The following is a 535,128-nucleotide window of genomic DNA, read 5'->3' as shown; positions in this document are numbered from 1 at the left end:
CCCAATCATTTTTAGCCCCGTTTTCAGCAGAGGCTTCCTGAGCAGCTAATAAAACAGCTAATAAAGCAGTCATAAAACAGTTCCCCCCTGTCCGCAGGTATAGAATCTAAATGACACAGCACAAAAGGAAAAAGGGACGGGGAGAGAGAGGAGGAGGAGGAGGGGAAAGCAAACTTGTTTCTTAATTATAGAGTTTTCGCAACGACCAGCTTTTTAGAGGGAAACAACCAAGGGGATTAGAAAGGGCAGGGATTACAATGCATTGTGTTCGTGTTTGAAATGTTTCTGAGGTTTATTTAATAGAAAACAAACCTATTCCCCCGTTTCTTCTGTTGCTTGCCCTGGTTCCTTCCCATCGCCTTAATCTCCTCTTACATCAAAGGACGTGCGCACTAAATCAAGAAAGCGCCAGATGAACGAGGCTGTCCATTTTAATAATAATAAATAATATTTTTTATACTCCGCCCATCTGGCTGGGTTTCCCCAGCCGCTCTGGGCGGCTTCAGACAAGGGCCACCAAGCCTTGCTACTCCCCACTGAGTCATCCTTTAGGATTTGAACTTTTCTGCCTTCCTCGATTTGGCAAGCCGGGGTCTGAAAAATGTGCAAGGCTTTGTTTCTCCCCATTGCAACTCACTCAAAGGAAGCCGGCAGAAACGAGTCCCTGAAGATCTGCCAACGTTTAAGACCTTTGAAGCCTGCGATCCCGCTGCGCACCTGGGGGGCAGCCCCACGGAAGCACGTGCGGCTTTACTTCCGAGTAAGCGTACTTGGAGTGGCGAGCTTAATATTTCCAGCGCCTGGCCAGCATAGCACATTGGACTCGTTGAAATCAACGAGGCGTCGGAATGCCCTTTTGCACTTTACAGGCCGATTAAACCAAATAGCTTAATCCTCATCCTCCTAGTCGCCGGTGCAGCCTCAGCAGAAAAATCTGCGTCCCAATCTCAGACTGACACACCACCAGCAGCAGCGCTTTAGAAGCGCCTCCAGGGGACTGGGGGACTTTTCCCACTAGAAAGTTGTTGGTTCGAGCCCCCTCTGGGATGACTGCGGGCAGGATTCCTGCATCGCACGGGGCTGGACTAGATGACCCTCGTGGTCCCTTCCCACTCTACAATCCTATGATTCTGATTTCTGGAAAACGCTTCCTGCCCCCTGTTTTTCATGGCAGGGCCTTGCAAGTAAGCGAGTTTAAGGACGGAGCCGGATTTTAATTTCCAATTTGAGGGCTCCGTGATAATTTGCAAGCCAAAATGCCCCCCGGCACTCAACCACACCGCCTCTGTAGCTCGACAAGACAAGACGCTCCCCGCAGCCACACCATCACCCCATGGCACCTATGCTCAGAATTATTATTATTATTATTATTATTATTATTATTATTATTATTAATTTATACGCCGCCCATCTGGCTGGGCTTCCCCAGCCACTCTGGGCGGCTTCCAAAAAAAAATAAAATACAGTAATGCATCAAACATTAAAAGCTTCCCTAAACAGGGCTGCCTTCAGATGTCTTCTAAAAGTCTGGTAGTTGTTGTTCTCTTTGACATCTGGTGGGAGGGCGTTCCACAGGGCGGGCGCCACTACCGAGAAGGCTGTAAAACAGTAAAATAAAATAAAGCAGCAGAACCCCCCCCCCACACACACACACCGTCCTCCTATTTCCACACACCTCATAGAATTCATATCAAGACCCGTGCGTGCCCTTTAGTTTGCAAATCAATCTGAGAATTTAGGCAGGGCTGGGGGAGCCTTTGCATTTGGAAACCTTTCTTGCTTCCTCTCGCATTGCTGGGCACGATCCAGCAAAGGCACGCGCCGTCGATTTCACTGGGAGGTACCCTTATCCCTTGTACTGTACTCAGACTCCGAATCAACTTGGTGGAATTTTGAAAGTGCTTCACGCCGGATCAGTCGCGCCTGGCGTGTGCCTCCTTCGTTCAGCCCAAGCGGCGTTCCTTGGCTAATATCAGCAAACGACCGATTAAATATCAGGAAAAGACCGAATAATTTGCGACTGATGAAGCTGGAACCGCCGGAAGGCTGATTTGTTGGGCATCGAGACGCTTCTGCTATCCTTTCTTAAAGAAGCAGCGACCAAACAGGAAAGTTAAACTGTTCTGGAAAGCAGCCCTCTGGCACCTTAATTCTGGGGGCAACTGTGTTCCCTGGTGCTATGCTAGGGTACTACCCATCTCAACTCTCCTACGCAGGACAGCTGCCCTCCTGCCCCCCTCCAGATGAAGTAAATCAATAAAAATACTTAACTGAGGTCCTGTCCCCCCCACAACATAAATCCTGCCTATGCCCAAGCACCAACACCTGGATAAATTAGCAAGAACCAATAAATGCAAGTATTAAATGAATATAATTTGTTTTATTTACGCAGTAAGAAAAATGACATTTTTGGTTGCATTGGCAGCAGAGAAATAAAACGGGAAGGTTGTTAGCTGTTTCAAGGTTATACAAACTCACACAAGCTTCTCAAACTGTACCTATTAAAAAGATGGAGCAAGGAGGAGGGGGAAGTTTGCCTTATAAGGAGCATAGGTGGGTGCAACCAAACAGTGGTCGAAATTTGCCAGGCCACTTGCAACCAGGTGAAGATGCCCAGGTGCCAGGATAGCAGCTGACATCTCCACCCACCTGGACGTGCATGCCTGGGGATCCTCGGATCTGGACTGTTTTCACACAGTTAGCAACACATCCTGTAGAATTCTGTCTGTCATATTTTATCTGCACCATCAGACGGAATTTCAGGAACCAAAAAGCCCTATTGAAAAAATACGACTTTCAAGCTGGCTGGCCCCAAAGTGGCAACAAATCATTCCATTTTGGCAACCCTAAACCTGCTCTAAGGAAAATGTGGGTCAACTTGTCTGAAATGGGCACTGCGACTTAGTTGTCCCCAGGGCTGGCCCAAGACTTGTTGGCACCTGAAGCAAACCACAAAATGGTGCCCCCCTTCTCACCAGGGAAGAAGGGGTGCATGAAGAGCTACATCGGGAGAAAGGAGGGATAAATATCTACATCGGAATTTGCTGCCTCTGTGGTACTGCCGTCCAAGGCGGTCGCCTCACTTTGCCTCATGGTTGAGCCGGCACTGATAGCCCCTCTCTGAAACTCTATCCCTGTTGAAGACAGCTTCCCAAAGGGAGAAAGGAGAAAATGCTCCTCCTGCGATGGAAGATCATTTGTTGAGTGGTGATCTTCAGTGAGAAGAACAAGATTAGTAGTAGTGGTACAGAAATAAAACCAATTTAAGCTTTAGAGGTGTGAATGCTATCAAGGGAGCTGGGAACAGTCCTTCATTTCTAGAAAGAGAGATATTGGGACTTGGGCCTAGGCAGAAACCTTGCTGTTTATAGAGAGGGACCATTGTGTCTGTGGCTGAGCATCTCTTTTTCAAACAGAAAGTTTCGGGTTCAATCCTCTCCAGTTAAAAGGATAAAGTCGTAGGTGATGCCAAGGATCTTTGCTGGAGTGCATGGGTCAAAGTAGATGGTCAAAGTAGACTGTGGTTGCTCAAACTGCAGCCCCCAGCCTCATTAAAAAAGTCCTCTGCAGACAAGTAATTTAGAGCTCTGGCAAGAGGATCTGCCCCGCTACTGGCATCCAGCTGGACAAGGAAGATGGAGAGAGGTACTGTAACTTCATGAGGGGCTGATTACAGTGCCCAGAATTCTTTGGGTGAAAGTCTGTGTATCTGTTGGTTATCCAGAAAGAGCAGTCCAACATTTCCTGTTTGCTAGAATGGCCACTTAGGAAAATGTGACTCCAACAGGGAGGACTTCCTGTCAAACCTGTGGGAGCCACTTCCTCCTGGGTGTGGCCAGGTAGATGGGCATGACTCAGAGAAAAGGCTGGTCACGTAGCCATGTCCCTTCCCTTGCTCCTGCCTCTGCGTCTTGCTGTCCTACTCTCCTTCATGTACTGCATCTCTACAGAGATGTAGGCCCATGTTCTAAGACTTAGCTCAGACTTCACTTTAATCTACACCTACCTGCATAACTGCAACCTAAGCCTGCCTTCAGATTGCTACTGAACATGAACTGTGAGTTAACTCTATACAGTGGTACCTCGGGTTACAGACGCTTCAGGTTGCAGACTCCGCTAACCCAGAAATAGTACCTCGGGTTAAGAACTTTGCTTCAGGATGAGAACAGAAATTGTGCGACGGCAGCACAGCAGCAGCGGGAGGCCCCATTAGCTAAAGTGGTGCTTCAGGTTAAGAACAGTTTCAGGTTAAGAACGGACCTCCGGAACGAATTAAGTTCTTAACCTGAGGTACCACTGTATTTTTATTCTAAGAAGACTGTTTTTGTGTGGTTATTGTTCTAAGGGAGGATAAAAGGAGAAAATACCAGGAAGAATCCAAGCTGCACCAAGGCTTCCTGGATTGTTTCATCAAAAAGCTGAAACCAGCTAATGAACAGTTTCCTATTTTGCTGCAAAAGGGTGTGCTCTGCTCTATTCACAAACGTGAGTAAGGAAGGATAATATCTAACTAATATATCCTTTACTACCTTCCATTCACATTCCTACAGTATCCAATGCGGCTTTAATTGCGTGTAAACATCCTTGGGAATAAGGCAGGTTCCTCTCTGCGGGAGGAAGAAACCCTGTTCTCTTTTATGCTGTGTCAGATAGACTGCAGTTTCTCCGCAGGAAGAGAAAGCCACTTGGGCACCTGCTCAGAGGTTTGTTGCATAATACTGCTCCCACTCCATTTTTAGAAAAAGGCATGGCCAGAGGGGTGGAACACTTATAATCACCATCTACAACTCCTCGAAAGATTCCATCAATGGTGTCTCCAAAATTTTTTCCACATCACTTGGGAAGACAGGCAAACTAATACCAGTGTACTGGAAGAAGCAAAGATCAACAGTGTCAAAGCAATGATTCTTCAACATCAACTTTGTTGGACTGGTCATGTTGTGCGGATGCCTGATGATCGTCTTTCAAAGCAACTACTCTATTCCGAACTTAAAAATGGAAAGAGGTTTAAAGACTGTCTCAAGGCAAATTTTTAATAATGTAGTATAAACACAGTTGGGAAACACTTGCCTGCAAGCGCTCCAATTGGAGAACAGCCTTTGCCAAAGGTGTCATGGGCTTTGAAGACGCTCAAACTCAGGACGCAAGGGAGAAACGTGCTAAGAGGAAGGCACACTTGGCAAATCCACACTGTGATCAACTCCCACCCGGAAACCAATGTCCCCACTGCGGAAGGATGTGTGGATCCAGAATTGGCCTCCGCAGTCACATACGGAGTCATTGTTAAAACAGTGTTTATGGAAGACAATCTTACTCAGCTACGAGTGATCACCAAAGAAGAATAAGTAAATGGCTGTGACTAGAAGAGGTGGCGAGGCTCCAAGAAGAAAGCACATGCAAGAGGTGTACCCTACCTCAATTACATCAGAGGGTAGAGCGGGGAGTTTGCTAGCTCACACCTAGCCAGGCCACGGCTGTGTTTTCTGGGGATTATTCCAGTGATCAACCAGATACTGATGGATTGCCTCTCTCTTTCTGGCTGATGTGCCAGCAGCCTCTGTGTCTATCTGCGTGTATCTGTCTTGAGTGTAATGGTGGCAGATCAAAGGATCGCCCCGTGTCCCTGCAGAGCCAGAGAACAATCCCGCCGCTTTTGTGTGCTGTTGCTAGGAGCCCGGAAAACTAAAGGAAAGTGTGGGGAGCATGTTAATCAGACTCGTTACAGTACAACAATAATGTCTCTCTCCAGCGACAAGTCTCCTAGAGTGGAGCGCTGGGCGCTTGGGCAGGTTAGTAGATAGACAGTCTCCAGCCCATCAGCACCAGGAGCTAAGCAAACACACACACACACACACACACACACACACACACATGGTGTGTGCAACTAGGTAAGATATATATACTCACTCATCAGATTACCAAACAACAACAAAAAAGATGCACTGTATGCTGTATCGACCACCCACTGCGCCGTAACACAAACATGGTAATTTATTTCTGGAACTGGCATCTAGTGGGAAGAGAAGTAAATGAGCTAAATCCTCCATACAACCATTTCTATTTCTATCTTTATTGGGATATGTCAGTGCCTGCTATCCACCTATCTGCTGGTTGGCATCTGCTAGAATCTAAATTATGTAAAGGCTTTCTTCATTTCCTTGTGCAATTCCTCTCGATTGAAAACAAACCACAACCCCGGGCAAATGTGAAATTGCGACACCCAGAAGGGCACCTGTTGATGATCTTAATACTCATATGTTCTAAACTCCCCCCCCCCCATCTCTAAATTGAGATTTCCTTCATGTTCCATTTGTCAGGCTTGGTCTCTTTTGACTTAATATGATGAACAACCAAGTTGTAATTTTCCTTACTTAAGTTTAGGCAAAAATGCTTGTAGCACATGACAAAGCAAAGATAAATCAACCAAGTTAAGGTTATTTACAGGACAGGCCCTGCCCTAATCTAATCATCTGGAAATCCTCAGTGCAAAATATGAGCCAGTATGGTATGGTTGATTGTGTGGGATGTTTGATGCAGTCAAACCAACAATTCATGTTTTGCCAGATGGGCGCATGAAGGGGCTGGGGCTCACAGAGCTTTCCTGTAATCCTACTAGAGAGAACTCTGTGAGATCACTTCCCTTTTTGCCCTGAAAGGAAGAGAGTACAGTGGCACCTCGAGTTACATACGCTTCAGGTTACATACGCTTCAGGTTACAGACTCCGCTAACCCAGAAATAGTACCTCGGGTTAAGAACTTTGCTTCAGGATGAGAACAGAAATCGTGCTCCGGCGGTGCAGCAGCAGCAGGAGGCCCCATTAGCTAAAGTGGTGCTTCAGGTTAAGAATAGTTTCAGGTTAAGAACGGACCTCCAGAATGAATTAAGTACTTAACCCGAGGCACCACTGTACTGTGTAAGTGTTATTTTTACCTTTTATAAGACTGTAAAGAGCTCCCAGCAGAGTATTAAAATCACAGAATTATTCAGCACAGTGAAGCATGAGGAATATAGCTTTCTAGACTCTTTAAATATCTCGTTTAATCTGCTTACAGTGCTTCCCCTCTCTACCCCTCTCACGATGAACAGACCACACTGTTAGTATGTTTAAATGCTATACTTACAAACTCTGAAGGTAAGATTCGTGTGTTATTCCACGCAGCAGCAAGAAGAACACAGGTAGAAAATCATTGGATTATAAAATACAGTGGTACCTCTAGTTGTGGACACGATCTGTTCCGGGGTGCCGTTTGCACCCTGAAAAGTCCACAACTAGAGCGGTGCTTCTGCGCAAGCGTGGAGTGCGCTAGAGCGCTTCTGCGCATGTGCAAAGTGTGCAGAACGCTTCTGCGCATGTGCATGCACGAAGCACGCAGAACACTTCTGCACGTGCAGCAAAACCCAGAAGTATAAACTTCCAGGTTTGCCGTGTTCGCAAGCTGAAAAGACGCAACATGAACCTAACGTAACATGAGGTGTGACTGTACAGAAAAACATTTCTGAGCACGCAGTTTGGGCTTGAATCAGCCAAGCCCAGATTTGTTGTCTGGTTAGCTTCACATGGTGGAAGAGAATGAACAAAAGGAGGTGAGGAGGCATGACCAAACTGAGTCTATGGTCTTAACCCCTTCATGCATTAACTAGCCCTAAGATTGCTAGTTATATTTGATTGCAATTTCTCACAGTTAATTCCATGGTATCTATAGCTTTATCAACTGGTCACTTTAAAATATTGACAGTCAGGCACCAGTAAAAATATCAGAATATGCTTTTAGCTGCAAATGAAGAGAGGAAAAGGTTAGGGTAGCTGTTTGTATACAAATGCATTTGTTCCAGACCTGTTTTTATAAGAAGAAAAATGTTGTTTAGGGATGAGACCACAGATTACACTTCCTCATAAGATTACACTTCCAATCCTTTCTGCTGGTTTTGGACAAAGTATACACATTTGTAAAGGAAGCTGCAGAAACTTATTGCAACCTTGTCATTTTCCGATTCATCATCTGGGAATTTGTACAGTACAAGACTGTGGACTAGTGGGGATTGACCTTAATTCGTTCTGGAGGTCCGTTCTTAACCCAAAACTGTTCTTAACCAGAGGTACCACTTTAGCTAATGGGGCCTCCTGCTGCCGTCGCGCTGCCGAAGCACAATTTCTGTTCTCATCCTGAAGCAAAGTTCTTAACCCGAGGTACTATTTCTGGGTTAGAGGAGTCTGTAACCTGAAGCGTCTGTAACCTGGAGAGTCTGTAACCCAAGGTACCACTGAACTGTAATGTTCCAATTGACAAGGCAATACCTCTGATATTACCAAAGAAATCACCCTAGTATGGAATCAGAGTCCTTCTTTTGGTCTGCCTGGATATGAATGACTCAACCTACCAATCATCCTACCAACATCAGCTGCAGTGGCATGAATTTTTAAAGCCTCTCTCAAATTCAGCAATTATGTTCACCTAATGGTTTAGATTGCCGTTATTTTCTGTCTACTTCCACTTTGCCAAGCTAGAAAAACTTGATTATCTTGGACATATTCAAGTGTTAATGTTCAGCCAGTTTCAGTCTAAACTTAATCATGCGATAAAATCATCAACATATTTATTTATCTTGGTGAAATTGTAATTCTGAGTTTTTATTTTCTATATATATCTGTCAGGCTTTTATTTTGACCACAGCAAAACTGTGCTGAGTGCTTCTGTAGTAGGTTGGCTTGAGCTGAAAAGTGCATGTCAAGTTCATTTTCTTCAGAGCAGAGGCCAGTAGCGAGTGGCACTTTTCACCCCGGACAAACTGTGAATTGTATTTGGAATTGTATTTGTGATCAAAATCTGCATTGCCGAGGTTCCTGCTGGCGGCTACCATTTTTTGCTGAAAACTGATATTTCTAGCACCGCTCTCAGGAACAGGGGAGGTTTGTGGTGGAGGCTCTCAATCAAATTTGCCCCATCCTGCTCTTTAGAAATCAGAACCTTGCTGCAAAACAATCAGGAGTCGGTTCCTGCATTCTTTCAAAACCAGCTGGTGCTAGTAATGCTTTAAATACACACAGAGACACGCGAAACTACAAGAATGTATATCTTTTGAAAAGGATATCTGGGACCAAGGCTGCGGAGACCAAAAGTGGGTATCCAACTAAACAGCGCTGCTAGTGAAAACGCTTTTGACTGTACAGTGGAATATCCCATCCCTCTCCTCTCCCTATGTGCCACCCCCACCCTTCAATCTGCTCCAGGGGTTTTGGGGAGAACCCAGAACATATTTAAGGGGCACGCGGGGGAGAGTTGTTAGCATAGGATCCAACTCCTAGGGGCTGGGATCCCTTTGGAGCCCCCAATAAAACATTTAAGGGGGCCACACACACACCCAAATAGTTGATGGGCATTGCCATTCAAGGGATGCGGGTGGCACTGTGGGTTAAACCACAGAGCCTAGGACTTGCCGATCAGAAGGTTGGCGCTTCGAATCCCTGTGACGGGGTGAGCTCCCGTTGCTCGGTCCCTGCTTCTGCCAACCTAGTAGTTCGAAAGCACGTCAAAGTGCAAGTAGATAAATAGGTACCTCTTCGGTGGGAAGGTAAACGGCGTTTCCGTGCACTGCTCTGGTTCGCCAGAAGCGGCTTAGTCATGCTGGCCACATGACCTGGAAGCTGTACGCCGGCTCCCTCGGCCAATAAAGCGAGATGAGCGCCGCAACCTCAGAGTCGGTCACGACTGGACCTAATGGTCAGGGGTCCCTTTACCTTTACCTTTATTGCCATTCAAATGGTGTGTGTGCACTGCATATTGTGATCATTTATAAGGGACAGGGCTTACCTGCCCACACCCCAATATTTTATTCAAGTTGGCACCCCTGGTTAATAGAAAGGAAGTTCCATTGTCGAGACAAAAGTGCTTGCACTAGCAGAACTGTTGGCTTTTCTCAAACTTGTGTCCCCAGATGTTGCTGGACTACAACTCCCATCATCCCTGACCACTGGTCCTGGTAGCTATGGATGATGGAAGCTGTAGTCCAACAGCACCTGGAGACCCAAGTTTGAGAAAAGCTCATTTTGGTGCATAATAGAAATGTAGATAATGATAATAGACAGGTGAGGATGTGACTGTATGTACATTATATACAGTGGTACCTTGGGTTACAGACGCTTCAGGTCACAGACTCAGCTATCCCAGAAATAGTACCTTGGGTTAAGAACTTCACTTCAGGATGAGAACAGAAATCACGTGGCGGCAGCGGGAGGCCGCATTAGCTAAAGTGGTGCCCCAGGTTAAGAACAGTTTCAGGTTAAGAACGGACCTCCAGAATGAATTAAGTTCTTAACCTGAGGTACCACGGTATATGGCAGGGAGAGTGTTGTGTGTCAAGTGTCTGTGACAATGAAAGGAGATAGAGGTACATGCATTTTTCTTCTTCTTGGGTGGGGATGGGGGTAGTTTGCCCCATCCACTTTGGCCCTGCTTACCATTCATACGTGGCCCCTGGAAGATTAGGCAAGTTCCACTCTGGCCCTCTGCCTGAAATAGGTTTCTCACCGTTGTTATATATGCGGAAAACCTCATTTTAATCTTCTTTTCTGCTGATAATCTGTTGGGTTTTCTTGGATTCAATATTTTAGTATTTTAATATTGCATTTTATGGTTTTGTGCTTGTGATCCACCCCGGGAACAATGTTACTCAGTGGCCATACAAAGGCCACAAACAAATCCGTGAACCTTTCTGCCACATGGAACCCGGTGTTACCATTTCTGACAGGAGAAAGAAGTAATCTGTATTGGGGCAGCTCCCGGTTGTTTAAGGGTTTAGAAATTCACAACCAATTTAAAAAGGATGCTCTGCTTATATGGTGCTTGTGAGGATCCAGACTGAAGCTCGGGTGACCTTAAAACGCTGATCACTGTGTTATATGCGAGCAGGAGAGAAGTGGTAACCCTGCCAAAATCCTAGAGTTCCTGGTGTTTACAGACTCCTGTCACCCCAAGCAAAAACCACAAGCTCATAAAGAAACCTTTTCAGCAGAACCTTTTGCAATTAACTCGCAGCCAACACATTAACGTTCCTTTTCTTTTGAGGAATTCGTTTTGAGTTTAAAGATGCCTTTCCCCCCTCATAATCCAGGTGCGCTCTATAAAATGCTGACTCCTGCACTATTTCCTCAGATATATTCCAACTGAGATCTAACATAGTAATGATTAATTATGAACCCTGGTTGTTGTGTGGCTCCTATTTGCGGTTTCAGGGAGGCTTTAAGCAGTTGGCATCATCTGATGGGCGGTTTGGAGCCTGCCTTGCTCCAGCAAGGGAACAATTGGGAAGCCATTTTAAGCGCCCAATTGTTCCTCTGGGGCCCTGCCTTAAGTTGTTCAATAGTTTCTTTAAAAGTAAAGGTTCATCATTGTTCCACCCGATGTGTATGTCTTTAAGGGGCCAGAGCAAGGGCCAGAGCAAGATAAGGAGACCCAGCTTTACAGCTGTGAAACATAGCAGCACCTAGCTCTCCCATTACCCTGGGGGATGTGTTGGTGGTTGGGTCTGGTTTGGTTGTTAATGTATTTAGTGTAAAAGGAGTTTTTGTTTTTCTTATTAAAACCTTGTTTTGAAAGGGTTAATCTCAATACTATCTGCACCTAAGCTAACTTCTGCAGTTGTGGTTAAGCAGCTAACAAAACCGCAATTGCTTTAGCTTTGCAAGCTGGGAGCTACTTCCTCTCTGCAATTACTTGAGCTCTGCAAACCAGGAACTACTCTCTGCACATGCTCTTTGCTGCAGTAACGCAAGAGAGGAACACACAAACAAGGGAAGGAGGGGGGCTTAGCTAGCCAGATAGCTATATGCCATATAAGGAAATAAGCTTAACCTTGCTAGCTGATTGGAGAATTTGAAGAGGTGGGAAGAGATGGGCAGACTCTCAGGTATAAAGATGCTTGTTTATTTGTATCTATGGGCCAGTCTTTTGGGAACGATCCCACTGGCCACCTCTGTGCACAGATTTCAATAAAACTTTTTTTCTCCAAAGAAGAATCTTTCCTGGTGCTTTTTGCTCTCTCTTCGGCCCTGGGGACGCAGGCAAACGATTCCCTGGCAAGGATAAGGCTTCAGCCTTCATTTTGGTGCGTTGGCCGGGAATTGCCCCACCCCAGGGGGCCGGGGAGGGCCAGGCCCGACCTAGGTGAACAGCCCCGGACCGGCGTTCGCGGCTCCAAGTGCGCACCCCTGCCTGTTCGTGGGGGGAGCCGGCCACACCGCTCCGGAGTGAGACACCTGGTCGAGGGAGAAAAGAGGACGGCCGAAGGAGGGGTCCGCAGCGGAACAGGTAACCCTAAGGGAAAGGGCGTGGTAGGAAGCCTGGACAGCTTCACCTGGCTGTGAGCAGTAGAGTGCCGCCAGAAAAGGAACAAGGGAACTGGCCGTGGCAATAAGGTGCCGCCCCGCCAGACAGGGACGGGAAAAGGGAAAAGGGGAAACAGAGGTGGCAGTAGAGTGCCGCCAGTAAGGTTGGGGAAAGGGGAAACAGAGGGAAAATTATTTTGGTGTGTTTTGTGTGTTGCATGTTGGAATTATATTGGGGTGTGTTTTGTATGTTGCATGTCAGATACTCCAGTGGTTGAATTGTCAAGTGTGGGCCGGGGCTTAGCGTCCCCTTGGCCGAGCGATTGCAGGGCTGTGCATTTCTTGGCAACGAGAGTTCGCCAAGTCACAGTCTGTAGTGGTTGGTGTGTGAAAGGATCTTAAGCCCGGTTAGGAGCGGAGTATCTGAAAAAAATGGGGTCTGGGGCAAGCTAACGTAGTCCTCTGAAATGCTTTTTAACCAACTGGAAAGCAGCTACGAAGCATGATGATTGGGTTCAAATTGAGAAGAGAGAGGATGAGGACATTATGTGAGGTTGATTGGCCCACCCAAGGAACTAATTAGCCCTCGGAGGGCAGATTTAATTTGCAACTAATCAACCCACTATATCAAAATATCTTGAACGTCCACCCAGACCAGATCCCTTATATTTCTACCTGGAAAACCAATGTAGAAAAGAATCCACCGTGGCTGAAAGCCTGCCGAGGCGACGCCCCACAAAATACAATTTGTGCAGTCCAACCGGCAGGGAAGTCAGAAAAAACCCCGGTGATATCAGAGCCGGAAGGAGAGGAAGGAGAAGAGGGGGAAGTCATTAAACCGCCGCCACCCTATGCTCCACCAGCTGCCCCTCTAGCGAATCCCCGAGGCCCAGGGCCCCAGGACCAGGGAGGAGCCGGCCCTCAGCCTGAACCCTCCAAGGTTGATGAATTAGAGAGCAAAGAGGAAGAGGATGATGAGGAGTTTATGAAGGGACTAATTGAGTTAGCAAAGAAAGGAAAAATGTGGACACAGTATCAGACAATTGAGATTGCAACAGTATGTACAACCCTATGTGAAAGAAGTGGATGTTAGTTCCCATTTGTTAGCAGCAACCAGGGTGTCCCTCCATAAGTCCCATAAGGCACAGAAAAAGGGTGGGACTGCAATGATGCCTCTACGCAGAGTGTATGACCCACCAGCCCCCCAGGACAGGGTGGGGAAGCACCACCATGCACTTATACAGTCCAACATGTGCCTTTTTCAAGTGCTGATGTGTGCAATTGGAGAAATTAGAACCCTACCTTTGAGGAGAACCCAGATGATATTGCCAACGCCCCATTATAAAGGCTGCCTTTGTAGCTCAGGCAGCGTCCGATATTCGCCAAAAGAAAAAATCCAGAAGCCTGAGGGGTTCATCGGCCATGGGCTGGAATAGATGTTGGAAATAGCTCAAACCACTTACAATCAGAGAGATGAGGAGGCCCAGAGAAAAAAGGAGAAGTATCAAACAAGGAAGTTGATGGCATTACAGGCTACCACACCCACCCCTCAGGAAAGAGGAAGTGCCCGGGGAGGAGGGCGAAGCCGTCTGGGGAGGAATCAGTGCGCCATCTGCCGACAGGAAGGGCACTGGAAGAGAGAATGCCCTATTCTATTATTAGGAAGAGATTTGTTGGTAAAGTTGCAAGCCCAAATTACTTTTAAGCCATCGGGAGAAGCCACATTGTCCACTATGTCACTTGGGGAACTGGTTGTGGAGGCACCCCTGAGGGAGCACTGGCGCCTCATGATGGTAAAAGAAGAGGAGGGACCCATCCCCACCAGTATTCTGGAACAAGTGAACCCCGCAGTATGGGCTGAAGGCAACCCCCTAGGAATGGCAAAGGATGTCCCACCAATAATCGTGAAGCCCAAGCCATTTGTCAATCCTGTTGCAGTAAATAAGTATCCCATCCCACGAACGGCGACTGAAGGAGTGTAGGTGCATCTAGAGCGACTGCTCCAACATAGGATTTTGAGGCAATGCCAATCATAGTGGAACACCCCTTTGTTACCAGTGAAGAAAGGAAGCAGGCTATTATCCTGATACCAGAACCAAAGAACCATAGGGAACTCTGTGGCTTTCTGGGGTCTGCAGGATTTTGTAGGATATGGATATTTAATTACAGCATCATTGCCAAGCCTCTACATGAGTCAACCAGAGGAACTGAGAGAGACCCCTTTGTTTGAGGCACAGAACAACAGCAAGCCTTCGTGAATTTGAAGAAGGCACTACAGCAAGCCCCAGCGCTTGGCATCCCAAACCCTGAGAAACCCTTTACTCTATTCGTGGATGAGGACCAAGGGACGGCGAAAGGCGTTTTGTGCCAAAAAAATTGGGAAGCTGGCAACAGCCAGTGGCATACCTATCTGAGCGCCTGATGCCTACAGAACAAGGCTTACCGCCGTGCATGAGAGCAGTTGTGGCAGTAGCCACCCTACTGAACAAAGCAGACAAATTTACTTTTGGCCAAGACACTGTTTGTGTGACCCCGCATGCAGTCCCAGCTCTGCTTGACATGAAGGGTACCTATTTCCTCTCCCAAGCAAAGATGATGAAGAATATTTTAGCAGGCCTGACCTCAAAGATGAAGCAAACCCCCACTGGCCTTCATGGTTTGTGGATGGAAGCAGCTTTGTTAAGGCTGGACAGCGGAAGGCAGGCTATGCAGTGGTAGCCTTGGAAGACCAAGTGATTGAAGTGCAGCCACTCCCGCCTGGAACGTCGGCCCGGCTGGCATAAATAACAGCGCTCACCAGAGCCCTGACCCTAGCAAAGGGACAGAAGATAAACATTTATACTCTAAGTATGCCTTTCTGACTTTACATGCCCATGGAGCCTTATGGAAGGAAAGAGGTTTGCTTACCTCCAGAGGAAACCAGGTGGCCCACCCACAAGCCTTATTGAACCTTCTGGATGCTGTATGGGAGCCCAAGGCAGTGGCAGTTATCCATTGTTATGGACACAAAACTGGACTAGGAGAAGTGGCCAGAGGAAACCGACTAGCAGACAGGGTGGCCAAGGAAGCAGCCCGGGAACCAGCTCCCGCTTCAGTTATTGGAGCACTGGTCCCTGGAAGGATCTTGAACACCGCTGATAAGCCAATATACACCAAAAGGAGAGGGACACTGCAGATGCCCAGGGGCTGACCATGTCCAAAGAAGGATGGTACCTTACTCATGATGACAGAATATGGATTCCAGAGTCCCTTTCTCGGCAGATTACTCAGAGATACCATGAGTCCACCCACATGGGACCAGATGCCACAACCAGACAGCTGAAGCAGTGCTTCTACATAGCCCACCTTTATCAACTGGCAGCCCAGATTTCCAGGAAGTGCCCGCTATGTCAAAAGAATAATCCCAGAACCGGACCCTTAGCTCCCCCGGGGATTCAGCATAGTGGAACTGCACCCATGGAAGACCTTGTTGTGGATTTCACTGAATTGCCCCGCTGTGGACTATACCGCTACCTGCTTGTGGTGGTCTGCACGTATACAGGATGGGTTGAAGCTTGGCCTACCAGAACTGAGGGGGCGTCCGAGGTAACCAGGTGCCTGTTATAGAAGATCATTCCCCGCTATGGACTACCTAGGTCAATAGGATCTGACAATGGACCAGCTTTTGTCCACTCAGTTTTGCAATAACCCCCCATGCTAGTCAAAATGTGCAGTTTAATAATTATGTGCAGTAATTCTCCCGAGATTTTGTCTCTTTCTTAACAGGTGGACCCAGGCCCACTGCTGTTAAAAGTTGCTGACCTCACCCCTTGGGTCCACCACACTTAAGTGAAGAAGGCTATTTTAGATTGGACAGTTACACCAAATCCTGATGATCCTCTGAAGCTAACCATCTCCAGAAGAGCGCCAGACGACTGGACAAGTGGATGGGAGGGACGCCCGCGGGCAGCGTCCCCAACGTAGAGACTTTTTTTTTTCCCCAGCAAATTTTAAGGCACCGCCAGGACTTTTGATATTGGGGCCAGAACTCTTTGATATAGTCACTCTGTGTGTCAGGCCTCTGCAAGGGTGGATATATATATTCCTGTGGGTATATGTTAATATATGTAGAGGGAGAAGCCCCTTTCGGATACAGTGTGTTGGGAAGAAATCATGAGAGTATTAAGCATCCACAAGGACAGGTGGGAAAATTGGTTAAGATAATAGGCTCCTCCTCAGAGAGGTGGGACACAACCTCCCAAGAAGCAAGGCAGCTGATAGAGCACGAGTATCAGTGGGCCCTTCAGCAATAAAATAGATATGTCCCAGATAATAATGTCAGCATTTCAGCCACCATTGATCACATGGAAACAATGATAGCCAGGAACCCGCTGAAAACTACAGGAGGTGATCTATGGGGTTGGTTATATTTTTGGCTGCCTCATGGCAGTTGGCTCAGGCATATTGTGGTATTATTAGCAGGGCCGCTGTTAATCCTTCTGCTTCTTTGCCTCTGTATACCCTGCTTCGTGCAATGCTTACAAGGTGTGATGCAAAAAGAATCATGGCCCTTATTGTTCTCCCCCAGGATTATAAACCCAAGAGACCAGGACGAACCTAGGAGATAGGTTGTCCAAAAGAAGAGGAGGGAATTGAAAGGGTTAATCTCAATACTATCTGCACCTAAGCTAACTTCTGCAGTTGTGGTTAAGCAGCTAACAAAACCGCAATTGCTTTAGCTTTGCAAGCTGGGAGCTACTTCCTCTCTGCAATTACTTGAGCTCTGCAAACCAGGAACTACTCTCTGCACATGCTCTTTGCTGCAGTAACGCAAGAGAGGAACACACAAACAAGGGAAGGAGGGGGGCTTAGCTAGCCAGATAGCTATATGCCATATAAGGAAATAAGCTTAACCTTGCTAGCTGATTGGAGAATTTGAAGAGGTGGGAAGAGATGGGCAGACTCTCAGGTATAAAGATGCTTGTTTATTTGTATCTATGGGCCAGTCTTTTGGGAACGATCCCACTGGCCACCTCTGTGCACAGATTTCAATAAAACTTTTTTTCTCCAAAGAAGAATCTTTCCTGGTGCTTTTTGCTCTCTCTTCGGCCCTGGGGACGCAGGCAAACGATTCCCTGGCAAGGATAAGGCTTCAGCCTTCAGTTTAAGTTATTTTTGAGTCCTTTTTTTTTTTAATGCATGGTCTCCCCAGCAAGCTCTCTGCAGCGCTACCATACTGCAAACAGCCAACAGCCCCATGCCTGGTAATCAGGTGTAGGATGGGTGGTCATAGCATCTCCATAAATGGCCTGGTGTGCCAAGCGTGGTCTGCAGGTCACAGGATCCCACCTGTGCTTTAACTAGATATATATTTTGAATGGGAAAAGTGCAGTCATTCAGTCCTCCTTTGATGGACTCCAGAACAGGGGCGTCTTGCCCATAGATGCTGGTGGCACGGGGCGCCGGGGCACCAAGTTCTGGAGGGTGCCAGGGAAGAGGCGGAGGCTGGGCGCAGTGCCTCCTGGCATCAGCTCGCTGCCCTCGCCCGCCTTGCTGAAGCAGCGCCGCACCAGGAGCCTCTGCCTCTTCCCTGCTGGAGGAGCTGCCCTCCAGCCGCTGCCCACCTCCTCCAGCCCCAAAAAGCTGCCGTCAGTGCCGTAAAAAGGTCCGCAACTCTGGGAAATGGGGGGGTGGGCACCGGAGGGATCTTTGCACCACGGCGCCAGATATACTTAAGACGGCCCTGCTCCAAAATTAGTGACTTCCTGCACGAAAACATGAACTTTACCACAATCTCTGGCTCCAGTGTCAAATTGCATCTGACATGTGCAAATGGGGAAAGAATTACATTTCTTTGATTTAAAAATAATAAAAAAATAAATAATTGTCCAGTAGCACCTTATAGACCAAATAAGTTTGTTCTGATAAATGTTTTCGTGTGCATGCACACTTCTTCAGATACACTGATGGTTAGCATTGTTGTAGATTTGGGGAGGGAACCCCCCTAAACCCTGGAAATTAATAACTGGTAGGATTTTGATTAATTGGGATATGGATGAAAGTACAAGCTGCAGAGCTGTGCCTGACAAGGAAGCCCTGAGCTGGCTTATTCAAACCAGCCTGGCTGTTCTAGCAAAGAGCAAATCTGTTAACATGGCAAAAGGGGTTGATGGGCCCTCTGAGAGGAATCCTTTGGCCTGGAGAGACAGATGTTGCTGAGGTGATGGGGTGTGAGTTCAAAGTGACAGGCAAAGAGAGTTTTTAGCAAGGTGTACTGGGAAGAAGGGGGGGAGAAAGAAAGACTGGGATCCATCTTGGGCAGGCTGGCTGAAGATTGGCTGGGAGGGACTCCTGCCTTGGACTCCAGGGCTGCAATGTTGTGGGGGACAAAGCCCTCTTGAAATGACCATGTTGTAAGATCTGGACTCCCTCCATGCAGACTGAAGGTGTAAATAGGTGAATAAACAATGTTTCTTAAAGCGACTACAGTCCCCGCCATTTCTCAATTCTCCAAAGGATCACAGACCCTAGGGGAATGCCTGGGACCTCATGGACTCTTTCTGCCACTCAGCAGAGAGAGGAGGAGGCACCCATCTTTTGTAACAATATTTTGAATTGGAAGGGTGCAGTCATTCAGTCCTTCTTTGATGGACTATAGAATTAGTGACTTCCTGCTTGCAGAATATGTACTCTACCACAATCTCTGGCCCCAATGTCAAGTTGCATCTGACATATGAAAATGGGGAAAGAATTGCATTTCTTTGAGTTTTAGTCTATTGTGGTTTGAGTGCTGCAAAAGAAGAAGGAACGCCTTTACAAATTATACTTGTAGTACAACTGCCTTCTCTGTACATCTCAGCTAAGTTGCCTGGAAAGACTCTCAAGGGCATTTTACCTTTCACTTTTAGGTTAGTTAGCCTTATTTTCAATATAATTGCGGATAAAATACATTGCATTTATTGCCTTGTCAGGTGAGAAGATCTTTAAAGAGCCATAGAACGCTTTTATCCGTAGGAATATAGTCTTAATGTTCTGTACCTGGGGCAGTGTATATATATGACATTTTACTATTTGTGCCAATGTCTCTTTTGTACAATTTTGTGTTACCCAGATTGGTACCCAGCACTACTATGAATATAACCGCAGGACCAAAGTGCAAAATAACTTGCTTGTTACCCATTTTTATCTGCCTTTTTAAAAACATGGTTTTTAAAATTTTATTTTAGCAGCCCTTCGGTGAAATTTTAATATGTACTTTGGTTTCCATTTGAGGTATTCATTGATATGTCAATGTACAGGAAATAGATCGGGTGAACATAATGGATGACTGTGCACGCAGCATGTACCCTGATGGGAGTGTTCCAAAGCCTGCATACAGCAAAAGGATCAAGGGTACTCTTAAAAACCTCAGACAACAGGTTGCAACCTCAAGCTCCAATTTATTCAGCAGGAGCAGAACAGGATTTGCCAATTGCTAAGCGCCGATTTTCTCAGTCAAAGGCAGAAATATCTCAGAATTACATTTCTATTTAAACCTCAAGGAAGTTAACATAGCTGAAGAAAATCCCAGTTACTACCTCAATAAGAGCTAATCTCAACAAGAGAAAAGCAGATGAAAAAAGAAAGAAATCAATGAAATACAACACTGTAACATAGAAGTTAAAAGATGTGATAATCGGAGGGACCTTGTTATGTATAGTGTAGAGTGGAGGGGGTGTTAGGGGAGGGGTAGTAAAAGGTAAAGGACCCCTGGATGTTTAAGTCCAGTCAAAGGCAACTATTGGGTTGCCTTCAGGCTGAGGGAGCCAGCATTTGTCCACAGTTTTCGGGATCATGTGTCCAGCATGACTAAACTGCTTCTGGTGCAACGGAATACCATGATGGAAATCAAAGTGCACAGAAACACTGTTTACAGCAGTACCCATTTATCTACTTACATTGGTGTGCTTTCAAATTGCTAGGTTGGCAGAAGCTGGGACAGAGCAACGGGAGCTCACTCCGCCGCACCAATTTGAACCGCCAACCTTCCGATCAGCAAGCCCAAGAGGCTCACTGGCTTAGACCACAGCGCCACCCACTTGTCGTGCTCCTTCTTTGTCCATCTTTGGTCCCCACCCTGCACTCAGCTCTCACCTGTGGCTCCTAGAAGCTGTCAGTATGCAACAGCGGCCACCCGCCAGGAAACAGTTTCGACTAGCCAGCTAAACCAGGTGAGGGTAGCTGATGGATCTTAAACCCTCCATGAGTTAGGGACTTCCCCCTGCATACAAAGACAGGCTCCGGCAGATTGAGCAGATGAGACCCAACGGTCAAGAAGAAGGTTTCTGCACGAGCTGTAGAAGGAAGTGAGGCGCAGATTCGGCTTGTCAACCTGGGAATGTAGCCCATCTAGGAGAAGGAAAACTCTCTGATCCTAAACCTCCGCTGCCTTGCGGGATATATTTGGGAGAAGAAAAGGCTAAGGAGTAAACCCTACACAAATCCAGAGCGGAGTCCCTAAGATGGTTGGATGGCGCCTTGTATGCCTCCTTCCAGCAACTCCTGCAGCCAAACTCGTGCCAAGGGTATTTCTTTTGGACCACACCAGTGAGGCTGAGAGGGAGGTCTTGTTATCTCCATACACACTGCCCAGGTTTGTACCCCGGGAAGGTCACTTTGGTGCATCTAATCCAGTGGTTTGACTTTACCCCCAGAGCAGGGGTCACTTTGGAGCAGAGGCCCCACTCAACAGAGTGATTAGGAGGGTTCTCAAACGTAGCCAGGCTACTTCACTACCTTCTGAAGTAATATACATTCCTTCTAAACAGAAGCATTTTCATGAACCCATTAAGTCCATTGCTCAGGCCCTGTATACCTGAAGGAGTGTCTCCACCCCCATCACTCAACCCGGACACTGAAATCCAGCTCCGAAGGCTTTCTGGTGGTTCCCTCATTGCGAGAAGTGAAATTACAGGGAACCAGGCAGAGGGACTTCTTGGTAGTGGCACCCACCCTGTGGAACACCCTCCTGGCAGATGTCAAAGAGTTAAACAACTATATGACTTTTCGTAGACATCTGAAGGCAGCCCTGTTTTGGGAAGCCTTTGATATTTGATAAGGGTTCCAGCCCCACACATTTTGTTGGAAGCCACCCAGAGCCACGCCAGTTAGATGGGTGGGGTATATGGTATACGGTTAAGAAAGCAATGGTTACGAGTGTTGGACTAGGACCTGGGAAACTCAGCCATGAAGCTTGGGCCAGTCACCATTTCTTAGCCTAACCTACCCCACAGGGTTGTTGTGAGAATGAAATGGGGAGGAGAACCACGTACAGCACCTTGAGATCCTTGGAATATAAAGGTGGTAATAAATGTAAATGTAATGTTGTAAGAAATGTTGTTGTTGCTGTCTAATACAGTGGTACCTCTGGTTACTAACTTCATTCATTCTGGAAGTCCATTCTTAACCTGAGGTACCACTTCAGCTAATGGGGCCTCCCACTGCTGCCGCCGCGCAATTTCTGTTCTCATCCTGAGGTAAAGTTCTTAACCTGAGGTACTACTACTGGGTTAGCAGAGTCTGTAACCCGAAGTGTTTGTAACCTGAGGTGTTTGTGACCCGAGGTACCACTGTATTACGTAACAGCACCACTGTACTTCGCTTTACCTGGAATCCATGCTGAGAGAGCACAATGTTGCTGCATCTAAATCTCACACTCTTCTGTAGTGACTACAGAAACCTCCCCATATCCCCTCGGCAACCCTTCTCCAACTTCATGTTGGTTGTGTTTTTTGCTTGTTTTCTTTTTTTTTTTAGTGGGGAAATTGCTTTCTTCTTTGCTTGCTTTCTCCCCTTAATTTCTTATTTCCTCCATCCAATTTGTTTTCCTTTTCTCTTGACACCATAGCAGACAGATGCATCTTAACAGAGGCCAGCCAATGCATTTGTGGCTACATCACCCAACTGGGTTGCATTTACAATACAAATGATGCTTAAAGCCCATGCTGCACGTTTCCTGTGCTACTGCTCTTGGCACAACATCATTGTGAAGTTGCCTTTCTAACATCTGGTCCAAAAAATAAATAAAAATCGTTACCAGATGCAGAATATGTGGTTTCCCACACATATAGCTCGAGCCACAATTTATTTATGTTTAAAGGTATTTCTTTTGAACAACTGCTAATGCTTCAAGGCTGGTTCACAAGTCAGACTGACAAGTCGGAAACTGCAGGGGATCTAAGATCAGACAAGAGGTGATGGTGCATTTTTCTTAATTATTTCTGAAACTTGGGGAGGTGGGGGCAACAGCAAATGCTAGCCGTTCTCCCCACAGTGCATGGGAAGTGAAAGAGATTAACTAGCAAAACCGGGGTGGGGGGAATGATCCCCAAATGGGCTGCTTTTCTGCTCCTCTCTCATCCCAACTAGGAACACATAGAAGACCCACTGACTAATTTAAGTTTTGAGTGTAGATGTGTGCATGCATGGAGGCATGTGATGTGCAAGGTAAGACGGCCTGACTGCAGAAGCATTGTAAGTGCCCATGTGGCAGCACTTTAAGGGGGGGGGGCAAAGCAAGCAGTGTGCCATCTGGTAGCTGCTCCGCAAAAACCACAGAGGAAGCTGGATACAACTTTCCAACAGGCTTCACACAGCAATGTTGTGACCTGAGACTTCCTTTCCCCCCAATCCCAGTAACATTACAGGAGATCCTATTGGATCATGCGCAGCGGCGTAGCAACCCCCACATCCCCCAGATCAGCTGCCCCACCCACAGAAATACTTAACTAACTGACCAATCACGTCTGTTCTGCATCCCCCCCCCCCCCCCGCAACAATCCTGGCTAGGCTCATGATTGGGGCCCAGGCCTGAGATTCTCCATCCCTGGTGGGAAGAATTGTCCTTTCTCCCATGCACACAAAAGCACGGCTTGGTTTATTTCTTAGCACTATGAATTCCCAGCCTTTCTCCCAGGTATCCTCTGATGTTCCTCTGTGCATGGCCTTCCCTGTAGCCTAGAGCCAAATAGCAGAAATATACTTGGTTGGGGGCATAGTGCATTGGATGCCGCACTCGCAGGTGAAGCACAATTCAATCCTTGCACACTCTTGTATCTCCATAGGAAGCTGTGTGCATCCTGTTGGACACATTCCTTAATAACATCCAGTCCCAATATTGTTATGCCTTGAGTCCTCTCCCAATATCTTTTTTCATTCATTTTATAGCTAAACTGTAAGGAAAGTGACACACCTGAATTCCCCAGTTTTAATCTGTTCTTCATCCAATGCCCATGACAAACACTGTCATAGAATCATAGAATCATAGAGTTGGAAGAGACCACAAGGGCCATCGAGTCCAACCCCCTGCCAAGCAGGAAACACCATCAGAGCACTCCTGACATATGGTTGTCAAGCCTCTGCTTAAAGACCTCCAAAGAAGGAGACTCCACCACACTCCTTGGCAGCAAATTCCACTGTCGAACAGCTCTTACTGTCAGGAAGTTCTTCCTAATGTTTAGGTGGAATCTTCTTTCCTGCAGTTTGGATCCATTGCTCCGTGTCTGCTTCTCTGGAGCAGCAGAAAACAACCTTTCTCCCTCCTCTATGTGACATCCTTTTATATATTTGAACATGGCTATCATATCACCCCTTAACCTCCTCTTCTCCAGGCTAAACATGCCCAGCTCCCTTAGCCGTTCCTCATAAGGCATCATTTCCAGGCCTTTGACCATTTTGGTTGCCCTCCTCTGGACACGTTCCAGTTTGTCAGTGTCCTTCTTGAACTGTGGCGCCCAGAACTGGACACAGTACTCCAGGTGAGGTCTGACCAGAGCAGAATACAGTGGCACTATTACTTCCCTTGATCTAGATGCTATACTCCTATTGATGCAGCCCAGAATTGCATTCTGTATACCTGTATACCTGAAGGAGCGTCTCCACCCCCATCGTTCAGCCCGGACACTGAGATCCAGCGCCGAGGGCCTTCTGGCGGTTCCCTCATTGCGAGAAGTGAGGCTACAGGGAACCAGACAGAGGGCCTTTTCGGTAGTGGCGCCCGCCCTGTGGAACGCCCTCCCATCAGATGTCAAAGAGATAAATAATTACCTGACATTCAGAAGACATCTTAAGGCAGCCTTGTTCAGGGAAGTTTTTAATATGTAACGCTGTACTGTTTTTAACACTGATTGGGAGCCGCCCAGAGTGGCTGGGGAAACTCAGCCAGATGGGCGGGGTATAAATAATAAATTATTATTATTATTATTATTGGCTTTTTTAGCTGCCGCATCACGCTGTTGGCTCATGTCAAGTTTGTGGTCACTGTCTCTGATGCTGCTGAATAAGAACAACAACAACGGCTCACGTTGTATCCACTAGGCTTGATATACTCAGCATGGTTTCGTATAGCTGCCCTCAAAGCCAGGTTTAGATGGGAGGCTGTGAAATGTATGGCTAAAGCAGCCAGGTTGGAAGCTATGGCCCACTTTCCCTTTCGATTCATCTCCCCTCATTATATTTGAACCAAAAGTTTCAGTGCTTTGTTTTAGACGGGAGGAGGAGGGGCTGGGGAGGAATCAAAGGGCCCTTTTCTCTTGTTAGCTGCCTGACATAGTTCTGAAAGGCTCTCTGAGGAAGAGGAAAATGCACTTTCAAGTGCTGTTTAGGGTCTTCTCACCAGTCTCTCTTCTTCATGCACCAGCCCACTGGGTGCTGAGTGAAAGCACCTGAAATAGCTGCTTTGGGGTTTATGTTGACGTTTCTGCATTTTGACACCAGACAGCCTCCTGCCATTAAAAGTCCTTGGGCAGCCCCTGCCAGCCCGACAGATGCTTTATAGCAGAGGTCGCAACAAATGTTCACACGGTTGTTCAAAAATAATTCTACACCATTTATCAAATATGTGAGAAAGAGATAATTACTTACAAAGTGCCATGAAAACTTACAAACTACCTAAAATAAAGTGAACTTTATATCAGATTTATCAGATTTAACTAGGTTCTTACAAATTCTTGACTCAGTTTTTCGTTTTTTCTTGTTTTTTTGAATAAGTTCAAGGAGATTCAAGAAAAGGGTAAGTTCAACGTTGTTCCTAGTAGATGTGAGGTGCTGATGAAGCAGCATATGAAGTAATAAAGAAGCAGGCGTTCTATCCCTGTTTCCATACAGTTGAGAGGCTGCTGTTATAGCAGAGGTCGGCAACCTAAGGCCCATGGGCCGCAAGCAGTCCATGAGGGTCACTTAACTGGCCCATGAGCATAGCTGTCAACCATCCCTTATTTGGCGGGACAGTCCCTTATCCCAGCACCACATCCCGCTGCTGTCCCTTATTGATGATGTCCCTTAAATTTCCTGGGTTTCAAAGGAAGCAGCTCCTCTGCCGGCCAGGAGGAGGGAGGCTCCAACTGTGTTGCTTGGCTGTGTTGCTCACCCAATAAGGAGTTTAAGAACAACTGGGGGGTGGAGCTTGCATGCCTTGTGCCGATCAAATCGGCCGCGTTGCCTGGGGACTCGCCTTTGCTCAGCACTTCCCAGTGGAGAGGTGACGGTGGCTGCATCCCCTTTGCTGGGTTGCTGTGCTGTGGGAACCACCACTTGAGGCTTCGTTTGGCTTCTGGTTGACTAAAATCCCTTATTTTGGCTGCTGATCCCTTCTTTTCGAGGCTGCTGGTCCCTTATTTTCAAATCTTTAAGTTGACAGCTATGCCCATGAGCCAGCCCTGAACTGAGCCATCTGCTCAGCGAGTCCCCACAGTGCGGCGCAGGGACTCTCTTCCACGGCTCCGGAAATCGCTTCTGTGCATGCCCAGACACCAAAAATCGCTTCTGCACAGGCACGATTTCTGGCGCCTTGGCATGCGCAGAAGCGATTTCCGGCATTGCGCTGTGCTGGTCCAGCCCACGGAGGGTCTCCATGGGAGTGATCCAGCCCATGTCCGGTAAGACTTGCCAACCCCTGCTTTATAGTGCAGCATCTTTGTCTGCTCTGGAACGTCCCGGCTGCATTCTCTGCCAGCTGAAATGATACGTAGCGCAGCAGAACCCAAAGCCAGCCAGCCTTCCAGGGAAACAGTAGTGCACTAGTGCAACCTTGGGCAAGGTTGCTAACCAAGAGGTCAGGTGGTCTGAGCCATTTTCCTTTCCAGGATTGCTGTTGTGGTCATCCCCATTGGAAATTATTGCAGAAAACAAAAGATGGATTCCACGTTACTTTTTGGGACCCTCCACTATTGCTCCATCCCCACCCCAAGAATATAATGTTAAAAAGAAAACAAGGGGGGGTGGACCATCTTTGGACAAGAATGTTGACAGTTGGCTGAAAGAGCATCACTGGCAAAAAAAAAATTTCCAAACTTTTTTTATTCAAAATTAAAACAAAACATATTATCCAGAAACATATCATCCTTATTTTTTCCCCATTTTTCCTCCCTCCCCCCACCCTCCCACACAAAACCCACCCGCCCCCAGCCCCAGCTTCCCTCAGTTCCAGTCTTTGATTTCTCTAAGAATGCTGTTTTCTGCATGTTACACAGTTGTATAGATCCTCAAACTATTTAGCTGATTATCATCAATAGAAAAGTTTGTGAATGCTTATTCAAAGTCAGCCAAGGAGTCCAGTTCGCTTTGTTGCATCTTCAAATACTTTGTAAAGGGTTCCCATTCATCTTTAAAGTCACAGTTATCCTTGTCCCGTAGCTTATATGTCAATTTTGCCAGTTCTGCATAGTCCATCAATTTTTCTTGCCATGATTCTTTAGTTGGGGTTTCTTCAGTCTTCCATCCTTGTGCTATTAGAACCCTCGCGGCCGTTGTCGCATACATGAAGATGTTTTTCAGCTTTTTTGGCAGATCTTTCCCTACAATCGCTAACAAACTGGCAAATTGAATGGCACACTATCATCAGTCACTCTTGAGAGACCACTGCAAATATCTGCTAGCCTGCACTCCACATTGGGCAAAAGATTCCTGCACTGTATTAGATGATCCTCAGGATCCCATCCAACTCTACAGTTCTATGATTCTATGAAGGAACTCTGTCAGGAAAATATTAAAAGGGTCGTGTGGATCAAAGTTATGCCTTGATTATTATTTTTTTTACCTCCTCATTTTACACCTTGTGAAAGTTTAGCGCTGACTATTTGGCTCCTGGAATGTTTTGACACAATTCAGTATTAAGATCTAATGGCTCTCGTGCATTTATAGACATCTTGTTTCTATCCCATCCTCTCTCTAAGGGAATTTACAGCATTTGCTAAAAGAATCGTGCGTAGCAACATCTTCTATAAAACTGATAAAACTCAGCCGTAACCACAGTGTATGCGAATTAAATCCCCGATAGCCGCTTGACAAACTGCCACAGTGAGCCTATGCTTGTGCTGCCCTGGTGCAACACTCAGACATTGCAGAGAGAGCTGTGTAGGAAACAACTTCTTGGAGTAACCGGCTTCAGGCTGCGTATTCGAATGCTAACGCATCTCAGTGCGCTTTGGGTAGGTAAGAGGACTAAATCAATGAAAAAGCTAGGCTAAACAATTACACTCAATTTGCTAATTTTGAACCTCAGTGAGATTATTCCCACCCTGTTTTCTGAGGGAACATGAGCTCCTACCATCTGCCTATCTAGCAAAATATGAATTGTTGGTTTGACTGCATTTTAAATATCTCACAGCCTGAACAGCTTCTTCCTCTTGCTTTGGATTGTCCTGCACCCCCACCTCCATATCTGACCTCTCGGACCCTTCTTCTAATAACTCCCAGTGAAGAGAGGGGCCCCACTCATTTGTTATCTGGCCCAAAGCCCTTGTTCTCTTAATGACCCATCTCCCAAGCATTTACCTGGACATAGGAAGCTGGGTCCAGGGATTACAAGTCTGGCATCCAGTTTAACTCCCCAAGCCATGATTAAATTTTAACACCTACTGGATCCAGGAATTTAGGGGAGCCTGACACCCACAAACTCATAACATTATATATACGGTAGTTAATACAGAATCTCTATAATCCATAGAGAGATGTATGTATGTGCAGCCAGAAGGAAGTCAGTGGGTCTTACTCCCAAGTAAGCTTGCATACTACAGGATGGTAGCTTAACAGTATGATCCCATGAAGGTCTACTCAGAACTAAGTCCTATTGAGTTCAATGGGACCTACTCCTGGATAAATGTGTACATAACATACACATTTGGAAGTCAATCACACTGTAATAAAAAGAATTCAGCCATACTAAGAATGATTGTTTTAAGCAGAGGTTGAATGGCCAGCTGTTATGGATGCTTTCGTTGAGATTTCGGCATTGTAGGGGGTTGGACTAGATGGCACTTATGGTCCCTTCCAACTCTACAATGCTATGATTCTACATGAAAAACAAATTCCTTTCCCTCCCCCTCCCCCGGCCCAGTATGAGGTTTACATTAACTGACAAAAATAAAACATTGAACATAGTCAAAATTCAGCATGTTTTGCCAACTTGGAATTTGAGCAAGAATTTCTTCCTTAAATTTGTTTCACTGCTACTTTGAAAACAGAGAACACAGCAGATGTCACTGAAAAAGCATTGGCATCCCTGCCTTCCTGATCAGGAAGAATAATATTTTAGAAGCTTCTGGGGGATAACTGATGTTCAAGAGCAGAGAGATGTTGATGTTTAGAGACTGAAAATTATTTGTTGTTGTTTTTTAATGCTATTCTTGAAATCCCAATCACCAAAATGTGAGCACTGAAAGTACACACTCCGCAAAAGCTGGAATCTACTTATGTTGTTGTTTATTCGTTTAGTCGTGTCCGACTCTTCGTGACCCCATGGACCAGAGCACGCCAGGCACTCCTGCCTTCCACTGCCTCCCGCAGTTTGGTCAGACTCATGTTTGTAGCTTCGAGAACACTGTCCAACCATCTCGTCCTCTGTCGTCCCCTTCTCCTAGTGCCCTCAATCTTTCCCAACATCAGGGTCTTTTCCAGGGAGTCTTCTCATGAGGTGGCCAAAGTATTGGAGTCTCAGCTTCAGGATCTGTCCTTCCAGTGAGCACTCAGGCCTCCTTAAGAATGGATTCTACTTAAAGATTTAATAACTCACTCAGAAGTTAAAACTCATATATAAAAATTCAAAACTGGGCATTGAGGGCTTCAGGTTATTCATTGTTTTTCTACGACCACATGCTGGTCTTCCTGAAAAAAGATTCTCTCCAATTTCTGCAAACCCTTTGCTCCAGGCATGTTTTCACCTCCTTATCCAGCCAGCCTATTCACCTACTGCTAATCATGTTTCTAGCATTTTTTCTATTATAATTGATGGAGTGATTATTAACATTATTTATATATCTTCATAACAACCCTGCGAGGCAGGTTATGCTGAGAGAACACTAATGGACCAATGCTATCCAGTAAGTAAAGGTAAAGGGACCCCTGACCATTAGGTCCAGTCGTGACCGACTCTGGTGTTGCGGTGCTCATCTCGCTTTATTGGCTGAGGGAGCCGGCGTACAGCTTCCAGGTCATGTGGCCAGCAGGACTAAGCCACTTCTGGCGGACCAGAGCAGTGCACAGAAACGCCGTTTACCTTTCCGCTGGTGCGGTACCTATTTATCTACTTGCACTTTGCGGTGCTTTCGAACTGCTAGGTTGGCAGGAGCAGGGACCGAGCAACGGGAGCTCACCCCGTCGTGGGGATTCGAACCGACGACCTTCTGATCGGCAAGTCCTAGGCTCTGTGGTTTAACTCACAGAGACTACAGCTCAATCTAAGTCCAGCATTCAGATGGGCTCCCATCATTCACCTTGCTATGCTAGCTTTTCAAGGGCAGAAAACCTTGAAGTGGTACCATACCAACAAAACTGTAACATATGATTTCTCTAAATGCAAAGATTAACACTCAGGGCAAACAGATCACCTCTCTTCGGCAAGCATCTAAAAGAATACACAGCACCTGTATCATGACTAAACTGAGAAGGCACAAGGTGAAAATCATGAAGGAATATAGAGATAAGCAGAGGAAGTAAACTACATTTCCTTACCTAAATTCAGAAGATGTAACATTTATTCCAGCACTAGATTCTCCATGCTATGGAATCATTTTGCATGATGTAGAAGCTCTAGTAACTCCTTGTAAAACAATTTGATGCATTTGCCTGCCAGGGCACTTCCAGGCTATTGGTATTTTTGGGATAGGATTTTGTCACAAACTGGCAAATTTGGGTTGTGCAGTTAAAGCAGATTTAGAGGTCTTATGTAGCAAACCAGCTTCCCTCAAAGATCAGGCTGTCTGCAGGAAGGAAAGTGATGGGTAAATTCACTTAAAAGTGTGGGACAACTCTTGCTCTGAAGGAACTGCCAAAAACCTCCCCACAAACCAATCAGAGTAGACGCTTATCAAGTAGCTAATGTTGGCTACTCTCCCAGCAAAGGTATTGTGATCATTGATAAACAGGCCATGACATCACATATACACCTTGATCTCTTTCAGAACTTGTAGATTCTCAAGGATGTTCGGTTGACAGTCTGAGAGTCTGGTGGACGCGTGGTGCTAAAGCCCCACAAGACACAATGGAAGGACATGCAGACCTCCCACCTAGATTTCATTCAAAAGTTGTCATTTCAGGTGTCAGAGCCATGATACAAGTCAGGGGAGGCACTCTGTGTGCCCTCACAGCTCTATGAGGCAAGCCCTTGTCACATGACTTTGGTTGCCTCTCCAACAGTTATGTTCAACTGGAATCAAGAAGCGCCAATCAAACCACATTAAGGCCCTAAGGGAGGGCCCTACTTTTTTGGCCACATCCCCTTTGGGGACCATGCTAACCATTGAAATGTGGTTCCTGGAAGACTTGGAATGGGGTGGCCATTAATCACCCCTGCCTTAAGCACAACCAGAATTTGGCAAGAAATAGAATGCACAAATGATGATGAAGATGAAGATGAAGGTGATGATTTATATTCCTTGTTCCTTCCCCCACCCATTCAGCTACTGCCCCACACAACCAGGTGGTTTCCTCAATCCCCCCTTTAACTGTTAGTGGTAATCTGTCAATGGTGCATACAGTAGAATGTTAAGATAATGAGTTATTATTATTAATGAATTATTAGGCCCTTCCCATTCTCCAGCCCCTTTCTCAGCCTCAGGAAATTACTAGAGCTCCATACTAATGAAGTGGGGGCAGGGAGAGAGAGATTTGGCCACAAAGCCATGCCTCCCAGCCAAGCAAGACTTCAAAGCAATGAGGAACAGACCTTGGGCCTCTGGATCGCAAATACTATATTCTTCCCAAAGAGTCTTTGCTAAGAATACCCCAAGGTCTGGAGGCAATAATTTGTCTGTCTGGACATGAGGCTGGAAGCAAGACGCGACTCTCACGTTGCCTTGGTACAACCACATAAGACTTGTCCCGATTACAGACAGCGTTTATTTCGGTAAAACCGTACGTAGCCCGGGAGGGCTAAGCAGTGTGTATGTCTGTATGTGTTGCTAGGAAAAGCCAGCTTCTATTATGCCTTCCCTCACTCCTTTCCCCGTGTTAGTTAGTTAGTTAGTTAGTTAGTTAGTTAGTTAGATAAAAACTCTGCCTTGCCAACCATTTCTTTGCTTTACAACGGTTGTTTGAAGTCTCCTTTATTTTTATTTTTTAAGGGGGAGGAGAAACCTCTCTTTTTGTTTCCCCCTCCCTTTTTCTAGCCAGATCAAAGAAGCTTCCATTGTAAAAACATTTACTTCTCTTGCGGCAATTAAGTCATTGTGTGTGAGGAAGAAGGGGGAGGGGGTGTAGGGGAGAGGTGAAGAGAAGATGCCCTGAACTAGGGATTGACTCACTTTGCTGAACAGCAGAGCAATAAAGCCAACTCTTCAGGCCCAGCCGATTGAGGGACAACAGTTGTGCATCTGCTCTTAAAGCGATGTTTCCCTGCAAGGCTTGCTGGGCCTTTGCTGGACCTTTTCAGTGGCATTCCAGGGAGGAATCATCTCTTGGGCTCAGCCATGGGGATAATATTGATGGATGCTGACAAAATAGCCTCAGTTCATTCTCTTTAATGTATCTTCTTGTTGGAACTGCAGCCAAGGTTCCGCATCTCTAATGAATCTGATCCCGAGGATATTTGGATCACATTTGACCCATCTGGTGTTTGAGATGGGGAATGTTTCACGTAAAAGGTTATGAGGCAAAGCTTAGTGGAATCTTGCAATTGTCTTTGGTTGTTGTTTTTTATCGCAGTGTAAGAAGAACAGAAGAAGGCGGGCTTGTTCGTGCCGCTATTACCACTACGATTGTTATGACTGCAGTGCAACTATTCCTGCAGACTCCTTCTGCCAGGAGGTCCTATGTTAAGAAAATGCAGTGAAGTATTTTGTTTCCCAACGTTGTCAAGTACACCACCAGGAAACCCACTGCAGGGCATGAGTGCTCAACCAGGAATGTCTCACAAGCACATACCCTCCAACATTTCTCCAATGAAACGTCCTATTCAATAATAAGAATAAGAATACCCTGCCCATCTGGCTGGGCTGCCCGAGCCACTCTGGGCAGCTTCCAAAATATATAAAAACATAATAAAACATTACACATTTTAAAAAACTTCACTATACAGGGCTGCCTTCAGATGGCTTGGGGGTTGGATAACTCCATAACCTCCAACATTTCTCCAATGAAAATAGGGACATCTTAAGGAAAAGCAGGACATTCTGGGATCAAAGCAGAAACCAAGACAGCTTCTGTAAATCCTGGAAAATAGTGATACTTGGAGAGTCTGCAAGCAATGCATGCAGTGACAGATTTAGGGTGTTTCAGGTGGTTCTCCTGCACAGGGCGCAGAGCTGAGGGGGCACAAAACAACAACAATGAAACCTATATTTATACAGTCACCCAGAAGAAGAGCCATAAAAAAGCAACAGTACCAAAAGGAACTGGTGTGAAAATAAGAAATATTTAAGGGGGGTACCACATTTTGTCCTTGCTCAGGGCACGATAATACCAAAGTCTGCCCCTGAATAGATGCTGTGCTGAACGCGCCTCTGAGCTTCTCTTTTGCCATTCATGCACAAGTAAGAATGCAGTTAAGGGTAGAGGTAAAGGGACCCCTGACTGTTAAGTCCCGTCCGCAGACAACTTTCCGGATCATGTGGCCAGCATGACTGCTGCTCTGGTGAACCAGAGCAGCACACGGAAACGCCGTTTACCTTCCCACCAGAGTGGTACCTATTTATCTACTTGCACTTTGACGTGCTTTCGAACTGCTAGGTTGGCAGGAGCAGGGACCGAGCAACAGGAGCTCACCCCGTCATGGGGATTTGTACTGCTGACCTTCTGATCAGCAAGCCCTAGGCTCTGTGGTTTAGACCACAGCGCCACATGCGTCCCGTAGTTAAGGGGGGGGGACTTCAAAAGTTAAAGGAGTAAGTTTTAAAATCAAATCTACACTGTAGACAATGCTGGTATTGTGTTTAAATTAGAGACATGGGAAATGCAGAAAGAAAACAAAGGCAGACATGTTGATCCATAAGAAAACTTATAAGGAAAAAAAACTATAACGGGGCAATACTTTTATTAGTCAACCAAAATGACTCTTAATAGTGAGAGAGCTTCTGGGGCCCTCTCAAACTTTAAACAGCATTTATTGCCTGATTTTCTTCCATCGTGGAAGTCAAAGTAGCAGCCAGTGGTCCTCCATCCAGACATTGACCAGATTTAAACCTGCTTAACTTCAGCAAGGTAACAATGCCACGCACCCTCAGACCATGCTCTGAGATTTATGCACTATCGTCACCATGCTTAGCAATGTTCCAGTGCCTTCACAGACACTCTTCCAGAGGCTCTCTCAGAAATAATAAAACATAAGAAGAGTCCTGCTGGCTGAAGGTCCATCTCATACAGCACTCTGTTCTCATGGTGGACAACCAGGAAGCTCAGAAGCAGGTCATGAGGACAACAGCATTCTCACCACCTGCTATTCCCAGATCCTTCAAAACAGCCCTGGAAAGTCAATGAGTCTTTGGGTTAACCCAGAGATGATTCAAAATATTTTGATGCCTGAAAGAAAGAGTCCAGATGGCTCTACCCCACATTCCACTAGCATTCAGGTGAATGCTGGATCAGCTATCGATCTTGCTCTCCCCCTATTACTTAATGTGGACTGTACAATATTGGGAATAAGGTGGGATTAAGGCAATGCTTAGGGACGCAGGTGGCGCTGTGGGTAAAACCACAGAGCCTAGGACTTGCTGATCAGAAGGTCGGCGGTTCGAATCCCCGCGATGGGGTGAGCTCCCGTTGATGGGGTGAGCTCCCGTTGCTCGGTCCCTGCTCCTGCCAACCTAGCAGTTCGAAAGCACGTCAAAGTACAAGTAGATAAATAGGTACTACTCTGGCGGGAAGGTAAATGGTGTTTCCGTGCACTGCTCTGGTTCGCCAGAAGTGGCTTAGTCATGCTGGCCACATGACCCAGAAGCTGTACGCAGGCTCCCTCGGCCAATAAAGCAAGATGAGCACCGCAACCCCAAAGTTGGCCATGACTGGACCTAATGGTCAGGGGTCCCTTTACCTTTAAAGGCAATGCATGCACATTTATGCAATTAAAAATCCATGTGCTGTTATAAAGATAGATGATGATGATAATGATAGGCAGCCAGACAGATAGATCAACCAGCATTTTACAAACTGGGCTGAATTAAAACTGTGGGATAGCTCAGTCGGTAGAGCACAAGACTCATAATCTCAGTGCTGTGGATTTTAGCCCCACATTGGGCAAAAGATTCTTGCATTTAAGGGGGTTGAACTTAGATGACCCTCATGGTCCCTTTCAACTCTACAGTTCTACGAAAGGTGAATTATGGTGTGAAATTTCCAACTAACCAGCGTTATGTTCGCTATACGTATATATTTTGCACAGAGCAGGATCCCAGAGAGAAAATTATTTGCACAGGGAGTGATGGGTGGGCTCTTTGTGAAGGAGCCCCACCATTCAAATAATTTTTTTTAAAATGTCTATAGCCTAAGTGAACTTGTGCCTGATGCAAACTCTGGACTGAGAGCCTCCAGACATGTATTCTTATGCAGCATGCTATGCAATCTATCATGCATGAGAACAGCTTGAGAACGGTGTCTGCATTTGCAAAATGATCCACATGTTCCCATTTTAGAGAGATAGTCTTCCACTATTGTATTGTGTTTACATCACTCAGAAGTGATGCATTTTGGTAAAAATGGCATTTCAAATGTCAGGTTTGTAAAGGTCCTTTCTGCCTTCCATTTTTCAGATAAACCACATCTTTTTTCTGTTTCCTCTAAATACGCCTGTTTCAGAAGGATCATCTCTATAAACCTCTATCAAGGCTTTTTGGCAGGGGTGGGTTTAGGGGGTTGAGGAAAGGAAAGGAGGATGCTTTGGATTTTGGAGGATTCAAAGTGCCAAGTCACCCGATGCCTGGAGTGGCAATTAAGGAAAAGCTGGGATTCACTCTGAAAACGGATCATTTTTTAGATTTCTCCACAGCCTCTGCAGGACATAAGAAATAACAAATGTATCTGACACAATAATGGTGCCTGCCTTGTCCAGAGAGATTTGAGCACTGACCAGAGTAAACAGGAATGAAAGAGGCTCCTTGCTTTGAGAGCAGTGGAACTGCATTTAAAAAAATAGGCCACAGTCTTCAGTGATTGGCTGATGAAAAAGAGAGCAAGAGAAAGGAGCAGGAAGGCAGAGGGCGGCCCAAAGCCAGATATATTGTGCTCCTGGGAAGTCCGAGTACATTCAAAGGAACCCAAGAAGCTGCTTGGATAGCTCAGTTGGTTAATCTGCCTGGATAGCTCAGTTGGTTAAAGCGTGGTGCTGATAATGCCAAGGTTGTAGGTTTGATCCCCATATGGGGCAGCTGCATATTCCTGCATTGCAGGGGATTGATGATCCTCAGGACCCCTTCCAACTCTATGCAATTCCAAGGTCACATTCCTGAGGCTGGGCCATGCGAAGGCCAGCACTCTCGCTGAATGGCCACCCAGCCAGCGCTCCCTCACTCAGCACACTGCACTCCCCAGACAGCGGCAGGAGCAGCCCAGGCTCACAGTGAGCAGGTGCAGATTAAGGGAGGTGGGCAAGGGGCATCCCCAGCACAGCACAGTGCTCCTCTCTGCGGGTGCCAGGGAGATTCACCCATCAAGGGCCGTGTCCGTCAGCCAAGTTAATATTTGCACAGCACAGCCCTGCTTGGCTCTGATGGAGGGGTCGCTCTAGCAGTATTGGCAGCTTGCCCACCCTGGGCACCAGCAACCCACGCTACGCCACTGCTGACTGGCAACACATCTGCAGGATTTCAGGCCAGATTCTCTCCCAGCCATACCTAGAGATGCCAGGGATGGACCTGAAGCATCACACCTGTTCGCTTGCCATGAGCACAACATTTGTGGCTGTGAATAAATGTTGCCCCTACGCTCCTCTTCAATCTCTTTGGATTCAACTAAGTTTTACTCACAGCAGACCCACTGAAGTTAATCAAGCTAATGTAGTCACCAGTGCTTTTAAACTGGCATAGTTGATGTTGCCTCCTCTTTTGAGGCCAAGAAAAATATGACTGCCATCCCTTCAGCCCTGGACAGCATAAACGGTGGCTTATCTGCCACAGAATCCCACTACCCCCACCTTTATGCAATAAAACTACCAAATCAATATCTCACCTAAGTTCTTACCAATTATTGAATTAAGCTTTTCAAATTTACTTGCAAACATTTGAGTTTGGAAGGGCAGAGCAGGCATAATCAATCTCAGTGTATTTTTCCTAATCGCTTCCTCATTGGACACCAGTTTCCAGATGACCTCATCTTTCCTTTTCTTCTCAATATTCCTGATGCAATTTGTTCACTGGGCAGCATCCTGGAAACTAGGAGCAAGGTCTGACTTCTTAAGAGAACAACTGGACCTAGTTCTGCAGCAAGCCTGTTTCTGTTTATTCCTATGTAATCAAAAAGGCCAGAGCCTGGGATGTCGCTTTGGTCCTCTGCCTCTCCCCGACCTGTAACTATGCCCACAAGGGAGATGAGAAGAGGCTTTTTATGGTGGAATGAAGAGAGGGAAACAAAATAAAATGGCCTTTCCCCTCCCACTCTCAAAATTATGCTGGCATTTGCAGTGCAGCAGAAAATACCGTCTGGGTTTCTAGTCTGGCTCAGCCACCCCCCTCCGCAACACACACATTCACAATACTTGCTTTAGGTTCATGCTCCTTAGTCCCATAAAATAAACAGTAGCCCTCCAGGGATGCGAAAGGCTTTCCAAAAAAAGAAAGAAAGAAAGAAATTCTCCTTATGTTTTTGTTTTTAAAGACTAGAGACTTTAAAGACCAGCCCTTTAGGTCTGGCCCTAGCTCGGTTGTTATTGTTTTCGTTCCTGGTTTTTAAAAGGGAACTTTTATTTCACCGTGGAGAGTCTGCAATTTTTCTTTTTTCTTTTGTGGGATTCCAATATTCCTTAATTAGACACTGTCCCTTGGTGGAGAGCAAAAGATGGCTTTTAATTCGTTTTCCTCTGCCATTTCCATGCCTTTCGCATTTAATAACAAGGCAAGGAAATGTTAAGCAGCTGCTGAGATGCAGGTTGGATGCTGAACGTTCAGCCAGGAAACCTCATAGCACAAATTTCTAGGCTTCTGTCTCACCAAACGAAGATTTGAAAAAATGAAAACAAAGGTGGAATGGAACATCTAAAAGGAAATGGGGGTCTCAGCAGCCTATTGGGGAAAAGGAGGAGGACTAGTGCTTTAATTACAATGGGACTAAAAGGGAAACAGCCCCCTAACCTTCTCTGCTAGCTCCCTTAGCTACTGTTTTTGAAAGCTACCAGCAGGGACATAATATGGCTAAAATTGTGGGGAGAGAGGATGGCGCTTGTTGATTTCATTAAGGCCCCTACCTCCCCCCCCCAATTCAAGCACTTAATCGAAACCTTTTCTTAATATGGGTAGCATGAGCTATAAACCATAAGCTTATATAGTACACACTATAAGCTTGGAGAGTCACCACTTCAAATCTGTGCTCAGACTCATTGGGTGGTCTTAGGTATGCCACTGTTAGTTAACCTTCCACCGCCATTCAATAATATGAGGCAAAGAATACTGGCCTACCTTACAGAGCCATTGTTAAAGATTACTAGGAGAAGCTCTCTGAACAAGTTCAATAAATGCTAAGGGTTTATTCAGAGCAAGAGAATGAGAAAGAAACTCTCTTAAATGGTTCTAAAATCCTCTGTCAAACAAGACAAATGCCTTAATAATATATAGTGGTACCTCAGGTTAAGTACTTAATTCGTTCCAGAGGTCCGTTCTTAACCTGAAACTGTTCTTAACCTGAAACACCACTTTAGCTAATGGGCCATCCTGCTGCTGCCACGCTGCCGGAGCACGATTTCTGTTCTCATCCTGAAGCAAAGTTCTTAACCTGAAGCACTATTTCTGGGTTAGCGGAGTCTGTAACCTGAAGCGTATGTAGCCTGAAGCGTATGTAACTCAAGGTACCACTGTATCTTAATTAAACAGCATCTGCTTATATAAGTACAGCTGGCTAGATTATATATTAGAGAACTAGACAGAGAATAGTGAGGGGTGAACAGTGTGTTAAGAACAAGAAAATACATTGGAAATAGAACCAGACTTTATATAGCTGATCTACAATTAACTTCATAGATCTAATTATTTGACTAGTTAAGAAAAGGTTGTATTTAATATACCTAATGCACTGTAGATTTGGGACATGCCAGGATATATTTGGGGGGTGGGGTGGGGTGAAGGTGTCTTTCTGTTTGTTTGTTTTTTCAACGTTAAGCCAAGTCTCTTGATTTGCAATGAGATTGAATCGTTATGCATCCTCTCTCACTATTGAAACCTATTAGTTAAGGACCGAGTGCATATTAAGGTATTTGGAGAGACGTGATGGGGGGGGGAGATAGTTGAAAGCACCGCGAGGGAGGGGCAGGGAAATCCGTGCATTTTACCCCAGTCCCAGTTAAAAACCAATTTGTTAGCAAAGGGTCAATGAGCTGGATCCAGCCCATTAACGCCGCCTTTAGAATTTGAGCCGCAATTTGTTTACACAAGGCACAAAAGCGATATAGAAAGTGGGGGGTCTCGAGTGCCTGCAAGCGCGCGCGTCATGGGCACAGATCCCCGGTCTTTTTGGCAAAAGCCTTGCACCATTAAAAAAAGTAATATTGTCTTGTCAGGTAAACAGTCCCTTTTTAATATGCATTTTAAAAAGAGTAAAAGAAATCTGCTCCAAGTAGCCTTTAAACCAGTTTCGTTCCATTTCAAAGATAAAAACGAGCGGCTTAAATCCAAGATACCGCGTAGAACAGTGTAAAGCTGGGCAAACGTTGAGCTGCTTAAGAATTAATACCGACGAATCTGCTGGATGCAGAAGCCGGAGAATGCCAAATACAGTAGTGAATGCTAGACGCCTAAACGCCGACGAATCTGCGGGATGCATTTCAGCTTCCCACGTTTTACTTCCCTCACCTCTTTAAAGAAGGACCCTGGCCAAGGAAGCCAATTTAAGCGCCATTGAGTCCAGCTAGAGAAGGAACAAGGTGCTTAAATTCTCCCCACGGAAATGAATGGGACTTCTGTGCGTTTAATTTGGACGAGAATGTTCCCCCCTTGTGCGCCGATGGAATTACAAAACAAATGTATTAATAACAACAATAACAAGCCTGATGGCATCAGTCTCAAAGACTGACCCGATTTTTTCATGGTACACTTCTTCAGATGCAAGTCTACGGAAGTGCAGGGCGTAATAAATTTCTTAGGCTTTAAGATGCAACAGGACTGTTGCTTTTGTTGCAGGAGAGTAACACGGGTACCCTTCTGGAAGGTATTTATGCTAATGCTAATACAAATGCTAATAATAACGATGATAATAATAGGAGGAGAAAGAGAAGAAGACGTGTCAAGAAGCCTTTGAAAGCAGGCACTTCGGTCCCACCCACTCCATACGCTGAAAGCGCTCTGACACCACTTTAACCGCCATGGCTTCCCCGCAAAGAATCCTGGGAACTGTAGTTTGCTATGGGAATTGTAGCTCGATGTGGGGATCTCTATAAGAAACCTGATACCCTTAGCGCGGGGTTGGAGCCGATTCGCCACCGTCTTTCGTTTACATTTATTTCGCCCCCTCCTTTCCGCTATCAAAGGGCAGGAACTGGTGGGGGAGGGGGGGCCTAAAAAGAGAAAGTTTGGGGGGCGGGGGAGGCGATGGAAGAGGAAAAAGATTCTTTAGGGACTAAATTACCCAGAGGATAGAATGGCCGGCTTGTAAATCTGTCCCGGGCTCAAGAGTTTGGGAAGATGAAGGAGAGCAACAGGTTATCCCGGGGCACCGTCCCAGTTACTGGGGAGGGGGATGAGAGAAAAGGGAGAGACCCAGAGACCCGCCTCACCAAATTTGCCTCGCGGTTTTGCAGTGGGAAGCTGAAGCAGAATGAGGGGAAGCCCCCCAAAACCACAATCGCATCCCCGCCCTAGTCCATACAGTATGTGGGTCGTTCTGCGCCAGCTCCGCTTTGCGCATCTTTATATTTTTTCAACCACAATTTTGTTCCTCGGGGAGCACTTTTCATAAGGATAGTGGGACCCTCTCGCTCCCTGCCCCCACTTTATTATTTTGTTCCAGGGAGTTTATTTGGGGGGAGGGGGGAGTCGCTTCCTCCTAAAGAGATGGAGACGTAAAATGAAGCGACCTCCCTTGTCTCGTTTATTCTCTTTGCGCCCCCGAGAGCGCACGAGGTTCAGGGACTGGTAGGTAAGCAAAGCGAGGTGCTTAGGATCCTATCCTTTTTTCCATATTTCTTGTATTATTATTTTGAAATATCCGTCTCTTCCTTTTTTTCCCCCCCGTACCGTTTGAATCCTTATCCTTTTTTTTCCCCCGTACCGTTTGAATCCTTACCCTTTGGGGAAGGGCCAGAAATTATTTTTTTAATTATCTCTATTTTTATGTTGCCCCTCACTGGGATCCCTTAAGAGCACCGGGAGAGAAATGGCTACCGAGTAAAGGCGCTTAGGATCGAAGAAGCAGCGTTTCCAGATTCATTTTGGCCTGGCGAGGGGGGAATTTCAGAAGAGGTCGTGTCATTCCCACGAAGTTCCCCATACCGCTTTCGACCTCGCCTCTTCTCTCTCCGGCCCCCAGCTCATTTTAACCGGTTGTTGTTTTGAAAGCGAGTTTAAAAGGAAAAAAGGGGGGGAGGAATGTCGTCTCTCCTCCCTCCTACTTTCCCCAAATTCTTGTTCAGCATGTGCGCGACTTTTGATCTCCCTCTGTTTATTTGGAAGCCCGAGAGACACGTGACTCGGCTTAGGACAGATCCTGCCAAGCTGGTCTCGCTCCGTTTTAATGCATCTCGCGAGTGGAGAGGGGGAAATAAGTGAACGGGGCAAGCTGCAGCAGAAAATGCCACCGATTTTAAGAGTCTAGATTTGCCTCCTCTGAAATATCCCATGTATTACCCATCAAACGGTACAGACTTGTTAACAAGATCCCGCGTTTTCCCATCAAACATTTATGAAAACGGTTTCATAAACTCCGTGCTAATTATCCTGACATCACCTAAATAGATTTCTTTGTTTTCCCTGCGCTCAAAATTCTGGCCTTTTCTTCTTGGGACCGGTAAACGTGAAGAACTCGCTCCAGTTCGAACATAAATATATATAGGAAACGTTCTCTGAAGAGGGAGAGATTTTTTTTTAATTTAAATGCGTGTAATTTTAAACAGGTTATTTTATCCCCGTCCACGATCCACCCACCAAAAAACGTGGCCAATCGCATGAGATGACACTCATATATCCTGGCTTTAACTAGAACAGGTGAATGTCATTTTTACACAAGTAGACCAATGGTTTTGCTCGGTTGCTTTCCCCGCAGCCAGATTCCAGATTCTGTGGTTGTTACCGGTTTACATTATCCTCCTATTAAAACCGATCGGTAGCCAAACGCTCAATGCGCCGCACTTGGACACGGAGCGTCTTGGTTCGCGCCTTTCAACGGAACGTCGGAGCGCAATGAACCCATTAAATGCTACTCCCGGATAACTCGGTTGTGGGAAAAAACACTTTAGATGCCCCGAGCAGGAAACGAACTGGAAAGCACACTATTTCACAGCATTTCTTTAAGGAAAAACCGGGAACTTGGGGGGGGGGGGATTCTTTCCTTCCCACCAGTGTTGCGTTATTAAACAGAATTAGCTCCTAAACGCAGACAACGACGCGTGTCTCAGACTTACACAAGGCCGACCCTAAACGAGACCCCAAGGCAGCCCCAAATTAAAACTTTACACTCCACCCACCTATCCACACACCTTGAGCTGGGTGCGAGAGGGAGCTGAGAAGGGTCTCCGCTTTCACAGGGATATGGGTGGTCAATGAAGGGGCACCGTGTTGCCCCTGGAAGTGAATCTCGTCGGTTTTCAAGGGGGGGCGGTGACTCCCCAAGGTGTTTTGACTGTGCCACCCTAGTCATCAAACAAATCATGATGGTGATGACAGGAAGACTGACTCCTCTACTCCACGAACTAAGGAGGCAAATAAAACCCTGCTCAATAGCCAACTCCTAGGGGCCGAGATCCATTCCAACCCCCCCCCAAATATATTTGAGCCCCCCCCTAAGTTGATGCCTTGCCACTCAGATGCTGCGCGTGCTCAACATCTTGTGATCGATTAGGCGGGGCGGGGCTTACCAATCCACCCTCCCAATTTTTTATTCAAGTCGGCACCCCTGCTGAACCCCATCTGACTTAAGTGGTTGGGAGCAAGTCCCAGTGAAATCAGTAGGATATTTTTATTGAGCAAACATGCGCCCGACCCGGATGATCCATCTTTTTTAGACTTTAAAATGTCACAAGGCACGGAGTCCGAGCCAGTTTGCAACAGAAAGCTGTGTAGAGGATCCTTGCGTTGCGTGTGAAATGGTTCCGAGTTCTGTTGGCGTGCGCGTGCTCGCTCCAGACAGGATGCACGCACCACGCCAGCTACTTCCCTGAATATTTATCCCATAAGCAGATGGCATAAAAGAAGAGTTTGTTTGGGTCGTCTCAAATTTGGAAGGGCGGGACTCTTTCTTTGCGCCTACGCACCTAAACTCTTAATTTCTCCTTCTTAAGCGCCTTCCCTTATGTTTTTCAGGTGTTGCGCAGAAAAAATGTTCCCAGGGATGGGGCCCGATGAGGTCCTAATTGGTGCATCTAAAAATCCGATGGGAATAAGTGAAACTGGAAAGTGAAACACTGCCTGCGCATCGAGTACAACTTTCTCCAGGTATTTTCCCCGCTCTCAATAGCCCCCCACCCGGACATCCAGTTCCGAGTGACCTGTCTGTCTGATCCCAGAGAGAGAAGCGAACTCTCGCCTTCCTCCGCTCAGTGGCACAGCGAAGGGCTTCTTGGGTTTAAACCAGTGACTCTCCCAAGAAGCCAGTGAGGGTTTCTAGAGACAAGTCCCCCCACCCGGGGGCTCCAGGTTCGTCTCCGAGGGCTCCAGTGAAGGGGAAGAGGGACTGGACTGGACTCTAACTTCCAGCTGCGCTCGGCTGGGCTGTTTCGCTACGACCAGCGCGGATCTGGCTGCAAGGAGGCGCTCGCCCTTCCGGATGGGACCCCCTCTTCGAAGGAGGTGCCCCATTATAAACCGCGCCCAGCCTTGGGCTGCTTTCAAATGGAGAAAAGCCAAGCGCAGTCTCAACAATTCCTCTGGAGCAATTTCTGCCCGCTGAAGCCTCTACAAACTGGAAATCCTGATTACACAAAGTCATTGGCAAAAGCCGAACTAATAAAAAGATTACCTCGTAGCCAGGTCTGTTGTACTTTTATTTTTTTTTTAATCAATTTCGTATTAATGGTACCTGAACTTTCTCTCGGTCAAGAACTTTCTCTTGCATGTCCCTTCTCCCCCATCCAGCTGTGTGTGTATGTGTGACACACACACAAAGAGACACAAAGGGTTTAAACTCAAACAATTTTCTGCCCCTTTCCCTCTCCCCCTACGGCTGGCACACGCCCCTCTTTTTAATATCGATCGCTCCAGAGTCACTCCGGTTGCACGCTCGTGCCAGGGGAGCGCTCTCTGAAGGCGTGTCTGTCGGGTCAGATTTTGGAGGAGGACTGAAGAGCAATATAACAAACACCGCGCGCATACACCCGAGTGAGATCGGATTCACGCGAGGCAGCAGATGTGACCCGCAGCCACACCGGGGCGTCAAATCAAGGGCGGGGCTCTGCTCCGGCAGGGTAGCGCGCGCGGAAAGTCCGCAGAAACGCGCGCACCGACAGCTTGACCCAGTTGAAACGAGCTGCCGGATTGGTTCGCGTTCTCGTTCGCTTCCTCAGGGCTTCCGCAGGGCTTCCTCAGTGTCCCCTCCTACCCAAAGCACACACTGGAACCGGGGCGAGAAATCGCCTTGGCGCAACAGTGCTCCTAGCAATCCCCACCCTTTCATCTTGATTTAACAGCTTACAATCTCTTTCCATCTTTGTTAAAAACCTAAACACTTTCCATAACCACCACCATAGTGTATTACAGTAGTAGGAGTAACAGACCTATCATTAGTACTACTAGAAAGCACTTGTAGCACCACTAATTACGTTCCTATTAGTTACCGGAAGTACTACTAGGAGTAGAGTTTTAGGGGCAATTTGTTACTGGCGATCTTTCCTCTCACCCTGAGCACTTTTACTCAGAAAGAAGGTCTAAGGAGACTTACTTAAGAGTAGTACATGTCTTATCCAGTCCACAAACGGGGTGTGTGTGTCTGTCTGTCTTCGCAACAAAAGGGCAGCTGTCTACTTTCTGTCCAGGCGGGGAGACGAGAGGCCTAAAGAGTTGTTCTGTGTTTTTGAGAGCTAATAAGGGGAAGCGAATCGAGGCACGTGCGATTGACTGCCTGGCTCAAGTTCTCCTCTTCCGGTTAAGGGACCGGTTACGGGTTTTCTCTCTCTCTCCTCCTAAGGCGAACGGAAGGTAAGTCTCCGTAGTTTCCATGGAATTTGCCTCCCAGCGAATGTGCGCTCAGGCTGGCTGGCACGCACAGCCCTTGCCCATCCCTGGTGCTGCCACACAAGAAGGCTGGCTCGGTTCCCTGATGGGTTGGCTGTCGATGGCGCTCTTCAAGCACTGCCACACTTTGCGCGCTAGAGGACCACTTAATGCAGACAGCACCACCCCTCCTAGCACCCTGGCTTGGAAAGGAAGGCCAGGGCGTTGGCATCCAAATCTGAACGGATGCCTTGGGGTCTAGGTACTATTTCTTCTCTCTGCGCGCCTTACGTTCGTTCTCGGTTTCGACCCAGCAATTCTCTTTTATTTTTTCCCTGCTCCACCTTTTCCTCTTTGCCTCCTTCTCCTGCCGTCTTCCAAAAACTACACAGGACAGGTGACAGCTGTACCTGGAAGAAAACCTGGCAGATGTAAATGGCTCTTGTTAATCGTGTCCTCTTTTGGAGGAAGGGGTATTTTTATAATTATTATATGTTAAATTTGTATGTCGCTTTATCTTGTCCAAAGCGACTTGCAATCAATTAAAGCTGAGATTACAAAATCCCTATTGCGTTTTATTTATTTCTTTAAAAAATTAACAGTAGTAATGCTCGCCCTCTTTTCCCCTTGAGTCTATCCAATTTATTAGCTTTCAAATAGCGAGGGGGAGGGGGGACGATTTTTAAGACTACTAGTAGTATAGCGCTTTGCATATCCTTAACCGCCTAGGTCAGTAGCTCCTGCTCTTTACGACACCAGTTTGGCTCCCTTTAGAGCAACTGGATGAAGTTAGGCAAAAACATCCAGTCCCTTAGAAGGGGCGTGGCTTGTTTGTCACGAGTTTTCCCTAGCTTATTTCTGCAGAAAGTAGACTGAGGGAATGATACCTGTATATACACGAGATGTTACATACGCGCGTGGGTTGAGGGATACTGGAATTTACAGTGCGGGGAACAAACCAGCCTTGTTTCCTTCTCCCATATTTTTTGGGCCAACTTTCCTCTAAATTCAGCTGGAGGCGGGGAGGAAGGACACGTGTCTGTGCTTGTTCGTGTGAATAGAAAAAACGGCGGGGTCGGTGCAAAACAGCCCCCGGGCCTAGTTTTTCCTTTGTTTCCATTCCTCCCACCCTTCCCCCACAGCTTCAAAGGCTCGATTAAGACGTGAATATTCCCCATTGTCCGTCTCAAGTCAGGGAACGGGCTGCCAGTTCACCGCCTGTCCCGCTGGGTCCCGAGTTCACGCAACACTCTTCCCCACGCCGTCATCCCTCTGGGATAAGTACCTCCAACTCAGCTTTGGATGGACTCCCCAAGCTCCTTTGGGGATTTGCAGAGTGAGAGTCTCAGCAAGAAAGCAGCGCCATAAAACACCGCAAACCTTCCCCCCAACAAGGCCTTGGCTTGAGCTAGATAGAGCTCAGCCCAGGAACCTGTTGCCAATAGCACGAGTCAGCTTGGCAGCCTGTGGAGAAACTAGGCTGGCCTGGGTGCCTCTGATCGTGTGCAAAGCGACTTCCCGTCCCAAACAAGGTCTAGAATTAGAGCTTTCGGGTCAGCTGTTCTAGACCGTACCAGGATTAATCCAAGGCAGACCTTTTCCCAGCCCCAGGAATGGTGTCGGGGGGTGGAGGTGGGGTTGAGGAACTTTGCCCAGCTCCCTCCCATCCCTGTGCCGGCGCAACCCCGCTCACTCACTCCGCATCCCCGCCGCATTCCCACGAGCGCTGCTCCCTTGTCTCCTCGGGAGAACCCTCCTGAAAATTGCTACTAAGGTTTGCAACGCGGCGGCCAGCCCTCCTTCCCTCTCTCCCAACCCACCCACCAAACGCCATCCGATCTGCTCTCCTCACCATCTCCAGAAGGAAGGGTGATGATGGCCTGAGATTTTGGCAGAGTGCCTGGGGAAGGCAGAGAGGGAGGACGCCCTCTTTGCTGGGACAGTCTTCAAAGAGGGAGGAGAGAGGCTCGCAGCGAATCTAGCTTTGCAGCACACAAAAGTTTTGCAGCCGGATAAAGTCACCGAGAGCCAGTTTCTCCTGCAAACTTCCCCGGAGGGCACTGTCTGGAAATTAGCGCACTCTTTCTTTCTTTCTTTCTTTCTTTCTTTCTTTCTTTCTTTCTTTCTTTCTTTCTTTCTTTCTTTCGTGTGTGCGCGCGTGCTTGTGGCCAAAGTTACTTGGGGAACGGAAATCTTCTCCTGTCTACTCCTTAAGCAAATTGGGGGAGCCCTTCCTGAGAGAGAAAACCCGTGCTTTCTCTACACAGCAGCAGCAGCTGCAACAAGCCCAGGCTTTGCCTTCCTGCATCTCCATTCCTACGTCCAGGCACCCTCCTCCTCCTCCTCCTCCTTTCTCTGCCCTGCGAATCCGAGGCCCTGGGAGAGACAGAAAGACCCTGGCGTGCCCTTTCTCTTGACAATCAATATCTCTCTCCTTTGTGGGGGCGAAAAGGAGAGTCAGAGAGGAAGAAAGGAAAGTCCTCGAGATTTACCATCATCTGTTTGTATTTGTTTAGCTCACGGAGAGCGCTGATTGACATGTGCCTTTCATCCTCTAGTACTTACCCCGAGGAGTGATCAAACCCTGCCCTTTGCCCTCTGCTGACCCGCCCCCTCCCTTGCGCTCCTCGGACCCTTTTTTTTTTACATGGGCCACCGGGATCCCGCGCCTTTTTTCTTTCCCCTCTGGACAAAGTCAAGCGGGTTTCTCTTCTCCTCAGCAGCGGCATTGCTTTCAATGGGACAATTGCAGAGCAAGCCTAGGCATGCTTACTTGGAAGTAAGCCCACTGTGTTCACTGGGGGACTAAATCCCTAGTTAAGGGTTCCTTCTCTTCTCTTTCTTCCCCGCCCCCAGATCAGTGATACTTGATAAACTTAAGCTGCTGTCCTAACTGTGGCTACTTAGAAGTAAGTCCCTTGAATTCAGTAGGGCTCACGCATAGGAGCCAAATCATAGGTGCTGAGGGTCTTCAACCCCCCAATAAAATATTTGAGGGGACTCCCCCCCCCCAAGTCGATGGGCATTGCTGTTTAAATGGTGTGTGTGCACCGCATTATGTGATGGATTACGTGGGCGGGACTTACCTGCCTCCCCCCAATATTTTATTCAGCTCACTCGGGTAAATTGACTTAGGATCATAGCTGTCAACTTTTTCCTTTTTTTAAGGGAAATTTCCTAATTCCGAATAGGGTTCCTCGCAACCAAAGGGAAAAGTTGACAGCTATGCTTAGGATCAGAGCCTAAGCCTGATCCAACACCATATTTGCTCAGAGCTAAATCCCAGGGAACCCACTGGCCCTTATTTGCGGTAGTTTATGCATCCATTGAGACATTGTCTCAGGCCCTCTTAAGAGGCAATAAGTGAGTACTTAAGGATCGGTCTGCCTTTCATGAAATACCGTATTTTTCGCTCTATAGCACGCACCCGACCATAACATGTACGTAGTTTTTAGAGGAGGAAAATCTGTAGGCATGCCACCAGTAGGCATTTCCTCCATAACACGCACAGACATTTCCCCTTACTTTCTAGGAGGAAAAAAGTGAGTGTTATGGTGCAAAAAATATGGTACATCCTTTTGAGATTACGCTTAGACATTTGTGTCAATGCCTTGATACCAAACATGGTTGTGAGTTTGGCAAGTTTGACCTGACGCGATCCTAAACTGCAATCCAGAATTCCAACACAAACATACTGGGAAGTAAGTCTCACTGGGTTCAATGAAACTGGCTTGTGTGCTAAGTGCCCATAGTATTTCAGCCTTGGTTTCCTGGCTCTTCTGTGACCTTGCTTCCAAGTAAATCGCTCAGGATAATGGTGTGATAAATATCAGTTTACGCAAAGTAAATTACATTAGATTAAATGCAATTGGCTTTATTTGTTTATTTATTGCATTTTTATCTCGCCATTTTCTCCAAGGCGCTCATGGTGGCATGCAATTCTCCCCCTCCTCATTTAATCCCCACCACAACCCTGTGAGGTAGGTTGGGTTGAGAGGCAGTGACTGGCCCAAGGTCACCCAATGAGCTTCCTGGCTGAGCAGGGATTCAAATCCTGATCTCCCAGCTCATAGCCCAACACACCAACAACTACATTTCACATGGTAACATCATTCATCTAAAAATTGTCTTCCTATACCTGCAGTACTTATGTTTATGAAATAAACAGATTTTTGAAATGGATCTTTTTCAACTTTTCAGTCTTAAATATAAACCAGTCAACTCCCAGACATAAAGAGCGGTTAATAGTTCACCTCCTTTTTAACTGTGCAGTGACTCAAGGAAGCTTCTGTGGGTCTTGAAAGTTTGCTTTACCAGCTCCACCAAGTCTCAAAACTCTTTCGGATCTAAATATGTTTGGAACCCACCCTTATACGCACTGTAATTAAACCTGGAGCAGCTAATTCACCTAGTCATTCCTCCTGCATATTCAGAATCCAACTGCATTGGTGGACACTTACCCCTATGTAATGTGTGCATGTCTCTGACTGAAACATGTCGGTGCACCATTTGCAAGAGGAGGGCAAGAATACTTATACCTTGATATACTATACTTCTCACCATGATTTATTCCTGTCTTAGAGGGGAGGTGGGCAGCTAACCCCCTACCTTATTTTACAAGAGGGGTGTAGGAACAGGATAGTGTCTTGAACCTCCTTGAATGACACCTCATATGTGTTAAGTGTTATTGCTGCTACTGCTGTTATGATTACTGCAGCTGCTGCTGCTACTACAACTAGTACTACCACTCAGGGCCGGATTTAGATTTGATGAGGCCCTAAGCTACTGAAGGTAATGGGGCCCTTTATATGTCCAGCTGTCCTTTGTCAACAACAAATTGTCACTGTTTTTTGTGTTGAATTTACGCTGTACTGTATGTAATTTATGAACCTAATAGGTATCTAAAGCCATTTGCACATAACAAAATATGTATTTTATCAAAGTAACTGTTGAACTGAAATACAATTCAGAAGTATATTAATAGTGAAATAATTATTAAGCTCTAACTTTAATTTTTTTTATTCATAACAAACGTAATAATGCAAACACATTGGCATTTGGCAATAACAAAAGTTCCTTTGAAAACACAATTTACAGTGACTCATAATTTTGGGGGGACCCCCAAGAGAGCGGGGCCCTAAGCTGTAGCTTGTTTAGCTTATATATAAATCCGGCACTGCGACCACTAGATTTACATCTTCATTTTGTTGGACTTTCTTCCTTTTCTGAAACCCCTTACTTCCGGAAAGCGCTCTGAACAGCCATTATGGCGAAAGCTCCATTCATGGGCTTAGCCAGGATTTATGTAAGGGGGGGGTAGACTTTATGTTGTATGGGGAGGCAGAACCTCCATTACTTAAGTACTTTTATTGTCTCTGAGTGGTACCGACCCGTCCTTCAAGCGCCACCACCTCTCCACCCCACTTTCCGAGCTAGCTACTATTCACACTTGAGACACCATTTTTACTACCTTCGCCGCGTTCACACAATAACAAGTTTATGGAGACCACCTGCCTAGCCTACACCTGGGCAGAACTTCTACGTGTGTGTGTGTTTAGCTAGCGCGCGCGCACACACAAACACACAGCACATCTGGGCAGAGAGGCTTCCATCCGAGGCGAGGAAGTGCGCATCCATTGGTGGCTGGCTGCGTAAGGAGTGCGCCTTCTTAATTTCCTGGACTCCAAACGAAGCCCGCGTGCCTGTTGTTTGCACAACACAAGGCTCTCCAGAAAGTGCAAACACTCAGCCATGTGTGTGTGTGTGTATTGGGCTTGTGGCTGCGTCCTTGAGGGCCCCTTCCCACAAACTCCCCCCTTCCTTCCCTCCCACCCGTATCCGTCGCTTAAATGGCGTTTGATCGCTATATTTACTTCGCCTGGAAGGTCCCGCTTGAAGATGCTAAGTGACACTTCTGCTGCGCCCGCTTTCTTTCTCCCCTCGCCTGTCCCCCTTTTACGACTGTGGGGAGAGCGCCTGCTTTGCCGAGAGAACCAGGGAGCGAAGACAAAGGACGGCGAGAGCAGCCTTCATTAAGCGCCTCTTGCAAGAAAGAAAAAAGTTGGAGACACGGAGACGAACTTTCCTGCCGGGTGTCAGTCAGTCTTTATAAGGCTCTGGCGCTGCGCGAAGGCCCAACTGGTGCTCCTTTCTCCGAGAGCCCATTCTTCTTCCACGGTGCCCACGACCAGAGAGAGCGGCCTTTTGAGGCGACGGCAGCCCCCGAGGTGCCTTGTCTGGCGGGGGAGCAGGAGGCAGAGCCTGCTGCGGGGAGAGAGGCTTATAACTCTTGTGGAACAGGGGCGCATGTCAAGACGCGGGCAGCAGGCGCAGCCGGCAAAGCAAACAAGGAAGGCAGCATAGGAGAGGCGGGGTGTTCCTAGGGATTTCTCAAAATGGGTGGTTCATGCGGGAGACCCTGGAGGGTGGGGGGCAAGGGGTGCTTCAGGGCCCCTAAAGTCATTTTGCCCTCCTGCATCTTTCCTTGCCCCCTTCCAGAACCGCCATCTCAAGCCATGGGGGTAGGGGCAGCAGCTGCCCCCTAAATCAAGTAAATCAATAAAAAATTCTTAAGTAAGGGAGGTTCTGCCTCCCCTAGCATAAAGCCTGCCCCCCAAACATAAATCCTGGCTACGCCCATGTCTCTAGCCATTATTTCAATGTCACATAATCTTCACGAATGTAGCCTCTGGCTAGCAAAACCTGACTGACAAGGAGAATATCCTTGATCAACAATCTACAAGGCTGCAATCTTCTTTTGTGACCACGACAAGTGCAGAAGTCAGACGACTCTGCTTGTGTGGCAGGAGATGTTGTTGTTCTTGTTGTTGTTGTTGTGTTTGTACCCTGCCCAACTGACTGGGTTGCCCTAGCCACTCTGAGTGGCTTCCAGCATAAATAAAAACCACAATAAAACATCAAACATTAAAAGTCTTCCCTATATAGGGTTGCCTTCAGATGTCTTCTAAAGGTTATAAAGTTTAGTTACTCAACTCCTGGACATCTGATGGGAGGGTGTTTCACAGGGTGGGCACCACTGCTGAGAAAGCCCTCCACCTGAATCCCTGTAACTTCTTGCAGTGAGAGAACCCACAGAAGGCCCTTGGAGCTGGATTAAGTGTCCAGACTGAAGGATGGGACTGGAGATGCTCCTTCAGGTATACAGGGCCAAGGCCATTTAGGGCTTTAAAGGTCAGAACCAACACTTTGAATTGTGTTTGGAAACATACTGGGAGCCAATGTAGGTCTTTCAGGTCTCACAATCATACTCCTCTCTGGGCTGTTGAGCATCAGAAACTGCCCTGATGTGAACCCGCTGCATTTGTGGGTGGGTATTTTCGGTAGACAAGCAGACATCAAGCTGCAGCCAACAAGGGGTGAACCCTGCACATGAGATCACATGGGCTTGGAGCAAGCGGGTGTTTGTGTGAGAAGGCTCCACGTGTCCTTGTCTGCTGCTTGGTGGCCTACTCTACATCCAGTGGTTGTGAAGATGCACAAATCAGCCTTCACCAATTAGGATCCTCCTCCCAGATGTTTTGGACTGCGGCTCTCATGTGCCATGCTGGCTAAGGCTGATGCAAAATGTCTGGTGAAGGATGGCAGGATCCATCTGGATGGGACTTTGGGGCAGAAGTGCATTCAGCTGAATGAGCAGAAGGACCCCAAAGGCAGCAGCATTGGCTTGTCACAGGTTGAAGACAGTGAAGTAATGCACTGCCCTCCCCCCACAATAAGTCCAGCATCTAAAATCACCTAACTGCTCCAGTGAGAGTATGTGGTAACAGAGAATGAGCTGGATGTGTGATGAGAGAGAATATTAATGTTTCTATATGTGTATAATAGAAGTGACTAGATGCCTGACTATACAAAGAAAGTGAACAGGAATACAGTAGGTGTCTCTGAATAGGTTTGCCTCTAAGGTGACTAATCCACAAGTTATTTACTTCAGAAGTAAATAAGTAAATCAATCAATCTGGTGCCACAAACTCGGTTCACTGTCCCCATTGTTAGCAAATGAATAATATGCCCAGAAGTGTTGATTATGTGTGTGTGCATGCAGATTAGGTTATATATTCTAGAACACTTCTATATTCTATATTCTAGAACACTTTTCAGTACTTTAGTATTTATGGAACAGGTAGGTAAAAGGGTAAAGGTAAAGGACCCATGGACTGGTTAAATCCAGTCAAAGGTAACTATGGGGTGCGGTGCTCATCTTGCTTTTCAGGCCGAAGGAGCCGGCGTTTGTCCATAGACAGCTTTCTGGGTCATGTGGCCAGCTTGACTAAACTGCTTCTGCCACAACGTGACACTGTGATGAGTGCCAGAGTGCACGGAAATGTCCTTTACCTTCCTGCCGCAGTGGTACCTATTTATCTACTTGCACTGCTATGTTTTTAAACTGATAGGTTGGCAATACTAAAAGCTTAGTCTGGCAAAGGTTGCATCTGGATATATATTGAACAGTATAGTGGAAAGACTTGCCAAGGCAGAAGGTGTCGACTTCATCATGGAAGGAAGGAAGGGAGGGAGGGAGGGTTTGGAGGATGTGATCCAAGAGAGTGTGACTGATCTGTGGAATTTAACTGAGGAAATGGAGAGTGTTTCAGCTTGCATGATAAAACATAAGTAAGTGGAAAGTATCAATATGCATAAGAGATGGAGAAGGGTGTACTCAGCTAGTCGGGACTGTAAGTGGAAGAGGGAACAACTTTGCTGGGTTGGACCAAAGGTCCACCTAGACCAGCCTTTTGTTCTCATAATGGTCAACCAAATAAGTATGGGAAGTGCCAAGCCCTGTGGCCCTAAGATAAGGACACAGATGAGCATGACCATTATTAATAGCGATTCCTAATTAGTGACAATATACCTCTGAGGGTCAGATGATGGGGATCAGATGCCGGTGCATTCAGGCCTGGCTGGTGAGCTTTCTGGAAGTGGGAAACACACACATTCAGGGACAGTGCCAACCCTTTGCGCGCAGAACGACCCTCCCTCTCTCATCCAGCAAAGCGACCTTGGTGTTATGAATTTGTGGCCGGGGGTGGGGGGGACTGCCCTGCGATCTTCTGGGTTTCCGTGGCCTGCTCCACCTCAAAAGAGAGAAGCAGCTTGAGGGGAGGGGTGCTCTCCTGCTCTCCTCCTCCGATTCCCTCCCCCCTCCCCGCCTCCCTTTCTGTCCTCTGGAGAGCGGCGCCTGCAAGTCTGAGTTGGAAGTTGGTGCTTTGCGGGCTGCACCTCGGAGGCAGCCCCCGCGCCCGTCATTTCAGCGGGCAACCCAGCTAAGGAGAACAAATCGCGGACAAAGGCGAGCGCTTTCCTTTCAGCCGCGTCGTTAGGGCAACCCCCAAGTATGCCGGCCATAATAAGGCCCACTTCAAAGGCTTTTTCTCCTTGAGCGCTGCGCCCGGCCGCCTCCTCCTCATCCTGCTCCGTGTGTGTGTGTGTTGTGTGTGTTTTATGAAGTCCGGCTTTCCCCCCTTTCTTTCCCCCCTTCCCCTCCTCGCCAAGCGGAATCATCTGTTTGGTTATTTTTCATCATGTTTATTTTGCACCATTCACGCCGCCTTGGCTTTAAATAAACAAAGGACAATCGCTCGCCAATAAAAGTGCCAAGGTTGGTGGAGTGGGGTGGGGGGTGGGAAACGGTGGGGCGGGGGGTGGGCGCGGAGAGAGATCGGGGAAGAGGGGTGTTTTGGAAAGTGGCAGGGAATCCTCTCTTATTTTCGTTATTCTTTTTTATTCGGGGGAGGGTGGTTTAGGGGGTATCCAAAAGGGTAGGAGAAGGCGCACTGGAGATCGACGGGTCCTCTTATTTTTCTTGATGATTACCCCCCCCCGACATATATATCCCAGATATATAAGTTTGGGAAGGAGGCCCCCCCCTTCCCTCTGGGCGCGCCCCCTCGGCGAGCTTGTGACGAAGCGCCAATTGACGTAGCTAACAGGCCATGAAACGCGAGGTCAGCGCAACTGTATCTTAATGGGGTGTCGCGAATCGGCGCTTCGTCGGAGCGCGGCGAGCGCTTTCCACGCCGGACGAGCCTGCCTTTGAACTTCCCCCGGCCGCCAGAGGCTCCGGCACCCGAGGCGGAGGTGGAGGCGACGCGGGCAGAGGAGAAGGAGGAGGGTACTTCGCGCGCGGAAAGGATCGCGGTGCGCACAACCGAGAGTCGCCTGGGGGTCCACAGCGGGGAAGCATCAGCAGGGGAATCGCTGCTCTGGCCGAGGGAGACGCAGAGGCGCCCTATTGCAGGGTGTGTGTGTGTGTGTGTGTGTGTGTGTGTGTAAGTGGGGGAGAAGAATCAGGGCCCCGAGCAGGATGGATGATTAAGTAAGTAAGTAAGTATACCGCCCTATACCCGCAGGTGTCAGGGAGGTTGTTACCACATAAAATCACAATACAGTGGTACGCTTCAGGTTACATACGCTTCAGGTTACAGACTCCTCTAACCCAGAAATAGTGCTTCAGGTTAAGAACTTTGCTTCAGAATGAGAACAGAAATCTTGCTCCGGCAGCGCGGCAGCAGCAGGAGGCCCCATTAGCTAAAGTGGTGCTTCAGGTTAAGAACAGTTTCAGGTTAAGTACGGACCTCCGGAACGAATTAAGTTCTTAACCTGAGGTACCACTGTATAAAAACACAAAATATATAACAAAAATAAAAAATAACAACCCAATAACCTACCCACCCCACTCCCCAACACATTTTTAAAGCGCCTTGGATGTTGCAGAAGGATATACACAGGTTTCCAGAAAGACAGGAGCACTCTGCGCCAGTCTGTGTCACCTCCGTGCGCCTAGAATGGATGGATAGATGGATGGACGACACGCGCAAATGTGCACAGATGCGTCGGTCCAGCAAGCTGGAGATCCGCTGCTCTGTGCTTGCAGCATAGACACACAGAAACGAGAGCAAGCGAGCGCGCAGACACGACGGCAACATTAAAGTGCAGGAGCCATCACGCACACCTCTCATCCCGGGCAACAGGTCTATATTGCCCCATCTCTGAATCCTTTTCCCCATCCAAGTCCCTTAAGTGTGACTGTAATTCTGAACATACCCACTGGCAGATCTGTTTCGAATTGCAGTGGAGTAGATTCAGTGTGGTACCCTCAAGAGCCGGATTTGGGGGCAGATGTTCGGGGCCCCACTCAACAGAATGGATAGGATGGTCCCCCAACGCAACAGTGCTGGCTTACTAAAGTAATAGGCACCGCCATCTCAAGATCCACCACCACCATTAAACCAGTCTACAATGATCTGATTCAGGGTTTCCCAAACTTGGGTCTCCAGCTGTTTTTGGACTACATTTCGCATCTTCCCTAGCTAGCAGGACCGGTGGTCAGGGATGATGGGAGTTGTAGTCCCAAAACAGCCGGAGACCCAAGTTTGGGAAACCCTGATTTAACTGAACCACTGGGTGGAGGTAGGAGCGCAGAGAGAGAAAGTGTTTTCCCTGTCTCCTCTTTAACACACACACACACACACACACACACACACACACACGTTGTTCCTGCTTGTTTGCAATAGCCTTTGCTCCTTGTAAGGTTGTGTGCACGCTGCACATCTTTTATATTTAATGACCAGGACATCGTGGTCAATGCAGGCCAGTGTCTGGCCAGGAGACACCCAGAAGCGCAGAAAAAACTCACCCTATATTCGATCGCTCAAATGCCATGCCTGGGTAGACACGTGTGAACACCGTACACGTGGCAGAGGGACTCCCTGTTATTTCGTGCATGAGCTAGTGCATTGTGCCCGTAAAACTATATAGCTCCTCGTTTGCTCTTAGGGATTCCCTCGCACGTATACCGTTCAAAATATCAACCCTCGTCCTATTTTTCAGCCAAATGTACACCTCTAACTGCCTGTAGACTCCAAGTCTATTGTTCTTCCCTTCTTCTGTAGCATGTGTGTCACCTCTTTTCTTTTGAGTTCATCGCCTGAACAACAGCGAGACACTGTGATGTAAGCCCAGGGATGGGCAGAGTTCAGGTTTGTCAGATCTACTTTGCTCCCCACCCCACCCTTCTTCTAGGAGCCCAAGATCTACCAATGTAGAGTTATAGACTATAAGGAAAGTGAGCATATTCTGAGCCCAGGGATTTGTTTTCGGTCCCAAGATCTCAGCTCACGGTTCTTTCACACAAAAGCCCCCTCCTGGTTCCTTCATTTCCGCAGCCTACTTTCAGGTAGGAAAAGTCGTTTTGTTGTTGCTGTTGTTGAGCAATCGGGAGTTAAAAGCCTTTGCCCAAATACTGCAAACCACCGAGAGATCGACCAGCCGATGCTGGTGTACCTCCTCCTACCGACCCCTGAGGCAGGCATTCAGAGTAAATAATTCTTAAAAGGAAACAAACCCACAGGCAGAGGTTTCATACTACCTACATCACAATTATTTGCCGTGGAGTCCCTTCAGACATTCAGCGGTAAGTCAACAAGTATTGAGAAATAGCGTTGTGAACCTGTCCTCCCTAATACCTAGGTGCGTAAAGTGTCTCTGATGTGGACGTGGAAAAGGTTACCTAAATTCGGTAGGTAGGAAATTCATGCGGTGGCAAAACTGCGACAGAGTGTTCACACGTGCAAAGCTGTCATTGCTGCAGTAAAAATGAACGTGTGAATCTGGGCAGCTAAATGTCAGTCGACTTCACTGAGAAACTCTGCCTTGGAAGTGCTGTAAGACGCGACGGCTCTTTCTGTCACGCTGTATCTTTTCATGGCCCCCTTCACACGTGCAAGTAATCAAGCAAGCAACCAGCTCGTGTCAATAAACCCTTCATCTGAATGGCAGAAGTCTACACGTGTGCATCTTTATTCGCCTGCCTTATAGCCATATTGAGAAATCACAAATCCCATAGAAGTCAATGGGATTCATTTCAAGTAAAAGAGCTTAGCCGAGTTGGGGCGTTACTTGGAAGTAAGCGAGATCAATGGAGCTTAAGTAAATAAACGCGCTCAAGTCAGCGTGGGTGAAATGCAAAACCGCCAATTTACTCCAGCTCCAATAACTTTTTTCCTCCTATGGGCGTGGTTTGTCGGTCGTTGCTACTTTAAAAATAAAATTTGGCAAGAAGATGAAGAATGAGCTGGGGTTAAAAAAAAACACCCCAAAACAAATCAACTCAAAATGAATTCAGACTCCGGAGATCATAACCTTCGAGCGCGATGCTTCCCTCCCTCTTCAACCCCCACCGGTAACTAAGACAAAAGTGGATCACGGCTGATTTAAAGCCTTGTTTGTGTGAGAGCACATTTTCCCCCTGCTTAGAAGAGATGAAGTCTTTGAAGATGGCCAACTTCGTGTCAATAAGTGCCTTTTCTTTGAGCCATATTCAGATGGGAAAAGTCTTGCTTGCCAATTGCCATAGAAATCTTAACGCACCATGAAGATTGCCCAAGCGCCGAGCCTTCCGTTCTGGCGCAAATTACTTTGAAGTGGCGCAAGACGTGCAGTGGTCAATTTCAGCTCTATAGACCGAGGGGAGAGGGAGAGATGGGGCGTTGGAAGGCAGAAAACAAGAAGGGGAAAACTTGTTTTAGGCTCCTCATTGTCAGATATCTTTTATCTCTGATATATTTCCCATGAATGATTCATGCCTTGGAGTAGGGTGCGGGGTGGGCTTTGTGTGCTGCCCTCCTTTTCACCAGAAACTCCGTTAGTCCACCCTTTCCCCAATCCGAAAGGTCCTCATTCTTCATGGAGTCTAAGCAACTCTTTGCAACCGGTTGCACCTTCGCCACCTGAGGCCAAAATCAACCACGTTGGCTGTGGGGAATCGTATTGAGGAACTCAACACGTGAACAGTAATGTGGACATGGTTAAGATACAAACTTAAAGGATAGTTGTATTAAGGTTCAGCAGAACTTCATTCCTGTTCACTCCTTGTCTAGCATTTTGCAGCTCCCACATGCTATCTTGTCCCATCTACACTACTTTGATTTCATCAGCACTATTTCCAATTGGTTTTAATAGCACTTTTGTTGAGAGTGGCACACATTGACGAAATGTCCACAGTGCTTAAGAGACACCTCAGTAATACTAACTTCCCTCTTCTATTGTGTGTCAATATTTAAGACAGAAGCCTGTTCTCCATCCACCCAAACTGTTATGATCCCTATTAAAATCCAAAGCTTTCCCCCCCAATTTCCTGCACCTCTTAGGTGGACGCCATTTTCATTCTAAGAGAACAAGGGTTCATGGCAAGTCCCAGCACCATTTTTTCTAGAACAATAGCACTGTTTAAATCCATATACAAATGTATCAATTCACATGAATGAACTTTGCCACACCCTCATGTATGTGAATCATAGAATCATAGAATCATAGAGTTGGAAGAGACCACAAGGGCCATCGAGTCCAACCCCCTGCCAAGCAGGAAACACCATCAGAGCACTCCTGACATATGGTTGTCAAGCCTCTGCTTAAAGACCTCCAAAGAAGGAGACTCCACCACACTCCTTGGCAGCAAATTCCACTGTCGAACAGCTCTTACTGTCAGGAAGTTCTTCCTAATGTTTAGGTGGAATCTTCTTTCTTGTAGTTTGGATCCATTGCTCCGTGTCCGCTTCTCTGTGGTTTAACCATGTCCTTTAATTTATCAATGAGATTGGCCTTCAGATTCTGGTGGATTTCTTTAGACTGCTTACAAGCAAGACCAACTTCCACTAAACATGATTTGGATGAGCAAAATCATTTGTACCAAATTTCTCATGGCAATGTATAAGCACACCTATAAAAAAAGTGAGGTTGTTGTTTTGTACTTAATGATTTCCGTTACAATTATTTTTCTTTCAAGGACAGGGCAATCACTGAATTCCTAACTGAGTACTCTGTAAGCCATTCTGTTATCATAATTTGTCCCCCAACAATAAAGCACAAGTAAAAAATAAGATTTTTTTTAAATTTTACTTTAACCATTCTTGCTTTCTTATGACCAGGTTTACAGATATGAAGGAGGTATTGCATGTTTTAAAAATATGAGGAAAAGCAGTGGCACAGCAGACAAACAGTATGTTGCTCTTGGTACCCCAAAATGAAAATCCCATTTACATGGAAGTAAGTCTATTGAAACCAAATACTTACTTCCCAGAAAATGCATTTCTGTGAAGGCATTAATTCCACATTAAACAAAATATGAAGGTGTAGTAATGGATAGTGCAATCTATTTGGTAGGAGGGGAACAAAGTGTATAAATTAAACATTTCTTTTAATTCAGGAAGAAATTTTCTAAAAAAGCTCACCAAAACATAAATTATCCTTTAAAAGTCCATGTCTTACTTCATGATAGTTTTTCCTTATTATTCAAATGGGTTTTGAAGGAGAAAAGGAATGCAATTCAAATAAACAATTTTAAGAAGTGGTTTGTATTCAAGTTCTCATTTATATATTTATAGATATAGATACTAAAATGAATGTCCTTTTTCTGTTCATGTAACAATATGATCAGGACATTTAAAGGCTTCCAGATGGACAGCACCATGCACTGTACTAAGAAACAAATATCTCTATAAACTATATTGAATCACCAACACACTGCACAGGAGACATGCAGGAAGGACCTGTTTTCACATTACATTGTTCATTCAAGTAACTTGAAAAATATAAGGACTTTCTCCCGCCCCCCAGAAAAACAACCACAGAATCATAGACAACCTATCACCAAAATTAATAATATTCTTCTTTGGTGTGCTCTGTATTCTTTAAAAAGAAATAAGAAAGAAGTTGATATCTAAAAATAAAAAAATAAATTAATTCCGCTGTACAAAATAGATCACTTCCACATACAAGTTATAACAATGACAAGACTATGTATCACAGCACACAAGACACAAAAAATCCCCACACTTTTCTACAAGCCCTGGTAATGGGTTGGTGACTGGTTACTTATTCAGTGGTCTCAGAGGATAAATTAGTGCTCTTTAGATTATCTGTAGGGTGTTTATGATGAACCAGCATTTTACACGTGAAATATGTCGTACCAACTGCATCAGAAATTGTCAGCATTCCATGACCTCACTCTATAATAGCTTGGCAGCTAGGCCAAAGGTAATCTACTCAGCATCCCCCTCCCTCCATTTTTACATTTATGACAATTTGCTTTCCCCAGTGCACTTTGGTCAATGGCACAACACCGCATAAGAAACAGGATCGCAGATGCTGAAAAAAATATAGAGAGAAGTAATTTATGAAACCTTTTGCGCATGCAAGGGTGTTAAGCTGGATCAGTAAAATATAGTATCTTCCAGAAAGTCATGTGTCACTCTTAGCATCATAACTCTTTCAACAGGGAGACTTTGACATAGTAACAGCTGTGAAGTTCACAGCACTTTTGACCTAACACTATAGGCTGGGCTTCATTCCCAAATATGCTTACTCATAAATCCAATTTACTCTGATTCAATGTGACTGGCTTGCAAGGAAGCGTGTTTAGACTCATGGCCTCTGCTATATCGCATATAAAGATAGATCTCATTTAGCGACACTCCTATGACAAGGAAAAACCATTAAGCAGTCCTGCTAAGACACGTACTAATGAGTAACACTGAAACCAGTGGGACAAATGTCTTTAGAGCACAATTTGTTGAATGTGTTAAACAACAATAATCATAGCAACTGATTTAATTCCCTCCCCTTTCAGGGTTAGAGCTTAGAAAGACATTAAAAAAAAGAAAAGGAAAGGAAAATTAAAATAATTGAGACATTAACAGTGCAATCATGTGGAGGTCTACTCAGAAGTAAGTCCTATTGAATTCAATGGGACTTACAGTCACACCAGTGTGTATAAGGTAGTGCCTAACAGTACTGTTCTTAAGTATTCTTATTGGAAGTAAGCCCCTTCAGTGCAACTTTCTTCCGAGTAAGCATGTTTAGGATAAGATGGCTAAAGAAATAAAACCCAACAAAACCCAACCCCCCTTGCTCAATAGCATTTGTGAAATCCTACACAACTAGGATTGTGACTCCTCTCTCACCCACCCAGCGTATTTACTTGGAAGCGAGTTCCATTTAAAACAATGGACTGATCTTCCATATAAGCAAATTTAGCACTGCTCTATAAAGGTGCCACCTTGAATCTTGTGATGGTGAATTTCAACATTGGTTTTAGTGCGATGCAAACTGCAACCCAAGGTCTACGTTTCAGCATTCCGTTTTGAGATTTTGAGGACTTAAGATTTCAGAGGCAGTGAACTGTACCTATACATTATCGTACACGTACATATACAGTACTTGGATGCAAGAAACCAGTTGGCAGTTTCAGAGGTGATGGCTGTGGGATAGAGGCCTAGATTGAAGAACGTGCCTTTTCAAAAATTGGTGGACAAGCTTAAGGAATCCACTCCTGGCACAGAGAAAGCCCATTAGCTTCCCAGTTACATTCATAAGCCACATTCCTCCTGCTTTTATTTTGGGAAAACTATCACACAGAACTGTCAACCTGGCAGTGCATACACTGAAGATCAAGCAACACAAAGACGAACTCCTCTGACGTCTTCCATAAACATAGGGTAGGGTAGGGATGCACAATGGATTACTGTTACAGTCCGGCTTGGTGGTTTGCTTTTTTAAAAAAGATTATTCTTTTTAATTAAAAAAGAGAGAGACACACAAGTCCAATGTCTTAATTAAATTAGTTACATGTTACAAACACCATAGGGTTTCATAATACTGAATAAATAGCCCAAATTAACCAAGATGGCATGATCGTGCCATCTTCAAAGTTCTGCCTCCCTCCCAGTTCTAATGAATAGTTCTTGTCTCAGAGTTCCTATAAATTTCTTCCTCGTTCTCTTCCTCCTCAGAAGATGTGGCATTACTGGATGGCGTATGGAGGTGGTTTGGGGCCCCAGTGGCCTGGCACACATACCATTCATTGAGATTGGTGACCTGAGGAGAAAGGTTGACAGGGCGGCCCCTGCCAGAGTCCTGGAGAGGGGACAGAGGGGCACCCAGTGGTGTCCCCGTGGGTTGGTAGCCATGAGATCCTGGGGTAGGAGAAGGCGGCGGGGATTTGCAATGGATCTTCATGTGCTTGCGCAAGGAGCTCGGATGTGTGTAAGACTTGTCACAGCCTCTGATTTTGCAGAAATATGGCTTGTCACTGGTGTGGACATGAGAGTGTTTCTTTCTGTCACTGCTATTGGCAAACTTCCTGTCGCAGCCATCAAATTCACATTTAAAAGGCTTCTCTCCTGAAAGAGAAAAACATCCATAATGGACCTCTTTGTGAAAGGAAAGGAAGAAATCCCCAAACTTTGAATTTACATGTCAAACCAAACACAGGAACAGGGGAGACAGGGACTAGAGAGGATTGCAAAACAAAGACTCAGCAGATAAATTTGACTCCAGTCTTTACCATCCCTCCAATAGCTTAACTTTTTAATCATTATTATTATTATTACTACACAGAGAGAGTGAGCAGGTTTACATTTGCTCAAAAATGTAGTCCACAATGTTAAAGAATATTTTCTAAACTGTGATCATGACATTCAGATAAACATATCCAGGACAATGGGAATGTCTCTCCTTATTCCATGCCCATATTTCTCTTGCAAATGAAAAATTTAAATGATGGATTAAAGTAGGGGCTTACACGTCCATACACGGATATGGCTTTATCTCCAGACAAACCCATATTGTCCTAATCCCTTCCCTTGTGGTTTGCAAGAGGAGATTCCCCTTTTTCTAAAATAAAAGTAGCACCTGTTTAAACACATTGCTCTCCCTCTTTTCCTTTTTTTTTAAACCATTGTCAACAGATCAGGCTCTCAAAGAGGGGCACCCTCTCTTCCCCTCCCTTCTCTGACATTCTTAGCTTTTTACAGCTTCCTCATTATTGAGAAAGCTACCCACTCCATGAGCAGTGAGCTGGCCAAGATCTCTTTACCTAGGTCTAGTTTATGCTTCAAAATAAGATGGTGAATCTGTTTAAATAGGTTTAATGTGCACCTTAAGGGTGGTTGCGAAAGCCATCCTCAGGGCCTCTCCTTCTGGCATATCTCACTGGCTCCAAGGTGTAATGCAATTCTAGGTTTACAATTATTTTCCAAGGTTCTGGAAGCAAAAAGGCAGGAATAATTTCTGCTGCCACAAGTGGACATGGGTTTAGCGTTACTTTATTTCAAAAAGGGATTTTTTTAAAAAATTAATCCCATCCATACATGGAGCCAAAAATATGCAAAAATATTAATTTTATTTATAGACTCTCAAATAAGACATCAGGAGTGCACCCCAATATTAATACATGTTTCCTAGTCAACAAGGTAATTCAGTATTTTCATCCAACTAAATCTTGAGCGTGTTTACTCAGAAATACTACACAGTTCCACTTGGCTTCCAGGTAAGCACATGTAGGATTGTGACCTTTGTTGTTTTACTGGTGAAAACAGCATCTATCTTCTCCTTTTTGGGAAAGGCAGAAGGTTTAATTTATGGCATTCCTTTTCCTGTGTAAATACAGGCAGATCCCAACTTACCAATTCAATCACAAATGCATTATTTCAACCAGAAAACGTCTCCTGGTGATATGTGGCAACTGAACAGAAATTATACAGCCTTTCAGAAGTCTCAAAAGCATTTCCAACTAAATGTTGTTGTTATAAAATGGGATAAGGATTCTGTGTACATGAAAAAGGTAAAAGATCCAAACCTCAGTGCCAAGCCTATTCACTCCGCAGCAAGTAAGGCCACTGAGCTCAGTTACTTCCAAGTAACTGTGTTTTGGATCATTCTGGTCAACATAGCCCAGTGTTGTCCTTTCAGCTGAAATATCCTGAGACAGAAGGTTGGTGTTTTGCTATTTATTTAAGGAAAGCATTTTAGGGTTACTATATGTCCTCTTTTTCCAGGACACATTCTCTTTTAAAAAATGATAGTGGTGATAGGTGTCCATAGTTAAAAGTAGAAGCCAGAATATGTGTCTTATTTCTTGCTCTTCAAAATATGGCATAATTGGGTTTGCATGTGCGTTTGTCTGTCTAGAACCTGTTTCAGCAATCGCTAACCAGATTTGTCTGCTTTTAACTTGGGTCGACTCTATTTTTTAATATATATTTAATTAAGGCCAGCAGCACTAGGTTTTGGGAAGAGGACCGATTTTCAAGGGATGCCATGGTTGCTATGCTCATACATCCCGAAGCGAGATGCCCATGCCATCCTGATGTTTATTTTGGTCTTGTCTCTGACGAAAGGTTCACGTCAGAGTTTAACCATTTGCAGATTATCTCGGTTTTAAGCCCAGAGATGCGCAGTCGAAAAGCAACGGTTCTCGCTGAGGAAAAGGTTGCTCGCTCCCTTTCGCGCGCCGAGAAAGGAAACTTCACCGCCTACTAATTCGAAGCGAGGTCGGCGGCCCTTTTCCACAAACCGCGCAAGCGGTTCAGGGCTCATGGAGGCAACAACTTGCGGCATCGATCAAGAGACAAGCCGCCGGCTATCTTTAAAAACAAAACCAACCACACGAAAGCCAAGCACAGGGCGATTCCCCCCCCCCATTGGGAGCTCAACTCGTTCTCAACCAAACAGAACAAAAAAGGGGGGGGGAGAGGAAAACTCATTTGCTTCTTAAACCCAAACATACGATCCTTGATCTTGAAACTCCGGTTCACACTTCAGAATTCCTACGTTAACACGAACCTATTCCGGTCTTAGGGGAGAAGCCTGCAGGAGAGCGAGAAGAAACCAAGAAGGGCGCGAGATTGCAAAATTACGCACAGAAATGCCGAGGTTGCTCCGGAGCGTCTTGTTCGGCTGCGCCAAATGAAGCGGGAGGCGGAACATTGTTCCTCCCGGGCCTGGGAATCAGGGACCCCTCGGTTCGGCAGGAGGAACCTCCTGGAGAGAAGGGGAAAGGGCGCCTGAAGCCGCTCTCCACGGCTTCTGGGGAGTCGTTTTGCCCTCGCCCGCAAGAGGGGAAAATGGGGCTGTTAACGGGCAATGGAGCTGCTTATGCTACAGTCAACTCGAGTTCCCTGGCCAGGGCTTCCGTGCCAGCACGTGGCCGTGGAAAGAGTTCCCCGCCGGGACCGGATCTTGCAAACCGTGCAGAAGCGTTTTGCAACCATGTGCCCCTGCAATACTGCTGCAGAAAAAACACCGAGCAGCTTTCTGCGGCGCTCCTCGGCCCCTCCGGATCTTCAGTCGTGGGTCTTTTGTCTGCAACAGGCGGTGGGGATCGGGCTGGCTTCGGATCCCCATCCAACCCTACCCGACCGACGGGCACCAGTCAGGAGGGCGCGGCGGGGCTCCAGCTATTCCCCCACCTGCAGGAGCCTCGGCCCAAAGGAACCAAATTCGGATCTTCTTCCCAGCGGCAGTAGCAAGGGCACTATGTGGGCAGCCTCAAGCGGGCGAGGCCGAGATGAGCCGAACATCGGAGTTCTTCAGCTGGAAAAGGAGCTGTGTGAATGGAAGGACGAGCTGGAAAGCCCTCGCGAGGCTTTCTTCCTGCCCCTCCTCCCAGAGCACCAGCAGGATTTTCCCCGTGCGGGAGCAGCTGCCCTACGACCACTGCAGGCGAACCAGCCCTTGCAAGTTGCAAGCATCTTTAGGAGAGGCTATAAAATTCCCAGTAAGGCACTTCCACAGCAGACTCGGCCTCCAAGGCCTAAAAGCACCGCACTCCTCTTCGCTTGCAGGACAGGACAGATCCAACCCCAACCCCACACTCCCCGGGGCTGCGTGGGAGGGGGGTGTTCAGGGCTCGCACAGATGGGCTCAACCCTGCGGATTCACCATCTAAAAATCGATAGCTTTTGCCGCCAGGGGCTATTTACATGGGAGTTTGAACAGCGCGTTGCACCTTGTCCGCCTCGCCACCCCCCTTTCCTTTTCCTTTTTTTTTTTTTTTTTTTTGCAACAACACACAATAAATCATGAAAACAATTAGGTGGAGCCCCCTCCGGCCTTTGCCCCCCCTCCCTATAAGCAGCCTCCGGTGGATAATATCTGTCTACACGCAACTATAAATCCCAACCGCCTTTTAAGTGAAGCCAAAAGGCCAGGGGCAAATCAAAACCAAGCTGTAAAAGATACAGCGCCATAAACGGAACTTCATTGAAATGGCTAGTCTGGCGGAGACACGCACAAAGGCACACCCGCGTCGCCTTCCCTTCCCATTTGTTCTCAAAGGCACTATTCCGAATCGTGCTCTAGCAGCGCTCCTTCCATCGAAACACACCTTTAAACCAACAAAAGCTTTTAAAAACCCTTGCCTATCACTTCCCCAAAAACAACTAAGGGAGAAAAACTCCCCCCAGGGAAAGTAAAATATTGGTGGTCTCAACTGAAAAGTACCCCCTCTTGAGAAACAACATGATCAAATCCCCTGACACTCTCTTTCATATATAAAAAAGAAAAAAAGCCCAAACAAATAAAAGCATGGGAGAAACTTTTTGAAAAGTGAATTGACCAGAATAAGGTTTGGGGGTTGCCCTTTCTTTCCACTTCCTAAGAGGAGGAGTACTGGCCACCATAGGTGCCGGCTCCCTGGGCCCCTTGTGCCCGAGCACCCACAAAATTCACCATGAAGGGGCCTGGCCTGGCACCCACAAATTTCGTCGCCAGGACCATGTAGGCTGCCTAGCACCCACAGCCCCGGGCACCCACGGTGCGGGGCCAAAATGGCACTCCTACTGGGCACACCGCAGGCCAACGTGGGACTCCTCCGTTCTTCCCGCTTCCGTGGGAGCTCCTAGCTATCCACAGCGCACTTAGTTTGCCTGCTGAGGAATTCTGTGGCGCCGGGAAGCCTTCCTCGCTCTCACCAAAACCGCAGCGGGCACAACGCAGAAGACCCGCGAGCCATTCCCAACCCACGCATACACAGACAACGCAGACATATCAAGGAAGACCTCTCTCTCCCGCTGCAGCCCCAAAGAGCTGGTGAAATTACTTATTCATGACAAACGTCACACGTCTGAGGGTACGTAGGAGATAGAGGAAGGAGGGAGGAGGGGGTAGAGAAAAGAAGCCAGACTCGCGCGCCGGAGAGACGCGGCCAGAGAAAGGCGCGCGCTCCTGTCGTGCCACCCACCTGTGTGCGTCCTTTTGTGGATCTTGAGGTTCTCGGAGCGCGCGAAGACCTTCCCGCAGCCGGGGAAGGGGCACGGGAAGGGCTTCTCGCCCGTGTGCACGCGGATGTGGTTGATGAGCTTGTACTTGGCCTTGAAGGGCTTCCCTTCGCGGGGACACTCCTCCCAGAAGCACACGTGGCTGCTCTGCTCGGGCCCGCCGACGTGCTCCACCGTGACGTGATTGACCAGCTCGTGCATGGTGCTGTAGGTCTGCGAGCAGGGCGGCGCGGCCGCCTCGGCCTCGATCCACTTGCAGATCAGCTCTTGCTTGATGGGCTGCCGCATGTAGCGCAGGAAGGCTGCGGCGGCAGCGGCGGAGGAGGCGCCCGCAGGGTGGTGATGGTGGGGAGGCGCGTGGTGCGCATGTGCGGGAGGCGCTGGCGCCTGTTGCAGGACCGCCGCCGCCAAGTTGACCGGGTAGCCTTGCGGCGCGGCGCCGTAGGACGCTTCGGAGGCGGCGGCGGCGGCCGCCACGGACGAAGGGCGGAAGGGCTCCACGCGCCCGTAGAACTCGGCAGCCGCCGCGGCAGCCGCAGCCACGGCCAGCCCCAGCCGCATCTGCCCGTTGAGCGGGTGGTGGCCTCCGGACGGGCCCGCCGGGTGGTCGTGCAGCCCCGGGAAGGCGGCGGCGTGAGGCTGCTCGCCGCCGGCGCCGTAGGTGCCCGCCGACGAGATGAACATGGGCGAGCTGGCCGGGTGCTGCTGCAGAGGCCGCTCGGCCCGCCGCGGCGCCGCGTACGAGGGGCTGCCGGCCGCGCCGTTGGCGCCCGCCTGCGACGACGAGGCGAAGGCGGCCTCGGCGCCGGCCGGGCTCAACTTGAGCGCCCCCGACGCCACGTGCTCCGGCCCGAAGGGGGCCGCGGCAGCCGGGTCCGAGGAGCCCAGGTCCCCCGGGTGCAAGGGCTGGAAGCCGCCACCGCTGGTGGCGCTGCTGCCTCCTCCTCCGACGCCGACGCCATGCAATGCGGCCAGGTCGGCCAAGCGCAGGCTGGGGCTCCTCTTGCAACTCAGCGCGGGCTCCATGGCGCCGCAGCCCCGGGGCCCATCCAGGCGCGAGGGGGTCGCCTGGGCCGGCCCCGAGGGGGCGGTGGCCTTCCTCCCCCTGCCTGCCGCCGCCGAGGCTGTTGCTGCCGCCGTGGCCAGCGCCGCCGCCTTGCCAAACATGGAGCGATTAAGCGGCTCTTTAACTTCTTTTGTCTGCTCCGTTTCCCAACTCGGCTGCTGCTGCCATCCTCTCCCCGCTCTGGCCTCCAGCGATTGGCAGAGCGCTCGGCACATTTGAGCGGCGCGGTTGGGAACCAGAGTTTGGAAATGTGCGCGGGTGGGATTGGAGGGAGGCCGGTGATTGGCAGAGGCCAGGCCAGCGCGATTGGCTCCCATTCAGGCCGGGCGCTCAGCGGGGAACCGCCCTCGCGCTCTTGTCTGCTTTCGCGCTCTCGCTCGCTCTCCCCACCCCCCCGACGCCCCTTTTCTCGCTCTCGCGCGCGTTTCTCCCTCCCCCCCCCAAAAAAGTTGCACTTGCTGAAAGGAAGGAAGAAGGGGAAAAAGTTAGCGCCCAGCCGCAGAGGGAGTGCCAAGCGAGCGGCGTGCCAGGGGGAAACACGCGGCGGCACGCTTGCTTGGAAACTGTCAGGGAAGGCAGCCCGGATCTCGCTCGGGCGCGCAGAGGAGAGTTGCTGTTTCCCAGTCACCTGGAATAGAATTGTAGAGTTGGAAGGGACCCCAGGGTCATCTAGTCCAACCCCCCCCCTGAAACGCAGGAATCTTTCGCCCAGCGTGGGACTCGAACTCACGACCCTCAGATTAAGAGTGAGCTGTTCAGTGAGGAGCTGCCGCAACTTTTTGCCCCAGCCTGAAACCGCTTTGCGAAACGAGGCTTCCTTCCACTGCCTACTGCGAGTCGGCATAACTTTGTTCTTGCGGGCACATCAGCTGCAAGTTTTAAAGAGTGTTTGCGCCCGAACTTAAAAACACACCGGGAGGGCATTTGCTCGTGTGAAAAAGGATGCTTGGTACAACAACCCATGATAATTGGTAATGACATACTTTACACCTCGGTGAGAACGACATAAGGCACTTGGGAGGGTTTTAAGCAAAGGTTGGATGGCCGTCTGCCATGTAGAATCGAGTTGACATTTCTGTATAGCCGAGGGTTGGACTAGATGACCCTGGAGTCCCTTCCAACGCTATGATTCTATGTGTCTATGTTTAGGACTTGGAGCCTAGGGCTGCGATGGCACCCACCAGACTGTAAGCTTGTTTGTAACTATTTATAGGTAGACTCAGTATGCAAGGCGAGCGTCCTAAACGCCCTAAAATAAATGTACCCTAAATGAATTGTATGGAAGTAAATCGCACAAATAAATACAAACTCAACAAGTGGAGGGGAAGCTGTGTAATTCATATACAAGCGCATATGAAAGTCCCGTTGCTTTCATTGACTCTTCCTCTCAAGCACATGTGCTTAGGACCGAAGCGTCGATTGGAAGGAGATATTTTGGTGCAGTTACAATTATTACTGGCTTCAGAATAGATGTGAAAATAAGCTGTTTCCTTAAACGCCGAGACACGACTGCGGTAGTCAAGATACGCAAGAAATGCTTCATGAGAGTTTCTTCGCGACTGTGTAGAAAGAACTACAACGATTCATTTCCCTAAGTAATGGAAATAACTGCTCCCATAAGCTGGTGTAAAAAGAATTAGTTTTGAGGGCGGGGGGGGGGTCATTTCAAACGGCTGAGTCTCGCAGGAGACGTCAGATCCGCTTCACCATCTCAATGAAGCCTAAAAATAGATCAGTCAGTTCGTGCTCTTTTTAAAAACGTGGCTGATAGAATGAATCCTCAGGATGCGCCATCCTTACTTTTGTATGATTCTTCTCTCTCCTTCCAACACTCCCGCCTCCACCGTTTTCCTGAACTTTCCGTCTTGTTTACACAGGAAAACCCTAAATCCCGGTGTACGCTCCTGCACGCCAGCGCTCTGGGAGGAAAGCCTGCCTTTGAGCTGCTGGGACTTTTTTGAGGAACAGGTGTACAGTCCTCGGGGGAAATTTCGCGTGGACGTTTCCTGCGAGGATGCTGGTGGGGTCTGTAGGATATTGAGAAATGTACGCTTGCGGATCGAACCGGAGCAGGGGTAAAGGTTGGCGCCCCGATCCGAATCCGTGCGTTTTCCCCACCCCTCCTCATTTGGTACAAGTCCATTAATTTAAATAGATGTGTGGATTCTCTTGAAAACTTGGGAGACCTATTACAAATTAACTGAATTTACGAATGGAGCGGCAAACAGCTGCACATTTCCTTTTTTTAAAAAAAGAATCAAATGCGCCAGAAAAGCGGGGTGTGGGTGGGACTGAGCTTTCAGCTCTGAAAATAAAGGAGGAGGGACGTCGCCTTCCTTCTTTTCGCGACCGGCAAAGCTGAACAAAACTTAGTCGCCGCAGCGGGAGCAAGTCCTGGAACAGAAATAAGCAGTAGTATTTCCATAATGCAAAGTAGCAGCGCCTGAAATAGCACCGAAAAGCTCTTGGGGCGGCGCTAGCACTTGGTTCAACACGCCGCACTGCATGGTAAAGGCTGACTTTTTGGCAACGCATCTTTCCAGTAGTTCTGCGCCTAATTTGAAACAGGCGGAGACGAAGTGAGCCAATTTCAGCCCTCGGAGTACATGCAGTCAGACGCATTCCCCATTTTTAAGTTAAGAGAGAGAGAGATGGAGAATATGAGAGAGAGAGAGAGAAAATCTTTCTGTTAGGGACCACGTGGAAATCGCCAACAGCTCTCCAACTAGCCTTTAGGTCGCCAAGTTAGCGCATCGCGCAGGCGGTCAGGCGTTTGATACATTCCTTTCAGGGGTTTCCATAAAGAGATCTTGCAACCCAACTATTAACATGCGAGCCTCACGTCCTCTTTTCGCCTCGTGCAACCTCGCGCCTGTTTTCTCTGAAGTAAGACCCACTGCCTCCAATGGGTCTTATTCCCTAGTGTGTTCAGGATTGCAGCTTTACAGACACCGTACAAAGTTCAAACACAAACATAAGCATACCGGTGTGATGCAACTCACTATTATTATTATTTTGCCCCCAAAGCCGGCTCCGCAGGGCATCAACGTGCTTCCAAATTCATTTTGAAGCTTGATTGCTCATCAATTTAGATTTTTGGGGGAAGGCTACAGTATGGGGGTCTTTTTTTAAAAAAGGGTCGCCTGATAGATAGTTTTCGAATGAAATGCAGACTTATTTCGAAACAGGATTTTTTTTTTTTAAGTATGAAAAATATATTGAGTTATAACTGAATTTCCGAAATGTAATGATTTAAATGGGGCGCGGGGAGGGGGAGTTCCAAACCTGAATAATAGTTTGGAAGTTATGTCCTGGCCTCCGTGTACAACTCTTGTTAAACGCAGCGTGATATGGATCTGTCATCGATTTAGTGCGTCTTAATTCAAATATATGTCGCTGATCAATTCCCTTTTTTGTGGGGACTATAAACTGCGGAGAGATGGCTGGGTGGACAGACAAACATGGATGGCAGGTAGCGACTAAGGCTTTTTAATCGTGGGTTATATTGTGAAAGTTGTAGTGGTTGCAGTGGACTTGCAGGCAGATTAATTCAAACCTGTGATTTTCCCCAGCTGCTATCAGTGAAAGGGTTATCTTTGCGATAAGGCAACTTCTGAAGAAGCATGCTGTTTCTTGCATGAAATTTGCATACCGTCAGCTGCACTGCGAGGGCACGCACGGGAGAAACCGTGCACGTTACAAACAAGAGGCACGGTCCAGGAAAACTTAAGCAATCTTCCCATTGAAGCCAATGGGGCTTATGAGCAATTCGCGCTGGCTGGGTGGCGCCGCAAATGTTCCATACAGATAGAAAGGGCACTGTGGACCATTCTGGCCTCTGAATAACGGACACGGCCTTATACCGAGCCGGGCCATTGGTCTATCTATCTCATATTGCCTACACTGACTGGCAGGCTCTCCAGGATTTCAGACAGGGGACACTCCTGGCCCTTCCTGGGGATGCGAGAGATTTTAAGATTGCTATAAGTCTCTTCCTGGTCAAAGCAGAGATGTGCACCGTAATTCCGAAATGTATGTTATTCTAAGTAAGCGAACAAACACACTATTTGATTCTAAACCGTCAATCTATTAAATCTGGAATCTCTTCTCCTCACGTTTTTTTTTTTTTTGCTGTCCCCCCTTCCTCCCCCGCTTCCTTACTTCCCCCCTTTTCTTTTCTTTTCTTTTCTTTCTTTATTAATTTCAGTCCACGGCACGTTTAGCAAATCAGCTCTCCAGAGTTCGTGTTTTTGTTTGCTTGCTGCTTACGGCATTTGTTTGACGGCGGCATTATGCAAATATATGCTAATGATCACGAAGCCCATTTGCAAGTAGTTGTCTTTAGTGCACACATGTTATTGATATTTAGCGGGAGGGGGGGACGATATTCCAGAAGAGGGAAAATGCCTTCTGGGGAACAATTAAAACGAGAGAGCAATTAACAGCTCTTCTCAAGAAGATCTTTTTTTAAAAAGAAAAGAAAAGAAAAACAGCCGTGCAGGCAGTAGAGGCACGGGATTCTTCGGGCAGACAAAACAAACACAGACACACACACACACACCCTTGAAAAATCCTGCGCGCACACTTGCACGGGAGTAAGTCCTGTTGTATAGCTTTGGACTTAACTTCCGCGCAAACCTGCTAAGCTGTTCTGGCGAAGGCGCGGATTCTCCTCGGGACGCGCGCCTTGGAGTCCTACCCACGAGGCGACGCAGAGGTCAGCTCTGCGTTGTACTTACTTAGACGTAGCGTTCATGGAAGCCAGCACAGCTTTGTTTAGGAAAGGCAGGTCTCGTCGAGGGTAGCTGGAGGGGAGGGGGGCCACCCATTTTCCTCCCCCGCCAGCACCCTCGGAGTCTGCTGGCTGCGCTTGGATCCTCTATCCTCTTATCCGCCACCCCCGCCCCGTCCTTGATGGCGCTGCGCGTAAAGGAAAAGCTGGACACCCCTCGCCCCAACCAGCTACCCAACATCCCTAAATGAAACCAGTAATACACTCAGGGAGCTGAGTCACGGACTCTTCGTGCCTTGTCTAACCACTCTGGTTGTTCGGTTCTTCTGTTCCCCTGAACGCAGGCTCCATCTCTCTCTCTCTCTCTCTCTCTCTCTCTCTCTCTCTCTCTCTCTCTCTCTCTCCTCTCTCCACCTCTGCCACTTAACATGACCCGACCTGTCAGGTGTGCCTGGTGGCTGCCAAGCTGGCTTTCGGTCACAGGCCCAAGCACTTGCACAAAGCGCTCTGGAGAAGGGCAGCAGGAGGAGGTGGAGGAGAGCGCACCATTGGAGAGGAGGCAGGAACGGGTTAAAAGTGTTCCTTCTTCAGTAGGGCTCTTGCCTCGTCAAGGGACTAGTTCAAGGCTTCCTACAGGGGCTCGGTCCCAGCGCCTGCCAACCTAGCAGTTCGAAAGCACCCTTGGGTGCAAGTAGATAAATAGGGACCGCTTACTGGCGGGAAGGTAAACGGCGTTTCCGTGTGCGGCTCTGGCTCGCCAGAGCAGCGATGTCACGCTGGCCACGTGACCCGGAAGTGTCTCCGGACAGCACTGGCCCCCGGCCTCTTGAGTGAGATGGGCGCACAACCCCAGAGTCTGTCAAGACTGGCCCGTACGGGCAGGGGTACCTTTACCTTTTTACAGGGGCCGCGGGCCCTTCTGCCTTGCTCAGAAGTGGGGTCTCGGGGGCGCAGCCTGAGACGCGAGTGGGTTTTTCTCAGAAGTGATTTCCACGGGAAAGTGGGTGATAAGCAACTTGCCAAGGGAATGCGTTTTTCCATATGAAAATTTACTGGCACACGGAAGCAAAACTGCCCAAATATGTTGTTTAATTCCTAGATCGATTAAACTACCTTGGAAACAAATCATTTTTAAAGGGTGGGGGAGAGTGGTTTCCTTTCAATGAACTCTCTCTCTCTCTCTCTCCCTGTGACATATTAAGGGGTTTGCTTACAACACCCACACACCCCTTCACCCCCTCCACACATACACAATTGCTGTCTGTGCCTCTTACCATTGCATATTTGTGCCTAGCCTGGCAAAACATAGTTGGTTGTTTCAGTGCCAGACAAGTGCTGGTGACTTGTTCTGCCTTTCTAAAGAGAGGCTCCACCGATCCAGTGGCACTCCTTCCTCTCCCAGTGCACAGATCCACACCAAACAAATGACTCTAACTCATGTCTTTTATCGACAATTTTAATGTTCCTTTTTATTTTTTGGAAACCGCTTAGAGGTCCTGTTACAACCAAGCGGCGTGCGAATTTTGTTAAATAAAAACAAAGCAACATTACCAACAAGAGTGTAAGCCTATACATGTCCACAACTCTGCTCAGAAGGACGTGCTACTCCGTTCAATGGGGCTTACTCCCAGGTAAGTGGGTGTAGGATTGCATACTAAAATGACCCATGTATGTTGTGGGGAATGTCCTGCTTTAGTCTGGCGGGCATACGGAGCCAGGTTTCAAGATCAAGGCTGCAATCCTGCATGCACTTACTTAGAAGTAAGCCCCATTTAAACCCGCGAGACTTCCAAGTAAACATGCATAGGCTTGTGATCCTTCCCTACATACCTGGGAAGTGGGATGACATAAAGGAGGGCATATAAGAAGTATTTCTGATGGTTGGTATATGTATATATATAATGTCCTATGACAGATATCAACCATCTGGATGATTTACCCCTGGGGAACGTCATCTCGCTCCTTTCCTTTTGTCCCCCAACATTGCCTCCGAATGCTGACGTGGAACTAGAGATCTGAGGACATTTTATGGAGTATAGAAATGCGAAGGCTTTTTGAGAAATCACAAGCACACCAACTTAAACAGAAGAAGTTGCCTTACACAGGGTCAGATAATCGATTCATGTAACTCGATATTGCCTAAAACACGAACCAGCAGGTGCTCTCCAGGGTTTCAGATAGGGAGTCTTTCGGAGCCCTGCCATGGCGAGATATTGGAAGCTGGACCATGGACTTTTGGCTCTTCATGCAGGTCCCGAGTACTTTAGTGGTTTTCTGTTTCTATGTTATTTGATTAATAACGATTTTTCCTTTGGCTGGGGAAATTACAGCACTGAGACTGCAAACGTTTGTAAACATATCATAGCTTCCACTGAACCCGATGGAATTTAATTCTGTGTAAATGTGCTTGGAAGCTTGCTCGGTTTGGAAACTATTTTAGAAGATCCTTGGGCAGCACAACTCCTATGCACGTTTGCCTGGAAGTAAGTTGCACTGGCATGGTGGACTTACCCAGTTAACAGTCCTACACAGCCATCTACTCACGTCGGGTGGAATGGAGTTCAACCGGGCTTACTCTCAGGTAAAGGGAGATAAAGTGGGAGACTAAAAGCTGGGATTCCTCAAACTGCATCTTCCAAAATTAGCAGCCAAACTGCAGTGCCATCATTCTCAGCTACTGGAAGGAACTGCGCCATATTGATCAGCTTTTAATCACTTTTTTTTTAAAGTGCATTATAAAGCTGATGCGATCATAGAGCAACAACTGCTTGATCTACTACTTCACGTTTACTGAGAAATAATTCCCCCTCTATTCAGTGGGTCTTGCTCATCATCGGCAAGTGTCTAAAGGACTGCAGCCTTAGAGAACCGAAACAAAGCTGTCACGCTCAAGGGGGTACAGGAGGGCCATTGATGAGTTGATAATGCTATTTCTGATAGTCTCGCTATCCCATAGTTCCTCCCTCCCCCCTTTTAAAATAATGCGTAGTGTGCACATCTACTTTTAGGAGGGAAAACGAGGGAGAAATTCAATACGTGTGTGCGGATACACATGTGTATCTATAAGCCTATATAGGCGCATCCTTCCGGTTCCCTCTATTTTTCCCCCCACGGTCAACGATTGGAAGAAGCTGTTCCGATAAATCAAACGGTGACACTTTGACGGCTGGCCTTGTATAAGCAATATGGTTCCCATATGGCCCCGTTATTTATGAATGACAGCAGAAAGTGTATTACATATTCGCTCGAGAGCGGGAAAGGAGAGCGCTTTACTTACGGACAACTTGCCCCGCTTCCCCTAACCCGCAGCGGCAGCCTCCTATTGAAACGGAGAGGAGCCGAAAAAGGATAGGGCAAGGTAAATGGAGCAAAGTCCTCAGTGAAGCGTCCTCTAAAAAATAATAATGAAAATAATAAATCCAAAACTAGCGACCAAAAGACAAGCAAACAAAAACAAGCAAACCAAAAAACCAAAAACCACCTAAGCTCGATTTTGCCAAAATGGAGCATTCATTCCATTCATTCCACATGTCTTCTGTTTCAAAGGCGGAGTTCAGCACTGATTCAACTCTCTCCCATTGAAATGAATGGTTACTTTTGCCGGGATCGTGGCCCGCGGTTAAAACACAGGCACCAGGCAGAGAGGTTTGTCTTGCGGATTATGCGGGTCTTAGCAAAACCAACACAAAGCAGGCCTTATCTTTCTTGAGACTCCTCTCTCCCCAAAACCCACCGCTGCTGCATAACACTGAAACCGCCGGCCAAGGCCGAGAATAATAAATTTTAATAGTGGGAGGGCATTTCGCTGTATTTCTCTGTGGACACCCTAGGAGTTGTAGTGAGCCTAGGTTGTTGTTTTTTTAAAAAAACCAAAACAAAAAAAAACCCAGGCATTTAAAAGTTACAACTTTGGCTGAGACTTTCATTGACTTCCCACTTTGCTTGTATATTTGGCTTCTTGTAGACTAAAACCTGACAAAGCGTTTACAAAAAAGAAAAGAAAAAAGAAAACTTATTCCAACACGTCCTTTACAGAAGGAGGCTCTCTGCCCCCTGCTCTTCCCGCTCCAGCAGCACATGCCGTCTTCGGAGGTCAGAGGTCGAATGGCCTAGAAGTGGCTGAGCGAGGGGATATCAAAGGTGACCTGCAACTTAATATCCTGTTGATGAGCCTGTTGAATTTACGAGTGTCTGTGATACAGAGAGCTTGTCCACCTCCCAGTCTTTTCGGGTGAAGCAGAGGAGGCTGGGCCTGACAGGATTTCTCTGTTAAGATTTGGATTTTACAGGAGAAATCAGACCCCTCTTCTGCACACGTTTCTGTCTTGTACAATTTAACAACAACATCAACAACACCACCAGAAGCCAGCACCATATTTGCTAGGAAACAAATCTAACTGATTTCAGTAAGAAGTAAAGGAAGCATAGAAGCCTAACAACCTTATTGGATCAGATCCAGCCAAAGTTTGATTTCATAGCTTGAAATCAAGGGACGGAACAACCTGACCCTACGCATACTTACTCGGGAGTAAGATGCTAAATCACTTGCATATTAACTCCTAAGTCAGGGTGCATGCAGTTTCAGAACTCATTGCGCTTGGTTGGCTTCTGCCTGTTTGCTTGGGAGTAAATCCCATTGACTTCGCGCGAAAGTATTTTCGACTCAGGCTGAATCAGACGTGCATAATTTTGCCAGTAAATTTGATTGAGCGCAGTGGGACCTCCGAAGTAAACGTGCATAGGATCGGGCTACACGGGGAGGCTGGATTCTAGACGCATTTTGGCTGGGGGAGCTGGGGGAGCTGAAGTCAATGGGATTTGTGTGGAAGCAAGCTTTCCTTTGCAAATATAATTCTTATACAGTCACCTACACAGAGACAGCCCAGTCCTCGGGTCAAAGGAAAGCCAAGCCACAGCTAAATAAGCTCCATCAAGGAGACCCAGCAAAGGCGCAGCCCTAGAGATAAACGGATACCGTGGAGTTCCCCACCCCACCCCACCCCAGATGCCATTTGCAGGGGGACGGTAGCTCAGAAGCGCAGATCATTGCAAAATAACGAAGACAGCGAGCGACACTGAGTGAAGCTGCCTTTCCTTCGTTCTAGGCTTGGAGAAAGCAAAAAGAAAACGGCATAAGCGTGGAAGGAAACTTACAGACCGTGGGGGCCATGTTTCCCCAAGAGCTGGTGGCGATGGTGACAGACCGGTCACGTATCTAGCAGGCTGTAGGCCGGGCCCCCCAAGAAAGCTACTCTGGCTGAGGAGGAATCCGATCCCTTCTCCCCTTCCCTTCGCCCTGCTAACCCACTTCCCGAAGGGATTTTGACTGCTGGCCGCTTTCTTCCCTCGCAAAGAATGAGCTTTAAAGGCTGTACTCCGGCCAATGGCCCATGAAAGGGACGGCAGGTTTCTTTCTTGGCTCCTCTTCTCCCCCCACTCCCTTCCTTTCCTTCTCACCCCCGTGACATTGGTAGGGGGGGGGAGAAAAGGAGGCTTTTTTTTTTTTTGGCTGTTTGGAGAGAAATAAAGCACTTCTGGGGAGGGGGTGGAAGGACGGCGATCTAGCTTTGAACTTGGATCAGCTCCTCTGTTTCCTACCGGGAGGGGAGAAATGGGAAAGTTTGAAAGAAAAGCGGCGTCCAGCCTGCGGGGGACTCCGGCCGGAATTTACGAATTTACCTCCCAAAAGTGTCCTGAACAAGCCGCCGAGGCCGTTAGACAGCGGGGGAGGGATCTGAGAGAAAGGAAAGGCGAGAGAAAGAAACGTGTGGGTGGGTGGATGTGTGAATGAGACTTGAGGCTACATTCAAAAACTGTTTTAGCCATGGATTGTGTGTGTGTGTGTGTGTGTGTGTGTGTGAGAGAGAGAGAGAGAGAGAGAGAGAGAGATTGATTTCCCCCTTCTGTCGAAAAATATTCTAGGAGCCTTGTCACAGTTCCTTGAAAGTGTTCCACTATGAAGCCGATGGGATTTACCTACAGGCGGACGCGCCTTAGACCAGGGCCTAAAGGAACTGTGCGCAAGGCTCCGTGGTGTTTATCTTGCTCCTCCAAGGTCTCTGGATGTCGGAAGGTGCGGGGGACCTTTTTAGCTCCGCTTCTCTTTGCCATCGTTCAAACCCTGGAGAGAAATAGGAAGGTGGGTGGGTGTGTTGGAAAGTCAGGCCGAGAGAAACGCAGGCTGGTTGGGTCAAGAGAAGGGCGGGGGGGGGGGGTAGAGAGAGAAGCGCCTCACCACCTCCATCCTGCAAGCTGGCAAGGGGCACTGAGGGAGCTGGCCGAGGGCTGCGGACAAGGAAGGGATGGAGACAGTTTGCGATTTGGAGGAAGGAAGAGCCACGCAGCGGTGAGGTGTGCAAGGCTCACGCTCGTTCTGAGAACAGCAAAAAACGGCTCTTTCAGCGCCTAGATCCACTCCTAAAGCTATACCAGGAAGCTAGAAAGAACAGAGTCCGTTCATGCAGCATTTTCAATGGACTAAAATGCATCTTCGTGCCAAAATAAAAATGTAATTTAATCAAGGAAGGAAATCATGGGGGATGTACTATTTATATGTGCGCATTATGTATGTGCGTGGTACATCTAAATAGCTCTCTGTTCCTGTATCTCCTTCCTTCCCCTACAAGGACGCAAAATCGGTTTGAAAATGGGCCTGTGCAGGTGCAAAAGAATACAGCAGAAAGCGTAAAAAGGTTTTGTCTTATGCTAATATGGCTTAAGGGGGGGGGGAATAGAACACACCCCCAACCCAGGAGCAACCCCATTTCCTTTTCTAGTTTCCATTCTCATAAGACCACAGAGATCATTTGTATTCCTAAATGGGAAAAAGAAAGGCCACCGTTATTTTTCCTAAAAAGACGGAGAAATATTTCTGGATACTGCCCTTTTTATTTCCTCAGCGAATTTGCTTCGGATTGCAGGTTTGGGTGGTTTTTTATTTTTTTTTAATCTAAACGAGCTCATTCAGGAAACAGATCTGTCCTGGCAGGAGTGTGTAATGTGTATTTTCAGTTAGCAATCTTAGAATCTAGTTTGCAAATTTCCGTTCGTGAGGCTTTGCGATGTGATTTGTTACAAACACACACAAACGCAGCGGCAAAAGGTTGCAATCACGGGTTGTTGCTTTTTTCAACACCCCTTCCCCGCTATGCAGCTCGCTCCCATGCCCCCTCCTGACAACCGCCCACTAACCCGCTCTTTTCTTTTACACTACTCCGAGACATCTCTATTTACACCCGTGTCAGCAGCCTCCCAGCGAAGTCCATATCCTGTTGGAATCGATGGGAGGGAAACTCCCGTCGGTTTTTAGTGGATCTGAATGGCACCTTCGCTCGGAATCTTTCACAAAACGCACACGCAGATATTCTCCATCCCAGATATTCTCATCTGCTGTGGTTTCCCTCTCCTTTGACACCCCCTCGCCCAACCTCTCTCTTAAAAAACAAAACAAAAAAAAACCATGCCTTGCTCTCTCTTTCTCGCTCTCTCGCCACCCCAAAGGGTCCTTTTGGTCCGGTTTCCCCGCGAGAAACGCACCCGAGAGGTAAACTGGATCTCGTTGGGAACCGATCCCGCCCCCCTCCCCACCGCGCCCCCCTCCCCCAAACCACCCTCTGGCTGCCCTATGATCCGAGCGCTGCCCCTCTCTCGCCTCTGCCCGGGGCGGGAGCGGAGGGGAGGGGGAGCGGAGGGGAGGCGGGTCGGACCAGGGGACGCGCGAGTGGCTATTAGCCCGCCTTGGGGGGAAGGCTTGGATTGATGGGGCCGGGCCGACCAATGAGACGGCGCCAGGAGATCGGCCTGGCTGCTGTTAAAGGGGGCGGTGGGAGAGGAGCTGCCAGTCCAGCCTAGGAACTAGCGGGAGAGGCTGGGAGGAGGAGGAGGAGGAAGGGAAGGGGGTGGCGAGGAGGGGGGGATAAAAAGCAGCCACAGCAGCGGCGCCCACCGCAACCAGCAGACGGAGGCGAGAGGCGAGCAGAGGGAGAAGCCGGCCAGCGCCCAGGGAGGAGGACCGACCCGCCCCCCCCCGCCAAAAAAGAGGAGGAGGAGGAGGAGGAGGAGGAAGGACCGCATCTCACGGCTGGAGCATCTCCATGGCGGGCGCTGGCGGCGGTGCCTGAGTGGGACCCGCGCCCGGGCTGAGGGACGGACCTTGGGCGCTCCACTCCCCCCTCCGCCCCTCCGCCTGGGTTATTGTTCTGGGCTGCCTCTCTCTCTCTCTCTCTCTCTTTTCTTTTACAAATCCGCATCTCTCCCCCTCCCCTCCTCTCCCCCCCTCCATCTCGTCCCCTCCTCCTCCTCCTCCTCCTCCTCCTCCCCAACTTAAAGCGAGCGAGGTTGTGGCGAGGGAAGAGGCGCCCGATTCCTCCCTCTCGTGAGGAGAATAGCGGCGGCGGCGGCGGCGGCGGCAACTTTGGAGCCCGTGAGGCGGAACCGAATGGCGGGCAGAGCGGGAGGCGGAGGAGGTGGCGGCAGCGGCAGCGGAGGAGAAGAAGAAGAAGAACGGGAATAATATATCTATATACACACACACATATGTGTTATATATATATATATATATATTAAAAAAAACAGCAACAAGGGGGGGAACCCGAATATTTTAGAGGAGGGGCTGGAGAAGGCGGGGAAGGGGGCACCGGGGCGGGGTAGTAGCGCAGCGGAGAACCGTGTGTTTGTTTTCTGAGCGGAGAGTGTGCGTAGCGCGCGAGCGGAGAGCCGGCCACTCGCGCGCGCCCCGGCGTGTGCGTGAGCGCGCGCGCACGAGGGAGTGTGCCTATATATCTCCTCGCCTGTTTGTGAGAGAGAGAGAGAGAGGCTGTCGGTGTGGCTGTGGCGGTGTGACATCTCTTCGCCAGCGGGCTTGTGTGTGTGGTACTGTTGTTGTTGTTGTTGTTGTGGGTAGCTCTCCCCCCCCCCCATTTCTCTCCCCCCCCTTCTCAGGGAAAGGCGAGTCCCCTCTGCGTCCCTCCCTCCCCCCCCCACCGCCCCTCTCCTCTTCCCTCCCTCCTCGGCTCCCTCTCTCTCTCCCTCCCCTCCGCCCGCTCCCCTTTCTGTGCCTTCTTCCCTCAGAGCTGCCCGCCCGCCCTCGCCTCAGCTGCTTTAATACCCTTCGGCTGGCCGCCTGCGCCTGAACTCTCCTCGTCGGCGCGCGGCTCTTTCTCCCGCTCGCGCAACAGCAGAAGAGGCAGAAGAAGAAGAGGAAGAAGACAGAGAGCCCCTCGCTCGGACCCTCGCCGGGGGCTCCTGGGCGGCATGCTTCTGGATGCGGGGCCGCAGTTCCCGGCGCTGGGCGTGGGCTCCTTCGCCCGGCACCCTCCTCCTCCGTCGGCGGCCGAGATGCAGGAGCGCGAGCTGAGCCTGCAGAACAGCTTCGTGGACTCGGCGGCGGCGGCGGCTGCGGCGCACCTGGGCGCCTTCAAGCTCAACGCGGCTGCGGCTGCGGCGGCGGCGCACGAGCTGTCTCCGGGCCAGGGCTCGGCCTTCAGCTCGCAGGCGCCCGCTTACCCGCACGCGGCGCATGTGGGCTCCTACTCCGCGCCGCCCTTCAACTCCCCCAGGGACTTCTTGTTTCGGAGCCGGGGCTTCGGCGACGCGGCGGCGGCGGCCGGCGGCGGCCAGCACGGGCTCTTCGGGGCTGCTGCTGCGGCGGCGGCGGCCACGGGCAGCCTGCACCACCCGCACGCCGAGGCGCAGAGCCACCTGCTGTTCCCGGGCATCGGCGAGCAGCACGGCGCGCCCGGCTCGCCCAACGTGCTCAACGGGCAGATGCGCCTGGGCTTGCCCGGAGAAGTCTTCGGCCGCTCGGACCAGTACCGCCAGGTGTCCAGCCCGCGCGCGGACCCTTACTCGGCGGCGCAGCTGCACGGCCAGTACGGGCCCATGAACATGAACATGGGCATGAACATGGCGGCGCACCACGCGCACCACCCGCACCATGCCCACCCGCACCATGCCCACCCGCACCACCACCATCACCACCACCACCCGGGGGCCTTCTTCCGCTACATGCGCCAGCAGTGCATCAAGCAGGAGCTCATCTGCAAGTGGATCGACCCCGAGCAGCTGAGCAGCCCCAAGAAGAGCTGCAACAAAACTTTCAGCACCATGCACGAGCTGGTCACTCACGTCTCCGTGGAGCACGTCGGCGGGCCCGAGCAGAGCAATCACATCTGCTTCTGGGAGGAGTGTCCCCGCGAAGGGAAGCCCTTCAAGGCCAAGTACAAGCTGGTCAACCACATCCGCGTGCACACGGGCGAGAAGCCCTTCCCGTGCCCCTTCCCCGGCTGCGGGAAGGTCTTCGCGCGCTCCGAGAACCTCAAGATCCACAAAAGGACGCACACAGGTCAGTCCACGAGGGATTTCGCGCTCTTTGCCGGGTCAGAAAGGGTGGTTGGTGGGTGTGAGATTGTGGGGAAGGGAAGGGGGCATTGCGACACAAATGCAAAGCAGGAGAATCCTTTTCCTATAAACCTCCCCGTGCATGCTCCCGCACACGAATCTGCTTACTTGAAAAGGTGTTTAATTTTGTCCAAACCCTTTAAAGGAAGTGATGCTTTATTTCATCGTAAAAAGTAAACACGTAAAAAGTAAAATAAAATTGCTTCCAAATGTCTGCCTTCTCTTAAGGCTGCCTGAACTGGGCCGGGCTCCTCCGGATACTTAGGGGAGATGCAGTGGGATCAGATACTTAAGGGAAAGTAAGATACACAGGCATCAGTCAGAGTTGCCAAGGGAGTCTCTCCTTCAGAGTGGGACGGCTCCCTTCAAAGAAGCAAAAACCGCCCGAGCAGATAACTGGAAATATACGAAGGGATCTTACAGGTTAATCCTGAAGAGAAGCGAGTGTTGTTCATGTCGGTATGGTCTACTTTTAAGGAAATCTGTAAAGCTGAGCAGCTGACTAGGAAATCTCTTCCTTTGAAATCCACCGGCTTCATTTCCAAATATATTCAGGTCTGAGGTGCTCCTGCAATGAACGCCGCGTTTCCAGAAAATGGGTAAATAAGTGGGTAGTTTAAAAAGGCATAGTTGTGCCGTTTTATAAATGTGATGGTAGGAATCTAAAACAGAGCTGAATTTTACATTTTGTATTTTAGACCTATATTCTAGAAAAACTACCCTTAAGAGGGAGGGGGAGCTCTTTTCCTTTCTCCGCCCCCCTGGTCATTTCACCGCGCTTTTCAGGGACTGCTTTCCATTAAATTGAAATGGAGTGAGGCGGGACCATAAAATTTTCTCATTTGCAAAAGTGTTTTGAAAGTCTGACTTGGGGCGCCGGAAGGCGGTTTTCCACTACTTTATTATTTTTGTTAAAGCAACATGTAATAAACAACAGAGGATTTAAGGTTGATAAACTTCCGGGGGTAGGATTCCCCCCCTTCCTAACGCTGCCACCCCAAAATGAGGACTAATGGGTGAGAAAGGAAGGCCGCGTTTCTGGGTGATAGAAATCGTGTGAGTCCAGGTAGTGGAATCAAACAACTGCGTTTCCCAGGCTCCTAGATAATTCTACTTCAGCCGGCCAGATTTCTACTGGAGCATTTTTATTTTTATTTTTGGGGTCCGAACCCTACCCCGCCCCGGGGAAAAAAAGAAGACCAGCAAATATTTGAGCGATTTCCGGGCATCAGTGTTGACTGAGAGAAAGGAGCAAAACTCTGTGAGCCTTTCTGGTTGTGTTGCTGAAGTGCTAAGAACGGGTTTAGGTGCGAGACGGGCTTTAACAAGGTTTAGCAAATCCGAGACGTTGATTTGCATGGAGATGGCCGCGTTTTGTGGGGGGGGGGCCGGCTCTGAGCGGATGTCTTTAAGGAACAATTTAGGTGCTAATGGAATTTCGCGTTAAATTGCGCGTCTCTCCCACCTCCGATTTCAAGGGCGGGGGAAGAATCCGGCGGTGGCTGTGTTTGAGTTCTCACACCTACAAATTGCTCGGAAATCTGGCGAAGGGGCGAAGAAGCTCTAGGAAAATTCCAAGGGAGAGTTGTGCATGTGTTTTTTGCTTCGGTTTCTCTCGCCCTCTTCGCCCCCCATCATCCCCAGCGGATATTTTGAGAACTGACTTCCAATGTCCTAGCATGAAAGGGGAGAAAAATACTACAGCAGCCCTGCTCAGATCTAGAGTGGTTTGCGGCTTGACGCGGTTTAAACAGGGGGTGGGGGTTTGGTTCTGGTCGGGTGGCTGTTTTTAAATGCACGAACTGGGAAAGGATCTTTGGCCTGGCTTTTAAATGAAACACCAGTGGGAATGAAAACAAAAGAAATACGTATCCCGAAAGAGACACAGAAATCTCTTCATTGGGTTCCTTTTAAAAACAATGGCCACAGACCTGAGGACTTTCTTGAAATCCCTCGTTTTCCTTGTATTAGCTGGGACCCTGGCCCGGTATTTATTTCCGAAGCTGCGTAATCCCCTGCACAACTCACCCAACTCATTTCCCTCACATCCTAAATTCGACTGAGCTCCTGCGGAATTCTCAGACGAACATTTAAAGATCAGATGCCAATGCACATACGAAAAGGAGGTCGCTTTCCTTGAGCTGACCAAAAAAAAAAACCCCGAGGATGTTTAAGTTTCTTCCAAGATCTCACAACCACGCACTGTTTGTTTTATAGTTCTTGGTAAAAGGTCGCTTTTTAGCTGCTAAGTGGATTGGAACAGAAGCCAGCCGGGCGACTCGTTCGCACGCGCTTACGCCGAATTGGCCTTTCCCCCTTCTCCTCCTTTGCAGGCGAGAAGCCGTTCCAGTGCGAATTCGAAGGCTGCGACCGACGCTTCGCTAACAGCAGCGACAGAAAGAAGCACATGCACGTCCACACTTCGGACAAGCCCTATCTCTGCAAGATGTGCGACAAATCCTACACCCACCCCAGCTCCTTGCGGAAACACATGAAGGTAAGCCGGAGAAGCGCGACAGGGCCTGGGAAGGGGGTGCCGAGGACGGGGCCACACACAAGGCGGCGGGGGATGGTTTCACTGCTCCTGTAGCCCCAGGCTGCGGAGTTATTGGGAAGCAAGTCCCGCTCAAACCGGAGTGGTTTCCCAATAAACCTGCTTCAAACCAAATTCCAAAGAAAATGTTGTGTGTAGCCGGAAGAGGGGGACCTTTTGGGCTCCAACCCAGCTTCCTGATCTGCTAGTAACTCAGGGGGATTTATGCAACCTTCTAAATGTAGGGTTTCAGCACTGGGGAAGGGGCGGCGGCGGTGCTGAGCCTATTGAGCTTCTTGAAGGAATCTTAACGGGTGGGAGAGATCTGGGAGCCTTTTCTGTGTCCTTTCAACGCAAGTTGCTTAGTTTGCTTTCTCGCTGTTGGCCTGGCAGGTCCACGAATCCTCCCCGCAAGGCTCCGAGTCGTCGCCCGCGGCCAGCTCCGGCTACGAGTCGTCCACTCCGCCGGGCTTGGTGTCCCCCAGCGCAGAGACCCAAAGCACAGCCGCCAGCAACCTGTCCTCTGCAGCGGCCGCCGCGGCTGCTGCTGCCGCCGCCGCCGCTGCGGCCGCAGTCTCGGCGGTGCACCGGAGCAGCAACGGCGGAGCGGGAGGAGGCGGCGGCGGCGGGGGGAGCTCGGGCGGCGGCGGAGGGGGCAGCGGCGGCGGCGGAGGAGCGGGCAGCGGCGGAGCCAGCGCCAGCCACGGCGGCCTCACGTCCAACTTCAACGAGTGGTACGTCTGAAGAGGCCTCCTGGCCCCGCCGCCGCCGCCGCTCCAGCCAGATGCCTCGAAAATGAAGGAAGGAAGGAAGGAAGCCGCCGTCGAAGTCGCTCTCCGCCTTCCCTCTCTCTCTTTCTCCACCCCGCCGCCCCCTTTTGTTTGAACTGGGACATCTTGAAGCAGCAGAAGGGAGAGAAAGAGAGAGAGAAAATAAAATCTTTTGAAAGAAAGAAAGAAAGAAAAGGAAGGATTAAAAGCAGCCCAAGCGGTTCTACCCGCCACGGGACACCCGCTGCCTCCTGAGCCTTGCGGACATTCAGTTCTGCCGCGAGGGGGGACCCCTGCCGCCCCTCCTGCCTCCAGCGCCTTGGGAACAAAAGATCAGACACAAGGAGGGAGGACCCGTCGGTCCTGGGACCAGCCGGCCCCCAACCACCGCCTCCATCCCCCTCGGACTCTCTGTGTACATAGAGGAGTCTTCGCTCCTTCCGCCAAGGAGGTGGTAATCATAAAGTTTTCTCGGTGTATAGAAATTGGTCCACTTTGTGAACTATGGATTTGGTTCTTCCCTCCCGCCCCGCGCTTTCTCTCTTTCTCTCCCAGAAGTGATGCTCTCTCTCATTCTCTGCCTCCTGTCCTCTCTCTCTTGTTAGCTCCCCCCACCTTCTCTTTCTCTTTCCTTCTCTCTTTTTTAAATTCACCCATTTTTAAAGGGAAAGGGGGGGAAGTAAAGTGGAAGCAAAATGGTTTCTTTTGTAATTGTGGTATTGAATATTGTGTTCCTTTTTTTAAAAAAAGAGGCAACTTTGATTGTAAACTTCATTCAGCTATAGACTGGAAAGATTTTAAAACAAACAAACAAAAAAACACACGTGCCAAAGTCTCCATGCCGTTCTTCGAAACAAACCCAGATTGATTCCTCCTCCTCTTCCAATGCTTGTGAATGTATTTTCTGTTAGCTGGATTTACATGTGATGTTTTAGTGCATTTTGCAAGTTCTATTTGTTAGTTCCTGTTTGGAAGTTTGTGGGGAGGGGGAAATAAACGTAGTGCCGTTAGGGATTTTTTTCCGTAATAACACCCTTCCTTGTGTAAATAGCTGTTGCCATATTTATCCATTTGTAATTAAATTATGGTATTAACTTGCTACAGAGGAAACAGTATTTATAAAGAATGTTTCTTAACTATAAATATGTACAATTGTGAGCATAAACTGTTTCAGAATTTTTTTATTTGAAGGTTCATGTGGTTTCATCATTTCTTGTGATATGTTTTTTTTTTGAGAGTAATGCATACAGAAATATAATAAAATGTGTTGAAACTGCAGTGACTGACATTCCCCTCCCTCTTTCTTTCCTTTCCTTTCTTTCTTGGTATGTCAAAGGTTTTCTTATGTTGATTAGAGTGTGCCTTAAGGAAGGCCAAATTCGCTATACGCTGCAAAATGTTTTAGATATGTGATTAAAATCACATGAGGGCACAACTTATACAAAAACTAAGTTTTATTAGTTTAACTAAGTATTTAAAACAAATCTACATCCTGTCTTATTATACTGGGTTTGCAAATCCAATATCATACCAAGAATGATACTCCTAGGCTGCACTCCTGTGCATTTTTACCTTGGAGTAAATTTAATTGAAGACATTACTGGGTAAATATGTGTGGAATTTAACTACACAGGGCTTTGCAACTCTAGGGCTGGATCTAGTCAAAGATTAGTAGTTTTAAGGGCCATTTCAGTGGAAGAATTAAGCATGTGTTTCACCTTTTCCCCTGTGAAAATCAAAAGTCTTCCAAGTTCTGCCAGTCTCCTATTTTTCAAGTCAATTTTATACCCTTATAGACTGTCAAAACCTTTATTGCTTGTAGTTTGCCCTTATCTCCTTTTTTACTTTTATGAAAGGTCCCATTTTTAATCTGGATTTTTTGGTACTTATGTTAAGTTTATTTTTTAAGCACTGTTCACATGCTTTACAATTTATTTGTTTTTAAATCTAGGAGTAGATCCCAAATCCTTCTCCATAAAATCTGGATTCCTTAAAAGTTGGAAACACTTCTTCCCTTGTTTAGAATAGTTCTTATGCTTTTTATTTTGCACATTTATCTGTACTAATATATATTTTTTCCCCTCCACCAAAGATGAGGAAAAAAGAGATGAATCAGATAGGCTTTAAAAAAGCAGTATCCCCCCCCCTTTTCTTTGTAGTGCTGGGGAACAGTACAACCATGACTTTGGTGTGACACTATGTGTTAAAGATGCAATGGCTAAGAAAACAAAAATTTTAGGGGCTGTGTAATTTGCTGGATATGGCTTTAACAAAATTGTTCTCCCCACCCCAAATTTACCAGTGTGCGTGTGTGTTTGTTTGTGTATGTGTGTATAATTTAAAATAATATTCTACATGAGTAAATAGGTATATAATTAAGAATGATGACCTAAATTAACTTTTGCTTGTCTGCAAGATTGTAGATTCTCCTCTATCCTCTTGACTTCAACCCAGAATCAGTGCTTTGGACATGCTTTGATTTTATGAGCCACTTTCTAGTAACCAGGATGTGGAATTGAACTGTGAAGCCTTCAAAAAAACCTTCGAAAGCCTGGCATTTGCCCAACATCCAGTGCCAGCCACCTGGGCACCCAAAAGAGGCACGCATCCTTCCCCCCTTTTTCCAAGCCCCGTGCAAGTGTGCTCCTGGCACTCCTCTCACAAAACTCCGCAGCGCCAGCCAAAAACCGCTCAAACGATACATTTGCCTCTCCAGCCCAGTCGCTTGTTTTCATTGCATTCCATCCAAACCCCCCACCGTTTGGAATTTATGTTAGCAACACTATCCCTCTTTGGCAGGGAAGAGAAGAGCCTTGGACTGTAGTCCTAGGCCCACCTCCTCGAGAGCAAGTCCCGCTAAACTCAGTAGGACCTATCTCCGAGTAAAATTTTATTTTTGGGGCAAGCTTTTCGCCTGATGTTTGGTGCGGGGGGAACAGGGACGATAGATTCGCGCTTGGGCCTGGAAGAGGATGCCCTTGAGGGAGCAATTTAAAAAAATATATTTTTTTTTTGCTGCGGTCCAAAAAACACAACCTGGCACGCTTCCTTTTTTCCCCAACTTGGAGCGGTCTCTTCCTTCGTAGTCATTCATTCATTCAGTCATTCTCCGCTGCATAATGTAAAAGCCCCGAAGTAATCAAATGGCTGTTAAAATCTCATTTTCCTCCCTTAATAATATTAGGCCAGAGAGAGAGAGAGAAACCCAGCCCAATTTTATTAAAGGAATTAGCATATGGCGCTGATCCCTGGGAGAGAGAGATCTCGCAGGCTGGGAAACTACAGCCGGGCATGGTCGGAAGAATGGCAAGAGAGGCCCCAAAGAGCGTTGGATTGAAATTGGCTGTGTGTGTGTGTGTGTGTGTGTGTGTGTGTGTGTGTGAGAGAGAGAGAGAGAGAGAGAGAGAGAGAGAGAGAGAGAGAGAGAGAGAGAGAGAGAGAGAGAGAGGAATCCGTTGTTCAGCGCCCGCTCCCTCCCGCCATTCAATGGCCTCCACCAGATTAAGTCTGATTTAAAGTTGAACGCAGGGGAAAGACTGGGAACGTCTCTGCTCTCTCCTTTTCTGTTTCTGACCACGGCTTTGTTCCTGGTTTTTTGTGTCTCCCAGAACCTGGAGGAAGGGGGACTCCTGGATCCCCGGCTGAAGGGTCAGCGAGAAAGATCCCTTCGATCCCTCCGGAAGAGGCTCGGGCGAGAGACGGCGGTGCTGCTGGCCTTAGGCTTGTGGGTTCCTCGGCTCTCCTTTCCCCAGAGGAAGCAAGCGCCGTCCGTCCGAGTCGCCCTCCATCACGGCCAGCCCACACCAACAAATGACACGCCGCAGCTTTGTGGTCCTCGCCCGTTCCCCAGCCTCCCCGATGTCCGTCGGGTCCCACCGCGGCACCCACCCACACCTGCAGGCGATGCTGGGTTGAAAAAACAGAGAAGCCTCGGGCGCGCCCGGGCACTGCGCTCTCCACCAAGTGGTCCGGGTCCCTGCCTGACATCAGCAGCCTTTTCTTCCTTTCAGGCCCCTGGGCAGGGCAGGGAGAGGGACTCTTCTCTCCCCACCCCCACCCCTTCCCCTAGGCTAGCCTTGAACTTGAACTTGAGCTGGCCTTGGCTGCCACCATCGCCCTAGTCTTGCCAGCCAGCACCCACAAAGACTCGGCATCTTGGACGGGGAGGGAACCCAGGCAGCTTTAGAAACGGGTGGCGAGGCGAAATAGAGACCTGCCCAGGAGATGGAGGTTTACAGATACAGATACATGGCGAACGCCCGTACGAATCAGACGAAAGTGGGCTCCAATACTCATCTCTCCTGTATAATGCACGAGAGAACATACGTCTAGGATGTATGTAATAGAACGCACTATAAATAATACAAAGCAGCTGCGTAAAAAAGCTGGTGGAGGGAGAGAGGCAGCCCCCACTCCACCGTGTCCGGCTGGAAACCCCGAAAGTTGCTTATCCCTTCAGACTCTCGAAATGGTCTCCTTGGATTCAACGAGACTTACTTTCGAGTATACATCGGTAGAGATCAGGGCTAAATCCTTGCAAAAATTGCAGACCCAGAGTCGTCAAACGGATATGCGTATCCAGAAATGACTAAAAAACTAGAATACGCTATTATTATTATTATTATTATTATTATTATTATTATTATTACTACTACTACTACTACTACTACTACTACATTTTTCCCCTTTCCCTTTCTGTTCCAGCTTTCCCTAATCGCCCAGGTTTGAGTCTATCTTTCAGCTTTGATTCTGCCAAGATTTCCCCCGCCTTTGGTTTCGTTTATGTTTCCTAATTATGATTTGTGATGATTGCAACAACATTTAACTAGACTAGCAGCCGCCGTGTTCTATTACCCAGCAGTGCTACAGCTAGTACGATGTGCTCTTGCGTGCTAGGAGTAAATATGCGGCAGTGTCAATCTATGTAAGTTGTAAGTATGCAATACCAACTTAAGTAATTGAATGGGGACTAGTAGTGGCACTTTGCGCTCTCATCTGTAAAAGGGAACCTGAAGAACCGGCGCGCGCGTAACCGATGCAGTGGCAACCGGTTGCTAAACCACAGCAGCCCCAAAGAACTGTGTGTGGAAAGGCAGCTCGATTAAAAACAGTGAGGGGTGTGTTGTTTGTGTGTGTGAACTTCCCAGGAAGGTACGAAGGATAGAGGACTTTACCCGCCCTGCCAGACCTGAACTGGCGAGCAGGCACAGTGATAAGTTAAACCGATTTGCGGAATCCCAGTTTTAAATGGCCTGATTTGAAACAATCTAGTTTAACATTTTCTCTTCCAGCGCAATCCCGCGTGCGTTTCCTCGGGAGGGAGTGAGGGACCGTTCCCTCACCAGCAAGTGTGTAGAGGGTGGCAGGCTTCGAAAATCTTAAAGACAAACTCGTCGAAGGGCGAAGCCAGCCTCCTTTTCAATAAGGCGGAAGGAGAATTTATCAGTTGCGGGAAATCCATTTCTGCTATTGAGTACACTGACTTGGGAAGGTGGATTTCGGTGGGACCAAGTTCCACCAAAGAAGCACCCTCGACCTCTCTCCTTTCAAGCCAGTCGAAGAAAACCTCCTCTTGCTTTTTGGAGGGGAAATGCTGTTTGGGACTGCTCGCTTGGGCGTTCCTGGGCTGTCCTGCTCAGCTGCGCGGCCGACACAGAAGCTTTCCCTCTGGAAGTTGGGCACGATCCAGTCGAAAATCGGGACACTTTGCAACACGCGCCACACTGTTACCAATGGGACTTGAAAGTGCTTAGCTTTGTATGGACGGGGCCCCGCCGGGGACACCTTACTTAATGGTCGGTTCCCCGCTGATGCTCGGGACGGAGGTTGCCCCCTGCCCAGCCACGGAGAGGCGAAGGATAAATGGAGGTCAAGGTCAGCCAGAGTAGACAGCAACCCTATCCTCAGCACTGAAAGGGGTCGATTCCCAAGTAAGTGGACGTCGGCGAACAGCTTTAACGCAGCTTCTCTCTTAAGGCTTCCTTCGCTCGGTTAAAGACTGCAATCCTCGGCACGCCTACCTGCGAGCAAATCCCACTGATATTAAACACTGAAGGAGATAGGGTGCATAGGATCGGTCTGTTACTCAGTGGTTCTTTGGAGGAAAGTGCTTTCCTTCCTACTACAACGTCAAGGCACGAAAACCCGCTCCAGCCACTTTTCCCAGCGGGACTTGCTTCCGAGCAGACGCGCCTCGAATCGCGCTGCCCAGGCATTGCTCCAGAGAGCGAACCCTCCAGGACGTTCTCCTCCGCAAGCCCCTCTGGAAAGACTCGCAAGGGCTTGCGCACAAGACGTTCGGAGAGGAGGCTGAACTGGAAGATACTTGCCAAGGGATTTCCAAAAACTCCGCTTCATTAAAAGTATACTTCAGCCTGCAACCTGAAACTTAACTGAAAATAAAACTCCCCTGGAAACCAGAGGGGCTTTTTAGCAAGTGGGTTGCAAAGGAACAACCCCCCCCCCAGGTATGGAGGGAGGGAGGGAGCTTAGCTAAGGTGCTACACAAACGGAAGATGCAACATATCTGGTGGGCAGGGGAGAGGGGCGTTTGGCTTTGCAGGGCTGGGCCAGTGGGATATGGAGAGCCAGTGGGATGTGGGAGAGGGAAGACAGTGGAGCAACTTACTCCGTTTCGATTCTAGGGCGGCAGTTCTACCCGCACTTGGGAGTCGGTCTTCTTTAAAATAATAGCATTTGCTTCTCAGTAAATATGCTTTTAACGCTTCATACGCAAGCCGAAGGCTATATCCCAAAAGACAGGGTCGGTTTCCCCCGCCCACAGCAGGAAAGGGCTGGAGAAGGAAGACAGGGGTGTGTGTGTGTGTGTGTGTGTGTGTGAGAGAGAGAGAGAGAGAGAGAGAGAGAGAGAGAGAGAGAGAGAGAGAGAGAGAGAGAGAGAGTCACTTCAAAGGCCTCACAAGTCTAGAGAGGAAAAGCCAAAACAAAACGCCTTGGCCCCGTTTACTTCCTTTGGAGGTGCTCCTGCCTGGGAACCGGGCCGACTCCGATTCTCTCTGCCACCCCTACTCCAAGCAGAAAACCTGTGACTGGCGAGACCTTTCTCCATCACCGAGTGAGTGCATTGGTAGCATTGGTAGCAACGACAATTTATGGCTCTCAGAAGCGACAAGGAATCGGTCTCATGCACACACATGAGCACACAGGAGATAAGTAAATAATAATTTTATAAACTATATAGGGTGATCTGTTCATCCGTCTACAGTGAGATAAGAAATATCTCCCTATAAATATATCAATAAAATATATAGTTTCCTGGGTTGAAGATTAGGGGAGGTGTCTTTCGGTTACCAGGGTGCGGTGGGCATATTTAAAATGTGCAGTGTTTGATCAGGGAGTCGAATTTCAATCCGCCACCCATGGTAAGACACCCGATCCTAAACACGAGACCTCCTAGAAGCCAAGACATTGAGGTTGGCGCTGTCCCCGCTTCGACGACGTCTTGCAAAATGGTCTATAATTATAAACTCCATAATTAAATGGAGCTGGGTGTTCCAAGGCAGCAAAACGCCGATAGATGTGAGGGAACAGGAGTCGAGGCAGCTCAAAGTCGTGTTCAGAGTAAGCTGTTTCGGTACGTATACAAGATCCTACCCTCCCTCCAAGTAAGTCAGGACAGCGTACAGTAGGAGTGCCCCCCCCACAACAACCCTGTGAGGAACGACTGGCTTATGAGGTCATCCCAAGAACAGCCGCCAACTCGGCGAGGATGGCCCCCTGCATTTTTCAGAGCGCTACAACTATAATTCAGCAACATAATTCTCTCTCTCTCCATGGCTCCTCTTCCCACAAGGAATCTCCTCCGCTTTCTCCTGCCGGCTCTTGGGGGAAGGCCGCCTCCCTCCAACCCAGACATCTTGTCCTGGGGTGCAAAACTCCAGGGTCCCCTCCACTTGCCCCGTGGAAAATGAGGGTTTCCAGCAGCACCCAGGGCACCCTGGCAAGAGAAGCAAGGGCCCTGGGGAGGTGGCTTGTCTTGTGGGCCTAGGCGGTTCCCTTTCAGATCCCAAGGGAATTCGCCCCTTCGGAGCGCACGTGCTCGGGATCTGGGCGTGCCAGATGGCTGCTGCGTGCGGGGTGGTTTGTGGGCGCTCTGGCAAGGATGACACCTGCTCAGAGCTGTTCTTCCTCTTGCACCTCCTTCCTCTCTCGAATGTTGCCCATTCCCTTCTCCACCCGAGAAGTCGTGGGGCTGAAGCGGGGTTGTGGCGGTGGTGGGGAGATGAGGACCCCAGAGGGGGTGGCACTGGGGCCAGCTGGGCGACAGGAGGACGAGAGGGAAAGGTCACCCCCAGGCGACACCCCTCCCCATTTATGCTGCGGGGGTATTGATCCGCCCAGAAAGATCAACGTGAAAGCCGGTGTGTCATGCATACTAATGAGAGCCGTTTGCAGAATTTAATTAGCCTTGACTTTCCCCAACTTCGCTCTCCTTCTCCTCCTCTCGGCGATATTTTACGCGCGTCTTGCCCAGGCGAGACTGCCTGCTGGCCGCGTGGCGACGCCTCCTGCCAAAGAGGATCGGCCTGACTTGCTACTACTCCGGGCCAGGAGCGGACGAGCACCCAGGAAACAGGCGTCCTTCCAGGCCCCGCCCTCTTCTGAAAACAAACAAATAGGATCGTGGGTTCGAGTCCCACGTTGGGCAAAAGAGTCAGGAGGTTGGACTAGATGACCCTCGGGATCCCTTCCAACTCTACCGTTCTATGATTATACGAAACAACAAACCTTTCCTTGGGCAATAGATGCCTTCCACGTTTCGACTTTTAGGCCCAAATTGCAGTCAGAGAGGAAAGGAGTACCAATGGGAGGCTTCAGGGCTTACTTCCGTTGTTTACTTCGGAGTAAGCCCGCTTCGGGTTCAGGTACACAAGCCCGCAGTGGTGATACGCAGCTTGCCTGCCCCGATCCAAAGGTTCCTTAAGAAAAGCGACGCCCACTTACTCATAAACTGCACTGCAAGCAATAGGCTTTACTTCTAAGTGTGGACTTCCGCATCTGTTATTTACGGCAGGAGATCTCACTTGCTCAAGGCTGCTTATTCCCCAGATAAAGGAAGCACCGGATCGCAGCTTTCCCTAGAAGTTTGTCTACTTCTGATCTTAAATGGGTCTACTCGAAATTAAGGCCCGTGAACAGAACTTTCTTTCAGGTAAGTGCGACTGGACTCGCAGCCTCTGGAGAACCCGATCCTCCAGACGCGGTATTAAGGCTGTAATCCTGTGCATTGTCCCCTGGGGGAAAAGCCCCATCGACTAGAGTGGCACTTCCTCCTCAGTAAACATGCTCTTGCAAAGCTACCATCTTCAATCCCATTCAACTAATCCAGATTTACGCCTAAATAAACATTTAGTAGACTGCCAGCTTAATTGATTTAGCCGTTACACTCACTTCCATATACACGTGTCTAGGCTCGCTCTGGATCCTCAAAGTATTCACAGAGCCCATCGCAACGACGGAGAAAACCACTTTACTCAAGGGAGAAGCCCCCCACTGGCACGTGATTAACTTCTGGGGTTGCAGCAGCTAAACTGTCCCAAGACACCTTCCTTCCAAGTACGCGTTGCCACTTTCCCAGGCGCCAGCTGTTCCGTTTCCTTGCCTCTGGTCAATGGAGCTCTTTACGCGTTTAGGTTGCAGGGTTGCTCTGTGGAGGGTGGAGAGGAAGGGTGGTATCATGGGGCAGAATTTGATGGACGGATGTTCAGGGGCCCCACTTAGGGCTCCTCGATGCAGCAGGGTGCGCTTACCACGTATTAGACTAAGTGTGGCAATTCACACGGCCATCATTCTAAACGGCGGGGGGTGGATGGGTGGGGAGTAATAAAACCGTTGTCCCGGGTCTAAAATTACCATAGTGCACTACTGGGGGTCGGGGGGTAGAAGAAAACGAAAGTAAGTCCTCGCCTGCCTTTTTTTCCCTCTGCCCATTTCTGCCTGGCGTAGATGGGAGCGAGCGGGGAGGCGAGCCAGGACTTTCCCATTCACCCAGCTGCTCTCGCCTAGCCTCGTGCAACGACGCACCATTCTCGCTCCAAACCCATTTCCAACAACTTCTTTGTTAATCCGGAATCCTCGAGGAAGGCGATGGCTGGGAGAGGGAGGGGGGAGCCGTCTGGGAGTAGAAAACACACACACACACACACACACAGAGAGAGAGAGAGAGAGAGAGAGAGAGAGAGAGAGAGAGAGAGAGAGAGAACTCCACACCCACGTGGTTCTCAGCAGGTCTCCAGCCCCAAGTCTTTGCGCTCGCTCGCCATTTGCGCACTGATTTATGATGGAAGTAATTTAAACGGGGAGAGTTTACGGCTGGAGTTATTAGACGGAACACCTCCGCCTGACACCGCCGCTCTTCTCTCTCTCTCTCTCTCTCTCTCTCTCTCTCTCTCTCTCTCTCTCTCTCTCCCCACCGCGCAACCCGTTTCCCAAGCCTGCAGCTGCGAGGCGCGGCTAGCGCCAAGTTCAGGCCGAGCCGCCGCTGCCGCACATTCCTCCACCGCGCGCGCTTCCTTCTCCTCCGGGATCAAAGGCGCAGCGAGGAAGCGCGACGGATTTGAGAAGGCGGGGACGTGTCCACTCATACTAGACCTTGAAAGGGGTGGGGGTAGTGGGGGGGAGGGAAAGAGGGAGGGAGCACAACACCCCAAACAAACAGGAACCTAACCCAACGAAACTGGCGCTTCGTGCCCCCCTCATCTTCAGCCATTAAACAAAAATTAACCCGGCACTTTTGGGGCGTCTCCAGTAAACAAAATTGAAATAACCAGCTATGATGGAGGCAAAATGACCGACTATGATGGCGGCGGCAAAATCAGAGACTGTTTAGTCTGGCATCTCTTCTCCCAAGCCGACTCCCTGGAAACTGAAGTCAGGCATGGGGGAGGGCGAGGGAGATCTTTTTTTAAAAAAAGGGGGGGGGAGAAAAGAAATGTTCAGGGAAGTGTGTGAGAGAGACAGAGAGGGAAAGAATCCTGTACAATTAAATAGAATACAGCGTGTGAACTGTGAAAGGAGACACACACGCACAGAGAGAGTATATACATTAGGATAGAAAATGCACAAAGTGTTTGATGGAATGAAACAGCTTAGGATATATACCATAAAACAACTGGCACAACAGGTTCGATCCAGGGCAAGTGAAGCACGTTTGTAGAGTTTATGTCCTTGCGATAGAGGGCAACAGGGTTGCTCACTCGCTCAACAGCAGATTTCAGCGGGAAGCTGTGCCCGGGCGGTGCCCAGTGTAATAAAAAAACAGGGAAACTGGGAGGCAGGCCGCAAAAAAATAAAGAAGGATAGGAAGAAAGTATGTTATTTAAGTCGGGCTCATTACAGAAATAAGGAACAAGAATGCATCTCTAGAAGGCCCCTACAGGACTCTTTTCAATAGAGGGGTCTCAGCAGGTGAGATGTTTTGTTCCTTGCTGGTGCCAGAGCCTATTCCATAGGTGAAACCCCTTCAGGTCCTCAGTGGATCAAACCTTTTGGAATATCAAGGGCTGCTGAGGAGTATCCAAGGTGTTGGCCGCACTTTCAGCTCTTAATCCTGCAAAGTTTTGCGGCATCAAAACACCAACACATCACTTTTACCAGGGAGGCAAAGTAACTGTCCCACAATTTCAGGAGAAACCAGGAGTTCTGGTTTCAATAAAAGTATGAATCCACGCGGGTCCCTCCGTCGCAACCCCACCCTGATTTCATATGCCCTGAAGTGCTTCATTCCTCTTTCCACCCATTCTTATTCGATCATAGCTTTATAGAAGCATGATACTTAAGTAATCCGGAACAGAACAGTTCTTTAACTTATTAACCTTTTCTGCCCCTTCAAGTTGAAGAGGAAGGCGAGAACGGGGGGGAGGGGAGGAGGAGATAAATTCCCTTAGAAAGGGGCTTCAAATATTTGAGTTCTGGGGAGCAGAGCAGTCACCGAACTGGGAACTGGAGCGAGCTGAATACAACTTAATTTTAAAACACCATTCCAGGGTTTTTATTTCTCTAGATAAATGCTGGGGAGGGTTTATGGTCTTGTAAACTGGATACCCGGAGTTGCTATAAATGGCTGACTGTAGACTCCTGCGATCCGTATTTGGAAAAATTGAACTAATTTTTTCATTCCAAAGACCAGCTTCTAAAGACTCTTTCCCTGTCTTATTGGTTGTTGAGAATTCTACTATCAAGTGCGTATATTTGGGGGATATGAAGACTCCCAGACCAGTCTGCCTTTTGGAACGGTTTCGAATTCTCCCTAAACCTCCTCCCAAAAAACATAGCGAGGCTTGGATTTCTATTTATGACAGGTGGGTCCGCCTTAAGAATTCGTGGTTATTCTGGCAGGTTTGACGTCCTTAAATACAAACAGTTCGATTTCCAGGCAATCCATTTCCAAGCAACTAAATCTGTTTACCTGCTAGTAAGTCCCTCTTTTTAAAGGGACTGTATCTGAATCAACCAGGGGCCTCGTCTGGCTTCTAGCATTTTGTGTTGCCAAGGAGGCCTGAAGACATGAACCAGAGCGGAGTTGCCAGAACGGAAATACAGGAAGTCGAAGATGCTTACTTAATTGTGCCAAGAATTAACAACACACAGTGAAACTATATAAAATTGCAAACACGTGTCTAGTCCTTATCAGTTACCGTATTCCTTTTCACTCATTGTCTAAAATACCGGAAGGCTAGAAATGTACCTCTGACCAACGAGGTACAATACTGTCTACATACTTCCTTACATCACCGCAAGAAAAAGGGATAGAGAACTAAAAAACCCAAAGAAAAGAGTGGGGAGGAAATCTTAAAGAAAGGAGAAATAAAACACAGCTCTTAACTCAGGGGAGCGGGAGATCGGCCTTGCTGATTCCAGACAACACGTGATTATTCCTGAGAAGCACCTAAGTCTCTCCAGCCAACTAACTGACCTACATATTATTATAAAAACTTGAAATGAATGTTTGCCTTGAAGACACATTTGCTTGATAAAGGATAACAATTTAGCTTGTGTGTTCGTTTTTAAATCCATGATATGGTTACAGTATTATGAGACATAAAAAACGATCACAGCAAAAGACCGAGGAGCTGTTTGCGAGTATCGGAACAATTTAACAGAATCGTACAATTACATGCAAATAGATGCAGTACACGCGTGTTCTCAGTTAGTGCTTATGCCGCTGGTATGTCTATAGCTGTCTGTCCATCTCTCAATTCATTTCACTGACCTTTTCATTTCCTTCATTTTAACTCTGAACTGAAATGAAAAGTTTTGCAGTAAACCTTGCTGGCCGCTGCCCTTTGCCCATTCCCATCTTTGCTGACATCTCAAAGGGTGCTTTCTGGTCATTCCCTCCAAATAATATACAGTTGATATACATTGAAACTCTCTCTCTTTCCTTCCCCGCCCACAAATCATTTCCAAAGTTCTCCATTTTCTACTTGCTAAAGAAGATTTGGAATAGAAAACTGGTGTTTAACCAAAGTGACGCCTCAGATTCCTGGTGAAATGCGCCTAGGCAGTTTTCCTTAGATGTAGAGAAATATTCAGTGTTTCCTTCGCTGAGTGTCACTACACTGAACGTGACCTACGCACCAAGTAAGCTTGCAGTCCTATTCCCACTTATCTGGGAGGACAAGGCCCATTTCATTCAATGGGACTTACTTCTGAGTAGACTGGTATAGGATTGCGCTGTAAGTGTGCTTAGGGCTGCAACCGTAGAGACAAGTCGAGAGATGTCCCTTTCTAGGCAACACAGAATCACCGTTTATTTGACCCGAGCGCCGCTTTCCCACGTTTTAAAAGCAGGTCAGTGCAGGGTTAGGGCTTATTATAGTTCGCCCTGCTGTGTCTCTTTCCTCCCTCCCCGCTTTGACTCAGGATCGAGGCTCTGTGCGGCTGAAATCGACGTTACACTCCACTTGCTCCAGACGCTTATCCTTGGAAGTGGGTAGTCGAATTGACTCAGGATCAAAAAGTGGGCACGTGGTAAAAATTACGACCTCGACGTCTGGCACACGTTAAAGAGGCGTCAAGAAACTTTAGACAAAGTGCATTCATCATACTTCGGGAGGAAAAGCGATACCCTGAACTCAACGCGAAAGTAAATACGCTTCCAAGTCAAGGGAGCTGGTTTACTCACGCCTAAACGCCTCGTTTGGAAGCGATCGTCGCTGAAACCCATAGCGCTGGCTTGCAAGTACATAGATTTCAGACCCCTGTGCAATGTGTTTATTTTCTGCCTATGGTATGGCCCTCCATCCTTCACATGGGAGTATAGATAGACCCCATATTCTAGTGGTTTTTATCTGGAGGTATGTCCCCATTTCTTTCAGTGGCGTTTACTTCCAGGTTAAGCGTGTCACTTCGAAATAGTACGAACGCCGCAGATCGTCGGCTTTTGCCCTGCGAAACATCAACTCCTGCCGATTGTTCTATTTTATTTTTAAGCCCGCCTTCTCAAGGCCAGATAATGCTACCCGGATCATCAACGCGGAGGTGAACTGAAGCTCATCTGAGATCAAGCTGCAAATGATCCCGTTTAGGACTGGAGCGGAGAGGCGAGACTTTAAAGCACGCCTGCTTGGAAGTCGAGACCACTCAAAGTAATGGTGAAACAGACCACTTCCGAGCAAGAAGAAAGATCTTAGACAGAGAGAGACCCACTGCCCTCAGCAGGCCCAACAAGCATTCACAAGAGGACTTGGCATCCGTTTAGCCCACAAGCTGCAATGCTATCCGGGTTGTGTAAAAACCCGGTGATGCACTTCGAAGTAAACATCTAGGGGGTCGCAGTCTCACACCAGCAGAGAACTGCTCACCTGGAGCAGGGCTTGTTTCACTTTTAGGTGAAACAACCCTGTGAAAACTTTCCCACGAGCAAGTCTTCTTGTAGACAGGGGGCCTTGCTTCCCAGTACCTGTAATGGGATCGCGCCAAGACTCTTTTGGTTGAATTCAGGGATCATACGCTGTAAAGTCTAGATCCGGAGCGACGGTGGATAAATTTACTTAAGTAATTTACAGCACCATTCCACACGAAAAGAGCCTTCTTATGGATTATAGAAACGCCTTCCCATCAGAAGGAGATAAGTAACTATACAACCTTTAGAAGACATCTGAAGGCAGAAGTATTTGATGTTTTGTTACGTTTTTATATATGTTGGAAGTGGCTGGGGCAGCCCAGGCAGATGGGCGGCACACTATCATCATCATCATCATCGTAATCATCCACTAAGTTCCACTCAGAGTTGACCCACTGAATTGGGTTTATTAACTGCAATGGGTCTACTCTGAGCAGGACTAGCATTGGCTATGTCTGCTAAGCATACGTCTCGACTCAAAAAATAAAAGGAAGAAAGTCGCTTGGCATCAGTGAGACATCTTGCCATGTGGACTGTGTTGAGGGCAAACGCGAAAAGCCGGGGCTGTTACTAATAATGCTTCGATGAGAGGCAGAAACGGTTTTCACTGGCTGCGGTTTGGACGGCTCAGAGTCTGGTTAAGTTGGCCAGTATCCTTCCATCATTTTTTTTTAATTATTGGCGTAGGTTTCCTGGCAGAAATATTCTTCTAGCGTTCCGCCCCACCTACAGAGAGACGTTTCTTTTCCTTTTAAAATTTTGTGCAACTGACCTGACTCCAGCCAAAAGGGGATGTGGCCACCGGGAGTGAGGCAACGCCGGCAATAAATTAGCCTTCTCTCGGTAGCTCTGAGGTCTCTCCAAGGGTCCCTGCACTGTTGATGTAATTCATTCAAGCGGCGGCCTCTTGGCCGCGCTTTCCATTCCGATCCTAAACCATTGTCATCTTAGTGACTCCAAGGGCGCGGCGGCTTCTAGCTAAACGCGGTTAGGATCGCGTGTTGCTCGGGAGAAAATCCCGTGGAAATCTAGGTATAGTACCCTCCCCGTCAAAAAAACTACCCGGCAGAGACCTTTGTGGCGAGTTCGAATCCATCTGTTAGCATTGGATACCCACGTATGTACGTGTGTGTGTGTGTGTGTGTGTGTGTAGGGGTGGAATGGGTGGAAAAGGCAAAGCGATATTCGAGGCGTGGAATTTGGACATCCTCTTTTCCAAGGGAAAGTACAGAGAACGGAACTCAAGCAAGACCAAACCCGGGAAGATTTAACTGCGTAAAATGAGCGGCGCCTTCAGAAACCGGATTCCAGCGCTGCATCTGAGGCTTTTCGATTTAACTGGGGAAGCAAGCAGCGCACGCAAATATTTGCACTTCTGGTGCCGCACTCCCCGCCCGCTTTCCTCTCCTGCCTTCAATTTCTTTCTAAAACTTATATTCTCCAAAAGTTAAGATTCAGGTTTAAAAACAACAGGAACCACGGTCACCTCCCGCTTTCGTTTGTCCCCATTAACAACATTCACAAGTAATGGCGCGCATCTCATAGTCACTTGTGAAAACCGCCCCTATATTGGTTTATCAAATGAAACCCGCGCCTTGATCCTACATGGCCTGGGTCAGGAAAGGTTACTTTTTCCCAGATCTTGTACGATTTTCTTCTCTAGTTAGAAATAAAGTTTATGATATTGTATGGTGTTTGTCGCGATTAATACTATCAATAACATGAATTATTAGGACGATAGTGCCATTTATGCTTTTTGTACCTCATTTGGGAAACATCCTCCCTGAAATTAAGACCCGGCGTTTAAATTTATTACCTAGGAAGTTACACGGCTTGGAACTTATTTTCAGAGAAGCTGTCCCCCTTTTCACCCCGCAGCCCTATACATTTTTACTAGGACGCAAGTCCTATAGCGTTCAGTAAGGCTTACTCCCAATAACACGCCCCCAGGTTGCACCCAAACAGATCTCTGTGTCTATATGTCTATTCAGAAGTCAGTCCCATTAAGTTGATCGGATCTGTGGAAGTGGAAAGCTTATTTCGTAATAAATGCAACACGCCACGGAGAGCTGGAAAGGCTCATTGAGTTTTGGCACTTTCTGCTTGGGATCGAGGTGCGTCCAAGGCGTGGGGCCAGGATCCAAAGCTTCACGTTACTTGGCAGGGCTTTTTCCAGGGGACTCCTTTGCGGAGGAAGCGCGCTGGAGAGCCGCCGCCTTCCTTGGAAGTCAGTTCCCTCTGGAAAACAAAGAAACTTCCTCCCCAAGTTTCTGGGCTTGGGAGGCTGCGCGCGGGTCGCTCCTTCTCGGAGGATGGCGAAGGACGTCCCCTCTCCCCTCCCAGCCCGCCTCTCCTCTTTCCCCTGCAGCGCCTTTGGCCACGGCTCCCTCGGCCGCCCTGCGCTCGGCTTGTTTCCTTTCCAAGGTGCCTTCATTGTCCCGACAGGTCTATTAAGGCTGCGTGGAGCTATTTCTCGGGCCGCTCTTGAACAGTCCGTTGCTCAAACACAACAGCCAACAAGCGCCAGCTGCCAGGACAACTAAAAAAAAAGAACAAGAAGAAGAGAGAGGGAGAGAGAACCAAACCTATTATGGGGATATTTTCTGAGCAGAAAAGCGGGAGAGCTGTGTTTAATTAAAAACATTCAGGATCCCCCGAAACAATGGAGTCTCAAGTTCAAGTGGTGTCCCGTTGAAGGAAGACTTTGGCGAGGGGAGGGGAAAGAGGCGACTCCATGTAGCCCCCCCAGCCTATCTGGAGGGAGGAGGGGGCTTAATTAGCTAAAGGAAAAGCTGTTTTGATTAGGAAATGCACCCCCTCCCTCTCTCCGTTTTAGCCGCTGGGTTTTTCTTCGCCTGCAGAAGCCTCTTGCGGCAAGTTGCAAAGGGAACTTGCATGGCTGCTTTTTAAAAGGCTTTGTTGCCTTGTCAAGGCAAGTTAGTGGGGGCGCATGCCCGGAATACTAAAGGGCCTTTTCACACGTGACGCCCCGAAGCGTCTCTGACCCACTGTCTCGCGTTCTTTTTTTGTACACGCGTGTGAATCCCGTCCGCGAGGCCGGGGTGGGAGAGAGAAATATTTGAAAATGGAATGCGCATCCGGGACAATGGGCATTTTATTCGCGCCCTCATTAGGACCCCCTGAAGCAAGAAACCGCGTTCAGCTGCACGTGTGAAAGCGCGCCGCTGATTTTCCAAAGAAGGTGACTCCGGAGTCGTTTCCAAGCTGCACGTCGATCTAAAAACCATTTTGTTCGAAAGCATCTTGAACGACGATTGGAATGGGAAGTGGTTACACTTACAAATAAACCCATTCTTCCAGTCCTAGAAGCTAACGGGGAAAAGTAAATGGTGTGTCGTGAGAACGCTCCCGCCACAACTTGAACTGGTTTAATAACTCACTTTGGAGGAATTGTCAGTTTACAACCCGATCCCAAGCACCTTTACGCGGAAGGTTCGCCACATTAATTTAAAAAGAATCTTATTTCGAAGGAATACATGTTAGCTTGCAAAAAATAAATATCATATTAACGGACACGTGGAATTTAAGTTCGCAAGTCTTGTCTCAAGCCTGAACGTGTTTAGGAGACGGGGTGACAGTGGGCTCTAATCTAAAGATTCAGGTTTAACTGGCTTGTGGACCGAGCAGTTGAAAAGGCTTGGGGTAGTTCTGTACTAATACATTTTTAAAGCCCGGCACCCCGATCCTAAGCAGTTTGGGAGCAATCCAGACCCACTTCGGATCAGGAATATTTCCGCCCTTCGAACTTAAAGGCGTCTAAATGCCCCACCCCGCCGTATTTAAAACTGCCCCGCTGAAATTCAAACCTTCTATGGACGCGGGGACGCGAAATAAGCACGTTGCGTCCAGAACACATTTTTTGTTCGTTTATTCTCTTGCAAGCAGCAAATTATTATTATTATTTTTAATCAGCACAACCAGTTTAGAAGCATAGCTGGAGCAGCGCGCGAGTATGCGCGGGCGCGGAGTTAAGGGCAGTTTGCAGAAAGCTCGCTGCCTCCCAGGTTTGGGATTTGCCGTTGGCCTTCTTAGGGGAAAGCGTGTTCTTTGCGCCTTACCTTGGAAAGACGCCAATAAGCCAGGAAAGACTTTATTCACAAGTATAGGAAAGGATATAGAACGAGCAGCCACTCACCCTGTGATCACTTTCTGGGCTCTGGGCTCTACAGGTGCTAGAGTCTTAGGTCCCCCCCCCCCCATGGTCATGGGATGTGGGGTGGCATGGAAGTACAGCCAAAATAATTATTTTTTACCTTGCCCCCACCCTGGTAGTTTGGCACACATAGTGCCCTTTTGTGCCCTTAGGAAAGGATATCCCTAGTTCCTCCCAGGTTGCATCGTTCCTGCCACCAACCAGCATGTATGCACCTTGACTGTGCGAGGCACAGTTCCATTTGTCTTCAGAAATGCACACTCTCATCATGTGCTCCGTTTAAAAAAGCCAATTTCAGATTATATTTTCAAATAATTTGCTCATTTAGTGGAGAGAGACAATTGACTTCACCGACGGAGAAGGTTCAATTAGTGGGACTGGGGATTAAGGGTGCAGGTTTATTTTTCCTAATTATGGGGTGTTATTGTAATAGAGGCACATTTCCACAAAAGCAGTGATTGGCAGCTTTTGTTGAATTACATTGTGAGTTGCCTTACACAACTGTCTCAGAAAGGCATATATGTGTTGAGGTTTTGGTATTGTGCAAATCAGCATTTATGTATTCATGAACCGATAATCTATAACAGGAGCAATTTTATGCGCAAGAAGCAAGCCAGTGTTGTTAAGCTGGTGTAAAGTCACACCAGATCCAAACTCTGTTCAGGAGTGGGGCTTCTGAGCCAGGCTAAACCTGGCAGAGGGAAAACAAGCCACTGAAATAGTGTTTGAGTTACACCATCCTTTTTTGCTGACTTAATTTAAACCAGGTTAGGATCCAGTCTGTCTCCCCTCTCTGTGTTACGAAAAAGGAGCAATGCAGAAGCAAGCACCAGGTGGCTGGAATGGTAAACAGGATATGGATGTTATTGGATTGTCCCGTGGGAAACTGGGACTGTCTGTAAAGTGCTCTGAGAGCCGGATGTTACCTCAGAGCAGCACATGACCCTGTACTGGAAGTACATGGGAGGAGTTTATTCTCTCTCTGCGTTGGGAATCAGAGTGTGCAGACATGTTTCTCTGTACTGGTGAAAGACAGGAATAAAGACATGTAGATATATTTCTGTCTGTCTCATTCCCCCTCCCTGGGGGAGGAGTGGTGGTGTGTTCTTTTCACGTTTGAAAAGGATCGCCGAAGAGACCTCCTTTGATCTTGCCGGCAGACGCTGGCAGGAGGTCTTAAGGATTCAAGCCGGGCACCTGGAGGGTGGCCAAATTCCTCTGGACTAAGAGCAGAGCTGGAGGCTCTGGTTTTGGCTTGGATCCCGACAACTGGTAGCAGACCGATGGATATCTGATCTATGAGAATCTGCATGAGAGGTGAGAGGTCGATGAATCGTTGCCATCCTCTGCACCTAAGGAGATAAAGAAAAGCGTCTGCCTGCAGCCAGAAGCTGAAACAGACAGCAGGACACCGAGAGGAGTGTGTTTCAAGGCAACGGAGAAGGTATGCTGCTTTTTGAGGTAGAGAAAAATGAACGCAGAAAGATTAATTTCTGGTTCACAAGCTGCGTTTGAAAAACAGCTCTGAAAGAGCAAGCTTGCATACCAGGAATTCCTGTGGTTTAGATAAGGAGTTCCGTCCTGAGCAGGTTGCTAGGCAACGTCTGCCAGTTACTGAGTGGCCTAAAAAGAGCCTGGGAAATCGAAAGTGTATCTGCGCAGCTGTGCAAGGGTTTTGAAAAAACAGCCCAAAGGCAAGCCTGCCAGTGAAGCAGTAAACAGAGACTTTTGGAGGTTTACTGGCTTGAAAAGTGAAAGCTGGCTTGAGATTGTGTGCAAAACTGACTCTTGGATTCAGCATGGATGCCAAGAAGGGGGGAGTGCCCCTGAGTGCCGTGGTTCTAGAAGAACACAGCAGGCATGCTGCACTGGAAGTAAAGCACAGGGGGAGGGAAGAACGGAGTTCTAATTCCCCCACCGATGAGGCTGCTGGAAAGGATGCTGTAGCTTTGAATGTTGTCCAGTGTTACAATTGCGGACAGGCTGGGCATCTTCAGCGGAGCTGCAAGAAGCCACGTCAGCCAAAAGGAGCGAAGGGCCGCTCAGCTAAGCCTGAGGCGTCAGGCAAAGGTCATACCAAGCCTATGGTGGAACCTGCAAAGGCTTTGATGGCGAAGGGAACCACGCCAGATGTTGGGAACGCGTTTATTATCGACACCGCAGCGACCGTTCATATGTCCCCACACAGAGGACTCTTTTCAACGTTTAAGAAGCAAAGCTTCACTGTGACACAGGCCAATGGTCAGGAGCTAGAAGCGGCCGGCGTGGGGACTGTCTATCTTAAGAGTCTGGACTTGACAATAAACAATGTTTACTTGGTTCCTGAATTGAAGTTCAATCTGCTGAGTGTTTCGCAGATTGCAAAGAAAGGACTGAAACTGTCCTACGATGCTGAGAGCTGTGAGATCTACAAAGATGGAGAGTTATATCTTTCTGCCAGGGAGAAGGATGGACTTTATTTGTTGACTTTTGACCAAAGTGATTACATGGAATGTAATTCATCTGTGTCTAACCTAGTTTCTCTTGCAGGTGTGAGCAAGAAGGTGACCGGAGTCAACAGAGCATTTCAGCGGGTGTATGCTGATGTGATTGGTCCTCTAGAACCATCTAGAGGCAATGCAAGATATTATCTTGTGTGTGTGGATCATTTCTCTAACTATGTCTGGGTTTATGTGTTGAGAAAGCCACAGGAAGCCTTGGAGAGGTTTCAGGAGTTTTGTGACAAAGTTAAGAGTATGCATGATGCTAACATTGATTGTCTATTCACAGACAAGAAGCAGATTTTTCTTTTACAGGATTTCCAAAGGTTCCTGCAGAAGAAGGGAATAAGACACAAGGTTTCTGTTTCAGCGGAAGCGTGGAACAGGGGTGTCTGTGTACGGGTGAACAGAGAATTGCAAAAGGGGATGGAAGCGCAATTGCTTAGTTCACATCTGCCACATGAGTACTGGGCCGAGTCTCTGATGTCGTACTGTTATACGAAAGTGAGAAAGGTTTCAAAAGAGTTGGGAAGTTCTCCTTTTGAGAAACTGTTCCACAGAAAACCTTCTGTTGCCCATTTCAAGGTTTTTGGGTCTCATGTGAGAACAGAAGCTCCAGGTGGAGTAAAGAATGCCAGAGGCATTTTTGTGGGGTATGAAAAGGGTCTCTACAGAGTAATTTTGTCTGAATCTGGTCAGGTGATTCTCACAAAATTTCTAGAGAGTGCTCCTGAACAGGAGAGAGTGATAGTACACACATTTCCCACTGAGGACGATTCAGATGATGATGATTTCACTGATTTCAGCTGTAATGAAAGTGATGACACTGATAGCTCGGAGAGCTCAGTTGTCACAGTCATTGAGAGGAAGTCTCACACAATAGATAGGCCTTCACAACTGAAGGATGAACCACTGTTTACCATTGGAACTAGTTCTCCAAAGAGTCCTGAGACTGGACCAGTGAGCAGAGAGGATCAGCACCTCATACGTAGGTCTGAGAGAGTTACAAAGGGTCAGCCACCCAAGAGGTACTCAAAAGAGTTTGCTAACTTAGCTGTTGCATGTGTTGCTGTTGTAAACAACCGAGGACAGGTTGGAGCTGTGTCTAAGTCAGAGACAAAGACACAACAGAGAGTTGCTAGCCAAGGTAGTGCAGATGCACTCATTCCTTGGAAACCAGACAACCAGAGAGGTACACTGGGGAAACCAGTGGCGGGGAGTTCCAAGGGTGGAACTGAAACAACAGGGGAGTGTTATGTGTATAACAACTGTTTGTTTTCTTCTCTGGATCATGCTTTGCTTGCTGCATCACGCATTGATTCTTTTGGGGGAGGATGTTACGAAAAAGGAGCAATGCAGAAGCAAGCACCAGGTGGCTGGAATGGTAAACAGGATATGGATGTTATTGGATTGTCCCGTGGGAAACTGGGACTGTCTGTAAAGTGCTCTGAGAGCCGGATGTTACCTCAGAGCAGCACATGACCCTGTACTGGAAGTACATGGGAGGAGTTTATTCTCTCTCTGCGTTGGGAATCAGAGTGTGCAGACATGTTTCTCTGTACTGGTGAAAGACAGGAATAAAGACATGTAGATATATTTCTGTCTGTCTCATTCCCCCTCCCTGGGGGAGGAGTGGTGGTGTGTTCTTTTCACGTTTGAAAAGGATCGCCGAAGAGACCTCCTTTGATCTTGCCGGCAGACGCTGGCAGGAGGTCTTAAGGATTCAAGCCGGGCACCTGGAGGGTGGCCAAATTCCTCTGGACTAAGAGCAGAGCTGGAGGCTCTGGTTTTGGCTTGGATCCCGACAACCTGATCCTGCCCCAACCACAAACAGGAATGTCCCCTTGATCATCCCTTTTTCAGGGTTTACACCATTTTACACCAACTGGGCTTGGTGGAGATATGCTACTGTAGCTCGGGTTGAGCTGAGGAGGAGGAAGTTAACCTACTGGATCAGCTGGAGAGCCACTAGATCCTAACCTACTCATCCCAGCAGATTTTGCTGGAGGGTTGTTCCCTAAGGATGCCATCCTGTATCTACTTTCCTAGGAGTACACAATGTGCACATAATTCTGAGTAGACACTTGCATAAAATTGCAGCACACGAAGGAAACAATAAACAAAACATCCATTGTCAACCCTAGTTATTTTGTTTTCCTGTCCATTTCCTTTTCTTTGGATTATATTGTTTAAGCTGTAGGTAAACATTAATGAATTAACCAATAAATAGCAGGGATATATATCCAACTTCTCATATATTCTTGTAACTTCACATCCATGTTCCTTAAAAACACATTGAACTACTACTACTAACATTAATAGGGCATGTCCGTGAGGAGGAGAGAATTCACTCATGTGACATCCCCTTCAAGAAGTAGAAATCACCTTATGGCTGTGTACACACTATAAATTGGGTTCCCCAAAAGAATCCTGGGAACTGTAGTTTGTTAAGGGTATTGGGGATTGTAGCTCTGTAAGAGTAAACGATAGGGGACACGGGTGGCGCTGTGGGTTAAACCACAGAGCCTAGGGCTTGCCGATCAGAAGGTCGGCGGTTCGAATCCCCACGATGGGGTGAGCTCCCATTGCTCAGTCCCTGCTCCTGCCAACCTAGCAGTTCAAAAGCACGTCAAAGTGCAAGTAGATAAATAGGTACCGCTCCGGCGGGAAGGTAAATGGTGTTTCCGTGCACTGCTCTGGTTTGCCAGAAACGGCTTAGCTCCCTCGGCCAATAAAGCAAGATGAGCGCCACAACCCAAGAGTCGTCCGCAACTGGACCTAATGGTCAGGGGTCCCTTTACCTTTAAGAGTAAACGATAGCTCCCAGGACTCTTGGTGGGTGAATGTGCTTTAAAGGTATGGTGTGTGTGCAGCCTAAGTCAGTCCATAATCATTTGGTGAAAGGTGTGTTATAAATACCATAGAGATAGACAGATGATAGATGATAGATAGATGATAGATAGATAGATAGATAGATAAGAACTTAATAACAGGCTGCTATATCAGACCAAATGTGAGCAGATAATTCTGTTTTCAGAGTAATGCCTGTGGGAAACCCTTAAACAGGGCCACAACCCTCCCTGAGTAAATCTTGCATTTAGTGTTAACTCTCCATTGGTCCCACTGCCTTAAGATCAGAGAAGCCTGAGGAATCAACCCCAGAAAGACGAATGCTATTTAGAAATCATAGTTGATGCAGAACTCAAGCTATGTAATTCAGAATGGGTCCAATTAAGTCACTCACATTGTTTTGGAGTATGCAGCTTTGCAGCTACATTCTGCGCTACCAGACCTAAACCCAATAGCTATGCTCAAGTCCACATGACTAACTGGTCATACCAGCTTTGATGTTCATTGCTGCTAGGACTGACAAGGTTTTTAGAAAAAAAGGGAAATATCACTTGTGAAACCAATGGATCCAAAGTTTAAACTTGGGAGTGCCCAGATGCACCGTGGAGATTCTTAACCTCCAAGAGGGACATGTGAGAAAATATTGCAGCATAGAGTGATTTTGTTCAGAGTTCCAGTCAGCTCTCCCTATTCCAGACAGTTCTACCAATTCCAAGCTACTCAGTTTCATTCCCCTTCCTCAATAGGAACTCATCATTATGCGGCTACACAGCATGCTGAGTCCTCCTCATGGGGGTATTTTGGGTTCCCTTCCCTTTAGGCTTCCCCCCTCCAAATATCTGTTGTACTTCTGCAAACCTTGTCCCCAAGCCTGCTGATGCGTATCTTTTCTGTAGAGTGGCCACATGTCCTGATTTACAGAGGACATTCCTCATTCCTCTATTTGAAGGGCATTTCATGTCTGGTTTATGCATAAAGAGCCACCACCAGAAGCAAGAATGGGGGCCTTGAAGTTGCCCATCTAAACAGTAAGTACCTGGACAGGAGAATAAGCAGGCACACAGATTACTTTGATCTCAAGTCTTCCCCAGTATGGTGTAAAGTACTGTATTTCTAATTAAATTTATACAATAGTCTTAAATTTGCATCATATGTATAAATTACATGCAAATATCACACAAATCTGTGTGTCCCCCTGCTTTTGGATGTGATGCTTCCATTTTGGCTACAGAAGGATCCCCACTCAGAGAATGAGTTCACTAGGAACTGTCACTTGAATTCTTAACATGCTTTTGCTCTTTGAGCATCACAATGATTTCTGTGCTTCCTTTTCAGGAAAGCTGTCTCACTAAACTATGCTGCGGTACTGTAGGAATAAGAAGATTGCCAAATGCTGAGGTGATGGCCAAGCACAGGGGAGGGAGACCACTTTCACACCCTGCTTCTAAGCTGCCAGTGACACCTGGGTGGCTGCTGCTGGATACCAAATGCTGGACCAGATGGGCCTTAAGAGTGATCTAGCAAGGCTGTTCTTGGGTTTGGACCTCCTGGATGCTAAATAATGGGGGAGGGCAGGGAAGAAGTCTTAACACCTCCTGGTGTACTCAAACCAATGCAGAACAATGACTTAATGTCAAGACTGGCTCAAGGTATTTTCCTGTGTGAGTAATGGATAAGTTGGTGGCCTCCACTCCATTACACATAAAGAATCTGATTGGACTGGCATCATCAAGAAGATGGAAATGGCTCATGGAAAGTAGCTGTGGGGAATGGCTGCATCTCCAGCAGCTGCCTCATTCTGCCTAATGGTAGGGCCAGACCTGCTTGATTGGTGGTCAGATAAAAAATAATACAGGGCTTCTGCACCTTGAATAGTTGTGCAGAAAAGGCCATCCAGGCTCTAATATGCATACTTCTTGTTTTGCTTATTCACTTGTTTTTATCCTGTATTTTATTCTGTGAACCGCCCTGAGGTCTTACGATGAAGGGCAGTATAGAAATCTGATAAACAAACAAACAAACAAACAAATAAAATAAAGATTCTTGTATGGCTGTCAGGGACAGGAACAGCCACTGGCTTTTGCTGCATTGTGCCTAAGGCACAACAAAGGAAGCTGCCTTAAACAAGTATTTGTCCATCTAAGGCTGCATACAGACTATATTTTAAAGCACATTCTATGCTCATTTCCATCCTCGGTACTGTAGTTTGCAAAGGGTTGCTGGGAGTGGTAACTTTTAAGAAGCAGGGAAATAATGTATTTCCAATGCACTTTAAAGTATAGTGTGTATGCCAACTAGGCTACTGTTTGCTCTGGCAGAGGATCTCCAGGGCTTCAGACAGAGGTCTATCCCACCACCTAGTCTGGGAGGGGGGAATTCTAACCCTTACCCTTGGTCCTCCAGATGTTGCTGAACTACAGCTCCCAGTATCCCTGGCCACTTGCCTTGCTTGCCGGGGCTGATGGGAATTGTAGTTCAGCAACATCTGGAGGACCAAAGTTTCCCCATGCCTAATTTATGGCTTCAGCTTCCACCCCATATGTCTTATTCTATGCACTACCGGGCCTGCACAGCAGATCCTGGAATCAGATCATTAGTCCCATTGACTTAAGCAATATTATACTGGTTTGTACTCTATTACATAGTATGACTGGTTTGTAGATCAGGCTGGTTGTTAGTTCTCATGGGAACTTCCCATTTTCCACTTGCAAGTTGATTTTGTTTCAATGACTGGGAAAGTTGGCCTTGATTTGACAAAAAACAGAAAAGGGGGGAAAACAAGAAAAGGTAAACAAGCAAATAATAGTAGTATCCTTGTTCCAATGTTTATGTTCAACCTCCAGGGCTTAGTAATATTAAGGAGCCCTCATACTTCAATTTTCTTTAATTTTTGTTTACCCGGATTATGTTTTCTAAGGCACTGAGAAAACTCCCACACAGGAAACAGCCCTTAGAAGAGTAAATATCTCTGCTGAGTGTTCCACAAAGACGCTGTTGTATAGTCTCTCTGCGAAGCCAATGATACTAACAACAGTAATAAAAACATTCTTTTTCAGAGAATTGGCGTCCAGTACACCCAGCTATGCATGTACTAAAATATTGTATTTGAACCAATACCTGTGGAAGGATTAAGCTTGCTGGCTAAATACCTGTGTAGAGTGAAGTATAATATCACCAAAGGGGTAGCTATGTGAGTCTGCTGCTGCAAAAACAACACTTCTTGTGGTGAAGAGACTAACAGACTGATTTATTATAGCAAGAGCATTTGTGCAACTTCATCAGATCCATGAAACATTATTCTCACTTGGTGATGAAGCCTATCACCCCAGGCCAAGTTGTAGATCAGCAACATCTGAGGTGGCAGTTGGGGTGGGGTAGGATATGAAGAATGGTTCTCGACTCTTGATATATATGTATATGTACTTATTCACATAGGCATTTGATTCCCTGACAATAAGAAATATGTGAAGAGGCTGGGAAGAATACATGGGCCAACCCCATTCTCAGCTGCCAATGCATATATCAAGCATGTTCCCCAATCACTGTATGTTCAGTATCAGTTTGTAGAGAGATGCATGCACATGTATAAGCTTTCCTCCATGAGGATGGAAACCCTGATTGACCAGGATTCCCATTCTCACGGAAGAAGCCCTATGCGTGTGAACACATGGCCACCTTTAGACAGACGCTGAACACAGATTTTCATTAACCCCTTCATGTGTTTGGTGCCCACAGATATTGGACACCTGAACAGAGCTACATACACCTGGTACAGAGACAGTTCTACCTGTGGAGCAACTGCTCAATTCTGCTTGGAAAGAATCCAAAACTCTGATTAAATCTGAATTAATCAACCAGGAATGCCAACAGGATTTCCTGGGCCCAGTATACTGATAATGGATTGAGCCCCCCACATAGACCCAACCACAATCTATTGGCAAGATCTAGCTTTACCTCAGGAAAGGCTGAACCTAGGGACCTGGCACAATTTTCATACTTGTTTCTGGTGATTAAATAAAGTTAACCTAGCCTACCTCACAGGGCTGTTGCAAATATAAAAGGGGGAGGGGCATTTAAGATGCACAATTTTGAGCTCCTGAATGGAAAGGCAGGATACAAATCTACTATATCACAAATAATGTGAAGAAAAATAGACATGCACAAAGCCAGAAAAGCAGCTCCACCTTGCTTTTACTGCAATGTTTCATAGTCAAATTTACTACAAAATACCCCCCCAGTCTGTCAACTCTGATGAACAAGCAAACAAGCCAACAAACAAAACTCTAAGTATGTGCACATTTACAACTTTGGCATCAGAAATACCAACGATCAGCCTAGTCTACATCACTGGGCTGTTGTGAAGATAAAAAGCGGGAAGGGGAAGGCAACATACACAGCTTTGAGATTTTGTGGAGCGGGGGCAGCAAAATATAATTATAGAACAACAGGTGATAAATACTCTAAGAGTGTGCAGTTTCACAACCTTTAGCAAAACACAAACGCACAACATTTTGCTCTCTTTGTTGAATAAAAAAGCACCACTGCTTTAAAGTTGGCTTATGGGGCACTTATGGTAACTTGTTGCAGTAGTAAGGTGCTTTTTAATTTTTTTGGCTGTATTTGCTTATTCATTTTGCATTTTATATTTTTGCTTTACTGTATATTAATAAATAACAGCCTGGTGATGACAAGCAAATAAGTAGTGAGGGGGGTGGGACATGGAAAATTGGAGCGGGGCGGCGGCGGCGCGGAACAGGTCATTGAAATGTCACCATTTTTTCTCAGTAGGAAGGAAGCATCATTCATTTCAAGGAAGTTACTTCCAAGTAAAGCATACCAAGCAGCACATTTGGGGAGTGAATGAAATAATGTGGACAAGGTGGGAAGTGCTTAAGCAAACATACCGCAAGGCAGACTCTCCTCCATCCAGCACCATGCTAGCAGCAACAAGATTCTCTGGTTTCTTCCTGCTTCTCTAAGAGGCCTCTCTTCTGAGGGGTGGTCAGCATTCCTTCCTCTGATTGCTTAGCAACACTGATTAAGCATCCTTAGCAACAGCAGCTTCTCCGTATCTGCCATCTTGGAACTGTGCTTCCATGTTTTGTTTTCTAATTTTCTTTAGAAATGCTCCATTTACCTTCATTTTTTTAAAATGAAACCTCAGAGTCTGGGGGCCCTGCTTGCTTGGGGCCTAGTACATGTGTACCCCATTGGAAACTCTGTGAATAATTCAAAAATGAATTCTGCTTCAGCCGTTTCACTCTGGAGCTCCTATCTGAAGCCTTTTTTTTTATTGAAGGACAATGTCTCTGAGATCATCAGCGGAATATCCTGGGAGACTGAAATGTTCTCCCACTGGCTTCTGAATGTGGTCATTATAGTTAGATTTCTGTCCATTTACTGTCTTGCTTGGAGACTGACCGGTTTCTTGCTTGCAGATGGCAGAAGGTCATTACTGGCCCTCAATGGCAAACAGAATATTTCATGATGAGGAAGTTAATGAGTCCCCAATGTTATCAGGCCACAGTCTTTAACCTGGAAATAAGCTCTGTGGAACTCCAAGAGACTACTTTCTGAGCAGACAAGCAGAAGACAGTGCTGCCGAGTCCTGTAACAGTGTTGCCTATGGAGATCTAGGAAAATAATGGTTTCATTTTAGGGCCTAGCCCTTGAGTTCGGCCCTCTCCTAGATAAGCCTTTGTAGCTTTGTGAGAGCCATTTTATAAAAAGAAACTGACTGTGAGGATGGGCCTACTGTCCAAAGTGTTTTCAAAGGCCCTGACTTGCCATTTCTGTCTCTCCTCCTGTTCTCTTTCCTCTTGGTTATTAAAATTTTGTAACAATATCGGGCGGTAGATCAGGAACCTTGGAAAAATCTTCAGTTATTGAAAGCAGACATAAAACAAACATCCAGGCCTCCTCCAAACTCCTGTGAAGAAGGCCCTCTTCCAGACTGACTTCTGGAATGTTCCTAGAGGCACAGGCTACTAAGCATGTGGCATTAGTGAGGAAGAGGGGCTCAGTCAATATGCCCTTTGTTTGTTTTGCAATGTATTCTCCTGCTCCTAATACAGTGGTACCTCGGGTTAAGTACTTAATTCGTTCCAGAGGTCTGTTTTTAACCTGAAACTGTTCTTAACCTGAAGCACCACTTTAGCTAATGGGGCCTCCTGCTGCTGCCGCGCCGCCGGAGCACGATTTCTGTTCTCATCCTGAAGCAAAGTTCTTAACCTGAAGCACTATTTCTGGGTTAGCGGAGTCTGTAACGTGAAGCGTATGTAACCTGAAGTGTATGTAACCCGAGGTACCACTGTAACGCTGACAGCATGGGTTACACATGTGTGCAAGCTTAGAATAAACCCTAGGTCTCGCCCATCCATTTTGTAGTTTAAAGAAACACACTATGGAATTCCTTCAGGTAGCGATCCCTATTCAAGGGAACGGAGCAAATGTATTTGCATTGAAAAGTTTTTGGCTGTAAAATATAGATCTCGGGATGTGTTCTGAGAGGAACCTTGAAGCATGTAGATCAGTGGTTCCCAACTTTTTTTGGCTATGCCCCACCTAAGCATCTCTAAAATAGTGACATATAATTATTATTCAAAAAGTGAACTCCTATTCACATGGAGGAAGCCTAAAAGGCCTTTGACTTGGTCTAAACAAGCTTCCAAATTGCCCCCCTTAAAAATCAAAATGTCTCCTGTGAGGCATGTGCCCCAAGTTGGGAACAATGGGTGTAGATATATGTGACAGTCAGCAGTGCCGAATTCAACCTTGTGGAAGCCCCATGGCAGTTTAAATCTTGGGGAGTGGGGGGAGGCTCGCAAGTTATCTCCTAATAAGTTTTTGTAATTTTCTTTCAAAATCAAATCAATATTATTTTGATCTGTTGTTGTGGGGCCCCTAAAAGGCCCATAGGCCGGACTGATTGATAAATCCAGTTTCTGGAGTGAAGCGGTGTGAAGTCTGTTGCCCAGCTGTGCCACGGAGATGGCGAGTGAATCTGTTTTGGGGACTGGCCTCGCCTCTGATTGATGCTGTTGGTGGGGAAGTTGTTAAAAACGTTTTAATGGGGTTTTCCACAGGCCTCCTTTCCTGTGGGTCCTGATGATGACAGTGCAATCTGTGTCTCTCAGATAAAGGGAGGGGGAAGGCTTTAGAAACCAGAACTGCGGAAGCGTTATCTTATCAGTCATGTTCACTGTGGATTTCCTACACACTGTGAGGCCCTGAAATATATCCCTGGCAAGGCAACTGAGCTGAAGAGTCAATGGGTCTCCAAATCTGCAGTAACTGTGGGTGATAAAGGATCGCCGTCCTGACAAAGAAGCCAAAGTTCGGGGGAAAGCCACAAGACCAGCCACTGCTGAGCCTCTTCGGCTTCTACAGCCCAGCAAACCCCAAAGTTGTTCTGGCAATGGTAAGAGCATCTCAGCCAGAAGCAGCTGGGCAGGGATACAAGGAGGAAAGGCTATGGGGATACTACAGGCCTTGCTGTCTCACGGAAGTTATGAGGTGGGTGAGGCCTTTGCTGTTTCTGTGAAGAGGCAATTAAACACAGAGCAGGGAAAAGGCTATGAGAGTTGCGTGCTACTTTTCTAGTGCCCATAGAGAATGAGAACTAGTGTGGTATTGCAGAGAATTATAGCTAAAGAACCCCCTTTGTCTGAGGTGGAGTGAATACTGGCCAGAGGGGGTGAAGGCCTTGACCTGCTGCCATGTCTATCAGGATGAATTCTTCCTCAGTATCTAGTTAGGTTATTTGGTTTATACTTTACTTTGCCCTGGAAAAGGTGAAGAAGCATCCATTTGATTAGAGTATGGCGACTGTATATTATAATGACTGTCTATCCTGCAGTTATTAAAGTAGTGAATGTATATAGACCAATAAAATTTTATTAAATAATAAGTTAAGACAATTTGGAGTATGCAGGAAAGGACGAAAAGAAATGTACAGAACCGCAGAAAGAGGGGGAAGGGAGTCGAAGTTGAAAATGTTAAAATTATGGTTAAATAATTGTAGATGTAGATAAATGAAATAATAATAATAATGATGATGATGATGATGATGATGATGATGTAGCTGCCCTCTCCAGTGTATAACTATAAAAATATGTAATGGTTTTAACAAAAGCAATGGTCTGATGTGTGGACTGAAAATAATACATAGGAAACTGGTATAGCTTGCAGGCTAAGAGTGTTTTAAGAAGTCCCTGGTTTCTGTACATACTTATTCAGAAGAAGGAAATCCTTGAATTCAGTGGGGCTTTGTCCCATGTGGGTAATTCTGGGATTGCAACCTTTATAGTCAAACCATTGCCTCTTGGATTCTACCTCTACCTATAATATAGCCTATCTTACACGGCATTAGTTTGTTAATGTTTGTGAAGTGGCTGGAACATCTGAAGCGATGCCATCTGCAACGATGCCTTATGAGGAACGGCTAAGGGAGCTGGGCATGTTTAGCCTGGAGAAGAGGAGGTTAAGGGGTGATATGATAGCCATGTTCAAATATATAAAAGGATGTCACATAGAGGAGGGAGAAAGGTTGTTTTCTGCTGCTCCAGAGAAGCGGACACGGAGCAATGGATCCAAACTACAAGAAAGAAGATTCCACCTAAGCATTAGGAAGAACTTCCTGACAGTAAGAGCTGTTCGACAGTGGAATTTGCTGCCAAGGAGTGTGGTGGAGTCTCCTTCTTTGGAGGTCTTTAAGCAGAGGCTTGACAACCATATGTCAGGAGTGCTCTGATGGTGTTTCTTGCTTGGCAGGGGGTTGGACTCGATGGCCCTTGTGGTCTCTTCCAACTCTCTGATTCTATGATTCAAAGCACATTACTGTATCTAAAATCTGGAAATAAATTCAGTCCATTCTGAAACAGCAAAGATGTCACTATTTATTGAATTCTGTATCCTCAGTGCTGTCAGAGAAATGTAATGCTTTCCAGTTGTATCTACAGTAACAATTGAGACAGCAAAAATTCTCATGCTGCTCATATATAATTGAGGGTGCTTGGTGACACATAAAGTTCAATCCTGATGTGACACTCCCAGCCATCCCTAAAAAAATCTGTCTGCTTTGGAGCAGGGCAAACAAAATGGACACCCATAATACAAAATGAACACCCATAATCTAGTTAAGCAACAGCAAAATTCCAATAGCTCTGTTTTTACTTTTAAAATATAATGTAATCATTTATATTAATTTAAGTAACTATGTAAGTATAGTTCTATAGAACGTATGCTCACTTGTGGATCAGTGGTTATGGAAGTGATAGCAGTGATAGCAGTGATCCACTTCACCCTTTCAGTACTCAACCCTTTCGCACAGCTTCACACATTGCATTTGGGTTTCACATAGGCATCTGGTTGGCTACCATGAGAACAGGATGCTGGACTAGATAGGCCAACAGGATCTTCTTACATCCTTATGGAGATGGCCTGCTGTGCTTGCTCATGGCTCAAATCCTTCTTCAGAAAAGAATGGGGGTGCGTAACATCAGTCCCTGTGTGTGGCTGGCAGTATGAAGCCTTTGCATTGGCCAACATACTGAAATCTTTGCCTTCTGTCCAGGGCCAACCCATTACATTTTGCTGCCTGAGACAAAGTACAAGATGGTGTTCTCCCCTCCCACAGCTCTACCAAAGTACAGAAACTGACTGGACTGGCAGTTGAATTTGGTGATGGGATAGTGCCCTGAGAGCAGCAGGCTAGTGTAGGAGGTGCACAACAAGCATTGAAAGTATCTTTATTGCAATGTAGTGGAACAGCCAGGCGCCTATACAGCTGTTGCTGTACAGCAAAGTTAGCCATAGTGGTATCCTCCAGATGTTGCTGGACTCCAACTCCCATCAGTCCCAGCCAGCATGTCCAATGATCATGGATAATGGTTGTAGTCCAGCAAAATATGGAGGGCATCATGTTGGCTTTTCCTGCCCTAGAGCTTCTGCTGTATGTCTAATGGTAAGGCTGCCCCTGCTTTTCTTTTTGCTTTGTTAATGAAATAGTACATCCCTGCTTCAGCCATTTGACTTGGGAGATCCTGTGCTAAAGAACATCCCCTCTGTTAAAGACATATGTTTAATATGCATAAAGTATTATGCATGTATGCATTGAAGTTAAAATGCTATGCAGAGAGGTTTGCGTTAGGCAAGAGAGGTTTGTCTTTAGTAAATGCGGCAATAAAAGGCTTGGTGCTTCTGTTTCAGTCTTTAGGCTAATCAATGATTGCAGGGGAAACCCAAGGGATCTCTCACAGCAGGAAGGTGAAACTTGAGAACTTAGCGTTTTAGTTAGTCCTTACAACCAGCGGCAGTAGAAGCTCAGCTTAGTGATCCTGAGCAAGCAAGATGCTTGGGTAGGATCTCTCTCTCTGAGACCAGAGAGAGGAGAGTTTTTGGACTGTAATAAGGACTAAAATGAAGACTGGGCCACATTGCTAGTTTGTTAAATTGCAATGTATTACTTTGTATTTTTGCAATGCTTTATTTTGTAACTAGCCTAAGACAGTTTTGCAGTAAAACTTTTGAAACTCATTCGTTTCTACTCTGCATAAGGTACAGAGCAGTCATTCCTCTTGCAACAACTTTTAACACCCTTTAAAATAGATTCAGTTATGGTTGCCCTCAATCCCGGCATTACCTGGAGTGCAAGACTGCAGTTTTTATGGAGCAAACGTCACTCCCCCCATTTTCATTATATGGCACAAATATTTAATAAGGTATTTGCTCTGATTAAACTTATACGGCAGAGCACAGCACATTGGTTTCTGATTCCCTTTCCTAATTGTTATTCAAGAGTGTATGGACATATGTCTTGGCTGACCCTTCTTGATTCTGCCTGTAGGCATCCCAGATCGCTGTGTTTCTACATTCTCCAGGGTCATTTCTTTCACTTCTTTGGAACATCATTTCTGGAGCAGATTGGGGAATAGAGATCTATTAAGTTTCTAGCAGTTCTTTCACCTGGTTGGAACAGCCTGCTTGGCTACACACTAAAGGATAAAAAGCCTGATGGCCATAAGGTCAAACTTTCAGAGAGAATAAAGCAGGCTTGTGGTATAAGCTGAATATTAATGTCTAGACTGCTGCCTATATTGCAAGCAGAATGCTACAAATACTTAACTAACAGGGGCTGCTTGAAGTCCCACTGCTGAAATTACCCTTGAAAAACGGCAAGGAATATCACAGAGTAAAGGATTCATTTGCATTCCTTGCCCTACTGTTTTGTTCTTAACTTCATTGCTTTTTTGTTTTATACTTAATATCGAATTATTATTGCTGTTTATTTTTATATCGCCTTTTTGCTCCAGGGAGCCCCAAGTATACCTCCAAACAGGTTTTTAAAAAACCTTGCTGAGAATTTCCCTTCCACAACCATACCATCATCTGAAATGGTAATTCTGAGCACAAGCTCTGTGCAGAAGGACCTCCCTTTTCTCTAATTGTGTGACTTTTAAATGGACCAAAACACAGTTTTCTAGGAAACACCTTTATGCTACAGATAATCACCATAACACAGCATTTTTCAGAGAGGTAGCTGTGTTAATCTGATGCACCAAAAACAAAGAAGAATCTTGTGGTACCAATGTAGACTAACCAATTTTATTACAACATAAGGTTTTGTGGACTAGAGCTCACTTCATTGTATGCCTTTTATTTCAGAACCACCACAGTTCCACAGATGTTGGTGAAAGATGTCATCAATCCCCAGAGCCCTTGTTTTTCTAAAAAAAATGATAATAGTAATCTCTCATCCTCTGTAACACAAGAGGTTTAAGGGAAGTGTGAGGACCATAGCAGGAGGCTGCTGTCTCATATTTCTTACCTGTTGCAATACATTTGTTTTTTTCACCAGATTGTGTACCAGCAGACATGAAAATCGATAAGGCTACCATCTGGTGTGCAACGCAATGTAAAACATGCTTACCTGACGAACTTTGACCACCTGCACCCATTAGAAAATATTTCTATTCATTAGTGTTTAATATTTTTCGGTTCTTCACAAATATAGATCAGTGACACTGATGTTTGCAAATCTACAGCAGTCTTTTTAAAGTTTCAGTTCACTTATAGAGCATTTTGTTCTGGTGCTTGCAGAAGTGGGAAACATATTAATGGGTTGTTGTGTGTGAATGAAGAAAACATGGTACAAAATTGACCTGAAATTCAAGAAAGAGCAAACAGGATATTTTTGGTTTGGTCTTTTTATTTATACACATAGTATAATCTGAGTGAGATTTGAAAACGTGTATGCTAGAGTAAGTATATATTTTTTTCTTTGGCAGATTCATAATGCTGCTTTAGTATCCCGCAGAGGGATTTGACTAGCTTGATTAGTTTTTAATTTTTTAAAGCTGAGTAAGAGATTGGAATACTTCAGAGATGCCATGTGGCTTTTTAAAAATCCTACTAAAATTTGAAATGCATGAACCGAGACATCAGAACATCACACCCTGTTAGTGTAATATTTCTGTTATAAAGAATATAATTTTGATTTAATTGTAACTCGTGGAACTCCTGGAGCATTGTGAAGGGGGCAGGCATTTGGGAGTTGAATTGCAAGTCTGTATTGCAGACAATAGTGCAAACCAACCCCCCCAAAATCAGGTCTAGGAGTATATAGCAGACATTCTCTGTGGTGCTATTAAGAGTATATGTGCAATTAGCAATGCACCTATGAAAAGAGATGCATAGCTAGGGGCTAGGGAGGCCAATCAATGCCAGTTGATTGGTGCCTCACCTGCTCCTCTTTAATGTCACTTTCAAACCTACTCTTCCTTGATAGGGAAGGGGTGGAGGCAGTCCAGTGTATGCCTTAACATCTTTGACTCAGGACAAGTGAACTACATTGGAGGTCTGTTTTCCCCTGTAGTACAATGGAGGTCAGGAAGGAGTCAGGTCATGACCCAGTTTAAAGAGCATCTGTGGCTGAGTGGACAGAGACAAGAGTGCTCCACTGTGAACTTGAGACTGTTTAGACAAGAGTCAGCTATGGTTGGAACAGGAAAGTGAAAGAAGGACGCCTTAGTTCCATCCCTATATTTCAGAGCCGTAACCTTTTGCTAGAGTGCCAGTTCTCTAAAATGGCGAGAATACTAATTTAGACAATGTTATGTACTGAGTTGAATAGGATCCAAACTGCAGCAGTCTGATTGGTCCTAGAACAATAGGATCCAAAAGGCAGCAGTCTGATTGGTCCTAGAACAATAGGATTCAGAATGCAGCAGTCTGATTGGTCCTAGAACAATGCAGCAGTATGATTGGTTGGCAGGAACCACCCAATCATGCTCCAGATAGAAGTGAATCCACAACCTGATTGGCTTACAGTAGTATTCCGGAATTAGCCAATCATGTGCAGCCCATTGTGTAAATAATGTATATAAAGCAGATACTTTGAGGGGACATTCATTCATTCCTCCTCACCACTATGAGCTGAATAAAGAGCATGAAATCACTTTGCGACTCTGAGTATATTTCAGACAAGTAGCTATATATGCCTGTAAGAACAGAAAACTCAAGTGGCACCACAGAGGGAAGCAGGTTTATTTGGTTTGAACTGGAAAATGGCAACATCCTGCTATACAAGATGCTTGGAGTTGACTGTGATTTGAAAGGGTATGTTCCCAGAGGTGCACTAGACAGGGGATAGCACAAGTTCAGATACATTTGCTGGAGCGTTATTATTAACAAGAGCTTATAATTAATTAATTAATATTACACAATTAATGTGATTTTTACTAATTAATCAAACTATAAATTGAGCCTACACAGCTAAGATGAGAGAGATCTAACAATGTAACTGATTAATTATAATTGATTAATCAACTACAGTTGTATCATGGTACCTCGGGTTACAGACACTTCAGGCTGCAGACGCTTCAGGTTACAGACTCTGCTAACCCAGAAATAGTACCTCGGGTTAAGAACTTTGCTTCAGGATGAGAACAGAAATTGCACGGCGGCAGCAGGAGGCCCCATTAGCTAAAGTGGTACCTCAGGTTAAGAACAGTTTCAGGTTAAGAACGGACCTCCAGAACAAATTAAGTTCTTAACCTGAGGTACCACTGTAGTTGATTAATCTGCCAGTCAAAAGCTACTGAAGCACTAGGTAAAATACAAAAAATGGCAAACACTTACAAGCAATGACAGGAAGGGCAGACAGACATCTTTTATGCCAACAGTTGAACGAAGAAGACTCCTTTTGTGCATTGTGATTCTAGGATGGTTTGTGCTTGTAGTTTTTCAGAAGTGGGGAAATGGTTCCTATGGTTATGCAAGTCTTAGGACAATAAGAAGAGCAGTGGCATTTAAGACTCAGAGAAGACAGGGCACTGTAGCTATATGAGGTCAGAAAGTTATACCAAATCAGACCATTGGTTCATCCATCCCAATGCTGTTATCATTAACTGGCAGTGACTGCCCAGGGTTCTGATAGAAGTCTTTCCCAACCCTACTTGGATAAGTTGGGGATTGGTTTGTGGCCCATATAACATTTCCTTAATGCTCCACAAGACAGAATACAGATGGAGCATCTTTGAGGAAACTGCAGACATTAATTGCTATTCATGGGTGTAGTCAGGATTTATTTTAGGGGGGCAAGCTTTATGTTGGGGGGGCAGAACCAATATATCTGTGATACAATTGGTCAGTTAGTTAAGTATTTCTATTTATTTACTTGATTTGGGGGGGGGGCACATGCCCCTCAGCTACGCCCATGTTGCTATTAGCTTAAAAGTCCCATATTATTTAGAGTTGGTAAATGCCAGAAGGAATCATAGGAAAATCTGTTTCATATGGGTTGAAATGAAAGGGACTGGGGAAGAATATGTATGTATAATGTTTTTGTCCTGCCATGTAGTATTGCTATTATTACTTTGTCATTGGGTATTATTGTTGTGCCCAACTTTCAAATTGGATTGAACAGGCTAACCTTTTCAGTTGCTTGTCCCCAGGCAAAACTTTGAGGCCTATGAGATGTGGATGCTCAACAAATAACTTCATTTTGCAGGGCTAGATGTAGCTATCTGCGTGGTAGTTGTTTACATTTAACCGCCAGGAGGAATACGCACAGAGACATGGTTAAGCTTGGCATTATAATAGCGACCATGGTCACTACTAATCAGTAAAACCCTTATAGCCAGAATTTCAAGCCAATGTATGAAGTGCGTATACAAACCCTGGGAAGATTGGAATCCGAATAGTATTAACTATGCTTAGCACCGATGCACTTGTGATGGGGGGGCGGTCTTACAAGATAATTTTAGTTGAGGGAAAGAGGGAAGGGGAGGTAGCGAATGATTCTGAGTTTGACTTGGAACCAGCATTAAAGTCTACACCGGACTAATGTGCCTGCAAATTTGGTGTTAAAAGTATAGTCACCTATGGAGAATTTAGCTTTTATTGGTATGCTTTCATCATCAGGCTTCTTAATATGCCTGCATCATAATTCTGCCACCTATAACAGGTACCTTTCTTTTCATTCATCTCACACAGTGTTTCAGTCTGGTCCCTAAGGTACTGGGTTTGAGACATGTTTTATTAATATTCTAGAGTTGTTCTCTCCTGACTAACCGACCATTAGCTGGCTCACTGATCCTTAACTGCAGATCACTCTCTTATTTAGGCTACATTTCCCTTAGGTTCCAAAATAATTAGTCTCACGGCTATGGATGGGATTTCCTGTCAAGTGATGTGAATATAGATGGAGTACCTCATTCAATGCTGGTAAGCAACTTTATTCATGTTGTATATTCCTTTTATTTTTAGAATTGCAGACTCCCATAATTCCGATTCAACTTTCATACTTAAAAAACACAAAACAAACCAACCCCCAAAGCAGAGAAGTGGGTTTATATTTGCCTCCCAGCACAATTGCTGGTAAAGTAAAGCAATAATTACATATAGCTAAATGCTTTGAGGAATACTTTCAAAATTAACTGGAATTTGTCTATTGAATATTGCAAAGACAGTTTAAGTTGTTAAAATATTAAATGTTTTTTATTGTTTTGAATTTGAAAATGTGTCATTCTATAAGGCTTTATTATGAATACCGGGCTATGAAAATATGTTTTAGAAGCATAAAAACAGTAATAATAATATCAGATGCTATATCACCCATAATTGTTAACATATTTACTCTCTCTCCCTCCTTTGCACACTCTTTTCCCAGCAAGCAAATACAGTGCTGGCCCTTGAATCAGGAATTGGTCAACTTTACATTTCCTTGCTTTTTTTGGTTTTTAGTTCCTAACCTACAGCCCTGATATAGTAGTCATAAGAATCAGTATAATTTATTTGTGGTTTTGATACAATTGGCACATAAGTATACTATAGTTACACTTTGAGGTGTACTCTTCGCACTCTCCAGTACCCCTTTCATAATTCTTATTTCCTTCCTACTTTTTTGTCCTTACCACTTTCATTACTTCTCACTACCAGGAAACCTTCTTTCATGCTGTCCTCTGAATGGTCTGCAAACATCTGCTGATCAGCTATACAATCCCTGTTCACTGCAGAGGATTCTGGGGCAGCTTGGCCTGTTGACCCTAGTTACACCTCTCTGCAGTCTGTTTTCTACTTCATACTTACATGGCAGAAGCAATTGCTGTGGGTCGGTCATTCCTTGATGCATCTTTCCAAGATACAGGTATGTCATCTAAAACACGTCTTCCATAGGAAGTGATGCTGATGTCTATTCGCTGCTTAGAGTGTGGAGCCAACCCTGAGAACGTCTCTGCCTCTATGAAGCACCCAGTGCTTCCCATGAGGGCTCCATTCATTCATTCATTCATTCATTCATTTATCATTACATTTATGTCACCCTTTCCTCCCAGGTGGTGCGCCTTGATCCATAACATCCCTGTGAGGTAGGTTACTGAGAGACAATGACTGGCCCAGGGTCACACTGTGAACTTCATGTCTGAGTGGGGATTTGAACCCTGCTCTTTCAGGCCCTTGTTTGGCACTCTAATGCTGCGCTGGTTCTTATGCTGTAAGAGAAGAGCAAGAATACTTGCTTTATCACAGCTCTTACTTCACTTCTATCTTAATAGTTCCTCCACCTCCATGCAAATCTGTAGGAAGTGGGTTCGTACTAGGTTTCCTTTTACAGATCCCAGCTGGAGCCCCTAATAGTGTATTGGAAGGCAACTCCACCATTTCTTTTAAGGATCTACAGTGGGCCACTTACTAGTTCTTCCTTCTTCCTTTACACATCCCTACTTGGAAAAGCTTTCTCTGCCATTTTTCTCCTTTTTGGTGAGTTTCCACTTGGCTGCATAGAATGTCTGTTTAGCAATTGCAAATGCATTTTTCTGACAAAAAGATCGGTTTCAAATTAACCTTTTCATTATACATGGCAGTTAAGTTCTACTGGCAGTAACACTTTCCACAACATTTCTACTTCTCTGTCGCTCTGATAGTCTAGATCAGGGTTTCCCAAACTTGGCTCTCCATCTGTTTTTGGACTCCACATGCAGCTGCTGGGTGACCTTGAGCTAGTCACACTTCTCTCTGAGCCTCACTCACCTCACAGAGTGTTTGTTGTGGAGGAGGAAGGGAAAGGAGATTGTTAGCCGCTTTGAAACTGTTTAGGGTAGTGATAAAGCGGGATATCAAATCCAAACTCCTCCTCCTTCTCTTCTTCTTCTTCTACAACTCCCATCACCCCTAGCTAGCAGGACCAGTGGTCAGGGGTGATGTGGGGGGGAGTTGTAGTCAAAAAACAGATGGAGACCCAAGTTTGGCAAACCCTGGTCTGGATGCTGCAACTGGCATGGGCAACAGAAGCTTTTGGTACTGACTCTGATTAAGGTGGGACGTGGATGGCCCTGTGGGTTGAACCACAGAGCCTAGGACTTGCCGATCAGAAGGTCGGCGGTTCTAATCCCCACAACAGGGTGAGCTCCCATTGTTTGGTCCCTGCCCCTGCCAACCTAGCAGTTAGAAAGCACGTCAAAGTGCAAGTAGATAACTAGGTACCGCTCTGGCGGGAAGGTAAACGGCGTTTCCGTGTGCTGCTCTTGTTTGCCAGAAGCGGCTTAGTCATGCTGGCCACATGACCCGGAAGCTGTACGCCAGCTCCCTCAGCCAATAAACGTGATGAGCGCCGCAACCCCAGAGTCGGCCACGACTGGACCTCATGGTCAGGGGTCCCTTTACCTTTACATGATTAAGGTGTATAGCCAATAAGCCGGGTCTACACTCTTGCCTGCTTCTCCAGTTCTCAACTTTGGACCACTCTGTTTCAGTTAACTAGACTTCAAACCATTCCCCCAAGGCATGGTTGCCTGCCTATGCATGGCCATGTGCACTGGAGCAAGCAGCTCTTTGCCACTCTTTGAATTTAAATAGTGGCACACTTCCCAAAAAGGTTGGCCACCACTGATCTAAAAAGTGTTCAAACATGGCATTTGCAGGATCCAAAACAAATGCGCCACCTCACTTCTACCACTTAGCAGCATTGTTACTGAACGACACACGCCTTTTCAGCTTCCACCCCTCCCAGATTTTCTTTGTTATGATTGCTTATTTCCTAACATTTGATTTTCACTTCTTCTTTGATATATAGTACTACAGTCTCTTTAGTTCATCCTACTCCATCTTTTTTGAAGGTTTTTGTATACAGACCTGACAGTATCCTATTGATTTCCATTGTTCCAGCAGGTGTCTGATATGTTTATATCTACATTCTCTTTTAATACTAGGCATTCTAATCCACCCTTCTTGGCTCTAGGCTGCTAGCATTTGCATATAAACACTGTATATCCTGTCACCCTTTGAATGTCCTTTTTGTGTGTGTCTTTCATCTGACACTTTAATTGCTTATATTGCTTTTCACTGGTTTTATGTGTATGTTGTCAGATTCTAGCAAATTCTTGTTTTGAGTGCCTGAGATTTAAAAAAAAATGGGATTGAAGCAGCCTAACTATGCTCAGGATTCCAGCCTTTGTGTTTATGTCATCTTCTGTAATGAACGAATCATCCCAAAGTGGAAGCTCCGTTGCACCAATCAACTTTCCCCCAAATATTTGTTTAAAACACATTTTGCAAGCTTTGGAATATGATGCACATGTAGCTGGGAGCAACTCCCATTGAACTCAGTCAGACATGCACAGGATCAACTTGTTAGTGACTCTATGTGGTGAAGTGGTTATATTAGGACTTGTGAGACTAGGGTTTAAATCCCCACTCAGCCACACATTTGGGTCCATATATTTACAGTGGTACCTCTGGTTACGTACTTAATTCATTCCGGAGGTCTGTTCTTAACCTGAAACTGTTCTTAACCTGAAGCACCACTTTAGCTAATGGGGCCTCCCGCTGCTGCCGCACCGCCGGAGCACAATTTCTGTTCTCATCCTGAAGCAAAGTTCTTAACCCGAGGTACTATTTCTGGGTTAGCAGAGTCAGTAACCTGAAGCGTATGTAACCCGAGGTACCACTGTAATTCCCCACATACTATTGACACCTGAAATAAGTTAGAAAAAGAGATCACAGATATAATGCATAGAGTGCAGCTAAGTGAGTTTGAGCCTCATTCAGTTGCAAGCAAACAAGTATAGAATAACCGAGCTAAATACATGCATGTGTGAACTTGCTCTGGGTTAAAAAGAAAAGAAGAGACCCAACACTTGGCTGTTTTTTTCTGTTTGTTTTTTGTGGGACTGGGAATGTTTTCAAGTGCATTTTGATGAAGTTATTGATATTTTTATGTCCATGATTGTTATTTGGTGGGCGTGGTTTGGAGCCTGTTGCAAACGTGTTTCATTAGTGCTTTTGGGTAGTTTTAGGCCGCAATCCAAGGACTTGGCTGGATGTTTAGTGGAGCAGTGGAGCCACACATGTCTAGAAGCATATTAGAGGATGAAAGAAAACTGCTCTCTTGTCTCTGTCTCTTTCTGGGTACATTTGGCCTGCCTAACCACCCTGTTTCTTTTTCTTGGTGTAGAGGGGGAATATGTAGCAAAAGAGTCTTTTCATCTCTCTAGGTGGGTAGGTGAGGGGAAGCCAAAACCATTTTCATATTTACTTTTTATTAAACTGCATCCACCTTGATAATTTGTTATAAATATGCCAGTTTCAAATATGTGCTTTGATCTGGTTCCTTGGCAATTAAATTGCTTTCCTTTTAAATTTCCCTCATTTAAAATAATCCTTATTAAAAACAATTCTGCCCTTAAACTTCAAATATTGATTTAAAAATTATCTAGTGAGAGGAAAATAATTTACAATTCTGAACATATTTGCTTAAATACAGCCTGGTTATTCCAGGAAATTGATTTTCTTGCCTTTCAAATTAACTGACAGTTTAATGCAGCACTTATTTATTTATTTATTTAGTTTAGAATCCAACATGAATAGGTTTAACTTAACATATAGGCTCATTAAATTAATATGGCCAAGCCCAGACATTTCTAATTGTGGGACTTGGCTATACTGGTTCACTTCATCTTATTCTTACAGTTAAGGCAGGCATTCCCAAACTCGGCCCTCCAGCAGTTTTGGGACTACAGTTCCCATCATCCCTGACCATTGGTCCTGTTAGCTAGGGATGATGGGAGTTGTAGTCCCAAAACAGCTGGAGGGCTGAGTTTGGGGATGCCTGAGTTAAGGCATACTTGGCAGTTTAGGCTGTACTGGCCTTTGATGGACCACTAGGATGAGAAGGAATTCTATCATCTATCTATCTCACATTTTAACCCCAAGAAGCTCAGAGAGGAGTAGATGATTCTTCTGTCTATTTTACCCTAACAACTTGTGGAGTTTGGAATTAACATGCAACTTGGAAGTTTAACTGAACACTGAATCACTGTTGGAGGAGCACATTTTGCCCTGCATACAATCACACTGAGACTCTGAGTTTGGAAAATAAGAAAGCTTAGTTTATTAAAGGAAATATATGCTTGATGGGGAAAAAAATCCTAGTTCTATATAAGGGGGAGAGATTAAGAGCCATGCATGGTCTTTGTCTTCAACAGGAGGGGCACAAAAATATGTCTCCTCTCTCCCAAGATACAGATGAAGGAACAAGGTAGGAAAATAAGATCAGGTCCTTCTTATAATAAAAAAAAAGGGGGGGGGGAAGAGTTCAGGAACCCTAAAGAATCAGCCTAACATTGAAAGAAGATCAATAGGACAACACAAGGAGGACAGTCTAGGAAAATTGGAGATTCCTGTCTATCTTTCCTGTACAGTTATGTGAGCCTACAGTGCAAGCTGAGTTGCATCTGAACAACAACCCTGACTCATAGGTTAGGCTGAGAGACTAGCCCAAGGTCACTCACTGAAGAATTTGACCTTGGGTCTCTCTGGTCTTAGTCTACCCTCTAAGCACCTGATCATTATTGACTTTATTCAGCCAAATTGTGGTTTAGTGTGAATGAGCTAGTTTCCAAACAAATATCATGGCTGCAGTGCTCTTCCCACAGTCCTGCTGTGTTACCAAGGGCTAGGTTATGGTTTGGCTTACGATAATGTCTAAACTAAGGTTACCAGACATCCCTGTTTCCTGGGGACAGTCCCCAGATTTACAAATCAGTCCCCTGACAAAACCCATCAATTCCAGCTGAAGTTGAAAAGGGTCCCTGGATTCATTGAAAAAAATCTGGTAACCTTAGTCTAAACCCAGTCTAATGGTTTGTTTTGCTCCAGACAAAGCAAAATCTGTAACCAAGGTTGTTCTTGGTTTACAGCTTGTGGTTTGTTTTTAGTGAGACAAACCATGATTCTGAGATCAGACATTATGCTAAGCCAACCCATAGCTTAGCCCCAGGTAGCAGAGCAGCAGCAGGGCTGGGGAAGGAGCACTGCAGCTGCAATCTTTGCTTCAGGAATCCACATGGTTCCTCATTCATGTCTGAACAGAATCAGTGAGTGCAAGGCATCCTATTGGGTCAAGCACCTGCTCTTTCCCAGGACCCTTCACACTCTTCCAATGTCACATTGCTTTTTTCAGATGGTAGCCCGGGAACCTACAGCCCAGGTATGCTCAGAAGCAAATAAGCTTGCAATTTGTGGCTCAGGAATTTCAAATCCAGATGACCCTACAGTACAAAACTTACTTTCAGAAGAGAGTCCAAGCTCAACATGAATGTTGGCTAGAAGCTGCCGTCATAATTTCAGGGGGCTCTCAGTGCAAAATTGCAATTATAGCAGTTCAGATTCAAACAAAAATAGCTACCACAATGTTATGGAACATGCTGATGTTCCATAGAGGTCTTTGGAACTGTTCCATGAGTGCAGGAGCACTTTCCATGTTATTTGTTTCCAGACAGAAAACATCCAATTTAGGAAGCTGTGGGATTCCTTTGTGTTTGTCACTATGCTTACGCATACAAAGGACATATGAACATGCTGAGAAGGGCCGTAACTGTGTGGTAGAACATCTGCTTTGCATGAAGAAGTTCCCAGATGGACCAGTGGTCTGACTCTGTGCAAGACAGCTTCATATGCCCACTCCTGCACATCAGAGCTGATGCAATGTTGTTGAGACCTGCCTTAGCGCAGCAGCTTATTTCAATGTTCAAATCTCAGCTGAGCCAGAAGCTTTGTGGGTGGCCTCAGTCAAGCCAGTCCCTCTCAGCTCCACCCATTAGGGTAATTCATAACACCAACCACCTTACAGGACTGTTGTAAGAAATAGATGTGTGTAGAATGCATTCTTGCAGGTTAACGTTTTCTACATGGGGATGATTCTAATAGTACATAATTTCTAATGAATTGCGGTAATACACACCATCTATCACAAGAAATGGGGCACTTCAATTTCAGTATGGGTCTCACTGAAGCCCCTGAGTGAGCCCTACTGAAAATGGGTGCCTATTTCTATGGCAGCTTTGCCCAGAGGCTTTTAGGCATAAACTACACTAAGGGAAATAACCGGATGGAGTCTGCAGCTGCAAACCTGAAGGCAAAAGCACGTTGAGTAGTAGTAATTTCCTAGTGCAAAAGCTTTGGCGTGCAGAAAGCCAAGTAATATCTAAATAATATTTTTCTTAAGTAGAAGTCTTTTATTTGCAGCAAAGCGTGCATATAGCTTGTGCATCTGCATGTCCAACTCCAGTAGTGACGCTCTCTCCGCTCCAACCCCTCCCCGGCTGCCCCACGCCTTTGGCTTGCAGCCCTCTAGATTGTGGTCCAAAGCTCTTTGATGTAATGCAATATAAAGAGCTTTCTGCATTTTATTACACATTACACAACTGACACTTTAAAATGTCAATTCCTGCCTATACTCGTGTACACATTTGCATCTGTGTTAATTGTTTAAATGATGAAGGGTCTTTTTAAGGAAGAAAACCCCCTTACTTTACCATACAATTAAAAAACGACAGATTAACAGGCTTTTTGATGAGATGGAAATATGGAAAATACCATGTTGTTTAAGTGGGATTTTATATTCGTCTACTGAAGTGATGAAGGAGCTTTTGTAAAGAAAGCCTTTCATCTTAAACATGCAGTGCTCCATCACAACATAATTACCCTAATTTGTATTCCGCTGTAGAAATAGGATTTTTCTGCTTAAACAAATTAAGTAACGATCACTAAGCCTACATGCCCAGCATTTTTTCCAGGTATACTATTATCTGTCTAGTGACAGTCTACTTATTCTTTAAAAACTTGTTTTCCATATTTTTATCTGGTTAGGCTGACTTTGGGAAACAAGATATGTAAATAGATATAATTTAATTGATTGCTTTGGATTCTTTGCTCTAAATATTTTTGTCCTGTTTGGGTAGCAAGTATGATGTACATTTTGCCTGCTTCCATAAAAGCATTTACATTCTGCCTTCCATTAAAATGAATGCTCAAAGCAACTTCCAATCTAAACAATGTTAAAATTGAGAATAAAATATTTTCTTTTACTTCTAGAGTTAGTTTCATCAATGTTTTGATGGCTCTAATGCGGCAAGAACAGACCACGTAGAACAGGGGTAGCCAACATTGTGTCCTCCAGATGATGAACTACAAGTCCCATCATCCCTATCAGCCATGCTGGGTGGAGCTGATGGGAGCTGGAGCCCAATGACATCTGGAGGGTGCCATGTTGCTAGAACAATGCACATTGATTTTCCATGCTCAAACAACATGGGCTTCCACCAGGTTCAGTAGTTCAGCATAGGCCCTTGCAAAGCAGTGCATGGTAAATTTTGCAACTTTTTTGCTAAGTTATCCCACAGGGAAGATTGCTTATTTACTTGTTCTCTTGGCTCCAGAGTATAAACATTCCTATTAGAGCATGACCTTAGCATTTGTTGAGCAAGCAAATAAATGTTTAGAACGGAGCACATTGACTGGGAAATCAGTGCAACCCATGACCTGTGGCACTGTGAGCTGACGCATGATTTACCATGTTCAGAGACATGGAATGCAATACAACTCTGCTCATAGTTTCTAAAGCCCATAGAAGTCACCTTGTCTTTCCAGGTACACAAGCTTTAGAATATGCAATCTGTTGCTGCAGGTGTTCTCGATGTCTTCTCTCAGAACAATGGTTCTGTTTCAGAATGGCTGCCTTTCCAAAGCAATAAAGCAAAATACTTTGGCCCATGGCTAGAGTTGCATTTCATTCATAAAAACTGTGTGGACAGTGGTTCTTCAAGTGATGCAGAAACCTATTGGATAGTGTCTGTGTCATCACTGATAGCATGTAACAAACTTTCCCCTCACTATGCTACCACCATTTTGTGTTCATTTCAGATTTATTGTATTAACTGACAAATATTTAGAAGCTAGATTATTCAAGTCCTTTAGATGAAAGAAAAAGTAGTTAGAGTAAGCAAATATGTACCTTATGTCTGTAGAAATGTCTCATCATTTCAGGTACAATTTTTCTTTCTTTTTTAAACATTTTAAAGGCTGTGTACTACTTTCCCCCAGTAAAACAGTATACATCTTCCCTAAATGTAAAAGCAAACAAACATGTTAAAATCCTGGTGGATGTTGATGCTTTTCTCCATTATTATACAAACAAAACCCTTGCTGCTTTTGAGATGGCAAATGCTCCCTTGACACTGCCCTAATCATGCCATATAACACAACGTTATTTCCTTTGGCTGCATGCTTCCTTAAATCCTATTGATTTCAATGGCATTTAGGGGCCCGTAATTGGGAACCGGATTGTGCCCTACAAGACTGTACAGTCTATAGTTGTATGGGAAGGCTGGGGCGTAATATCTTTTCCTCCTCGTCCCTCCAGCCTTAATGAACTCCTTCCATTCGTAAAGTGTCTCTGTTCCTTTGCAAGGAAGGAAACATGACTTGGGTCAGGCAGTTTCCGTCTGCATCAAGCTCTTTACTCTCCCATCCAGCTGGTTGCAGACATTCTGCTTGCAGCCTTCTCTCTCTGTCTCTGTAATCCTAGTCAGTTTCCCGTGGCTGCAGTGGGGTGCTTCCTTTGATGTCTCCCTGCAGGTGGTTGCCTATGTATGAAATGGGGCCTGCAAACAGAAACCCTTCTGCGGAGCAAATGAAAACACAGCAATAATGCCATTGTGCCTCTGTGTCTTATATACATGGGAAGGACTGACGTCAACGCCTAAGGATTTTGTTGTGTAATGTAATAACCCTGTACAAAGGGGGCAAAGATGTCTCATTCGGATGCTATTCTTTCTTCTCTGCCAACAGTTAGGCTATATCAATGTTTAGCAGGAAGTGGAAAGGTTGGAGGCAGAATATGTGTGGGATTCTTTATCAGCTGATTGGTTTTGACGTGAATGAATTACAGTACGAGTTGCCTTTGGAGGATAAATATTTCTTTTGGCTTGAGTTACCCTTACAGGCACAGGCTCCTGCAGTTGGGACATTATTGGGTTTTTTATATATATAAAAAATACTCATGAAATTGAGAAAAAACGTAATTTTCAGCCACGTGAAATAAAAATGGACCACAAAAATATCTGTAGCTGGCCCTTGAAATTCAGGGAGCGAATTAGACTTTGAGGTTTTTCAGACCTCGAAGCCATAATGTCAAGCACTCCCATCTGACTGCATTTACCCACAAACCTAGCAAAAATATGCATACACATAGGCAGAGATGAAGGTGCATTGCATGTGTTAGTCAAATTCCTATTACATTTTACCATAATTATAACCTCAGTGTTGAATGTGGATGATCGCCAACCCTTTGAACTCCTTAGTACTTTAAGCTGTCCACTTCACATAAATACCTAGAACGTAGACCATATTGTGGCCTTTGCCCCTCTTAAGATCCATTTTAGACTAACCCTGGAATTTATAGGTATATTGGAGAATAGTAGAGGTAGCTTGTCCCTGGTACACACTAATGGTGACAAAGCTCTAAGCAGGATGTGTTCCACATAGCAGGGGGGAAATGTTCATTTTGCTGCCCAGTCTTCTTCCAGCAAGCCATAACCTGGCCCCTTAAACATTATCTCAGCACATGATAATATTTCCCATTATGCCAAGAGCCCTGTAAACTATTTAACATCCAGGGCTAGCCATATGGCCGTTTTCAAATGCATCTGCTCAAGCCAAGTGGAACTGCAGTTTAGAGAGAGCATTTGTGACTTTGTGGGAAATGATTGCCTACAGTTGAAACTCATTTATAGTAGGGATTTTGGTCTCTCTGTGTGTGAGATAAATCTGTATTTTAAACCAACTATACCAAGGAAAACCATTTGACATTTTCAAATGCCCTAAATTTCCATTTTTATTTATTTTTATTTTAGCAATAGTCGTGCCTCGGATTAACCTCACTGGCCACGATACTGCCACTGCGCAAAGCTTTTTTCTTTCTCTGAATTTCCTTTTTAAGGAATTCCGAGTGTGTCCACAAATTACAAAGAGATCTTAAGGTTGTTGTGGTATGCAGAATGCAAAATTAGGGCAAATTGCATTTTTATATTTTGTTGGAACCCGCCCAGAGTGGCTTGGGAAACCCAGCCATATGGGCGGGGTATAGAATATTATTATTATTATTATTATTATTATTATTATTATATAATACAGTATACTACATTTATATCCCCCCTTTCCTCCATGATAGAACTTAAGGTAGTACATATACATTTCCCAGGCTGTAGCCATACCCTCACTTCATGTGCCTTCAGATCATATCTGGGGACCAAATCATCCCCCACCCCCAGGAAAATGAAGTGAATGGCTAGCAATTGCTTTAAAGGATCACAGGGCAGTTTACAATATAAAAACACAAACATACCATAGTAACAAACTTACCCTCCCACACACTCACAGTTTAATAGGCAATTGTTGTTGTTGTTTAGTCGTGTCCGACTCTTCGTGACCCCATGGACCAGAGCACGCCAGGCACTCCTGTCTTCCACTGCCTCCTGCAGTTTGGTCAGACTCATGTTTGTAGCTTCGAGGACACCGTCCAACCATCTCGTCCTCTGTCGTCCCCTTCTCCTTGTGCCCTCAATCTTTCCCAACATCAGGGTTAGCCAAAGGTGTAGGAGTATTTGTATGGCGCCTAAAGATATGCAACAAAGGCGTTAGATAAGGCTTCTTGGGGAGAGCATTCTACAAGTGGGGAGCCACCACAGAAAAGGCCTGTTATCGTACTGCTGCCCTCTGGACCTTCTGAGCAGAAGGCACGCGAATAAACGCCTCAGATGATGTTCGCAGGGTTCATACAGGAGAGGCCGTCTTTAAGGAGTATAGTATAGAATAGTGTAGAATGCTGCTGCAAGATAGCATTCTTGGAGCACCTGCATGAAGTCATATATAACATATTTTGCAGAAATTGCACTGGCTGCCCATGTGTTACTGGGTCTAGTAGCTAATATGAACTTTTAAAGCTGCCTACAGTCTGGGACCCAGTTCCTTGTCAAAGCACCTTCTTCCACATTAATCACTCTAGACCCTGTGGTCCATAGAGGGGGCCTTCTTTGTCCTCCTACTGGTGGGCTTGGCATAATGTGCAGTGAGGCAACCGAGATAAAAGTTTCCTTTATTGTTGTGCGCCCCTAACTGCCTTCCCATGAAGGTATGGATGGTAGAAACTGATGAGATCAGTTCCACCACCAAGTGAGAACATTTAAAATATTATCTCTGACATTCAGGATAAATGGGTGATTAGTGCTGATTTTTATATTTTCTTGTGCTGCTGTGTTAGATTTTTTTTTAAATGTATATTTCATTTGATTGTAAATTTTGTAATTTATTAGAAAATGCCCTGGAATCACTATATGAAGGGCTGTCTACAACTTAGATAAATAAAATAAAAATACATCAGTGTTTCTCTATTTCAGTCACTCTATCTATTCCCCTCGGTCAGGTTGTATGGTTTCCCCCTACTCCAGTATCTCAATATTCTGTGCCATCAAGCTATTATGAGACTGTTTGGGGGGTTCTTTTCCTAAGTCCCCACCCCCTTTTGTACATGTACATACCTTGGGGTTACCGCAAGTCTGCTGGTTCTTCTGTCTTGTGCATGGGTGGTGTGGTTTGGCTAAGAACAAGCATAGGAAGACACAAATCGGTATTAATATATAATTTCTGTTGGCTGAATGATAGCTCAGAGCGTGCCACTTTGACCCAATTGTCCTCATTAGTCACATCTGAAAGGTGAATGAAATCAAGAACATTCTTCTTTTAGATTCTCCCCCCCTTCAGTCTTTCATCCACCTTCCTATTGGTTTGTCCTTGATTTCCCTGATAGCAGTCGAGCTGGCCTATAGTTACACAGGGACAGTCTGTTTGCCCTTTTAAAAATATTGACACAACATCAGCTCAGGATACCACGTGCTGAGAAAGTGGCTTACCGCTTGAATCCTGTTTGCATGGCAGGCATTAACCTTTAAGGAGTGAGCGAGTCTGAAACCTATTTACTATGGAAAAAGCACTTTGCTTTCACTGTAAATTAAAGATCAGAGCTTGTGCAGACATAAATTATTTTCTTTGTTATTTCTCCTTAGTAGTTGACCCACTGCTTTTCCATTTAGTACACAGATATTCAGATGAAGGCATGACGGTTAAAAAACTAGTCTGGCAGGTGGTGAAATTCCATCAGCAGCAACCATGTGAAATATTCTGAGTTTTTTTTATCCACAAGTTCTCTAATAGAAGATCTAGCTTTTCCTTGTGGTTTATTATTATTATCACCATTGGTTTTTAATAGGGTAGCCACTGAATGCATTGCCAGATAAAGAGGCCAAAAGGTGTGTGAATCACAATCAAATAATTTCATTTTGCATTGCAGGTTTTGTAATTTTAAGGATGCATAAACAGTTTGACATTCTTTTCCACGCAAGTTTTACTTTGAGACTAAAGATGGTTTGGTCTCTTTCCCCCATCCCACCCTACTGAAATGCATGTTGTCCTTTCTTTCCCCCCAAATATTTTTTTCTGGTGCCATCACTGATATAATGGTAGCCAAGAAAGAGGAAGCAAAGCTGGAAAATACAGGAAGAAAATCAAGTATCTGTAAAATAAGGATTGGTGAGGTATCTATCAACAAGTCATGTCACTATTAAATTGGCCAGATATGTTGGTCAGAGTGAACACTCTCCAGTAGAATTTATTTGCAATAATGTCAGAGTTGCAGCTGACCCATAGTCTTGCATGCAAATTTAGTTCTTAGACACCTACTGTGCAGGGTTGCTCTGAGGATGAATGAGATGTGTTGCTAGAAACCTAAATAAATAATATATTGACAGGGTTAGGGTACCCATGGACTGGCTGCCTCTAGGTTATGCAACAGCTGGTTTTACCAACCAGCAACCGATTCAGATAATAATATGCTTCTCTATTTATGGATTGGGGTCACAAATGTCAGAGCCAGAGGGCCATCCTCTGCTGAGCACTTCCATTATACGCATTGGGTGGTGGTCAACTAGGTTTTACTTAGAGTTCACACACTAAAATGAATGAACATGACTAAGGTCCATTAATTTCAATGGATCTGCAATGAATAAAATATAGTTGAATACCATCCATTACCTATATAGGCAAAGAGCCCTGTGAGACCAGCCAGCAGTATTGACAAGGACTAGGTAGTCCAGTATAGATGTTCTGTTGTGTGGTGGAAAAGAAGGGTGGGGAGAGGAACATATAGGCCTTCTCCTTTCTGTCTTCCATGTATGAATGCTGAACACTGTCACTGACTGTATAGCCACTGTTCCAGTGAACTTTTGAAGCAAACAGAAAGCTGGTAAGGAAAACCTACACTGCCACCTTTTAGTATTCTGGCTGAGAACTGCCCTATGACTTTCCCCCTCTGTTCACATTGCAAGTGAGGTGATTGTCCTGCAGGGTTAATCTTTAATTTCTGGGGGATTTCAGAGCAATCTTGGCTGCCAGTGCATGTTGGCTGGGAAGGAAAAACCTTATCTGAACTGGAATCATACCGGACAAGAGGTGTTCTCTTTCATTTTTAGATGTTTGGAGGATGCAGGGAACAACGTCTATGGCTGTAAGCTACCCAAAAGGGCATATTTGTAATGTACTTTTTAATAAGCTTTAGTAGGTCATTTGTGGAAACACTGTGGAGCAGGTGTGAGTAATCTAGACTTCAGTTATTCAACCTAAATGTACAGTGGTACCTCGGGTTACATACGCTTCAGGTTACAGACTCTGCTAACCCAGAAATAGTACCTTGGGTTAAGAAATTTGCTTCAGGATGAGAACAGAAATCATGCTCTGGCGGCGCGGCGGCAGCGGGAGGCCCCATTAGCTAAAGTGCTGCTTCAGGTTAAGAACAGTTTCAGGTTAAGAACAGACCTCTGGAACGAATTAAGTTCATAACCCGAGGTACCACTGTATTGGGCGTAGGGTCATTAGAATCATAAGGTCATCTAGTCCAAACTCCTTCAATGCTTCCTGCTATTTGAACTTCTCTGCATTATAGGAATTATGGGATAGCACTCCTGATGCCATGATACCATAAAAAAAAAAAAGAAGTGAGCTACTCTGGTTGAGAACTGCAGGCAAGTTTCTCTGCAATTGGACGTAAGGCTCTGTGATAGTTGACTATGGCATAGCCAGGATGGCAAATAAGGATTGGAGTCATGGGCATAGCCAGGATTTATGGGGGGGGGGGAGAGGGCAGGCAGGACGGACACCCAACTGTCATCATCCTTTGTCTGGCTCTGCTTAGCTGATTCGGAATGAAATGTGTCAACAACAGCTGCTTTAAATTAACTTTCGTTTGACCCCAGGTGCTCAGAAAAATCTGTCAAAACAATCTCCACTTTTAGTTAAGCATTTTTATTTATTTACTTGATTTAGGGGGAGGCAGCTGCGCCCCCATGGGTGCAGCAAATCAATAAAAACCAATAAAAATACATAGCTAACAGAGGTTCTGCTCCCCCCCCAACAAAAGGCCTGTCCCCTCAACAAAAATCCAGGCTACGCCCATGGCTTGAGGTGGTGGGAGTGCGTTGGCGAAGCGCGAGAAAGCAGATTGCGCGGTGCTGACCACGCTCCCCCGCCCAAGTATACAGGTGCTGCTGCTGCATCCAAACGAGTCCTCCTCTCTTAGCTACTGCGCTTATTCACAAATCGCCCGCGAGCCCCTCCGTCGCGTTCTGTCTGCGGCCCGGGCCCCGCCCACCGCCGCCGCGCACCCCTCCCCTCCCTCTCCGCTGGGAAGCGGTCGCCCCGCCTCATTGGAGGAGAGGCGCGCGAGCCGAGGCAGGACGGGAGGAGGCGTGTGCCTTTTCGCTCGCCGGAGCGGCTCCCGATTGGTCGAGACGCGCCGAGGTGAAAGGGCGGCCCGTAGGCCGCTTGAGGTAGAGCTCCGGAGGCTCAGCCGACGATGATGGCGGCGGCGGCCTCTCTGCGCCGGGTGGGCGCTTGGCAGCAGCGGCAACAACAGCAGCAGCGCGGAGCTCTGGAGCGGCTGTTCGGGGCGCGAGCGGTGAGGCGACCTCAGGCGGGCGGTGGGAGGGACGGGCGAGTCCGCAGCTGCAACCAACCTGAGGGGGCGAGGCGTGCGTCCCCTCGAACCGGCTCCAGCGTCCCTGCCCGAGGAGGGCTCCCCCTGCCCCGGCGTCCCGGCATGCGCTGGCTGAAGCGCCCACGAACTGTGTCGGGGACGTTTGCGCGCACGCGGAGGGTTAAGTGCAACGGCGCAGCTCTCCCTCCGGGTTTGCAAGCGTGTCTCTCTCGTCAGCATGGAGGTTGCGGGCGCCGCGCAAGTGCCCGTGTCACGCCTGCCTTGTCATGTTGCAGCTGTGCACCTATGGGCTTGAAATGCGCGGCGGGGTCTCAGGTGTCTGCGGGTAAAGGGGTTTGCAAGCGAAGGCGCTGGACGTCGTCTCCTCCCCACCTACCCGCGTTGGGGAAGCGCTTTCGCTAACAGCACGGCGAAAGAGGGTCCTTTGTGATGTTTCTGTGTGATGATGCGTGTCAAACGCGGAGACAATCCTGTGCAAGAGGCAGCGCGTGGAGTAGCATAGGCGTCCTTGTGAATGGTGTCACCTTCCTCCGAGAGGATGATTGCCTTACCTTATGGCTTGACTGCATATGTTTAAGAGCATATGAACTAATGCTTAGACTGAAGAATGTTATAATATGGTTCCAAAAGTTATTGTGGGTTCGAATGTTAGGCATCACACCCTTGAAGGCCAAAATACTAATTTCTCTTTTGCTCTGGCTAACTGTGTGTGCAGAGGTAGTGAAGGGCACAGCACATATGGCAGTCAGGTAGGCAGACACTGCAGTTTTTGACCTGGATTTTGAATTTGTCATAATCACTTGCATCTTTGGCTACTCTGAAGTCCATATAATCAACAAAGACCTGTGTTGTATTGAAGCCCTATCCTAAGGAATTTTTGACTAACATAAGTGGAAAGTGATATTGAAATGAACTAAGTACTATATCATCATGCTTGCCCTAAATGACTTTATTTTTTTTGCTCAGAGAAAATTCAAGAGTGAAGGATCCAGAGGCACTTGTTGCACCATCCTACAGAAGGTGGACTTAACAAAAAAAAAGACAGGATATTCATAATTTAGTATCCCTGTAATTGCTTTTTATAGAGAGAACACAAAACCCCATATTGTTCATCCATACACTGAAAGTTTGTTCTGGCTTGGCACTTCTTCAGTTCAGGTGTTACATCATACTTTTGAGTTTTCATGCTTTCTACAAGTGTTTATATGTCCCATTCTAACAGTACTATCCAAATACATTTTAATGAGAATTATAAAGCAGATGCAGGAATAATACTGAGGGCCAATTATTGAAAATTATTCACATCTTTGTACTTGTATGCACAGTATTTCTCTTAACAATAATTTGTCTGTATTCATGTATACTATAATATGTGTGGTGTATATACAGTTTTCAGCTGTTCTTTAAAGAGTAAGAACAACCCTCAATCTTTAATGCAGTGTCTGATCTGGAGGAGGAGAATGAGATGGCCATTACTTCTTTTGCTAGTAAGCTTATGCAGTGATGTGATCATGTCACATGGATATGTGCACAATACTGCAACTAGTTTGCCACCATTGCCATTTCAGTATGGCTGAGATATATATGTTTTTGTTGACTAAGTACTTCATAACTTAGCATGGTAATTAGATTTTTAAAATATCCAAGTTGCTATGGAGAGTTAAAAAACAATGACTATCTGACTGTTCTAATAGAAAGGGCAGTCCTCTTTGTCTCTCTCCTCCAAACACTGGTGTGCCATCCCTTGTAATTGAGTCTGTTAACTTGTTTGCCTTAAATAGTCTCAAGAAGTTCTGCCACAATAACTAACATGCTTATGAAGTGTTTTGGAAGCCTGTCATCTGTTAAAATTAAACCTTAAATTACAGGTTAGGTAGGTAAATGTTTAATTTCGGTTAGAGTTAAAAATTAAAGTTCACAGTGAAGCAGTTGAAAGGGTACATTTATCCCCATAAATCTCAAATTGCCTGCTTTGCATAAATCTGAATTAAACTACCACTGTCACCTAACATAACTAGCTGTAAATGTTTTGTAGTGGAAGTTCAGTTAGAGGCTTATCAGAGGCCAATACAACACTGACTGTACAATATAAAACACAGTGAGCATTAACCACCCATTTAACCTGTAGCAGTTTGGTAGTTGCAAGCAAGTTAAGGCTAGTAACTATGAAAAGGTAATGTATAAAACTACAGGGATGTGATAGGCCTGCTTAGCCCAGTCCTGTTCTTACAGGTTTGTGCTGCCACACCATACCTGTAGGGGCCAAGCTGGACAAGAAGCTGTAATATCTGTGACTGAATTTTGTTTTAGTCCAAAACAGTCATGGGGGTATAAGCCCATATTGAGTCCCATACCTTGCACCTTTTTCGGGGTCTAATGCAGGGTTTATCAAACTCGGGTCTCCAGCTGTTTTTGGACTACAACTCCCATTATTCTTAGCTAGTAGAACCAGTGGTCAGGGATGATGGGAATTGTAGTCTAAAAAAACCCCCGTTTGGTAAACCCTGGTCTAATGGGTTCCACTGTTGCAGTTATTTTTGCTGTGTGGAAAACATACCTTTGCCTGTGTGTTTTCCACTGCAGCATCTTGGGAGATCCTCAGTTCTCCTTTCTCAGTCTGATTTGCTGACCTGCCCCTACTTTGGACACTCCCTTAATGAGTTCTAGTAATGCTCACTCATGTTGGTCTCATGTACTGTGCTTGCCAAGTTAGGAGCTGCCGAGAGGCAGTATTATGTTCCTATCATTAGCCTAGCGAGTGGTCTGGGAGCACCCAGTGATTTAGTATTGTTGAAGATTTGATTAGGAAACTATCTAGAGCCTCTGTAAGCTAGTCTAATCTTTACAAGGAAGAATATTACTATGCAGTGTTTATGGCAAAATGACAGTTCCTGTCCCCAAATCCTAACTACATTGTGTAGCGTAATGGTGCCATTGTATGTGACTGTGGATTGACAAGAAAACAGGTTCAGTATGCTCTGATCATTTAGTTAAGGAACAAGTCATGTACCAAGTCTCCCTGGTAGTTAGCCACTTTTACTTGTGAAAAGCAACAGGGGCGGACTTGGGTAATATGGCTCCCTGAGCAAGGACAAAATTTGATTCTCCCCCAAATACCCCATTCACCTTTTGTTATGCACATGCCTCAAGTACACTCTGTCATAGTTGCAACAACTCAATTGCCCATCTGACCGGGGCCTAACTTTGAGTAGCTATCCATATAAATATAGGTTTTATATTACTACTATCACTACTACTACTATTATTTTGTACACCCTCAGCTCACTTCCCTGTGCAGGGGAACCACCCACACCACATTAAATTTGGTGCTGGTTGCAAATTGTGTTTTCTGCAGTTGATGAATTCATAGACATGTTAAGTTTGGAAAAATACAGATGTTAGTCAATATTATAATGTGTGATGCAGATTGGATTCCTGGGCAATAAATAAGTCATCTCCATTTTTGATGTTTGGGTGAGTGAGCCACACTTAGCTAGCTAATATGGCACCATCCATTCACAGTAGAGAGGTTTTTGCAGGTTTGCAGAAGTGCAGTGGTGCCCCGCAAGACGAAATTATTTCGTTCTGCGAGTGTCTTCGTCTTGCAGGTAGCGGTAATTAGCAGATAAGCGGCTTAGCGGCTATTAACGGCTTAGCGCATAAGCGGCAATTAGCAGATAAGCGGCTTAGTGGCTTTAAGAAAAAGCAAAAAAAATCGCAAGAACCCGAAAAAATTTTCGTCTTGCGAGGCAACCCCATAGAAAAAATTCGTCTTGCGAAGCGGAAAAAAAATCGGAAAACCCTTTTGTCTTGCACGTTTTTCGTTTAGCGAGGCATTCGTCTAGCGGGGTACCACTGTACAGATATTCTGCAGAAATACAAAACCCCTCCTCAATTTGTCCCCCTTTCTAAGAGCCCAGTGAATGCAGAGTGTGCTTAGCAGGTATGTAATGTTGGTTAACTGTTTCAGTGTGAGTGTGGTGGAATGCAGACCTGCGGAAGAGGAAGAATGGAGTATAATGGACAGTGTTTGAAATTCACTAGGTACCAGGTCAGTTTTGTGACTGCAAATGGTCCACTTGCAACCAAATGCAGATGTCCTGTCATTGGCTTTGCGCCCGACATCACCACCATCTGACTGGTGTGCAGCAAAGTTTTCTGCTGCTATGCCACCAGTGTGGCAGCAAAATTCGTGAGAAGATTACTTTTCAGGGTGGTGCATCCCTCCTGCTAACACTAACACTAATGGGCTTTGATAAGACTTTGGGCCTAGGTAGGGCTCGGCTGTGATGGCCAATTTTTCTTCTTTTCTTCCAAGGGCATGGAGTTCAGGTTGAATGCTTAAGTCTCAGTGGAATGAGGCCAATGAACCAACTCCAGTTATGAAGTAGCAGCATGAGAAATTTGCCAGGTGCCAGGCACATTTTGCAAGCACTTTGAGAAGTCTTGTCACCATGTATGGCGACTGAGACTCGAGAATAAAATTTCCACCACTGGCGTTGAGGGCACGGGAGGAGAAATACTTCCTCCACTGTAGCGCAAGTCCATCAGGCTGGAGCTGAGGGCGCAGGAGGAGAAATGCCTCCCTGTCCATTTCCAAAGTAGGATCGCTGCTGTGGAGCGAACTGCCACTTCCCCTGCCACAACATGGGTCACCTTTGTAAAAAGGACAAAATGGCGACCCAACCTTCTGTTTTTGTGCCCATAATCAAGGTTCCATGAGCCAAGTGGCAGATAGTTTTTTCTTTCCTAGTTTTTGGCGCTGGGAAGTAGGATGCAAAATTTCTCACATTTCAAGGGTCTAGACCAGAGCTTTCCATACTGTGTGTCGCGACACATTAGTGTGTTGGCTGCAGTGTGTAAGTATGTTGCACAAATACTCCCCGTGCTCCTCCCAGGACTGGAAAGGGGTTAGTTTAACCTCTGATTTGCTAGTAAAACTGAATTACTGTCATAAAATGATGCATGCCTAAAAAGGGTGTCACCAACATGGGAAGTTTGGAAAGGTTTGATCCAGACCCTCATCCACCTTACATTCAGTGTTACATTCGCTGTTTCATTGGATGTTTTAATGTGTTACAAACTGCTTTGAGATTTTTTCCATTAAAATATAAAGTGGTATAGAAAAGAAATTAATAAGAGCAATAGCAATAGTAGTAGTAATCCACTGGAAAAAAATATGACCAGACATTCTGTTGAGGCGACAGCAACCTAGGTTTAAGGTGCCATTTAGCGATTAGCTTATATACCCGAGTTTCTAACACTGAAATTCATGGAGGAAGGCAAGGTTGACTGACTAGAACAGTGAATAGGAACACTCCACATTGCAACATTTTGTTGCAAGCACCACTGCTTTAGAAGATTTTCAAGTATTTTTGTTTAATTTCCCCTATGTAAACCAAATAACAAACTGGAATTTCTGACATACATAAAACTAAATCGAACCGAGGCTGGCATGGGATGTCACATTCGCAAGAAGTGGTGGTAAAGCATGTTAACTGGATATTTGCAATAAGATACAGACAGGCAAGTCTATTGTAAGAAATGAGAGAACATTTATTGAGATGGCTCATCAACTGTTGGGCTTATCTGTATTATCCATTTAGGTAACGATTACAACATGACTCATGGTAGGTTTGCTAGTGTCTTGAACATATCAAGCTTAAAAATGCATTATCCCCATGAGAATACAGTCATATGTGCCAGGAGATTTCTGATAACATGCTGTGAGGTTGCTTTCTGTGTTGGAAATGAACGGTTCATATGTGTACTTGTATTTTTTGGAAACTTGAAGACTGTAGTGAAAATTAATGTACAAATCTATCATTATTCTTGTGAAAATTAATGTACAAATCTATCATTATTCTTTAGTTTCTTACATTGATAGAATAGATACTGCCCTGGTATTTCTTCTTGAAATTAACCCTGGTATATAAATTATTTTATATATATATATATATATATATATATCAAGGGGGAAGACAAGAGAACCAACATGGGAAACTGGCTGAGAAGATTTTGAGAATTGCTTTGGTAATTTGAGCTGTTTATACTACAGTCCAGAGAAGTCTGTGCAGGGTTATTAGAATGTTAACAAGATTCTTGCACAGACTTCCATACTTTCTGGAAGAAAAAGCTGCTCAGATTACCAAATATTAAGCTTTTAAATTTGACTCAGATTCTGCACAGATGTATGTGCCTGCTAATATAAACAACTGCCGTAATTTGAGAATGAAATACTTTAAAATTTTATAAACTAGGGATTGCTAATCTGTGGCTGCCTAAATGTTTTTGTACTGCAAGTCTCTTCATCCTTGACCGTTGGCAGTCCTGGCTGGGGATAGTGGGAGTTGGAGTACAACAACATCTGGAGAGCCACAGGTTAGACACACCTATTATAAGCCAAGCAGCTTGCATCAAGTCCCACATGTATTAAGGTTGTACTTCTCTTCTGATTCTTGAATATATATATTTTTATATTTAGAAAGGGAAGTTGCCATGGGTGAAAAACATCTCTGGAGTCAATTATATATATATTTTTCCTGGAGAAAAGAAAAAAAAGCAAGCAAGCAAAGTAAAACTACTTAAAAATGAAACATGTGACTTCTGATATCAATGTAAACTTAACTGTAGATTTTGGTACTTTTCCTTTCCTGGTTGTAAGGCCAGAAGGTCATTGTTATACCAATATTATCTTCACAAATCTCTGCATTTGGTTGCCAATACCCATTCGTTACGATTCCCCAGGACTGCAGATGTTATAGGAGCAGAAATATTTGTTCAACCCTGAGGCTGCTATGACATACACCTTTAAAAATTTTCTCTACAGCAGCTGGTTGGGTTTGAGACAATCTGTGTACCACTTTGGCTCTGCTATTTAATTTCCTCTTTTCCAGTTCCATTCAGTCTGAATGCAAGAATGGAGTCAGATCTGGACCAGAGTTTCCTGGGAAAAAGGAAGTTTCCTGTTAAACAGCTCTGGGAATTGTAGCTCTCTGCAGGGAATAGGAGATTCCTAACAACTCTCAGCAGCCTTAAACTAAAGTTCCCAGGATTCTTTGGGGGAAGCAGTGACTGTTTAAAGTGGCATGATGCAGTGTTTAATGTATAGTGTAGATGAGGGCATGAGGCTGTGTTCATACCCCCACCTGGCCATGAAGCTCACTGGGTTACCTTTGGCCAGTCACTATCTCACAGCCTAAACTACCTTACAGGTTTGTTAGGATAAAATGGAAGGAGCAGACAGAACAAGACAAAAAGTAGGTCCAGTGGCCCAGTGTCCTGAACCCTGGTATACCCGATGGCAAGTCTTGCTGGTGTAAACAGTCACTCTTAAGTGACATCTTGCTTTCTCCATATTATTTACCTACTTAATTGATATAGGGACGCGAGTGACGCTGTGGGTTAAACCACTGAGCCTAGGACTTGCCGATCAGTAGGTTGGCGGTTCGAATCCCCGCGACAGAGTGAGCTCCCGTTGCTCGGTCCCTGTTCCTGCCAACCTAGCAGTTTGAAAGCACGTCAAAGTACAAGTAGATAAACAGGTACCGCTCCGGCAGGAAGGTAAACGGCGTTTCCATGTGCTTCTCTGGTTCGCCAGAAGCGGCTTAGTCATGCTGGCCACATGACCCAGAAACTGTACGCTGGCTCCCTCGGCCAATAAAGCGAGATGAGCGCCGCAACCCCAGAGTTGGTCACGACTGGACCTAATGGTCAGGGGTCCCTTTACCTTTATTTTACCTTAATTGATATAGCTGCCCCAAATAGAAATACACTAGGAAGTCAGTGTGGTGTAGTGTTAGAGTGTTAGACCTGAAGATCAGAGTTCAAATCCCTTCTCAGTCATAAAGCTCCCTGAATGACCTTGGGCCAATCCCAGCCTCTTAACCTACCTCACAGGGTTGCTGTAAGGATTATCTGAAGAGGGGTGTGAACCATGTACTTCTTGGATAAAAAGGTGGGATATAAATGCAACCAAAAGTTTACCTTCTGCTTACCTGCCTAAGAAAGCTGGAGGGACCAGCCAGATGGAGGTATCAGTCGCCAACCTGGCAACCAAAGATCTCTATGTGCTCGCAATTGGATCTTGTACCAGTAGCAAAATATGCCTGGCGCCTAGCTAATTTCTAACACTGGCAAGAATGCAGCAAGAGTCTGCATAATGCAAATTTGAATAGCGGTCCTTACAGCCAGGACTATAATGCTTTTTAAATAAAACATTTTCTGTTTAGTTGGTTAGCATTTCATTCTTTAAAACTGATGGGGAACATAGGGCCCTCTATGTGTTATTGTAGCTATAGACTACAGTCTGCATAATTCCTGATCGTGGGCTATGCTGCTTGGAACTGATGGGAGCAGAGTCCAACAACTGAAGGGCTATAGCTTCCTCAGCCCTGCTTAAAAAATAGTTTATCCTGAGGCATGTTGTTCATTCACATTAGTTGCACCATTTTTTCAGTGTAGGCCTGAATAATTGCTTTTGTGTTAAAGTCACATGCTCTCTGTCTGAATGTTGCCTGGCCGATACTCTATTATATGAATGTATAAAATGATCTTAACAAATTAGAGAACTGGTATAAACCCAAATATATAAGGTATTATTAATCACAATAAAAATATGATCAGATTAAGATGATATAAATGGAAAAACTGGCTAATCTTTAGACATGGTCTTGGAATAGTGATAATAATTGGTGGTTTATCGTAGTAGTTTTCAACCTGAATAATAAACTTTTTGTCTGCCTTTTTCTTTAACCAAATTAAAATAGGAATTTATACAGCCTCTGTGTCTTGTGCTGCTAGCCCTCATATCTAGTGGAAGAAAGACTTCCCTACAGTGGCTTGTGCTTTAACTTCTGCCATCAAAGAAGCTTATTTCCTTTCATTCTTTCTGCTCTCCTGTGTCTTTCAAAGGATAACACTTTTTTTAACCTGTTTGTGTAAACCATCCTTTGGTCTTATTATTTAATCATGTGGTAAATGCATTGTAACCTTTTCTCTGGGAAGGGTATGCAAGCTTCCTCACAGGCCTGGTGAGAAATGGTTTTATATTTTCTCTGAAGAATTTTAGAGTAGGTGAAACATTGGAGTTCGGAAAGAGTGCAAGGGGAATGCCTAATAGGGTTCTCTCTGTGTGTGCCATTTTATCTTTAGCTATTGTTCTTCGTGACTAAGTGACAAAAATGCCGGCCTTTAATTTGTCTTGTTTCTCGGTCTTAAAGTGGCAGAACTGTTAGAAGTGACGTTCGGTAGTTATCTAGAGAAACCATCCCCACTAGATGTGTTGCCCTCCAGATGTTGTGGACTAGGGCTGCCATCAGCCCCAGCCGGCATGTCACTGGTCAGGAATTACAGATGTCGTCCACAACATCTGAAAGGCATCACGTTGGCTACCCCTGATCTAGAAGGATTGTTTCCCTGACTGCTTGCACAGCAAGAAATTTAGAACCTTGAATTGATAAATGCAGAACAGAACATACGTAGAAGAGAACAGTGGTACCTCAGTTTAAGAACAGTCTGGCTTAGGAACGATTTGGTTTACAAACTCTGCAAAACCGGAAATAGTGTCTTGGTTTGAGAACTTTACCTTGGTCTAAGAATGGAATCCGAATGGTGGAAGGGCACTGGCGGCGGGAGGCCTCATTAGGGAAAGCATGCCTCAGTTTAAGAACAGTTTTGGTTTAAGAACGGACTTCTGGAATGGATTAAGTTCCTAAAGCGAGGTACCGCTGTATTTGACAAGGAACACCATAATAAAGATGCTTGCTGCATTGCTAATACTGTTTCGAAAGCCTTATTGGAACCGCAACTGTTGGCATCTGTCTGTCTGTCTGTGGCACTGAAGTGACCTCCCTGGGCAGTGTGTATACAGCTCCTGGGCCGCCCTGATGATAAAGACCCCTCCTCTTCCTCAACCTCTCTGATGTGGTCCAAAGGAAAGCAGAGAATATATCATTTGTATTTCAGGCTTCTTTCTCATTTCTTTTCTCTTTTGCCAGACCTAGTTTGCTACTGCTAAATGTGCCTAGTAGTGGTCAGGATGCTTATATGTCAGTGGCCACTATGGCTTAGATCTGGATTTCCATGAATGGAATGGAGCTATCCCACTCCTGCAGCCCCTGTGTCCCCCTGGAAAACTACTACTGATGGCTTGAGAAACCTCTGGAATGGCATGGGATTTGGTATGGGAAGCTGCAGTGGGAATTGCTGAAAACCCAAATGGATGCCATTTTGTTGTTTTATTTCATTGTTGTATTATGCTGGTAATTTGCTTTAAATGTCTTAATCACCTGTACTTATCGTCTTCCTTATTTTATAGTGTATTGCACAACTTTCAAAATGGAGATGGTACCTTTTCACTTATCGTGGGCTGCACTCAACATCGTATGATCCAAATGAAAAGGTAAGTATTGAAAGTCCTGAGTATCACCTGTATCAAAGCTTGAGCATGCTTGATTCGACAATATAGTTGTGGATGATACTATTTTTTGCTTTTTCTCCAGTGTCATCTTGGGACTAAGCTGTCTTTTGTGTTTGCTACTGGCAAGCTGTCGGCTTCCCTCCCCCACCCCCAAAACCTATAGCTTGTAGTGGGATTATCTAGTATTTTACTGAGTCAGTATCTCCACCTATTTAAAGAGCCTAAAATTCAAAACCTTTTTATGGCTGCAGACTGTGAACTGATGCCTTCCAGTGAACGTTATCAACACGGTGGCTTATTTTGAACGTGTGTCTGAAACTCACCAGGTTCTCTCTAGCCATACTTTGTCTGGTGGCAATGAATCAGGATCATAAATAATAGTTTGGAGTTGATTTGTGATCTGTGCTTGCCTTCCTTGTGATTTGCCATTGCACAGGGGTGCCATCTCTGTGGGGCTTTGGGTGCTGAGCCCCCCCAATTTTCAATGAGGGGGCTGGGCCCCCTCAATATTTTGTAGGCCACATGGCAGGAGGAGGCCTGACAGGGCCTGTCATGCCCTCCAAAAGGATTGCCAGTTTTACACACAGCTTAATTCCAATATATCAAAATTACTTGCATATACTGAATTACTTGGAGTGAACTTCTTGAGGAATCTATGACATACCGTATTTTTTGCACCATAACACTCACTTTTTTCCTCCTAGAAAGTAAGGGGAAATGTCTGTGCGTGTTATGGAGCGAATGCCTATGGGTGGCGGGGGGGATCTGCTGCAGTCGTGAGCAGAGGATCCATGGTTCCCCTTCCTTCCCTCCTCCGTGATTACAAAGCATGGATCCACATGGATCCTCAGGGTTTTTGCATTGGGCTACTCCAAACTCTCTGTCAGATCACATGTCTGTGGCCACAGCATGAACCACAAAAATCATATATCCACTATTTCGTTTAGAATATTTTTTTTCTTGTTTTCCTCCTCTAAAAACTACATGCGTGTTATGGTCTGGTGTGTGTTATAGAGCGAAAAATACGGTATTTCTGCAGGAAAAGAAAAAGCTTAAAAGTGAACACAATTCAGAAGTCAGGTGCTTCTGTTCCTTGTGTTAAGTAGTGTAACTTCAGCCTTCTTCTTTTACAGTTTGATTGTGTATACACAAAGAAAGAGGCAGCAAAGTGCACCAATATAACTTTCAACAAAGAAAAATGTAGCAAAACTGGTTGGACTGTAGTGCCGCTGTTTTACTGCTAGCTGGGAACCAGTGCATGCATAATGGGGCTGAAACCTTGATAGTATTTAAGAGCTCAAAAGAAGATAATGGGATCATGTGCACGCTCTTCCTAACATCAGTGAATTCCCATGACAGTTTTACAGTGCAATCCTAGACATGTCTACTCAGAGGTAAACCCCCTTGAGTGCAACAAGCCTTACTCCAGGTAAATGTGTATAGGATTGTAACTTCGATTGTTGCTAAATGATGCATCTGCAACAACATTAACCATGGACATTGCTAATTGGGGTTTTAAGATAAATGTTGGTGCCAGTGTATTTCTTAACCAAGGTTAAGGTAGGAGAGGCTGCTAGAAGGGGACACATGAGCACATGACCTACTCCTAAGTAACAACCAAGAGGTGAGTCCTGTTACATATGCCTAGGCAATTTGAATGTATGTGAAGCAGCAGCAAATCAAAAGCCATTTTAATTTGATTAGCAACTCCATTGTTAAGCGCTTCATTTCCTCAAGTGAAGCTAAATGTACAGAATGTGCAAATGCTGATATAGTCATAGGACTTAGCTGTATCTTTTCTCCCTCCTTCAGACATTTGAGAAGCTTCTTATTGCCAACAGAGGAGAAATTGCCTGTAGAGTAAGTATAACTTCCAAAATTGCAATTATTCTATTTTATGACTTTAGTTATCTGTTTAGTTTTAAAACAGCTTTGTCTCTTTCCTTCTCCCATGTCTAGGTAATTAAAACATGCAAGAAAATGGGTATTAAAACGGTTGCTATACACAGTGATGTTGATTCCAGTGCGGTAAGTACTTGTCATGCAAATTATTTTGCTGGCTTTCCATTGCTGGCTCCTCAAATGCAAACACAAAAGTAATAAGGTTTCCACCATTATATTAGGGTACGGTTTAATAATGTGTTACTAAGTGTCACCCAAAATGTAACTTGGTGGCACTTTTTAATAAAACCAAATAGCAGCCCCAGGCATTGTGGCCAGTAGTCAGGGGTAGTGGGAACTGTAGTTCATCGGTGGACAACCTCCAACCCCTGGTCCCCTCCACCTGTCATAATAGGCCCGGCAGATGCTTGGGAGGTGGGTAAGAATCCAGCCTACTGCCTGTATCCAATTCCCCACTCCTCCTGCAGTCCAGTGACATCTGGAAGGCACCACATTGGCTGCTCCTATCATCAAGTGTCCCTGGTCACAGTGCACCCTAAGCACATGCACAATATGCTGTGTTCCTTTTATAAACTAATAACTTGACAACAGGGGCGGTGTGTTGGCTGTAAGCTGGAAGTTGTCGTTGGAAGTCTTGTTTCTGTCATAAGTTTATTTAGGTGCCTGGGGGGAAAGCTCTCTCAGCTTCATTCTCCATCTGCAAAAATATTACCTTGACCTACCTTACAGCAATTGCTGAAATAATATATGTGAAAGATGGAGAAATGGATAAAAATGCTAAGTGTGAGGAGAAGTTGTTAAGGAATGTTAATGTCTTCATTAGCAATGGTTCAAATTCCTTTTTTTTTTTGCTATGCTGCAACTGAAGGTTAATTTGACTATAAAAATAAAAGTATTTAAAGCTTCGTAAAGTATTTGTATTGTTCTCTTCATCAGAAAAGATTGCAAGTTGTCATGCTTGAATAATTTAATGTAGGCAATGCATTTTCTGCTTTTTTGGTAGACTGTGGAAGGGCAGGCACTTCGGTCTGAAGTTTTGTGTTCCATTAAAAACAGTGTCTTTGGGATGAAAGTTCTTCCTCTGCCATGAGTATGGTGTTGGTGGTATTACTATGTACAATAGACCTCTAGCATTTCTTTTATGTTTTACATACGTGTAGTTAAAATTTTTATGATACATAAAGAACAGGGTAACACTAATTGGATGGGAAGAAACGAAGTTATAGCATAAAGCAGTGAATGAGGGATAATTTTATTTGGCATTTTTAACACAGCAGGGACTCCATATCCTTAAAATGTAATAAACTATAAATGACTTGAAAATCCCATGGGAAAGTAATTACAGGAATTTTGGTTGAGTAAAAGATTATTAGTGTTTACTTCAGTGAAGGTTGACTTTAGCCTCGTAGGTCATCTTAGTGAGGACTTCAGGTACTACAGAATTTTTAAAAGTCCAAATACATTTAGGATTGCAGATTATGTCATCTTGATGAAACAATTATCCCCATCACACAGTAAGATTGTTTAGCCTTTTCTCATTGAAATCTGTGGGACTTAAGGTTTTTAACTTTGGCTGGAAAATAAACACGTGTATGGAGTATTGTGTAAATGGTGAGCAACAGAACAGATAGAATAGGTCTTCTCTATATCTGGGAGTAGTTGCGTAACTCAATAGAAATCCAGTGCAGAATTGAAAATATGTGTTTTAAATACACATGAAACTAGTTGTCCTCAAATGCAGATAGAAGCATAATCAGATGTGATTATTCCTTCCCCGCTCTCCTTTTATTTTGGGAGTGGGGGTGGGAGAGTAATTGTGTTATTTGATGTGAGTGTTTGCTTAGGAAAAGTTAGGAGTGATCACCCAGAATTAATGGTGTATAGAAGCTTGTGTTTATTAAGTGGAAATGACAGTTGTGTCGTTCAGACGTCATCCCAGTGAGTTTGATTTTAAGTAGGGTAGTACCTTCTATATTGTTCCTACGTCTTCATAGGTTCTTTGTTGTTTAAAATAAAAACAGTCCCCTGTAGACCCCCCAATAGGTCCTGGGATAATAGGAGCACGTCATCTATCTTCCTCACCCATGCATAGTAGCATAGCAGCATTCCTTGGATGTTATGGTTGATTTGGAGAAACCCTATTTGACTCCTGTTCAGTCCATTCAATTCATTGCCTTTGTTTATTTCCAAGCCCAGGATCCAGGAGAGCAGCTCACAGCTCTTTGCTCCTCCCTGGTCCTCCTTATTGCCACAGTGCATTGAGTGAAGCTAAGTTTTGACTTAAGTGTGGTTCAGCTCTTTCCTCTCTAAACCCATGGCCAAGGTTTGTTAAGTTTCTTTGAGGATTGGCAAATATGATACTTCATCACTTGCTGTATAGTCCCCAATGAGATGTTTATTGTATTTGCTTCCCTGATAGAGAAAAAACTTTTTGAGTCTCTGATCTCTGTTATACAAAGTCATTCTTCTAGTGGTCTTCATTTCAGCCCATTGTGTCAATGAATTAATGGTTCACATGGACCAGCCTGTTTACAGTTCTTGAAGGATTAGGTTGTTCTGTTACCATGTTCTCATTGGAAATATAAAGCTGTGTCATTAATTTCAGGCTTCTCAAAGCAGGTGGTCTTGACCATGTAGTTTTCCTTTACTTCCTGAACTGGCATATAACCTTTTGGACCTTTTATTGTGCACTGGCTATCAGTGTGAACAGAATTCAATCTTTTTTGAAAATAACTTCTCTTTTATTGCTTATGATTGCCTTATGAAGGGAAATTCAATATTACTCTTGGCTTATGAAGATGATTTCTCAGTGTTGAGATGTGAGGTGCTGTCTCTGTAGATGCAGTCTTCTCATATTCCACCACCTCTATGACGGCTTCTGCTGTATTGTCAGATGAGCTACCTAGTTGATGCCTTTCATGTTTCTTGAACACATCTTGGACATATAAATAAGATGTGAAGTCAGCACCAACAGAGTGGTCTTAATACGTTTTTCTATCCATTTCCTCCATATGTGTGTCCCCAGACTTTAAATCTCTGCTTTGCCATAAAGCTCACTAGGGGACAATGGGTCACTCACCATCTCTCGGCCTAATTCTACCACAGAGGATTGTTGTGAAGATAAAACAGGAAAAGCTCCATGTACACCATTATCCTCCTTGAAGGAAAAATGTACTGTATAAATAAAATCAACTTGGGTTTTCTTCAGTTTAGCAGTGTTTTGGATTATTCATGCTTATCAACTTGTCCTTCATAGCAGCTGCTGGTGGAAACTCTTTTAGTTCCTTCCAAGTCCTATTTGTTGGCTTCTGGTGCAGTTTTAAAAAGGGAAGCTTAAATAGCTAATGTTTTGACAACGAGCTCTGGCAAGAGCTAGAATGTTGAAGTGGAAGCAGAATGTACTGTCTGGACTAGACTGAGGCATGCAATCTTATTTACAAATTTCTCTGAAACGGAGGCCTTTTTTCATCTTCATGTGTCCAGTTTTTATTTATGTCAGGGGAAAGAGAAAATAAATATTATTTATATACCTGAAATTATCATATCAGTATGATGGGAAGCCCCACTTTACTTCTTTATGATATTTTAATATAAAATATTATTTAATATAAAATATTTTTCTATAAAAATACTCTTCTTCTTCACAATATTTTTATATAAAGCAGCCATAGTAATTCCTTTTGTAGCACAAATATATATTCCTTGATAAGCTCTTATTCTAGCTGTAACTCATATCATTAATTTGTTCTAAATAGTGTGACTAGCTGTCATGGACTAGAAGTTTATAGCTCTTAAAATGATCACTAGATAATACAACACTTTGGGCTTATTAGGTGCTGTTTCTTTTTGCTCACTGGTGTCCTTGGGGAAAGTTAAGGAACTAGCTTGCATTGACTTCTGCATAAGACAATATTATCGGATAGGGTATTTTGCTCTTTACCTAAGTTATTCTGATTTTAATCTTTGCCATCTGAAACACCTTGGATTTAACTTTTAATTTCTAGGTTTTGTTAGATACTTGATTTACAATTTGCCATGGAGTGCAACTTTGAAACCACACAGCTAACATGGAGAAGCCTTTAGTGGTGGTGCCCCAGTTATGGAATGCTCTTCCCAGAGAGGTCCACATAGTGTCTACTTTGTTGTTCTTGTGGCTCCAGGCAAAGGAGGATAAATTTTATCAGTCTTTTAGATAAAATTGTTGTCAAGTTGTTTGATTTTTATATGGCTTTAAAGACCTTGCTGCTTTTATTTATGATTAGCTTTCCTTACGTTTTAAAAAATTCTGTTACCTTGGGATTTTTTGCTGAAGTGGTAGAAAAATATCTTAAAGATTTAATATTTGTCTATATCAGGAGCTAGAAATGAAATTCCAACTACTTCTCTTTTTAAAAGGGACAGACTGTATTGAGGTGGGCTCACAAAATGAGTGTGTATATTCTGCCTGTTATTAGTGTTGTGACCCCTGTTGTGTAATGTCAATGTTGAAAATGATTACCATACTTTTCATTTTTGATGGGTAACGTGTTTCACTACTGTAGAAGGATATCAGAGCAAACAGGTCAGGAAGCAATGAAGGTTGCCACTAACTTCTTACCTATTACTGTATATTAGGATATTTTGAAGAGAGTGTAGTGTTGGGATACTGCCAGGGAGACGGGGGCATCAGGCAGGCCCCCAGCTGGCTCCAGCCACCGGCCGGCAGCTGGGCGATCATCGGTCTCCCTCGGAACAGCATCAAACAGCGACATGAGCCTCAGATATGTTTAGAGACTCGGCACGCTCTATCAGCAGAGTGAATAAATCTTCTCACAACGGAAGAGGCGGACAGAGCCATGTGTAAGCAGTATTTACAGCATTTTATTCAGCATAATTCAGGAACAAAGGAAAACATGTCTGCTTCCCTTCGACTCCAGCAAAAACAGCAGCAAAGCAAAAGCAATATATAAACAGAGGTTCCCAGCAGACTGTGCTGGGAGTAAACAGGCATGTGACACACAACAGTCATGCCTGTACCCTTTTAAGGTGGAACGGAAGGAACTATATCCTAATATCCTCCCCCTTTCTGTGTAACCTGTAGTACCTGTGGTTCAACCCAATTGCAACCTCTGTACATAAACCTTAAGTTGTTCTCTGTTAACAACCTTAGACAACAGATCTGCAGGAATTTCGTTTCCTGGCATGTAGGACACCTGAATGAGTCCTTTCTGAATACACCCTCTTGCACAATGTAACTTAATCTGCAAGTATTTGGTTCTTTGCTTGCAACTCTCTGAGTTCAGCAAAGCCAAACAGGATCTATTGTCTTGATACACCTGTATAGGACATTTCACAGAAACCTTGATGTCCTGAAACAGTTGCATCAACCATTCAAAATCCATGAGTGAAAATGACAGGGCATTGAGTTCTGCCTCACAGGAACTTAGGCTAACTGTCGTCTGCTTCTTGCACAACCAGTCAAACAGACAGTGGTTGTACATGTAGCATACTCCAGAAGTGCTTGTACCATCCGTGGTGTCACTTCCAAAACTAGCATCTGCAAAGATTTCAAGACCTCCAGTCTTCTGACTTGTGAACCTCAGTCTGTAGTGCAAAGTCCCCTTCAAAAAGCGGGCTATGCGCTTCAGAGCTTTCCAATCCTGAACAGTAGGATTGTTGGCATGTCTGCTAAGCAGGTTAGTGCTTACAGCTATGTCAGGTCTTGAACATCTAGCAATGAAATTCAGCTTGCCTAGAATGCATCTGTACAGTGTGGTGTCAGAAAATGCTTCAGCAGTACTATCTACCTGGTAACCTGTTACCATCGGTGTGTCTGCTGGGTTTGCAGAAATATACAGTGGTGCCCCGCAAGATGAAATTAATCCGTTCTGCGGGTGCCTTCGTCTTGCAGGGTTTTTCGTCTTGTGGAGCACCGCTATCAAAGGCTTAGAGGATAAGCGGTAATTGACAGATAAGCGGCTTAGCGGATTAGCGGATAAGCGGCAATTTGCAGATAAGCGGCTTAGTGGCTTTCAGAAAAGGTAAAAAAAACGCAAGACCCCGAAAAAATTTTCGTTTTGCGAGACAACCCCATAGAAAAATTCGTCTTGCGAAGTGGAAAAAAAATCGGAAAGCCCTTTCGTCTTGCGCGTTTTTCGTTTAGCGGGGCATTCGTCTAGCGGGGTACCACTGTACCAGAAATGGCAACAAAAGAAGCAATTTTTTAAAAATTCCCACCATTTTTTGGGGGTGTGTGCGTTTGTGAGAAAAAGGTACATCACTAGCCCAATGACCTGATGCGATTTACCCCTTTCTTGATCATCAGATCTGTCAATTGTTGATGGTTGGCCCACTGTGAAAATGGCTTTCAGACAAAAAAAGGTTAGCCATCCCTGCTTAGACTGGGTTCAGTGAGAATATTTTATGCAATGGCTTGGTTACGAGTCATTTTAATGATGAATTAAAAGATGGGTGTGTTGCATTAAGGCAGAACACATTCTTGGCTCAAAGAAGCTAAGGGATACACTCTGTATGGGTTCTACTTTTTAAATCGTAACTTGGGGAATAAATAAGGAGTGTAATTATGCAACAACATGGCCTCTGGCTGTTCTCCTCCTTTTAAAAATAGATACCTAACGATCTCGGTCAAGGTCAGTGGCTTTCTAACTGTTCTCCAGGGAATGTTGTCAGGGGTTCCTCAATGGAAAGATGACTAATAATGGGTAGGCATTCATGAAAGACAGCTTGCCCACCTCTGTTAATCATCCCCTGTAATGTACAGGTGCTGTAAAGTATCCGGTATGTTCTAAGTCACATTCTTAGTTCATGTGGGCAAGCCAAAGCTCTGATGAAGCCCGATGGGCCTCACCAGTGTCGCAAACAAACTGTCCATGCCCCATAACCTGTGTGGAGTTCCTTGGTAGATGAGTTAAGTGGAAATGGTTCTTCAAAGGCAGAAAGTATGGAAACTGTTCAGTTTATGTCTGTCCTGAGTTTTTATTTTCTGGATGTTCAGGAAGGAGACCTCTAGCTATGACAGCACTAAGTCTTGATGCTTGCCTTTCAAAATTGTATTTTTTTAAAAAAACCATAAGCTTTGTTGTAATTCGAAGTGATGCTTTTGTACTTCTTTTCTTTTCCTTTTAAAAGAAGAATATTACGTGCATATTTTCCCAAGGAATAATCAGTAGCTTTAACCATGCACTTTCGCCTTTTCGTGTCTGTATAGTACTTAGCAGCAGAAGTATTTGACAGTTATGTTAAAACAAAAAGCCAATGGGAATTTATCAACCATCTACTGAGTTGCATCTTATCATGGTGGCCTGCTGTTTGAAATATGACTCCTGGTGTGTATTGTCTTCCTAGCCCTAGGATACAGTAATGAGATTGAGTGGTATCATGTGTGAGCCCTCGTGGATGATTGACAAAAGAGGTGATGTGACTCATCATTTATCAAGATATTATCATGGCTACCCTTTATAATTTATCCCTGCTGTCTGGGGAGTTGGTGAGGACAGCTCTGACTTTGTGATGTCAAAGTAATTAGTGTTTGTTTTTGGTTTCCAGCTGAACAAACTGGAAGCTAATGATCAGGTAAATTAAGATGGGAATGCATCAGTGTAGACAAAGGTGAGAGGACCTCTGGGAAGAGCTTATCAAAATTTCATCTTTTTTAAAAAACCATTGTGTTTCCTAATTGTTCTCTTCTACTCATTTGCCATTAATAGATAGACTCTAAGGTTAGCTTTGCTATGCACGTTTACTCAGTAAATAGTGAGACCTCGCATCATTAGCTACTTTCTGACACTTGTATTTAGCTAAACTGTTAGAACTATCAAATTACAAACACATTCTGAGACTCAAAAATTGTATACTGGTTGCATATGTGGCATATTTATGATTTAGATAAATGTGTGTGTTACAAGTTGGGTCTCCACATTTGGTTCATGCCGGTTTCAGGAGAAGGGGATAGAATACCTTCCCCCGAAGCATTATGGTGGAAAAATTGTGTTCACCATTCAACCCTGCTTACATAGCTAACTTTAATTGGGTTATCTAACATTGTTCTTACTTCAAGGTGTGCTTTAACGCCACACTATCGTATAGTTCCATGCAAGTGGGAATGGCAGATAAAACCTTGTGGTATACCTTTGCCTCCTTATATGAGTGCTCTTGTTTAGGCTTCCTCAAGCAGGTAAGATCCTCCGTTTCCCCCCCTCAGTGGCAGTCCTCACTGTTGTGGTTTTTTTGGTTTGTAATTGGGTTTTGCCCCCTTAGGTTTAAATAACTTTTCTTTTCTGTACTTCTGGAGACCTCACAGTTTTTGTGACACCCATTTCTTGTTTCTTAGAGGCTTCATTTTTGCCCTGGTCCCATGGACACTTGTGATCTGAGTTTGCTAGTATAGTAGACAGAATGATATAGATGCCCTTATTTTAGAAAACTATTGTTTATCTTGCCTAAACAGCAATGGATGTGCAATATATTTTTCAATATAAAATGACTAAATCCTTCTTTGTCTATAGCTCTGGTTAGTGGTTATAGAAGTTTCAGTGTGATAAGTTCTTGAATGTAGAGAATTGAGCATTGGTTAGTGAGTTGATTACCTAGACTGGATGGATGGATTGGAGGTTGCCCCCATCTGATAGAGTGGGTACACATCTTAGGGGTCCTTTTGGATCCATTGCTGACTCCTGATGCTCATGTAGTTTCAGTGGTTTGGCGTGTCTTCCATCAGCTTCAGCCGTGCCCCTATCTGGTTAGGAATAGCCTGACTTCTGTTGTCCAGGCTCTGGTAACCGCTTGGGTAGATGACTGCAATGCATTATATATGAGACCGTCTCTGAAGATGTTTAGAAACTTCAGCTGGTGCAGAATTCAGTGGCCAGGTTGCTAACAGGGGCAAGATGGTTTGAGCATATAGTGCTTGACTTTACTGGCTGCCAGTTAGCTTCCAGGCCCAATTCAAAGTGCTGGTTTTGACCTATATAAAGCCTTAAATGGCTCAGTACCGCAATACCTCAAGGACCATCCCTCTCCATATGAACCAACCTGGACCTTGCTCTCATCATCTGAGATGAGGTGTGCCTACTCTGCAAGAGGTCCGGAGGGTCGCAAGACGAGAATGGGCATTTTCTGTGGTGGCTCTCTTCTTGAGGAATTCTCTCCCTAGAGAGCCTTACCTGGCGCTTTCACTACATATATGTTTAGGTGCCAGGAAAAAAACATTTCCTCTATAACCAGGCCTTTTGGCTTTTTAACTACCTGTAGCTTTTTAGAAGTTGGTGGGATGTTTTTAATGTGTCCCTCCCATGGTTTTAATGTATATCTGTAGGATTTATTTGTTTGGTTTTAAGTTGCTTTGGGTTGCCCTGGGCAAGGTAAAGTGATGGATAAATTTAATAAAATAATAAAATAATTTGGTAATTATAATGTAACTAATTAAAACAATGCTTAGTGGTTGGACTTTGTCATGTTGTCAAAAAACCTTGTTACTTAATGTTTTCTATAAAGAAGGTTAAGAAGTCTGTATGGTCAATGTAGTAAACAGAGAGAACACGTTAAGTGGTTGCTGAATCAGCATTGCCCTAAAATGGTTTACAGTGTAATTCTTTATATGTTTGCTTGGAAATAAGGACCAGATAGTTCAGTGGGACTTACTTCCAAGTAAGTTTGAATAGGATTGCAGCCCTAGTCCTGTAGAAGGTTTTGATAATGATGAGGAAAAGAACAAAAAGAAGAGGTGTGCTCTGGCTAGGAGTATACCGGTAGTTACTGTTTTTGCTTGGCCATTGATTTCTTCACTCGAGTTTCTTTTAAAATATGTACTTAAGCGTATCTATCATCTATCTATCTATCTATCTATCTATCTATCTATCTATCTATCTATCTATCATCTATCTATCTATATTTACCCCCCCAAAGGAAGCACGATAATTAGATTATTTGACTTGGAGGAGGTTATTTTGCATGAGATTAATCACTGGAAAAGTGAGTACATATGTCCAATCGTTTTATATCTGCGTTGGTTTAGTGTGCTAAACCAACTAATAGCAATTAAACTTAGCGTTTTTAGTTGATGAGGCTTTATCAACAGCAAATTTATAAATAAACGTGACGATTTGAACAGAAATTGAAAACTGTTTTTAAGAAGAAGAGAGCTTTATTTCTTCCAGTGTCATTTTATTATTATTTAGTATCGGTGTCAAATCCTTATACCGACTTTGATTTTAAATAAACCACCTTATTGTGGTTTTTTCTTTTCTTACTGTTACCTTCCATGGTCTCCCCCCCTTTTTTGGGGGGGTGGTGGGAGTGGAGGCTTTGCTGAAAATAAGTAGAGTAGAATCCTTGGCAGAAATTTGTCTGGACTAATATGGCTAATCAGCGACATTATGTTTAATTGGGAGCCTGAGGTATAGTAGCTGGAGACTGAAGGGAGTTATTTAGCATTAGCAGTAGCTCGTCTGGGAGTTGTGTACTAATCAAGGAGCTTGTGTGCTAGCTGTGGGGATGATGGGAATTATGACGATTATGACATGTTAGTACATGTCTGTGGGAGAAGTGGACAGGCAACGAGTTAATCAAGAAGTATATTAAATTGCTCCCATGCTGGTTTCTTACTACCCTCTGTACTGCCTATCAAGGTTTAAGATTGTAAGGAAAAAATACCTTCCCTATTTCTGAGTGTATCTATGCAGGTAAAGTACTCAGCCAAAAGGAATGTAATTTTTTTTAGTACGTACATTCTCTGAAAGTACACCGTCCAAGGAAAAATGTGACAATTTGAGGCTTGCTTTAAAATCAAGTCTGCCAACTAAACGTAACAAATGGCTGCCTTTCAAATACATGAATTAGTTATTTAAAATAGAAAGTAGTAGTTTGGGTTCTGTTCTTGCGTTTCTGCAAAGCTGTTTAATATTAAACACTTGCATCTGAAGTCAAGTTGAAGCATTAATCTCATGCACCTTGCAGGAAAATTTTTTTTCTTCCCCTCTGTGGTGGAAGGTGGTCTATTTTGTGCACCAGGTAAACCCATTCTGCACCCAGCATGGCAGAATCATATATTTCATATCTGTCACGAAACTTTCTGTTAGAAATGTGCATATTTGTAGGAAGCAGAAGTAATAGTTTACTTTTTAAAAGGAATTGAAGCATTCCATAAATCCACAAGCAGATCGGATTATATCTGTAGGTAAACTTATCTTGGAGTTACTGTACAGATGAGCCACACATTTTTATTATTATTGTAAGCGCTGCCAAATTTATTAAAAACTTCCTACCAAACTGCAACCTTCATGTATTAACTTAATTAAAGCAGTATCATGGATGCTACTCAAAAGTGTTAACCTGTAGGAGGTTGTTATTGAAATCCATTATCTATGGAGTCAGTATTAGTGGTCAGCAGCATCAGAAAGTAAAACTGCAAGTAAGGCCCTCCCAAGGGTGCTGTGAGCCCAGCAGGTTAAACTGTCAAAGCTTCTTAAAGGGACTGATAGCTAAACCCCCTGGAGTTGTAGGTAAACCAATCATTTGCCATCAGCAGGGAATATGACTTTATTTAGCAGGCAGGGGAAAAAATTAATTGCTAACAGGAAAGAGGATTTAGCTAGAACCATCATGTGTGCGGTACTAAAAATATGTTCATATCTATAACACACACACATACCTTTCTGTGTTCATACCTTTGTAAGTCTCCCCCTCAGATTTTATGCTTTTTGGAGGGCTTGTTTTCTGGGAAATGAGGTTTCCACAAGGAAGACATGTGCAGTCCCATAAGCATGCTTATGCTTGCATGGGTAACAGCATGTGAATGGGGCAGCCTGACTTGGATGGCAGCAATTTCTGCCAGTGCAGTGGCTGAAAAAGTGTTTCTGTGATTGCAGTAAATGCTTCTTGGATGTACAGTATTCATGATTTTTTGGGGGTCACATTTTTACCTACACGAGCACCGTCCAAGAACTATGGGACTACACGCCCTTGAAGGAAACTGCTTGTATGAACATGCCCTGAACAAAGAGAGAATGAACTAGAGTAAATTCTTAGCTTTGTAGATGGTATGCCTCTGCACACTTGCTAAGGGGGCATAATAAAGTACCTTTCATATAAATGAACTCTGCACATCATATACGAAACTGCAGTGAAAATGCCATTTTTATTAAACAGCAAACAAGTTTCATCAGTTCAAATAAATAATGTCAAAGATGACCCTGCGGCTCTCACTTCTAAATATATGGGAACCTGGCAACTGCAGAAAAGACAACCAAAGGTGACCCATAATATAAAGGTTTCTAAAGGCTTGGAAGATCCAGAACATTTTTATACTGTATGTTGGGACTTTATCATTTATACCAATACAACTACTTCCAGGCAGAGCCAGTTCAGCAAATATGGATATCTTAATGCTTCTACTAACAGGTATTTCCTGACATCTTCTGATTTTGTTAACAAATTAAGATACAATGGATACATTTGTTGTTTTCATTTGTGTTTATATTTAATAAAAAAGGACAAACTTAAAAAGATGACTGAAAATATTATATATGTGTACTTACTGGTTTCTATTGGCTACAGTTAAGTTTAAAAAGGACACACATCTGACATTGAAACTGAAGAGAACATGACTAATAGGATAGAAACACTTGGCAGGGGAAGATGAAGAAGTACTGAACTTATGCCTGGATTCAGTAATAGACTGGATGAGAGCAATAAAGTGAAGCTTAATCCTGGTAACATGGAGCTCCTGCATGTAGATGGCTCTATGGTTCAGGGAAATGGTGTTTTGCTAGTTCTTGGTCAAGTCCTACTTCCTCTGAAGGAACAGGTTTGCAACTTTTGGGATACTTCTTGATCCAGTCTTTTTTTGTCTGTCTCCTGCTGAGGTTCATAATCTCAAATATGAGTATAAGTAGCACCCTATAGGATCAAGCCAAAGGCCTATCTAGTTCAGCTTCCTGTACTCACAGTGGCGTATGGGAAGCCTATTATGTCCTGTACACATTAACACTTTTAACACTCTGAGAATCCCATCAACTGTGGCACACTGTTTCTGATAGTAGAGGGTAGAACATAGCTGTTAGGATTGGGCAACAGGCTACATGCCGCTTCAGCTATGGGCACACCTTAAACCCAGTGCTGCCACTCTCTCAGCTGACATATTTGTTTAGGTCACAGTGGCCCAGTTTTTCATGCCAAGTGGGCCGCAAGAGTACTCTGACATGGAAGCCAAGGGCCACAAACTGTATTGTCACACGTTAAAAGTGGGGAGGGGGAAAGCAAGGCCAAAATCTGAGCACTGCCCGCCTCCCCAGACTTTGTGCTGCCTTCCCAAAATTGGTAAGGTAAGGTAATGGGTTTTGGAAAAGAGCACAAGGCTCTGGCAGGTGTCCTAGAGTCCTCCCACCTCATTCCCAAAGCTGGAAGGACTCTAGGGCCCTATCAAAGCCCTCACGCCTCCTTCCCAAAGCCCAGGGTCTCTCTTATCAGGCTTTGGGAGGGCTGGGGTGTTTATCAGATGCTGCCAGGGCCATGCCTTGGACCACCCTGGTCTAGTTATTTTGATTTCAAACTTCTACAGTGCTGTGCACTTTACGCCTAAATATATTTTGATTTTGATTTGTCTGCCTCTGCAAGGCTTGGCAATCATACCTCCTTCCTTGGTTAACAGCTGAAACAGTGGATTCAAAGATAATTTGCATTCAATTGATTTTTAATTCAGGACTTTGTTATGCCTTTGTATGTGAAGGAGTGAGAAGCAACATTACAAAGGATTTACTCATTACCCTCATTTTATGGGACAAGCTAATTGTGGTTTGTCTTGCTGAGACGTATTATGCTGTTTGGGTCAATTGAGTGAATCCACTTTACACTGCAACATCATTCCTTGCTCTGTAATATTGATTTGAGATGGGAAAACCCAGAGGATTACTAGTTTGATGAGGTTTCTTTGTGTAAATTCTTAAAATCCCAGCTAATGTTCAAAACAGGCTGACTGTATAATTCATAAAGCACTGATGCACTTGATTTTTGGAGGGTGAAGGGTTTTTAGTGGAGGGATCAGTGCCTTAAGACCTCAAGATATAAAAGGTTGACATACTCTGCATAACTGGGACAGTGGGTGATCTTAGGCACTCTTGAGGGATTTGTGAGCTCTGTTGTGTGTTTACTTTTAATTAGGCATTTGCATTTAAGTTAGTGGTAACTGCAGAATGGAAAGCATCTCATCTGTTTACAGTTATAGAAAGGGCTATATGAAAACAGTGCAGGTGGGTGGCTCTGCGAGGGTGAAGAATGCAGCTGGTCAGATTTTATTTCTTCTGCAGCAAGAAGGTGAGTAGAAGTATGCATGTGAATACAGGGGTAATAAAAAGGCACACCCAGTTCTGTAAACATGTTGATGCTGACCTGAATTGACAGTCCTGAGTGGCAGTGGTTGTCCTGGTTTCCTTATGCTATGACCAACATAGGATTTGCATGGTTTTGTGGCCTTTCTGGGCACTATGATACTCATGGACTTGCTTATGAGTATCATGTTTTCCCACACATTAAAAGGTAAAGGGACCCCTGACCATTAGGTCCAGTCGTGACCGACTCTGGGGTTGCGACGCTCATCTCACTTTATTGGCCGAGGGAGCCGGCGTACAGCTTCCGGGTCATGTGGCCAGCATGACTAAGCCACTTCTGGCGAACCGGAGCAGCACACGGAAACGCTGTTTACCTTCCCGCTGGAGCGGTACCTGTTTATCTACTTGCACTTTGACGTGCTTTTGAACTGCTAGGTTGGCAGGAGCAGGGACTGAGCAACAGGAGCTCACCCGTCACGGGGATTCGAACCGCCGACCTTCTGATTGGCAAGTCCTAGGCTCTGTGGTTTAACCCACAGCGCCACCCACGTCCCTTCCCACACATTAGGGCAGGCTTAATGGTCTGACTTTCTGGGTTTATTTGCTGTTGCTCTTTGCTGTGTTGGATGAGGGTGGATATTTTTGTGATTAGGAGACAGATGCCAACTACCACCAAGTGACTCTTAATGTACATTCTTTTGTATTTTGATATTGTCTCAGTGGATCTGTGGTATTGAATTGTATTTTAGTGTTCTATCTTTTCTACAAGCTACTTTGGGATTTCCTTTGCTTTAGGAAGCAATTTCATAAATCTAATTAACTAAAGTTCACTGGCTACCTTACAGCACCAAAATGCTGCCTGCTCAGTAGACTAGAGGGAAGACCATTTCAAAGGAGCTACATGTGAACCACTAGATTGCACACACCACTAGATTGGCCTTGGCTTCTGTTTTGATTTGGCAAGTGTGCCAAAAGGGAAAAAGTGCCTTATTCTTTTCACTTTCCTTTTCCAAGCGTAGGTTTTTAAAATTAAACTCATTACTTGGTTCCATTCCAGTTTGGTTTCTGATCTGACTATGAGACTGAGCCTGCCTTGGTCACTTTGTGCTAGGGGAGGGAGTGTAGAGTACATCTTTGTAGATTCCAATTGAAACAATCAGCCATGGTGTACTTCTGGCCAACTTGTTGGGGATGGATGGTTGAGTGACTGCTTACAGTGGCTCTGATCAGTGGAGAGCAGCTCCTAGAAGGTGGTGCTGGAGTTTCCTAATGTGTGACCTTTGACTGATGGGATTTTGAAGAGTCTGCTCTGTCCCCTATATGCTCTTTAACTGCTGAGTGAGGTTATCTGGATATTTTGGCATATGTTACCAAACTCTGTCTCTCGTTCCCTTCATCGAAACCCAGAAAGGCAGCAGGTAGCTGTTTTGGAATCAATGTTGGTGAATGAAGTAAAACATAATAATCTTGGAAGTGAAGATCACCCTTGGGTGGAGAGGTGGTGCTCCTTTTGAAGCAACAGGTTCACAGTTTGGGAGACTTAGAATCATAGAATTATAAAGTTGGAAGGGACTCTGAGGATCATTTTGTCTAGTCCCCTGCAGTGCAGGAATATGCAGCTGTCCCATACAGGGATTGAATCTTCAACCTTGGCGTTATCAGCACCACTCTCTAACCAACTGAGGTATCCAGGCTGATTCTTGATATACATGTGACCAGGAGTTCTTTCAACCAACTTCATTTAGTACACTAATTGTATTTTTCTTGGGAGTAGTAGAACCAGTCATTTCTAGATTGGCTTACTGTAATGAGCTCAAGATGTTCTGGAAACTCCATTTGATTCAGAATGCTGTGGCCCCAGCTGTTGTCTGAGTTTACTAAGACAGGTCATATTGTGCCAGTTTCGTACCAGCTCTGCTGGCTGCCAGTTTGTTCCTGGGTTCAATTCAAGGTGCTGGTTTTGGACTTTCAGTCCCTAAATGATTTAAAGCTGGAATATTCCAGGAATTGCTTCTTGATTGCATGTCACTCAGCTTCTTGCTTTACCTAGTGTGTCTTGCCCCTTCATTGCCCACTTTTAAGTGTGCCCTGGAAGTCAGTTTTATTCAGCAGGCTTTTTAAAAAATGAAATCCATTTGAGTGGTTTGTGCTTTTGCTGTTTGTGTTTTACTGCTGCTTTTATTGTTCTTATTACTGGTATCGGATTTTGTCCATATTTTAGTGTTAAGTTGTAATTTTCCTTCATTGTATAGAATGATGGAATGTTAACATAAATAAAATAATAAATGAAACTATTTGGTATAAATGCTATTCTGCTTTTTGTCTGATGTATGGAAGGAACAAACTGGCCAAAGATGTTCATACAAATGGAGCAGATGGGAAGAATGCTACTCTGAAAACTGTTGATGAGAGAGAGTTTGGTGGGGAGTCCAAGACTTATGTTCACACTCCTGCTTACTGTGCACTCACTGTGTTTTCAGTGCTGCATTTTTTATCTCTGTTTTCACAATCTTATCCAAGATGCATAAGTATCCTGTACTTTGTTAATAAAATCCTGCTGTTTGATGCATTCTTTCTCAAACCAGAAGCTTCAGCTGGTTCCTTTCTAGCCAAGGTGTGAACACCTTTGTACAGGGCAAAAACATTACCACCCATCAACGCCCCCTGGTGTGTATAGAAACAGAATTGAATCTGATGCTAATGAAGCGGTGCTGATGTTAGTGGAGGTGGGGAAGAGCTGTGAAACACACCAGAAAAAAACTTCACTGCACTTTCAAGTTGATAAGTGAACATCTCTTAAGCATTCAGGAAAATAGCTGCAAAACAGTCATGGAAGTAAACAGACATCTGCGGATCTGCGGTGTGTCGTAGATTAAAAGTGTGACTGATATAGCAGAGTTATAGCAAAGTTGACTTAATGTTGATAGTGCTTGCAGGAATCCATCACTGCTTAGTTTGCTTTTACATCTGTACATTGGCTTTTTTGATGACAACATCTTCAGTAGGACTAGTTTATAGAACTAGTTCATAAGTTATCTTTGTATAATTGAGGAAGTGAAAATAGTATACCTTTTTGGGCTCCCTGTGTTTTGCTTAAAACCATGTACGTATTACCCAAATTCCCCAAATACTACTACTACAATTAGCTAACTAGTGGCAGGGTGTATGTCTGTGTGTGTGTGTGTGTGTGTGTGTGTGTGTGAGTGAGAGAGAGAGAGAGAGAGAGAGAGAGAGAGAAAGAGAGAGAGAGAGATTGAATTGGTTTAGAAACTATGAATGCAACTTCAGGAGCGTCTTAGTTAAAATGACATTGCAGCACCTTTTGAATTCCAGATGAGAGGAGAGTTATAGAAACATCATTTGAATTTAGGTATGCCTCTGGGTGTAAAATAATCATAATATTTACAGTTACAGAAAGGTAGCCGTGTTGGTCTGCCATAGTCAAAACAAAAAAATTTTTTTCCCTTCCAGTAGCACCTTAAAGACCAACTAAGTTAGTTCTTGGTATGAGCTTTCGTGTGCATGCACACTTCTTCAGATACACTGAAACAGAAGTTGCCAGATCCTTCTATATAGTGAGAAGGTGGGGCGGGGTATTACTCAGAAGGGTGGTGGGAATGGGTGATTGGCAGATAGCTGTGATGAGCCTGTTGACGACTGTTGACGACTCTTAACGACTGCAATAGGTCTTACAGGAAAAAGCAAGGGGTGAGAAGGTGAAAAATGGCTTTGTCATGTATAATGAGATAAGAATCCAATGTCTTTGTTCAGACCAGGTCTCTCCACCCACCTTCTCACTATATAGAAGGATCTGGCAACTTCTGTTTCAGTGTATCTGAAGAAGTGTGCATGCACACGAAAGCTCATACCAAGAACTAACTTAGTTGGTCTTTAAGGTGCTACTGGAAGGAAATTTTTTTGTTTGTTTTTCATAATATTTACAGTAAGCCTGCAACTTACATGGGGGTTATGTTCCAGGGATCGCACCTAAAGCCCAAATTGTGTAAAGTCAGAACACTGGGTTCAGTGGTGAGTGGGATTGCCAAAGTCCTTTCCCTCCAGACACCCACCTGCATTCTGTCCTCTTTTAAAATTTATTTACTTACTTATTTTAACAAGCACGTAAAGCTGAATGCGTTTAACTTAAATGTGTGTAAGCTGCAGGCTTACTGTAGATACCCTCAAAGCACATACCTGCTTAGCTGTCACTCATTTTCTGGGGAGTCAGGAAATATCACCTTGTGGCACCTTTCATGTTCCATGTATCTCCAATTAAAACTGCAACATTGTAATTAATCTTGGTATGCATGTTCAGGACAACGTTCTGCACCTGAGGTTTGAAAATCAGATTGACTTGTGCATCCATTTTTTCCTAAACTCTGGAAGCACAATAGATTCTATTGTGGCATCTGAAACGAGGCCTCTTGAACACTGTTCTTTAGTGTATTTGGATTTAATGAGAGTAGTTTGGTATACATGATAATTTTCCAACTAAGCCATGGGGTCAGTTCATTGAAATCAGTGGGCATGGGAAATGCGTCTATTCTGACTAAAACTGATGTACTTTAATGTGTTAGGGTTTTAGAATTGTTTCACATGCACAGTATTTTGAGTGTGTATCTAAAATCAGAATGGATAGATGTATTGCATTCTACCATCTAAATTCTCTGGCTATATTTCTTCCTATTTTAAAGATTTGAGCATATTACTTCAGAAGTATTTAAGTCTTTCTTCTGCCCCCCCCTTTAATACCTTCTTGATCTTTGAGAATTGATCCTATTTCTACCTGAGACTCACAATTATTTTTAGTCTCATCAAAAGAACATGCTGTTAAATGTCATCTAAACTTCTTCATTAGTAGTTTGTTCCTCTAGTCTGTCTCAGAGAACTGCTATAGGGGGAAAACAGCTATGATGCAGATGCTTGATTGTATATAACCATATAAATATTATTAAATACTATGCATTTAATAAAATAAATAGAATACCAGCCCCCTTTTCATTGCTAATCATTAAAAATGGCAGATGCTTCCTGAGCAATTTTTTTGGTCCTTTTAAAAGATTAGCTTAAGTATCCTTAAACTATGCCAAAGTCTAACTCTTTGAGATACTTCCTCTAGAACATGTACTCTCCAAAAATAATTCTAAATTGTAGGCAAACTTTCTTCGGCCATTAGCTGTAGCCCCCACCTTTTACAGAAAATCTGTTTGACAATTGTTCCTGTGAATAAGATAAGAATGAATTAGGGAATCTAAGCCTGCTTAAATAATTCTCAAGATTTTCTGGTTCACGTGTAGTGATATTGAACTCTTTAGTCATAGGCTTTAATTTGTTCATGTTGCTGACCTGATGCTGTGCAGGGACACTCACTGCATCCCTTCATTCAATTCAGTCTAATTATCACCAACTTCCTGGGGAGCCTGCTTAGATGGAACTGGCCGTGAATGTTTGTTGTTAAGTAGTACGATATTAAGCTACCCTGGTTACATTTAACAAAGTAGTTTTAGGCTTTGAATTTACATATAGATTATCAGCGTAGCCACATTCAGGTTTGCATTTCTTTGTATTATTTGTCAAAAGCCAAACCACACTTGGCATAAAATGAAATTTAACTTCACGAGCCCTTGAATGTACCAACGAGCCCTTGTGTTCATTATACAGTATATATCCTCCTTCCCCTCCCTTTTCTCTTTTGTTTTGTGTGTGTGTCTGTATTTATACTGTGTGCGATATATTTGAGCATACCTGTCTGCACGATGTGAATTATCTTTTTCATTTCCTAAAACAATAGCTAAAGGAGGTGGTAGTAAATGTATTTGCTGGCGCATATGTGTTAAAATGTGGACATTTTGTCTTTCCAGGTCCATGTGAAAATGGCGGATGAAGCAGTCTGTGTTGGCCCAGCTCCCACTAGTAAAAGCTACCTCAACATGGATGCTATCATGGAAGCCATTAAAAAAACCCGGGCCCAAGCTGTGAGTCTGAATGAGTCTCTCCTCTGCAGCTGTTTCATATATAGAAAGCAGAGAAGCTAGAGTTTGTATTTAAAGATAAAAAAAAAGAAGCGAGGGGGAGAATGATTGAATATGCTATTCCAGTTTAGTTCATGTCACATGAGTTAAATGTGGCCGAAATCGCTACTGGAAATCAAAGGCTTTTGTAGCATCTGGCAGTGCCGGTTGCTGATCCTGCAGGTGGCTGCTGGATTCAGCTTTCACACCAGGGAGCAGCTTCAGTTCATTTCCAAATTTGCTGGGGGTGGGGGTGGGAATCCCAATTAGTTTAGAGCACTAACCCTTTCTGTGCCGTAGCCTCTCTTTCTGGATGTCTTTTTTTCCTAAGACAGCAGTAACCTTGCTTAGTTTTATTTTATTATTTGGCCTGTGTGAGGATTTTTATCCACATGGTAAATATGATAAATGGTGCACTGAGTAATTATTTTTCAGTGTTTCATGTTGCTGACAAAACATGATCGACTAGGTGTGCAGCCTGTTTTCTTCTCTTCCCTCTGCCCCTCTATCCTTCAATAAGGTCAAAGAGTCAAAGTTTAACAAGAATGGTTGGTATTTAAAAAAAATGATGACAATAATACTTTTTCCTTGTTGCGTCAGTGAATACAAATGTGGTCTTCAGAACTGCTGAATGCGAAAGCATCTTTAAATAAAATTCGCTGGATGGGAGTCGGACAACACCAGCAATTACCCTGGAGTGTCTCAATTAGCATTATCATTTCTTTTGAAATGAATGTTTCAGTATGGTGCATTTGGAAAGGGGGAGGGAGGAGAAAAATGGCAAACAACATTAATTAGCTAACAGACACTGCAGATGTTTACATTGTTAGTTAAGGAGATTTAATAGAGATAGAAATAGTTCAGGCTTTCATCTTTAGCCTGCCACCTAGATTTCCTTAGCTATGAATTTACGTAAGATTACAAATTATGAAACTGAAGGTTTTCCCACTTTAATGTGTTCTGTAATTACTCTATGTACCATGTGGTTGCATTATTTTGATACTGAGGCATTTTGTAAAAATTGTTTTTACAACTCATTTGTAGTCTACTGGTTGTTATTTTTTTTAAAAAATACTATATTCTGTTTGAAGTGGGATTTGTAGCAGAGTTGCTAACATTGAATACTGGCACTGTGGTTAACTTGAAGGCCAGAAAAATGTTTTTGAGAGAAGAGCTTGGAAGGTTAGAGAAATGTGAAAGGGTATGGAGAGAGGTGCTTACACAGAGAAAAATGTAATAAGAAAGAGCTTCTAGAATCCTCTGGTGGGAATAGAAATGAAAATAAGTCAAAATGACCATATCTGTGTAGCTGTCAGGCCTGGGTTTGTCACCCAGGTTGATGCCTGTTAGATACTTTGGAAGGTGGTGCGCATAGATACCATGTTTTTAGCACTTGTCTGTGAAATGTTAGCATGCCAGAAAATTGTGGCCTGGGAGCATATGATACCCACCTGGTAACATTGCAGCCTCCAGTGACCTAGTTTATATGTGATTGTGAACATAGGGAACCCTGAACTGATAAACCATTTTTTCTTTGTCTTGTTTAAAGACATATACACTGTACATTTAAATTAGGACTGAGAGTTGAGGAGTGCATGAAGTGGCTTATGCTGCGGTTTAGAGTAAGCTATGGATTTCCAGAGTTTGTCATATGATGGAGAATGGACGGAAAGCTTATTCTAGCTCAAAAACTCTTATTTCCTCACTAGCAAAACTGGTTCCAACAAACTGACTGCCATAAGGGGTGTTTTCTGCCGTATCTACTCATCTAGTATAAAGTACAAGTAAACTTGCTGCTTTAAACTGTAATTACTGATGAGATGCTGTCAGCATCAAGCTTTCAGTTGTCTAAAGCAATGAAATCTACTCTTGGCTTATATTTTTTTAAAGGTCCATCCGGGATATGGATTCCTATCTGAAAACAAAGAATTTTCTGGCCGTCTGGTAAGTTTTTAAATGATGCTTCTCTCTGAGCATGATGTGGTGTATTGCTGTATATTGCTGTAGCCTTTGAAATTATTAATCAGTGTGGTTAATCAGTGTATTAAAGTTTTAATCACAGATTAAAATTAAAGCCATCAATGAAAACTCCCTTTCCCCATCTTGAAGACCCTGCTCCTTTGTAGGCTACCATCTCTGCCTTCCATTTTCCTTATTTGATAGAAAGAAGCTTAGATTTTTTCCTTGCAGTGTATCTGAAACTGTGCTTGGATAACTTGACATTTGGGATGAAACATTTGTAGCATACTCTCTAACAATGAAAAGCAATGGAAACATGCATCAGTTAATCCTTTTAACCTTTTCATTCAGTACTCATGGGCTGGTCTTGCTTGTTTATTTGAAGCCACTTTGTCCCTTGTGGGTACTGCATATTTCTGTAAGGCAACTGTTCTGAAATGTAAGCTATGAAATATGGACATCAGTGAATGACATTTATTTATTCATTTTGTTTCCTATTTGAAAAAGTGAAAAGAGTGCTTCCCTTAAAGAGCTCCATGGTAATACCCTCTATGGGCTTCTGGCTTCTGTTGTGTCCTAAATTTTATCACTTGCCTGTGTATTAATTGTGATTTTCAGTTATTCCTATCTGCCTGGAAGAATTTTGTTCAGAAGCAACCCACAAATATTAAATGAATCTTCTACTTTGTACACATTGAATATTGTGCACATTGATAGATTACTTAAGAGCCACAAATTACTTAATTTTTCAGCAGGCAATCCTTTTAGGAAGCCGTTTCTTTAAAAAATCATCATTGTTGTAGCATGTATTGTATTAAATCACACTGTAATATCTGCAAATTACCAAAGATGTGTAATGTCTGCAAGTAGATCAAATTATCAAAATCCCACTGGTCTCACTGATTATGCTGAGATCCACTAGGCCTTTTTTTGGTTTCCCTTCTCACTGTAGCGCCTTCTCACCTATCACGTCTTCCCTCAACTGCACTTGAAGGAAGGGCTTGGAGTGGGATTTGATGATCTTCCAAGGAGTACAGTTGACAAGTTGAGTCCTGTCAGGGGGGGAAAAGTGGGATATAAATATATAATAAGAGTAAGTGAAAATTACTACCCCTCACTTCGTAAGAGTTTTCTGCTTACATGGAGGATCTATTTGAATTCCAGTTGGTAATTGATGTGTGGGGATGTTGTAGTATGGAAAGGGCTGGAAGATATTTGTACAGTGGTACCTCGGGTTACATACGCTTCAGGGTTACAGACTCCGCTAACCCAGAAATAGTGCTTCAGGTTAAGAACTTTGCTTCAGAAATTGTGCTCCAGCGGCGTGGCGGCAGCAGGAGGCCCCATTAGCTAAAGTGGTGCTTCAGGTTAAGTATGGACCTCCGGAACAAATTAAGTACTTAACCTGAGGTACCACTGTATACAAATGAAAAGACACATAGGCCATTTTGGAAGCATTGATTTTAAATCAGGTTTCCAGTTTTCGCAATTCATGCTTTTCTTGTACAAGTGTGCCTACTAGTCAGTTGTTCTAACAAGGAAAGCATATTTGTTTGTAACTAAATAAAGCATTTACAGCGTTATTATTTGGGAGTGTAATTCAAAACCTCTTGTCGTGAAGCCCACATGCCTTCTGTAGTTTACAATTGCTTACCCTTGTCTCTAAGAGATAACGGAATAGCAGCAACAACAAAATAAGCTAAGCACTGGTAAGTTCATGCACACACCCTCCATGCCCCCGTGACTCATATTTTTTTACTCTAATTCAGTTCATTAAAATACACATAAAATACACATCGTGTCTGTTGTTAAACCAGCACAGCATTGGTTGCGGTCCATGGTGGAGACGGTGGGGCTCTCAGGCCTAGCGCCAGTGATATGTTGACTGCTGACTCTGGGTAGGCTGCCCAAGTGCCGTTGATGAGGAACTTGCCCATGTCACTCTTGATGATCAAGAGGTCCATTTCCACTTGAGGAAGCCTGAGATCAGCCTGGCCCTCTGGAGTGGCGAGTCATGACTGCACTTGGTGTAGAGGCCGAGCAGGCGTTCCAGCAGTGCCGCCACACCCAGGCATCTCTCACTGTGGCGGTTCGGCTAAAATCAGCTGCTCCAGGTTCTTAAGCTGCACTTTGGTTGGCATGGGGCAGAGGAGGAGCAAGTGGGGTGGCTAGTTGAGTCCACCAGGAAGAAGTGAGAGGCCATGATAAAGATGGCGAGGGAGCAGAATCCCGGTGGGCCTGGATGACTTGGAGCTGCACCTCTCGGCATGCAGGCCATTGCCAATGTGTGAAGCATGAGCAGAAAATCAAGTAGAATTTCATTAGGTTCTATAAAGGTAAAGTTTACCTTTAGGTCCAGTCGTGGCTGACTCTGGGGTTGCGATGCTCATCTCGCTTTATTGGCCAAGGGAGCGGGTGTACAGCTTCCGGGTCATGTGGCCAGCATGACTAAGCCACTTCTGGCGAACCAGAGCAGCGCATGGAAACGCCGTTTACCTTCCCGCTGGAGCGGTACCTATTTATCTACTTGCACTTTGACGTGCTTTCGAACTGCTAGGTTGGCAGGAGCTGGGACCGAGCAATTGAAGCTCACCCCATCGCGGGGATTCGAACCACTGACCTTCTGATCGGCAAGTCCTAGGTTTAACCCACAGCGCCACCCACGTCCCTGTTAGGTTCTATAGGAGTGTATATATTATAAATGATACAGTTTTAAAAGATCAGTGTCATTTTAACATGCCTGTCATGTTGAAATGGGAGGTGCCATGTACCGAGTATGGTTATTTCTTTCTATGTTGTGGCACTCTCTTAGGCATGTGTTTCTCTCTCTCTCTCTCTCTCTCTCTCTCTCTCTCTCTCTCTCTCTCTAACACACACACACACACACACACACAGAGAGAGAGAGAGAGAGAGAGAGAGAGAGAGACACTTGTGCTGTGTCATGTGACATTCAGTGCAGAGGCATTTTGCAGTAGCTCTGCTTATACTTGCTGGGAGAATAATTGTTCATTTCCTAGTGACAAAATGCTGTGTTGCTGGTAACTGGGAAAATGCAGTATCTTTACAACAGCAGCACCAGCCTGTGAGAAGGTATCTGAATCCTGTGCAAGAGAGAAAGAGAGAACTGCACATAGATTTTTTAAAAAATGTTGTGCAAAGGTAGCTTTAAAAAAATGTATGGTTAGACCCAGCTTATGTGTTAGCATGTATGATTAGCTATACTGAGCTGTTACCTGTTGACTTCAGGCTTTTCAGGGCACAGCTGGTGAAGGGTATGACCCTAGATGTAGATTTTCCAGCCTAAAAACGCCCCAAAACGTTTGTGTGTCTTTATTATCTTTTGTCCTGTCCTGTAGTATTGTACTGTTTTTGCTTTTCAAAACCTTTCTGTTCCCTTGATCTTACAATTTTCTTGCCAGTTCCCTCTCCTGTCCTAGGTTCCAGTATTTCCCTCCTGTTTTCCTGTTCCACTAATCTCCATATTTATCTCCCATGCTCCACTTCTGTCTCTTTCCTCTGAGCCTGCCTTGATGTGACTTCATCTTGGGGGTCTTCTTTCCATCTCTTTACAAAGGTTACCTCCAACTCCAGTTTGTGGTTTTGCTCTAATTTCCAAGTTATCCTGCCCATTTCTTTCAGCAAGATGGCTGTGAAAGTTGAGGGGGAAATTCCAGATGGCAGACAAGCTGCTTACCCCTCCTATCCCTCACTGAAGAGGACCGCAACACTGTTGTGGCCTCACTTCATAGTCCATGCAACAGTACTTTGCAAATAATGAATAATAAAAAGGTAAAGGTAAAGGACTCCTGGATGGTTAAATCCAGTCAAAGATGACTGGGGTTGCAAAATTTATTGTTGTAGGTATGTTTATATCGCTATTGAATTATATTCCCAGTGTGTCTTGCAAAAAAGGAATTTCAAAAATTAAACTGTAAATACACACAGTAATCTAAAAGCCTCTGAATAATATAAGCAGTCAGCAGAAGCGAAATTTATTTTAAAAATTGGACAAAATAAAGTATTTGCCTAGTATATAAAGGCATGTTTGTCTTTTGAGACAGACGGATGCTAACAACTGAGTAACTTTGGACCCAAGTACCAAAAATGATTGCCTGTTTATGGAGATCCCTCCTGAGTGAAATCTCTCCTAGGTGAACCCCAGCTGTCCCCCACACTACTATAGTGTTGAGGTGCAATCTGATTATTTGCTCAGGGTTCTGGCATATAGGGTGTATAATCACTACTATGCTGTCCTGTGTTCACAATGTGGATAACATGTTAAAAAATGTTTTATGGTTGAATTCATGTTTTACGATGTCAACTCACCTTTTGGTGGAAAGGCAGGCTATACAACTATTGAAATAAATGTGCCAACACAACAATAAAGTAGGCGTCCAATGAACCTCTTTGAGGAGACCATTCCATATCTGGCTAGCCATCCACCTCACCTCAGATAGTAAGTATGACTTCCAATGAATATGTTAATTTATGGGTAGGTACGTATGGAGCTGGTTGTTCTTTTAAGTTTCCCAATTGTAAGATGTGAAGGGCTTTAATAATGAAAACCAGCACTTTGTGTTGGACCCAGAAATGGATTGGAAGCCAATGCAGTATGCATACTATCATTGCATACTAACTACTGATTTTACTGACTGCAATTTCCAGTCTTCAAAAACATTCCATTGTGTAGTGCATTAGAGTAGCCAAACCTGGAGGTTACTAGAACATGGATGACCTAAGGCAGACTATCTGGAAACATAAATTCACTGTCTCTACCACCCTTTGCTTACACTTCTGGTGTGCATGTGCCCCCAAAATACAGGAGGGTGCATTGTGTCAGAGGCAGAATATTAAGGAATAAAAACCCCTGGTTACCTTGGATATTAGCTGTAAAGTGCTGTTTAGATTAGCACAACTTGGGTCCTGATATGTGAAGGCTTTCATATTTGTACCTGTAGTTAAAGGAGGACATTATAGAGAACTTGCAAATCATTAAGAGAGCTTGAATTGCCTTACAGACGCCTAATATTGGACCATCCAGGTGGCTTAAAGATAATTTTGCTGCACATGAGCAGCTGCTTTAGTCTGAAGGCTTCACCTGCCACAGTAATATTTGAGGTTGGGAGAGCAGAGAGTAGACTGTATTCTAGTCCAGCAAATGACCATGCTGTGCTGCTTACGTGAGTAAAGGCCCAGTGTACCTCTTAGCAAGGCTAATTTTGTCAAGTGATCAGTCCAGCATAGGGCCTTTGGATCTATGTTTCATAACGTGAAATGGTTAAGAGACTGAAATTGCTATTTAAAAGTAGCAGTGAAAATGCTGCAGAAAAATGAGGAAGTAACGCGTCAGCACATATTCTTGTATTTAATGTGTTGGTAAATCATGCTCCAGATCACATTTATTGTTTGAAAATGTGTTCCAGGCAAGCTAAAGTTACTTGATAATAGGCTGTGTTTTTCCTTCTCTGCTGGTTTGCTGCATTTGAAAATGGACCATATTTTGGATTCTTAAGTTTGTTGTTGATATTGTTACTTATTGAATTTTGTATCACCTGACCAAAGTTTCTATGTGTCTTACAGCATACAAAATAGGAAACCCAATTAAAAACCCCTACGTGCAATTGCATGAGAATGCCAATAGCCTACTCTTCCATTATGCATATGAAAAAAGGAACTTCCCCATCCAAATTAACAAAAATGAAAACCCCAATAAACAGTATTAAAAGCTGTTGTCAAGAGGAAGAAGATAACTCTAAACCTCTAAAAACTGTGCCACTGCTAAAATGTACAAAACAAAGCCTGGGAAGAAAGAATATTTTTTTTCTTTCTGTTGCTGAAAAGATTGCACAAAAGACACCAGGCGAGCTTCCCTCGGGGGCACCGGTTCATAGGCTGGAGGCCAGATATAGTCAGGTTTTGCTGCTTCAAAACATACCGTATTTTTCGCACCATAGGGCGCACCGGACCATAGGGCGCACCCAGTTTTTTGGGGGGGAAATAAAGGGGAAAAAATTATTTCAACCCCAGGCGCGGGGCTGGGGCGGGGGAAGCTCAAGCTTCCCCCGACCCCAGCCCCCAAACAGGCAGCTCTCTGCAAGCCGTGGGAGCGCTCCAACTGCTTGCTGAGAGGTCTGCGAAGCCTGGACGCGCTGAGCTCAGCGCGCGCAGGCTTCAGCATGCAGGCAAGTCTCCGCAAGCAGCGGGAGCGCTCCTGCTGCTTGCGGAGAGGTCCGCGAAGCCTGGACGCGCTGAGCTCAGCGCGCGCAGGCTTCAGCATGCAGGCAAGTCTCCGCAAGCAGCGGGAGCGCTCCCGCTGCTTGCGGAGAGGTGTGCGAAGCCTGGAGAGCGTGAGGGGTCAGTGCGCACTGACCCCTCTCACTCTCCAGGCTTCAGCGAAAGCCTGCATTCGCACCATAGGACGCACACACATTTCCCCTTCATTTTTGGAGGGGAAAAAGTGCGTCCTATGGTGCGAAAAATACGGTAATTTCAAAATAGATTTCTTTCTTGGGACTTATGTTGGCAACATAGATATAATGAACATGTTTGAAGAAAGAGTGACAATTTCTCAGGGTGCACTTGGTTGGATTCACCTATCTGTTCAGGATTCTGGAAGGTAATGTGCAGAAGTTGTGTACTGGTTTGCTTACCTGTCTTTGTTAGTGCAGCCCTTATTAACTCATCGCTAATGTCAGTTTTTCATTTAAAAAGAAAATTCGGCTTGCTAATGAAATAAGTTATTTATGTAGGGTGCAACTTAACCAAATGATAACCTAATTCTAATGGGTCTGTCGTTGCATGATGCTGAGCTTTGTTTCTTTCTAAAGTTAGTGGGAAATTGGAAAGGATACACCCAGTTGCCTTTTAGCAGAGTTTGCCATTTGAAAGAATTTTCTAACAACAACAACAACTTGTTTGACTTACTAGTCACTTACTACAAAAAATATCTTCAGCGACATACAAAAAACAACAACTTGTTTGACTTACTAGTCACTTACTACAAAAAATATCTTCAGCGACATACAAAAAGCTTCCAAGCCCAAATAAGTAAATTAGAATAAAAAAGTGAATCTCCTTTCTTAATGGAAAAAAGGAGGTGTGAAGTTGAATGCTTTGATCTTTAACAGAAGATAGATTTTACTCCCAAGTAAATGGTTTTCCCACTAGGCTGTCCCAGAGCTGGCATTAGCTGGCAATTTCCCTAAATATAAAACAATGAAACAAAAGCATTTGTTCATGTTGTCGTGAAGCTATTATGTTGCGGTTTGGCTGCCAAACTTGGCAATTTTGCAATCATTATTCCACTCTGGGCTCACTTCCTAGCAATCTGGTGGGTTTTCGGGGTTTGGATTACAAGATTGGTGACAATATCCATGGCCAAATTTATTGTAATGCAGACAGGATTAGTTTTATTCTTGGATATTCATTTGTATGTCGTAAGGTGAATATTGTGTCAAGTAACATTATATGTTAGTAAGATTTTTAATTTCTGTAGGAAAAAATGACAGCTTTCATGTGTTTACTTTTTAGCTTTAAGTATTAGGACTATGTAAGATGAATTTCTTGCATGCAAATCACTTTTCTGTGGGGGCCAAATGTGTAAATTGTATGTCAAGAACGCACAAACATGTTTGTTTCCCTGTTTTGTGTATCTAATTGAAACCTAATTTGGAACAGATGCAGAGGGCACAAATGGGAACTCATGTGCCTTTTAAACTGTACATTGGCAAAGTAGATAAGGTCTTATATTTTTAAATAGTGAAGTTCATGCGTGTTGCTTCTTCACTTCCGATGAAATAACTGTAAAGAATGGTTATATATCACATAGCTGGATTTTCCTTGCTCTTTTTCATTATAATCCTGAACCTTATGTGGATTTTATGATTCACAACTTTGTCTTATGCATGTGGTTTAGAAGGTGTATTGCTAGATCCAAGAGGAGGGAGCAGAAATAAATAATTCAGAATGTTCTTTACTAATTGATCTCAATAGATGAGCATTGTAGAGTTGAAAGCAAAGCTTAGTTTAACACAGAGAGGGTAAGTTCATGTGAATGATACACACATAAACATGTCACTTTTTCATTATTAAATGATTCATAGAACAACACATGCTGGAAACAGTTGCCAATTAAGCATACTAATTTTAGTAACCACTAATGTTCTGATCAATTTTAAAATATTGAACTATTGCAGGGTGGAAAATGTCAGTACAGCTGAGCTGGCTGCCCTTCCCCCCAAAACACTTTTCACTCTATTGAAGCTTTGTAAATTAAAGTTTGTACCTAAATAAATGACTGAAGACTATGTTGATATATCCAGTGAGGTTCATCCAGTTGTCTCGGTTTATCCATTTATCTCAGAGGAAGAAATTGAAATACTTTCCTTTCGTTTGTTTGTTTTCTAACTGGAAATGTGCTTTGGTTCCTTGGTACACAGGAGCACCGAAAAAGGCCTGTGTGTCCTTGGGCTGAACAAGAGATGGGGAGGTGATATGTATTTATTTCCCCTTTCTCTTCAGGAATATTGCCTCTTTTGTACATCATAACCCGTGGGCCATATATCCCCACCCGACATTTTCAGTGGGCTGTAGAGAGCCCTTGACAGTTGACACTTTTTAAAACTGACTTTTAAAAATCCCATATCTTTTACCTCATGTGGGCTTGTAGTCTTGCCTCTATGCCGCTGGGCTACTTTTGAGTTATTTTTGCCCTCAAATCTGCTCAGCTTCCAATCAGTAGCCTTCAATGCTCACAGGGCTTTCAGAGCCCTTGTGAAAATTTCACGTGGCTGTTTCTGGTAGCTACAATGCTTTGGCTACCAATGGGAGCCATCATGACTAGTCATTCACAAACTACTGAAAATATCACTGTGTTAGCTCTCCTTCTCTGCTTATCTGATACAGAGTCCTGTCCCCCCCAAAAGTTCCAAAATATCAAAATGATGCTGTTTTCAGGGGACATCTCTGTTAAGGAAGGAATCCCCGCTCTTTATCTATTTCAGTGGTTCACAAACATTCTCCCCCACCTCATGGACCACGATTGTCTTGTAGCAGTTGTAATGTGCTGTGCTCGATGTAGTATGCTTTTTAATTGTATTTTAAAAATGAATATGAATATTTAATGTGGACATGCTACAGGCTACCTAAATGAAGCTCACATATCGCTGGTGGTCCATAGACCACTGTTTGGGAACCCCTGGGCTTTCCGAATTCTTAGTACTCATTCCTTCTCTTTCTTTCCAGCACTGTAGTGTATGTCACTTTCAAGAAAATATGTGGCTCAGTCCAAAGTATAAAATTTTTAAAGCCAGTGATCCTTGAGCTGAGAAAGCATAGCTGCCCATGAAGTAAATGCTGTGTCATCAGTTGTTTTGAAACTTCTGTATATTTTCTGAAGTATTTTTCTTTGTAGCATGGAGGAGGGCTCTTAAATTGTTAGCTTTGTTCATTGTGACCTTTGAATAGATATTTTAAACTAAAAAAAAAAGGTATATGGAAATAAACATAGAACATACTATAAACTGGACAATGCTGTAAACATTGGGCAAATGTTATTTCAGGTTACGAGAAGCATTCCTAAGTGTAATAGTCATAGTTTATACAGCCAGGTGATAATCTGGTGCTGCTATTAAATGCTGTTGAGTTGCTCAGCCATCTTAATAACTCCTCTGTTATATTTTACCTATTTTGGCTTTTTAAAATGTAGACATTTCTATAGAAAAAAATAGTTAAACGTAAGATATGGAATTATTAGTTAATGGAGATTAGTGACAGAAACATGAGTACAATGTATTCATTAATGTAAATGTCATAAAATCAAGAAGATGTGGACATATGGCCATAAAACAGATTAGAGGAACGGCTGGATATTTCCATTATTCCTTACTAGTAAAATTCCTTGCTTGCATGTAAAAAAGGGTGTTGTCTATCCTTTATTGAAAGATAGTGTGCTGAGTTAGATGGACAGTTGACATGACCTAGCGTGGCTGGTCTTAAATAGAAGCTCTCTTAAAACTTAATTATGTGGTTTACATGAGAAGTGTCATTGGATCTGAACCTCCACTTTAATCAGTACCCAACAGTTCTCTTATGCTTTTTAGGTTAACCTTGAGCTTGACGAAAAGCTGCTGTGTAGCACTTCTATTATGCAGGCTCTTTGATATGGTGCTGAATTGTGGCTTTCAGTACACACAGGGTTAAGTGAAAAGGTTATAGTAATCTAGTGTGCATTTTCTCTTTTTTTTAATGTGCTCATTAGCAGTGACAAGTCCAAGTTTTAGCCCATGTCAGTAATTTACATTTCATTGCTAAGTGACTGCTCTTGTTCAAGGGCTCTTTCTAAGGCTGTTGAACATACTTGTATTGGGAATAAACAGAGTAGAAGAATTGAAAGCCAAATATCCTGCCAGGCTTTTCAGTAGGTTCTGAAGTTTCCAGTAGATCACTGATTAGCAGTGCGTGGAGCCATACGAAAATAAAAAGATAATGCCTATAAAAATTATCACAGGTAGGCTGTCGTATTTTAAAACTCCTTTTGTTGCTACCTTTACTGTCATCCTCCCTAAATTCCTCTCTCCTGCCAGGCCTTCTCTCAATGTGAAACTACAGCATATTTGAGACAAAGCAAGAGAACAATGCTCTGTGCACCAGGCTCCTTGGTTTCGCTCTCTCTCTTTCTCTTTCTTTCTCTCTCTCATACACCTCCCCAACTATTAAGCAAAGTCTGATTGTTATGAGGACTGAGGAAACAAAGGACTTGATGGGTTTTGCAGTGCTCTGGGATCAAATTATAAAGCTTTGAGATCCTGTGAATTCCTGCCTTGGGACTCATGTTTCTCATTCTTTGCGATGCGCACCAGCTTGTTGCAGCATTCTTAATTTGAAGGGATGCACGCAATGGAGAAGACAAATGGCGGGACTAGAGGGGCAACATGGTGTAGTAATGGTGCTCTGAGCATGTCAGTTGCCAATCTCTATATAGACATTGCCATCTGTGGCAAACATTCACGCAGTTTTGTCTGATAAGGGATGCTGTCAAGCTGAACAACAGAGAAAGTGTGTGTGTGTGTATAAAAAACTATCATCATTCTAATATAGACATGCCTTTCACCTCAGTTCAGATATTAATGTAAGTCAGTTAAGTTTCCTTTCTTGCAAAACCAGGATCCAGGCTATGGCTACTATAGTATATTGTCTGAACATGGAAAATATTCAAAGAGGAGAACAAGATTTAAGTTTAAAGAGAGCCAAGCAGGGATACTTCCACATCTTAAAGTTAGGCACCAAAATTGTATGGCAACTTTGTATGGCAAATGTATGGCAAGGAGATTGAAGTTAGGCACCAAAAATGTATGGCAACTTTGTATGGCAAATGTATGGCAAGGAGATTGAGCCTCCCGTTTGGGCAAAATATATACATCAGAAGGTCAGTGAGGTGACAGCAATGAATTGTTTCATTTCAGGTGGTTGTTAAAAGAACCATCACTTTAAGAACTGGTGCATGAACTTACTTTTTCCCTCATCCCTCCCCACTCCTTTTTCCTTCTGTCATGTTTTTAAGATTGTAAGTTAGCAGGGGCTATCTTACTACTGATCTTTGTAAGCTGGGACCTTTTCAGCTAAAAAACAAGGTGGCATACTTTAAACAAACTGATTTGTGTGTGTGTGTTTTAATCTAATTAAAAATTATGATCATGATTGTTTTCATTGCATAAATTACAGCAATTTGACAAAGGTACTAATTTGCTGGCTTATTCCCAATACTAGATAATATACAAAGTAAGACAGGCTATATTTTTTGGCCTATTTTTGGGGGGGGGGGTAAGAAATATTTTAGCTTTCAAGTTGTACAGAGTGTTGCCTCTGCCTAAGGCTGAGTTCAGTTTAGTTTGAATCCAAGTGGTTACTTTACCTGCTTTACTGAAAGTCGCAAATCCTTTTCTGAAATGAGTGGGAACAGGAATGAGAACACTTATATTAACTTTGTTACTGGTAGCTACACATTCCTCATATGACATTAGGAACTAAATCCTGGCAAGACAGGAATTTGAACTTGGATCTACCAGTTGCAAAACCAATGTTTTAACCATTTTGAGCACATAAATTAGCAGTTAGAAAGTCTGGTATAAAGTGTTGTTTCAGAAGTTGATATTTATCCTCCTGGCAGCAGATCACCAAGGTCTCAAGACAGAGGTCTTTGCTAGCTGATCTGTTTTAACTGGAGATGCCTGAGACTGAGCCAGGGACCTTCTCCATTCATCTTCCTGCTATTCATGTGGCCACTTTCATCTTGCCACTTTCAGACTTCGATTTGCTCTGTCTTCAGAACTAGAGCAGGGTTACCTACCAACTTCTGCTAGGAACAAGTAGATGCCTTGTTGAATTCCGAGTGCCACAATTAGAAGTGTATCCTGAGCACAAGGTAATTCATGTGTATCAAACGGCATGTGGGAATCATGTGGGTCCTTTCACATGTGAGTTGATGCCAAAATAAATTGAATGGTTTTTAAAATAGGAACATAGGAAGCTCAGTATTGTCTGTAGTGACTGGAAGTGGTTCACCAGGATTTCAGACAGGGATCTTTCCCAGCCCTACGAAGAGAGGCGGGATTGAACGTGGGGCCTTTTGGATATAAAGTACACGCTCTACTACTCAGTTACGGCCTCTTTTCCCATTGTGTTAGCTTTGAAATTGTTAAACTTGAAGCACAAAAAACCTCAAGACTTTCTCTTAGAAAGCATATTGAGTTTTAAGACATAATAATGTTAACTTTTTACATGCATGAGGATATTTAGTTCATTATAATCTTTCACCATTGCTTGTGTTTGCAGCTGCCGGTGTGCAACATTTTTAAAATTTGCAACCAAAATGATGTTGTTCAGAACAGGTTCCTTTACTGTGGTGTAGTACTCTGCTTTTGGCCACTGGCCAGCCAGATGCCTTCAGAAGTTCACAAGCTTGGGCATGAAGGTGGTGGCCTCAGAAGGGAGGCATGTCTTCCTCACTCAAAGGACCAAGCCATAAAACGTGAACCATAGCTAACAGCTGTTAATAGATATGTTATCTGCTGTTTTTGCCTAGCTGTCATGCACTTTGTAAATGTATGTCCGGCCAGTACCACTTCAGACTGCGGCTCATATGACTGAATGATTCTCCAAACAAAAATCTCCTACATACAGTAGTACCTCGGGTTAAGTACTTAATTCGTTCCAGAGGTCCGTTCTTAACCTGAAACTGTTCTTAACCTGAAGCACCACTTTAGCTAATGGGGCCTCCTGCTGCTGCCGCCGCGCCGCCGGAGCACAATTTCTGTTCTCATCCTGAAGCAAAGTTCTTAACCCCGAGGTACTATTTCTGGGTTAGCGGAGTCTGTAACCTGATGCGTATGTAACCCGAGGTACCACTGTATTTGAAAAAACAAACTGTTACATGGAGACTTCGAATCCTTAGTTAGCCTTCTCCTTTGCATTCTTGTTTGTTATGTCAAGGGCCCCCCCTTTCCCTGTATGGAACAGCATTGTGATGTGAGCCCCCCTCACTGGTGGTCTGGAGTGATGCAGCCCAGACACTGCTTTACTTCTTCGGCGAGAACTATATCTTGGTTCAATCCTCCCTTCTTTTAAAAAACAAGTCACCGACCGTGACTTGATTTTGAAAAGAACAAGTAATATACAAGTCACACATGTATATTAGGATCCATCTGTATATTGAGGCAAAATCCACCAAGCAGTAGATTTACAAATGTTACGTTGAAGAGCAGAAAATAATTTCTTTGAAATTTAACATGGTACAAAGCATGAAGTTGGTTTGGATTTTCCTACCTTCCTCTCTCTTTCCTTCTCCTGCCATTGGCCTTGTCTGACATAAAAAGTTTAATGTTTACCTGGAGTTATTTACCTGGTGTCTTTATTTTATATTCCTTTATTTTTTAGTATTCTTAATCTGTGGTGCTGTAATTTTTGGTGAGGTGGGAATGTATATAAGCAGCAGTGAAGCAGAAAACTGTTACAGAGGTAGTTACCTACAATGTTGGCAGACAAGGGTGTAATCCAATTGAATAAAGCAGGACCTGCTGCCGAGTAAACATTCATAGGACCAAGGTTGAAAACTCTAAACATAAACTGAGGTAAAATTATGAATTAACTTGTGATAATGCAGTCAACTTTTGCTATTAATTTAGTGGCATCTCACAGAAGATGTTTAGTTATTGTGCTTTGTAAAGAGCTGAGCTTTGATAATAGTGCACTCAATACCTGCGTTAGTAAATGATAATTCCTGATATGAATTGAAGCAAACAAATGTTCTTGGCAACTAATGAATTGTAGGTTTTACTGAGGCTTACATGCTAAATTTCAAATTCTAGTGTTGAAATTTAGGCTGTTGGTTATGACTGTTCATCTTCAGACTGGCATCGTTTTGGCTTTATTTTGTTACTTAGAGCTAGACAAAACACTTCTTAATAGTCATTTCAGTGCTTGATAAACTTCAAGGTTCATTGCTTCTGTACATTTTTCAAATTATTAGCTTCTTAATGCATATGGCTTTAATTTACCCCCTACTGATATTCTTAAATGGGTTTTCAAGAATTTTGAAAGTGGACTACTATAGTTATGCGTCCACTCTTGGCCCTGATTGCTGACACAGAATTTCTTAAGTAGTCTCCACAATTAACAGGATGGAAGTTCAAACAGTTCTACTGCAAAAGCTCAAGATTCCCTTGAAAACAGATTTGTATTTGGTTTCCTGTAGTGTGTTTGCTCCATTTATTTCTAATGAGTTGCCAGAAGCTTCTGAGAGTGCTTCCTCTTCTGCAAAAAGACATTTAAGTGTGATTATCTACTAATGTCACAACATTTTCCCCCTGTTCTTAAAAGATGAATTCTGTATAAAATGTGGGAAATGTGTGTTATTTGAAAGGGGATTTATAGTTTAAAAATCTATTTCTATGATACAAGCAGCACAAGACTTTCTCCCCACCCCCTCTATTGAAAAACAAACAAACCCCACAGTGCATTTTTAACAATCTTTTGCCAGTGTTTGTCAGAGATATTCCTTGTTTTACGTGCCCTGGAAATTTAAAGGAAACCCTTTTCAATTATGATCAGTTTTGCATATGTAATATGTAGATCCACAGCTGATTGAGCAACTTTATCCAATGAGTGCCCATTAACCTTGAGGGAGGTCCCCAGTGAAGTGCCACAAGACGGTCTTGCGCCCTCTACTGTTTAGCATCTTTATAAATGTCTTGGATGGAGGAGAGAGGGTGCTTATCAGATGTGCAGATGAAGCTGCAAGGAGTAGCTTACACTATGAAAGACAGAATGAGGATTGAAAATCAACTTGACTTGTTGGAAATCCTGACTTGGCAGTATTGAAACTACAAGACAAAATTCAATTGAGATAAATGTGCAAAATCCTGCATTTAGCTATCCGTAAACGGCATTTCCGTGTGCTGCTCTGGTTTCACCAGAAGCGGCTTAGTCATGCTGGCCACATGACCCGGAAGAACTGTCTGTGGACAAACGCTGGCTCCCTTGGCCAGTAAAGCGAGATGAGCGCTGCAACCCCAGAGTTGTTCGCGACTGGACTTAACTGTCAGGGGTCCTTTACCTTTTTTTAACCAAAAGACGCAAGTGTGGAAGACCAGGTTTGGCAGAAGCACATGAGGATAGGATATATTTGTCTTAGCTGATTGTAAGCTGAACATGAGCTAGCAGTCTAATGTAGCTGCAAACACGCCCCCCCTGAAAATCACGTCCCATGAATAACAGGGGTGTGTTGGAGAAGAGGGTATTAAAGGAGAGACAAACAAGTGATGCTCAAATTGCAAAAGGGGTGTCATAGGGAATAGGCTTGTACTTTATAGCTCCAGAAGGCAAAGCCAGTGGGTAGAAATATCAAGGAAGAAGATTTCAGCTAAACATTAGGACAGATGTACCAATGATAAGAATTGTTTGATGATGGAGCAAATAGGTCATAGGGGGTATTTAAGCAGAAAGGCTGTAGCTTCATCATGCATTGCAGATCATGCCCTGAGCATGGGTTGAACTGAATGATCTTAAAGGTGCCTCCCAACCCTGTAATTTGGTGGTTCTATATTGTGGAAATAACCATCCCTTCTAAGAGCCCTTCTGGAACAGGCCAATGGCCCATCTAGTCCAGCATCCTGTTCTCACCGTGGCCAACCAGAGGCCTGTGGCAAACCAGCAAGCAGGATTTGAGCACAAGAGCACTCTCTCCCCTGCTGTGGTTTCTAGCAACTGGGATTCCTGAGCCACAAGAGGACCTCTGCTCAGGCTCCAGTCACCTGCCTGTGAACTTTGCGAGAGAATCTCAAGTGTTCAAGTGGTGTTGTTGCTCCAGGGATGCCTTTTCTGGACAGTGACCAATGTGAGAAAGCGCCTGTGATTCCCTCCTGCAGAAAGATGCAAGTGATGCACCAGGGAATGCCAGTTGATTGAACATGGCATCCATCAAGACTGCCTGTGTACATGTTTTTTCTCCTAGGTTTCCTTGACCTGTTAGTTGAACTACTGACCAGCTGTTCACCCACATCTTTTTCACTTACCAGAGGTTCATTGTCTTTAAAACCTTGTCATTTTTCTCTTCTTCTGACATTTTATTAACGATTGCCCTTATTAGTAGCTTCTTGTGCTGTTTATGCCCCAAAGTATTTATTATTATTATTATTATAATTATTATTATTATTATTACTACTACTACTACTACTACTACTACTGAATTAATCAATTGCATTTATTTTCTGCCACGGAGCTCACTGGAAGTAATCACTTCCAAAATATCACTGAGCAAAATACTAAATCATATTTCAAATGAAAGTTCAACTTCATAGAGCTAGGGGAACACGTCCCAGAACCACCAGAAAAGTTTTCTTCCTGTACCTCCCATTACACTTTTGATAGAAGCTTAACAGCAAGTTGACAAAGATTTATTTGCAATTTTTTATCTGAAGCATATGGGCGAAGCTTCTGAAGAGGAGATTGCAGGGCAGTCTCCATATATCTTTGCCAGGGCTTTTCTCAAGGTTGACGTGTCATCTTCTGATGCTTGAGCTAATGAAGTATTCACTGGGCTGTGTTCTTACAAGCTCATTTTTCTTTCCTTCTAATTATTTTCTCTTGGTTGTCCTTGAGTTGGGTGCCTTCTACTTCACATAATTTAGCTCCCAGACTAGCAGATTAGGTGCTCTCTGCCTCAGTCAACCCACTGCTTTTACTTTTCGTATGAGATGACTAAGGGTTGTCACTCCTTGTCCTCTCCTCTCCTCACCTCTCCTCACCCACCTACTTAATTCAACATTGATTTTGCTACTAATCTGTGCCCCTCACTCTGAGGAAAGGGGTCCTTCCTTAGAGTAAGGTTGCCTAGGTACTGCCACTGGTTTGCCACCTCGGTATGTCATGCATTTTACATCCATATGAGTATTTGTGTATTCCTAGGCTAAGTGTGGTAGAAGCCATTTTTGCCTGTGACTCACAGTACAGCTTTTTCCTGAAGATGCAATGGTCAACTTGACTGGGATGCTTTCATTGGACTGTTGGAGTTGTTCTCTCTCTCCTTCCCCAATTAAAAACTGGGGGTTGCTACGTTTTTAAGATAATGTACTTGTTCAGTGGAAGAATTGTTGGCCTCTGTCTATCTCAAGAGACTATGGAGTACACCTCTGGGGGTGAAGTCAAACTGCTGCATTAGTAGCACCAAAGTGACCTGCCCGGGGCGCAAGCCTGGGCAGTGTGTATGGAGGTATTGGGCTGCCCAGATGACAAGACCTCTTTCTTGGCCATGCGGATGTGGTCCAAAAGAAAGCAGAGCAATACATTTGGCACTAGCTTGGCTGCAGGAGTTGCCAAAAGGAGGTGTACAAGATGCCACCCAACCCTCTTACGGACTCTACTCCAGATTTGTGTAGGGTTTACTCCTTAGCCTTTCTCCTCCTTAATATATCCTGCAAGGCAGCAAGAGGTTTCAGATCCAAGTTTTTCACCTCTTAGGTGGGCTATCTTCCTTGGTGGATGAGCCCCATCTGCCCCTCACTTCCCTCTACAACATGTGCAGAAACCACCTTTTTGACAATTGGACCCACTTTTGGTCTTGTTCTCTCAATCTGCCAGAGCCTGTCTTCACACGCAGGGCAAGGCTTTGAGACCCATCAGCTGCTGCCTTCTGGTTTAGCCAGCCAGCCAAAGCCATTCCCAGGGTGCGGCCGCTGTTGCATGCTGACGGGTTTACGGGGTATTATGGGATGGGTATAACCTCTGGGAGGCATGTGGTGCTCCTTCTGGGGTAGTTTGTCAACCTTTGGTCCCTCCCTTGCACTTAGCTCTCAGTGGAAAAATAGCTTCTTATGAAATGCCAGTTGTTCTGCAGAAAAGAATTGTATTTGACTTAATTGTAGCCTTTTTCTTGAGATGTACCAACAAAAATGTTCAGAAAGGGCTATGGCATGGGCACCACCATTGCAGCAGAAAGTAATGATCTGAGCCAGACCTCAGAACTGAATCACTTGAGGTTGCTATATTGTCACAAAATGAAAACTGAATGTAGAATATCTGGCTTTAGCCATTCATAATGGAATTCCAATAACAAACAGCATAGCAGGGCAAAGTCATTAACCAAATGTTACCCCAGTAGTTACTGATGTAGAAGCTGCTTTGTGTGCATTTGTACCTGCTGCAATCTTTGCAGTCAGGATCCAAGTTCCCTGAAGTTTTATGGAACGTACAATTTTTTGTACAAGTATTGTAATATCAAACAATATTTTCTACCACCATGAATATTGTAAAAGAAGTCTGATCTAACCTTGCCTTAGTTTTTCACCCACAGAAATGAAAGTTGACTGCTCAAGAATAGAAGGAGAAAAATCTGAAAGATGGCATTGGTTAATATTTCCCATTTCCTTGGCGCATACCTGATTTCTTCTTTTTGTTCCTGTAATCAGGAGCTGTATCCATTTATTGAATACAATGGAACATTATGAAGAAGGAGATCAGAGCAGTTAAGCCTCTGCATTCTTGTCTCTTTCTACTGATCAGTGGCCCTAAAAAGAGATGAGTTAACATAAACCTGAGTGGACTGTTTAACCTTTCTCTCTCTCAACCCCCCTCTTTCTGGAAATGTAGATGCAATAACATTTACAGCTGAAAAGGTTCATTCTCGGTTTCTAATGTTTAAGGATGCAAATGAAGCATTTTGTCTCCTCTGTCGCCTGGAGGTGTTATGCACAGAAAACATAAAGAGGTTTCTAGGATTAGTTCCACAGATTTCTTTTATCATGTAAAAGCTTTGACTGATTTCAGTGCCAGGAACTGTAAGAAATGGTATATGGAAAACATCTATAGAAAATTCTTTACATGTTTCACTTTGTTTCTACCTAAACCACTAAGAAACCTATTACTTAACGAGTACTTCTGAGGTCTGTAGTTTTTCCATACCACTGCTCCTGCTTCAGTTTTGTGGTATTCATCAGTGAAGTTGCCGTTGTTGTTTAGTCATTTAGTCATGTCCAACTCTTTGTGACCCCATGGACCAGAGCACGCCAGGCACTCCTGTCTTCCACTGCCTCCCGCAGTTTGGTCAAACTCATGTTTGTAGCTTCGAGAACACTGTCCAACCATCTCGTCCTCTGTTGTCCCCTTCTTCTTGTGCCCTCCATCTTTCCCAACACCAGGGTCTTTTCCAGGGAGTCTTCTCTTCTCATGAGGTGGCCAAAGTATTGGAGCCTCAGCTTCATGATCTGTCCTTCCAGTGAGCACTCAGGGCTAATTTCCTTAAGAATGGATGTGTTTGATCTTCTTGCAGTCCATGGGACTCTCAAGAGTCTCCTCCAGCACCATAATTCAAAAGCATCAATTCTTCGGCAATCAGCCTTCTTTATGGTCCAGCTCTCACTTCCATACATCACTACCATTGCCATAGATGTACATTTAAGCATATTCTTTTCTACTAGTGAGGCAAACCTGGTTCCCACCCCTCTTTGGGTATGGAAGCTTTATTATCTGTCTGTACACAGTGTTGATTGGTTGGCAATTGTGGTAATGCCTCCCTCCTTTTTTGCCTAAACAGTTCTACAAATAGATGCAGTCATACCTCGTGTTGCATTTGCTTCAAGTTGAGTGTTTTCAGGTTGTGTCCCGCGGCGACCCGGAAGTACCGGAAAGGGTTACTTCCGGATTTTGGTGCTCGTGCATGCGCAGAAGCAGCAAATCGCGACCCGCGGACGCGCAGATGCGGGTTGCGTTCTGCTCATGTTGCGAACAGGGCTCCAGAACGGATCCCGTTTGCAACGAGAGGTACCACTGTAGTTTTCTGTGTGTGTGTTTATTTTCTGTGTTTATCCAGTCACTTGGCATCTTATTTTTATAAAATCGCTATTTGCAAAATGTTATAACAGCAGTTTTAGAGTGCAGGGGAGGAAAGACTACAGGTTGGCAAAATGTCTGCGTATGTATGTTTGCTGAGATTTATGACGTTGCACATATTTGTTGCTGTTGTAGATTTGTATCCAGGAGCTCAAAGCTATGTATATTGTATTCCCCTTTCCTTTATATCTACACAACAGCCCATGGAGGTAGCATCTTCCCCTCTTTTGGTTCCAAGCAACTAGTACAGTGGAACCTTGGTTCTCAGATGCCTTGGTACTCAAACATTTCGGCTCCCAAACACTGAAAACCTGGAAGTAAGTGTTCCGGTTTTCAAACGTTTTTTGGAACTCAAATGTCCAATGTGGTTGTCGGCTATTGTTTCCAGGGCGCTTGGTTTTTGAACGTTTCGGAAGTCAAACAGACTTCCGGAACGGATTACATTTGAGAACCAAGGTTCCGCTGTATTCAGATGCATATTGCCTCCAGCTTTGGAGACACAACATAACTATAGTGGTTAGCAGCTGTTGAGAGCCTTATCCTCCATGATTTTTTTCTAATTCTCTTTTATAACCATCCAAGTTGGTGGTCGACATTGCCTCCTGTGGGAGTGTATTTCATAGTTTAACTATCTGCTGTGTGGCATATATTTGTATCTTGCTTTTCCACAAAGGAGCTCAAAGTTGTGTATGTTTTCCTCTCCCCACCTGCGTTTATATTTGCAGCAGCCCTGTGAGGTAGGCTAGGTTAAGTTGCTATATGTAGCAGGTCTTGTTAACAGATTGGGTGGCGAGGGGTTCAGAGGGCCCAATCAACACCCAATGTACCAGGCCCAGGAAATCGCATTTGCATCCCTGTCCTAAAACATTTCCCAGAAACTTGCCTTGGCGTACATGCTGGTGCAGAAAGCTAGAAGGATTGGAAACATATGTTTTCACTGCATGTAGGATTATGGTTTTGATAGATCTCTACCAAAAGGGGTTTACAATATAAAGACACACAAAGAGACAAATGAGGGTGGTGGAGGAATTGACACCATGTTAAACGGGGGAAGAATATGTAATTATTAAAGTCACACAAAATTTGGTATTGTTACAGTATAAGGTGGATTCTGAACCATGGGTGGCATACTTTTTGACCATGTGGGTTATATCTTTATCATCCCCCCTACCCTTCAGGCCAACTTTGACAGGTGGGCAGGAGGGGCCACATAGGAAAACCTGCTGGCAAACCAGCAGATGAGCAGAGAGTTCAATCCTTCTCTTGGCAGGATTCTCTCTTGTCCCCATTGCTGCCATTTGAAAAGATCCCCATTTTTGGATTGGGGTTTTTGTGTGCACCTTACACATTTTCATCATTCTTTTACAAGTTCCTTTGTTGTTGTTTAGTCGATTACTCATGTCTGACTCTTCGTGACCCCATGGACCAGAGCACGCCAGGCACTCCTGCCTTCCACTGCCTCCCGGAGTTTCGTCAAATTCATGTTGGTCTCTTCTATAACACCATCTCATCCTCTGCTGTCCCCTTCTCCTTGTGCCATCAATCTTACCCAACATCAGAGTTTTTTCACAAGTTCCTTACCTGTGGCTCGTTCAGCATCCCATATAAGAAACCTGTTACATGTGTGTTTTGCCTGCCCTACTGCCGCCACCATGGAAGGGGCTAAAGTTTTGTATGAACATTCACATTCATTGCTGGATGGAAGGCTTCAGTATCAAGCATATCCCACCTTTCTTTCATCATGGAATCCAGGTGGCTCCCAGTTCAGAAACTGACCATACCCAGGCCTTCTTAGCTTCAATGAGTTTGTGGTCTCATGCACTTTTAGACCATACTCTAGAACCTTGTTTTAGATGTGTGAGAATGAGCTATCATTTGAGTGGACCTTATATAACTTCAAATGCAATGCTTCTCAGCATTTCATTTCACAAATTCAGTACTGAGTAATCAAGTTAAGAGACACGATGAGTTAAGACCAAGGAATATGCATGAATTTGTGAAATGCCCCAAAGTCATGAATGTTGTGACTCCTGGCAGCTTTCATATGCTTGCCTGTGGATGTTCTGTCTGGGACAGAGCAGATCAATAAACAGGATGTTGTTAATGTGGTCAGTGATTTTACTGTCTAACTAGTCAGCTTATTTTTATTTTTTTTAAAAGCTGCACAATTGATAAAAGAGCCTGACTGACATTATCTCACACAAACTATCCAACTCATAAGGTCTTGAATATATATATAATAGCAGTGCTTTTCAAGCACAAAACAAAAACTCAAGTTCTCTGGAAAAAGAGAAAAGTGTGTGTTTGAGAGAGACTAAAAACAAATACAACGAAGGAGTGTTATGAGAAATGATAGTTTATAATACTGGGTTAATCTGGACATAAAGAATACCTCACTTTAAGACATTAGGTTGTTCTGAAGTGCAGTCTGTATGAGTATGCTACTGTGATTGCCTAGCCTACAAAGATAATATCCATTTATGGCTTTTATTATATATGGAGTACCTAAATATTTTAAATGTCCATCCTGTGCGTCGTGAACACTTACAAAGAGTAAATTCATTTCCGTTTTGTGTGAGGCTTATGTTTTAAAGAATGCAGAATGAAATCCTGAAGTTAGTATACATTATTGAACATATCTTTGTAAGCCACTTGTGGCTCCTTGACTCATGAGTTAACTGTTTTTTTCTTACTCAGGGGATCTTGCAAATGTTCAGGCTGGAATACTTTATGGCTCTCCGCTATTTTTCTTTGGTCTGGCTTTGATTTATGCAAACAGTAATTATAGGAGCTTTGTGCCTGTGTTCCATATAGGCTTAACAAGCTCATACACATTTTAATGTACTGACTCAAGCTAGGTTGCTTACATAAATTTAGGGTTTTCCCTAAACAAAATCTCAGCATAGTAAATATATATATATGCGAGTAAAAAACCCTTTGCTTTCCTTCTCTCTTCAGGCATCAGAAGGTGTTGCTTTCATTGGACCAGACATGCATGCTATTCAAGCAATGGGGGACAAGATAGAAAGCAAACTCTTAGCCAAGAATGCAAAGGTCAACACTATACCAGGTTTTGATGGGGTGGTCAAGGTAAGAAACATTTCAAAGCTGTTTTTCATTTTAAAAGAATGCTTTCTGAGGCTTATTGTAAAATAGCAAAATCGCCATCAACATCACCCTTGGGATTTGTGCAGTGATTGCTGGGTGTGCAGTGTCATTTTGGTTCATTCTTATAGCACCCTGATGGAATCAGTGTTGTTAAGTCACTCAGTCAATGACGGGCAGTTTTTGCCTTTGCCTCAACTCTGTGTCCCTAAGTGTAGTGGTTTGTTTCTCCTTCATGTAAATGGCCGCCATTCCGTAATAGAAGAGAAAGTAACAGAGGCAGTGGGACGCAGGTGGCGCTGTGGGTTAAACCACAGAGCCTAGGACTTGCCGATCAGAAGGTTGGCGGTTCAAATCCCTGCGACGGGGTGAGCTCCCGTTGCTCGGTCCCAGCTCCTGCCAACCTAGCAGTTCGAAAGCACATCCAAGTGCATGTAGATAAATAGGTACCGCTCCGGCGGGAAGGTAAACGGCGTTTCCGTGCGCTGCTCTGGTTTGCCAGATGCAGCTTAGTCATGCTGGCCACATTGACCCGGAAGCTGTACGCCGGCTCCCTCGGCCAATAAAACGAGATGAGCGCCACAACCCCAGAGTCGGTCACGACTGGACCTAATGGTCAGGGGTCCCTTTACCTTTACCTTTAACAGAGGCAGTCAGAACACCACTAGGCCGGACTAGAGGAGTTAAACCTTCTCCTTGCCCTTAAGAATTTAGCCTTCCCCTATCTGAGTCTCACTGCCTTTGGTTCTGTTTCTTGCTTGGCTAAAATGTGATGGGTTGTTGGAAGACTCATATGCCAGCCTGGCACAGGAGTCTTGTTAGAATAAAGTTATAAACTCAAACTAAAAAGCAGCTGGTACCTGGCGCCACACCCCTCCCTCAGCCAGCTTAGTCCTCTGAGGCCTGGGGCAAGTGTACACGGCTGCCCCCCACTCTGCATGGGCCTGCTCAGATGGACTGCCTGTGCGTTGATCCAGGAATCAAAACGTATTGCCCAGGCTTGTGTAATAATATCCTCTTCACCGTAAAGTTGCTCCAAACTGAAAGCCTGCTACCGTTTCCTTCTCAGGAGCTGGATTTTGGCAAAGGGAAAAAAATGTTTCCAAGGCTATCTGTACTATTTCCAAGCATATCATTGCAGTAATGAATAGACCACTGCTGCTGAAGAGGCTTTTTATATTTCTTGGGAGATAATCAAATAGATCATGAGCACCTTTCCTTTTATTTGGTGCAATATTGGTTTGCCACATTCTGATGGCAATATGTGTCTCGTTCCCCAATGTCTTGACTCAAAATGCCTTTGGGTATGTTGGGGAATGTGACCTGTTCCTAAGATATGTAGGTGTGATTTTTCTGGCCTTGGGTCTGTCACCGTCTCTCAGCTTAACCCACCTTTATAGAATTGTGAGAATAAAAAGAGGTCAATTGTTGGATATGGTCCAGAGCAGCTTTGAAGAATGCAGTAAATATGTGGTTTAAACTCTTGCAAGCAAAGCCTTAATGGTTTTTTGGATCATAGACACATGCTCAAATATAATATAATTTTTTAATTTTACAAAATGAAAACAATGTTTGGTTTTAAGAGTAATATGCTAGTTATTTGTACTTTTCACGCATGAGTACCAGATTTGGTTTACCAAATTATTGAAATGTCAGTGAATACATACTTGGGCTAGGATCCAAAGCACCACACAACTTTGGGCTTCTTTTTCCTGGAACCACAGTTATCTATGCTGCATATCAAACCAGTCTTTGAATCTGAAGTTTCTTAAAAGCATATACTTAACTACATGGGGGCAGTATTGGAGGAGTGGGGGGCATGGGAAGTCGATCATTTCACTAGTGGAATGCAAGTCTTTGAGTCTGCATCTTGAATCCCACAGAAGTTGAATACTTTATGGAAGGTTTATGCTTAATTGTTTTAGCATTCTGAGTAGGTGCTTGAAAACTTTTAAGGGTCAGAAATATACTGGAAAAAATGCAAAAAAAATTTTTTATTGCTACCCCCCCAATATACACATACTCTGTTTTAATGAATATACGAATAACTTGGAATTAAAATAAACAAAATTGGTGACTTACAGCACAGTCCTGCACATGCTTACTGAGAAGTAAGCCCCACTGACTTCAATGGGACTTACTCACAAGTAAGTGTGCAAAAGAAAGTGTTATGCTCTTTCTATCTGTGCTGCTTTCTCACCCTGGTGGAGTGTGGCTAGTCATTGAAACAGCATCCTAAAAAGACTTCTTATGGTCAGAGTAGGCAGTGGTACTGCTTGATGACATGTGCTTTTGGACAAGGAGAGTTATAGTATTTGTTACTATTCTACAAAAGTGTGTATGGCCTAAATACAGTGGTACCTCGGGTTATAGACGCTTCAGGTTACAGACACTTTAGGGTGCAGACTCCGCTAACCCAGAAATAGTACCTCGGGTTAAGAACTTTGCTTCAGGATGAGAACAGAAATCGTGCTCCAGTGGCACAGCGGCAGCAGGACGCCCCATTAGCTAAAATGGTACCTCAGGTTAAGAACAGTTTCAGGTTAAGAACGGACCTCCAGGACGAATTAAGTTCTTAACCCGAGGTACATTGTGCAGTAAAAGGGTTTGCTTAGTAGTTCCCCCTTTGCTTTGATGTTTTTGAAGGCAGCAAAATTGTAGGTCCTATCTTCTTTAAAAGTATTGTGACTTGGGAGGTGGGGAAGGAGGGGTTGCATCTAACATAGTTGTGTCAGTTGTCCTGGGATAATTTGCAGATTGCCTTCTTATGGGCCTGTAGCATGTACCAGTTACCCACTTGTTTGCAGGTAACTAAATGGGATGGGGGGGGGAATGACCTGCTTTTGTTACTTTTATTTTAAAATTCTGTTTAGCAAATATGTGCCTGAATTTGCAAGAGAAAAGAAATGTAAAAGTTTCCTCCTTGGCTCTAATCGAGGCACTTCATCAGTCATCACTCTTCTTGCATTTTATTCAAGAGGCTCTAATTGTCTGCATTTGGCAGGTTTAACACTTCCTGACAGAGAGACTATTAAGGGGAAGTATTCTCACATAACTGTCACAGACAGGAACAAAGAACCTTCTGACTCAATGTGTGGAAACCACTAACATTCTTAAATGACCCTTTTCATACATTTTTTTATCCCTCTAAGCTAAAACTTGGAGCGTGTGGAGGTTGCAGGGTTGTGGAAAACAACAAGGTGTAATAAAACACTAAACGTTAATTTTATTCCCTTTTTTTGGTATGTGGACTTATCTTTGGCTTAAAAACAATTGTTTGGAAAATCTCATTAACAGATGTGCCTGCTTGAAGTAAAAAAAAAAAAGACTTAAAGCTGATGTTGCTTTCAGGGCCGCTTTGAACTTAACAAGCACCGATTTGTGGAGCAGACTAGCTAATGAAAGGAAATTAAATTTTCTGACAACTTCCTGTACCAGCTTCCTTATTCTTCATTGGGCTCTTAGTAGGTACTATGAAGATTTTTGTTTTATTGTTTGGCAAAAAATGAGCCAGGTACGAACCCTCCAAAGCAATTTCTTTTCCCTTTTTGGGGAGACGGAGCTCTTGTCGAGTATTTTTTTTTAGAAAAAGGAAAAAAAAAAGGCTTTGAATGCTTTACAATATCAGTTTTCATTTTAATGTTCAAAAGTTAGCCCCCATGGATTCAGCCCCGCACAGCAGCTGGGGGTTTCCAGACATACAATCTACTTAAACCTTTTAAATGTATGTTACAGAGGAGTGCAAATATTAGCAAATTTGAATGGACTTTGAATTCCTGTAACTACTTCCAATGTCATATAGTAATGCATAATGGAAAGATGTTATTTGGGTGATGGGAAAGTTTACCAAATATTTTCTGAATGTCTTTTCTTCACTTGCTGCTGAGAAACTGAACTGTAACCAAGGATGTTTTTCATTTATCCCTTACCTGGCTGCTTAAAAGAAGATAACATTGCATATCCCAAAGTGTGTGTGTGTGTGTGTGTGTGTGTGTGTGTGTGTGTATATACATACACACGCACACACACTATTGTGGTAGGTAGCGTATATCTGAGGTCTGAATCAGTGACTTTTTCTAGCCTTGCTATGTGATTCTTATTTTTTAAACTGGAAATGTCAGGGATTAGGAAGTTCCACATGAAAAATATGTTGTGTGTCTATTCAACAAATTAACTAGTGGGTGATTTCAAAGAAACGTGCCATCCCAACGGCATAAGATGCTTTTGCTTATTCCATTTATGTGTACACATTTATATACCACTATATCATAGATATCGCTGTTTATCCTTCATCATTATTTAGGCCATGCACACTGTTTGTATTGATACATAATACTCGCCATCCATGTGTCAAATCCAGTGTTTGAATAATTGTAAAGTATAATGTTAAAGTTACCAGAAAAAACTTTTCAAGTTTCTATCACTTAAAAATGCAAAATTTATTGGCCTCTGTAATGAAGTGATTGTGTGTTTGAAGTGCTCTTCTGGAGTCTTAATATATGTTAGAAATTTCCGCTTCTGAAATTTAAAAAAAGGGTGGGAACTCAGCAAACACCTGTGTATACTGTGCTTTATTTGAATATTTCAGTGAATTTTTAGAAGACTTGTGTTTGACTGTGAAGCTTAGCCAAACAATAGAGAATCAACTCCCCCTGCTGACTGTATCCAGGAAAACATGACACACGTGTACCTGAAAAGACAGGAATAAGCTGACAGATGATATGTTACAATGCTATGATATTGACTTCTCTGTGGAACCATCTAAATTCTATAATTTAAATTCTGGCAACTTGAGAAATCCTTCTGTAGTCCTGCTGACTTTTCCTGTCAGCTGATTCTTTGCTACTTAGAGCCTGAGTATTATGCAGCGATGAGGTAAAATTTACATTCCACTTATGGTATTAATTTTGCATTCCTCTGAATGAAGCGGGTCAGAAGGTTGTAAAATCAAACATTAAATGAATCGGAGGAGACAGTAGTGCAATATACGACTGCCCTAGAGACACAGTGCAGTAGCTGATGGGATTAATGTTGGGTCTAATTTCCTGCTTTTACAGGATGCAGATGAAGCTGTCAGAATTGCAAGGGAAATTGGTAAGTTCTTAAATTGGCTATGGTGAGATTTGTATGCCTTTCAGAAGATGCTGTTGACTAAATTAACTGTGTAATAAGTAGTCCCTGTGGAAAAAAAATGATTTAAGTTTTAAAATTCTCAGTTGCCTTCAGGACTGGAAGAATCTGAGCATTAATGGTCTCTTTAATTCTTAATATTTTAGTGATATAGGCAGCATTTTAGAGGCTTAAATTGCAGACAGGATGCAAGCTTTCGTAATCATAAATCTGATTAAATGAAGGGTAGCATTTTGTGAGTTTATATGAAGGGGAAAGAGTAATTTTGTGCATAAGGTGCTAAGACATGGCTAATCTTTTATCAGGAGACTGATAGAATTGTGTTTATGCTGTTTGTTTTTGTAAATTAGGCTATGACCAGCAACCAATGAACCATACAATGTTTCACTCCCCAAACAGTAGAAGACCCCTCTGCCTCATATTATGCCCCTTCCAATCTTATTTGAGAAACCACTTTTGAAACCAGGACGTTTAAAAAATGGTGCAGTTTTAGGTGCAGCTCTTCAAGAGGAGTGAAATATTTCACTTTGGAGTTCCTGAAGTAGTTCTTCTTAGGCACATTTTATTTTGTGAAATTGTAAGGTGGCCTGCGGAGTATGAACCTAATCAAACTTTGTCTTACTCTTGGCCAGTGTTTTGTGTGGTGGACAGTGTGCTGGAAAGTAGACCAGGGAGGCTGGGTGAAACTGATCTTTCAATTTAGAAGCTTGTTTGAGCCTTGTGTGGTTAAGGATGAATGATCAGTATTTAAAAGAATGTATTTTCGGACTGGAGTGTAATATAGGTCCGATTCAAACAAATGACTGTCATGTGAAGGCTTGTTTCAAATAGCAAATAACCCAAACCATTCTAGCAAAGAACTACAACACCCTATGCCATTGCATCCCATCCCCTTCGTCTGCTACTATAAGACCCAATATAATGTCCTGAAATTGCTGCAGCCCTTATATGGTTGCATTTCATATAGCCAACCATGTAAGAGGTGTAAATCAAGCCATTGCTTTTTGGAGAAGGAAATAATGTGAGAGTGAATTGAATATAGTGGACTGCTTCCCTTTTTTCATATGCAGCAAGTTGTACCTTTCTCCCTTTTGTGTCTAGAAAAAGCCATTTCTGAGGGTTGCATTCTGATAAAGGGCAAGAGCTTGAAAATCACCCAAGTAACCTTTTGTTAAGTTCATTTATATTCCACTTTTCCTGAAGCAGCTCACAATCAACTTTAGCATCATCAAAATACATAAGTTTTTAAAAATGTTAAAAATTATATCAGTAAAGGCAAATAAGAGAAAACCAACCATTTAATAAACATAGGATAAATTCAACATTACAGTTTAATAATCTAGACAGGGTTGTATCAAAAGTTAGACATACTCAGAGTAAGCCCGTTGAAATTAATAGACATGGCAAACTTGGGTCCATTAATTTTGACGAGTCTAAGTTAAACTTAGCTGGAAGCAACCCTTAAAAATAGAAATTTGATTTACCTCTGTACTTTATAACAGGCAAAATAATAATACCATCACAGGTATTAGTCTTGCTGTACTCCAAGAAGCCACAGCTTAAAAGCAATTGAGAGATGCAAGGTATTCTCAGCAGGCTAGGTTCAAAGATGGCTCCCCCATCTCTCCTTCGGAGGAGACTTAAAGCAGCAGTAAGTCTTCTTGCCTCCAAGGTGTGCCTCTTCATAGAATCATAGTTACAAGGGACCCCAAGACTCCTCTGTTCCAACCCCCTGCTATGCAGGAATCATCACAGCTTAAGAATCCTTGACAGATGGCTATCTTACCACTGTTTAGAAACTTTCAAAGAAGTAGAGAGAGACATACCATATATTTAATTGGCATACAACATGGGGGAAATGACCATTGATAGGTATATAAGGTTGTAATCGTAACCAGCTGACATGGGAGCATGGGTCTAGCCAGGATTTATGTTGTGAGGGGCAGAATTGAGCTATCTGTGATGCAGTCGGTCAGTTAGTTAAGCATTTTTATGTATTTACTTGGGGGGCGGGTAGCTGCCCCCCCCACTACATCCATGCATGGGACTAAGCACTACTGAATTCAAGTAGGACTTATGAGTAGATATGGTTAGGGTTGTGCTGTAGGACATTACCTCTAGAGTCTTATTTCAGGAGGGGGAAAAGGTAGATGAGTTTCTGGGTGGTTGCGGTAGATCACAAGGATTTATGACTCCCTGTTCTATGAAAAATGCCAGTAACCAAATGACTACCCCCCACTCATGCACACAAGTTATGATGCTGAAAATTAAGATAGCTGGGGAGAGGGTAGCCAAGAGTTAATTTCGTGTGTGGAAGAACTAGTTCAGGTACTCAAGATAAATTCCTATGCAAATAGCACTTTAAGTGTGTATCTTTTGTACCTGGTTCTGGTTGCTGGATCTTGAGAGCCAAATAAAAAAATCAAATGGATCCTTCAAGCCTGAAGTACCTCCCTCTTCCATTGAATTCCAGTTCATTTTGGGGCTCCAGTTCAAAGTTCTGGACTCAGTCTCTAAGGCCCTAAAATGTGACTGGAACCACAGTATTTTTAAAGCCTTCTTTACAGTACGAAGCTTCCTTCTCCTCTTCCTCTTTTTTTAAAAACCATAATCCTAAATAATTATTAGTAGCATTGTTATGCTGTCTTCTTACCACCTTTTTAGGATTACAAAGCATTCCAAGGTGGTTTACAAGTAAAAAAAGTAATAAAAAAATGAAACCACACTAAAACATTATCAAAACCTAAGCTTACAAGATCCTTCCCACACTGCTGCTGCTGGTCAGCTCTGTGGTTGAAGCAGAGGGGACAGCCTTGCCAAAACCGGCTCTGAGGTCTTCTGTGTGATCTACTGAGCAACTAAAGTCTCTTTGATCTGTCTTTTCACCATCTGGGCTTTGGATCTTGGGGATCTGGGACAAGACTTTCCTAGGTATAGCTATGGAGCATCGTTCCCAAGGAGGCCTGCCTGACTAGTTTACCAATTGCTTTTTGATGAGGAGCAAAGGTGTGGCTTTTGGATTAAGTTAGTTGAAACAGTGCTACTGATTCTTTTCTTGGCTAGTTGCCCCTGTCATGTTCAGCTGTTCATTATATTTTTTATTTTTTTGAGATTGTGAAACCCCCCCCCCCAAATATAGCTTTCTTTAGGACTTTTTGACTGGAAGGCGACATATCCATACTTTAAAGAATGTGCAGTATTACCATTGTAGCTTTGATTTGCTGTTTATATCCACTTCTATTAATTTAATTTGATATACTGAAATTCAGAAGCTAGTTACCGTTAATGATAGTGTACTGGCAGTACCCTTCCCAACTAAGAGCTTTTTAATAAACCTATTGTTTTCTTCCCTGTTATTGGACATGTGGTCAGTTGTCATGTCTGTATGACTTACTGATCAAAGTCTGAACTCCTTTCTAATTGTTCCCCGCTGCTAGGCTACCCCGTCATGATCAAGGCTTCAGCAGGCGGTGGTGGGAAAGGCATGAGAATTGCGTGGGATGATGAAGAGACCAGGTGAGATGCTGTCCAAAATCTAGTTTTGATGAATACTGCTGTTTCCAAAACCCCATTAAACCACTGTGAGCTGACAGTCAAACAGATATCAAACAGCAGATTGAAATGCAACAGTTTCTGCCCTTGTCCCCTGGCATGTCTTAGCAGTTTTTTTTAAACACTGGGGTTATACACGTATTCATTTTGACTGTAAGTTGAATTAAAATAATGTCTTATAAGAAAAAAAAGAGCCCAGTGATTTGTCTATGATTTCTAATTGCTAGTATTTGAAGCATGTTCTCTCTCCTCTCTCCCACTGTCCCAGTCATACCCTGAAAATCTGCTCCAGAGACTTGGGGCCCCTCTGTAGCAGATTTGGGGAGGGTATGCGGGGAAAGGAATGGGATGTTTGGTTGTGTGAGCGGGATAATAATAGTAGTAGTAGTAGTAATAATAATAATAATAATTTTTATTTATACCCCGCTCTCCCCAGCCAAGGCCGGGCTCAGGGTGGCTAACAAGCAATAATAAAAACAAGTTTAATGAATACAACTTAAAAACAAAAATACAACAATGAAAATATTGAAACATTAAAACAGGGGTGTCAAACTCAAATTCATCGGGGGGCCGCATCAGCAGTTTGGTCACCCTCAAAGGGCCGGTTGTTCAGGCAGCCGTTGGATCTGTCACATCACAGGATGGCATGCGCTCAATATAAAAACAAGTGGAGGTTTCCTGAATGCATGTAAAGTGGAGGTTTCCTGTGTAGAACGGCCGGCGCCGCTAGAGGGCAGACGTTCTCTGGCTTGTAGGCTGCTGCGCATGCGCTGAAGAGGCGGCTTCCTTGTGTCAAAAAAAAAAGCGAGAATAAAAGGTGAAAGCTGGCGGCCGGCGGCGGCTACACGGGCCACATGACGAGGTCTGGTGGGCCGGATTCGGCCCGCGGGCCTTGTGTTTGACACCCGTGCATTAAAATATTAAAATGCAGCCTCATCACAGGAGAAGAAAGGAAAAAGAAAAAAGAAAGAGGGGGAGGGAATCAAATTGGCTCCAAGCCAAAGGCCAGGCGGAACAACTCTGTCTTACAGGCCCTGCGGAAAGAAATCAGATCCTGCAAGGCCCTGGTCTCACCAGGCCGGAGCCAGTGTTGAAAAGGCCCTGGCTCTGGTTGAAGCTAATCTAACTTCCTTAGGGCCCAGGACCACTAGGGTGTTGCTATTTATGGACCTTGAGGCTCTCCGTGGGGCATACCGGGAGAGGCGGTCCCGTAGGTACTAGGCCGTGAATGGCTTTAAAGGTCAAAGCCAGCACCTTAAATCTGACCCTGTACTCCACCGGGAGCTAGTGCAGCTGGAAAAGCACTGGGTGAATATGCAGAGACCCCGTGAGGAGCCTCGCTGCTGCATTCTGCACCCTCTGGTGAAGTGAAGGCCCAAGACAGGTGTTGATCATGATGTGAGGTGCACACAGGTGGTCTGAAGCGAGCGAGCGAGCTACCACCATTCCTGTGGAGCCTCCTTTTATTGAGACAAACATGCAAGCTAGGCAAATACATTTTTGGGCTGTGACCTTTATACATCTTCCGTCCCGAAATCGTGGGGCGGTACAGAGCTATTTTGGCACCTGTTCCACAGCGTCATTTTCCCCTTGCTCAATGTATGACGTAGGAGACAAAAGGTCTCTAAGGAAAATGTTACAGACAGGACACTGCTGACTTCTGAGACCGCAAAAGGTCAGACATGGGTGGAACGATGTACAGACAGTTGTGGCTTGTCTGGGGGGGGGGGTTTCCCTGCACCCCAAGGTCACGCATGCAGGCAGACGTGGCTGCCTGCTGGTGGGGAAGTGTGCTCCCTCCGGACCCCACTCCCCACTCCGCGATATCCCTACACCCTGGAGTTTCTGGGGCAGCTTCAAGGGCAGCCCTGCGTAGAGCGAACTACAGTAGCCAAGCCTGGAGGTGACCGTTGCATGGATCACTGTGGCTAGGTCGGGGTGGGAAAAGGTAAGAGTGCTGCTTGTTCAGTGTTGGATATACAACCCTTAGCCTTTAGCAGCTTCGATGTAAAAAAGTTTATTTAACATTTTTTTTAAGAGAGAGGGAGAGACATATAAATAGTGACAATCACATCTTGTGGTCATGAATGCTGTGAATCAGTTATTCATAGGTATGATGTGATCCAGGTGCTCAGTGGTGCTTCTGAGTCCTGTCCTTCCCAAAGCTTCACGACCCCCAAAACAATATTAGTCTGCAAAGTTTCTTATATAGCACATCAGGGTAAACAATACTTTAAAAAGTTCCGTGCACATGTTTGCAAGCCCATGCTTGTGTTTGGAGTTGCTGTCTGGCTTGCAAGCATGACTTTAACATTCATGGGGTAAAGAACTCTAAGTCAGCAGGGCAATATTTAAATACAGTGGTACCTCTGGTTAAGTACTTAATTCGTTCCGGAGGTCTGTTCTTAACCTGAAACTGTTCTTAACCTGAAGCACCACTTTAGCTAATGGGGCCTCCTGCTGCCGCCGCGCCGCCGGAGCACGATTTCTGTTCTCATCCTGAAGCAAAGTTCTTAACCTGAAGCACTATTTCTGGGTTAGCAGAGTCTGTAACGTGAAGCATATGTAACCTGAGGTACCACTGTACTTTAGTTACCCATTGTTGAGCATGATCCCTTCAAAAGGCTAGAAAAGGCTAATCCTTCATCCTATGGGCTTGTTTGCATGCCACAGTAAACCTTAAGCCATGTTTTATTGTGAATTTACCTCAAATTTGCTGGGGCTTCTTCCCCTGTACAGTGTCAATGCAGCTGAAACAAACCATAGTGTAGCTTGTTGTGTTGTCCAAACCTGAACTGTGGTTTGTTTCTTTGTTTCACCAACCCATGAGACTGAGATTAACCACTTCACCACATTGACATTTGTTCTTGGTTTAAGTGCTGGACTATGACCTGGGAGATGAGTGTTCAAATTCCCAATCAGCCATGAAGCTCACCAGGTGTTGAAATGAATGTAACATACCGGTAATACTTTTACATGACCAAAGTTATTAAGTGGCTTTAAAATGCTGGGGGAAGGGGACAGTGGATCGGGAATTCTCCAAATAAAGACTGCTGTAAACCAGGGTCAACAAATTTTAATTACACATGCTAATTTTCATTGACTGAAAGGCTCAGACACGCCCAAGATCAACAGCTAGTGATGTTTGCCTTGTTTGTAGAAAGCCCCAGAGTTCCTATTCACTGTTTATCTCTGTTTTGTGCCAGATGTTCATCTCACTGGTGCTTTAGTGGCTTTGCATTTGCATCATTTTCTCACTCGGCAGACCACACAGCACAGTAGGACAGAGCAATTTGGCATCCCAAGAAGGAAAAAGGGAGCCACTTTTAAATTGGTTCCTAAATAATTTAGTGGGATCTCCTCATTGTATGTATTCACAGGTTTTTTTAAAAATTTTGATTTTATTTTGAAAAAGTAATAATCATAAATAAATAATAAAAATGTGCACCAAGACCATTCCATTGTAACTAATCCAACCTCCCAAAATTTCAACACCTACCTCTTCCAATGGTTTGACCCCTTTCCGTTTTAACAGTACAGATTCTACAAACACCCTCCATATCTCCTCAGAATCATTTCTCCTGCATATTCCTCGTCTTACCTTAATGACGCATGTTAATTTAGCATTACTAGCTATATCTCACACCTCTTTATACCATTCTTCCATTTTATATTCTGTTGCCCCTTCCACTTCCTAGTTTATAATAATCCAAGCAGCTGCCAATAAATTTGTGAGCAAGTCCTTCATAGCCTGTGAACCTTCCACCCCAATGCTACCTCAGGACTACATATTCATAGTTTTCGATGGTGTGCAGAAGCTTAAGTGTGTGTGTGTTGTGCTTTATCTGCTTGGCTTGTTACCTTTTTAATTACAGTGGTATTCGGGTTACAAACACTTTGGGTTACAGACTCCGCTAACCTGGAAGTAGTACCTCGGGTTAAGAAATTTACCTCAGGATGAGAACAGAAATCGCGTGCCAGCGGCATGGCGGCAGTGGGAGGCCCCATTAGCTAAAGTGGTACCTCAGGTCAAGAATGGTTTCAGGTTAAGAACGGACCTCCGGAACGAATTAAGTTCGTAACCAGAGGTACCACTGTATGTTGTAATGTAAGCCATGTTGGACTTCAAAAAAGATGAAGTAAAAATATTTTCAATAAAGGTGTGGGATTTGTGATGGCGAGCTGTGTTCTGACGGAGAGCCCGGCTTTGCCCAAGTGAGTGGAAAAACTTATCACTGGCAGTAGCAAGTAGCAGAAAGCCCCCAAACAGGGATTTTGAGGTGGGGCTAAACAAAATCTGTTTTGGATTAACACTGCCCCTTAACACAGTTTATGCTTGAAGAGTTGCCATATTGGGTGGTTTACGCAGAGGGGCTGGGGCACATACGCAGTCCCTGTCCCCAATGTCTTCATGCCTGTGTGTTGGTCTCAGACATTGGTGCTGGGGTTCTTAAGAAAAGGGTGTTTCTTCATCCTGGTTTTTTTTAAAATTACCATTTTTATTTTTGCCTGGCTTTAGATAAGATGCCTATCAGTTTCCTCTCAAGATCAGTGTGATTCATAAATTAATTTACTTGGTAGCCACATGGATCTAACATAAATCAGTTTTCATCATTATACAAACATGGCACTGTAACGTAGGCAAGAACACGAGCATTTAGTTGCACATATTTCTATTTTTCAGAGGGTTAATCACATTCATTTAAACCTTTTGAGGAAAACTGCCGTAAGGTGTCAGAGTAGGCATAAGGCAAGCTACTTTCTCCTTACTTGTTGTAGTGCTGTGCCAAAATGGAAAATATTTGTAGATCATTTTTCAGCCATCCATTCTTTTTTGCTTCCCAAGGGCATGGTGCAGTTGTCTCTTAACCTTTTCAAATTATAGGCCTAACTTTAGCACCGACAGGCAACAATAGGATCCATTTATTACTTTTTCTTAACATACGTGCACATCTCTGTCTTTCTTCCTCTCTTCTTCTCCCCCCCCCCAAAAAAAAAAACTTTTTGGCTTCTGTTCTCTCGTATTTTCATCTTCTCTTAAAATGTAAACAATGAGGAAGGTGGTGATGCAGCTGTTGCAACCCCTATATAGTACAAGACATGACCCTGATTTGGGTCATGCCACACTACTTGTAGTCCAGTGCCTTAATGGAAATGTTAAACATCTTGATCCCATTGAGCAGCCATAACTGCCCTTGCCTTAGCTTACAGAAGCATCCTGTGCTCAGCAAGGCAGATGGAGTCATCTGGTTATTCTATTTGTGCTTGCATCCTTCCCTCCACCCCAAAAGCAGAGCTGGGCCAGTTTAAGACTTTCTGAGGACATAGAATGATGGAAAAATCACTGTGGGGCTGTTGCAAGCTGTATTCCCTCCCTTCCCTTGACAAGTGCAGGCCAAGTTTAAAGAGGCAAATGGAGACAAACAGAACTGAAAATAAGTATTAAGACTTAGTTTTGGTTAAGCGCATACATCTAGGCTTCAAAGATTTATGGATTATATAATTAAGCATATTGATTTTAAGAAAACAACAAACAAAGCACTGTAATCAATAGTTTTAATTAACTCATGCATCAATTAACTAAAGTCACTTATACATGTTATCTAACAAAATGCTTATATAGAAGAAAGCCAAAGAATTAAACCACTTTCATTCTCACAGTTTAAGTAGCACTGGATCTAATGATGCCAAATGTTTGTAAATAGGTATGATAAAGAGTTTTAACAATTAAGTAACAGATAATTGGGTGATTGCCTCAGATGTTCCTAAATTGAAAATAAACTAAAGTACAAGAATTGCCTCTAACATGCTGATAAATTTTAAAATAAAAAAGTCATCTGAAATGTTGCTTTGTTACATACTTTCTTTTTTAAAAAACGCTTGTTATAGATTGGTAGGTTTCCAAAAAACTTTCTGTCACAGGATGTTGCCTGCGTCACTAAACCATGAGTTACTGCTATGTATATGAACTAGAATGAGCCCAAATGATGCTTTGGGCTTGTATCTTGTTCCCCTTTTCCAACACAGCTGGGAAAAGGACTTTAGCAAAGAGTTTAGTTTCACTTTCCTCTAATGCTGAATTGTCTTTACATACAAATGAGAGATCATGATTTAAAACAATCATGGTTTCTTGTTGTCAAATGAGCCTCCAGAACTCTGGGAATGACCAGTGACAATCAAACTGAGATATAATGGTTCAGGTGATCTCTGAGGTAGCCTGGAGTGGTAGTATAAGGTTAGTATAAACATGTTGGAGCAAAATCAGATCAGATCTCTACTCCAGCAAATTCAGATAGGCCTCGTAATCTGGGGAACCGGGTTCGCGTCTCCGCTCCTCCACATGCAGCTGCTGGGTGACCTTGGGCTAGTCACACTTCTTTGAAGTCTCTCAGCCCCACTCACCTCAAAGAGTGTTTGTTGTGGGGGAGGAAGGGAAAGGAGATTGTTAGCTGCTTTGAGACTCCTGAAGGGGAGTGAAAGGCGGGATATCAAATCCAAAGTCCTCTTCTTCTTCTTCTTCTTCTTCTTCTTCTTCTTCTTCTTCTTCTATGATCAGAAAGAGATTTGGGGATTGTGGACAAGCTATGCAACACCAACTTGGTGCGATGGCAGTGAAGAAGGCCAATTCTGTGCTAGGGTTGATTTGAAAACAGACTGAAAAGACAACGGGCTTAGGCAAATTTATGTTATGGGCACATTTGGAAAACAGTTCTAGTTTCCTGGCCTAAAAAAAAGAAAAGAAAAAGAAAAAAGGTGCAGAGCTGAAAAAGGTGCAAAAGAGAGCCATCAACTTGATCAAGGGGTTGGTGTTCCTTCCCTCTGAGGTAAGGTTATGAAATTTGTCAGGTTTTGGAAGAAAATGGATGTGCAGAAGATTCAGAATGGACAAAGTACATCTTCACACAATGCAATTAATTTTATGGAATTGATTGTCACAGGATGTGGTGATAACCACTAGTTTAAATTACTTCAAAAGCGAATTCTGTAAGGAAGAGTGAACAATGGCTATTGGGTATGATAACTAAATGGGCTCTCCATAGATACTTCTGAATGCTAAGCATCCTCATGCAGACTAAGCATTTGACTAACAATAAAACGAATAAATTTGTTTTTGTATTTATAAGTGTTCCATTTGTTTGCCTTAAAGGGAAGGTTTTAGATTTTCATCCCAAGAAGCTGCTTCAAGTTTTGGTGATGATCGATTGTTAATAGAAAAGTTTATTGATAATCCACGTCACATAGAAATTCAGGTTTGTACCTCCTTTGAATTAAGGTGATTTGAAATTTGTGTTTCCTCTTGTATTTTTCTCTCTTACTAATTCAGTTGACGCGATTTTGTATGATAAGAGACAAAGATTTAGCTGAAGAACCATCGTTTGGTTTTGTCTCTACAAGCCTCAATATGTGAAACTTAATCTGTGGGCAGTAATGAATTAATCTTCTCTGACGAGAAATCTATAATATGTGCCAGTCTCCTAAAAGTTCTGTTTTTTTCCAGTCTAAAATACAGAGTCTGTACAATTTCTGTCATATGAATTTTGTTTTGATGCTTGGAATATAATTTGACAGCAGTTCAATAATTTCAAATAACAAAAAACCCCACCCTGCAGTATGTATTGGCAGCTTAAAATAGATTAGAAAAAAATAGGTGAACCCACTAAGTGCTGACAAATACTACCATCGTAAGACATAACCTAAATGTTATTAGAACTGGGATATTACCGTGTTCTGCTGCAATGCCCAGAATCCAAAGAACTGGGCATCACACAGCTAGTGGATCTTTCCTTCAATAGCAAGGTGTCCATGGAACAATTTGTCCAGTTATAAAACAATGTGCTGTAAAACATGAGAAAAAGCTAAATACATTCATTGGAATGGGAAAAATAGAATTTTCATTTTTCTGACCCTTTTCTGAACTAAAATTGTTTTCATTGATTGGTTAATTTTATTTGGAGGAGTTATGGATGTGTGTTTTAGCAGCCCCTCTCCCCTGATAGCTTGACTATATTAGGGTTGAAGGACCTCACAGAGCATGGCATGTGTGTGTCTTTATGTCTGAGAAAGAATAAATAGGTGACTTCTTCATTTCTCACAAGTGGAAGTGCAATCTGCTTGTGCAGTGGTATATTCTGTTGAAAGGAAAGAGGGTTGCTTGGCTAATTTTGGCTTTTTAAATATATATGTTCAACAACCTTTTTAGGGTGAAAATGCTGGATGTAGCTGTAATTTTACTAGAGATGTGAATCTTGCATAACGTTTTCTTGTTAGTAGTCATAGGATGCCCCAAGTGGAACAAGGTTGTAATGTTAGCACACCTTCTTTTAAATATGTTTTTATTTCTTTGGTAAGAATTGCTCAAAAGTAAATCAGGATACCAGAATAACTGGATTTATATGGCATTTATTGCTTTATCTTCAATGTGGATTTAAAAATTTTTCCAAACCAGATTCACCCCCCCCAAAAAAATCCTTACAAACTCTTAATATTTTGTTTTGTTTAGTGTTCTGTGTGCTGTGAACATGATCCAGCAACAATAGGGGTCCTTTTCAGTCTTTATATTTGGGAAATAACTCTTAAATCGAGTATGAGCCCTAGAATGTTGTTTTCATCCTCTCCAATTTTCCTCCTCATTTAGAGAAAACAAGTGAACTGGGCTATGCCACATTTCCTTTGACTACTGGGTTGAATCTCTAGTCGAGTCTTTCTCAAACTTGGGTCTCCAGCCAATGTTGAACCACAACTCCCATCATCCCTTACCACTGGCCCTGCTAGCTAGGGATGCTAGCTAGGGATGATGGGAGTTGTAGTCCAAAAAGATCTGGGGACCCAAGTTTGAGAAACGCTGCAATCTTTCAGTAGACAGATCACGGATGAGCAACACAATGACAGCATTTTCAATGAATACTAAATAATAGTTTAGTGCAATGTGCATGAGCTGAAAGGAGCCTGTACAAAGCACAGTGCCTTTCATGTCTCCTTGCCCCACCCTCATCTTTTCCTGTGTTGCTGGGAGGAAGAATAAAGCAGGATTCATTTGGGCTTTTAGTCTATTTTTGGCTTGTACAACCAGCAATTGTGGTATAACATGTAAACTCTAGTCAGTTGTATCTGCTAAAGTGAAATTGAATTCTGACTTATTCCTTTTCCTGGTCATGAGGATGGTGTGCCTAACACTATACTCTGGCTCACAGAAGCTTGTGCGCATAACCTCACCCTATAGCATTATGTGCAAACACACTCAGTGTGTTCTGACAATGCAGTGTGCCCCGATTAATTTGCTATGTGATTTCTGAGGAGCCCAAGGCTTGTACAGATTTCTTCCTGGAACGCAACAATGGAACAGAGTGTGAGAAGCTCTGAATAATGTGTGTTTATTACTGATCTTTTGTTTAAAACATCTTTTCTATAATTTTATGAATGCAATGAATTATTTCCATTGATTATTTCCATTGAATTATTCCCATTGGTGGCATTGGGATGGAGAGAGAAAAGCAATGCATTTATTTATTAACAGTGACCTTCTACTAGGTATTGGCTGATAAACATGGCAACGCATTGTGGCTGAATGAAAGAGAGTGTTCTATTCAGAGGAGAAATCAGAAAGTTATTGAAGAAGCTCCAAGGTAAGTGTGCACGCTCCTTAGGAGCATAAATTATTTTATTTAATTCACAGAAATATTTATACACCACCCTGTAGCAAAACATCAGGGCGGTATAGAAAAACAACAACAAATTTACAGGAGTACAAAGCAATTATTAAAATGACTAGCTACTCAGATAACTGTATAAAATGTCAGCATAAAAAAGTCTTCAAGAGATGCCTGGATGTAAAAAGTGAGAATGCCTGTGAATCTCTGCTGGAAGAGTCTTGCACAACATGGACCACCAGTGACACTAAATGTCTGACCTCTTGTGTAGGCCAATCAGGCCTCTGTAAGATGCAGGACAACTAGCAATGCTCCTTCAGGTGATCTTGGTGATCGGGCTGTGATAAAAGTACAGCTTAAGGTATCTTGGACCTAAGTTGTCCAGGCTTTGTATACTGACACAAAAACTTGGATATGGGCAGCCAGTGCAAGTGTTTCAGCAGAGGTGTCACATGTTGTTGGCTTTCTGCCCCACTCAGCAGTCTAGCAGCGACATTCTGCATCAGCTGGAGCTTCCATACCAGCCCAAAGGGCCATCTCACATAGTGTGCTGCAGTAATCCAGTCTTGAAGTTGCCAGTGCATGGACTACAGTGGCAAAGTATTCCCATGTCTGGCATACCAGTCAAAGCTGATCAAAAAGGCTGTCTTCTAATTACAAAGATGTATCTAGTAGTAGCCTCAAGCTACATACCTGCTCCTTTAGAGGGAGTGTAGCCCCATCCAGAACAGGCAACCAGTCTATCTTCTGAACACAGGAACCGCCTGCCTACAGAGCCTCTGTCTTCCTAAGATTCAAACTCACTTTACTGGCTCTCATCCACCACTGCATTTCGACACTGGTACAGAGCTTGCCCAGTCTCTCCTGGCCCAGATGAAGTAGAGCTGTGTGTCATCAGTCTACTGATGGCACTGTGTTCTAAAACACAGTGGCCACACATAGTGGCTTCATATAGATGTTAAAAAGCGTTGGAGACAAAATAGTGGCCTGAGGAACCCCATAGCACAGTTGCCAGCGATTTGAAGGGGACTCTTCCCAAAGCTTCTCTGTGAACTTGACTACTGTATTGTAGACTTTTGGGAGTATCCAGTACACATCCCACACAGGCAATCCAAGAGGATACAGTGGTCACTGGCATCAAAAGTCACTGTGAGATTGAGTAATACTAGCACGGTTGCACTCACCTGTTCCTTCCGATAAGGGTCATCCATCAGGGCTACCAAGACCAGTTCAGCTGCAAAACCAGGCCTCGACCTAGATTGAAATGGATCAAAATAATCAATGTTGTCCAAGAACACTTGCACTTGCTCTGCCAACTTTATGCAGCATTAGTTTTTAATTGTTTAAAATATTGCTTACTGCAGAAGTACAGTGGTACCTCGAATTACATACACTTCAGGTTACAGACTCCTCTAACCCAGAAATAGTACCCCGAGTTAAGAACGTTGCCTCAGGATGAGAACAGAAATTGCGCTTTGGCAGCGCGGCGGCAGTAGGAGGCCCCATTAGCTAAAGTGGTGCTTCAGGTTAAGAACAGTTTCAGGTTAAGAACGGACCTCCAGAATGAATTAAGTACTTAATCCGAGGTACCACTGTAGAAGGGAAAAGAAGAAGGGAAAAGAGGATTAATTACTAGCGTGGGATTCTTTCCTATTTCTTACCACAGAGACTATTAAACAATAATTTCTAATTTGTTGCAATATTATTTTGGAATGACTCTTTGTTCCATGCAAAGTTCTTTGCTGTGAGGGTCATGGATTTCTGAAATCTGTTTCATTCAGATTAAAAGGATTATGTGTGGCATTTCAAATTTTGAAATGCTGGACCGCCTTCAGAAAATTAGAAGAAAGTTAATAGTATGTACAGAATGACTCCAAGTTGATAACAGTACATAATATCTGTGCCATAGCTTTACGCACATGCTGTATTTTGTAAATAAATACAATTGCCGGTTCAGATTTGATAATTCCCGAGAAATATATGAGAATTCAGATTTCAAGCAGACAGTGAACTGGACTTTCAAGGAGACCCCCCCCTTTTTTTAGTGAACACCGTGTGTCCTAGTTCAAGCATAATTTTGTACTGCTTGGATCCAGAGAAGCAAAAAGTTTATTCTGCTCAGCCCTAAACTTTACTTTCCAGCAACCTCAAACATCAGGGGTCCAGTGAGATACAAGGAGGAGCTGATGGATGGCAAAATTGGCTGACCCTTATTGCATGTGCCTCTGTGTAGTGATAGAGAAGGAGGTTTGTGGATTAGAGGTCCATTCCATATGTCACCACAAGCCACAGTCATGAGAGCATAACAAGTTTACTATAAAAGTTTTTTTGTTTTTGATTAGCGAGGGCTTCAGTGGGACAAAGGTATTGTGAAAACTGCAGATCCTCTTAAAATGTGTTCCGCTTCCTTATCCCACTGCTGTCTTCCTCCACTCATTCTCCCTCCACCTTCCCTAGTGTGTCTTATTTTCTTAGATGGTGAATTGGCACGCTGGTTTTATTTATCATTATTCCTGTACAGCACCCAGCTCCTTGTAGGAGCTTAATAATCACAGATTTTCATTACATTTTAAGCACAGGAAATGCCTTCTGTTGCACAGCTCTCTTCTTATTCTCTGGCTCCCTTGCCATTGAGATTATTACATTTCTTTGATTTACCACTCTAATATAAGAAGTATAATAAAATACTTGTGGTGTTTGCTTCAAAGTGGACTGGATGAGAATAGATGAAGGGGAAAAAGTGAGAGATGTTGGCTTGATAGGAAAACCTTCATTTTGTGCCCAAAAAATGACACCAACAGAAATACACTGGGTGATTTATTTATTTTTGTAGCATTCTAAATATTTGATAAAATACTTGTTTTTCAGTACTATGTTGAGGCTTCTTTTGCTTCTTGGAGATGAGAATGGAGACAGGTTTCGGTTTTTCAAACTACAATTTTCACTACATTTGCAGTTTTTCAAATTACAATTTTCACCATATTTTACTTTTTTCAAAATTCTGCATGCTCTTGTGTGCTTGGATTACTTCACAGAGTGAAGGTGGGAGCAACCTATGCCATGCTTTGATAGGTAAAAGTAGTAAAAGGTAATATAAACTTTTACAGTTGAAATACCAAAACAGTACGAAGAAGCACTGCTAGAATATATATATTTTTCTGAATTGGCAAGCCTCTGAAAGATGATATATTTAGTACCCTGTAGTGAGGAAACTTGCTGGTTGGGGGAACAGTCTAAAGAGGGAATCCCAAGAGGGTTCGACAACAGCACTCGAGGGCAGAAGAAACAGCTGTGTCCACGAAGGGGAGGGAAGAGAGCCCTGCTGTGTGGAACAGATGAATCAAAGTAAGAAAAACAGAAAATTAAAACTTTCAGCTTTAGGGTAAAGTTGAGAGAATAATTTAAGATGCAAGCTGTTACTGTCATTGTATGTCATATTCAGAGTAACAGGCTAAAGTTGAAACGTTAACACAGTTCAGTTTGGAACGGCAAGGTTCTCATTTCAAGATTTTCAGTCATCCATCCAGCCAGCCAGCCCTCTGTCTATTGCCTCAATTCTCTGAGAAAACACACATGAACATTTGTGAACAAATAGATAACACCACTGCAATTTGGAGATGGTGTAGAATTGCATGGTGTAGAATTTCATTAAAAAGTTGAATTCTTGTAATGGTATTGTTTCTACACACACACACACACACACACACACACAAACACACACACAAAACTTGAGGACCCTAGCAACTGTCCTTGCTGGCAAATCAGGGACTGGAGCTCTTTGTCTGAAATAGAACTGGAAGCAAGCCCCTCTTCTATCCAAAAAGTTGGCATTTAGAGTGTGAAAGAATAATTGCTGCCTGGCCTCAAGGGAATGCTCTGCGCGTATCTCCTCTGAGCACCTGAAATTCTCAGCAGTTCAAATCACACCAAATGCAGAGAAATAGCAGAATTAACTGTCCCCAGTGGACATTGACAGGAAGGAGACAAGGCCAGAGCAGTGAATTGTAGAGATGCAGCGGACAGCCCCCCTCTGGGCAGCATGTGGAATGTGGGAATGGCAGTCAGAGAGGGCTTTCTCTGTGGCAGCCCCTAAACGGTGGAATTCCCCTGTAGACATGTCTTAACACCACCATTGTATAGCTTTTATTGTATGCTGAAGGTGCACGCTTTTGATGTTCTGTTCTTCTGATTGTAAATTATTTTAATACTGTACTTTTATTTTGTTGTAACCTGCCTTTATAATAAAGGATGAGGAAGAAATAATAATAATAATAATAATAATAATAATAATAATAATAATAATTATTATTATTAATAGAAATGAAGTACTCATGTAAAAGTCCATATTTCTCCTATACCATTCTTTGATCTTACGTTTGAGAACTTTTTGGGCCTCTCTGTATCAGGCCCAGTGAATTATATCTGTGAAGTTAAGCAAGTATGAATCTGATTAGTTCTTGAATGGGAGACCCCTGTGAACCAAAATTTACCATTGTTATTTATATAAATTAAAGTAGATATAGTCAGTGTCAGGGCTGCAACCATGCATTTTGGTTATGTAGACCAAAAAAACCTAATATTTTCGTGTTCCATATTTTCTAAATGACCTTGAGAAATGTGTTCCATATTTTCTAAATGACCTTGAGAAATGTGGCTTATGTAAGGGTATTCTTTCAATATTTCAAAATAAGGGACAGCTGTGATCAGCTAGTGTTTAAATTACATTACCCACTTGGGCACAGATTTTGAAATATGTGAACTTAGAATGTTTAATTTTAGCATTAATTTTGTTGGTTGATTATTAAAAGTCGGGTTTTTTAAAACGTAATTCCCAAGCATGTAGTTACCAGTGTTTAATGGTTTGCTTTGGGCGGCAGTTACTTCACATTACATTTCCTCTTGATATTTGGGTGTCTTAAAGTATCAAAAATTCCTTTTGCTGAATTTAACCCCTCCAACACATTTTCTCTCTACTCATGTAGCACTTTCCTGGATCCTGAGACACGCAGAGCTATGGGAGAACAAGCAGTGGCTCTTGCAAAAGCTGTAAAATACTCATCTGCTGGAACAGTAGAATTCCTTATAGACTCAAAAAAGAATTTCTTCTTCTTGGAAATGAACACTAGACTTCAGGTACTGGGGGAGTGAAAAGGAGGGGAGGTACGCTATTTTTAGAATATGGGTGGATGGAAAGTTGTATTTTTATGCTAAAAACTTTTCAAGTTTCTTCAAAACCCCATAGCAGAGCAACACTAAGATAACATTTTATTCCCAGTGCTGATTTCCTCCCTTGAGTTTGTGGTTGTGATATGTTGTGCTGGACAGTGGTGATTTTGAGTTAGACCTTGGACAGAGAAGTTTACTTGATCTGGTGAATGTGCACTCGTGCTTGCCAATCATCATACTGCTTATAGGGAAACAAGGCATGTAGTTTGACCTTGGCATGCCTTGGCAAGGGATACATTTCAGCTAAAATCTTAAAACTCTTTGAACACGTAAAATGTGGACCGGAGTGGTGGTGCAGCAGAAATGTTATGTAAGAAGTTACAGTGACTGAAGTGATGGTTGGGGGATATCATACACTAGCAAATTTACCCATGAAAATAATTTCCATTGCTTCCAAATATCTGCAGCCTGTATAATGTAGAAACAACATGGCAGCACAGAACTCTACATTGCTTCTGGAAAACATTCAGAATACAGTGGTACCTCAGGTTACAGACGCTTTAGGTTACGCAATTTTGGGTTGCGCACCGCGGTGAACCTGGAAGTATCGGAACGGGTTGCTTCTGGGTTTTGGTCTCGCGCATGCAGAGAAACACTAAATCGTGCTTTGCACATGCCCAGACGCGCCAAATCGTGACCCGCACAGCGCTGTGGGTTGCAGATACTGCAGGTTGCGAACGTGCCTCCCGCACGGATCACGTTCGCAACTCGAGGTTCCACTGTAATTCTTACAACGAGATAGTACCAGCTCTTGTGATAAGAGAGCAGAATGCAAGACTGGGCACATGGATGCAGATGCTGGCTCACAGTTGCTCATTCATTTCTTTGTGCCAGGCAGAGTATGCCTCCTGTCGAAGACCTTTTTGTATTGTGCCTTTGGAATTTCTCATCTACCCCCCCCCCGCCCACCGCAGCTAAATGGTCTTAACATTTTGTGATCATGAAAACAGTGTAATCAAGGTAGCAAATGAGCAATGGAGAGACGCATAGAATAAAATACTGTCCTCTGAAGAGTGCCATGAGCTGAGCTGCCATTAAATAAAAAACTTTAAGATAGTCTAAAGTAGGTTTTCGAAAGAAGCCTCTAAATGCGGTCAAATACAGCCTTTCAAAACTCAGTTGGTTGGATGCAGATATTTCCAGGTATAGTGCAAAAGCAGCAAATGAACGAGCTGTCTAGCAATCTTGAGCTCCCCAGAGCTGCTGCTCTCCAGCAGCAGCGTGTCATTTAAAAATTGACTGTAAACACAAACACATCTGCAGATTCTCCTGGCTCTAGAGTTAAATTTTGGGGGGGAAAGCTTTATGAGAATTACTAAGTTTGGCTCTTAATTAAAAAGGGAGAGAAGCTTAGATGGCTAGTTACAAGTCTGCTAATAGGCATCAAAGTTTGAGGGTTGGGGAAAAGTGACAGATCAATTGGGAAAACTGTAGATGAGGCCAATAAAATTACTACTCACCAGCTTCAAACTGAAACACTAATTAGAGACAATACACAGCCAAGATAGAGGAATTAGAGAAATGCACCTAACAAACATTTTAATTAAAGCTTAGTGCATTTCCGATAAAGTTGGAAAGAACAGATCTGACTGAATAGTGTTTAAACATGCTTTCTAAAGTTTCCAACGACAGGGTTTCTCCATCTGGAAAGTTTTTGCAGCACCCTCGGTGATTGCACATGGGAAAAAAACCAATTGTAAGCAAGACACTGAGCTGAATATATCAGAGGACTCTGGTTGCATTTGCACAATGCGCTAAGCCAAACATTGGCTTATCAAGACCTGAAGAGGAGCTCTCGGACACTTTGCTCTTCCCTGGTCTGTTTTGCTGCTGCTCTGCACTGAGCTCTGTATGTAAGACAGGGACACTGCAGTACAGTGGTACCTTGGGTTACATACGCTTCAGGTTACATACGCTTCAGGTTACAGACTCCGCTAACCCAGAAATATTACCTCGGGTTAAGAACTTTGCTTCAGGATGAGAACAGAAATGGTGCTCCGGCGGCGCGGCAGCAGCAGGAGGCCCCATTAGCTAAAGTGGTGTTTCAGGTTAAGAACAGTTTCAGGTTAAGAACGGACCTCCGGAACGAATTAAGTACTTAACCTGAGGTACCACTGTACAGGACTTTGAGCAGTGGGATTGGTGGGGTCAGGAGGATCACAGTTGAACATTAACACTATCATCATGAAGTAAATGAAGTAATTTATAGCTTTACATGCTCTGAAGAAATGGTTAAAGAGAGTGGTCTTGCATCTCTTGCTTGCATTTCTCTGGCTACCAGGGAGACTTGTTCCACACTTTTGCATTCAATCATACAGTAAATAAAATGTAGAATAGGTCAGCTGTAGAAATAATCATGCTGAATGCAGGAAGAACTTGTTGAACTTCAACTCCAGCATAAATATCGCAATAGATGCAAGCACAATTTCATACTTTGCGTTGCAAGTTTGTGTGTCCCACATACACCATTGTATTCAACCTGATTCCCCACTATTATAAATTTTCAAATACTGTATTTCAGATCTTTTTCTCTAAAGTGCTCCCACATATGCACAGAGCCAACATCATTTAACCAATCTTTCTAAAACTTTCTCTGTTCCTATAAGGATTGAAGGTACAGAGTGAGATGCTGTCTCTGGCTTCTTGGGGCTTAAATGGCTAGCCAAAGGGATTGAGATACAGTGGTACCTTGGGTTAAGTACCTAATTTGTTCCAGAGGTCCATTCTTAACCTGAAACTGTTCTTAACCTGAAGCACCATTTTAGCTAATGGGGCCTCCTGCTGCTGCCGCGCTGCCGGAGCACAATTTCTGTTCTCATCCTGAAGCAAAGTTCTTAACCTGAGGTAATATTTCTGGATTAGCGGAGTCTGTAACCTGAAGTGTATGTAACCTGAAGTGTATGTAACCTGTGGTACCACTGTAGAGCCTAACTAGCTGATTAGAATGCTGTGGTATTTTCCTACCAAAGAATCACAGTATCATGCTCTTATGGCATTAGCTTCCACATTCTGACTGTTTTAGGGGACAGAAAATAAAATAGCCCAGTTGGGAAACACAAGAGAGTGCTATGGTGGCTATGTTATACCAGGCTGTGTGTTTGTGTTTCTGGCTCCACCTTCAAATCACAAATAGCCAAGGAAGGAAGGAAAGAGGAGGAGAATGGAGAATGGAAAGAAGGATGTCGAAGTTATACACACAGCCTGAAGTCCAAACATTGTTACTCAGCCAGACAGCCGCTTAGTGGGGGGATAGGGAAAAAAGTGATGAAACTGAAATAAAGGAAAATGTGCCAGAAATAAATGGCAGAAAAGGCAACGTAGAATTGTTAATGCTGCCTGCTGCTGCTGGTTAAATTAAAGGGAAATCTCAAACTCTCAACCATCCAACATTATTATTATTTATTAGTTGCTTTGCTCGTGGAAATGACTTAAAGCAACTTACAGACACAATAGAAATACGAAAACCAGTTAAAATAAATACAGTAAGCGAAAACCTAACACCTCCCCCCCATCTATACAAATAAAAGATAGGCCCTGCAGATTCTGCTCCACTAAGAGTTGACAAGTACTTGAAAACCCTTCAAATTAATGGTCAGAAGCCCAGGTAAAAAGGAAAGTATTTGCCTGATGCCTGAAAAAAGGCTGCACCCTCCTAGCAAAAGGGAAACCACCACTAAAAAAGCCTGTTCTCTTGTACCCACCCTCTGAATCTTCCATGAAGGAGGCGCTTAGAGAAGGGCCTCAGATGATGATTACAGGGTCTGGGCTGGTTCATGTGGGGAGAGGTGGTCCTTGAGCTCTTGCAGTCTTGAACTGCATTAGGCTGTATAGGTCAAAACCTGCACTTTGAACTGAGCTCAGACACTGATTGGTGGCCAGTGCAGTCAAGCCAGAAGTGTTGTTATATGTTTGGGCTGTCCTGTCCTGGTCATCAGTCTGGCTGCTAAATTCCGTAACAGCTGCGATTTCTGTACCAACTTCAAAGGCTGTCCTATGTACAGCACATTGCAGTAATCCAACCCAGAGGTTATCAGAACATAGACAAACAGAAGCTAGACACAGATGGGGTGCACCTGAGTCATCAGTTGAAGCTGATAGAAAGCATTTGAAGCAAACCTAGGTCACTTGAGCTTCAAGCAACAGTATTAGATCTAGCAGTACCACCAAGCTACATACCTTCTCTTTCAGAGGGCGTGTAACCTGATCCAGTGCCAGCCACATCCCATCAATCTGGTCTAGAGAACCACCCACTAACAGTGCCTTAGTCTTGTCTGCATTAAGGTTCAGATTACTGGTTCTCATCATGCACCCATTACCAAGACAAAACATTGCTCTAGCCCAGGCATCCCCAAACTCGGCCCTCCAGATGTTTTGGGACTACAACTCCCATCATCCCTAGCTAACAGGTCCAGTTGGTCAGGGATGGTGGGAGTTGTAGTCCCAAAACATCTGGAGGGCCAAGTTTGGGGATGCCTGCTCTAGCCCATCCAGTGTAGATGTAAGTGAGAAGAGGAGCTTGTGTTTCATCAGGATACTGTTGACAACGTACTCCAAAACCCTGGACAACCACATTCAGTGGTTTCATGTAGATGTTGAACAGCATGGGGGACGAAATCGTATCCTGTGGAATCCCACATTGAAGGCTCTACATGGCCAAACTACATTTCCCAAGTACCACTCTCTGAAAAAAACCACCCAAGTATGACTGGAACCACCACAGCACTATGCCATCTAACCCCAACTTAGTCGCTCTAGAACGATACCATGGTCAATATTATCAGAAACTGCTGAGAAATGAAGGAGAATTAGCAGTGATGCACTCTCTCTGTGTCTTGCCCAACAGAGGGAATCATAAACCTCAACCAAAGCCGTTTCCGTGCCCAAACTATGCCTAACTCCAGATTGAAAAGGATCTTGAAAATTGCCCGCTCCTCCTATATTATATATATTTAGATTGCATGCAATTGTTTTGTCATTTACTAAAGAAGGAGGGTCATACTGGTATTGCATGGAGAACACGTTTTGAGAACACTTGATATGTCAGGAGTTCCATTTTTCATTTTCTGTTAAAAGTCTATGTGTCTATATCTTTACTACGTAAATGTGAATCCTAGCTGAAGTAGGTTGGAGTTCAGTAATTTTCTCCAGTAAAGGTGTCCTGTCAGTATTACAGTAAAAATCGAACACATCAATAGGAACTAGTTGGCAAAGAACCTCAAGTTTGAAAAGCTTGTCTGGATAATAGAGTTTTTAGATTATGCCAACAAAATAGCAGGGATGGTTCTTCCTAAACATCAGTTAGCAGTACCAGCACCTCTAGTTTTTTGTTGTTTAAAAGTATGGCAATTACTGTGACAACTTCATGGTGAGTAACAGCACCTTTTTTCTAGAAATAAAGTACTGAGACGACCTCAGCAGTCGAGGTAGAGCATCTAACTGCAATTTGCCCCTTTCCACTTGAGTTTCTCGTTGGATTAATGCTATGTTTTAGGTAGGCTTTATCTCCATAATGGACAGAGTTTCCTTGAGCAGGCCTCACATCAGTCACACTTTCAGATATTTTTGAGTATCTTCTAAGTAGCTGTGGTTTTCTGACAGTTAAAAAGGTAAAGGGACCCCTGACCATTAGGTCCAGTCGTGGCCGACTCTGGGGTTGTGGCGCTCATCTCACTTTATTGGCCGAGGGAGCCGGCGTACAGCTTCAGGGTCATGTGGCCAGCATGACTAAACCGCTTCTGGCGAACCAGAGCAGCGCACGGAAAGCCGTTTACCTTCCCGCCGGAGTGGTACCTATTTATCTACTTGCACTTTGACATGCTTTCGAACTGCTGGGTTGGCAGGAGCAGGGGCCGAGCAACGGGAGCTCACCCCATCGCAGGGATTCGAACCACCGACCTTCTGGTCGGCAAGTCCTAGGCTCTGTGGTTTAACCCACCACCCGCGTCTGACAGTTAGTCTGTCTTAAAGGACTCCAAACTACTTCCAACATCCCGTTGAATATAGCAGTACCTTCTCAAACTAACTGCTTCTCTTTTGATGTTGCTGCTGTTGCCCAATGACTGCTAATCTGCCAAGGCTGCTAACTTTCTCAGCCAGCATCCTTCTGATGGGGCCTGGTCTTCTGCCCGTCATTTCTGCATAGACTTGTTTTTCAAGTAGAGATGTAAAAGAAAAACACATAAAATAAATATATAAATTTGATTACGTTCTTGTAGAACAACAAGAGTGCTTAAATAGTTTCAGCAAAATGAATATGCCCAACTTTTTCCCATTCCCTGTCCCCTTCTCTCCCCTGCCCCCCCTCCAGCTTTGTACAAAGGAAGTATATTGACGCAATAGACAATAATGTTTATAGAGACAAAGATGCCTTTTGAAGAATTGATTAAATAAATGTTTGTAAGTGTTTTGAGAATAAACTACACACATACTTTGCTTTCCGGAGAAGTTCCATCCTAGTTTGATCATTAACAATGAAACTTTACAATGGGTCTGTTTCATTTCACATTGGGATGATGATTCAAGGGAAAAGGAAGATAAAATTAAACAGTTAAAATGCCTTTACAAAGAATTCAGTTATTTTCCAAAACATGGTTTTGAGGATGTGGTTATCTCAAAGACACTTTTTAAAAAACCTGAGAAAATAAACTATATCTGCCCCAAAATGTTGATAATTTGTGAAGTTTTAATAGAACATGAATGGCGTCAGTTGGACACTATCGGCAGGGAAGATACAGAATTCTTTTGGGAGTCTCTTCAAGTACCATTACGTTTGACACACCTGAGGAGTATCATGTGTTCGCCAAAAGTTTTAAGAATCCCAGTGGTAGCTTCCTAAGCTGCACATTCAAATTCCCGTTTCAGTCCAACATCTCTTCTTTTTTAAAAAAATATAAGGTACTTATTTCAGTGATGTCATTAAAGTTGTCAGGCTGTCTTAAAATATGGTGCTGTAAACAAACTCAAAATGCACAGAGGACTAATTATGGGTGCCATCTGTTTATTTTACTATCTTTTTTTTTTTTTTGCAAGACCCACTGCAAGGATATTACAATAGACAAAATGTTCTCCTTCAATTAATGTACTTGAAGGGGAAATACCTAGTTTGTTCAGTGACCTTTTCCTGTGTCACAAAATACATGTGGTATGACATCTCTGGATAGAGAAACACTTGTAAAATAGGGTGTCTTAAAGATACATGACTTGAGCTACAAAAAAGCATTTTACACTAAAAATGGCAGATCAGTTCATCCATCTCTCTCTCAAACCAATGTGGCAAGTGCACTTATTAATTTTATAGAATTTGGCTACCAAGTTACTTAACTTGCTCCCTTTGCATGTGGCTATTTTATAATTCTTCCATGCCGATTAAGTTACATTTGGTAAGTTAAATACACATGTACGTAAATCCGTCTTAACAACAAGAGCGACTTGTGTACTCGCTCTCCTGCTTGGTTTCACTGTGAATGAGGGGTATTCCCATGACAGCATCATCCTGAGCCGTTAGCAGCTATTTGCTGAGAGCACACAGTGATTCTACTGGTCCAGCTCAGCTATTGTGTATGCTAAGCACTACACAGATAAGTCTGGAGGGAAAAAAAAAACCTGAAGGATCCATCTGCTCATTTCTGCTACACTGCACTGATGTAAGATTACGCTAATCTGGTTGCTTGTCAGGACAGGTTAGTGAAAGCAGGCGTGTGGGTGAGACTTAGGCTAGTCTGGTTCTATGGAAGATTGTAGGCTGCTCCTGTACATGCCATGTTAAGTGTAGCAGAATGGGTTGATTATCAGCCAGCTACTTTGAGCTTTCAGTCAAAATACTTTGTGTGTTTCTAGATTATTTTTTTTAAAAAAGAGACCAACTTCGAAAGTCCCATCTCTAAATGCTTCAAAAACAACTTCAGTCTTCATCATTAAATATCAAGGTGTTGGGTTGTTTTTTTTAAAAAAATCTATATATCTATATATGAAAATTTCCCCCATTGCCTGCAATTTTGTTTTGCTTTGCTTAGCTTTATTGCTCCTGTCTGATTTCTGCAATACATCTTGAATGCAGGACTTGCTCTCCTGAGTAGCTATATGACAAGAAGAATGGCCGTTATTGTAAATTACCCCCTTTTGAGTTTTCAGTATTTTTTGTTTCATTGGGTGGTGGGGAGAATTTAGTTGTTTTGTTATGTACTGACTGACAGTTCTTGACCTTGCAGGTTGAACATCCCATCACAGAATGCATTACCGGTCTGGACCTAGTCCAAGAAATGATCCGTGTTGCCAAGGGTTACCCTCTGAGGCACAAACAGGCTGATATTCCTATCAACGGCTGGGCGGTTGAATGTCGAGTATATGCTGAGGTAAAATAACTGTTAACGTCTGGGAGGGTGAACGGCTGTGTAAGAAGCTGTTAGTGCCAGGTGTAGCAAACCACCCAAGACTGTGTCTTTCAACTTGATCCATTTCATGTGACGTAATTGATTTAAGGTTTTTGGGTAGCGTTTCTTTTTTCTTTTTTTCTTTCTTTATGCAAAGATTGGGGGCGGGGGCGGGAATTATATACCACATTTGGAAGAAGAGTATTCTGCAGTTTCATACAATATTTCAACATGAGATATTTCAACATGAGCTTTCTTATGAACTCGTGCTACCTTTGCTATTTTTCAAGTGGATCCTCTGGAAAGGTCAAGTGGCTGCCCCACATGTTCAGTATGACTAGATAGTATAGTGGCTGCCAATTACTTTTTTTAAAAAAAACCCCACACAAAAACAATCCTTTTTATTTAGAACTAACCAACCAAACTTTTGCACACTGATCTGCTGAGATTTGAAACCAAGACTTTGCCTGAAATATTCTCAACTTTAGTTTCCTAATATGAATGTGAATGCTTTGGGCAGTTATCTTCAGTTTCTATAATGTGTGTGTGTTTTCATTCATTTCTTTACAGCCTTTCCCTTGTTTGAACAGTGTTGTATGTCCCTCCCTGGCATTTAGGGGTGGGGGTGATTGATTCTTTTTCTTAATGTTCACTACACATTACCTTGTGTGAATCCCAAAGTACAACTTGTTTACAAAGCAGTTAAAAATATTAACATTAAAATAACACAAGGTGATACTAATATTACTAGTGGTTTTGGTACTCCCATTAATTGATTCTGTGTCCAGTCTCTGTGTGTTCATCAAATAAAGACAAGCTGGGATTTTGAACAGAGAATTTAACATTGTAATGGTGGACAGAAACTTTCCAACTCTCACACTGACCACCGCAGAATCATGCATTTATGCACTATGTTGTTCCTTAAATATATTAAGTGTTAGTGAATTATTTGGGTTGTGATCCTGAAAACATTGAAGCTTGAATGCTCGTCTGTGTTTTTTTCGGATTTTCTTTTTGTGTTATGTGTTTTTGTTCTCTGTCTGTGCCCCTACTATTGTGCCTTCTCTTAGAAAGATTGCCCTTGGCTTAATAAAGGCACAGCAGGAAGGTTTTTAGCTTTAACAAACCTTCCATGACTTGAATGGAAGAAGCAAATTCATATCCCCCCAAAATAAGTCATTTTGAAAACAAAATATAGTTGGTTGAAAATTAAAGTGGAGGAAACCGTTGGCTTCCCAGTGACTTAACCTTGTTTCCTGTGCTTTGTCTTACAAAGTTAATACCTCCCTGTGTTTGAATTTCATTTTAGGATCCCTACAAATCTTTTGGTCTGCCATCTATTGGTAGATTGTCCCAGTACAAAGAGCCACTGCATGTGCCCAATGTAAGTAATTCTTATGTTTCCTTGTTTCTCATTTTCACAGGCACTAAGAAACCACAGATCTCATTGAATTCACTAGAAGTCGTTCATGTTCAGTGCTGCTTAAAACAAGCCACCTTAAACTCGTTTATTAACTAAGGGAGACGGAGTTAGATTCTGTTAGCTTGTAGTAATTAGAAATACGATACAGTCAAAAAGAAACAGGATTTGGCTTTTAAAAAGGGAGCTATTCTACCAACCCATTATTTATACTTTTGCGATATCTGTCCTATAATCCTGGTTTTTAGAGCAGCAGTAACTATAACTAGAAGATCAAGCTGCAAAATAAAATGTTCAATTGCCTGTCCCTGCAAAGTGCTAAATGCCCCAAAGAGGAGTGGTCCTATTTGTTTAGCTTTCAAGCTTTAGAGACCAAACGCAATTTACTACAGTTGATGAAAAGTGATTATTACACATTGCAGTGTTGTAGACTGTCTGTTTAGAGTGGTTGTTTAACAACCAGCACAAAAAAGACAAGGACATCTCTTCTGTTCTGTATAATCAAGGTAGTCAAAGTAATAAGTGTGTATATATGGCATGGTGTCGGCTTTGTGAAATGACAAGCCGATACCATCTGTGAATATGATGATTTACCATGATTACTTGCATGGAAAAAATGGCATAAGATTACAGGCCGGATCCTAAATTTGGTGATGTTATTGGATATAGGATTTATTTCACTTCTTAAATTGTTTTTGCCCATATGCTTCCTAGAGAGGACCTGACCCTTTCTTGGGCTTTAAGGCTCCATGCTGTGTTCAAAGCTTAAAAGGAGAAATACAAATTGTCAAGGTTTAGCAGGCACTATGTGATGTTGAATGGAAGATAAAAAAACCCCCAGCTATTACAGAGGGAATGTATCTTAAGCATATTTAATGAAACCCAAATGAACTAAGAAATAATTTTCAGTAATTACTCTGGGGGCAGGTTGAGGTTTTTCACCATGTTGTAATAGCTAACAGGATGTCAAATATTTTGCCCTTGCAAGTTTTTGCAATTTGCAATTTTCTAAACATGAGACCTGTTGAAAGTACAAGTGATAATGGACAAACTGTACCCCCTACAGTCTTTGTCCCACCAAATCTTTCTTCAATTAATGCTGCAGCAGGAGTTTTATGTAATAACATTTGCACTTGTGAGCCATCCAGAGAAAGAAAAAAAAAACAATTAAAATGCCTTAAATGTTCTGCTTACTGCTGTTATTTGCTTGTGCGAATGTTGCATGTCAGCTAAATGGACCACGGAATAGACAAAGTGATTGGGTGCAAGAGAGTGCATACTAAGCTTTGTCTATCATTATTGCTGGGAGCAATCAAATTGATGCCAGCAGGACAGTAGATGCGTTGACAGCTGTAATTATGTATCTCCATGGTGATCACTTTTGGCCTGTCATGGAGGCCCATGAGTCCTCTCCTTTGCAAGCATTTAATCAGATTGGGCTGTCACTTGTCAGGTAGACATGGCGGGTTGGGATTTGTGCTTAGGGGGAGAGGTGAATTGAAAATGAAGGGTGGGAGATGCCTGATAGATTCACGTGGCCCATCGTGGTACTGAGGGAAGAAATTTTAATTATCCTGGAAGCCTAAGAGTAATGGTTTTGAGGATCTCATACAGCGTGGCTGGGCCTTTCCCTTTCTCTTTCTGTGTAGTGCCACCATTTTGTTAAAAACAGAGCAGCAATCTCCCCCTCCCCTTTGCAAACTGTTTGCTTGTCTTTTTTATGCTGAAAGAGAACTTTCGAAATGAAGAGATTAATCTGACAACTGTGGGAAGCTATTTGATTCAGAAAGTTGAATTATATGGCAAAAGCCATAGCATTTTCTTTCTAATTCACTCTTATTTTTAATGTTCAGAAGTAAGTGTGGATCTTTATGTGACCAAAACGACACCATCCACACACGAGGAGGTATCTGCTGGTCTGCGGGAACCTCAAGTGTTGCAGAAGAATAATAATTGAAATAAAATAAAATACAAGCCCTGAGTTGGGGATGGAGTCCCCAAAACTCCCCAACTTGGAACTGAGTATGCCCTACAGCTATGGAGTGCTGATTGTTTATTGTGGGCAGGGATGGCAAGGCTGGTTGGAGGGAATAAGAAAGGAGCAGTGAGGAGGACTGAATGACTGTAACACTGAGCACGCGCTCCATGCGGCAACATTTTATTGTAAGCCCAGCTTCTCAGAGTAAGGTTTTGGGTGCGTGTATTGCTCTGTGAGTTTACCTTTGGCATAGGAGCATTGACTATCTCTGACATGGGATGTTTGTTTATGCTTTAAATTGAAGGTGTAGACTAGTGTTTCCCAAACTTGGCCCTCCAGCTGTTTTTGGACTACAACTCCCATCATCCCTAGCTAGCAGGACCAGTGGTCAGGGATGATGGGAATGGTAGTCCGAAAACACCTGGAGACCCAAGTTTGAGAAACACTGATGTAGACAGTGCATGATGAAAGGAAGGCATTATGCCATAACGTTGAATTCTATTATTGGCCATTCCTATAAATGATAGCTGTCATACCTTGTGCTTCTAGATACATTTACTTAAGGAGGGTCTAAAGTAGCTTGTTTACTGCTGGAGCTCAGCCCTGCCACACATGAAGTAATAAAAATGGGGAAGGTACAAATGTACAAATTAGTTGAAATAGTTTTGGCTTACAATTTGACTACCAGCATTTCATTCCTACACATCTGGCATGAAACAGAGAACTTGAGTCCTGGTGTGGTGTCAATGCTTGTGTGTGCATGATGCAAAACTCATCTATCCATTTCTGTGGTGGTGTTGTAACCATCTCCATTATGTATATTCCTACCTTGCCTCACACCTCATACTGTAGCTGTGGAGAGGCCAGTCCATCTGCTTTTATTTTAGCCGTAGTGTTGATCTTAATGCATTTGTGTTTTAAGTTCCTTGCCCCAAAGCATACAGAAACACACATTCCTTTTATCATTCTAACTGAATAACCGCATAGGCAGTGGCTGCTTTTAGAACTCAAAATAGCCAGATTTACAAGTGCGACAAAAGAAGCTATTTTTTGTGAATAGAGCATACTACAGTCAACATGTTTGCCTGCAATTTGGACATAATTAATCGCTTTCTGGTGGTGTGCTGATATAACTGTCACCTTGCTCCATCATAAACATGCATTTGTTTCCCCAATATGATTTTAAGTAGAATGCTCTAGATTTCTATCATCCTCCTAATTGTGGACAGTTCCTGTATTGAACAGAGACCTAGGCATCCATATGGGACAGAATGAATTCAGTATTGGCTTGAGCTACATAAGAGGAATATTCTACACTGAGAATTAGGTAACACAGTGAAACACTGTTGTCAGATTGTGCATGGAGGCTGTGCGCAGTCAGATTGTTAACTGGCTTATTATTTCTTTTTAGTTATTGTCAGTTTTGACCCTCTCTAACCATTTATTTCCACATCTTGTGGCTAAAGAAAAGAAGCTACTGCTGTTGTGGGTCAGAAGAATTGAGAGGTTTTTAAAAAAATTCAAGGCCAGGGAGAGATGTCACCAGAAATTTCATCCTGTTCTCTGTATATAAAGAACAACTAAAAGACTAAAAGTATGTTGTACTAGTTTGTAACTTGTGTTAGAATAGTAGACAGCATAGATAGCATGGGGACCTAAAAAGGTTGTGAATGTACAAACATGGTATGCCATATTTGGTGTTTCTGAAGAACTTAACTGACAATCTTGTTTATGAATAATGTATTCATGTTTATGAATAAGTTCTGATATGTTAAGCCTGAACAATAATTTTGCATTTTTGGAGTCCCAAACACATGTAGATACCGAACTGTGGCCACTATTTTGCTGCAAGGCTTTTGAGTCTTAAATATAATGAGACGTTAATTCTGTATTTCTTGTGGAATTATGCCGCCTTCTCTCTGCAGTTTCTTGACCTGTTTCTGATAGTTCCTATTGTGGATATTTGGGGGAGAGAAGGTTGATGATTGCAAACATTACATTGCCGGTGATGGAAGGCTGAACTTTTTCCAACCTTAGCTTGTTTTGGTTAGGTTTCTATTTAGGTGATAATTTTTTAAAGTTGACAATGATACAAAACATCTCACATAATCAGTTTCCTTCTCTACAACGATGCTCATGACCTTTCAATACTTCCTGTTTTTCTTTTCCTCCATGGCATGAGGATAGCTAAAACCATCATGCTGATTACTGAGTATCTTTGAGATATTTTAAGATTTTTCTGATGAAAGTGCTTGACAACTGCCATTACAGTTATGCGGCCTTCATTAATGAAGATGTACTCTTACTATGATAAAGGCACTGTTTATCTTTTTTTTCCCTACCAGGAAAAAAATGTGATGCAGTTTTCATTGCAGAGAATAAAGCCTATTAGGACATGTCATTTGGATAATAAAGTCATCAGTGTGACCTCATGTGGATACTGTAGACAAGAGGTTCTACATCTGGCCCCTTGATAATTGCCTAAATTAAAATCTAAAAGCCTAACAGCCGTTGGGTTGACCTCTTTCTGCCTTGCTGCAGACAGATGAGCTGCTGTTTTATTACAAGGGTTTCTTCCCCCAGGTGAAGATTGAAGGGAGTTTCTAAGCCCCATTTCCCCCTCCCTGCCAAACCCAAGCAGAGTATTTCATATTAAACCTCTTCCACTCCAGCAAGTCTCATTTGGTCTTTCTTTTTAAGATTACCAGAATGGTCTTGAATTATCCTGTTGGTGTTGTGAGTAGCGTGCTATCCAGATTTCAAAAGCAACAATCTTAACAAATATTTATTCAGGAATTAGTCATTTTGAAACTTTTCTATGGATAACCTCAGTGCCACTCTTGCAGAAATCAAACCAAGAGAAGAAAACAAAGATCAACAGTAATACTGAATTTTGTTGGCTGACTAACAGCTATCAGGTTCTTCAAAGACATATCTTGTCTCCCTGTGTGTGTTTTTCCCCTCCTCCCTCCACAAGAGTTGCAGAATCAGAACTTTAATTGCAGCTGTATCCTTATAAAGCAAAGCCATGGAAAAAGCTGTGTAAACATTAAATCCTCAGGGGAATGCTATCATCAGAAGAAAAATATGCTACAGATGAGAGTGAGGAAGAAAAAGAAAGTGTTGCAGACATGAAAGCTAGAGTATTGGTATTTCTATAGAGCTGATAAGCAGAACTTTAAAGTTTCTGCAGCAGCCCTTCTGGGGTGAGGCCCAGATGATGCATTTACGTAAAGTTTTGATGCAATATATCAGTTACATGGGCATTTTGGTGGGGCTCTAGTTAAATTGGACAACGAAAATTCTAGATCTGAGAATTGCAAAACCCAGTCCTCTGTAAATGTCTTATTTTTAAAGTTGGACTCTGAAGAGAAAGAAGAGTGTCAGCATATAAATACTTCTAGGAAGGTTTGTAAACTGAAATAATGTTGACTGATGGACTGCTAACAAAGATAACTTGCCCATGACTGTGAGTTTTTGTGGTACATTCCCCCCTCACTTCTTTTTTACTTGTGGTTTTTTTAGCTCTCTCTCCTCATCAGAGTTCTGTCTCCTTAACCCCTACACCACTCTGTTCTCGTCTTTGCTCACTTTTACACTCTTACATTCTATACTCTTCCTCCAATCACTTTATTTATAAACACAGACACTTATTACATCCATGTTAAGTCTCCCTTTTACCCACTCATTGGGAAGGACACAACAGAAACTGTTTTGTACTCCTTTTAGCCCCATTGAGGATTAAAAATCCACAGGAGAGTTATGGCGTTGCTTTTTCCAGAAGTTCCTCCCAGCAGAAATGTGACCTTGCTATCTCTGAGTTTTCTGAAACACACTTCATTTTCCTCTTGGAAGAGAAATTTTGGGGCCATCATGATGTTTGGAGGCCAAGCCCTCCCTTTGGCTTCTTGGAGCATGAAGGATTCTTCCAAACTAGGAGATGTATGATTACCTGGACCTCTGGGGGCAGGCATCCATTTCCCAGTTTAAGAGATGCCAAGAAGGAGCTTTGCGGTAATTAACTTGTATTCCAAGGAGTACATTATTGTGCCCCTTTCTCCCAAGTCCCAACAAGAAACAAGATGTTTGCCCTAGAGGCTCAGCAATTGTCACCGGGGCTTTTGAGGCAATCTCTCATATATTTGTGGGAGTGTGCTTAGAGGGGGCAGCAGAGTGTGAATTTGTGTGCATACTTTTTGCTGCAACTGGACACCTCTCCCATTGTGAAACAGGAAACTGGACCATCGTCTGAAGTCAGCAGCGGGCCCTCTGCCAGTCTGTGGGCCCTGAGCTGTTGCCGTACTATTCCGACTCTTGACACTGGCTCTTCATTTGCCTGTGGTAATATTCTTTTGTCTCACTCTTTTGTAGGTACGTGTTGATAGTGGCATACAGCAAGGAAGTGAAATCAGCATTTATTATGATCCTATGATTTCAAAAGTGAGTTAACTACTTTTCCCTAGTTAAAAAAGAAATTATATATCATGTTTGGTGACATTATACTGTTTCAGGCAAAAATATGTGGCAGGTGTTTGGGTTAAAATAGCTTCAGGGATTTCAGTCGTAAAAGTGGTTTTAATAACAAAAAAACCTTTTTTCTAATCAAGGTAAACATCCAAAAATGAAAGTGTATCTACCCCCTTAAATAGTTAAAAGATGGAAATTCTTAAATTCTTTGTCCTACTGTGAAATCCAGGGAAAACATTGGCTGTGTCCAGGGGATCATTTCTCCATTTAATAAGGCAAGATATAAACAAGGCAAGGTATAAACAGAACTTTCGCCAGTGCATTGAGCCATTGCTTTGAGCCACAATTAAACCAGAAACAAATTAACCATAGTTTCCTGATCCCCATGTTTCCTGTTTTTTGTAGTGTAGTAGGAGAGCTGAATAAAATTTCACATCCGACAAACAATTCACCCCTTGGTTTCACATGGGTGGATGAGTAAAAAAGCCCTGGGACACAAATTCACACAGCCCTCTAGCAGCTATGGTGGCTCATTTACCAGAAGTAATGTATTTAGTGTTAACTCTGGAAGTGTATACTCAGTCTGACCAAACTAAGCCTATTTGAGCACAATATACAACCAGGAGGCTTAGTTTGGGCAGGGGTTAAGAATACTGGTGTCAGGCTGAAGCCCTTAAAGCCCATATCCATAGGCCACATCAGCTGAAACCAATTGCAGGAACTAAGACTAAGACCAATATTGGCATCAAGGTCTGAACCAATAATAATTACTTGGGTTCCAATATCCAAGGGTTGTAGGGTCTTGCTGAAATCTTGCTACCACCTAGAAGGGCTTTGCTGGACAGCTTTTTTTTTTTTTTAATGCTAGAGGACGATTTCACTGCCATCACACAAATGGGTTCCTACTTTTGTTTTGTTGTATACGCTTCACCACCTGTGTTCAAGTCAACTCCCTAATGGTTTCATTGTCTGGTGATTTTGTGGCATCTTGCTTACCTTTAAAGAAAGCATTGGATAGTCTCAAAATATTTATTTGCTAAATTTATATTTTGGCTTTCCTCCCAAAGGTGCCTAGGATGGCCAACAAGAGATAAAACAATAAAAATGTTTAAAGCATTTAAAAATCTCATTAAAAACTGAAAATTATAAACATCAAATTGAGACCTAAAAACCTCTACCACCAAATAATATTTTGATGGTCCTAACTTTTTATATATCATTTCTATATATCATTTTGTGTATGTGTGCTTTAGCTGATCACCTATGGATCCAATAGAGCTGAAGCTTTACGAAGAATGGAAGAGGCCTTGGATAGTTACGTTATTAGAGGTAAATTCAATAATATGGGATTCTAATGCAATTGTCCATGGAAAAGCTTTTGAAATGTTAGTTTGACAAATTCAAGGAAACTTGTGTTAAATTAAGAAAAATATATTTGGTTGGTTTGTTTTGCGGCACACCAGGCTGGTTTAATTTATGCATTTTACTATTTTGCATTCTTAAAATTTTAATACCACACAAAGTGACACAGTTTTCTTACCAGATAAATAACTGTATATGTAAAATAGCTACACTAGATTATACCAGTGCCAGAAAGTTGACTCTTTTCAATGCCTTGTCCAAACATTTTATCCAGGTAAGCTTATTCAGACATGTGGGTGTGGATGTTTTTGAATCTTTCTACTTGTCAATTTTACTTATTTTTTAAAGTTTTGAATAATTTAAATGTTTATGTTAAGCTTTATAGAGATTTTAGCACAATTAAACGATATATATGTTTTGCTAAATAAAAATAAAAGTAATTAGACCTCCTATTTCCCTATATCTGGCAGTTCTGATTACTTGGCCCACAGTTTCTTAGCTCCCAGAGTTCTGTTCCTCATTCTGTCCTGTTTGAGCAGCTGCATGTAGCCTTTGCTGTATTGTAGTAAGCAATATGAAAAGTTCCCCCTCGCCTACTATTTTTATTAGCTTGTCTTTTCCTTCAGCTTCGATTTATTTTTGACGTTGATGTTATCAAACTGCCACTAGGAAACGGTCACATGTGGAAAGAGCTATTGCTCCAAAGTTGGCATTGTAGCAGTAACCTGTAAGTTTGGAAGGTGTACTTTCTGATAAAAAATGTTTATGGAATGCAGGCCAGGGTATAACATGACATTTGTAGTCACATGCAAATAATGTATATTCTTTCCTTCTCCCAATTCTTTTTATGTGTATTTATTAGTGTTTGCCTACCAGTCGGTAAAGACGGTGATGTGATAATATTTAGAAACAGGATTTCGGGGGAGTAGTGTCGTTTTCCTCATCTCTCAAAGCAAGTTGTCTCCTTCTGAGGTTTACTTTTCTCCATTAGAGATAACCGTGTAAATCCAACACTGCAGGATTTTCAGTTGCTTGATGTCTTTCCACATAACCCCCATTGCTAAACTCCAATAAATCAGTGCATTAAAAGAAAGAAATATAGAAAGCCCGCTCCCCTTTCCCACTTCTCCACTGCTTATGTGACCTTTTCACAGAAAGAAGAGACCAGTAACCTGAGAGCTTCAACAAGTCTCTTTCTGTCTTTAATGAAATCCATCCAACTGCTGAAAAATCCTGGCGAAATTATACTTCTTACCTTTTATTGTTTTTCTAACGTGGTTCTTACTTAGGTGTACAGCATTTTTTTTTTTTGTCTGCTGTAAAAATGTGGCTCAATTGGACAGTTGTCATCTGAACCCCAAAGATTCTGAGTTCCATACACAATCAGAACGCAGCATTTGGCCAAAGGCGCAAGAATAGCCAAAATAATATCTGGCTTTATTTTTAGTGCTAATATAAAACATACTTGCCCTGACCCTCATGCACATGGGAGCCAAAGTTTTTTGGCACATGTTGAGTTCCTAAATCACTACAATGTTGGTGTCAACTGCAGGTTGGTGTCTGATGTTGGAGTGAAAGGGAAGTCCATTGTTGCTTGGAACTCAGTGCACATATCAGACCACGTTTGGAGCCTGGGATCAAACTTGTGTTCCCAAAAGTGCCTTAAGGATTTTCCTAATTGAAGAATATTCCATTGGGAGTATAAACTCTAAAATAGGATTGTATGTTTATATTGCGTGAAAATTTAAAAAGAGTGATTTGTTCGTTTTAAACAAAACTGAACCAAAGTAAAGCTACATGTTCTGTTGATGGTTCCAGTTTGCAAAACATATTTCCAATTTTTCAAACTCTGATTGGCTTGATTGGAATCCTGAATTCTGCAACAGCCCAAAGACTGTTAAAGATCACTAAATTTTTGAAATGCCGACCTCCTGATCGGCAAGTCCTAGGCCCACAGCACCACCTGCGTCCCTTCTAAATTTGACTAAAAAGAAGCAACTTGCCTAGAACAAAAAGTAAAGCAAAAATATTCAGGATAAGAATAGGATCTGCTTTTTTCCAAAATATATTTTACTATGGGTAGTATCCAACTATGTCACATTCACAACAGATCCATTGGGTTTTATTCAGCTAAGTCCCATTCAGAGTAGACCCATTAAAGTTAATGAATCTAAGTTATGTCCAGTAACTTCAGTGGGTCTGCTCTGAGTTGGACTAATGTTGAATGCCATTCATTGAAATAAATGGTGTTTGGCATGACTAGCCTGTCCATTTATTTCAGTGGGCCTACTTTGCACATGACTTAGATGCAATACCTGTGATTTTTTTTTAATTAAAAAGTGCAAATATTTGAATTTGTTGATATTTTATAGCACATGTCCATTCTAGATCAAATAACCAAAATATTTTAATAGTCAAGGAGAACCAAGTGCATGGGGGAAAGGGTTTGCATTCTTGAATCGATGTCGCCTGTAGCCTGTGTGGAAGGAATGCATCATGAATTAACATGAAAAGAGCCTGCTGGATCAGGCCAGTGGCCCATCTAGTACAGCATTCTGTTCTCACAGTGGCCACCCAGATGCCTGTGGGGAAACCAGCAAGCAGGATTCGAGCACAGGAGCACTCTCCCTGCCTGTGACTTCCAGCAACTGGTATTCAGATGCATTATTGCCTTCAAATTCAGAGGACAAGTTTGTTTTACATTGCCTATGTTTTATTTAGGGTAATTAAAAATCTTCAAAGTGTTCAAGCCTGTGTAGTTTTCTTAATTGGCAACAGAAACGCATACCCTTTACTGAAGATAAGTTATTCAGATGAACAAAATAGCACAATTGTGCTTAGTCAGCATGAATGTTACTGTTTTGCATGCTTTATTCTGAACATGACACTTTACTGAATTTGTAGAAGATTTCACACACAGCGACAGGAGTGATGAGTAGGGCTTAATGTGTCCTGTAATCTTTACTTCATCCATAAATGAGTTGTGAATTTTTTCTTTAAAATCCTCACTGATATGGGACATAATAGACTTCGTTCTTGTTCAGGAAAAAATGTGGATGGAACGAACATACAGTCTGAGATCATTGTATCATTATGCATCAAAGACAGAATCTCCACCCTTCCTTTCTTTGGTGTATAACATAGAAGTGTCAAATGTTGAAAACCAAAAATGCTCCTGTGGAAAATTCTGGATTTCTGGGCAAGGAATTCTGGGAGGTGCGCCAACTAGAGTCAGGTTTTCCTTAGCTAATCCCTTGGCTAGTGACACACTAGAACCCTGCTAATATGGTGATAATTTTGCAACCAGTGTCTGGCCTCGGTTTTGTGCTGCTGGGGGACTTGTGTTTGCTGCTGTTACTGTAAAGACTCAAAAGTCCATAGTAGCTCATACCTGCTCTCGATGAATGACATCAGTGTAATGAAATCCTCCCAAATATATTCGTAGCCCTTGTAGAAAAGATCACTGATCTCCTGCCCCACCCCATCATGGCTGAGTATCGAGTCATGTTTCTCCTGCCAGATATTCAAATTCCCCAGGATACAGTTTAGAATGTCTGACAGGAACATGGGGGAAAACCAGGCTTGATTTACTGTAATTTATCTTGTATTTATATTGTAATTTTAAGTTGTGAACCGCCCTGCGATCTGCGAATGCAGGGCAGTAAACAAATGTAATAAATAATTATAATTATAATTTACCCCCCCAAATGGCCCATCTTGGCTTTATCCAACTCTGGTTTAATGTCATAACAAATGCCAGTATTCCAGAAAATGAAGAGCATTTTATATTGTTAAGTACAAATACTATTATTTGTACTTAATCTATGCCAGAATACAAGTCTAGCTTTTAAGATTTTCGTAAGATGGCTAACTTTGCCATCTTCATGTTTGGTTTCTAAAGTGTATGGCTTTCCCTTAAACTTTCAGAAGCAAGCAGCTGTTTTATGTACACTTGTTAGAGATCTGGATAGCCAGTTGACTTAGATCTAATTGATGTCTACATTGCAATTAAGACTTTTCATGTATGGGACTCTTTGACTGATAAATTAAGTATCCATTATTCAGGATTTTCTAGAATTTATCCATACATCAAGTCAGATCTTCAAAAAGCTATTTAGCTGAAATTGCCGTAGCTCCTTAGTGGAACACCTTTACAGAACTAAGATTCAATGTAATGCCCTCTGGCCATAATAAAACAATAGCCTTGGAACAGTATTACCCCACTTAGAGGTTTCATGTAGACGTTAAAGAGCATATGGAATAAAACTGGCAAGGGTTCAGAGCACAAGTGACTGATCCAAGCACCTTGTCCACATCCTCAAGCCTTACTGACTGAAACTCATCCAGTACTAACAGGACTAGAGTGTGCTCTGGACACCCCTTGAGATTCACCTGCTATAATGGCGGAATCAAGATCCCAGTGGATGCAAGTGATTTTGTCCTCAAAATTATTTGCAGCCAAGCCACAGTGAGATACATTACTTCAGCATTCCTGCTCTAGAAAGCCCCCTGATTCTGTATTTGAGGGACACCCCTAGAATATAGTGTTAGAGGAAAAGAAAAACCTCTCTCCATAGATTGGAGGTAAATATACAACAAGACAATTTTTTGTTTGTTTGATCAGCCATAGAGAGCCTAGGGCTTGCCGATCAGAAGGTCGGCAGTTCGAAATCCGGCAACAGGGTGAGCTCCCGTTGCTCAGTCCCAGCTCCTTCCAACCTAGCAGTTCGAAAGCACGTCAAAGTGCAAGTAGATAAATAGGTACCACTCCGCTGGGAAGGTAAACAGCGTTTCCGTGCACTGCTCTGGTTCACCAGAAGTGGCTTAGTCATGCTGGCCACATGACCCGGAAGCTGCCTGCTGACAAACACTGGCTCCCTTGGCCTATAGAGCGAGATGAGCGTGCAACCCCATAGTCATCCGTGACTAGACCTAATGGTCAGGGGTAACTTTACCTTTACCTTAAGAACAAATGTGCGTTATTGATATAGGCCAGGTGTAGGGAACCATTTCCCTGCTCTGTTGGGAGCTGCAAACTAATGGTGGGCAGAGTTGCAACTGGTGGAGAGTGGGGCGGGACCAAAGGCAGGCAGGGCCACCATGATTGTTTACTTCTCCCATCCTCCTCCCTCTTCTTCCACCTTCTGCAGCCTACTGGAGAAGGGATAAATTGCTCTTGCCGGAGATATTGCCTGTTCAAAGTGCTCCACCCCCTTCTCCAAGCTTCCCTCCCCTGCATAGAATTAGGCCAAGGGTTGAGGACCATTGTGCAAGTTAATCTATTAATTAATAATAATAATAATAATAATAATAATAATATGAATGGAAGCTATATCAAGAACTCAGACCCTGGCGGTGGTTCTTGTTCAATGCTCCACACACCTCTCCTTTCAGCAAACTCCCATCAAATATACTGTGGCACACATGCACAATAGTTACTGTGGCACATAGGTAAAAGGTAAAGGTGACCCCTGACCATTAGGTCCAGTTGTGACCGACTCTGGGGTTGCGGCGCTCATCTCGCTTTATTGGCCAAGGGAGCCAGCGTACAGCTTCCAGTTCATGTGGCCAGCATGGCGAACCAGAGCAGCGCACGGAAACGCTGGAGCGGTACCTATTTATCTACTTGCACTCACCCCGTCGCGGGGATTCAAACTGCTGACCTGATTGGCAAGTCCTCAGCTCTGTGGTTTAACCCACAGCGCCACCTGCTTCATAGGCACATAGGTACATGGATGCAATTATGCACATACAGCATTTGAGATAAAATAATTGAAAACAGAAGCCTGCCCTTCTGAGATGATGAAGCGCATATGTAAGGAAACCTCGTGAATATTTGTACCAGGATAGTTAATAGACAGGGGTGGGGGGAGGAAATGAAAGTAAATTCTGCGACAGATACCATTGTAGGCACAATTTGGTAACAGCCTGTAGTAAGAACATGACAAGTTACAATTGACCTTGGGTGCCTTTCCAAAGCATATAGTTTCATGATATTGCACTTGTTGCTGGGAATGTAGCCTCAGTTTCAGGCCATTTATACGTGGGTGTTTTAAAAGGGGTAGGGCATGTTCATAGTTTCCACACCCATGACCCCTGCTCTGCACAGACATATATCTTCATTAAATCCGTTGGAATACAGACCCGGGGTAAATCAAAGCAAGCTTTCTTTCGTTGGTTGCAAATCATAGAATGGAAGCTGCGCTGAAAACAATTGGGGTGCAGATCAGGAATTATTACTACAGGGCACAGTGAAGAAAAGAACAAGAGAAGACAAAAACAGAAATTTCAAAGAACAGAAGCTTTTGGGGGCAGGAGAGGTTAACAGTAGGGAGAAAGAAAAGGAGATATGAAATAAGGCTGAACCTGACCCAGAGTAGATTAAATAGAAATAAAGTGTAGCTGTGGTAGTGGGAACAGTGTGGAAAGTATAAAAAAATAGTCTGGAGGGAAATGCCAGGAAAAGGAATTGAAGAAGAATTTATTTTGAGTACTTTGCTTTTTGCCTCTGCACAAATTTCATGCTTCTTGTTTATGAAATAGTCTAAACTCTTCCTGGCAGTGGGTAGTAGCCACTGAAACTAAATGAGGATGGGTGGGAACCCTTCCAGCCAAAGCCCTCTTAGCTCCACAAGGCAGAAATCACAAATACACTTACTGGAGCATAAGCTCCTGTATTGAAAACTGGGGTTACTTGTAATAAACATGCTTAGGATTGCACTGCATGTCCAGCTTCTGTACCTGAAAAAGCAATTTTGTTAGGCATATTGATACATATGTATATTGATGTATATGCAGAGGTACCATCATTTTATTTGTACTAGCTCAGTTAGCTTTTGATCTAGAGGGCTCAGTGGTGAACCCTACTTGTGCAGCAAGCCTTCCGACTTTTCAGGAAACAAATCCTCCAATAACCTTAAAAAGAAAAACATTTCCAGAAAGGACAATGGGAACATTAAGAGCTGCAGCAAAGACAGGGAGACTGATGGCGGGGGAGTTCCACAAGCTCTTGCATGTACCTAATAAACTTTTCCATTGTGGTACATGTCTTTATAATTGTTAAGGGCCACTGTAGATGCTGAATGCGTTAATCCATGGGTAGGCAAACTAAGGCCTGGTGGCCGGATCTGGCCTTCTAAATCCGGCCCGTGGACGGTCTGGGAATCAGCATGTTTTTACATGAGTAGAATGTGTGCTTTTATTTAAAATGCATCTCTGGGTTATTTGTGGGGCATTGGAATTCGTTCTTTTCCTCCCCCAAAATATAGTCCGGCCCCCCACAAGGTCTGAGGGACAGTGGACCGGCCCCCTGCTGAAAAAGTTTGCTGACCCCTGGTTAATCCGTTTCTGACTACTTGTACATGTGCTAGCACTAAAAGCAAGTAGTATAAAGAGCAGCACCTTGGCTTGTGGAGGGGGAAGGGGAGCACCGTGTGTTGGAAGAGGTTAATCCTCCTATTGCTGATGCCCCAATGCAAATCCACCCCCCCCCCGGGCTGATCCCTCTCCTGCCTGTTCAAGCACTCCCTTAACACTGCATGCTAAGGAGCTGTTGCTAAAAGCCGTAGAATTTTGTGGGATGGAGGTAATCTTTAGCACATAGTACTGTTGCAGCTAGGGACGCGGATGGCACTGTGGGTTAAACCACAGAGCCTAGGACTTGCTGATCATAAGGTCGGCGGTTCGAATCCCTGCGATGGGGTGAGCTCCCGTTGCTCCATCCCAGCTCCTGCCAACCTAGCAGTTCAAAAGCATGTCAAAGTGCAAGTACATAAATAGGTACCGCTTCAGCGGGAAGGTAAACGGTGTTTCTGTGCACTGCTCTGGTTTGCCAGATGCAGCTTAGTCATGCTGACCACATGACGCCAGCTCCCTCAGCCAGTAAAGCGAGATGAGCGCCGCAACCCCAGAGTCGGTCACGACTGGACCTAATGGTCAGGGGTCCCTTTACCTTTACCTTTACTGTTGCAGCCTTGAGAGTTAAGTGTAAGTTGCATTGAAATTTTAAAAAGATGTCAACTTGAATATAATTACAAAATCAAATGCATCTTCCATAAACTTATTTCATATAGGTCCAAGTGATAAGGGCTGTATGTTTGTATTTGACAAATGGCACATTGATTCAAGCATGACATTTTTGCAGTGAACATGGAGTTACATTGTTGGCACTGAACGTTGTTTTTCCTTCACTTATTTTTCATAATAATTTTCAAGAGGCTGAATGCAACAGATCTTAATTCTCTTGTCTTTTTCCCTTTAGTACTATTTGAATAAAATGGAATACCTATTAAATGCCAACATGTACAGTGCATTTCTAAGATAGTCTTTCAAAGCAGCAAAGCTCAATTATTATTATGCAATTTAAATCTCTCATAAAAATGAATTTAATGCTTTTGCAACTAATAACTATGCAAATAAAGTTCTTTCCATTCCACTTAACACAATTAAAATTCTCAGCAAGTTAAATATATTGAATTGTTTATCTATGGAGAGACATGTAGGACACCAATTAAGTTTACATGGATAAATGCAGATTTGTGTTTTGTGAATGTCAAGTTGACAGAAGCTTAATATTGTAAAAAGGGCTAATCAACACAGAATATGTTTAGTGTCAGTAAATATTTACACTGAAGAATGTTTCCCATGAATGATGAGGTACAACAGTCAGCTTATTCTGAATTTTACTAATTAAATTCTATGACTTGTAGATCACCACATTCATACCATTTATGTATAATTTTTTTACAATGTGTATGATTCCATGATAAATATAAAGACTCCGGTGATAAAGGACATATGGGCAAATCTCTTCATTCCTCCCCCTCTTTCCCCCATTATTTGAAGTTGTTGATAAATTGTTGCTTCAGTTCTGTTTTGGAGATAGGAGATAAAATGTTTTGGTAGTTCGTACTGGCTGTCCGCGCCAACAGCCTTCATTGTTGCAGGGTTTGGTGCAGGATCGGCCGGTATGTGACCCTTGAGGCCTTTTTTGGCAGCCCTCTGCAACATTTGATGCCCCTCATAGCCCTTGTGCTGCTGCATGAGGTGCTGGGCTTTGGGAAGAAGGTGTGAGGGCTCTCACAGGGTCCTTGAATCCTCCCACCTCTGTCCCAGAGCCTAGTTAGTGTTTTTACAGCTTTGGGATGGAGGTACCAGAGCCTCATGCAACCTTCCCCAAGCCCTGGGTTTGGGAAGGCAGTGTGACAAAACAGTGTGCTGCCCGCGGGTTCAGTGTTGAAGTATTCTTGCAGCCCACTTGGTATGAAAAGTTGGGGCGCCCTGTTCTAGTGCATTAGAAGTGATTGGGACTAGGGAAGTAGGGACGCCCTACTCAAATCTTGTATTAGTGGTTACCAGCCATGGCCACAGAACAGCCAGCAGGAAAATGTGTATTAAATTTTTGAAAGATAGTATTTACCTGGTCCCCTCACCAGCACTCCTTCCCCAACTAATCTATTCTCTTGGGAATTTGTTGGATTATGATTATTCTCCTGTCTATTGAGTGTGGGTTTTTTGCTATTTTGTTAGGGTTGTTTTATAGGTTATTGTGTGTTTCTTGTTGTGATGTATTGTTCTTTTGTACTGAATTTATGCCATGCTTCATGATTTTAAAACTTGTAAGTGCTTGGAGACTGTCAAACGACTAATAAATTGAATAAATGAGAGAGAGAGAGAGAGAGAGAGAGAGAGAGAGAGAGAGAGAGAACACGACCTTATTATACTGTGTGGAATAAAAAAAGGAAGGGAATGTTTACCATGCAAATCCAAGCTTTTGTGTCCATCATCCCCGTTACCCAGGCAAATCTTACCATTTGTGTGTGCCCCATCCACTTCTTGGGACATAGAACAAATCTGCAACATCATTCTTATTTTCTGTCCCCTCACCCCCCATTTTTTGGCATTGTGAATGAACAGTATAGAAGTTACAGATTTCATTATGTTTCCAGTTTTTGTGGCTTTGGTCTCAGCTGCTTGGATTACCAAATGTGGTACAGAAGGAAATATCATTGCACGATGGATGTAATATAAAGTTCAGTGCGCATGGAGACTGGCCTCTGTTTGATCCTGTGAGAATGTGGGGTTAATGTCTGGCTGGTGTTTTGGAAGCAGCAGGTAGCCAAGAGTAAACTCCTATAGGGGTCCAGATTTCTGTAGCCTCATAGTTATTCACACAGATGGGGGATACCTTGTGAACTTTCACTGAGGTCAAGCTAAACTGCAAATCATACTTTGAAATTTCTGAAGTCTTAGGAACGTTGTGATTGAGGCTAGAGCACCACGGCTTTCAAGTTGTTTGGCGGAGTAGGTTTGCTTAAGTCTCACAAATTTGGTGTTAGAAATAGCTGAAGATAGACTTGTGAGCTCTTATGGAAAGGGAAAATTGCATGTTAAAATGCTTATTTACATTTTCAAGATACTAGATCCTATGGATTGCAGGAGCTTCTGATTTCTCTCCACATAGTTTGGCATGAATAAAAATAATATTTGATTTTAGTTCTTGGGGCAATCAATAGAAAAAGAGATCCCTGTCATCAGTCATCAGCTATCACATCACCAGGGATCTTACAGCAGTTTGGTCAAGAAATAAAAAAGTGGATTGTGTTTTTTAGCATTTACTCAGTCTGGGAACGTGTGGCATTATATGCGTAACTGCTGAATTTGAACTCAGGAAACAAATATATATTGCAGTATTTTCATCGGTGGCTTTTCGTATTTACAAGTTGAATATCTATATATTACTTCATTAATCTTACATGTTTGTCTGGGAATTTTTGTTACCCTGAATGTGGATTATGTTTGATTCAATGGTATTAAAAGTTATTTTGACTGCAGAGTCCAGTTACAAATATTTTACTGCAGTTGACATGGGAATGTGAGTTTCAAAGTTAACAGGTGGTTCATAGACTGACTTAGCTTAATCATATCCCCAGCATCTTACAATATAAAAAGTTTTGAAGTGTTCATTGTTTAAGAATTGGTTCTTAAGCTATATCAGTAAGATGTATAGGTTGTGTCTCAGTGTTTAAGGGGGAAGAACAACATAAAATAACAATAACAATAATATCACAATATAGGAGAAAATGGCTTAGAAAGTGAACCAAAGTGAACACAGAAAGACTGAAGAGTTTTACAACTTGGCTATATGCACCACTTTAATATTTGTCGTGTGTAACGGCAACTGTAAGTTCCAAGCTGAATGACAGTGCAGTACTGTAAAATAACATTTATCCATACATTTTGCATCTGGGTCTTTCATTATTGTTAGGGTGCTCCGAGTTGTCCACCTATTCCAAACACCAGCACTCCAAATATTTCTGCAGAGCATGTCCATTCTATTCCAGGTACCCTTTGTTATTTCAGCATTCATTAATAATCTAAGATGTCTAAATATTACTGTGTTTCCAGGTGTGGCCCACAATATTGCATTACTACGGGAAGTGATCATCCATCCACGCTTTGTCCAGGGAGACATCAACACAAAATTTCTTCCAGACGTGTATCCTGATGGCTTTAAAGGTTGGTCCTTAATGGAAATGTTAAGCATTTGGCTGGGAGCAAGGATGGCTGGGGGTGGGGTCATGTGTGAAAATTTCCTCTGAAATGGTTTTCTAATTATTCTTTGAACTTGGCTTTTTGGTCTCCCTAATTTTACTTTTAAAAATAATAGTGTATCTGAAAATTAAAGCAATAGTTTCCTTCAACTTCCAGGGAGACTAAAATTCAAGTTGGGTTTTTGGAACCCAGTCGATGTTGCTTTGAAGTGAAACTTTTTTTTCCCATAGCAAGATCTGTTGATTTAAGAGAGTGGCCTGGTTCCGAACCCATCCTCAGCTAGTAAAGTCTGGCATGCTGTTAATAAATGCTGGCATTCTGTGAAAGCATTGACTACATTGTGTTCCAGGAATCTATTTCTCATTGGAAGTCTGCATGATGGCAAGTTGGGTACTTATTCAGTCCAAAGGATTTACCAAGAGCTGGAAGAGCACTCCTAATTTATTTCATTTACACTAATAAACCATTTAATTAGTATAATATTGATCGAAAGTGGACTCAGGACATGGCTTTTGGAGAGACTTTGACTATGAGTTAGAAGAATATAGACAAGTAAGAAAAGGTCTTCTGAAAGAGAGAATTTACCGTGGCTGGGTTCCAAAAGATGTTAAATCTTGTAAGCAAGGAGAGATTTTATAAGATTCCCATATATGCTTCACTTTTGTTACTGTAGTGATAACTAAATAGTACAAGTGAATATTTGTTTCACAGTTCAGCTGTTGAGGCGGAGAATATATTTTTCTCTTCTTAAATTAGTGATTGACTGTTAGGGTGGCCATGTATCCTACTTTATAGTCCTCTTTTTGAAGGGATGTCAGAAAGAGAGCAGTCCTCTATTGAAGTCTTCCTCTGTTTGAGGGGCTGTCTAATCTGGTTTAACAATAATGAACCATAAGAAGGGAGAGTAGAGGTCTTGAAGTTGCCCATAAACAGCGCCTGTACAGCAGACAGGTCACAGTCTTCCCCAATATGGTGGGATGTATTGTAATTCTATTTAAATGATAGCAATTATTTCTACATTTTCCTCTAAACGCGTTTGCAGGTCACCCCCCCATTTGTATACTGTGTTTTGGTGATGCATTTTCTATATTTTGGCAATGTGTGAGTGCTGCACAGCTTGGGCTGTGTAACCGAAGCTTTATACCAAGTCATATGTTGTGAAGGAATGCATCTGTTCAACCATTTTGTTCTTAGCTTTTAAATGGCTGCTTTATGTTTAAAGGCTGTTTTTGCCATGGTGTTTAAGAGGTCACAGGAAGTTCAGAAGGGCAGCTCAGGGAAATGAAACTTAAAAGGGGGTGGGGGGAGAAAATTATGGGAACTAGAAACTTAAAACAAACTACCAGTATTCTGATTGACTAACAGTTGTGGACAAGGGAGCAGTTGTGTATCTAAGTAAAGTGGGCAAGAGAAATGTTAGTGTTGGCAAGTTGGGAAACTCAAGAGAGAGGGAAAAGCTAGAAATCCGAAGAAGTCAGGACTGAGAAGAAGGACGAAAGCCAAAAACAAGAAGACTGGATGCTGCACTGCTAATGCGTTTTATTACAATCAAGCGGTATATAAATCCCGTTAAATAAATAAAATTAAAAATTAAAAATGAGTTATAATGAGCTGAAATTGTGATCATAGCTAATGTAGGGAAAGCCTAGACCAGGGCTACATACATGCCATACATTTAAAGCAAAGTATCCTGGGAGTTGTAATTTAGCCCTTCCAGACCTGCAGTTCCCAATTTCTTCCTGAAATATCACAACAAGGGTTAAATTGCTGGTTTTCAAAACCCTTAGTAAAATCTCAATTTGTTACTGGTTCAACCTATATCTGATGCCTTCCTCTTTTCTCCCATTCCCAGCTTCTTTACCATACTACCCACAGTAGAGTGAGTTAACTGGTTCAGTAAGTAATGGGGCTGTGCATGGATTGCCCGATCCACCCTGTGGTCCCAAATTGTTACCCCCAGATTAGGCTGATCTGGGCCTCCTTTGTCCCCATGACACAGATGCACCCCCAAAGTAATTTAGGGTGAGTGTGTGTGAAGGGTTTTTAAAACTCTCTTTTAAAATAGGGTTGGGAGGGGGTGGGCGCAGCGTCAGAACTTCCTGCTTATCAGGAGGGTCTGATCCTGTGTGGTGCTTTTTCTTTACAAGTGGTTTCTTCTTTGCAGTTTCTCTGCCTTCTTCCCTCTCCTGCCTAACAGCCCATCCGCTGACAACCCTGGATGACTCTGGGCTGCTCAACCTGACCTGTTACAATCTGGATCTGTCTTGTAGAAGCATCGAATTGTAGAGTAGGAAGGGATCCTCATGGCCATCTAGCCCCAACCCCCAACAATACAGGAATCTCAACTAAAGCACCCATGACAGATGGCCACCTCAACCCGAATAAGGCTCAGATCCAGTGAAAGCACACTGGATGAAGAGGAAATGGGAGCATGTGCACAGCCAAAGTTTCAGAGGTTATAGGGCTATTTAGTTGAGACAGCCAGAAAATAAATACCGTATTTTTTGCTCTATAAGACTCACTTTTTCCCTCCTAAAAAGTAAGGGGAAATGTGTGTGTGTCTTATGGAGCGAATGCAGGCTGCGCAGCTATCCCAGAAGCCAGAACAGCAAGAGGGATTGCTGCTTTCACTGCGCAGCGATCCCTCTTGCTGTTCTGGCTTTTGAGATTCAGAATATTTTTTTTCTTGTTTTCCTCCTCTAAAAACTAGACATCTTGTGGTCTGGTGTGTCTTATAGAGCAAAAAATACGGTACTTCCACTTGTTAGGCAAAAGTGAGTACTACAGATGGGGCTATCCCTCTCATGGTGAAGGCTACAGCCTGTGGCATCATAAATAGCAGATCATAACATGTTGTAGAACAACAAATTATGATGATCTTCTCTTAACTTCCCAAATATATTGTTTCTATTTTCTCCCATGAGATAAGGTCCTATTCTTAACCCAATAATGTTCCCCTCATGAATTTGTAGAGTACTAATTACCAGTTTCCTCATTCTGCTCTTTGTATCAACAGATTTGGTAACAATCAATTTAATAAATTGAAGGTATTTCGTGACCCAAATTCATAGTACTGTTAATGAAATGGAAGAAGCTTCCAAAATTATGACTTAGAAGCCACTAATTTTGAATCATGGGTGTTGTTTTTTAGGTTATTGGGTTTACAGTTTTGAGTTTATATTTTGTATGGCTGCATAACATCTTTAGGAAAACCTTCCATTGCACTATAGCATAAGCCAAAAAGGTGTATAAACTTTAAAGAGAGTTCCTCTCTCAAAACTGATTTATATAATGTTTACTAAGTACTAAATAACAGCTAGGTGCTGCTGAATACATTGTATTAATTAAAGATAAAGGTCCTACCTGTATATGTACATTTTATCACTGTGATTGTCTTCAGACAAAAATATACATATAACTGGTGTAAACTGGTGGTGAAAGAATGTCGTGATTTCTGTGATTACTACAGTAATATTTAGTGCCATTAGACTTGTGGAAATCACTATAAAAGTATGTGTACTTCTACTCCTCATGGTATTTTCTGCATGTGACTCAGTATAAAGTGAGGTCAACTAGAGAAAAGCCACCTGGTAATGGACCCATGAAATTGGAGTGGAAATCCTTCAAATATTAGCAATACTACCCAATGAAATGGGGGACGCGGGTGGCGCTGTGGGTAAAACCTCTGCGCCTAGGACTTGCCGATCGTATCGTTGGCGGTTCGAATCCCCGCTGCGGGGTGCGCTCCTGTTGTTCGGTCCCAGCGCCTGCCAACCTAGCAGTTCGAAAGCACCCCTGGGTGCAAGTAGATAAATAGGGACCGCTTACCAGCGGGAAGGTAAACGGCGTTCCGTGTGCTGCGCTGGCTCGCCAGATGCAGCTTGTCACACTGGCCACGTGACCCGGAAGTGTCTGCGGACAGCGCTGGCTCCCGGCCTATAGAGTGAGATGAGCGCACAACCCTAGAGTCTGGCAAGACTGGCCCGTACGGGCAGGGGTACCTTTACCTTTACCTTTACCCAATGAAATAGGAAAATAGGGTGAACGGACGTGAGGGGGGGAGTAGCAGGGTACTGCACCCTCCCAATTCTGGGTGTGTGAAATCCTGTACCCATTTGTATAAATGGAGCTGTCAGTTTCAGGAATACATTTCTACTGTGCCTTGTTTCTCACTGAGATAAACCATTCCTTTTATGTTCAAAAATATGGTGTCTGATTATGATGCTTTTACTAATAGGCTTGTATAACGCAAATTACCCATGTGTTAGAAAAAATCCCCAAGATTTTTTAAAATTCAAGGATCAATAAAATAAACATTTTTTTTTACAACTTCTTTTAATTCTATGAAATATCTTGACAGCTTTCCTATTAACCTCAGCTGGCAACTTTTAATTAAATTTTTACTTGGAGTGGAGTACTTGACACATGTTCAGGCTAATTTTCAAGTGTATATGTTCCTCATGTGTCAGCTTTCATCAACACAAAGCAGCTTTTTAAAAAAGGCATTATTTCTTTTGCTTTGCATGCTGCAGTGACGGATTTACGATAGGCTTCTATATAATAAAGTATTGCAAATCCTGTAACCAGTAAGATCCCAAACTTTAAATAGGTGAAGGTTAAAATGTTTCTACTTTACTTCTCTACATTCAAACAAAATACTATTGCAACCTTTTGGTTTGGAAGAGGATCCAAAAAGATAATAGTATATTATGAAACAAGTGTTCTATTAGCTATTAATGAACCCCCCTCCCCACAGTTTACACAGAGGGTATTTCATGCAGGATCTTCATGTACACATGTGTATCTTCAAAGCCCAGGACATTTTGCGGCGAGCAGCTGCCATAGCTCTAAAGGGGAGCTCTTGGTGGGCATTTTTCTCAAGCAGGGATGCTCAGGTGGCAGAACTCCCTCCTATAGTCCTCTTTCATGTATCTTCTAGGCAGGAGAAGAGGCCAAGATCTCACAGGCAGCAAACAGATTTTTCTTACCAGTGGGTTTCACACTTTCTTCTCCATGGACCACTTGAAAATAGCTGAGAGTCTTGTTGGGCCACTTTATGAATTTTCTGCCTGTTGTAGGAATTGTAATGGGTTAAGCTAGATGCTGGGAGGCGGGTGGCACTGTGGGTTAAACCACAGAGCCTAGGACTTGCTGATCAGAAGGTCGGCAGTTCGAATCCCCGCGACGGGGTGAGCTCCCGTTGCTCAGTCTCTGCTCCTGCCCACCTAGCAGTTCGGAAGCATGTCAAAGTGCAAGTAGATAAATAGGTACCGCTGCAGCAGGAAGGTAAACGGTGTTTCCGTGCGCTGCTCTGGTTCGCCAGAAATGGCTTCGTCATGCTGGCCACATGACCCGGAAGCTGTACGCCGTCTCCCTTGGCCAATAAAGCGAGATGAGCGCCGCAGCCCCAGAGTTGGTCACGACTAGACCTAATGGTCAGGGCTCCCTTTACCTTTACCTTTAAGCTAGATGTTGTATGGATTTTAATGCAATTTTCATTGCTTCTTTTATTTCTTGTACCATGCTTTAGTATGTTACAGCACCCAGAGTAAGTTTGCTCAAGGGCTGATGCCCTGGGTAACCATGGCAAAAGCAACACAAGAGCAGTTTGGATGCTGCTTACGACCTGGCTCATACTTCTCTCTGAATAACACCCAGAAGCTCCGTAACAGCACAGATGCCTCTTTACATTTCCCACAATCCTGTGATTAGGCCCTGAGACATGTGGCTTCCTACTAGGAACTGTCTTTGCTTTATCAAGTCTTTGCTTTATCAAGTAAAGAACTGAAACCTTTGCTGCTTCAAGAGGTTTAGATACCCACCCAAATTTATTATCAGCTGCAGAATTGAGTCGCAGGATGCTTTGCAATGCTGTAGTTGCAATCCAGTTCTTCCATTGTAGGAATGTGCTTGACATTTATTGTTGGTATTGGTTCATTAAAGGTAAAGGTAAAGGATTGGTTCATTAGTAAAGTGCTGGAATTTGGTGCTGAAGATGCTTTGTTGCAGAGTCCTTCTGAATTTGGATCAAATGTAGATAGTGTTTCTGCTCGGAATGTCCACTGGGCTAATGGGGGAAATTTCTAAGTGGGGCGTGAGAGTAAGGTAAGCTGGAGACCCAGATATCTAAAAGACTGCCTACTCCTAATCAAATCTGCTTGACAGATGAAGACCTACTTAGATGCACATTTTAAGTTCTCCTGCCTTCTGAGGTGAGGTGGGTAATCACCGTGGACATAGACCTCTTAGTGGTAGAACCCAACATTTGGAATTCTCTCCTCAGGGAGGAATGCCAAGTGTCAGGCAAATATCTCTCTTTTTTTTAGGCTTCTAAAACATTTAAATCTGATTGCTGCTGGTTTTTACACCTTTTTTCTTTGCTGTTATTTATGTTTTATCCATTTTTTAAGCTGCCCTGAGAATTATTGCTGAACTGAAGGGCAGGGTATGAAATCTTGTAAAAATGGTTCTGATGCATATTACAGTTTTGAAAATTGATTTTTAAATCTTAGGACACACGTTGAAGGACTCTGAAAAAAGGGAGCTACTGGTAACAGCGGCGTCTTTGTATGTGATTGAACGACTTAGATCACAGAGATTTCTGGGAACGCCAAGGTAAGTTTGTTTGTAGAAAGTCATGTATACTGACTCACTTTATTAATGGTTCAGGTAGGTAGCTGTGTTGGTCTGACACAGTCAAAATAAAAAATAAAAATAAAAAATTGTCCAGTAGCACCTTAGAGACCAACTAAGTTTGTTCTGGGTATAACCTTTTGTGTGCATGCACACTTATTCAGATTTACATTTATTAATGGTGCTTTTGCATAGACAGAGGAACTGATCAGAATTTGCAAGATTTCATGATTCCCCCCCCCCCCAATTCTACTGATGCAATAAGACTTTTTTCTTTTCTTTTTTAAAATAAAAAGGGTACCTAACCCTGTACCACCAGTTACCAAATTATTTTAAATAGGCGACTATTTCCTGCTTGAAATGATTTTGGCGTTAAAGGTAGCATAGACGTAGACCAGGATACAGAAGATCATGCAACTAGTTCCACTTGTCCAACAAGCTTGTGCTTCCCAGACAGCAGTCATCTCTGGCAATCTGCTGCTGAAATTTAAAATTTCAGGGACAGTTTGTGATGATGTCATGTGAGCCTGCTTTTCAAAGAAAAAAGTTTTGAGATTTTACTAGATGGGTGCAAAACCTAACTGTTTCAACCCTAATCATAGTGACATGGTGAGTTGTGCTCGTGAAAAGATCCCTTTGGTTAGTGGGAAATGGAAAATTCACCTGAAAATTCCCTTTATGCATGGAAAGAAAGGTTAGTGACCATGCCATAGGTCATACTGACATATAATGCTAAGCCGTAGTTTATGGAGAAGTCTGAATGAATGTGAGTAAAGTGTTGGGCTCACACGCCTCCCCTCCTGTCTCCTTATCTAGCATGGCAGAGCTTAGTTTCATTTTTGTAGAAACCTGGGCTGGTTTTACATTCGAACCAAAGACCCTGGTTTAAAACCAAATCTGATTCCATTAACCGTCGGTCATGAAGCTGGCTTGTTAAACAGAGCAGCTTTGTTTTTGTTTTTAAAATAACAGCTTCCCTGATTCAAATACAGCACTTGTGATTTAACAGAATAGCCTATAAAGGAGGGGGGAGCCCCACCCAAATTCCAAAGTGCAAGTATTGCTATATAATAAATGCACAGTATTTTGTAATGCAAACTCTCTAGGCATATAGGAAAATATAGCCTCCCTTATTACCTTATTTCAGTTATTATTTCCTGTGTGAAGAAAGCATGACCTCTCTAGCTTTGGAGCATTAGCCACCTCTGTTGGACATCCTGAAAGGGTTTGCTTAAGTCGATATTGTGTCAGATACGCTTACCTTCTTCAGCTTGCTCTCTTAGTTGTGCTTTGCAACTTTTGTCTTGAGTCAAGTGTGATAAGTATTGGAGAACTGGCAGTTCTTGTTTGTGTTCCAGGCCAAATATCAAGCTTTTCCAATATAGTGAATTTTGAACGATTTGTTTACCTTTTTTTTGAGCAAGCTATGCTCTCAGTTTGCTTTGTTGATAATAGCTATAACATTTCCTAATGAAAGCAGGCTAGCAGACAAAACCTTAGGATTGCCAGGCCTATCATTTGGACTCATCTGTCAGGAAGAAAATCCACTTACATTCAAGTTGTTTGTGTTGCATGCACAACAGGGGGAAAAAAATCCGGTGATGGAGATCTCTGACCCCCTTTTTTGTGATTATATTCCATTGTCTGCCTCCTCTTATGTCAGAAAATCTTGTTGATAATGAACCTAAACCTATCTCTCTGCAATTTAAACCCATTTACCTTTCGGTCTGTCCTTAGTGATTATGACAACTAATAACGTTTTCCTGTTTTTTTACTAAAAGGGTTCTTAATAAATACTGACTGAGGTAAAAAATAAATTGCAGATAAATGGCTGCAACTTTTTGCAGAAAAAGAAAAGAAAAACCTGCTATGGTATACTTCGTCAACCCTTAACATGTGCTTGTGCCATGTTACATATCTGATTCTGCATTGGAGAAGGTGTCTGTTTGTCTAACCAATGGAGGACTAAAGGGCATAGTTAGCATTAGTTACTGTAAGTCTGCTTTGCACAGAAATCTCTATACGTCAGAGGGGTTGGCTTCAGAATACCAGTTGCTGGAAACTGCACTCGGGTCCTGCTAGTGGGCTTCTCCTAAGCATCTAATTAGCCATTGTGAGAACAGGATGCTGTACTTCATGGACCACTTTCTGATCAGGCAGGGTCTTCTTCTGTCCTTATTCATGATTTGTAATGTGTATTGCTTTTATAACCATTTTTGTGTGTGTAAACCTTGGGGAACTGTAACAATAACCCAATTGCAGAATTTGTCTTGGCCAGTGAAGCTGATTTATCAACAAAAACAATATACAATTGATTTTCTCAGAAAAATAAATGGAGTTAAAAACAACGGCAGGTTTTATAACTGCTGCTGACTTTTGCTCTACCTGATCGTTATTGGCTTGTGGGGCATTGTGCACTGTGATTTGGGTGGCTCATTTGAATGGGTGGTAGCCATAGGGGCGATTGTCCCTTTCTTGTTTTTAACTACTTCTTTGCTACCTCACATTCTTTTACTACCTCCACCCCTTGGCCACATCAGTGGTGGAGCTGGGAAGTGTCAGCAGAGGACCATGCTGGATGTGCAGTTGATTGGGGTGAGGGCAGTATGTAAAAGTGGCTCTCTTGCGATTATAGCAAGAGAAGTGTGTATTTTTGCTTCCTATTAATTCAGTTCAGAACTTTTTTTCAAAAAATATATTTTTATTTGATCAGTTTTAAAGCTAGCTTTTCAAGCATTCTTTTTCTTAGGAAAAACCGCAGCAGATTTCTGTTTTCTAAGTAATTATCTAAATGCTTGATATCACGTGGGTCAATGTGATAATAGGCTTCTTGGATAACAGGGGCACAGATTTCTTACAGGAAGTAGCTGTGAATATATTTTGCACTGTTTTGAACCATTATACGTAGCATTTACCGTATTTTTTCAATAGGTTGGTTTATTGTCAAGTGGGTGCCACCCATTGCTTCAAGTCATTTTTACATTAGGCGATAAAACAACAATCCTGCGGTTATCATGATGTCAGATTATGATACAGTTTCCAGTGGACATAGTTTGGCTTGAGAGAATCTAGCTTGTTTAGCGTAGCCAAGATCTCTCAAACTAAAAGTGATGTTCAACTAATGGGAGTCTTTATTTCCATTAGCAGTTTGGACGGGGGAATAGGAGAGCAAGTGCTCCAGGTGTGGTCCTCTCTTGGGTCTACTAATGTAATGTTTACACTTCCAAAGCCGATTGCCTACAGCACTTCCTATGTGTTGCTTGTGTTGGCTGCAAAGCTTATTTTCCTAATTTCTCTATTGGTTTTGGCCTCCCATCATTCATAGCTTGGAAAAATCCACGGTTTGCTGCATGCCTGTATTACCCGATGTAGCATGCTTGAGGAAAAATTGGCTCTGTGTTTAAAACGAGGACATTTTAAACCTTTGTCCTTTTAAAGACAAAGGAACTTGCCATTGAGAGGTCTTGCCTGCGTTGTCTGCTCCCACACCCCTCTGGTGTGCTTTGTAATGTTGGATTTATTTATTTTTGAATTGTAAAATGGAGTTAATAGATGCCTCTCTTAAAGTATCTTCAGAATACATCTTTTAAAGATTGTAAATTGCATTCAGCACTTCAAACAGAGATCACTGAAATGAAAAATATTAAATGTAAATACATAATGTATTTGAAATAGCCACAGTTATATTGTTATCCCCATGAGCATTTGCATTTCTGCGCCCATAACACTTTCACAATAGTTTATCTGAATATTTTTAGATTCATCATTACCATTATGTGAACAGTTGTGATACGGTTTCAAATTAGCTTTAAGTGAATGGTGATTAGAATATATATTTATTGGGGCAAAGAGAATGGGAAGGGACACAATTTTTTGGAATGTAATTTTAATAGAATAAAAACAGGCTAACAGAACAAATGATGCAAAATTCAGGAAGTGTCATTTAATAATAATATATTAGGATTTATGTACAAAGACTTCACGCCATCACAGTAATTCTTTCATAACATTCCTGTGTGGTTGGGTGGCTGTGGTGGAGACATAAGAGTATAGCCTGTTACGTTTACTGAAATATCATGTAAGCCTGTTCTTAGTCTCTATCTCTATTGGCCAACCTGCCTGCATCTCTAAGCAGCGGTGGGGCGAGCTGATCGGGCACCTGGGGCGGTGCATGTGCCGTGCGCCCAGGGGTGGGGCCAGCCGGGGCAGGACGCTCCGTGGGGCATCCAAAGAGTTTGCCTACCTCCTCCCACTCAGCTGTCCTACAGCTGAGGGGGCAGCGGTGGGTGGACCATTTGGGGCAGCGTGGAGCATGCAGGCACTCAAGTCACTGCGTCACTCCCAGGAGAGACGTGTGGCTTGGGCACACTACAGGCCCTGTGGTGAGTGCCGCCTGGCATTTTGTCACCCCCCTCAGTGGTAATACCCAGGGTGGCCCACACCTACCGCACCCCCTTTCCTCTGCCCCTGTCTCTAAGGATATGGTTGCAAGCAGCTATCATTTCTGGTCTGCTCATTCCACCCAAGACTCCAAATATGCATTGGCCAGTACAGACCTAGAGTTGTTCTGCCCTTAATCCTTTGAACTGTTCCTAAACAAGGATATGCCATTTTATTTCTCAACCAGATCAAATATTAGAAGCTAGAAGGGGTAAGGACTGTCCAAAGGAACCAGATATTTCTCAGGAAGGTCAAACGTGTGACTCACCTATGGTATTCTATTTGGTTTATGGATGAAGTGAGATGTTAATCGAGGATTTCCCACTTACACTTTTACACTACTTTAGTTAATAAGCTTTGTGCTGCATTTGATAATTAGTGTATTCAAAGCAGAGGTCTGTAAATTTTTATTCAAGTTAGAGAAAATGCACAGGACACTAGGCTCTCAAGCTGTACCTGGTAGTTCCCCTTCTTTGCATGTTACAAAGGTACGGTTTAATCCAGGGGTGGGCAACCAGTGACTATTATGACGTTGGATTTCTGCTTCTATCATTTGGAGCCATCATGAGAAATAGTCAGGGAAGACAGGAGTTGTAGTCTAGCAACATCTGAAGGAACACAATTTCCCAGTCTCTAATTTAAGGGGTCCTAAGGTTTGGGCCTGGCACCTCTACAACCTTTGTCTCTGTGGCCCAAGATTTATCTTTCATGAATTTTTTGCCACTTTTAAACTGAAAACTCTATTAACACATTGCTTTGATTATATAATGCAATGGCTGTCTTGCATGCAATAGTTTTCTATGGTGCTATCACTAACTGCGATGTTTACATTATGGTTCTCTTGGGATGAGAGAAAGGTGAGTATTGAACTTTAGTCTTTGCCACGAGTATGGCTAAATGTTCCATTCCTCATCAGTTCCACTGGTGGCTTGCATCTTATCACTCTATAAAACCATACAATAAAATGTTAATTAACTAAAACATCAACCAACTACAGCAAAAAAATATAACAATGAGAATACAGCAGACCGCCACTAGCTGAGCATTTACTCAGCTGTTCACATGTTCAGTAGTTGAGCATTTTTTACTGCAGAGCCTCTTGAACCTTGAAACACATCAGAGATAAGGACCAGTTATCTCATCACATGCTGTCGCCTAAGCAGGCCATTTTGGGTTGGGTTGGGAGAAATAGTTGGCTCCTCATAATCTCTAGGTGCACATACTGTTTTCAGATCTCTAGTATGTTTGCTTCATTTGGCCAGGATACTTTCCTTGCCTGAGGACTGAAGCATGGGTAAAGGATTTTTTTTTAAACCTTTTGTTTGGTCTGGACAGTTGACCCCATGTGACGTCATACTGTAAAGTGTTTTTGAAGCTTTCAGTTATTATTTTTTGAAGCTTTCGAAAATGTGGCATCTGGTTTGAAAGAAAGGGAAGTCTTAAGAGTCCTTTGGCTCATGGAACTAGTTCTGTGGCATTTTGGATCCTGGTTGCTAAGGAAGTGTGTTTTGTATACGAGTTTTCTTATGCATATTTGTAGGTGGGGGGTTGCAATTCTGAAGATGAATCTTTCCTTTGATTCTGCTGCAGGAGCTGGATGGGACATTATTGTTAGAGTACTCCTCTGCTCCCTGCAACGATTCCTAAAGCTCTTGCACACTTCATCAGTATTATTGTAGTTCTTTGGCTGCAGGATATTTGGCAGCTGTTGCACCCCACTGGCAAATCCTATTCATACTTCTTTTCTATTCACCATTGCCATTGGAGAATTGATTTCTCCCTCCTCTGCTCTAACCTTTCCCAATTCATTTTGGATTGTTCAATGTGAAACATTTTAATTTCATATCATACAGCCATTCAGCTTGCAGTCTTTTTCCTTTCCTTTTTTTTTTTAACTTGTCACTAGGGTAACAGCATAGCATGCTTCCTAAGCAATCAAGTTTTTATTTCACATGCTTAATGTTGCATTAAGCATTTGCGTTTTTGTTTAACCCCCTTAAATACTTTAAACGGTGGGTATGTTTTGCAAACTAATGTAATTTCAGTACCACGACTTTTTAAAAAATGTTACCTTTTAAAATGTCAGAAGGTCAAGAGATTCATCAGCAAATTCAGAAATCGTCAACATGAATAATATTCTTCCTGTAAAATAAACAACAATTTCTAGATAGTGTATTTTACATTTTGTGTTTAAAATTAACAGTGCAATCCTATACATGTCTGCTCATACGCAAGCACCACTAGTGGACTTACTCACAAGTAAATGTGTATAGAAATGTAGCCTAAATTTGTTTAGATGAGCCACATAGACATCAGTGCAGACTAATGTTGAGTATGTAGCTTGGAAATCTAAAACAAAAAATATTATACACCAGCTCATTAGTGGATACCTTATATGTAAAAATGTCATCAGTTCACATTTATTATATTTGTAAAAATAAGTTTTATAATTCACAGATGTTCAACTTCTTCCTTCCACTTTACCACAATCACTCCTAGTTTCCCTTAAAAATACATATTTCAAAATGATCTTTTTGTGTAAAAATGTTAAAGTTACTGCTTTATATCTTGCAGGCAAGACTATAATATTTCTTTTTTGCTTATCTGGGTAAAATAATGTTGCTACAATGCAAGAAAACTATAGTGTCATTCACAAAGTTTGAACTTGTAACATTGTTAAACTAATTCTTTTGGAAAAAACCTTCTGCCATGAAAAATGATATATCTGATATTGCAGTGCGAGTTTGCTTTAAATACTTGCTCTTTTTCTGTATTAATTTAAGAGAACAATTGTCTTTCAATGATCCAGTTGCTTTATTGATACAGCCGAATGCATTTACTGGCTTTGTTTAAATAATTTTCTACACACTATTCTGTCAATAATAGGCTTTAAAAGCCGTTTCTTCTGTTAATTTCCAAGCTCTATTTCATTTGCTCCTTGTTTAAGTTAGAGTGAAAGCTACTTTAGGTGATTCTCTGCCAAAATGTGGTTTGGCAAGGGTTTATGACTGAATTTGGCCCAAAAGAGTCAAACATATGGTAACAGTTAATTTACTGGTACTCCTATCCTCCTGAGAACTCCTCCCGAGAGCTTACTACATTTTTATCTAACCTGTTCTAACTGAACAAGCTATTGGTCTGAAAGGCGATACGCCAGTATAGAAAGAGACCTTTAGGTAAAACTTATGTTCAGGACAGTCGTCCATATTAATTAAAGAAGCACATGACTAAATTCATGCACACCCCTTAAAAACAAACAAACCAAGACAGGTCATCCCGGTGTTATTACCTATCCCCTGGAGACTTTGCAAACTTAATTTCAGCTTTAAGCATAAAACTAAATACAGAGCTAAGCAAGCACTCCTCTTTATGTGTGTTTGTCTGTAAATGCTTACACACACAGATTCTTTCTGTCAAGGATGATCTCAACTCAGCTGTTGTTCTGCCAGTTACTTTCTGCAGGTGCCTGTGGTCACATATACTGCTTTTCAGACTGAAACTGTCTCCTGAAGCAGTTCAGCTCAGTTACAGTTTTGTACGTGGCAGGTACTTTCCGCGTATGAAAGTAAGACCCAAGCTTTCCAACGAAAAGAAAGACAAGTGACATAAGGGAAGGGGAGTGGAGGGGGGAGATAAATTTGAAAATACCAGAATGGAGTGCTGAGTTTTTAGCAAGAACTTGCATCCAGTTTGGGATGTGCTGATCTTGTTGGTGTTCCTTGGTTTTCCTTGTTGAGAATGCATCTCAAAATCATTTCAGAAGCTCTCTTTCTAGAACTGATACTACTGAGCATGCATCTGATAGTATGGCAAGGCTAAGTGTGATAAAATGGGGTGTAATTAGTGATCCAGTCCCCCCTCATTAAGGTAATGGTAGGGGTAGCCCTTGTTTCTTTTCGTCTTCTTTAGTTGTGTATCAGTCGAAGCTAAACTTGTCTGTGTTTGAAGGGGATGCAGTCCTGATTTTTTGATCCATAGTCTTTAAATCACATTTTAGCCTCATCCAGATGCATTGAAAATGTCCTCTGCACCACAATGCCTCTTATATATATACACACACATACACACACACACACACACACACACACACACACACATATATATATTTCTTGTCCCAGCACAAAGCCAAAACGGACCCTCAGGGTGGTTCGCGAAATTAAATAATAACAAAACAATTAAAATCAAATTTAAAGCAGTTTCATAATATTAATAAATCCTTAGCAATTAATTTAAAATACTAACTTGATCCCGGACTGCCATTGAGGAAGTCATTCATCAGTGCAAGCCTGGGCTCTTTTGGAGGGACTTAAATGGGTCTAATTACACATGCTGAGTATAGCTAATGTTGTATTGGGGTGTTCTTTTTTTTTTTAAAAAAAACAACAACCAAAAAACTACCAATTTTCCCCTCTGAGAATATAATCTACTGTGAGAGAAGACAGGGCTCCAGCAGCCTCCCCAATTACTCAGAGTGACTTGATGGGATGTAGATTTGTTACAAACAATTAACCCCAGTGCAAAGCTTTTCTTTATCTGAAAAAAAGATGAATGCCCCCCCTCTTTATTTCACATGAATGTTCACTTATGCAGTTCATTAATATTTGCTCTATTAGAAGATTTTGAAAATTGCTCTTTTGTCTAAAGCAGTAATTTCCAAACTTCTACCTTGGAGTAACATACACTCCCCATCAACATGCCTGTGGAGGGAACACCCCTAGAACTCTCCCATCATCACTCTCCATTAGCTGAGGGTTGGCCCTAGAATACACTCAACTCCTCCTCCTGACTGCATAATGCAACATGCCATCTCGTGAAAAAAGATTGTCCCTGCTGCTGCTCTTCTCCTGAAGGAAATTCAGGTTCCCTCAGAAAGCAGTTTGAGGAAAAAGTCTTCCCCTTCTCTGAGCATTGGTGGGAAACAATGCTGGAAACCTTGGAGCGAAATAGCAGTCAGTGCTACAGAACTGGAACTTCCTACTTGAGAATTGCATGTGCTTCCTTCATCTCACCTATATGGCTTAGGGCAGTGGTGTTCAAACTTTTCTCAAAGAGGGCCAGATTTGATGAAGTGAAGGGCCGTGGGGGCCAACCAAAGTTGTTGAGCTTATTTCAAGATTGAAGTTGTTGAGGTTTTTTTTAGGATTTTATCCCAGGAAATAAACCGCCACAGGGGCCGGATAAAACCAACCAGCAGGCCAGATTAGGCCCCCGAAATAGATTTTGCCTGGCTTAGGGAGTAGGGAATGCTTGATTTAAGCCCTGTGGCACTATATATCAGTTAAACGTGCTTGTGTGTGACCAGTGTTACTTATGGGTACTATATATGTTTTAAATATAATACAGTGGTACCTCGGGTTACATACGCTTCAGGTTACAGACTCCACTAACCCAGAAATAATACCTCGGGTTAAGAACTTTGCTTCAGGTTGAGAACAGAAATTGTGCTCCGGCGGCACGGGAGCAGTGAGAGGCCCCATTAGCTAAAACTTGATTGTGCAGGAAGCTGGAAGGGACTGGGCAGGAAGTTCTGTTGGACGTATGGAAAACCCCTTGTGCCGCCAGAGCTTTATCACTGGGTGCAGCCAGTTAAGTTTAATGATGCAGTTGTGTGCAGGCTAAGGATTTGATCCAAAGCACTTTGAAATTCAGCATATAATATGAAAGATTTCAGTATATCTTTGGTATGAACTACTGAAACTTATTCCAGTAGAACAGAGCCTCCAAGCCTTACAGTGCTTACTTTATCCTGAAAAAAAATATATTTTGCCTAACTTTGTGCAAATGGAAAAAAAGTAAAATAGTTTCAAACATGCTTATTTTTAAGACTGTCTAGGCTTTCACTTATGACCCAAGGCATAGGTTTTTTACATCTTTGTAAATTCAGATAGACTTGGCTGAAGTAAGCAAGTCATTGTTCGTATTCCCCATTAATATCAATAATTTCCTGTTCTTCACCCCATCCTATCTTCCTTTTGTCCTTCTATTTCTTTTTAAAATCTAGCTTGAAAGCTTCTTGAAACAAGGACTGTCTTTTCCAAAACTTAATTCCTTTGTGAAGCACACAGGTTGGACCCTGACTCCCACTTCTGTGAATGGAATAGTTCTTTCGGTTTATGTAAGCAACTGAGATCCAGCAGAGACCTCCTTCTGGAGCAGACCCTGTACCACTTCTCATGGCTCTGCACCCCTCCGAAGGGGGTTTCCTGGGAGCCACAGGGAAAAGGGGGAATTGGCAAAATCCACCCCCTTTGTTTTTTCCTGCTCTTCTGAGCATAAGTCTAAATACAACCATTTATGTACAGTGGTACCTTGTTTGTTGAACGGCTTGACTCCCAAACGCCGCAAACCTGGAAGTGAGTGTTCCTGTTTGTGAACGTTTTTCAGAAGCTGAACATCTGACATGGCTTCCGATTGAGTGCAGGAAGCTCCTGCAGCCAATCGGAAGCTGCGCCTTGGTTTTTGAATGATTCCAGGAGTCGAATGGACTCCTGGAATGGATTAAGTTCGACAACCAAGGTACCACTGTATTGACATGATCATTACGTAAATAATGGCATATTTCTCCATAGAGCAATGGCCATAACTGTTTATTAGTGGTTGTAAATTTAGTTGCTGCAAACCATAGTTAGCACAAATGGTTGCTTGCAAACCAACCTCAAATGGGCACTGACACAGATTTGGACATTAAAAAAATATATTTTGACCTGAAGTCTGAATGGAACCAAAGGTGCACACTTCTTGTGGTAAATGCAGATTCATTTAAGTCACATGAATGTTCGGCGTGAAGGAATTTGCATTTCCTACAAAAGTGTGCACCATTCCGTATTATTAAGTCAATTTCTGGACAGTTGTTATTTGGCCATGTTCTTCCAGTTTTAGTGCCCCTTACTATCCTGAGGAGGATTTGGCTTTCTTGGTTTAAAGAGAGAGAAAAAACAGTGAGAAATCAGCCCCCTGTCCTCCAGTTCCCATTGACTTCTGCATCAAAAAATCAAAGACTGTCTTTTATATGGGCAGAAATTTAGTTAGTTTTATATAAAAGCATCTTCAAAAAACTCATTCTACAAATCCTGTTGAGTAGTGGCTTTGTAAAGGTAATCTGAGGTAGCAAACCTTGGATGGTGTGCCCCATGGTTTAGTCAATTAAATACGTTGCAATCTAATTTTCTTTTTTAATGTACAGATATACTTAGTGTATTTTCTGTAAGAGTGAGGAGCATATTGGGTGTGCCTGCATGTATTTATATATGATAAATAAGTGAGTAGAATATTTTCCATATTTTAGTTCTCAAAAATATGAAAGCCCTGCTTTTATCTTTTTTGTGTGTGCTGTTGAGAATCTTTATGCTGGAAAATGTTGAAAGCACTGGAGTGGTAAAAGCTACGATTTTTGTTTTGTTTGGCAGCCGGCTTCTGTTTAAAATTCCTTTAATCTATCTATTGCATGCTTTTATATTCCTCTTGATAACCGAAGGCACGATGAAGGATCCTTCTTTATATGAACTCATTCAACAAACAATGCTGAAAAATGCTTTGTCTTTTTATGCCATAAAATGGACTGTTGTGTGAACTGTTAAATTTCTATTTGCCTTTCTTGATTTCCTCCCCCTCCCCACCCCACCCCTCCTTCCTTTTGGAAGAAAACCACAATTTCTATGCTAGATCTAAAGTTTCATTAAAATTGCTTATGCCCTGTCCCAGGCATTTTAAGTGGGCCATCTGTCTAAACATCTCTCTATTTTTTTCTGATCATTTCCTCGACTTATTCATGAGCCATGGGAGGGCTTCTTTGTAGTCTCCATGTAGCTGGTTCAGCCTACCCCCACTGAATACATCTATGTGCTTGCATAACATATCTTTTCACAGTGCTGGAAATTCTCTGAACTTGGTTCAGATGAATGGCCCACTTTCTGAAGGGTTTTTTTCTTCCCCCCACTTCTGCTGTAAAGATTTGTATGCAGGAATTGACCTCAGTGCCTAAAGAATACAGCACATTATTCTTGATCGTTTATAGGCCTCCCGCTGAGAAAGTTATGATGAAGGATTTCTTAATTATTCTTTGACCATTAATATTGTTTTAAGTCAATATATCACTTTTATTTAGCTGCTGAAATACATAATTGTGCAACAGGAAAAAATAGCCACATGTATTTGCGGTGTGTCATGTAACATAGTTTTGCAATGTTGGGGTTGATTCCCCCACCTTAAGCTCCATACACCTGATAGTTTGAATTTTATTAAATCTATACTTTTATTTTCATAACCCTTTGTGACATTAATTCATATCCCATTACATCATCTGCAGCAGTTGCAAATAAAGGCAGGGGGGTACCCCTTTGTAGCAAACTGGATATTGAGCTCCTACATGCTGATTGGCTGCTGACAATCTAAGCCTGAGTAAAGCAACTATTTATTCTAGATTATATGAATGAAACTTTACATTGCTGCTTTTGGTTTTTATATCGTTTAGTTTAACTATGGGTGATGTCCATTTCTTTTTTAAGCACCCTGTTTTTCTGATGTTCTGCAGGTTCTCTAGCTGAGAATCCATTGCAGCAAGGAAAATACAAGCTGTGAACGCTGATGCTTCATACAGAAACAACCAAACCATTTGGCAGGGAGGCAAGAATGGAAGTAGCAGCATATTGTAGTTCTTTGTGCATATAAGTTCCAAGCTATGCCTATTCCAGCTAATATTTTGCATGGTTTCCCCCCGCCTTCGATAAATCCCAGTGGTGTCTTGCTCAGTTTGCACCTAAAGCTGTGTCTACACCTGACTTTTGCTCCGCTTTCTGGATTTTAAGTGATGAACTTAGTGTTTCAGAAAATGGGCGTTATCTCACTGTCAGGATGACCTTTTTCTTCTAATAGCAGTGTATTGGAAAATGTTTTACAACTCCTTTGATCATAGCTAACACCTTTCTACCATTTTCCATTTCATGCTATAACTGCAGCTGTCCCTTTTTGTCTCACGAGGGGAATGAGTGCACCATCAGACCAACTTTTCCACTTTAAGCCCAGATTCTGTCAAACTATTTGTCCTAAAATCGAAGACTCTCAATTCTTCCTCCCAACACTATTAGAATATTCTGACTTTTACTGTCACCTGTTACACAGGGCACTGGGTTCTGGTTTAAAACCCTGTAAGTAGTTGACAGGGATTTTTTTGTACGTTGTGTGTGGTATTTATGATATTTGTAGTTTTAATTGTAGTTACTCTTCTGATTTCGGAATCCACTTTGAAAGAAAATATTTTTAAAAGAGGATGCAAATAAGTAAAAAACCCCCAACACCCAACAATTTGACTTTGCATATTTTCTTTCTTTAGCAGTGTTGTGCTAGCTATCAAATTTTTTAGGGGGTTCTGTTAGTGATAGGCATAAATGGTAAGCAGGTGAGAAGACCTGCCTGTATCTACCCAAAAATCATTCAGGAATAATTTGTGAAAATGAATCAGTAATCAGAAAATTAGTGATGATTTTAAATGAGATCATATGTATATGGCTTCTCCAAACTAAACCAACTCCAGAAGATATCAGGGAAACGTGGATTCTGATGCTACCATGGTAGCTCTATCTAGGTGAGCAAGAGTTGCAAATAATAATAATAATAATAATAATAATAATAATAATAATAATAATAATAATTTATTATTTATACCCCGCCCATCTGGCTGGGCCTCCCCAGCCACTCTGGGCGGCTTCCATAAAAACCAAAAATGCAGTAAAATATCACACGTTAAAAACTTCCCTGAACAGGGCTGCCTTAAGATGTCTTTGCTTTGAATGGGCAACTGACTCATTTGCTTGGCATGTCCATGTTGTTGCTCAGCTCTGTTGCCTGATTAACAGTTCACAATGATTTGGCAAGTTGTTATATGAATCATTCAACATCTGTCATGTGACATAGTAGCTACGGCTGCGGTTGTGCCTTTTTCCAACAGCGGAAAGGTTGTTCTGCTAATACTGCACATATTGTGGTAAGCGTAGTGAACCAGAACTCTGGTAATAAGAAAATGAAAAATGCAACTGTCATAAAATAATGCTAGAATTGTAAAAACACACAAAGCACTGGAAATACAAAAGGCTGGTGGCAGACCCAATACAAAATGTATACCTAGTGAACTGTGCTTCATAAAAAAATAAGGATGCAGATTAATCTGTTGATGTCAGCACTAAGTTGCACAAAACACTCTTTGAGCAGATGCTATTTCAGTGTGCTAGTAAACAAGAGTGGAAGTGAAGAAAGTTGCATAAACTTTGGTCTGAGTAGACATTCCTTCAAGCTTTCGCTGTTTAAACAAAAGGTGGTTGAGGGTGAAGAAAAGCATTCTTTTGTTGTCTCATAATCTAATAGTGCTAAAGAACCCAGTCTTTGTGAAATAATAATAAATATTTGACCGATGGATTGTAGAAGCTTAAAATTGCTGGTCCTTCCCTCCATCTCAGTATTAATAATTTGCATCAGAATTCATGCAAGGGAAGAGAACACAGTCAAAAAGTAAATAAATATGTTATTGACTAAGCAACACAGCCATGGCTCTTAAAATGCATTCTACTCTCTCTCTTGGTCAAATACACACACTTTTTTCATAAGCTTACTGTAATAAACATTGGGGAATCTTCAAAAGGACACAGGAGTCTTCACAAATGACCCCTTCTCACCCAATATTACCTGCTCTGACGAGTAGTGGCCCTCCAAAGGCTCATTCAGTGGCCCTCCAAAGACTCATTCCTGCCACCTGACATAAGCTGGAGATCACGTGACTTGAACCTGGAAATGCCTACACACAGAGCTTGAAATGTACCACTGAGCTATAGGCTCTATCTTCACTGCTGTATTCCCCAAAAGGTAGATTCTACATGCTTTAATTTTAGAATGGCCTTTTGTACATATGATTTGGTATTTCAGAGGAGATCACAAACGGATCGTTCTGGTCCATTCTGGCCTTGGTAAGATATCACTCATAAGTTGCTCAACCTGCCATTTAACTCGTGTGAGATAGTTGTGGGCAGGTTTATCCTGATACCGTTTTTTGCTTTTTAACCTAAGAATCCTGAGAATAACTTTTCATTTTTTCTACAAAAGTAATTAAGAATAGTAGTGTACTCTCTAGGATTATTTGAAGTATATGTCGAGAGCAGGAAACCAATAGGCTTCTGTCATAATCAAATCACTAAGCATATGTTGAGTGATAACAGGGGCATACAATCACAGGGGAAGAACTCAAGGAGAAAAGTGGCCCAATTATGGTAATGAACAGGTAGCCAAATGAAAAGGATGGGAAGAGAGCACAGGGTAACAATGTGAAATTATGATTAGCGCAGTAAGCAGCTGGCACAGCCTAACTATTGTTGTCAAATGTCTGGAACATCACGGCAGAATGCAGCTTAAGGACAGTGTGAAAGGACAAACTGCTTAGTCTGTGCATTTCTACAGGGAGTTCTTGAAATGTGTAAAGGTTGCATTGGGAGACCAGCAACTGTCTCAAACTTTCTCTTTGACAGCTTGCGATATTCCTGATTTGTATTGTGGGCTGCCCCTTACTAGTTGGCTTCATCTTACTTGGTGTTGTGTGCTCTAAGAATTTATTCAGAGTTCGATTCTGTCCCCTGAAGCCTGCAGTTTCCTTTACTCTCAAAGCCATTTCCCCCATCAGATATAGTTAGTGGGGCTGGATATGTTACAAACCTGCAACAAATAAATACATAAGAAACAAAGGCATTTGAAAGTGGTTTCCCACCTCCTTACCTGGTAAAATTGGAATTCCACTTTATCTTAAAACTAGTGTTTTCATACAAATCCTCAGTCAGTTTAAGATTTATTTATTTTTTAAATTAAACCCATCTTAATGCTAAAATATCAGCATTGCTGGATCAGGCCAAAGGCCCATTTAGTCCAACATTCTGTTCTCACAGTGGCCAGCCAAAGGTCTATGGGAAGTCTACAAGCAGGAACTAATACTCAATATTTTTGTAATTACTTAGCGTGTTTATTTATTAGATCCCTTTCCATGGGTGTGCTCAACAGCTAACAAGATTAAAACATACTTAAAGTATCTACAGCAGGTCAGTACAAAATCATCTTTCATATGATGATTCTTAAACTTCCATTGAGAGCTTCATTTGTCTTTTTATGCTGTCAGTTAAGTCTTCTCGTGATGGCATCAGTGATGAATAAAGAAGGGCTGGTTTTCTAAATAATGTCCTTCCTTGACTGTTAAAACATCTTCAAGATCTGAGCAGAGATCTTGCTACCTTCAATACTTTAAACTGGTGTGATCTAGTATTATTGTGGATGCAAAGCATGTGCTCTATCACTTATGCCTTTCCTTATGATGTTCTTGCAGCTAAGGTTACATGTGGCTATAAATCAGATTTTCATCATACTTCAGCTACACGACTCCCTCCAAAGTTGTAACCTGAAATGTCATGGTTCTAACATTTGTAAAAGGCTGTTACTAAATGCAGGCTATATTGCCAGGAAGCCATGTGTAGAGTGCAGAGACCTGTCTGCCTCAGGAAAATAACATGTTTGGAAGTCGGCTGCAAAAATTTTGGCGGTTGTTTTGTGTCTATGGGATATTTTTACAATATTGTTTGGCTAGGTGTTGTAAGCTGCCTTGTGGGAGAGGCGGAATAAATAAACCAAGGCATCTGAAAAATTTATATGCATATAGTATATGATCCAAGTCATAGTTATTATTTTTTTTTAATCTTGTGATAAAAACCATGGAGAGAGCCAGTGATGAAACATGGGTTGAGGATGTTTAAAATACTCTTATTCATCTTTCTGTTGCTTTAGGGTTTCTATTGTTCCACCTGATGCTAACAACTGGGAGCTATCAATCCAGCTGGGAGAAACAACTCACTCGGTTATAGCTTCATGTCAAGGGTCTACATTCTTGGTAAGCCATTGTTCTCTTTTCACAAGAAGTCAAGATTTTATTGTGATGTGGTATTGACTTTTGCCCCAAAACTAGAAGCTGAAATCCTTATTTATTTGCACACACTTCATAATGATGATAAGATGATTCTTAGTAATAGGATGGTAATAAAAACGGGAAATTACTATCAGAACTGTCTAAAAATTATTACTGAAGAAGAAGAGTTTGGATTTGATATCCCACTTTATCACTACCCGAAGGAGTCTCAAAGCGGCTAACATTTTCCTTTCCCTTCCTCCCCCACAACAAACACTCTGTGAGGTGAGTGGGGCTGAGAGACTTCCGAGAAGTGTGACTGGCCCAAGGTCACCCAGCAGCTGCATGTGGCGGAGCGGGGAATCGAACCCGGTTCACCAGATTACGAGTCCATCGCTCTGAACCCCTACACCACACTGGCTCTCACCACACTGAATTATTGCCACATAATAAAAGCAGTCCATACACCAAGTTATTCTGTTTCAAACACTGGAATCCTTGCTGTTTGGTGAAGACCAGTGGCTAAAGGCACATACCTGATGAAAGGCCTGATGTTAGATTTGGTAACACTGCAGTAGCATTTTTTTAAAGAAGATTTTGAAACTGACGTCATGAAAACAAGGTAAGTATGCACTCCAAGAAAGATGCACAAGTGGTCAGTCTCTGAGCTGTGTGCTAACACTGCATATTATTCAACAGGCTTAAGGCTACAATATGGCACAATGGAGAAAGTGTGTGTTTGTGTGTCTTTTTGCCTGGAAATGTCTGAGAACTGAAATTTCCTGCTGATGAATTTTCACAGCCCGTTTGGGTGACCTTTCTATTCTAACTAGCTATTTTATGTAAGGGCAGGTCAGATTTTATGCTGTTCTTTCACACTGTATGTTATGATAAAAGCCCATTTTGAATGCAACACTAAGCCAAACTAGCATAAACAAGCAAATTTGTGGGTTCCCAGAGACAAGATTTTGATCACTTTGCTTTTACGCCAGTCTTCCTGCTGCCACATTGCTGTAATCTAAGCCATGGTTTGGCTTATCGTTACATCTGAACCCAGGCTCATAGCTTATCTCCTCCAGAAAGACCATGAGCAGCAAGACGTAGAACAAACCTTGGCTACCAGTTTTGTGTGGAGAAAGATAAATCATGAGCGCAGTTAGAACATAATGCTGAACCAAACCATGGCTTTGCTTTGCTTGCTTTGCAGTAGGATGGGTGGCTGAGGAAAGTGAACGCAATCTCTCTGGGAAGCTGCACATTTGCACCTTCATGCTAAGCCATGGCTTGGTTTCGCATTATGTGTGACCCAGGTCATAGTTTCAGGAAGGCCTTCCTCTGGTCCAAGAGGCAGGGCCTAATCTTTGCTGATTTTTTTTTAAGACGCTAGACTCTTCATGCCTTCAGATCAGTCCTTCCCAGCATGCAATAGATTAGGTTTAAGCAAGAAGCTTGGGGCAAGGCAAGCTGGCTTCTTCCTTCTCTCCTTTTCCTGCAGCAGTCCCATTTGGTCTCCCCTCCCCTTCTCTTTTCTTCTCTTGGCCACGTACAGTATTGTACTGGTTTCAATATACAAAAGAAGAAAAGAGAAATTACAAAAGGACTTGGCTGTAAATCCCCTAGTGTTGGCGCTGACCTTTAAAGCCCTAAACGGCCTCGGTCCAGTATATCTGAAGGAGCGTCTCTACCCCCATTGTTCTACCCGGACACTGAGGTCCAGTGCCAAGGGCCTTCTGGCGGTTCCCTCGCTACGAGAAGCCAAGTTACAGGGAACCAGGCAGAGGGCCTTCTCGGTAGTGGCACCCGCCCTGTGGAACGCCCTCGCACCAGATGTCAAAGAGAAAAATAACTACCAAACTTTTAGAAGACATCTAAAGGCAGCCCTGTTTAGGGAAACTTTTAATGTTTAATAGGTTATTGTATTTTAGTGTTTTGTTGGAAGCCGCCCAGAGTGGCTGGAGAAACCCAGCCAGATGGGCGGGGTATAAATAATAAATAATAATAATAATAATAATAATAATAATAATAATAATTATTCCTCTTGACGTGGAAGGGCACTTAACTGCTCCATATGGGGAGGTGTTCCACCTTGTTGCTTCTAAGCTGCAAGTGGTTGGTTTTTTTTACCCACGCTAATGTTTCTGGAGAGAACCTTGCAGAGAACAATGGAACTCAGGTTGTCTAGACACCTTGAAAGAATAACAGTACCATAAAGATCTTAGCAGTGACCATATTTCTCCATGGTGGAATGCTTTTGTGGAGCAAAATAATGTTAATTTATTGTAAAGCTAATAGGTAGAGGCTAGAAGAATTTAGAAGTATAAACAATGGCGAATCTACATACAATAGCCCAGTATCGTAAAACGTTGAATCTATCTAATTCACCGCTCTGTAATTTTCCTGCCACCAAGAGGAGGAATGTTCAGTGAGGAATAAAGGAGTAAAAGATAATTGTGCTATCTTTCCATAGATGCATCCTTTTCTCTTTCTCAGTATTTATTTGGTTTACTTCTCTCTCTGCTGTGAATCTCTGAATTGGGAAACTGGAAAGCATGCTCGTTTGGGTATCCTCCTGATATTTAACGCCTTGGTGATAAAGGGTTAGAGATGGCTAGCTCCACACATCCTGTTTCCAACCACTTGAATATCAAGTATACTTAACTCAGGCTACTTCTTTTAAACTGGGGCCGTTGTCTTTCTCAAAGCTGGCAAACACACCAGATGTGTTCTGAAATGGAATTAAGAACGAGTTCTCCAATGAGTTCACTTCCACAAAAGCTTACTTTTACAAAATAAGCTTGAAAAATAAACACTAATAAACATTAGAAAAGAATTCCATGGGCTTTCTTGACATGCATGTTAACAATTCTCTGTATATTGTAATGAACACTTAAAAGTTGTTAATGATGTCTTGAAATAGTTTTGTAATTAAGCTGAACACCTCTTCCTTACTTGGCACCTGTATTTTCCCTATTTACATAAGTGTGTTCATGGCTCCAGCAATACTCAGTGCTTTGCAGAATTTGCTTTGCATAAATATTTATAGTGCTGTGGAATATTTTCTATTTAATCAACTTCCTGTCCCTTCTCATCTTTCATGCTTACCATTTTGTTTTGGAATCTTATGTCCTCTTGTGTTGGGGTGATGACCTTTTTTGACCAGTATACATTCCAGCCATATTCTTGGTCCCCTCTCCCTACTCTCCCGCTGTCCTTTTAAAAATGAATGGAAACCTAACCTCTTTGATGTAGGTCTCCCTGTTCACATTAAGGAGACACATGGATGCAAGAAGCAGATTCCACTGAGCTGTGTAGAAAGCTAAGGCTATAGGTGGAGCCAACCCTGTCTGTATGCAAAGCTTTGTATTTTCAGCAGCCGCTATCCTTGAGAATCCTTGCCAGTATTGCCGCCGCCTCAATCTTTCCTGCGTACCTGAATGGAGGCACACAAAAACGTGGAGGAGGAGAGGCATTTGGTGTAGGAAGCTGCTATATATTATACAACAGATGATTGGCATTGCACAGGAATGCTATATTTGGAATACTGCATACAGTTCTGGTTGCCCCATCTCGTAAAAGAATACTGTAGAGCTAGAAAAGATGCAGGAAATGGAAATTAGAACCATGAAAGGACCGGGGCACAATGTCTACAGTAAAAGGATAAAGCATTGGGGGATTTTAAGGTTTGGTGGAGGGAAGGTAAATTAGTGGGGCATGACAGGGGTTTTCATAGTTACGAATGTTTTGGATAAAGCAATTAGAGACTTGCTTCCCTCTCTTAGACCTTCTAAGCCTGGGATAGTATGGGATCATTGCCTTAAAGAAAGAGTGGCTAACCTGTGGCCCTTGAGTTTTTGCTGATAGGAGTTGTAGTCCAGCAACATCTGGAGAGTGGCAGTGATTGCCCACCCCAAAGAGTCTAGCTTCAGCATACCCAAAAGACTGCCCACTTACGTAAGGAACCCACCTGGTAGCTGAGATGAAAGCCCTTCTCCAGGTGTATTGCCAGCACAGAGCAGGTAGATAGTGATGGCAGAACATTCTTCTATGTTTCATTCCCAACTATGGAGCTTCCCAAGGGAGATTGCCCTGACACCTTTGCTGTTACCTTTTATGTGTCAAGCAAAATCTTCCCTATTCATTCAGACCTTGAATAAATTAACCACCCCACTTTATTTTCTTTGGATCCCCACACCTCAAATATATATATTTAACTGTTTCCACATGAGGTCTTTTCCTGCTCCTTCTGGCTGTAAAATTGTTTACCTGCCCTGTAAGAGGTCCTGCGTATTTCAGTCGATCAATGTTTCTCAGAGATACGCTAACATAGCTTGAAATTTGGATGTGTACACTTTTATATTAATGGCAGATAAAATAACATTCAAAATACATTTCCACAAATTAAAGTCACCTTTCAAATGAAACATGCATTTTCATCATGCATGATGACATCAGCATAGACAGATAATGGCCATTGCGCACCTGATACATCAAACATTGCATGTAGAGCTGAATTCAGTGCTTTTCAGTTGAGGCTTTAGACATTCAGCAACAAATGAGTGATAAATCATAATGGGACAAGACTGCATGAGGAACATGTTTGGGTCAGGTTTTAGAAAACAACACACACCCCTTCATTTTCAGCCGTACCAATGTTTCAGCTAACTTGGGAATTTGGTCAAATGACCAGTTATACAAATGAACCCATTTCTTTCTTGCTGGAGCCACTCATGCTGGCCTTCTGTTCATAGCTTTGAAACTACATGTGGGTGCAAGTGAGTGAGTATGTGTGGCCACATTGTGTTGTTGTTTTTGTGGTACAGGGATCTGCTTTCAAGTTACTGAACAGCAACAGCGTCAGTGTGTGTGTGTGTGTGAGAGAGAGAGAGAGAGAGAGAGAGAAAGAGAGAGAGAGAAATCAATATTGTGTGATAATTGGGATCAGCAAGACATATGTAGTTGACTTCCCTTGGTTGTCTGGAAGTGAGATGGCAGAGGGCAGCAATGGCTACCATGCTTTCTCTAATTTTGTGTTATTCCATACTCCTATAGCAGCCATTTTGTGACTGGTGCCCACAGTACTTTCTCAAAACATGTCTGCTGGTCAAAAAAGGAAAGTTTTGTGCTAGCTTCTGACTACAATATGATTTATAATAATCCCATAGCATGCTGCTACAGAGGCTTCTTCTTTCCTCTTCTGCGTGCAGTCCTTGAACACCATCTGACGGTGGAGAACAGGGAATAATGCAGGTACCTATTATGCAAAGCGACATTAAGGTCCTGTTTGCACATCACGTAAAGGAGAAACGTTTGTGTTTGAACCAAGGATTGTGATTTGATTTGTTCCACTCCAAACAAGCTATGATCTGTAACCTAGGTTCGTTTTTGGTTTGGTGATTGTGGTTGGTTTGAATAAAAGAAGCCAGAGTCCCCACTTTGGATGTAATGTCAGACTAGGCGCATAGTTTGTTTCTTTGGCACACTAGCAGGGAGGAACAAAGCGGCCAAGATCAACAGGTTTACCGAAAATCCATTAACTATTGTTTACCATAGTGAACTGGACCACTGTCTGGTGAATAGAAAGAATCGCAGTTGCCAGGGTGTGGCTGGGGGCGGCGGTGAGTGGAGGCTGGGGTACAAAATGAATGCTCTAGGCACAGTCCATTTAGAAAACATTCTGCACAAACGTTGCTGAAATTAATGGGAGCAGCACATAGGCGTATGAGGTGGATTGAGACCATTTATTTTTAAGACCGACAAGATAACTGTGAGCTCCTTTTGCTGGCATAGCAGCAGTAGTTATCTTTATCAGCATGTTGAGTGCTGTATGGAGAGGCTAGACATGAATCAACAGAAATAGTAGTTAGCTCTGTGTGTCCTGTTTGCTGCCACTTCATTTTTAGCTGATTTATTTGATTTGAGCACATGCGATGTGCTGGATTACTTCCTTTTGCATCAGCACCTCTGAAATTCAGGCTTAGTGGGGAGATTTCTAGGAGCAATGCTGCCCAGGCTTGCTTTCTTCGCTCCAAATTTCATTGCCTTTCTCAGGGCAAGACAGGCTTATTAACATGACTTTAATATGGCTCTTAATGCTCTATAAGAAAAAAGAAAAGAAAATAACGCCGCTGTAGTGGCTAGATGTGACTAACTGTTTTGATGTAGTCTTTTCAAAAGACTAGACCAGAGCTTCCCTTTTTGAAATGTGTAAAGCAGTATAGACACAGCTTCTCAGATGGATCTAATTAGTCCTTCATAGGGGCTGGATGTCCGTTTGTTGCAGCTGAATTCTCATTTCACTCACCCATAACTAGAAACACCTCGCTTCAAACACATTTCTTCAAAGAAAGAAGGGTTTAGGGTTCCATGTTTTACTGCTTTTTGATGTCTGTTTCCCTTTAACAGAGAAGACCTTATGTTTATACAACTGTTGTTATTAAGGAAACATAGCTTTGTTCAGAAGAATTCATTTTGTATCCGTATTTGACTGTTTGTAAGAGTGGAAGATCTTGCTACTCTAGACTGTGCGGGTAAGCTTACATGTCCCTCATACAATAAGCTCATTTACTAGAAAGACAAGTCGTCTTACAGTATCTGGATGAGAAGAAAGATTAAACAGTGCAGATTTTAGGGCTTATAAAACTTGAAGAAGCAGTATTTTTAAACGTAATTTTAGTATCACTATGCATTAAAGGTGAGATCTCTACCCAGTTAGGCAATATGAACATTTGAAACTACCTTGTTTCTAGTCCGATCTAATCTAATATTATAGCTTCAGATCTCTAGAGCCTCTAGGGTCTTTCCCACCCACCCTGTCACGTAGAAGTCACTGAGGATTGTACCTGGGACCTTCTGAATACTAAGCATGTGCTCTCACACGATGCTCTATAGCCCCCTTTCTCATAGTTCTAAGTTTTGTGTTGGTGGAGCTTTTAAGATCCAAAGTGTATGTGATGGTGGCAGACTGGTGTTGTTGAACATCCATCTACCTTGTTCATGGGCAAAGGAAGGTGAGGTGGGGTGGAATGTAAATGAAAGGAGAAAAGAGTGTCAATGGCCTGGAGGTACTGAAACTTCCCACCTCTCAACTTCCGTGGACTATCTCCCAATGTCTTCTAACCTCAGCTGGGCAGGTGCGAACATGGGGGAAGGGTCAGATTCCCTGTCCCTTGTGGTTCCTCAGTTGCTCCTTGCTCATCAACACTTTCCGTGCAAGTGTGGAAGATCTGCATTTAAAGTTTTTCTGGTCTAGTACCATAGCATAGTTTGGCTTGAATGTCAGGATGTGTATCAAGATTTGTGCCCATTTTTATCCCAGGATTCCTTGGTTTCCCAACAGAAGTTCACCCGTTTTGCCACAACAGTGGTACCTCGGGTTAAGTACTTAATCGTTTCGGAGGTCCGTTCTTAACCTGAAACTGTTCTTAACCTGAAGCACCACTTTAGCTAATGGGGCCTCCTGCTGCCGCCGTGCTGCCGGAGCACAATTTGTGTTCTCATCCTGAAGCAAAGTTAACCTGAGGTACTATTTCTGGGTTAGCGGAGTCTGTAACCTGAAGCGTACGTAACCTGAAGCGTACCACAAGGTACCACTGTAATTGAAGTCTAATGCTTCTGGGTACTAAACGTAAGAAGAAGAAAAATTCTGAAAATTACGGAAAATCTGGTATTCCATAATATAATCTAATATTTGGTATGACATTGTGCCTCCTTGTTTTTCATTAGGCACAGTGTAAAATAAAATGAAATGATTTTACAGGAGCATTTCTGAAGTTCTCTTTTTAGTCTTTTTCAATACTAGAAACATCACTTTTCTTTGGGACATCAAAGCTCATTCTCTTAAAATAATATCCGCTTCATGAGTAGAACACCTTCTGGTTCACACAAAGAACTGCAAAGCTAAAATACAGTCACATGTCCACACTTTGTTTTAAAAGAAGCCTTCCCTTAGCAGAAGCATTCTTCAACCTTGCTAACTCATATAGCTAATGTGAGAGAACAGGAAATGGTGCAGCAACCGCCTTCACTTGCTAAATATAAAGGAGCATAAGGAGAGCCCTTGGAAGAGCTCTACTGGATCCGATTAATGGTGCATCTAATCTTCAACATGACCTCGTCAGCCAGATGTTTCCAGGAACACAATGAAGACACCCCCATTGTTTCCCCCCAGCAACCAGTAATTTTCAAGCATCTCTCTAATAATTTTATTCATGTTTTTGTACACAGCCCTGGACTCTTCTGAGAAACATTTTAAATAAAATAAGAACGATCCATCAATTTGAAAGGTTAACTAGTTCTTTAGGACTGAAGAGTTGGTCTTGCCTTCTTTCTGCCTCATCCAAGGAGAAAGAATGGCGCTTTGTGGATGTTAGAAGAGTTGTCAGTTTTCTGTTTTGGAGAAGAAAACACACTTGAATCTTGTTAAGTGCAGAAGAAGAGCACTGCTAGATTATGCCAATGGCCCAACTAGACCAGCATCCTGTCCTCACAATAGCCAACAGGTTGCCCATGTGAAGCCTGTAAACAGGAGCTGAGTGCAACTGCACCCTTTTTGCTTCTGATTCCTAGCAACCGGCGTTTAGAAGCATAATGCTTCTGACAGTGGAGAGAGAACATAACCATCATGCCTAATAGCCACTGATTGCATATCTGATGGCCAGCTTTCTTGGAGTTCCAGGGTTTCCACTTCCACAGTGATTAATTGGATGAGTGATTGGATTAGTTTGGCTTATTAGTACCAGGGTCATTTCCCACCAAAAGACATTACAATTCATTCCTCGAGGAGTTCTGCTGCTTCCACAGCTTTAGGACAAGCAGTTCTCTGAAGATCGGCGCATACATTCATTAGCACCATTGTCTTCTCTAATGCAGCCTTTGGTTAATGTGTTTTCCAAAAAGCAAAGACCACACCGGGCTGGAATCACTGGGGAAAGGAAATTGAACTTAGCATAGTATTTTAATTCTGGGTGGGGAAAGTCTTTCCATCTCACTCATGCTATACTATGTATGTATGTATGTTAAAGTCAGTCTGTGATCACTGTGGAGTTTAGGAAGGGGGTCTGAACCCAGAAACCTGGTATTGCTGATGTAAGCACATACACACAGAACAGACAGCAGCTACACACCCGAAGAAACCCACACATAAACCCACATGCCTGCCCCCTGCACACGCGCGCACACACACACGGGTTGCAGATAATGAACAAGGGAAGGGACAGCTATCCTGGTACTAGGATACAGTTTCTCACTCTTCCCACGCACAAATCATCACCTGGTGAGCCACGCAAGGGAGTGCTCTGTATCCTGATCTTGGTGCCGGGATGGGCAGAGAGGCTTCAACATTGCGGCCCCACCCCAATGATAAAGATGATCTGGTGGGTGGGCGCAAGCAGCGGTCTCTGTCCCAATCCTGTATGTGTCGTCCCCCCCCCCCGGAAGTTATTGCCAAGCACTTTGAAAGTGCTCCCGCAGTGAGGAAGCAGCATTGAATAGTATTGGTAAAAAGTTAAACTTGCCACTGCCAAATTGCCAAGGGGGTGGAGTCTTGAATAGGTCACAAAAATCTCTTGAAGGGCTAAATATGTCCCACAGGTCAGATACCCCAGACTTGTACCATTGGGGTTTTTTTGTATTTTATTTATACTTCTTTTAAAGCTAGGGAGCTTTCTTCCAGGCTGTAATTGGGATGCCTTTTTGCCTTGTTTCAAACTAATCTGTTTACTCTGATTAATCATGTAAAAGGTGTATCCTTATTTGATTTTTGATTATGTTCTGCCCAGCTGTATGTCACATACAGAGTGGCCAAGTTTCTTAGCTGCACAGAAACTTAAGAAGGCACATTGATGAAAACGGGGCAAACTGTAAAGTGATTTATGTGAATTAATTATTGCAGTATTACAGCTTCCCTATATATAGTTAAGGGACGCGGGTGGCGCTGTGGGTTAAACCACAGAGCCTAGGGCTTGCCGATCAGAAGGTGGGCGGTTCGATTCCCCGCAACAAGGTGAACTCCCATTGTTCAGTCCCTGCTCCTGCCAACCTAGCAGTTCGAAAGCACGTCAAAGTGCAAGTAGATAAATAGGTACCACTCCGGTGGGAAGGTAAACGGTGTTTCCGTGTGTTGCTCTTGTTCGCCAGAAGCGGCTTAGTCATGCTGGCCACACAACCCAGAAGCTGTCTGCGGACAAAGGCTGGCTCCCTCAGCCTATAGAGCGAGATGAGCGCGCAACCCCAGAGTCGGTCATGACTGGACCTAATGGTCAGGGGACCCTTTACCTTTATATATAGTTATTCAGCAAATAGCAGTTGTGAGTTTTTTCATGGTAGCTTTGTATGTTCGCTGCTGATTGCACAGTAAAACTTGATTTTCTGTGAAACAAGTGAATGTATGCAGCCTAGCTATACTATGCATGTTAAAGTCAGTCTGTGATAACTGTGGAGTTTAGGAAGGGGGTCTGAACCCAAAAACCTGCTATTGCTGATATAAGCACATACTCTTACCTGAGTAAAAGTTTGATGTATTCACTTTTTAAGAGCAGCATATACTGTACCAAATTTGTGCTGCACCCATGGTCTTCTGCATCTTAGGCAATATTTTTTAGGATTGTCAACCTTAGTGAAAATTGCAAGTGAGCATTGCCGATCAGATCTAGCACTCAAAGCAATTTAATCCAGCCCCAGCATATGTAGCAGAGTTTTCTTTAAGGTATGGTCAAATAAATTGCTTTTAATGTTATTTCTCTCTGGATTTTGTATGTAACGGCCCAGCTGTTTCATAAATGTAAAGTCCTTAAATGTGATGGGCAACATGTCTATTACAGAGTCTAACAATCCATGAGCAATTTGGTCGTATGGCAGAAATGTTCTTTTAGCTCTCAGACTATTGTTGGAACAATAGAATATCTTCTAGAACTACAAGAGTTGTCCGCCCTTGATCTATATTGGTCTCAAATGTCATTTGGCAATGAGAAACTCAGATCAGTTCTTCGTGAGCAAAATAAATCACTTTTTTCACTTTTTTCACTTTTTTCTACAAATCACCAGCAGTTCAGTGCAGTGTCCTGGGAGTTTTCCATTTAAAAAGAAGAAATAAGTAGTGAAAATAGCATACCCTTGACTTACCAGAGAGCATTACTATTACAAAGAAAATAATAATGAGTTGTCAGCAGCCAGTGTGATTGCATTTGCTGTTTTGGAGAAATATTAAATGAGAAGTATTACCTACAAATGAAGCATTTTAAGAGAGTTTCAGCTACATCAATGTAGAAACAAAACAAAAACAGGATATAGTTTGTAGATGGTTTCACCCTGTGATATACCCTGAATATTCATCATTATCCAGAAGCGGGTAGGAAGAGAGTAGTGAGTCAATAAAATATTGCTCTGAAACATTAAATATAACATTATAGCCGGCAATTCTTTATCGGGATGAATTGATAGCAAAAAAGTAACTAATAGGCTAGATCAAAAGAAGTGTCAGGAATTAATGTAGAGAAGAAGAAAGCAAAAGAGACAAATAATAGAGTAGGTGGTAAGTGGAGGATTAGCATAAGTATAAGGAGTAATTTTTTCTGGGTCAGATGAAAAGAAATAGAGAATAAGTGTTATACGAGGTGTAGGGAGTAGCTTCAGGATTAAAATGACACCTATTTAAGGGTCATACAAAATCTAGGAGTTGGGCATGATTTGTGTTATCTGTCATTATCCGTAGACCTTCTTAATAGTTCTACTGAAATAGTAGCACTAAAATTTGCCTAATGGGCTCTTAAAACATATTTCAGCACTGTTTGTTAGGAATGATTCAACTTCTTTTTTCTTCTTGTGGTAACCCTGTAAAGTTTGCTATAATTTCTATTTAACCAATGGAGGCTTAAGAATCACATTGACCATTGTCACCAAGAGTATGTTTTTTGATGGCAGACATTTGAACTGGAGTGTCCTGTGTTCGTATTCTTCATTTTGTTTGCATAATGCTTCCTGTGTACTTGTTGTTGTTTAGTTGTTTAGTCATTTAGTCGTGTCCGACTCTTCGTGACCCCATGGACCAGAGCACCCCAGGCACTCCTGTCTTCCACTGCCTCCCGCAGTTTGGTCAAACTCATGCTGGTAGCCTTGAGAACACTATCCAGCCATCTCGTCCTCTGTCGTCCCCTTCTCCTTGTGCCCTCCATCTTTCCCAGCATCATGGTCTTTTCCAGGGAGTCTTCTCTTCTCATCTGATGGTGGCCAAAGTATTGGAGCCTCAGCTTCACGATCTGTCCTTCCAGTGAGCACTCAGGGCTGATTTCCTTCAGAATGGAGAGGTTTGATCTTCTTGCAGTCTCAAGAGTCTCCTCCAGCACCATAATTCAAAAGCATCAATTCTTCGGCAGTCGGCCTTCTTTATGGTCCAGCTCTCACTTCCATACATCACTACTGGGAAAACCATAGTTTTAACTATACGGACCTTTGTTAGCAATGTGATGTCTCTGCTTTTTAAGATGTTAGCAATGTGATGTCTCTGCTTTTTAAGATGCTGTCTAGGTTTATTATTGCTTCTGTGTACTTACTAGAATTAAATGCATTGTGCCTATTGACTCTGTTTGGTTGCAAGTCTCCTCGGTGAGATAGAGTGGTGGAGGGGGAAAAATTCAGACTGAAAGTACATTAAAAGCAGAGGAACACTTCTCATTTAGTAACTAGCTTCATCTGGAAACATTAATCTATAAGCAAAAAGCAGCATTCAGTTTAGAGCTGTGACATATGGTTTAGAAAATGTAAAGTAGCAAAACCAAAGAAATGCAAGTGAGCAATTCCTGGGATCTGTTGCCAGAACAGTAGTCTTATTTTTGTGCTTCCACTTGATGCACTGAAAGGAACTGAGATTTTTGCGAAAGTGAGAGGGCACCAGCCTAGAAACACGGAAATAAAGCAGATGTTCTTATTTTGAAGTTCAGGAAATGGGATCCTACAAAATTATTGCTACACTTTATATCAGAGAATTGCACTGTTATAGGGATTGTCTGGAAGTGCTACATTTGCCACCGTCAGTTACTTGGGTAAAAGAGTGGTATATAAGTATGAATATGACTGAGATCCAAAGAGCTTCTTGGGATATATAAAGGCTTTTAAATTCTAGTGAAGTTTTTGACTTCTGGCAGCGAGTGTGGGAGGGAGAGCGGGTAGGTGCTGTTGGCTGAGAAAAATCAGAATAAAACCTCCTTGGACTCATGGGCTGTCCCCCTCTTCTCTTCAGCTACTCATCAACTTTAATCATTAATTAGACCTCTTAACGAGTCACTGCCAATGCCCGTGTTGGGAGCAGAAATTACTTTTGTTACTTGGCTACTTTTTCCATTTACTTTGTAGGATTTGTAGAATTTTAAATACATGGAACAGACTGTATCATTTCTTTCTGCACTATCCAAACAGTCTTTCCTACAATTGTTTCAGGGATTATGTTCCAAAAACTCTGGGTAGAGGCATCAAAAATTGACCCATCACCTCCCTACTTCCTATATCAAAGCTTTTTGAAATGAATATGAACAAGACATGAATACAATAGGATCAACTTATTTCTGTGTCACTTAGTTTTAGTAGTGTATTTTGTGAACCTTCTCATTATCACTTTTAATATTTGACCCGTATAATAGTCCCAAACCACAAGTTTCAATTTTCAATCGAGCACCTGCAATTTATTACCTGAAATTCCTAGTTGATGCCATGATGATTTTCTGAATTTCAGAGTTCTGGAGTTCTGTCAGTTGCAAATTAAGGACTGATCTGTCAGTTGTTTCTTTCGTAAACTATATTGAGGCTATAGTCCTTTGCATACTTTTATTTTTAAATAAAAATCTTCACCTTTGTATACGGCTATGGGCAGAAACAGGAATGACTTAGCATGGGATGATTCAGCATCTTGCCTAAACTTTCTTGCAAACACTCCAGAAACTCAGATCCCTTTTCTTTCTCTAGGAGACGGTACAGACTGTGATACCTGTTTTTGGATGCCAGAGTGGCTATCCCTTAAACATATGCCATGGGAACAAGTAGCTACTGCTGAGTTTCCAAGCTGTCAGCTGAATCCTTATTTATTCTGTCTTCTCCCTATGAAATGGTAACCAAGAATAGTTTACGGGAAGGAACAACAGGATATACAGGAAGAAAGTTCAGAAGTCACAATACAATCAACTTGTCAATCAGAACACCTACATTGCAGGAAACAGATCAAACCTTAAATTCCTCTTATATATGCCACATGACTATTTTTTAATCTATCTTTACACATGCATGTTTTATTTATTCTAAAGGTCTGATCTGGGCTCTTTATAGCCATAGTTGGAGTGAACATTTCACAGCCAGGCACTACTACTGGGAAAGACTTGCTGTTTGCAATGGAAAATTCTAACTTAAGCAGAGAGCAAGCAACACACTTCTCCTTAGATCTTAATGGGTGAGAGCAGGAATATGAAACCTGTTGCTCTCCAGATGTTGTTAGAATACAACTCCCACCATCCCGGCTGGGACTAATAGGAGTTGGAGTTCAGCAGCTTCTGGAAAGCCACAGGTTCCCCACCTATGGGTTCAGTACTTTTCACAGCGCTAGACTGTGTCATCAGATCTACGACAGACTCCTACGCATCAGGTTTGTAGCTAGCCTCGTGCCATGTTTGAAGCATTTTGTCTGAGTCGTCTTAATAACCGTTTTGCCCTGGCATCTAGTACATACTAAAGACTGAGCCACATGAGATACCCTTGTGCCAGTTCAGCTTGATGCTTACTTTGGCAGTAAAAAGACCATTTCACAGTTCATAAAAGTAGCATTCACTTTGTTTTAGCACCTTGATGCAGAACCTTCTCCCCTGTGTAAAGCATATCTCTTTCTCTGGCTCCCTCTCTCCCTCTTGCCTCCCCTCTTCTCTCTCTCTTTTTAGTAATACATTGTGTGTGGAATGTTTTGTAATGAATAGATGACCCTTAGTCAGCTTCTTTCATGTCTTCAACAATGAAAGATTAACTAGATTTTAGTCATTTGCCATTGATGTTTTGCCCTTTCATATCAGATAAAACCAGTCAGCAATGAATAGTTTTTATAAAATATTTCCCCCCACATTGATTCATGCTAGGTACTTTGATGTGTTTAACCTTCAATAGATTTAATTATATTAGTAGCAGATAAAGCGCTAATGTGGAAATATTTTCATAAGCTCTTTGGAACATTGAGTTTTCCTACTTACGTAAATGCAGAGGAAAAGGTGTGTACACCCTGGAAGTGTTTGGCAGCAGAGTAGGATTACCTACTTCCTTTCCCATTAAGCAAATACAATTTCCTAATTGGGACCACGTTGATGATATGCCTATGATGACATTGCTTACTATGAAATTGCTGTTGGCACCTGTTTAAAGACCTTAAAAAATAGTCAGCCAAAAATACTCAAAATTCTTTCACTAACAAGACAATAGTCATCATGAACTTTGACACCCTTAATAAACCCTGCAGAATAGCATGCATCAGTTTGGATCCAGACTTCCCTCGTGTTGGTGGGAGAATTCCTGGAGCAGAGTTTCATGGAGATGATGGGACACTCCTGCCAGAACAAGGGGGAGAGGTAACATTTGCCAATTTCCACTCCCCCCTGCAGTCCCCCTCACCACCTCCCACAGTGTTTCAGAAGGCTCCCAAACATTCAGAAAGGAGGACACTGGGCCTGCAGGGAGAGAGGGTAATTGTCATGGCTCAGCCAGAGGATTCCTTATCAGTAGATGGCTAAGCCCCCACTACTTAGCAGAGTCCAGGACCCAACTAGATCTGGGAATTCTTGGGACTCTCAGACAAGATGGCCAGGGGATCATCTGTGCAGCAGGAGAGCTCATCCTCAGAAGCTGAGGTGCAACAGGCCCTGGGTCCATGTGAGCGATGGTGCCTTAAATGGCAGAAAGAAACACCACCCCATAACATGAACATTTTAAACAGTCAGCAAGAAGAGCACGGGAAGAATTGTATCACTTGTCTTAAAATCAAGATGGCTAACTTAATTGTCAAACAAAGTAGTTTTGTTGGCAGTGATGTGCTGTTCTAAATCTCTAATACATTTGCAGCTGATTGGAATCCAAATAACAGCTACAATTTTGATTCAGCTAAATAAGAGACTATCCAGCTGAATCCAAAAGTAACAGTAGGTATTAGCTTTATTTGGACCAACAAAAATATCACAGAGTAAGCAAGCTGACTACTTCAGGGGTCTTCGAATGGATGAACAAGACCATCTACATTTTTTGACTTTGAATGTGCACTTTGAATGTTTGAAGGTGAAATATTCATGTTTCGATTTCAATTCTGCTGAACAGACGATATTATTTCCCCTTTCTAACATTAGGAAATATTTGAGTTGTGCAGAACCACTACAGATATTTGCATGCATCTCTGTCACATAAAGAAACTGCAATGATAATAATGTGAACGTCTGCTTTATGTATACTATCATAGTTATTGGCTGCCTATTCTGTACTTGCAAAAAGCTTTCAAAAAATTGAAAGCGATGCTGGTACGGAGTATAGTGTTATGTATATGAAAAAAGCGCATTTGAAGCAGAAGTCTAGCAATTCAAAACATCTTCTGGTTTCATTCATGGCAGGTAAAAGGCTGCCTTGATGACACTTGGAGCAAATGAGTTTCTCTCCTACAGTCATGTACTGAATAAAGCACTTGATCTAGTTTGGTGGAAAAGGGCAAGATCTATAAATAGGTAACCGAGCTTTCCTCAGGATATGTAATTCATGGACTGGGTCTCACTCTTGGGGTCTTTTTTTAGAAGTAAGTGCAAATATGAACAAAAGGAAAGTTTTCAAAAAAGAGAGAAAAAGAATGATCTTTTAATGAGATTGAAACCCCAGGTACTTGAACTTCCTTTTGAGGTTGTACCAATAATCGCTTTCAAGCTATTTAAAACTGACCTTACATTTATCTGCAAGAGAGAAATGCGTGACCTTTTTTCGTGAAAGTGGTACCATTTTTCTGTCAACAAATGAAAGCAAATAATGCATTTTGCCATTGTAGCTAGGTTTGATATCAATATTCCCTTCATATAAACTTTTATCATTTCCAGCTTGGCAGGCTCAACTTGCAGTCCTTCCTTCCTTTTTATTGCCTTTGCCATTCTATTCTAGTATAACCCAGCATGCTACTGCTTCAGACTTTTTCTCTTTCCCAACTTCTAATGCACCATTTATACTTCTCCAGTAATGCAAATTGATGTCAGGCATACTGTAGTCAGCGTTACATTGAGAAGGACACTCCAAATGCATACATACATACATACATACATACATAGAACTGGAACTGAATTGGGTCACCTGGCTGGACCGTGGGCCATTTTAGAATCATAGAATTGTAGAGTTGGAAGAGACCTTGAGGGTCATCTAGTCCAATCCCCTGCAATGAAGGAATCTTAGCTAAAGCATATAGCCATACAACCTCTGCTTAGAAACCTCCAAGGAAGGAGAGTCCACTACTTCCTGAGGGAGTCTGTTCCACTGTCGAACAGCTGTCAGAATGTTTTCCTGATGTTTAGTTGGAACCTTCTTTTTGTTACTTGAAGTCATTGGTTTGTGTCCTCCCCTCCAGAGCAGGAGAAAACAGGCTGGTCCCGTCTTCCATGCGACACCCCTTGAGATATTTGAAGGTGGCTATCATATCTCCTCTCAGTCTCCTCTTTTCCAGCCTAAACATACCCAGCTCCTTCAACTGTTTCTCATAAGGCTTGGTTTCCAGACTCTTTTTCTTAAAAGGAAGATTTTGGTTTTATGGTATTACCCTGAGATTCGCTGCTTCACAGCTGGAATGCCTAATTCAATTACTGCATCAAATAAATTTCATAAGAGCCTGCAGAAGCAGGTCAATGGCTTAGTAGCCCAGCATCCGATGGCCCGCCAGATGCCTGTGGGAAGGCAGGAAATGAGGACAACCACATACAACTGGTATTCAGAGGCATAATGCCTCTGACCGTGGAGGTAGAACATAGCCATTGTGGCTAGTGGCCGTTGATAGCCTATTCCTCCAAGAGTTTGTCTGATACTCTTTTAAAGCCACCCAGGTGTCTTAGTATTTATATTTAGTATTTAAGATCACACTCTCAAGTAGCCAACTCAGTGCATCTATGCCAACATAATCAGGAACACTGAGAAAGAAGCTGGTCCATGCAGATCTTGTATGATGCCCAGGGTGTGAGTCTTGTTAGAATAAACTTATAAACTGAAAAATAAAATTAAAAAACTTAGCCCTCCTGGACCTAGGGCAAGTATACCTGGATGCCCCTTTGTCCCGCATAGGCCTGCAAGGAAGGGAGGTATTGGCGTATTCAGGTGAGATCTTAAGTTTTATGAATCATATCTGTCTATCTGATTATGATGCAGCCTATACAGAAAACAACCACCATTGTTCGTTGGATGAATAAAAAAAAAGAGGAAACACTGTGGATGAGCAGGTTACATTCTAGTAGGCCATTGACAGTCCACTAATAAGTATTTGATAAGATCTAAAGCTTTGGACCCAGTTATTGAGGCTTCATTGGTAACATTAAGTAAATGGTCCAAAGTGCTTAATCCGGGTTTATCATTGTTCACTCCCCCCCCCCCCATTTTTAATGATTATTTCACATTTGGAGGAGATTGTAGAAAGCAGATCAGGCCTAGCATAGCTTTTTTCAAATATGTGATAAGAGATGGGAGGTGCTTAAATTTTAGGGAGAATCCCCCTATCATGAGGAGGAGATGAACTTCTCTGATTTCATTTTTATCATTCTGAATTTAAGGATAGGTGCTATGCCTACTAAATTTCCATAGTTGGAAAAGTTGGTATAGAAGGGAAAGGTATTGAAAGTATTTTTGCTTTAAGTAATACCCCATACTATATCATACAATGAATTTAATGATAAATTGAGATGCAATCTTTCTTCATGGATGATAGTTCCCAGTTGGCACCCATGTGCCTGCCCTGAACTGCTTATGGAGCTGCAGCACTGAAGTTGGCAAATTTTTATTTCGTTAGTTTTCTCCAGTAAGTGCTTTTATTAATCTGCAAATTTTTTAAATAAGTATTTCCAGATCATACAGGCTGGAGGAGAAAATGGATGGATGGATCCTGGTAAAAAAAAAAAGTGTATTTTTGAGTTGAATCTTAGAAAACTAAATGGATTTTCCATTTTCTTTGAATTCATAGTGTAAGGAAATATTGCTGAAGTTTAACACTTGTACCCTGTGCTGTATAAAATAACAGCTTTTTCAAACACAAATCATAATTTAAATTGCTATGATATTTTAATTCTGTGATCCTATATTTTTTGTATTTCCAGTAACTAAAAATATGAGTTTCTTGGGTGGGTATGGGGAGAATGGGGCACTGACAGTTTTTTTGTAGGGAGTTTGCTTTCTAGATAAAAGTTATTTCTTTGCATGTTATTAAAGAAATAGCTTTGTGAGTCTTTTCATAGGAACGTATATGGTTCTGCAGGTAAGTAGTTACTAAAGGAGGAACACAACAGAAATATAAAAGTTTGAATGGATGTTGAGATAAGTACTGGCTTATTTTAAGAAAACCATGTGAAAGGCCTTCATTAAACTGTAGAAAAAAAGTTCTTGTTTGGTCCTTGGAGAGCATATTATATGCAAGGCCTCTCATGTGGGTTGCCAAGTGTCAGTAGAATTCATACGCGTTGCTTGTCTAATTACTGTAAATGTAGCATGTCCAGATACGGTTTAAAAGTTGGATGGGCGTTTGCTACTTCGTGAAAATTACTTACAGCCCTCCACAGGCAGCTGTTCACAGGTCCTTCACCTCTTCCCCAGAGATGCCAAGAAGACTCTGTTGTTAGACCTTGTCTTTTGTGGCAGGAGCAGTAAACATGACAGGTTGCTTGGGAGCCATCTGTTTTAATATGGTTGCTCCTTTGTATGCAGTAATGAACTTGAGATCTGTTTCTTGTCTGGCTTTATCGTAACAGTTTTCTTTGGTGTCACAACAGGTGGACGTCGACGGGATAAAACTTAGTGTGACTGGGGAGTGGAACTTGGCTTCAGCCCTGCTGTCTGTCAATGTAAATGGTGTTCAGAGGACTATACAGGTAAACATTCTTCTGCTACTGCTTTTTAAATACCTTTTGTAGATCTGGAAATTTGGCTGCATTCCAGAATATATTTGCACATTCTTAACTTGCATTGAAGGCAGTGTGGGGAATCTTGCACTGTTGCTATTTAGTTTGTATTTGCTGAGATCCATATGCACGTAGGAGGAGTATTTCCATGCACCATGTCACATTTTGTCTGATGGTTAAATCTTTTTGGATAATTTTTGAAGTCCTGGTAATTTATAAATTGAAATCCTGAGAATCTTATGATGGTAGACTTATGATTCACCTTTTAGGAAGCAGCTATCTTTCCCCAGAGGACTGACTCACACCCACACTCTCTTCAGACTCAGTACATGTTCTGCCCACCTAATTAATGCTCCATTAAGCAATAATTAAGAAAGATCTCCCATGATGGATTGTTATTGTTAGGCCTTTCCTACCCACCATAGTGATGGGTGAGATCTCCTCAGTTAATTTTCAGATAGGGTCTACAATTACTGGTGTCATCGGAGAATCCTTGTCCTGGAGGCGGGAGGACTTCTTTGGGACTAAAATGTTAAACTGACTCACTGTTATATCCTAATGTTAAATAGTGGCAATTGGGGAACCCAAGTTACAGGGCACAAGTTTACACTATTAGCAGCAATATGGCTTAAAATCGTCCATATTTATATGAATTCATGTAATTGATATGTATGTCTGTCATCACTAAATATGCAAAGGAGCATCATACCCATAAGAACCAATCTACCATATTCACTTTATTAAAATAACTTGGTCTAATAGGTAAGGTGTGTAAGCAGCTTAAGATGCTTCTCATTGCCCTGTTGGCCTGAAGATGCTTCCCTGTTAGTGAATATTATGGTTCTAATAGTGGGAGAGCAAGGACTGATTTATATGCTGGAAATAACTAATAGTCTGATGAGAACAAACGCTATGGAACCCTACTAAAGCACCTCTTAAAGGTAAAGGTAAAGGGACCCCTGACCATTAGGTCCAGTCGTGGCCGACTCTGGGGTTGCAGCACTCATCTTGCTTTAATGGCCGAGGGAGCCGGCGTACAGCTTCCGGGTCATGTGGCCAGCATGACTAAGCTGTTTCTGGCGAACCAGAGCAATGCACTGAAACGCCGTTTACCTTCCCGCTGGAGCGGTACCTATTTATCTACTTGCACTTTGACGTGCTTTCGAACTGCTAGGTTGGCAAGAGCTGGGACCGAGCAACGGGAGCTCACCCCGTCGCGGGGATTTGAACCGCCGATCTTCTGATCGGCAAGCTCTAGGCTCTGTGGTTTAACCCACAGCACCACCCGCGTCCAAAGCACCTCTTAGCTGTCCCCTTATTTTTATTTTATTGTGTTAGTTATTGCATATTATTATGATCTTTCCTGCTCATGGAGATATCCCTATAGAACTTGACAAAACTGTGCTCCCCTCTTCAGTGTGGTGGTGTGTGCACCCAGCAGTACAGCTGGATGCGAGAGAATGAGAGGACTGTGTGCATATCTCCATATTCCCCATCCGTCGCTTCTACTCTACCCAGGCAAGCTATATGAGCTCCACGGTTTGCCTGATTTTCCTGAGTAGAGAGGAAGAGCTGTCTGAGAATATAGGAGGAGTGCCAGGGTGGGCATCTTTTGTGCCCACCGGGGAATTTGACAGAGCTCTCTTCAAGCTTAAGGGACGTTCTTGCACGTGGGCACTGTGCCTGCTTGGGGAAGGGCCACGCCAAAGTTTGAGAGAGTCCTGGACAAAGTGATCTCTGGCGATACCCCCTCCTCTGTTTTTGGATTCTCTCCTTGTTTGTAACCACCAAGTAAGCCAAACACTCTAAGCTCCAAGTATAAGAACCAGCAAGTGACTGAGTCTAGCTGCAATTTAATTTCCTGTAATAATGTGGAGTGATGCTGCATCAAGGGCATTGTGGGAATATGGTAGCTAGACCCAGCTGTCCAATTCTGCTCAGGCTTTTTTTAATGGGGGCCCAGGGCAGACCTCAGCTGTGGGCCCTGCTGGGACACGTGGTCCCTGACAGCTGCCCAAGGATGCCAGGTGCTGGTTCTTGCCCTGTCGGGCCTAATCAGTTTTAGTAATATACATTTTTTTTAGGCACTGGAAGAAATGTTGGGCATAACACTCCCAAAGTTAATCACTTCTGCAAAGTTAATACTTAAAAAATCCTTGGCTGAATTGTGCTTATTGTTTGAAGCAAAAACATTTGCAACATTGTTAGTCACTGTCACTCTCATCTGACTGCCCCGAAATAATGTTTTCATTGTTCTCTTCAGCTGTAAAAATATGATCATATCGTTGTCATTCTAGGTAATTCTAGGTAATTACCAGGCTGATTATTACTGCCTACTTTCCAGCTCCGATGAGATGTAGAAAAGCCCATTGACTGAGTCTTTGGGTCATTTCCCCACATCACTGTAATGTAGTTATTCCTCTTTTAAATGACGCTTCTGTAATTTGCTGCTGCACTCTTCAGAGGAGTGGGATTTGAAAATAGTTTTTTTCAGAAGAGAATGATAGGACAATTCATTCTTGCATAGGTCAAGAATCATGTACAAGTGTTTCTTGTTGAGGCTCTCTAAATCTACTCCACTGTTGAGGCTCTCTAAATCTACTCCACTGTTGAGGCTCTCTAAATCTAGAAGAAATTGGTTTGAATTTCAGATGAAAACCTATGAGAACAAGCACTGCAATAAGGGTTTGCATCTAACCATTTAACCTCACTTGTATATCAATTAAAGAAAAACCTGCAGTGAGGTATAGGTTTACTAAATCAAATTTTATGTTCATTGTATTCTTTAGCATAATTGTTGCATGGAATTACGAATGAACATATTTCTGCTTTCAGTTTCCTTAGGCTGTCAGTGTCAGTTCTGTGCCTTTTGAAATTGGGGCAGCATCTTCGTATCTACTTGCCCATCCAGACATATCCTAGCAGAATCATCTGAAATCACTGTGTGCAGCTGGGCCACAAGATAATAAATTAAGGCCCAGTAGAAGAGGTGCAGGGACGCGGGTGGCGCTGTGGGTTAAACCACAGAGCCTAGGGCTTGCCAATCAGAAGGTCAGCGGTTTGAATCCCTGCGACGGGCTGAGCTCCCATTGCTCGGTCCCTGCTCCTGCCAACCTAGCAGTTTGAAAGCACACCAGTGCAAGTAGATAAATAGGTACCACTCCGGCGGGAAGGTAAACGGCATTTCCGTGCGCTGCTCTGGTTCGCCAGAAGCGGCTTAGTCATGCTGGCCACATGATCCGGAAGCTGTACGTGGGCTCCCTTGGCCAATAAAGCGAGATGAGCGCCGCAACCCCAGAGTCGGCCACGACTAGACCTAATGGTCAGGGGTCCCTTTACCTAGAAGAGGTGCATCCCATGCTGTCCTATGGAAGACAGTAATACTGCTACAACACTCCTCCTTCTGTTACCACCAAAGCAAACTTTCCCTCTCTCAGGTTCTCACCTTGAGTGTCATAGGTCTTCCTTCCTTCCTTCCTTCCTTCCTTCCTTCCTTCCTTCCTTCCTTCCTTTCTTTCTTCCTGCCCTACTGTACAAATTCGGATGCTGTGTCGCAAATTATACTAAACAAAATTTACCAAGAGCAAAGATGGAAAGGTCAGCATTGCTTGTATAGCAAGAGCTGCCAAATAATTGGCACTTTGCAGCTGCTCCATAATCAGCATTTCTTGTATGCTCATTAAGTACATCATACTTTTCCATTCACACCTTGAAGTGTTCTGATTTTTGCATTTCAGATAATGTGTGTTGATTAGGGCACTCAACAAGTTTAGAGGAGTCATAAATCCTGTTGAAATAGGCCTATGCTAGCTGTTACAAATATCTGGATTCTTTTCAACAACTGCAGTGTTTTCCAGATAAGAATCTATTAGCGGAATCTGATGCCAAGGTTTCTAAGCCACACAATGTAGCCTCAGCTCCAGAAGAGCCTTAAAAACATTGAATGAATTAAAGTATGCAATCTGAATGTGAAACTGCCCCTGAAATCAAAAGCATTGTTCCTGGGTAGGCTTCTTTGGGCGCTTGCCAAAGGCCACAACCTGCAGGGACCCTGCTGTCAATCTCCAGAGCTTACTGGTCCTGCTGCAACACCTCCTTATTGTCCCTGCCTATTCATAGAATCATAGAGTTGGAAGGGATCTTGGAAGGGAATTCATAGAGTTGGAAGGGATCTTGAGGATCTTCTGATCCAGCCTCCTGCAATGCAGGAATATGCAGGTGGCCCATATGGGGATCAAATATGCAACCTTGGCATTATTAGCACCATGCTCTAACCAACTGAACTAACCAGTAGTGCACTTTCTCTCTCGCTCTATTTTTAATAATAATATTTTTAATTGTCCAAACAACACTAACAGCAGCAGCAACAAAATAACATCTAATAAAAGCAGGGGGTGGGTTGGTGGTAGGCAGTTTAAACAAACAAACAAACAAACAAAAAACACACACAAAACACTGTGTACCACAATACATTGAAATTTATCTTCAGTTACAGGTAGTAAGCGCTAAAGTCCTGACATGGTCTTCCAGGTGATTTGGAGGATGTTTCTGCCTCCTGTTCAGGGTTAGAAATTCCCATTGTTCTAGGCACATTTTGCGACAGGGAATCTCATTAGTGCGAGCTCTGGGTGCAGTACTGCGCCTAAGATTTCAGATTAAAACTGCAGAGTAGAAGGAAAGGAGGATCTGCTTCCCCCACTTCCAGCCACTCTTGGAAGACCGGAGAAGAGACCCTCTTACGAATATTAGGGGGGTGGGCAGGCAGGAGAAGGACTAGACCATGTGAAAAATGAACATAATACTTTAGCTGCAGTTCATTCCTTTTCAGCTTTGCATTCTTGTTATATAAAAAAAAGTGTGCCTAGACATTCTGTTGTTGCGCCCATAACCTAGGTTTAAGGTGCCATGTAGGGCCTAGATTTCATATCTCAGTTTCTAACACTGTTCCTGTTCACTCACCCTCTCTGAGTATGCGAGTAGTAACAAGTGCAAAGAGATGAGCAGCTTCTGCTTCCCTTGGGCTTTCCCTCTGGAGCCAGCATTGTATGAACTAGTGCATCAGGGGACCATATTTGCATTGCAGGGTCTCGGGTTTGCATGGGAGACACCTGCTTATTGGGTTCTATCCCTTTTGAGCACCCAGGGCAGGGATATGTGGCTGGTTGACTTGCATGTCTCTTCTCTCTCCTTCATCCTTCAGTTTAGTCCCTGCCTCCACTAAAGCACATATCGTTTTCCTCTTTGTTTTTCTTTCTCTCCTTCCTTAGCTTCTTATATTTCTCTTTTCCCCATCTCTCATTTATTCATTTTTTAAATAACAAGGACCTGTTGCCTTATCTCCTTCCTCTCCCCCCCTTCTTTCTCCTACTCCCAACCTACCCTGACTGGAAAATGGCTCCTACTAGTAAGTAGTTCACAAAACCAGAAGAAAAAACCCCAGTCAGTGCTGCTGACTAGTTTGCAGAACCTGGGGTGGTGGTGGTGGTGAAATCAATGACAAGATGTTTAATGTGGGAGAAGGTCATTCCATTAAAAAAAATAGATTCAATTTTGACAGCTTATCAAGTATTCTGTACCTGTTTGTTTTGGCATACGGTTGCTTCATTGTAAGCAGCTGGTACTTTGTTCTCCTTTGCTGTTTCCAAAACTTGATTGTGTTTCTCCCAGTCTGTGGGGAAAAGTGTATATTCCTGTTTCCCTTATAAACATAAATGTCAGGATTTTTGTATGAAATTTTGTTTCCCATATTTTCCACTCCATTAATCATTTTAGTTGAAATATGTCAAGACTTGGCACATTCTCCTTTGTTTCCTGTGGTTGTAAAGATTGGAGTGCCACTAAATGACCCATCAGCTGAGAAAAAGAGATTTCGAAGAAGGTGTTGCTTCATAAAGTGTTGCTATAGATCATGGATAGGCAAACTAAGGCCCGGGGGCCAGATCCGGCCCAATCACCTTCTAAATCCGGCCCGCAGACTGTCCAGGAATCAGCATGTTTTTACAGAATGTGCCCTTTTATTTAAAATACATCTCTGGGTTATTTGTGGGCCCTGCCTGGTGTTTTTACATGAGTAGAATGTGTGTTTTATTTAAAATGCATCTCTGGGTTATTTGTGGGGCATAGGAATTTGTTCTTTTTTCAAAATATAGTTGGGCCCCACACAAGGTTTGAGGGACAGTGGACCGACCCCCTGCTGAAAAGGTCTGCTGACCCCTGCTATAGAGGATGTCTAGAATGAAGACTTGCTGTCAGTAAACATTGCTTTGTACAGAGCAGATTTTCTGTGCTGCAGATCTTTAAAATATTTTAGGTAACATACATAGCTTTGCAATTATTCTATTTGCCTGTGTGTTTAGAACTTCATAGATGTAACCGGTACCTGTTCCTCCACCTTACTTTATCTAAACACAGCTTTAAGCACCTGTGCTTTTCAAATTTTTCACTGCTACCAATTCACAGATTGTTTTTGAGACCTCCTTGTAGCTCATGGGTGTAGACTTAGGCATGAGATGGACACCGAGTAGAGTCAGGATTCACTATTATGTATATAAGGGAACACTGATATTTACACTGGGATCTTGAAGGTGCTCGTTGATAGTTTGTGGAGACTCAAGAGACACTGGCACTGACAGCAGCTTCTAAGTGGCTTTCATTTACTTGAGGCCAAATTCCTTAAACCTCCACCCCAGCCAAATTCTCCCACATCCCAGTCCAGCGGCTAGGGACAAACTGCCTCCGGGTTGTACTTCTGGCTGCTTGGTTGATTTGGCTAACTTAAAAACCCTACTTGTCTAACCTTCCTCTGCTAAGACTCTAAGGCAGCCTCTCAGACTAACACCAGCTTCCATCTTAGGATCTTCACCAGACAACTATTAATATGACACAGGATATTAATATTCTCTGGGGGGTTTTCTACACACCCTTCATTAACTCCCTTTATTACCACTCCTCAGCTGACCAATGTCAACTGTGTTCCTCACCATCAGTTAACTCCCAACTGAGTAGGGCCTCCAGCCAGTCTGTTGTCACCCAGACCTATTAGACTGAATCTGCCTGTTCCAGGTAATAAATTGCCAAAGTGACGGTCTCTTTCTCCACTCTGAACTTTTCCCCAAGCAGTTATGGCCAGTGGTATAGTAGGCCTCAGACATGGACAAACACAAAGGTCACATACTGTTTTTCCCTTCAAACGTGAACATAAACAGACATCTATATAACATTTCCCTACAAGGCTTTATGCTTTTTCAGGTTAATTACAGAAAGCGATGTTCCTGTAGTTTTAAGTATTGAAATTTGGCATGGGGGAATTCAGGTTCAAATCCTTGGAAAGTTGTGAAACTCGTTGCTATCTCTCTGCATAATCTACCTGGCAGGGTTATGGTGAGACTAAAATACCATGTGGAAAATAAGGAACTAACAATTAAAATACCATATGTCAAAACTTCTCAAAGAACATTTGCCGTTCATGACTTTTGCAGTCCAATTTACTGTTAATATATTCTATGCTAGTCTCTGCCCTCTTAATGGTTTGTTGTGTGAAAACAGAAGGATCAGGCTTCTTGCTTTGAATATGAGCGATTTTTCATCTTTGTTTCAAAGTGGAGGTGAACCTACTTTTTATAAGAATGTTAATCTTGTAGGGGAAGTGTAAATGAGGATCTTCAGAATTACTGCTGCTACTGCACCTCCCTGCTCAGGTGTGCTGGCTTGCCCCCCCCCAATTGAGCGGGCTGGTGCGTGCATCCTTGAAAATTGGGGGGCCCCTCAGCCCCTCTTAGATGGCACTCCCTGCCCCTCCCCCAAGTAGTTCAGGGTGGCAAGCATAGTTGCCCCCTGCCCCTATGCTTGCATCAGCCCTGAGCCTTACGCCTGATTGAAGATTTGGACTTGCATCTCTTCAGTTTTAATACTCTAACCGCTAATCTGTATTGGCTCAAGTAGAGTCCTGGGTCAGTTTGCACATAAGGCTTAGCCAAATCTAGAGCCACTTCCCTCTTTGCTGCTGTCCTGCAACCCATTATATTATAGTCAAACCTGAGCTTATGGTTTGCCTTGCTCCAGAGATAATAATGAGCTGTAGCCAAGGTTTGTTCTATGACTTACTGCTCCTAGTTTGTCTGCGAAATGCAAACCACAAGCCTGGGTGTGGACACAGCACTAAGCCAAATTGTGGCTTAACTGGTTAGCATGACAGTAGCAGGACCAGGTGAGGAGCAAAGTGGCTGCAGTTCTTTAGCATGAATACCGTCACACTTACCTGTTCATGTTAAGCCATGGTTAGGCTTAGCACTGCATGCAAACTCAGCCTATTTCTGAAGTAAATAACTTTGTGTATATGTATCCTTGTCTCACAAAATGTAACTTTGCTAGCACTCTGGAATGGGGGAAACTATCGCTTCTGTTTATAGAACATAATGTAATTGCTGTTCATTGGTTTCTTCTAGTGCCTTTCACGTGATGCAGGTGGAAATCTTAGCATTCAGTTCCTTGGCACAGTGGTGAGTACTAATATCTGCTCTCTCTGTGTGTGTGTTTGTATGTGGACTATTTGTAATCAGTTTGATGCTTGTGAAGTGCTTAGAACCCAACTTGGCAATTCAGCAGCGTATAAATTAAGAAATAACAGCAACACTAGGTTATTCTGAACCACCATGAGACCTGTGGGTATAGGGCAGTATAATAATAATAATAATAATAATAATAATAATAATAATAATAATAATATTATAATAATATGCATTTCTGAACCAATTAATGTTTTAAATATCTCTAAACAGTATACACTATGTACAGTATAAAAACAATATCCATTATAACGAAAATCCAACCTAAATTCAACCTTGTCATTCTGTGAATAAAATAGAAATTTACATTTAATGCTACGCACACACACACACACACACACACACACACAAACTCATTGCGTGTTGGGCTTCCCTAACACAGCTCAACTGTTTATGCAGCTTGTTTGTTTTGAAACTGGAACCAACATGCTCAAAACATTATATCTGCAGAGTTGCATATTACATGCAAATGTATGTAACGAAATCCTGAAGGATGCTTCTGTGGAAAAGCAACTTTGGAAAGAGGAAGTTCAGAGCCAGAGTTGAGGAGGATCAGCTTTAGTGGGGTTTGAAGTTCAAGGAAAGAAGATATTAGATTATATTAAGAAACCTGTTAAAGAGGATGAAACTTGATATGTGGGAACTTTAAAATGCAGTTTGTTTGTAATTACATTTATAAACATTGAGGATGGGTGAGTGGGAAGTCATTAGTATTTTAAACAGGATTATAATTATTTAGTATTAAGATGTCATTTTGAATCTTGAAACCAAATAAAATATTAATATCAAAGCTTTAGGCTTTACTCACCTGCTACTTTCCCCCTGCTGCCCTCCTCAAGGAAATCTTGAAGGTTGTTTGACGGGGAACATCTGGAATTATGCTGGAAGAAAATCAACTTTAGGGCAGATTCAGAGGGAAAGCAGCATGCAGGGAAAATATTAATCTCCCCTTTCCTTTTTCTCTGCACCCACATGATTGATTGTTGCTAAACTAACCATACACTTGTAAGTGTATATGTGCAACACAACTTTGTTGTATATACATTACAAAAACATACAAGTGCAGCTGCACATAATAAATGAGTTTGCACTATAATACTGTCAAAGTGCAGAAGCAAATATTCATATAGAGTCGAGAATACTTGGAAATGCTCTGTTCACAGCAAAAATTTGCAAGTTGTTCAAAATTGTGTGTGCATTGATCATGAACTATTTATCTTGTTAAGGATTACATAAAACACATAGTAGTCAGGTCCTCTTCTGGACTGCTGGGCATGCATAGTCGCCCCCTACCCCTATCCTTGCATCAGCCCTGAGCCTTGGAGATTTGGACTTGCATCTGTTCAGTTTTAGTCCTCTTCTGGACTGCTGGGCCCTGGTAATTTGTACTAGCTCCCCCCCACCCTCGTTGGCCCTGCAGCTATTCTCTAGTTGTAGCCACCAGATGATGGCTCACATATTCACACATACATATATAGTTCTGCCCAAAGACAGATTGGTTGGGAAGGAATTAAAAACATATCGTATGTTTTTAAAACTGTTGCTCTCTGCCATACTTAGGCGTGTGGTATAATTTGAACCTCTCCAGACAGTGGAGGAGAAATGAATACCCCTGCCTCTTTTAAACAGGATTGTCACCACTGCAGCTTGACTTGTAGAAGAATATTCCTTTATATGGTTCTGAAACTTAACCAGGGAGCTTAATGAAACAAAATAAAAATGAAATAGATAAACCTAATTTAAATCTCACAAAGTACATTTTAAATTAAGTTTTATTGATAATAAATATACTTCATTTCTCATTATTCTTTTAAGCTTCAGTGATATCAGTAAAATAAACATGTTTTTACAAAGCTTTAGCATGAAGAATGCTATTAATATGACCCTTGGCACACCACCACAATTAGATTTCAAAGCAAGCATTTAAGATGTAACAGCGATTAATGACAACCATCGAAAACAATTTTGAACTCCATCAGTTTAACTCAGGAGGGTAAACTTAATATGATAATTTATCTAGTTGAATTGTATCAGCTTAGCAGGAAAGTATGCAAATGTGTGACCCTTACCTAGCATCTAAATGGCTGCTGTGCTGGTAAATTTATCAGTTCCATTAATGAACTTTGGGGAACTTTGGAATTTTCAGCATTTGTACCCTTGGAGGCTGAAAACCAAACCTGATCTCATACTGGGACCATTCTGGTCTGCATATTTCCATAATTTGCTGCTGCTACTAATATGACAGCAAGACGCAAATAACTGTTTCTAATAATATCAGATGGAGTTGTAGAGGACAGCATTTTAATGTAGTAAAAGACCTCCCTGTGGGGTTGTTATTGCCACTATAGAACAGCAGTTACACAGTTGCAACAATAGTCTCTTAATTGATTCGTTTAATTAGCAAGAGATGAAGCTTGTGCTGCATCGTCATCTGAGATCATGGGGGATGATACACAAAGACTGTTTTTGACACACGGTTCTGTACGCTTACCATGTATAGTGAATGAAAAGTTCCTAGCCCAATAGAGCAGTTGCTTTAAGATGTGCATAAGACCGTACAAAGTGTTCACCCTGGATAAATTGTCATTAAGACTATTAGACATCTTCAAAATCCTTGATAGAAATTCCAAATGGATCTGGTATTTATCTTAAATATGCAAATCTAAGATCTGTAGGGTTTGTGGATTATTTTGAAGCATCAGTGCATTTAGCAATTCTCTTGATCTGGTCTTGGACAAATAAGGTCAGATTAATAAAACTGGCCATCTGCCTTGTGACTCTGTTCTAGTCGCATTGCTTCCTTCTCCCCCCCTCCTTTCCTCCCTCTGGATATGAAATGTGTTTGACCACATTGTCCAGTGTGTGGCATGGGCCTACTCAGAGATTGCTTTTGTACTTGAGTTTCCCTAGGGGCTCCTTATGAATTTAGTAATATATGATGTTTGCAACTGTAAAAGGAAGCAGATTTTGGCATGTAGAAAATGTATGCAACTTTCATATTACTCCGCTTTTATTGTTTAAGATTGAAGCCCTTATTTTTAGGATAGACCAATGTTGCTAAATGCACACTACCCTCAAATTATACCTGGTTCTGTTTTTATTTTTTAAATTTTTGCAAAGTGCCACTAATTATTCCTATTGCATCTGAAATGCCATTTTATTTTGGGAGACATTTTATTTCTATTTTTTTCGGAAATGCTTTTACACATATGGTTGGAGTGTGGAATATTTTTTATTCTGGAAACTTAGCATTTGTAAAAATGTGATCTCTGTGGTTCGTTTCACCTGAACTGTGATGATGATAGGAAGGAGGATAGGTCAGACCATCTTACTGAAATTAGTAAAATTGGGTGTAATAATTCATTCCGGAAGTAATGGAAAGGTAATTTCAGTAGTATTTTGACTATTTTTCTGAACTATGCAATGCATACATATTTTCCTCTCTGTGTTTGAAATTGCCCTAAGACCATTAGCTGAATGCCAATTAAGTTTACCAGTTCAGTACTATGGTGAAGGAAATTTCCCAAAACAGACCATACATAAGGTTGAAGAGAAGGAATGGTCATGTTTGCCCACTTATTTTCTAAGTAAATGAAGCAGGGTGGGGAATATTACAGAGCAGCAGATACTGAATTTCCTTTGCCATAGCAATGAAAGGGTAACTTTCATTAGCATTTAGCAAAGGCCAATTTATGAGGTTTTAATAGAGAGCCAAGAGGCAGTTAAAATATGTTAAATAAATTAAAAATAAGATTATTCATCTCTTCAGCTTGGCCAAGTTTATCCTTGCCATTTTATATTTATTGAGTATCATGTAGCGCTATCCAGTGTTCCCCCCCCCCAAAGGAAGTAACAAAGCAGAGCTTTTGTGGTAGGTCTTGATTAGCATAGGAAATATCATGCACGTGTGGTCCATCTCCTGAATATCAGTCCAAAGCTCAGTAAACATTAGCATAGCAAATTGTAATGTGAGGAGCACATTCATACAGGTTCCTTCCTGTGTCTCTTGCGTATCTGGGGGGGAAAAGACTAAGAAGTTGTAATGGGGATGTAACAAAGAAATTCAGTAATAACTAAGTTGGAATACAAGTAGTGCTTTAGTGCCTTAGAACTGGAGTATATAAGGACATTGTGCAGGAGCAAATTTCAGCAAGATACTTAACGCCTTCTAGTGATTGTTCCTATATTATAACCTATGGTAAGTCCCTTTGTGATACACACGAGGAGACAAAAATTGCTAGTAATACTTTAAACACCTCTGTTCAAAATGTGTGATCTCTGGATGTTTTTTAAGCACATACACATTTGGAGACAATGCAAGACAAAATATAAAGTGAATTTTGGTGTAGGTATTTATAGGGATCGTCTTGACTAGCATTAAACAGAGGCACGGGAATATTGGATGATTCTTTTTCTAAGCACTTCGAACTGTCAATCCTGAATTTAAGGAGGGAATGGAATTACTGGTTCTTCTCTGAGAAGGGATGGAATAAAACTGCACACACTGTTCAGAATGAAGAGTTGTGACAGGCTGATACTTCTTAACCTGTCAAAATCCAGCTGGAAGGGGGTGGAAGCTGTAGAGAAGGTTAAGCACAGATTAGCATCAGACATGAGTGGATTCTGTTGTGTATGTATTTTATCGGCTTTTCCTGAAGAAATAAGGAACTGTAGAGCCAAGGGACTGATTAAATAGGATCCATATCCCAAATGTCAAGCATGTTTTCCCAAGCACCAATTTGGAATCTTGGCCTCCTTGACCCTTGGGGTCAGGTGATCTTCCAGTTGGGTGATAGTATAATTTCAGAAAATAAATGAAGAGATGTCTGCCAGGCTCCCAGCCTCTCCCACATACAGGTGAAACTCAGAAAATTAGAATATCGTGGAAAAGTTCATTTATTTCAGTAGTTCAACTTAAAAGGTGAAACTAATAAATGAGATAGACTCATGACATGTAAAGTGAGATATGTTAAGTCTTTATTTGTTGTAATTGTGATGATCATGGCATACAGCTGATGAAAACCCCAAATTAACAATATCAGAAAATTAGAATATTAAATGAAATCAGCACAACAAGGACTGCAAATAGAGCAATATTGGACCTCTGAGAACTAGAAGCATGCATATGTACTCAGTGCTTGGTTTGGGCCCCTTTTGCTTCAATTACTGCCTCAATGTGGCGTGGCATGGATGCTATCAGGCTCTGGCACTGCTGAGGTGTTATGGAAGACCAGGATGCTTCAATAGCAGCCTTCAGCTCTTCTGCATTGCTCGGTCTTGTGTCTTTCATCTTTCTCTTGGCAATGCCCCATAGATTCTCAATGGGGTTCAGGTCAGGCGAGTTTGCTGGCCAATCAAGCACAGTAATCCCATGGGCATTGAACCAGGTTTTGGTACTTTTGGCAGTGTGGGCAGGTGCCAAAGTCCTGCTGGAAAATGAAGTCAATATTCCCATAAAGCTCATCTGCAGAAGGAAGCATGAAGTGCTCCAAAATCTCCTGGTAGACAGCTGTGTTGACCCTGGACTAAATGAAGCACAGTGGACCAACACCAGATGATGACATGGCTCCCCAAATCTCTTTTCTGATGAGAGCAGCTTTTATATCTCATTTGGAAACCAAGAACCCAGAGTCTGGAGGAAGAATGGGGAGCCACACAATGCCAGATGCTTGAAGTCCAGTGTGAAGTTTCCACAGTCTGTGTTGATTTGGGGAGCCACCCCCCCTTTTTGTGACCCCCCTTTTTTAATTAGTCTCTGTGCACACAGGTTCTCTGTGTGACTATTAAAAAAGAACATTGTTACTGTCACTTTACTATGTCATTAGCTTACAAAAAAGTCTACTCTTTAATATTTTCATTAGCCTAACAACACAATCTTATACATGCTTACTCAGAAGTAGGTTCCACTGTGTTCAGTGTAGTAGTATAACAGAGAAAAGTCCATAATTGCCTTTCCTGTTACCTTACTGCAGAAGTTTTATTCTAATTTTATTTTTCTCTGGACATGCTTGTGTGTTGACTATTCAAAGTTTACCAACATCCATGTGCATTTTCGGATACTGAGCATTCGTGAAAACCATAATGGCCCTAAATAGAAATCCAAACAGCTTACTAAGAAAAAATCATTTGAAATTAAACCAGTGTAGAGTCATGTACATATACACTGGTACTACTAATTTTTCTCTCCCCCGCCCCCCAAGAACTGCTGGTATATTTGTTCATGCACTTACACTGCTGTGCTTGCAAAAACCATTGAGCATGCAAGATTGTAAATCCGCTGTGTCATCATTTAGAACATGGTTCATTCACATTAAAACCTATGATTTTGCAGAGGCAACAAACTGTTTCCGGCAACTTTTCTGGTGCAAGATGTTTCTTTTGTAGTTATGAGCAGTAGTTGCCCATCATCATCTCTTTGGATCTAGTTCACTATCTCCAAAAGTTCTCCACCTCACACCTTGTGTCCCCTACAAATGGTAATTTGCTGCCTTGATTTCTGGAGGTAGACATGGAAGGTCAAGATCCTTTTTTTGCAGCAGAGATTTTTCTCATACGTTTCATATTTCGGACCATCAAGGTCTAGATTTTTTTCATTCCCTTCATTTACAGATGGTAGTATTTTACACCAAACCTCTGTAGTTGCTTTTCAGTGAAGTGTTATTTTTGCCAAAGTCACCTATTTTTGTTTCTCAGAAGGAGATGGCATATTAACATTTTAATCTTTCCAAAAATGGGGCTAATTTTATTGCAATCACTTGAAGCATGAGCAAAGGGGAGAATTTTGCAACCCTGCTGCATTTTGAATAGCACTAGTGTCATTTATTTTTCCATCCTGTGCTGCTGACTGCTTCACTAGGTTCCCTTTTCCATGGTGTAAAAGTAGGGTCTGTGTGCCTGTAGCATTAGCAGTGATTGTCACATGTCCACTTTCTGCTAATTGTGATGCTATTTGCATAATAAGTACAGCAGCAACTTCTTCAGCATAGATCGCAGTGTAACTGTTGTTTTTCAGTTATCTCCCAACTTTTCCTTGTGACGTTACATAGTGCCACTTAATGTAGGTTCCGTGCTGACCGAGCATGTTTTTGTATGTTCCTTCCTTTTGTCCATGGAATAAGGTAGAGGAGTCCTACCTTATCAACAACACACATTGTTCCCTCAGGTGCAGTCCATGTACTTGTAGTCTGAGTACAATTGGCAGTCAAGACTTCTGGAGTTTTCTCTAGAGTGGACTTACCACTCTTCCTCATAAGCTGTGCTTCTGAATGAAGCAAGACTGGTGGCAACATCCACAGCTCACACTATAAGTATTCTTTCAATCCCTACAACTGTCTGTCTCTTGAGAAAACCAAGTGCATTCTCTATGAGAGCAAGTGTGTGCTCACTGGTGAGTTTCATTTGCAGTGACAGCACCTTTCTTTGACATATGCATTGCAATATAAAAGGACCCCTGACCATTAGGTCCAGTCGTGACCAACTCTGGAGTTGGGGCGCTCATCTCGCTTTATTGGCCGAGGGAGCCGGCATACAGCTTCCATGTCATGTGACTAGCATGACTAAGCCACTTCTAGAGAACCAGAGCAGCGCGGAAACACCGTTTACCTTCCCACCGGAGCAGTACCTATTTATCTACTTGCACTTTGACGTGCTTTTGAACTGCTAGGTTGGCAGGAGCAGGGTCCGAGCAACGGGAGCTCACCCCGTCGCGGGGATTTGAACCGCCGACCTTCTGATCGGCAAGTCCTAGTCTCTGTGGTTTAACCCACAGCACCACCCGTGTCCCATTGCATATGCATTGCAATAGGTTGCTGCAATTTCTTTATTGTCACACTGTTGTGGGGGGGGGGAGTGTACTAGTTGTCATATAGTGTCTTCCCTATAACCTCTGCTTTTTCAACTTTCATCCTCTCTCCTCACTATTCATTATCCTGCCAGAGATATTTACCCAGCCTTTCTGGCTGGGGTCCAGGAATGGGGAGGAAGACGACAGTCAGTGATGCTTATTGTGAGGCTCTGTGGGTGTGTATGAGTGTACCTGTTGTCGGCTGTGAAGTGTAGGAAGGAGACGTATGTGCCTTTTGGAGCTAAGAAAGCTAATGCAGTCCTTCACCATCTCGTCACAAGAAGCATGGAACTGTGTATATTTGTGTCTTGCCTGCCAGGTTAGAATGCCTCAGTAGATTCAGTGGCAAAAGCTACTGTTTTCACCAGTGTGGGTGAACAGGATCGAAGTGCCAAGTTTAATTTGGGATTAATATTTCCAACCCATTACCTAGATTCTAGTTCACTACAGCAAGTGCTGAGTAATACAAGAACAGCAAGTGTGTCATAAGTCTTGAAGAAAACGTAATGAGAGAATTCAAAGGAACTTAGTATTGGCAACTTGAGATTTCCACAGGAACATGATTAGATAATATTTATCCGCATCTAGAGTAAATGCCTTTTACTCTTAAGGAACACTAATAACAAACTGATTACAAAAGACCTTGGCTTGTATTCAACATAGCACTAAGGCTACAGTTCCATCAGCACAAGGATTTTTGTTGCAGGCTGGAACCATCTCCTCTCTTCTCTACACCCCCTAAATCTGTTCTGGGAGTTTCCTCAACCATCCAGACTGAATAGGGAGAACTGTGAGGAGCACATGTGGACGGAATTCCCATTGTGCCAAAGGGAATCCTCGGGTTGGCTTCCACTAGCAGGATGGGGTACTGGAATGCATCCCCTAAAGTTTAATGTTCCTCCTTTGCAATGCAAGTTTGTTATGGAATATAGTTTAAGTGATCTGCATTTGCTTCAAGACCCTTTTATCACTGAGATACTGCTGCAAAACAATGCAGGGATTGTTTGTTTTGCTTACTGCAGTTTTCTAATAATTGAATCTTCGAAGATTGGAGGATCAGGTACAATTGAAAGCAGCAGAAGAGTGAAGGTCAGGTGGGGAAATGGGGTGCAGCCAGCACACATGACCCCCCTCCGTAGTATTTGTCCTCATGTGTTCTAAGTAAAGGACCCCTGACCATTAGGTCCAGTCGTGTCCGACTCTGGGGTTGCGGCGCTCATCTCGCTTTATTGGCCGAGGGAGCCGGCGTACAGCTTCCGGGTCATGTGGCCAGCATGACTAAGCCGCTTCTGGCGAACCAGAGCAGCACACGGAAACGGCGCTTACCTTTCCGCCGGAGCGGTACCTATTTATCTACTTGCACTTTGACGTGCTTTTGAACTGCTAGGTTGGCAGGAGCAGGGACCGAGTAACGGGAGCTCACCCCATTGTGGGGAATCGAACCGCCGACCTTCTGATTGGCAAGTCCTAGTCTCTGTGGTTTAACCCACAGTGCCACCCGCATCCCTCATGTGTTCTACTGAGTTGTAATTGTTAACCTCTGTGTTCATCAGCCAAATTACCCAGTAAAGGGAAGGATCACACTCAAGTTCCTTTCTATACATGTAGGCGAAGTGAGGGAGTTAGAGGGAGACCGTAGGTTGTAGTGCTGGCCTGCATAATTGAGACCCACAGAATGGAAAGCTGAGCACCCACTGTGTAATGTGCAGATTGCCCAGTGCTGGACACCTTCAGAGTTATTATAGGCTCATAGGCACCGCAAAACTAGCAGGGTTGGTGGCAGCCATGCACGGCTGATGGATAGTTTAACTCAGTGTATCAGAAATTGTACAGGTGCTTTTTAAGGAGGGTCTTCTATAATAAAAGCTACACATGCTTCTCACCGCAGATTTGAACTATGTAATGGTGTGCCATTTCCTACAATTTGGTTTGATGGACTTTTACACCGGATCACCGAGTGCTGTTTAGCTTGGCAGATCTCATAGCCTTGTTAGCTGAGCAAACAGGTAGTGGGAAAGCCAATGTATTGTTTGTTTTGAGTTGGCGTGAAACCAGGAAAACATAGAAAAGATGTATGGCATGGTTCCTGGACTAATTTTCTGATGTCACACAATTAGTGTTGCAGTTTCAGAGCTTTTCTATAGCCAATTACCTAGGGGGGTAGAATGTATTGTACGCTGCGCAAGAACGACACCTTTCAACTCCAACAAAACTGCAGGAGTTGATCAGCAGTGTTAAATACCTGATTTTACACTTGTATGGAAATTGATCCAGTATGTTAATTTCTGTAGCTTTAAATACAGTAGAATGGACTCATTAGTAAGCTAAGGGCATTTCCCCCTTTCTTTAATTGCTCTTATTGCTCCCTGATTTTTTTTAAGGGCTCTGGAGCAAAATATTTGTGAATCTGTGCATGCACACTCTGTTCTCATTTATGAAGTATTAAACTTGGAAGGGTTAGCTCAGAACTGTTTTTGTTTGGCGAGGTGTGGAGATTTTCTCTTGTGATGTGTATAAAATTCTGAATTTCAAGCAATTTTTGGTTTAGAAGTGGTCCTCTTCCCTACCCCCCCCCCAACTTCTTATTTTATAGTGAGTTAAGGGCTCCATAGCAGCTCAGGACTGACACAGATGGTAAACATTTTTACTGCAGAACACCAGCGGTGAGCAGCATATCACAGAGTTAGAGCTCTCAGCACTGTGCTTGCTCAGCTGTGCATAATCACGCTTGTTCCCTTCTCTCGGGTTTCTAGCCAACTCAGAGAAACTCAGCTAAGCGATTCAATCCAATCCTACCGACATCACAAAGCTGTCGTTTAGTTCCCATAGATGCTGGAGCTAGAAGCTCTGTTGCTAGAGTTACAGAGAACATAGATGATTTTTACAGCATTGTGTGACTGCTTGAAAAATACTTCCTCGCCCTTTCTGTAGCCCACTCAGGAAGTCAAAGGCCTTCACAGATTTGTAGAGTTGGAAGGGACCACAGGGCTTATCCAACCCCTGCAATGTAGGAATCTTTCACCCAGCATGGGACTCAAAGCCACAACCCTGAGATTAAGAGTCACATGCATGACCCATGCATGCAGCTACCCTTGGCTCCTTTGAGAGGAAGAGCAGGATATAAATCTAATTAATAATTTAATTAATTAGTAAGTCTGCAGCATTAATATCTGGAAGTTCTGGCATGTGAATGAATTATAGAAGTGTCACCATGTCTGACTGTCCTCTGCCACGAAATAAGATGACCAGATATTCATTTATCAGTGACTGAACTAGAGAAAGCCACATCTTTTGGGGCTGAAATTAAGTGCCCTTAATGCCTTTGTCCTGGGCCTATGGTTTTCCCATGTTCTTAATAGATTAGTTTTCTGTGGAGCAAGTAGTGAAGGTTTTGAACACCTTTAAGTCTACCCAGAAATTTCCTATTGCCATCATACGGTCACCAGGTTGGGTTTTATGGTTCCACCTGGTGGATGAGGGCAGAAGTAGACTTTTGGGATATAGGTGTCTCTCTACTCAGTTGAAGCAGTCACACAAGCACCCACTTTCCTTTGTTTCGGGCTTGTTAAAATTTCCTTTATACTCTGTTCTTTACCCTCTCTCACTTCCCTCTTTAGCGGTTGCCTTTCTCTAACCCTTTCCCACCCTTCACAGATCCTTCTGACTTTTCTATTCCCCTTCCTTAACTCAGTCTTTAAAAAAACCTTCAAACATACGAACTTTTAAAAGTCTTCCCTCTTTCCTTCTCCTTTCCCTCTCCCTATTGACACTTCAGGAAGGAGGTGCTTGAATTGACGCAGCCCACCTGTGGTCATATGGACTGAGTGTCTGAGCGCTTCTGTGACTAATTGAGTCCCTGGCTTGTGGCCTTTGATAAGGCCTGTCCTCCTATGTGCCCCTTGGTAGCTTGCAAGGCCCTGTGGAAGAGAAAGCGCCTGAAGCAGGTCACTCCACATACCCACATTTGCACTGCCCCTTCTCCTGCATAGCAAGCCTAGCCCAGGGACCCAAGTGCACCTCTCCTCACAACTGATCAGATTTGGGGGTGGGGTGAGGACCCTGCCTCTCAGATCCCTGGAGCCTTCATTCTTCAGTATCTTCTGAAGAGGATGAATTTATGGGGGCTCCCCTCCCACTTTGTCTCATCCACCAGTGCTCCATACCCTTTGCGATGATGCCTGCCCTGGGGGGCTTCCAACTAGCAGAGGACATCCTGAGACAGGAGGCTCTCCTGGGCTCCATTTCCTTAGAAGCAGCCTGATTCCCAACAGGATGGAATACAACAGGTTTAATAGGCCACATAGGCCTACTTCACATAGCCAGAAGAAGCTATGCTCTCTTAATCCTTTCATATTGGCTATCATTGATCCTGGGGACCTGGGCAGCTCTCAGGCCTTACCTTCACCAGGGACTGACCCCTTTGCCATTCCTGAACTGGATGTAGGGGAATGGAGCCATGGATCTGTGGCAGAGCAGCCACCATCCCATCAACTCCTCCTGGGTGACCACTTTTTGCCATTACTGCCTTGCTCTGTAGTCTCCCTAGAGGTGAATACTGCCCCATCTGAAACCGCTCCAGCATCATTTAAAGGGGCAGCGGTGCTCCCAGAACCGCAGACCTCCAGCAAATTCATACCAACTCCAGGCTGAGTGAACCAACCCTATGCAATATAAGAAACTGCTAGCCCCGGTTAATAAATACTACACCCTGGATGCAGCATTTCTGAATCTTTTGAAGGACACCCGTTTCTGTACCAGTTTTGAGATCTCTCCTGCCTAAGGATGGGGATGGCCAGCTAAACAACACCATAGAAAGGCACCAGGATTTCACTGTGTGACGAGTACATGAGACATTTGCCCTTGCCATCTGTGCAGCATGAACAGCTTCTGTCTTTACCAGGGAATCTCTTACTTGAATCAAGAGGTCCTAGTCACACACTGTGAAAAGAAGTGTTGCTGCAGATGATACCAACAGAACCAGTCATTTCAGAACTGTGGCCCTCAAGGCAGGTGCCACAACTACCACCCAAACAAATATGGAACAAACCTTGTTATCTCTCCCACTCCCAATCCAGCACACACAACAGCAGCACGGCAACATATGCTCCATAGCCGAACCAATGACACCAGAAAGTGGGGATAGGCTTCAGTCCTTTCTCAGCACCTGGCAGCGACAGACCTCTGGATCCTCAAAACAACATTAGAGGTCAGCTGTTGGCCACTTGGGCATTGCCTAACTCCTATAATATGCCTTCTTATATTTTGTTGCAGCATTTGGCTGGAGGGTCATTCAAGAGGTTCTCCTGTGTTACCTCTGACAGTTGCAGTTGGGATGTCCCAATTCAGTGACCCTATGGTACTCACCTGCAGGGTGGATTTCTCTTGCCGTCATTGGGGCCTCACTCTAATTTGGACTGCAGTGCTTCAGTAGGTTGTATTGTTGGTTTTTTCCTTACATATTGTGTTGAGACTCTGTGGACTGTTTGAGCTTGGCAAGTCCACAAAACTGAGTGGGGAGACGGCTGTGTCCCAAAAGCCTACTTTTGCCTTCATTCACCAGGTGGAACCATACAGGTCAACCCAATAAGTACAAGAGAAATCTACCCTTCAGGTGAGTACCAGTTGTGTTTTGTAGTGTGTTTAGAATCATAGAATCATAGAGTTGGAAGAGACCACAAGGGCCATCGAGTCCAACCTCCTGCCAAGCAGGAAACACCTAGTTTTAGTTAGTGGGTGTTTGTTAACTTCTTGAAACAGTGTTATATACCTGCTGTTATGGTGGAAGCTGCTGCATTTGATACAGAAGATGGGATTTCTAACCCACCTTTCATTGCAACATTAGTCAAGCTATGAATTAAGAATGTTTCTGTTTTCATTAACTTAAATAAGGCTTTTCTTTCAATAAACATTTTGATGCAAGTAGTAAGCTAAGGGGATTTCCATTTTAATACAAGCCTGTGACAACAGCAATAACATTCAGTTGTGTCATCAATCTCATTCTGATAGATTATTATAGTCAACTGAATGTAAGTTAGAATCCTGAGTCACATCCCCCCTTTAATAAAATGCAGCCCTTTCTTCTGGCACAATTAATTTTGCCATCTGCCTGGTGATAATCTATGTTCTACCATTTTCTGTTTTGGTTTACAATGCTGCTCAGGCTTTGTCTTAATGTCTCATTGCAGTTCTTGTGCAAAAGTACTGAAATGCTCCCCCCCCCTTTTTGTAACATGGAGAAGATCAAAAAATGTCATGCATTTCCAACCTTATACTGTCAAATGTTTTCTGGGGTAACATTCTTACATTCTCTGTAAGGTATAACTAAAGCCTGACCGGGTTTATTTGAACAATGTAAAGTCAAAGAAATCAGCAGCAAAAACAAATACTTCTAATTCATGTACCTTTTCTTTGGTGTTTACCTTGGAGTTGGTGTCTTCCTTAGATAAAACAGTTTGATATTAAACAGTTCCTCTAATTTTACAGGGCTCTGTTTCTTTTTATGGCAACACACACTGTGCAGGAAGGTCATTATGCCGAGGGTAGGAGAAGAAAAGCTGTCAGCATAAAAGAGAAAGTTAACATTGCACATGTTGTCTTTGTTTATGGGGTTCCTGGAATGTGTTGAGATTCATTCCAAATGGGGGTTCGAAATAATTTGTTGCAAAGTGCTGGACAGCTACCTCACAGATTCCTTTACTATGAAAAGGCATTTCTCTTTGAAAGTATGGCTAGTATACATATTTGCCAAAAGGGTGTAGAATATTGATCTCGATCTCTCTCTCTTTTTAAGGAAAAAGTACTTCACAATTGCATCTGTTTATGTTTGTTCAACTGACTTGTTTCATACAGTTTAAGGGATATAGTAGTATTACATGTAACAAGGCCCAGCTGTAAAAACACAGGGGGCGAGAGGAAGATTCCAGGCCACTAATTCCTACCCTGTGAGGTTAGTTCTGTAAAAAGTGTTGCAAGGTAATGCTCCGGTCTGTGCACAATGTACTGATAATTTTTCTTATTTCCTGTTGGAACCTGTGACTGTTCTACAACTGGAGGTTGAGCTGATTTTCATTATGGGGTGGGGTGGTGATAGCCAAGCCTCCAGACATTTGTTGGGTGACATTTCACCTACCAAAACGTAAACATGTGGAACTAATTGAACATTGATGGATCCTAAGTATTCTTACTAGAATGTTTCTGCACAGGGACAAGGTGTTGGACTTAATGAGTTCAGCGTTTGGCAATTAAAAGGTAAATGGCAAATAGAAGGAAAGTGACTAGCCAGGAAGTATTAGCCCGAGCCATGAAAAACAGATTCTTCAAACAACTGAAGCACCTGTTTGAGTCTATAACTGGGATGGGGAAATTTTGGCCCTCCAGCTGTTGTTGAACTCTGACACACATCAGCCCCTGCCAGCATGTCCAATGATCGGGAATGATGGAAGTTGTAGTCCTGCAACATCTGGAGGGCCACAGGTTCCCCATTCCTGGTCTTTTGGATGTTTTTCATGTGTGTGAATCTGGAAATGGTTCCACCTTAGTGGCAGAGAATGCCTGTTTGAAAGTAGACAACCTTCAAGGAATCTTCAGCTGTTTCTGACTGAGGTGGTACATGATTTGCAATTTAATGTAGTGTACAATAGGCAAGACAGTCTTACATTCCTGCCATATCAGAAGCCAGCTCACATGGCCTTAAAGTCAGCACATCTTTGGGTTGTATGTGCTCTTGAGCATGAAAAGGAAATGAAAGAAGTACAAACACCAAAGACTATACAGTGGTACCTCGGGATGCGAACGGGATCCGTTCCGGAGCCCTGTTCGCATCCTGAACAGAACATAAGACGCGACAGCACGGGTCGTGTTTTGCCGTTTCCACACATGCGCATCCATGAGCGGTGAAACCCAGAAGTAACGTGCTCTGTTACTTCCAGGTCGCCACAGAGTGCAACCCGAAAGCGCTCAACCTGAAGCGTATTTATCCCAAGGTATGACTGTATATAGCAACCCAGCTTCTGTTCCTCCAGCATCCAAGGTAACATAACCAACTCTTTGGCATGGGTAGAGCCAATCCAGGCAGGCAGGCAGGCTACATTGATGTTGTGCATTGCACTGAACCTGGAGTGCAGCCTATAGAGAGACAAGAGAAACAGAGGGACAGGAATGAGTAATATTTGGCAGCGGCAGAACAATCTCTGACCTTGGGTATTTGAGAGCAAATAACTGAGTGAGGGTGTTACTAGCAAGGCGCTCCTCAACTGCCCTTGCTTTATTGGAGGGGAAGCATACAACAAATGAGTAAATACTTACAATCCCCAGGTATAATTCTGTATGATGTTCCATGTGGCCAGGCTGGGATTCTGCAAGGCAAGGCAATTCCTTATGAGTTTATTGATGAGGATTGTTATACTGATAGGTGGGTGAAGAAGGGTGATTTTATGCAAGAGACAAGGGGGGTGGGAAGAGAAAAGAAGAGAGAAATGTTTTTAATCAGCAGAATAAACAAATAAAATGTGACTACTAGTAAATTAAAGGTGTTAATAGTCACTTTTTAATTAAAATATGAAAAATGAAGTCATATTGAAATGATCTCACTGTGCTGTTATGTTATAGATACTACCTTTTCAATGAAGGCAATATTTATTTATTGCAGTTATATCCCAGTTGCTGGAAAAGCAGCACAATTGCTATTGTCGCTATGCTTCTGAAATAGTTAAACCTGTCACACACACACACACACACACAGAGAGAGAGAGAGAGAGAGAGAGAGAGAGAGAGAGAGAGAGTTTGGATCGATTATTCTTGTTAACATCAGAAGGAGCAGCTCACACAAGTTGCTCAGGAAAATAATTTGGGTGTCAGTGTCACAAATGAAAAAAACCCAACAAGGAAAAGGAAGCAATTCTCTCGCAACGGGACGTGGTGTAGAGAAGGATAACCTGCCTTCAAAGATTTTGTTTCGACTATTATGATGTTTAATAAAATGTTTGCTTCAAAGGCCTTTGCTACAACAAAATAAGCAGCCTTCCTGCTATTCTTGTTCGCTGGTTGCTATAAGTAGCTCATATCCTGTCCTCTCTGGTCTCAGGTGGCTTGCTTTTGTTTGTAAAACTGGAGCTGCTGTTTTAAAGAGCCCTTCCATGTCTTTAAATTATTAGCAAGTTCACAATGTGTTTCAAGAATCAGTTGAACTTCTCATATAGAGGCTTGACATTTTGACTCATTATAAGGAACGGTGAACAGGATCTGCCCAGCAAATAGGGCCATCTCATCTAATCTAAAAATGGGGGGAGGGGGGAAGAATGATTGATTTTCCTGTAATATAAATGAGTTCCTCTTTCTGAGGGATTGTGAGCATGTGATAATAGAGGACACAAAGGTAAGCCAGTAGTTTTCAGTATGCTTTCAGACACTGCATCATGTTTAGAAAGTTAAAAACCCAGTTGGTTGGATCCAGACAGAGTAGTCACATTTATGTCCCATAGAAATCACTTCACAAATAAGTTGAATCACATTATCCATTTTAGCGTCCATTCACCCAGATTGGCAAGATCCTTCTTGAGCTACTCACAATTCCATTCTCTTCTTATCACTCTGAACAGTTTGGTGTCAATAGTAAATTGTACCACCCCACTGCTTACCCCTAACCCTAGGTCATTTATAGGAAGTTAAAAATAAAGGCTCAAGTACTGATATTTGGTACGCAGGAGGCGTTGTGGGTTAAACCACAGAGCCTAGGACTTGCCGATCAGAAGGTCGGTGGTTCAAATCCCTGCGACGGGCTGAGCTCCCGTTGCTCAGTCCCTGCTCCTGCCAACCTAGCAGTTTGAAAGCACGTCAAAGTGCAAGTAGATAAATAGGTACCGCTCCGGCGGGAAGGTAAGCGGTGTTTCTGTGCACTGCTGTGGTTCGCCAGAAGCGGCTTAGTCATGCTGGCCAAATGACCCGGAAGCTGTACGCCGACTCCCTCGGCCAATAAAGCGAGATGAGCGCCGCAACCCCAGAGTTGGCCACAACTGGACCTAATGGTCAGGGGTCCCTTTACCCTTTACCTTACTGATATTTGGTGGAGAAGCCCTCCAAACTCTAGGTTCTTCCTGTTGCCTTGTGCCCCCTGGTTCTGGCTGCTGTCTCAACCCAGCTCTCACCATTTTCTGAATAGGTGTAGAGCCAAGTTTATATTTACTGGATGTGGGGGAGCCTATTTTTAAAGAAGCAGGAGTGCTTGGTGTGTCTGTGTAGGCGTGCCTTTATATTGACATGAAGGCCACTTGAAATATTTTCCTTGAACTTGAACTTGTTTTATTCTGGATTGTTTTATTTGATGTTTTAATGTGTTGTAAACCACTTGGATATTTTTTCTTTAAAATATAAAGTAGTGTAAAAATGAAATACAGTAATACTAATAAAAATTTCAATGGGGGGCAAATAGTGCCTAGACCATCCAATGTGGCGACCACAACCTAGATTTAAGGTGCCATTCGGCAATTAGCTTATATAGCTAAGTTTCTAACACTGCAGGAAACACGATCCAAAACCATCCCTCAGAATGAGGAATTATTTGCTGTGGTTTGGTTCCCAAAACCACACTCCCAGTGAGCGTGATTATGCAAATCTTGGTCATAACTAGATAAAATTATTCATTTCTATAGTAGTATCCAGATCCATTCAATAAATGATCAGTAGCATAGGATTACAAACTGTTGACAATAACATTTTTGTTAATTCTCTACTATTGATCGTTGGCTTTACATGGATACAACCCTATAAACATTTCTATATACTATTGTTAAATTTTGTGTAAACTTAGGAGTTGGAAAATCTATGGTCATCCATATGTTACTGAACTACAACTCCCATCATCCCTGACCATTGCCCATTCTTGCTGAGGCTGATGGGACTCGTATAAACGAACACTAATAGGCTTTCTGGTCCTGTTGTGTTGTGATTATGTTTGGTGTGACAAAAGGCTGCAAGTGTGTTGGGGTTTTCTTGTGCTTCACCGCCTGTACAGTGGTACCTCAGGTTACAGATGCTTCAGGTTATAGACTCCGCTAACCCAGAAATAGTACCTTGGGTTAAGAACTTTGCTTCAGGATGAGAACAGAAATCATGCGGCAGCGGCAGCAGCAGCGGGAGGCCCCATTAGCTAAAGTGGTGCTTCAGGTTAAGAACAGTTTCAGGTTAAGAACGGACCTCCAGAACGAATTAAGTTCTTATCCCGAGGTGCCACTGTACTAGAATACTTCCAGCAGAACCAGATTGTTCCCCACCCCAGAACGATGTGTAGCAGGCAAATAGACAAGAAGGTATCACTGTAATCCTATTCTCTTTAGGGGAACTGCTGCAATGCAAAGGGTCAATGAACTTCATAGAAGGAGATTTTTGAGTGAAACTCAGTACTCACTTCAGTAACCATTTCTATTCTGCAAAGCATGTGTTTTTTGAATATTGATTGTGTTCATTTTCTGCTGCAAAATACATTAATTGATAACTACCTGCTGGTGTTGAATCAATCTTGTGTGAAGCCTGGAGACAGGTTTGTCAGGTAGGGTAAATAATATCGATCCCATCTTTAAACTAAGTGGAGCAGAGGATAAATTAATTGAGTTTGAGTAGTTATTTAATTATACTCTACTGATTATTTAAACGCCAGGAATTATTTGATATCATGAGGCAAGTTCAATCCACAAACAAAGTGTTTCAAGTTAGCTTTTTAAAACTCAGAGTAAACTTACTCTTTCTTGATAAGAGCAGTTTGCCACATCTGATAGGATTTTGTGGCATTGCCAGCGCTGCTCCTGAGAGATACAGTTCCTATGTGGGTCTCCTCTCTTGAAGTAGAGGACTCTTAAGAGGTAATTAAAGTGCTGCTTTGTCTTTTTAGGATTTTAGTGTACTATATGGTACTATTGTGCTTTAGTGTTATTATATGGATATGGCAGGAATGGTTATCTTTTGTAAATCACTTAAAATTATTCCGGTATTACGTGGTATATAAATGTAAGAAATAAATAAGCAAAATATTCCTTGCATGCACATAGCCTATAATGATATATCGGGTTGTCATGACTTGCTCAAAGATCCTCTCCTAAACTGTGCAAGTAGCATGTGTTCATATGATCATAACTCCTAGCCTGCTCAACACTAAGATGATGGGTGTCAGGCCTCAAATTGTTATTGCTTCCTAGACTTATCAGTCAGCTGAACTGTGAAGGATGTGAAAATTGATAGCATTTCATTTATGTAAAATATTAAAAAATATGCAGACAAATACATGTTAAAATGCCATACAGTAAAACAAATAATAAATGCATTAGAAAAGCATTAATGCATAAATCAGAACTGATTCTTGGCCTTATATTTTTGTTTGTTGGTTCAGAATACATAAACATATCTCATATTCAATTAAATACTGAAATGCCAGCCTTTTCCTTACTGCCCAACCTCCCAGACGTTTCCAGTTTTGGTTGACCAAATCAATATCAGATGATCAGATGTAATTTTTTAATTACCTGGAGCAGGGAGGGGAAGATGACTCCCTGAAAATAGGTTGCCGCTCTGTGCACTGTGTTTGTAGCTGTGTTATACACTAAAATTAAGTCTAATTGGAAAACAAAAACAAAAATCTGACTCGCTTCAAACAACAGCTGCAAAATATTGCCCTGAGGATGGAGGTTAACTCACTTGTGAAATAACGGCCAAAGCTCACACTCTTAATAACTGTTTTCTTTAGCCCTTGAGAAAACTCCATAATTTAATGTGAAATGCTTGGCAGAAAGAGCTTCAATTTAGAGACTGGCTCAGCAGGGAAGAAAAGAGTTGAAAACTCTCTTGTTACAAATGCACTTATATTTGCAACTTTATGTAATCTTCCCCCAAAAGTAAAAATTTTAAATGTTTGAGTTTGGTTCATAAATAATTGTGTGTGTGTATATACATATACCATATTTTTCGCTCCATAAGATGCACTTTTTTCCTCCAAAAAAGTAAGGGGAAATGTCTGTGCGTCTTATGAAGCGAATGCTGCACAGAGGAGGGACAGCCGGGAGCCATGGCTCCCATCCGTCCCTCCTCCGTGGCTCACTTTAAAGCAGCAAAGCGGGAAAGGAGCCGCTTACACGGGTGTAAAGCAAGCACAGCAGGAGCTGTGTAATCCCTCCACCCCCGCACTTGGCCGCCCATTGGGATGGGTGCTCACACTGCCCCCTTGGGATGACACTTGTGTGGGCATTCTTGTGTACATTCTACATACAAGGATGATAAAGCAGAAAAGACTAGCATATAAGATTCCTTTTAAACCAGAGGTAGTAAAATATGCTAAGGAGCATGGAAACAGAGCAGCAGAGAGACATTTTGGGCCACCTCCAACTGGAAAAAATGGTGAGAGTGGAGGAAACAGGAGGATCAGCTGCAAAAAGCAGATAAAAGTAAGCACACTTTTCGTGGAAATGCTGGAAAGTGGCCACAGTTGGATGAAATAAACCACCGGAATAATGGCTTCTCAGTCTCTACAAAAATGATAATATATGAAGCCAAACGCACTACTGTAGAGAAAGGGGTTCACAATTTTACTGGATCACCATCGTGGTGCTACAGATTTATGAGGCGATGTCGCCTTGCTATGCGCACCAAAACTAGAATTGCACAAAAAAATGCCAGAAGAATATGAATCTAAGATTCTGTCTTTTCATAAATTTGTAATTGATGCTGGGAAGAGAAATGGGTTTGAAATTGGCCAGATTGGGAATATGGATGAAGTCCCTTTGATGTGCCATCTAATAGGACTGTTGATCTGAAAGGAGCCAAAACTATCACCCTGAAAACTTCTAGACATGAGAAAACCCATTACACGGTTGTGTTGTTTTGCTGTGCAGACGGTACCAAATTGCCACCCATGTTAATTTTCAAAAGGAAAACCTTGCTAAAAGAAGTGATTCCAAGAGGAGTTGTACATGTTCATGAGAAAGGATGGATGGACGAAAATGGAATGAGAGTATGGGTTGAAAATGTGTGGTCCTGGAGGGTTTTTGAAAAAACCCTGCCTTATTAGTACTTGACCAGTTTAGAGCACATATTAGTGAAACTACAAAAAAGTGATTTAAAGAAGTGAAGACTCATCTAGCTGTAATTCCTGGAGGTCTTACTAGCCAGTTGCAACCTCTAGATCTTTCCATCAACAAGCCATTTAAGGTCTTTTTGTGAGAAGAGTGGAACAAATGGATGGCTGCTGGTAATCATGATCTGACACCTACTGGACGAATGAAGAGGCCCACTATCACTCAAGTTTGTGAATGGGCATGGCACTCGGTGAAGGAGGAAATCGTTGTACAGTCATTCAAAAAATGTGGCATTAGCAATGCTTTGGATGGAAATAAAGATGGTATCTTATATGAAGATAGCGAAGAAAGTGATGTCAGCGATTGTGAGCAACTGAGCTTCATAAATTCTGACTCTAGCACTGATGAGTTCTTGGGGTTCACAGAAAACTAGAAGAGTACTCGAACCTTAAAGTCTCTCTTCATTTGTTAATGACAGTGAGGATGGTTCTTAATGCCTCTGTTGACTGCTGTTCACTTTACATGGTTGAAATATTTTTATATACCAGTAGTTTATTAAATAGTTTAGTACAACATTTGATTCAGAATATTTTTTGTTTGTTTTCCTCCTCTAAAAACTAGGCGCGTCTTATTGTCAGGTGCATCTTATGGAGCAAAAAATACGGTAGATTAAGCAAGGAACAAACATACAGTAGCCAAACTATGTAAAGTTCAACAGAAATTTCTCCCATGTTGCATATACATCTTTGATGATCCAACTATGAAAGCTCTGCCTATTCTTAATAAGAGAGTTTAGGTTCACTGGTTCATTTCAAGCAAAACATCTGAATTCTCTAATATACTCCTGTGAAATTGGCTGTTATTGCTATTGCTTCATGTAAAACCATTGCGCAGCAATGATATTCAAAAGTATATAGCAAATTTTCACTTTTTTGATAATTAGAAATGGAAGCATCTTGCTGCTAAAGTACTAAAGAGAATGCTAACCAGATTCAAGCTGAGACTCAAATTTTGCCTGTACATTTTGTCTTTATTGGCAGGGTGCAGCCTATTTTCCTGTGCTACATAAAGGCTCGGCACACTGAACTCTCATCTGACCTAGCCCGTGCATCATTTTTTGTAATGTCATTTCAAATCTGCCAACGTGTTTTACAGTCTTTTATCAACTTTTATCCAGTGTCTCATAGTACATTTTATATTTCATAGCCAAGTGATTTGTACAGTACATTTTTTGTGTTGTTGTTGGAGGTTTTTCCCCCCCCAGAATTGAGTCTGTATTATCTGGTCATAGCCAATTCATATGATCTTGGTCATAAGGTTTGTTGGAGGTGGTGCATTGACATATCGCCATGAGTTATCTGAGGCAAATTCATTATATCTGTTCACTTGTGCATGCCATGGCAGCTAGTCTTCATCTTCCTTCCAGAGGGGAATGGTGTCCCGCCCTCCCCCAACCAGGAATTACTGCAAGGGCAGACTTTAGTCTTTCAAATTCCAGTGGTGCCCTATGCGAGGCCAAAATTTGGTGCCCATCCCGCCTCTCGCCTTCCATTCCACTCAATTCACACGTCATAGTTGCGATGCCCTGTGGTGGCCCCTAGGCTCGGAGCCCAGTGTGGTGGAACCAGTCACACTGCCCTAAATCCGCCTCTGATTCTTGGCATCTGACAGCTAGTTTAGAACAGCCCTGGTATATTTGTATATGCACTGTACTATATGCCTTCCTTGCACAATTAATTCATCATGAAAAGGGGGTGAGTAGCTCACACAAGCTGGGAATGCACAATTTGCATTGGAAGGTTGTGTTGCCCGGGGTGTGTGTGGAAGGAGTGAAGGATGTACAGGCCTCCGGGTCACCCTCTCGTACCCCACAGTGTGTGTAACCTGTGTCAGGGTCCTGCATGAGTCAGTACTTCCAAATTTGCCTTCCAATTAACTAATATATTTAGAATAAAACCTGTGAGAAGTTGGAATGTCTAATATTGCTAATTACATTGGCAGGCTTATTTCGTGAAAAAGTTGTCCTCATTGACATTTTCTTTTATCAAACTAGAAAGAGAAACCCAGGTGTTTCATTCACAACCACTCTCCTCCATACATAGGCCCAGGAGCGATTAAAGTGATGAATTGTGTCAGCATAACATATTGACACTATCAATTGGATGTTATCAAACAGCTTAAACTAATGGAATGATTTACTTCATGTTTAACTGCCTTTTTCAATTAAAGGTAGCAAATGCTGTGGGACTTGAGCCTAAGTGAACAAACCATATATTTTCTCCTGTTAACACCAGCATCGCTGACATGCAAGTGATGGGAGTGTTACCCTATTGCTGCAGGCTGTAATGGGCTAGTTTAAATGGTCATGAGGGAAAAAAAGTGATTAATGATTAGGAACAGGGCTGTTACACAGCTTCACAGCTCTTTTTCCTCCACGCATTTCCATTCGTGTCAACTAGCTGCACACTTGGGAGGTGTTATTTCCAAGTAGTCAACATAGTTTATTTCTGCTGCTATTTGTTTCCATTTCATGAGTCCCTTTGGTTGTGCAGCTATAGCTTATGTTTCTTTGGAGTCGTCAGCTTTGCTAATGATAAAAGTGGATTATGTACCACTCTTTATTAGCATGGTGAACAAAACCTCAACCATTGCACTTGAGTGTCATGGTAGACACAGGAGGACTCCTTTCTTTATTGCATGTTGACCCTGGGACAGTGGGATACGTCTGGGAGGAGCTACTGAAATTAGTTGGGTATTAAACTGTTGTCTTGCAATAACAATAATTGCTACGCATCCAGAAATTGCAGGTTCAGCATGTACAGCAATGCCCATTAGTGCTCTTTTGTTAATAAACTTCATATCTCTATCCTTCATTGGGCTGCTTCTAGACCTTTTAAAATTCTTGGAGGGTGCAAATAACATGGTAGACCGTGGTGATCTGACAGACACAAATTGCAGTTTCAAAAAAAGCTCCCAGCTAAATCCTTCACCAAAGACAAACAATGAAACTTAACTATGGTAAAAAATCAAGTCCTTTAATGGCTTGGTAACTAGTTACAGAATAAGAAGCAGAGCACTGGAGCAAATACGCACTTTTCCCAATGGAGAAAACATAGGAACCTGGTTCATCCCAAGTCAGAGCCTTGATCCAGTCTGTTTTGTGTATAGAGTGGCTGTAGTTTTAGGCATGAGTCTGTCCCAGTCCTACCTGGAGATACCGGGAATCACACCTGGGTCATTGTATATACAAAATGCGCGCCATACCGCTGAGCAACAGCAGTTCCCTAAAAGCATCTGTATTAGGTCTCCTAAGTATTTTAGAATCAGTGCTACTGAAACCTAGAGGCAAAGAGGTGGTCACATTTTCAGATGATAGCACATTATTTAAGGTGGTGGAAACTGAAGCAGAGAGCAAAGCTCTCCAAAAGATTTCTCTAAACTGAATGAATCAACAGGTGGGCAAATGAGATTCGGTGAAACTAAGTGCTACGTTATTCACATTTTTTAAAAAAAGAAATCCTACAACTTCAATCCTGAAGTTAGCTCGATGTGCAAGAAAATGAAACCACCAGTACCGTAAAGTTTGTATAAATTGTATAAATCTGTGGCAGGGTCATATTTGGAACATTCAGTATGGTCATCCTAACTCAAAATAGAGCTAGAAAAGTGCAGAGAAGACTAGAAATACGATCTAGAAGTTGGAACGTGCTCTCCATAAGTAAAAGACCAGGTCTTTGTGATCTGTATAGGAGGTCCTTCTTCTGGTTCTGCAAATGGGTGTGGCCCCTCCTGCAGTGACTCAAGTTAGGGTCTTCTCTGTGGTGTCATCTTGTTTGTGGAACTCCCTCTTCGGAGTTGCATCAGTCAGTCTTTCTTCATCAGGTCAAGACATACCTGTTCGTTCAGGCCTTTGTGATCCTATTTGAATAAAGTAAATCATTTGTGACTTTTTAGTTTAGACAAAAGATAACAAAGTAAACATGATACAGGTATAAAAACGGATGAATGATGTGGGAAAAGTAGAGGGGGAGAAATTTCAGTACCAAGGGAAGGTATTCTAATTAAATTAATTGGTAGTCGATTCAGCCCAAATGCAACCACACATAAACCCCCTTGACAGAATGTATTATTTATTTGTGGAATTCACTGCCGTAAGATGTGATGGTGGCCCTTGGGAGCAAACAAAGGAGAGATGTTGCTTGTGTGCCATACTTTAGGGTTTCCCTGAAATATTTGGCTGGTCCCTATTGCAAACAAGAGGCTGTGGTTGATGGGTACTTGATCTGATGTCGCAGGGCTCTTTTTATGTGGTACAAAAGGCACATTGTGTAGGAATTTTCCAATATTTTCATCAAGTTTTTCACTATCTCTGTGTTCATAAGACATAAGGGAGGAAAACAGTGTCGCCATGATGTCATAATCCATGTAATGTACCTTTGAAAGGAAGGGTGTTGCTGCCTAAAAAAACACATTCACTTTTCCCTTCTAAAGCTAACTGAAATCGGATGCTGGAGGCTATTTGGGTTAGAAAATACGCCTGACAGATGAAGTAGTCTACTCTTGTGACCACAGTATTGAATTTGCTCTTTTGAAGTATTGTACAGCAATGCTCTTGTTTGCTCAGTGTGCTTCCCTGTAGTGGGGGCCAGAAATATTATTGTGCAACTCTAGGCACATCATTTAAAACAGTGGCTTTCCATTGTTCCAGATGTGGGCCCCTTGCTTTACCCTCAGTCTACAGCATGAGGTTCAGTTAATTTGTTTAATACCTTATCTTCAGTTCCTTTTTTTTTTCTAAGTTGAAGTCAGATGTGTGACAACCCACCCCCCATTTTCATTTTTACAACCCCACACAGCCAGCAGAACTAGAAGATTGCAGAGTGCCTTGGGCAACCCAGCCAGATGTGCAGGCTATATTAAAAAAAAAGATTGTTGTTGTTAGTAGTAGTAGTAGTTGTAGTAAACCTAGACACATAGCTAGCAGACTCCATTTACTTTACAGTGGTACCTCAGGTTACATACGCTTCAGGTTACAGACTCCGCTAACCCAGAAATAGTGCTTCAGGTTAAGAACTTTGCTTCAGGTTGAGAACAGAAATCGTGCTCCGGCGGCGCAGCAGCAGCAGCAGGAGGCCCCATTAGCTAAAGTGGTGCTTCAGGTTAAGAACAGTTTCAGATTAAGTATGGACCTCCGGAACGAATTAAGTACTTAACCCGAGGTACCACTATACTAGGTTACTAGTTGCTCAGGCCTGATCTGGAATGCTCCTCTTGTTCTCTTTCTTCAGCCATACTTAGGCTACAAATGGCCATGCCTGAGTTTCAGCCAAAGATCCTTGGAACTGTAGTTGAATGAAAAGACTCTTAATCTCTTTCAAACTCAGACCTGCCGAAAACGACAATTTCTTGGGAATTTTCTTGATAGCTACAGTGGTTTTAAATTGCTTTACACAAATAGAGTGTTCCCTGCTCCCCTTTGCAGTGCTGACAGAACTTGTGTGGCCCAACCTAGGTCAGGTGTTTACCTGGCTGGCTACGCCACGCTGAAGACCAAGGGTTAACATTTGCAGCTTTGATATCATTATGTACTTGGTTCACATATGCTGTTTCTGCTACTTTATTATTAAGCAACATAACATAATGCATTTAACAATGAAGCGAATCCTATCTCTTGTTTAGACCAAAATATGGATTTGAAGTTGGAGAAAGAATCAAGGAATTTATTTTAGATGTCCAAATGCTATTACATGATTAAGCTCAACATTTCATTTAGTTTTACATGTATTTCCCCTCTCTTTACATGTACCCCCCCTACAGTCTTGAAGTAGGAAAATTTTGTTTGGCTAATGTTGCAAAGTCGTGTGTGTGTGTTCTACTACAAACATAAAGATTGGGCAGGCATCTTTGAGGAATATATGAGGAAACACCCCTCCCCTCAGACATTATGATAATCATGCATTCTTCTACAGTCTACTGCCATGACTTCAAAGTGTAATGTGTGAAACTTCAACTGTTAGTGAAACAACACATTTTCCTGGAAGGTTGTTGACAATCTGTAGGTAATAGGCCTTTCTGAGATGTGGTACACCAAAATCCTGGTGTATCGCTTCCCCTTAATCTCCCCACACTACATTATCCTATTTACAAACAATATTTTTGCTTTGAGCTGTTAGTATTTTAACAGTCCGGTTTGTTTCTGCCCAGGTTGAGAGTTTTGTAGATGTTGGGACATCCTTAATTCTAGTCAACACAGGAATTTGTATTTCTGTTTGGGGAAACACTTGCATTTCTTAACTTTGTGAGCATTGCTTTAAAGTTTAGCTATTACATTTATTTTTATTTTTTAATTTCCTAACCCAAGCTCAGTTTTGCCTACAATATTTTACCCGCGGTGGCTTAAAGAAAAACCATTTTTCGTAGGCAGCAGCCTTCTTCGCGCACCTGATAAAGTGGGCTATAGTCCATAAAAGCTTATACCACAATAAAACCATTAGCCTTTAATGTGCCATAGAAGTCTTTGTTAGTTTTGCTACAACAGACTAGCACATCCACTCTGCCAGAAATCATTGAACACATGTCTTAATTTAGTTCTCTGTGGAAGTCCACCCCTCCCTTTAAAGATACGGCTTCTAAGCCATGAGGTAAACTCTTTCTCAACACATCAGTGTGGCACTTTTTTGTAGTTTTTCAAGAAGTCTTCAGCTCATGAGCAGGTTTCAAAGGAACCTCATCTCCATGTAGTTTTGCCGGATAATCCTTTATCCACCATCTTCAGCTCTCATTCCCTTGATTTCTTGCCTGTGGCTACGTTTCTATCTCTGCATCAATTAGCCCAGTGATTTATACAACAAGCAAGCAGTTTAGAGGTAAATGGTACACAATTAACATCTCATTCCACCATAAAGGGTATGCTAAATACCCCAGTCACTGCTTTCTCTGCCTGGAATTGAAATAAGTGTTTGTCCTAATTCATATGCTATCTGATGTGAAGTGGACCTGCTTTGTGCTGTACTACACCATTAATCTAATTATAGATAGCTGCAAATGAAGTGCTGTCTGAGCACAGAGGCTGAAGAAAAATAGAGCTTTTGTCATTTAGCATGACTCTGTGAAGCAAGATCACACTTTGCATGGCAGCCTGGCAAAGTGGAGATCCAAATAATATTGCGGCCTGTTGCATGCGTTCTAATTACGAGAGCCTTGTAAACAGAAGTAGACGCCCGGTGTAAATAGAGCTGTAGTTACGCTGTCATGTGGTTTATAGGAGGAAAATCCTCCGAGTGCGGTTGTATTAAATGATGCATCCTGATTGACAGCTACCTTGAGACTGCACTGATGGAGTTGTCAAAGCATTATGCTAACAGGCTGCTCCAGTGACTGCAGATGTACGGAGCTCTGCTATTCAGACAGCTTTCTAACTGTTATCTGTTCATTTTACCTTGTCCGGCTGTGTTGTAACTCCACACAAGGAGGACAGCTACAAGCTTTATTTCTGTATGCTTTTGACTCTGACTGCTCAACCTTAACCTAAAGTGGAAGGAATCTGTTTTGTGAGGCTTTAATCTTTATTGGGGAGTTTTTCCCCACTAGAGTGTTATATATTACATGGTGGATTTAAAGGTGGGAAGTGTGAGCAACATTAATTGCTATTTTAATTAAGTTTGTGTTGCTAGGACCTGTACTAGAGAAGTGGTGACATTCTCCTTTCTATCCCTCATCCATTAAATATTCAGTTTTTAGGAATCCCTTTTGTATTGCCACGGGGTGTTTTTTTTTTTTATTACATAAGGGATTTGTTTCTCCCACTTAAACCAGGGATTATTGTGGCACAACTGCACTACAACTCATTTGTCTACCAGAGACATGCTAATAATGTAGGAACTGGGATCTCCATTATAAAAGTCAAACTCGAATTTGTTGACTAAGCAGTACATTTTTTTAAACTGCCACGATCATAGAAATTTCCCCCAAAAAAACGTTTCCAGAGTTCATAATGCTGAGGGATGGGAGACAATTGACTGTTTTTAACCCAATATATGAGGAGAACTTTGATGTATAAAGAGATCTCATGCTCTATGAGAATTTAAACTTTAGACATAAGCAAGCACCCTTATTAAAGATGCACTTATTAAGTTGCACTGAATTTAAAGGAACTTCTGAGTAATGATGTCGAAGATTACAGAGTTAATGCACTAATTTCAGTGCCCAGGTGGCAGCGAATCAATATATTTATGGTGCCCATGAGTATTTTGAGCCAGTAAAAATGGGTGTCACTTGGAATGATATGGCTTTCCTGAAAGTTTTGAATTGGAATTTTTTCCTTTGCAAATTAGGATCCTTTGCATAGGGAAAATTTTCAGTTTTCACCTAGAGCAGGGGTAGCTAGCATGGTGCTATTCAGGTTTTCTTGGACTCCTCTCCCATCAGCCCCAGCTAGCATAGCCATCAGGAGAGCACCATGTTGTTTGCTTCTGCCTAAGTGAATGATCTAATTTGTAATGCTTCTTTTGCATGTTGTTAGTAAACAAAACAAAAAAACTCATGCTTGCCTTAATGTACTTGCAATTGCCATCCATTTGTTGTTACTTAAAGAGCTTATGAAATAGAAAAATAAATAAATCTATGGATCCACAAAAGATCTTCCACTTTATACTGCAAGATGAATGCAACTTGGGACTTTAAACACTGACCACTCAAAAAAACTTGTTTTTAAAACATTAAAAAATTATCAAGGTGGAGTTTATCTCTGGACTTACATTGCTTAAACAGTTGTAACACAAATAATCTTGTTACACATTAAAAACATTGTGGGCTAACATATTCATTGGTGCACAACATTTTATGGACTAGATACATTTATTGTTATCCTCAGGTCGTAGGTAAAGGAATTTCAAAAAGAGACGCAGGCCTGGAGCAGTTGCATCGGAACTTATAAAGATGTCTACTCTATTGCTTTAGCTTTAAGAGGAACATGAATCTCTTGAAGGAGACTCTTGCCTATGAAAGATTATGCTACAATGAAATACGTTAGGCCTGTATCCAACAAAGCCATTGCACAGGTGGAACAACATCTGCTCATGCAACAGAATGACCCCTTTCATCTCTTCCTCTTGCCCCTCCAAATCTGTTCTGAAGGTTTCCCCAGTCTTCCAGAACAGACTGGGGAGCCACAGGTCATTCCACATGTACAATCACTTCATTCAGCCCTTATGCCAGACATAGGCAAACTCAGCCCTCCAGCTGTTTTGGGACTACAACTCCCATCATCCCTGACCACTGGTCCTGTTAGCTAGGGATGATGGGAGTTGTAGTCCCAAAACATCTGGAGGGCCGTGTTTGCCTATGCCTGCCTTATGCTAACCCTAATCCCAACCCTTAGTCTTAATGTGCTAGTTGACTTTTTAAAATTATTCTTATTTTTAGTGCGACAGACTAATACAACTACCCCAAGAAGCACAGACAATCGTTTTAGCAGGAAGCTGCTAAAACTACTGTCTATGGTCTTATGCATATAATGTATAATTGTGATATAGAGCAGATAGTTTTCTTGCAAAAGGTGTCTGGTACAGTCCCTGGCACCCAAAGTTGGGCTGGAAAATATTTTTGTTTAAAACCATGGGGATCTGTGAGTCTCAGATCCAATTTTTTTTTTATCAAGTGGATTGTGATTGGCAAATTTGGCCTCTGCAATATTATAGGATGTGCTTCATTTAAGGTTTTGAGAGGTAGTCTGCTTTTGGCAGACCTTACTGGTCTTACCTTCTGCAATTGCTTTGATAGCTCAGTTGGTTAGAGTGTGGTGCTGATCACAGCGAGGTTGCAGGTTCATTCCCCATATTCCTGCATTGCAAGGGGGTTGGACTAGATGATCCTCAGGGTCCCTTCTAACGCTGTGATTCCTTACACAGCCACTTGCCTTCACAAAGAAAAAAGCCTCCATTTTATTTATGTAAAGCTTTGTCACTTTCCAGTTATAGTAAAAACGGAATGATGGCAATTTGGTGATATTTGTAAGCTTCCAGTCATCTTTGTTTCTGAGCCAGGCCTTGTTCAGTTGTTTTGCTCTTCCAAAGTGCTTTACACTTCTCATCAAACCAGTCCACATGTTAACATCCTTGGTGTGTGTTCTGCAGCTCGCAGGCACCCCTTGGTCAGGCTGTTTCTCAATGTTGAGAAACTATTTTACAAAGGAATGTTTTTTGGAGGGGGGAGGCTTCCATCAGAACTTATAAAAAGGGATCCCTTTTCTGTATTACTTCACCATCCTATGTTCACAGGGGTCATTTGTTCTCAACTGTGCTCCCAAAGGACCTTTCCGGAGAAGTTTGCTTTTTTAAAAAAACTTTTTGATTACAATAGCTCAGTTCTCCCCCCCTCCAAACAGACTAAAGAACAATAAACAAATACAAAAGGAAAGGGAACAGCTCATCAATAACAAAGGCCTGCATTTGAAAGCACTTGGCTTACTGACTCTCACATCTCATTCCAAGCAAAGCAGGAGTCTTGCAGAGAAAGGAATCTAGAAGATAGGAAAATATTAAAATAGTAAAAGTGGAATGCTTGGAACGGCCTGTGATGGGTGATGAAGAGAAGAACGCTTTTATTGCACAACAATTGGGACAGTTTACTCGCTAATTCTACCTCTACCTGTAGAGACTCCTCTTGATTGTAGATTAATTTGGAAAACTTGGAACTATTCACAGGGCCACAAGCTTGACTGTTTTGAAAAGACATGAAATTTGATTCTGAACCTGGGCAATGTAAAAACATAAATCTCTCTGAATCTAAGCAGAAGCTGATTGTACCATTCACAATACATTGCCAAAAAAAATGGAATATCTATTGTCAATCTGGAGAAGGACCGTTATTTATTTCCTCCTAAGATTCAAGTTTTTATTTAATTTTATTTTCAAAAGTATGTGTAGAAGGTATTTGCTATGAATACTGAAACTGTGCAATTTGATGTAATTATATTCCCCCATAGGTTTAATTAAGGACTTTTAACTACAATTTATCTTTTGATAAATAGACCCTCTGCACAGAATGTTTATTAGATTGACAGCAGAATGTATACCCAGATAGCTTTTTCTGCCTTGCCATGTGACTCAGATGAATTTTAATAGAAGCAAAAGCTTTTATTTGCCCTGTAATTTCACTGAAGGATCATATCCTTTAAAAACCAGCAGACACTTGTACGTCTTGATGGCAGAACACACAGACAAGAGCAAAGAAACATGCAAAAGATGTTGCTATTTGGCCTGTCACTGGTTATAGAAATTCTTCTGGCAACATTTGCCATCAAAACACATCAAAATCCTTAGTTGCAAACATATAACAAGGCTGTTGTCTTTTTTTGTCTGAAAGAAAGATTCCAGAATGTAGCCATTTGGGCCATTTATAATAGGAACCCAATAACCCTTTTAAAAAACCCATAAACCACAGCTTACAGAACAAGGTCTGTTGTGAGCCTGAAGATGGGAATAGTTAAAATACCATTGGAAAACAATATGGTGGGTTACTTGAGCCAAATTTTGATAGCAGTCTAGGTAGTTCAGGCCCCTTTGGTTTTCACTAGTACTGGACACACCCCAAATAGGTTTCTGGGGCTAGGGTGTTTATTGTAGGATCAGTGGTCCTCATGCATGCAAGTTTTTTTGCAGCATCAACACAACATTGTAGCTATCAAAATCCCCACCCATATCCCCATCACAACCTTATCTGCATTTACCCTTTCCAGGGAAAACCCAACCAGCTTTAAAAAAGAAAAGAAAAGAAAACTTGCTGCTTACATTAAGCTCCCATCTGGAAGCACCCTAGCTGTCTGCCTTGGGAGATCCTAGTGTACAACTTTTTTTCAAAGCTACCTTGGGGCAGGAAAGGAGGAATCACTGCACTAATTTTAAACTAGCCCAACCACTAGTTGTTTGGTTTGGTGAGTGGAGGGGGTGAGCGAAATGTTTCTTTCCCTGCAGGTCAGTGATCATTTTACAACGTTCAAACAGTGTTAATAAAATTTCCTGCAGGCTCGAGCAGTGACCATCTCCTCTTCCAAATGACAGCAATCATATATAAGGAAAGCACATATTGACAATTATGATGTGGTATCAGTAAACTCTGTTGGAAAGGCTTTGTCCATTTCTTTGGATCATCATCATCATCATAATTTATTATTTATTCTGCCCATCTGGCTGGGTTTCCCCAGCCACTCTGGGCGGCTCCCAACAAAATATTAAAAACATGATAAAACATCAGACCCAACATGCTTGCAGCCACCTGGTTGCTCAGCTTAGTGTATTCACATGTTATTTCTGTGTAAAGCTATTGTTGCTTGGCTTTATACCCCAAAGGGTGTCCAAACTTTTTTCAAAGAGGGCGAGGTGTGAGGGCCGACCAAAGTTGTTGACCTTTTTATAGGATTGGTTGAGCTTTTTTATGCTTTCACCCCAAAGTTGTTGAGCTTTTTTAGGATTGAAGTTGCTGAGCTTCCTCCTCCCCCCCCCCCCCGGATTTTACCCCAGGAGATAACCTGCCACAGGGGCCGCATTAGGCCCCCGAAACGGACTTTGGACACGCCTGGCCTATACTGTGGGGTATATATCAACATTGCACTGTTACAAACGTTCCATCTGCACAACCACACTACCTTGCCAGATGGAATGTTCTCTCCTCCCTTCCCCTGCATGCTATGGGGGGGGGGCGGTGTTGTCTCCTGACCCACAGAGGAAATTTAGGGAGAACAAAGGCAGGGGAGGAGGAAAAGCTCCATTGCACAAGTGAAAGTCCTTGTGCAGGGCTTCTGCTGATGGGATTTGTTAGGTGTATCTTGTCCTACATTCTCTGTAAGAAGCTGTATTTTCTGGATTGGTTCTAGAGCCTTGCAGCCCCGGGTGTTAACTTTTTCTCTCTCCTTGTGAATGCAATATATAGCCTTGATCAGATTAGAAAAGCAGTGTATCACTGATTTAGGAAGATTTGTAGAAGCTTCGCTGAAATGAACAGGAACCAATTGGGAGCATGGATCTACAGCTACCATTTAATTTAAGTAGGTCTGATTCCAGGCAAGTTCCCGGTTGATTGTGTTCAAAATGGCTAGGATACTTGACCTCTCATTATTAACTCCCATTTACCTTCACACTGGATATTCTAATATTTAGGCAATCAAAAAGTGAATGAGACTTCAGTCCATTCAGCTGAAGAACAAAAGGCAGTCTAAGTTGACTTCGTTTATATTGCCTTCTTGTTCACCATAACTTGGTGGTTGTTTTTTAACTAAACTCTTCAGAACCCCGGTGTTCTGTATTGAGTAAATTGGGGAAAAGATGGACATGTTGTCTTAAAGATGGTTTGCCCCTTTCCTCTCTTGTATCATAGAATTATAGAGTTGGAAAGGGTAACCAAGGGTTATCTAGTCCAGAATTATAGAGTTGGAAAGGATAACCAAGGGTTATCTAGTCCAGCCCCCTGCAACACAGGAACCACAACTTGTACTTGATGATTGTGCAGCTTCTAAGGTGTTCACACTGCTAGGCTTTAGTATTTGAAAGAGGCAGTATCTTAAAGTCAGGCAGAAAAATGCACATGATAGTTACACATATTGATATACTTACACATGTACAAAAAGTCACTTTGATTTGCTTTGATCATGTGCACTAAAGCCCATCCCAGAACCATCGCCAGCGTGCAGGAATTCCACAGCAGATGGATCAGTGTAGAAAACTCCCTGAAGCTCCTATGTTTAAACTACACTGCCATAGGTTACCAAAGCTGGTAACATGATTTGACAGTATTTGCACGATAAGCTGCAAAGTGCTAAGAATTCTGCTTTAATAGTGAAAGTTCAATTTTAAAAGATCCAAAAGCTGACATACTGCTGCTGGCTGATCTGGATGCAAATTAGATTATCATAAGTGCAATTCTAACTGTAACATTTATTATCAACACAGCTGGTTAAACTAGTGATAGGAGCATGTTTGTTCCTCTTTTGTCCATTGATGGTCAAAGAGGAACAAATTTCTCACAGAGACCTGCTGCCATCTGCTGGATTTCCGAGTGCAGTGTCTCTGCTCTTGGGTAAGCCTTATGCCAAACCAAAGAAAACTGATGTGGCTGCAGAGCATGAACAATATTTTCTGATTAAAACAAAACCAAAGAAACCTGATGTGAAAAAGCTTTTGTTGATATGCTGAGTAAAAATAGCTTCTAAAAGCTAATAAAAATTTTAATCACCCCCCTCCACTTTTAAAATAGTGTTTTGCTGGTAGTTTGGGGGTAAATTAGCAAAAAAAAAACACCCCAGAAACAAACAACTTTGCAAATTAACACTGGATTCTCCCCCCCCGACTGTTACTTATTCAAGATAGTGTCTACTTTTGCTATTTTTCGGTGCTTCTTTTTAAAATGGAAGCTTGGATTCTCAGAATCCTGTGGACTTCATAGAAAAAAGCCTAGACTGGAAAGTGGGGGAGGGGGACTGTGTGGCCCTTCTGTTGTTCTTGCCACTCATGTGTAGAGAAAGATCAAACCCATAATTCATTGTGTTTAATGTTTTCAAGTGCGGCTATTTACCTGGTTGAGTTTTGTTCTCTTACTGCGGTATTTATTTGGAATTGATTCCATCAATTTATCCCCACGTTTTACATCGCTATAGTTTCAAAGCATGATAGGCAGCAGGTGGAGAGATTTGTTTCCAAGCTGCTTTCAAAAAGTCAGCCACATAACTGGTATTATTAAAATCTCACATCTATTTTAGATAGTAACTTATGCATTGTAGAGGGAGGAGGGTGTGGGTAGGTAGAGAAATTACAAAATATTTCCAGTTGGTGAACATCTGTAAAAATATAGTTTGCGATGTGCCAATTCAAGGCTAAGTTGCAAGCAAATGCTGGATTGTACTTCATAAGATCTTTAATAAAATATAAATATTAAAGCATAAGGATTTAAACAAAGAGTTCTCCTTTTAGAGGTGTAAGCCTTATTTTTCATCTTACAGGTTGCACATCAGTGCTTTTAACTGATTTTTTTTTTTTTTACAAAATAGGTTAATTTCCTCCACACATATTGTTTTCAATACGTAGGAAAAAGAAAGTCCTGTCCATTTCCAAACCACATATACAGCATATGCTAGATAGAAACATGTCCCTATAAATGACTATATATATTTTGTACCTCTTTGATTAGTTAATAAATTTACGGTTTGACACTTGTTTGATACTACCTTGTGAACCGCCCTGATATCTTTTGATGAAAGGTGGTATATAAGTCTATTAAATAAAATAAAATAAAAATTATTTGCTTTTGTGACATTTATCTTCATTCTGTTCTCTCCTGCCCCAAGTACAAGTTACGTATCCTGACCAAGCTTGCTGCGGAGCTCAGCAAGCACATGCCAGAGAAAGTGGTGGAGGATACCTCCAGCATCCTGAGATCGCCCATGCCTGGAGCAGTGGTGGCAGTTTCCGTAAAGCCTGGAGACATGGTAAGATCATTCCTTGCCCTTTGTATCTGTTCCAGTTAAGAATATTCCTCGCTGGAGAATCAGGGACAATTTGCACAATTCTTTTTTGGTCTTGCCTGAAGATGTTTCGGTATGTGCACTTGTGAATGTGGCAAGTACATGTTTACAAACATGAGTATCCTACATCTATACTCGTACGGGAGCCACACTGGTTTTGGTTTCCTGTCATGTGGCTACTCGTTTGCAAACTTAGCTTGCTGCAATGTAATATATCAAGTTTCCCACGCTCTGGTTACTCTTGAAAAAACAGGTCAACTTACTTTAGGGATACTGCTGTATATAGGGAATGTGCATGGAACTTGATTTGGATGTGGGGGAACTCAGCTGAAATCACTACAGGGATGAAGGCAACCTTTATGATCAATTCATTCCAAAGGCATATTGTCCTAGATATTGACAAGGAAAAAAAATTACATTCATCGTGATAAACACTTTCCCCCCGTCTGACCTGACTCCGAGCCTTTCAGTTGCTAGCTGCTGCTAGTCATAATAAAAACACATGCATCCTCTTGACTTTAACTTTAATATTATGCTATAATTTTATGTTAGCACAAGAAAGGTCATCTTTAATTATTCATTCAGTTTTATAGAAATGCACCAGAACCAAAAGAGTTGAAATAAAAATGAAGGTGTGCTGCTTAATTCTCAGTTGCACTGATTACAGTTGGCCCCTGCTTGCGTAATCAGTGAAGTAAAAATTGGAGCCTTAATATTTACATCTATGGGCAGAAAGAGTAAGTAAAGTTGCTGGAGAAAGACTGGAGAAAGGTGCATTGAGGTAGGTCTGTATAATACTTGTCAGATGATGGATCTGTTTCTTAATATGCCTTAATATCCAAAGGATCACTATGAGACCTATGAACTGAGAGATGATTTTATATGTTCTATGCATCATGGATGTCATGCTCAATATTATCTTTCTAATTTAATATTCTATTTCCATATTCCATGTTTTTGCTGTGTTTTAAGAAAAACTACTTTGTGTCTGTCTGCATACATACGTACATATTTATGTATGCATTTAGAAAACACGGACAGTTCTTTTTGAGCTATTAAAAAATGGGATAAATTATGAATAGATAATGTTGTTTAGCATTGAACTAATTCCGATTCTCCAAAAATGTAGCCAGTAAACTACCTTGGCCTCTTTTTGAGATGTACTCTCTGCTGTAGTTTTTTAAAAAAATAAAATAAAAAAGAGAAAAGGTTCCACTGGGATGCCATTTTAAACATATTTTACATTTAAACAGAAGACGAAGCTGAGCTTACTAAAAACAAGCAAACATAAATTGCACTCAAGACTGGAAGATGTTTACCTTGAAATTGCAAACCCATCAACATTGTTAAGTGTTAGAAAAACTACTTCTGAAAGGGGGGAGGACAGGATTTTTTACTCATGAGCTTAGCTGAGTGAGTCATCTGTGAAACATTTTGCCTGTTTAAATCTTTAGATGCCCTTTCTCATGCTATGTGGAAGAGTTTTTTAAGAGGTGTCATATCAAACAACATAGTCATTCACATACAACGACCAGGTATGGTCACTGACAATTCCTGATTTTCAGATCGACTGAGTGGCAGGTTAGAAAACTGTCTGCTTACTGCCATTTTCTTCTTGTCACAAGGAGTGTGAATTCTGTCATTCCTCCGTGCAGTACAATGGAAAAGAGTGGCGCTGTGTGTGTGTGTGTTTGCGTGTGGTGGCAGGATATTTTTCAGGACAAAATCTCCCACCCATTTTTATCCAAAATGCCTTGTTCTGCTGACATTAAAGTGAATCAGGAAAAAATAGGATGCTATGAAGTATCCTTTTATGTATCTGTCTTGTGTATATTTTGTGTACATGGAGAAGCAAAACCATGAGAGGATGGGCCTCCAGCCAGGAAATTGAAATGGGGAAAACATTCTTCCCATACAATCAAACATTCCCAAAGAAGTGCGGTGCAATACCAAACAAGTTGTTAAATAATGAGGAGAGATTTCTTTCTTGCTTCTCCCTCCCCTTTCCCTGCCGCCCCTTCTCCCTGCCTGTGGGTTTTTGCTGGAGGCGCCGAGAGGCAGAGCATTTGAACAGCACAGGCCTTATGTTCTGCCGACTTGGACTTGTCAATGGTAATTGGGCAGCTTTAATTGCAAAAACACGTTTGTGGCGCTGAAAGGGAGTTTAGCGTAAATCCTTCCTTTCCAGGACTGGTGTCAAAAAGTTTTTTTGAAAGGAGATGAGGTTGTATCAGCTATCCAGACTGAATAAGCGGCGAGATGGCGCGATTCAGCTTACATGTTTTGGCTGTCCATCAGGACAAGGATCATTCATTGTAGCTGTTCAAAGCCTCGGAGAACAACGGATGGGAACTCTTATATACTAGTCTTTTTTGTTCCACTGTTTGAATGTGTCCTGAATTTGTGTTTCCCCCCCTCTACTTTTCAGACAGACTAAGGAGTACTTAAGTACCCTTTTTATATTCTAGAGTATTTACCAGCTAATAATATAATGAGGCGTGAAACAATATTACTGGGAAATGACAAAAAAAGTTTTCAGCTGAATGTTATGCTAAAACTAATGAGTAGCTCTTCCATAAATTTTCTGTTTGTGACCATTGGTAAATGTTATTTCATGGTAATATTTTGGGAGTTAGCGCATTACTATAGAGTGTCTTACAAGGAAGCTTCTGTTTTCCAAAATGCACTAAAATAATGAAACACTCCCATTATAAGATGGTACCAGGGTAGGGATGAAGAGGTTGAATAGTCATTTTTGTTTGAATCCATTCAGGTTTTTAGGCTGTTGGGAGGTATAGTGTGCTTGCATTAGCTTTCTGATGGCTTGCATTTTTTTATTGTCTTTTGTGGTGTTGGTCTGAAATGTGCGTGAGAATTGTTCTTTATTTTTGCCAAATTCTGTGTATATGCTTTTGTTATTATTTTCTTTATTTTTCCAAGTTCCATTAAAAATTGCTTGCTTAGCAACAATGAAAAAGCTTCCGACGATGGGCCAATTGTGATGAACCTCACAGCTCAGCCCTTTTGGGGAGAGGGTTCTTCAAGTTTATTTCTGAGAAGAAATTTGGGGGCCATACATGGGGGCCACAAACTAACATGAGAAATTTGTTTATTTGAAGGACATAATTCTGCCAAAAATTATACATGGGTAAGTCTTAATGAGATCATTTCAACTTAGGTACCCGTAGTTTACAGACAGCATGTAGACATTACATACATTTTACTAAAAAAAAAGTGGAATTTACTGCCACATAAAGATTGGGATCAATAAAGCTACTTTGGGTGCACTCAGAAGAACGTTTAAATTTCGCTCCCTTCACACATGAATCAGGAGGCATTATGTGATTACCAAAGAGTGAGACCACATTGCTGACTCTGCCCCTTGCCATCCACACATCTCTTTATTTCATTTTTATTTTTTCATTGAATTTGTATGCCACTTTTTAGGGCAGTTCACAACATATTCATGCATTCACATGGACTATCTACAGCAGGCAACATGTGGTCCTCCAGATATTGCTGGATTGTAAATTTCATTATCCCTGACCATTGGTCATGTTGGCTGTGGCTAGTGGGATTTCTAGTACAATACCCAGAGGTCACATGCTTCTGAACTGCTCTCCCCAGGGAGGTTTGGCTGGCACCTTCATTATACACCTTGAGGTGCCAGGCGAAAACATTCCTCTTCAACCAGGCCTTGGGCTGATTGACATCCAGTGCCCTCTTAAATGTGTTGTTGGAGGGGGGGATTATTGGTTGTTTGTTGTTGTTCTTATTTTTACTATGTTTTTTGTGGTTTTTGCATTGTGATTTTATGTTGTGAACTGCCCTGAAATCTGTGGGTGAAGGGCGTTACACAGATTTAATAAAATGAATGAATGAATGAGCAGCTACTGGAGAATAGGCTTCTTCACTGAAGTTATGCAAAGGATGGGTGGCTAAGCAGCGTGGACCCAATTCCAGGAGCCACAGGATGTCCTCTTCTGGCGTCACCTCAATGCTGCCCCCCCAACCCCACTGAATTTCAAAGTTTTTTAACCTCCCCTTCCAATATGGTTTCCAAAAAAACATTCAAAAGATTCCTTGATACCTAGTTCTTTGAATCCTGGCTATTGCATTTAGGATTGTGGTGTTGGAATAAATTTATAAACTTAATTACTATTTCAGAGTGGCAGGATACAATATTACAGCTATATTCAGTCCAAGCTTATGGCAAGGTGCGTCTGCACTGGGCTTCTCCCAGCCTTGAGGCCTTCCCTCTTCATTGCAGGTGGCTTTGAAAATATTCTCGAGTTTCAAAAGCTGCTTTGTAATATGTCATGGCGGCAGGGAGGGGCGAAAGCTAAAGGTCAGGCAAAAAGCCCCTTTGCACATGTGCAAATAGAATGCTTGGGAGCACTGAATGAAATGTCAGGAGTGAAACGGAAGTGCGGATTGTGTGAAGGGATCTCTTTAGCTGCTTTCCACCTAATTCTGCTTTATTTCTTTGTATATTTCAATAAAGCATCTCAATGGCTTTCTGGAAATATAGATAGGTTTTTCTGGATCAAAATTTGCTTTTCTTCAGTAAGCAAACTGTAATCGATAATTGCACAGTGTTAGTAATAAATGAAATCCAAAACTTTTTTAACTGAGTCGATTATCCAAATGTATTTTTATATATGTGCTAGAAAAATAATTTATAATGTGAACTTGAAAGAACTCTTGAATGTAGTGTTTTTATTTTATTTAATTCTAATTTGCATTTGAAAAGTCTGCCTCTGTGCACTTATTTATTTAAATGTGTATGAAAACACTTCAGTATTATCGAGAGGGTGTGATATATGACATGAGGTTTCAAAATAAGAATTGCACTATTTCACAGATAAATTTTAATTCCGAAAAGGCTTGAATAAAGTGTTTAGCAAGCTTGAACAGTGTGTAGTAGCAGCCTCTTATACAAAATAGGACATGGAAATTTGTTCTGTTACGTCAAAGAAGAAATGAAATACTTTACTCGTCAAATAGTAGGTTTATGGTTTCAGACATATTTAATTTTAGACCAACAAGATTCTGCTCCATAACACTCAATTTAAAAAGACTAGGAAAAATGTCTTGCTGAGATTACAGATAATGTCCAGCCATTGTTTTGTCTTTCAAAATGCTCAGACGCAGCAAACCGAAAAACACCTTACAATCCTCTCTTTTCCCCTCACTTCACTAAGCACACCACAGGCGACTGATTTCTTGTAAAATGTAAGGTTATATTTTTAATATACTACTTGTTGCTTGTAACCTCCTCCCTTTTTCTTTTAATGCCTTGCTGGCTGTTCAGCTCTTAAAAGTCTGAAATAAATTCTCGTGGCCTTTGGTAATTAGCAGTGCTTTGTAAAACAATGAAAGCAAGGGAAGGCATAGGAATGGAACGGTTAATTAAACTGCACTTTAAAAAAAAAAGCCTTATACATAGTTTTATGATATAATTTAATGGACACCAAATATTGATTAGAGGCACTTGTCATTTTCATGTAAGTAACCCAGAAGTTTCTCTTTGACGTAGTTCTTTGCTCTGGAAGAGCTAGCAATTCAAATGAAATTCCAGTCAGCTGGTGTTAACTTTATGCAGAACTAAAAAACACAAAACCACCTAGACACCTGGCCACCCTGACACTTAAAAAAAAAAAAAAGGGGTGGGGAGTGATGCTTATGCGAAGAAATTGGAATGAGGTATTCAGTCCTGTGTGGAACTGCCTATTTTGACACCTATGGGAGATATATATATATATATATATATATATATATATATATATATATATGAATGACTTCAGACAGTTTAGACTTCAGAAAGTTCATTTATTTATGCTTATTTCTTTATCCATAGCTGAGGTGTGTGGTGGTGAAAGAAATATCATTATAAATTATTACTGTTAGTAGTAGTAGTAGCAGCATTTAATATAACTTATATCTGAATACATAAGGGTGTAGTTTGATACAAGTAGGTCTTCGCTACCCCCACAAAACTTATCACCATTCCTGAGTAGTCAGTCATGACTCACAATATTCCTAAAACAGGGCTGTCAAGCTAGTCCATTACTGTAAAGGGAAATCTAGACATTTCTCGAACCTCTGGGAGCACTTGTGTTTTGGATAAGTGGGGGTACAATGATTGGTTCTTATTGCTGTCAGGGGAACGTCACTGACCTTTGATTAATCAAGGGTCAGAAAATCTAGGATGCGCTCTACCGAAATTCATTCTTTAAAGGAGTGTGGCGTAAAAAGTTTAATAATCGTCTGTCAAGCACTGTTAATTGCTGCTAATTATATTTTCAACTCTGTAGCTCCTGTTTCAGAATTTAATTTGGATGGAAGGGGGAAATGGCACTAATTATTTTACACAGATTTGGACAATGTCAAGGAATTCAGTCACGGCTGAATCCTCTTGATTTTGTTTTCTGCATAGGTGTCTGATGCCAACAAGTCAGAGAGATGGGGAGAACCTTGAAGGACACCAATAAGACAAAACAGCTGAGCTGCTTGGAGGGAGGATGGGGATATAAATGTATAAAATGCACGATGCTTAACGCATGGGGTTGAGACTTTTAAAATTGTGTTATCTTCAACCCCCACCCTCTTTTCCTTGTCTAGCTCAGGATGTCTCGTGTGGGCATGTTTGACACAGTTGGAATGACCTATCTGTCTTAATTTTTGCAAGAATTATGCCTTATCAGTAGTTGAGTATTGACAGTCTATTGTCACCACTTGCAACACAACCAAGTACAAGTGTATATGGATATTGGGGACTTTCCTTTCGGTGCACTTTCCTTTGAGTTCAAAAAGAGGGTGGTGCTAAAATAAGATTCTAACTGTGCTGTTGACTGGCTCAGAGATGCAAGGTCTCGTCCAATTGTTGCCCCAATTGTTTTGGCCCCCCCCCCATAAAGTTGTGTGTGATACTTCTCCCTCGCCTTCATCTCTGTGAGTCTTTCAAATATATCCTTTTCAAGCACCTGTGTTCGAAAATAATAAAGGTCTCTTTAAAAAAATGTAATGGAAGGGTTTTCACTTTTGCAGACGAGTCAGCAGGGCTGATATTGATCCAGCTTTTTAGGGAGCCCCAGTGCACCAGAAGGTGATACAGTAGAGGGCCTTGCAAGTCCTGGGAGCCTTCTGTCTAATTTGGCAGAAAAACACAATGTAGGGCAACAAAAGAAGGATCCTATACCGTAAGAAATCTCCATGCTCCCCCTTCCTCCTCCTCCTCCCCCCACCATAAAAAGAGGCTTAATTTTTTCAGCTGCACACAATGATTTGATGCTCACTCTTGCATTGAAACAGTTGCTGTCGGAAGAGGCAGGAAACAGTTTTCTTTTAATTGCTGAAATCATTCGGAAGTGCTTCGTGTGCTGCTTCTGTGCAGCAGATGCTGTGCATTAATTGGCCTGTGTAGGACTGACCCAGGGTTCCTTGCAGCGGGCCCAATGTTAGGCACGGGGTTTAAATAGCTTATTTATTATTTTGGATAAGCTGGCAAACATGGTATGTTCTTGCACGTGCTGTATTTCATGGTCTGCCGTTCCAATGTCATGTGGGTTTCCAGCCCTGGTAATGTATTAGCAGCAGGTAAGCTCTAAATAACATCCATCAGGAGCTAATTTTTTATTTTTTTTTACCCAGATACGCCAATGACTGATGAACCTGTCTTTTGTATGAATGTTTAGCACAGTAGAAAGCCATATGCCACTGGCACAGTTTCCTGTGCATTCTTTATAGTGGCTAGAGAGTAGTAGGGGGAAAATTTCTCTTGCATTTGCATCCTGTCATTTATGAACAGTTTGCACTTTCTAAAATAGCTCCAGGTTTTTGGTGTGTTTTTGTGTGTGTGTGTGTGTGTGTCTTGGAAGGAACAAAATGTAGGGTTTAGGGTTTCTTAAAGGCAATCTGACTATTGCTCTTGTGTTCTTTATCCAGGGATATTAGAGCTCATCCTTAATAGGGAACCTTGTTTTGTAACTCCCCGTCTGTTCAAAACAGACCTTACCCCATTAGAAGGTCTTCCCTTGTGTGGGAGAACCACAGCTGTTACCGTAAATCTCATCCAGTAACTGTATAACCCCCCATTTTGTGGTTCTGAAGGATGAAATTGAGAAATGGAATACGGTGCACTCATCCTTTACCTCTCCAATTTTAGGCCCTTGCACATCATTTTCATGCTTTTATTCCAAATCAAACGACATTAGTGAGCAACACCACCCTCTGCTAAATGTCTAGCATCAAAGGCCCCTTTTCACAAGGCCGGCATTTTATTTCTTTTCTAAGGAGTGGGTGAATCAATCTCCTTCTCTCAAAATCTTGGCCATTTCTTCAAGGTTGTTGCAGGAAAGATGCAGCATTTGGAAATGGAGTTTCCACAAAGCAAACAAGGTCCCAACTTAAAAAGAAAGGAGGTGGGGGGGGGAAGCAAATGACCTTAAGAGGTTTCTGTTTCTTTAAATCTTTGTGAAAGAAGTGGTTCTAACTTCTTATGGTGGGATATTGAGGGCTTTAACAGAAATAAGAAGTGGTTGAAATCATTAGCACAACAAAGCAAACTATAAGCTTGAAGATAAAAGTCCCTGGGGGAAAAGTCCTCTGAAAATAAATGGGACTTGATAGATTTCCATATCATTTATAACTTCCCTTAATTACACTTGGAAGACTTGCCAGTAAAACTGGAAAATTGGCAGCCTATATCCATTATAGTAATTTTGCCGACCATGGCAAGCAGCTGGCTTTACTGGATTTTATTTCCCATAACTCACAATTAATCATCAGCTGGAGATGTCTGAAACTCTTCAGAACGTAGCAATACTGTGTGACATTTGGGCCTCCTTAAAATGCTAAAATCTGCTGAGTAAATGGGCCGAGCTTTCTTTTCCTTCAAGCAAACTCATTTTGGTGCAAGGCAGGCTGCTTGCTTAATGACTGCCACTTTGATAATCGGATGCGAATGTGAACCTTGACCCGGTGTCAAAGGAGAGGACGCAGCAAGCTGGGTGAAAGATATGAGACTCAGATCTGCAAACTTTACACCAATTAGACAGAGTGGAGAAATACATCAGTGCCGATTGGGTTTATCAGAAAGACTTGCAGGGCTTGTGACTGTTTTGTAAGCCTAACATTGAAGACATCCTGTCACAATCATTAAGTCTTTATCAGTTGATTCACAAAAGTCTTAAGGGAGTGGATTGGACCCACAAAGATCTCTTCTTAGGCCCTGCCCTCAGATTGGAGCTCTCTTCATTGTACCTCTGAATATAAACAGGCGAACAATTAATATTCCTGTTATTTTCTTGTGCATAGTGAAAATAGATTTAAACGTTCCTCCATTTTGCCAAGGAGCCCTGACATGACATTCATTATTACGTTGCCTATAACTTTCGAGACTGTACTAGTTCTAAAGTTTGTTATCTAAACAGATGGTTACCACCAACTCCAATTTTTGTTCTCCAATTCCTATTTTTCTTTAAACAGGTACATAAACAGTTGAAATAATTTTCAAATGGAAATCTTGAGAATTTTGATGCAGGAAGCCATTGTGTACTTGGTGTGTTACACTTTGTTTTTGGAATGAAATGCAGTTTCGTTCCTAGTCAATGAACAATGAAATTAAATACTATTTATTTTCGTATTAATTTTAATCCCAGCAGTTTCAATTTTCTTTCTTCTGAAAAGCCGTTTTAATGAACCTCTGCATTTTGTTTTGTGTTTTTAGAGAATTTAAGGATGAAATTGATTACAATGGCCTCAGATGAGTAAGAATTCTGTGGATTTTATTTGATTTTCCCCTGCTCCCATTTGAGGTCACCACTGAAGCTATGATTAAAAGTATAAAGAGAATTTTAAATAATAACTATTTTTGATTACTGCAAACTGTCCTGTACAGTGTGATTTTTCTGCTTTTTTCCAGGTCAGTATCTTTAGAAGTGTAGAAAAGTTATTGAAATTTTTGTTTAAAGCCTAACTTAATCCTTAAATGAGGAAAGAGGATATTTTAGAGATCTCGAAGATATTCATTTTCCGGCTTAAATAATACAGGCAGGCAAAAAGATACACACAATTATGCAGTGAAAGAAACCGAACAAAGCCCAAGAGAATGAATGAAAGAGGAAAGGGAGATATATTGGCGACTAATTTTAGGATTTGCTGTTTTGCAACACAGTGGGGGAGGAGACATTAAGGATTGACATAAAGAACAATTATTAATGTGGGTGCTTAAGTGACACTTTCTCCTAAAGCCGTTTTAAATAAATTGGCTATTATTAGACATAATGCCACAGTATTTAAACACTGAGTATCTATGGAAATAAAAGTTTTCACCTAAGACAGAGAACTAGCATAAGTTAGTTTTTTTGTAAGGGTTTGTTGGGTAAGTTTTCACTAAATAATACTATTCCCAGTTACCTTTGGGGAGTACGTGTTTGGATAGAGAAGGGGATACATAGGGAACGAAGTTAGAGGTTCATAGAAGGAACCCATCAGTGTAATTTTTTTAAAAATGTGGAGTTGTTGAATCTTTAGGAAATTGTTGCTGTGGGTGGGAGCAGGAGGTTGAGTATATGTTTTTTAACAGGCCCAGAAAATTATGTTGTTGGCCCCCTTTATATGTAAAATGTATTACGTTTGCATCAAGCATGCACACAGTTTGCAGTTTAGAACATGCTGATAGATTTGAAGCACTTAACATAGATGGTTTAGAATTTGGCAACTGGAGGCTTTTCTCACTTAGGAAACCTTCACCAATGACGAGATAAATCAAACTCATCTTGCAAAGCCCACTTCTAGAGCACGGAATATTTCTGAGAGTGGGAGGCAAACGGAGACCTCTGACAGCAAAGGCTGGGAAGGATGTAAGAAGGATAGGGAGATCCCTTTGGTCCAGTGTTCTGAAGCTTTTGGAGAACTTAGGGGAACTCCTGAGCTTTCGGACAGTTCTCTGAGAAAGTTTGGGAACAGTAGGCCTACTCCAAATAGTGAAAGGGCAGTATTTGCACATTAATGGAATTTTTATGCCGGAATGCTTCTCTTGTTCATCAGTTAACCTAGTACCACTAATGCTATGTGCACAAGTCATGTATCAGTGCAGTGTTAAGCCTGATACAACACATTTGCTCTAATGTACTTGCACGTATCTCTTGTTTTGTAGCTCAGGATGGAAATAAACTACAGTGGTACCTCGGGTTACAGAAGCTTCAAGTTACAGACACTTCAGGTTACAGACTCTGCTAACCCATAAATAGTACTTCGGGTTAAGAACTTTGCTTCAGGATGAGAACAGAAATTGCGCTCTGGCAGCGGGAGGCCCCATTAGCTAAAGTGGTATCTCAGGTTAAGAACTGTTTCAGGTTAAGAACGGACCTCCAGAACAAATTAAGTTCTTAACCCAAGGTACCACTGTACTCAAATCTTAGCTCCCTTTTGTAATGGAGGAAATTAACTTTCCTATGATTGTTCCTGACATGTTTTTGTCATCTGAGCTGTGTGGCATCCCCTTAAGGAAAAAAGTACCTATGTTACCATAGGAAATGGGAACAGTGACGTGCTTTCATATTGTACCTGGGTTAAGTCAACATATTGAATGGGACTATTCTATGGTCTCTCCTTTTTGCACGACAAATTTCGTACTCAACATTGTCGTATCCATTTAGGACTGTCTCTCATAACATGCCATGAACTTCTTTATGCAGCACATAGTGATGGCCACCAACTTGGGTGGCTTTTATAGATTATTGGACGACAGCCACTAGCCACAATGGCTACGTTCTGCCTCCACAGTCAGAGGCATAATGCCTCTGAATACCAGAGTGTGTATGACTGACGTTGTGTTCATGTTCATCTTGCCAGCTTCCCACAGTTTCCCACCTAGTCCTGTGAGAACAGGATGCTGAACTAGATAGGTCCTTGGCCTGATCCAGCAAGTTCCTCTTAGGTTCTTATGAAGACAAGGAGGCGAAAAGTGTGTGGCGCTTCCTATTTAATGTACATGCAATGAAAAAACTGGTGGTGGTATGTGTGCACATCACACATGACAGCAGAGCTGACTTGAGGAGGCCAGGGGCAGCATGAGATTAACTGCAGTTTTATTTGGGGTTTGAGATGTGGGCTAAGATGTGCAGCCAAAAGCTGTGCAAAGAAAATGGGCTTTGAGGAATGAGTTTCAGCCATCAGTATTCTGCGAGGGTGCCCAGACATAAGGGAAAGCAAGTGAGGATGTAAAATAGGAGACTTGAGTGGTTGAGGGTGCTGGAATTGGGATGTGGCAAGGGTCACAGGCATGAATGTATAGGAAGTGTGTGTGGAAATCTTGTTATATGTGAAGAGGGCACTGCTCTCTTACAGTGTCCCAGTTTAGTCCCAACAGCTGAGGGTAGTTCATTCCAGGTCAACAAAGAAGCAATGTGATTCAGTCTATTGTTCTCTTGCTGATGTGGAACAAGCACTTTTGAGCAACAGCCTTGAGAAACAAGCTGTATTCCTTTATATAACTTTACATCTTACTTTTCAATAAAATTGCAGTGTGTGTTTTCCGCAGGAAGGCTGTGGATTGTGGCTCCTCTCTGCACAGTTTATTTCATGTACACACAGTGCAATGCATGGATTGCCAGTGTGGCACCTTTGCCCACAGAGAGACCTTCCTTGGTGCCCACAGGGTCCCATCCCCTTGCTCAGATTAGGCTTAAAAGAAGCCTTCTTTGGGTGTTACCCCATGGGGAGTGGAGAGCTACCACACACATGTGATGCCCACCACAGTCTCTCTCTTTTGAAATCTTGGCCATCGCCCTAGCAAGGTTGTTGACTCCTGATGCAATTGATGCTTATTACATGGAGGTGGTAATGTATGTAGGTGTCAAGACAGGATGAAAGAAATGAGGTTCTATTGGAGGGGCAACATAGAACAAGTACTTGAACACTTAGCAGATGTTTTATGGGAGATATGAAGTCTGATGGTGATAAGAATTAGTGTGACAAATACACTTATGCATGCAGTAGATCTGTTCAACTTTTGTTATTTAATATGGCGTTTCCAGTGACAAAATTGCATATGTGGGTAGTATAATCTTGAAAGTATTAGTTCATGTAACTAGTATTTCAGACCATGTATAGGGAGAATCTCAAACTGCTCCCATCGCTGGTTTGGAAATAGTATAGTCTCTAGTGGAAATGATCTTTCATTGTGGGCTCTGAAGCATGTTACTTCAGATATGAAGTAAGGAAAGTCACACTTAAATTGTGATGTTTGAGGGGAAAATGACCCAAGGACAGAGAGCTACTTCATGCAATGCAAACTGGCTAGATTTTTTGGTTGTAAGTTGCTCTTGAGTTGCCTTGGGCAAGATAAAGCAACTAATGAATGTAATAAATAATAATTTCCCAACTTCCTGTAAAGCTGTGTATTTATCAGACAGAGGTAGCTTGCCTAATTGGCATAGGATGTGCTTATCTCACATGATCAACTTTTTTGGGCTTAAAAAAATAATCCATGGAGGTACACAATGGATCCACTGGTTACCTTGAGCATGTGAACAGTTTGTTAAGAGTTCAACTAGGCAGAAACAGAAAGTGAGAGTGCCACTCTGAATGAATATGAGACTGGGTGGTGGTATTTTGATTCCATAAAACTTGCATCTGGTCTGCAAATGTCTGCTTTTCTTAATAATGAAGAGACAAGGAATTCCACAGGGCTCTTTGAGGACTAGTAATCCAAGTGAACACTTCTCTTACTTTGGAAATTTCACCAGGCCTTGTGCATGCAATTGCTGATCCTTTCTTTACAAGGACTAAAACATGTATTTTGTTTTGCTTTGCTTTGACTTGTAAGCTGAGATTCTTGGGAAGGTGAATTCTCTAGCCAGCCTCAAAAAATGCATATTTTTCCTGTGTTTGCAGTTTTCTGTACTGCATGCATAGCCTTGTTGAGTCAGAATCCATACAGTGGGAATTGAGTATCTGTAGGATCTGAACTCAAGTTTCTATCAGACCAGAGTACATCATATGGTGCATATCAGCATTAGAGTCTGAAGGTGACTTAAGAAAGGATCTACACATGGGATAAGAATTGTCTTTTTTCTTTGTTTAAAGACGTTTCTGTGTTAATTTTCCTGTTGACTTTAAGGTTATAATAACATTAGCATTTTAATGTCATCTTTTTTGCTTTTACCAGGTTGCAGAAGGTCAGGAGGTCTGTGTGATTGAAGCTATGAAAATGCAGAACAGTTTGGTTGCTGCTAAAACTGGCAAGGTATGTCCAGACTACTAGATGTTTTAAGTAACTTGTCAAGTTGAGCACAAGCTTTATTTTTGAAAATAGATTTTATTATTGGCATCAATCTTGAACCTTATTGCACTGTTCTGTAACTGTGTGGTGACGCACACACTTTGAATTCACAAATGTTTATCAAATGTTCAGAATTATTTGTCTTGGCTGCAGCCATTCTGTTCAGATTTGGCCTAGGCTACAATCCAATAGAGTTACAGTAGATGCATTTTGGGTCCAGTGTGCTTGTGCTGGATTGTGGCCCTAGAAATCAGAATCTGTGCCTTTGTAATTTCACTAATTGTTCAGCTAGGCCAGAGGTAGGCAACCAAAGGTCCGGGGGCCAGAAGTGGCCCAATCACCTTCTCAATCTGGCCTGCGGATGGTCTTGGAATCAGCGTGTTTTTACATGAGTAGAATGTGTCCTTTTATTTAAAATGCATCTCTGGGTTATGAACTGGCATAGGAATTCGTTCATATTTTCCCCAAAAAATAGTCCGGCCCACCACATGGTCTGAGGGACGGTGGACTGGCCCACGGCTGAAAAAAGTTGCTGACCCCTGAGCTAGGCAGTCCCAAAACTTGTTATGCACAAATAGACTTTAGGACCACAATGCAGAGCATATGGCCAAAACTTTACACACAAGCAGTGCTTCTTTTTAAAATAAACAGTTCACTGCCCCTTCACGTGCTAAGCTTTTAAAAGTGCTTCATCCCAGTGGGTATGTGGTGGTAGTCACAAAGTTCTTTAGGTTGTTAGGATATTGCAAAATACTTAGGAGGTGTCATCTCTGCTTTTGCTTTTTTTAAATTACCAGGCACAGTGCAAGTCCCATTTTTAAGCCCTATTGAGGCATTCAATGTCTATTTGTAATCAGGATTCTAAACAACACAAGGAGCCTCCCTAAGTACAGGAGGAAGCCCACTTCAGCACTTGATTCTTCAACTCATGGAGGGATGAAAAAAAGCAAATGAGGATGTGCCAGAAGGAATAGGGCTTGGCAGTGTGCCCCTGCTATTCCTCACATAACTGTGATTGCGCATAGACACTGAATACTCAGACAGGGCGATGCTCACGTATAGATAAATGTCAGTAGTTCTTGTTTACAGAACATTTGTGAAAATACATTATTTGGTACAAAACAGTTCCTGGTAGGCAATTTATAAGAGGCCTGGGTTTGTTTTTGTCTAGTGTGTGTATTAGGGCTGGGCGATACAGTGGTGCCCCGCAAGACGAACGCCTCGCAAGACGGAAAACCCGCTAGACGAAAGGGTTTTCCGTTTTGGAGGCGCTTCGCAAAACGAATTTCCCTATGGGCTTCCTTTGCAAGACGAAAGCACATAGGGAAATCTCCGGGACAGCGGGGAAGCGCAGTGCGTCTTCCCCACTGTCCTCGGACCTCCTCCGGAGGCTGGCGGTGGGGCGGAGAGACCTCCTCCCACCGCCAGCCTTCGGAAGGCTGCTCCGAAGGCTGGCATTGGGGCGGAGAGACCTTCTCCCCGCGCCAGCCTTCGGATGGCTGTCCTGAAGACTTGCGGTGGGAGGAGGGTTTTCCTTCCCACCGCCAACATTCAGAATGCTGTTCTGAATGTTGGCGGTGGGGAGGAAAACCCCTCCTCCCACCGCAAGCCCCGGGAACAGAGGAGAAGCGCTGCGCGCCTTTCCCTCTGTTCCCGTACCTGTCCTGAAGGCTTGCGGTGGGGAGAAAAGCCCTTCTCCGCACCGCCAGCCTGGCAAGCGGTCTCCATAGGAACGCATTAATTGATTTTCAATGCATTCCTATGGATGCTTCGCAAGACGAAAAACTCGCAAGAAGAAAAAACTTGCGGAACGAATTAATTTCGTCTTGCGAGGCACCACTGTACCAGCTTTTCAACATCGTGGTATATCGCCAGTAAAACCTCGTGGTTTGGTGATATACCGTGATGCTGAAAAAACAAGCTGCATTGGTCTCTGCCCACGAGGCACCGGCTGAAACCGCCCCAGCTCTCACCATGAAAGCTGAGGTGGTTTCACCCAGGCGCTTGTGGGCTGGGATAATGTAGCTTGTTTGCGCAGCTCAGCTGGGGATCAGGAAGGCTCCCCATCCCCAACCGAGACATCCCCGGTGCGAGCAGACAGAGCGTTGGGGCTCCTTTAACTGCTTGCTGTGGGAACGGCACTCGCACTCCCCTCAGCTGCACAGTTTCATGGAGCCACCAGCTCACAAGAGCCAGTGCGGGGCTGGGTGCTCCTTTAACTGCTTGGCTGAGGCAAGGGCAACCACACAGTCCAGCAGTTTAAAGATGCAGAGAGAACAAGAAACTGCATCAGCACCTCACTGATACAGCTTGTTTCTTCCTCTGTGCCGTATGAGGGCAGAGTTTGGATGGTGGCTTCACTCAGCGGTATATCGCTGGTGAAACCACCTCCGCTCCTGAGTCCCTCTTCTAGCAGCACCCGCTGGAGGAAGGCACTCTTTACTCCCTCCAGCAGACGGACCCGGTGGCAGTCTGCTCCTCATACTGGTCCTGGGCAATATATCGCCCAGGCCTAGTGTGTACAGTGGTGCCCCGCAAGACGAAAGGGTTTTCCGATTTTTAGCGGCTTCGCAAGACGAATTTCCCTATGGGCTTGCTTCGCAAGACGAAAGCCCATAGGGAAATCTCCGGGGACAAGCTGCGAATGTCTGCCCCGCGTGAGGGGCACTCTGCTTAAGAGCGCCCCTCGCGCGGGGCAGCAGGCTGCTATCTGCAGCTTGGAGAGCCCTGCGGGGAAGTCCTGCAGGGCTCCCCAAGCTGCGAATGTCTGCCCCGCGCGAGGGGCGCTCTGAAGCAGAGCGCCCCTCGCGCGGGGCAGCAGGCTGCTATCCGCAGCCTAGGCAGCCCTGGGGAACTCTTCTGAAGGCTGGCGGCGGGAGAAGGGCTTTTCTTCCCCCCGCCAGCCTTCAGAAGGCTGTTCTGAAGGCTGGCGGTGGGGAGAAAAGTCCTTCTCCCCCCGCCAGCCTTCAGAAGAGGTCCGGGGACAGACTGTCCCCGGACCTGGTCTGAAGGCGGTCTCCATAGGAACGCATTAATTGATTTTCAATGCATTCCTATGGGAAACCGTGCTTCACAAGACGAAAAACTCGCAAGAAGAAAAAACTTGCGGAACGAATTAATTTCGTCTTGCGAGGCACCACTGTATTTGAATTTTAAAGCCCATTTCTACAGAAATGGTTATATGACATTTACAGTTGGGGGTGGGGGGACCAACCAAACCTTTTGCATAGTTTGTAGATTTACTTTGGCACAAGCACCAAAGGTGATTGACAATAAAAATGCTAAACAATTGCAGCAATGAAAAGCAACAAACAAAACCAGCATCAAGCACAGCGCTATTTTAAAATAGTGTAAAAATTGTCTTATATTTACCAAAATCACCTTTAAAAAATCCAGATGTTAAAACACACAGAGAAAAACAAACTTCTTAAGTGTTTTGGATAAAATGAAGCACAATTAAAAACTTGGCCAATGTGTTTGATTATGTTCCAGGACATGCTTTTTAGATTTCTGTTTCATGTTGTATAAGGTCTTTAAAATGGAAATCTCCCACTTATTTTCTTTGCACAGCCAACTGCAATTAAAAAAAGATTCTTGGCCTTGTTTTCAGAATCAAATTGATTTTTTCTTCCTTTGCACTGCAGGTGAAAGCTGTACATTGCAAAGCTGGTGAAACTGTCGGGGAAGGAGATGAGCTTGTGGAACTGGAATGAAACTATTTATTTCATATGTTGCCACAATTGACTAGCACCTTCTATGTTCCTCCACAAATTCAAATGAACATTAAGGTAGCAAGCAAATTATGTAAACTAAAACAATGCTATGGTATTTTTTTAAACTATCTTAAACAAGAGGCAAGGGTCCATATGGTTTACCTTGCTGAGACTGAACTTAAAATTGCCTCTGGATCTCATATCACTCCTTTTATAAATACCTGTACATAAGGGATTTGTAATTCTCTTCTGCAGTTCTACTGCTATCAAACAAATTAATAAAAGCATTTTTGCATATAAACTGTGTCATTTAAAGCCTTCACAACTTTGGTACTTTAACCTAAAACTGGGTCTCCACATGTAACAACAGAAATCATTTTGTACTGACCCCCCTACCTGTATACCAGTTTTATAAAAAATAAGCAAAGGGTGAGTTTTAATTGGCCAGTAGGCATGGGGAACCTCTAGCTCATGGGCTAAACTAAACCTGACAATGATCCTGACATTATATATGACCTCAGGCGTGGGGCAGGAAAAGATATGACTGCAAAGCAACAATCAGGAGTCTTAAGGAAGTTCCCAGTTCTTCCTTGGCGAGTGACACTTGTATTCAGTACCGTTTAAATCTGGTGTGAAATGCAAGCCCCACGGAGATTGGTTTTACTCAGGAGCCTCCAACTGGGAACTCCTGAGTGCAGCTGCTCCCTACTGAAAGTAGGGCTGAAAGCTCATCATGAGAACAAACAGACCCTAGCCTCATCCTGTTTATCACCCCACACCAGGTGCATGCACTGTCATAACTCTTGTGACTGTAGTAGTGTCCTACACAGCAAGTCCCCACATCTAGATTTAATTTACTATAATAATGACAAATGTTTTAAGTAAATCATACTAAGCGGTTTTTTAAGTAATACAAATGTACACAATTTTAAAAATATCTATTACAAATTTTCTCATTTACAGTCAAAGATTAATAAACTGAATTTTGTCAAAACTTATACCACTATCACTCTACAATTAAAACAATCTGCCATCACCTTATTTTTACTTGGAAGCCTAACAAAAGCAAAAGAATGAATGGACTGTATAAGAGAGAAAGCTGAAACAAAGACATGAACATAAGTGAGCAATTGTATGTGTACAACCTTAAATAGTAGGATAATTAATACAATAGTAGGAGTAGCATTGTGTGTCTAATTAATATCAGGAACTGCTCTGCCCTTCAGTTGTACAGCAAGGTCACATTGGGTACTTAAGGAATATAACCAACCTTAAAAACTGCTTTCTTGCAGTTTTCTTGAGAATCTGCCTTCTTCCCTGCTGGCATATTTCAAAATTCTGAGCTATAAATGCAAAGAGGTTGTTGATTCTGTTCAGTAGTCTTTGGTCATTTATGGAGCTGAAACAGGCAGGAGGAGAATGTAAATATACTAAAACCTAATGAATAGAACTCCTGCCAACCTAGCAGTTCAAAAGCACGTCAAAGTGCAAGTAGATAAATAGGTACCGCTCCGGCAGGAAGGTAAACGGCATTTCCGTGTGCTGCTCTGGTTCGCCAGAAGCGGCTTAGCTATATGCCGGCTCCCTCGGCCAATAAAGCGAGATGAGCGCCGCAACCCCAGAATCGGTCACGACTGGACCTAATGGTCAGGGGTCCCTTTACCTTTTTAATGAATAGAAACTATTATGTCCAGAAAGGTGGACAAATAAATGAAGAAGCAGAGGACTCCACATCACTTGGACTTCACTTTATGAGTCAATATTCTTAGTTCCTTCCAATTCCTGAACCATAACTTTCTCTGGAGCTCTTAAGGCCCATTTGACAAATCTGGCTCCTAGCAGCACTATGATGTCAACTCATTTCAATTCATGGATTTTGTAGTCATGCTAGTGATATACTGCCTGCAGGATCAGAGGTAACATGCCTCTAATATCACTTGCTGGGAACAGCAGCAGGAGAGGTACATGGCCTTTCTGATCTGCTTGTAGGTCTCACATAGGCATCTGGCTGGCCCGTGTGAGAAAAAGGATGCTGGCCCAAGTAGGCCTTTTCTCTCATCCAGCAGGGCTGTTCTTAAGTTTTTAACTTCTTGTTCCAGAGCAATGCCACTCCAGAACAATGCCACCTATCATGAGAGCCTGATGCTCTCATCATTTTTGCCCTCCATGCCCACTTAGAGCACCTGAAAGCCAGAGGACTGGACTTTGAGGGCATCAGCAAAGAGAATTCCCTTAGCGAACTCATTTGTCTCACAGTGCTTGATTAATGGATCTCTTACAAGGGCCATTTCCTTGCTTATGTGAAGGTTGTACAGTAATGCAAAAAGTTTGTTGTAAGCTGGAGGTTCTTTATCCCCCGGTACATTGCTAGAAATACTGCAGTATTTTATCTTTGCTTTGCAAAACAGTATTCCCCCCTCCACCTCTTGATCAAGTTTTAAACAGAGAACTACAGAATTAAAGACACACCATCCATGCATCTTGCATGACTAGGCAAGTTTAGTCTGAAAACCTGACTGGACCCCAAAATATTGGCTTGAAGGCAACTATATTATGGTCTGAAACATTAGTGCTTACTTTCTGTAAAAATGCTAGAGATTTTACTCAACTTCTTGATAATATGTCCGTAACAGCTTTTACCTTCCAGTTTCAATCTCTGCTTTCCCTTAGTACATATGGAAGCCCGTGTTTCCCAAAGGAATCATAGTTGTCATAGTAAGGGAGATGTATCCATTCTGGCTGGTAAGTGGTGGTGCTATACACATAGCATTCCAGGATGCTGTTAACAGCTGGCGTCCCTTCAGGTGGACTACTTTCATCTTCCTGCTCAACAACTTCAATTCTCACTGGGGTTCGCTGATACATGTCTGGACAACTTTCAAACTCATCAAGGAATTGCAACATCTGGTCATTGACAGCATAAATCTCTCCAGTGACACGGTGTCCCGTTCCTGGGATATTCAGCAAATAAGGAACATTGTATTTCCCGGCAATCACTAGGGGGTATTTCTCCACTGTGAGCCCCCTGCCCTGGAATCTGGCTGTCCCATTAGCACCATTTATCATGTATGGGTAGTTGGGCTGGCCTTTCTTAAGGGTCCCGTAGACAAAGACACGAACCATTCCTCTGACGAAAGGAACTGAAATAAACAAAAATAAGCTTTGATACATTATCGCACTTTGAGTAAACATTGTTCCTTAAAAGCTTGTTATTACAGCAATATTTAGCAAATACGGTTGCTTTAAAACAATCCAAGGAATACAAGCTGGCTATTTTTCTAACTCCAGTTATAATTTACAATACAAGTGTCAAAAGGAAGAAAGCAAAGATCATAGCAAAAAGAAGAAACAGTTGCTTATTGTTCGACAGCAAGCACTCCAGTTATCAGTTCACACTGTCCAATTCCTTCATGCAATAGTGTATGGGGTCACAAGATTCATTATGTACAGGGCCATCTAATCTAAGCAACCATTTTCAGGATCCCATTGTTTTCAGCATGTATGTACAACCCAACTCTTTCTGCAAGTGAGCATGTATGTGGTTGGTTTGGTTACTGTATATAAATTCCAGTTGACATACTCATTACCAAAAGTTATGACGGGCCTTCATGTACATGATGTAGCCATTATGTACAGTACCTGCCCTGCAATCTGTGTATTAAATATGTCTCAGAAGCAATCTATTTAAAAAAAGAAATGTCATTTTTAAAATAAAGTCTATGAATGATCAATAATTCTAAAACACAATTATTACAATCCCTGTGAATGCAAAGGTGGTATGTTATTTTAACAATGCTACCTCCTTGGGTCCAACAGATATTAAAACAGATTCACAGGAGGGATGTGTGCAAGTTTGGAATATTCAGCAAAATACTGGACCAACTCTGGAAATCCATAAGCCACCAAAAGATTGTGTGTGAAATACACCACCACTTTTGAAAGTAGAGAAAAGGATACAAAGTCAGAGTCACTTAAATATTACTCCCAAAAAACCCTCCCCCCCATTGGGGTTAGTCCATTTAATTCTTATTATTTCCATTTATAGACCACTTACAGTCTGAAAGAGACAGACACAGAAACACACAAAACATTTTTCATTGCTCTTAGTTCCAAGGTATACCAAAGAGTAGAACAGGCTCCACAATGCCAACCAGAACACTCTGGGGCGACAGTGTCAAGAACTCCACACACACTCTGGGAAGGCCAACCTTTAGTCAATTTCAACCTTCAGGTCAGTGGCATCAATCTCACCATGTAAGGGGGACTGGGTTTTTCTACCCCAAGCCAGCTAGGAGCTGATGCAAGAGGTTGAAAAAAGCCTCATTCCAAGGGCAGCCATTTTCTTGGCTCTTGGTCAGACAAGCCCCTAATTCTTACTCCAGCTTTAAAGCAGAGGTTGAATTTCAGCTTCCTCAAAAGTCAAATTTGCAAGGCTTACACAATGGTCACTGCTCATATCCTGCCAAAGACCTAGCCTTCATTGCATTACACCATTTCCAAAAATGTTTGATGTTTCTCACCAGGAGATGTCTGTCACAGATTGTGACTCTAGCTTTTGGCATGAGTGTGGCGCTAGTGTTTTGCAATACACCTGGCTGACTAGTTTGATGTTCTATTTTGGGAACAGCTTTCCCAGTGCAGGGCAAAAGAGCCTCCAATTTACTAAAGTAATGAAAAGGTTTCCATTTTATTCCTTGGCTACTGTTCAAAGTATTCTGCCTCCCAGATGAACCTTTCTCCCTCCCTTCATGATGTTTCTGTCCAACTAAAGCCCAGAACATCTGATGCTTCCCCAAATTTTGCTATCAGTCATGAACTGCTAGGAGAGACAGTCTCTCCTCCTCCCCCAACACAGCAGTTTGGTCTTTAATTGCCAGATGCAGAAAATCTTCAGAAGGTGAGCAGGACACCTGGCCCTCACTTTACACAGAGGGTCATTATGAGGCATATTCAATTTTTTCCTATTCTTTCATAACAGTTCATTTATTTATTGAGGGAGGATATAGTGCATATTTTTCTGAATAAAAAGCAGAGCAACATTTCATCATTGTGGTTCAAGAGGTTTACTTTCAGAGAATGTTAAGATTAAGAGAGCCAGGGTGATAGAATAGAAAAGAGACTGTGCTTACAGTCTAGTCATTTCATGTGGAATGGCCACGCTCCACTCGCTCCCTAATTACAGGGCATTCACAAAATACTATCCGAGAAGACATCCAATTATTGTGTTCCTGTATTTCCCCTGCAATTTTTCTGTCTTCTTGGACAGTCTTTTCTCATGCCCACTCCCTCAAAATTCAGAAGAACAGAAGGGTTGCTCAGCCTCCCCCGGTGCAGATGTCTTTAGCACTATTCTTGTTAAAAGGGTGTGGCTTTGATGTGGGCCATGACCTATGGGAAAGTGAACCTATCGCCACTTAGCACACATTATAACATTTGTGATGGGTGTCACTTAATGACCCAATTTGGGTCGTCCCCCCCTCAGTCAGTTGAGGAAAAGCATGATTATAACACCATAATGCTATCATGCTCTGATTATGGTGTTGTAACATCATAAATATCTCACTTTTATGTAATAAAAAACTGGGAAATTATTTTAGCTGTAATTAAAAGCTCAATTTAAAAAGTTAGAATGAGCTCATAAAACAGTAACTCCCACAAGAGTTAGCAGTGAATATGTGCTGGGCAGCACGTGGCCCAACCCACAGCAATGATGTCACATGCACTGGTGTGGATACAGCATAGATGTAGAAACAAAAAAGTGCACTACTCCCAACAGTGTGCAAAGTCAATTAAAATTCAATTCAAACATTATAAACAGAAGACCTGGCTAGCACAAGGAGCTCTGCCTGGAAGCAACCTAAGACTAAAAAAATTAAGATGGCTTCTCCAAAGGTACGTCCTGATTTCCTTACCTTTTTAAGATTTCTCAGATAGTGTCTACAAGCATGTTGGCAGGGTTGTGAAACCTGCATACCCTCCAACATTTCTCCAATGAAAATAGAGATGTCCTATTTCTTCATAATAATCATAATCCAACATATATTAAAAAAAATTAAAATCCCTATATAGGGCTGTCTTCAGATGTCTTCTAAAGGTTGTATAATTACTTATCTCCTTGGGTTGGGGTCACATAACTCCATACCTTCCAACATTTATCTTATGGAAAGAGGGACATCCGAAGGAAAAGGAGGACACTCCAGGATCAAATCTGAAACCAGGACGGCTTCTGTAAATCTGGGACTGTCCCTGGAAAATAGGGACACTTGAAGGGTATGAACCTGCCGAGTCCCAGAAACTGCCTCTACCAGGGAGTACGTAGGCCTCACAAAAGCCTTTAACAATTCATTTCACATGCATTTCACAAGCCATTCTCTCTTGACACACAATCTGGAAATTACCAGTGTAGCACCTACAAACATGACCCTAGCAGTCCTTGGTTCCATTCCCATCTCCCTAGTTGAGAGTCAGTGTGGACTCATGATCAGAGTTTTAGTCTATAGCTAGGGAGGCATATTCAAATTCTCCATTAGCTAACCAAGGGAATTTTGGGACAGTCGCTGGCTCCACTGGTGGAGGAAGAGGAGTGCAGGGGGAGCGCACCGCTCCCAGCAGCGTGAACCCGGCAGGGTGCCATTGTGGCTCCCCCCACGCCTGCGCTAGGAACCCTGCCCTCGCAGGCGGCACGCCCCACCCCCCCCAGGACGTGTGTCAGCCCTGCCCCCACCTGCTCTCTGCCCCCCCACCGGTGCTGGAGCATGAAGCTATGCCACTGGCTGGCTCTAGCCTAGCCTACTTCACAGGTTGTTGGGAGGATAACAAGGGGAAGAAGAGTAACATATATACTGCCTTCAGATTCCTGGAGGAACAGAGATAGAAATAAAACACAGTAAAATAAGGTTGGCAGGGAAAATTTATCAGGCTCAGCCCCTCATACACTATGGAAATTGACAGCGTTTCTGTGAAACCCTTTACACACTCAAAAAGCACTGCTGAAAAATTCCCAGAGAAAATTAAGCTTACTGGGTCAAAGGGCTGCCTTTTAAAAAAATACATCCCCTTTGACCACCAGGACTTAACATTGTTCTTATACACCTCAGTGCTGTAGAAATGAATACTATTTTACGAAAACACATGGCTCTTCTCTCAAAACCACGGTGCTGTCTTTCCAAAATGCCACCCTGTTTTGCCCTGATATTTCATCCACTTTCAGCATTGTATGTTTACCCTTCATGACATCAAATGGGTTAAGAGGCTACAGCTTGTTCTCCTACAAAGGAAAGAACATTAATATTGGGTTGCTCCAGTTCTTCTTTGGGAGGAAAAAAAAAATCATTATCTTTCAGATTGTGTTTTGAATAACAAACACAGACCCTTTAGGAAGAAACTTGTCCCAGTGGGAATTGAGAGAGGATCAGAGTTAAGCACTGAAACATGCAATTAATTCCCATTAGGGGATTAGGGCACTCATGTTCACTTTGAATCAGAAAAAGTGAATTGTGAATTAAATTGTTCACAACCAAGAGGTTACTTGTCAGAGTTAATAAGTTAAAATATAAAAAGGGGAAATGAAAATGCACATTAAAATCTCCATAGTAAGTACAGCATCTGCCCACAAAAGATATGCTTCATTTACATTAAGCAATTTCTTTACTGTGCATATGAAGCTATACTTTTTGTGGGGGGAGGGATAAGTTTCTTAAACGGAGAGTTTTCATGACTGAAATCAGAAATAGTTCCTCGCACCTGCAAAGGTTCTGCTAAACATTCTGTACTCTTATTTTGTTATTTTGTTCTATGTCTTGGATTCTATTCTTATTTGTCTCTTGTAGGTCAGTGTTAACGTCTGTAGCAAAAGCATGGCAAAATTGGATTGGCATTCCTTCATATATACAGCAAACAAGTTCCACTTTGCACAGTAGCCCATCACCTTTGCCAACTTTATGTTAAATGTCAGTTTCATTGCCTGGTTCTTTGCCATAGCCTTTACAACCAGGCACCTAATGTGAAACGTTTTCCAATTTTTAATCAATTCCATCCATGCTGCGACTAACATGAAACATATCTAGGGCTTATGCAGGGTATTTTTGTTCTTTCCATCCCAAATATTTAGGAGCATCATCAATGGGCATAATGTCACCTCCTGTTTATTTATTTATTTATTACACACCTACAGTAGGTCACTACTTTCAGACAATCTCACCACATATAGAGATGAGAACCTCTCTGACCATATTTTCTCCAGCAGTTACAACCAGTGTTAGAAACTTTTCATCAAATGGCACCTTAAACCCAGGTTAAAGTTGCCACAATGGAATGTCTAGACACCTTTTTTGCAGTGAAATCTGTTCTAATTTTTTGTTGCTGTTGTTGATACCAAACAACAAAGGGATCTAACAAAAAAAACTGGTAAGTGCAATAACATCATAAAAACTAACACTCTTTTACACGTAAGGAAAAAAGGTACCTATGGGGTGCGGCACTCATCTCGCTTCAGATCGAGGGAGCTGGCGTTTGTGCATAGATAGCTTTCCGGGTCATGCAGTCAGCATGACTAAACCGCTTCTGGCATAATGGGACACTGTGATGAGTGCCAGAGCACATAGAAACACTGTTTATCTTCCCGCCGCAGCACCTATTTATCTACTTACACAGGTATGCTTTCGAACTGCTAGGTTGGCAACAGCTGGGACAAAGCAATGGAAGCTCATCCTGTTGTGTGGATTCGAACCGCCGACCTTTCAATCAGCAAGTTTAGACCACAGCGCCACCCGTGTCCCATTTTTACACGTACCCTGTGTCCACACCCAGATTGTCAGTTTATCGCACCCCAACCCCCTTTTAACATTCACGTCTTCCTCCTAGAACATCTTCCCTCTCTATTCCTAGATCATTATTACTTTTGGAGCTGCTGGCACATCCGTCCAACCAAAAACCTACTGCATGGCCATGGGATGGACGGCAGTTCAGAGACCCACTGGTGATCCCCAACCCAGTTCGAGAGTAGCTGTGCAGGGAACATAAAAACTTGCTAACTGTTTTGTGCTATTTTAGGTGGTCCTAACAACAGAGCCTTGGGCTTGCCGATCAGAAGGTCGGCGGTTCAAATCCCCACGACGGGGTGAGCTCCTGTGGCTCGGTCCCTGCTCCTGCCAACCTAGAAGTTTGAAAGCACGTCAAAGTGCAAGTAGATTAATAGGTACCGCTCTGGTGGGAACGTAAACGGTGTTTACGTATGCTGCTCTGGTTCGCCAGAAGCGGCTTAGTCATGCTGGCCACATGACCTGGAAGCTGTCTGCGGACAAACGCCGGCTCCCTTGGCCTAAAGAGCAAGATGAGCGCCACAACCCCAGAGTCGTTCGCGACTGGACCTAACGGTCAGGGGTACCTTTACCTTTACCTTAACAACAGTGCAGCTTTTTGGATTTTTTGCTAATGGCTATGCAAATATTTCATATGCTATTCAAAAGTAACAGACTGATTTCAAAAGAAATCAGACTAACCTTGAAATCTTCATTTTCTGCAGTCATTTGTATAAAACAACCCTTTCACCAGCATTCGAAGGTTATTTAGCCACCTTGTGGCAAAAATAAAGAATAGTATTTAATACTGAGTTTTATATGAGCTGTCAAAAAACAAAACAACTCTCCACCCCCCAACATCAGGCTTCATAATGGCTGAAATAAAATGTGCTTTTCCTTGTAATCAAAGATCGAAAGTTGATGTTCCAACACTTCACCAATTTCGCCTAGAGAGAAATCAGGCTTTATAATGTACAATATCCTCCAGGACAAAACAACCTATTCAAAAAGATACTGTCATGAAATATTCATAGTGCAGTCATTAAAGTTTAATATCCTGGGAAAATGAGTGAAATCTGTATGTCATCTCTTCAAGCAATTTCTTTTAACTACGACTGACAGCCTATCCAATTGTTGGTACAGCTGATTTGCTTAGGACTATATTTTAAAAAGGGGATGCAAAAAATGACAGAACGTAAAGGCATATTGTGCGACTTGAGAACACCCTTGGCAAACACAACAAGGATCCCCCAGCCAGGCCAAGTGTACATTTCAGACTGTACATTTATTTTAACTAGCTAGTTTAATCATTAATTTCTACTACTGTAGTGATTTCTTTTTGGAGGGGCTGGCTAAATATATATATATGTAATATGAGAGGTGGTATAGTACCCAAGACTGTGCAGTGTGAAGACTGTTTCAGTCTAACCTGTCACAACCTCTTAGGCAGCTTTAAGCAAACCACTACCTTCAAACCCTACCTGCCACACTAAGATGATAATAAAAGCTTATCTAACCTTACAGGGTTGTTGTTAAGATTTACATTTACAGAACTAGTGGGAGTGTAATCCTATGAACACATATTATCAAGTAAATGTAATGAAAAGTGGGATTTACATATATATATATATACATACATATATACATATACACACACACACACACACACACATACATATATATATATATATATATATATATATATATATAGGATTTTGTTTTAGAAACACTAATTTGAATGCGCTTTTCTTATTTTTCAGTTAGCAGAGGGCCAGCAGTATATGTGGAAGAGAATGTCTATATAGTCTACATGTGGCAGTGACTCACATACACTGGAGAAAATAAATGGCTGCACTCCACTGGTGGCAGATCCCTGTGTCTTCAGAAAAGTAGGTTCTCTCGCTTTGTTCCAGTTTAGGATATTTATACTGTCCCACAGAGCTGAATGTGACTGTAGCTCAGTGGCAGAACATCTGCTTTGCATGCGGAACGTCCCAGGTACTATTCCTGGCATCTGGCAGGACTGGAAATATACTGTCTGAAACCCTGAAGAACCACTGCCAGCCAGTGTGGACAATATTGACCTGGATGGACCTGTGGTTTGCCTTGGTTTAAGGTAGATTACTGTGTTCTTATGTTCCTAACTTAAAGAGAGCCACTGACATACAAGCCAGCTCTCCATTGCCTAGCTCTGCCTTGGGTTTCCATTTTGTGGCCCTCGTGTACAGTACACTCACAGCATACATGCACTTAACTTGTACACATTCAGCTTTATGTGCTTGGCATAAAATAAAAGGGGGTAGATGTCTGGGCGGGGGGGACTTGCAAAAAGTTGCAGCCTTACTGTACACTAAAACGCTGAGAAGTGGCTGATACAGATGAGCCAGCAAAAGTGGAGTGCAAACCAAGAAAGTGTTTATATGTTGCAAAGACCCTTGTGGAGTGCAGTGTGGCTGTGGCACCCTCTGCACAGCATCACACACCCCACAGGAGTTCTCACTCAGTAAGCCCAGAGCACTCACTGTGCAGAGAGAGAAGATTTTGCCTTAATCTGTCCCCAAATGCAACCCCTTACTTAGAGAAGAGAACGGCAACATTTGCTTAAGGGGAGAGGACCTACCCAGAGATATCCCTGGGGTGGACACTGAACCTGTCTCTGCCTGTCTAGTTAGCACCATCCTGAATTCTGTTCTAGAATACCAAGAACAGATACTGAGATTGGGCCAGGATTTTTGTTAGAGGATGGGCAGGCTTTTTTGGGGGGAGCAGGCTTTTGTTAGGGGCAGAACCTCATATTTATATTAATTTGTATTGGTTTTGGTTGATTGGGGGGGACAGCTGCCTCCCAGGCTACGCCCATGGATGCTTCATTTTGGCCTAGTCACATTAAATGTCTCAAAAGGATAGTGTTACATTGTACTCAAAACCATTTGACAAATCATTACAATTCATGTAGATCCTATGTGCATTATTCTGGTGGTTCCAGACATGTTAGAATTGAAAGGTTCGTACAATACAATATAGCATCCTATTTTCCCTTGGCAAGAAAAAAAAAGAGTCCTCACTGTTGGCTCAGGGACCAGATATAGTTACACATTAATTCTTCAGAAGTTTCTGAAAACTGTAGGAAACAGGTGAAAAAACAAAATGTCTTGAACTTTAAACCTGAGCTTAGTCTGTTTGAATAAAGTGAGTTTTAAGGTCACTCTTCACTCAGTACTAACTTTCAAGGAGGACCCACATGCCAGAAGAGACTCCTGGGACTGCATCCTGTTGGTTCTTTGATGCTTTCATTTTGTAACTTGCTATTTTCTTTACAGGGCAGACAACGGGCTTCCTGGTTGGGCCGACCTCTCTCCAACCTCACCAAATACCTCAGAACCGTTTATGGCAAAACACCTTTCTTACATTAGCCAGGGAGGCACCAGTGGAAGCCACGGCTCCTTTGAAATCAAGAGGTTAGAGTCTCCTCTCAGCGGTCGTCCACTCCAAAACGATGAAGTTCTGGTTTGTGAAAACAAACAGCATTGCAACTACTGGAGTGATAACACTGGGCAATACCTATAAGACTGGCCTAAATTGTACTTAACAGACTGGTTAACAACCCCTACCCCTGCAACTGTCCAACATCAGATGGCTTATTTGATGCATTGAATCTGAAACAGGATAATTGTTTACTTCATTTCTAGCTTGCCTTATGGGTCAAGGAACCCACAAGGGGCTAACAGTATCAAATCATTTCTGAAGACATGCACATCAATAACAGTAAGGTATATTTAAAATGTGATGTGTACAAAATCCTAAAGGCAACTTCATTACATCTCCATTATCCCTGAGATTTTGCACAAAAAAATCCCATGCTATGTCCAGTCTTCCAAGAACCAGAAGTGAAATCTGTTCGAACAGATACATGTTCCTCCCTAGCGTGCAACTCAAATATAGGGATTCTGTTGTAAAGAGGACCGTCTTTCTGAAGTTCAATTCACCACAAGATTTCTGTTGGTTTTATATCCACTAGTAAGGTCTTTAAATAATGTAATCTGGGTTAAATAAAATAATTTGGATTAGAGCACCTGCCTTTTGGGGGACATCCTCTCAAATCAATGTGATACACTCTAATCTCTTTACAAATGAGAACATTATCTCAATACTATCAATGCATCATGTCTGAACATCAAGTACAGAGGTCTTTTCAGTGGCTACCTATCAGCTGTGAACTTCCTTGTAGTTCTCTAGAGTCTATAGTTCAGCAGTATTCTGATGCCGTGACATACATTTCTGTTGAGACTAGCATTTGATAGCTGGCAGTTAACCTAAAGGAGAGCTTATTTTAAGCAACTATGTTTTATATCTCTTTCAAAAAAGATGCATCTGCATCCAGATGCTGAGATAAAGAGTTGGAGAGGGACTCAGCAGAGCTTTAAACAGATAAGCCATGCACTCATGGCTGTGGAAGCAAATACAGTGGTACCTCGGGTTACATATGCTTCAGGTTACATACGCTTTAGGTTACAGACTCCGCTAACCCAGAAATAGTACCTCAGGTTAAGAACTTTGCTTCAGGTTGAGAACAGAAATCGTGCTCCGGCAGCGCAAGGTCCCATTAGCTAAAGTGGTGCTTCAGGTTAAGAACAGTTTCAGGTTAAGAACGGACCTTCGGAACGAATTAAGTACTTAACCCGAGGTACCACCGTATAGTGCTGTTTGGAAAAAGAGTCTTCATTCAAGAGTGTCTTCCTCTGGGCAAAATGAATTCACTGCTAAAGGGCACAGCAGTCATAGCCCTGCAAGATCACCACAAATAATGTATTTTGCTTCATCACTATGTTATGTCCTGTCTCAGAACTACAGAAAAATTCTCAAAACTCAAGTAATGTTTTAGGTTTCTTATTCTGTTTCATGGACTCTTCTATCACAAGCTCACTGCATCAATAATCCTGTTTACCAAGCCCAAATACTGGACTTTGCCCAGTGGCAGCTGAAATCGGTTGCAACTCTAGGCTATTTCTTTCCTTCCTCTGTTAGCTAGTCACCTTAATAATTCTGAATCTCCCATATTTTCCCTTATCTTCATGTCTGGACCTAACAAGATGTTTTTAGCCCAATTTCATCTTTGAAATATAGTTCACATAAACAATGTAATGTTCAGTTAACATTCTACTTCTTCCATGGCTTCCCCATTATGTTTGACCGACTGCAAGTCTTTGGGATACGTGTCCGGCTTGCTCCCACCCCCACCACATTTTTGTCCACTGCTTGCTGTGAGATGCGGGGGCAGGTCAAACCACAACTCCAAAGAAAATAAAATATCTATCCCATGGTTTTCCTACCAAATGGATTAAGATGGTACAGTGCCATCTTATAAAACAACTGCTCCCTATTATCACAACTTCTTATTATGACAGAGAGGTTAGTAACAATTAATTCATTACTAACTTTTGTTTAAATGTGGATGTTAAAGTTTATTTCGTTACTAAACAATATTTTATACTAATCTGTTCCTGTATAGTTCAACTTTGCACCATAATCCAGTAGCTACCTTGCAGTACAGTATTTCAGTTTTATTCTCAATACCACTAAACAACTGCTTATGCTTGCTTGGAGATAGAAATTTAAGATTATTAAAGGTTTATATGCTTCTTTATATAGTTAGTGTCAAATGTAGAACAAACTGAATAAAAGCCTTTCTTTTTAATCCACTCACCCTTTGGGGTACAAGGGAATTGCATCTTACACAAGGGTTAGGTTCCAAGGTTTATGAAGTAGGCTTGTTTCAAATGTAAAAATTAACCACAATTTAATCTGTGGTTAATCTGAAAAGAACACTTCTGATGGTCTTCCTGTGTATGCCAAAGAGAAAGCATGTGTGCGTGTGCATAGAAGCCTGTGGTTCACTCTCAGAACACTAAACAATGGTTAGCATTACATCCAAATACAGCCTTTGTGAAGTATATCAGTGTCCAGCAACCATAAAAAGAAGTATGAAAAATTAAACAGACTAGTTACAGAATAAGGACAAGATATATAGCCAAACAGTTGAATAAACTCTCAGTCACCAATGTAATCTTGTTAGACCTGTCAAGAACACATACACTTATTAATATACAGTTGCAACAGCAATGTGATGGGTTGCTGCCAGAAAAATACTTCAATATCCAAGAATGTGGAAGAACCATAGCTCAGTATTACAGTAACTGCTTGCCAAGCAGAAGGCCACAGCTTCAATCCCCAGCAACTCCAAGTAGGACTAGGAAAAACTCCTATCTGAAACCCTGGAGAGCAGCCGCCACTAGTATATAGCAATACTGAGCTAGATGGACCAGTCTGACTGGACATGATACAAGTTCTCATGTTCCTAGCAACATAGCTATGCATGTCACACACCTACGCCTTTAAGATAACCTTGCAGTTAGGTTAGTCACTTGCCAAGGACAAAACAGGTATTCCTGCTATACAAGTTGCTTCCAGATGCTCAAGCTGCCCCATGACATACAGGTATATAGACTCCATATAAACATACATACACAAAAATTGTCCTTCTCTGCAAGGCTATCCCAAGGACACAATTCATTCACAGAAATTCTGTATTTAAAAAACTCAAAAGTGCAGGGAGTAATGGGTGCAAGAAGTTTGAAGTACTGCATAGGCTTCTGTGCAGTACACCCTTGATGATCCCCAAGGAATGCTAAGGGATTAGCAAGAGGTACATCAGAATTCTCTAAAAGATATAATACAGGCAAGGTCTTGAGATATGCAGTATTACAATTTGCATGCCAATACATGCCTGAAACCAGATGTATTACCAATGTGGTGCCCTCCAAATGCTGCTGGACTGCAACTCCTATAGTCTCTGACCATCAGCCATGTTGTCTGGGGCTAGGAGCTGTAAGCCAACCACAGGCTTAGGATTTTTGTTAGGGGGCAGGCCTTTTGTTAGGGGAGGTAGAACCTCAGTTAGCTATGCATTTATATTGATTTTTATAGATTTAGGAGGACAGCTGCCTCTCCCTGCCCCACCCCCCAGCTATGCTCTTGAGTCCAACAAAACCTGGAGGGTACCACACGGCATTATCCTGCAAGGCAAGTGGCAACACATCACACTCATCATTTAATTAACTGTCCAGAGCACCCCACTGAGAATGTAGGTTCTGCACCACATATTAGAAAAGGCAAAAGGCCATCTTACTCCACAAATTGGTATCCAATCACCAAAAGACCAAATACCAGATTCAGTAGTCTGCCACACCTTGGTTTTAAAAGCTGTCTGTTAAAAGCTAAACAGAGAAAGAAGGCCCAACTAAAGGAGGATGATCAAATCCAAACCAGATACAAATATAAAATTTCTGCAATAAATACACAAACCATGTAACACTGCTAGGATCAAAAATGCAAATCTATGGATGTGATTCCCAGAGGAAAGAATTGCAATAATGAAAAAAAAAATTCAGACAACTTGAAACAATAAATTCAAGTAAACTCTTCCAAATGTAGTTGTGGCTGGCAGTTATACAAAAGACAAAAAAACAGTTACTGTTGTGATATAAACCGATCAGGTTCACAGCTGAAAGTGCTTGCTTATGTTACAACTACCTGAGTTGATCTTGAAGTTTGTATTACAAGACTAATGCTGACAGATGGAGCCATAAATATTGTGCTTACTGCAAATGTTCAGTCACTACAACTCCCCAAACATTCCCCTCTCCCCGTTTGTTGTCAAAATATAAAAATAAGACATTTTAGAAAATAACTCTGCATCCCTACCCACAACTTGCCATTTGATTCTGAGCCATATTTTTCATTGTCTCTATAAGGGCTAATAACTTTTTAAAACAACAACATCTAGAATTAAACTTTGTGTTATGATAGCTTTTCCATTCTGAAGGAAATCAGCCCTGAGTGCTCACTGGAAGGACAGATCCCGAAGCTGAGACTCCAATACTTTGGCCACCTCATGAGAAGAGAAGAGAAGACTCCCTGGAAAAGACCCTGATGTTGGGAAAGATGGAGGGCACAAGGAGAAGGGGACGACAGAGGACGAGATGGTTGGACAGTGTTCTCGAAGCTACCAGCATGAGTTTGACCACACTGCGGGAGGCAGTGGAAGACAGGAGTGCCTGGCGTGCTCTGGTCCATGGGGTCACGAAGAGTCGGACACGACTAAACAGCAACAACAAGAAGATAGCTTTCTCCTGAAAATATATACAGTGGTACCTCTGGCTACAGACGCTTCAGGTTACAGACTCTGCTAACCCAGAAATAGTACCTCAGGTTAAGTACTTTGCTTCAGGATGAGAACAGAAATCGCGCGGTGGCAGCGGGAGGCCCCATTAGCTAAAGTGGTACCTCAGGTTAAGAAGTTTCAGATTAAGAACAGACCTCCGGAACGAATTATGTTCTTAACCCAAGGTACCACTGTAGCACTACAAGTCCCTTTGTGGTTTAGCGATGGCAATTATGGCAAACTATCACAAGTCCTGCTGCCTTTTACGTTTTTGGCCAGACTAAAGTGCAAGGTTGGGAAGGAACCTTGCGTGTGTGTGTGTTTGACATTCTGTTCAACGCTCAGTTAATGTTACCTGCTAAAAATCTAGCTAGTAAGGCACTTCATGGTCTCCTTAAACCAGGGGTCAGCAACCTTTCTCAGCCGTAAGCCAGTCCACTGTCCCTCAGACCATGTGGTGGGCCGGACTGTATTTTGGGAAAAAATATGAACAAATTCCTGTGCCCCACAAATAACCCAGAGATACATTTTAAATAAAAGGACTCATGTAAAAACACACTTATTCCCAGACTGTCGGCGGGCCGATTGAGAAGGCAATTGGGCCGCATCCTGCCCCTGGGCCTTAGGTTGCCTACCCCTGCCTTAATCTTTCACTGGAGAAAATGAAGCACGTTTTCACCCCCCCCCCGCCCCGCCCAAACAAGCACAGCTATAAAAAAAAAAACCCTTGCAAATAATTCAGTCGTTTTATATATTCATAGTCAAAAGCCAAGGGAGCTAAAGCAGCAGAAAGATAATATCATAGGGAATAGGAAAAAACACACGTGTCAGTCGTAACGCCCTTGCAGCAGTGAATAAGCTTGCAAAAAGAAGGCCTTGACACGCATCCAATTACATGGCGAATAACACAGTTTTAACAGGAAACTGCGCATGCAAAGCAGGTCGATATCGTAACTCTGGCGCTTCTAATGCAGTGGAACGTATGCGGGTGTATCCGCGTCTAAAACGATGGGATCTGCTCTGCGCAGCTGCGAGCCGGTTGAGGCAAACTATCTTCTACAATCCTCGAGAGAATCCGACGCTCGCCCCACGACAGGTTCCATGAGGCGCCAACCAATCCGGCTTTCCTCCTCCTCTCACGTGACTCCCCCCCCCACCCGCGAGCCCCAGCTGGCGCGCGCCGATTTAAAAGCCAACGGCGGAAAGAAAACGGTTGACTAAAAGAGTTAGGCGGGGGAGGGGGGAGTGAGAAGAGAGAAACTGCGCGCGCCTTCTTTTCCTCTCCCGAGCCCAACATCACATGACCTCGCTTTTAACCAATAACCTTTTACAATAACCTATAAGGGTCTCCCACTTCTTCCCTCGCGCTCGCATGTTTAAAAAAGGCGGCAAGCCCGTTTGAAGAAAGAAGCTCACCCGCCAGTTTGAACAGCCGTGTTTAGAGCCCGGGTCCTAGCGCGCTTGCCAATCACACAAACTTGCTCCGGCCGCTTCCGGAGTGCTCCGTTGCCCTTTAGAACCTGAGGGAGTGGGCGGGGCTGCTCGGCGTTCTCCACAGAGAGTTAGCTTAGAGTTGCCATTTCACGTGCTGAAGACGGGATCGATGCTCATTCTGTTGGGGGGGGACACACGGTCTTTTGACTTTTTAAACCTTTAGAAAACTGCAGCGCTAACACGCCACTATCACCCCAACATTTCACGAGGAGGAAAGGGAGCCGAAGCCGAGGGAGGATTGATTTATGACACTCCTATTTGTGACAGTAGGAGCTGTCACCCAAAGTCCCAATGAACTCAACGGAGCTGAGACTGCGCCATCTAGCGCAGGTATATCAGGCTGCTGGAAATTAGGGCTAAATCGAGCCGGAAGCTGGGAAGTTGGTTGTCACTCTTCAACTGTCCAGCTCTGTGGGCGCCTTTTCCAAGAGATGATTTACGTCAACGTGACAGAATCAGCGCAAGGAGGAACGACTGGAGGAAAGAAGGCGGCGAGGAAAGCCGCCGTTGTCTAGGCAACCGCGCGCCTGCGCAGTGCGGCGGGAAAAGCAGGCGAAGGAAAGGGCGAACGACGCGATAACTTTCTTCAGTGAAGGGCAGCGGGCAGGAGCCGGTCATTTCACCCAATATATGTGGCATCCCCGTTCCTGTGTCTGCTCACTTGGAAGGTAAGTTCACGGACTTCTGTGAAGCTTGCATGTTACGTGTTAAGATTTTTTATGAATTTATATATATATATATATATATAAACCGCTTAAAAAATATCTCACTAAGTGGTTTTCCACAGGAGTTATTGCATTGCTGCCAGAAATGCTTACTCAGAAACTCCACAATCGCTATGTTGGAAAGGCTGCTGCGCCTGTTGGATTTCTGCCTGCTGTGCACCTTCTTACAGACTTGTCACTTATTCTTCTGACCAGGGACCCTCTGGCTTTAATGCTCGTAGGACCAGAGGACTTCCAAACTAGGGTCCATCCTGGAGATACAGGGCTGAGCAACTAACTACACCTGTTGAATTTCTTCACATTACAAGAAGAAGATGGAAGCTGCAGCTTTCTAGTTAGTGCTAGCCTTAGGAAGAGAGGGTTGGGAGGCTAGGACTGAGCAGGGTGGAATTGCCACTTTATAACTAATTTTGCACTTGGGGTTGCAGTATCAAAATCTTAAAACAAAAAAACAACCTACTTTAAAACAACCTATCTTAAAACAAAACAGAACAACAGGTTCTTCAAGATTCTCACCAACCAAATGCACGCTTGAGATATTGGGGTGAGAATAGTATCTTTCCGCAGATTTCGAGATACACTCTCCATGTAGGATGTTCAACAGACACTTAAAAACTATAGTAACATATAGAGGGCCTTGATCCTTCCTTGCTGCCTTTGGGCCGTATCTATATGTACTTAATATAAAATGAATGGGGAGGGGGGAATCAGAGCTAATTTTTTTGAAATGTAGATCTCAAATCTCTTATCAAAAACTATTGTATGTACAAGCTAATTTAAGCTTCACCCCCAAGTGATTTTCATCCTTGTCAAGTTTGTGAAAAAAAATTCTCTCTAAGTTTGGGTAGTGGCAATCTGACAAATTTTCACCCAGACTTATTTTATCCAAATGTTCATCAACTGAACTACCTAACGTCAGCTGGAGGGCACAGGCTCTGGCCTACCCCAATCTTTTTTATGTGTAGACATCACGAGAGCCATAGGGCAGGCCAGATACAGAGTTGCTATTACACTAAAAAGCAGACCATAAACAAGTATTGTGCTAGAGAGGATCAAACTAAGTGAGGGGACAATATATATATACCCCCCACACTTGGTGTAGGAAAGCAGCTGCAGAGGAAAAGCCAAATTTGAGCACCAAAACTTCATGTGGATAAAGATTTTAGCATACGCCCCCACCCCCCAGCTCTGCTCAAAGCAGGTCCTCCCAGTTGTATTAATGTTTCAAAGTTAAACAACAAAACAACCACAGCTATTTAGAAAAAAATTGCTTTCCCCCTTTTCCATTTGATGCATTGCCACTGCCCTTTCTGAAACATTACTTTTATCGTTGTTATTGAGCAGGTTTTATTTTTACTCTTATAAAATCCACAACAGCCAAAGAACAGATGAGGTTTTATTACAAATGTTGTCTTATAAAAGAAACTGTAATGTATTCATTAAAATTCAATGTCATTATCAAGAACTAATCCAACTATAACATCAGTTGCTACCCATTGTCTTCAAAGTTCTCACTTTTTATTATGCCATACAGTTTAATAGGCCCCGAAGAAATTTATAATACATCAGAGGCTGACATTCATTGGACATATCACCAAATTGGCTACAAATCTTTTGTTGAGTTCTAAAACAATTATTTCAGTATAAAGCCCATACTTGTTTGTGCTTACAAAAGTGTAGATGCTTATGACAAACCTTGTATCACAGAAATGAAACAATCTTCTGTACACTCCACTTTTTAGTAAGTAGATTTAGTAGGCAGCAGTCACTGCTTATTCACTATTTTCAAAAGAACTTTAACCTCAGAATTTGCACTACAGTTTCAAAAGATCCGGTTCCAGCTTTCCAAACAATTAATATTCCCACAGCCCCATTCTACATCTGTTTACTCAGAAGGAAGTTCCACTGGACTTACTCCTAGGCAAGTATGTCTAGGATTGCCACTTTACATGTAATCCTAAGTACTGTGGTGACATGCAGTTGAGTTGAATTGAACTGGGATGCAGAGGATCAAACTATGTTGAATACATCAGCCCAGCAGCCTAAAACAGCACACAGCTCACTTTTGCATTCATGGCTTTTGAATGTTAAGAGACATGTATGCCTTTGCTAAGCGTATAGCAGGGGTGGTAGGAAGAGACTGAAATTTTCTTCTTCTTATGGGTGGTATCTGACTAAGTTAGAATAGTACCATTAAAATCAATGGATTTGTAGTCATAACTAACTAACCACCTTGATTACAGTGGGTTTACTCTTTGTGTGACTTAGCCATTTACTACTGTATATTTTTTAAAGCCTTTTTATAATGTTTCTAAATTTAAAATAAATTTCTAAAACTGAATTATAGCAATCTGTATGACATTTAATTATCATTTTCAAAAGTAGGATCACTTCACACATCACCGTTCTGCCCTCCCAAAAATACATATACACACAATATGCCATAAGCATACACGGAAAAATGCCACATATGAATGTAACAACATACTACATTTGTCAGAGTTGGTTGCAGCTCCATGTCAAGTTTAGGCTTGGTTGTATAGCTAAGATTGCCTCTGCATAATACGTGAAGTAGCCTTTAGGACACTATTAAAAAAGTTTGCCTAGGCAATGTTTTGTAGTTACATTCACATGACAGAGCTGACAGCTAGGAGACATGTTAATTTCAAGTATTATTATACCAACAAAAGTCTAGAAAATGCTGATCTATTTTACATATGCTTTCAAATCAGGAGATCCAAACATTTCCAGGCTGTTAACAAAAAAAGTAAATTTAAAGAAATGTTTCATGCTCTACATAAAATATTAACTCACTATGTTCATACCAAACAAATAGTGCAGGCCAACAGGGATAAGTATCGTATGTAAACTGCAGGCAATAGTAATGAATCAGACAATTAATTACATCAGACATCAACAATATTCAAACATAGAACTATTATTAAAATCTTATCCCATCTGAGAAAATGGTCTGTAAGCACTGCATGTTAGAGGAAATTGCTGAATCATTAAAAAACAAAACATAAAACAACCAGTGGAAATGATTTCTATTTATAGTTTGTACACTTTTTTCTTGTGTATGTATAAATACATCAACACCATGTTCTTATTGGGGTCATTCACATTATTTTATAATATTCCATATAGCAAGACTGTCAGCATCCTGTGTATTACAACAGTTAAAACTATTTTATTCAAGGGACTGATACATTTAGAACATACTGGGAGCAGTTGCAAATCCTAATCAATTCAGGATGTGCATGCTGTCCAGTGGTTGGATCTTTGTCTCCAGCTATAAGGGCTAGATTGGGTCCATGTGCATCCGTGTTTTAGGGGTGGTACTGAATCCATAACAAGATAGCTGCCAAAGCTAAGTGCACCAACTGGTACATATATTGTATGAAGAGTTTTCTTTTTTGAAACTCAATTCTGATCTTTCCATTCTGAGAAATATGCTCTATATGGGAAGGATTCTAATGCAGCAATATCTGTCTTGCACAATATACGTAGCAGGACAAAAAAGGACAACATTTGATTTTGACTTTGCTCCTGGAAAATCCAATCTGCAGCAAGAATCAATTGAAGTATGGAAGAACAGATCTTTTTCTGATATGCTATCATTGATTTTTAGGTGAACTGTACCTGTCTGTTAATGGTCTTTAGGCAATCCCTAAAGCTGGAAAACAATAGTTTATCTGGGACTGTCAAGATTACACAGGTGGATATCTCAACATTGCATCTAGGGTGCAATGTTGACATAAATCCTTTCTTTGCCAATAAAGATGTCGCAACCACATCTCTTTACTACTTTAGGCTACCATGGCCCAGATCAGACATTTCTTCCTGCACTTGGCTGCGCCCTTAGGGATGTTCCATGTAAAGGATTTTAGAACATGTTAACTGGGCTGTTACTTCTTTAAGAAATTATTAACCCACAGAGAAAAATTTAAGTCTGCTATCATCCCCAGAGAAGACTGAAGAACCCTTCATATGCCACTTGGATTTCAGCTACTGATACCCTAATGAAAGCTGCTACCAACAAGACAGCAGATTAAAACCTAATCAAACATCTAAAAATGTAATAACCACTGCCCAGCTGAAGCATTACAAGATTCTGGGCAAACTACCAAACATGAAAGGCTTTACAGTTTAAAGTACTCTTGACGGTTACTTTGGGATGCTTGACCATTCAAGTCACTACCTTTAAGCTGTACAACAGCAACTAAGGATAGATTCTGAATCTAAAAACAATTTGAATTCAACTTCAATCCTCAATTCACCATAAATTGTTGAAAATAGTTCATTCTATCCTGTTCTTACCAAGTATATTAGCAGTGTATTGCGCAAACCCTGCCAGAAGAACAAACACCCTCCCCCATGTTTCTGAAGCATGGCCTCTCCAAAGATTAATGAACCAACATTTGTGCTCTCGGTAATTCACTGGGCCACGTTTCATACCAACGCTGCATCAGAATTCCTGCATCAGTAAGATGTATGCAAGGGCAAAATAAATTATATTTCTTTTCCACATAATTATACTGTGGTACATTCATACTCCACTGCCACATGCATTTTGAATATGTCCTTTTTATTTGAATAAGTTGCCCCTACCAGCACAAGTGCTCCGAGTATAAGAATGCAAATATTCAACAGGTTTTGAAACTGGGTCAAAAAGCTGAAAGCATAAATACAAACCTTTCAGTTCTCCAAATGAAAATTTCAAAACCAGCATTGCTTTTTATTTTTTGTAAAGAAATTTACTTCTGCCACTAGACTTCATGAAACATTTTGAGTATTTGTTGCTGGTGCTATAATTATTGGGTTATTGTTGTGGTTTTTTAAATGACAGTATGACTGAATGCTTCTCCCTGGTGATTAGTAGCCATGTTGCTAATAAATGGTATGCAGTACGCATTCAAAGCCTGAGAAGAAACCTCAGACATCGCCTTTTTTTTTCAGTTGGTCCAGTTTCCTTTTTAAAAGACTATAGTTTTCCCTGGTCCCAGCTGCTGTGGGGTCAAGCTTCAGAGAGATTTCATAGTGTTTCTTGGCTAAGTCAAGATTTCCCCAGCGATGGTACAGCACAGCTGAAACAGCAAAGAGGAGTTTTTGTTAGCAACATCGTTGAAGGACAGACAATCTTGCCAATTACTTAGAAAACATTAAAACATTTGGTTGGCTGCCGGCATGGTGGCAGCCTGCTCTGTTGCCAGCTGGAGGGGACACGTTTGGGAGCTGAGCAGGCCAGGGAATGACAAGAGTGGATTGTGCTAGAGCCATAAATTGCTGTTTTTATCAGGAGAGCTCATGGCGGTTTGCAAGCATGGCACAAAAGAGCCAATTTGCCACCACTGACATGCAGCCACCTCTGGGCTGTAGTGTGCTGCCTGGTTGGTCTATTATACAATGCATTGAGCTTTGCATTTTTGGAACTCCTTTCTCTAGCTGGCAATTTGTTTAGCAAGTAGGCAGAATAGAAATCTCGGCAGCAGAATAATGCCTTAAAAACAGTAGTTTTTAAGACAATTAACATGAAAAGAAGTACAAGCAGTGTGTCTGATTTTTTAAAAGTTTGCACTAGGGGAGCTGTAAAATGTCTTACCCAAATTACCATGGTAACTGGCTGCAGTTGGATTGGCTTTAATTGCCTTGTGGAACAAAGCTTCAGATTCCTGAATAATTCAGAAAAAGAGATCAACAGGACAAGCTATTTCTGTAGTGCATACAATGTCAAGTACAACCAAACACTACCAATTACCTCATGCTCTGTGGTCTATTAATGTGATTATGTCACCATATTTTTTTCATGTGCATTCACACTTCTACTTCTCTCTAATGGATATACATACAATATAATTCACAGCCTGATCCAGCTGTTGTCTGGTAGTTGCTGTCAATTAAACAGTAATTACTTCTGTGCGAGTAAGAACACAAAAACACTTGCGGACTGCATTATAACCGGATGCTCACACAAATCACCACTTAAAACCTGCATATTTGTGTTAAAATGAAGTTAATCCCAATAAAATCAATGAGATGAATCCACTTTTATTACAGCCAACAATTTTTAAAGGCTCATCTGCTTTGTTTTGGAGACAATACTTCTAGAAAGAAAAAATGCTCCACAAAAGACTTTTCACTTGTTTTTCTAACTGACTTGCTTCAAATATTCTGACCACTGAATATTTTCATTATTCATTTTCAGTTTTGCTAGGCTCACACATCCCTCTTGCATGACATCATTAAACTCTGAACAATACATACAAAATACATACAATTACTCAAGAAAAACAATTATTTAAACAGATAAGAGATTAAAAATACTTAAGATTTTCCTTTGCAGCGGATGCAGACATAATTACAGGGCTACTTAACACAGCTTTATGTCTGTTTATAACCCAAGGGTAAGTGCTGATTCTAATTTAATTTTTTTTCCAAGAAAAACCCTGTCTTATTTCTATATTTATCAATTTGAGTGATGATTTTTAGATGTGCTGCATATAAGATAAAAAATATTTTTATGTGGTTTCTAAACTGTTCTGCAAAACACGCTTGCTTGCCTGTCTCCCTAAACCAAACTCATGAACTTGTTCACAGTAAGGAACCTAGTGTTTTCTGTTTAGGCAGGAATGAGTAAAAGTCAGCTGAATAATACCCAGAGTGTGTGTTCCAATCTCATGTGATTGTGGGGACCCCTGAGAACCTCAGCTAGGAATGAATCAAGTAAATTAGTTTAGCACCCAGGAGTTGATCAGACCAGGGCCCTAAAGGCTATCTTACTTCCTAGAACATATCTGAAAAAGGAGGATTTGGCCTATAAAAACCTCAGATTACTGGGGAATCCATGTTCAACTGAACCTTTCTTTTCTATAGCTACTTTGCTTTGATGTTTTCCCTATTTCCCTCTGAATTATCAATGAAATTATTCTCCTACGTTCATGAAATCTAGGGCTGGTAACTCTGCAGGTTCAGAAAACCCAGCCACATGCTGAGCTCTTTGACAACATTACTGTGTCTCTACAGATCAAGGGGAGCTTGAATAAAAGGTGGTAAACCCCATATACGAGTAGTTTGTCATGACAACATGTACATGCCACCACATTATGAATGTGCACATGTCTATTTTGCCACATGTACCTACAGAACAACTCTTCAACTCATCTCTAGTGTGAGTTGTAATTTTTTTGAGAACGTATTCAGTCTATGAACAATGGAGAAACAAGATAATTATTTCCTTCAAAAGTTATGATTGGAAATATTTTACTACCTTATATTTCTGTGATTTCCCCAATACATTTGCCAGTGAAAACATAAGAGAATGATCATTGGGAATTAACTCCAAAGCCTCTCTTCCAACAGCTTCAGCTTGTGCTAAGTTACCTAGGAACGTAAGAAAAGAGAGGAAAGGGTGCCGAATAGCACACTAGTTTTTATTCCACAAAGCCGGAAGCAGGGCAAAAACCTGCATAAATACATCACATTTAAATGTTGCTGGGTAATTCTTATACTGTACCTGTATTATCAAGCAATATAATCATGTTGTTCCAAGCCAAACTGTGTTGTGGTTTCAGAACAGTGGCATTCCTCCATGCATTCAATGCATCTATGTGGCGATTGAGGTCAGCATACTGAAACACGGACAACAATATGACAGCAAATACAGTAACGGTAGTCCTGAATAAATTAGATCAATGCTCAAGTTCCTCCCGTGTTCTAGTTCCACTCCTGCTCATATTACTTTATGCAAAAAACAACAACCATGTATATATATGAAAAAAACAATAGCGAGTAGTGCTATATTTTGGAGACAAGCTCTTGAAAACAATTTATAATGGTCAAAGCCACGAAAGGCAATCTGCAGTGAAAGTTCTCGCCCACTGATATTGTAGGAACAACACACAGGAACATAGGAAACTGCCTTATACGGAGTCGGTCCATCTTACTCAGTATTGCATACACTGACCGGCAGGGGTTTTCAGGGTTGCAGGCAGGAGTCTCTCCCACCCCGACTTGGTGATGTCGGGGATTGAACCTGGGACCTTTTGCATGCAAAGCAGATGGTCTGCTATGGGCTGGAGTGCAGGGCTGAGGATGTGCCCTTCACCTACTGCACTCTGAATATTATTAGGAAGGTGCATGAAACATGCCAAAGTACTGCTGTTTAACCACACTGTTAACATCTAGGAAGTATGCTTAAGTTCGCCACCGAGGCAACATTTCATCTTACTCTCTTGCTGTCATTAGCACACATGTAATGCAATACACTTACCAAACGTCCTAAATTATAGTAACAATCTGGGTATTTTTTCCGGTGTCTAATTGCAGTCCAGTAGCTCTGCTCTGCTTCTCCATACCTCCTTAAGCTATTCTGCACTATTCCCAGATTCATCCATGCCGCTGCAAAATCAGGCCTAGGCAGAATTGTTGGATACGTTTAGTATATAGGACAGGACACAGCACTCCTTTTATATGCTCTGCAACAACAACTGGAATTGTGAATTTAAAAACGTACTGTATTTGTACAGCTAATGACAGCAGCTCTTCAGCTTCATGGAGTTCATTCCTTTCTTTCAAGATATTTCCCAGGTTGTTCATAGCGTGCACATATTTAGGATTCAATCTGGGCATGTAAAAGGGGGGAAATAATTACTCATTGGAAAAAGGCAGCCTGACTCATTTTCTTTCATTTGCACTACAGTAAATGAAATCTGCTGGATTGATTGCTTCTGTCAACAGGTGTCTTTTGTACAGGTACTGTAACGAGCTGGGCTTACAGGTAAGACCTCTCCCTTACAGCAGGTGCTTCTAATCTCAGCTTGTTACATACAGTGAAGATACCAGGTAGCCTGACATCTGGCTGGTTGATAGGGGATCAAATATTTATTTCACTCATTATAATGCACACCAATCTCTGACTTTTGTCTTCTGGGTTTCTGGGGCTTTCCCTGTTGTTATTCTGTCTTTCACAGCTACAATAAACCTACCATTAAAATTATGGACTGGTCATTTCTTCGTCAGAGGGCAAACACGCAAATTTAGCAGGCGATCAAATACTTACCCCCCTCACTGTATATAGCCACCAACTTGTGAGACCACCTATTATTTGAATCTCAACCTGACCAAACATAGGAAATTTACCCCTTAATCATATATTAAATCATCATCACCAATCTTATCTAGACTACAGTGATTTATTTAAAATGAGAGACAGGAAATGGTGCCCTCTCTAGAACGTGATGCAGAAAGAAACAACTATAATGTAGCTTCATTGCTAGGATGGCTTTGCTATCAGTGGTGCTTGCCTGCAGAACATGTTGAGCACATGCAGAGGATAGTGCTTTTACCCAGGCAGCATTATCTTGCTTTAAATTTAAAAACAACAACAGGAATACAGGTCTCCTTTATTCATTTTTCTACAAACACATGTCATCCCTTTTATTGCCTTCATTCATGTGCCCATATTTAATTTTGTTAGGTTTGTACTACCTAATTTTCTTTTGGCTTGATAATTCTGGAATTTCACATGACTTCCAATACACAGTAGTCAAACTTGCCACTATGATCCGATTGCACCCCTTAATCTGTGTATTTAGGATATGAGATATATGATGCATGAGTGTGTCTGTGTACACACACTAGTATATATCTCCTAACTACAAAAATATTGGATTGAAATTTAATAACCTATTGTATTTTCTACTTTTTCAGCAACTACCCAAATCTGGATTGGGATGGGACCACCTCACAATTCTTTCCAACATTTTTACTCACTCTGTGTACATTTTCCTAACCATAGTGTTCTAAGCTACTTTCATTCCCCGCCCCCCAAGGATTAAATTCTCTTTTGAATAATTCTAATAAAATTAATTTATTTTAAACAGTGCATTGAGATGTCATGTCTTCCAGGATCCGTTTTATAGGCCAATAAATGCAATATTCTGAATATTTTTTCCTGTTCCTTTTTTAAATCAGTTTTTATTAAAGATTTTCTTGTGTAACAAACAAGTGGAAAAAAAGGAAAAGTGCATATAGTGTCTCCACTTTCAGTTCATAGAGTCTTTTTCACAGTTTGTTTGCATTCATTGTGGGACACTTCCCTGTTCCCCTTTTAAACAGTAAACTGGCACGTACCTGACAGCTTCCCTGTAATAGTTGATTGCAGCTGTTTGGTTGCCTTTATCAGCCAGGTTTTTGCCAACATTATAATGAACCTGAAAGTAAAGGCCAGAAATGTATTAATTGTTCCAGACATTTATTACTCTTAGATACTAATAATGCAGCATTTATCTCTGCAACTGCAATTTTGAAAATAGATTTATGGTTTAACAAAGCATCTTACTTTTGTTTATAAATATATATACCACAGGTCAAGGTAAGTGCAACCTTCTTTGAATAATATGCATAATTTACAGTGATGTGTCAAGCTTCAAGAAGGGGATGGCTTGAAATAAAAACAACATTTGTGCTTTGACCCCTTTTCCCAAAGCTGATGCTGAGTCAAGCCTCTGAAGTTCAGGGCCAGGCTCAGCATTGTTTGTATGGGCCCACAATGTTATCTCTTTCCTTACACAGTGATAGTATGAGGTAGGATATATAGCAGGGACTCCATTAGGCTTTTAACACAGTCATGGTATGTTCAAATAGCATCAACAGCTGCCAGGAAAAATAAAAAATGTAGCTGAAGGGAATATGACACAAGAATTAGAGAGAAGAAAATAATAATCAGAGAACAAACATCCCAGTGAAAATGCAAGTCTTCAGCAACTTTGAAGTTCACCAAACATTTATCCAACTGAAAATTCATGCCTATTGGTTCTGATACGTTTTGGTTGAATGAGTTTTTTAAATTTCCAACACAAATATTTACAGAAAGTTGTAGGTCAGCGAAGAACATATTTGAACTACTCGATCTTCTGCTGACTCTGCAAATTTCAGCCCTCCAGGTTTCTGGAAGAACTCTCTTAGATTTGGGGGGGCATGCAATTGAGTCCACAGCAGGCCCAAAATGGACGTAGAAACCTGTCTCTCCTTGTACTGGGCCTATGCCTACTTCAGCATCATAGGTTAATGGTATTAACCAGTGTTGGTGCCTATGCCTTTGCTTAGCATGCTGACATTGGCCACAGAAGAGGGGAAGGAGTATACATTGTTGGTTGTGGCAGCAGCCAACTAGTCTTTACAACCACACAACTAGTCCAAGCATCCCAACATGTTTGTATACCAGCTAAGGCCAGATCAATCTATTTTTACTTACCAGCAAATACCATTCCCACTGCCAAACAAGTGTAACAAAGCAATTGGTTACACGATGGCAACTAATGAATCACTTTTCCCTACTAAGAGCACCTTGAAACACAATGTGAAAGAAGGGTATACTTTTATTTGTATATCACCCTCCATCTGTTTATCTCAGAGCAGTTCACAACATAAAAATATAAAATTAAAAACCCCCAAAATGCATAATAAAAGAACAAAAACAAACCAATAATAAATTCAGTAAATAAACAAACTGCTGATCTCCTCCCACAACATGTTTGAAAGGTTATCAGATATAACAAGCCAAAGGCCTAGTTGAAGAAAAATGTTTTTGCTTGGCGCCTAAAGGTGTATAATGAAGGCACCTGCTAAACCTCCCAGGGACATCATTCCACAAATGGAAAATCCTACGTGCACACCACCATACAGTATATCCAACTCCAAAGAGACCTTATGTTTTCAGAATTAAAACAAAAAGGAAGCTGCCATATTCACAATTGAGGAAACAGAAACCAGAGGTCTAGCTACATCTTTTACAAGCATTCTACAATAAGGAAGTGTGAAACACTGCATACCATAGAGTGTGGAAGAGGTATAGCTGCATTTTGTTGTGTGACAAAAAAGGAACGGTTCAACCATGGGGTGGAGCTGCAGCAGTGCTGTTCTGTCTGCATGGGCAGTGACAGAGCCAATACAGTGCTCCTGTCTGCATGCCCTTATTCCTCCTGAATAAGTGGGCTAAACAGCTCCTGCCCACCCCCAAACCAATCAGGGACAATGTGTTCCCTAGATCCACAAAGATTACCGCTCCTAAAAAACAAATGCTATACACAACAGCCATATATTGAACTATTATAGTTCCTCCGTTCCGTCTCCCTAAGGAACCCTAGGGAAATCAGTTTATAAGAGAGATGGAAATCTGTAGCATGCAATTCTTTGTAAGTGCCCTACAGGTTTTTCAAAATTGGCTACAAATACTGGTGATACTGAACATTTTGTTTGCATTGGGTCTTAAACTTCAGATTTTGTGTACTTTTTTTGGCCTACCAAACACAGTAAATGGCCTTTTGCTATCTTTCAGTAGGAAATGTGGGACATAAATTCAATGAATCATCGCCACCACCTTTTAGAATAAAGCATAGGCTAGAAAATTTCTAGTTCAGGTGTTTTAACTTTTCTGCATAAGCTAAGCCCTGAGAAACATATACGGACTGAGAAAAGGATATGGATTGCCAAGCTCATTCATGAACCAATTCAACTTTGATGCTAGGCAAATGTGATACACTGTTTCTTACTTTTTTATATCCCACAACTGCTTTTAATAATGCATAAAAGCAGGGATTGACCTGATTTCCAGAGCAGCATTATGCATGCAAAGAACAATACAGATCTTGAATTGTCTGTGATCCTCTTATGCTCACTCCTGCCATTAAACGCCACAGTAAAAGAAATCCTCTGTGCGGGATAACTTTTAAGGTTGCATCTTTACTGGAACTGATAGTTTGCTTGGGAGTTAAGCAAAGCAGTGTGAATTCTTCAATTGCCATTCCTATAAGCCCAGCTTGGAAACCTGGGATGCAAACCAGCATATGACCACTTAAATTAAGACCAGGTAACCTGGCACTCAACATTGAATCAGGGATCTGAATCAGCGGCGGAGGAAGCCACTCAGGCACCTGGGGCAGCGTGCCCATAGGGGCGGGGCCAGCCACCCATAGGGGCAGGGCGAGGGCAGGGCACACCACGGGGCTCCTGAATCTGCCTGCCTCCTCCCACTCAGTGACCCTACGGGTGGGGTGGGGAGGCAGCCTGCCTGTGTGGCTTGGACATACTGCAGGCCCCGCGGTGAGTTCTGCCTGGCATTTTGTCACCTCCCTCAGTGGTAACACCTGGGGCGGCCCGCACCAAATGTACCCCCCTTCCTCCTCCCCTGATCTGAATTAGTATTCACCACCCTTTTCGGACCCAGGACCCACCTTTAACTAAAGATTGTTTGGGGACCTGTTTCTCTTTCTTTCTTATGTTTGTATGGGGGTAGTGTTGCAGCTGCAACCTACCTTGCATCAGGCTGCAACCTGGTAGTAGCTCCCAACACACCAGTTGAAGACCAATGCTCTAAAGGATGGGAAAGGCACACAGGAATGTACCACAGGGATGTAGCTGCATTTTAGATCCAAATGACAGAGGAACAAAAAATAATTTTTGAACTTATTTGGTGGTGTGGGGAATGACTTAAATGAAAACACTTTCAGATTTTTAATTTCCTTTACATTTGTTCAAATTTTTACTTCAAAATAGGGATTTGCCTTTACGGAGTGCAATGCATACGGCTAATGCATATTACTCCAAAACTTACTTTTGCATTCAGTGGACACACAGACAAAGCACTCCTAAAAAGTTGTTCTTCAGATCTCCACTGGTTACTGCGGATAACGCAACGCCACACATTTACCAACAAGAGGCCCAGCAGAGCAGCAACAAGAAATTTCTTGGAGAGAAGAAACACATGTTAGGAACCACATTTAAAGCTGTGTGTGTGTGTGTGTGTGTGTACCTGTTGTCAGTTATATGGATCCTTTTGTTAGTACCTTTTTTTTAGCTTGTCTGCTCAATAGACTGAATCCGTATGTAATCAGCATGCAATAGCCAATACTTGGGAGGTAGGTTACTCTTTCTGCAACAACAAATCCAACTCGAAAGAACAGATTGCTTGCAGGAAGGAAAGGGATGATGAGAAATCCCAAACCCAATGTCAGGATTCTGGAAGGCAGAAAGTAAGTTACAGGATGAACAACGCAATCATGACCTCTTATGATATTTTTATGCTACAACTTAGTATCTGCATGTAAAAAGCTGGGGTTTCAAAGAATCTAATTGAATTCTGTCTTTTTAGCATGGAATCTTTAGAATCCATGCTGAATTCCATTCAGAGACATCAGAAATACGGTATCATATGAGAAAAATTCATGCCATGGCTCTTTTCTATACCAATAGCTTCCCAGGAATGGTAATGCTGTTGCATGAAGGAACTGCTGCATGGGCTCCTCTGTGGGGAAACCTGGAGATTTCTGATGTTACTAAGCAGGGTGAGAAGGAACTACTCAGTGGAAGATCTTGTAACACTGAAGGTCATGTTGGAAAAGACTCCAAGCAATCAGTTGTGTTAATGATGTCTGTGTGCTTGCCATGTAATAGTTTGGTGATCCAAAGTTTAACATAATGTACTCAATCTTGACATTCTAAATATGCACGGGAAGCCCTGGTTTTGAAGCGTTTACCTAAGTGGGAAGGGGAGTATTTAGTAGGGGTGTATAGCAGCTCTTTGCTGGGGCTCAATAATGAGGTGAACTGAGGTGATTTCACCACTCCCTGAGCTGGACCGCAGGGTCACCAAAGCACGCAGTCACTCCCCCCACAAGACCTCATGTTGCTCTGCTGCTCTATAGTTTTTGTACTCTACTTTGTGTAAACTATATTTCTATATTTCCCCCCATGCCCATATGTTTCCCTAGGTCCATAGGCTTTGCAAAAAGCAAGACTGTTCAGAATGCCATCAGTGAAGCTCTAAAGTGCTCTGGGTGATTTTGTTGTTGTTGGAGGCAGAGCAGCTGAAGATTTTATTTTTTTTTAAGTAAGATGCTTCGTTTATCTTTATTTTTTTTTTACAAAATACCACTGTGTTGCTTGGGTGGGGGTGGGAATCCTCTCGAGTGCTTCAGCACTCCACAGGCACTATTCTGAACACTTGCGCCTTGTAATGTCTATCTATAGGAGGACACAAGCACAAGAACGTTAAGCCAACCGCTATGAAGCTGCTAATAAAAGTTATTTTAAGGTAATCAAGAGAGGCAACCCCCCAACTCCCTCCTCAAAATTATGAAGCTAATATGGATGTGCTGGTTTCAGTCCATTTCTGGAAGAAAATGAAAGTGTTATTGACCTTTTCTTTGTTTAAAATGTCACATTTTAAAAAGTTGTCTTGCACAAGACCCCCTGGAACTGCCCGCCTGTGATTTGGTAAGTTTAATTCACTCTGGAGAAGCCCCCATGCCTGTAGATTTAATCCCCACTTCTGTCATAAGGGCAACAAGTTATAACTGTTTTTTAGATTCTCCTGATATTTAGTATGTATAATGAGAAACACTAACAGACACAAAGTATTTCCTTGTGGCACCAGGGTCTAGTTTTTAGCAAAATGTCTCTACAGTATAATTACTGTTTTACCACTGGTATCACTGGGCACAAGAGTTCTTCCTACTTTATGGTTTACCACAGATCATGTGTATCTGCTTTGCTTCCCCCCCCCCCCACAATACACAAGCACAAATGATTAACTGCAAAAATCCATGTTTATGTCAGGTCTCCTTTCTGTGATTCCAGGATACGGTTGTGTTTGTGCGTTCTGGATATCATCCAGGAACACATGTATGGAAGAAAATATTTTGATAGCTTATCATCCAAATATTAGCATACAAACAAAAAGAAACTTTTAAGGATCTGCCAAGGAAAATGAGGGGGCAGGGGATCCAAGGTATCTTAAGTGAAAAATTCCTGAAGCAAAAAGGCAAAATGTAATCGCATCTATGTGTTGTACGCAAACCAAAAAGATGGCAACCAGCACAGGGGTTAAGAGTGCAAGCTGTGACATTGCTGGTTCAAAGCTCACACCTTAGGCAAGCCACTATTTCGCAGGAATGAATACTACCTTGCAGGACTGTTGTAAAAGTATGGAAATAATGCACATGAACTGCTATTAAGACTCAAAAGCACTATTAGGTCATTTGTTTTTATTTATTTTTAAAGGGAAAAGCTGGATCAAGATTAGCAAGCATCCTTGTGGAGGAATAAAAGGCCAATTTGAACAAGGTGCAGTTTTGCCAATTAAAAGGATTAAATGTTTGGTTCAAGAACACCAGACCAACACCTGTAATATCTTCTCAAAAAATATTGTTTCATCCTCTTAAAGCAACTTTCATTTCTGTAAAACGACAGGGGTTCCCCTAGCCCACCCCATATTATTTTCTCTCTGACTGTTTACTGATGAAGAGTAATCACTCTGGGACAGCATTTTATTTTTTTAATCAACAGCCAGAACCATTTTTTTCTAAAAGTTTTTTTCTTAAGGGTTTTTATTATTATTATTATTAACAAAAGAAACATTGTGGAAAGAGGCGAAGGAAAACAACATACTTCAATTACACTTTATTCTGACCACAAATTACTTTTTACCCCCTACAGAGTTAAGGATCTGAAAATGCCATTTCAGAAAGAACATAAAGCAGCCATCCGTACCTCCCTTTTACAAGTTTGCCTCCCCATAGTCAGTGTAAAAAAATGATGGAGCCAAATTGGGAAGAGAATGCAAGTTGGAGCTATAAATATTTATTTGAACGGGGTTTGCCAAGGTATATTGATTCCACTGATTTGTTGTTTTTTTTAAAAAAAAGGAAGAGGAGGAAGATGAAGAGTGCTGGAAATAAGAAAACCCAATTAGAAATTTAAAATTCAATAATGTCGTTTACCTTCTCTTCTGGCTGTCTTCAGAGCACAAGGCTTGGCACATCAGAGCAATTAGGCAGAACCAAAGAACTGCTAGTGCAATTATTCTCCAGTCACTGACTGATTTAATAAGGGGCACGCAGCCCATTGACCAATCAAAACACAGCCACCAGGGACACAGCAGCAACCATGCATTCAACGAATAGTAGTAATTATAGTTTATAGCCTGTCAGTCAAAGGAAAAACAAACATTTACTTCATACTGAACTTTAAGAGGCTGTTAGGAAGGGGGGAAGGGGGTAAAATCACTACTACTTTTTCAGATCGCCTAGTTTTTATTTAAGCCTCCTCTTTAACAAAACTGTTTATCAGATAAAACACTTATTGGCTCCAAGACTCTAGCCTAATCAAATGTAAGTTAATTAAGGTTATCTCAGCGTAATTGCATGTTCTGCTGTCCCCTGCTCCCCACCATACAAATTTGGCTGCCCAAAAGAATATTCCTTTCTAGGAAGGCTTGTATGGTTACAATCCAGTGGGTGCCACTGGCAATATCCCACTTCTGGTTTTTGCTCAAAGTTCTTTGGCTTCTGCACCTAACAGTGGGCTCTGCCTTATGCAGCTCCAGAGGTCAAAGCATAGAGAATATATATGACGGAAAAACTACGGCTACTCAGATCAAGACAGTTCTGTATCATTAATCTAACCAGACTGTGGTAGATCCAGCAGAGCCATTCACTTTGAAGTAGACATTTCCAAAACAAAAAAAATCCTGATCCATAGGTGAGCATTAATTTTTTTTAAAAAAAGGAGTGGGGAGACCTTGGTAATATGCCCCCCTTGTGGTGCTGGCTTAAGCTGGGCTTTAGGCAAGAGGCACGAGGCACAAGGCTCTGACAGGGTCCCACAGCCCTCCTACCTCCTTCCCGAAGCCCAGTAAACATTTGTCTGGCTTGGGAAGGAGGCTGGAGGACTCTAGGACCAGTGGCGTGCAGCCAGTGGTCTCAGGGGACTAGGCTAGTCCCTTAAATGTTCCCCTGGCACCTCTAGCCCCAGGAAGCTTCTGCCTGGCTTAGGCAGGGAGGAACAATGCTCACACGCACGACGTTGCGACATGCCATACACAATCACCTTCACAAGCTGGTCCTAACTTTTCCCCTATGAAAAATTTCACCACACGTCACTATCTAGGACCCTGTCACACCTCCTTCCCGAAGCCAGGTTAGCACTCACTGGGTTTTGAGAAGGTGCCCTCCTCGCCTGGGGAAACTCAGCCAGATGGGCGGGGTATAAATAATAAATTATGATGATGATGGACATGTGTGTGTGTGTGTGTGTGTGTGTAAACCTCTACCTTTTGCATGGCTGGAATGTAACCCACTGTACAAAGGTCAAGAGTCAAGTTTGTTCCTCCACCCCTTTCTGCCCCCGGCTCTGTCCACAACGGGTGGACTGTCAGAAGTTGCCCATAAGAACTGTGGACATTGGACTGAATAAGGTTCCACACCCGATTTAAAACATTCACATTCTAAAAGCATCATTCATTCAGCACCCTCAAGGAATGACGCTTTTACCACTTTGATGGTTCAAATCTTGTAAGCTATGTATGAACACACAAAGCTGCCTGATGCCCAATCAGACTGCTGGTTGATCTAGTCCAGTACTGTCTACTCTGACTGGCAGCAGTCCACAAAAGCCTTTTTGCAAGCCTACCCTTGGGAGTTGCCAGAAACTGAATGGGAGAACTTGCTACGTACAAAGCAGTTGTTCTGGAAATGACACATGGCCCCTCCGCTTTTTTTAATTATAGTTCTTAATTTGTTAGCTCACTGAAAAGCAACGCCTTTGCCACTTACCCTCACAAATATACTGTCTGCGAATGAAGCTGGGTTATCCACTTCAGTAAATGCCGGTGGTCCTGTGCCCATAATCCGCCAGCGCACATACAGCATGGTGGCTCCCCCAGATAACAGAAGAGTCATCCTGAACAGAAGTCCTTTTCTAAACACCACTAGACTCTAGAGAGGAAGAGAGCAGAAGAAAAGGAAAAGCTCAGGTCATCACAACTTTTTCCTTTTAAAAACTGCAAATTCAGACAGATGGGTGTAACAGAAAATGTGTAGTGGGGGAGAGGGGAGGTAGTACTAATGCTTCTCTAACTTTGCCATCTACTGACCCAATTAATGATAATGATGATAGTAATAATAAGGGCTCCTGCGCTTGTAACACACACATGGTAGAAAAAGTTTGGTTGCTGTATTGTACTACGGTGATTTAATGGTGAGCAAAGCCATCATCATTAAAGACATCAGCTCCTCATACAGGCGAGGCAGAGTACAGACAATACAACGCTGCCAACAAAGACTCTGCCAAGCATGGAGCGAATTGTACAAGCAGCCCTGTGCTGCATTTATATTCCATTTTCCACAGAAGTGCAGAAAAGTCACAGCAGTCAGTGTGGTGTAGTGGTTAAGAGGGTTGGACGCAAGTTCAAAGACCTATGCTGCCCTGAAGCTCACTGGGTCACCACCTCAGGCCAGTCTCGTAGTCTAACTTACCTCATAAAGTGGTTTTGGGGTGTGTGGAGAAAACCACATGCAGCTCCTTGCAAGAAAGGTGGGATATACAGTACATGGACTTAGGTGCTGCCTGGTGGCGCTTAATGGGGTAGAAGCAGGAGGAGACAACTTGATGCAGTAGCCTGGAGCTGGTGTAATAATCAAGCCCAATTCCGCCACCGCCCCTCTATTCTCTTTTATGAGGCTGCTGCTAATGGGGATCCCACCAGTCACATTTCTGCCTACTGGCACATTCAGTGAGTAGAACACGGGAACTTTGGTGCCACCAGAAAAGACACTGGTGTCACTTGGCACGCAGAGGCTAGAGGGCTGGGTGGAGAGGTACCTCCATCCAATCCACGACCCCATCCCATCTGGTTCAAAGGGTTTTAGTAAGTATCCTGGTTTTTAAAGATAAAGTAAATCTTGAGTCCCTCTTGCTGCGAAAGAAGGGTAAAACCAATGTGGACAATCTCAGAAGCCAGCTTTCCCCTGTTGCCATTCTGCCGCCCTTACCCAGTGGACTAAGATGCGCCTATCCAGGATCGTGAGAAGACAGGCAGTTTATGGAAGCAGTGGAAATAGATGCACCAAGAAGAAAAACAACATTCTGTGCCCAAGTAATCCAGGATTTCTGAAGAAAATTGATAGGTCTCAAAGCCTCTCCTCAGCTTCATATTTATTTTTTTCATGTTTGGAAAACTGCAGGAAGAAGCCTGCATATGAGAATCAATGGTGGTCCCATTTGAATCCTGGCCCAAATTAAGTTCAACAACTGTGAGCCACATGATAGCGACATAAAAGTTTGTGAGGCAACTGTCGTTATAGCAACACTGCCAGTTACTAGTATAGGGTACAGATATGAAATTCTTCAGCATATCCTCATATTATTAGTATCCTACCTTGCAGTATTACAGACACAACAGGGAACTGCAAGAACATGAAAGTCTAATAAATAAACTTGCTGTTTGCTCTGGTTCATCTACACCATAAAGATTTACAATAAAACATAGGCTCCAATCTTCAGCATACTGACTTGGAAATATGCCCCACTGAAAACAATGGGGTTTGTTTCCAAGTAGGCACGTTTGGAGTTTGTTGCATTGGGAAAGAAGATGCATAGTATTATCAAAGCTTTTGATCAGGCATTCGAAACAGCAAGTTTCTAAAAAGAATCTGTATATATTTTATTTGTTACATCAGGCACAAGAGTACTCTCACTGCTTTAACCACCCTGAATTTATAAAATTTAGAATTTATCATGGTGGCAATAGTTATTTAAAGTATGGAACAGCCACCATGACATAGCATTTCTTACTCAACAACCACATGTAACTGTATTTAGCATTTCACTGTATTTGACAGATGACATGCAACACTTTAAAACATTCGACTAACAAATAAATAACCGACACCCTGTTTTATTTTGTACAGTGGATACGCAATGTCATATGAGATTTGGCAGCAGCTCACAGCAGTTGACAATTGCTAAACACCAAAAACAATCAAAGGAGACTGCTAACACTAGAGTTTCAAATTCTGCGGTAAAATGTCAAATGAACGCTTTAATTTTCAGCAAAGTTTTTTTTTATATAAAAAAAACCATTTAGCTTAATGGGCTACATTGCAGGGGGTTAGACTAGACGACCCTTGGGGTCGCTTCCAACTCTACGATTCTATGAGTTTATGATTGCATGAAATTATGAAACTATGTCCTTAAAGCTCTCATGTTTCTAGGCTCACCATGTAAGGAAGAAGAAAGCTCTCAACAACAGATTCTAGCTTCTCTGAGGGAAATAAGAGGTCACTTTTGCTGGGGAAAGCTCTCACAGAAGCCATTAGAGAGAAAGAGCTACATTAGGAGGCTGAGGTCCGGAAATTTGAATAGTCACTTGGCCAAAAGTCTAAGCCCCACCCCAAAAAAAGGAGGGAGGGAAGAAAAAAGGAGAGAAGACAGGAGTGATGCTAATGAGAATGGGCACCAGGAAGAAAAATCTAAGCGGCTTAAAGAGATGTGTGTTGTAGCCTGGAAGAGGTTTAGGAAGAGAGAAGCAAGTGTTGGTCTGTCAACTTGTGGCCAGTCAAAAGCAGGATAAAATGGAATGAAAAGTATGGACTTACAAGAACAGAAGACAGTAAAGATAGGAAGCTAAACAAAGGAGACCATAGGAGCCCACTCAGCTTCCCCAATAAAGTATTTGAGGGGACTGGGGGCCCCAAAATTGATGGGCATTGCCATTCAAATGATGTGAATGCACTGTTTCTTATGCGGGGGTGGGGTTAAGGTAAGCTTAAACCCCCCCCCCCGGCCAATATTTTATTCAAGTTTGGACCCCTGAAAGTAAGCCTGGAACAAAGGTTCCCATAAGGCAGGCATAGGCAAACTCGGCCCTCCAGATGTTTTGGGACTACAACTCCCATCATCCCTGACCACTGGTCCTGTTAGCTAGGGATGATGGGAGTTGTAGTCCCAAAACATCTGGAGGGTCGAGTCTGCCTATGCCTGCCATAAGGCCTGAACTACATAGGGTGAGGACTGGGGAAATTCTGTACGCTACTGCTGCAGGAAGGAAGTGAGCAAGCCAGGGGACTTTAAAAGTTCAGGAAGGCGATTTTTAAAAAATATATATTTGCATTATATTTTTTTAAAAAAACCTACACACAAAACAGGGACGCAAATCTACAAATCACCTCCTCCACTTACTCATCTTAAGGTGGCACAAAGCACAATGTATATTCATTGTTAAAAAAAAATCCAAATCAAAAAACAGAATTGTGATTGGAAGACAAGAGTTGCTATGTCTGCCCTATTGGAAAATGAGATTTTAAAGGATGTAATTTTGTTATTCTAAGAAGAGGTCATCTGATTCACATGATTAACTAGTTTTAGTAGCATTCCCTCCGATATTCAGAGCAGCGCTCCACAGAACAATTGCAGTAAGTCACGTTAAAGGATCTGCAATATTGAGGCTGAAATCATGAACACTCACATTTTGAAGGCAATGTTCTGTCATAGTGTTTGACCTCCAAATAATCTCACTTACTAGATCAAAGAACAGCTTGATCTTTCATGCTGCTGTAGATGTATTGACACTAACACTTAAATGCTAACTGTATGAAGTTAAATCGGCAGCTCTTTTAAATATATAAATGGAATCACCTCCAGCGACTTGTCCTTGCGCAGTATCTTCAAAAGAACTTCCAAAATATTGAGCTTGTTAATCATCACAGCATCAAAAAGAGCGTTCAAACCCTAAGAAGACAGGGATGAAAACAAAACAGGGAGAAGGTGAAAGAAGGTTAAGAAAGAGAAAGGAGAGATTTGTCTCGTTTAAATTTTGGTATGTATTTACACTATCTCCACTGCCTTGTGGGATATCGTCAAGAAGGGAAAAGCTAAGGATTAAACATATCCAGAGTGGAGTCCCTAAGACGGTGGGGTGGCGCCTTGTACACCTCCTTCCAGCAACTCCTGCAGCCAAACTGATGCCAAATGTATTCCTCTGCTTTCCTTTGGGCCATATCAGTGAGCTCGAAAGGAGGGACTTGTCGTCTGGGCAGCCCAGGACCTCCATACATACTGCCCAGGATTGTGCCCTGTGAAGGTCACTTCCTAATGCAGCAGTTTCACTTCACCCCCAGAGGCACAATCCACTGTCTCTTGAGACAGATGGATACCAACAAGAGTTACACCATGCAGTTCAATAATTACTCTGGATCTGTGTAGGTCTCTTAAGCCTCAGTTCAATCACTTAAAACAAGCCTTTCCCAGCCTGTTTTGGACTACAACCCAGCAGCAGCCATGCTGGCTGGGGTTGACGGAAGTTGTAGTCCAAAATGTGTGGAGAGCACCAGATTGGAGAAGGCTGGCCTAAACCACTTCATCTACCGTATTTTTTGCTCTATAAGACTCACTTTTTCCCCTCCCAAAAAGTAAGGGGAAATGTTGTGTGCGTCTTATGGAGCGAATGCAGGCTGCGCAGCTATCCCAGAAGCCAGAACAGCAAGAGGGATTGCTGCTTTCACTGCACAGCGATCCCTCTTGCTGTTCTGACTTCTGAGATTCAGAATATATTTTTTCTTGTTTTCCTCCTCCAAAAACCAGGTGTGTCTTGTGGTCTGGTGCGTCTTATAGAGCGAAAAATATGGTAACTATTTGTTTAAACAGAATTTCTATAACTGACATGAAAGGTTTTTTGTTTTAAAAATCAGTATATACATTTTATGAAATAAATAAAAACAGCTGCCTAATTTCTGAAAACCTCTAAGTGGTTTACATAACAGTACTGTAGGTCGTCCTGAATGGACTGTGACAAGCCCTGTGCGCTTCTCCTCCATGTGCAAGAGAAGCAGGGAAAACACTTTGGAACAAAGCTCAGATCAATGTTAATATACAAAAGCACCTGAGAAACAAACCAGGAAGTTAATCCAGAGTTTTGACATCTTGGTTTGTTTAAACTAACTTTGGTTAAAATAAGCCAGTGTCCCCAAGTTTTTAATGTGGCCCCAAGTGAAACTGTGGTTTATTCTACAATGAAAGGGGAAGATTTATCTCTCCTTATTTTGTCTGAAAAGGAGGAGGGAGCAGTGCCTCAGCCTACAGTTCACTGCAACTCATTCATGAGGGCCTTCTCGGTAGTGGCGCCCGCCCTGTAGAACGCCCTCCCATCAGATGTCAAGGAAATAAGCAACTATCTGACTTTTAGAAGACATCTGAAGGTAGCCCTGTTTAAGGAAGTTTTTACTGTTTGATGTTTCATTGTGTTTTTAATATTCTGTTGGGAGCCGCCCAGAGTGGCTGGGGAAACCCAGCCAGATGGGCGAGGTATAAATAATAAATTATTATTATTATATGTTCATCCACACCATTCTTTAGGAGTTGATGGAGCTGGACTAAAGCTTGAGTGACTTCCATCTAACCAATAACTTCCTACTGTCATTACGTGAATGGTTGTGTAGCATTGCTATGAAAAGTCTTCCACACTATGCCTTCCTTGCATGTGGTGAAGAGTTGGGTCTCACACCAAGAGTCATAAATTATATATATTTATCAATCTCATAGAGAGAAATGGGAGCAACGAGGCAATAAGACGCTCTTGCAAGTCTTAACCAAGTATAATGCAGACAGACTTGGGAGATTATTCATGGAACCATTGGTGTACATTCTTCAGTAACACTAACAATAACTCATGTAGTGAAATCAGCACTCAGCACACCTTCAGACTTGGCGAACACCAAATCTGAAAGCATTTGCAATAGAAATCACAAAACAAAAACAGGAAAAGAGGAAAGATTGTTAGTATTGTCATTGCTGAATTTACCACATGTTTTCTGTAAGAAAGCCTAAGCGATGCACAAACCATAAGGGACACATATTTTGCCATATGAAGAGAGTTTATTTAACAGTGAGCTGATAAGAAACGTCAATGTTTAACTGTTAAGAGAAGACTTACCAGTATTGTGATTCCTTGTTCTTTACACAGCATGGCTAGAGCTCCTAGTAGGACGCTCAGTAAGACCCAGGCAGTAGAAAATTGGGCTCCTTCTTTACCTATCAGTTTAAAAACAGGGCATAAAGAAAAGAAACTGACAACATATAGAAGCATTGACATTGGCCCTAGGTGGAAAGTTGTTTTGGAATAAGTTCTGTCATTCAAGGATATGCTCTTTGTCAATTACTTTCAAAATGTTTAAGATAAGAGAAAATGTGGTCTGCTTTTCATGGTTGAAATTTTCAGTAAGATAGATCGTAGACTTACATGTTCATTCCATTATCAAGTTACTGCCTGACATTAATATACAATAAATTCTGTTAGCAAATTTTAGGCTTCTGCTACAGATTAAGAGTACAGCGCAAGCTTTTTAAAAAGCAATAATTTGCACATAGATCTACCAAGCAAGTCAAAAATATCCCTCTGAACAAAAATACTGTGATTAAAATTGGCTGCTTTCCCAATACCAAATGGGAATTTTCTGAAGCCTTTCCACAAAATGTTATTTCGCACACCCTTCCCCCCACAACAGTGACTTCAGAAAACCCTTCCATTTGCCAACTCCATAATGCTACTGATTTCAAAGTCACAAACAGAGGACCTGTTCTCACTTCGCATTCTGTGCTCCAATATGGATACCCCCCTAAAGTGCAAAATAAATGTCTCTTGTTACGTCGGAAAGGAACATTAATAATTAAATAATTAACGTTACTTATAATTCAATAGTCAGGGTCAAACTAGACAAAATAATGGAGATCAATGAGAGGGCCTCCTTTCTTTTTTCATTTATTTTCAAAGCAGTCTTGGAGTTCTGAACGGGATGAGGATCACTGCATTGGATGATGCGATTTAAACCTTCTCCCTGCACCATTCACTTGGTCTGAACACATGCTCCCCACAATCTGCTAGTTGTCCCGTTTACCTGTATGTTTGTGTACCTGTATGTTTCCCTGAATAAGGAAAATAGTGCTTACATTATGCTCCCAAACGAGATTTGTGGTAAGGCTCAATATATGTACGAGAGTCAAAGTACTGGACTAGGACAACTCAAGTTCCAATCCCCATTCAGCGATGATGATCACGCTGTCCCAGCCTAAACTACTTCACAGGGATGTTGTGAGGATAAGATGGGGAAGGGGGTAGCTATGTGTGTGCCACGTTGACCTTCTCAGAGGAAAAGTGAGATAGAAATGTAATCATAAAATGAATAATAATAAATGCATGCGGATCCCTATACTTGTTGTTTAGTCGTTTAGTCATGTCCGACTCTTCGTGACCCCATGGACTTGAGCACACCAGGCACTCCTGTCTTCCACTGCCTCCCACAGTTTAGTCAGACTATACCAAATACTACTAGTATCCCTAGACTACATATGGCAAAAGCAACATCTAGACCAGTTCATTATGGGAATCTTTTCAACTCATCCTAAACAGGAGCACCTTTAGAAAGTGATGTGCAAAAAGTAAATGCGTTTCATTTCTAAGATTCTTGGGCCAGCATCAATCTTTGCTCTGAATGGGGGTACGGATCTATGCTAAAAAAGCACACTGATGTTCAACGTTTGAAAATTCTATATATTTGTATATACATGTGTGTGTGTGTGTGCGCGCGCACACACACACACATTTTTGCATGCACATTCTTCATTCTCATCCCTAAAATGGGTATCATACAAACTTATAAAAAAAACCTTATTAAAAAAAACCCCTGAATATAAAGTCCAACAGATCCAAATAGTCAATTTAACTTTTGATTCTCAATCAATAGCACCGAAAATGTAAAGCAATGAACAAGTGCCAGCTATTACTCTGGCTGCACACATGCCAAGTGTGCTAATCAGCTTAACGAAGCGCACTCCCTACAACAATGCTGCTTTCTCCCACCACGATCTCCTTTCAGAGAATGGAACTCATTCCTGGTTGGCACCTGAACCGAGTTTAAACTGGTGCACCATATTGTGAGAAGGCACTCTGCCACCCTCACCAGATGGCCACAAGTGTAATCCGTGCCAAAGATTTGTGGAAAGCAGTTGATTCCTGTTCCAGAAAGCTAAATGCCCACAAGTATTTCTGTCATTTTATATAAGAGAATCTAGTTTACAGAAATAGATTAAATTCATACTGCGAGGCCATGCAACTTGTACATTCATTTTATGCTCCAATGAAGTCATTGTGGGACTGAGGTCTATTTGGGTCGAAGGCTTGGCTGAACATTTACATCTAAAGCCTGGGTTCTCCCTCTAGCAATTAATAGGCAGCTTTGATTCCAAAGGTTAATGTGTAAGAGCAGAGACGGCTCTTGATTTGTACCACAGCACTACCCAGTATCTGACACAAATCATATGAATTGATGAAGCAGTGACCATACATAAACAAAAATGGGACTTGACATAAAATGTATCCCTGGGAGGGGAAACTGAGGACCACATTGCCTTATAGGAAAACATCTGGGGGCCACATGCCAGTGGTAGTTGCGAACCACAGGAGAAAGAAGGCAAAGCAATGGACTTTGTTACAGTAGGTTATATTCCAGCGATACAAAAGTTAAGAGGATTCTAGATATACACCACACGAATATCTCCATCCTTTATTCGGGCAAGAAGCATTATCACAGTTCAATGACACATTCCAGGCAGGCTAAAGCACACAGGGGAGTTGCCTGGAGCAGCGCTGGAGAGAGGTTTGGCCTGGGGAGAGGTCCACAGGCCTGAGATTCTCCTCACCTCACAAGTATTCACTGAGGAGAAGCAGGCAGAAAGGGAAAGGCCTTTCCCTATGGGGCTGCATGGTGTTAGAGAGCTCAGGTTTGAGACTGTCTCCTAGTCTTCAACCAGGAAATTTTACAGAGCAGGTTTTTCCTTTCCCCCCTCCTTATTAAACATCCCCACATAGCACAGGGAGAATTATTTTTAAACCTTTCCTATAAGCTGTTTGGAGCCTGAGCAAGCCAGGGTCCTCTTGCCCCCTGACCTCCATTTTTCTTTTTCTCTTCTCAAGCCCCACCCTAACAGTCCACATCTCAAATTCTCTGAACCACCGTCTAAATTCATAGATTGAAATGAGCCCCCTCAGGGTGTTTTCAGGTCCCATGTTGCTGAAGATGGCAGCAAGCAGTGGGGCTACGTAAAAAGTGGGTAAGGTTAAAAAAAAAAAGGAAAATGTAAATGACCCCTGGACGGTTAGGTCCAGTCAAAGGCGACTATGGGGTGCGGTGCTCATCTCGCTTCAGGCTGAGGGAGCTGGCGTTTGTCCAGACAGCTTTCTGGGTCATGACTAAACTGCTTCTGGCACAATGGAACACCGTGACGGAAGCCAGAGCGCATGGAAACGCCATTTACCTTCCTGCCATAGCGGTTCCTATTTAAGTACTTGCACTGGTATGTTTTCGAATTGCTAGGTTGGCAGAAGCTGGGACAGAGCAATGGGAGCTCACCCCGCCGCACGGACTCGAACCACTGACCTTCTGATCAGCAAGCCCAAGAGGCCCAGTGGTTTAGACCACAGCGCTACCCACGTCCCCTGCTATGCCAGGTAATACCACCCTCAAATGTTGCACGCTCTGATCCACCTCTTTCTGCTCCCCACCCCAAGATCCACACATACACAAAGTGTTCTAAGGAATCTGTAATGCTGAGGGAGTTAATTTTATCTATAGGGGGCCTACAGTCTACCCTATTTCTGGCTCCCTTAGACTGTTTCCCCCCCGCCTCCATGATTTTAGGGGAGCTATGATTCGTCAGCAGCATACCCCCCTTTCTTTCAAAACAGGGAGAAGCAATGGTGGGAGGTCATGTCTTTGGAATTCAATGTGAATCCAGAAGTTTTCTCTCTCTAGACAATGAGATGCGTTAGCATTTTCTTATCTCTATGCCACTAACTGTAAAAACTCACACAACCAGAAAACCCTACATGGAGCTTAAGTATTGTTGAGAAGAGTAGAGGTCATTAAAATACAGCATAGCAGAGGTATACATAAAGTATATACCACAGATCAGACAAGCGCAAAGACAAATCCAAATGATGGCATATAAATATTTAAAGAATTAAGGAGGTTTCCCTTAAAAAGCAGAAGCTAGCCCAAGTGAGTTAATATTTAAAAACAATGTAACTGTATAATGAAGCAAAAGAATAATAATATTGATGAGTAAATTGGCAAAGTCATAATAAATCTTTTATTAATGGCACAAATATTAAGATGGAAAAAGCATGAAATAAGCACAAAGAAGGTTCTGCAAGGAAACTGAGGAAGATTTTATAGCCATCAGGCTGTGCTTCAATATGGTGGTGGGGTACCTGGATCTGAAACATTTTGTTTGAAAGTGAATCTGAGTAAGTGAGTGAAACAGAGGTAACAAAGGAGACACAGTAAGCCTGCAACTTAATGCACATTCAGCTTTACACGCATGGCAAAAAATAAAAATAGGCTGGAAAGGGGGCAGGATGGGATCCTGGGGAAAAATGACTTTGTTTTGACTATATATGATTTTGGCTTTAGGTACGATGTCTGGAAGGCAATCAGTGCTTTTTTCTAAGAAAAAGGGTGCTGGTACTCACAATTAAGTTACATTAAGTGCCACACTTTTAACATTTGGGGGGGTGCCAGTACTGCATACCCTTGAGTGCCCCCAGAGAAAAAGCACGGATCATAATTCTGACACAATCCTCTTTCCATCCTGGTACCAGTCTATGAATTACTAGCCTCCATGTGGTTTTTTCAGTCACCTGTGTATCATCTGGAAAGGTTTCTTCTCATTCCTAATTCTTCTAACCAAAAGCATCTCTTTTAGGCCTGCCTCATATATGTAGAAGTAATTTATGTGAAGTAGGACTTGCATAAAGAGCTATACACACATGTATCTTACTTATAAGCTGACCAATTCATGAAGTATAAGGGTAACAGTGACCATTAATCATTATGGCTGCACACTTCCTCTAGGATCAGCAGCAACATGACTCTGATTATCAGCTGTTGGAAAACAAAAATATCCTGCTAAGAGGCTTCCCCTGAGGCATCTGGTTCATCCCTGTAGGAAAGAGTCTGCTGGACTAGATGAGTCTTTGATCTCATCTATCAGGGCTCTTTTTAGGATGCTGGCCATCATGCACTTAGGCCATCAAAAATATTCATTAAAATTCTGTCCTGCGTTTCAACCCACACCGAGGTCCCTAAGGAGGCTGGCAACAAAATGCAATTAAAAACACATGTGTATAATCCATAAATTTCACATATATGTGTACTATACCCTTTCCCCCTCCAATTCCAATGATTCTTCCAGTTACAGAAAAGGCAGATATACGTGCAAGCATTTAATTCACACACTACTTCCTACACGCAACATTAGAGAGATGGGGGACTGGTGACACAAACTGGGAACACTTTGATCTCTCAGCACCATATATTAATTAGGTACTAATTTTCGTTGTTTTGCTGGTGCTCTAACGGACTGATCTGCTCAGAGACCGATGGTGTGTGTTCAAGTACTTACTTTCTCTAAACGCCTTGCAGTAGCCAAGGAAAGACAATAAAAAGAACAGGGCGCACAGCAGGTCTGCTCTGCCAACAATCCCAGCGATCTTGAGAAAGAAAAGAAAAGGGATTTAATTACCAAAATAGAAGTTTCCCCTCAAGTGAAGTAGTGTGGAAGGCTAATTGCTTTTTTAAAAACCGTTGCATCAGCGCCACCAGGGATTTGTGAACAGTGGCCACAATGCAGCCCAAGTGAAGCATGCTGAAGTCCCCTTGATCTCAATATGAGAGAATTAACCAAAGGCTTCATCAGCTCTTATTGGAATCAATGAGCCTTTAAGAGCAGTTAACTTTAGCTGGGTTGAACCCATTCTCATTAAGTGGTAGCCCTTTCCCATGCTGGAAGTCAAAATAGAGAGTTCCTGCACGTATAAAGAGCCCTTGGATAATACGTTTACACACTACGTAATTTCTAGATATGTGAGTTTGAATGGGGGTATGGAAGATAGGAGACGGCACTTACGGAACCCCCCTACTCTGGCAGGAAAATACCAGGGAGGTCAAAACAATCCCCCTCATCCTTGTTCAAATATGTTCAAAACTGGCTTCATCAATCAATGGCACAGGTCCCTTCACAAGGCTAATGTTTTCATGCTAGCCCCTGCAGATACTGCTGGTGGAACCAAGAAGTCAACTGTTCTGGCTGGCTGTGCTCAGTCTAAACAAGAGTCTACAAAACTCTCCTTTCAACAGTCACCTTTGGATAAAAGGATAGCTATCATCCTTTTATCTCCAGGGAGCAGGTATAACGAAGGGGGCTCAAAGAAAAAGTGGATTCTCCTTTGGGCTGTACGGCTTTCCCTCTCTGAGCCCAAATCCTCTCTATACTGCCACTGGACACCTGAGCCTTCTCCTCTCTCCTAAGTGACCTTTGAGGACCACTAAGATCCATATCCCAACACTCACCATAGGGACAAAGAGAGGCTTGACAAAGAGGGGCGGGGCAGGAAACAATGGCTGTAGACAAGGATGGAGGGGAATGTGCAAAATACTGGAAAGAAGGGGTTCTTGTGGAATTTTTTGTGCTCTCCAAAGCAACACCTTTTGCAATAAAAATAAAACCTCACAAAAATAGTTTCTACAGCTTCAACCCATTGCTTAGTGAATGGGTATTTTGGGGCGGTATCTCCTTAGCCCAAGCCAAATATATTACCTATTGAACCAAACCCAAGACTCACTGAGAAGTGAAAACCCTATGATGCACAAGTGTTTCTACAACCATTTTATATATGAAAAGTCTTAAGATTCCTTCCATTTATATCCACCAGCACAAAATAAACTAGACTACTCCACTGGAAACAGATTCTAATAATAATTTGTCAAAATATGTCATTTATGTGGAAAATCAATACAGTTGCTATTTCAAAAACATCTGGCTTTTCATCATCTCCATATTTTGCATGTTTTTACGCTCTGATATTATTGTACCACGATACCTGCCATTAAATGCATCAGGTGTTTTAAAAAAACCCCAACCTATCAGCTTCTGCAAAATTAAGAATTCTCAACAGAAATTCACTTTCATTTAGCAAAGACCTACAATGTGAAAAGTGAGGTGCATGAACTTATGAAGTAGCAGCAAAGTTAACTATTAAAAGAGCAGGTATCCAGTGAGTAGTCTGAGCACCAGATTCGAAAATCCAGGGGGAGTCAATGTGATGCAATTGAGACATTGCTGGACTCCAATTCATTTTCACTCCAGCCAACATGATCAATGGTCATAGATGTAGGGAGATCCTTGCTATAACGTTTCTGAAACTAAGCAGGTGCTTAAATGGGGGGAGATGGGAGACTATTGGGAACTCCATGTAAGAGCAGGAGATATATAAATATAAATCTAAAAAACAAAACAAAAAACCAGACCCACAAGAGAGTTGCCAGGTTGAACTATCTCCCCTCTCATCCCCCCACGTGCTGTTATGAAGGTCCTCCCAGCTCTCTGGAGCAGATCTAGGGAGGGTGGACAAGACCATGTAGTTGGGGGGGGGGGAGTTCCATTGCACTAGCAGAAATCCTAGCACTGGTTTCTCCTAGCACAAGTTAGGATTAGTCATGTGCAACAAACAAACCCCAAAAGAACAAAAAAGCACGGTTGCATCAATACAAAGCACATGCAAATGTACACAATGTGTGTGTGTGTACAATCACACCCACCCCACACCTATGGATTGCATAATACATTTATTTGAAAGGATAAGGAAGATTAAATATTGTTAATGGACTCTGGGTTTTTGAGCTTTTAATACTTAAATCGTGAAGTACTTACACATTCAGTGTGCACTGGATGTACAGCAAACAGCAAAGCCGCGAGCAGGGATGATTTGGGGACAAAGTTTAGCCTTCTTCCTTTACTGGTGTACTGCAGCCCACCCAATAATATTGAGAAGACATCAACAATTAAGACAGAGATAGCACAATGGAGTATTATATTGACGACATGAAAGCCCAATGGGTAGAAGCCTCCAGCTAAAAGGTAATTAATCCTACACAAGGGGGGGAAAACATCGATGTTAGAAATTACGACAAATGAATGGATAAAAATGCACAAATATTTTTTTTAAAATAAATTCTGAATAAATCTGGATGTATTCATCAAGACGGCAGTGTCAAACTACTTACTATCGATGCACAGTGGAAACAAGTTATGAAGAGAGCAGGAGCAGCTTTTCTGTTGGGGTGGAGCCACAAGGGAAGGGAGTCATCCTTGCTTACCGGGAGAGAGGGGAGAGAAGGCAAAAGTCGGCACACCAGTGAGAGCATTTGACTGGTTCCGCTGGTGCCCCTGCATTCTGCTGACTTTCCTGTTGCCTTGTCCACCTCTCCCAGTAAGCAGCTGTGGAGCACCTGCTGGGAAGGTATCATTTGGCTCTGCTTCTAGAAGAGGGGCACACACAGGTAGGCACCTTAACATTGGGCCTAACAACAAGGACATGTTGCTGAAGAGAATAGGAAGCCAACTCCCTTCCCCTCCTAAATGTGCTCTTCTCCATTCAGCCATTCCTTTTCAGTTCATTTTCTTTCCCTCTTGCTCAACTCCTCCTTTTTTTAATGCACTCATTTTTCCCTTCTCTGCAATATCTCAAAAGGAGCGCTGGTTTTGAGCCAGAGCTTTCAAGGTCACAGGGTGGTTTTCAACTATGTTTTACTCCAGAGCAGACCCACTGAAATTAATGAGGAAGTTAGGTATGTTAATTTCAATAGGTCTCCTCCCAAGTAAAACTTAGTTGAATACCACCTGCAGTTCCAGAACTTCTTCCAGTGCTAGAGCAATGTGTGAATAGTAGGAAGATGTCTTTGCTATAAGGCAGCTTTCAATGTTCCCAGCAATTAAGTACTCCTTCTTAAAAAGACTGTGGGAGAGAGGAGGAACAGATTGAATGCACTAGTGCAAACAGGGACTCTCCTCTCAATGGAACACAGATTTCCCTCGCTAAGGTGCCCCTTAGAAAATACATTTATAAAGCCAGTTTTCCACTCTTCCTCATCAGCAACTCCAGATGCTCAGTGCTGTGTTTCATATGCAAGATTGAGCCAGAGAGGGATAAAGTAAGGTGTCTGCGTGATGCTTTCTTATTTTTTTAGGAGGCGGGGAAGAGAAGGAGAATTGGATACACCTTTGCAACACACCTGCTCCCTGTCAGAGACACATGCTTTGGGGTTGTTCTGTGCTGGTCTTCCATCTGTTGACACAGGAGACTGGAATAATAGATGGGCCTGTGCAAAAAGTGTATGCCGTTCTGCCGGCCACGATCCCTGCTTTTTCTCTCCCCACCTCCAGGGCATTCTGCCATTCGTTCATAAAGAACGTTATATGCCAAAGGAAAGAAAAGTAGAAACGTGTGCCAAAGCAGTAAGGGTGTTGTGTCTGAAAACCACTCACTTGAGTTTGCTTCTTTAGCACAATGTATCATTTATTATATTACGTGTGATGGCAAGTACCTTTCCTCAATCCCTCACTCTCATCATATGACTTCCCATTTCACTTAAGCGGTTATACATTTTCAGAGGACCTACAAAGTTGTGTCAATTAAAAAATCTCCTTCATTAAAAATATGGGAAAAATATGCATGGTGATGTGTGGGTGTGTCGAGATGTGTGACGTTTGGTTGTTAAGAACTAGCTTGATGCACCTCCATGGTCCTCTGTAACCAAGAAGTGACCTTTGATGTCTATGTGATACTCCTCCTGTCCCTACCAGGAAAAAAAAGCATGGCAGGATATTTTCTTTGCGAGAGATTTTGGACTGCTACGCATGTTGTGATCCTAAATAGTTATGAGAGTTTGGTTACAGGAAGCTGGCTTCATAGGTAGAGTAGCAGCACATAAGAGCACAAATGAAACTTTCCTCTATGTTAAAGGTAGCATCTCAGTAAATTCTACTTCCTTTTAATGCCACCCCCCTTTAAATGTCTTAAGTGGAGCCTGACAGCATCTCACCTGAAAGTTAATACAGTAAGCGGTCGGTAAGATTTATGGCTGGTATTGCTACTGAGTTTGCTCCCCCAAAAGTCATGATGCCACAGTTCACCAAGTGGGGTTTCTGCCCTGAGGTCCTGAAACAACACAAGTTTATAACATTGTCAAAATCTTAATTTTTAACAGAGGTAAACCAAGAACAGTTCTGCATTGAGTAAACCCAGAGATTTGTCTACTACATTGGCATGCCACATTTCCCCTCAAGGAACTCAAAGCAACTTACAATGTTCCCCGCCTACCCATTCATTTTGCCCTCAAACCAACCCAATGAGGTAGGCAAGGCTAAGAAATGGCGACTGCCACAAGACCATCTACTGAGATTCATTGCTGGAGGGGTGGGGGTTGAACCTGGATTTCCTAGAACCACTCTATCAAGCCAGAGATATTATTTTTAAAGAAGTTATTGTCCTTTTGAAGAATGTTTACAGTTTAAAGCAGCATTTCCCAAACTTTGGTCTTCCCACTGTTTTTGGACTACAACTCCCATCAGACCAGTGATCAGAGATGATGGGAATTGTAGTCCGAAAACAGCTGGAGGGCCAAGTATGGGAAACACTGTTCTAAAGCGTAGAGATAAATGGAAATCGTTCCATTTTATTGTTCTAACCATCATTCTGACTAGTAAACCACAGTAGCGTTTAAGCTCTTATGCTCCATGCTTACCATGGAGAAAATGGGTGGGAGGAGTTATTTATTTAAAATTTTTTATAGCACACCATTTCCATCTCAAAAAAGTGGCCAATGTTTTGTATTAAGTTTCTTATAACCCAGCCAACCTATTAAACGGAATTCATAACATTAAGCCAACTTTAATGAGCAGATAGCTGTCTTGAGCATTACAATACATCATATACTGGAAGTTAGCCTACAGTTCTTGATTCAGTGCCATTTTTACTTTGTGCTCTGTCTTGAATATCAGGGCCGTGTGCTGCACAGCTCCATATCCTCCATTCTTGTCACCAGCAAACCACGACAGAAAGCACAATGTAAACACTACAGATGGCAAGTAGTGATCAACTGCTATTTGAATACCCTGCTGAGATGCTTTCTTAATTTTCACACAACACTACTAAACTATCATTCTTCATTTTATTTCTGACACATCAAAACTTATAGGTCAGCCCAACTGTGGCACACTCCTAAATAAGAAAAACTGATGGGGCACAAGGGAAAAAATCATTATGCACCATCATGATGGAAGGGAGGGCATTTGTTGCCAAGACTGAGGATGAAAATTAGAAACGGAGGTGGCTGTTGAGAACATGCACAATGTTTTCAGGAGTGCATCTGTGCATGGCTCTTTCTGAGTTCAGATGTGCTAACTCAGCAGATCACAACCCCCCAGCCCACATGCTTGGGGATCTTCCACCTGCACTGATATCCTGGCCATCTGTAGACCAGATGCAGACAAGAGCCAGTGCTGTCTGCTGACTATGGTGTCAGGCATATAGATCTCAGTATCCCAGATATTGTTTTGGCTATGAATTTCATTGGGTGGCCTTGGGTAAATGCACCCAGTCACCGCAGCAGCACAGTGGCCACTGAAAAACTGCTCCTGTGGTACACATTATACAGAGCCCGTGTGACCACTTTGTTTTTTTCCATGCTAGAATGGCCCCTGTAGACACTGGTGGGAGAAGCATTACAGGCAACCCCGGGCAATCCAAGATTTCATCCACTACTGTGGTCACGTGAAATTAGACTGCAAGAACAGCAATGCTTGCAGTTCCCCCTGCAGTAACATAAAAACTAGATTTCTATGAACCTTCGCTCACAGGCTTGTGAGAATACAATGCCACTCTGTGCTGCTTGGAGGAAGAGTTATAGGGCTAACAATAAATCGACGTTGGGATTTGCTTGGGCTGCCTGAAATTCCACCACCACACTGGGAGACTGCGCATGAGGAAGGAGGTATCATGAACTGGGCTGATGGAAGTACCTGAAATGGCATCACAATTTCAGCTAAGATGCTTTCAGGGTTGGTGGAGCTGGAAAGGCCAGCTGGTAGACAGAGTCCTGCCACCCCTCCAAATTCTGCATTCACTCCAGCAGGCGACAGCCTCCCTGCATTGCTCCCACCTGCAGGACTTCGGAAATGAGAGCAAAGTCCAAGCTTTGGCTCAGGCACCATCAGAACTGCCCCTTGCTGAAGCATAGAAGCCCAGCACAGGATTTTGCATTTAGCAACAAACTATTTTGCTAGCCGCCTTTGGGTTTCCCCACAAGTCAACAGCTCACAGCTCATTCTAGGGAAAGAATGAGATCCTGCCTGTCATCTACCATGCAGTCCATGCTTGACTAGTCAGTAGCTAGGTAAAGGTAAAGGGACCCCTGATCATTAGGTCCAGTCGTGGCCAACTCTGGGGTTGCGGCGCTCATCTCGCTTTATTGGCCAAGAGAGCCGGCGTACAGCTTCCGGGTCATGTGGCCAGCAGGACTAAGCTGCTTCTGGCGAACCAGAGCAGCACACGGAAACATCGTTTACCTTCCTGCCAGAGTGGTACCTATTTATCTACTTGCACTTTGACGTGCTTTCAAACTGCTAGGTTGGCAGGAGCAGGGACCGAGCAATGGGAGCTCACTCCGTCGCGGGGATTCAAACCACCGACCTTCCGATCGGCAAGTCCTAGGCTCTGTAGTTTAACCCACAGTGCCACCCGCGTCCCTAGTCAGTAGCTACCATGGGGTAATTAGGTATCCATCATTTGTTGTGCCCAAGAGTCACCCTCACAGTAGGAAGTGGACACACAAAAATTCCCCACCACAAATCTTATACCTTAGATCAGAGGTGGGGAACCTATGGTCCTACAGATGTTGTTGAGCTACAGTTCACATCATCCTTGGCCCCTGGCCATGCCGCCCTGGGCTGATGGGCATGGAGTCCAACCACATCCATCTGGAAGGTCACAAGTTCCCCATCCCTGACTTAAATATTACAAAGAAAAGCAGTGAAATAAATTTATTGGGGGCCACACTTCCTATATTTCACAAAGCCTGGAACTGAGTAGTTATACAGCTTGATCCTATGCATATTTGCTCAAAAGAACGTCCCACTCTGTTCAACAGGGTTTCTTGAGAGGTAAATGTACACAGCATTGTAGATTTAAGGGTTCTTTCTTCCCACCAAATTCCTCTGCAAGAGTAGGAGTAAATCAATATATTTGTTCTCCCTAATAGAAATTTTAGCCATGATGGAAAACTGCAGGCAGCCTCATTACATTCACAAAACAGAATGCAAATAATAAAAAATTTTCATACACGGTGCCTCAAGTATTATAACAGAGAAATAATTTGCACAGCTTAGATCCACAGCCTTAAAAAAAAAACTTCAGCAAATAAAAAATAAAGCAAAGCAAACAGAAGGTTCAAAAACACTTGGAAATTAAATTCTAGCCTCTTGGCAGCTAGCACTGCATCTTTTATTTGTTTAAATAACTCAGCAATTCTATGATTCTATGAAATGGAGGAAGAATTTGCCCTGGACAAATGAGCCAATGACCACCTAGGCTAATAACACTCCACTGAGCTGAACAGATGTCAATGGAGCTAAGTCAGCAAATGCAGTCCCCAAATCAGCCTATTTGAATCCACCCTCTTTACACAGTATCTAAATAAGAGCCAACTCTCCCGATGTCCTGTATTACCTTAAAAGACTGACAACATTCATTGTAGTGTACGCGTTCATGGGCTGGAGCCCACTCCTGACAGCACAATACTATGTGTGTTTATTCCAAAGTAAGTCCCACTGTATACAGTGAGGCTTACACCCTAGTAAGTGTGTTTAGGATGCAGCCTGAGGGGACAAAGCCTGCTCTGGTGGTAGGCGGAGGCCCCAGGGCAGCACACCTCAGAAACAGGCATTCTAGAGCAGCAGGAGGGTGGGTGCAGGAGAGGGTCATGAAAATGGGGTGTACTTCTCTGCAGTCTGTGCATGAGCCACAACAGCTGTACTGGGAGGCTAGGAGAGATGCTTTGCCGCTTAGCCCAAGCACTAGCAGAAGGAAGAGGAGGTAGGAAAGCAGGGTTTTAAAAGTAGAACACTTTGCAGCACACGTGACAGCCCAGACCATGTTCACCCTCGCAAGCCAACCCCACAACATGGAACTATATGCTGCTTGCTTGTTTGGCACAGGACAAAAGTGGGTAGGAGGCTGTGGGAAAGTTGTCTAGGGCTTGCCTACGTCTCTTAGTTGCTGTGTCTGTAATACATTTGCTGAATCCTTCCTATTGTTGCAGTGGAGTTGGATTTTACATGGGGGGCGGGGCAAAAACCCAAGAAAACAAGCCCAGCCATCATTTGTGGGCTGTAGCTGCCACTGTACTTGCTTCTGAGTGGCTATGCCCCAGATCAGATTGTTAGAAGCCTTTGCAGTGATGTAGTAAATTGGCATATGGTCCACTGTGAACCACTGAGATGACAGCTTCATCACCTCCTCATTCAATCTGGGCTGACAATTTTTTATATATAATCGCAACAGTTGGAACATATGCCCTGGGAACAGTTGTGTGAATCAGCCCTAACTAAAAGCAAACAAGTCACAACGGCCTTCACAGGAGGCTAGGAATATGAGGGAAGCGTCTTTTGAAAAATAGACTTTTATTACAGGGCTGCAGTAAGGAAAGGGGGAGGCGGGGAGAAAATATTGATTCTGCTTCCCTCTCAACTCTAAGCAACATACATTGATTTGAAAAGTCAGGTGCATTCTCCTCTGGCAGCTCTGAAAACATTTGATTTTAAATAGCCCTCTTTGCTTCGCTGGGTGTAACATTTTATGCAAGAACCATTGTTCTAATGAATGCTTGTAACAGAGATGCATTCTGCCTCAAATGCTTTACTTGTTCAAATGTTTACCTTCCTAAACACACAGAAGGCAGATCGCTGCAGTACACAGGTTTTCTTTCATTTCTTTTTTCTTTCTGCAAAGCACAGAGCTGCTTACACCAGTAAAATCCAATAACAGACTGCTCCATGCCAGGGTAGGCATGGGGCCAACTGGAAGAGGATCTTTCATTGGAACCATAAAGGGGAGAAAAGAGCACAGGAAGTTCACAAAAGGATCACAGTGTGGTATCCAATGCTGGCTTAGCCGTAATCGATAGATCTACAAAATGGTTTTAGCTGTTGGAGCTCCCAGCGAAAGCGAATCAAATATGTTACGATGTTGAATAAAGTGAACATTTGTTCTACATCAGCTCCTTCCCTTGCAAGCTGGCAGCCAACCAATCCTACATTTTCCGCAAAAGAAGTTGCTCTAATATGGGTGAGAGAAATGCTGTTTAGTTTAAAGAGGAATGTGAACACCCAGAGTCTTCTTCCGTGTAGAGCCACTGAAATTAGTCATGTCCATTAATTTCTATGGATGTGCTCTGACTAAGACCAGCATTCGCTAAAGCCCATCTCTCTCTATATGATAAAAATGTAAGAATGTCATCATGCAGCCCCCACTGCAGAACTTCGAGTGCCACATCACAATACTGGGTTTGCATGATAGCTGCATGCAATCTTCAGGTTTAGAGGCCACTTGTACAGGTTGCTAAGGAGCAAAAACATGCTGTCTTCCTGTTCTGCTTATAGTCTTCCCAGAAACAGGATGATGGGACAGATCCTTGGTCTGATCCAGCAGGGCTTTTCTTATGTCCCTTATAATAGTTTAGCTTTCAATTTATTAACCATCAAGGTGTTTTGGAGGTGGTAGTAGCTAAGCAAAAAATATTATGAAATACTAAAACGAGTATCCTGTGCTGCTATGGAATGTTATTCAAATGGACTACATTTAACATTGAGGAAGGGGTGTGGCTCAGTGTTAGAGCATAAACTTTGCTTTCAAAAGGTTCTAGGCTCATTCCTGCACATCTACAAACTGCTCTGTACCAGGTCAGCTGGTCTGACCTGGTACAAAGCAGCTTTCTGTCATCTTTCCTTTTGAAAAGGCAATGATTGCTTGTTCTTTCCCACCCCCCTCAAAAGCATTCCAGGTAATTAGAAGTGCATTAAGAAGATTGTTAGCTGATTTTCCCTCTCAGTCCCACCCCCAGCTTCGAGAATATAATTGAGTTACTCTGGTAACTGCTAAAAGAAGATTAAGTGAAGTGTCTGAGATCACAGTGCATGTCAACCTCAAGACTGCTCTATATCCAAACTGCACATTTACCATTGCATGTGCATGAAGCAGGATGTCTAGCTAATAAGGTACATCTATGAAATATCTTTCTGGCGAGCTCTGAAACTCTACAAGCAGAGACTCAAACCTCCACAAATTTGTTGGGTTCAACTCTAGCTCAGGGTTATCATTTTTTCTTTCTTTTTCCTTCTTTAGATAAGAACGTGATGAACAAAATTATTCCTCTCATTTCAAAGAGTTTTCTCTTTGTTCAGAAAGTTTGGTGTCTCTTTTTTGTTAAAAAGCCCCCCCCCCCAATCATTTCAATATGCTTTCCTTGTTAGTGGTCAGATTTTACTCATAAATGTAAATTGGGACTAAATACAGAGTTATATTTTCAGGGCTTGGTACTCTGTTACCATCATGGCTAGTATTTCAAAAAGAATGCTAATTTTGGGAATGCATTTTGTGAATATTCCAACACCGTTTCCTTGCCCTTTAGAGTGACAGTGTTCAGTTAATTAATGAGTTAAATTAACTGAATAAAAATGTTTTGATCAACTAAAGAGGTGACCCAGCACTGGTTTATTTATTCGTTTAAGGAGATTGTTTTAATAGTTAGAATGTGGAAAAATCTCTGTGTAGCTGTGCCATATTTGAAGAGGCATCCCATATCACCCTCACACAGAAGGGAATACCTATATGCATAAGCTGAGAACTAACAGCCTGGATTGCACATCACATTAAACCACAGATTAAAATAAACTATTGTTTAATGTGATCAAGCAGAATGTTGGTGGATGGTGCTCAAAAGTTCTCGCAGCGCTTTTCCTCCTCGCCCTCCTGCTGCTGTTGCATTGTGGATGAAGCAAGTCAGAGTCTGGTTTGTCATGCTGTTGAAACCCAAGTGTGTGGTTTGTTTCCCCCAAACAAACCAAGGTTTGCTCTTGGCTTACCACCTGTCACTTGTTTTTGGGGAAAGAAACCGCACCAGTTCAGATTCATACAACATGACAAGCCAGACTCTGGCTTGTATTGTCTGTGGCTCAGTAGCAGCAAGGACTCAGGCAAGAGTGCCATGAGAACTTCTGAACAGTGTGAAGCAACACGCTCCTCCTTTCTATTAAAATCTAGTTTGTTTTATAATACAGTTTAATGTGATGTACAAACTGGGCTAATATATGCTGTTTTTCTTCAGAAGTATTGTTTTATTCATATGCCTTCTGTTCCAATTGTAGCAATTCATTAATCAAGTGACTGGTTAAAATCCACATGATTAGTTAAATGTGACTAAGAGGTCTTTAGTGCAGTGACTGCCCTATAGAAGACCACTGCTCACAGAATGTCCTTTCCTTGCAAGTATAAGGTGGAGAACAGCAATTAATCTTTTTTTTCTTCTTTACTAAATTATAGCTAATCAATTAAAGCTTTAAAACAGTGTACAACTTCCTAAGTCCACAAGTCTTAGAAACACACAAAGAGTTGTATTAATTTACCTCACTATGGGTTTTGTAGGAAATACACAAACACACAATTGTCACACTTAAAAAGGTAAAGGGACCCCTGACCATTAGGTCCAGTCGTGACCGACTCTGGGGTTGCGGCGCTCATCTCGCTTTATTGGCCAAGGGAGCCGGCGTACAGCTTCCGGGTCATGTGGCCAGCATGACTAAGCCGCTTCTGACAAACCACAGCAGTGCACGGAAACGCCGTTTACCTTCCCACCAGAGTGGTACCTATTTATCTACTTGCACTTTGACGTGCTTTCGAACTGCTAGGTGGGCAGGAGCAGGGACCAAACAACGGGAGCTCACACTGTCGGGGGGATTCGAACTGCTGACCTTCTGATCGGCAAGCCCAAGGCTCTGTGGTTTAACCCACAGCGCCACCCGTGTCCCACTTACCTGGGTGTTAAGTCTCGCTTAACTCAATGGGCCTTATTTCTGAGTAGACATGCACAGGGTAAAGCTTTAACATGGGTTGCGGACACATGGGAGTCTGAAGTGGATTTGATGCATCCCATATGTGCATGATTTATATATCGTTCATGCGATGTTGTCCTCATCCAATTAAATTTGAATTTCCCCACTCTGCAGATAATGCAGATGTACTGAAGTGCAATGTGTGGGTGAGGTTTTTTCACATGCATGGTGAAGTTTTTCTGGGCGCATCTATCCTATTGCCATTGGGGGAACGTATCTCAGTGGGTTGCTGGTGGGTCGAGGTGTCACAGATGGGATTTTTTTGGTTTTGAACTTGCTGTTTTGTGCAAGTCTGATAATTCAAGTGTTTTTTTAAAAAAGGATAACATGTGCACAAATAAACAAATACCTGTGCACATGCCCAAAATGGACCTCAGATTTCTGGGACATGGGGAAGGCTGGGAAGTGCAAATTGAACGAAAGGCACAAACAACACCCAGGGCTAACGCTTCCCATTAAGCTCCAACCACCTGTGTGTATAGGAAACTCTGAGATACTGTTCAATTGAAAATGCTCGCGTGCAAAGAAACATCTACAAAAGTGGATGGGGGAAAAAGTCAGATCTGTGTGACCTATGTGTGCCTCAACACTCTGCTGTGTACACAGTCACCATATATATTATTTGGTCCACAGAGATTACTATTCCACAAAGAGTTTTACTAACCTACCTCCCCATGTGTTTTGTGGCCAAAGCAACAACAAACTTTCCTGTAATCCCTAGAAGTTAGGGCTGCCAACCATTTTTGTAAAAGCTGATTAACTAAATGAGTTTTAATTGACCAAATTTGCATAAATCACAAGCAAAAGCATACTTCTTGGCTTTTTTGGACTGTGCATGTATACATATCACAGCAGGGGAGTCAGCTTTTTGAGGCTGGTGCTTGCCACCAGTAGCTAGCAACCCTAGTAAAACTTTCCCTACCTCTTTGCTGGAGGAGATTCTTACTCACGACAGATTGCTAGGCGAATGGCTATTTACAAGCCCTGATCTTGTAAGGCCCACAACTGGAAAAACACCAACCTTATTATTGATTATAGCTTCGGAGTCATCAAAGACAAAGTCCCCATTGTAGCTGTTTGCAAAGCAGATGAAGGAAAGGAGTCCCACAACACTTTTGGCCCAGTGTGCTGGAAGGGGCAGTAGTGGTATGTCATGGTCCAGGTTACTGTCTGCCTGTGCCATTCTGTACGATACTTGTCCAAAATTTGGAGTGCCAACATTATGATGGTTGCAAATCTGAAAGAAATAGGATGTATATATTTATAAACAGCTAGCACAGCCTTTTTACAAAAAAAAAAAAACCTGCACCGTTTGTAGCCTGCCTACACCTAGGGGTGGGTGTTATTTATGGTGAACTAGTAGTCTGGGGAGGAGGGGGAGAAGAAGCAAACTTTCTTTCAGCATTCAAAGCAGCCATTCCTAAGCTGGTGCCCTACAGATGTTTGGAACTACAGGGATTGTCAATGCTCAGGGTTAATGGGAACAGGGACTCTCAAGCCCCATCCCCAGGAGGAACCAGGTTGGGAAAAGCTGACCCCAAGGCTTCCCTGCTGGCTACGGATGTGTGGTTTTTATATCATTGCTTGGCAGCACCATGCCGTTAAATGCATTCTGTGGTTATGTTACCACTTGGCAAATGACTGCTCATATCCACTCAGGTTATGGAATAGCTGGATCCAAAAGGCATGCTGGAAATTAGTCTATTTATTCTAGAGTGGATTTGGAGTGGATTTGGAAGTATGGGTCTACCCACCCCTAATTAAGACGACGAGCAAAGCAAAACTAAATATGTTCAAAGCACTTCCACATGGTTCTCAGGCAGCATCTTCCAATGGCAGCATCCAGTAACTGTTACCCACAAGATACCTGTGCATATCATGTCCAGTCTCCTGCAATGTCAAGTTCATTGAGAAATGGGTGTGCCAAAGCCGTTGAGAGTGGGGAAGCCCACAGTGCAAGAAACTATTGTGACGTTAGGATTTCTACATCTTACAGTTATAACAGATAACAAGCAGAAAATCACTTGGACTTGTGCTTTCTCAACACGGGACAAGTGGAAGACTCGAAGAGCCTGACTGCAGAATATTTTCTAAAGTTCACCCTCCTTCCTGTCTCTCCATTACCCTCTGGCCTAGCATCTCCAAAACCAAGAAGTTTAACCAGATCTATCCCCCCCAAAATTTGAAATTTTAGGGTGCAGAATTTAGACCCTCTATCCTCACCTCCCTGTTTATCATACTACATAAGTGGTTTTCCTCTTCTTTTTTATCTTTGAAGTCATTATTCGCCATAATGTGGTGTTGTTTTTCGTATTTTGTTTTCCAGCATGGAATTTTTTTTTATGTTGCTCACTACTGGACTTGCAAAAGATGCCCACTAAAAACAAAGTGCTTGCTGGAAAGACCAACTGGACCTACTTGTTGTGCACAGCTATTAATGCAGTCCAGAACTGAGCCCTTGTTACTATAGCAATGTCCCCTACAGAAGTACCTATAAAAAATACATGAAGTGGCATACAATAGCTAACAGCAACCTTCCTCCCAGCATGCTAATATTCCAATTCCCTGGGCTTTTAAACCAACCTATTGGCCCCCAAAATAAATAGCTAGATGTGTTGTGGGAAAGGGGAGGCTGTTAAAACAGAATTGCAGTTCTTTTAAATGAAGAAAGAAAGCACTTTCCAATATTGCTATAATGGACCTGGTTGCAGAAGTTGTTTTTGTGTCCCATCCCCCCCACCACTGGCACTAAATGAGTATAATCTCTTCTGAAAATAAGGGGGAGAAACCTATTTATACATAAGTATATAATGAATCTTGCCCTCTTTCCTGTCTGAGTTCTGAAGGTCTCCAGAGTGGAACACACACACACCATCAGTGTGGTAAATTTGTTGGAACAAATTATGGCACTGTGCCCAACACAGGTGTGCAATCCTATGGCTGCTGTTTCCTCAGAAGCAAGGCCTACCAAATTCTATGTGACTTATTCCCAAGTAAGCATACACAGGGTTGCATGCTTCAGCCTGTCGGCTGGTTTCTGTTGTCTTTGTTCTGTAGCTCTTGCAGGGCATGGGGTAATGCGTGCCACTTTCTGGCATGTCATCAAAAACTCTAAAACGATCATGTAAATGTTCTTTCCTCCCCCTTCCACAATTTGGGAAGAATGATGGAAGATCCACAGTAAAGACTCTGCCAGTCAGCAGTTTCCACTTAAATGGCAGAGTTTCAAAATAATAATAAACCACAACTAGGCTGAACAGCAGACCTTAATAAACACAGGCCATTCTTTAAAATAAAAACCCATGGAACTTGTGCTTTCCCCAAGGAAGAATCCAAACTCGTGTGTTTAAAAAGAGCCAAGCACTGTGACTGCAGACAAAAGACGAGGTGAAGATCCCAGTTCCCCCTCTGGATCTGTTATCGAAAGTGGTTCAGCACAGTGCTGCGAAGAACATCATTGTCTAATAGCAATCTTGTGGAAAGGAAACGTGCAGCTGATCCGACACGCGCCTACTCAGAAGCCAGTCCCGCTAAGTTTAATAGGGCTGCTTTTCCTCGCAAGATGTTTTAAGGACTACATTTCCCCAGCCAAAGGCAGGTAACGCGCTCCTCGAAACGGAGAACCCCCAGAAGATCGGGGTCGTGGGGGGGGGGAGGTGCTGAAGGGGAGGCGATCCTAACAACTCTAGCAAGAGCGAAAGAAAAGAGCGAGGGAGTTGTGGCTGTTATGAGGAAGTGCCTGGAAAAGTGACCTTGGTGGGATCCGTCCCTCGCCAGAGAGCCACCTTTTGTTTGCGTCTCGTGTGCTTCCTTTTGTCTTGGGAGTGCGCTCTCGAGGTGGGTGCGGAACCGGGCGCTTCCCCTGCCGCATAGAGCGCCCAGGGGCGGTCCCCACGCAGAGGGACCCCTTCCCATCTGCCGCCAGCCCTTGCGCCCGCCTCGGGGCCCCTCCAGACCCAGACACGCGCGCATGCTCCCCGCCCCGCCCTGGCTTTACCTGCAGCTAGAAGGAGCCCGAGCGGCATCTCCCACCCGAGCGCGCAACTCTGATCCGCGCTCTCCTGCTGAAGCCGCGGGGCCGCGGGATGGGCCGGGCCGGGGGAGGAGCCGCCGTGCCTCTCCACTCCCGAAAGATCCCTCCGAGCCCATTGGCTCTCCGGACTTCCTCCTCCTCCCAGCCCCGCTGTAGTAGCAGCACTCGCTCATTGGCGAGGCGAGGTTGACGTCTGCAAGGCGGAGCGCAGCCAGCACCGGGGTGGGGCGCAGGGGAGCGGAGCCTGAGCGTGGGAATCTTGCTTGCCCGAGGTCTGAACTGGAGGTGTGAAGGCGGCGGGTGGATATGTCCACGCAGGCACTGAACATGGAACTGTCCTTCCCGCGCGCTGTACAAATCTATAGTGCGTTTTTGGAGTGCTGCGTACAGAGTTCTGGGCGCCTCGCGTCAAAAAGGATATTGAAGAGTTGGGAAAGCGATCAAGGTGGATGGAACGACTCCCCGATGAAGAAAGGTTGCAGCATTTGGGTCTTTTTAGTTTGGAGGGGGGGAAAGGCGAGGAAGTGGCGGCATAATAGAAGTTTATAAAATTATGCACTGCGTGGAGTAAGCAGCTAAAGAAAAGTGTTTCTTCCTCTCTCATTTGTTGCGTAGTCGTTTAGTCGTGTCCGACTCTTCGTGACCCCATGGACCAGAGCACGCCAGCCACTCCTGTCTTCCACTGCCTCCCGCAGTTTGGTCAAACTCATGCTGGTAGCTTCGAGAACACTATCCAACCATCTCGTCCTCTGTCGTCCCCTTCTCCTTCTGCCCTCCATCTTTCCCAACATCAGGGTCTTTTCCAGGGAGTCTTCTCTTCTCATGAGGTGGCCAAAGTACTGGAGTCCCAGCTTCAGGATCTGTCCTTCCAGTGAGCACTCAGGGCTGATTTCCTTCAGAATGGATAGGTCTGATCTTCTTGCAGTCCATGGGACTCTCAAGAGTCTCCTCCAGCACCATAATTCAAAAGCATCAATTCTTTGGCTGTCAGCCTTCTTTATGGTCCAGCTCTCACTTCCATACATCACTACTGGGAAAACCATAGCACTATAGAAATCGTGGGAAATCGGACGAAGCTGCTATGTGCAGCACATAGTCAGAACTATGGGAACTTGCTCCCTCAGGAGGGGTGATAGCAACAAGCTTGGATGGCTTTAGAGGACGATTGGACAAAATCATGGAGGAGAGAGCTAACAGGGTCTATTGGACTGTGCTCTACCTCCACAGCTGGAGGGAGCAGTGCTTCTGAACAGCAGGTGCTTGAACCACAGGAGGGGAGAGAGTGTTCTTGTGCTCATGTTTTGTACCCTGTTTTCGCCCCAGGCATGCGGTTGACCACTGCAAGAACATGATGCTGGACTAAGCAGGCCACTCTTAGGTTCTTACGTTCTTAGAAAATATTTCTGGGTTGCAGAAAGGCACAGTCTTTGCAACCCTATTCACAAGGGGCAGGGGCACATGTATTTATTAAATAAAATTTATATAGTGCTTGATTGTAGAAGAAAACCCCACCGCGGTTTACAAAAGGAAAAAACAACAGAGTAATCACTTAAAAACAAAACCTACAGCCATAATTTATGGCCCACATAAATCTGTTTCTGTGGCTTCAGATTCCAGGATCAGTAGGATTTCTGGTAGTATTTCTATCTATTTTCTTCTGGCAAGGGGCCCCTGAGCCCCCTGAAGGAGTGCTGGTGACTGTATGCCAAGCATAAGTCATAATCAGAACTTACAAAGAGTCTTGTAGCACCCTGAAGGACAACCCATTTATTAGGGTATAAACTTTAGTGGACAATACCTCATTTTATCCAGTAACGTGAACTGTTATCTTAAGTCCGCAGATATATATATGGGGAAGGTGTGAGATGTAAACCCATGAGATGAGAAGGAAAGGAAATGCAAATATATATCCATAAATCTGAAATCAGAATTCCCTTCTGACTTAACATGGCATGCCAATGCTGGGAAAGAGCTGCAGACACAGTGGCCTGCTTTGAAAAAAAGGTGACGACTGTTCCTGCTACCTCTAGGTAAAGGTAAAGGGACCCCTGACCGCAAGGTCCAGTCACGGACGACTCTGGGGTTGCGGCACTCATCTCGCTTTACTGCTCGAGGGAGCCGGCATACAGCTTCCGGGTCATGTGGCCAGCATGACTAAGCCACTTCTGGCGAACCAGAGAAGCGCACGGAAACACCATATACCTTCCCGCTGGAGTGGTACCTATTTATCTACTTTCAAACTGCTAGGTTGGCAGGAGCAGGGACCGAGCAATGGGAGCTCACCCCGTTGTGGGGATTTGAACCGCCGACCTTCTGATCAGCAAGCCTTAGGCTCAGTGTTTTAGACCGCAGCTATGGTTTAGACCGCACTACCTCTATGTTACCACAATTTAGAAGCTGTGCGTTCCCCATCACTTTAAATGTTGGAGAGAAAAGGAAGGTTATTGCTATTGCTATTCTTTAACCCAGCTTTGAGACAAGAAAGTGGTTAAAGAGTCATTCAAATCCAGCTGACCTTAAAGATGGGCTGAGACATGGAGAGCCCAAATCACTTTTTAAAAAAGTAATAATAATAATATGAAATGCTTTTGAATTATGGTGCTGGAGGAGACTCTTGAGAGTCCCATGGACTGCAAGAAGATCAAACCTATCCATTCTTAAGGAAATCAGCCCTGGGTGCTCACTGGAAGGACAGATCGTGAAGCTGAGGCTCCAATACTTTGGCCACCTCATGAGAAGAGAAGACTCCCTGGAAAAGACCCTGATGCTGGGAAAGATGGAAGGCACAAGGAGAAGGGGACGACAGAGGACGAGATGGTTGGATAGTGTTCTCGAAGCTACCAGCATGAGTTTGACCAAACTGCGGGAGGCAGTGGAAGACAGAAGTGCCTGGCGTGCTCTGGTCCATGGGGTCACGAAGAGTCGGACACGACTAAACAACAACAACAATAATATGAAAGAACTGTGGTTACTTTCTGTTATGCTTCACTGATTTGTTTTTTTCTTCCAGAGGAGCAGCATTTTCTTATTTCCAGTTCCTAGTTCAATACAAGGGGGCAGACATAATCTGAGTAACAGACAAGTGTTTGAAGAGCTCTGCACCACAAAATATACTTTGGTCACCACCCCATATTGGAGGTCCATACCGCAGGGAGACTGTATAGCCTGAAGCTTTTGTTTTGGCACAGAGTGCTCTCAAACATTTGCTTCCTTAGGTAACTCACCTATGAGTTATTTATTTAGTATGCACACACATTATTTTCAGAGTATGGCATAACTGCTCCAAAGCAACATTGAATGGTTTTACTTATAGCAAATAAATGAATGTAAAATTCAAGATCTATTCATTCATTCTGGCAAACTGGAGGAAGTCATTAAATTTCAGGTGGTGTGATCCTCTATTATTGCATCCTAATCTGCATGGCTCTTTACCTATGCTCTTTTAATCATAGGTCAAATATGTAAGAAAACACCCACTTTTAAAAACCTAACCCAAACAGATTAAGGTAACTAGGGAACCAACCCATAGCAGTAATGCTTTCTTCTTCTTCTAGAATATAATTATCTTCCTAACTTTGCAACATAGGGGTCAATAACTGTGTTCTGATTTCAGTTAAAATATCCTTTCAGTGGCCATTCATTTTGCATTGCAGCCTCCATACTGCTGTCATTAAGACCAATGATCCAGATATAGCAGGCTACTCATGACATATTAACCAGTGGCCTTTATAGCTGTGTTAAAAATGAAATACAGTAAAGTTACTACAGTGCGGTATAATGTCTTTATTTGAAGTGGAACTATTGCTTTCCCTAACTCTTCTGCCATTAGCACTCTGGTCTATAGAACAGCAACACTGAAAAGTTTATGGGAAATAGAGATAATGGGTTTGTAGGCTGATATTCAACTAAGTTTTACTCTTAAGTAGCTGCCCAGAGTGGCTTGGGCAACCTAGTCAGATGGGCGGAGTACAAATAATAAATTATTATTATTATTATTACTCAGAGTAGACTCATTGAAATAAATGTAGCCCCAATTTAGGCATGTTCATTAACTGCAATGGGTCTACTCTGTGTAAAACATAATTGAGTACCACTTGTAGTGTTTGGTTAATCTCTAGTCCTGCAAACTAAACAGTCTGAACTCTTCCCTTCCCCACAGTTAACCTCAATGCTCTTTCCAGAGAGAAAATTTATTCATGTATAACAATGGATCATTGTTGTAAATCACATATTTAAGCATAAATTAACTTACCTGAACTTGAGTAGTTGTAACCATCTATGGTTGCCATCAAAAAACTCTTTCTTATGTGGGATTGTATTCTATCAGACAAAATGGGGTGGGGGTGGGGAGAGATTGATCAGAAGATTTAGTGAAATATGGAACACAGGAATCATTTTTCAAAAATGTAGGTTTTCTTCCGAACTTGCATCCAGCAATAAATAAGATATTTATCAGAGATAAGAATGGATTCAACTTGCATTAGATACAGCTACAAGTCTCCTACCATCTTCAGTGGGGGCTGGAGAGGTCCCAAGATGCCCAGTGTATAAAATATATTCCAGCACATTCTACATCTCTCAGACATTATTTTGGAAATGTTTCCTAAGAAGACTATTTAAGGGTAATAAAACTGCCATAGTATGTTACTTTTATTCCATTAGTCTCTGAAGATGTGGTTTTAAGACTACTCTGTTGTAATACTTTAGATAGATGGAAATGTAAGCTCAGAGGAGCAGAGCAAATGATATTCCACCAAGTGTTTAGTACATATGGAGCAAGAGATAGCAAGCTGACCCCCTGCTCAGGAGGCTATGGCTGTTGGGTGGATGGTCTGTATATTTTATGAAGGGCAAGGAAAGCAATCTAGAAGCAAGTGGGAGATACTACCACAAGAAACTTACCCTTACTTGGTCCTATAGGCAGACCATGGCTTTTGAGGTCTAAGATCCATGTGGCTCCTCCACACCTGGGATTAGGGACCAGGCCTTGCAACAATTCTGCCATTTTCTTGAAAAAGGGAGACAACAGTGACTTAAGAGAAGCAAGAGGAAAGCAGGGCCCATATAAAAGGATTCTGTTTAGTGATGACAATTACATGAGGAAACTCATCTGTGGCCTCCACCCACATTTATTTATTTGTTTGCTTGTTCCTTATTTACTGAATAATTAGGCTCCGTAGTTATCGCTTGTCTTGGCATTGCACAAAGAAAAAGAATCCAAACCACAGCCAACAACCAATATGGAAACTGCATTAGACAACGATGAAAGGGTACTAAAAAATAAATAAATTTCAAATCACAATGCCAGCCATTAAATAAAAAGAAAGTAGAAAGACATCGGGTGCTATGCAACTAAAAGCTTTGTACACACTCCACCTTTAAAGCACATCCAAAGCGCATTCGTTCCCTCAAATAATCCTTCTTCATTGCCTGTAGGGGGCAGTTATATTTGTTTCCTTCAGACACGGCCTACTGTCTCGCCACCAATTTATCTTGACTAGACGTCTCAGCACCACACACATGGCATTGTGCTCAGTTTCCCCCTGGAGTAATTTCTCTCAGCAACTTCACAGGCCTCTGTAAACACCACACACACACAAAAGATTCACTGCCACAGGGAGGAATATCCAGGAACTGGGCAGCAGCAAATATTACTTTTCTTCACAAAGATCAGCTCTACTCCCATCTCTCTTGTCAGAATCAATTGTCATCCCCAAAGGCACTAAAATAAATTTGGTGCTTGTACAGGCATTCGCTGGAGGGGAGGAAGGAACACAGTGCTGCTTCCCTTTCCACTTCAGGAGTGTTATCCCTGAACCTGCATTGGCAGATGTGATGGGGAAGGCAAGGGTGGGGGGAAGCAGCCCCCATACATGCTAGCTTGCTGTTCTCCACACCTAGTATTTTTTAAAGTGTCTTTCAGAAATCTAACATTTGGAACAAAGCTTTTCCCTGAAATGCATTCTTGCCTATTGTGTGCACATTCGTGTGTTTTTTCTCCATTTCCTGTCACTGTAACCTGACAATAGTAGCATGTGCAAATACATGAGGGAAGGGCAACAAAGCTTTGCTGTAGCAAGAGCAGCCTTAGCAGCACATAGCTGTCAAGCGTCCCTTATTTGGCAGGGCAGTTCCTTATCCCAGTGCCATGTCCCGCTGCTGTCCCTTATTGATGATGTCCCTTAAATAAGCTACTGAAGGTAATGGGGCCCTTTCTATCTCCAGCTGTCCTTTGTCAACAACAAATTGTTGCTGTTTTTTTGTGTTTACCACATATGCTATATGGTAATTTATGGACCTAATAGGTATCTAAAGCCATTTGCACACAACAAAATATGTATTCTATCAAAGTAATTGTTGATCCCTTATTTTGGCTGCTGATCCCTTATTTTTGAGGCGGCTGGTCCCTTATTTTCAAATCTGTAAGTCGACAGCTATGGCAGCAAGCGAAAAATGTGTTCGCTTTAACTGAAACAAACGACATATCCAGGCAGGTGCTAGCATGTATGTGTCGATTGTCTCAAGTTACAGGCAGGGCAGAGAATTCTTTGTTATTGGCCATACTTTTATTTATATATTGCGTTTCTATCCTCCCTTTTTCTCCAAGGACCTCAAGGTGGCATACATGGTTCTCCCCTTTCTCATTTAATCCCCACAACAACTCTGTGAGGCAGGTTAGATGAAGAGGCAGTCACTGGCCCAAGGTCACCCAGCAAGCTTCATGGCTGAGTGGTGGTTCGAACCCTTGTCCCCCAGGTCCTAGTCCAACCCTTTAACCAACTGGCTCTCACTAGTATTCACACATGTTACATACACTGTGCACAAGTAGATGACTCCTATGAGCAAGCAATGCTGAGCTGGTGAGATCTGCACTGGTAGCTACTGGTCTACTTCAAAAGCATGGGAACATAAAATTGTTTTTACTTGTTGGCAAGTTCCACTGCCCAGACTTCCTGGGGAAGGGAACTCCAGAATCAGGAGAAAAAGCCTTTCACATAGGCCAAATCCCCGGAAGGGACGACAAGAAGAGTCCCCACCTCCTCTGGGTTAACCACAAGATCGGGGACAAATTATATTTGACAAGGTGTGTTGCAGAGGCGCCATCTTCTCTGAATGTTGAGGGGCCCTGGATTCCTCAGAAAAAAATATTGGGGGCTGGTGTGAAAGTGCCTTGGCCCCTAGGAGCTGGTGTGTATGGTATGTTGATAAATACCTGAGTCCCAGGCTGTGAAGGGGTTTAGATATCAATACTAAAACCTTAAAGTGGGGCCAGGAGCTTATAGACAGCCAGGACTAGGGTGGCATCACCCCCTTTTGTATGTATATCCATGTATAGCCGTCTCACCTGTAAGTGCAGAAATCCTCAGTTGTAGACACAGTCTGCAGGAGGCAAGAAGGCACACAAAGAGATGCTGCCTTTTCCTTACTTGAGAAGAAGAGAATGGCAGTAATTAGATGATACAAATCCTACACCGCTAAGTCTACTCCTGTAAAAATATACATTGTGCTGTGTCAGGGGGAGAGACGCATTAATTAAAGACTGCGAGTGAAACCACCATGACTACCTGAAGAATTTTCAAGTCTGTCCGCATAATGTATTTTCGTCCTCAATTTCTCTTCCCAGCTCTTTATTTCCTGTGGTATGCCATAATATGCTTTTGTTGTTCCTGCACCGACAATGCAACACAGCAACATTTCTGGAATTGAATATATAGTGTATTTTCGTCCAAGATTGCAAACCTTCTGATTCCTCATTGTTCTGCTTCACTGATATATCCTTCAGCAATGACAGAACAGAAACATCCCTCAGTTTTCCCCATTTCACTGAGAAAAACAGGTGTTCTGTTTTCTAAGAAGTGAGCTAGGAACACATTAGGGAACGAGGCAAATAAGTGAGCTTCCATGGGATTTGGACACAGGCCCTGCAAAGAACTTTGGCGTTAATTTCAAAATAATGAATTTCTATGCAAACAGAACATACCCTTTTGCATTCCAGTGTCACACAATACCCAACACACAGTATGGTATTCCCATCCCCCCCCCAGTTACTAATATTTCCAGGGCCACCCCAGTACCTTTTTCTGTCTGAGGCAAAGGACAAGGCACACACACTCAATTCAACGTACAGAACTTGATTGGGCTGTCAGTTGAATCTTATTACAACACCAAAAACAAGATAGCAACCTCTGATGCACCTGAGGGAAGAAGACTGGTTTACTGGGTGCATGAGATGCACATACAGTCCTGATGTGGCACACACAGTTCTGTTTCCCAGCAGATGGGAATGGCCAAGGGGCTCAGAGAAATTGCCTCACTTTGCCTAATGGTAGGGCCGTCCCTATCTACTTCCAGCTCTTCCAGTTTTGTCTTTTTACTATGCACCCCTATTCTCTGCTCAAGTGCTTACTGTAAAGACACTGGAAATCCTTTGTTTGCATTTAGTAGGCTCTGTGTTGTTTTTCTGTACAAGGAGTCAAACCCAGGAAGAAAATATTTTGCTAATTTACCATTATGTTTTAAACAATCTCTCTCTTTCTCTTTTTTCCTGTGGGGAGCAGATAAAAGGCTACTTCCGTGAGTAATAAAAACAATTTCAAAATATCTCATAAGCCAGGTTGCTGTTAGCAGCTGCAGCCCGCATTGATACATTATGCATGATTCGCGACGCTCGGAGGCAAAGAGGAGGGGAGAAAACCACCCTCTGCAGGGTCTTCCATCAGTGAATTCCAGTGCTAGGCGAAGTTCAATCATTTCCTATAATTATGGTAACACAGAGCTGTTTACATATTCAAAATGTGTGTTGTTAATAACGGCACAATGTTCTCGTAATATACACAATTCAAAATTAATTTTAATGCAGCAAGAGAGATTGTTTCCTCCTGCATCTGTTGACAAATAGGTTGCGTGTTATTAAGTAGTAAAGTCACAAGGCATAAATTGCAGACTGTTCGGCGGCCACATTTCTCTAAATAATTTTACAACCTTCTCTCCCCTTTCCATAGGTGATGTGAACACTGTGTTTTACTCAGCCTACATGCACTTTTTATGTGCAATATGTTTTCACTCCAATAGGCAGCTCAGATTTTCATATCAAGCTTGAGGAAATGATGCAAGGATGTTGGGGTTATAAGGTGACATGTCCACCATTCTGACCTTTTCCTTTTACCCATTGCATGGTGTGGATCTGACCTTACTTGCAGGTTCTGTTGAAGTGACTGGGCTTTGCATCCAAATAAATGTGTTTTGGTCCAAACTACCAATATGCAATGGAAGCTTTCTTCGTGTTATAAAAGAGCAGATGTGATAGAGGGATTCCAGCTGGGACCATAGATAGAGAAAGGGAAGAAGCTTCCTCCATTGCATGAGACAATCTTGACCCAGCTTGCCCCCAACACACTATTTGTTAAAGAAAAATCAACCACGCAAGGGCAAAGTAATAAACATCATGTCTAGTTTGGGCCTTTGTTGGAAAATCGCAGACGGCTCCATGGTGCTCCGTGGGAAATCTCCGGCCCATGGGCTGAATGTGGCCCCCTAGGCTTCTCTACCCGGCCCTCAGGGCTGTCCTGAAGCCACAGGTTATCTCTGCCCCAGCTCTATGCAACACAACCTTGAATTGTGATTCAGAGGGTTGCACATGTGTGTGTGTCTCCATGGAAACTTCAGGCTTTTGTGTGGCTGGAATGCGACCTGTTGTACAAAGCTAAAAGTCACTTCCATTGCTCCTTTCAGCCTTTGCCTCTGATTCAGCACCCCATAAAGGCAAATGAGATGATGCCCTCAACCAGCTCCCACTTGCCTGCCTTCTAAACGGCAACCAGTCCAGTGGGTGCCCCCGGTTGTCAAATTCCTCCTCCTTAAACTCAGCTTTGCTCTTGTAGAATACAGCAGGGAGGAAGATAGGGGCAAAACTAGAATGTATTGGCCTCCCCTGTCACTGGCTCTGGCTCCACGAACCATTGGCTTTCCTGCTTCCTGCCCTTCCAGTCCCAATGTGCAGACGCCACCACAGCCCTGGTTCCAACCGTTACTGGCATGTGGCTCCTTGAAGGTTTCCCATGAGGGAGTGTGTCCGTCAGGTGGGAAAAAAGAACTTCTCTACACTGTGTCTATGGTAGGGTTATATTTCTGATTGCCAGTAGACTAATGGCTTTTATGAAATACTGAACTGCATTGGGATTCTTTTTCCCCTCTTACTCCTGCAGCTCTCTCAATTTGTTTCTGTCCTTTCTTTGCTGTACAGTGGTACCTCGGGTTACATACACTTCAGGTTACAGACTCCGCTAACCCAGAAATAGTACCTCGGGTTAAGAACTTTGCTTCAGGACGAGAACAGAAATCGTACTCCGACGGCGTGGCAGCAGCAGGAAGCCTCATTAGCTAAAGTGGTGCTTCAGGTTAAGAACAGTTTCAGGTTAAGAACGGACCTCCAGAACAAATTAAGTACTTACCCCGAGGTACCACTGTATTGTGAATTGCAGTCCTAGAAATGTGTTCTATCTCCTTTTCCATGGTTTCTCCCTTTCCTCTGCTAAATTACCCATCAAAAAGAGCTTAATATCGCTTTTACAACTCATGTCACATACTTCACTGGGCTCATATGTCCTGTAACTGTTTTGCAGTCTTGGAAGCTTTCCAGGAAAATGGACGGAGGTTTGGAGGAGGTCAGGCCAACACAATTTTTCATTTTACTTTTGTTACACTGACTAGATTTGCTGTGCCCTTTACCTTCTCCTGCTCGGCCTCATGTCTGGACCTCAAGCTGTTGTAGAGAGCTGAACTTTTCCAGAAGGTGAAGACAAGAGCGATCTGATGCTGTTATCACATCGAGGCCCAGGTATGCGCTGTCTCTGGCCCTGCACAGCAGATGCTTGTGATGAGACTGCCAAAAGGATACAATAATACATATGTTGTGTGCATGTGCCACCGGGCATCAGAGAATGAAAGAAAACCAATAGGTTGTCCGCTTCCTCACTTAACAAAGTGACATACAGCGAAGTGAAATATGGGAATGTGCATCCCAGACCCATACAGGGAACGCAGATATAAAAGTGTCCTCTGAGATATATCACTATGACAGACTTGGCTAAGACGCATGTAAACGCCTCCACAACAAAAACGTTATTAAGAAGCAACACCGTGCACTTTATTCAAAACACAAGTAGCCAGTCTTCTTGTCATGTACCATTCAATAGTGAATGGTTGTGACATCCTGAGTCATTACATACCCTCCAACAATTCTCCAATGAAAATACGGATGCCCTATTTAATAATAGTAGTAGTAGTAGTAGTAATTAATAATAATAATAATAATAATAATAATAATAATACAGTGGTACCTCGGGTTACATACGCTTCAGGTTACAGACTCCGCTAACCCAGAAATATTGCTTCAGGTTAAGAACTTTGCTTCAGGATGAGAACAGAAATTGTGCTCTGGTGGCACAGCAGCAGCAGGAGGCCCCATTAGCTAAAGTGGTGCTTCAGGTTAAGAACAGTTTCAGGTTAAGTACGGACCTCTGGAACGAATTAAGTATTTAACCTGAGGTACCACTGTATACTATTTATACCCTATCCATCTGAATGGGTTGCCCCAGTCACTCTGGGCGGCTTCCAACATATGGTATATAAAAACATAATAAAACACTAAACAAAAACCTTCCCTATGGCCTTCAGATGGTTTGGGGGTCCTTACCCTCCAGCAGTTCTCCAATGAAAACAGGGACATCCTGGTGGTTTCCAAAAGAGCTCAGGCAGAGGGGCTAGTAAGTACAAGTTCTGCTACTCGGCTTTTCCAAAGGTGGCTCCAAGCAGCGGCTATCACTCCTGTTCTTGTTCCCCTCCAGTAGACTTACACCTGACACCTGGTAAATCTATACCCAGCTGAAACCAGAAATGACTGTGGAAACATACTTTTGGACATCGAGCAAATGTCTCAGGAAAACAATGCCGCCACACACAAAGTCCCTCTCTAAACGGCTGCCGGTTGGTTGGAAGAAGCACTCAGGCCAGATGCTATGCAGAGCAGCAAGGGACACCCTGCTATGAGTCTTGGCTGCACTCACCAAAAGTTGATCTAAATTTAAAATGGCTTAAAATGGTTTAATCTTTGTGTGCTGCTGTAATGAGCAACCATTACATTGGCAGAGACAACGGGGAGAGGAAAATGGCTTTAGTATCCCCCCATTATGTTTTTAGTACCGCAAACACTTTGTGTTCACCTTTTGATGTGCAATGTAGCAAGAGGGATAGTTTCCTCCCCATTATCCTACGCACTGAGGGCTGGCGGCAACACCTATGCATCGCGTTGCAACTATCACTCGGACTGCTTCCTTGTGATCAAATTTGGGCATTAAAACCGCTTGCTTTGGAAGTGCCTGCTAGATAAATTCCTTCCACTGGGTTAGTTGGCAGTACTTAGGATTTATTTTCTCTCAGTCGTTATTGATTTCCTGCCAGTATAATCGTTCATCTTCTAATGTGCTGGAAACAGGACCAGGCCACAAAGGCTTTGTAGAAAAGAAGCACTGATTCTCATGACACACAGATGCCATCTTTTACTGGGTAGAGTGGGTCGGATTCTGGCGACTGATTTCCATAAGGCAAACTCACACCATCAACTTGATGAGAAACCTCAATGAGTTGCCATTTTCTAATGGGAACTCACATTGAAACTGTATTGCAAGTGAAAAACTTCGATTCTGCACTGAATTATGCAAGATCATAAATTATGCAAATCAAACCTACTTTGTTTAAATTATTCTGCTTCTGATGGGGGCCGGAGAAGGAACTAGGGCACAGAACCCACACCCCTTAAGTGCTAGAACCCAGCTGCCCCTTTGCCTTGTGGGATTGAACAGGCATTGCATTCTGACTCGGGTATTTGTCCTGGCAGCCTCAAGGACTAGAAACCTGCTGATTATATTCAAAAAGAAGAAACTCTGCTGAGAACCTAGCTGCCTTTGGCTGTTCATTTTCATCATCTCTCACCTAGCAGCAGCTATTCCATCCAGGGCTGAACCTATCATTTGGCAGAGTGAGGTGAGTTCTCCACATTTCCACATCAGCTTGTATTATTTTTTTTTAAGTCCTCATGAAAATTCATCATAATTTTAGCATGAATTGCTCCTGATATACACATTTCTGTATGCAAATCTACCTATTATACACATTTTTGCAAAGCAATTTCACCCAGTAGAACACAATATATATGCGTATATTGTGGATATATGCATTTTAATGCATGCTTTCCCCATGCATATGCACGTTTGCATATATCGTTTGGCTGGCAAAATGACTTTCTAAATTTGGAGAGGTTTGAAATTTTGAAGAATGGCTGTGTTTTCACTTCGAAAAGTGCAAGTTGGGTAAGTCCGCCTTTAAACTGAATCAAATTTCTCCCTCACCCTTAGGTTTACATACACATACATATGCCCCATTCTCCTCATTAGGAAGCTTTTTAAAAAAGATTTAATAAAAATCATTTTAAAAAAATAAATATCAATTTTCAGCAATTTTAAAGTCTACACATTCAACAGCAACAAACAATAAATAAACATACATCACTTCATTCCAGAACTCAAAAGATGAGGTTCACTAACACAGGCAAAGATGAGAACCTTACCATTCTATTAATGAGATTCATTCAAACAGAGGATCCACCAGGGAAATTTAGCATGTGGGAGGGTTTTGGGGGTGGGTTTTTGGTTGTTGTTTCTTTGGTTACCCAACTGATGTCTTGGCAGGGGTTTGTGGGTCAAAATAAGGCTGTATCAAAGACCTACCAATTATGCTCCTGACAATGTAGCCTAGTATCTTCACTAATCTATTCTCATATAGAAAGGATGTAATTATTTCAGGCAGCAAAGGATAAACAATATATGGGGGCATGACACATATTGAGGCCAGTAGGGCACCTCGCACATTGTTTTCAGACCAGTAGGCAAGTCAAAACAGAGACATCATGTTAGCATGATCCCCCAACCCCACCCTGGGAAATTAAATAGGCATGAAGTAGTCAAGTACTATGCAACCTGCTTCCAATAATCATAAGGAAAGAAACAGAGGGAGGGTAGTAAACAGAGGCCAGTTTGATCTTCCTGTCTACCTCTTTGACAATATTCCATTTAGTTAATGCTGGGTGCATGCAAATACACTGTCCAGATAGATTCTATTTTTTGCTGTTTTTTATTTTGTGCATGGGGGTGGGTGAACTTTTGTGCATTCTGCATGTTCTGCTGCCATTTAAAAATTGTACTCCTTTTATTAGCATTTTATGGTCCTTTAAAATCAGGTTTGCTGAAATACATGATGTTGGGTGTCGCACAGAATCGTGCCCTGCAAATTGCATCACAATATTTCCAAGAATTACAGCAATTATACAGCGTTATCAGGAAACTTGCAAACAGGATGTGAAAGCAAGGGTGTCCCTTTGCTCAGTCAATAAATATTAATAGATTTGGACCCAGTTTTCATGGACTCTGTGTGTGGCTTTTGTCCAGCCATTCTCATGTGAATTCATGTGATCTCTTGCCACCCCCGAAAAAGTAACCTGTTACACTAGTGCTACATGTATGCAGCCTTATGCACAAGGAGATTGGTGTCTGAGAAAGATAATTCTAAGTTTACATGCCCTGCCTTTTTCAGGTTAAGGGGACCTACAGAGAGTACCGTGCCCATGCAGCCTCCAAATCAGCATTTCCAATCCCTTATTGTGTGTTGTGATACTAGTGTATAATCTCTTGGGGCTGCTTTCTGGGCTACAGTGACCTGATGATGGCCTCACTTGCTAAATCTTTGGAGCTGGATATGTCAGCTGCCTGGCCTGGACATGCTTCCAGTCTATTTGATTGCACAGCAACTTACCTGGCAAACTGAAGACTAGAGTCTGAGCTTGGCTGTCTTGAACCGTTTTCATCTTTCCTCTCCTTTTGGCCTCTATCCATTTGGGCTACAAGCTAGCAGCAGAAAAGGATGGCCTTAATAGCTTGTGAGGTGGTAAATCCCGGAGTCCTCTACAATATTTTCAACGCATCAGCTCCTGCTTATCTAGAACTGGTCTCCTGAGATTCTGGAAGAAATGCAATGCAACTTAATTCAAGGGATGCTGAACTCATTGTGCTATAGAGATCCCTGTTTGCCACAAATAGATAATTGTAGTTTGCTTCCTTAGTAATTTGACTGCAACGCTGAAGAGTTTGTCTCAGCCTCAGACACCTGTTTGAGTCTTTTAATCTTTTTGTCTCCTTAAATATCAATGCAGTATTGCTAGGGAAGAATGATTAACACGCGGCAATGCATACCATCTTGTTCTTCTATGGCTCATATTTATCTGGTGATCTACATAAAGAGGTTGTTAGTGCTGCTCAAGTTATTAAATTTTCACAGAACAAAGCGTACAGCTCCTTTCACAGTTCTTGGCATTTCCCCTCGCTTAAAATATGTGAGATGCGTATGATTGATTTCCCCATTAGAACACATCACAGAACTCAAGCGCTGAAACAACTTCTCTGCCCCATTTTACTAAAAAAAGTGAAGCACGGTTTCTATGCAGATTATTTCTTTCTGCCCAGGAGTGGCATATTTTCTGTGCCTTTTGTTTATGCCGCTCTGATCCATGTGTTTCTGGATGTGTCATACGAGAACAGATGGTGGATTAAGGTCTGAGGTAGAGATAAAAAGGAAACTCACAGAGAATCATTAAAATCTGGAATCAGGGTGGTAGTGAGACTTGCTGGCATCAAAGAAAAAGACTTAAGCAGCCTGGCCTGCTCTACATCACAATGTGGATGTAGTGTATTAGCAAGACACTGGATAAGGGCAGGTCCCGTCCTACTATGAGAGAGACTGAAGTAGCTGTTTCAGGTGGCAAGCATGGGGGCACTGTTTAATAAACAAAAACAAATTGACTGCTGTTTATTTATTTATTTTTATTGTAGGAGCATGAGGTGTCATTCATCTGGATTCTTTTAAATCCATGCCAAAATTTTCGGGGGGGGGGGCTGAGGAGGGAGGGGCATACTGAACCGATCACCAACATCTCTTTATATAGCAAATAAAAGACAAAGTAATATCCTCCAACAAAATCCAGTTTTAGTAATGAAGTCAGAAGACCTGCAAGCAACCCCACAACACCCTGTACTAATTTGATGAATGAGGAAACAAGCTGCATAGACAGCACTGCAGTTTTGTGACTTGCCAGTGTGCCACGGGACACCTCCTTGAGTAGGGAGAGCAACAAAGGAAGAACCTTCATTCAGTTGGATCTTCTACAAGGATTTTTCATGGAGTTGCCTTCTAATATTGCAGTGGAAGGATGAGTATGGCAGAGCAAGAATTTGGAAAGAAAGGGAGGGAGGGAGGGAGGGAGGGAAGCCCACTGTAAGCAGCTCATGGCAGCACTTTCCTTTCCCATCCTGCTCCTCCAAAGGTGACCCATTCAGGCTCTGATGTGGATTCCTGCAAGGGCTGACTTCCACATCTTGGCTCAGTCATTGCGCCTCTTGTGCCCTCTAATGGCTTAGACTGTCATCACAGCATGACGAAAGACCAGTGCATATATTGTATAGCAAGAAATATGTCTTTTTAAAAACCAGGCTCCACCCACACCAGCCAGTATCTAAATCCCCTGAATGTGAGGCAGATGCATCTGTCAGGGTGAAGAGTTTGTAGCCTTCCACATGTTGCTGGAATTTAATTCCCATCAGTCCCGGTCAGAATGGCAAATGGTCAGGCATAGTGGGAGCTATAGTTTAGCAACACCTGGAGATCTGCAGTTTCCTCACTCCTCATCTATATGCATATGAATATGGGTCATATGCATATAGATGCATTTACATGGGTCATGTGGTGAGGCTACTTTGGAACACCAGTGGACTGCTTGTCCTGCCCACCCCAATAACCACCTATAATATAAATCTGTAGCTATTATATAAATCTGCATAAGTATACATTATCTCTAAGTCATATATGGGATTAAAGATTCTACTGCATTTTCCTTAAGTTTAAGAAAAGGAAATGGTCAGTTTGCTTATAAAACCTTCTTCATCCATCTATTGTGGATTAAATAAATGGACCTTGTTTTAAGAATGTCCCCGTTTTCATCTCTGTATTGTTGGAAGGTATGCATTTTAATAAGAATCATATGAATATTTTAATCTAATAATATCCCTTGGGGGCAGGGACCTGTTCTTTTGTACTATATAAAGCACCGTAGCTATAGAGGGCAGCTGTTAATTAATATATTTTAACATGACTAAAGAAATAATTAGAAGCAGTGCAACCTCACTGAAATAAGTGCTTTTATGTGCATGATACCATTGTAGCAATTTGGAGAGGAGTAGCTGTGCAGAATATACAACAAAGAGTCTTGTGGCACTCATATTATTCCGTGACCTTTTTTTTTTTTTTTAATGTCCTGGGGAATTATTCAGACCATTGCATTATAATGCATATTTCTCATTTTGCAGTGTTACCAGGAGAAAGAGAAGAAGCAAAACTCACCCCGGTTTTGCCATGGACCCAAGATTATGGTGCTGACCTCTGGTAGACCTCTGATGCTGTGCACCTGGTAGGAAGATGCAGTGTAAACTTCCCACATCTTGATTCTGTTTTGCATGCACCGGCTCCTGCCCCTCGCTCATCTCACTATAGGATGCACTATAGGATCTCACTATAGGATGCAAAACTGTGCATCTTGGGCACTCCTAGCAAGCATAAAATAGATGGCACTTCACTGTCTCTGCTTTTTCTAGGAGCTTGTCACAAACAATCATTCAGCTCCAATAAGTTAAATATCCTTTTCCGTTATGTATAGAAGAGGTTTCTCGGCTTGAGCCCTTGAGGAGCACTGGAGTGCAACATGAAAGCCATGTTTTTGATAGCCTTGTTTTGTGTTAGCATTTGGCATGGCGACTCCAAAGACAAGGCTTTGAAATGTAGATGTGATTTGTGTAACTTTACCCAGGACAGTGCTGTGCTCTTTGCTCCAGGCTCTCTGCCACAAAAACATGAATGACTCCACTGTCCTATACTCTGGGCAAGAGTGTGATCATCTGTAAATTTCTTGACAATGGTGGAATGCACAGCCAATTGAAGTGCAGCTGCGGTTCTCTCACTACTGACTACTTGCCCCAAACTTGGATCTTGGCATCCAGGAATTGTCCTTTTATACCTGTTCTCTCCCCCCCCCCCTTGACATCAACAGATTGGTGATTATGTGTCAGGGGCTGGCCTGGATAGGAAGATTGGGGAATGCAATCGCAGGAAGATCAGTTCGTAACAGAAGAGGAGGGGAAATATTCGCCCTCCCTGTTTCCAATGTTTCCAGAAGCAGGGTGACAGGCAGACACAGAAGCTGCACAGTTGAGAGAGGAGCTACCCAGCTCTGAGATAGTAGCTAAGCAACCAGAAGGGAGGGAGCAGCTGGGCGATATATCAATTGAGAGCAGGAGGGAACCCTGTCCCTCCCCCTGAACTCAGAGGTCCGAGTGCATCAGAAAATAATGGAGACGTATGGGGGAAGGAACTTTCCATTCATGCGCTTCTTGCTGCAGAAGTGTGGTAGACTCAGAGTAGGCAACTGATATCCTTGCGGAATGTTGCCTGTTCGTGCTTGTAAGAGAATGCTGTAATAAAAGGACTGTAAATCTACCAAATGCTCATAAATTCTTATTGTTGAGCCACCGGAAGGGAGAGGGGAACTCCTGTACTTGACAGCATGTGAGCAATAATATATAGCGCAAGATTTATATCCTATAAGAAATGCTGCACATGTATTATATTATATTATATTATATTATATTATATTATATTATATTATATTATATTATATTATATTATATTACAACAACCCGCAAAGTAGATATGTATAATTATTCCCATATTGCAGGTGGAATAGGTAAAGGCTGAGGCTAAGAGAGAATGGCTTGCTTAAGGAAATTCATATGGCAGAAACAAGACTGGATGGAACTGGGAATTGGGCCATCTAGAAAATATGAATGGCCCATAGCAGATACAGTGGTACCTCGGTTTACGAACTTAATCCGTTCCGGAAGTCTGTTCTTAAATCAAAACAGTTCTTAAACCGAAGCGGGCTTTTCCTAATGAGGCCTCCCACTGCCGGTGCCCTTCCACCATTCGGATTCCGTTCTTAGACCAAGGTAAAGTTCTCAAACCAAGACACTATTTCCGGTTTTGCAGAGTTTGTAAACCAAATCGTTCTTAAACCGGACTGTTCTTAAACCGAGGTACCACTGTAATAATATATGCTTTAAATACTCAGGTTCAAGTGCAAAGGACTCTACCAAATCATACATGATGGTGCCCTCTGCTGAAATTTTTACTTGCAGACGGATTTTCATGTTCATTAGTTGTCTATCTCAAACCGTGCTATAGTAGCAGTAGCAGTAGCAGCAGCAAACAATGTAAAATTTAAAATCACAATTCGAGGGAGTATTTAACAGGTTCCTTAGCTGAATCCAAGAAATTAATAAAGGGAAACCAATGTTGCATATAGGTCACAGAAGAAAAGATATAAGGACTTGCATAATGATACTATAAAATTTTATAAGGTACCAAATATTTGCATGACAATACTTGGATAGAAGACCATTTTGATTTCTACTGCATGGCAATTTGGGACTTTGCTGCAAAGAGAACAATACTAATGAGGTCCCTGCGCAATCTGAAGACACTGAAGCGTTAAAAATGATTAGTAACAAATGGATCATGTGGGGCTACAGAACCTGTAATGTTGAAAAGTCTTGATCAAAAGCCCTGGATATTATGACAGAGCCCCCATTAGTCGGGGGGGGGGGAGGGAGGGAAGACTACATTTTTTTCTAGCAAAGGTGTGAACAAAACTTTGTCATCTGCTTGAGCCTTAAAGTCATAACAGTGCCAAATGCTCAGTAACTTAAATGTTTGTTCATGTATCATACAGGTGCATTTTGCTAGGGAATTGTGAGTGGCTGCTATTATGTTCCCCACTGAGTGATTGGCTGTTATTTGGTTCCCTATTGAGTGTACAGCCATTGGCATAATCCACTGAGTGTGTATCCACTGGCAAAATTCTACATGGCTACTTTGCATGTTTTTAGGCCCGCCAGGTAGCAACCCGGATAACAAGCGTTTACCTTTGAATGCAACGAGGAGGAGACGAAGTAATTACAGCGACTTCCATCTATTCCTCTTGCTGATGTAGGGAAAACACTCATTACTGATGGTGGCAGATGAAGAGTCTAGACAACAGGCCAGAAAGGGGTGGGTGAGGATTTGCCCCCCTACTTGATGTGCATTTTAAAAGTCCTCTTCATAAATCCATATCATTGTGGAACCTCAGGATGAAGAGTACATGTTGTTGTTGTTTAGTCTTTTAGTCGTGTTCGACTCTTTGTGACCCCATGGACCAGAACACGCCAGGCACTTCTGTCTTCCACTGCCTCCCGCAGTTTGGTCAGACTCATGCTGTTAGCTTCGAGAACACTGTTCAACCATATAGTCCTCTGTCGTCCCCTTCTCCTTGTGCCCCTAATCTTTCCCATCATCAGGGTCTTTTCCAGGGAGTCTTCTCTTCTCATGAGGTGGCCAAAGTATTGGAGCCTCAGCTTCAGGATCTGTCGTTCCAGTGAGCACTCAGGCCTGATTTCCTTAAGAATGGATAGGTTTGATCTTCTTGCAGTCCATGGGACTCTCAAGAGTCTCCTCCAGCACCATATTTCAAAAGCATCAATTTTTCGGCGATCAGCCTTCTTTATGGTCCAGCTTTCACTTCTATACATCACTGCTGGGAAAACCATAGCTTTTACTATACAGACCTTTGTCTACATAATAAATTAAAATATTCATTATCAGCATAATGAAATCATGGAAGGAGCAAAGTCACACCTAATTCACCTTGTTCATCATCCGCACAAAAGCATGCAATTGTGTGGAAGACCTGTGCATGTACAGGTGGTGGTTCCCAGTGCACACCTTTCACCTATCAAGGGGTACCAAGTTTGGGAAGATGCACAGAGATTAGGGATGATCACAGAGCTGCCAGGGACAGCAATTTGGTGAAGTGGGAGGGGAAGTGGGCGTGATCCTTGTGAGATATTTACAATGCAGCCAAACCAACGATGTATATTTGCTAGATAGGCACACCATAGGAGCTGAAGCTCATGGAGTTTTCTCTGAGAGCTACTCCCACTATCTATAACCTCCTCACCTGACTGGGCACTTCCTCTTTGCTCTTCATCTCATCACCAAGCCAGAAATGCAAGAACATATGCTAAGTCTGAGCTCCACTGTTCAGACACCATCTTAAGCTAGGCTTAAGCATGCTTTTGCCATTTTAAGTCTGCCTGAACAAAGCGGCTGTATCTGTTACTCTTCAGCTAGTATTCTGAGTGAGCAAATGTTTACCTTTTATAAGACCATGTGATTATTATTTTAAGGGGGAGAAGAGTCTGCCTTAAAGCATCCTGGATTACTTAGAACTAAAAAGCTAAAACTAGCCTATCTAAGCTTCCCATTTAAGCTGCAAAGAGTTGCACTCTGCTGAACATACAGAAGGATATCTAACAAATATATCCTTTCCTAGCATCTACTGTATTTTTCCGTGCATAAGACACCCCCATGTATAAGACGCCCCCTATTTTTGGGGACTCCAAATTAAGAAAACACCTCTCAGCACTACTCGTGTATAAGACGAGCCCCAAATTTAAACCAATTTTTTTGGGTAAAAAAACCTAGTCTTATACATGGAAAAATACAGTATTCATATCCCTACAATCCTGACTAGATTGCCAGATTTACACATATCAGGATTCCTTTGCTTTCTAAACCTTCACAAAATGAGGCTGTTTAGGATATACTTGGCAGCAGTTTGAAAGGGAAGGGTATCTCTAGCCATCAGATCAAATTTGTTCGTGGCTGTCTAAAATCTGTTTGGGAAAATTACACATGCTCAGTTCAGAAAAGGCACATCTGCACATGGAACAAGAATTGCTTTCTCCCTTCTCACACTCCTTTGTGAAGGAGAGCTGCAGTGTGCCAAACCACAACACTGTGGAGGAAGTGAATCAATAGCATTAGTATTCCTTTTCCTAATGAGAAGATGTGGAGAAGGTCATGACTCTCTCCAGTACAGCTATTAAAGCTGGAAGTGTTGATATGTGCGTCTGCTGTCTATCCACTACAAAGCGTGGCATTTCCTTACAAAATTTTGTGTACTTTATAAATGGGCTTGCCAGTAAGCTCACGAGCTGAACCTCAAACATAAGGGCCTCTTTGATTATTAAGTACTCCTTTCTAACCCTCAGGCCAATTATAACATCCCATAAACAGCAGCAAATGTTGTTCGTCTCTGTTCAGTAGCTTTTTTGCTAGAATGCTTTGAACCTGATGTGTCTTAATAAAAGGTAATTTGGAGTGTGCTATGACTTATCGGCAATATGTACAGTATCACTTGAGCAAACGTTGCTCATAAACCTTGAGAATCCTATTAAAGTCGTCCTACTAGGGATGTAAGAAGGCATCATTTTCCGTTCCACGGTGTATTTGCCATATGTTTCCGTTCTGCTGCAGTTCATCTTCCGCCAAAAACTACATTATTCATCTTGCTGTCCACCATGGCAAAATTATGGTGCCATTATGTTATTTCATCCCATTCATGTCAATGCACAGGTAACACAAGGCAAGGTAAGGGGGGCGGGACATAATCAACTGCATATTGTTTGCTGACTGAAAGCAATAACAGCAGCAAATAGCAGCTGGAGGAGGAGGAGGAAAGGACAGAGAGTGAAGAGCTGTGAGTGATGGTGGTGGGACCGTTTCCCCATCTTCTGGACCCCCTGGGAAACTCAACAACTAGGTATGGAGGGTGTAGCTGAATGGGACACAGCTGTGGACAGAATGAGCAAGTACCATCTACCATGGGACCGCCCCAAATAACCAAGTCTAGAGAGGGATGCGGGTGGCGCTGTGGGTTAAACCACAGAGCCTAGGACTTGCCGATCAGAAGGTCAGCGGTTTGAATCCCCGCGACGGGGTGAGCTCCCGTTGCTCAGTCCTTGCTCCTGCCAACCTAGCAGTTCGAAAGCACGTCAAAGTGCAAGTAGATAAATAGGTACCGCTCTGGCGGGAAGGTAAATGGCATTTCCGTGCGCTGCTCTGGTTCGCCAGAAGCAGCTTAGTCATGCTAGCCACATGACCCAGAACCTGTACGCCGGCTCCCTCGGCCAATAAAGCGAGATGAGCGCCGCAACCCCAGAGTCGGTCACGACTGGACCTAATGGTCAGGGGTCCCTTTACCTTTAGAGTGAGAGATTGGGGTGATGTCTGCTGTTTCCAGGAACTCTTCTCATTGTCAGATTTTTGTGCATGAGCTGAGAGTTTGTTGGACCCTGGGTGAGAACTCAGAGACTGAGAGGGAGGGTGTGTCAGAAGGAAAACAATTTGTTATTGCTTTATATATATATATTAGTAACTTTGTATTAATGGAACATTTTTATCTGTAACACTGTGTTTTTGTAATATTTTGTTGTTGCTTCAGGTTTTTTTTCTGTCCTGGGCATGAATAAGCAGAGGCGGGCAATATCCTCTCTAGTTTTCATTTCTGTCAATTCTTGGACTTCTCTATTCCAAACTCTCCCTTAGCACTCAGCTGTCTAGCCCTGAGGGATGAGAGCAGGTAAACCAAATACAGGGCTTATGTCTCCTGTTTGTAACCCCTCTGGGATTTAGGAGGGGATCAGATCACTTAACGGATGACATTAAAGCCCCATGGGTTGATAATTGGCTAGTTATAGGTATGGTAAAGGTTATAATTTGTTTTATTAGTGAACAATGTCGAATTGTGCAAAGTTGCCTTATCCAACTGAAGCTGAAAGGAGGGAGAAAGGAAGCTGTATGCAAGATCCTTCTAACTCTTGGATCCTGCAACTGTTAAAAGTATAAACCAAGTGTCCTGTGTTGAGCTGATAGCCTGGGTGATGGGCCATTAAGGGAAACAAAGGAAAGGCACTCTGTGTGAGATGGCAAATGGGTGGGGCCCTCTATCCCAGCTTGTGGTTAGTTAGAAGGACGAAGCTAGAGTTTGGTATGCAAAGTTACAGTGATGTAGCCCAGAAGAAAAAGCAGCTGGAGAGAAAGTTTGAGCAATATTTCTGCTTGAACCCAAGGCTGCGACTATAGGAGAAAAAAGACCTTTTTGGAGTGGTAATGCTGCGAACCTCTCCATCGTAGGCTCAGGTTGTATATACAGTAAATGCAAATAAACCATATATCCTAAAGACACCACAGTCTCCACTGTGCCTCATTCCAAAAGGAAACACAAACTCTGGGCAAGCAGCTGGAACCCCTGGAATCTTGCACGGCAGTATGTTGCTGCAGTATATTGTTGCACTCTCCTCCTAGAAGGGAATATTGAGTTGCAACTGATTATTTGAGGGCTGCTAACATGGAAGCACATTCTACAGAGTGGTCAAGTTCACTGTGATGAGAGCCAAGCTAAGCTGTGTGAAGTTGTTTGAGAAAATTGGATATTGATTTATGCACTGGACTGACATTTTTAATTTTTTTTAGTGTTGTTATTATATTCAACTCAGTGGTGCTAATTCTAGGTTTCACACATTCTTGGAAGATTACAGCACTTACCACCGCATTACTGAAGTTCAGAACACCAGATGTGTGATCCTTGGGATCCTATCTTTCGGATAATGGTGTGAAAACTGTGATTAAGCAAAGCAAAATGGTTTTCCCCCCAAACTGTATTTTGTTCTCATCCCCCACCATGTCATTCCCTATTCCACTGGACCGTCTTACCTACTTTATACTGCATTTCATAGTACCAAATTAGAATACTGTTTTATAAAATCATGTGTTAAATTGTTATTCATGTAAGTACTTTAAATGCAGTTATTTCCTCCCCCCTAGGTAAAAAGGTAAAGGACCCCTGGATGGTTAAGTCAAGTCAAAGGCGACTATGGGGTTGCGGCGCTCATCTCGCTTTCAGGCTGAGGGAGCCAGCGTTTGTCCACAGACAGCTTTCCGGGTCATGTGGCCAGCATGACTAAACCACTTCTGGCACAATGGAACCAGAGCACATGGAAATGCCATTTACCTTCCCGCCACAGAGGTAACTATTTATCTACTTGTACTGGTGTGCTTTCAAACTGCTGGATTCGAACTGCCGACCTTCCAATCGGCAAGCCCAAGAGGCTCAGTGGTTTAGACCACAGCGCCACCCGTGTCCCACACTCCCCCCTAATCAACATTTCAAAAAGTACAAGATAACCTTATGAGCAAAACAAGGAAATTTTGTTTCATACCAAACCATCTGTTTCTATTACATATGACTAAAAAGAAAATGCTTCCATAACAATTATTTGACCCCCCCCTTTTATTCATATAAACAGTCAACATGGGCATCTATGTACAAAATATTTGCAAACAGCTAAACATGATGTGACTTTGCAGGCAGCAAAAGTGTTTATCAAATAAGGGAGAAGAAAAATATCTCTCAGGATATTGCTGTGCGCCACCCCAATCTCTGCCTGGGGTTCCAGGCACTTACCCAGGGTTCGTTTTTGGTTTATTTGAAACAGAAGCTCAGACAAATATGGTTCAATGGATAACTTATTAAAGCTACAATCCTTTACACATTTACATAGAAGAAAGCTCAATGGGACTCAGTGGGACATCGGTTGATATGCACATGATTACACTGTAAATGAGTGGTATTAAAATTAATACCTATATATGACTGCTTATAAAAAAAACAAATGATTATGGCTATAAAATCAATTGTGAGTTAACACTATTTTTTATAAGGACATAACCGTGCCTTACATTAATTTCATGGATCGCAGCCATGCCAGGGGATTTAAAAAACTTACTCCTAGATCCAGGGCTCTCCAATTTCCAATGAGTATGAAGAAGGGAGATTTAACCCAAGCTTTCCCTGACCTGTAAAACTCGACCATGTTATTACTGAATTCCTGTTTTTATCTGTTTATCTAATACAGTGGTACCTCGCAAGACGAATGCCTCGCAAGACGAAAAACTCGTAAGACGAAAGAGTTTTCCGTTTTTTGAGTCGCTTCGCAAGACGATTTTCCCTATGGGCTTGCTTCGCAAGACGAAAACGTCTTGCGAGTTCTTGCGAGTTTGTTTCCTTTTTCTTAAAGCCGCTAAGTACCGTTAATAGCCGTGCTTCGCAAGACGGAAAAACCGCAAGACGAAGAGACTCGCAGAACGATTTAATTTCGTCTTGCGAGGCACCACTGTACAGTTTTAATGGTTTTAACGTGTTTTCATTTTTGTGATACTACTTCATTGCATTTATGTTGCATTATTATGTTGCGTTTCTGTACACTTAAGAGATTTTTAAATATTAAGTGGTTTTGGAATGCGTATAACACTGGTCATGAAAGACCTACATTGGCTCCCAGTACATTTCCAAGCACAATTCAAAGTGTTGGTGCTGACCTTTAAGGCCCTAAACGGCCTCGGCCCAGTATACCTGAAGGAGCGTCTCCATCCCCATCATTCAGCCCAGACACTGAGGTCCAGCTCTGAGGGCCTTCTTGCGGTTCCCTCACTGCGAGAAGTAAGGTTGCAGGGAACCAGGCAGAGGGCCTTCTTGGTAGTGGCATCCACCCTGTGGAATGCCCTCCCCAGTGGCGTAGTGTGGGTTGTCAGCACCCAGGGCAAGGCAAGTAATTTGTGCCCCCAGCGCCTAGGACTTGCCGATCGCATGGTCGGCGGTTCGAATCCGCGCAGCGGGGTGCGCTCCCGTCGTTCAGTCCCAGCGCCTGCCAACCTAGCAGTTCGAAAGCACCTCCGGGTGCAAGTAGATAAATAGGGACCGCTTACCAGCGGGAAGGTAAACGGCGTTCCGTGTGCTGCGCTGGCTCGCCAGATGCAGCTTGTCACGCTGGCCACGTGACCCGGAAGTGTCTGCGGACAGCGCTGGCTCCCGGCCTATAGAGTGAGATGAGCGCACAACCCTAGAGTCTGGCAAGACTGGCCCGTATGGGCAGGGGTACCTTTACCTTTTAACCTGTGGAGCCAGGTAGGGGCAGAGAGCTGCGAGTGCGAGCGCCCCCCCAGATGTTGCGCCCGGTGCGGCTGGCCCCCCCGCACCCCCCACGCTACGCCACTGGCCCTCCCATCAGATTTCAAGGAAATAAACAACTACCCGACTTTTAGAAGACACTTGAAGGCAACCCTGTTTAAGGAAGTTTTTAATGTTTGATGTTTCATTGTGTTTTTCATATTCTGTTGGGAGCCGCCCAGAGTGGCTGGGGAAACCCAGCCAGATGAGCGGGGTAGAAATATTTATTATTATTATTATTAGATAAACAAATAAATCCTTCCCTCCCCATCCATAATCCTGATAGATAGATTATGTTCATGTTTTGGAACAGGGACAACTACGTCAGGACAAAGTAGTAGTAAGACTTAAAGTAGTAAGACTGTTCTGTGTGCTACTACTTGCCCTGAAATTCAGCATAAAGGAGTGGGGTGATCTGTTCATTCACCCTGAAAATGGACCAATGGTTTATGTCATATCGACTTGTTAAGTTACAATGAAATTAGCTGTCTTGAATACAAGCCCTGCTAAATGCTGCAGGAAACCTCAGAGTGTGCTCCTGTCTGAGTCGTGGTGGTAATATTTTATATTTTTTAAAAAATAAGGGAGCAATATTGAAGGTGATTTTTTGGGGTGTTGTTTTTTTAAAGGAATGCACTATGTATAAACAAAACACCACAAGGCATACTGGAAATCTTTTTTGCATTGGCAAAATTTCAGCATCAAGCCTCCCGGTATAATTGATTGTCCAACATCTCTCGAACACATCATTCAGCAGCTACAGAGGCATAGCCATACAAGATGCCTGTTAATTAATTCCCTTGCTACCTAGCGCGCTCTCTCCCCCTCTCCCTAGCACACACTCTGCCTGAAAGCAATTACTAAAAGAGAGCAACGGAGAAAGGGGGGGGGGAATGCTGAGGCTCAGAAAAGGAAGGAAAAAAGAAGAATACTTTAAAGCAGCTTCACTAACCTGTTGTCTTCCAGATGTTTTGGACTATAACTTTCATCAGCTCCAGTCACTTTAAATTGCACGTGGGGAAAATGTGTGCTAGCATGTTTAAAGCACTGGTGACAAAAGCAAATGTATTTATAACAAGAAACACAAGGCATGTTTACTTCCAATCATGTATGCTTTGAAATTTGATCCAGATTGCATTAAAGGAGAATTTACCAAATCTGCACCTTTCAAAACAATCAATGAATCGAAAAATAGCTATTCTTCAAAATTCACACTTCTCCAAATTCTGGTAATACAGTTCTCCAGCCAAGTAATATGTATAAAAATGCATCTACTAGAGCAGTGTGCCTAAAGATGCATATACTGTATTGGAGAAAATAAGATGCAGAAATGCATTATATTGGGGGGATGGCTTTGCAAAAATGTGCATACTGGCAGGAATTTACCCACAAATATGTGTACTTCAGGAGAAATTTGTACTAAAATGCTAATGAATCTTCATGAGGAATTTAAAAATGACAACAGCAAGCTGACGTGGAAATGTGCAGAACTGGTGATTGGAAAAATTAGAAACTGAAACTTTTTGCACTAGTGCAAGTATTAGTGTTAGCACAAGAGAACTTCCCCTTCTCCTCCCCCTGCACTTTCCCCAAAACTGTCTCAGAGGTATAGCTGTCAACTTACAGATTTGAAAATAAGGGACCAGCAGCCTCGAAAATAAGGGATCAGCAGCCAAAATAAGGGATTTTCCGGGCACAGGTATGTTTAGCTTCTGAGCCCCTCCGAGCCAAAGGCAGAAAGCCCAGCCAGCAGCCAAACGAAGCCTCATCAATAAGGGACAGCAGCGGGATATGGTGCTGGGATAAGGGACTGTCCCGCCAAATAAGGGACGCTTGGCAGCTATGCTCAGAGGGTTGGTGAAACCCATAGAATAGATTTTAGGGGCATGTGGAGAGGAGAGGGGGAAGAATGTTCTTTTGCTCAAGGATAATGTTCAGCTTAGCTGCACAATGAATACAACCCCTGTATCTTGTTTTCAGACACACCATGTTTCTCATTTGACAGTCAGTCTTTCCTACATTTTGACCATTGTCTGCAACAGGTAACCAGGTTAAATGTGCTCAATTATATACAGACTTCTGCTTTGATAAGGTCAACTGATGTCTCTCTGCACATTGTTTATGCTGTGCGGTTTGTTAGGATAGATTCCAAGCTGATTCTGCAGGCAAAGAAGCTCAAAGGGTTGCTGACATACACCCATTATTATGTTTGAGAAATGTAAGTGGATATCTGCCAGAGGGCAGAGAGGCTATAATTGACATTGCCGGTGGACACTGGAGACTAAGACTAAGTTAATTTTGTCAATGGCTAAAATAAATATTTGCAAAGCCTTAATGCAAAAAGACTGTGCTATTCAGATCACGTACATACTACAAATTGCCACCCTGGTTGCTAAAAATGTTATCCGTTTATTACTTTGCCATTTCATACCCATTAAGCATGCTTCTTGAATACTGCTTCACATATAACGTTTAAACAAACTGTTACTATGGTGATTTATCTATTTATTTTATTTATTTAAAAAAACCACCATAAAATATGCATGTTTCCATGGAGCGTACTTTGGTTAAATCCTGACAATTCTTTTTTAAAAACAACCCAAGCTTTAAAAAATAAATAAATATCGAAAACAATCATTTTTTAAAACATGAAATTTCAAAAGTGTTGTGTGACAATTTCATAGTTTATGATATTGTTGTTTGTGATAGACACAGCCAAAAAAGCAGACCATAGAGAGGTCCTCTCTGTTTCACAGCTTATGGTTTCTCTTGGCAGAGGCAATCCCAACCCACTGCTATACAGTGGCACCTGGGGTTACAGACGCTTCACGTTACAGACTCCTCTAACCCAGAAATAGTACCATGGGTTAAGAACTTTGCTTCAGGATGAGAACAGAAATCGTGTGGCGGCAGCGGTAGGCCCCGTTGGCTAAAGTGGTGCTTCAGGTTAAGAACAGTTTCAGGCTCAGAACAGACCTCCAGAATGAATTAAGTTCTTAACCCGAGGTACCACTGTACTTGTACGTAGCAGAAAGCAAAAGTGTTTACTTGGAAATACTTTGGAGATGGGTGTCCCAGTTTCAGGATAGTAGAGTTTGCCCTTCCACTCATAAAGTGTTTATATTAGGAGAAAGTTGATGAGTTTTTATGACTTTTTTTTTAACTGGCAAACTGATGTGGAAATGTGGAGAAATGAATTTGAGAAGTGAACTGATCAACCAATTAGTTCACTTTTTGTTGTTCATTCTTGGCCTACTACATGATGTATACATTTCTATGAAGCCTTATTGTTTCACGTTGTTGTACACCACCTTGACACATTTTTTTTTTGAAAAGCAGTATAGAAATATTTAAATAAAACAAAAACAAGTAAGGGGGGGGGAAACAAGAAACAGAGAGAAGCTGAAATGGACATAGTCACCCATTCCCTTGTTGGACTCTGTTGGTTGCTTTGCATATGGTAAAGTAGGTTAAAGACAGATATTCAAGCAAACAAAATAAATACCATCTTGTCACTCTTTTACCTGTGTCTTTTTTCTCCCGCCATGCTGATCCTATCAAATAACGGCAAGTTCTGCAAAATATGCTTCAGAATAAGGCACGTAACATTTGCATGCAGAATGTGACATTTCTTGGAACAAAGTCAAGAAAAGTAAGTAGCAGTCCATGCCATTGCCATCTCTGGCAAATAGTTGCCAGGTTTTTCCCCCTGCATGTAGGTTGTAAATATATACTGTGATCAGTGGAGCATACTGGACCATTACTTTTGAAAATCATTCGGAGATTAAAGTACTGTGAATAATATTGCCTGCAAGATGACACACAGCAGCTTGACAACTTTGTATTTATGAGGCAAATGGAAAGCTTGTTAGGAAATGTTAGAAGCAGCAGTGCAAACTTTCTGTTCTGCCTTGTGCACTCTGGACAGCTAACAAATCAGTTAACAAGCAAAGTGAATATGCTAGTAACTTCCTCTCTGAATAGATCGGGCTCCATAATTATTGCAAGACATCAGTCATTTGTGTTGCTCCAGAGAACACATGCCGGGTGAATTGTTCCAGCAATTGTTAATTTCCTTTCCACTTCACAGATAAATATACCACTTGACACATTGTCCTTGGTGATGTATAATGGCAAATCTGCCTCTGACCCTAAAGCCTCACTTAGTTTTCTTGTTTGTTCCCGAACAGATACTGCAAGCGGTTCATTCTGCTTATTAACAAGGTGCCAGGACAGTCTAGAAATCTTTTTGATAGTTAACTGTTTCTTCTTCCGGAGAGCCAGTGCTTTCAAACGGAGTAAGGAGTGGCAAACTGCATATTATACTAAAATGTAATGATGTGTAATGATGTTCTTAAAATAAATAAATTAAAGCCTTGGAAAGCTGAGAGAGGAAGGGGTGCTTAATTTGCTCCATCCTAATAGTTTTTACATGCAATCACTACCCCCCTTCTTTGCAGGATTTCAGATGCATACTTTGTAAATATGCGTTTGGAAATCTGCAAGGTGAGGGAGAAAGAAGCTGATTGTGATTTTGATCAGAAAAATTATCACTGGAAATAAAGCTAAAGCATCTCAGTTCCACACGCACCCATCCACACCCTGCAGTCCTAAGATATCCGACTGCCTGAGTTGAAGGCTAACATGGCGCTGCAGCCCCACAGATGAAGCCAACTGAACTGGCTGTTTGATCTTACTTTCAGGATAGCTTCTTCCACCTCACCAGAAGTCAGCCAGTTTGTTTAGGACAAAGGAGAGGAAACTTTTTCAACATGAGGACTGCATTTTATTGTGGGACACCTTCGGTGGTAGTGGTGTGGGACACACACATGCCAGTGGTGAGTGGGACCAAAGGCAAAAGTAGATGGAGCGATGGTGATAAATGTTACTTTTGTACACACAGTGGTGCACAGGTGCTGGGTTCTGCCCAACTTTGGAGGGGCCCGACACATGTGTGTGCCATCACACACATGGGGTGCATGTCTGACATAATGCATCGGGAGGAGGCCATGAGGCTTGCTGCAGGCCGCAGATTATTGAGAAGGCCTGGCCCCCTTTTTGAAACTTTGGCCTCTCCTAGATGGCACTCCTGCAATGGGGTGTATACACACACTCACACATTCCTCTCTAGTCCTCATCCAGGCAAGCTAGAGGCATTAACAGAATTCAAGGGCACTTTCAAGGCAGGTAAAGACATTCCGCGAAAGTCTGAAGCAGGGTATGGCTGGGAAGAGAGTGTGGTCTGGAGAATGTCCCAATGGCCTGAGAGAGAGACCTGGATGGCCACATCAAGCCGCCCTGGGCCTGAGGTTCCCCATTCCTGGTTTAAGGGGCGCAGAACTCTCTGTATGGCACACACAATTCTGTCTGTGCACTTATAATATTAATAGTAGCAATAATTTTATAATTTGTACTCCACCCATCTGCCTGGGTTGCCCCAGCCACTCTGGGTGGTTTCCAGCATATACAGAAACATAATAAAACATCAGACCCCACTGCTGTTTCCTGCCCCTTCATCATCTGCCTAATGGTAGGGCTGGTTCTGGGCATGTTTGCACACCCACTCCTCCGTTCAAAATTAAAAGCTCCCAAGTCTGCTTCACATTTTAAAATGCTAAGGCTGCATAATGGTCATATGACATTTTCCCTTTGAACAACAGATCTTTCCAGAGGTCCATGAACATTCAAAACTCAGTTGTGAGTTCCCTCTCCCCCTCTCCCTGTCACATTTTGTTAACCCTATTATGTTGCCCCTTAAACATTCCTAGTAATGGCTGCTTCATATTTTTGAACTGAATGAGCAGATACTTGAATCAATGGGAGTGCAGGCAGCTGTGGGCAGCAAGCAAGCTGCTGGAAGGAGGTTTCATACACTTCCATCTTAAGGAGGGTTTTGATTACTGCCTAGAAGAACACTCTGAATTTACATTATGATAATGCCAAAGGAAGGACATCGAATGATCCACCTCTCCTTAAGAAAGCTACTTTCCTATCCAATTCTAGCAGCAAAAACTACCTAACCTCAGAGAGGAACGCCACAATAAGACTTCACCGTGAAATTTCATACAGTGCTCTTTATTCAGATGGATATTAACTTCAGATACAGGCGTCAAATACAAGATCTGTAAAGCAGAAAGGTCAGCAAGAAAAGGAATCATCATTAACATTTCAGTAGGTGATGCAGTACACACCTTTTGACACTATTGGTCCAGGTGGGATTCTCTGAGATAGGCATGGCCAAACTTGGCCCTCCAGCTGTTTTGGGACTACAACTCCCATCATCCCTAGCTAACAGGACCAGTGGTCAGGGATGATGGGAACTGTAGTCCCAAAACAGCTGGAGGGCCAAGTTTGGCCATGCCTGCATGAGACCAAAGTGCATAATGACAAAACAAAATAAAACTACTAGTCTTGGGCCAAACCAGACACGGGGGCGGGGGAGGTTATATGTGTCTGCCCCATTTACATATAAAATGTGGGATGGGGGCTGACAAGAGTCTACCATGAGGCAGAGTGAGGAGTCTGTGCTGATTTGGGGTGTCATTAAATGGGAGTAGATATTTATCATCTCATATTTTTACTGCTGGGGGTGAGGAGAGACATTTGTGGATTTTTTTTTTGCCACATATACCAAAATAGTATGGATGGCTTTAGGTACAACATGATGGGATGAGGCATGAAGAGCCTTTCATATTCTGTCTTGGATCAGTCTTGCTTACTTCACCTAGATGGACCAGTCCTGCTTACCTTCCTACTAAAAGGAGTGCATAGAACTCTCCTCCTCCTATATGTTACAATACAACATGTTACAATACAATACCTCGCGTTGAAGTAGCTTCGGGATAAGTATTTTCGGGTTGTGCGCTGTGGTGACCTGGAAGTAACGGAGTGCGTTACTTCCGGGTTTCGCTGCTCGCGCATGCGCAGACAGTCAAAATGATGTCACACGCATGCGCAGAAGCGGCGAATCGTGACGCGTGCAGACGCGCGAACGCAACTTGCGTTCGCTTCTGGATGCGAACGGGGCTCCGGAACGGATCCTGTTCGCATCCAGAGGTACCACTGTAACTCGGTCTGCCAGTCACTTTTCCACGTTCCTGCTTCTCATATTGGGGGAAATAAGGCATGGGGTGGGGAGGTTTTGGGGATCAGTGTGCTTTTTTTATGCACCCCTGCCTGCGGGACAGATTCTACCCCGGCTTTCAGGATAGCCAAGAAGAGTACTTCCTTATACTGCACATAGTTAAATTGTGGAATCTGCTACCATAAGAAGCATCATTATTATTATTTATGAAATTTGTATACCCGCCCTTCATCCGTAGATCTCAGGGCGGTTCACAACATAAAATTGCAATATAAAAGACACAAAAAACAAGAACAGAAACAAACCAAAATCCCACCATGATTCAAAGGCAAAGGTAGGGATGGCCACAAAATTGAATGGCTTTGAAAGAGGATTAGAGAAATTCACAGAGGCTGAGACTATTATGGGTTATAAGCCATGGGTTACTAGTTCCTTCCCTGCCAGACTGTAGGGTGCAGTTAAATTTTTCGTAGGGGAACAGTTAGGGCTAGAGCCGCCAGCTTGCAAGGAGGATGGGGGGACAGGACGGTGCACACTTGACATCACGATTTCCCGACATCGCTTGTGTGAGCACCACGCCTTCCTCCCTAAGCTGGGCAGAAGCTTCCCGGGCTTTGCGAATGAGGCACCAAGCCTCTGAAAGGATGCAGAGCCCTCCTGCCTCCTTCCCAAAGCCAGGCGGGCTTCAGGAAGGTGGTGGGAGGACTCTTGGACCCTGTTGAGAGCATCGTGCCTCCCTCCCCAAGCTGGGCAGAAACTTCCCAGGCTTTGGGAGGGAAGCGCCAGGGGGACATTTAGGGGACTGTATGCCACTATTGCCAGGGGACTGTATGCCACTGAATACCAGTTGGTGGAAATTGCAGGTGGGAAAGAGTGGCGTTGCACCCAGGTCCTGCTTGTGGACTTCCTATAGGCATCTGTTTGGCCACTGAGGTCACACCCACACCAAACATTAGAGGAACGTCTAAAGCACAAGTCTCCCCTGAAATAATACTGGGAACTGTAGTTTTGTTGTTGTTGTTTAGTCATTTAGTCATGTCCGACTCTTCGTGACCCCATGGACCAGAGCACACCAGGCACCCCTGTCCTCCATCGCCTCCCGCAGCGTGGTCAAACTCGTGCTGGTAGCCTCGAGAACACCGTCCAACCATCTCGTCCTCTGTCGTCCCCTTCTCTTTGTGCCCTCAATCTTTCCCAACATCAGGGTCTTTTCCAGGGAGTCTTATCTTCTCATGAGGTGGCCAAAGTATTGGAGCCTCAGCTTCAGGATCTGTCCTTCCAGTGAGCACTCAGGGCTGATTTATTTAAGAATCGATAGGTTTGATCTTCTTGCAGTCCACGGGACTCTCAAGAGTCTCCTCCAGCACCATAATTCAAAAGCATCAATTCTTCTATATGATCCCCTTCATGGATCACTGCCCTGCCATGGCAAAGGGGCTTGAATAACTCAGAGAAGCTATGAGCTATGCTGTGCAGGGCCACCCAAGATGGACAGGTCATAGTGGAGAGTTTTGACCAAACATGATCCACCTGAAGCAGGAACCGGCAAGCCACTCCAGTATCCCTGCCAAGAAAACTCCATGGACAAAGACAACAGGGAACTGTAGTTTACCCCTCACAAAGCTATGATTCCCAGCACCTTGAACAAATGACAGTTCTCAGGATTCTTTGGAGGACGCCATGTTCATTAAATGTATGGTGTGGATGTGACTTTTGAGAATAGGATGTTGGCCTAATTCAGGAGGGCTCTTCTTAAGGCATGTTATGCTCTTCTATACAAACAGGGTGGATGTGTGAAAAGACATCGCCGCCATGTCTACTGTCATCCTTAGTAGCAAAAAATGCTCTGCAGCCCATTTTCACCCCCACTGCTCAGGAATATTTAGCCCTCTTGTTTTCATTCTTGTCCTTGGTAGCTTTTTAAAAATCTATTAACGCTTAATTTTCACCGTACAACCTGAAAGAAAACGTACCTTGGGAAATAGCGGGAACATCTGAACAGGTCTGCGCAGTACCTGCGTACTTTTTCTGGTTCTGGAACAACCGGGACAGGGCGCTGTGCTTCTGATGGGAAAGAGCTGAAAGCTGAGACAAAGAGGAAAGGGCAGATCAAGACCTGACATGGGAATGACCCAGTTCTCCTCCCTGTCAAATACAACAGCTGCTTTGGGCAAGGCTGGGTTAACAAAGAAGCATTCTATGCCTTAGCATACCATGGAATAGAGAAAGAAGAGATGCTGTAATGCTAAACAGTGTATGTCGTACACATGAGCGAGTGAGAGGGATTGTTTTGTTTGTGCATCTGTGAAAGCTTTTCATGACAAAGGTGGGAATGAAAAGCGGTGAAATTAATTTTGCAATGAATGAAGAGACACAAGAGAGCTGGTGGGTTGTAGTGATTAGAGGGTTAGAGGCTAGGAGCCGGGAGAAGCTTCCAGATTGTCACTGTTTTGTGGGTGGGATACAATTACCATATTTTTTGTTCTATAAGACTCACTTTTTCCCTCCCTAAGGGGAGATGTGTGTGCGTCTTATGGAGCGAATGCAGGCTGCACAGCTATAACAGAAGCCAGAACAGCAAGAGAGATTGCTGCTTTCACTGCACAGCAATCCATCTTGCTATTCTTGCTTCTGAGATTCAGTATATTTTTTGTTGTTGTTTTCCTCCTCCAAAAACTAGGTGCGTCTTGTGGTCAGGTGCGTCTTATAGAGCGAAAAATACGGTATATACCGGTCATTTCTGGTTGCACAATTGAAGTGTATTTTGCACTCTTGCACCCACCCCCACAACGCCAAACTTTGTTCAGGAAAGGGAAGTGATAGGAAAATGTGTGCTAGAAAGTGTAGGATACCAAATTGCTTGATGTGGTGCACAACTTTTGTGCAAACAAATCAGAATGAATACTCAGTAAACAGCAGACATTGCATAACCTCTGTACGCATTCTGTGAAAACAAATCAGGACGAATGCTCGCTAGACAAGCCTCCTGGAAGAGTCGCAGTGTTCAAATCTCCACTCAGCCATGAAGTCCCCTTGGTAGCTTTGGACTAATCACTATTTCTCAATCTAACCTGTCTCAAAGGGTTGTTTGCAGGATAAAACCTGGGAGAATGTATGTATGCCTCCCTGATCTAAATATACTAAACAAGTCCCGCAAACTCTCTGATATGAAAGAGAGTGTATGACCTTGACCAGGAGGCAGGGGTGGGGAAGATATTCAGTTCAGTTTGCATTTATAGGCAGGTTTGCATCTTTAAAGGAAAACCTACCTAATTTGCATGTTCCAAAACACTATGCAAACCTAAACAGAGCTTGTCATTGGAAATCTGCACGTCTCTGAATTTTGCATTGCACCCCTCTAGCCAGGTGTGCAAAAATGCATATTCCAAGGTGAAGTATGCACAAAATGCACATTTTAGTGGAAATTACGAATCTACATTCTACTGGAGACAATGCGCTTTGCAGAAAAGTGAATATTAGGAGAAATTCATACTAAATTGCTGATGGATTTTCATAAGAAAATGTTCTTTTAAAAGAAAATTTTCAAAGCAATGTGGAAATAGGGAGAACTGAATTTAAGATTGGGAAAAAGGGCAGATTCGCTAGTCCCTACAAGGAAATAGGTGTGTGCGATCTATCTATCTATCTATCTATCTATCTATCTATCTATCTATTTTTCTATTCATGAATGACAAAGAGTGCTGTGCTTAACAGCAAGAAAGATGTACAGAAATGGTACAGATACAGTTTCCTCTACAGGTATGCATATTTTATTTCTGTTATTAGTGCAGACAGCAATAAGCAGCTGAATCCAGTAGCAATACAAGAAAATGCAGACATCTTACTATTGGATGATATTATGATATTTACCTTGCCTCAGGAAGTCCACTTCTGACTTTTGTAGAGGACTGGAATCTAAGTGCTCCAAGATAGAATCTAGAGATACGCCATACTCAGTGTAAATAAAAAGGGCTATTTACTTTACTTTCAGTTATATTCTCTGTAGACGAAGGGTGGCATTTGCCACCAACTCCTTCAATAACACAGATTACTATCTGCAGATAGAACCCGAACTATATTGCTTTCATTTCTTTTTAAAATATCTGCCACACAGGTCAGTTGATCCCTTAAGGTGGCTCTCTCAAAAAATAACATTAAAATCAACAGCAGAAATATAAACAAAACGAAACAGAAGAGTATATAAACATGCACATACACAAAAATCAATCTGGTTAAGAAAAGAACAGACTGATAAAAGCCATCCCTAGGTTAAACACCCACTCACAACACCCCAGGACAGCTGCCATCACTGAATGCCTCGCAGAATATGAACATCTTTATAATCATTCAATGTAGAGACTAGACAGGCATATCTGTGGTGTATGGAGTTTCAGAATTTGGGTCTCACCTCTGAAAATCTGGGGCTTGGAACAGATTCCTAGGCATCACAGCAGTAAAAAGTAAGATTTCCTCATGGGAAAGTCTAGAGGAGAAGCTTTTAGAATTACCCTCAGGAAACCTTTCCTGCATAGATTTTTCTGTCAAAAAACATCTGTTTGTTTGCAGCGGTTTACACAGAACATCAGCCAGGCTGGTCTGGCTTGCTATTGGCCAACTGAAATGAGAGGACGTTCTGCATTCCTAGCACTTTCCCTACAAGTATACATTGCAGGGGAAGATTGGTGATGATGGTCAGGCTCCCTCCTCAGAGAAGCTTCTCTGCCCCTGATAAGCTTTCAATCAATTTCATGGCTTCTTGGAAACACCATTTGACAAGCCACTGACCTAAAGGGAGAAAAATGAACACCAGGGAGAGACAGACCACATGCCTGTCATGTTTTATTAAGTTGCTTATGAATGCAGGCCCAGATAACAGTGAAATTCTGCATGAGTTTACTTGGAAGTAAGCAAGGCACATTAAATTGAGTGGGACTTCCTAGGTAAATGTGCACAGAACTGTAAATCGAGCCTGCAATCCTATACACATTTTCCTGGGAGTAAATCCCCACTGAACTGAGTGGGGATTTACTTCTCAGTAGATAAGAATTCAAATAAGTTTCTCCTCCTAAGCAGAATAGTCTTACGAGCTGTGACAGAACTGGGATGGCAAATAAAGATGAAAGGATTCTGTTTATATACCTATAAACATGGTGGCCGCATTTCTTGTATACATTTGTGGGCTTTGAGTATAGTCTTGCGCCTGGTCCAGAAAGTTCCGTAGTTTCCCTGGATGTTCCTTAACCTAGAAAATGAACACTTTGATAAACACACCATAATGGCTGCATAGACAGGGTATATTTGCCAGTTAAGAATGGATCTTTTAGAAACAGAAGTGAAACTTGTAGAGTCATGGGGCCTGATTGGCCAATACTGCTCCCCCTCCAGGATCCAGCCTATCACATGGACTGCTGTCCCTGCCTCTAGCATCCCTGGCCATCCACATGGGAATGGCACATTCAAGTACACCCTGTGCAAGTAAAATCCAATGCATGGAGGCCAAAATTATGGAGTCAACTTCCTTGAGGGGGTGGATCCAGTAATGGCTATGTGATCGTTGGACTACATGCATCAGGTTTTCTTGTTTTGGGGGTATTTTAATGCAGAGTTCCCCAAACTCGGGTCCCTAGCTGTCATTGGACTACAACTCCCATCATCCCTAGCTAGCAGGACCAGTGGTCAGGGATGATGGGAGTTGTAGTCCAAAAACAGCCGGAGACCCAAGTTTGGGAAACTGTTCTAATGCAACATTTCCGCAGGATTGGCCAGGGATTATCAAAATACATATGGTAAGGTCATATACATTCCTTCAATGTGGCTGAAGGAAGCCTGTTTCTCTGCCACACACACTTTCGCTGGTTCATTTGAAATCAACAGATATGAAGTCTACGGATAATATTGAAAAGATCCCAGTGTGCACAAAGGGCCTCACAAGGTGCTTGCAAATCATGCTCCAAGAGTCCTGGTTGTCATTTGCAGTCCATCCCAAGAAGACTTTGCACTCTTTTAAGCTGTCTCTACGACTCTGTAAAACAAGAGAGACAAGAAGCCTTCCCCAGAATTAGTGAAAAAAAGAGATTATTTGGAAAAATAATAAATTATAGAAGGGCCAAGTGCAATTGCCTCAATCATCTAAAGAAATTTGTGTGCAATCTGCTTCCTGTTAAGCCCTTTTGTGTAGTTTGCTGGATCTTTTAAGAATTGTTATTAGGAACAGAACTTTTATTTAGAGAAGGAAGTTTCTAGCTCTCTTGAGTGCAGAGCTAAATGGAATAATGACGAAAGCCACCAAAACCCAATGTATAAAGAAACCGTAAGATATCATTATCGCTTTCGAAGCTCATGATTTCTTCTAAACCAGTATATCTCAAACTTGGGTCTCCTGCTGTTTTCGGACTACAATTCCCACCATCCCTGACCACTGGTCCTGCTAGCTAGGGATGATGGGAGTTCTAGTCCAAAAGCAGCTGGAAACTCAAGTTTGGAAAACCCATCAACAAGCCCAAGTTTCCACCCATCCCCAGTTTGGTTCTAACAATTCCGGAACGTTCTGCTCCTTATTCATTAATGAATTCATATCTGTTGATTTCAAACTGTTGTTCTTGAAAAATCAGCATCCAATTAATTTAAGCGCAGTATACTGAAAAAGAAGAACGAGGTGTATATCAGCTGCTATTCTGTCTGTGCTTCCAGTTTGGTCCTTGGAGGTCTACCAGTTAATAATTTCCTCATAGAAATTCTTCACACCACCTATTTCCCAAGCTTTTAGGAATTGCTTCCTCGGGGACTGAGCTATGTCTTCAAAGCACGGTTCACTCAGTAGAGGCTGGGTCATTAGTGTGAATAGACCACTGTAACACCAACCCCAATCTGCTTTCAGTCGCCACCTGCCTACCTTCTTTCTTAAAACCAGTTGGCTTGGGGTTAGCTTGGGCTCCAACTATAGTTGGTCTCCCTGCCTTCTACCCCACTAGTTGAAATGGGCACCAGCCACCACTGCTTACACTTGTAATATCATGAGTCCTGGAAGGTTGGTCAACTTTATCGTTATTGCATTATATTCCAGACAGGGAGTAGGGGCTGAAATTAGGAGACTGTAGTTTGCTTAAGCGGCCCAAGAATGTCATGGCTAAGGTGAGATTTGAACTCAGGACTGGCAACCCCACATTCTAGGAGCCACTGTACTTCTCCAGCCCTCAACTGGCCTGTTCTCAAATATCACCTTTATCCCTAGCAGTATTCTGTCACTGCAACAAAATATGCAGGTGCTGCCTTGTCTTCTGATCCAAAGTAATTATATTTTTAGCACTGCATTTATTCGGACTTTGTTATTTTATTGGTCAGCCTCAAAAACTGAACTGTCGGTAATTGTATTTTAAAGTCGCACACTATTCTGGATACTTCAATTATAAAAGCGGTGAGCAAGTGCAATAAATCATTAGAACAAATCCATGCAAAGATAAATAGGTGCAAAGCAGAGGATTGCTCTTCTGCTGTTCAAGCAACTTTCTGCTTTTGGAAACATGAGCAATGCATCTTGCCAGTAGAGGCCCTTCTAGCCTTGGACTATAGAGCTGCACTTTTTGGCTGTGGCCATTGTCACAGGTGTAAGGGTGCCCTGAGAAGCCCCCATTGGCCTCACCAGAACTGGTGCCACCATGTGGCATCTTTGGGCAGCTTCTAGGGTTCCGGCACTTTAGCCAGGCGGACTGCTGATGCTTCCTAGGCCTGTGAGCTTCCATTTTAATTTCCCACAATGCCCTCAGCCTAGAAATTTAACTGGTTGTTTCCAGCTGCCCAGCACTTATTGAAAGGTCTGTTATGGGTGCCTCTTGCTGTTGCCAGCACTGCCAGGTAAATACACAACATCCCATCGGTGTAGGAAGAGGCCAACCAGAGAGAACTTGGTTGACGTCTCCCTCAGGCATAGCTGTCAAGTTACAGATTTGAAAATAAGGGACCAGCAGCCTCGAAAATAGGGGATCAGCAGCCAAAATAAGGGATTTTCAGGGCACAGGTATGTTCAACTTCTGAGCCCTTCCGAGCCAAAGGCAGAAAGCCCAGCCAGCAGCCAAACGAAGCCTCAAGAGGTGGTTCCCACAGCGCAGCAACCCGGATGCAGCAAGGGAAACCACCGTCACCTTTCCGCTGGGAAGCGCTGAGCAAAGGCAAGTCCCCAGGCAACGCGGCCGATTTGATCGGCACAAGGCATGCAAGCTCCACCCCCCAGTCGTTCTTAGACTCCTTACTGGGTGAGCAACGCAGCCAAGCAACACAGTTGGAGCCTCCCTGGCCGGCAGGGAGGGAGGGAGAGGAGCTGCTTCCTTTGAAACCCGGGAAATTTAAGGGATATCATCAATAAGGGACAGCAGCGGGACACGGGGCTGGGATAAGGGACTTTCCCGCCAAATAAGGGACGGTTGACAGCTATGCCCTTAGGGCGTCCTTATCAAGGCTTTGCAAAAAGGCACAATATCATTTACCTTAGCCGCAGTCAGATGTGGATCTTGGAGGTTCAGTAGCAACGTGACAATACTGTTGAGAACCTGGTCCTGCAAAGCGGCTTTTTCTTTCACGTCCAGGTTCTTAATCATGTCTTGAAACAGCCTGTTTGCCGCACAGGTTATTTTGGGTCTCCCCTGGGAATGAAAGAGAAAGGAAAAAGTTTGACTTGATAACCTTCCTGAGAGACTTTGAGGCTATGTAGATAGATACTCCTGTTTACACAGCATCCAGGGCACTCTCACCACTGGTTTGGGAAGAGGTGTTTGCACAATGTTAGCCACAATCCCTATTATCTATCCTGTATCTATCCTGTTACAGGACGTGGGTGGCACTGTGGGTTAAACCACAGAGCCTAGGACTTGCCGATCAGAAGGTCGGCAGTTCGAATCCCTGTGACGGGGTGAGCTCCCGTTGCTCAGTCCCTGCTCCTGCCAACCTAGCAGTTCGAAAGCAACTGCAAGTAGATAAATAGGTACCGCTCCAGCAGGAAGGTAAATGGCGTTTCCGTGTGCTGCTCTGGTTCGCCAGAAGCGGCTTAGTCCTGCTGGCCACATGACCCTGAAGCTGTACGCCGGCTCCCTCGGCCAATAAAGCGAGATGAGCGCCGCAACCCCAGAGTCGGTCACGACTGGACCTAATGGTCAGGGGTCCCTTTACCTTTACCTGTCTATTTTGTTGTTTCTTGTGAAATATTGCCTTTTGATGCATTTCCCTCAAACCAGCTTCAATCCGAGCTGTGAGAAAGAACAACCTGGCTTACATTTTAATCCTTAGATACCATGGGTTGACTCCGTGCCTGGAGTACGAACTGAAGGTAATTTTCTAAGATCTGTGCACCCCCCCCAATAAATGCATCATGACCCAAATATGCTTAAGACTGCAATCCTAAGCATAATTGTTCTCTGCCGGCTCCAGGGTTTTTTTGTTTTTTTGGAGGGGGCACTTGGGCAAGACATCCTCAATGGCTGCAGCCACTGCCACTTGAAAAGAGCATACAGGAGACATATCCAGGGCTTTTTTCCCAGCCTGAACTTGTCGAAACTCAGTTCTGGCACTTCTCAGGTGGGCACCATTGCCATTATAGGAGAACAAGGGAGGCGTTCATGGTGAGTTCTGGCTCCTCTTTTTCTCCCCTTACACCTGGAAAAGCCCGCCTCACATAGATGAACAATTCTTCTGAAACTTACGTCGGCCAAGAAAGGCTGAAGCTGTTTGACGATCTTCACAAATATGTTCATGTTTATATTGTTTTTGTGGAGTGTTACGATCTTGTTTGTGACCTCCATAGCTGTCAAAATCACCTTCTCATCAGTGTCGTTAAAACTTGGAAGTATACCCAGGAGCAGGTTGGAGAGCTCTTTCTTCTGAAAGGACACCAAAATCCTTTTACTGTTAGACTACAGTAGCAATTTCACATTATGTGACTGGGATCCTTAGTTTAGTCTTGCTGTTGTCCCCTGACCAGAGCTGTGCACACGTGGTACTCCCACCAGTGGAAAGGAGTGGGGGAACACTTCCCATACTCTTCCTCCCTGGAGAACTTTGTGCCCTCCCAAAAATCTGCTCTGGCGGGTTGGGGGAACCTACCAGAACAATATGAGAGGTGATTTAAGCGGGAAGGAGGGAATCAGGAGAAATAGCCTCCCCTCCATTTCACTAGTGGGATCCTCCACTGGATCTGTCTCATCCGTGAAGGAAAGGAACCCAAATGTTCAGAGTTGCACAAAACTGTATCTGAGCCTGGTCAGCAATATCACTAGCTGCAGATAAGCTTCACTCCATTCCTAAGATGAAAGGTGTGAGGCTTAAGCCTTACCTGGGTGCCATACCTACTAGCCTAGAAACTGTTTCCCCAATGCAGGGCGTTCATACATAAAACCTGAACACATACTCTGGTGCTTTAGAAGCAGAGGAGTAGCAGGGAAACTTAACAGAGCAGGGGGTGATAACATCCTCTGCCAGAGAGCTTGAGCTCAGGGTGAGCTGAAGCTCTCTGGGTGAGGCCCTGTGATGTAGGCTAGACCCTGTGAGGTAAGCTAGGCTCAGACGATGGTTGGCCCAAGTTCACACACTGAACGCCATGACTAGCCCCTCCACTACAGCATTTACCACCAGGAATCTCCACTGTGACAAATTATTTGACCATTTCCAGACTCAGGAAACAGATGTCCATTTATGTACCACAACTGTTTCATTCATTGATGCTATTGAAACATATCATGGATGCAGACATAAGCCCAGTTAAGAAGTAATAATCTCAGTCCAGCAAACCAGATTTATTGGACTGAGAACAAGTACCGTGTTCACAACCCCCTCTCCTCCCATTTCTCATTTACTGTAATGCAAAGCATTGTTTTGGTGGTCGCATACTGCCACATAACCAGGAAATGTATCGCCCCGTGACACAGATTTGCATAAAATGTACATGTGCTAATTTATAACTATAGATGCACATTTAGAAATTATTACTATACACTTCCACCATTGTAAGTCTGTGCCCAGTGACCAGGGTATCTGTTGGTCTGCTTTCCTAGGTTAACTTCAAGGCCCCTATTTTCCCTTCATATTGTTATGAATTGGGAGTGGGGGAAAGACTCTCCATTACCCTAAGTGGGGCACATAGATGGGACACATTTGTTGAATACTGCCCAATAGTTCTTGCCCCTGAGCACTCACTCAGTTGAAAATATAATCTATTTATCCCGCTTCTATCATAGTCTCGCCATGTTCACATCTAGCTGTGATTATTAAGTGGTGAGAAAAGGTACTCTGCACATGTCCTTATTATTCACATATTCCCATGCCTGGGCCCTGGCATCTGACACAGGTTCTGGAGCTCTGCCCCCAGATCAGTTCCTTAAAGATACTCCCCCCCAACTTCTTGTTTCAGTAGAGCATGTTTTGCTTCAGTACAGAGCACCAGTTCAACACCTCCACCTCATCCTTAGCTAGAGTTTCCTTTAAGCAACCACAACAACAAAAATGAAATCACTCACGTTTTGCAGGTGACGCGCCACATTGCCCATTCCATGGAGACTGAGCCAGCGGTAGGTTGGGCATGAATCAGCCTGCCAGTTCTTCAACAGGCCCAGGATGTAATGTTTTTGTAGCACCGTGTAGGTGGATTCAGACGAGAGAAGCTGAACAATACAAACCAGTAAATATGTGGCAGGAAATTCAGAGAACTTTCCCTATACGTTGCCAGCTATCGAAAGGTAATGATAGAATACTGGAGTCACTCTCAGCTGTTGCTGGTGTTTCAGTTAATGGATAAGGGTTTCCCCTCGGCCGCAGAAAGAAATAGACATACAACAATTCCTCGAGAAAAATGGGCTGAAACAGATTTCGCAGGAAAGTAAGACAATTTTGAACCAGGAGATATCAGCACAGGAAATAGAAGATGCCATTCAAAACATGACGTTGGGCAAATCACCTGGACCGGATGGACTGACTTCCAAATATTACAAAGTTTTGAAGGAAGGGCTCATACAACCTTTGAAGGAAGTCTGCAACGAGATCATTGAGGGGAGGAAGGCACCTGATACGTGGAGGGAGGCCTACATTACACTTATACCAAAGACAGAGACTGAAAAGACCCAACTTAAGAACTACCGACCCATCTCGTTATTAAATGTGGATTACAAAATCTTTGCTGATATTTCAGCAAAGAGACTGAAAAGAGTCTTGATGGAGGAGATTCATGGGGACCAAGCGGGCTTTCTCCCGAAAAGGCATTTGTCGGACAATGTAAGGAACATAATTGACATTTTGGAGAAGTTGGAAGTGAATATAAACACTAAGGCTGTTTTGATATTTGTGGACGCCGAGAAAGCCTTTGACAATATATCTTGGAGTTTCATGTTGAAGAACCTCCGGGGGATGGGGGTAGGCCAAGGGTTTGAAAATGGTATAGGTGCAATATATTCTGAACAGAAAGCAAAATTAATTGTAAATAATGTGGTAACAGAAGAGTTCAAGATTGAAAAAGGGACACGTCAGGGGTGCCCTATCTCCCCATTACTTTTTATATCGGTCCTGGAGGTTTTGCTTAATATGATTAGGAAGGACCAGTTGGTCAAAGGGGTTCAGGTCGGAGCTAAACAATACAAATTGAGAGCATTTGCAGATGACCTAGTACTTACTTTACAAGAGCCAGAAGCTAGTACGAAAAGAGTTTTGGAAATAATTCAAGAGTTTGGTCAAATGGCAGGATTCAAATTGAATAAGTTAAAGACTAAGGTATTGGAGAAAAATTTAACACAGATTGAAAAAGAAAGGTTTCAGAATGAGACGGGGTTGACTGTGGTTAAAAAAGTGAAATACCTGGGTGTAAACATGACAGCTAAGAATGTGAACTTATTTAAAGACAATTATGAAAAAACTTGGACAGAAGTGAAAAAAGATTTGGAGATTTGGTCTAACTTGAAGCTTTCCTTGTTAGGTCGAATTGCAGTTATAAAAATGAATGTATTGCCAAGAATGTTGTTTTTGTTCCAAGCATTACAAATAATGGATAAAATGGACTGTTTCAAGAAGTGGCAGAAAGATATATCTAAATTTGTCTGGCAGGGCAAGAAGCCCAGAATAAAATTTAAGATATTAACGGATTCAAAGGAAAGAGGGGGGTTTGCCCTGCCAGACTTTAAACTGTACTATGAAGCGGCAGCTTTCTGCTGGCTAAAAGATTGGCTGCTTCTTGAAAACACAGACATTTTGGATCTGGAAGGTTTTAACAATATTTTTGGGTGGCATGCATATCTGTGGTACGACAAGGTTAAAGCGCATAAAAGTTTTAAAAACCATATTGTCAGAAAAGCACTATTAAATGTCTGGGTCAGATATAAAGATTTGCTGGAAAATAAAACTCCAAGGTGGCTGTCGCCAATGGAAGCTAAGGCAGTTAAAAAGTTAAATATGGAGTCGAAGTGGCCAAGATACTGGGAAATTTTGGAAAAGGAAGGGGACAAACTGAGATTGCAGAGTTTTGAGAAACTAAAAGAGAAGGTGAGAGATTGGTTGCATTATCATCAAATAAACGAAGTGTTTAAATTGGACAGTAAAATTGGCTTCCAGGTGGAAAAATCAAAATTAGAGACTGAATTGTTAGAATCCAGTACTAAGAATTTGTCAAAAATGTACAATTTGCTGCTGAAATGGAATACACAAGATGAAATGGTTAAATCAACTATGATTAAATGGGCGCAGGACATTGGTCATAATATTTTGTTTGCTGACTGGGAAAAGTTGTGGACCACCGGGATGAAATTCACGGCATGTAATGCCTTAAGAGAAAATATTATGAAAATGATTTATAGGTGGTACATAACCCCAGTCAAGCTTGCAAAGATCTATCATTTGCCTGACAATAAATGTTGGAAATGTAAGGAAAAGGAAGGCACATTCTTTCACCTCTGGTGGACGTGCCCGAAGATTAAGGCATTCTGGGAAATGATTTATAATGAACTGAAAAAGGTATTTAAATATACCTTTGCTAAGAAACCAGAGGCCTTTCTCTTGGGCATTGTCGGCCAAGGGGTGTTAAAGACAGATATAACTTTTTTTATGTATGCTACAACAGCAGCTAGAATACTGATTGCAAAGTACTGGAAGACACAGGATCTACCCACACTGGAAGAATGGCAGATGAAGGTGATGGACTACATGGGCTTGGCAGAAATGACGAGCAGAATCCGAGACCAGGGAAGAGAAGCGGCGGAAGAAGAATGGAAAAAGTTTAAGGACTATCTAAAGAAATATTATAAAATTAATGACAGTTAGAATGATGTTGGACTAAAGTAAATGGTTACTATTAGCAATGGTTAAGACAAGGAGAATAAGGATGATTAGCTTAAATTTATAGTAAAATAAGGGAAGATTTGCTGAGTAATTGATTAGAATTTGGAATACAGAAATGGGAGGCATGAGGAAGTCGAGGAAGAAAGGTTTAAGAAATTAGGATATGAAATGGTACTTGTTTCTTGTTTTGTTTTTGTCTTATGTTTGTTTATGTATGTTTTGTTTGTATGGTTATAAAAATTGTTTAATAAAAATATTTAAAAAAAAAAAAGATAAGGGTTTCCCCTCAAGCCCAAAGACTGTTATTTTTTTATATGAAAAAAATATTGGTAAAGTGGTAGGATTTGGCTGGAATAGTATTGCTTTGCTTTTTGTGTTGCAGTCACGGTCTGTTTCAGACGTCTCTACCGTATTTTTTGCTCCATAAGACGCACTTTTTTCTTCCTAAAAAGTAAAGGGAAAGGTCTGTGCGTCTTATGGAATGAATGTGTGGTCCCTGGAGCCGAATTGCCCAGGGGCAAAAAGAAGATCATGCTTTTTTTTTTGAAAGAGAGAAGTGGGTGATGAAACAAAGCCATTGATCAGCAAGCGATCGGGAGCAAGATAAGGGACGCTAGAGATAAAAGAGGCTGCTTGGGAGGGGGGAGGTAAAGACAGCAAACTTGCAAAGGGGAAAACAGGAAGACTAAAGCAATAAGGAGAGAAATTAGAAGAAGAGGAGGAGCAAAAAACTGCTCCAGCTAGGGAAAAGACAGTAAGGCAAACAAGAGGGAAGGCAGTGTTGAAAGGAAACAGCTGATCGGTGGGATCAGAAGAGAGATAAGGGACACTAGCGGAGGCTGCCTGGGAGGGGGGAGGTAAAAGCCCATGGATCCTCAGGATTTTTGCATTGGGTCACCCCAAATTCACCATCAGATCACGTGTCTGTGGCCACAGCATGAACCACAAAAATCCACTGTTTTGTTCAGAGTATTTTTTTTTCTTGTTTTCCTCCTCTAAAAACTAGGTGCGTCTTATGGTCAGGTGCGCCTTATGGAGCGAAAAATACAGTGACTTTTCTGCTGGCTACAAATTTTGTTGGCAGGCTGTGTTATCTGCACTTCTTGAGTTGTTTTTTTCACCGCATACCTATACTTATGCAATGCACCTGAAATTATTTACATTATACGTGGCAGTGGGAGAGAGGGGGAGAAGAATGTGTACAGCAACCCTGCCATAAAGACAGGCTGGAACTGAGTGAATATACAAGGGCCCAACCTAACATTTGTTTTCCATTCCTAAGTGACTGGGGAAGGGCTTCTAGCTCAGTGACTAGAAAGCATCTGCTTTCCATGCAAAACACCCCAGATTCAATCCTGGCATCTCCAGACAAGGCTGTGAGAGATCTCCTCAAGCCACTGCCACTCAGTGTACGCCAGGGAGCCTTTTTTGTCCTGAGGGTCTCTCCAACCTCCCAAGGGCTGCATGCCAACAGTGGCCTTAGTCATATTCCTCACAACTAGGGAGACGTTTACTCTCAGGGTCGTGGGTTCAAACCCCATGTTGGGCAAAAGATTCCTGCGTTGCAGGGGATGGACTAGATGACCCTCGGTGGTCCCTTCCAACTCTACAATTCTGTTATTCTAAGTAGCTCGTAAGCATTTATGCAAATATAAACACATGCATATATGCAAATACATTCACATATACTCTCCACAGCTTTTTCTGCTTGGCCCGCCGAAAGCTTCCAAGCAACATTGACATAGGCTGTGTAATGGAGGGGTGAAAAAATGTAAGAGCTAGGAGGTTTGTCAGTAGATATAAAGTACTGTATCTGTTGGTACAGCAATGGAACGTTTCCTCTTAACCATTGCCTGTTCCTCATGGTGTCTGAAGGCAAAAAAAGAGGATGCAAAAACAAACACATTTACAGTTTTGTGTTCTGCTAGGACCACACTTAATGGCTATGTAATGTCATATTTCTCAAGATGCTACTCAAACAAGAAAATAGACATACTGCAGTGAAAAAGGCCATTGCCGTCAGCTTCTGCTGGTCATCCCCATGATGGAGAAGAGGAATCACCTTGGTAAATACCGCATAGTCAAGCCCATGATGATGTTTGACAAGGGCTCTGTAAGGATATAAACAATACTTTATTTTTGAATATGCAGAAGGCACACTGAAGAACACAATAATCAGCCTCAAATTCAGGTCCTCCACTACTTGCCTGGCCAGAAGGAGAACTCCTTCCAGGTAGTTCTCTGGTGAAGCCAAAAGGTCCCAGCTTCCTGTTAGACTCGTAAAACACGCCTGAGGAGCCTTCTGCCTTTTCACCAAAGCCTTTAAAGCATCCATGGCGCAGCTGAATTCAGGGAAAGAAAAAGCATTTGACATGGACAATTGCCTTACTTAGAGCCCTATGGCACACACACCCCTTCATGAGTTTTGTTAGATGGCATTATTAAATCCTTTATAAATGATTGTGGTTTGGTTTACTAGGAGCTTGCATCTTGAAGGTTATGAAATGCATTATTACTGTAATTTGAACCTGAAACAATAAGGAAGGAAGTGGTGTAGACAGCTCAGTTCATTAGAACAAGCCGAGTTTGGAAAGGAACACAGCATGCATGTTTATTATTATTAATTATTATTTATATGATGATGATGATGATGATGATGATGATGATGAAATTTCTTTTTGAATTTTTATTTTGATGAAAATATTTGCGTACATTTTGGGAAGGTATGGTCCAGGGCATCGTAATCCCATGAATGCTCATGGAATCTTGCTCAATGTTCCCTTTCTCTGATGAGGGCATGGAATAGTGAACTGGTCAGAGGCAGAGACAACGCGGGTTGAGCGGAAACAAAACTGGGCAAAGCAACTGACTCCTACCTCTGCATAGGAGGCAATATCCTAACCACGTAAAAGCCCAGTGGGACTTTACTGATAAAGCAAAATAAATTTCCCAGTAAAGCCATTTTGGAATGGACAATCTTTTTCAGATTAGAAAGCCTTTTTCTGCTAAGACATTTTAATGAGGATAGCTCCCCTGCTGCAGTGCAGGAAAGAGTAAGACCTCCAGAGCCTTTCCTTACAAGCCAAAGAAGAGAGAATTATTGTCAGAGGCTCAGGAGCAGAAGGGCAGGGGAGAGAGCAGATAGAGAGCGGAGGAGAGGAATCAGAGGGGAGCGTAGGGGAATATGACAGTGGACCGAGAGATTCCATGAGCTTCTCCAGCGAATCAGAAGATTCCCAGGAGAGGGCGCCTATGGTAAGGGCGAGGCGAATCCCAGAGGGGACGATCCATAAACAAGGAACCAGAGGGGAGTCCCAAAGGTGCAGCGGAGGAGTAGGGCCAGTTTCCCCACCAGAGCACAGTGGAGGGGAAGAGTCACGTGAGTCAGGACCAGCTTCTCCTCCATCGGGGAGTGGGGAGACGGAGGGAAGGCCAGGTCCAGCTAGCCTCCCCGAAAGGGGGAGCAGTGACACAAGTGTAACGGTCAGAAGGAAAGTGGGAGGCTGCGCGCGCGCGCCAAGTTCAAATGTGGAGGAGCGCGGGACAGCAGAAAACCCGGATTGGGAGCCAGGTCCTAAAGCCCGAAGGAGGGGGGGGGGAGGAGTCGGGAGAATCAGCGTCAGAAGAATCTCGGAGGGCAGAGACTCCGACTAGCAGAAGGACCCAGAGAAAGAAGGAACAGAGGAAGAGGTGGAGTAAAGCTAGAATCTTAAGCTGGTGTCAGGGGGGCGGAGATTCAGATGGGACTTCTACGGTCTGACGGATAGATGTAGCGTTGCGCGCTGCACGTCTGGAAATGAGACTGAACTTCAATAAAGACTTTTAAACTTGAGCAAGAAGCAGCGTTGGTCTTGTGTGAGCTGGGACCTTGGGCAGCGCTGACAATTATGTTCTTATCAGACACTGATATTTACATGGTTAGTAGTACTCCATTAGCTGCCTGCTACCTTATGTAGTTTGATGTTCTGATTATGTCCTCCTGTCCAGGTTCGGAATCTGTACAGTTCATCAAGTAGTGCAGCTGAATAACTAGGAAGATGATCACAGATACGTAATAGCTGTTCATAGGGATTTTGCACTTTTTATCCCTAAATATTATGCATAGGGCCTTTGTTGCCTGAAACAGAGTAAAAAAACAACAGACCTTAATTCTAGGAAGTTTGGTTGTTCTCCCACAAGCAGATATCACTCGTGATGTTTGTTCTCGGAACATTGCAGTCTTAACCTAAGACTGTGAGTTAGGGTTACTTTATGGCAGAGGTAGCACCCTCTAGATGTTGTTGGACTACAACTCCCATCATCTCACACCATTGGCCCTGATGGGAGCTGGAGTCTAACAACCTCTGAGTTCTCGTTGGCCGCCCCTGTTGTATGGCTACAGTGAGAGATTCTAGCAAAACCTGGGGACAAGCAACCTAGAATATTTTTCATGTCCTTTTTGTTCCCTTCTCTGTTTTGTCCCCTCTCCCCATAAAGCCTGACATCTTCTGTAACTGGTAGCTAAGCAATATTGCCAGATTGCATCTCCAAGCATAGAGATGGTCCAGTACTGGGGCATCAGAATACTATTAATTAATTAAATTTGTATATCGCCCTTCATCTGTAGATCGCAGGGCAGTTCACAACATCAAAATACAAGCTTAAAAAACAATATACATAATAAAAACAAGAAGCAAAACACACACACAAACCAATAACAGCCCTCCCTCAAACACATTTAAAATGTTATTGGGTGTTAATCAGCCTGAAGGAAGGGACGGTTTAGCTCTGTCACAATATAGATTCCAATAAAGATTGCTTAAGCAGGTTTGGCTTGTGACACTGGTCAAGTTTGCAATATAGATTGCCTGAGCAAGCTTTGGCTTTAGATTCCAATAAAGATTGCTTAAGCAGGTTTGGCTTGTGACACTGGTCAAGTAAAGAATAAGAGGAGCCACGTAGGCTCAAAAGACAGGGAAATGGGTAAGGAACGTGCTTAACGTGATTATCCTCCTAAGGTGTACCTATAGGTTGGCAATTGGTGATTGGTGGAAGGAAGGTGTACCTATAGGTTGGCAATTGGTGATTGGTGGAAGGGAGGTGTACCTATAGGTTGGCAATTGGTGATTGGTGGAGAAATGTGTACCTACAGTATAAGAATGCCTGCCAAATGCCATGTATTTACAGCCAGTGTATTTTCAGGAGCTATCCAACTGGTTGTCTCTGTGTACAAAATGTCTTTGTACACAGATTTCAATAAACTCTTTTTCTCCAAAGAAGATTTTGCTTTCCTGGTACTTTTGTTCCCTCCAAGGTCCGGGGATGGCGTGGCTGATGGATCCCTAGGTAAATAAGGCTTCATTTCTTTGGGGGCTCGTCCGGGATAAGCCCCCTCCCCAAATATGGACCGGAGGGCCAGGCTCAACCAAGGTGAACAGCTCAGCAGCGTTTGCAGGCTCCCGTGCGCACCCCGCCTGTTTCGTGGGGGGAGCCAGCCACACTGTCCTGCAGTGGAGACATCTTGTTGAGGGAGAAAAACAAAGAGGACGGCGCCGAGGGGAAGGGAATCCGCAGCGGAAAAGGTAAGCCCGACGGAAAGGGCAGCCCGACGGAAAGGGCGAGGCCTGATCAGCCTCACCTGGTTATGCAGTAGAGTGCAGCCAGGAAGGGAAAAAAGGGCGTGGCAGGTGGGCCACCAGGAATAAAGGGGATTGGTTGCGCAGTAGAGTGCCAGCCACCAGGAAAAAAAAAAAAGGGGGGGGACTGGTTGTGCAGGAGAGTGCCACCAGCAAAAATTTGGAACAGAAGAAGGAGGGAAAATTATTTTGGTGTGTTTTGTGTATTGCATGCTGAAATTATTTTGGTGTATTTAGTGTGTTACATGTTGAAATTATATTGGTGTGTTTTGTATGTTGTATGTTGCATGTCAGATACTCTAGTGACTGAATTGTCAAGTGTGGGCCAGGGCTTAGTGTCCCCCTTGGCCGAGCGATTGTAGGGCTGTAGTGTGTGGAGTGTGAAAGAATTTACAACCTGTTAGGAGCAGAGTATTTGGAAAAAAAAAAAAAAAAAAATGGGGTCTGGGGCAAGCCAATGTAGTCCTCTGGAATGTTTTTTAAACAACTGGAAAGCAGCCACAAAGCATGATGATTGGGGAATCAAATTGAGAAGACAGAGGATGAGGACATTGTGTGAAGTTGATTGGCCCCAACAAACTAATTGGCCATCGGAGGGCAGTCTTAATTTGCAACTAATCAACCCACTGTATCAAAATATCTTGAACGTCCACCCAGACCAGATCCCCTACATTTCTACTTGGAAAACCAATGTAGAAAAGAACCCATCATGGTTGAAAGCCTGCCGAGGCAACGCCCCACAAAGTACAGTTTGTGCAGTTCGACCGGCAGGGAAGTCAGAAAGGCCCCCAGTGATACTAGACCCAGAAGATGAGGAGGGAGGAATTATTAAACCACCTCCACCCTATGCTCCACCAACTGCCCCTCAGGCAATTCCACCAGGCCCAGGTCCCCAGGCACTGGGAGGAGCTGGTCCCCAGCCCAAACCCAAGACTGATGAGTCAGAAGGAGAAGAGGATGATGAGGATGAAGAGTTTGTAGAAAGATTAGTCAAGCAGCTTTGTTGAGACTGGACAGCGGAAAGCAGGCTATGCAGTGGTAGCCCTGGAAGACCAGGTGATCGAAGCAAAGTCACTCCCCGCCTGGAACATCGGCCCAGCTGGCAGAGCTAACTGCGCTTACCAGAGCCCTGAGCCTGGCAAAGGGACAGAAGATAAACATTTATACAGATTCTAAGTATGCATTCCTGACTTTACATGCCCATGGAGCCTTATGGAAAGAAAGAGGTTTGCTTACCTCCAGAGGAAACCAGGTGGCCCACCCACAAGCTCTATTGAACCTTCTGGATGCTGTATGGGAGCCCGAGGCAGTGGCAGTTATCCATTGCTATGGCCACAAGACTGGAATGTTAACTCCATATGCTAGCCAAGATATGCAATTGAATAACTATGTACAGTCACTCTCCCAAGTTCTCTCCTGTTTCAACAGGTGGACCCAGGCTCGCACCCCATGTGTGTTAACTGAACCGTTCCATCAGTTCGAGCCAGGTGATGAAGTGTGGGTGAAAGACTGGCAGCGAGCCCCCCTACAGCCTTGCTGGAAGGGACCATACACTGTGCTACTTTCTACACCTACTGCTGTGAAGGTTGCTGGCATCACCCCGTGGGTCCACCATACTCGAGTGAAGAAAGCTATTTCAGACTGGACAGTTACACCAGATCCAGAGAACTCCCTCCGGCTGACTATCGCCAGACGCCTGGCAGACGACCGCTCTGCTGATATCACACCGGAAGCTGATATCTCTACGCACAGCTGAATAATTGGATGGGAGGGGCGCCCGCCGGGAGCACCTCCAACGTTCCAGCCTTGCAGCCTTTGTCCCCTGATAACGTCCAGAACCCTGAACGAACTTTAGTATGCATTATATGGTGTGAGGAGGAAGCAGTGGGGATTTTGACACCAAGCATTTGCAGTTTACAGGCGGCTACCTATTCGTGTGGGTGTGTAGTGGCCCATCCACCGTGGGTACCCTCTCCTTGGGGGGCAAGGTTATCCTCCACCCATCAGGGGTACCATCATCCCCCGGGGATTGAGGGGTTTTATCTCCACACCATAGGGTTTGACGCTTGGAGGTATCCCCGACCTTGTTTCCCTAACCAACTTGAGCGTCCGGATAACCCCAACCCCCTTTCCAGACCCATACCATGACTGATCTGTGGTGGGGAGAGCCCTGGCATTCTTGGGGTTGGTGGGTGGGAGTTATCTCAACTGCCCTTGTCACGTGGATGTCTCTCTCTTTTTTTTTTGCTGGCACGAGCGCCATAGAATTTGCGGGAAGAAGCGTCCCTCCTCCATCCCACTGACAGTTCTCCTTCTCTTCCTAGTTGGGGAACCCGCCTGCGCTCTGGCCCAGGGGGAAGTAGGGTCCTGGATCTCCCAGGTAAACATTACCCGTATCATGGTCACGCGGGGCATCCACAACCCTTACAACCGCTGGCTGCAAACGGCAGAAATGGTAGCTAAGGAGGAGAATAGGACCCGTTGCCTTGTTTGTGCCTTGGGACCTCTGGATGCGGCTGGGGGCATGCCCCTGCTTCCGTTGCCTCTTAATCGGACCCGAATCCAGTATACTGGAAGTAAATTCCAGTGGGGCCCATACTGGAATCATCCCTATCCCCTCCGGGTTTATCGGATTCCCGGATGGTTCTGTGTCAACCAGACCAAAAATGCCACCCTTGGACACAATATAACTTTTACTGGGCGCTCCTCATGCAAGTGTACGTGTAACCCCACTGATACCACTGAGTGTGGCGGAGCCTGCACCAATTTAAATCTTTTAGCTTTTAGTTCTATGGGTGACCATATGGCCACCCAGAACAAGGATCCTGTATATTGGATTTGTGGGACAAAGGCTTTCCACCACCTCCCCAACGGTTGGTGGGGCAATTGTTATCCAGCCTTCCTTTTACCCCCCATGTGGCTGCTCCCTACCACCTTATTTCCCCATCGCAATCACAGATCTGTTGATATCATGAATATAGCCTCAGGGAGCAAGCAGACGTGGGGAAAGGATGAATGGCCACCTGAGCGAATAATTGCCCACTATGATCCGGCCTCCTGGAACCCTGATGAGTTAGTAGCAGGTGCCAGAGAGCCCATGTACAATCTAAATCGCATAATCCGACTCCAGGCAGTAGTAGAGATTGTGGCCAATGCAACGGCCACCGCCCTTCGCCTTGTTGCTACCCAGCTGGATGAGACCCGCACTGCTGTCCTCCAGCTGCGTTTGGGAATGGACTTTATTCTGGCCAAACAAGGAGGATTTTGTGCTGCCCTCAACCTGACTGGGGGAGCATGCTGCTTCAATATTTCAGATCATGGTGAAGCCATCCGTAATCTAGCCGCAAGTATTGAGAAGGTGGCACACGTCCCTGTACAAATGTGGGAAGGATGGAATATGTCTTGGCTAGATAAGTTTTTGCCAAATGGGTGGCTCAGAGGAATGTTTTTTTATGCTCTTAGGACCAATTTTATTTTTATTGCTTCTTTGCTTCTGTATTCCCTGCTTGGTGCAATGCTTGCAAAATATGGTGCACAAAACAATGTCGCGCATGATGGGTCCCCGAGTGATAGCTTTGATGCGTGAATACCAGCCTATTGCCTTGGACGAGCCAGAAGGCTGTCCAAAAGAAGAGGAGGGAATGAAGGAAGGGACGGTTTAGCTCTGTCACAATATAGATTCCAATAAAGATTGCTTAAGCAGGTTTGGCTTGTGACACTGGTCAAGTTTGCAATATAGATTGCCTGAGCAAGCTTTGGCTTTAGATTCCAATAAAGATTGCTTAAGCAGGTTTGGCTTGTGACACTGGTCAAGTAAAGAATAAGAGGAGCCACGTAGGCTCAAAAGACAGGGAAATGGGTAAGGAACGTGCTTAACGTGATTATCCTCCTAAGGTGTACCTATAGGTTGGCAATTGGTGATTGGTGGAAGGAAGGTGTACCTATAGGTTGGCAATTGGTGATTGGTGGAAGGGAGGTGTACCTATAGGTTGGCAATTGGTGATTGGTGGAGAAATGTGTACCTACAGTATAAGAATGCCTGCCAAATGCCATGTATTTACAGCCAGTGTATTTTCAGGAGCTATCCAACTGGTTGTCTCTGTGTACAAAATGTCTTTGTACACAGATTTCAATAAACTCTTTTTCTCCAAAGAAGATTTTGCTTTCCTGGTACTTTTGTTCCCTCCAAGGTCCGGGGATGGCGTGGCTGATGGATCCCTAGGTAAATAAGGCTTCAAGCCTGGTTGAAGAGAAACGTTTTCGCCTGCTGCCTAAAGGTGTATAATGAAGGCGCCAGCTGAACCTCTGTGAGGAGAGCATTCCACAAATGGGGAGCCATTGCAGAAAACGAGTCTGGTCATATCTTGGCCTAGTTCCACAGGTTCCAGAACATACTATTGCTTGAAATGAATGATAAGATGGCACCCTTCGGTTGAACATTACTTAAAGACTGGGAATGGGAGAGAATCCGCCATAGCACAGAAGGGCAGCAGGTTAGCATGGGAGGTGAAACAGGGCAGGCCTTGTGACATACAGAGCTCTGCCCTCTAACACTTCGTTTGCTTCTGTGCTTAGCACCTTCTTGCTGCAGGGCATGAGCTGAGCAACTTATGCACATGTCCAACTCCTTCCAGAGTACATGGCCTGGGCTGGTTGCCTCTCTGCTTGCTTGCTTGCTCAGTCAGTCAGTCAGTCAGTCAGGGCAGAGGCCTTTCCCAATGGCAGTGTTGGTGATGTGCTGGGGGGAAGGCAACCAGGCAAAACAGCTAGCCAGCCAGTCCATGCCAAGAACAAGAAAGCATCCTCACAACCAGAGTGCTGGCCCCAGGAGGATTAAAAAGAAGAGAGGTGGTCTCAGAAGGTATAGCCAGGAGGGTCTGCTCCACCTGCACTCCCAGAATCAGCTGCTGAGGCAACCACCTCATTCTGCCCAATAACAGGGCCTGCCATGTTTTGCGCACTCTCTGTTTCAGGGTTTCCCAAACTTGGGTCTTCAGGGGTTTTTTGGACTACAACTCCCATCATCCCTAGCTAGCAGGACCAGTGGTGATGGATGATGGGAACTGTTGTCCAAAAACAGTTCCCAAACTTTCCCAAGTTTGGGAAACTCTGCTCTATTGGGCGGTGGCCTCCACCCAGTCTATGCTCTACCACAGCATAGCTTGTTACAATTGGAGGTAAAGGAATAGCATATTTCTCTCACGGCTAGAGGTAGAAGGGAGGAGTTGTCTGTGAACTTTCCATCTGATCCCGGGCGTTCACCGCTAAGGCAAGGTTTCCTTTTCAGCACTTCGAGAAGCTTGGCAAGAACCTGGAGTCTTACAGGCTGTTTAGCTTGGCCCAAGGCTTCCCAGATTTGAGTGATATGCCTAAAATTAAAACAAACAAATCTATATCAGTGTCTACACACCCACACCCACACCCACCCACCCACCCCATTGCTGATCTCAATCTCTCTCACATTTCTAGTGTTGTTTAAAGTGGAGTTATATGTATATACAGTGGTACCTTGGGTTACAAACTTAATTTGTTCCACAGGTCCGTTCTTAACCTGAAACTATTCTTAACCTGAGGCGCGCTTTCACTAATGGAGCCTCCCACTGACGCTGGTGCACGATTTCCGTTCTCATCCTGGGGCAAAGTTCTCAACCTGAGGTACTACTTCCGGGTTAGCAGAGTTTGTAACCTGAAGCGTTTGTAACCCGAAGCGTTTGTAACCCGAGGTACCACTGTACATGAATTAAGATGGATAAAGGAGCCCAACAGAACTGAAAGCCTGTTTGCTGCAAATAATAATTGTTTGTTTACTACTAGAGGGCTAAAAGCATTTTATAGGATTTGATATTTTCATCAGTCTAGCCAGTGTTATGAAAAAGAGGTGCCGGAACTCACCATGGACACCTCCTTCTTTTAGAATGGCAATGGAGCCCACCTGAGAGGTGCCAGGACTGAGTTCTGGTGAGCTCCAGCTAAAATAAAAAGACCTGAGTCTAGCAATGACCCCCAGAACAGACAATGTAAGAAGAGAGAGCCCTGCTGGCTATCAGGCCAATGGCCCATCTAGTCCTGCATACTGTTCTCATAGTGGCCCACCAGATGCTTGTGGGAAACCAGCAAGCATATTTTCCTCACATTTTAAACATTAGTTGTTGTTTTTTTGTATGATTAGGGGGTTTTTTGGAAATGCATGTGCAGGTATAAACAATAAACAAATTCAAAAATGCATTTTTCACGTGGTGTGGTATAATTTCTAAATAAGAGCTATGGAGTCAGTTTTGAATGAAAAGGATGCTTAGTCCCTGTTACATGGAATTTCTTATCTTGTCCATGGATATGCAGAAAATAATTGATATGTTGTTTTTGTAGACACACTTGTCTAAAAACTGCAAAATGTCACCAGCTGGAACTGCTCTGTCACAACACACCACTGGAATACAGCTCCCAAGATGGCTGCTCATGAGACAAAGGTTCCTTGCCCCCAGTGTACACAATATTGAGCTAGTTGGCTAAATATTCTGACTTGCTATAAGGCAGCATCTTATGATACTTCTTGGCTTACCCTTAGATTTTATCTCATTGTTCACCGGAATAAAATGAAGTGAATGCTGTCACCTTGGGATAATTGGTGACTATCACACTTTAGGTGCTGTCTCAAGACAGCTGTTTAGACCTTTTGCTAGCTCAGTGTAATTGAATCACCAAGAATATTTACATTGGTTCAAGAAGTGACAAAGGTCACCTACAATATTCTGGTATAAGTTCTGAATATTTGAGTAGGTAGAGCGAGTGATATCGTTGCCAGTTTAACCCACAGATTTTTCCATCAGAGGCAACCAGAGGAACTCACACAGGTGAATCAATGTTATTTCCCTGTGTGGCATGGCAGTTGGAGCGCAGAACCTGGGAGACTTGGGTTCAAATTCCCACTCAGTCATGAAACTCACCTGGTGGCCTTGGGCAAGTCAAAGCCTAACTTACTTCACAGGGAATCATGGACGACAACTCAGTTCCTCACCTGTCACAAAGCAATGAGAGTTTCAGAAGGCTTGAAACAGTTTCTTCCGTGTGTTTTTCAGCCAGGAGGCACACAGCCCCTATGGCAACTTCTCTTGCACTAGGTTCCTGGATAGCTCGCAGGTGGAAATAAATAATATCAATGATTTCTGGCACCTGGGATAAAACAAAACAAGGGTTTACACTGATGATTCTCTCACAGTTTCTGTTGCTTTTGCATTTTATCTTGTATTTTTGCTCCTCAGATATGAATGCTGTAGCACTTCTTTGTGCCTAGGTGAGAATGGCTTGCAGTGCAACAGAAAAGATAGCAGTTTGGGTAAATGGCCATGCTCTTGTCATAAAGAGGTTAGAATGAACTAAACAAATTGCACCACTGCACTACAATGGTTATATATGCAGCTCCTCCAACCAGTAGACCCCTGCTATTTAGATACTGATCTAACCTGAGAATAATTTGGATGTTTAGAACATGTCTAAACATGATTGCTACTAGGCTGACTTGCGGTGACTGACTCTCAGCTGAGAGTTTTTGAAACAGGCATTACAGACAGGGATTGGGTTGAATTCAGAATTGGGGGAGTGCGTACAGTAATATGAACTCTCATAGCTTAGAAAGCTGCACCAATATATATATATATGCATATGTAGCAGAGAGGGCTTGCTAGACAGAGATAAGAGAGGCCCACTATTCTTTACTAGGGATGGACAAAATGCTCTTAATGTTCATGTTCCTTGCATATGAGTAGACCGACATGTTCATTCCATTCTGTGCGGATTTGTTTGGCAAAATCCTTTAAATATTCTGCACGCTTTAAAAATCATTTATCAACGATAAAGAACTTTCAAGGTAGCCTGAGGGCTTCCCTGAACATCTCCTCCTCCTCCTCTCTCTCTTTTTTCCTTCTTAAAAAACATTTCTAGTTGCTCAGAGCAGTTAGAAAGCGCAGCACTTGCCACAGCCATGGAAAACTTTTGATTAAAAAATGCATGGAAGAAGTATGGTGTGCCATCCCTGCCAGGTGATTTTTGGGAGAAAAAGATGGTTGAGCTCCGGCACCTCCTTTTCTAGAAAAATAGCACAGTGTACACACATTACTATATTTGCATTCAGTCATTTTGTGCAAGTGTCAACCAACTAGATACCTGCTAGCACTTCTGAGTTTGATTTAATTTGCTGGAATCTGACCTACATATGGATGTTCGTAACAAGCAGACTGATCAGATACAGCAGCGCAGTTGCTTTGCTTCTAGAGAACTACAGATAGTTCATCCTGTCTTTGTTTTGGTATAGGAACATAGGAAGCTGACTTATACTGAATCAGACCATTGGCTCAACAGCTCAATTTTACCTACACTGACCACTGATGGCCGTTCCAGTCTCTGGCCACTGGCAGGGCTGAAAATAGTGTTATGAAAGGTTAATTCCTGTTATGTCCCTCAGTGTGGCAATGCAAGGATATAGCAGGTGAAATACTGATGTCATTGATCACTTAGCATGGTCACCTTGCAGTGTGAAGAACCTTTAAATGACCTTTAAAGCCCTAAATGGCCTCGGTCCTGTATAACTGAAGGAGCGTCTCCACCCCCATTCGTTCAGCCCGGACACTGAGATCCAGCACTGAGGGCCTTCTAGCAGTTCCCTCATTGCGAGAAGTGAGGTTATAGGGAACCAGACAGAGGGCCTTCTCGGTAGTGGTGCCCACCCTGTGGAACACCCTCCCTTCAGATGTGAAGGAAATAAGCAGTTGTCCTATCATTAAAAGACATCTGAAGGCAGCCCTGTTTAGGGAAGTTTTTAATATTTAATGCTGTACTGTTTTTAACATCTGATTGAGAGCTGCCCAGAGTGGCTGGGGAGACTCAGCCGGATGGGCGGGGTATAAATAATAAATTATTATTCTTATTATTATTTTCAATTCCCTCTCTATACCATAGCTCAGTACAGTATTGCAGACAATCTCAGGTTCAAACCTTGGCTTCTCCAGGGAGGGCTGGAAGTTCCCCAGTCTGAAACCCATCTGCAAGCCCTGACAAGGCGAGGAAGGAGTTTACTGAGCAAAACCCAAAGGGATTAATCAATTAGTAATAGTTATCCGGACTAGCTCATGGATGTGAGTGAGGGCAATCTGCCTGTGACATCTGTCACCTCACTGATTGCTAGAGATGATCCGGCAGATCACTAACTGGATTTTCTCTGCCTCTCATACCCAGCTGAAGTTCTCCTTGCCTCTTGCGTTTGCATGCACGTCCTTCTAATTTTGCCACCCCTAACATTTCACTGCCTTAGGCAGGTGTGCAGTTCGCCTAATGGTTAAACCATCCCTGGAGGCACTGCTGCCCTTGTGGAGCCCCAGAAGTTCCTGGCTGTGATGCAGTTCTAAGGTCAGGAAATGGGGATGCAAAAAGTGCCAATGAATATCCAAGAAAATGGAGCTCATCCAGTGAAGGCGGCTGATTGGGTGAAGCTGTGGCCCTCGTTTGTCTGGAAAGACTATGTGCAGCAGCAAAACACCTAAAGGGCAGGTAGCAAGGGGGAGAGAACTGAGGTGGCTGTGACAACACTGCTCTTGGGAAGAAACTACCTGACAGGCTAAACCTATAACTGGGCTAGCAGATCCCTTTCCTGGATCAGAACAATGCAAGCAGGCAACCAAATAAGCTGGCATACAAACCGCTAGTTGCTTCAGTACTTTTGTCTATCTCTAGAATTCATTGCTAGAACCCACAAGGCACAACCACCTCAATTTTCTGAAACCCATAAGCACCTCTCTTTTTTTACCTTTCCCCTCAGTTTGTTCCTCTCTTTTTTCAAGATTGAATTTAGCATAGCTGAAGCTGCCTGGATGCTATTTTTTTCTGTGTCCCTCAGGCTAGCAATGGCTAAAAGTATCTGGCCCGTCACAGTGGACTCTGCATCAGCTCCTTCAGGTATCTGAAATAAAACAGAGAAGAGGCAGTTGTGGGGGATACATCGGCAAAGGCATCCATTAACCAAAAGATGAACACTCGCAATAGACAAGCTAAAAGTATTGCTGAACTGGAGAAGTTGGATTTAATGGTTGGAGTGCTCGAGTCAGACTAGAGAGACCCAGAACCAACTCCCCACTGGGTTGAACTTGGGCCAGTCACTATCTCTCAGCCTAACTCAGTGATCTTTCAGAGGTTTTGTGAGGATAAAAAGGGGCACAGGTACATATGCTGCCTTGAGCTCCTTGGAGGAGAGGCAAGAAAACAAACAAAATGATCTGATTTCTAACATACACTCACATACATTCCAACATCACAATTACAGTATTCAAATGTAAAGCAGGGACAAAAATACTCTGAAAGGTTTCCAAGATTATATGAGATGTCCAGGCAGAAAGAAGACCTAGGTCAGGGGTAGGGAACCTTTGGCCTTCCAGATGTTGCTCCCATCATCCCTGCCCATTGGCTGCCCTGGCTGAGGCTGATAGTACTTGGTGCCCAGTAACATGTGGCCACAGGCCGTCTGTCACCCAGACCAGTGTTTCCCAAACTTGGGTCTCCAGCCGCTTTCGGACTACAACTCCCATCATCCCTAGCTAGCAGGACCAGTGGTCAGGGATTATAGGAATTGTAGTCCGAAAACAGCTGGAGTTTGGGAAACACTGGCCTAGACCATCAAGGCAAGCGTGTGGAAACAGAGGTCTTCTCCCATAACAAGAGGGAGATGTAAATATATAACTTCTAAATCTGCAAACGAGCGAGTCTTTTCACAAAAGTGGTATAAAGTGGCTCTGGTTTGTAATACAAATGTGTATAAAACTCACACTGGCACAATGCTCATTCACTTTACAAATGTCTGCATGAGAGGGAGTGTCATCAATATCGTGTGAGGAAAGCACCTGGGTGTTTTAATCTCACGTGTAAAAAAGTTCATGGCATGGAAAGAGCGAAAGTTTGGAGGCTGCAGGAGGAAGTGTAAAGAGGGAAGCCTCTTCACCCCTGAGGAGGATGCAAAAATGTGAACATAGACGTGATGGTCTTGACAGAGTTAGGTGCACTGAAGATAAAATATTCCATAAATGCTACAAACCTATAACTGCTTACCTGAGAGTAAGTCTCACTGAACTCCATTAGACCTACATCAGAGTAAACAGACATAGACTTGTGCTTTAAGGGGATCTGTGTTGTATTGTTGTGGCCAATGATGTGTGAAGACTTGGTGCAAAAGGAGAAGATGATAGCTTGGAAAGAGAAATCCTCAGAGTGATTGTACCTGATTAAGGTTTTCGTTTTCTGGTGGCGGCGGCGAGATAACATGATGACCTTTCTTCTCTTTTTCCTTCACGAGAAAGTCCCCAGGCTCTGACACTGGCTTGGCAGCAGAGACTTTCTCTCGAATTTGTGTTTCTGTTTTCAGCACACAGTATTTTTTCTTGCTCGGCACAAACATCTGGGCTGTATATGGATTTGTTGCCTTTTCCTGGGTCATACCATCTTTTGGGCTATCAAAGTTGGTTTGTGTAGCCTTATCTTCACAGGTAAAGTCTGGTTCACTAGCATATGCCGTGCTCATCCCAACATGTGGGCCGTAGGTCTTTTTAATCTTTTCTTTTACAACCATGGTTGATCTAGAAGAAAACACACACACACACACACACACAAACTTTTGTCACAGTATAACGTTATACATATCTCAAATTCTCCCAAGGAAGTGTGCATGAGATTGCAGCCTTATTCTTTTTTTTATTAAAGGTTTTCAACCGAATATACCATAAAATCCAAACTAATAAAAAGAATAATAGAAAACAATATATCAAACAGAAAAAAACCAAAGAGAAAAAGAAAGGTACATTGATAATAATCCTCATATGATCCTCATAAAATAAAAAATTATAAATATATCTGTGTAGCCCTCGGTCACCATTTTACCTTAATCTTCACACAGAGTTTAATCCTCCCACCTCCCTGAGAAAAACCACTCTGACCTGCCTCTCATAGAGGCCCCTTCCTCTTCTCTCTGTCAGCTCCCTGTATGTATCTTGATTTATCACAAATATAATTATTTAGCTGTTAAGACATACATCTAGTTAATATTATCAGAGAGCACCCAAAAATCAAAGATCACACAAGAAACCCAGACCGAAAGAAAAAGAAAAACTTGGTTTATGGGGTTGTTGCTGTTCTCAGTATCAGAGACACAAGTTTGCTACAGTGTCTGGGGTTGCATGCATGCCATACACCTGAAGAGCCATTCCTCCCCCTCCAAGAATCTTGGGAACTATAGTTTGCTCAGGGTGCTGGGAATTGTGGCACTCTCTCTGTGTAGGGTAAGCTACAGTTCCCACAATTTGTGGGGAGGGGGACATGCTTTAAATGTATGGTGTATATGCGCTATAGGAGTAATGATTAGATAGTTAAAATAGAAAGCAGATTTCATTTCTTCTTGGGTTTTATTTCATAGTGCTTTTGAAACCTCAAATTGAGACAAGGTGAAGTTTATTCTAACTGCACCCAGGTATGTTTTAAAGAATCATTTCCCACCAGGACATAATTGAAGGGTCACTTCCAATTGACATGAATTTTCAGTTGCCTACAGAATCCATTGGAATTTATCCTGCGTACAAAGAAACAAATCCCAACACACACTAAATACAACCGCTCTTATTACTTAGCCATCAAACTAAACGCAATAAAAACCCATGCTGAGATTCACAACAACAAAAGCCAAGAAAGACTTCTGGAATGTTTTGACAGCCAAAATCTCTGGAAGGACTGAAGACCAGTCAGAACAATTTTTTTAAAATGCTGGTTGCAGAAGACAAATACCAGTGGCTATGTCTGGCACCAGCAAGTCTCTGGTGAGTTAATGGAGGCACAGAGAAGCAACAGACCACGTGGAGCCATCTACTTACAACCTGCATGGTTGGAACCAGTCATATATTTCCCGTTCTGCTGCAGCAGTTTCTGCCTCACTGGAATGTAGCAATGATAGGATCAGTGCTCACCAGGGCCTGGGTCACAATGGATCTTATCGCGTCAGAGCTTTTGTGGCTACCACGGTAACAACATCACCAAGGGCACCCAGTGTTCCAGTGGTTGTCAAGGGTATCGCCAGGGCTACCAACTCAGGCAGTTTTGTTTTCCTTTTTCAGATGCAGGAACTCAAGAGTCCAAGTAATATTATTATTGCTTTTCTATCCCACCTTTTCTCCAAAGAGCTCAAAGTGGCGTATACAGTTCTCTCCCTCATTTAGTCCCACAACAACCCTGTGAGGTAATTTAGGCTGAGAGACTAACATAAGGACACCCAGTGAGCTTCATGGCCAACTAGGAATTTGAATCCTGGTCTCCTAGGTCCTAATCCAACACTCTAACTACTATGCCACACTATCAGGGCTAGAATTCTTGTTCTGAATTCCTTTTTTCATTGCAGAGAAGAAACTAGAATGGTTTTGGCAAGCGTTCACCCAGTGATGGGTGGGGTCAAAAACACATAGAGAGACACATCACGATAACAGCGACCTTTGGTGTGGCCCTGGCCATTGCAATGCTCTTCTTTCTACACTTGATCAGATTGCCACCACGTCCCAAAAAGCATCCCATCTCTGCACAGAGGCCACAGAGGAAGGATATGGATCTCCTCCTTTTGATCTGCAGGTGGTTTCCAGGGCTGCTAAATGGAAAGGAGCCAGCCGACACCTGAACTTTGTGGCACCCCTTCTTTGAATGTATGTGATTATCAATGCATGAGACAGTGTGGCTAACCACAGTCTTGAATTCCTGTCAACTTCCATCAGCAAAACAGAATAAACGAAATTGCACATTTCTGCCAACACCGATCAAGAGCTTCTGAGCAGCACTTCCCTGTCAGCCTTCATAAATACTGAAAAGGACATTCCTACTGATTTCCTAACAAGAGACGAGGCAGCAACGAATTATTAACATGTCAATTGTGCTGCTGCTGCTGCTTGTGTGAGTGTTGGGAAGACCGCTCCCTCTCCTGCCAACTCCATCTGGCCTAGGGGGCGGGGCCTGCACTCACTGCCACAGCATAAGAGGCCTGAGAGAGACCTCTGGGACACGGCTGCTGCTGCTGCTGCTCGCGTGAGTGTTTGGGAGGACCGCTCCCTCTCCTGCCAACTCCATCCGGCCTAGGGGGCGGGGCCTGCACTCACTGCCACAGCATAAGAGGCCTGAGAGAGGCCTCCGGGACACGGCTGCTGCTGCTGCTTGTGTGAGTGTTGGGAAGACCGCTCCCTCTCCTGCCAACTCCATCTGGCCTAGGGGGCGGGGCCTGCACTCACCGCCACAGCTTGAGGGCCTCCATCAAGGCCTCCGGGACACGGCTGCTGCTGCTTGTGTGAGTGCTGGGAAGACCGCTCCCTCTCCTGCCAACTCCATCCGGCCTAGGGGGCGGGGCCTGCACTACCACTACAGTTTAGAGGCCTGAGCAGCTACCGGCAGCAATGGACAAAATGGTTTTAAATGTTTTAACCGCTTTTAATTTGCAGCACCTTAAATGGTGGTTGTTGTTTTTTATAATATTATATTATTTCATTATTTTATTTTTGCTTGGGGTGGGATAAGCATTTAGTCAGCACTATTGTTTCTTGTTTGTTTTGTTTTGTTTTATTATTATTATTATTCTGTTAAATTATTATATAGTTTGTATTTTGCTTTTTAAGGGGAAGGGTCATGGCTGCCTGGGAGTGGGCCTCAGCCAATAGATTGGGTGGGGCAGGTTCCACAGGGGGGGATGTATTGGGACACCCGATCTCAGTGATCACGGGCAGGAGGAGGAGTTATGCTAAGACCAGACCATGTCATTACCGAGGAGGCTGGTTTAGTCGTTGTTTGAGGACTATCCCTGCCTCCAGGTCTGGTCCTGACCGGAAGGATACAGTAATCAGCAAGGGAAACCCACATGACCTGAAAGTGTTGCTGTGCAATGCCAGGTCAATGATGAATAAAACCACTGCCATCCACGACCTGATTGTGGATGGAGGATTTGACCTGGCATGTGTGACAGAGACCTGGTTGGATGAAGCAGATGGGCCTGTCCTTGCCGCTGCTTGCCCACCAGGTTTCTCTTACGCACAGCAACCCAGGTCATGTGGGCGGGGAGGGGGGGTTGCAGTGATTTTTAGGAAGTCATTAGTCTGCACCAGGCGTCCTATTGGGAAGACCCAGTTTTCTGAGTGCATGTTCTGGAAGTTGGGCAATAGGGGCAGTACAGGATTCCTACTGGTGTACCGACCTCCCCGCTGCACCAAGGATTCCCTGCCCGAGCTGCTTCAGGTCGTGGCGGATATGCTCCTGGAGACACCTAGCTTGGTTGTCCTGGGGGATTTTAACATCCATGCCGACACGACCTTACAAGGGGCCGCTCGGGACTTCGTGGAAAGCATGGCCTCCATGGGGCTGTCCCTGAATAAGTTTGGCCCAACTCATAGCCGTGGACATGCCTTAGACTTGGTGTTCACCTCTATGGATGTTGGTGATCTGACACTAACTAAAAGCGAAACAAAAGAAGTGCCATGGTCAGATCACTTCCTGGTGCAACTGGACTTCTCCGCAACCCTTCCCCTCTGCAGGGAGGTGGGACCGATTCGGATGGTCCGCCCCCACCACTTAATGGATCCAATTGGCTTCCAGAGAGTGGTAGGGGATGCTTTATCCCAAGCTGATGGCCTTTCAGCTGATTCCCTGGTGGCACGCTGGAATACGGAGTTAACCAGGGCTATTGACTGTCTGGCTCCGAAGCGCCCTCTCCGATTGCATGGAGCCCGGAGAGCCCCGTGGTTTTCCCCGGAGCTGAGGGTGATGAAACAATCGTTGAGACGGCTAGAGCGCCGGTGGCGGAAAACTCATTCTGAATCAGACCGGACACGGGTTAGAGCTCAACGTCGAGCCTACCAAGTGGCAATGGCGACGGCGAAGAGGGCCTTCTTCACCGCCTCCATTGCATCTGCAGAAAACAGCAGCAGGAGACTTTTTCAAGTGGTTCGCAATCTATCGGAACCACCTGTACCACCGGGGCCTGGTAGGGACCCCAAGATCTCCTGCAATGCTTTTGCAAAGTTTTTTGCAGATAAAATCGCTCAGATTCAGAAGGAGGTAGACTCCACCGTGGGAGCAGGGCCAGGGCGGGAGAGTGCTAGAGTTCTGTCTGGTCCTGTTACATGGGATCAATTCCAATCTGTTACCTCCGAGGATGTGGACAGGCTGCTTGGACAAGTGAAACCGGCCACCTGTCTCCTTGATCCTTGCCCATCCTGGCTGATAAAAGCAAGCCGGGAAGGGCTGGGCGATGGGCTCTGCGGGGTGGTGAATGCTTCCCTCTGTGAGGGAGCCTTCCCAGGCCCGCTGAAAGAGGCGGTCATTAAACCGCTTCTTAAAAAAACATCTTTAGACCCGGCCAATTTGGCCAACTATCGCCCAGTCTCAAATCTGCCATTCTTGGGCAAGGTGATTGAGCGGGTGGTTGCTGAACAACTCCAAGCACGCCTGGAGGAAACGGACCATTTGGATCCCTTCCAATCAGGATTCAGGCCTCACCATGGGACTGAAACTGCCTTGGTCGCGCTGGTTGATGATCTCCGGCGGGCTAGGGACAAAGGTGAGAGCTGTTTCCTAGTTCTGCTGGATCTCTCAGCGGCCTTTGACACCATCGACCATAATATCCTTCTGGACCGTCTAGAGGGGCTGGGAGCTGGGGGCACTGTCATACAGTGGTTCCGCTCCTTCCTCCTGGGCCGTGTCCAGAAAGTGGTGGTGGGGGATGAGTGTTCAGACCCCTGGGCTCTCACTTGTGGGGTGCCTCAGGGTTCTGTCCTCTCCCCCATGCTTTTTAATATCTATATGAAGCCGCTGGGATAGATCATCAGGGGGTTTGGACTGGGTGTTCATCAGTATGCAGATGACACCCAGCTCTACCTCTCCTTTAAATCAGAACCAGTGAAGGCGGTGAAGGTCCTGTGTGAGTGCCTGGACGCGGTTGGAGGATGGATGGCGGCTAACAGATTGAGGTTGAATCCTGACAAGACAGAAGTACTGTTTTTGGGGGACAGGGAGCGGGTTGGTGTGGGGGATTCCCTGGTCTTGAATGGGGTAACTGTGCCCCTGAAGGACCAGGTGCGCAGCCTGGGAGTCATTTTGGACTCACAGCTGTCCATGGAGGCGCAGGTTAACTCTGTGTCCAGGGCAGCTGTCTACCAGCTCCACCTGGTACGCAGGCTAAGACCCTACCTGCCCGCGAACTGTCTCGCCAGAGTGGTGCATGCTCTAGTTATCTCACGCTTGGACTACTGCAACGCGCTCTACGTGGGGCTACCTTTGAAGGTGACCCGGAAACTGCAATTAATCCAGAATGCGGCAGCTAGACTGGTGACTGGGAGTGGCCGCCGGGACCACATAACACCGGTTCTGAGAGATCTGCATTGGCTCCCAGTACGTTTCCGAGCACGATTCAAAGTGTTGGTGCTGACCTTTAAAGCCCTAAACGGCCTCGGTCCTGTATACCTGAAGGAGCGTCTCCACCCCCATCGTTCAGCCCGGACACTGAGATCCAGCGCCGAGGGCCTTCTGGCGGTTCCCTCATTGCGAGAAGTGAGGCTACAGGGAACCAGACAGAGGGCCTTCTCGGTAGTGGCGCCCGCCCTGTGGAACGCCCTCCCATCAGATGTCAAAGAGATAAATAATTACCTGACATTCAGAAGACATCTTAAGGCAGCCCTGTTCAGGGAAGTTTTTAATATGTAACGCTGTACTGTTTTTAACACTGATTGGGAGCCGCCCAGAGTGGCTGGGGAAACTCAGCCAGATGGGCGGGGTATAAATAATAAATTATTATTATTATTATTATAAGCCCTGGTATGATTCCTCCCTGAAATATACTCAGAGTCGCAAAGTGATTTCATGCTCTTTATTCAGCTCATAGTGGTGAGGAGGAATGAATGAATGTCCCCTCAAAGTATCTGCTTTATATACATTATTTACACAATGGGCTGCACATGATTGGCTAATTCCGGAATTCTACTGTAAGCCAATCAGGTTGTGGATTCACTTCTATCTGGAGCATGATTGGGTGGTTCCTGCCAACCAATCATACTGCTGCATTGTTCTAGGACCAATCAGACTGCTGCCTTTTGGATCCTATTGTTCTAGGACCAATCAGACTGCTGCAGTTTGGATCCTATTCAACTCAGTACATAACACTCCCTCTCTTACAAAGCTCTGTATTAGGTACAAAACATTATATTGTTTCATTATTTACTGTGTCCTATCTACTTATACTTGGTACTGCAGAATTGGGAATGAGAAGAAACACTATTAAAACAGGTTCATTCTGATGATTATTAGTTTTATGCAGTCCTTCACTAGAATTGGTTCTAGTTAGTTTGCACAACTGTTGATTGCATTCATTTTTTAATTGTTTAAATTCCTGGTTCTGATTGTGCATGCTTTTGTGCTACTGCTTTACTGGTGTGGATCACTGACAGGTCACAAGTTGTTGTCACCTCCTATTCCAATATTCACTTATATAAACATATATTGGTATAGCTGTTTATTCTAAACATCTTTTAGTACTCTTCATACTCAATGGTTGATGTGCATATCTACAAATGTAAAGTATAAATGTGATAAACACATAGTTCGTACAGGAACACCATCAGGGAGCGGTGAGTCATTGAACTTTCTTGCTACGTGTAGGTTCAGGGGCAAACCTCACTTGACTCTGTATAAAATGGGCACAATGGCCCCGTCTCACAATCTGATGAAAGGTCAGTTCTGGGGAATGAAGTTTTCATTTGCCTGTACTTAGACAACAGCATTCAAGAGCAGCCTTAGCATTTGTGGAGGTCAAGCCAAAAGAGAGGGAGTCTTCCTGGAAAACATTTTGATCTGCCACATCCCCTATTACCTGTGCTGGGATGATGGTGGAACCATCTGAAGTTCCATGTTGCTAGGCAAGAGACATAGACCAAAACTGGGGGGGTGGGAGGAACTGGGCTGTTGGAATCCATAAGCATGAACAACTCTGACATATAGTCATTGAGATGTTTGGAACTTCTGTATCTTGGCAAAATTGCTGTAAATAATTACCTGAGCTGGGGCAGGGGACCAGAGAACACACATGGCATGACTGTCCTTAGTTGATCTCTAGTTAATCACAACTGGATCCCTTGAAGAAGACCTTTGGAGAACACAGTCTTGTATGTTGCATCCTTTGTGAGGATATCTACCTTTGACAGTATGGCGTTGATGGATGGGCCAGACAGATGATCCAACTGGAACTTAGAACAACATAGCTTGTAGTTTTCAGGGTGTGAGGCAAAATCCTCACTCCCTGAAATCCCCCCCCCCCAGACTATTCATTAGATTTACACTGTTTCTTTATACAATATTGTGTCCTCAATATTTCTGTCACCTGCCATAACTCTGGATACCTCTGCAATAATTAGCTGTCTTACAAGGCAAGTAACAAGACAAATACATGATCATCAAGCACTTTATGTTTTCTCTAGAGAAATCCCTGCTGCCACCTATCAGCGTTAGAAGTTGCATGTCAGCTACACATCTATAGTTGATTTTTGAGGACGATCCTTTAAGGCAGCTGGAGAAAAAAGTTTAGAACTCTCTTTTTTTGCCATTCATTGATCTTTTATTTCTTCTTGTGTTTCTGGTTGTTCTGTCTTTCTTCTTTACTTATTCTAGGGGGATTGTTCTGAATACAAATGAGCTCGTATTCGGTGCACTCGAGAGGTAATTAATACTAACAGCAAACGCCCAATTTACACTGCATCTGATGTGTCCCAGTCTTGAGATTCCAAAAGGAGATCTGTTTATCACGCTGTGGGACCCCACAAAAAACATGTCAGTTTACGGCATAGTTTTAGCTTTGCTTTGTTCATTTCTGAAACATTTGTGGAACACAACTCTGCAGATTTACTCCCAGCAAATCAGCATGTGACAATGGCAGAACTGCTGGATCAGGCCAGTGACCCACCTAGCCCCACATCCTGTTCTTACAGTGGCCAACCAGATGCCCATGGGAAGCCTTCAAGCAGGACCTGAGCACAGGAGCATGCTCACCCTACCCAGCAGTTTTCAGCAGCTGGCACGCAGAGGCATACCATCTCCATCGGTGAAGGCAGAACAGTAGCATCCCAGTTTCTGATTTGATCCTGGAGTGTGTCACTTTTCCTTAGGACATCCCTATTTATATCGGACAAATGTTGGAGGGTATGGAGTTATGTGACCCCCAAGCCAAATAACCACCTTTAGAAGACATCTGGAGGCAGCCCTGTACACAGAAGCTTTTTAATGTTTAATGTTTTATTATGTTTTTTATATATGTTGGAAGCCACCCAGAGTGGCTAGGGACATGCAGTCAAATGGATGGGATATTATTATTATTATTATTAAATAGGATGTCCCTATTTTCATTGGAGAAATGTTGACGGGTATGAGGTCCTCTCTTAATTATGCTAGTATTCAGGTAGGTTCATGCTGAAGGAGATGACCCCTCAGATTTCCAAGTGTCCGTCAATGTTAATTCATAACAACAGAGCTTGAGTTTGTGTGAAAGAGGGAGGGTAAGATGAGTAATGTTCTTCCAATAATAAAAAAAGACACCAGCAGTGGCTTGGCAGAAACAGCAGATGGATCAGGTACAAAATATATGCAAAACAGTATAAGGGAGGTTCCCCACCACCACCACTAGAACAGCAGCTTCACATTTTAAAACCCGGACATCATTTGGCATAGTAATGCCAGTCTCTTTCCGCACCTCCTCTTTTCCTTGATTTAATCACTCCGAAGTGCAAATCCAGGCAAATGTTAATATTATCTGGCATATTATAAACCTGCATGTGCCTGGTTCCTCACCACTGAAAAGTAAAATGAGAGAAAACCGCCCTTGGAAGCGAGTGAAGAGTCCAAGCTGGCCGTGACAAGCTGTTACTCCAAAGGAATTTGTTTTCCTTCTTTTGGTGGGGTTTCCCCTCTTCTTCTCAAAACTAATGTAAAAACCCTGCATAAGCCTCTTTTGGCAGGCGCCATAATTGTGTGCCTGATCTTTGCTGCAGCACTTCGTCCTACAATTTAAATCCAACATGGAGCAGTTTCTGCTCATGTACGAGGAAACAAATGCATCTTCTGGCAGCCATTAACAGGAGCCTCTTCAACCAGGCAGTGCAGGGCAGTATTTATTCCTGGACGCAGACGGGCTTAAGCTGCATCTCTCTTTACAGTCACCTATTAACTGGGCCATATACTATATCAATAAACCACAATTACACTTAGGAAATTTGAAAAGTGAAGCTCAATAAAACCACACAGGCATATTAGAACTGTGTGGAACACTGACATCCATCTGGTATTTTTCAGCGATTTCTAGTCAATTACTACATTTCATCATCTGTAATCTTCTTTTATCTTTGATTCCTGCTGCTACGGTAATTCTCACTCTGCTACATCTATGGCTTTACTGTGAATTTTTATCACCTATGAGTAAGTGGATTCACATTTTTGTTTGCTAGCATCTTTTTTTAAAAAAAAAAACTTGTAGAAGCTAAAAAATAAAAAAGCTTAATTGCAGAGGGAAATGAAACATCTTCAAAGATGTTACGGTAAATACGTAAATCACATTGATAGCATTAAGAGAAGCAATAGAACATTGAAACAGCAATAAAATTAAACATCCAGTAAATTAGTATTAGCTAGGGAGGCAACCCCACCTTTTCTTTTTAAATAAAAAAGTCCTGTTCCCTTTCATAAGCATGTATGGAGCCAATTTAAATTTAGAAGATGCATGATAAAGCTTACATTATATAATTTTTCTGGGACAAACACATATACACACACACACACACACACACACACACACACACACACACACACAAAACCCAAACACATTTTGGCAGCCATCTTATAAACACTTAACTGAGAGTAAGTTTCATTGAACTCGGTAGGGCTTACTCCTGAGTATAGGATCATGTTGTAAGAAATGTAGGCCAGGATCCAAAAAGCTATGCAACTAGTTCCATATTCCTAAGGGACTTTGGTTTTGTGTTTCTCCAGCAACACATTACCCATTTTACTGATTTTTTAATTGTTAATCACAGGATGTTTCATAGGAAGCGATTGATAAATGAAATGAGGTGTATATTGTAGGTGAAAAGTCAGAGGGAATATCTGCAATTTTGAAAAAGTGCCAAGGCTGGGGAAACCCTGCCAGATGGGCAGGGTATCATCATCATCATCAACAACAACATGGTTGCCAATGGAGTGTGCCATGTCACAAAATGGCTGCCACATCCAACAGAGAAGAAAGAAATAGGACCACAAAATAGTGCAGTTGTGCCTCTCTATTGATGGGGAGAAATGCAACTAACACCAGCCACTGCCATGCTCATTCACAGAGAGAAGCTGGTCAAAACAGAAGGAGGGGTGCCATGCTCAATTTGGGGAGGCTGAGCCAGTGCAAACAGAGCAGGAAGAGCAAGCAGTCTCTTGTACATTGTGCATTTTTGAGGATATATTTACTGAGAATTTTGTGGGCACCGTAGGAGGTACTGGTGGTCACAGTAGCACGTGTGACCACTGCAATGGAATAAACACACGCATCACCCAAACGTTGTTTTGCATTTATTTAATATTATGCAATAAAATGGTGGGAAAGGGGGAAATAATGTGGCTAGAACTTCTTCCACTGAAGTGAAAGAGCAAGCTCTGCAGAAACGCTGCAGGGGTGAATTCAAGAACACATCTCACCCCATAAAAATGTAGTGTAGACAAACCCTTGCATCTTGTTCCAACGGTTCTCCTGCATAACACTGACCCAATTCTCTTGTAATGCCATGTTTTGGAACATTGCATTGGCATGAATGATGACATACGCCACTGTAAGCACCCACATGCTGGTAAGTAAAGCAGTACTTTGACTGGACTTAACCGTCCAGGGGTCCTTTACCTTTTACCTCACCTTGGCCTGGATGAATCATTTCTGCTGAAGCAGCTCACTCCAACTCATTTGCCCTTTCCTCCCCTTTTTCCATCATAATGCAGCGCTATTATTAATAATTCCATCTAGAGCTATCATCTGCAAGGAAAGAAAGCACAGCAAATAACTTTAATGCTTCCTTTGAATCATTCCAGGATAATAAAACAAGAAAGAGAGGCAGCACAGGGATTTCTTAATGGGGGAATTATTTTAAAGCAGCGAAATGTCTGTCATTATGATGGGCAGGGTATACATGGAGGGAAGGTCTGTAGATGAACCTCTGAGTACATGCAGTGCGACTCCCTGCATTTCTTTGTTAGGTTCCAAAAGAGATTATAGAAACACCGTTTAGAGAATGCAAGCATTATCTTCTTTCTGTTTGCATTGTCACAGTTACAACAAATTGTTTCTTAAGGCTGAGCCTGCGCATGTTGACTAGAATGCCCAAGACCACCCTCTATTATGCGTAATATTCTCAGTTTGGCTTTTCAACACAGCAAGGAGACTATAGTGATGCTGTTTGCTTAGCATGTTTTCGCCTCATTTGTGTACAGAATTAAGGCATCAGTTCCAATGTCTGTCAAGAGAATGTACCGAGTGGAACAGGAACATCGGAAGCTGTCAGACCAATGGTCATTCAATACTGTCTACATTTGCAAGGCCTGAGAGTGTTATGCAGGTCCACCCCGGTCAGCGTTCTTCTTTCAGCAGTCTCAGCTAGCTGGAGAAAAGTCATTTTGTTTTTCCTGTTGTTAAACAATTGGATCAGAAACCCTCAACAATCTGTACCAAGAAAGCACGATCTATTTTCTGACCAGTGGCCATTGGTGAACTGGTCCTGGTGGGGCTGATAGGAAGGAGGTCACAGAGACAAGTTGTTATGGTTTTCTCCCCATTCTCCCTGCTCTCAAAGATACTGTGGACACTTAATCATCACACCTAACTAAACTGAAAAATGTATTACTTTGGTTCAGAAGGGATCCCTGCGGTCACAGTTGCTTCTCTGCTGGAAGAAATGTTGTGTGGCCTCCACCACATATTATGGTTCTCTCCCTATCCTCCTCTTTTGCAAAGAAACAGAGGACACTTAAACATTTTTATAGGGTTGCCATATTTCAAAAAGTGTAGATACGGACACAAAATCGCAAAAAAAGCACATAAATTGAAGTTTTGGAGCTATTTTTAAGGATACTTGCCAAAATCTACACTTTCCTGGAAATTAAAGTGATTTCCACCCAGACACTGCCAAATCCTAGCTATGTCCGGGAAATTCCGGCCGTATGGCAGCCCTAATGTATTTAGTGCTATTTCTCCAGAAAACGAGGTACTGGAACTCACCATGAACTCACCTTGTTCTTTTATAATTGCAGTGGCGCCCACCTGAGAGGCGCCGGAACTGAGTTCCGGCTGAAAAAAAGCCCTGGGTATATTGACCCCATGTGTATTACCTGTTTTGTTGTCCCACATCTGCAACCATCCCAACACCTTTAAAACACAGCTATCAACTGTGCATGCACAACGACTTTCTCAAATGTACCTAACACTGCACAGTGAATGTGGTTTATGTTTTCAAACCGGATAGAAGCCGGTTTGAGGGTAAACACACCAAACAGCAGTATTTCTCAAGGAACTACAGGATACAGATGGATTTGGGCTAATGTCATGTGTATGTGGCTTCAAATACCTTGCTGCGGGGGGGGGGGGGGAGGACTGAAGCCAGAGTGAATGGTAATGTCTACACTAAGTGCTCATCTATCGGCACCCTGTTTTCAAAAGCAGTTAAAGAGGTGCCTTTGGGAAGCCATAAACAGCCCTCCTCCCACTGAGTGGCCAGAGTCTCTTATAATAATAATAATAATTTATTATTTATACCCCGCCCATCTGGCTGGGGCTCCCCAGCCACTCTGGGCGGCTTCCATAAAAACCAAAAATACAGTAAAATACCACACGTTAAAAACTTCCCTGAACAGGGCTGCCTTAAGATGTCTTCTGAATGCTAGGTAGTTGTTTATCGCTTTGACATCTGCTGGAAGGGCGTTCCACAGGGCGGGCGCCACTACCGAGAAGGCCCTCTGCCTGGTTCCCTGTAGCTTTGCTTCTCGCAATGAGGGAACCGCCAGAAGGCCCTCGGCGCTGGACCTCAGCGTCCGGGCAGAATGATGGGGGTGGAGACGCTCCTTCAGGTATACTGGACCGAGGCCGTTTATTCACAAGTATTCCCCTCTGAACGTTTAGGTTCATCAATTGCTATTAATGATGACCACTTTCTCAACACTTGATGATGACTTTTACTATTTTATAATTTATTTATTGTTAATCCTGACAGATCCTAGGGTTGTGTCAGGAGCTCGTCCTACACTCGAGTAGGACCCTGGCAGAGACACATGCCCGACTGGCATGCTCTGTCCCTCCTGGTAGATCATTCGGGAGCTTCATTATCTTTCTTCAGCCCGAATATCACAGCGACCGATGCCGACAGACACAGGCACACTTAGGGATCCACAGAGTCTTTGCAGCTTGCGTAACAGACCTCAGCAACTCAGCATTTTGGCTAAGCTACTTTATTTACATATAAACAGACACGGAGCACTGCAACATGGCTCCCTCTCTCTCTAGCATCAGGCAGCAAAGAGAAAGAACAAAGGACAACAATCCCACTTCACGGAACACAGTAACACAAACATCCTGTTTCTGTAACTTCCCACTCTGTGGAGTCAAAACATACTGTCATGTGATAGACAACAATCTCATGACTGCAATCATGGAGCAGGAATTCTAACAGGTTGCAGGCAAAGGCCATGATCACTGAGTCATTCTAAAATAAAATACAAAATAAATAAGTAGGTTCCTAATCAAATGCCAGAATAACTAAAACAATAGGAAAGGTGGCAGGCCAACAATTAAAGTGCTCAGAATGCATTGGCATACCCCTAAACATTCTGTGAATCTACGTCTGGCCTCATTGAGAGGCAGTATTTTAATATGAGTAGGAAAATGAAAGTACCCCTAAACGTTTTTTAAAGAAAAAAGCACTAATAAAATAACAATAACAATAACAATAATAATAGGAATTAAGATAACATACCAGCTGCATCTCTTGAAGGTATGGATGTGTTGGTGTAGAGAGAGGTGTTCCTTTAGGTATGTGGATCTCAAGACATTTAGGGCTTTACAGGTAAGCACTAGCACATTTAATTTTAAGGCAATCATATTAAGGATCTGCTGCCCAGTTTGAAATGAATCACTTGTTTTCTCTCTAAAATTTCTCAATCCAACGGCGCCTATCATTGGGACTATTGAGAAAACAAAAATATTTTGTAACCAGATCCGTGTTAGGAGAACTTGCTGGAAAATTCCACCCCTGCTCCCTCATTCATTTCAATAGTGCCATTTATCATATCTGAAATTTTAAAAGGAACATCTGTGGCATAAAATTAGCTTTCAGGCATAGTTCTTCTCGATTAAGCACTGGGTTTTCTGGGCATTCCTAGTGTTTAGGAGTTCAGATGTTCACACTGTGATATGTTCCCAACTCTAATCTTTACCCTAGCTCAATGTTCTTTTTGCTGTGCTCTTTTTTTTATTTATGATGTACAACATGTATTTAAAATAAAGGCTTGTCACTGCTGAAATAGTCTAAAGCATACCCCCTGCATTCCAACTGATCTCCAGATTACTAGCAAAATTGCTGCCTTTGTATACTTATGGGCTGATGTGATAACTGAAAATAACTTCCATTAGCACTACAGAAGCTCCAGCTGATACCAAATGAATTTCATTTGATACCAGCAGAGAAAAATATTGGCTACTGAGATATTTTCCCTTCATGGTCATTTACAGTTAGCTGGGATCCATGTACCATTCAGGAAGTCTCCAGATGTTTTCTTTTCCTTAAGATCCTGTTACCGAAAGCTTCCCCACTCTCAGGTTGACTGGCAGTAATCACAAAGAGAACATTTTTATCTTATGTTCTGGAGGCTCCTTGGAGGTGGACTGTGAGAGGTGCTTGCGGATTGTTTGGAATCCTTGCTAAATCTTCGCCTTTTTGAATTGTCTCTGTTTTGGATAAAAAGGTATAGGGACCCCTGACCATTAGGTCCAGTCATGAACGACTCTGGGGTTGCGGTGCTCATCTCGCTTTATTGGCCAAGGGAGCCGGCGTACAGCTTCCGGGTCATGTGGCCAGCATGACTAAGCCGCTTCTGGCGAACCAGAGCAGCGCACGGAAACACCGTTTACCTTCCCGCCAGAGCAGTACCTATTTATCTACTTGCACTTTGACGTGCTAGGTGGGCAGGAGCAGGGACCGAGCAATGGGAGCTCACCTTGTCGCGGGGATTTGAACCGCTGACCTTCTGATCGGCAAGTCCTAGGCTCTGTGGTTTAACCCACAGTGCCACCGGCCCGTTATCGTTTTCTTGACTATTCTTGAAAGAGGTAATGGTGAAGACAGTACCATTTCCCTCCCACTATATAAAAGTCAAACAAGGTATTTCTTTGTGAACTAAAGCAGTGTTACCATGGTCAGCCTTAGCCCTGTCAGGCAGAATAGAATGGCACTCTGGCCCTACGCTTTGCCAAAATAAAGTCCCAGAGCAATTGATTTTCATTCGGCTTCTCAGCATTCGGCTATTCTCCTCATCCTCCACAATTCTGCCTGATTACCAGGAGTTTAAAGAACACAAGGAGAGCCCTGGTGGACCAGTCCATCTAAGTCCAACGTCTTGTTCTCACAGTGATCAATAAGATTCCTGTGGGAAACCTGCAAGTAGGATTTGAGCACAGGAGCACAGGAGCCCTCTTCCCTTCCGGCAACTGGTATTCAGAAGTGTTGCTGTCTCCAATTGTGGAGGCAGACCATAGCCATCATGGTTAGAAGCCACTGAAAGCTTTATCCTCCATGAATTTGCCCACTGAGCTAGTGGTTATCACTAGCAGCAAGCAGTTTCCTTTATCATTATCATTTGTATATTTGCAATGGCCTACAGCTTTGAGCAACAAACATCTGTAGCATTTCAGAGGCATTCTGTTGAATTCCAGAGGCAACTTAGATGTTGTATAAAGAAATCATTTATGACTATATTGCCAATCAACTCCACTCTAGTTTGATGAGACAGAGAAGAGCTCCTAGCCATTCACTTTCTTCATACCATTAATAATTGTACAAAACCTCTGTCATGTCCCACCACAGTCATTTCACCCCCCTGGGAAAAAACAATAACCAACGAACCGAAACACTTTGTGTGCATAGCATGTATTCTACTGCTGAGCTATGGCCTCTCTCACTTTTCCTGTAAGGAAGATATTCCAAACCCATTTTGTTTGCCCTACAACACTAATAATAGTATTTTGCAACTCGCCTGAATCATGACATGAAAGATTGTTTTTCCTGTTACATGTTTTGAAGTGATGGATCGAAATCAAAAATTTGATCCTTTCTCAATATATATCGATCTCTTGGGCGTCAAATGTAGCAGCTGAGCAATTAACCCTCAAATTCATTTAATGGGGATGTGTCACAGGTATGTTGCAATGATCCTGCTGGAAATTCTTCTTTTACATGGGTTAAGCTGTGACCTCCCATGGCTTTGTTCTATAGATGTCCAAACTACTTTGTTATCCCATTAGTAATTTCTGGCAATACGAGCCCTTGTTAAGTTCAAAAAGCTATTTTATTATATTTTTAAATTGCCAGATTTTGAGGAAGCTAAATGCACCGAGATAAGCCCTTGTCCTCCTTAGTACAATTTTTGTAATGTCAGAGGTTTTCGGCTTAGGATTTTGCAATATTACAGGGCAAATTAATTAATGCAGGCTGAAAAGTGGTATGTGACTTTTCAAATACTGAATACGACTAATTAGCAAATGTTGATGTCAGAAGCAAAAATGATAATAGGACAGCAGGACGGTCTTCTTCCACTGCATTTTCCTGCATGCTGGTTCCTCAGATATGTTTGTTCAAAAAATGAAAAAGAACTAAATGTGTAGCAGATCCATCATTTTCAAAATCTTGTGCATACAAAACACCATCTTTGGCAACTGCACATTTGTTGTGATTCAAATTTACATTAAAACTATGCTTGGTCAGGGTTGGCACACTCAGCAAACTGTGTGCTAATTCGGGCAAGTAAACGACATCTCTCACTTCATCACAGTTTTTCTACTTGCAACACACTTGAGTGAACCTGCTTCTTTTCCTTGCACAGATATTTTGTTCCCATTTGCAACTGTAACTGTCTCTGATGAGTTTTCACTTAACTCTGACGTCATCCGATTCACTCCAAAGCGCCTGCAAACGTCAGCATGAGTCCCACTGCAACGTTTGGCGGTTAAAACAACACGTTTCACAGCGCCCCACAAAATGATCACCTCGCCGCCCTAATCCGTGTTGTGAAGATTTAACCAAAAAATACATCATCAGATTCACACGGAAGCGGATCCAAACTCCGGCACAAGCCTCCTCCAAGGTTTGCTCGCCAAAACTCCACATTTCACAGCGCCCTGCAAAATGCCCCCTCGGCGCCCTAACTTGTGGGGTCAAGATTTAGCCGAAAACTTGACATTGTCCAATTCATTTCAAAGCGGCTCCAAACGCTGGAGCAAGACCTCCTTTGATATTTGGCATTAAAACCCCCATGTTTCACAGAGTCCCACAAAATGAGCCTTTGGCGCCCTAACCTTTGGCGGGGTCAAGATTTCGCTGAAAACCCAACGTCGTCCGTTGTGTGGGTCAGGGCACTGAGACCTCATTTTTTGGCATACCTGAAAACATGGTGTTTACGCTGCCCAACGATGGAGGGGGAATATGCAGGTGTTTGGCACCGTATTCGAGTGAATCAGACATCAGAATCTTGGTGAAAACTGGGACGTAGGCCTGGCAAGGACAGTCTTCCTGTTATATACTGTGGGCTTTACGAGGCATCTCACCCTCACCTGAGCCTACTCCAGCTGAGGCATCACACACCTGCTTCCCAAGCTACCAAGCTCCACCTGGGCTATTTCACTATTCAGGTCTACTTTACAAAGTTTCATTTCCTTTCCTCTCACCAAACCCCTTTTTTTGGCAGGTTTGCTATAATCCTGATTCCGGAGCAAAGCACATAACCCGCCCCACAACAGAATGCAAGTCTATGTACTGCGATAGGCAAACCAGAGATTTGCATATTTGGATGCTGAATAGTTGTTGCCTAATCTCTTGAAGGATTATTGCAATCAACCAAAGCCCAAGGAATACATTACTGTGGCTTTTGAGTGACTATCCTTTGTCTAGCTGATTGCTTGCTAAGAGTCAAAGCTGCTTAGCTGATATTTTGTCAGTGGGAGTTAATGCTTAGGCAATTGTCCCCCCCCCCCCGAATGAGCAATTTATCTGTAGGTTGAGGTCTGAGATCAGTGCACTGCAGGAGTTTGCAGTTTGCATTTAGAAACCGCTGAATCATAGAATCCTAGAGACTCTGGCAGGCATGAGCATTAATAACAGAAACACCTGTTGTCGCTGTGTCTTAATTGTACTTGGAGTAGCTCAGCCAATCTCATGACTCAGCTAAAGAGCTGCAAATAAGTGTGTTGTAAAATCTTGTCTGGCTCTTGCAGGTCAGAACATATAACTCTGATCTTAGGCCTGTCCCATTAGCTTCCTACTTGCTTCCGAGCTTGTTTTGATGCTTCCATCCATTAAAGATCTGAATGAGTTGTGACTGGGTCACTCTACATAGTCTCCAACTGTCCACAAAATGCTGGGACTGTCACAAAAACCCTTAAGCCACCATGGCTTCTCACTTTCTCCTGCGGAGTCATGAAGTCATACCTCGGGTTGTGAAAGCTGCAGGTTACACATTTTTGGGTTGCGGACTACGCCGAACCCAGAAGTACTGGAATGGGTTACTTCCGGGTTTCGGCACTCACACATGCACAGAAGTGCAAAATGATGTAATGCGCATGCGCAGAAGCGCGTCACGCTGGTGCGCAGATGCAGTGCTGCAGGTTGCGAATGTGCCTCCCGCATGGATCACGTTCGCAACCCGAGGTATGACTGTACTTGCTAGTTTTAACGTATGATGGCTTTAGCTGCAGATGCTAAGTTGGTGAGTTTCACTTTTGAGTGTTGGTTGCATTTTGTTATTGCTTTTAGAAATCATTTGTTGTAGTTTCAGTTATATTGTTTATATTGTGTGATTTCAGGATTATGTTGTATGCTGGGTACTTTCAGTATTACTACGGCTGTTGCTGTCATATTTCATACGGGTGATATTCAATTAAGTTTTACTTAGAGCAGACCCAGTGAAATTAATGAACATGACTATGTTAGGTTCCTAATTTGAATAGATCTTTTCTGAGTAAAGCTTAGTTGAATACCACCCAGTATATGCATCTCTTAAGTATTAGAATTTATTTGCTAGTTCCATGCTGTCAGCACCACTAATGGAAACTGAATTTGGTGCAACCTGGAATATGGAAGTTCAAGAGTGCTGCTTCTTCTAAAACCCTCATTGGAAAAACCAAAGGTCACTCAGAAATAATTATTGTAAAAAGCTCTTGGTCAGTCAAACAAGCCTGCCCTTTTGTTGACTTTCTGAATTCTATCCCTGGTGTGATTAGCACAATGAGCAGTTAACCTCTATTTCACTTCTTTGTGCACTTCTTTGATATGATTACACAAAGGCCCTAGTTTAACAATGTATAAAGGACAGCTTACATTTTCTTGTGCAGTGGTATGGGCAGAGTCCCAGTTTATGCATGACACTGGCAGCAGGTAAATTGTATTAATGGCATGGTTACCACAACAGCAGTTAACCTTTATTTCAGTTCTTTGATGAACCTATAAAAAGGTCTTAGTTAAACGGGGTATAAAATTCAGCTTATGCTTTCCTCTGCTGCTGCGTAGACTGAGGCCCAGTTTATACATGAGATGGACCACAGGTAATAGGGAAGACCTTACCTGTGCTCCCATCCTGCAATATTCAGACATACGACTTGCAGGCATCCATACACTTGTAACATTAGCGTAGCTGCAGAGTGTCTGTCTGAGCTGCCAACTGCTCACCTGAGCTGCCTGTTGCACTGCACATATATGAGGTAAGTGGATGTGGGAAGCATGACCTCTCGGGCCATACTTGCTGAACCCAAAGGCGCTTATGTGATGTGTGAACTGGGGTCTGAGAAATGCACATCTGGACTATGTGAATGATACCCTGCATGGATGCTTTAGAAATGCCTGTTTCTCCTGTTACAGAAATTCCTTTTTTGTGTGTCAGTGCAGGTAACATATGGTGCTGCTTCATCAGCCTTACCAAATTATGCGTGGAGTGAAAGACTAAACAAATTGTAGCGTACAGATTTTCCAGACCAGTCACTCACAGGAAAAGGCACATTGTTGAGCGAGATTCATGCCATGGCAGAGCACATTCAACATCTGCTATTTCTCCTACAACTGAGTATGTTCATAAAACAGCCAGGCTGTTTGCGTTTGGCATTTATGTGATACGGCACAAGGAATCCAAGCCTGGAGCTTAGTTTTTAACAGGAGATATATATATATATATATATATATATATATATATATATATATGACAGAACCCCGCCACCCCAATGCAGTAAACAAACAAAGCAGAAGTCTAGAAGCTGGGTGATAGCTGTAATAACATCAGCAGCAACTTGTATATATTGAAAAATCATTACTATACATACTATACACCCACATACTGATGCTGATTTGAGTCTTCCTACGCTTGAGCATTTGTATCCAAAACTGCACCACCCACAGAGAGAGAGAGAGAGAGAGAGAGAGAGAGAGAGAGAGAGAATGAGAATGAGAGGGGGGGGGGCATTGGCAGACTTGTGGTAACGCTTGTGGTTCTGCACAAGTACAAAAAAATTGGAGGAGAAAAAACTAAGTGGGAAAACACCTCAACAGAGACTCATAGGTGTGAGGGTGGAAAATAGATCTGATTCCCTTGTGGGTAATTAACAAAAGGGGACATGGGTGGCGTTGTGGGTTAAACCACAGAGCCTAGGACTTGCCAATCCAAAGGTTGGCAGTTTGAATCCCCGCAACGGGGTGAGCTCCCGTTGCTCTGTCCCAGCTCCTGCCAACTTAGCAGTTCGAAAGCACGTCAAAGTACAAGTAGATAAATAGGTACTGCTCTGGTGGGAAGGTAAACGGTGTTTCCGTGTGCTGCTCTGGTTCACCAGAAGCGGCTTAGTCATGCTGGCCACATGACCCGGAAGCTGTACGCCGGCTCCCTCGGCCAATAAAGAGAGATGAGCGCCGCAAACCCAGAGTCGGTCACGACTGGACCTAATGGTCAGGGGTCCCTTTACCTTTACTAATTAACAAAAGAATCGGATGGACACCTAGATTCAAAATGTGGGTCTCCAGCAGGAGACAGCTTGCCCAGCAGAATTAAAAACACCCTCAGAGTTTACCAGTAGCACAGTGTGGAATATAGGTTGTAAAACCCATTTTGCTTATCTGTTTAGTCTGCTTTAATGCTCTTGCCCTCTCTCTCCACACCTCTAGCAATGAACACTGTTAAATAAGTTTAAAAGCTTCACTTACTAAATCCAAAGGCCTGATTCATGCATTGTCCCATGCCAGCAGCAAGGAGAACATAGGTGGAATACTCCTGGGTGCAAAATACAGAATATAGTTTCAAACATGCAGTCTGAACTTGGAGCAAGTTCAAACATGTCCATTCTGGTTGGTTGCATGGTGTGAAGAGAGGTGAGGAATAGGAAAAAGAAGCAGCTTCACATCGTCCCTCATGGAGGTAAGGGGGCATGACCTAGCAGAGTCTAGGAACAGACCTCTATGGTCTTAACTCTTTCAATAATAGCACAATTCCATAAAATATTTAGGGAGTAAAGCCCTGTTCAGGTTTTAAATTTCATCATGTGAAGTCAGTAATGCTAGGAAGAATGGGGTGTCTGTGTGCTGGCAAATCACCTTCTTTACAGTGGTTCTATGTGATTCAGAACTCCTGACAGGGGATCACAAATGGGAGAATGTTATTGCACTCATGTCCTGCTTGTGGGCTTGCCATAGATATCTGATGGGACACTGTGAGTACAGGATGGTGGACTAGAAGGAGCTTTGGTCTGACCCAGCCTCTGAGGTGAGCATTATTATTATTTTTTGTAGTGACTGTCATTCGTCCCCCAGAACACCATAGAATGTGTCAATGTCAATGTCCAAAGCATTCTGGGGAAATAAAATGGCAGCCCCCCAAATCAGCACTCCTGCTGCTTGTGCCACAAGATGCAGGGGAAAAAAACAGGAGGAGGGAAAATGGGAAACAAATGTAACAAAACCAACATGAATTTAACAAATGAAGAAAGAAGCAAATGTGATTTTAGCAAATGAAGAGCAAAACACACGAGGTCTTAAATAGCAAAAATGAACACAATTATGAAATGACTTTTTTCTTGCACATCCCTACTCCCAATCTGAGTTACATAAGATGCTGTTCTAGTCGCTCAGCAGTGAAGAAAGGAGACAGTGTGTGCTTTGTTCAGAAACACTGTCCTTGTTGTTATGCCACATATTCCATGTATCAGCCCTAGTTCAAATGACATAGGTAGCAGACTGAGGTGGTAGAATCACTGGCTATATAACTTTCATCGGCAAGTGCATTTGAATGAAAGAGCAAAAATAAAATCTCCACCATGTTAAAAATAGCATGTATGTAGTAAACCAGGAAAAAAGAGTACACTAAGCTCTTGTGCCACTGTCAACTGCCTCATACCACATAATGTGTGCAATATCTCTATTTCTTGAGTTACTGTCAGGTGTACCTAAAAACGAAAGGTGGGGTCCAGCAAAAAGCGATTCACTTTTAAATGTCCTTGATCTCAGTTGGAGAAACGTAAGCAGTCGCCTCTCACAGGAATCACCTGAGTTTCATTTTTTTTCCTGGATAATACTTTAAAAGTTTTCATTCATATATAACCCACATGAATATTAGGAAGATGATCTCATGAGCCATGTCTATCCAGAATAAATTCTGAGGGGAAAAAATATCGAGCATCAAGTGTCTACTTGAGTGATTGATTCATTGACTGATGGTTATGTCCTGCTTTTCCTCTGGGGAGTTCAAGGTCGCATACATAAGCTTCTCCATCTAAGGGATGGAGGCCATAAATAATAAATTTAATAAATAATAATAATAAGGCCTGCTTCTGCAGGATTTCAGTCCATTTTTCTTCTTCGCCTTTTCATTTCTTAGCCTCACTTTCCCACACTGCCTCTTAATTCAATTGGCTGCAGAGATGATACATAAGATTTTTTAGTTACATTCCATAACATCATTTCAGATGTAGGATTCTGACATCTTTAGCAGAATTACAGCCATAAGGATTAAATGGCCACATAGGGGAAACGAATCTAATGGTTGCAATGGCAAAGAACAGCAAGAACATCAAAACCATGCATCTGCAGCAAATGTAAGCGAAAACTACAGAAAGTTAGAAGTGACAGACAGTTGCAAAAAGGGCGCAGAATGAGGTAGTCCTAAATACCAGCGGTGAGGGGTGTGTGGAAATACCTTCATGGCCATTGAAGCTTTCTTTCCCCAAAGATGCCTTATCTTCCCTTTTTTGCTTTCGAGCCAAATGGTAATCTTGCAAAGTATCAACTGCAGGTGGTTGTGTTGTGTTTGATGATAGAAAGCACATAAACTCCAAGCTTCTAATTGTGCCAGACAGAGTTCATGATGGTAGATTATCCCAGGCAACGTGAGAGAGAAATCCCAAGAGTAATGGGGAGAAATGAGGTTCCAATAGCAAATTCTACTCCAAAACAATTTGGTGGTGTTGGTGGTGAGGGAGGCACATTTTTGAGAATAGTATATTGTTTAAAACAAACAAACAAACAAACAAATTTTGTTATCTCGAGATCTCTTTTCTAGAGACAGCTTATTTTAGTTTTGTTCTCCCTCACCTCCACAGGCATTAGGCACCCACAAAGGTGAAAGTCTCTTGATGAGTTACTAATGTTGTTTACAGAGGTATATTCCTATATTGCCAAGGAGACCAGACACCCTGTTAAGAAACATCTTAGCAACAGCAAAGCACTTTCATTTATGACATTCCTGCCTGAACATTTTCTGAAGGCATTCTCCGAAGCCATTTACAGGAAATGAGTCAATACTAGACATGGGTATTAGGCAGGAAAGTGGAATAAACTGCTATTTTGCTGTACCCTGACCTCACAAATGATATCGGATTGACTATCGCACTGCAAATCATCCACAGTGCAAACATGAGTGATTTATTCTGGCACACGTGTCCATTGGGTTCCTACTGATAACTGTGGAATTATTGCTGTTTCATTACAGGAAAGTGTGTGTCTCCCTAACCTCAAAGAAATTGAGACCAGATGGGAGAGAGAAATAATTGAAAGAGGAAGGTAAAAGGGGCTGGGGTATATGTATTATGATCTTCAGTGCAGAACAGCCTGTTCTAATCCCCTTAAAGGCACTGTTTATGGCTCTTCAGACAATGCCCGTGCCAGGATTTGAGAGGCCTTACAGTGGAATCCTGTGCATATTTACTCAAAAGTAAATGCACTATATAAAGAGGGGCTTACACCATGCAACCACCTCCTTCTGCCTGGCTATGTGTGTTGGACTCAGTGGAACCCTGATCCAGGCTCAATTACTAGGTCACTTCTGCTGCCATGAGTGGTTGGGTGGTATTGTACATGTGGCAGTTGCTCCCCAACTCTGCCAGACTCAGTGGCAACAGCATATTGTTCAGATCGCTCAGTTAGCATGTTTAGGATTGCAGCCGTACAGTGCAATCCAGGGGTGGTCCAAGACATTTTGCAGCCTGAGGCCAAGACAAGATGGCACCATCCCAGTCCATATATAGAACTAAAATGACAGCTGAATCTTACTTCCACATTGGCAACTGGCTAGCATCTTCCACCACTACACCTACAGGCAGCAGGCTAGTTTAGGCGGCATCGGACTCCTCACCATTCAGAGGCTGGGTCGTCACCTACCAAGGATGCAGTATAGTGGGCTTCCTAACTGGATACACATGATATTTGGGGTAGACCCTTAAGCTAGCTTGCCCTGTGGGTTTGAGGCTATTTGAGTCCAAGGTTTCTGAGCATCATTCATATGATGTTGTCCTCAATCAGAACCCATCTCATAGCTTTTGTTAAGTGAATTCAGATTTTTCCAGAACCTGGGAAAATGAGAAAAGCTGTGGGCTGCTGCTGTTTGCATTCATTTGTGCAATCTGAGGGAAATGATGCTGGGGAGAATCTATAGTTTGTTTACAGAGTGGAAGGAAAAGGAGGATTTTTTTAATGTTTCTTCATCTCTGGCCACTCACTGAAGACTAAAGAAACATATTATTGGGGGGGGGGGGAGCAAAATGACAGAGCTGAGTGCCATCCACATGTTGGTGACACCTCAGACCACATTCCCAGGACCACCTTTTATGTAGATGTTAGAACAGCATGGAGGATCATTGGTTGTCCAAGAAAGAACAGAGTCGCTGTAACACGCAGGGCTTTTTTTCCATCTGGAACTCACCAGAACTCAGTTCCAGCACCTCTCAGGTGGGCACCATTGAGGGAGGTGTTCATGGTGAATTCCGACACTTCTTTTTCTAGAAAAATAGCACTAGTAACATGGGTACCTTCAGCACCCAACTCAGATAGCTTATCCAGAAGGATATCGCAGTCCAGTGATACCTCAGGTTACAGACGCTTCAGGTTACAGACTCCGCTAACCCAGAAATAGTACCTCGGGTTAAGAACTTTGCTTCAGGATGAGAACAGAAATCACACAGTGGCAGTGTGGCGGCAGCAGGAGGCCCCATTAGCTAAAGTGGTACCTCAGGTTAAGAACAGTTTCAGGTTAAGAACGGACCTCCAGAACGAATTAAGTTCTTAATCCGAGGTACCACTGTAAACGGTTTTCAAATTTGCTGAGAAGTACCTGACTACTGACAGGATCACACTTTCCATATTCGTCTCTTGGGAAAGGTCCCACAGGGTGAACATAAAAGTTTCCATTATTAAACCAGGACTGAAGTGTAATTGAAGTGGATCTAGAAAAAGAGTTCAATCCAAAACCACTTGCTTGAGCACCTTGCCCAGGAGGGCACTGCTGCAGTGTTTGAAACTCCCATTGCTCTAGGCGCATTTTGTGACAGGGAATTTCATCAGCACGAGCAGTTTCTGAGCTCTGGGCCCAGTACTGTGCCTAAGATTTCAGGTTAAAACTTCCAGCCACTCTGGAGACTGGAGAAGAGGCACTCTTAAGAATATTAGGGGGTGGGCAGGGGAAGGACTAGATCATGTGAAAAATGAACATAATATTTTAGCTGCAGTTCATTCATTTTCAGCTTTGTATTCTAGTTATAAAAAAAGTGTGCCTAGACATTCTGTTGTTGCGCCCATAACCTAGGTTTAAGGTGCCATGTAGGTCCTAGCTTTCATATCTGTTTGTAACACTGGGCTGCTGGCAACCAGCCTATGGTTGTTTACATCTTTCAGATCCAGGTTAAGTTTCTTCATGAGTGGCCTAATAACCACCCCCTTTTCCAAGGAGGAATTTACAATCACCTGGACTTCCTCTTCTTGTTAGATGTGGAGGCAAAGGGTCAAGCAGACAGGTGGTGGACTATACATGGTCAGACACCTTGTTTATATCCTCAGGCCTCAGCAACTTAAAGTCACTCAGTAAAACTAGACCAGTCTGATTCTCTGGGTACCTCTACTGAGTTTAATGGGACTTACTTTCACATGAGTACAGGACTGTAATAATAATAATAATAATAATTTATTATTTATACCCCGCCCATCTGGCTGAGTTTCCCCAGCCACTCTGGGCGGCTCCCAATCAGTGTTAAAAACAGTACAGCGTTACATATTAAAAACTTCCCTGAACAGGGCTGCCTTAAGATGTCTTCTGAATGTCAGGTAATTATTTATCTCTTTGACATCTGCTGGGAGGGCGTTCCACAGGGCGGGCGCCACTACCGAGAAGGCCCTCTGTCTGGTTCCCTGTAGCCTCACTTCTCGTAATGAGGGAACCGCCAGAAGGCCCTCGGCGCTGGATCTCAGTGTCCGGGCTGAACGATGGGGGTGGAGACGCTCCTTCAGGTATACAGGACCGAGGCCGTTTAGGGCTTTAAAGGTCAGCACCAACACTTTGAATTGTGCTCGGAAACGTACTGGGAGCCAATGCAGATCTCTCAGAACCGGTGTTATGTGGTCCCGGCGGCCACTCCCAGTCACCAGTCTAGCTGCCACATTCTGGATTAATTGCAGTTTCCGGGTCACCTTCAAAGGTAGCCCCACGTAGAGCGCGTTGCAGTAGTCCAATCGTGAGATAACTAGAGCATGCACCACTCTGGCGAGACAGTTCGCGGGCAGGTAGGGTCTTAGCCTGCGTACCAGGTGGAGCTGGTAGACAGCTGCCCTGGACACAGAGTTAACCTGCGCCTCCATGGACAGCTGTGAGTCCAAAATGACTCCCAGGCTGCGCACCTGTAGCCTTAGCTACCTGGTTATTTTCTAGCTTCTCTCTTCTACATGACCTCAGTTATGAAATGCATTAAGGCAAAATGATCATGAAATCTAAGACTTCCTGGGACCTAAAGTTCTTTACTTTTGTTTTTACAACACAGTTGCTTCTTGGAATGTTCTTAATAGACAAGAAAACCCAAGCAGAATTAGGAGGGAAGGCAATTTGTATGAAACACGCTCCTTAATTTAATGGGACAGAAACCCTGTATCCTCAAAGATGCAATACATGCTTTCTAGTGAGCATTAACAGCTAATCTGAGCCCCTCAATGCTGTAACGATGCAATCAAACAGCAGGTATCTTGTTTTATATTTTAAGAAGCAGTTTAAAGACTATTTGCAAATTCTAATGTGTAGAGCCCCAAGCTATAACAACCACCTACAAAGTATGGATTCAATGATTCATAATTTGGAAATAGGGATTAGTTAGATAAGTGTTTCTTCTGTTTTTGGCTGCAGTAACATTGTGGGACAAGAGTTGCTAGCTTGTTTCTCATCAATCTATGGAAGTGCAAGACTGACAAATGAGATAGCAGGCACTGCAATCCTGCCCTTAAAACAAGGAGAGCAATAGAGCAAATGTTATCCACTGACCTAAACAGTACATATTCACAAGTAGGCATGGTTAGGACTGCAATGTTAAGGTGCTTCCAGATGCTTCCTTTTCCCCAGTCACCACACATGAAGTGGTACACAACCACTGCACCACCCTGTGGCAGTGCTGCCGGCCACTGGGACTAAGGGGGCACAGGACAGAGTGGTGGTAAGGACGGGTGAAGTACCATGCTTGCAGAGGTATGCCTGAGTGGATGCGCGCCTGTACCTGTCACCACTGCAAACCTGGTGCTTCCCCTGCCCTCATCTCTGCTCTGCCCCCTCCTAGTCCTAGCACCCCATACGGCCACCTCAGTTCAGAGGACAGTGCAGTGGCTGTATTCCGCCGCAGCTGCTTGTGTAGCAAACGAGTCTTTGCACCTGCAAATAGTTTTTTTTATAAAGCATTTTTGGGGAGTCCTTCTTCCTTTTTACAAGCTAATGTTTCCCTTCATAACTGGGGAGTGTCATGGGTATGCAGAAAACCCTTCTTTGTCTTGTTCTCCTGTTTGGCAAGGGGCTGTTTGGCAAGGGGCCACCAAGTTCGATATTATAATGGATGATGTTGTAATTACATGTGCTCATTTAGGACTGGCTCATTTAGGATTTAGTCCATTTGGTTCACTTAATTCATTTAGGGCTAATTCACATACAATTTTATAACCATTTGGCAAAAGACAGCTAAACTATGTGAGCTATTTCTGCCTAGATGTTAATTCTATGGCTCCCTTTACCTTAAATAATTTTAGTTTGGTGTAGAGACAATTAGTTATCTTTATGTAGATCAGGGGTAGGGGACCTTTTAAAGTTTGAGGGCCACATTCCCTTCTGGGAAACTTTCCAGGGGCCATATGGCAGTGCTGGGTAGGTCAGAGGCAAAAGTGCACTTTTGTGTAGTAGGCTAGTTTTTACACACAGTCACACCCCTTTCTTTATCAGGATACATTCCAGTCAAGCAAAAACCCCCAAGGTGGGTCTAGAGGTACAGTCTGAGGCTATGACAGAGGAGGGTTTGTGACCTGGAGAGAGTCCTAAGCCTCTATAGAAGTGATTCTATATGCAGAGAGAGAACCTATAGGAAGATAGTTTAACACAAACAAACTGGGGCACTTGTATTGGGGAAGCCATCAAAAAGCCACCTTGATCTCTTCAGGAGTGAGAACACTAAAAAGGGAACTCCCAACCATCACACAGTACAGGTAATAATTAGCAATGTGAGCGAGACAGGCAAGTGTGTTAATGGCAATGCTCATTTGCCTATGGTTTGAGTATTATAGCAAAACATATGATTGCATGTGTCTCATGTATATGAGTGATATGGAAAAAAGGAATAGCAAAACTGTCAGCCAGATTTTTCTTTGCTGTGAGTAAACAACTGTATATGTGTTTGCTCTGTGTGTTTGCTCTCTCTCGTGTGTGTGAAGTCTTCTGCTTTCATGCTCCAGGGATGACAGGCAAAGTAATTCTGAGTCTGTGCATAGAGCTGAAATTCACAACAGGTTTGTTTTGCTGATATCATAGATTCAGGGTGGCGATGGGGATGGAATTAGAATCTGATTTTCTAGTTTGCCGTTTCCTTTCTTATTCTTCAGTAAACAGATTACATAATTAGCAGTTGTGCTATCTGGAAACTGGGAATGGGCTTCTAATGGAAGAAAGCAAGTAGCAGTATTATTGTCTTTTAGCTGGTTATAGTTTTTGCTTTTGTTTTTTAACAACCTGCTGTGAATTTGCAGGTGTTCCATACTGTTCACAAATCAGAACAGAAAAACCACTACGAAGAACTGAGATATCATCACAAAGATTGGGATGGTCACCTGTGGTCACTACATCTTTTATCCTGCACCTACATTTGTTCAAAAATCTGCAATGAGCCAGCCAGAGCATAAGAACAGCACTGCGAAAAATTCCTATGTAACATGAATGCTTGCCCATTTGGATGGCGTGCTGATATAGCTTTTTAAAGAAGAACTTTTTGGGAAGAACTGTAGCTCAATGGTAGAGTATCTGCCTTGCATGCAAAGGGTTTGAGTCTCAATCCTTGGCACCTCCAGGTAGGGCTGGGAAGAGACTCCTGAAACCTTGAAACCGTGTTTGAAACCCTGGAGAGCCATTGCCATCAGTGTAGATAATTCTGAGCTAGATGGACCAATAGTCTGATGCAGTATAAGGCCACTGGCTATGTTCCTGTAAGTTTGGAGTCAGTATAAGGTGTTTTCAGTGTCTGTGTGAAGGATGCTCCTCACCAGCTCCTCACCACTAGCATGTCCAGTGTCCACAACCATTTGTATATATATTTTGTATGCATGCATAGTGTTCCACCACACAAGAAGGATCCTGGCTGTATTGCCAACACTTAGAAAGGTGGAAACTACTGAGCCTAGAATCTGATGTCTATGGAATTCAAATATACCACAAGATATTCAAAAGAAGAAATATTAAATATGGGAGGATAGCCAATTGAGACAATAAACAAACGTATCAGCTGTGTTGCAATGACAGAATTGTGCAGTATTTCCCCCACAGATGATAGAAATTTCAGAATGCCCTTTCTGCATATGTTCTCCTAAAATGGGTAAGTGACATATGCTATTTATCCCTGCGACAAGCAATCTCGCTTTACCAGTGCAGATTATCTGCTGGAAGAAAAGGTCACAAGAGTTCTGTTTTTGTGGCTCTGCAGTAATTTACTATAAATGGCTATTGTGCAAAGATATAAAATGAAGTGCTTATGATTATTTTCTTTAAATTACACTTATCTGGTAGATACCGTTTTCTTAAAAGCTGCCCAGGGTTGTGTATGGATAAGTGGATAACTTCAAGTTCATTCTCCAAACAAGAAATAAACACCTATACAATGAGGTTCCTTTCAGGATATAAATAAGTACTCAACAAAGTTTTTAAAACTAGGTTTGAAATAATCAAGTTGCTTTCTATGAAATTACAATGGTGTTAAGTGCTCCTTGCTCTGACTTCTCTTCACACTAGAGCTAAACACAAACCATTCACTGAGTTTGGTTTTTTTTTGGAAGTGTATTTCCCATTTCAATGATTTTCAGAACTTGCTGCAAACATACTTGTGTTGTTCTTAATCTGATTTTTATTGCACTCTTTCCCTTCCTATTCTTTGCTCACATAAAGTTGTATGTTACATTTGTACTTGGTGCATCAGGGTGTCCCAAAGTGGTTGATATTGACTCCCTGAGGTCAATGGAACTGACTCTTCAGATGCTCCTGGACCTCTTGGTGGCTTTCAATATCATTGATCATAGTATTGTTGTAAGATTGGGTGTTTGAACAGCAGAAGGTTAACAAAGCCAGGAGGAGTGCATAAACTTGGCCAACCCTGCTGACTATATCTTACAATTTTCTTTTGTTAAGAAGATCACTGGCAAAACAGTCAGCTGATGCTTTCTGAATGGCTAGGAATTATCTGGAAGGTCGCAGAAAGATTGTTATGTGTACAGTGGTACCTCGGGTTACATACGCTTCAGGTTACAGACTCCGCTAACCCAGAAATAGTACCTCGGTTTAAGAACTTTGCTTCAGGATGAGAACAGAAATCGTGCTCCGGCGGTGCGGCAGCAGCAGGAGGCCCCATTAGTTAAAGTGGTGCTTCAGGTTAAGAATGGACCTCCAGAACGAATTAAGTACTTAATCCGAGGTACCACTGTACACATAACAATCTTTCTGCGACCTTCCAGGTACCAAAGGTACCACTTTTCCACCTTCCAGCTGAAGAGGATGTGATCTAGATTTGTGTATCTGTGAAAGGCAACAAAGGAGACAGACTGCAGATTTTAGGAGCATAGGATGCTCCTTTATACCAAATCAGACCACTGGTCCATCTAGATTTTTCTAGGCAGCAGCTCTCCAAAGTTTCAAATGAGTCTTTCCCACTCCTACCTAGGGATGTTGGGGATTGAACCAAGGACCTCATATAGATTAAACTACAGCCCTGCTGGTTAGGCTATGGCCCTCCTTGTTTCTGAGAGGCAGGGAGAATGAGCAAGGTGAGTTTACAGGGCTCTGTCAGCTACCAGAATCAGGGATGCAGGGTGTCTTCTGTGGAGGTATGATGTGGGGCAGTGAATTTAGCTGGCTGTTGGGGTGTTTAAGCCGTGTCTTCGCCTGTGCTCAACTGAAGGTGTTTCTGGTAGCTGGGTGAGGAATGATATGTGTGTGTGCTCTCACTCTCTCTTTGCAGGGGCAGCCTGAAGCATTTTGGCACCTGAGGCAAAAATCCCTGCTGCCACCCCCTACGGTGGGTGGACAAACTCCCCACCACACTGCCAGGTAGGGAGAAAGATCTCCCCCTCCTGCCTAGTGGCAAAGCTGGGTGGTGGTACTCAGGAGGAGGGAGGCGTTCCGCAGAGCTTTGCTGCTGGTCCATCTCTGCCCCTAGAGGCTGGGAGCAAAGCTAGGCCGTTGAATGGGGGTCCTCCTCTGTCTGTCTCTCTACTATTGCAAATAGGATGTTGGGCTAGTTGGGCCCTTGGCCTGATCCCACTATGTTCTTATGTTGTTTGACCTCTTCACCTACAATAAGCCCTTATTTGGAGTTTTCCTTTATCCCTGCCTCCATTAGATATCCTACTCCAGTGTTTCCATGTGGCTGAAACTATTTAAACTGTTAAACACTGCCAAGAGAAAGCTTGTACGTCTCTCAAGCGTGTTCTTGATATTCATTCTGCGCTGTTGCGATAGCAAAAAATCCCAAGCTAATTCTATTGGCAGTTAAACGCTTCGCTGATTCATAAAAAGCTTGTTTAAGAAAATGTTTGCTTGTGGCAGTAATGGAAAAAAAAGGGCAAGTGTTCCTTTGAAACACAGCCCTGGGCACAGAGAGGGATGTTCTGTCTAGGGATAGAGATTGCCACTGATAATTGCCCATCTGCTTGAGTAGCCCTGGGTACTCGAGTGCAGAGCAACACAGCTTATTGTAGTAACACATTCGTGAACTGCTAGACTAGCATGGACCAGGTAATGATCCAAGATGCACTGAGCATAAGAAACAAATGAGGGAATAAGATATTAGAAGAGAGAACTAAAGGTTTCTCTGTGGGCAATCCGTTCTGTTCTTGCTTGGGCACCCTTAGTAGAAGCTGGTCAGGGTTGGGGAGTGTTTTCCTTTTCACTGGCCAAGAACATTGTCTTTTTTTCCCCTATTTAGAAAGCTGCTCAATTTTCGAGTATGGAATAATGAAGGAACAAGCCACTGGAGACCTGGTGCATTTAGAATTTGCAATGCAGGCAGGGCACGGTGCCATTTCCCCTCCTCACTGGGATTCATTTGGAGAGTTGTTTCCCACAGAACTGTCAGCCTGACACGTTGCGTGGCACCTACTTGCCCGTTTGTTTGTATAGGAAAGGAGGTAGGAGGCATATGAATCAGTGCCATGGCCTGCCAAGAACAACGAAGTAGGTACACAGCACTGGGCGGCGGGGGGGGGGGGAGAAAAATGCGACAGGACATCTAATGACCGCAGCGAGACAGGATCGCTGGGATTGTTAGAAGTGGGCACCCCGTGGCCACAAGTGACATCACCTCTGTGCCACAGTCTGCTTCAACAGAGAAAAGCTGCTTCTCACAGCGAGAGGGGAAGAGTGCGTTAACGCCAATTTGGCAAATGAAGATGGACGTGTGGGTGAGAAGTTTGGAAGATTTGAAACGCAGGCACCCAAAGCCTTGTTTGCAGCAGATGCGCACTAAAGCTTCTTAAAGAACACTATCCAAGAGAAGGCACTGGGGAAATAATGGCTGAGAGAATGCAGCTTAAATTTCCAAGCCATGTGCTGAAATCCTCCGTGGACTCACTGGGGGGTAGATTACTAGACTGACTCTAGGCTAGTGAATGCCAGGAGTCCTTTATTTAAGAAGTGACGACTCCTATGCAGTAGATCAGTTTGAGATTTAGCTGCTCCAGTGTGGAGCCTTGGGGAGGTGCACTAGAGTCGTCTGAGGCCTGGAGCTCATCACCTTTGAAATTAAAGGTAAAGGGACCCCTGACTGTTAGGTCCAGTCGCGGACGACTCTGGGGTTGTGGCGCTCATCTTGCTTTACTGGCCAACAGAGCTGGCGTACAGCTTCCAGGTCATGTGGCCAGCATGACTAAGCTGCTTCTGGCGAACCAGAGCAGCGCATGGAAACGCTGTTTACCTTCCCGTCAGAGCAGTACCTATTTATCTACTTGTACTTCGTGCTTTCGAATTGCTAGGTTGGCAGGAGCAGGGACCGAGCAATGGAAGCTCACCCCATCACGGGGATTCAAAGTGCCAACCTTCTGATTGGCAAGCCCTAGGCTCTGTGGTTTAACCCACAGCACCATCCATGTCTTTGAAAGTAAAACGAGCAAGCAAATAAATCCAGAAGCAGCTTGCAGTATGCCATGAGTGGTCACTATTCAGGACACAAAACAAATTATCTTGATGAGGTGCACAAAATGGTTTGCATATCTGGACTGAGACAATGGCTTCCATAACATGATGGTATGTGAACAGTATGAACTCGATAGGAACCTTTATTTTGGATTGCAACATTCTCTTTGGTTTTCATGCGTGTTCTGTTCCGCGCCATACTCTAATGGTCTTTCTGATTTATGAAGACTATTAGTGGCACATATCCAGGCAGGTGACTGAATTTCAACCATTTCAGTTCCCATAGTCATCGTGACGCACAGGATGTGCTTCAGCTGATTTTGGTCCTCCAGTGGTCACTAGAGTGAATTACAGCATCCAGCCAAGAAAAGTGCTATCTAAAAATGCCCAGTGAGGGTGTAGTTTTGTGACATTATGCAAATGTTTAGGAGTCGGACAAATTTTCTGGTTGCCAGCTGGGAAGGTGGGATAGATGGTACCATGCAGGTTGCTAATTCAGGTTATTCTTCCTGGTCTTATTTGATCCTCTCAGTTTCTTCTTGGCAGGCTTACTTGCCAGGCCTCAAATATTCTCAAAAAATGTGCCCTCTGACCTTGGAGCTCTGTCTCCAATGAGTAACTGCTAGCAGCAATTAAGGAAGAAGGAAGTAGTAAGAGGCAATAGGAAGATCCTACACCCTGCAGAAGACACGGGAAGATAAACCTGCAACCTTGGTAACTGTTATAAGGACCAATTTTTAGAAGTTAGTGGCACCTTGATTTTTTTTTTTACCCCTGTCTCTCAATAGTGGAGAATATGTTGTAGATTTTGTAGCTTGACTTAACAACCTTCCATTTAAAAACAAGTGCTCTAATCATCATTTTAGGAGGTAGCAGTCTGCCAGGAAGCTAGTTCCAAGCAGTTTTTGTGCATTGCACTTTATACAGTCCAAATGGCACATCTAGTAACTGTACTATAGTTTCTGGCAAATGCCGGCAAATGCACCATTATCTGGCCTTTGATACTTGAAACATGTATATTTAGGACTCACCCTATTTTGTGGTTGTAAGTTGTTTAAAATTGTTTTCAGTGTTGTATTAAAAACAGGGGGGAAGGTGCGTAATAGATAAAAACAAAGCAAAACAATTTGAAGGCAGAAACATAGTCTTCCAATTCAACCTTCATCCTGTCACTTGCCACCCCTCTCTGATGTGTGATAAAGGTAAAGGTAAAGGTACCCCTGCCCGTAGGGGCCAGTCTTGCCAGACTTTAGGGTTGTGCGCTCATCTCACTCTATAGGCCGGGAGCCAGCGCTGTCCGCAGACACTTCTGGGTCACGTGGCCAGCGTGACAAGCTGCATCTGGCGAGCCAGCGCAGCACACGGAACGCCGTTTACCTTCCCGCTGGTAAGCGGTCCCTATTTATCTACATGCACCCGAAGGAACTGCTAGGTTGGCAGGCGCTGGGACCGAACGACGGGAGCGCACCCCGCCGCGGGGATTCGAACCGCCGCCCATGCGATCGGCAAGTCCTAGGCGCTGAGGCTTTAACCCACAGCGCCACCCGCGTCCCATCTCTGATGTGTGATACTGATGGTCATATTATGGGGCTGGTGGACACCCCCTACACAATCTTCATTAGCTGTTTGAATATCAACCTTCCTGTGAATCTTGGCTGATGTTTTTGGGGATTTGCGTTATAACAGGAAAAAATACAAGGAGAAGAATATGGTGTAGTGATTAGATTATTTTAGGTGGCAAACCCATGTTCAAATCTCTGCTGGGTACTGATTAAGTTAGAGCAATCATAGTCTCGCAACCTAACACATCTGAGGCACTTGTTAGGATCCTGAGAAGAAGTGGAGGGGAAATAGAAAAGATGTGCCAATGGGGAAAAAAAGTTCCCCATTTCCTATCTATCCCCTTTAAGATAGCAAATGGGGAAACGAGATGTCCCGAAATTCAATAATCATATGAATGACAGCTTGTATTTGCCACTACATAAAAAAGATAGTTATTTTTTATATCCCACACTGCAAAAATAATTGAACTGACGTCATTACAAAAACAGAGTCCTAATAGCTACATGCCTTTAAAGTTAACGTATGGTTAATGGCTGGGCCATCTTACCTCCTTGTCCTATTTTGTAGGTAATCTTTTCCATCAGTAATTGGTTCGACTAGCTAAGATGAGGGTGGCATTTCCAAAATGCCATCCCATTTATAGTTCAGAGCAGCAATGAAAGCACCGAAAATGTAGAGCTCTTTTCCTCTTATATCTGTCCTGTGGATAGAAGAAAATACAGGGCTAACAGAAGAGCCGATCATTACATTATTTGGTACGCTTTTTTTTTTAAGTTATGTACAATGTGGCTAGAAACACTTTTACTCATTTTACATGCATGGCACTCAGTGAAATGCCAGGGGATTTGCATGAAAAATGAACTTGAGAGCCTGAAGTCAAGAGCACAGGTCTCAGTGTCGGCTCAGTGCCACAACTTCTGATATGGTGACAGTTCTGGACGCCATTGCCAAGAGTTGCTTCTTGTCCCTGGTGCAATATCGCTTATATTAGACATATCATGCAAAACCAGCTGGAGGAATCAAGGTTTTCAGCTCCATGCTCTGATCTGGAGCCGCAGACTTTTTGTGGGAAATACAGCTGCCAATTGCAGATTTCAGTGGGCACTGCATCAGTCTGCTCAGAACTATCCATATTGCCAACTAAGTAAAGGACTCAGGTGTTTTGTACACAGAACTGTATTTGCAAATTTGTATATACCCTAAAAAAAACGAAAAACTGATTGAAATTGAGGGTGTGGTAAGCACATTCCCATAGAAATAGAAACTATTGGTCTCTGGAAACTCAGAATGAACTTGCAGATATTCATGGCACAAGTTCTTTGAGAGATATTGTTGGCACTTGTCTGTTTCGGGAGACAATGGAGTGTGCTTCTGGAGTCTCTGGGAGGACATGGCACAAAACGAATGCTTCAGATATGCTTCTAAAATATCCTAAGTTGCTTTTAGAAATCTTGATATGTGAAAAATGCAAAGGTTCACAGAACGGTTATGTATCACTTTCGGTGCTGCATGCTTTACAGAGCTGAGACTGAAACCATTTGAACACTCTGGACCCATCCAAATTGTTAGGCCAATGTAACGAGGCAAGTGTTGCAAGTGGCAAAAACTGGAGTGTGTAACAGAAATGCAATGCTACAGAAATATGTTTTAACAAAAACCCTAGTGAAAAAAGTGAGCCAAAGTGAACAAGTGGAAATAATATATTTTGAAGTCATTGATACTGTATTTATTGAAATAAACAGGAGATTTTCTGAAAATGATGAAATAATCATTGCAGTGGCATCTGTTGATGACTTGGATTTTGAGGAAACAAACCCACTTAGTTCCCCAGGAATCCTACTCCTGACAAAATATGAGTTTTCTCTGGCCAAAAATGTCTTATGAAAACAAATGTTTCAAAAAATCTACAAGCAAAGAGTGGCATTTGCAGATACATATCAACTTCTGGCTACTGAAAAGCCTTTTGCCTGCAGCACGACCATCTGTGACTCACCATTTTCTTTAACCCAGGCCAGCTGCAGAGACTTTTAGTGTTTAGCAAATAATAATAATATAATAATAATAATTTATTATTTATACCCCGCCCATCTGGCTGCGCTTCCCCAGCCACTCTGGGCGGCTTCCAACAAAATATTAAAATACAGTAATGCATCGAACATTAAAAGCTTCCCTACATACGTTTTTTCTTCCATTTGAAAAAGAAAAGACAGCTAAACTGTTATTTTGACAAACTTACATTAATGTACTCCCCCCCCCTTTTTGAAAGTGTATTGTGAGCCTATTATCTAGAAAGGGTTCATTTGCATGTTTCTCAAGCATTTTTATGTTGGTGAAAGTAGCCTGTCTTACTGTCAATATTTTACAAAATTAAGGACATTAATCTCATGGACTTCAAGAAAGTTATGTATATTGTTCTCACAACCTCTCCCTTAAACCTCACCTTCGGTTGCATCCTTTAATGTGTTTTTATTCTGGTTCTTTACCTGTTGTTGTTTTGCACTGGTGTTGTGCATTTTACAAGATTAAAACTGAGTTTCTGAGAAAGCAGATCCCACTGTTCTATCACTTCCTAGTTGTGCCATAAGCTATTTTGTTTTATTACACCTTTTGATATTCCCGTTCAGTGTACTTAACACCCTTGTTTCTGATGAAGCATAAAGCATACATCTCATTTAATTCCTGATGTTCACAATGAATGTTCTGTTAACTCAGCTTTTATATAACCCATTATGTAAGTTAATTCTCACTTTGCACAGAGTAATATTCTTTGCCAGTCTGGAGACAGGGGATCTGCTGGCACCCTGCACCATAAAAAGGGACCTCACCAAGAAACACTGCTTCCCAGCATGGCCACAGGGCTGCACTAGTGCTTTCACAGTGAACACCAGCACCTTGAATGGAGCCCGGAAACAAACTTGCAGCCAGTTCAAATTGGGTAAAATTGGTATGATGGAATCAAAGTGTCTGGCACCTGGCTGCAGGATTATTAATATACTAGTTATGATTTATGGAAGCTTTCAAGTACTGGGTCACCAAACTGAAAGCTTCTTACTAGTTCTATTCCACTGTCTACTCTCCTAGGTAAAATCTATGCAGTTTGCATTTTATGGGATTAAAAAATAATAAAGCAGTATACTTTGGGAAAGAAAAGGCTGTGATGGCCTGGGACTCAGGCTCAGACTCGGAACCAGAGGGGACTCAGTCTGCACCGGATCCTTTGCCTCAGGCATCATCTGAACCAAGTCTGGGGCCTGATTCTGAAGAGTCCCAGTCTGCAAAGGTTTCCCTGCAACAAACACCAGCTGGGCCGAGTCAGGGGCCTGAGCCTGCCTTGGCTCCAGATGCAGGGATTACCTCGTTGCCTTCAGCTGGCCATCACTTATAGATGCTCCACTACCGGTTTGGTCAGGGGAGGTTGAGGCAGCCTCTGGGTCTAGTAACCCACCAACGTCTCCCGAGCTGCAGAGACTAAGGTCTGAGAGAAAGAGAGACCTGAGTACTCGCAGGAGGAGTGCTTGCCTTTGGGCGAAACAGGGAGGTGAGTCGCTGGGGGATCAGGACCGGCCGCTACACCAACAAAGATAAAAGGCTGTTGGACCCCGCCCCAGGTTGCAGGAGCAACAATGCTGTACGCTAGATCCTGCCTGAGATCCTGTACCTGTCCTTGCCTGGTTTCCTGCCTCACGTCCTGCCTTGGCCCTGTCGGACTGACTCCTAGCGGAACTTTCGGATTCTGGACTGGTCCTGGACCGCGTTTCACGGGTTACCCTGGGCCCAGCACAAAGGCTTTAAGTCTTTTGTGTCTCGTATATGTGATGTCC

General features: G+C 43.1%; 6 protein-coding genes, 2 long non-coding RNA genes and 1 other non-coding gene across 23 annotated transcripts; 4 read left to right on the top strand and 5 right to left on the bottom strand.

Moving 5' to 3' along the window:
• Nucleotides 1–60,459: 60,459 nt before the first annotated feature.
• On the bottom strand, nucleotides 60,460–69,735 carry ZIC5 (Zic family member 5). The gene is made up of 2 exons (XM_053384526.1): nucleotides 68,301–69,735; nucleotides 60,460–63,459 (listed from the first exon to the last, which is right to left on the bottom strand). Exons 1-2 carry the CDS (start codon nucleotides 69,718–69,720, stop codon nucleotides 63,008–63,010), a joined length of 1,872 nt encoding a protein of 623 aa, XP_053240501.1. The 5' UTR covers nucleotides 69,721–69,735; the 3' UTR covers nucleotides 60,460–63,007.
• Nucleotides 69,736–82,740: 13,005 nt separating this feature from the next.
• ZIC2 (Zic family member 2) lies at nucleotides 82,741–89,114 on the top strand. The gene is made up of 3 exons (XM_053384527.1): nucleotides 82,741–84,477; nucleotides 86,867–87,030; nucleotides 87,460–89,114. The coding sequence occupies exons 1-3, from the start codon at nucleotides 83,388–83,390 to the stop codon at nucleotides 87,808–87,810; spliced, it is 1,605 nt and encodes a 534-aa protein (XP_053240502.1). The 5' UTR covers nucleotides 82,741–83,387; the 3' UTR covers nucleotides 87,811–89,114.
• Nucleotides 89,115–138,814: 49,700 nt separating this feature from the next.
• Nucleotides 138,815–138,953, bottom strand: LOC128413261 (U4 spliceosomal RNA). Its single transcript, XR_008330286.1, has one exon. It is a non-coding gene; the product is annotated as a U4 spliceosomal RNA (small nuclear RNA).
• Nucleotides 138,954–143,866: 4,913 nt separating this feature from the next.
• On the top strand, nucleotides 143,867–363,280 carry PCCA (propionyl-CoA carboxylase subunit alpha). Of its 2 annotated transcripts, XM_053384481.1 has the most exons (24): nucleotides 143,868–144,046; nucleotides 154,404–154,487; nucleotides 156,318–156,365; nucleotides 156,465–156,533; nucleotides 176,590–176,703; nucleotides 178,630–178,683; nucleotides 202,036–202,167; nucleotides 207,240–207,276; nucleotides 210,750–210,828; nucleotides 218,012–218,114; nucleotides 220,393–220,487; nucleotides 225,494–225,644; nucleotides 233,945–234,088; nucleotides 235,416–235,490; nucleotides 241,876–241,944; nucleotides 243,225–243,300; nucleotides 254,740–254,850; nucleotides 261,399–261,501; nucleotides 278,764–278,866; nucleotides 298,876–298,974; nucleotides 307,449–307,502; nucleotides 344,800–344,940; nucleotides 359,153–359,230; nucleotides 362,911–363,280. In XM_053384481.1, the coding sequence occupies exons 1-24, from the start codon at nucleotides 143,945–143,947 to the stop codon at nucleotides 362,977–362,979; spliced, it is 2,190 nt and encodes a 729-aa protein (XP_053240456.1). In that variant the 5' UTR covers nucleotides 143,868–143,944; the 3' UTR covers nucleotides 362,980–363,280. The 2 variants fall into 2 exon arrangements, with proteins under 2 accessions (XP_053240457.1, XP_053240456.1); XM_053384482.1 differs by lacking the exon at nucleotides 344,800–344,940 and having other exon boundaries at nucleotides 143,867–144,046.
• Nucleotides 323,716–381,898, bottom strand: GGACT (gamma-glutamylamine cyclotransferase). 8 transcript variants are annotated; one of them, XR_008329962.1, is made up of 5 exons: nucleotides 381,415–381,898; nucleotides 365,620–366,119; nucleotides 364,250–364,378; nucleotides 340,113–340,216; nucleotides 332,480–333,383 (listed from the first exon to the last, which is right to left on the bottom strand). XR_008329962.1 is itself a non-coding variant. In XM_053384483.1 (3 exons), exon 2 carries the CDS (start codon nucleotides 366,100–366,102, stop codon nucleotides 365,629–365,631), a length of 474 nt encoding a protein of 157 aa, XP_053240458.1. In that variant the 5' UTR covers nucleotides 366,103–366,119; nucleotides 381,415–381,898; the 3' UTR covers nucleotides 363,903–364,378; nucleotides 365,620–365,628. The 8 variants fall into 8 exon arrangements, 2 of the variants coding, with proteins under 2 accessions (XP_053240458.1, XP_053240460.1); XR_008329960.1 differs by lacking the exon at nucleotides 340,113–340,216 and adding an exon at nucleotides 339,225–339,381; XR_008329963.1 differs by lacking the exons at nucleotides 332,480–333,383; nucleotides 340,113–340,216 and adding an exon at nucleotides 323,716–323,814.
• A 1,697-nt stretch (nucleotides 381,899–383,595) lies between these two features.
• Nucleotides 383,596–429,245, bottom strand: TMTC4 (transmembrane O-mannosyltransferase targeting cadherins 4). Of its 5 annotated transcripts, XM_053384476.1 has the most exons (18): nucleotides 429,106–429,244; nucleotides 426,130–426,345; nucleotides 416,987–417,102; nucleotides 414,816–415,032; nucleotides 412,509–412,596; nucleotides 406,984–407,081; nucleotides 404,691–404,783; nucleotides 400,829–400,990; nucleotides 398,996–399,198; nucleotides 396,062–396,233; nucleotides 395,830–395,961; nucleotides 392,349–392,428; nucleotides 390,730–390,837; nucleotides 390,487–390,628; nucleotides 389,731–389,845; nucleotides 389,485–389,597; nucleotides 387,820–387,889; nucleotides 383,596–387,304 (listed from the first exon to the last, which is right to left on the bottom strand). In XM_053384476.1, the coding sequence occupies exons 2-18, from the start codon at nucleotides 426,289–426,291 to the stop codon at nucleotides 387,153–387,155; spliced, it is 2,223 nt and encodes a 740-aa protein (XP_053240451.1). In that variant the 5' UTR covers nucleotides 426,292–426,345; nucleotides 429,106–429,244; the 3' UTR covers nucleotides 383,596–387,152. The 5 variants fall into 5 exon arrangements, with proteins under 5 accessions (XP_053240451.1, XP_053240452.1, XP_053240454.1 ...); XM_053384477.1 differs by lacking the exon at nucleotides 404,691–404,783 and having other exon boundaries at nucleotides 429,106–429,245; XM_053384479.1 differs by lacking the exons at nucleotides 414,816–415,032; nucleotides 416,987–417,102 and having other exon boundaries at nucleotides 429,106–429,245.
• A 33,050-nt stretch (nucleotides 429,246–462,295) lies between these two features.
• On the bottom strand, nucleotides 462,296–496,244 carry LOC128411902 (maestro heat-like repeat-containing protein family member 6). Of its 3 annotated transcripts, none has more exons than XM_053384472.1 (16): nucleotides 496,135–496,244; nucleotides 494,496–494,850; nucleotides 493,035–493,187; nucleotides 490,254–490,408; nucleotides 488,442–488,607; nucleotides 481,571–481,740; nucleotides 479,831–479,965; nucleotides 479,620–479,734; nucleotides 474,824–474,967; nucleotides 473,015–473,191; nucleotides 471,806–471,961; nucleotides 469,255–469,347; nucleotides 468,465–468,567; nucleotides 467,196–467,261; nucleotides 465,299–465,410; nucleotides 462,296–462,363 (listed from the first exon to the last, which is right to left on the bottom strand). In XM_053384472.1, exons 2-16 carry the CDS (start codon nucleotides 494,841–494,843, stop codon nucleotides 462,351–462,353), a joined length of 2,106 nt encoding a protein of 701 aa, XP_053240447.1. In that variant the 5' UTR covers nucleotides 494,844–494,850; nucleotides 496,135–496,244; the 3' UTR covers nucleotides 462,296–462,350. The 3 variants fall into 3 exon arrangements, with proteins under 3 accessions (XP_053240447.1, XP_053240448.1, XP_053240449.1); XM_053384473.1 differs by having other exon boundaries at nucleotides 473,015–473,188; XM_053384474.1 differs by lacking the exon at nucleotides 469,255–469,347.
• On the top strand, nucleotides 482,379–484,831 carry LOC128411903 (uncharacterized). The gene is made up of 2 exons (XR_008329958.1): nucleotides 482,379–483,184; nucleotides 484,667–484,831. It is a non-coding gene; the product is annotated as an uncharacterized LOC128411903 (long non-coding RNA).
• A 28,195-nt stretch (nucleotides 496,245–524,439) lies between the features above and the next one.
• Nucleotides 524,440–528,782, top strand: LOC128412383 (uncharacterized). The gene is made up of 3 exons (XR_008330076.1): nucleotides 524,440–524,565; nucleotides 527,574–527,662; nucleotides 528,540–528,782. It is a non-coding gene; the product is annotated as an uncharacterized LOC128412383 (long non-coding RNA).
• Nucleotides 528,783–535,128: the final 6,346 nt, after the last annotated feature.

Source organism: Podarcis raffonei, chromosome 4 (genome assembly GCF_027172205.1).
Source record: "Podarcis raffonei isolate rPodRaf1 chromosome 4, rPodRaf1.pri, whole genome shotgun sequence".
Classification (NCBI taxonomy): Eukaryota; Metazoa; Chordata; class Lepidosauria; order Squamata; family Lacertidae; genus Podarcis; species Podarcis raffonei.
This window is presented reverse-complemented; position numbering and strand designations above follow the sequence as displayed.

Bases quoted from the DNA above. Each gene is read 5' to 3' on its own strand.
- ZIC5 (XM_053384526.1), bottom strand. From the start codon at position 69,720: ATGGGAGCCAATCGCGCTGGCCTGGCCTCTGCCAATCACCGGCCTCCC. The intron at 63,460-68,300 runs GTGGGTGGCACG...TTTCTCTTTCAG, and splicing joins CCACAAAAGGACGCACACAG to GAGAGAAGCCTTTTAAATGT.
- ZIC2 (XM_053384527.1), top strand. From the start codon at position 83,388: ATGCTTCTGGATGCGGGGCCGCAGTTCCCGGCGCTGGGCGTGGGCTCC. The intron at 84,478-86,866 runs GTCAGTCCACGA...CCTCCTTTGCAG, and splicing joins CCACAAAAGGACGCACACAG to GCGAGAAGCCGTTCCAGTGC. The intron at 87,031-87,459 runs GTAAGCCGGAGA...TTGGCCTGGCAG, and splicing joins CCTTGCGGAAACACATGAAG to GTCCACGAATCCTCCCCGCA.
- PCCA (XM_053384481.1), top strand. From the start codon at position 143,945: ATGATGGCGGCGGCGGCCTCTCTGCGCCGGGTGGGCGCTTGGCAGCAG. The intron at 220,488-225,493 runs GTAAGTGTGCAC...CTACTCATGTAG, and splicing joins GTTATTGAAGAAGCTCCAAG to CACTTTCCTGGATCCTGAGA. The intron at 261,502-278,763 runs GTAAGTTTGTTT...CTGTTGCTTTAG, and splicing joins AGATTTCTGGGAACGCCAAG to GGTTTCTATTGTTCCACCTG.
- GGACT (XM_053384483.1), bottom strand. From the start codon at position 366,102: ATGGTTCGTGTCTTTGTCTACGGGACCCTTAAGAAAGGCCAGCCCAAC.
- TMTC4 (XM_053384476.1), bottom strand. From the start codon at position 426,291: ATGGCACAGGCAGACAGTAACCTGGACCATGACATACCACTACTGCCC. The intron at 400,991-404,690 runs GTGATTCCATTT...CTTCCTCTCTAG, and splicing joins GCAAGGACAAGTCGCTGGAG to AGTCTAGTGGTGTTTAGAAA. The intron at 395,962-396,061 runs GTACTAACAAAA...CTTCTCTCCAAG, and splicing joins GCAGACAAGCTAAAAAAAAG to AAATTTCTTGTTGCTGCTCT.
- LOC128411902 (XM_053384472.1), bottom strand. From the start codon at position 494,843: ATGGTTGTAAAAGAAAAGATTAAAAAGACCTACGGCCCACATGTTGGG. The intron at 474,968-479,619 runs GTATGTCTATTT...TGTATTGTTCAG, and splicing joins CAATGGCCTTTTTCACTGCA to CTTCTCTCGTCTGAATCCAC. The intron at 471,962-473,014 runs GTAAGTTTCAGA...TTTCATTCCCAG, and splicing joins TTCAGCCTTTCTTGGCCGAC to GGGAGACCCAAAATAACCTG.